Genomic DNA, 466,843 nt, shown 5'->3' with positions numbered 1-466,843 from the left:
TTTTTTTTTTTTTTTAATGTATCACTTTGTTTAAAACAACACTGAAGGGATCCCTGGGTGGCGCAGCGGTTTAGCGCCTGCCTTTGGCCCAGGGCACGATCCTGGAGACCCGGGATCGAATCCCATGTCAGGCTTCCGGTGCATGGAGCCTGCTTCTCCCTCTGCCTGTGTCTCTGCCTCTCTCTCTCTGTGTGTGTGTGACTATCATAAATAAATAAAAAATTAAAAAAAAATAAAACAACACTGAATTAGTAAATGTATTCCTTTTTAAATATTTTATTTACTTGACAGAGACGGGGAGAATGAGCACAAGCAGGGGGAATGGCAGGAAGAGTGAGAAGTAGGCTCTGTGCTGAACAGGGAGCCCCATGTGGAGCTTGATCCCAGGACTCTAGGACCATGACCTGAGCCAAAGGCAGATGCTTAACCAACTGAGCCACCCAGGTGCCCCTAATGAATACATCCTTAATGATAAGGAAAGTAAGACTTAACAGCTGTGATTTGAACCTTTCAGATCCAGGGTCCATGCTAGAGACAAAACAAGTACTCTGGCAGTCCTGATTTCATCAAGGGGTAGCTCTTTTCTTTTTCCAGTGTTCACGTTCCCACAGGAGCCTTCTTCCTTGTCTAAAATGTTTTCAGTTGTATTTCTCCAAATTGCCACTAGAAGCTTTCTGATCATTAGGAAAGAGTTTTTTGGTTTGTTTTTGTGTGTGTGTGTTCTCCACAGTTTGTATGAGAACAGACTATATGAATAGATACTGATAGAAGTTTCGATTTGCTTATAGGTGAATAGTTTAATCTGAAAAGTACATCAAAAATTGTATCTTTTTATTTTAAAGAGCTTCTAGTTATGATAACGCTGTTGCATTTTAAGCAGCTTGCTTAGTAACTTGGCTGAGGGACGCCTAGGTAGCTCAGCAGTTGAGCCATCTGCCTTCGGCTCAGGGCGTGGTACTGGGGTCCTGGATCGAGTCCTGGGTACAGGCTCCCCCCGGGGAGCCTACTTCTCCCTCTGCCTGTGTCTCTGCCTCTCTCATAAATAAATGAACAAAATCTTAAAAAATAATAATAATAATAACTTGGCTGAAACATAGTATATCTGTCTTGAGCTTTTGTTTTTCTAAGGGAAAAAAGATGGAGCCAAATTTTCTAGTTGAGTCCCATTTTATTTAACCCATTGCTTAAAAGCTTATTATGGAAAGACCTAAAAAATAATACTGGATATAACAGATTTCTATTAATAGAGCATTGAAGCAAAATATTATTTCTATAAAACAGACTTTTACATCAACCTTAAAGGGAACATTAAGGTACTTAAATAAATACGGTAAGACCTGTAAAAGAGTACTTAAAAAAAAATAAAGATACGGGCAGCCCGGGTGGCTCAGCGGTTTAGCACCGCCTTCGGCCCAGGGCATGACGGATAGAGTTCCACATCAGGCTCCCTGCAGGGAGCCTGCTTCTTCCTCTGCCTTTCTCTCTCTCTCTCTCTGGGTCTCTCATGAATAAATAAAATCTTTTTTAAAAAAATAATAAATAAAAAATAAAGATACAAGCATAATGTTATGGGAAGACCAGAGAAGACCAAGGCTTCCAAGATGGACTTAATGGAAGTCCGTATAATATACTAAGATATAGGCTTAGAGAATAGTGGTACTTACTTGAGGGAATAAATACAAATCCTGTTCTTTGTAACAATGATTTTGAAGAGAATTCTATCTTTGCTATAGCCTAAAGAAATCCCTTTTTGTCTTTTTATCATAACTTTAGGGCCAAGGTAATTACATATCTTGGATTTTCTCCATCAATTGAATATAATTTCCTCTGTACAAATAATTTCTTAACCCTTCTAATGCCTCAATTTATCAGGATCATTTTACCTCCATGTTTGATAGAAATACAATTCTCCCAACTCCCTGCTGTCTGACAGTGATCCACCAATTAATTGTGTCTGTATTGACTTCGCTGTTTTCTGTTCTTTTCTGACAGTCTGTTTAACTGATGCCTGCCTGTGCTTTTAGCTTTGAGGGAAAGGGAAATTTTGTGTTGTTTTGATTATATCCAGTACAAATACAATACAATCCCAGGTTCTCTATATTCAAAGGAGCTAGCCATTCTTCATATACATTCACATATTTACAATGATGGGGGAACACAGGGCTAGCAGAGGACACGGCACAAGCCTGGGGAAGCACGTTAACAAGTTCTTGCAACAGGGAGAGTGACATTCCTCTAGACTCAACTGCCTTGATGTTCATACTTTGCTAAGGGCTGAAGGTAATCTTAGCCTGACCCCCAAGAGCCTGTAAGTCTACTTTAACATATAAAAATTCCTTTAGAAATCTCCTTTATCTCTAAACACCCAAGATACGTGTTGGCAATCATCCTCCAAGCACATGGCCCACTGATACATATCTGAAGGGTCTCATGACTCAGGTTTTATTAGACGGTAACAAGTGACCTTTTCCCAACTATAGCCCCCTGAAGGTCCTGGAAGGATGGAAGCAAGGTCCTTGCTTCCAAAATTTCTTAGTATACTATCCTCAAACCCCTCCCAACTCCCAGGTATAATAATCAGCCACCCCTCACAGATCCAGGGCAGCAGCTCTTCCTGCTTCCTCTCTTACAGGGTCCTGTTCCTGTGCTTTAATAAAACCACTATTTTGCACCAAAGATGTCTCAAGAATTCCTTCTTGGTCGTCGGCTTCAGACCTCACCCCACCAAACCTCACCTATATTCCAAAACTCCCTATGCCTGTGTCTCTGCCTCTCTCTCACTGTGTCTCTCATGAATAAATAAATAAAATCTTTAAAAAATAATAATAAAGAGGCCTATAAACCCCAATATTTCTGTTGGTTACTTGTTTCTGATCTTAAGAAAGCTTTGAGGGACGCCTGGGTGGCTCAGCAGTTGAGCATCTGCCTTTGGTTCAGGGTGTGATCCCAGGATCTTGTCCCACATCAGGTTCCCTGAATGGTGCCTGCTTTACCCTCTGCCTATATCTCTGCCTCTCTCTCTCTGTGTCTCTCATGAATAAATAAATAAAAGTTAAAAAAAAAAAGCTCTGGGTATTTTCTTATTTTATATTTTATTTATATTTTATTATTTTTTATATTTTATTTTATTTTATTTTATTTTATTTTATTTTATTTTATTTTATTATTTTATTTTGAGGGAGGGGGGCTTGTATTTTATAGTTAAATAGCTGCAGGAGGAGTGCTCATGACTCCCTGAATTGCCAGGGTGATTGGTCTTCCCATATCTTTCCTCCCTTGTATCAGGCAGTTACTAGAAACACATCTTCTAGGCCACTACTTAAACATAAAACTGTCTTAAAAGTAGATTTTCTAAGTTATGGAAATGCTTTTGTTTCTGCAGTCAACAGACCTATTGTAAGTCAGTATCGAATGAGAAGTGGCTAGACAATGCACTTTCTATTCTCTGGTCCATTGTGTTCTTCAGAGTACTCTGCCATTTGCTACATTTTTCATTGCAGACGCTTTTTCTTTTCACTAATAATGTGATCCTTCTGAATTCTCAATGTATCAAAAAATTTTGTAGAATTGTCTACAATTACAATATGAAGATGTTTCCTTAGTTGTTCTTATTAATGCTCTTAACATGTACTGAGACTTCCAGAAATCACCTTAGAACCTGTCTCTCAGCAAACATATGCCTAAACCATTTAGAACAGTTTGTAACTATTTTGAAAGGTTGGGAGTTTCTGTGCTCTTCCTTGAAAACCTACCTAGCATATCTCATAATGTTAGTTTCCTAATCATCTTCTATAATTATTTTTTCCTGTAATCATTTTAAAGTGCCTGTTTTTCAGGGTTTTCTTCGCTATGACACCTAGCGAACACAAGTTAAAAGGTAAGTTGGACTTTTTAATCAAAATTAAAAACTTTTATGCTTCAGAGAACACCATCAAGAAAGTGAAAGATAGGGCAGCCCGGGTGGCTCAGCGGTTTAGTGCCGCCTTCAGCCCAAGGTGTGATCCTTAAGTCCTGGGATCGAGTCTCGTGTCGGGCTCCCTGCGTGGAGCCTGCTTCTCCCTCTGCCCGTGTCTCTGCCTCTCGCTCTCTCTATGTGTCTCTCATGAATAAATAAATAAAATCTTTTTTTAAAAAAAGTGAAAGATAATCCACAGAATGGGAGGGAAAGCTTTGCAAATCCTATATAGAACAAAAATATAGTACCCAGAATATATAAAGAACTCTTAGAACTCAACAATGAAAAGACAATTTAAAATTGGGCAAAGAGGGATCCCTGGGTGGCGCAGCGGTTTAGTGCCTGCCTTTGGCCCAGGGCGCGATCCTGGAGTCCCAGGATCAAGTCCCACATCGGGCTCCCTACGTGGAGCCTGCTTCTCCCTCTGCCTGTGTTTCTGCCTCTCTCTCCCCCTATGTCTATCATGAATAAATAAAATCTTTAAAAAAAAAAATAAATAAATAAATAAATAAGGCAAAGGATTTGAATACACCTTTCTTCAAAGAAGATACACAAATAGCCAATATACACATGAAAAGATGCTCAACGTCTTCAGTTATGCAAAGCCACCATGAGATACCACTTATATCCACTAGGATGGCTATGGTCAAAAAAAAAAAAAAATAACAAGGGCACCTGAGTGGCTCAGTTGGGTAAGTGTCCAACTCAGGATCTCAGCTCAGGTCTTGATCTCAATGTCCTAAGTTCAAGCCCCAAATTGGACTCCAAACTGGGTGTGAAGCCTATTTAAAAAAAAGATAATACACAAGTGCTGTAGAGGATATGCAGAAATTTGAACCTTCATCCATTACTAGTAAGAATTAGTACAGCTGTTTCAGACAACAGTTTGGCCATTTCTCAAAAAGTTAAACATAATTATGACATGATCTAGCAATTCCATTTCTAGGTAAGAAAAAATTAAAAACAGTCATGCATGGGCACCTGGCTGGCTCAGTGTAGCTCTTAATCTGAGTCTTGAGTTCAAGCCCTCATTATGGAGCCTACTTAGAAAAAAAAAAAAGAAATTTGAAACAGTTACACAAAAATGTACATGAATATTTATAGCAGAATTATTGGTGATAGCCAAAAATTGGGAACAACCCAAGTGTCCATCAACTGATAAATAAATGTATAAACAAAATGTATACATATGTTATTCACCCATAAAAAAGAATGAAGTGCTGATACATGTTACAATGTGGATAAATCTTATGATTCCATTTCTGTGAAATGTCCTTTTACATGAAATGCCTATGAATACACAAATTTGTACAGACAGAAAGTAGATAAGTGTTCCCAGGGGCTAGGGGAGGGTTCAGGTGGGGCAGTGCTAATGCGAATGAGGTTATCCTTTTAGAATGAAGAAAATGGTCTGGAATTAGTGATACTGCCTCCACAACCTAGTGAATATAATACCTAGTGAATATAATAAAAACCACAGAATAGTACACTTCAAAACGGTGTATTGTGTGGCACCGATTTGTTATGAGTTGAAATTGTGTCTACCAAAAAGATGCTAAAGTCCTAACCCCTAGTACTTCAGAATATGACCTTATTTGGAAATGGGGTCATTGCAGATGTAAATAGTTAAGATAGGGATGCCTGGGTGGCTCAGTGGTTGAGCGCCTTCGGCCCAGGGCGTGATCCTGGAGTCCCAGCCTGGAGCCTGTTTCTCTCTCTGCTTGTGTCTCTGCCTCTCTCTCTCTCTCTCTCTTTGTCTCTCTCTGTCTTACATGAATAAATAAAATCTTTAAAAAAAATAGTTAAGATAGTTAATAATAGTCATATTGAGGGAGGGTGGCCCTTAAGCCATTTGAACTATTGTCCTTGTAAGAAGAAGAGAATGCCATGTGAAGACACTGAGGAAGATGGACATGTGAAGATGGAGGCAGAGATGCGAGGTACAAGTTATAGAGGCCAAGGAATGCCTGGCCCTACCAGAAGCTGGAAGAAGCAAGGAAAGATCCTCCCCTCGAGGCTTTGGAGGAAGCATGATTCTGCCAACATCTTGATTTTGGGTTGTAGCCTTCAGAACTATGAGAGAATAAGTTTCTGTTGTTTCCCTTCTTATCTATAGTGTCACCTTCCAAGGTTTCAGTTACACAGGTCAACCATGGCCCAGAAGCAGATAATCCTTCTGACCATAAGATCGACAGTAGCCTGACACTGTGTCACAACACCTTTGTCATTCACCTCACTTTGTCCCATCACATAAGGGTTTTATCATTTACATCATCATAAGAAGATGGACTTCAGTACAAGTAGATATTTTGAGAGAGAAACCACATTCACATAACTTTTATTACAGTATACTGTTAGTACTGTTTTACTTTATTATTAGTTATTGTTAATCTCTTGCTGTGCCTGATTCATAAATTAACTTTATCATAAATATGTGTGTATAGGCAAAACAATAGTATCTGTAGGATTCAGTACTACCCAGTTTTAGGCATTCACTAGGATTCTTGGAACTTATCCCCCATAGATATGGGGGAACTACTGTAGTTATATTTTGTTACGGCAACCCTAGAAAACTCATAGAGATTTATTTCTCAAGTTTTAAAAATGGAGTCAGGTGTATGGATCTAAAGTGTATTATGGATAAGCAAAATAAGACACAAATACCGTATCATTTCATTCATATGTGGAATTTAAGAAACAAAACAGATGAACACAGGGCAAAGGGGAAAAAAAGAGAGAAGCAAAACCTAAGAGACTCATAACTAGACATAACAAATAGGGTTGCTGGACAGGAGGTGGGCAGGGGATGGGCTAAATGAGTGATGGGGATTAAGGAGTACACCTGCTGTTTTGGGCCCTGGGTGTTATATGTAAGTGATGAGTCACTAAATTCTACCCCTGAAATCAGTATTACATACATGTTAACTAGAATTTAAGTTAAAATGTGAAGAATAAAAATTTAAATGGAGTCTTACGAAGAGATCAGGCACATAGTAGTTCCTCAGTATATTAAGTGAATTTGGTTTATTTTGATGGGATAAAAAGTTACTGGGAATAATACTTTGTGTAGATCAATTTTATTATAATAGTATAATTCCTTATTGCTTAAAAATCAGGCTATATCTATTTTTTTAAAGATTTTTATTTATTTATTTATTCATGATAGACATAGAGAGAGAGGTAGAGACACAGGCAGAGGGAGAAGCAGGCTCCTTGCCAGGAGCCCGATGCAGGACTCGATCCCAGGACTCCAGGATCGCACCCTGGGCCAAAGGCAGGCGCTAAACCGCTGAGCCACCCAGGGATCCCCTATATCTATTTTTTTAGTTATCTTACTATTAGTGAGGTAACTAGTTATATTAATAACTATTAATAGTTATGTAATAGTGCTATTTCAATTCCCAAACACATCAGATTCTGTATTGCTTTTCTGCTTCTTGGCCATAGAGTACGGTGATATACCCAACTGTGTGATTTTAGGAAAGACATCTGAGTTTTCACTCTTCTTATCTACAAAATGTTCTTCCTCTTTCATATTTTGATAATGAGAATTAAATCAGAGTGCATGTGAACACACTTGCAACCCCCAAATATAAAGCATTATTCTTCCAATACCATGGACTGTAGCTATCTATCTAATTTAAGCCTTACGCCAAAGTCTTCATTAAAAGGCCATGTTTACACATCTGATTATAAGAATCATCCGAAGACCGTTATAAAATCCACATCTTAGGGCTCACCCTAGAACTACTACATCAGAATCTCCAAAGGATGGGCCTGAGACTTATTTTTAACTACAGCCCATGTGACTCACATAATCTCACAAACAAGGGAGTTTCTTCACCGTCAAAACCTATTTATGTGCAGTATGCCTGGAAGCATCAGGAAAGCTTGCTGAAAAAAATAAGTGCCTACCCCAAAAACTAAATGCCAAAAAGTAATGAAGCGCTAAAAACAAAAAAACTCATGGAGATATATCAAAGTATAAAATAAATGTCCATGTGTCTACACTGATATAAATGACTGGATAAATGATGGAAAATAGAAAATCTCCTATGTTGAAGAATTCCAAATAAGTTATGTAGATATTCCACCCTCAAGGAGATGCAACTTAACACCCCATCCTGTAGTGTAGTTTGCATATAATGATTTCCTTTCAAAGGAAAAGGGAGGAAAAAAACTTTTACACTAGAGAAACCTTAAAACGCTACGTAAGCCAGGTGATCAAGATTAACATCAATAAGTTATGTTGATAGTGCATACCCTGATATAAATGACTGGATAAATGATGGAAAATAGAAAATCTCCTATGTTGAAGAATTCCAAATAAGTTATGTAGATATTCCACCCTCAAGGAGATGCAACTTAACACCCCATCCTGTAGTGTAGTTTGCATATAATGATTTCCTTTCAAAGGAAAAGGGAGGAAAAAAACTTTTACACTAGAGAAACCTTAAAACACTACGTAAGCCAGGTGATCAAGATTAACATCAATAAGTTATGTTGATAGTGCATACCCTTGATATGATGTGATGAGAATGGCCCTTTATCTCTGTGGTCTTCTTCCCCAAAACTTCTAACACTAGTCGAACTATGAGAAAAACATCAAACAAACTCAAATGGAGAGATGTTCTACAACACATCTAACCAGTACTCTCCTAAAATGTCAAGGTCATCAAAAACAAGTGAAGTCTGAAAAACTAACAACCAAGAAGGATCTAAGGAGACATGACTAAATGTAATGTGACATTCTGGATGGGATCTTGGAACAGAAAAAGGGTATTAGGTGAAACCTAAGGAAATTTTTTAAAAGTATGAACTTGGGGGATCCCTGGGTGGCTCAGCGGTTTACCACCTGCCTTTGGCCTAGGGTGTGATCCTGGAGTCCTGGGATCCAGTCCCGCATTAGGCTCCTTGCGTGGAGCCTGCTTCTCCCTCTGCCTATGTCTCTGACTCTCTCTCTCTCTCTCATGAATAAATAAAATCTTTAAAAAATAGAAAAATAAAACTTAAAAAAATGAACTTTAATATTCATATTAAATTCACTACTTGTGGCAAATGTACCATACTATTTTACTGTTAATAATAGTTGAAAACTAAAAAGACCCGGGACACTGGACGGTGGGAGCCATTCCTGATCGGTTGTAGAAATGTCCACAAACCGAAAGCCATCCTTCCTGCCTCATCTCCCCACGAGCTGGCACCGTGTGTGGAGAGAGAGGCCCTCTGTTTTGTCGCCACCACTACAGCAAACAAGAACACGTCCTCAACACAAGAACAGTCACATGAGAATCGATGCCGTCCTAGCTTATTCCCTAGACGGGTATGGTATCATGTGTCTAGTTATAGACGTAGAGCATGAGGTCGTGTGTGGGAAGCAGAAGAACACACAAGACCGTGGGTAGCAACGGGGAGTTAGAGGGGTACGTTAGAGATGCCCGGGTGGCTCTGCGGTTGAGCATCTGCCTTTAGCTCCGGTTGTGATCCCAGGATCCGGGATGGAGCCCCACATCAGGCTCCCTGCAAGGAGCCTGCTTCTCCCTCTCCCTATGTCTCTACTGTTCTCTTGGGCTCTCATGAATAAATAAATACGTCTTTAAAAAAATTAGGGATCCCTGGGTGGCTCAGCGGTTTGGTACCTTCCTTCGGCCCAGGGTGTGATCCTGGAGACCCAGGATCGAGTCCCACATCAGGCTCCCTGCATGGAGCCTGCTTCTCCCCCTGCCTGTGTCTCCGCTCCCCCACCCCCTGTGTCTCATGAATAAATGAATAAAATCTTTAAAAAACAACAATAATAGTTGAAAACTGGATGTGTGGTATATGGCAACCCTGTCCTATCTTCACAGCTTTTCTGTAAATCTACTATTCTAAATTTAAGTTTATTTAAAAAGAAAAAATCTGATTCAGAATGTCTGGGTAAGGTCCAATAATTTGCATCTTTAGCACTTATTTCTCAGAGGTACCATCCTAACTAAAGTCAGCTCCTAGTCTGGCCTTCAGCCTAAACTAGAATAGCTGTGAGGCCACCTGACCACTGCCTGCTTGCTGTAAGTTTGCTAATACCATAACAAGTATTTGCAAAGTAGGTCAGCTCAAGTCTCTGTTCACCTGTGTTTTTACGTATCAGTCAGAAGGGCAGATAACTCTGTCCCTGGTCACCAGCAGGAAAAGGTGTGGTGGAATAGAAAAGTAGGTCCCTGGCTTCCATTTTGAGAGTAACACCCATCTTTAATGAGTGTCAAAACACCTGAGTCACTTCCATTTTGTTTATGTTGCTCCATTTCTATGTACCACTTCCTTGGGCTCCATCCCGGGGGTAAGAAACTAAGTGCCAAGCTCTACCCCACAAAATGCGGAAGATGGCCACAATAAATAACATTGTTCCTGGACCTTTGTTTCTAGTAGTCATTTCTTTAGTCTTAATCCTCAACTCCTCATATTCCTAATGCTTTCTCTCATTCCCTCACCCAGATAACAACAGTGCATCTTGCAGATGAGAATATTATTGCAATGAATGAGTTTAGGTAAGTGATCATAAAGCTCTAGGTATAACCGCTAATCATCCCTAGTATTTATGCTACTTTATTAAAAACTCAGTAAAAACAAAACAAAATAAAAACCTCAGGGGAGAAAACTGGCAAAAACAGGGCAAGTCTCAAATCCAAAATGATAAAGAACACTGCTGGGAGTTAGGTTCTTTTGAAGTCCTTAGAAAACATATAACCCTGAACGTCAGGTGATAGCTTTTTCATTACATGGTCATTACCGTGTGTGTGTGTGTGTGTGTGTGTGTGTGTGTGTGTACGTCTATGGCTACATTTCTTCCCTTATCAGAAGAATGATGGCGCTTTTCTTTCTACCATACTCTTTCTGAGGACAGAGAAAGAATATATCCTTTTCTTTGATGTTTACACCAAAAGTTATACTGTTGCTGATTAATAACTAACTACATGTTCTATATGTTGCAGTACTGCTCCGCTCACCTGCACACATGGGCCTCTTCTTTGCCTGATCCTTGTGTTTTCTTTTTTTTTGCCAACATCCTTTTATTTATTTATTATTTTTTATTGGTGTTCAATTTACCAACATACAGAATAACGCCCAGTGCCCGTCACCCAATCACTCCCACCCCCCGCCCTCCTCCCCTTCTACCACCCCTAGTTTGTTTCCCGGAGTTAGCAGTCTTTATGTTATGTCTCCCTTTCTGATATTTCCCACACATTTCTTCTCCCTTCCCTTATATTCCCTTTCACTATTATTTATATTCCCCACATGAATGAGAACATATAATGTTTGTCCTTCTCCGACTGACTTACTTCACTAGCTGATCCTTGTGTTTTCCTAAGTGCTTCTATTCCTCCCCTTTGTTCACTCTGTTCAGAGTCTAGAAATAGAGACCTGGTTTCACAATTGATTCAGGATGACTTTGAGTGAGATCATTGCTAATTAAGAATTATCATATCTGTGAAAAGCACTTCCCATGAACTCAGAAAACAACCACAACAGAAACATAAGCACCTACTGTATGCAATGCTCTGTATGAATATAAGGAAGTACCAGCGAAGAAGAAAGAGCACTGAATTCTAGCAGATTCTTTTTTTTTTTTTTTTTAAGATTTTATTTATTCATGAGAGACAGAGAGAGAGGCAGAGACACAGGCAGAGGGAGAAGCAGGCTCCCTGCGGGGACCCCAATGCAGGGACCCGGGGTCACAACCTGAGCCACAGGCAGATGCTCAACCACTGGGCCACCCAGGCGCCCCATGGCATTTGCAATTCTGCATATGAAGTGCAATACATGCCCATAGAAGGGAAAGAGCTAATGGGTGGGAGGCCTTGGTGGGAAATTCAGGGAAGCAGGGGTTAAAGTTGGGTGGGGTACCGGGGTAGAGCTTGAGACGGGTAAAGGATGTTGGAAAGACAGTTGGACTGGGAGTTGGGGGTACTCCCGGGAATGCCCCTCCAGAGGGACTCTGGCAAGAGGGACACCCAAAGTCAATTCAACCTCTACTGAGTGCCCACTGTGTGCTAACGCGTTGACACTGCGGTACAGAAAAGAACAAGATCATCTCCGTTCTCAGGGCCCTGACGGAAAACAAGGAAAGAGAAACAAACAAAAAAAATCAGGTGTCTGGGTGCCTGGGTGGCTCAGGTCATGATCTCAGGGTCATCGGCTCCCTGCTCAGCCAGGAGTCTCCCTCTCCCTCTGCCTCCTCCCTGTCCCTGCCCGGGCTCGCTCGCTCTCTCCCCCTCAAATAAGTAAGTACAATCTTTAAACAATCCGGAGTCACAAGGCACTGTGACAAACGCTGTGATGAAGAACGGTCATTTCGGAAGAGAGGGCGGGGCGCTGGGACAGGGCTCCAGGGGTGGGCGGGGTCTTCGGTGTGGGTGAGCATCTAAAGCCCGGGGCCCTGGCACCGTGGTGGAGGGGAGGCAAGAATAGTGCTCGGCTGGCGCTCGGTGGGCACTCAGGCAGGCACTTGGCAGATGCTCAGGCGGGCACTCAGTGGGCGCTCAGGTGGGCACTCTGCAGGCACTCGGCAGGCGCTCAGGTGGGCACACTGCGGCCGCTCGTTGGGCGCTCAGGCGGGCACTGGGCGGGCACTCGGCAGGCACTTGGCGGTCATTCAGATGGGTACTCTGCGGGCACTCAGGTGGGCGATCGGTGGGCGTTCGGCGGGCGCTCAGATGGGCACTCGGCGGGCACTCAGGTAAGCGCTCGGTGGGTGCTCAGCTGGTACTCGGTGGGCTCTCGGCGGGCACTCAGGTGAGTGCTCCCCGGGCTGGATCCAGATTCTAATTCAAGATCTTCCACTGATTAATTTTTGTTAGCTTGGGCAAGTCAGCCTCCTGGGCCGAGGTTTTTTCTCTGCAAAACAGTTTAGTGTGACCAACCATCCCAGTTTGCTTAGGAGTCCCAATTTTAGCATTGAAAGTTCAGTATCCCAGGAAAGTTTTCAGTGCCAGGTAAATGGACATGGTTAGTTACTCTCTTGGAGGGCTTTCTGAAATCCTTTCTAATTCTGATACTTCTGAGTCTAAGCCTCAGAAATGCTGTCTATCCTCTTTTGAGAGTGTGGACAGACAGGGTGGGTGGTGGCTATATGCAAAGAACTTGAAAGACTTCCTGCCTCCAGACCTATGACTCACAGGGGATACAGCAGGGCATCATTCCTAGTATCCCAAGGAAAAGAGATCAGCTGAAAATGGTACACTCAGGCAAAAGACATTCTTGGGTTTCCCAGTGGGAAAGAAATTCAAAAACAATTGACTAGTGAGAGAATTTGTAGCAAATGTTGAGGCTGCCAGCATTCTTGCAAGTAAGCCAATGACCTTTTAAGCTACATCCATAACTGACCAGCTCCTTGGCCATCATCCCAAAGAAGGCTCCTTTCCCAGTTTAGAGTGTATGCGAAACGGGCTTGGCAGCAAGTCCTTTGGCATCCTCAGATACAGATTTATTCCAGCATAAGATCACATGCAATCAGCTTCCTTAGAAAGGCTTTTTAAAAATCAAAACAGAGCAAGTGACTGCCAATGCTGACGACAGTCCGTTATCTTATTTTCATGACTTCAAAAAAGGATCCTTGGATGACTTGAATCAAGAGGGAAGACAGCTGAACTAAGTCTTGAGTGGATGTGCCACAGTGCAAGGGACTACAGAGGCTGCCAGCTGGCCCTAAGCTGACTCTGAAATCAAAGATTCAGCTTGCTGCATTTATATCTAATTTAAAGCAAGCTTCATAATCACCTTGTTCATTTTCTGTATGCCTGATTTAATTTTGGCTTTTTGCTTGTGATCAACACGTATTTTGATCTCACCTCCTAGAAAAAATTTGGCCCAATTTCCTTCCCAGTTGTTCCTTCTTAAACAGCTGGATTCAAAACACAGCCACAACTAATTATTGAGTGGTGATAGAATGTTCATAAAGTCAAAAGAGCTAAATTAACAAACTATTTAAGGAACCAAGTGACAAAGAACTTCTCTAACTCAGCAAATTAAGATAGCAGTCATGTAAAATCTCTTTACCTACCCTTAACCAATCAAAAATCCAGTAAAGATCACGTTAAACTGGCTAAAATATACAGTAAAATCAGATTCAACTGGTTTAAGAAGTATGTGCCAAATGGCAATATTTCCCCTTCCTCCTCCCTTTCTGTCAGTTTTACTTTAGTAGAATTTGAGACTATTCACAAAGGAAACTTTTAGCCACAAGCATGTTAACATGAGTTAGTTATCTGGAGATTAATTATGACTCAAATGAAGGTTCTTGTTTACACATAATCAAGACAGTGGTAAAGGGATCTAGTAGCATGAATATCTACAAAGATATTTTTGGTGACACATGGTCAGCATAACACGAGTGAGACTGGCCAAATAAGAAGGCTCTAGGCATGCGACGTTAAATTCTTTCAGTTGAAAAGTATTATATGTTACCTAATAGACTGTGGAGAACTGAAAAGACATGTGCTGGTTTGCTTTGTACGTCCTGGTAGGTGAAAAGTTCTCATGATTGGCAAGACTGGGCCACTAGCCCTGGCCACTGGCCTTTAACTCTCATCTGTGGAGCTGGAGGGGGATAGGTAGGCGGGAGAGAGGGAGCTTCTCATTTCTTTAGTCTTACCTGGGAAAGCATTTCTGGGGGGAAAAAAAAATCAGATGTCACCAAAGAGGTCCAATGGAAGCCTGATTCAGCCCCAAGCGTATTTCACAGCTACGAAATGCAGTCAGATGTGTGGTGCTATCCAGCCAGATGGCAGTGCTGTTCTTCTCAGGAAACATCCTCGGCCTCTCTCCCTCTCCCTCGGCGGCAGTGGCCTGTGTTGCACGGGCCAAGATTAAGGCTCGAGGCCTTCACGCCAAGGGCGAGGACATGCTGGAAGACCTGAAGGTGGAGGTGTCTCATCTAGGTGGCACCAAGGTGGCAGGCCCTCCAAGATCCCAGCTGGCTGCAAGGATATGGTCCACGTGTTCACTCTCATGAGGCCGCCTCAGAAGGAGACAATGTCGGGCGCCGCGTGGCTCGGGAGTTGCGCAGCCCACTCCTGCCTTCGGCTCAGGGCGGGACCTCGGGGCGGCGGGATCAAGCGCAGGCGCCCTATGGACGTCGGGCCGGCCCCTCCGTCGCGCATGCGTGCACGCGCGCACGCCTTCCGGTTCGCTCGCTCTCAGAGAGAAAAGAGCGCGAGAACCTCGGGAAATTCTGCGAGGGTACGAGGCCCGGGTCCTAGATCTGGGGCCGCAGGACAGCGTGCCGCGTGCTCACGGCTGGAGACTCAGCTCAGAAGGTGCGCCAACGCTTCCCCACCTTTAATTCCTGTAAGATGAGGAGGGTGGGGAGTGGAGAGTTCATGAGAAACCTTTGTTTTTGTCAGGATTTTGTTTTGGGGGTTTTAATAGTAAAGTTATGTATCTTAAACTGATCTCTGAAATTTGGTTATCAGGGGTTCAGTTTGAGGGGGAGCCCGGCCAGCTCCACTAAAGTGCACCACTCTTGATCTCGGCTTCCTGAGTTCAAATCCCACCCACCTCCGGAGTAAAGCTTACTTAAAAAAAAAAAAAAAAAAAAGTTACTTGCAGGGCTTTTTAAAAATCTATTCATGAGAGACAGAGAGAAGCAAGCTCCGTGCAGGGAGCCCGATGCGGGATTCGATCCCAGGACTGCAGGATCACACCCTGGGCCGAAGGCAGGCGCCAAACCACTAAGCCACCCAGGGATCCCTACTTGTAGGGGTTCTGTTTGCCACTTCCTTCTCCTCTGAAAGCTGGAGGTTTTGTTGACTTAATCCTAAAGTTAATTTGCACTCACTGCTTTGCTCCTACAAAAATGCAACGCAAATCTAAGGCACCATTCTGTAAGAAGGAGGAAAGGCTATATTTGTGGCTACCTTAAGTTCTACCCAGAATGTAATATCACCTTGCATTCTGGGCAGAACTACCCTAATGTGCTGGTGAAAGGCTGACTGGCGATGGGATGGAGGTCTGTCATGCCCAGGAAAATGGCATTTGCACTGAGTGTTCTCAGTGCAGATATTCTAGGCCACAGCAAGTGGCATTCGTGATGCAACCAAAAAACCTTTAGAGCACCAGGCTCTGGTACCAGAGAATATAAAATGCAGTGGAGTGGATCTCCATGTTGCCTTCCAGATGGGGACACATTCTTCAATGTGTTCCCAAATTTTCCAGGGAAGGTTGGGAGTTTTGTGTCTTTTTTTCAGACCAGTGATTTACCCTGTTTGGTCTAAAATTCCTGCTGTAAAATCCTGTTTGCTCTGGCAGGCTAAAACATCTCTGGTTGCCTTTGGAGGTTGCAGCAATTCGATATAAAGGTGAAGCTTAGCAGTTAAGCAGAAGAAATTGTTTAGAAAATTCTACAGATTCTTGTGTCCTTTCCATTTCTAGGGACAAGCATAAATGAAATAAGATTTTTAGAAGATATTGTTGCTCTTCTTTAGTACTATGACTAAAGAAAGGATTTTTCCTTCTCAAGTGCCACAGTCTTTCCAAGAAACTGAACTCTTTAAGTAGTCCCTGAAAATAGCCCTATATGGAGAATGAGAAAAGACTGGGTCCTCCTCCAGCAGTTCTTTCTGGTTCTAAGATGCAGACTGTCTGAATTTTTATTATAAAGAAGTAAGTTTAATAGTTTATCTTGGCTTTCCAGCCTCAGTCCCTGGTGATGTTGATGCCCACAAAGAACTGAATTGCCATTTATAAATTCCTTTTTCTTTTATTTTTTTTTAACCAGTTGCCAAAACTCCTTTATTTGTTTCAAAAGGCTTGCAGATATTGTAAAAGATAAGGACTTAGAGAACAAAAGTCCTTCTTGTGAAACTTATTTTCTTTTTTTAAAATTTTTTTTTGCATTTTAAATTGAAGTATAATTAACATAGTGTGATAATAGTTTCAGGTATACAATTAGTGATTCAGCAATTCTATACATTTCTCAGAGCTCAAGAGAAATGTACTCTTGGATATCTGGCTGGCTCAGTCAGTGGAGCACGTGACTCTTGGAGTTGTAAATTCAAGTCCTACATTGGGTGTAGAGATTACTTAAAACTAAAATCTTGGGGCACCTGGATGGCTCAGTTGGTTAAGTGTCCGACTCTTTTTTTTTTTTTTTTTTTAAGTGTCTGACTCTTGATCTCAGCTCAGGTCTAGATCTCAAGGTCATGAGTTCAAGCTCTACACTGGACTCTAGACTAGGCATGAAGCCTACTTAAAAAATAAAAATAAAAAATCTTAAAGGGGCACCTGGCTGGCTCAGTTGGAAGAGCCTATGGCACTTGAGTCTGTTTTGTTGTTGTTGTTGTTGTTGTTGTTTTTGCCTTTTTTTGTTTCTTAAATCTCATATGAGGGAAATTATATGTTGTTTCTTTCTCAGATGGACTTATTTCACTTAACATTATTGCTGCAAATGGCAATCTCTCTCTTTTTTTTAAGGATTTTACTTATTTATTCATGAGAGACACAGAAAGAGGAAGAGACATAGGCAGAGAGAGAAACAGGCTCCCCACAGGGAGCCCAATAGGGGACTCAATCCCAGGACACTGGGATCACGACCTGAACCAAAAGCAGATGCTCAACCACTGAGCCACCCCAATCTCATTCTTTTTTTTTTTTATGGCTAATATTCCAGTGAGTGTGTGTGTACCACTTCTTTTTTTTTTTTTTTAAATTTATTTATTCATGATAGTCACACGGAGAGAAAGAGAGAGGCAGAGACACAGGCAGAGGGAGAAGCAGGCTCCAAGCACCGGGAGCCCGATGTGGGATTCGATCCCAGGTCTCCAGGATCGCGCCCTGGGCCAAAGGCAGGCGCCAAACCGCTGCGCCACCCAGGGATCCCTCACTTCTTTATCCATTCATCTATCAGCAACTTGGGTTACTTCCATATCCTGCTTATTGTAAATAATCCAGCAATAAGCATAGGGGTGCACTTACCATAAGGAATTAGTGTTTTTGTTTTCTTTGGGTAAATGCCATATAGCACTTCGATTTTTAATTTTTTGAGGAGCCTGCATACTGTTTTCCATACTGGCTGCACTAGTTTACATTTCCATCAACAGTACATGAGTGTTCTTTTGTTTCCATACCTCACCAACACTTGTTATTTCTTGTCTTTTTTTTATTTTGGCCATTCTGACAGGTGTAAGGCGCTGTTTCATCATGGTTCTTATTTGCATTTCTCTCACGGTAAGTGATGTTGAGCATCTTTTCATGTCTCTCTCGGCCATCTGTATGTTTTCTTCTTTGGAAAAATGTCTATTCATATCCTCTGCCCATTTTTTTAATTTTAGAGAGAGACAGAGAGCACATGCTAGTGATCAGGGGGAAGGGCAGAGGCAGAGAGAGAGAGAGAGAGGGAAAGAATGAATCTCAAGGAAAGTCCCACACTGAGTGCAGAGCCAGACACATGAGTATGTATGTACTCTGACCCTGAGCTCAAGACCTGAGCCAAAATCAAGAGTCAGATGCTTAACCAACTGAGCAACCAGGCACCCCTCCCCATTTTTAAATGGATGATTTGGTTTTTTTTTTTTTTTTTTTTTTTTTTTTTTTTTTTTTTTTTTTTTTTTGATTATTTGGTTTTTGGTGCTGAGTTGTGTAAGTTCTTTATATATGTTGGATATTAACCCTGTACAGCATATCTCATTTACAAATATCTTTTCCCATTCAGTAGGTTGCCTTTTTGTTTTGTTGATCATTTCCTTCACTGTAGAGAAGCTTTTTATTTTGTTGTAGTTCAGATAGTTTAATTTTGCTTTTGTTGTTACCCTTGCTTCAGGAAACCTACCTACAAAAATGTTTCCATGGTTGATGTCAAAGAAATTACTTCTATATTTTCTTCTAAAGTTTTTATGGTTTCAGGTCTCACATTTGGGTCTTTAATCCATTTCGAGTTTATTTTTATATATAGTGTAAGAAAGTGGTCCAGTTTCATTCTTTTGCATGCAGCTGTCCAGTTTTCCCAACACCATTTGTTGAAGAAACTATCTTTTCCCCATTGCATATCTTTTCCCCAAACTATCTTTTTCCCCATTGCCTCCTTTGTCATAGATTAATTGACCATATAAGTGTATGTTTATTTCTGGGCTCTCTGTTCTGTTCCATTGATCTATGTGTCTGTTTTTATGCCAGCACCATACTGTTTTGATTTATAAACTCCTTTTTAAGGGAGTGATGGTGGCCAAAAGGATATCAGCATGCCAAAGTACACCACCCCATGCTGTCAGACAAAAACATGCCCAGCCTTCATGTCATGAGGGTCATGTAGTCTCTCAAGTCATGAGGTTACTGAAGGAACAGTTTGCCTGCAGTCATTTTTACTGATACATTACCAACAAGAGTAGCCAGTATTTCCTTGATTACCTCCCTTGATTGCCCCCTGAGAGCATGCCTACCACCTGGTGTCCCAGCTCTTTTTATTTTTTCCCCAAAGAGTTTATTTATTTATTTGAGAGAGAGAGAGAGCATTGGGGATGCGGATCAGAGAGCAAAGCAGACTCCCCGCTGAGCGGAGAGCCCAGTGCAGCCCGGGATCATGACCTGAGCTAAAGGCTTAACTGACTTAACTGCTTAACCCACTGAGCCTTCCAGGCGCCCCTGTCCCAGCCATCGTGAGACTGATAGGTCTGCTGAAAGGTCTGGAGGGCAAGTGGCCTATAAGACTTAACTTTGAGAAGCTATAGAGACAGCTGTAGACAGATTATGGGGTCAAATTGCTGGTTCAGCAACTGAATTCCACTTCAGAGGAAATATGGTTGTGAACTTGGACAGCCAACTTAGGTTTGGAAGAGATTGTTTATGTTGAATAAATCTATAGCCAGAAAATTTTTTTGAAAGTTTATCTTGACCTAAAGTACTTAGGTTCATTTGTCTGTTTGTTCAAACCTTTATAATTATACAGCTTGAGAAACAAATTCTGTTTTTTTACTTCATTTGTACTTTGTAGTGTTATTATAGTTCCCTCTAATACTAATACTCTGCCTTCTATCACAGCACATTCTAGTGCAGCATCCTGTTTGCACATTGCACTCTTCATTTTTGTAGATTATTTATTGGGAGATCTCATTTACAAGTTAGATGGTGAGAAATGTTTGACTTACTTGTAAGGACGGAGGTCATGGCTTAGTGACCAATAAGACCATTTATGTAATTGGTGCTCAATCATTTTTTTGATGATTATAGTGGCGGGTGCTTTTTCTCTATTCTTTTTTTTTTTTTAAGATTTTATTTATTTATTCATGAGAGACAGAGAGAGAGAGGCAGAGACATAAGCAGAGGGAGAAGCAGGCTCCATGCAGGGAGCCCGATGTGGGACTCGATCCCAGGACCCCGGGATCATACCCTGAGCCAAAGGCAGATGCTCAACCGCTGAGTCACCCAGGCATCCCTTTCTCCATTCTTTTCATTGTCATGCATTTTTGTATTTATTGGACACAAGCTTAATATTAGAACTCGTACCGTTGGGAATAATAATTCCACTCTTGGGAATTTACCATAAGGAAATATTAAAAACAACTGAGAAGGGCAGCCCGGGTGGCTCAGCGGTTTAGCACCTGCCTTCGGCCCGGGGCATGATCCTGGAGACCTGGGATTGAGTCCCATGTCAGGCTCCCAGGATGGAGCCTGCTTCTCCCTCTGCCTGTGTCTCTGACTCTCTCTCTCTCAAGAATAAATAAATAAAAATCTTTAAAAAAGAAAACTGAAAAAAGCATAAATGATTTATTTCAAGAATTATTTATAATAACATGAACATTTTGGAACAAACTCAAATATCCAATAGGATCACAGGTAAGGAAATTATGGTATAAATACTATAAAATAATTACATTAACTTTAAAATGTATTTACATAGTATTTAAAATAACGAATTTGTGCATGTTGAGCTAGATAAATACAAAAAATATATAGAGTTTTATTTTAATTACATAAAAATGCAAAGCAAGTATCTGGAAAGAAATAGAATATACTACTAGTAGGATTACTTGTAGGTGGTGTATCAGTCAAGGTTCTTAGCTACATACAAAACAAAACTATAAAAAACAAAACAAAAACAAAACTATCTAAAAAAAAAAAACAAAACTATCTTAATGAAAAGTAGGAAGCTGCAGGACACTGCCCCTAGCACAGCTCTAGCTAGCACAGCTGGTGCAATGGAAACATCAGGGGCCATCTGCCTAGAGTAGAGTCTCAGCCGGAGCATCTCTGTGGCTAAGCCAAGATCATATACCTCACTCTGGCTGCTGAAATACTACAGTTCAAGAAGAGGGAAGATGTCTCCACCTAAGCTTTCATTGTGGAAAACAGAGCACTGCATCTCACCTACATGGTATACAATAAAGAATTTCTCCCACTTAGGAAGAAGAATTGCAAACTGGAGCCAAAAAAAAAAAAAAAAAACCAGAAGTCTACAACATTTTTTCCTTTTTCATGTTTTCAGCACTTTATAAATCATCTTCAAGGAAATTTTATTTTGTGTGGAACCTGCTAAACTGTAACTTTTTTCTTCCTCATAGCATGAAGGGTAGCAGAATAATGCCACTCCAAAATATAACTATAGGAGTTCAGGACATGCCAACCCAAAATATGCCACTTTGGTGTGTTAGTTGTTTTGAGCTGTAGGCTCTTGAAAAACAGCAAATGCAGGGAACTCCCTTATCTGCCTTAGACAGAGACTCCAAAAGGAACTCAATTGACATAAATCCGCCTCCCTGAGAGTTTCATCAACCAAGGAAAACTGACTTTTATCATAGGAGAGGAGACTAGAAGTCAAAACCATACCAAGGAAGACTATGTCACAAACTATCATATATATCATATAATTTATTCTTCTGAGTGCCCATTTATCTTTCCTGCAAATCGTTTATTCTCCCCAAAGAAGCCTACATTCCCCTCTCCTCTTTTCCCTATTAAACTAGTACTTAATCCTGAATCCTAAGACACATCAGAGAATTACAGATTTTTCCCTGGATATCACCCAGGGAAACATAAGGCATATATGTTAATAATTTGTTTGTTTTCTCTTGTGTTAATCCTCTCTCTCTCTCTCTCTCTCTCTGTGACTATCATAAAATTAAAAAAAAAAAAAAAAAGATCTGCATTTTTACTGACTGAACCAGCCAGGACCCCCAAGATTTTAGCTTTCTTAAAAAGTCCTCATCAGGGATCCCTGGGTGGCGCAGCGGTTTGGCGCCTGCCTTTGGCCCAGGGCGCGATCCTGGAAACCCTGGATCGAATCCCACGTCAGGCCCCCGGTGCATGGAGCCTGCTTCTCCCTCTGCCTATGTCTCTGCCTCTCTCTCTCTCTCTCTCTCTCTCTCTATGTGACTATCATAAATAAATAAAATTTAAAAAAAAATTAAAAAAAAAAAACCTCATCACAGGAAAAAAAATTGTTAACTATGTATGGTGACAGATGTTAACTAGACTTATTGTGGTGATCATTTCACAATAGTCATGAATATCAATCATTATGTTGTACACCTGAAACTAATGTTATATGTTAGTTAATTCTCACTTTTAAAAGAGTAAATGAAGACATTTTTTAAAAGATCTTAGCCTTTAAAACTGAGCTGACCATTTCTGAACTTTATTTTCTAGAACAGTTTGATAAAATAGATGCTAAGTATGCCTTGAAGAACTCAGTAGTAAAATTAGCTATACCTGAAATTTTTTCTGAGGGCAAATATTTGTTTTTGCTTTTTAAAGATTTTATTTATTTATTCATGAGAGACACACACAGAGAGAGAGGAAGAGACATAGGCAGAGAGAGAAGCAGGCTTCATGCAGGTAGCCCGATGTGGGACTCCATCCTGGGTCTCCAGGATCACGCCCTGGGCTGAAGGCAGGCTCCAAACCACTGAGCCACCGAGGGATCCCTGAGGGTAAATATTTGATAATCATCTGAATTTCTTTAATATTTGGCTTTAATTTTTTTTTAAACCTGCAACAAAAACTTGAGATTTTGGGGTGCCTGGGTAGCTCAGTCGGTTAACTGTCTGCCTTTGGCTCAGGTCATGATCTCTGGGTCCTGGGATTGATGAAGTCTCCCTCTCCCTCTGCCTGCCACTTCCCGTTTGTTTCTCTCTCCCTCTCTCTCTCTGTTAAGTAAATAAAATCTTATTTTTTTAAAGTTTTGATTTAAAATTTTGAAAACTAGTTGATAAAATTTGAAAACTAGTTAACCAGTTAATTTTAAAGTAAGCATTTATTAAAAAAACAGTAACTGTTGTATAAAACCCAAGCATCTCTGGGTTCATTGAATGCTGTTTCTCAGTGCCAGAAACAAATACTGTGGTGCAAATGGAGATGAGAGTAAACACAATATGCTTTGTGCACCCAGGCATCTAAAATGCTGAAGCGGATTTCTGTTCACCTGTCTTTTCCTTCTGAGAATATAGAATATTATCAGAGCCCTGTGAAATATAACCAGTGAGGCTATGCCGGTATTTCTGATGAAAGATGACAGCTATTTCGAGGAAACCGGTTTCTTTCCTTCAACACAGGAGAGAAGTCTTTGCTTCCTTACTCAAGAAGCCTGAAGGAACCTCTAGTGGATAGGAAGTATATTAGCTTACTGGAAAAATGCCTTGCCTTTGGCATTCCAGTTACTGGCTGAAAAAAGCCATTGGAGACTTCATAAACTGAAAGCTTTTATAATCAGTCTCAGAAGTCTGGTATGCCCTGCCAGGATCACTATTTTGATTCCTGTTCCTGGTGCTTCATGCCACCTTTGCCTCTCACAAGAGAACTGAAACCCTCTGCCTTTCTTCCAAAGCCAAGGGGGATTTTTATCTATCATCCTCCCTCCCACCTCTCTGCCCAGTCCTCTTTCCCCCCTTCCATTTAGTAGTTGTGCTTTTCAGCTTGTCTTTCATTCAGTCAAAGGTAGTATGTAAGGTGGAGTGGCCTCTTGCCAAGATCCAAATCTCTGGGGAAGATACAGTGAGTATGCCTCATTATCACTACAGCAGAGAGGAAATGTGTTTCTGGTCTCCCAAATTGGGTGTCTGAATGTATTCTCAAATACAAACACATGGATAAACATTGATTAGAGTCTCAAACTACCAACACAACCTTATACTTTTGAGATGTTAACTATGAAACAGAGGCCTAGAACAGTCTATGGAGCAACAGCATTGTCTAGCCTATAAACCTATTCAACATGGGATGCCTAGGTTGCTCAGTGGTTGAGCGTCTGCCTTTGGCTCAGAGTATGATCCTGGTCTGGGATTGAGTCCTGCTTCTCCCTCTGCCTGTGTCTCTGCCTCTCTCTCTGTGTGTGTCTCATAAATAAATAAAATCTTTAAAACAAACAAACCTGTTCAACACTTGGAGAATTGTAATGAGAAAACATTCTGAGTTCCATATCTTAGAAGAAAATAAATCCAAGAATCACAAATCAGTGACTCCCTATACTTTACTTTTACATTGACCTGGAATCTATACTTTGTTTACTCAGGTAAATATGCTGACATCATGCATTTCCTCCATATATACATTTTTACCACAAAGGACTGACTTAGATAAATTCTAAAATCTATATGAAAAAGTTTTGATAGTCCTCAGTGACAATAGGGGTTCAGAAACAGGCACACACATATGCCATTGGTAGGAGTATAAATTGATGCAACATATTAGAGGCCAATTAAGTGATACCTATGTAAAAAAAAACAACAACAACAAAAACTATGAACAACAGAAATGTCCATTGCTAAGGTTCTAGTTAAACCAGAGTAATACAAATATTGGAATAATATGAAACTATTTCTTATAATGTAGCAGATCAGTTATACTAATGTGTGAAGATGCCTAACACACTTAATTGTAAAAAAAAAATTTACAGCATAGAATGCATATTATGCTCCTAATTATGACTCCATAGTTAATACATATATAACATAAATACATTTATCTGTATGTAGTTTTCATATTTGTTGAAGTGTATGTGTGTGCGCACTTTTATATAAGCATAAGAATTTTGTAGAAGAATGTACAAGAAAATATTAATGGTGATTAAGAGCTGAAAACCCTTATATCAGGAAACCATCTTATATCCTTCTTTTTTTTTTATAAATTTTTTTATTTATTTATGATAGAGAGAGAGAGAGAGAGAGAGGCAGAGACACAGGCAGAGGGAGAAGCAGGCTCCATGCACCGGGAGCCCGACGTGGGATTCGATCCCGGGTCTTCAGGATCGGGCCCTGGGCCAAAGGCAGGCGCCAAACCACTGCGCCACCCAGGGATCCCCCTTCTTTATTGTTGAACTGTCTCACATGAGTACGAAGTTTATCATTTAAAATACTGATGAACAAAAAAATTTTTTGGGTGCATTTAAGAGGCTACCTTACCCACTACTTTGAAAATATAATTGGCCTTCCTAATGTTGAAAATCAAGAATCTCAGAGTTAGATCTGTGTTTAATGAAATTCTGTCTTTTGATGGCAGCTATTGAGTCCCCGTTAGTCATTCAGGCTACTGAACCCCCAACAAGAAACATTAGTGCATTAAATCCCTCTACTAGCTTCTGTATTTGAGTAAAATCAGTGTAATCCTCACGCCTGGAAATGAGAATGTTTCCATGGTGCTTTATAAATCATAATACAACCCAATACACACACTACTTAATGTAGATATTCAGATGTTTTCAAAGGTTGGGGTAACCAAGTAAGAAGATCCTTCTGGATCTCTTTATTAGAGAAAAAAGGACAGTTAGGTCTGAAGATGACTGCTGTCCTCTTTTTTTTTTTTTTTTTTAAGATTTTATTTGAGAGAGTATGAGCGGGGATGGGGGTGGGGGGCATTGCACAGAGGGAGAGGGAGAAGCAGACTCCCTGCTGAGCAGGGCACCCATTGTGGGGCTCAGTCCCAAGACCCTGAGACCATGACCTGAGCCAAAGTAGGCACCTAACCAACTAAGCCACCCAGGTACTCCAACTCTGGCATCTTCTGATTTCTCCATCTGCTTGCCAGCTAGCCACTGAGAGAATTTAGAGATGGGGACTAGTGATTACTGGAGAAGTTTTTCCCTTTTTGTTGAATACTTTTATTTTTTATTTATTTTTAGTTTTTAAAGATTGTATTTATTTATTCATGAGAGACACGGTGATAGAGGCAGACATAGGCAGAGGGAGAAGCAGGCCCCCTGCAGAGAACCCAATGCAGGACTTGATCCTAGGACCTGGGATCACGGCCTGAGCTGAAAGCAGACACTTAACCACTGAGCCACCCAGGTGTCCCTTGTTGAATCCTTTTAAACATATCTTCTTGTTTCTAAGGCATCGTTTTTTTTTTTTTTTCTGTCCCAGTATGTTTTTATCATTGGTTATTTATAGAATGATAACAATTATTTTTATTATTTAAATGTGCTCACTGGTCCCTGGGAAGGCTATTGATTTAAGTGTTACCATCAGGAGAGGAGGCTCATGCTCTGTCTCCCAGCTGCCAGTGAACACAAACGGGCCAGCAACAGCCAGGCGGTGTCTGTAAAGGGTAGGGACTTACATCCAAGTGCTAGGGGACACACAACTCAAAAGCTCAAAACAGGGCAGCTGGGATGAAGGCAGAGAGCTCAGTAGAAGCAGGTAGCTCTTGCCCCACCTCAGATTCTGGAAGCTGCTGGGCAAAGCCCCACTATAGAAGGTGACAAAAGTCACTCCAGGCCATGATGATGGGCCAGGCCACTTTGCTCCAAGCTCAAAGAAGGTACTGGACCACTGTCTACCCCTCAGCCAGAGTTTTTTGAATCTATTTTTTGAGGGCAGCAGAGAATCTTAGCATAGATTTTGTTTTTGAACAGTGCTATTAATTCAGGTAATGGGAAAACCAGTTGGAACCCTCATCGGAGGTCTCACATTGCTGCCTTTATTATTTAAGTCAGGATATCCTGTATTTCTGAGTGTACTTGAGGTGCCAAGTCTATGAGGGAGGAGGTTCTCCAAAGGTTTTCTCTCTCAAGCCTCCAGACTAGCTGTAGAGACTCAAAATATCTCCTCAAATCTGTTAGATTTTGTGTTAGGGAATGTAGGGCTTTTTTTTTTTTTTTCCCTTACCCAAGAAACAACTTTCTCAGCACCCTTGGAATAAATAATATAATATTTATAATACTATTATAAATAATAGTATTCTGAAAAAATAAACGTAACAAAAAAACAGACAAAAAACTAATCTGACACTTCTAGAAGCTGAATTAACTTTTTTTAACTTAGCCATCACTCTGCCACATTCAGTTCCATTGAGGTCCAGTCACTAAAGGCAGCCTGTGTTGCAGATAAGAGGGATTAAAACCCAGTTCTTAATGGGTCAAAGAATTTGCTCTGTAGACATGTTTTAAAATCACCACAGTATTCATGTTGTGGAGTGCCTTGGGGTATTTGGAATGTGCTAGTTAGAGATACTGTGTTTCTATCATTAAAGGAATACCAGGGGTATCTGAGTAGCTCAGTCGCTTGAGTATCTGACTTTTAATTTCAGCTCAGGTCATGATCTCAGGGTCCTGAGATTGAACCCTGCCTTCAGCTCCGTGCTGGGTGTGGAGACTGCTTAAGATTCTTTCTCTCCCTCTTCCTCTGCCCTTCCCCTGCCTCCTGCACACACTCTCAAAATAAAAATAGATTCTTTTAAAAAATAATAATAAATAAAGGAATGCCAGACAGGAGGCACATACACTTCATTTTGATGAGTCTGCTTCCTTGACACTATGTTCACAGGGTCTGATCTCCCCTTCCTTAGAACTTTCCAAGCCTCCATATCTCAATCATCAACCTTCCTTTCAGATGTGAGGCTCAGAGAATAGAGAGATGAGGCTTACACCACCTGTAGTTGTGTGGGCTTCCTGGGCAGACTCACAACAAATGTATCAAAACTTACCATCTTCATTCAACATTTACCATATCTTCCTTCTAGGGATAATTTTAGACTAAGTAATCTAATATCTAGGTCATTTCTTGCCAGCGTTATAATAGCCCACAAACAACTGCAAATATGGCAAACAACTGGGCAAATACCAGTCAACCAAACAACTTATCTTCTCTCTCTCTGATCCCATGACAAGGAACATTAATAGATGAATAGAGAAATGGAAAATAATCTACACTAAATCAACAGAGAGAGTATGTTGAATAAAAGCACAAAGTTTCATACATAGTTCTAATCCTGGTTCTGCCACTTAAAAGTAAATCATCTATCCTCTCAGCTTCTCTATCTATAAAATGGGAATGTTGACAATATCTACCTCATAAGATTGTCAAGTATTAAACAAGATGATGCCTATAGAGACCTACAAACTCAGTTATTAAAAATATTTTTTTTTAAATTTTTTTTTTTAATTTATTTATGATAGTCACAGAGAGAGAGAGAGAGAGGCAGAGACACAGGCAGAGGGAGAAGCAGGCTCCATGCACCGGGAGCCCGACGTGGGATTCGATCCCGGGTCTCCAGGATCGCGCCCTGGGCCAAAGGCAGGCGCCAAACCGCTGCGCCACCCAGGGATCCCAGTTATTAAAAATATTTTAAGGGGTGCCTGGGTGGCTTAGTCAGAGAAGCATCTGACTCTTGATGTCAGCTCAGGTGTAGATCCCAAGGTCATGGGTTCAAGCCCTGCATTGGGCTCCACACTACATGGGGAACCTACCTGTAAAAACATTTTTTGGGGAAAATATTTAGCACTCTACTTGATATCTGCACTGGCCCCCATTCTGCTGAGATGGGCATTCTGGGAGCCTTCCCTTGCCCATCCATGGGGTTGTACCAAGAATCTTATGAAGTGCTCAGGCCTCAGTGTATCCTTTGTGTATGTATTTCCTTTTTTAAAAAAAATTTTTTATGTGTTTCCTTTTGATCCATAGCCATCAGTCCACATAGGTGGCAGGGTTTCTGCTATTCTTATCCTCAGCACTCTGAAGTGCCTACACCATTTTGGAAGCAAAGGAGTCTTTTGCCAAGATATCTTATCCTTTGTCCACCAAGGGGAAGGTTGGCAAATAGCTATTCCTCTCCGGAGTCTTGCTTCCTCCCTGTGCAAAAAAGGAAAGTGTTTTTCTGCCCTTCTCTAGGATTTGCAGACTTCCCTCTTCGATCCTTCTAACCACTTACCTGGAGCAATTTGTTTTTCAGGCAGTTTTCCCCCTCTGATTCTCTAAGACACCCTCACTTAGTGGTTCTTAAAGTAGGGAGCACACACCCCAGGGGATCCCCAAAATCTTTTAAGGGGGTTGGAGAAATCAAAATTATGTTCATAATTACAGTAAAATGTTATTTGTCCTTCTTACCATGTTGGTATTTGCACCAGTACTACAAAAACAATAGTGTGTGAAACTGTTGGTGTTTGGCTCCTAATCAACATGCTGGCACTGAAGAATATGCCACTATGGCCTAACAGTTATTTGAACAGAAGGCATTTGAGTTCCTCTTTTTTTTTTAAGATTTATTTATTTATTTATTCATGAGAGACATAGAGAGAGAGGCAGAGACATAGGCAGACATAGCAGGCTCCATGCAGGGAGCCCAATGTGAGACTGGATCCAGGATCCTGGGATCAGGCCCTGAGCTGAAGGCAGATGCTCAACCACTGAGCCACCCAGGTGTCCCTAGGCATGTGAGTTCCTGAAACCCCTTATCTGCCCAGAAGTAGAGCCTCCCAAAAGAACTCAGGTATCATAAATCCCTCCCCAGGAGCAATCAGGGAGGATTAACTCTTATCACTGAGATGAGGTACCCACACCTCACCTAAACAGACAGGTGCCTTCGGGACCCATTTATCTTTCTAAAAGATCATGTGTTTTCCCATAAGTTCTCATTCTCCCCTTTCCTTTATTAAGAAGTCCATTGTTTTCCTTTTGTTTTTTTAATAAAATATTCTATTTTAAAGTAATCAACTACACCCAACATGGGGCTTGAATTTACAACTCTTAAATCAAGAGTCACACACTCCACTGAGCACCCCTGCAAGTCAGTTGTTTTCTCTAAGTGCCATTCTCCCTCTCTTCTTTCCTAATAAGGTGGAATATAAGCCCAAAACTCTAACCACCTCTTTGAGTCACACTTTATGTGACCCCAGTGTGTCCCTACTTGAATAAACAAATCTGTCTTTTCTCTTGCTAACTTGTCTTCTGTCAGTTTAATTCACAGGTTATCAAGAACTGAATCTAAGAGGGTATTGGGAAAGTTTTTTTCTCTTAGCATCAAACTATACTAACAGTTACTGCCCTCTTTACTATCACACACTTGCAGTAAAAAAAAAAAAAAAAAAAAAGTTTCCTTTAAGAATTTCCTTGATGAAGCAGTAAAAAGTATTACTTTTATTTATTTATTTTTTTAAGTATTACTTTTATTAAATCTTGAACCTTTAACACTCTGTGGTGAAATGGAAAGTACATGTAACGTGCTTCTGCTACATATAGTATTACAACGCACTGGAGCAGTTGAATTGTGAGCTAAACCAGCTGCTTTTTTTTCATGGAACACAATTTTCATTAAGACAACTACTGACAGACAAACATTATATTCAGACTTGAGCATTAGGCTGACATTTTCTAGAAAACGAGCAAGGAGAACCTGCTGCTTTTAAATAAACAACAAAATTTGTTACCAATGATAAAATTTAGAATTTTGAAACATTGGGGTGCCTGGGTGCCTCAGTCAGTTGAGTGCCTGCCTCTTGATTTCTCCTCAGGTCATGATCTCAGGGTCCTGAGATCAAGCCCCAAGTTAGGCTCCTTGCTCAGTGTGAAGGCTTCTTGGGATTCTTTCTCCCTCTCCCTCTTCCCCTCCCTAGGCTCATGTGCTCTAAATAAATAAATAAAATCTGGAAAAAAAAAAAAAAAGGAATTTTGAAAAACTTGTATCCATGATCTTGAGGTTAACAACTCCCCAGCACATTAACAACATTTCTCATGAGATCAATGGTGATAATAACAAATGTGATCTTTGGATATTATGTAGTGGAAGATGTTAACATTTGGAAGATCTGGACAACTCAGTAAGCCAATATTTTCTGAATGGCCAGTAGATGACGTTACAAAATCACAAAGGGGAGGAAGAGCTATTCAAAGTGCAGCACAGATCAACAGATTTTAATGTAAGGATATATAAAAAGTTCCTTTATCTGATTTCAGATTCCACATTGCAACTAAACAATAAAGAAATTAACACCTGTTGAGTTTTAGTGTTGTACCCAGAAAGAATATCCACAAATTATCTGAAAAGTCTATTAAAATACTCCTTTTTCCAACCATATAGCTGTGTAAGACTGGATTTTGTTAATATACTGCAACCAACAGGAGACTGAATGCAGAAGATGAGAATCCAGTTGTTTGTTATGAAAACAAACATTAGGGCACCTGGGTGGCCCTGTGGTTGAGTGTCTGCCTTTGGCTCAGGTCGTGATCCTGGGATACTGGGATCGAGCCCTGTATCAGGCTCCCCATAGGGAGCCTGCTTCTCCCTCTGTCCATGTCTCTGCCTCTCTCTGTGTCTCTCATGAGTGAATAAATAAAATCTTTTTAAAAACCCACCAAACACTCAAAAAAAAAAAAAAAAAACCCACCAAACACTAAAGAAATTTACAAAAATATAAAACAATGCGACTCTTCAAATTTATTTTTATTTTGGAAACTTTGTTTTTCACAAAAATGTGTTACTTATTTTATTATTTTTTAATGAATATTTAAAATTTTGAGTTTTAATTTTTTTAGTTTTAATTTCTAAGTAAATATTGATAGATATTACACATAAACAAAAGCACATTTGTTTCTCAATAATATCTAAGAATATAAAGAGGTCACGAGACCAGAAAGTTTGAGAATCACTGCTGTAGGTATTCTTAGAAATCTTCCTCTTTTGGGGATCCCTGGGTGGCGCAGCGGTTTGGCGCCTGCCTTTGGCCCGGGGCGCGATCCTGGAGACCTGGGATCAAATCCCACGTCGGGCTCCCTGCATGGAGCCTGCTTCTCCCTCTGCCTGTGTCTCTGCCTCTGTCTCTCTCTGTGTGACTATCATGAATAAATAAATAAAATCTTTAAAAAAAAAAAAAAGAAATCTTCCTCTTTTGGAATGCCTGGGTGGCTCAGTGGTTGAGCATCTGCCTTTAGCTCAGGTTTGATCCTGGGTTCCCAGGATCGAGTCCCACATCGGGCTCCTTGTGGGGAGCCTGTTCTCCCTCTGCCTGTGTCTCTGCCTCTCTCTCTCTTTGTTTCTCATGAATAAATAAATAAAATCTTAAAAAAAAAAAAAAGAAATCTACTTCTTTTAACTTCTGTCAGGGAACAAGAATTCCTGTCCCTTCAGGGGTACTTCTAGCTAGACTAAGAATCAAATTGACATGAGACAGTAATAAGAGAAAATTAAGTTTAATAGCATAGGTGTGGGGAATCCATGCAGACATGGAAACTCCCAAGACAGGCAAAATGAGGTGTGTGTATATATATATGCCATTCTGAACTAAGGGCTCTGGGACTTAAGAGGAAAGGAATGCACTTCACAGGGTGATAAGAAGAGCAGATGTTTGGTAATTAGATGTTTGCCCTGCCATACAGATGGGTCACTCAGATAAATTTTATTTTTGTTAATAATACTTATTCTGGAAAGACCCTCCAATTTAGATTCTTCTATGTAGTTAAGAGAGGGGCAAAAGTTTCTCTTGAGAGGTCTCAAGTACCTTTAGCTCAAAATATTCTGCATGCTTAAGTGGCACATTTGTGAGATGGAAGGTGGCCTTTCCCAAACTCCTTCACTTCTTACAGTCTCCAAGTTCTTCTAAGACTTAAGGTAAGCAAAGGACAGAGAAATTTTTAGGGCACTTTTATTATCTGTTCTGCTACATACCTCCTGTGAGGCAAAGAATGGCCTGATTAGGAGAAGAAAAAGGAAAAAAGAAAATTTAATATCCCAAAATATTATGCTACATACATGTAAAGTACTTTGCATTGTGCCTGCTCCAAGTAGCACTTAGTAATGGCTGGTATCATCAACATCATCTTCACCTTCATCACTATTATTATTTTGTCTTGTCTATGTTTCCTATGGTGGTTATATGGTAATGATTCTTACATTTCCAAAACTCTGTTTTAAAATATTTTATTTATTTATTTATTTATTTATTTATTTATTTATTTATTTATTTATGAGATAAATGATCATCAGGAGGGGCAGAAGCCAACTCTATGCTGAGCAGGAAGCCTGATGTGGGTCTCTATCCCAGGACCCTGAGATCAAGACCTGAGCCAAAGGCACATGCTTAACTCACTGAGCTACCCAGGTGCCCCTTAATATTTCCAAACTCTTAAGACAATGTATCCTTCAGAGTCTCTTAAATTCAGATCTTTCCATTTCCATATGATTTAAAATACTGTACTCTCTCTAGACAGAGTGGGATCCTGTAATGCTTCTAAATAGAGTACACTCACAGAAGTGCTTCCTCTTTTATCCCTGGAGAGAGTTTAGCCTTTGAAGTTATTGTTTCTCTGAAGGTCTTTTAAATCAGGAGTTATTCTTATGCAAAAAGACTAGGCTAGAAATCCTAAATGAAAGCCAGTAAGTTGCAGGGCGAGGAAAAGGATCACTGAATTACCTCTCCAGTTTCCTAACATTCCTGAAATAAGATTTTCATGTTGAAAACTCATAAGCAACGGCTATTAGGAACAAGACTTCCTATTACAACTCCAATGGATTTTTAAAAAAATATTTCTTATTTTGGAGGGGAGAGAAAGAAAGAGGGGGTGCACTCAATGGGGAGGGGCAAAGGGTGAGGGAGAGAGAGAATCTCAAGCAGACTCCATGTTCACACAGAGCCTAAGTAGGGCTCTATCTCATGATCCTGAGATCATGATCTGAGCTGAAATCAAGAGTCAGACACTTAACTGACTGAGCCACCCAAGCATCCATGATGGATATTTTTTTAATTTCATTTTTTTCAGTAATCTCTATGCAGTGTGGGGCTCGAATTCACACTGACTCCTCAAGATCAAGAGTCACAGGCTGTTTCAAATTAACTAGCCAGGAGCCCCTTTGATGGAATTTTTGGACGTGCAACTCAATAGATCTATTCTGACCCACAGGTAGCATGTGGGAATGAAAATTGATAGGCTTTGAATCTGAAAGGTATGGGTTCAAATTCTGTCTTAGCCCTTTACTGTTTGTGTGATGTTAGCAAAAGTTTGGCTTTCTGAGCCCTAGCTTTCCCTGCAGTGTGGACTCTACATGGCTCAATTTCACATTGAAAGAAACAAGGTCCAGCAGCCAAAATTCTTTCAAGAGGAATTCCCATCCTTACTTGTTTCTTATTTTTTCAAAGAACATAAAAGAGATCAAATTTGTAACCCACAACAATATTTAAAACCTTCCATTTTCTACTTTCTTATTCTGCCAAAGCTGCTCCAAAGCCTATTCTTCAAACCTCTGCAAATCCCCTCCTCATCCCTAGTCTGCCTGCTGAGTGGTTTATAGCTACCTTCTTTCTCCCTCTCCAACCCCATTTATTTATTTATTTATTTATTTATTTATTTATTTATTTATTTATGATAGAGAGAGAGAGAGAGAGAGAGAGGCAGAGACACAGGCAGAGGTAGAAGCAGGCTCCATGCACCGGGAACCCGACGTGGGATTCGATCCCGAGTCTCCAGGATCGTGCCCTGGGCCAAAGGCAGGCGCTAAACCGCTGCACCACCCAGGGATCCCCCACACCTTTTAGTTCTTTATTATGTATATTATGTAAAATTCATGTTCTCCCCAATTTGCTCTTAACTTGCATTCTCCATAACAAAGGAGGTTCTACCCTGCTTCTCCACCAATCTGGACAAATGAGGAATCTCCCTCTCTTCTCTTAATCCTGGGTCACAAAACTCTAAGAACTAGAGTGGAAAAGGAGCACCTGGGTGGCTCAGTCAATTAAATGGCTGCCTTTGGCTCAGGTCATGATCCCAGGGTTCTGGAATCCAGCCCCACATCGGGCTCCCTGCTCAGCAGAGAACCTGCTTCTGCCTCTTCTTCTAATGTTCCCCCTGCTTGTGCTTGTTCCCTCTCTCTAATAAATAAATAAAATCTTAAAAAAAAAGAATAGAGGGGAGAAAAATTTTCCTAGAAGTTGAGAAGAAACTGGGGCACGTGGAGCTCAGTCAGTTAAGGGTCCAACTCTTGATTTCAGCTCAGGTCTTGATCTCAGGGTCATGAGTTCAAGCCCTGCCTTGGACTTCATGCTGGGTGTGGAGCCTACATTAAAAACAAAAAACAAACAAAAACTGGGAAGGACAAAATTCTCTCTAGAGAGCAAGGAGGGAAGAACACTCCTAGTAATAAATCTTGTCTGTATCAGTCTCCAGGAGTTGTAAAGATTAAACGACCTAAAGTATAGTACCAGACATGTAAAAGAACTTCTGCACAAGTATGACCCTTTCCTCATTGCCAAATTCTTAATCCTAGCTATTCATTTGAACAGGTTCAGAATGAGCCTCCTCAAAATGTGCTGCTTTGGCATGTGGATTACTTTGAATTGAAGTCAACTTGGGCCCAAAAGACTCAGGAAGACCTTTTTCCTGCTTTTTTTTTTTTAAAAAAAAAGATTTTATTTTTTTATTCATAGACACAGAGAGAGGGGCAGAGACACAGACAGAGGGAGAAGCAGGCTCCACGCAGGGAGCCCTATGTGGGACTCAATCCCAGGTCTCCAGGATCACACCCCAGGCTGCAGGCAGCGCCAAACCGCTGCGCCACCGGGGCTGCCCACCTTTTTCCCTCTTAAATGACTAAAAGATTGTAGATAGGGCACCTGGTCCAGGAAGGGAACTATCAGCAGAGATAACTACATAGTATATGGGCTAGATATAGTAAAATGGGGGGAAGTTCAAAACCTAGAGATCAAATTCCTCTCTGAGCCCCATTGTCTCCATTAGTGCATGCCAAAACATTTGTTTACCAAACATTTATCCTTCCCATTTTCCTATACATTGTCTGCCTTCCCTTTAAAGTCTCAAACCCTTATGTCCTCCCTAGTGCAGGATGGCATATAAACCTCAACTATCTGACTACTTCTGAGTGTAATATTCAAATGGGTCTCCCCTATACATGTAATTAGTTTTTCTCCTGTTAATCTGTCTTTTATCAATTTATCAACTAAACTACCTCTTGTAGTAGAGGAAAAAACTGTCCTTCCCTTCACATTCAATGAACATTTATTAAAAGCCTGTCTTGGGGGTGCCTGGGTGGCTCAGTCTCTTAAGTGTCTGCCTTTGGCTCAGGTCATGATCCCAGGGCCCTGGGATTGAGCCCTGCATCTGGTTCCCTGCTCAGTGGGGAGCCTGCTTCTCCCTCTCCCTCTGCCGCTCCCCCTCCTTGTGCTCTCTCACTCTCTCTATATATATATCAAATAAATAAATATTTTTTTTAAAAAAGCCTGTCTTGGGTGCTACAGGAGATATAAAGTGAATAAAGGATGATCTTTTAAGTGGAAAGTAAGAAATCAAGCCTGGAGATGGGAAGACCGGTTTGAAGACAGTAATTGGTCAAGCAAACTTGCCAGGGACTTGATCTAGGGAATGAGAGACCCAATGATTAGAAGAGACATTGAATTAGTAGAATGGATTAAACTTAACTGAAACTCCTGGCTGGCTCAGTCGGTAGAGTTTGTGACTCTTAATTTCAGGGTCATGAGTTCAAGCCCTATGTTGGGGGTAGAGTTTACTAAAAACAAACAAACAAACAAACAAAAAAAAAAACAAAAAAAAAACCCTTGACTGATTTGAGGTACAGAGAGGAAAAGAAGACAGAGCTGAATTTCAAGTTTATAACCTGCTTTGAGAAGGAACTGGTAAGATACATGATAATGAGCTTGAAGAACCAGCAGAACCTTCACAATAGCCTGCAATAGAACATGTTGTTCTGAGAATTATTAAGTCTATTCAACAAATTTCTACTGCCCCACTGTCCTAAGCAAGGACGACTGAATAGGACATAGAAGTTATCAAAATGAGTCTTGTGCTGACCTGATTATGTGATAGACATGCAAATTTGTATTTTAGTTTTTTCATTTTTAAGATAAGAATGGGAACATTTACCCAGCTCCTAGAAGCACTGTGCAGCCACAGGAGACATTGGAGATACTTATGAGAAGGCTCTGAGACTTTTAGTAGGTCTTCAATCCTTTTTGGATTTTGCCTCTATAGATTGTTGTTACATTAGAATAAGTTGAGTCATAAGGAATTACTAATTTTCTGTCATGTTGACCTACAAAAATGGGCAGTTTCCCATGGTTTGCTTGAACTATGCTGTGCAATGCAGAATACTTAAAAGAGGATTTTATGAAAATGGTCACATTGCTTTCCAAATCCGTTGGAGTGGCCATTGTTCCCAGAAGGCTATTTATCTAATTTTATCACTAAACTCAAAGAGAGAGATGGTTTAAGGCTTCATTTGCATTTGAACAAATATTATGATTATAACAGATGGTTTGCTATGATGAAAAAATTTTTGTCTACTTTTTTTTACATTTTTAATTATAACATTCATATTGCATTCTACAATTTACAAAGCATTTCTATCTATACTTTTTTTAAAAAGTCTTTTTAAAATTTTTTATTTATTTATTCATGAGAGACACAGAGAAAGAGAGAAAGGCAGAGACAGGCAGAGGGAGAAGCAGGCTCCATGTAGGGAGCCCAATGTGGGTGGGACTCGATCCCGGGACTCCAGGATCACGCCCTGGGGCTGAAGGCAGGCGCTAAACCTCTGAGCCACCCAGGGATCCCTATGCCTTTTTTTTTTTTTTTTTTTGTATGAGAGAGTTGAGAGAGGAAGTAGAGAGAGCCTACTCCTCGCTGAGTGCAGACTCCAAGGGAAGGCTGGATCTCAGGACTCTGAGATCATGACCTGAACTGAAACCAAGAGTCAGATGCTTAACCTACTGAGATATTCAGGCACCCCTCTATCTGTACTTTCTTACCTTACATTCACAACTGTGCTGTGAGATACACAACACCAATCAAATTATACCCTTTTTATAGATGAGGAAACAGGCTCAGAGGGAATTATTCATCTTGCAAGTTTTAAGTAGGAGTAAAACCCAGGGCTAGACCACACAGACAAATTAGAAATAATGATAAATATATATATTATATCTATGTATATACCTTACATAATGTTTTTATAAGAAGTTAGCTATTTTATGCTAAGCTGGAGATATTTGACCTTTGTATTGAATACATTGTGAAATTTAAAATTAATTTACTTTTGTATAGGACGAGGGAAAGGAGGGCAGATATTGTTCTGAAATAACTTTTTTTTTTTTTTTTTTTTGGTGTTCCTATTTCCTGAAGTAACTTATTACCAGGCCTTCATTCCTTTGTAACATATTTGTTCTTCTGAATGAGAGACTAACAAAGATGCTCTCCTTGACCAAATTTTAATTAGGCTCCTCTGAACCCTCTTCTCAACTAGGCCTTGACCTTTGGGCTTCTGTGTCTGTCTCTGCAACACCCAATTTTAGCAAGGATTCTGCTAAGTCAGTATAGAGAGAATCTCCCACCCTGAGATCTGATCACCCAGGCCTGCCTTCAGCAAGAATTGTATTAAGTTGGTTTAGCCAGAATCCCTCCTTACCCCTGATATTTTTCCTCTTAGTTATTTTCCATCCACTGACCATGACTCAGCCCCCCTACCTTTAAATACCCAGTTGATCATGCTGTATTTGTAAATGTGCCCAATTCTACACTGAGGTCTCTTTTCCTCTACTGCAGTAGTTCCTGAATAAAATCTGTTTATATTGACTAAACTACTGCCTGGCTTTAATTTCCTTTAACAAGACATTCAGGGCAGCCTCGGTGGCCCAGCAGTTTAGTGCCACCTTTGGCCTAGGGTATGATCCTGGGGACCCAGGATCGAGTCCCAGGTCAAGCTCCCTGCTTGGGGCCTGCTTCTCCCTCTGCCTGTGTCTCTGCCATTCTCAATCTCTCTCTCTCTCTCTCTCTCTCTCTCTGTCTCTAATGCATAAATAAATAAAATCTTAAAAAAAAAAAAACAAAAAAAACCAAGACATTCAGAGTGATGGTGATTTCTGGTTTTCCTATGGTCAGTTGAAAAGTAGAAAGTGCCACAAAGAGCTTACAAGGAGTTTCCTGAATGTTTTTCAATTCAGAAGGATGAGCCCCTGAAGACTCTACAGTGTGATCATAAGGAGAAAGAAATAATCTTCACTGTCACTGTACAACCGTGGGTAAATCTCCATTCCCTTCTGACCCTCAGTTTTTTCATTTATAGAAATAAGGAAGTTTGATGGGATCAGCCGTGTTCAGTGTTCAGACTTTGGTTTCAGATTTCCAAAGAAAAATTGGAGGTTGTGGAAGACAACAGGCATGGGATTACTAATTTTTTATATTGACAAATAAGAACTTTTGAAAAACTGACATATCATGGTATCACCATAATTTCATATAGTAAAGCTAAAAAAAAGTACATTGGATATAATCTGAGAAGAGATTTCCCCCAAAAATGACAGTTGTGAAACTTGATCTGACATTTTCACTACAGACCAGAGAAAACTTTCTGGACTTGGCATGGGTGAAAATCAAGACACCAGAGGCCCTCCTATTTTCCTCTCATAGGTTTCAGAACATGCTACCCCAAAATATGGTTCTTGGGCATATTCAATATTTTAAGCTGAAAAAAACCTGAGAATCAGCAGGTACAGGAAAGACTCTCTGACCTCCTCAGTTTCCTTGAAGCAGGTCTTACGATCCTCTTGTGAGAGGCGCCCTCCCTACACTCAGAGGAAAGGAGCACCCTTGTTTCTGAAGATTAAGGGATGTTGAGAGGAATCAAAATAGGCCTTGTGAAGTTCTTACAAGTTCACTACCCTTAGCTCATACCCTCTTGTTCTGTCACAGTTTTCCATGGTTTTCTATTCTTCATCAGACCTAGTACAAATAAATCTCAGGCTTAATTGTGCTTCTTCGGGTCTTCATTTCCTTATGAAGGCTCCCATGTCATATGAAACTTACATTAAATAAATTTGACACTTTTCTTCTGTTAATCTGTCTTTGTCAGTTTAATCTTTAGGTCCAGTCAAGGACTCTAAGAGGGTTGAGGAAAAGCTTTTCCTCCTCTACACTTTCTATTTCTTTATTACTAGGAGTCTAATGTATCCTGGCTAGATCTTTGAAAATAATACCATGAGCTGATCATCAATGAACAGATTAGGGTATTTTTGTCCAAAGCATTTCAACAACATCCAAGCATTGAGAAGTGCCAGCTTCAGAATTAGTATTAGGGACATCCTTAAGGAAGTCTAGGGCTTGTATATCCCAAGACTTCTACCATTCTCTGTGATTCAAACTCTGGAGTTTGCTATTATTTTTTCAAAAGAGTCCAGGCATAGGAATAAATGTGTGCGTGTGTGTGTGTGTGTGTGTGTGTGTGTGCACGTGCGTGTAGTCTGGCATGAAAATAAAGTTTCTGTCGGGTGAAAAAACCACTTATTGGATTAATTTCTGCTTCCTCTCTCAGGAAACAAGAAATCTAAACCAGCCTCTATTTTAATACAGATCAGAATCTGCTTAGAAGCAAAAATCCTGCTGAGTCAGAGGCAAAAATTTAGGAAATAATTTGAATGTCACTCTCTTTAACTTGTTAGTACTGTTCTTTAACTTAAGTTTTTGCTTTTAAAATTATTTTTAGGGGGATCTCTGGGTAGCTTAATGGTTTAGTGGCTGCCTTCGGCCCAGGGCATGAGCCTGGAGTCCTGGGATCGAGTCCCGCATTGGGCTCCCTGCATGGAACCTGCTTCTCCCTCTGGTTGTGTCTCTGCCTCTCTGTGTCTCTCATAAATAAATAAAGTCTTTAAAAAAATAAAAATGATGTTTATAATTATGTGTTTATTGAAGAATATTTTGAAAAGCATAAAATAAAATAAAAATAACTTAGAATCCCATTACCTAGAAGAAACACCCATAAATATTTTAGAGGATATTCCTCCTCTATGAATATGCATATACTTTTAAAGTTTGGGATCAGACTTTATCTACTATTTTTAGTGCTCTGTTTATGCTTATAACATTTTGTGAGAAAAATGAGTTTTCGTAATCATTAGCATAAGTGTATCCTATGAATATACTTAAATCATTCTCTTGGTTTTCATTGTTTCAGTTTTTCAATATTATATAAAAAGGTGTTCTGAACATTCCTGTTCATCTTTATTTATGCACCTATTTCTTTCCCTAGAATGAATGCCACTGGAAAAATAATGGATAGAGGATATGTATACTTAAACAAATTTTGATACAAATTGCTCAGCAAAAAGGGCATTCCCACAAATAATGTTAAAAAGTTCCCATTTGTGGGCGCCTGGCTAGCTTAGTCAGAAGATCATGGGATTCAATTTTAGGGTCTTGGGTTTGAGCCCAAAGTTGGCAGTAAATATTACTAAAATAAATAAATTTATTTTTTTAAAAAAACCTTATTTCATTGCATTTAGTCAGTGCTGAGTATTTTCATTATTCTAAATCTTGAGTAATTTGATGGCAGAACAATAGTATATCATTGTTTTCACTTGCATTTCTTTCATTAATAGTAGATTTAAACATTTTTTCATGTTTGCAGGTCACTTCAATTTGCTTGTTCTTTACCTTTAACATGTTTTTGTGTAAGGAAGTTTTACAAAGCTATTATTTTGTCTCTTTTTTTTGCCTTTATTGTTCTTTGTCTTTTTTTTTTTTTTTTTTTTTTTTTTTTTTTTTTGCTTAGGAAAACTTTACCTGGCATCAGATTCATATTCATCTATAATTTCTTCTAACTACACATATGATTTCTGTTTTTGAACAGTGTCTAGAATTTCCCTTATAAGGATAAATAAAGTGGGAAAACTGCTTTAACCTAACGTTAGTGTTTCTTCAATCAGTATGATATTGGTTACTGGTCTAAAATTCCTTGGGGCACCAGAGTGGTCAGTAAGTTAGGCCTCTGCCTTCAGCTCAGGTCGTGATCCTGGGATCAAGCGCCTCATCGGACTCCCTGCTCAGTGGCGACTCTGCTTCTCCCTCTCTCTGCTCCTCCCCTTGCTTGTGCTCTCTCTCTCTCAAATAAATAAAATAAAATAAAAAAGAAATCCCTTAACTACTAAATTATTACTATCTTATATATTCATAGTTTCTCTTCATAAATATTGAGATCAGTTTGATATTATTTTGTATTGCAGAGACAGAACTTACTCAAAATGTAGATCAAATAAACATTAAAAAGATACCTTGCGGGTTGCCTGGATGGCATAGTCTGTGAAGCGTCCAACTCTTGGTTTCAGCTTGGGTTGTGATCTAATGGTGGTGAGATCAAGCCCGAAGCTGGGCTCTGCACTCAGTGCAGAGTCTGCTTGAGATTTTCTCTTCCTTTCCCTCTGCCTATCCGGCTTGTGTTCTCTGTCTAAAATGGGTGAATAAATCTTAAAAAAACAAAAACCAAAAATCCCCTTGGATGTGCTATTTTATTTTTTTAAGTTTATTTATTTATTTGACAGAGAGCACAAGCAGGGGGAACAGGAAAGGGAGAGAGAGAAGCAGGCAACCCACTGGGCAGGGAGTATAACTCAGGGCTTGATCCCAGGACCCTGGGACCACGAAGGCAGACCCTTAACTGACTAAGTCACCCAGGTGCCCTTATGTCTATGCTATTTTAATTCAAGATGTTATTTTAATAGCCTCCATAAAATGTAAAATATACATATAATTTATTAATTGGTTTTCTTTTAAAATCTTTTTTTTTTTTTTAATTTTATTTATTTATGATAGTCACACAGAGAGAGAGAGAGGCAGAGACACAGGCAGAGGGAGAAGCAGGCTCCATGCACCGGGAGCCCAACGTGGGATTCGATCCCGGGACTCCAGGATCGCGCCCTGGTGCCAAAGGCAGGCGCCAAACCGCTGCGCTACCCAGGGATCCCTATTAATTGGTTTTCTTATTCATGTTGTTACTATTATTCTTATTACTAAAATTCTTAGTATATTTACAGCCTATTTGATATTCACCAACTAGTTCATCTTCATTTTTTTCTGGGTTAAGTATTATGTTCAAGTTTCAAGAAAGTCTAAAAACATATTAATATTGAAATGTGTAATATTCCTAATTATCATTGCTGGGTTCTTAAATATGGCAAATTTCTGATAACATAGAAAAATGAAATAAAAAAGTGAGAGAAACTTTGTCAAATATCATGCAGTTTCAGTAATAACTATTTTAGTCATGATCATTTTCACAGAGCAATTGATTTTCAGCCAGAGGGTTCCTTCACTGTTCCAGACTGCAAACATGTATTAAATAGGATCTCAAGTTCAATTCTCAGATGGGGCTTGCTTAGCAACCTCCCAAGCAATATTAATTGAAAATGAATGTGAAGAATGTCCACGTCTCTCAGGTTACTTCTGATGTTTCTTTCCAGACTGTACTTGGCTTTCTACTTCTACCTTTATTCTATTTTTCCAAGTTTTGTCTTTTAGCTTTTCAACAATTAATTTCTGTGCACTTCTTTTCCTTGTTAAGTCCCTCCAGATTTGGTGAGATCATAAGGATTCCTGCTTCAAAGATGATTATAAAGCAGAACTAGTGCTATGCAGGCTAATGGTTGCACAAAACAATTCTGAGTATCAAGGTCACAGACAAAGGGCACTACTCCAAACGGAGAAGTAAACAGAGTGTGCTTGGCACAGACTGTTACTGAACCCTGGTCTTTGCTTCAGGCAAATGCCTTCACCTGCATTTCATTCTTGCTCTTGGTCAGAGTCAATGAAAATCTGCTAATTTGATACAAATAATTAAGGTGGTCTCTAGACCTCACTTGAAGTATAATTTCTTCCAATGGTATTAAGATTTCAAAATACTAAAGAACTGGGATTTTCAGTTGTCCCATCTAAGTACTAACCAGACCCGCCTCTGCTTAGCTTCTGGTGCTATAGCCCTAGATAGGGTTTTTTCATTCTTGTCTAGCACAATCTGTCACAATGGGTCCCACAGAAAGGATCACTAAGTGAATATTCAACCTTACCTTTCAATGCTAACCAAATAGAAACATACTAGAAAATATGAGAATATTTACTCTATCACTTTTCTTAGGTTGCTGCCCCTGAGCCAGGGTGGTGCTTCTCAAGTGTAGGGTACGGAAAGTCATCTGAGGTGCTTATTAAACTGTAGCCTCCTGGGCCCCAAATCCAGAGATTATGATTTGGCAGTTTTCAAATGAAGGACTCTGAATTTACCAAGTATCTTTTTTTTTTTTTAATTTTATTTACTTATGATAGTCATACAGAGAGAGAGGCAGAGACATAGGCAGAGGGAGAAGCAGGCTCCATGCACCGGGAGCCCGATGTGGGATTTGATCCCTCGTCTCGAGGATCGTGCCCTGGGCCAAAGGCAGGCGCCAAACCGCTGCGCCACCCAGGGATACCTACCAAGTATCTTAAACCAATTCTGATGCAAGTGATCAGAAACACTAGTTTGGGGCTTTTACTATTGAGAAAGCTAACCACCCTTATGTTTTTTTTATTATTGGCCAATTAGCCAATTTTTAAATTTAGTTTCTCCATTTTCAAAACTGACAAGTAAAACCTGACCCATCTGATTCGTTGGGGCTAGGTAGACATGATTTATATCGACAATTGAACATGATTATATTGGCATTTATCCCACAAGAGAGACACCAATAGGCTGAACAAAAAGAACTGCCTATTTTAAATGAATGAATAATTAAAAAAACAATAACATGCAAATAAGAAACCAAAATCAAACCAACTAGAGAATGGAGAAATGCCCAAAAGGAGGGAGGGTAACCCTCCTATAAGTAAACCAAAATCATCTCTGTACTAGAAGAGTTCTCAGTCCTAACCCTCAATATCCTCATACAGCAGAAAACTGTCACAGACTGCACCTCCTTATGAGGCAAATTTTTCTCTGGTGTGTGGGCCCGCCCTGCCTACTTGGGTGTGTTAAGCCTGATAATTTCTGAAGGAAAAATGTAAGCAAGTGCACTCTACCAACATCAGAGACTAGTCCTAATAAGAATAAATAAAACACACTTACTTTAATTATTAAATTCTGCTAGAAAGAATCTACTCTAAGGGAAAATATAAAATATTTTTAAATTAACAAAACATTTTAACTTTTGGTTATTTCTATAGGGGAGAAGAGAGGAGGATGCAACCAGAGAGAAGCACACAGGCAGGTTTCTACATTACAGGCAATGTTTTATTTCTTAAGTTGGAAGTGGATGCTAAGCTGTTCATTTTATTATTAATCTTTATGTTGTTCATATATGCTTTATACAAGTTTTATATTTGATATAAATCACCCTAAATTTATTTTTAGTTTTTACTTATTTATTAAGATTTTTTTTAAATCTAAATTCAGTTAGCCAACATGTAGTAGTACATCATGAGTTTCAGAGGTAGAGTCCAGTAAACATTTTATTTTTTTATGTAATCTCTACACTCAATATGGGGCTTGAACTGGCAACCTCAAGATCAAGAGTCACATGTTCTACTGACTGAGCCAGCCGGGTGCCCCTAATCACCTTTAATTTTTTTAAAATATTTTATTTATTTATTCACTCATGAGAGAGAGAGAGAGGGAGAGAAAGAGGCAGAGACACAGGCAGAGGGAGAAGCAGGCTCCATGCAGTGAGCTTGATTTGGGACTCGACCAGGGTCTCCAGGATCACATCCTGGGCGGAAGGTGGCGCTAAACCGCTGAGCCACCCGGGCTGCCCTCACCTTTAATTTTTAAACATTTTTTTAAAGATTTTATTTATTCATGAGAGACAGAGAGATGCAGAGACACAGGCAGAGCGATAAGCAGGCTCCATGCAAGGAGCCTGATGTGGGACTCGATTCCGGGTCTCCAGGAGCCGAAGGCAGCACTAAACCGCTGAGCCACCTGGGATGCCCAATTTTTAAACATTTTATACTGAAAAGCTATATTTTTAACACTTCAGTGTTATTTATAACAGCATAAATTGGTTCAACCATATTCTGAATGGAATATTGTTCAGTTATTTAAAATGGTTGTGTAGGGATCCCTGGGTGGTGCAGCGGTTTGGCGCCTGCCTTTGGCCCAGGGCGCGATCCTGGAGACCCGGGATCGATTCCCACGTCGGGCTCCCGGTGCATGGAGCCTGCTTCTCCCTCTGCCTGTGTCTCTGCCTCTCTTTCTCTCTCTGTGACTATCATAAAAAAAAAAAAAAAAAAAAAAAAAGAATGGTTGTGTAGCACTATGGGGAAAAAAACCCCTTATGATAAGTTACCAAAAAATTATGTGACAAAATCCTGTCACTGGAAGACTACAACCATGTAAAACAGTTCAAACAGTAAGACAGTATGCTACTATGATATTGTGATCATTTTTAGCAAAAGGGAGTATGAGTGTGTTCCCCTTGCTTTGTTTCTCTAATGTTCTTTAGTGTGGTTATGTTGTTATTAATAATTAAACTTTTTATTACAAAAAGAAAAAGATTTCTCCAGAAAGCATTATTTGTTTCTACTGTAAAGTAATGTAATATGACCAGAAATCATACTGGCTTCTAAGGTTTTATAGAGGAGAAAGTTTTCATGTAAAACAATAAAACTAAGAAAACAAAATCCTTCCCTCAGGTGTTTCTCAGGAGCTTCTCAGCCACTGTACCTCAGAGAACAAATGCCTTATGCTAAGATTCAATGGTCTGCCAAGAACTGAGTTTCCCTCCTTTTGGATCCTGTCATTGGCCAGCCTGCCTTTCCATCACCAACGACCTCTAGTATCTTGGTCACACACACCTCACAGCAAGAAGCTGACTAATCCTAATGCTGGGGTGGCTTATTAGGCAACCTTTCACACAGTGCCCATTGCTACTCATTGCACAATATATTTGCCTGGGAATGATAAACACCATGGTTTACATTTGACTCCAGTCACCCTGTCAATGCCAGCAGCTTAAATGTGTAAACATCACCCAGTGCCTTTAGAAAGACGCTGACATTATGTTCCAAGCTCCTTGGTGTTATGTAACATGAGAGAAGTGGGGCGGGGAGCCTATGAGTAAGAAGTCAGAAGCAAATGAGGATATCAATCACTCTCTGCTCTATTTCGGAAAGAAATGAAAAGCTGCCCACTTACTCATTATAGCTCCAAATAAACTTACTCTTTTTTTTTTTTTTTTTAAGATTTTATTTATTTATTTTACAGAGAGAAAGAGAGAGAACATGCACAGCAGGGGGAGGAGCAGGCAGAAGGAGAGAGAAGCAGGTTCCCTGATGAGCAGGGAGCCAGATTCTGGGCTCAATCCTAGGACCCTGGGATCATGACCACCAGAGCTGAAGGCGGAGGCTTAACTGTCTGAGCCACCCAGGAACCCCCAAAAAACTTATTCTTAGGATTTAGAATTTAAAAACTAGAACAAGCAAACAAATCAACACCACTCTAAATATATTTGTATTAATCCCTCAATAAGAAATAAGCACATCACTGGGCAAGAACATTGTTTCAGTGACTAAAATAGGTCAATGGGGAAAAGCAATTGTTCTATTATTAAAAATTCTGTTATAATTTCATCAATGTTATAATACAGAATGTGTTTGACTGAAGAAACCACTATGAAAAGAAGGTTCTATGTTTTGTTTATTGAGACTGCAAGTTGCCTATTTTTAAAAAACCCTGCAGCCATGCCCAGGTTAAGGGGAAAGAGGGGGGAAAAAAAAACAACACAATCCTAAAGGAGAAGAGAATAAGGATTTCAATTGTGATTTGTTCTTAGAATATTCTCTTGCCTAGGTTGTAAATCTGTTGGAATATATAACATATATAGTTTGGTCCATTTTCTGAAGCTAGAGTAGTTATTTTTAGAGTTTTCCATCTCCCCCGTGTATGCAGTGTGACAGTAACGCTAATATAAAAGCCATGTGCAAATTTTATTTGTGGATAAGATTCCAGACCACTAATGAAAGGATACAGGGGGGCAGCCCTGGTGGCGCAGCGGTTTAGTGCCGCCTGGAGCCCGGGGTGTGATCCTGGAGACCTGGGATCGAGTCCCACATCGGGCTCCCTGCATGGGGCCTGCTTCTCCCTCTGCCTGTGTCTCTGCCTCTCTCTCTCTCTCTCTCTCTCTCTCGCTCTGTGTCTCTCATGAATAAAAAGAAAAAATACTGGGGATTTATAATAACCAACAGAACTAATTAAAAAAAGGATATGCTTCTTGTAAAAAAAAAAAAAAAAAAAAAAAAGAAAGAAGGGACATGGGGTTCTTTAGCTAAAGGAAACAAGAATATCCACATAGAGCTTCTTCAGAATGTAAAAGAGTAAAAAAAAAAAAAAAATGAAAGAAAAGAAAAGAAAAAAATATATATTAGGGGGGTTACAGAGAGTATGTTTTTTATTTTTTATTTATTTATTTATTTTTTTAATTTTTATTTATTTATTTATGACAGTCACAGAGAGAGAGAGAGAGGCAGAGACACAGGCAGAGGGAGAAGCAGGCTCCATGCACTGGGAGCCCGATGTGGGATTCGATCCCGGGTCTCCAGGATCGCGCCCTGGGCCAAAGGCAGGCGCCAAACCGCTGCGCCACCCAGGGATCCCGAGAGTATGTTTTTTAGTGTAAGAAAGTAAGGCAAAGGCTCACCACCCTATATATTATAAAGTAGGATCATATGGAAAATCATGCAATTGGTTAGCAAGATTCTAGACTAGTCAATCTAGCCACATTTCTTCAAGATTGAGAAGGACAAAGGAAATTCCTTAGAAAGAGTATTTTTGTATAATAGGTCTGAATCATACCAGTCATAATTATCTGATCATCTACTTTAACTTGCTCTTTCATTAATATTTAGGAATTACCATGGTCAGAACCTCATCAACCATGAGTATAGAAGGTATTTCCAACTTGGACTTGTTTCCAACAGGAGCAAAAGGCCAAATTCACTTTCTGTTTAATGAATCACCAACAATTACCTTATTGTTCTTATCTCTCTCTGCTAAAACTCAATCCTTAAATGTTTACAATGAAGAATCCCACTTTTGGCCACCTGGAAACAGGAATAATTATTTTCAACCTCATTTTATCACAGTTATTATTTTTTTAATGGGGCTATGGAAAATGGCCAAAATAGATTTTATGAGGCATTGGAATGCATACTATAAATGATGATAAATCTATCCTTTGAAACTAACACCTGGCCTGTTCAAAATCACTTCCAAGGTGAATATAATTGTTTTCTTTCCTAAAAATAAAACAAAAAATGATACAAAGAATAGACCTCACACCCAGGGGAATAGGAGACTAAGACAACATTCCTTTTTCTTTTCTTTTTCAGACTTATTTCAAATTGCTGGCTGATTCAGGTATTCCTGATCCTTATGCTAGGCTTGACTTGATTTTTATTGATCTGTTCTATTGCTTTTTTACTTTCTATATCATTTATCTCTGCTCTAATCTTTATCATTTCCTTTCTTCTGCTGATTTTGATGGTGGTGGGGGGGTGTTGTTCTTTGTCTAGCTCCTTTAGGTGTAAGGTTAGGTTGTTTACTTGAGATTTTTCTTACACGTAAACTTGTAATGCTATAAACTTCCCTCTAAAAACAGATTTTGCTGTGTCCCAAAGGTTTTGAATCATTGTGAGCTGTGACTCACAATTTTTTTTTTAAAAGATTTTATTTATTTGAGAGAGACAGAGAGCATGAGAGAGAGAGAGAGAGAGAGAGGGAGAGAACATGAGCAGGGGAGGAGTGGCAGAGGGAGAGAGAGAAGCAGACTTCCCACCAAGCAGGGCGCCTAATGCAGGGCTCTATCCCAAGACCCTGAGGTTGTGACCTGAGCTGAAGGCAGATGCTTAACTGAGTCACCCAGCTGCACTTAGGACCAGATTTTAAAAATAAGTTTACTTGAGGAATGGGTATTTATGATATTGTGGAGGTATTCATGAAATCATTTTTTTAGTTATATTTTCTTCATGGAAATACAACTAGAAGGCAACCCGCAAGTTGAAGAATTTTTTATGGTTTTTTAAAATTTATTTTTAGAGGTTTATTTATTTATTTTAGAGAGAAAGAGCTAGCAAGAGTGGGGGGAAGGGCAGAGGGAGAGAATCTCCAGCGTGTTCAATCCCACAGCCCATGAGATCATGACCTGAGCCAAAAACAAGAGTCAGATGCTCAACTGACTGAGCCACCCAGGAATCCCTGAAGATTAAAAAAAAAAAAAAAAAACATATTGCAAATATCAATAGGACATCTGAGGCAGCTTTTATAAATTTTTATTTATTCTCAGTCATTGTCTTTCTTTTTTTAAATTTTTTATTTTTTATTTATAATAGTCACAGAGAGAGAGAGAGAGAGAGAGAGGCAGAGACATAGGCAGAGGGAGAAGCAGGCTCCATGCACCGGGAGCCCGACGTGGGATTCGATCCCGGGTCTCCAGGATCGCGCCCTGGGCCAAAGGCAGGTGCCAAACCCCTGCGCCACCCAGGGATCCCAGTCATTGTCTTTCCATTGTTAGAATATTAGTGTATAATTTTGTAAAGGTTTTGGCCTTTTTTCTAGATATCAGCTGCTAGACTAGAATTACAAGAGAATTTCTCTCATCTGTGGTAGGACCCATAGTGGGAGAGTGGATACATTTTATTTATTTATTTATTTATTTATTTATTTATTTATTTATTTATTTATTTATTTATATATAAAAGATTTTATTATTTATTTGACAGAGAGAGCACAGAGGGAGAGTGGGAGCAGACTCCCTGCTGAGCAGAGAGCCTGATGCAGGGCTTGATTACCAGGACTCTGAGATTACAACCTTAACTTAAGGCAGACACTTTACTGACTGAGCCCCCCAGATGTCCCTATTTATTTATTTATTTTTTTAAGTAGGTTGTATGCTCAATGTGGTCCTTGAACTCATAACCCTTGTTTTTAGTGTATGTGCTGCCGAAGCGAGCACTTGAACTCATAACCCTGAGATCAAGAGTCTCATGCTCTACTGACTGAGCCAGAAAGGTACCCCAAGAGTGGATACATTTTAAATTACCAAATACTGCCAGATGCTATCTGATTCAAAGGGGCACATGTACCCCAACGTTTATAGCAGCAATATTCACAATAGCTAAACTATGGAAAGAGCCCAGATGTCCATCAACAGATGAATGGATAAAGAAATTGTGCTACACACACATACACACACAGTGGAATATTACTCAGCCATCAAAAAATGAAATCTTGCCATTTGCAATGACATGAATGAAACTAAAGAGTATTATGCTAAGTAAAATAAGTCAATCAGAGAAAGACAATTATCTATGATCTTATTTGTATGTGTTATTTAAGAAACTAAACAGGATCATAGGGGAAGAGGGAAAACTAAACCAAGACAAAATCAGAGGGAGACAAACCATAAGAGATTCTTAACATAGGAATCAAACTGAGGGTTGCAGAAAGGGAAGGGGGTCAGGGCATGGGGTAATAGTGTGATGGACATTAAGGAGGGCACATGATGTAGTAAGCACTGGGTTTATATAAGACTGATGAGTCACTGAACTCTACCTCTGAAACTAATAATAATACATTATATGTTAATTAATTAAATTTAAATAATAAAGACCTCAAAAACATTTTAGTAAATGAACGTTTTTTTACCAAAAACATTTAGTAAAAGAAACAACAAAGGAGTTAAAACAGTATGCCAGAAAATAAGTAGCATAAAAGAAAGCAATAATGGAGAAATAGAGGAACAAAACAGACCTAAGACAGAAAATAAATGGCAAATGTAAAAACTATGTTATTGATGATTACATTAATTATAAATGGACTAACTGCTCCAATCAAAAGGCAGAGATGTGCAGAATGGATGAAAAAAATGATCCAGCTGTATGCTCTCTACAAAAGACGGACCGTGGATTCAAAGCCACAAATAACCTGAGAGGAAAAGAATGGGAAAATATACAAACAGACCCCCAAAGGGAGCTAGAGTGGTTATACTAATATGAGAAAATAGATTTTAAGACAAAAATTGTTACTAAGAGCCAGAAAAGGATACATTATAATGATAATAGGGTTACTCTATCATGAAGATATAATAACTATAAATACATATGCACCTAAAAATAGAGCCCTGAAGTAAAAAGTAATAATGGAGAAATAGGCAATTCAACCATAATAAAGACTTCATTATTCTACTTTCAAGAATAGCTACAGCAACCAGACAGATTCCTTAGCAAAGAAACAAAGGCTTGAACACTATTATAAACCAATTAGACCTACTAGACATTCAACAAAAGCAGAATGCACATTCTTCTCATGTACACAAGGAAAGTCTCCATGATTTAACAAAAAAAGCACAAAACTTATATACTGAAAGCTATAAAATATCATTGATACATTAAGAAAAAGTAAATAAATTGAAAGACATCCCATGCTTATAAATTGGGAGACTTATTATTAAAATGGCAATACAGGCCAAATTGATGTAAACACTCAATGCAATCCCTATCAAAATCAGAGCTGGTTTCGTTGTTGTTTTTTGTTTGCTTTTGCAACTGACAAGGTGATCTTAAATTCATATAGAAATGCAAGGAATCTAGAATAGCTAAAATGATCTTGAAAAAGAACAAAGTTGGAGGACTCACACTTCCTGATTTCAAAACATACTACAAAGCTACAGTAATCAAGCGAGGGTAGTATTGGAATAAGGATAGGAATTGAGATCAATGAAACAGAATTGACAGTCCAGATAAACTTTATTTTTATGGTCAGTTGATTTTCAACAAGGGTGCCAAGAAATTTATGGGAAAAGAACAGTCTTTACAAAAATGATGCTGAGACAACTGGATATCCCTGTACCAAAAAGAGAAAACAAAAGTTTGATTTGTAGTTCACAATATATATGAAAATGAACTTAAAGTGGATCATAAACCTTAATGTAAGAGCTTAAACAAACTCTTAGATGAAACCGTAAGTGTAAATCTCCATGATCCTGGATTAGATAATGGTTTATTAGGTACTGAAACTACCTGTGACAAAATAAAAAATAAATCAGACTTCACAAAAATTTTAAAATTTTGTGCTTTAAAGGACACCATTAAGAAATTGAAAAAGCAACCCATGGAATGGGGAGAAAATATCTGCAAATTATTTATCTGACAAGGAACTTTCATCCAGAATATACAAACAACTCTTACAACTCGGCAATGAAAAAATAACCCAATTTAAAAATGGGTAAGGGTAAGGGATTTTGATAGACATTTCTTCAAAGGAGATATATGAACAGCCAATAAACACACTAAAGATGCTCAACATTGATGTAGGAAACAGGCAGAAGGAAATGTAGATAAAATTAAATCTCCTCATAACCTGCAGCCCATTGACAAATACTTGTAATAGGCAGATTATAACATTCCTCCAGTATCCTGAGTCTTCTTTAACATACGAAAGTCCTTTCGGAACTTCCCTTATTTTTACTTCTTCCAACCCCAAGGTATATGATCAATTGCTCCTCACAATCCCGAGGCAGCAGGGAGCAGCAGGCAGCAGCAACAGCAGCTCTTCTGTCCATAGGTCCTGTCCTTGTGCTTTAAAAAACCCACCATTTTGGAATGAAGATGTCTCAAGAATTCTTTCTTGGCCAGCTATGGACCCCACCAACACACCAACATTCAAAAAAAAAAAAAAAAAATGAAAGAAAGAAAGAAAGAAAAGAAAGAAAAAGAAGCCCAACATCAAACATCATTAGTTAACAAACAAATCAAAATCAAATCAAAATGTAATACTACTTCACAACTATTAGTAAAAAAAAAAAAAAAAGACAGATAAATAACAGGTGTAGAATCCTCATACACAGTTGGTGGGGATGTAAAATGTACTACTGCTTTGGAAAACATTTGAGAGTTCTTCTCAAAGCTAAACAATATAGCTTAACAGTTCCATTCCTAAGTATATTACCCAAGAGAATTGAAAACATGTCTATATATCCAAGGTATTGTACATGAATATTCATAGCAGCATTATTTATAATAGCCAAATGTTCATGAACTGATGGGTAGAATAAGAAAATGTGTTATATTCATGCAATGGATTATTACTCAGCCATAAAAAGGAATGAAAGTTGTGATACATGCTATATGGATGAACCCTGAATGCCTAATGCTGAATGGCAGAAACCAGATATAAAAGGACACATAAGGGGGATCCCTGGGTGGCGCAGCAGTTTGGCACCTGCCTTTGGCCCAGGGCACGATCCTGGAGACCCGGGTTCGAGTCCCACATCGGGCTCCCGGTGCATGGAGCCTGCTTCTCCCTCTGCCTGTGTCTCTGCCTTTCTCTCTCTCTCTCTCTCTGTGACTATCATAAATAAATAAAAAAAATTAAAAAAAAAATAAAATAAAAGGACACATAGGGATCCCTGGGTGGCGCAGCGGTTTAGCACCTGCCTTTGGCCCAGGGCACGATCCTGGAGACCCGGGATCGAATCCCACGTCGGGCTCCCGGTGCATGGAGCCTGCTTCTCCCTCTGCCTCTCTCTCTCGCTCTCTCTCTCTGTGACTATCATAAATAAATAAAAATTAAAAAAAAATAAAAAAAAATAAAAGGACACATATTGTATGATACTATCTATATGAAATATCCGGAGTAGGCAAATCTGTAGAGATACAAAGTAGATTAATGGTTTCCAGGTACTAGGTCTTGGAGAGAATGTAATACTAATAACTGCTAATGGGTATGGGGTTTCCTTTTTAGGGTGATGAAAATGTTCCAGAATCAGTCATAAATATGTATATATATGCATATATAAAAATATATGATATACACGTCAGAAAACTGAATATAAACCTAAAGAAACTGAATAATAAAAAACCTTGAAATCATACAGTCATGATGATTGTCAAAGAAATACTAGTATAGATATCATTTCCTTGAAAACTTGGTGGTTAATTTCCTTGGTCAAGAAACTCACTGCTTTAATCTCTGTCAGCATATCCACATTCCCACATTAATAATACATATATATATAGTCTGCAGGGGCTCTCAAGCCTTGGCATTTGCTTAGTAAGTCAAACAATATTCCATGGGCTCCAAGTTTATTTTTATTTTATTTTATTTTTTTTTTTTGGGGGGGGTTCCAAGTTTATATTAAATTCTAATTTACCTTGTTAGGTCTTCTTTTTTTTAAATTTTTTTATTTATTTATGGTAGTCGCACAGAGAGAGACAGAGAGGCAGAGACAGAGGCAGAGGGAGAAGCAGGCTCCATGCACGGGGAACCTGACGTGGGATTCGATCCCTGGTCTCCAGGATCGCGCCCTGGGCCAAAGGCAGGCACCAAACCGCTGCGCCACCCAGGGATCCCCCCTTGTTAGGTCTTCTAAACAAGGATTCAGATACTTATGGCAAATGACCTCCGGGAAAGTATAAGATAATACTGGTTTTGAACCACCTAGATGGATTTTTCTCCAAAGCAGCTTCACTTGAATAACTACTCACCTCTTTAACTCTGGTATCATAGACACACTGATCTCTGAGAATAGAATTTTAATCCTCAGGGCTGAAGAAAACCAGCTAGTTTTCCTGGCTTGGGTAATTAAAGTCTAGCCCTAAGATTCTTTAGTTAGCTGATAAAAGGGATAAAAAAAACCTGTCAATCGCACAAGAGTTTGGATAGTGATAGGTAGATGAATTTTGGATTTTGGTAATGTAAGAAGTCCAAGAAAAAGGCTTAAGACTTGTTTAATGTCATACTAACTTTATAGTGTTTAATAATATGATCATAATTTGTGGGGCACCAACGTGGCTCAGTTGGTTAAGTGGCTGACTTTTTTTTTTTAAGATTTACTTATTTATTTATTATATATATATAGAGAGAGAGAGAGAAAGAGAGAGGCAGAGACACAGGCAGAGGGAGAAGCAGGCTCCATGCCGGGAGCTGGACGCAGGACTTGATCCTGGGACTCCAGGATCACACCCCAGGCCGAAGGCAGGCTCTAAACCGCTGAGCCACCCAGGGATCCCCGCCACTAAAGTTTCTAAGTCTAGGGCTTTCTATGGGTTTGTTAGTGGGCTATTGTAATCTGATTAACCCTCTATGAGCCTATCACCCAATTAAGTTTTTGTCATCTACCTATCACGTGGGAAAGGATGGAGGTCTCCTTCTCCGGTGATATAAAATTCTTTCATCACAATCCTCATGGCTGAAGGAAAGCAGCCATGGAAAACATTAATATTAACAATAAGGGTGGTTTCCTCTTAGGGCTAGGGGCCCCTTATCCCTGCCTGCCTTTCTTCCAACTATCTTTCATTAATACTAGCACAGAAATAGACACAAAGATCAATATAACAGGATAGAAAAACCAGAAACAAAACCATGATTATCCGGTCACTTAATCTTTGACAAAAGAGGCAAGAATTTGCAATGGGAAAGATGGTGTCTTCAACAAATGATGCTGGGAAAACTGGACATCTACATGCAAAAGGATGAAACCCCATGACTTTTTTACACCATACACAAATATAAGCCCCCCCCCCCACCAAATGGGATGCCTGGGGGGCTCAGTGTTTATGGGATGCCTGGGTGGCTCAGCGTTTAAGCGTCTGCCTTTAGCTCAGGGCATGATCCTGGAGTCCCAGGATCAAGTCCCACATTGGGCTCCCTGCCTGGAGTGTGCTTCTCCCTCTGCCTATATCTCTGCCTCTCTCTTTCTGTGTCTCTCATGAATAAATAAATAAAATCTTAAAAAAAAAAAAACCAAAATGAATTAGAGACCTAAGTGTGAGACCTGAAACCATAAAAATCCTAGAAGAGAATACAGGCATGAATTTCTCTGACATTGGCCATACTAACATTTTTCTAGATATGTCTCCTGAGGCAAGGGAAATAAAAGCTAAAATAAACTATTGGGATTACATCAAAATAAAAAGCTTCTGCACAGCAAAGGAAATAATCAGCTAAATTAAAAGACAATCTACTTAATGGGAGAAGATATTTGCAAATGACATCCAATAAAGGGTTAGTATCCAAAATATATAAAGAACTTAGGTAGCTCAATGCTAAAACTACAAATAATCCAATTAAAAAACAGGCAGAAGGTATGAACAGACATATCTTGAAAAGACATCCAGATGGCCAATAGACATGAAAAGATGCTCAGGGATCCCTGGGTGGCGCCGCGGTTTGGCGCCTGCCTTTGGCCCAGGGCGCGGTCCTGGAGACCCGGGATCGAGTCCCACATCGGGCTCCCGGTGCATGGAGCCTGCTTCTCCCTGAGCCTGTGTCTCTGTCTCTCTCTCTCTCTCTGTCTATCATGAATAAATAAACAAAATCTTAAAAAAAAAAAAAGATGCTCAACGTCACTCATCAATCAGGGAAAGCAAATCAATTACGGTGAGATATCACCTCACACCTGTCAGAATGGCAAAAATAAAAAACAAGAAGCAACAAGTCTTATCAAGAATGTCGAGGAAAAGGGAGTACTAAGTGGTTTAATTGGTTAAGCCTCTGCCTTTTGCTCCGGTCATGATTTCAGGGTCCTGGGATTGAGCCCTGCACTGGGCTTCCTGCTCAACAGGAAGTCTGCTTATCCCTCTCCCTCTGCCCCTCCCACCCCACTTGTGCCCTCTCTGTCTCTCTCAAATAAATAAAAAAAATATTTTTTAAAAAAAGAACGTGGAGTAAAAGGAACCCTCTTACACTGTTGGTGGGCATGCAAACTAGTACAGCCACTGTGGAAAACAGTATGGAGGTTCCTCAAAAAATTAAAAATAGGACAATCTTACAATCCAGTAATCACACTACTGGGTATTTACCCAATGAATACAAAAACACTAATTCAAAAGGATACATGCACCCCTATATTTATTGCAGCATTATTTACAATTATGTAAATTATGTAAGCAGCTCAAGTGTCCATCATTAAATAAATGGATAAAGATGTGGTATACATATTCAATGGATATTATTCAGTCATATAAAAGGATGAAATCTTGCCATTTGCAACAGCATGGATGGAATTAGAGAGTATAACAATGGTAAGTGAAAAACATCAAAGAAAGACAAACACCATATGATTTCACTCAGGTGGAATATAAGAAACAAAACAAACGAGCAAAGAAAAGAGAAACAAAGAAATAGATTCTTTTTCTAAGATTGATTTATTTATTTTGGGGGAGAGGCAGAACGAGAGGGAGAAAGAGAGAATCTCAAGCAGGTTATACACCCAGCCTGGAGCCCAACGTGGGCTCAATCCCATGACCCTGAGATCATGACCTGAATTGAAATCAAGAGTTGGATGCTTAACTGAATCACTCAGATACTCCCAAATTATTATTTAAAAAAAATTTTTTTTTTAATTTATTAATGAGAGACAGAGAGAGAGGACAGCAGAGACACATACAGAGGGAGAAGCAGGCTCCATGCAGGGAGCCCAATGTGGGACTTGATCCCAGGTCTCCAGGATCAGGCCCCGAGCCGAAGGCGGCGCCAAACCGCTGAGCCACCCGGGCTGCCCATAATGACTCTTTTAAAGAAAATATAACCTTATACCATTATAATAGATAACATAAAAACAATTAATAATAATTCCTTAATGGCAAATATCCATAAGGAGAAACTTCAAATATATACAATTTATTATGTAAGGTTTTCCCCAATACACATTTTGAAATCTGTAATTAGAGCATATAATTCCTTACAAAAGTTAGGTTCTTGGAAATTTGGTTTTTTAAAAACAGTTTTATTTATTTATTTGACAGAGAGAGAGAGTACAAGCAGGGGGAATAGCAGAGGGAGAGGGAGGAGCAGGCTCTCTGCTGATCAGGTAACCCAGTGCGAGGCTCAATCCCAGGACCCTGAGATTATGGTCTGAGCTGAAGGCAGATGCTTAACCAACCTTGAGCCACTCAGGCAGCCTGAAAGTTTTTTATTGAATGAATTTTTGTAAAGCAGATCATACTTTTTCTCTAAACCTATAAAGCAACTATTATGCACTCAAGTATGTTAAAGAAGAATAAACTATCCACTAGAATAATTTTCCTCAAGATGAAGGATATAGGATTTTACCAACAGCAAATTATAGAAGAGTTTTTTAATCTTGGAGCAAGAACAGCTATCTAGGAATATAAAACACACAGCTTTTACACCTATAATTTGGTTTTTGTCTTCATTACCAAGGGATATATATTGGATACAGTGAATCTTGTAATAAATTGTCAAAATTCTATAATGTATTTTTAAATACATTATTTTTGAAATCTTTGGAAGAGTGGTTCCTAGAAGACAGCATTACTAAGAATTTGTTATCTCAAGTTAAACTTACTGTGTTCTTTAACTTTTAATTTTGAGATAAAATTAGACATAAAGTTGCAAATAAAATAAGACTTCCTTTTAATTTTTATTTTTTTAAAAAAGATTTTATTTATTTATTCACGAGAGACTCAGAGAGAGGCAGAGACACAGGCAGAGGGAGAAGCAGGCTCCATGCAGGACGCCCAATATGGGACTCGATCCTGCGACTGCAGGATCATGCCCTAAGCCCTAAGCTAAAGGCAGATGCTTAACTTCCCCAAATATTAGTATTGGGATGCCATAGTTGAAATGAATTTCAAGAAGCCATTTGATAAGATTTCCTTTAAAATCTTAGATACAGGGCTCTCAGTTAAGCGTCTGCCTTCAGCTCAGATTATGATCTGAGTCCTGGGATGGAGGCCCAGGAATCCCATGCTGGGCTCCCTGTTCAGCAGAAAGTCTGCTTATCCCTCTGCTCCTTCCCCCGTCTTGTGCACATGTGCTCTCTCTCTCAAATAAATAAATAAAAATCTTTACAAAAAAGGTAAAAAAAATCTTACATACAAATGTGTTCATTCTGTACTACAAAATTCAATTTTGATTTTTAATTTTCTTAATATTGCCATTTTAAAAATTAAAGTATATTAAAGTTCTTACTGCCATGAAAGAGATAAGTGGGTCAGGTGATAATGTTGTTAGGTAAAGTCACGAGGTAAAGTCCTAGTTGCCTGAACAACTATACCCAGAGAATGTTACTTAATGGATAAATAACTGCTTGGTGAAAGGTTTGTAATATGCCAAAGCCTTCATTATGGCCATGTCCTGTTGAATACCTTTAACTGATTTCTTATAAAGAGTCTGAGGGTATGGAAGGTACATTGTAGCATCTGATGAAGATTCAAGGAGATTGCCACAGAATGCAACACTGAGAATGAAAAAATACTTTCAATAGTTTAAATATTAAAGACCAAAATATCATATTAAAAATTTGAAGGAAAACTGCCTTGGATGTTCAGGGAGCAGGACATTAAAACTTTAGTTTATTGCAAACTCTGTGTGAGCCAAAAGAGTGATGTGATTACCACCCTCCTAACTCAATGTAAAAAAGTCTCCACTCCTCTGTTCTGGTCTGACCTCATTGGAAGCACTGTTTCAGTTAGTGAACATGGAGAAGCTGGAACATGCCCAAGGAGCGTAAAACAGTTGAAAGGACTGGACTTGTTTTGCCTGGAGAAGAGAGGCCATGGGAACATGACTGTTGTCTTTGACTGTTTCATGACCTGTCCTATGGAAGAGGAAGCAGACCTAGCATGCCACACTAGACAGCAGAACTAATAGTACAATAATATTAACAGCTGACATTTTTGAGTATTTAATATATGATATGGTTTTATATGCATTATCTTGTTTACTATAATTATTCATTGAGGGCTTTAGTTTCTATTATTATCTTAGTCTTACAGATTAGTAAAACAAAGCTCAGAAAGACCAAGGTCACACAGATCATAAGTCAAAGTAGTCAATACTCATAGTGAAGTAATACTTGTAATATATTTAGAATAGTGTTAGGACACGGTAAGTGGCAATAAAATCTATCTGCAGTAATAAAACAAGTATTCCTATAATTATACTTAAATATTATTATTGTATTGACTTAGGCCAATGGCTATACATTAGAGTCTCTTAGAACACTTTAAAAATTACTGATGGTTGGATCTTACCTTTAGTGATTCTGACAAAGTGGTCTGAGATGTGGTGTAGGCATCTGACATTTTAAAGATTTATTTATTATCTGAGAAAGAGAGAGAGAGAGAACAGAAATAGGAATGAACAGGAGGGGCAGAAGGACAGAGAGAGACACAATCCCAAGCATACTTCTTGCTAAGTGCAGAGCCCGACTCAGAGCTTGATCCCACAAGCCTGAGACCATGAAGCTGAAACCAAGAGACAGTTGCCTAACTGATTGTGCCACCCAAGCACCCTGGCATCTGACATTTTAAAAGCTCCCCAGGTGAAGAAAAATTTACAAGAACACATCTGATAAAAACTATTATGACAATAAACAAAGAGTTCTTCAAGCTGGGTGTGGAATCTACTTAAAAAAGAACTTTTAAAATTCAACAATAAATAAATGAATAATCTAATTTAAAAATGGGCAACAAATCCAAACAGATACCTCATCAAAGAAGATATACACATGGTGGGGATCCCTGGGTGGCTCGGTGGTTTAGCGCCTGCCTTTAGCTCAGGGCATGATCCTGGAGTCCTGGGATCGAGTCCCACATCAGGCTGTCTCTGCACAGAGCCTGCTTCTCCCTCTGCCTGTGTCTCTGCCTCTCTCTCTGTGTGTGTCTCTCATGAATAAATAAATAAAATCTTAAAAAGAAAAGATATACACATGGTAAATAAGTATATGAAAAGAGGTCCAATATAATATGTCATTAGGGAGTTGCAAATTAAAACAACAATATGATACCACTATACACCTATTAGTGGACAAAATCCAAAACAATAACAAGACCAAATGCTGCTGAGAAAGTGGAGCAATAGGAACTCGAATTCATTACTTTTTTTTTTTTTTTAACAGTGGGTTTATTTATTTTTTTAATTTTTATTTATTTATGATAGTCACACAGAGAGAGAGAGAGAGAGAGAGAGGCAGAGACACAGGCAGAGGGAGAAGCAGGCTCCATGCACCGGGAGCCCGATGTGAGATTTGATCCCGGGTCTCCAGGATCGCGCCCTGGGCCAAAGGCAGGCGCCAAACCGCTGCGCCACCCAGGGATCCTCTCGCATTCATTACTTATGGAAAACAGTACAGCTACTTTGGAAGACGGTTTGGCATTTATAAAACTAAACATATTCTGGAACACCTGGGTGGCCCAATTAGTTAAGCATCTGACTTCAGCTCAGGTCATGATTTTGGGGTCCTGGTATTGGCCCCAAGTTGGGCTCCATATGCTGGGGAGTCAGCTTGTCCCTCTTCCTCTCACACTGCCCCTCCCCAGTTCATGCTTGTGCTCTCTCTCTCAAATAAATAAAAACTAAAAAAAATATATTTTATTTACTTGAGAGAGAGAGAGAGAGAGAGTGAGTGAGAGAGCGCACAAATGGCCGTGGTGGGGAAGGGGCAGAGGGAGAAGGAGAAGCAGGCTCTCCGCTGAGCAGGGAGCCCAATGTGGGGCTCCATCCTAGGATCTCCAGCCAGAGATTATGACCTAATCCAAAAGCAGACACTTAACTGACTAAGCCACTCAGGTGCCCCTAAATAAAATCTTTTTAAAAAACCCACAAAAACCCAACTAAATATATTCTTACCATATGATCCAGCAATCATGTTCCTTGATATTTATCCAAATGAGTTTAAAGTTTATGTCCACATAAAAACCTGCACATAAAGAAAGAGAAAAAAAACTATACATGGTTGTTTATAGCAGCTTTACTCCTATTGCCAAAATTTGGAAGCATCCAAGATATTCAGTAGGTGGATGGGTTAATAACCTGTGGTACATCCTGACAACAGACTGTTATTCAGTCCTAAAACAAATGAGCTATTAAATCATGAGAAGACATGGAAGAAACTTAAATGCATATTACTAAGTGAAAGAAGCCAAAAAGGCTACATACTATCTGATTCTAACTATATTACATTCTGGAAAAGGCAAAACTATAGACACGGTAAATAAGATTTATGGTTGCCAGGGATACCGGGGAGGGAGGGCTGAATAGATGGAACATAGGTGATTTTTAGGGCAATGAAACTATTCTGTATGATATTATAATGATGAAAATGTGTCATGATACATTTCATTTGCCAAAACCTACAGAATGTACAACACCAAGAGTGAATCCTTTTTTTTTCCCCAAAGGTTTCTTTTTTTTTTTTTAATAAATTTATTTATTCATGAGAGAAGAGAGAGAGAGAGAGAGAGAGAGAGAGAGAGAGAGAGGCAGAGACACAGGCAGAGGGAGAAGCAGGCTCCATGCAGGGAGCCTGACATGGGACTTGGTCCGGGGTCTCCGGGATCACACCCTGGGCTGAAGGCGGCGCTAAACTGCTGAGCCACCCGGGCTGCCCCCAAGAGTGAATCCTAATGTAAGCCACGGATTTTGAGTGATAGTGATGTGTCAATGCAGATTCACTGATTGCAACTCTGGTGGGGGATTTTGTTTTTGTTTTTCTTTGTTTTTGATTTTTTGGTGGGGGATTTTGATAGTGAGGAAGGTTGTGCATGTGCAAGGGATATAGGGAAATATAAACAAAGCATCCTTAAATGTAAACATTTCAAATATGTTTCTGTACTTTCTGCTCAATTTTGCTGTACCTAAAACAGCTGTAAAAAAATAGCCTATTAAAAAAAAATTTCCCCATGTGAATCTAATGTGCAGCTGGGGTTGGGAACTACTGGCCTAGGTTCTTTCCATGCATAATCTCCTTCAATTCTTCTAACATCCCTCTGATTACTACTGTGTTTATCCTAATTTTACATATGAAGAAACAGAGGTCTGGAAGGATTAAATAATTTGCCAAGTTCACCAAGCTAGGAAAATGGGAACTGGTTTTCATACATTGCTCGGCCAACTCTCATGTGTATAATCTTTTCACCATACTACCTTTTAGTAATTGAAGCAGGTAGATGAAAGTAAAATGCATTGCCTCATGAAGTAGTAATTTCCCAACACTGGAAATATTATAGAAGAATCCAGAAAGCAAGTCAGGGATGGCACAGATGGCTATATTGCTTTTTTGTTTTTGTTTTCAGCATGAGGGAAGGTAAAAATGGGTTATCTTTTTTTTTTTTTTTTTTTTGAGTTTATTTATTTAAGTAATCACTATATCCAGTGTGGGGCTTTGAACTCACAACCCTGAGATAAAGAGTTGCATACTCCCCCGAGTGAGCTAGTCAGGCACCCCAGGTTATCTTGATTATTCTTTCGGATTCTAAGAGCCAAAGAGTTGAAAGCCTGGGTTTGAGAACTAGACCTGTCATTTACTAGCTGTGAGACGGGAAGCAAGTCACTTAACTTCTCTGAGCTTTTTCTCCTATGTAAAATAAAGATAATGCTTATGCTGATATTGTTAGATCATTTTTAATATATATTAAATAATACAGGAGGATTAAATAATTTTTGTGAAAGTCTTTTGCCAACTGTAAAGCTTTACAGAAATCAATTTTATGGTTTTTTTTCCTGTTTGTCTATAAAAATTTTTTTAAAGTAAGCTCAACGTGGGGCTTGAACTCACAACCCTAATATTAAAAGTCACATGCTCTACTGACCAAGCCAGCCAGGCACCCTTATGGAAATCACTTTTAACTTGAAGATGGCTAATAATCCAAAAACTTGCATTATATCATAGTGCTCCTTTGTTTAAAATGTCCAAAGGCTCCCCATTGCCCAAAGGACAAACTTCAGACTCCTGAACATGGTGTTTAAAGACCTCTAGAAAACGAATTCCAATTAACTTCAATGTTCTCTTCCAGCTACTAACTCTACCCTAGGTTCTAGCCAAATTTCATTTCCTGTTGTTCCCAAATGGTCACAATCTTTCATAGTTATAGCTTATCAGAAGTTGAGAGAAGCCAGGGATAGTCCCATTTCCAGTTAAAAGTTGAAGAAATGCCCAGACATTTTTTGTAGCATATTTGAAATGTTTACATCTAATGATGCTTTTAATACATAAAAAACGTAATGCCATGTAATTGTGTTATTTCTAAGATAATAGGGTTTATTTTAAAAATTCATAGTAATGTCAGTCAGTGGGATAAGAGTGTAAATTTGAATGATCTCTTCCTTTCTGAACCTGTGAATCAATCCCAGTTAACTGTGTATATTGAAGATACTTCATAAAACTGGGGCCTATGCCCAAAAGGTGATCTCTTTCCTCTGCTTCCCCAAGAGGAGCCCTCTTCACAATTCTGTGCCTCTCTACATGGTCTTCCTAATGTCTGGCCAGCTCCAACTGATCATTTGAGATCTAGTTCACACATCATTTTTGAAGTCTTCTGACATGTCATTACCTCCTTGATGTTCTCAGTATACTTGACAATATTACATGATAAGTATTGTCATGGAAGAAGACAAGGGAAGTGTGTTCACATCTGCTTTCTCTTAGACTTTATATAGCTTATTGAAGATGAGGTCTGTAGCTCACTGTGCCTTATACCATGTCTGGTACATAGCATTTCCCAATGGCCATTTTTTAAAAAAGATTTATTTATTTATTTGAGAGAGAGAGAGAGTGAGCATGAGCCAGGGGAGGGGCAAAGGGAGAGAGGGAGAGAGGATCCTCAAGCAGATTCCTTGTCTAGAGGGATCTCCAATGCAAAGCTTGATCCTAGGACCGGGAAATCACAACCTGAGCTGAAGGCAGGCACTTAACCATCTAAGCCACCCAGGCGCCCCCCAATGGCCATTATTCTTATATTTTGACATCAAGATGAAGTATTAACATGTAAACATATCCCAGTTTCTTGGGACATATATTCAGGATTGGTCATTTGCCTTCAGAAGATGTTCTGTTTTCATCAGGGCTTTATTATTCTACTTTAGTACTCTTGTTCTGGGATTTCATATTTGAATTTAAAATAATATAATAAAATGCAATGAAAGTCATAGCACTTTTTGGATAAGGTTTCTTTAAAGCATACTACAGTCATTCATTTTGGGGTACGTGATAGGTGATGCAAATAAAGATGGTGATAGAAGAAAGGAAAATAAACCTTAAAAAAATTAGCATAGTCTCTTCTAACTTTTCTGCTTTCTGTTAATAGCATAATCATTTTCCTAGCTTCCAAGTCCTCTGCAGGTAAAAAAAAAACAAACAAAAAACAGTTTTTTATTATTAATTTATTTTTAATTAATTAATTTATTCAAAAAAGATTTTATTTATTTATTCATGAGAAACACAAATATGCAGAGACATAGGCAGAGGAAGAAGCTGGCTCTCTGCGGGCTCAATCCCAGGGCCCTGGGATCAGGACCTGAGCTAGAAGGCAGACGCTCAGCCACTGAGCCACCCAGGAACCTCTGAAGTTAGTATTTAAATTCTTGATATATCTTTTTGAAAAATAATTGTTAGATTTAGCTTTTCTCCATTCTTACTGTCAATAAGGAGGCCCTTCCTCCCCCTCTCCCCACTGGAGGATTTCAGCACTCTCCCAGCTAATTTTCTTGTCTTGGTAGCTCCTTTTAGCCATTCTGTCAATCTTTCTAAGACTGATTTTTTTAGTCAGTGTTCTAATCCAAAACCCGTTACTTATCTAAGCCTAAATTCTGCAGCTGGCATTCAGGGCCCTGCTTAATTTAGTCCTCCCCTTCTCTCCCCTTCATTGCTTAATGCTTATTCTTTGCTTGGGGCACACAGTTCCTCTTTCCTTTGTCAGAAGAGATCAGGCTTTGCTTGTACTCCGCCCCCCTCCACTGTCCATATTACACCCATTCTTCAAAGTCCAGAAAGGCCTCCTCCTTGAATATTTCATTGGCATCTCCACATCACAGTCATAGCTCCCAAACAGTTATTCTCATGTGTTGTAGTCGTGACAAGACAGTGGAGTCCTGTACCCCTTTCTCTTGATTTGAACTGTTAACAGGAGTCCTAGGGATCATTACTTGTGACAGTGGGACCTGTGCGTGTATATGTATTTGAAGTGCAAATCTGTAATTTCCAAAATACTGGTTCTTGAAGCAAATGCAAATTGCTTAAAGGAGCACCATTCAAATACTATTATGTAATATTTTTGTTATCAAAAGGGGAGAGTGCAGTGAAAGTGCCTGAGGTATGGGTTTACTTATCTCACAAACCAAGGGATTCGTTTTTTATTAAAAAAAAAAAAAAAGTCACATTACCGATTAACTACGTCCTAAAATTCTCCAAGTGAGTGACTTACAAGCAGGCATATTTTATTTTCAAAGCATGTGAAACACAAAGCGTTGTAAGGGCATAACCACGACCCACAGGGAGAAGCCAAAGGCACACTCTCAGCGGAGCTGCTTACCAGGACGCCACCGGGCCTGAATTTACGCTTTTGTAGCCTCAGTTCTCTCATCAGTGCGATGGAGATAATGCTCGAAAAGATTGCTGTCCAGGGTTGTGGTGAAAGGTTTTCCTTGCGGTGAAGTGCGGGCGGCTCGCCTCCCGGGCCCCCCAGGAGGTGCTTTCCTCCCGCGACGCACATGCGCGAGGAGGGCGGCGAGAAGCGCGGCCGCGCGGGGCGGAGGGAGCTGCGGGGGGAGCGGGGGGAGCGGGGGGAGCGGGGCGGCTCGGCCCGGGCAGGCGGCCGCGGCTACGGCGTGGGGCGTGGGGCGTGGGGCGTGGGGCCTCCCGGCGGGAGCGCGCGACGTGTGTAGGCGCGGGGCACAGCGGGCTGCGCGGGCGTGCACCCGTGTGCGGGGCCGCTGGGACCGCGAGTGCGACCGAAAAGCGACAGCTGACAAGGGAGTCCGAGGCCAGCAGGGCCAGAGCGTCCCGGGGGTGGCGGCCACGCGTCCGGCCGCCCGGCGCCCCAGGTTGGGCCGACTGCGCCGCCGGCTGCCGGCCTCCGGGTCTCCGCAGCGCCCCACGTGGCGGCCGCTGGGGTCGCCGCCGGGAGAGCCGATTTGCTCCGCCTCCGCCGAGCTCGGCTGCCCTCCGCAGCTGCCCCGCCCCGCTCCCGCCCCGCTCCCGCCCCGCTCCCGCCCGACCCTCCTCCCTTCCCCGTCCGGGATCGCGATGGACGCGGCCAGCCCCCGCCGCCGCCGGCAGCGCCGCGCGGGCCTCTGAGCTTCAGGCCTGAGGAGCCGCGTGCCGGGGACCGGACGTGCGCTGGCTGCCGCCGGTCGGGGGAACCTCTCGCTTCCCCGTCACCAGGTCCCCGCGGAGGAAGGGGAGGGACGAGGCGCGGCTTTTCCTGTGCCGCCTGCCCGGCTCGACCTGCGCGGCCTGCGGCTTCCTGGTAACTCGAGGGCCGCGGCCGGGCCTGGCTCTGCCCGCGGCCTGCGTGGAACTGGACCGGAGCGTTTGGGACGACCGGCTTGGGTACGAGCTTGAGGGCTGGGGGGGCGGGAGCGCCCTCGGCGGTGGCGGTGGGGAGGGCCCGGCCTGGGGCCGGGGCCGGGGCCGGGATGCCCAGCGGCGTGCGGGGAGCGAGACCCCGGCTGCGGGGGAGGTCGGCCGGGCAGCTGCGGGCTGACCCGCTTGGCCCCTTTGTTCCCCTCCCCCGGCCCTGCGGGCGGCGGGCCCCGGCTGGCTCGAGCCGGAGCCTGGTTTGCCTGAGCCGGAGCCCCCCTTGCCCTTGAGGAGGGCTCGCCTCCCGGTCGGGCCAGGGACGTGCCCCCGAGCCTCGGAGTTCCGGGCGCCGCTCCCGAGAGACCCGCCGCCCTGCTCGGCCCGGCGGCCTGCTCCGGGCTCCGAGGCTCGCTGCGTCCCCTCCAGAACTTCCCGGTCCTTAGACGCAGGTAGCTAACTTAGCAGGGTTTGGTGCCAGGAAACCCGAGCGCGGTGCCTGCGCCTCCCGGCGCGGGGCTCGACTGGGCCCGGAGTGTTGGCTCGTCCCTGCGGGTCGCCGCCGTTGGGTGCCCACCCGGGCCCGCGGCTGGATTCGCGCCCCTGCAGCTGGCTTACGTGGGATCCAGAGCTGCCCGCCGGGCCAGGCGCTCACCGGCGTTTGAAATGACTCGCCTCTTGGGGCTGCTGCTTTATTTTGTTTTTTATTTGTTTGGTTTTTAACCAACTGCTCCATTCTGTGGAGATGGAGAAAGAGGGCTGGAGATTGGCCTGTATCCTGATCCGTAAGGTGTTGGTCCATTGCACTTACTTTTAGCATTTTCTTTTTTTTTCTTTTTCTTTTTTTTTTTTTTTAACTTTTAAGAGTTGCCAAGACTGCCAGAATTCTTAACCAAGCCTTTGTTCCTGGATTTATCTTGTATCTAATTATTGTTTGTATGTGAACATCTTATAAGAAGCAGTAAAGTAAATTGGGAAGTAAGCAGAATTAGTGGAATTGGAGATAATTTTAAAGCAGAAACTTAATTTGGAGGGAGATTGGATCAAAGTGCTTAGAATCTCCTCAAAATACTGAATCTAACCCTTATCAGAAGATCAGTTTTAGGTGGAGGGGTGGGGGGAGGAGTTTGCTGGGAAAAAAAAAAAAAAGAACCTTTAGTAAGGTGTTCTTTGCCTTTTGGCACAGACGTTGGTGATAGCAGTAGTGGGACCTAAAGTTTGACTGTATTTGACAAAGACAGCTCTGGTTTCCAGTTAAGTAGCAACCTAATCAGCTTATACTCTAGCGCAAAACTGGTTTTTATTTGGTATGGTAAATGAATGTTAAATCGGAGGAATAAAGTTGAAAAACTGCATTAAAATATGCTCTCCAAACATACTTATGAGTCTTTTCTAATTCCAGGAGGACACCACGAACATTTGGTTCTAGCCGGTGTAAAAGAGAATTTTTTAGACCCACGCTGATCAGTCAAGGATATTTAAAGGACTTCTTCCTTTTACTTTTTTAATTTAAGCAAAGAGGCTTTTAAAAAACCATGGCAGATGTGGATCCTGATACATTGCTAGAATGGCTACAGATGGGACAGGGAGATGAAAGGGACATGCAACTAATAGCGCTTGAACAGCTATGCATGCTGCTTTTGATGTCTGACAACGTGGATCGTTGTTTTGAAACGTAAGTACATCCCTTCATCATCGTCTTTGGGGTTGCTGTGGTGACATCTGTTTTCAACCATTTGCTGACTTCAGTTTTTGTAGACTTTTCTCTAGTGAGTTTTAAATTTTTTTTTTTAAAGTTTCTGCAGTTCTGCTTGTACACTTTTCTGAGAAGTAAAAATTGGTAGATGAAGTAATTCCTGTAGTGATAATTGTGATGACACAGATATATGTTTGTTAAGTAAATAGGAATTAGGGAATATTAATTTTAACTTCTAAATTTCTTGATTCCTGTTCAAATTATTTTGTAAACTGAGAAAATACAAATACCTATTTCTGTACCAAGACATTAACTTGAAATAAACATGAAAATACAGAAAATGATGAACATAGTTTCCAACTACCCTTTCTTCTTGGGTATTAACTCATAGGAAGTTGTACTTAAAGCAAATGATTGCTTTGTAAATTTCAGTTTGGAAGGGTATAAATTGTGTTACTCATATAGTCTATTTTTGGAATAGTAGAAACATTCTGAAATTTGCAGAGTTTAAACAATTTTATTCAGAGGTTTCAATGTAGAATTTATTTGAAAATGTGAAAAAATTCATTACTAGATTGGCTATTAATGCTATGTTTTTCCTCTTATATGATACTTGCCCAGTTAGATTAACCATTCTGAATGCTGAACACATTTGGTTTTTACTGTTTATATTATTCGCAATTTTGAATTCCATTGTTAAGTAAATGAAAACTCAGATTTTCTATATTTGTCTTCATGCCGTTTTGAGGAGATTAGAAGATGTTTGAGATGTTGACTTAAAAATTTGTATAATTGAGTGAATTGGTGATGGGCACTGGGGGTTATTCTGTATGTTAGTAAATTGAACACCAATAAAAAATAAATTAAAAAAAAAATTTGTATAATTATTGGGTAGCCTGGGTGGCTCAGCGGTTTAGCGCCGCCTTTGGCCCAAGGTGTGATCCTGGAGACCCGGGATTGAGGCCCACTTCAGGCTCCCTGTATGGAGCCTGCTTCTTCCTCTGCCTGTGTCTCTGCCTCTCTCTGTCTCTCTCATTAATAAATAAAATCTTTTTTTTTTTTTTCATTTATTTATGACAGTCACACAGAGAGAGAGAGAGAGAGAGGCAGAGACATAGGCAGAGGGAGAAGCAGGCTCCATGCACCGGGAGCCTGACATGGGATTCGATCCCGGGTCTCCAGGATCGGGCCCTGGGCCAAAGGCAGGCGTTAAACCGCTGCGCCACCCAGGGATCCCCAATAAATAAAATCTTAAAAAAAAAAAAGTCTGTATAATTATCTTAATTTCTTTGAGGTGGCAGTAAAGGCTGTTATTACTAAATTGACAAAATATTTTTAACTGCCTTCATTTTTGAATGAATAATTAATGAATATGAATTAAGGTTGATTCTTAGTTGTAAGTCCCATTAAGACGATAAAAATCTTAGGATAAAAATTCTTACAAAGTTTCAGAATCACAATTTATTTTTTGTTTTTGTTTTCTTTCTAGATTTTATTTGAATTCAAATTAGTTAACATGTAATGTAGTATTAGTTTCAAGGGTAGAATTTAGTGATTCATCACTTGCCTGTAACACCCAGTGCTCATTACAAGTGTCCTCCTAAATGCCCATCATCTATTTACCCCATCCCCCCTCCCAAAATAAAAATTTATTAATGGCCCATTCATGTGAACTCGTTTTTGTTATTAACAAACTTTGAATGGATAATGATTTAGCCTCCCTGTTGACACTTAGTTTAGCAGGATTCATAGAAAAGTGAAGTAGATTTTTGAGTTTTCCTAGATTTCATTAGAGGGTCTTTATTAACCTGAGAATTACTTACGCTTTTTTTAAAGGTTATACTTGCCAATCAAATTAATGATTGTTTTGTACTTCTATTAAGGACTAATGTATAGTAGAGTTATTTCTTTTTTTTTTTTAGTAGAGTTATTACTAATGGCATTTTAAAAGGTGTTACCGGGATCCCTGGGTGGCGCAGCGGTTTGGCGCCTGCCTTTGGCCCAGGGCGCGATCCTGGAGACCCAGGATCGAATCCCACATCGGGCTCCCAGTGCATGGAGCCTGCCTCTCCCTCTGCCTGTGTCTCTGCCTCTCTCTCTCTCTCTGTGTGTGTGTGTGTGACTATCATAAATAAAAAAAAAAAAAAAAAAAAAAAAAGTGTTACCATTATTAATACGATTTTAAAGGAAATTTTTAAAATAGCAAACATCCTTATATAAAATCCTACCATCCTAACATAACCATTATTCTTTCCATATTCCTTTCTAGGCTTATTTATATTTGATATAATGTAATTTTAAGAAAGATGAAATTAAAGTTAGATGTGACTTATATTTTTAATTTTAATTTACCAAGATAAAAAGACTATTTCAAATTGAAATGGTTACCTCTGTTTCATGTAGCATACCAGTAATTTGTCTACCAAAAAAATGGATGTTCAATTAAATTTCTGACAATTAAAAAAAATTCTTAGTTTGCTCTTTTATTCTATAGTCACATTTTCTTGTCACAAGAAAAATTGTTCTGATTCCTTTGAGCCAGAGAAGCAGCATGATTTGGTGGAAAGAATGGGCTGTGGCATCAGAGACCTAGTTCGGATTCTTGGATTCTTGGTCTGCTACGTGTAATTTAGCCTTTGAGAGCCTTAGTTTACTTTCTCTGTAAAATAGCAGTAGGTTCCTTGTGAGGATTAAAGGAAAGAATGTTTGTGAAAAGTGTTTTTGGGTAAAGTGGGCTACCCATTAATACTACATTTCTGATTTTGAATTTTGAGACTTTATTTTCTGAAACTGATTGATTTTGGAGAGTCTTTTTAAATTCTTTTCAACATTCAACAAACAGGGTGTAGGGGAAAAGCAAGATGATACGCGTGTTTTAACTATTGGTGAAAATCTCCCATACCAACTTGATTTCATAATATACTAGAAAATAGTCCTTAGTTATGTTGAATAAAGCAAAAGGTGTCTATGTTCAGATGTGTTTTTCCTTTATTAACTTGTATTAATAGTTCTATGTATTTAGTCAGGAAAGGCAGATGGTGTGGTAGAGTAAATGGCCTTGGGATGGGATAGATTTGGGTTTAGATTTTTGTGAAGATTGAAAGGGATAAATATATGTGAAATCTCTAGCATAGTGCTTTTCACATAATAGTTAAACCTTTTCCTTTGGCTTAGTATTACTCAAGGCTCTCCGTGTTTTGGAGTTTTGACAGTCTTTTTGAAGTTAAGGAATGTACGTTTTCTGTGAAGCTGTGCTGTCTCTTATTAATGCCTGAACTCTAGAAAATAAAATTCAAGTTCAAGGTTAGTTTTTGCTAAGTTCAAGCTTAGTTTTTGCTTTCATCAGTGATTATGTTAGTGAGTTCAATTTAATGTCATAAATTTATGAGTTAAATTAAGAGTTAAATTTAATGAGATACAAATGAGTTTGTGTTCATGTTAAAATAGATAATTATTGTACCTATTATAAATAGATAAATCCTGGGCACTTGCAGATTCTGCCTTCTATAACTTCAGATAGTGTAATTTAAAAGTTCTATTTTGTGGGTAGAATCTAAGATCTAGAAAATGGAAAATTAGGGATAGTACTTATAGGTACTAATATATAGTACTTATAGTAAGTATCGCTTTGAGAGAGAATCTTAAGCAGGCTCTATGCCCAGCATGGTGGGTCTCTGTCTCACAACCCTGAGATCATGAATCATGACCTCAGCCAAAATCAAGAGTGGATTGCTTAGCTGACTGAACCACCCAGGCACCTGAAGGCTCTTTAAAAAATTAAAAACAAAAAAACAAAACGGGATGCCTGGATGGCTTAGTGGTTGAGCTCAGGGCGTGATCTGGAGTCCCGGGATTGAGTCCCACATCAGGCTGACTGCATGGAGCCTGCTTTTCCCTCTGCCTGTGTCTCCTAAATGCCCATCATCTATTTACCCTATTTATGTGTCTCTGTCTCTGTCTCTCTCGGTGTCTCTCACGAATAAATAAATAAAATCTTTTTTAAAAAATTTAAAAATTAGCTATGAGGGCACAAAAAGGAGTACAGTGAATAGTCTCTCCTCCTATCTCCTGGCTAATCAGTTCAGAGGCAACCACCACTAATCATTTTTCTAGTGTATTCTTTGAGCAGTATCTCAAGGAAGAAGGTCTTGAGTCTGTATTCCAAAGTGGGCGAGTTGAACACAGTGATGAAAACTTCCTGTTGTATATTTATAATATAAGGTGAAAAACACCTACAATAGTGACAAGGCTTTTAACCTTTTAAAGATTTTGAAGATTTTATTTATTTGAAAGAGAGAGGGAAAACATGAGTCAAGGGAGGAGCAAAGGGAGATGGGGAAACAGACTCCCTGTTGAGTGCTGAGCCCTACTCAATGGTAGATCCCAGGACCCTGAGACCGCGACCTGAGCCAAAGTCAGAGAGTGAATTGATTGAGCCACTCAAGTGTCCCTAACCTTTTAAATTGTTTTCCTACTTTATGTCAAGTGTTAGAGATATGGTGATGACCAAAACAGGATACAGTCTCTTACTCTTAAAGGTGTCTAGTAGTCGATAGAGAAGGCGGATTTATAGAAATAAAATTGCAGTTATAAACTGTGATGTCAAGAGTGCAATGAAGGAAAAGATTAGGGTGCTATGACAGTATGTAGAAGGGACATAACCTGGAGGAGTAAGGGTATTCCTAGTGGCCTTCTCTGAAGACTAGTTTTTACTAAAGATATGAGGGAAGTGTAAGAGTTTATGGGATGAAGCATGAAGAGGAGGGAAGGGTGTTCAAATAAGGAAGCAATGTGTGAAGATTTGGTGGGATAAGTATGGCATGATTGAGGAACTTGGAGAAAACTAGTGTTAGTGGGACAAGGAAAGTTGGCTGGAGTGCTAGTAGAAGGTAGGGGCCAGATGGGATGGAGTCTTTTGTATATGGTAAGTAAAGTTTTTTGTTTTATCTTAAGAGCAATGCAAAGGCAATGAAATACTGCAAAAGAATGACTGATGTGATTACATTTGTCTTTCAAAAAGATTACCTGCTCTTTTTTTTTTTTTTTAAGATTTTATTTATTCCTTCATGAGAGAAAGAGAGAGAGAGACACACACACACACACACACACACACAGGCAGAGGGAGAAGCAGGCTCCATGCAGGGAGCCCGACGTGGGATTCGATCCTGGGGCTCCAGGATCACACCCTGGGCGCCAAACCAAACCGCTGAGCCACCGGGGCTGCCCCATTACCTGCTTTTGAGAATAGAATAGATGCTTAGATAAGACAAAAGAACAAATTCTTCTAGACTTGGTAGATTATGGCCTAGAGAGAGAGGTTTGTAGTAATAGAAGTAGGAAGAAGTGGGTAGATATGAGAAAGATTTAGGAAGTAAAATAGAATTTGTTGAGATATGAGAGTAGTGAGAAAGGAAGTATCATGGATTACTCAGGTTACAATGGATGATGATGCCATTCAGTGAGAGAATACTGGAAGAATTTTGAGGGGCTGAGATCATGAGTTTGGATTTGACTGGATTCTCATTTCTGCCTCTGGATTCAGTCTGTTGCATTATGTTTTGATAGAAATACATGAAAAAAGATTATCCTCCATAGATGTAGTTGGAAAAGGGAGGAATGTTGTGATGATTTTTTTAACATAATTATGGATATTCTTTGATACCATACCAAAACTAGACAAGTGATAGTTTCTTTTTTTTTTTATTTTTTTTTATTTAAAGATTTTATTTATTTATTCATGAGAATACACAGAGAGGAGAGAGAGAGGCATTGACATAGGCAGAGGGAGAAGCAGGCTCCATGCAGGGAGCCTGACGTGGGACTCAATCCCAAGTCTCCAGGATCAGGCCCTTGGCTGAAGGTGGCACTAAACTGCTGAGCCCCCCAGGCGGCCCCACAAGTGATAGTTTCTTAAAAGTTACTTATAATGTGGATTCTGAGTCCTTTCAATGAGCTTTTTGTATTCTGCTAACATAAAATTTATTGGTCTCTCTTGTACATGGAATGGATTTTTTTGTCTACGGCTGTAGCACCCTGAACACACCTGATCTCGTCTGGAATGGATTTTTTTTTTTTTTACCCGTGTTTAAGCTTGTAAAATTGTGTGCTGGTTATGGATTTACTGAATTATACAGATATTCCAAATGTTGACATATGTCACTGTATAGTATCACAAACTCGCATTTGTTTAATATGAATACTGATGTCATCAGAAAAGTTTCGGTATTGGGAAGCTGTCTAGCTCATGGTGGCAGATACAAGTTTTCCAAAATTGTCATTTTTGCTTGAAAGTTTTAGTGTTATCTTTGGCAATAAATACTGTTGGTTGTTTTCCTTGAAGTGGAAGGCTTCGTTAAATTTTGAGAAAACGTTTGCCACATTTCCAAGTCTGAATAATCACAGTTTGCCTGAAGTTCTTTCAAGTAAAAATGGTGTTGCGTGGAAAAAAACTGTCTGGTTCAGTTCTCCAACAGTTATACAAATGCTTTCACTTGACACAACCATCATTCTTCAGGATGCAGAAGTGCTTTATATTTACTTCTATTTCCTGAGGTAGGATATCTAAAAGATAAGTATTCAAGGGTTGCAATTCAGTAAAATTAAAAATTTTTCCCTTCATGAAGGTTATTCTGTAATTCTGTAGTGAAACTGCCCCTCTAATGCCAGAGCTCCACAGTGAAGAATACAGCTAGTAGTTAGTATAGTGCCCTTGCCTTGATTCATGCTGAAACACCAGCAGTTTCACCCACTATTGCTTTTGCATCATTAGTGTACATGTCAACACAGGAAGAAAGTGATTCAAAAAGAGAAAGGACAATTGTGCTGAATTGTGGTGAGAGGTCAAGTAGGGTGAAGACTGAAAATGTCCTTTAGATTTAGCTACATTCTCAAGGACCTTGATCTTAATGAGAGTGGAGTGGAGTGGTGGTGAGGGGCAGATTTGAATGGGTGCAGGAGTATGAAGAAATAGAGCCAGAGAGTGTGGAAAACTTTTTCAAGAAGTTGGATTGGAATGGGGGTGTGGGGATTTTGTCTTTTAAAGGTCAAAGAGATAGGCGAGAGAATATCCATAGTGTTTAGGATTCTGAGAAACTGGGAGAAAATTGGCTTCTGTTAAGACCAGTGCTTTCTAAACTTCAGTGTGCAAGATGCAGATCACCTGGGGATCTTGTTAAGCTGCAAATTATGATTCAGTTGGTCTGGTGTGCTGATAGTCTGTTTTCCTAGTATGCTACCTGATAATGTTGAAGCTGTGGTCAGAAAATCTTGTTAAGGAGCAAAGCTCTGATCTACTGGTGGAAAGATAGGTTTTAGGTAGTGTGTTCCTTGTAAAACAGGGAAGACGTAGAGATTAGATGTAGATGTTTTAGGTTTGTTGGTGACCTCTATTTTCTCCCTGAAGCAGGAGATTGAAAAGAATGATAATATCTCCGACTGGTATGGGGAAATTACTATGCCCCTAATGTGCTAATAGCTTCATAAAAAATATCCCTGTCTCCAAGCTAACAATAACCAGAGTCATACTTTAAAATATATATTTTTTAAAGACTTTATTTATTCATGAAAGACACACACACAGAGAGGCAGAGACATAGGCAGAGGGAGAAACAGGCTCTATGCAGGGAGCCCGATAGATGGAACCCCATCCCGGGGACTCGGGGATCACGCCCTGAGCCAAAAGCAGAATGCTCAACCGTTGAGCCACCCAGTCATATTAAAAAATATGCCTTAAAATATTTTTCATGGTCTTTTCCCCTCAGTTTTATGGAGGAATAAATAGTCTTAAAATAATTATTTGACTATACCACTCCATTTTACAAAATCTTTGGGTCTTATCTCTCTCTAGTAGATAAGATTCAAATACCTTCAAAGACTTCTGCATTCTCATAGTACTACTAGTTACCTAATACTTTTGTTTTTCTTTTTTCTTTTTTTAAAATTTATTTGAGAGAGAGACAGAGAGTGAGCACATGAATGTGGGGAGGGGCAGAGGGAGAAGCAGACTCCCTCAGCAGGGAGCCTGACATGGCACTATACTAGGGCCCTGGGATCATGACCTGAGACCAAAGCATATGCTTAACCTACTGAGCCACCCAGGTGCCCCTCTCTTTTTTATTTTATTTTGTTTTGTTTTGTTTTGTTTTTTAATTTTTATTTTAAAAAATATTTGAGAGAGAGCGAGCATTCTTCCTTGGATAGAGAATGTTCATTATTTCAAATACATATAATCCTAAAAAGTTAAATAAGCAATTTCTGTTTACAGAGATCAGCTGTTGATGTACTTCTTTTCAGTGGACAGCAGAAAGAAGTGCTAGAAGATAAGGACCATTCTCTGTAAGGGGGCTCATAGATAATGATCTTCAGTGAGCTTTCATTAAGTTTACCAAAGTGTCTGTCACCTTAAACTACGAAAAAAAAACCCTAAAACAACAAACCCACTCTTCTTCTTTGTAGCTATAAATAATGTATGCTTTGCATACTTGTTGACTGTGTCATTAGGCCTTTGAGTTCCTTAGAGCCCAGCACTGACTTAATCATTTTTATATCCTACCGTCCAATACCTAACACAGTACTTGGCATAAAAAGACATTCAGTAGATACTTGTTGAATGAATTGCAGTCAGATTTATGTGTGTGTTTTAATTGGAGAAAAGCAAGTCTACATATTGGAATTTTACTCCCTTTTTTGTTGAGAGGGAAGGCCATAATTTTCAACTGCTGTGATGGGAGTTATTTTTAGGTAAGCAATACAGAGAGAGTCAAGGCTGGGAGCAGGAACAAAAATAAAAGATGAAATGGATCAAAAGATGTTTTTTATTATCTTTATGAAACCAAATTTATTAGACTTTTGCAGTTAAAATTTTTAGTTCTTTAATAAAGGAAATGCCCAATTTATAGACCATATTCAGTAAAATATTGCCACTTTAGATAACTTCCTTTATTTAAAAAAGGTTAAATTTTATATTGTAAATCTTCAAAAAGCCCAAGTCTAAGTGATATATGGTCTGGAAAAAAAGAATGATAGTTAGAGTATAAAAACTATTACAATTCCCAATAGAAATTATTTCTCTTTGAAACTTCATGAAACTTTTTGGTACTTGTTTTAAGTTACTTATCGCTGCTTTCATCAGGGAAAGATTCTGATATTGCAGGTAGCATTTTGGAAACCATTGCTTAAATTTAAATTCATCGGAAGTTTCTTCTTAATCTCATTTGTGTTGTTGACTGACAGTTCCATATAGGAGTAATCTTAATATTTCCTGATTAGGCTACTTTTAGGTCTATAAAGTAGGTACTAGGTCTATAAATTTAGGTACTAGGTTTACTTATATAAAAATATAAAAATAATTTCTACCCATAATGTTAACAAGTAACTCTTTAATTATTAATAAAATTTTGTGCCATGGATGTATACTTTTAGCATTATTCAGAGAGGGCTGTGATTATGGTATGTGTGATGTTTGTTTTTTTCTTAAATTTATTTAAATTACACACAGTAAAGTTCTGAGTCTTGACAAATGCAGTTATGTAACCACCACCAAAATTGAAATTTAGCACAATTCTATCATCCTGAAACATTCCCTAGAGCTGTCCCTTTGAAGTTACTCCTTCCCCAGTTCCAGTGCTCGACAACTAGCAGTCTGTTCTCTGATACTATAGTTTTGACTTTACCAAACTGTTGTTGAATCTCATATACATTGTATGGTGTTTTGAGTCTGGCTTAAATGTACTGTATTGCATTTGAGAGTCATCTAGGTTGCTGTGGGTATAATAGTTCTTACCTTTTAATTGCTGTGTAGTACCATTTTATGGATGTACCCCACAGATGGTTCTTCCACTTTTTTTTTTTTTTTTTTTAATATTCTGTTTCTTTATTTGAGAGACAGAGAGACAGAAATAGAGCAGGAGCGGAAAGGAGAGGGAAAAACAGGCTCCCCGCTGGGCAGGGAGCCCAATACAGAGCTTGATTCTAGGACGCTGGGGTCGTGACCAGAGCCAAAGGCAGATGATTAACCAACTGAGCCACCCAGTCGCCCCTCCATTTACTTCTTGAAGGACATTTGGGTTTTTCTAGTTTTGGTGATTATGACCAAAGCTGTTATAACCATTAGTGATAAAGATTTCTGTGTAAATAGTATTTTCGTTTCTTCTGCAATTGTTAGAGAAATATCTGACAAGATGTAGAAATTGGCAAACTGATTTCAGAATTTATATGGAAATGCAAAAGACTAGCCAAAACAACTTAAGTTAGGAGACTAATAATACTGTATTTAAATTCCTGTTATATAGCTATAGTAATCAAAACAGTGTGGTATTGATGTGAAGGAAAATAGATCGATGAAATAGAACATAGTTCAGAAATAGACTCACAGAGATACCTTATTTTAACAAAGATGAAAAGGCAATTCAGTGGAAAAAGATAGTATTTTTTTTATGGTGCTGGAACAATTGCAATTGGAATTGTTCCAGTTGTTCCAATTTATCCATATGGAAAAAAGAAAAAAATGAACTGTGATTCATACCTTACACTGTATACAAAAATAAAATTAAAATGAATCGTAGACCTAAGTGTAAAACCTAAAACTATAGAACCTCTAGAAGAAAACATGGGAGATATCCTTTGTGACCCTAGGTTAGGCAAATATTTCTTAAGAGATAAACACCAAAAACATAATCCATAAGAGAATAAATTGATATGTTTGAGGGTTTTTATAACCAATTCTTTGTAGAGGACTGCTTAGGTTACTTATTTCTTTCTGAGTGCATATTTATTTATTTATTTAAAGATTTTATTCATTCGTTCATGAGAGACACACAGAGAAAGAGAGAGGCACAGACATAGGCAGAGGGAGAAGCAGGCTCCGTGCAGGGAGCCGGATGCAGGACTCTAGGATCACGCCCTAGGCTGAAGGCAGGCACTAAACCACTGAGCCACCCAGGTGTCCCCTGAGTGATTTTAGTAGTATGTCTTTCAAGGAATTGGTCTACCAATTCTAATGTGAATTAGAATTTATCAGCATAGAGTCATTTGTAATGTTCCTTTTTCTCCTTTGTGTGTTTTGTAGTGTTCTATTTTAACTTACCTGTTGGTGTTTGGCTCTCTTTATATTTTTTTGATGGTTGCTCTGGGAATTGCAATTAACTAAGAGTTAGTATTTTACCATTGAAAGTAAAATGAAGAAGCCTTACAACTATGGAGATCCCTTTATCCTTTATAATTTTTATGTATCTTAAATCTACATAAATTGAAAATCTGAAGATACAATCTTAAAATTTTTACTTTCAAAAGTCAGTTTAATAGGAGAAAAAAATCTATTATATTTACCTACATATTTATTAGTTCTGTTGCTCTTCTTTCATTGCTGAAGTTGCATGTATATCTCTGGTATCATTTTCTTTAACTTTGAAGAACTTTCTCTAACAATTCTTTTTCTTTTCTTTCTTCTTTTCTTTTCTTTTCTTTTTTTTTTTCTTTCTTTCTGATATTTTTTATTGGGCCATTGGGTGGCTCAGTCAGCTAATAAGTTTCTGCCTTCAGCTCATGTCATGATCCCAGTGTCCTGGGGTTGAGCCCCATTTAAGGCTCCTCGCTCAGTGGGGAGTCTGCTTCTCCCGCCCCCTCTGCAGTTCCCCTTGCTTGGCTCTTTTTCTCTTTCTCAAATAAATAAAATCTTTAAAAAATTAAAAAATAAAGATTTATTTGTTTATTTGAAAGAGAGAAAGAGAGCAAAAGGGCGGTGCAGAGGGAGAAGGAGAAGTTGATGCCCTGCTGAGCAGGGAGCCCAAAGCAGGGCTCCATCCCAGGGCCTTGGGATCATGACCTGAACTGAAGGTAGATGGTTAACCAACTGAGCCACCCAGGGACTACCTCAAGGTAGGTTCCACACCCAGTGTGGAGCCCAACATGGGCTCAGGACCCATAAACTCTGGACCCAGAGATCAAGACCTGAGCTGAGATCAAGAGTTGGATGTTTAACCTGCTGAGCCACCCAGGCGCCCCTCTTTAGCAAAACTTTCAAGGATGTCTGCTGGTGATTAATTTCTTAGTTTTCCTTCATCTGAGAATGTCTTTATTTTGCTGGATATAAAATTCTGGGGTGACAGTTCTTTTCACCATTTTAAAGATATTATTCCACACTTTTCTGGTCTTTATGATTTCTGATGAGAAAATGGCATTTATACTGAACTTTGTTTCTTTGTGTTGCATTTCCTCTTGTGCTTCTAAGGTTTTTTTTAAAAATTTACCTTTGGTTTTTTTGCTGTTTGATTATGATTTGTCGCTGCATGGTTGTCTTTGAATTTATCTTATTTGAAGTTTGCTTAGCTCCTTGAATATGTCTTTTACCAAATTTGGGGAATTTCTTCATCAAATCTATTTTCTACAGCCATTTTTTTTTCTCCTTTCCTTCTGGGACTCCATTGACACAAACGTTACACTTTTTGATGTGTTCTCTCAGATTCTTAACACGATTTCCTTTTTTTCTCCCAGTCTTCTCACTCTGTATTCTTCTGATTGAATAATTTTTATTACCTGTTTAAGTTCACTATGTTTTATGGCTTTTGAGCCCATCTTGTAAGGTTTTCCCTCTACTCACAAACTATTTTTTATTTCTACAACTCATTTGATTCTTTTTCTATTTCTCTTTTGTAAACTTCTGTTTCCATTCATTTACCTTATGGAGTATAGTTACAATAGCTGATTGAGAATCCTCTCTGATAAGTTTATATTATTTTTCTCTTTTCATTTATTGACTGCCTTTTTTTTTCCCCTAGTAGACTCCCATGTGTAGTGTGGAGTCAAATGCGGGGCTTGAACTCATGACCCTGAGATTAGGACCCGAGCAGAGATTAAGAGTTAGACACTCAACCGACTGAGCCACCCATCCTAACTCCTTTTCTTGAGTTGGATAGATCAGATTGTACTGATTCTTTGTGTTTTAAGTTTTTTAAGGCTCCATGCCCAATGTGTGGCTTGAACTCATGACCCTGCGATTGAGAGTCACATGCTCTACTGACTGAGCCAGCCAGGCCCCCCTGTTTCAAGTTATTTTGGATTTTATCTTAAATATTTGGGGTATTGTGAGAGTCTGGGTTTTATCAAAATCCTCTGGAGATAATGTTGATTTTGTTTTGTGTTAGCATGTAGTCAATCTGGTTATTTAGATTGCAAGTTCTGTCTTGCCCTCTGTGGGTAATGGTTCTATTGTTAGTGATTTATAGCTTTTGTTATGGTGTTTGGGTCTACTCTGTACATAATTCATTCAGAGTATAATCTGGGACTTGGGTGGTGGATTATATTTGTCATATACATATTCATTTGTCAGAGTCTTTGCTGCTCTTCTTTAGCTCTGTCCTCCACAGTGCAGTTTGGAGGCCTGCTTAGGATTTGTGTCGGGGATCTTTTTTTTGCTTTCTTTTCTAAGATTTCCCCTGTATCTTTTGGCTACCTGTAGCTCTTTTTACTAGTATTCTAGCTAGGAAACTGAGGCTCTCTTGATGTTATAACTATACTTCTTCCCAACCCCCTCCACACTCTTCTTTGCCCTTGTGCTGGGACTAGACTAGACTAGACTTCCCCCATATTGAAAGTAGTGAAAGAAACAGAGAAGATAATAGGATTCCTCTTATGCTCTTTTGACCACAGGGGCTCCCTTTTCTTAGTTGCCAGTTCTCTCCAGGGCCTTAGATGCTTATGCCATCTCCACTGCACTGTGCATGTCACTCAGGGTTTTAGTAAGAGGCTTAACTCAGGATAGCCTTGGGGCCAGGCAGGGAAGAAGAAGCCTCAGGAATTTCTTCCCACACACTCTGACTCACAGAGACCCTCTTTCTTGGTTCTGAGTTTGTGGTCTGTGTTCTTGCTATGTGACATTTGGGGACTTGACCCACAAGGGGTCAAATCAGAAGAGAAGAGAGGAGAAAAGCCCCTGAAACTCACTTCCATCATGGGTCCTTAAAATTTAAGTTTGGACTTCTTCCCCTAATCCATCTGCTGTGTACTTTTCAGAGTCCTCAGATAGTTGCTTTTCCTGTTTTGTCCAAGGTTCTTGGTTGTACTCATTAGGAGAAATAGGCTATAATAAGTTTGTTGTAGTTAACTTGCCCCAAACTTTAAATTTATTATCTGGGAATTACAAAATATGCTTGTTACAGAAATTTGGAAAATTCAAAAAATCTAGTTTTCTTCTCTGCATATTTTAACATGATGAATACCATAAGGAATGTGATTTTTTTCTTTTACCTAATATTTCTATTAAACAATATTTGTATCATCTGTTTTTAGTAAGTACCTGCATAATCTCTATGGATGTGTCATATACTAAATCATGCCCTTGTTAGATATATAGTTTTTGTCACTGTGACCATCTTTGTATATACACTTTTGCCTGATAACTTTCTTTGAATTCTTCATAATTCATATAAGAGGAAATCAAAGTTTCCTTAAGTTTTAAATAACATTTAATTATTTCTTTTTTAAAATATTTTATTTATTTGAGAGAAAGAGAGTATGCATGTGCCCAAGCAAGGGGAGGGGCAGAAGGAGAGGGAGAAACCAACTCCCCACTGACCAGGACCCTGAGATCATGACCTGAGCCGAAGGCAAACGTTTAACTGACTGAGCCAGCTAGGCATCCCAAATATTCAATTATTTTTTGAAGTCTGGCCCAACGTGTTTGTATATAATTATCTTTTTAGAACTATCTTCAAAATGGTACTTCTTTTGGTAGAGGACCTTATGGCTTTTGGTTGTTTTGAACTTTAGAGTTCATTGTAAGAAAATCTAATTGAAGATAATGTTATAAGTTTTCAGTCCTTGGAGGAATGAATGAGTAGGTTAGTAAATTTTTATTTTTTAAGAGAAAATGGAATGGAGATTTTAAAATAACGTTAATATATGCCCACTGTGGTTTTGTATCTGCCTCAAGTATGTATTCATATAGAAATAAGGTCCATATTAGAAATGCAGAAGTAAAATATGAATGATTGAATTTATTTTGGGATAAATTTTTTGTGATTCTAAGTAGAGACTGTATCCTCAAGTGTTTGTATGCAGGTGTATACACCATACAGCTTTAGGTTCTTTTGTATTTTCTTTTTTTTTTTTTTTTAAAGGTTTTATTTATTTATTCATGAGGGACACAGAGAAAGAGAGGCAGAGACACAGAGGGAGAAGCAGGCTCCATGCTGGGAGCCCGATGTGGGACTCGATCCCGGGACTCCAGTATCACGACCTGAGCCAGAGGCAGGCGCTAAACCGCTGAGCCACCCAGGGATCCCCTTTTTTGTATTTGCTTGATAAGGGTTTGAGTAATTCTGTGTTTAACTTTACGAGTTTATTAATTTTGAGGTGCCTGAGTGGCTCATTTGGTTAAGTGCTATTTGCAGCTCAGGTCATGATCGCAGGGGCTGGAATCAAGCCCTGTGTCCAGCTCTCTGCTCAGTGTAGAGCCTGTCTCTCCCTCTTCTTCTGCCTACTGCACCCCCTGCTTGTGCTCTCTCTGTCTCTCTCTGTCAAAGAAAAAAAAAATCTTGAAAATGCTTCTGGGATTATACTTTTTGTTTGTTTCAACTTATTTTTTTTTAAAGATTTTATTTATTTATTCATGAGAGACACAGAGAGAGAGAGGCAGAGACACAGGCAGAGGGAGAAGCAGGCTCCATGCAGTGAACCCAGTGTGGGACTTGATCCCAGGACTCTAGGATTATGCCCTGGGCCGAAAGCAGGCACTAAACCACTGAGCCACCTAGGGATCCCCTCAACTTATTTTCTATTATTTATTTTTTGATAGAATGTATGTGCTGGAGGCTGGGATGGAGAGAAGGAGAAAGAGAATCTTAAGCAGGATCCACACCCATCGCCCCCTATAAGGGCCTTGATCTCTCAATCCTGAGATGATGACCTGAGCCGAAATCAAGTCATATGCTCAACCAACTCAACTACCCAGGCATCCTCCCATATATTCTGTTTCATGTGACATTGACACGCATTCCCATTGAGAGGGCCTCTTTTTCCCACTGCTTGAATCTGGCCAGCTTTATGAGTATAGTAAAAGTGACTGCTGTGTGGCTTCTAAAGCTGAGCCAACAAAAGTTTCTACTGGATTCTCTTGGGACTCTGGCTTTTTGCAACACAACCACCATACTGTGAAGAAGGCCAAGTAGCCACATCACAAGACTAATAGGTGTTCCTATTAACAAACTGAGGAGAGGTCCCAACTAAAAGCCAACAAATAGTATCCTATAATTTGCTTATTTCTTTAATTAATAATGCTGTGACCACCTTCCCACATTAATATAAATAAACCTAGGTCAATGTTTCTAATGTCAACATAACATCCAATATAGTGAATAGCCATACATTATTCACCATTGGTTTCCAGTTTTTTACTACTTGAAATAGTGTTGAACAATCTTGAAGGTATATATTTACATGCCTGTACCAGTACAGCTGACCCTTGAGCAACATGGGTTTGAACTGTACAGGTCCACTTACACATGGAATTTTTATTTTTTTAATAAGTACTATACAGTAACTGTTTATTCTGTGGTAAGCCTTCTGGTTAACAGGAGGCTATAGGTAGTTAACTTTCTGGGGAGTCAAAAGCTATACACAGATTTCTGATTGCAAGCGGACTTGGGTAATGGGGAGGTCAATGACCCTAACCCCCATGTTGTTCAAGGGTCAACTGTATTTAGGAAGAGAAGATTCTCAGAAGTGTTTCTGTTTGTCTTTAGTTTGATGGATATTATTGAACTTATTTGGCTTCTTTTTTTTTTTTTTTTTTTAAGATTTTATTTATTTGAGAGAGCTCGCACAAGTGGAGGGGAGGGGCAGGGGGACAAGCATACTTCCCACTGAGCATGGAGCCCAATGCAGGGCTTAATCCTAGGACTCCAAGACCATGGCCCAAGCCAAAGGCAGATGCTTAACTGACTGAACCACCCCGATGGCTCCCTGACTTGACATCTAAAAAAGCTTTACCAATATATAATCACATGATGAATCATTAAATTCTACTCCTGAAATCTGTATTGCACTATATATTAACTAAAATTGAAATAAAAACTTGAGGGGCACCTAGGTCGCTTAGTTGATTAAGCATCCAATTCTTGATTTCAGCTCGGGTTGTGATCTCAGGGTCCTGGGATCAAGCTCCGTGTTTGATACCATGCTCAGTGGGGAGTCTACTTGAGGATTCTCTCTCTCTCTTTCTTTGCCTCCCCCCTCCCAAATAAGTAAAGTAAATAAGTAAATAAGTAAATCTTAGGGGAAAAAAAAAGAAAATATGGGTATGTAGAATGGAGATAATGTTATGGATATTATTGGAAAATGCAACCTGCAACATCATGTAATTCAAGTCTCCATCTTTTGCGCATGCTATTCTCCTTACTTGGAATATAAGGGGCTTCTCTGCTCAGCCAACTTCTACCATGTGGTTTATCAAGCATTTTTTATGTCCTGAGCCCTGTACTAACATTTTATACCCATTATCTCAGATCCTTGTAATAACTTTCCAAAATGAAGAATACCTTGATTTAGATAAAATGTCTTCCTTTTTTTTTTTTTAATGTCTTCCTTTTTTGTGAGGTCTTCCTTTCCCCAAATCTCCTATGTTGAATTTTCTCTCTCAGAACTTTTTATGAACATACTTTTTAGATTTTTTTATTTTTTTCTTCTTTTAGATTTTTATTATAGTCATTTATTTTTACTTGATTACGTTATCTTTCTCCCTATTAAACTGAATTTCTCGAGACGAATTATATTCATATATTTATATGTATTTTGTATATTCTTCAAATATTTGAGTATCCACTAGATAACAAGTCTGAGTCTGGTTGTAGGAAAACAGATAAGGCACAGACTCTGCTCTCTAGTAGCTCATGTTTTCATTGATGAGACAGGTGAATGGGAAAATATAATGTAGTTTGATGGATACTTTTGATAGATGGGTTTCACTGAGTGCTCTGAAACTACCCAAAAGGAACATAATTGGGAATGGGTAGTGAGCTGGTTTTTGTGCAGGCTTCTTAGGGAGGTACCTATACCTACTCTTTTTAAGGTGCCTGTGATCATTCTAAGTAGAGATAGGGATTGAGTTACGGGGTGGAGGTAGCATTTTGGGAGTTTTCATGGTATACGGATGAGATTTACATCCATGATGTATGAACAAAGGGAGTTGATGAGACCAACTAGAGAGAAAAGCAGGGAGTTCAGGGCCAATGCCAGATGGAAAAAAATCAAGGGGAAAAAAAAAAGAGAAAAAAACCCAACGGAGTCAAGATAAGAGAAAATTGAAGAAAAAGTGTGAAATACTCATTGTAGACTGTGGAAGAAATGTAGCAGAATTATTGGACATTATGCTCATTTAAGGTTGGTGATTACAAATTTATAATGACCTTAGTTTTCTTGATTATGTAAATCTTGTTTCCTAATTACCCCCTGTTGACATGGATTCAGATGTGGTTGTGGTAGTGGCCTGAAAAAAAAAAAGCAAGAGACTTGAGGATTTTACTCATAAGGTAGGCAAGTGCTATTGAATAACCATAAAGCTCAGGTTGAATTCAAAGACTGAGTTGAATTATCTATCAACATAGGGTTTCTTTGAAAATGATACTAAGAAATTTTTGTCAACTATATGTAAAAGAAAAGCAGATAAGAAGGGGGGAAATCCCTGATGAACAACTGAAGAGACATTTTAAGGTATTACCTGTTTATATTACAGTGGTGGCCAGTTTTTGTTTTGTTTTGTTTTGTTTTTTTAAAGATTTTATTTATTTATTCATGAGAGAGAGACACACACACACACACACACAGAGGCAGAGACACATGTAGAGGGAGAAGCAGGCTCCATGCAGGGAGCCTGATGTAGGACTCGATCCCGGGACTCCAGAGCACACCCTGGGCTGAAGGGAGGCGCTCCACCACTGAGCCACCCAGGGATACCCTCCAGGTTTTGTTTTGTTTTGTTTTTCAAGATTTATTTATTTGAGAGAGAGAGAGAGAGTGTGTGCTGGGGGGGGGGGGGGGGGGGAGGGGTTAGGGGAAGAATCCTGAAGCAGCCCTGGGACCCTGAGATCATGAGCTGTCCCAAGACTAAAAGTTCACCACCTGACTGGGCCATCCATGAGTCCCTACAATGGCTGTTTTAAAGCAGGATATCCACAATACTTGTTAGTGATTTGTCTTGGTTCATTATGAACTTTTAAGTAATGTAAGTATAGTTCTTTCAACAATTCTGTGCTTTTTTAGAGCTTATTCATTAATATTGGTGTTTCCCATACCTTTTTGCCCTATTTTTAGTTAATTTGTATTCATGAGATGTTGTAATTTGCTTTGGTTCTAAACTGAAAAATTAGTGATTTTGTATATGAATATGTCTAAATACCTTCTCATCGTTGAAGAAGTAACTCAGGAGCCACAAAAACAATTTTTTTTCCTGTCCAGTCGTACACTAGACTTTTTTTTACTATACCTTTATAAAGTTCACAAAGCAGGTTTTCATTATACTGGATATAAAATAAGTTTTTATGTCTGCAGACCATCTTTGTTTTTCTCTCAGAAATAAAATTGATCACAGTTAAAACCTGAGAAACTATGTTTAGAACTTTTTTTTTTAAACTGGTCCTTATCCATACTTGTTCAGGAGATCCGTCATATTTTGGGGAACACAGAACAGTTATTCCCCAAATTGGCAACTGTTACATTTCCCCATGAAATATAGAAAGTTATACTAAACATTTCTCTTTCTATTTTTTGGTGTGGTTTTGTTTTTTTTTTAAGATTTTTTATTTATTCATGAGAGACAGAGAGAGGCAGAGACATAGGCAGACTGAGAAGCAGGACCCATGTAGGAAGCCCGTTGTGGGACTCGATCCCAGGACTCTGGGATCACACGCCTTGAGCCAAAGGTGAAGGCTCAATCGCAGAGCCACCCAGGTGTCCTGGTGTGCAGTTTTTGTACTGGATAAGGAAGTTAGTTGAAGGAGCGCCTGGGTGGTGCAGTTAGTTGAGGTCCCACTTTTGGTTTCAGCTTAGGTCGTGATCTCAGGGTCATGAGATTGAGCCCTGCAGTGGCTCAGCATGGAGTCTGCTTAAAACTCCCTCTCTTTGGTCGCGGGGTTGTTGGTGGTACCCAGGCTGCAGCACTTAAGATGAACGTAATTCAGATTGTTTGTGACCACTGGGTACATATACTTGTGCCTTTGGGGTTTGTCCTTTGATGTTATCTAGACAGAAAGAATGATGAAAAGCAAACTGCCTTCTGGAATAAGAGTTTGTTGTTTAGAAGGGAATTGAGACCCAGGGAAGAAGTCACCTGGAAGTAAAGCCAATGACTAAATTGCAGAATGTTCACATTTTAAAAGTTAGGAGAGAAATAAAAACACATTCGTTATTTAAAAAAAAAAAAAAAACGCAAAACTCTTCCCCCTCTCTCTGCCCTTCCCCCCCACACGCTCACACTCTCTCCAATCTTTCTTTTCCTTTCCTTTCCTTTCCTTTCCTTTCCTTTCCTTTCCTTTCCTTTCCTTTCCTTTCCTTTCCTTTCCTTTCCTTTCCTTTCCTTTTCTATTTTTAAGATATTATTTATTTATTCATGAGAAACAGAGAGAGAGAGGCAGAGACACAGGCAGAGGGAGAAGCAGGCTCCACACAGGAAGCCCGACATGGGACTCGATCCCAGATCTCCAGGATCAGGCCCTGGGCTGAAGGCGGCGCTAAACCGCTGAGCTACCGGGGCTGCCCCTGTTTATTTATTTTTTAAGATTTTATTTATTTATTCATGAGAGTACGGAAGAGAGATAGAGGCAGAGGGAGAAGCAGGCTCCCTGTGGAGCAGGGAGCCTAATGTGGGGCTTGATTCCAAGACCTGGGATCATCACCTGAGCTGAAGGCAGACAGTGAACTGACTGAGCCACCCAGGTGCCCACTTCAAATCAATCTTCAAAAAAAGATGAATAATTTAAAATTTTTATTTTATTTATTTTTGTTTTTAAATTTAAAAAAATGATTTATTTGTTCACTTATTTTAGAGAGCAGGAGAACACAGGTTGGGTGAGGGCAGAGTGAGAGAATCTTCAAGCAGACTCCCTGCTGAGTTTGGAGCCCTAGGCGGGTCTCATTCTCATGACCCGTGAGATCATGACCTGAGCCAGAACCAAGTAGGTCACTCAACAGACTGAGCCACCCCTCCTGTGCCCCCATTTCTTAAAATATTTAATGTAAAGTATATGGTGGACCCATTCTTGTTATTTGAATTGAAAACGATCAGCTTCAACATTTTATTCTTATTCAAAAACTACTGTTTTCTAAAAAAAACCCAAACTAGTTTTTAAGACCATGTTGTTCTCCAGCAGCATTAACATTTTTATAGTTTCTTTTTTTCTCTTCAGTTTATTATATATGCATAGGTAGACAGCGCCAAAAGTACTTTAAGATTCTGATGGAGGGCAGCCCTGGTGGCGCAGCCGATCTCTCTCTGCATCTCTGTGAATAAATAAATAAAATCTTAAAAAAAAAAAAAAAGATTCTGATGGACTATTTAGTCTTCTGATCTTACCTGAGAGCTAGAGGCCTATCTCCTACAGTGTAGCCTCAAAACATTTCCTCTTTGGGAAAATTATAGGTGATTGTGTGACGTAGCTTGCCAGTGTTGTGGACTAATAAAAACCACCTGTGTTTAATCAATGACTGGTCAGTCATTGAATGCAAGAACTGTTCTAAAATCTTTGATAATATTCCTGATGCCAGGCTCCTTAAGTTCTGATTAAGTAGATACATAATAGTTATTTTGATGTTCACATAGACAGTCTTAGAAAGCTACTAAAGATAATATACTCCTAAAATTTGGAGGAAAAATAATTCCACTAGACCATTTAGAGCACTACGTTTTGTGTTATCTGTAGCCCATTTAAAGTTTAATTTGTGCATAAAACTTAGAATTCTGTTTTTGATATCATATAATTGAGATTTCTACTAAATGTACATTATAGTTTTTATATTTCAAGTGTTGATAAAATATAGAGAATATTATTGGTACCTCACAAATTCTGCTTTTGATCGAACTGTCGTCTTATATGGGTTTATATAGCAGGTATTAGACTATTTATAAGAGAAAAGTTAGAGCTAAAGTCAGTTAGTTTAATATTGTGCCAATGTACTGAACTGTTTTAACGTGTATAATTTCATTTAACTTTCATATCATACATAAAGTAGATATTTTTTAGATACTGTCTTTGCTTTACAAATGAGGAAACAGGACCAGAAGGGTTACAAAGATGTTGTATGTTTTATCCTTACCTATTAAATGCCAGGTCAGCACTTATTCCCAGTAAAACATGAATTAAACAATGTTCCTGGCCTTCAGAACCTTTTAAGGTAAATAAAGAAATAAAGTGATAGATTAAATAGTGTGAGTACTGTTTGTATAGGCTCTAGGAACATGAAAGTACCACTTAGTGATTTGAGGAGGTTAGGGAAGGTTTTACAGAGCAGTTGATGTTTGAACTGAGTATTGAATAGGAATTTTTTTTAAACAAGATTTTGAGTTAATGCTGCTACTTTAAACTGTTGATAACTTGATATTTTCAGCATGTGAGTATTCTGGAAAGGAAAGCAATGTGAGAAATATTACCTAGTACACATCAGACACAGTATTGAATGTGATGCATTGTTACAGTTTTTATTTATTATTTTGTTAATACTTTGATGTGAAGAATTTAGTAATACGATTTTTTAGGTGTAATACGATTTTTTTCTCTACAGATGTCCTCCTCGCACTTTCTTACCAGCCCTCTGCAAAATTTTTCTTGATGAAAGTGCTCCAGACAATGTGTTAGAAGTGACAGCTCGTGCCATCACGTACTACCTGGATGTATCTGCAGAATGCACCCGAAGGATTGTTGGGGTTGATGGAGCTATAAAAGCACTTTGTAATCGTTTAGTTGTGGTTGAACTTAATAACAGGACTAGCAGAGACTTAGCTGAACAGTGTGTAAAGGTAAGTTTTAAGTATTTATTGGCCCATTTGAAGATGACTAGAGAATAAAAAATACATTTCACTAAAAAAAGAAAATTTTTTTCATTATTCTTACTTTATTGAGAGTGGTTGACAACAGTGGAAGTCACAGTCCTTGTGGCACCAAAAAAGATCCCATAAAGTTTAGGAAAAGAAATCTTAGAAGTTTAGGAAAAGAAAATTGTAGGTCAGTGATACTGCTCTTTTGTGCTGGTTCTTGGGTTTCTTGTAGCTTTTGAGATAGGTTATTCCTGTTCTTAGCCAAAATGATTTTTTATGAAAGTAGTAATAACAGCAGCTAATACTATCAGAGTCAGACATTATACTAAACACTTTACATGTGTTAACTCATTTAGTCTTTATTTTTTTTAATTTTTTTTTTAATTTTTTTTTTTTTTTTTATTCATGATAGGCACACAGTGAGAGAGAGAGAGGCAGAGACACAGGCAGAGGGAGAAGCAGGCTCCATGCACCGGGAGCCTGACGTGGGATTCGATCCCGGATCTCCAGGATCGCGCCCTGGGCCAAAGGCAGGCGCCAAACCGCTGCGCCACCCAGGGATCCCTCATTTAGTCTTTATAACAATTTTATATGAGGCAGGTGCTGCTAATATCAGCATTTCTATATTTTATTTGAAAAAATTTCAAGCATATTGCGGTTAACTAACTTGATTGGTGGTGATACAGATAATTCGTGGCAGAGCCACGATTCCACTATCGGAAGAGTAGGAGTTTGAACACTATTGGAAGAGTAGGAGTTTGAAATTAGGAAGTCTGGTTTGTGGGCCCATGAATTTAACTATTTTTCTGTACTTCCTTTAGAGTAGCTCTTTTGTTTTATTCCTGTTGGGACTAATTATAAATTTTATGTGACTTTAAAAAGCACCAGCACTGGGTCAGTAGTTTATTAGAACTACTTGAATTTATGAAAAGCTATATGTGATACCGTAACCGACTGAATGCAGAAGTAAATATGAGGATCTCTTATCAACAATGCTACTATTTTCACTGAGTTTCTATCTGTTCAGGAAATAATTATTTTCATTAAAATGTATGTTAAACACATAATGAGTTTCTTATTTCAAGTAAACATATGTTCTAAATTTGTTTTAATATCTAATATAGTAAAGATAAATAGATATAACCTACATAAACAAAGGCTCTTTGAGGGCCCCTCGATAATAAGACTATAAAGGGATCCTGAGGCAGAAAGTTTGAAAACTGCTGACCCAGAGCAGCAGAATCATAGTAAGAATGAAATAAGAATCACAAATAAAAAATCATGTAAAATCTAAATGTGTTCATCAAGTAGTTCTAAAATAATAATAATAATTTCAAACTTTCTTGTCTTTCATACCCTGCTCTTTTTTTGTTCCCTTTTCTGATTATTGTTATTATTCTTAAATGGTAGTATTTTCTTTTTTTACCTTTTTAAAACTATAACTTTGCTTAGATAATCTCATCTATCAGCATTAATACCATTCATTTGTATATATCCCTCACATCTTATCTCTAGACCTGACCTCTTTCTTGAGGTCCAGACTCCATATTCAAAGGCTTTTTGAATAGCTCCAACCAGCTGTTTGAATTAATAATATTTTACTGCAGATTCAGTTATTTTGATAATTGGCATCAAATTCACCCAGTCACTCTAGGCAGAAACCTGTGCTTTATCCTTTATTTCCTTTTTTCCTCTCCATACATGTAGTTATTAATGAAGTGATTTTCTAGTTTATTTCCTTTTGTCTCTGTTGTTATTACCTTAGTTAAGCTATCATTCTCTCTTGAATATTAATGCTTGAATTTATTTTTACATTTGCCTCTACACTCTCCCTATGCCCCATTCCCAGTTACTAACTGGAAATATCATCTTTTTCTGCTTAAAACAGTTTTCTTAAAACAAGTTTTTTTTTTTTTTTTTTTAAAGCTTTTATTTGTTTATTTGACAGAGAAAGTGTGTGCACAAGCGGGATGCGGGGGGTGGGCAGGAGAGGGAGAAACAGGTTCCCTGCTGAGCAGGGAGCCCATTGTGGGGCTCAATCCCAGACCCTGGGATCATGACCCGAGCAAAGGTATCCCAAGCACTTTTTTTGCTTAAAGAATAAAATCTAAATTTTCTGCTATGTCCATAAGATCTGTGGACTCTGTTAACTCTTTAGTGTTCTACCCGAACCCCTTAAGCATCAGCATAATTTGGAAATAAGAGTTAATTTTTAATGTTTTAACATTCCTAGAGTGTGAGGATGATGAATGTAATAGCAAGCATTATTTATTTATTTAATGTGTAAGACCTGTATAAACTTCTGCTAAGTTACTTTAGTTGCTTAACTTACTATGCAGGCTTCACCATCTGAACCTAGTGTCTAATATGGTAGCCATATTTATATTTCAAATGTGGCTACCCCAAATTAAGATATGCTGTAAGTATAAAATATACTTGGGATTTTGAAGACTTAATACATAAAAGAATTTGGGGCACCTAGGTGGCCCAGGTGGTTGAGCATTGGACTCTTGATTTCTCCTTAAGTTGTGCTCTCATGGTCATAGGATCAATCTCTGTGTCAGGCTCCGTACTTAGCAAGGAGTTGGCTTGGAATTTTCTCTCTCTCCCCCTCTGCCCTTTCCCCTGCTTGTGTTCTCCCCCTCTCTAAAATAAATTAAAGTAAAAACTTTTTAGAAAGTAAAATAGCTCATTTTTTAACTTTGATAACATGTTGAAATGATGATGCCTTACATACATTGGCTAAATTAAATATATTCAAATAAATTTGTTTTGCTTTACTTTTTAAAATGTGACTACTAATAAATTTGTAAAGCATGTTGTGCTTTCTGTGATGCTAGAAAATTAAAATTGGACTTACTGCATTCTTTTATTAATTTTCATTTACTGTTGTAGGTGTTAGAACTGATATGTACTCGAGAATCAGGAGCAGTGTTTGAGGCTGGTGGTTTGAATTGTGTGCTTACCTTCATTCGTGACAGTGGACACTTGGTTCATAAAGATACCTTGCACTCTGCCATGGCTGTGGTATCAAGACTCTGTGGCAAGATGGAACCTCAAGATTCTTCTTTAGAAATTTGTGTGGAATCTCTGTCTAGTTTATTAAAACATGAAGATCATCAGGTAAATAAATCCCTGTTATATACTTTGTATTCAAAAAGTGATTTTATAGTGTCTCCTATTTATAACTCTGATACACTGTTATTTCAGCTTTTCACTTGATGAACTAGAGGTAATTCCATTTTCTCTTTTTTCTCATTTCATATTTCTGTATGGTAATCTTTGTTTTGGCAGTGAGACATTTTAAGTTATAGAAGTGATATGTTTATTTTTTTAATTTAAATGTTTCAGAAATACATAATTTTTAAAGCTGCATTATGCTCAGTGTGATTTGTTGACTCAGCACAAGTTGCTGACTTAAAGAGATAGTTCTCACTGAAGTAAAATAACACAGTATTTAAAATCTTTTATGTGTAAAGTTTTTTTTTGAATTAGATTTTAGAAAATAAAACTTTTAAATGCCTTTTTACTATTTTGTTAATTATTTTTGGTTGATATTCATAGATATTTTGGCAGAATTGTTCATAATAATAGTTAATATTTATTGAGCTTTTACTGTCCATCTAGATTCTTTATGTATGTCATCTTATTTAAGGTTGGACAGTGAATTATAGGTACTTTTATCTCCATTTTACAGATAAGGGAACTGAGGCCTTGAGCAGTTAAGTAATAACCTGAGGTCATACAGTTGGGCAGAATGTGGACCCAGGATTAAAATCTAGGCAGATTATATGCCTTATATCGTTGCTATAGCTGGCATTCTTAAATCTCAGTAATGAAATTAGCAGTACCCTTTTTAGGAACATTTTATCTATATGCATATTCTTTACATCATTAGGTTTCAGATGGAGCCCTACGGTGCTTTGCATCACTAGCTGACCGATTTACCCGTCGTGGTGTTGACCCAGCTCCATTAGCCAAGCATGGATTAACTGAGGAGCTGTTATCTCGCATGGCTGCTGCTGGTGGTACTGTATCAGGGCCATCATCAGCTTGTAAACCTGGTCGCAGCACTGCAGGAGCACCTTCCACGGCTGCAGATTCCAAATTGAGTAACCAGGTGTCAACAATTGTAAGCCTGCTCTCAACACTTTGCAGAGGCTCTCCAGTAGTCACACATGTAAGAATGTTTTTGAATATGTGATTTTTAATCTTTCAGTAAAAGTATTTTGCATAATGTAAATATATTAAACAGTTCTCCCATTCCGTTTCTAGGATCTCCTGAGGTCAGAACTTCCAGATTCAATTGAAAGTGCATTGCAGGGTGATGAAAGATGTGTGCTTGATACCATGCGTTTGGTTGACCTTCTCTTGGTGCTATTATTTGAAGGACGAAAAGCTTTGCCAAAGTCTAGTGCTGGATCTACAGGCAGAATCCCAGGACTTCGGAGATTGGATAGCTCTGGGGAGCGCTCACATCGGCAGCTTATAGACTGTATTCGAAGTAAAGATACCGATGCACTTATAGATGCAATTGACACAGGAGGTTGGAAAATATTTTTTAAAATATAAAAAGAAAACAGATAGGAATTATATAGGCAATTTCTAGTTTCTAGATTTTAGACCAGTATTATTAGCAGTTGGGCCAGATAATAGAAAGGCCACCAACCACCTCTGCACCCTTTCCTCTCCCCATGTATATAATTATCGGCCTGGTGCATGGTAAGACCTGAGTAAATGCCTATTAACAGAGTAAATGAAATGAATAAAGGAAACTAGTACCCTGTTGAATTGTGTTATATATTTAGGTTTTTGGTTTTTTTTCTTCTTATTTTATCTTTATTTTTAAGGGCCTAAAGCCTTGTGAATCCTCAGTGGTTTAAAAATTTTAGAATATCTTTTCTTAGCAGAATTTGTTTGTGGACTATTAACTACTATAGAGTTGATCCAAATGTTTAAAATTGATTCTGTATTTAGTGACTATTAATAATAATTTTTAAATGGTTCCCATTGTAGAAAAGTTCAGTATTACTGTGTTAGATTTTTAAAAATTTATTTTTCTCCTTGAAACTTTTCCAGCCTTTGAAGTAAATTTTATGGATGATGTGGGTCAGACTCTATTAAACTGGGCCTCTGCTTTTGGAACTCAGGAAATGGTAAGCTAATATATAAAAGCTCATGTTTTAAATAAAGATAGAACTATTAATAAGGCAACTTTATGATTCTTCATAATTTTACAGGTAGAATTTCTTTGTGAAAGAGGTGCTGATGTTAATAGGGGTCAAAGGTCATCATCATTACATTATGCTGCATGTTTTGGAAGACCTCAAGTAGCAAAGGTAAAATCCAGGTTTTTAAATTACTAATTTAATATTTAACATTTACATGGTTCCAAAATTAGAATGATATAAAAACTTTTATTTTGATGATAAGTCATTCTTCCATGCCATCTCCATTCACCATATTCCCCATTGTTCACTGTAGGTAAGCATGTTTTATTTATCTTTTTAGTATTTCTTAACATAGATACAAACAAAAAGAAATATATATGTTTATTCTCTCTTTTTCTAATACAAAATATAACATATTACATACATATTGAAGACCTCTTCCTATTAGCATTTATTTATTATTATTTTTTTAGAGATTTTATTTATTTATTCATGGAAGACACAGGGAGAGAGAGAGAGAGGCAGAGACACAGGCAGAGAGAGCAGCAGGCTCCATGCAGGGAACCCGACGTGGGCCTCCATCCTGGGTCTCCAGGAACACATCCTGGGCTGAAGGCGGCGCTAAACCGCTGAGCCACGGGGGCTGCCTCCTATTAGCATTTAGATAGCTTTTTTACATCTGTATACTTGCCCTGTGGATATACTGCAAATTTATTTAACCAGTCACCTGTTGCTAAACACTAATTTTTCCAATTTTTTTACTCTTGGCACCAAATAATTTTGTACATATTTGTGTTGTTTTTGTTATCATTAAAGCAGATAATTTATTTGCTGAAGGATAATATCTTTGATTTCCAGATTAGCAAAGGACATTGGAAAGTTCTTTTTATAGTTAGGAAAAATTGAGAAGGTTCAGAGAGGTCAAATGATAAGGGTTGGACCTGATGTGTGAATGATCTAGGTCTCTAAAATCTTCATAATGTGAAGTAATTTGGCACATGCAATGTTAATCTGCTAAGCCAGGCACACTTGGATTTAAGCTTTAGCTTATTAGCAAAACAGTTTTTTGGCCTTGGGCAAGTTTCTTTAGTTTGACTTGCAGTATTCTCAGATAAATGTGTATACATTCATATCATGATTATTATTATAATCAGAAAAAATACATTAAAAAACATGTAGTATAGTAATCACATCGTAGATGCTCAAATGGTAGCTGCTGTTATTGTCATCTTTATACTATACGAAAATAGGGGAAAACAGTTTAGCTTTCTAACTTGGGAAAGATTTTCTCTTTAAGGTCAAATTCTAAAGAGAATTATGCCTCTAAGGATGATAAATTTTATATTGACCCATTTTCTTTTGACTTGTACTGTTTTGCAGTCATGAGTGATAGGGTAGGAAGAAGAAGCCAAATGAATTATACGTGTCACCCTAACCTATCTTGATTATATGTCAGCCTACAGTGAGTGATAGCTACTATTACTAATAATGATACAATAGGTAGGACTCTCTGAGCACTTAAACTCTGTGCTAGCCAGTGTCTTGGGTATTTAACATGTCTTATCATTTAATCTTCATAGATTCTTCTGTTTTTAAATGATTCTAAGATACACCTCCACTTTCCTCCTTCCCCCTCCATACACATTTTAACATCTCTTAAATAGGAAAATGTATAATTACTGTTGACCAGATAGAAAGTGCAGCATTACTTGTTCATGCAACAGGAATAAAAAATCCTGTCTGATAGAGGAGCACTCAGTAATGCTGCATCATTAATGCTGTCTATGGCACACATGGTAACATTGTAGAAATACAAATGTTGGTTTTGAATTAAAAAATATTAATTATGAAGAATTGTGCTCGGAATGTTGAAGTTATAGAATATCTTATAGATCATTTATATTCTCTTATTTATGTTTGTCCAACATAAATAGTGTAAAAAGTGTGAAAAAAATCTAAATTTAAAAAAGTTATTTCAATTAGCTTAAAAAAATTCAAACAATAAAGCATTTTACAAAATTGACTGGCATTTCTTTTTTCATTTCTTAGTGATAATGCTATATCTAATAATCTGTGGCATCCTAGATTTGATAAAATAATTATTATAATTCAGCAGTTGGATGTTTTAGTCAGTACTACATACTTTCCTGATGTGTGTATATATTCACTCATTGTTAAGATATATCTATTATATTATAACCAAGTTAGAAAAACTGCAGTTCTGAGGGTGACAAGAAAAACATGAGATGTGTTCTCTGTTTAAAAGAGCTTACAGTCTGTTGGGGAGAGAGTCCAGTGTCTATTAAAAATTAGCAAACAGATCATTCATATTTAAGATGTAAATTTTGTAGTTTATTCTGGGAGAATTGATTTAACTTGGTAATTGGCAGTATGTAGGAAATGAGGAAGATGATTACCGTGTTTGAAATGTACACTAATACCTCTCTGTTGAAGAAATTGAGAGGAGGAGTTTGAAGGAGAATATGATGGGTTCACATGTGCACATACTTAATTTGAGTTGTTAATAAATAACCAAGTGAAATCTGCAATTTTTTAAAGATCTAGCTAGACCATTTTTGAGATAGCTGATACATGCAAAATAGTGATTTGGAGTTACTGCCTGCTTAGGTAATTCTGAGTCTGAGTGCAGAAGTTGGATATTAAAGAAACAGTGTTAATTCTTAATATTCAAATTAAATGCTTTTCTTTTCTAGACTCTGTTACGGCATGGTGCAAATCCAGATCTGAGAGATGAAGATGGGAAAACTCCCTTAGATAAAGCTCGAGAAAGGGGCCATAGTGAAGTAGTAGCAATTCTTCAGTCTCCCGGTGAGTGGTAAAATCTTTCCTTTCAAGCCATCTGCTATTATTTTTCAGCTTCACTTTTACAGATACAGCTTTTTTGGTGCACATTAGCATTATATAAATGAACTATTCCTATGAAGTCAAGTAATTGTATGCATATACTTTTACATTTGATAAACCTTTAATAGTATACTGTTCAGTGTTCTTTGAGACTCTGGGTGCATGATTCCAGAATGACAGAATCAAAAGTTTAAGGGGCATGGGAATGTCATAAAGAATAGTTGGGTATTGTGTAGATGAAGTACCTTGAGCAAATTTTTAAGTTTTCACTGAGTAGATGAATGTGAAATATTCTGGAATCAAGTGGAATATCCATTATTTCCTTAAGTTGTGATTCAGCTCATTGGTGGAACTAATTTTTTTTTGGTATTCTTGTGCTAATTTTGGCAGCACATATACTAAAAAAAATTGGAATAGTATCATTTTTACAAGCACCTTTAATAGATACAGTATCTTAATTTCAGTTTAATTATTGGTAATTAGGGATACTTTTTTTTCTTGAATATTTATTTATTTGAGAGAGAGAGTGAGTACACACAAGTTGGGGAAGGGGCAGAGAGAGAGGGAGAGAGAGAATCTCAAGTAAACTTACCAAAAAAAAAAAAAAAAACTTCCCATTGAGTGCAGGGTCCAAAGCAGGGCTTGACCCCATGACCCTGAGATCAAAACCATGAGCCAAAATCAAGATTTGGATGCTCAACCGACTGAGCCACAGAGGCACCCCAGGGATAATTACAGTTTGAAATTCGATACATCGTATTTTCTTTTCATGAAAGAAAAAATTTCCAGAAATTTATTATATTGAGCAATATTTGTCTGCAGGTGATTGGATGTGTCCAGTTAATAAAGGAGATGATAAGAAAAAGAAAGATACAAACAAAGATGAAGAAGAATGTAATGAGCCAAAAGGAGATCCAGAAATGGCACCCATATACTTGAAAAGGCTATTGCCAGTGTTTGCACAGACATTTCAGCAAACTATGCTGCCTTCAATAAGGTAGTTATTCATAGTATCTGTGTTTATTAGTTAAATTATGCCAATTATATAGTTCTATTTATCTCCTTTTTCTATATATATATATATATATATATAGTTCTATTTATCTCCTTTTTCTAGAAGGATGGAAGTTTAATATTCAAAAGGTATGGTTAGAATAAAAGTTAGATTGGAAATTGGATGATCTGATAAAATGATGATGATAAAAGTTAGATTGGAAATCTGATGATCTGACTTAAGGAGTTTTGAAAATCAAGACTAGATTCCTAACAATTTTTGTAGCTCTCTGTGTATCAACTTGAGAAAAATTTTGGTAAGTACGGCAAACATTTACTGAGCTTTATGGAGGCCTTTTTGGTAGACACCGTGTGAGATGGTCATTGGAGAGTTACCAAAAAAAATGGGACTTGGCTTTCGGGTCTATACCATTGCAGGCTAGTGAGGAAGATATGAATAATAAGAGTAGTAAGTGATAGATTGGACATCAGAGATCTCTGGTAATAGAGATGATTTAACAATTGGGCTGCTCACGTTGGAGAAAATTTTATACAGAAGTGAGATTTAAATTGAGGTTTAAAAGATACTTGGGGTTTTATAGGCAGACAGATTGGAAGGGTCATGGAGCAGCTTTATGTGCAAAGTCATGGAGGTATGAGTCAGTTCATCCTGGTACAAATCCTGGTGGCTTTCCCTCTGTAAGTGTGTCATTTCTGTTCGGCTGTTGCTAATACTCTGGTCCATAGTCTGTGGTTTGACTACTGTAGTTGCCTCTTCATTGATCTTTTATTTCCTCTTTTGCTCCTTTATAATCTTTTCCTACATATTAGGCTAAGTTATTTTACAAATTGTAATTATATCACTTTGTGATTTAAACCCTCCAGTAGTTTCCACCTCGCTTTAACTAAAACCTAACCCTTGCTTTTTTTTTTTTTGAAGACGGAGGAGGCTGAGGCTCAGTTGGTTAAGCAATTGCTTTTGACTCCGGTCCCTGGGATCGAGCCCTGCGTTGGGCTCCCTGCTTAGTGACAAGCCCGCTTGTGCTGTCTTTCTCTGTCAAATAAATAAGATCTTAAAAAAAATAAAAAATAAAAAGAGAGAGAGCATGAGCAGTGGGGGTGAGGGCAGAGGCAGAGGGAGAGGGAGAGAATCTCAAGTAGACTCTCCACTGAGCATGGAGCCCAACTTGGCTCTGTCTCAGGACCTTGAGTTCATGACCTGAGGCCAGTTGAAGAGTCAGAGGCTTAACGGACTGAGCCTCTCAGATGCTCTTTAACTCCTTAACTCTCAGGTTTGCAAGACTTACGTAAGTTCCACCCAGTTCTCTGACCTCATGTAGTACTATCTAACCCCTAGCCCATTACATTTAAAATAACCTTTTTTTTTTCTGTTTTTGGAGCACTCCCAAGTACTTCCTTACCTTAGAGCTTTTGTACTTCCCTTTACTGGAAACTTTTCTCATCCTTGGGTCTTTTGCATGGTTTGTTGCTTCATATCATTTAGGTCACAATTCAAATGTTAGACCCACTGATGTTTATCCATCTAATTTAAATTTATCCCTTAGGATACTTTTCACATAAATTATGGTCATTTACTGTCTTTACAGAGGTTTCAGTGTCTGAAATTGTGCTTTTCTTTGACTTTTGTGCGTCTTATTTATTTAATTTATTTTTTAAGATATTTATTTGAGAGAGAGACAGAACAAGCAGAGATATTGGCAGTGGAAGAGGGACAAGTAGACTCCCTACTGAGCAGGGAGCCCAATGCACGGATTGATCTCAGGACCCTAAGATCATGACCTGAGCCAAAGGCAGATGCTTAACCATCTGAGGCCCCGACTTTTGTGTTTTATTGTCTTTCTCCCCTCCAAAGTGAACTCCTTGAGAACTGGCCTGTGTACTGCTATATTCCTGCAAAGACAAGGAAGTATACTAGAGGGCTTGATACTTAGTAGGTCCTCAGTAGATTCTTAGTGCAAGATTGAGTGAGTGTGTTTTATTAGCAGTTGTAAGTATTTTAATATTAATGGACTGTGTTTGGATTAATGGGATATGTTTGGACAACTCAGAGAATAACGTTAAAAAATAATTAGGAGTCTTTTTGACCTATGAAGGCCTTTGTGGCCTGTGTTAATGAACCATATTCCACAGTTAAAGAAGGGTCATTAAATACTTCTGAGGTTGTCACAAATGATTTCGTGATTTATGAAGATGGCATTAGCAGCCTAGTGGAGAAAAGTACTGGGGGAGAGCAAGAATGAAAACAAACTACTTAAGGGTTCATTGCAGTATGGACTTCAAACAGTTGCTGGGGAGCTAGACTGGTGGGAACAAATTCAGAAGGTTGAGAGATGGGTTGTATAGGGGTTGACGACCTGTTAAATGTGAGAGGTGAGGGAAAGGAAGGAATGAAGAATGAGTGCTAAATTTTTGATGGGGTGATTGAAATTTGATTTTGGGCATACTAAGTTAAAGAAGTCTTTAGAACATGTAGTTTTGTAGGATTCAAGGGCCTAGGAATTGACATTAGAGTGCAGGCAGTCTGCTTTAAGTAGGAGAAAAGTGTCAGTAAAATATTCACTGTGAACATTGAAATACTTGGTTTTTATTCCCCAAATAGCTGCAGAGGTATTGGTGTTAGTTGGGCCACTTTTTTTTTTTTTTAATAAAACTTAGAATCATTGTGAAGAATGAGCAAGTTCAATTTTGAACAAGACAGTTTGGCCTGAAAATTTTAGAGGACTAGCTGTAATACCAATAAAAGAATCCTGATATATTTGGAGACCTTCGTGATAAGGTCATCAGAAAATTATGAAGTATGCCACTATATAACAGAGGTCCCTTATTAGATGATTTCTTTCTTTCTTTCTCTTTCTTTTCTTTTCTTTTCTTTTCTTTTCTTTTCTTTTCTTTTCTTTTCTTTTCTTTTCTTTTCTTTTCTTTTCTTTTCTTTTCTTTTCTTTTCTTCCTTCCTTCCTTCCTTCCTTCCTTCCTTCCTTCCTTCCTTCCTTCCTTTCTTTCTTTCTTTCTTTCTTTCTTTCTTTCTTTCTTTCTTTCTTTCTTTCTTTCTAGATTTATTTAGAGAGTGAGTGAGCATGAGCACAGGGGGCTGGGGGATGGAGGGGAGAGGCAGAAGGGCAGAGGGGAACAGAAAAAGAGAGAATCTCCAGCAGACTCCCTGCTGAGCTCAGAGCCTGATGTGGGACTCCTCTATCCCTTGACTCTGAGCTCATGACCTGAACTGAAATCAAGATTCAGATGTGTAAGTAACTGACTGAGCCACCCGAGTTCCCCTAGATGGTTATTTTCTTTCACTCTTAAAGTTTCAGGATTGAGGATTGGAATTACAGGTGGGTTTTTTTTTCTCTTCTTTTCGTTGTGTTTTCTAAAGTTTCTATAATAAACATATTGTACTTATGAAATAAATATTTCAATGATTGTCTAAATACAATTTTAGTTTGAGTATATGCAATCCTAAATTCTCCAGGTGATAATTAGACACATTTAATTGTGGCGGGTAAGAAAGCATAAACCTAGTTAAGATGTCAGACTCTGGAATCCATGTAGAGTGGGTCCAAATGCCAAGGTTACCACTTCTAAATATATGGCCATGAGAAAGGTACTTAACTTCTTTAATTGGTTTATCTCTAAGGTGAAAATAATTACATTAAATTCTCTGTAGGTTTGAGAATAAAAATTAGATATGTATGAAGTGTTGTCTTAGTGCCTAATATTTTAGAGGTATTTGAAAAAAGTTCATTAAAAATTATTTAGCAATAGGGATGCCTGAGTGGCTCAGCAGTTGAGTGTCTACTTTTGGCTCAGGCGTCCCGGGGATTGAGTCTCACATCAGGCTTTCTGCATGGAGCCTGTGTCTCCCTCTGTCTATGTTTCTGCCTCTCTCTCTCTCTGTCTCTCGTGATAAATAAATAAAATCTTTAAAAAAATTATTTAACAATATTTTTAAAAATTAAAAACAAGAAGGCATAGGTTGCAACCTGATTTTTTTATTTTATTTTTTTACCATTTCATTTTAAAGTTTGTTTAGAAGAGTCCACATATATATTCTGGTCAGACAATTAAAGGCGGGTCTGTATGTATGAACTTTAGCCATTATCTGTCAGTATTTTATAATGCACAGTGTCTGCTCAGAGCAGATGATAGATTAATAAAAGGCTTTCAAACAGAATAGCAATTATCTTTTATTTTTAATGAATGATATGCTATGAACAAACTTACATACTGTTATAGGCATTTTATTTTATTTCTTAAGATTTTATTTATTTGTTCATGAAAGACAGAGAGTGAAAGGCAGAGACACAGGCAGAGGGAGGAGCAGGCTTCAAGCAGGGAGCCCAATGTGGGAATCGATCCTAAGACCGCGGATCACGCCCTGAGCCAGGGGCAGGCGCTTAACCACTGAGCCACCCAGGCTGTCCCAAAGATGAGATTATTAAAGGAAAATCTGAAGATCTAGTGTAAGCTTAAGTAATTAAATCTTTATGATAACCAGCATGAGAGTTTATAAGTCAGTGCAATAGTCTCGCCCCCCCAAATAGAGCCAATAATATATATAGGAATTGAATGTGTTACAGTGGACATTTCATAGGTCATTTGAAAGATGGAGGATTATTAAATGGTATTAGAATGTATGATTTGTGGTTTGATTTTAAAAGTATCACCTTAATCCTTTAGCTGTATATCTAAACAAATTCTAGGTGAATTTAAAATAAATAAGCTTTAGGAAAACAAAAAAATGTTTTTGAATGTTTATCAGAATTTGATAAGAATGTCTTTCAAAGCTTGTTTGTTTTAGTACTGTCATTAAATTTATCTCAGTTGTCATTTAATTTAGTCTATGTAAAACTATGACAAACTACTTCACAGAAACAATACTACCCACAGCCAAAAAGGTGCCAATAATATAAACTCATAATCCAAATAAATAGACCAACAAATTGGTATTTTTTTGTTAGCAAGTGTGACCAAAGGATACTATTTTTTTTAATACAAAAGAGTACTATTTTTTAAAACAGCACAAATTTTTGGTAAAAAAAAATACAAGAGCCAGTTTAAATAAATGAGCCAAAGAGCACAGTGTTCAAGAAACTAACTTGGAAAAATGTTACGTATAATTACTGAGGTATAATTTACCTAAAATCATAGGATATTTTAAGTGTATGTCATGGTGATTTATACCATGTGAAAGAATTATTCCTATCTAGTTATTAATACATCTATCACATGTTTATCTTTTTTTGTGTATGTGTGAGAACATTTAAGTTCTGCTCTCTTCTACATTTTAGTTACACAATACAGTGCTACAAGTTATAGTTATAACATTAGATCCTCAGAACTTTTTTTTTTAATTTTTATTTATTTATGATAGTCACAGAGAGAGAGACAGAGACAGAGAGAGGCAGAGACACAGGCAGAGGGAGAAGCAGGCTCCATGCACCAGGAGCCCGACGTGGGATTCAATCCTGGGTCTCCAGGATCGCGCCCTGGGCCAAAGGTGGGCGCTAAACCGCTGCGCCACCCAGGGATCCCAGATCCTCAGAACTTATGTTAGAATTCCCTTACCCTCAGCAGGTGGCAACCACTTTCCTACTCTGTTTCTGTGCGTTGACTTTTGTTTCAGATTCTATATGTGTGATACCATGTAATAGTTGTCCTTCTCTGGCAGTTTTTACTTAGCATAATACCCTCAAGGTCATCCATGTTGTTGCTTAATAGGCTTTTTATTTTTTATTTATTTATTTTTTCAAAGATTTTATTTATTCATTCATGATAGAGAGAGAGGCAGAGACACAGGCAGAGGGAGAAGCAGGCTCCACGCTGGGAGCCCGATGCGGGACTCGATCCCGGGACTCCAGGATCGTGCCCTGGACCAAAGGCAGGTGCCAAACTGCTGAGCAACCCAGGGATTCCCCTTAATAGGCTTTTTAAAAATCAGTTTGCGGGACACCTGGGTGGCTCAGTGGTTGAGTGTCTGCCTTTGGCTCAGGTCGTGTTCCCTGGGTCCTGGGATCAAGTCTCGCATCAGGTTCCCTGCAGGGTTCCTGCTCCTCCCTCTGCCTGTGTCTTTACCTTTTTCTCTGTGTCTCTCATGAATAAATAAAGCCTTAAAGAAAAAAAGGAAAACTTTATGTTCTGTAAGGTATTATGCATAGTGTACTAGTTAAGAGGTAAGTTTGAGTTAGGCTCTGTAATTTATTAACCCTTAGTAGTCTACTTTAGTAGACGTACTTAACTTTCTTTGTCTCACTTTCTTTATCTTTAAAACTGAGCCAATAGAACCTGCCTCATAGGGATTTGTTGCATGGATTAAAGGAAGTGTAATGTTTTTAAAATACATAGGATTCCTGGCTCATAATGGCTTAGAATAATAGTAACAGATATAACATACAAACTTTTTTTTTTAAAGATTTTTTTATTTATTCATGAGAGACACAGAGAGAGAGGCAGAGACATAGGCAGAGGGAGAAGCAGGCTCCTTGCAGGGAGCCCGATGTTGGACTCAATTCCGGGACCCCAGGTTCATGCCCTGAGCCGAAGGCAGACGCTCAACCGTTGATCCACCTGGGCATCCCAACATATAAACATTTGTATGTTGTGGTTTTTTTGTTTGTTTGCTTTTAAGATTTTATTTATTTCAGAGAGAGAGAGAGCGAGAGAGCAGGGTGAGCAGCAGAGGGAGAGGGAGAGCGGGGAGTCTGATGTGAGGCTCGATCCCAGCCAGGATCCTGGCATCATGACTTGAGCTGAAGGCAGATGCTTAACCTACTGAGCCACTCTGGCACCCTTTTTATGCTCTTTTAATTGAAATAAATCGCAATATAAAACTACTAAATGTAAATACTGATTTGACAATCAAATATAAATAGTCATTAGCAAAAATTGGAAGGAACTAATCCTGTTAGAGCAGTTTGCCCTCCATTTGCCTACCATTTTCTATAATGTACTTGAATTTATAATACTTTTTTCCTTGAATGTATAGTGTTACGAATTTCAGCTAGAGAGTGTTATGATATACATCGAGTAGGGACCACATGCTGAAAAAATACATGTGTCACAGGCCTTTCTTGGACTTAATTAGCAATTTTGCCTCTCCATCCTTGTGGAAGTTATCTCAAAGTTAATGATACCTATAGCTCCGTGCCTAAGACATTGTTACATACTCAGAATTATTTGTGTTAAATGAACTGTTGTCTTTAACGTAATAGACCACTCTTCTTTTAGTCTATTACAATTTAAATGTGTGTGGATATGTGTTTATTTTAAAAGAACAGATTCCTTGTTATAAAACTGAGGGTAGTTTGAATGACTTTATTGAGTATCTATGTTCTGAGCAAAGCAATATAAAAAGGAAAAGGAGACATTCCAGATTTTTAACAGTGGAAATATTTAGGGGAATGGGAGTTACTGTAATGTCTTATTTTCGTTTATATGATGACATAGTTATAAGGACTGTGGGCTTAAATTTGACAAAAGACAGATTTGAAATTTGATCTGTATAAACTACCAGATGTTTTAACTTACAGCTTTGTGTTTTGGGTTATAGGAAATTTTAAGATAGTTATTTATATAATTTATTTTCTTAGTAATTGCATTATTCCTTACTGATTTTCTAATCCTATCACATGTTTATTAACTATTTAAAGTTAAATAGTTAATAGTTCATTAGTTCACTATTTTAACAATAGAAAATAAATGAAATTGCTTAAAAAATGAACATAAACTAGTGCTGGTATTTTATTTTTTTGTATACTTTTATTAAGTGTACTTTTCAGCAAGAGTATATAAAATTTACCAGTGGATGTTTTTGTTATGTTTAATGTATAGTTGCATTTTGTTTTATTTTAGGTTCTTATCCTGGCTTCCTAAAATTCTTTTTTTATTTATTTTTTATTTTTTAAGGAAGGCAAGTCTTGCTCTGATTAGGAAAATGATTCATTTTTGCTCTGAAGCACTTTTAAAAGAAGTTTGTGATTCTGATGTTGGTCACAATTTGCCTACTGTACTAGTGGAAATCACTGCAACGGTCCTTGATCAAGAGGTCAGATTTTTGTCTTTTTTTGAAACTCCTGTAGCTTTAATTCCCTTTAGACAGTGGTCAGTAAAATAATTTCACTTTTGTCCTAATATCAGTAAATCCTTTTGTCTGTGAAATTATTGCATTTGTCTATTTCAGGCAACTAAACTTATTTTTATTATTTTTCCTTAATTTCCTTTTTCTTTTCTCCCAGGATGATGATGATGGCCACTTGCTGGCTTTGCAGATCATAAGAGATTTGGTAGATAAAGGTGGTGATATTTTTTTGGATCAGCTAGCAAGACTTGGTGTAATCAGCAAAGTATCAACTTTGGCAGGTCCTTCCTCTGATGATGAGAATGAAGAGGAATCAAAACCAGAAAAAGTGAGTGATGTTGATTGCAGTGTTATCAGGAATAGGATTTCTTTTGAGGAAATCTAGTTCTAACCTGTGATGGCTTTTGACAAAATAATGGCAATATGAAGTAGTATTATAAGCTTTAAAAACTTGGTTACTCAATTTTTTTTAAGATTCTATTTATTTATTTATTTATTTATTTATTTATTTATTTATTTATTTTTATTTTTTAAAGGTTTTATTTACTCATGAGAGAGAGAGAGAGAGAGGCAAAGACACAGGCAGAGGGAGAAGCAGGCTCCATGCAGGGAGCCCGACATGGGACTTGATCCCAGGACTCCAGGATCACGCCTTGCTTGGGCCAAGGCAGGCGCTAAACCGCTGAGCCACCCAGGGATCCCCTTATTTATTTATTTTAGAGAAAAAAAGAGTGTGAGCAGGGAGGAGTGGGGAAGGAAGGGAGAGAGAAAATCTCAAGCAGACTCTTTGTGCTGAGCGTGGAGCCCAGTGTGGGGGTTAATCCCACAACTTCAAGATCATGACCCAAGCCAAAACCAAGAGTTGGATGCTTAACCGACTGAGCCACCCAGATGCCCCCAGAAATTTCGTTATTTTAAAAAAATATATTGATAAAATTTAAAACTTACAGAAAAATTACAAATAGAGTATCAGAGTATTCTTTATAAATTCACTAATTATTGACATTTTGCCCTATTTGCTTTATTTAGACAGATACTGTGTGTGTTTGTGTAAACGTACACACATTTAAGAAATACTATTTGAGGGGCACCTGGCTGGCTCTGTTTGCAACTCTTGAACTTGGGGTTCTAAGTTTGAGCCCCGTGTTGGATGTAAAGATTACTTAAAAATGAAATCTTTAAGGGGCACCTGGGTGGCTTAGACACTTTAAATGTCTGACTCTTGATTTCAACTCATGTCTTGATCTTGGGGTCATGAGTTCAAGCTCCACGTTGCACTCTACTACTGGGCCTGGAGCTTACTGTAAAAAACAAACAATGAAATATTATTTGAGGAAAGATGGATATATAGTGCCCCTTTTAAAAACGTAAACTTCGGGCAGCCCGGGTGGCTTAGCGGTTTAGCGCCGCCTTCAGCCCAGGGCCTGATCCTGGGGACCTGGGATCGAGTCCCATGTCGGGCTCCCTGCGTAGAGCCTGTTTCTCCCTCTGCCTCTCTCTCTCTCTCTCTCTCTCTCTGTGTCTCATGAATAAATAAATAAAATCTAAAAAAAAAAAATAAAAACCTAAACTTCATCAAAAAACCGATGTCTAACTCAAAGACCAAATTTACTGTTTCCTCAATAGTATTTTTTTTCCCCCTGGTCCAGAATCCAATCCAGGAGCATGTATTATGACATTTAGTTATCATGTTTATGAGAACTTAGCCTTTTGCTTTCATAGCCTTGGCATTTGTGAAGAGGACAGACCAGTTAATTTGGGCAGCGACCCTTCTTTGCATTTGTGTTTCCATGTGATTAGATTCAGGTTGTGAGTTTTTAGCAAGATGACTACAGAGGAGATGTTATATTATCTCAATGCATAATGTGTCTTCTCTTAGACACACATCGTATCTGCTTTCTTACCAATGATGTTAACTTGGATCACTTCGTTATGTTTATCTGTGCTTGGTTTCTTTATCATAGAGTTACTCTTTTTTCTTTTGTAATAAGTAATTTGTGGGGCTGCTTGTCAATATGCTGTTACTCATTAAATATATATCCATGAGTTTCTGTATCCATTGATAATTCTTGCCTTAGATTACAAATTCTAAGTATACCTAATCTGTCCCTACTGATTCCAGCACTGATTTAGTCCTAAATTAGTGATTGCTTTCTATATATTAGTGACAGAATGGTAATATTTTTGAGGTTATGGTAGAGTATGAGAGGTTAATCATAGAATCCTGAGAGGGTGAGCAAGAGTGGGAGGAGAGGGAGAGATTACTTTTAAAATTTTTTAAGGATTTATTTATTTGAGAGAGAGCTTGCACAAGTTGGGAGGGGCAGAGGGAGAGAGAATCTGAAGCGAACTCTGTGCTGTGCGTGGAGCCCAGGTCGAGGCTGGATCTCATGACCTTCAGTTCACGACCTGAGCAGAAACTGGGTGCTGTAAGCTTTAACCAGTTATGTCACCCAGGCGCCCTTAGATAATTCCTAAATTACTTGAGAGATCTAAGGGATTTAACTACAAAACAAAATAAAAGGTGTTATTTGAGTTCATCCCCCTAGAATTCTTCTATTCAAGAAATAGTTTCAAAATATCATGATTTCACTCATATGTGGAATTTAAGAAACAAAACAAGCAAAGAAGGGGAAAAGACACACCAAGAATCAGACTCTTAACTATAGAAAACAGATGCTTATCAGAAGGGAGATGGGTAAGGGGATGGGTGAAATAGGTGATGAGGATTAAAGAGTGTACTTGTGATGATCAGTAGGTGTTGTATGGGAGTATTGAATCACTGTATTGTACACTTGAAACTCCTATTACACTGTATGTTAACTATACTGAATTTAAGTAAAATCTTTAAAAAAAAAAGAAATATGTTACAGTTCTACAGATCCCCAGCAATTCTTTTTGTAGAAATTAACAAGAAAATTCTAACATTCATATGAAAATTCTAGGGTCCTAGAATAGCTAAAGCAACATCAAAAAGAAGTTGAAGGACAGCCATCGCTGTCAACAAAGTGATCAAAAAAGTGTGGTGTAATGGTATAAAGACAGGCTAATGGTTCATGGATGGATACATGGTCAGTTGATTTTCAACCAGAGTGCTAAGGCAGTTCAATGAGGAAAGGATGATCTTTTCAAAAACTCATGCTTGAAGAAGTAGATACATACACAAAAAAGAAATTTTGATTATACATTAGGTACCACATAAAAAATTAACAGGAAATGAATAATAGACTGAAATGTATGGGTTAACATTATAAAACTTCTAGTGGAAAAGGAAAATCTCACTGATCTTGATCTTGACAAAGATTTCTCAAATAGAACCCTAAAAAGTTATACTATGGGGTGCCTGGCTGCTCAGTTAGAAGAACATCTGATTCTTGATTTCGGGGTTGTGAGTTTACCCACCGCATTGGGTATAGAGATTACTTATAAATAATAAAAAGGTTATACTATACAAGGACCAAAAAACATTAGTAAATTATAGTTTATCAAAATTAATCTTCTGTTCTTTAAGATACATTGCTTGGAAAGGGAAAAGACTAGGTGTTTGTGTGGCTCATTGGTTGAGTGTCTGACTCTTGGTTTCAGCTCAGGTCATGATAAAGCCCCATGTTGGGCTCCATGCTCAGTGTGGAGTGTGCTTGAGGTATTCAGTCTCTCTTTCTGTCTCTCCTTTTGCCCCTCCCTCTACTTGTGCTGTCTCTAAATAATAAAAATCGTAGAAAATGAGCAGACAACCCAGAAAATTGAGATTTTGTCTGAAAATATTTTATTTGGCCTTCATTTTTGATGGATATTTTCAGTGCCTACAAGGACTTTTGGCTAATCATTTCTAGCACTTTGAGAGATGGTCCATTGTCACCTGATGTGCATATTCTCCATTGAGAAATTCACTTTATTTCTCATCTTAATTCTTTGGTACATAACATAATCTATTCTAACAACATCTTTTTCTTCCTCTGGCTGTTCTTATGATTTTAAGCAATTTGACTTTCCTATGCTTTGTTGTCCTTGGTGTGCTTGTATATGTGTGCACATTTGAATGTCCAGCCCTGCTCGGGATTGTTTAATTTTCTTTGATCTTTGGGATTACAGTTTTTATCAAATTTGGAAATTTTTCAGCATTTGGAATACAATTGTCTGACTACCTTGTATGATCTCTGGGAATTTTTCAGCTTATAATTTTCCATTTGTTCTTTGCCCAACCTTATGGAGTATCATCCTGGAAATTAGTGGTCTAGTACTTGTTGTACACTCATGGTGACCACTTTGCAGATTTCTAGAGGCCTTTTTGGCTTGGGTACCTAGTCTTGAACTCATCCTCCATATGTTTGCTTTTGCCTCTTCTTCTTCTTCTTCTTCTTTATTAAGATTTTGTTTATTTATTCATGAGAGACACAGAAAGAAAGAGGCAGAGACACAGGCAGAGGCAGAAGAAGGCTTTTTCAGGGAACCTGATGCAGGACTTGATCCCGGTACTCCAGGATCATGCCCAGAGCCGAAGGCACATGCACTCAACTGCTGAACCACCGAGGCATCCCATGCTTTTGCCTCTTAAAACACAGACCTCTATTTCCTGAAATCATACTGCTGGATTCTTTTTTGTGTTCCCTCTTCTTAAGACCTTAGCCAGAAATTTGTGTCTGGACCTAGGGGGCTTACCTTACTTGTTTTTATTTTCTGGGGGATCATGGTCCTTTGTTGCATATTGTCCAGTGTTTGAAGACACTTTTTCATATATTTTGTCTAGCTTTTTGTTGTTTACAGTGGATAAACAAGTCTTGGTACTTGTTAACCCATCATGGCCTAGAGCACAATTACTTAGATATAGAAAAATTTGGAATCTGTATTTTACAATCTTATTTTAGTGTTTAAGCTAATTACTTGTTTTTTTGTGTGTGTTAAAAAAATGTTTTACATTTTTTTAAGTATAACAAATTTTTATGATGTTTAAAAGTGCTATACCCAGGGATATCTGGGTGGCTCAGGCAATAAGCATCTGTGTTGGGCTTGGGTCATGATCTCAGGGTCTTGGGATTGAACCCTGCATCGGGCTTCCTGCTCAGCAAGGAGTCCGCTTTCCCTCTACCCCCTACCCCTCCTCATGCTCACTCTCTCTCTGTCTAAAATAAATAAAATCTTGAAAACAAAAAAGTGCTTTACCATACACACATGCATGTGCACACATACCACGTTCATATATGTTTATGATGAATATTTTCAATACTTAAATATCAACACAAAAATTTTCAAGATGTCAGGCTAGGAAAACAATATTTACAAATTGTTTTTTCTTTTAAACATGCTATAAAAGCTTTTTATGGTTATAGAAATGATCCAGTATATTTGATTCACTTGGCTAAGGGTAGGGTGTTACATTTTATTCCTAAGAAGCATCTTTGGTGAGTGTGTTGGACCTCTAGGATTGAATAAAATTGATCCAGTGAAAATATCCTTTTTTTTTTTTTTTTTTTTACAAGTAATTAGGCCCAGAGATGTGCTGAGTTTACCAGAGTCCTTGGTATTTAGCTAGTTATGTGTAGACCTAATCTGTTGGTCTTCTCTACCAATATACCTGGAAATGTTATAGCTTAGGTCATTATTTATGTGACTTTCTTAACATTTTTAGGACTTGTAAGATTTATCTGTAGGTAACGAGTTGAATCAAAATACATATTAAACTATAGGAACTGAATATTATATCCAGCATGTTTTAATTCTAAATTTGATATATGGACATATTTTTAAAAACCTGTGAATATTTGAAATATTACTTCCCTTGTTTCATTGAATAATTTTATACATTTAGGAGGATGAACCACAGGAGGATGCTAAAGAGCTGCAGCAGGGTAAACCATATCATTGGAGAGACTGGTCAATCATTAGGGGAAGGGACTGCTTATATATATGGAGTGATGCAGCAGCCTTGGAATTATCTAATGGCAGTAATGGATGGTTCAGATTTATCTTGGATGGGAAACTAGCCACCATGTATTCAAGTGGTAGTCCTGAAGGTGGATCGGATAGTTCAGGTAATATTCTGTTCCTATTAAAATGTTTTACAAGTTTGTATAATTTTGGTGATTTGTTCTTCTGCTAATATTTTTGCATCATAGAATAGCACATTTTTGGTAATCATATGTCCAGTTTGTTGAATACCAACAGAGAAAAGCTGTTGTATCATGGAAGCATTTAAGAGATACCCTTTTGTTGCATGAGATAAGGAATAGCACTATTATCTACTTTTAATCTCTCTTATCTTTTACTTAAAGCTACCTCTTATGATGTAATGATGAATTGTATGTGTGTAAAGCTGTCTCAAGTTGTCTTTTCCAAAAGGCTTATACTTTAAAAAAAATTATGGCTGTAGGATTACTTTTATACCTGAACCTAAATATATCACACCAGTGAGCATACACTAAAGAATAAAACTCTGCTAATTAAGTTTTTTTATATAAAATAGATATTCCAATATGTAGTTTTCTTTTTATAAAAAAAAGGAATATTTGAAAATAATAAGGTTTTAAAATAATCATTTTGTCTTTATAGAAAGCAGAAGTGAATTCTTAGAGAAGTTACAAAGAGCTCGAGGCCAAGTAAAGCCATCTACTTCAAGTCAACCTATACTCTCAGCACCAGGACCCACTAAACTCACTGTAGGGAATTGGTCACTAACTTGTTTGAAAGAAGGAGAAATTGCTATTCATAACTCAGATGGTCAGCAAGCAACAATATTGAAAGAAGATTTACCTGGTTTTGTATTTGAATCTAATAGAGGAACCAAACATTCATTTACTGCAGAAACTTCTCTGGGTAAGTTATATAGAATATATAAGTTTATCAGATAAGAATAAATGAGAAAAAAATAAATGAGTATCTTAAATTGCAATAAAATAAATTCTTTGAAATATCCTTTTTTTTTTTTTTAAGGTTCAGAATTTGTGACTGGTTGGACTGGTAAAAGAGGCAGAAAACTGAAATCTAAATTAGAAAAGACAAAGCAAAAGGTATATTTGTGGAATTTGCTTTTTCTTTTTTTGTCTTTTATACTGACTTGGTAAGGTTTCATTGGTATATTGCAAGCATTTAAAAAATTGAGCCAGATAACACAAGTTACCCTAATCTAACATTTTATTTTTCTGTGCTCATCATTTTATTTTCCACAATACATATATATTTACCTATAATTTTATATACATGCTAAACACCAACAGTAAAACATTAAAATTTGTAAGACAGTAAAATGTAAATGATTTGACTTGTTAACGTCACAAAAACTTTGAACTCCTGCTTTAAGTGGGATTGAAAATACATCATTATATTTCACAATCCTGATCTAAAATACTTTATGATAAAGCAACTTGAATGCCTGGTTCTATATTCAGATATTTTGATGTTTAATTTAATGGTCATCTTAGATGAAATAACTGTTTCAAAAAGATATAGGAGTACTAACTCCACCTTCAAAATCACAATAATAATTTTAAAATTCTATCTGTTAAGTATGGGTTGTTTTTTTCAAAATAAGGCCAAGGGATACCTGACTGGGTCAGTACATAGAGTATGTGACTCTTGATCTTGGGATTTTAAGTTTGAGCCGCATGTTGGATGTAGAAATTACTTAAAAATATAAGCTGGTGTTATTTCCATCTTTATTATATCTATTTTTTTATTTTTCATTTTTTAAAAAGAAAATCTCAATTATAATTAGATTCAGTATTTTCTGATGGCAGAAATTTTTATTTTACCTGTACAATTACATAGAATAGTTTTTTCGTGCAGTATATGAAGAGTGCTTTTAGGTGTTTGGGTTTGGGGGGTTACTGTGTTTTTTATGGCTTTAGCCTTAGAAATAGTAGTAGTAGACTTTATTTGGGGCAGTTATATATAACGTGTTTATGTTTTCATTTCTATTTGTTAATGTGTGTGCCATCTTCAAAATATTTCCAGTTGCTAGACCTTGGGGAAAAAATATTTAAATAAATAAATGAACTATTTTTATAGATATATCTAAATAAATAAACTACCTCTGTAGTTATATTTATTATTTCATGATTGCTTCTTTGTTTTTAAAAAGAATGTGAGGTCAAAAGTGCTTTCTAATTCATGGTATCTTACGGGCATTTGAGGAAGAATTATCTCAGTTGAAGATAGCCATTAGATGTTAAAAGGAATTTGAACTAAATACAGTCCATTTTCATTATTCACAGTAGTTGTATTATGTAAAGCTTCTGTGAATACTGAACCACCCATTGCTCTTAGAGGAAATACAGGGTTAGGTTCATTTGAGGCTCTGGTCACATTTTTGTAACTGATCCATTCATAATCTTCTGTATCTTTCTGTTTAAAGACATCATGTTTAATGTGTATTATTGATTTGTTAACACTGAACTTTGGCCAGTAGCACTATCATGCCTGAATGAAGCTTTCCTAACACACATGTCCTTCTTCTCGTGCTTAGGAATACTGGACAGCACTTCAGTACTAATTTTGTTGGCCATTTTAAACAATGCAAGCATCAACAAAACCACAAAAAATGTTAAAAAATGCATAACGCAAAATAGAGTGTGGAGAGGACATTTGTTTATAGAGAGCTAACACAAATATGACATTTGTTTGAAGGTAGCATTCACCTTGTTTGACCTTACATGAGAACATGCACATGAGGCAGCTCCTAAGTTTCTGTTGCACTGTGAATGTCCACAAGTGACTATGAAAGCACTGCAAGTATTGATTTGGGGATTTCAAATAAATACTAGTGAGTAGTTGAATTCACAAATATAGAATTCTCAAATAATGAGCAGCTGTAATTTTTTATAAACCTCCCACTGAGCGATTTCAGAAATTTCTTGTAATTCCTGATAGATTGTATTAACCAACCAAATTCAAAGGGAACTGAAACTTCACAATACAGAAGAAGTAAATCATAGAGAATATAGTCTCAGTCCTATTCTTAAAAAATATATTCTTAAAAAAATACGTGATTATTGATTCCGTTTCTTAAAGTCAGTAATAACTCATTGACAGTGTGGCTTTTCTTTGGGGATGAAAGTAGTACATATCAAAATATACTGATTTTAGGTAAAAATAATTTATTAATTTTAACCTTCACTTTAATTTATTAATACTATTTCATAAATGCATAGTTTCTTAAGTGTTGTCTAATATTCGGAGCTTACTTTCCTCTTGATTCTGAAAAGCACACCAAAATGGAATGAAAAAGTACTATAAAGTCATTTCAGGAGTGAATTCTTTTTTTTCTATTAGAGTTATGCTAGGTTAGTTTGTGATTTAAATGAAATTATATAAGTCCTAAATTTAGATTATTTAAGCAAATAATTTTAAAGGCTGTATGTACTAAATTTTGTCAGACCCAAGCCTGGGATACATTAATTTAAATTTTATCTTTATTTTCATTTTTTTCAAGTTCCAAAAAGGCTTTCTTATGTACAGAGTGGGAGGGGTTCAGTCCTTCTTGGTTGCTACTTTCCTCATGGCTGCGAGGACATTGTTCAGCTCTGCTGTCTTCCTCTTGGCACACATGGGTGTCCCCACTCTTTCCTTGATAAACTTGGGGGTACATTTGTCCTTTGAGACCTTGGGTAGCTCCATGGCATGCTGCTGGTAATGAGGCAAAGCTGCATATCTCTCAGATCATGTCCTGCACAAACTTGGTGTGCTTGGTGAGGTGCCCATGGCAATGGCTATTCCTTGGTTCACTCATGTTCATAGTCACCTTGTGTTCCTTGTTGAAGGCCACGGTGGTGGGATAGCGCAGAGCCATGGCTGCTGTTCCTCCATGGTTCAAGAGGCATAAAAGCTGAAATAACATTAATTTAAATGAGAGGTGACTAGTGCCCAAACTAACTGTAGTCATTCTTCCTTATGATTAAATATGTAAATATATATAGTGTCCTATATACTTTGTGTGAATGATATACATAGAAAAAAGAATAAAACTTAAAGTACACCCCAGAATGTTAAAAAGATTCAAATCTAGGTGAGTTCCTTTCTGTTCACTAGATGGAAAGCTGCCTAATTCAGGGATCATTGAATAAAAGCCAATTAGGTTTTTAAGTTAAAAAGGTTCAACTGTAGTTGATTGAATTACAGGTTGCTTAATTTTTTTTCTTATTTATATTTTCTAATTCGTTTACTGTAATTAGGTTACTTTTATTAAAAAAAAAGAAGTTAATTTTTACATGTTGTTAAAGTGGATTTAAATGAATTAAGCTCCTCTTTGGCATATGAATACAAGGTTTAAATATACCAAAAATTGGGATCCCTGGGTGGCGCAGCGGTTTGGCGCCTGCCTTTGGCCCGGGGCGTGATCCTGGAGACCCGGGATCGAATCCCACGTCGGGCTCCCGGTTCATGGAGCCTGCTTCTCCCTCTGCCTGTGTCTCTGCCTCTCTCTCTCTCTCTGTGTGACTATCATAAATAAATAAAAATTAAAAAATAAAAAAAATGTTAAATATACCAAAAATTAAGATTATGAGTTCTTTTATTTGATATTGCTTAAATGTGCTAACTCTTTTCCAGCCATTAGAACCTTTTGACGTATATGAGTAGAAGTAGTAACATTTTTTTGGAAGTTGCTAATGGCACAAAAATCTTAATCTTTTTTTTTTTTAAAGATTTTATTTATTTAATCATGAGAGACACAGAGAGAGAGAGAGAGAGAGAGAGAGGCAGAGACAGAGCCAGAGGGAAAAGCAGACTCCATGCAGGGAGCCTGACGTGGGACTCGATCCTGAGTCTCCAGGATCACGCCCTAGGCTGAAGGTGGCACTAAACCACTGGGCCGCCGAGGCTGCCCAAAAATCCTAATTTTAAAAGTTGCACATGTCTATGTAGGTAAAAGATTTGTTAAAAGTATTAATTGTGGAAATTCATATTTGCAATTTTAATTTTGCAGGTACGAACTATGGCTCGAGATTTATATGACGACCACTTTAAAGCTGTTGAAAGCATGCCTCGTGGAGTAGTGGTAACACTCAGAAACATAGCAACTCAGTTAGAGTCATCTTGGGAACTTCATACAAATAGACAAGTATGTTATTCAGCCTCTAGATTTTATGACACATTGATCTCAGTTTAGTTTTTCCCCCCTTTATCCTTTATATTTTGGGTATTGATGAGGGGTCAGCAAATTATCACCTATGGGCTAAATTAGGCCTGCCACCTATTTTTATATGGCTTTGTGAGGTAAGAATGGTTTTTAAATGATTTAAAACAAATCATAGGTAAGAGTAGTATTTTCTGATACATGAAAATTACATGAAAATGTAATGACTGTGTCTAAAAGTAGTTTTATTGCTCATAGCCATGCTCACTCTTTTCCATATTGTCTGTAACTGCTTTGGTGGCATTTGGTGGCATGGTTATAGGACAGAGTTGAGTAAGTGAGACAGAGGCCATATTAGCCCGTAAAGCCTAAAATACTTAGAATTTTTCCTTACAAAATGTTTTGTGCACAGGGTGCCTGGGTGACTCAGTCGGTTATACATCCCGACTTGATTTTGGCTCAGCTTATGATCTCAGGGCTGTGAGATTGAACACTGTGTTGGGCTCTGCGCTCAGCATTGAGCCTGCTTAAGAATCTCTCTTTCCCTTTCTGACTCTCCCTACCTCTTCCTTCTCTAAAAAAATTTTTTTTCTGACCCTAGTAAAGATAGAATTTACATTAATAATTTGAATCTCTTATTCTTATTTAATATCCAACTTATTATCTTGGTAATTGATGTGATAAATTAAGTATATTAAGACCTGTTTATTTTTTTGTTATTTTTGTCTTCATTAAAATTTTTCTTTTCTTTTAGTGTATTGAGAGTGAGAACACATGGAGAGATTTAATGAAGACAGCCTTAGAAAATCTAATTGTACTTTTGAAGGATGAAAACACAATTTCACCATATGAAATGTGCAGTAGTGGATTGGTGCAAGCACTTCTTACTGTCTTAAACAATGTAAGTTTCTGAAGTAGTACAGAACAGATTATGTAAGTACTTTTGACAGTTGTTTGTACTACACTTTTGGCAAAGCAGTATTTACTTTGTTTTATCAAGAAATATTTAAAAATCAAGTTAATAAATGTTAATATTTATAATTTTTCTATCCTTTATGTGGTATCATTAGTTTGAGCCAGTTGAATACAATAATTGAGTGTGTTTATATTTTTGAGTTTCCCAATTATAATTTATTCTGGATTTTGTTTGACAAAATACTTACTTTAGTCTAAGTTTTAACATTAGTCACTGCTCTGATTTCTTCATAAAATGAAGTTAATTTGTAGACCTTCTTAAGTGCTTAAATTACTTGCCTAAACTTGATTTATGAGCCATAACTGTTTTGGAAGTTACTGTAGCTATTTGACAAGTATTTGCTAATAACCTTATATTTCTCTTCAACTTAATCTACCTTTAATATCTCTTTATTGTGTTAAAAATCTCTTTATTTTAATGAAACATACTTACAACAAATTCTAACAAAAGAATAAAAAGTGCAAGTTTTCTTAGTTCTACTTCCCAGTTTAATTTTTGGTCTTAATTAGTATATGTAGTAATACACTTTTAAAATTCTCTTTAACTTCTTTACATTGTATATTCCCTTCATTAATCTTACCACTTGTATAATTTCCACTTATTAAAATGTTAAATGAAAAATGTTCATTTGTAAATAATCCGAAATCATCTTGCATACTATACTTTGAGAGGAGCTGATTTAGCCATGTAATTGCTACCCCATTATATTAAAAAAAATCTATATATTAGCTGTGATCTACTAGTTATATAGTACTAAAAAGAATTTTAATTGAAAGAGAATAATGATTTCACTTAGATTATGTTGATAACTTTGTAATAATATGTTAACATTTATCTTTGTAATGTGTGTTTTTCATAAATTTTGGTAACAGCCTTAAGATACTTTTTGTACCTTTTTAATTTTTTTTAGAGCATGGATTTATTTTTATTTTTATTTTTTAGAGCATGGATTTAGATATGAAACAAGATTGTAGTCAACTGGTAGAAAGAATAAATGTTTTTAAAACAGCTTTTAGTGAAAATGAAGATGATGAAAGGTAAATCACTAATTTTCTTTTAATTTGATGTTTGCAGTGTTTAAAGTTGTTATACTTCCTTTAAAATAGAGTCTAATACAGTGCTTCCACTCAAAATAGGAACTCTGTAATTAAGTAAAAAATTAGCTTTGTATTTTAAATGTATAATAATGGAAAAGATTTTTAAAGCATTTTATTTTTAAATACTTATTTGAGAGAGAGTGTGATTGAGTGGGAGAGAACACATGAGCAGGAGGAGAGGGAGAAAGAGAAGTAGACTCTCCTGCTGAGTAGGGAGCCTGATGTTGGGTTCGATCCCATGATGTCAGGTCAATCATGACCTGAGCCAAAGGCAGACACTTACCCAACTGAGCCACCCCGGGGCCCGTAAAGGCCTTTTTTGAAGAATTTTTAAATCTAATGGAATAAAAGAAAAATTACATGTCTGTTATGAATGCAGCTGACCACTTAAATTAGATATTTTGTTGTATATCTAAAACTAATTTAACACTGTATATCAACTACACTTAAAAACATTAAAATTAGATACCTATTTAATACAGAAGTGGAGATTTGAACACTGATTAACTATTTGGTGATATTGGGTAATAAAATTTATTATTGATGAATTATAAATTGTTAATTCATTTTTAGGTGTAATAATGATAAGAGTTTTGTATTTTAAGAATTCTTTTTTTGTAGAGATACATATTCAAAATATTTCTGGATGAAATGATATGCTCTCTGATATTCAAAATATATTGGACAGAGAGAAATGGGTTAGGGATACAGATAGAAATCAATTAGTTATTAGTAGATAATTGTTGAAGCTGTGTCTTGGGTTGATGAAGGTTTATTTTACTATTTACTTTTGAATGTGACTGAGGTTTTAAAATAAATGAAATTCATTTCATTAATTTGGGATACTGTTTTAAATGAATTACTATATTTTATGGGTATATAGTAATTTAAAGAAAGTAGGAGTTGTACCCAACCTGTGATGTTAGTTAATGCAGTTTCTGTATTAACTTGGTTATGAAATTATATAAACGCTCTGAACAATTATTTTTTTCTTTGTAGTCGACCAGCAGTTGCATTAATTCGGAAATTAATAGCTGTACTAGAGTCCATTGAACGTCTACCTCTTCATTTGTATGACACACCTGGATCCACATATAACTTGCAGGTAACCATGAAAATGCAGTTGCTACTATTGCTGAATACATTTAGGAGAAGTCTTTTACTTTTCTTAAGAAAAGAAAAACCTTGTTTCATATTGTAGTAATAACTAACCATTATGCTTACACATTAAAGACTATAAACCTAATGCCATTTGATTGTTTTTTAATGACTTGAATTATTAATATTTTAATTTTTTTATATAATCAAATTGCTGTGGATTTTCAATAAATGTAATAAATCATATTTGGCCCATGGTAAGTAAAAAAAGAGGTCTTAATAGTGGAAAAGACAGGAAAAGAAATGGGGTCCTTTTGTTCTAGAGTTACAAGTTAAGTCCTTTCATACATATGTGTATTAATAGATGAAAAAGTATGAAAATATTTGAAGGACCTTTTTTTTTCCCTTTCTTTTTTTTTTTTTTAATTGGGAGTTCAATTTGCCAACATAGCATAACACCCAGTGCTCATCCCGCCAAGTGCCCCCACTCGGTGCCCATCACCCAGTCATTTACCTTGCTTTCTTAATGTCATTTGTTAAAGCCAGGTGGCCTTTCTTAGCTGTTCCTATTGATTCTTTAGGAAATCTGTTATGAGTTTTATAAAAAGCTTGTTTTTCTCCTAAATGTTTTTTGGTTTACATTCATACTCATTTATTCATCTATTCTTGTGTTAGCAGCTGGTATCCAGATATGAATAGATAGAACAAATACTCTTTGTATGAATATCCCAACCCAGATCTTTATTATATCTTTTTGTAGGTTACTTTAGTATTCCTTACATGTCATTTCGCCTGAATCTTGCCTTTATTCAGTCTATCCTGCTTGCTCTGCATGGAATCATTTCTTTTAAATAAAGCCTTTAATTCTTGATGAGATAAGCACTTGGTGTTATACTGTACTTTGGCAAATTGAATTTAAATAAAATATTTTTAAAAAATAGAGCCCTTAATAAGTGACTAAGAATCTGTATTTGCCAAAACAATGGTTACTCAAGACAAAAATCTTGTCATACCCCCCAAAATTTTGCCACACCCCCCAAGAATCCAGTAATCTTAGCCAAAGCCACTAGATTCCCAGAGGAGAGAACTTGTCCAGGTAGTTAAAATATGTTAGTGTACCTGACATGGAATCATATTTAACATGATGCTGAGGTCTACTTTGTGTTGGATTTTAGGTAGAATAATAAAGAGGAGCAAAGGGCATTTTGGCACATCTCCCTCCCTTTTTTAAAGATTTTCTTTTTTAAGTAATCATCACACCCAACAGGGGCTCCAAATTACAACCCAGAGATCAAGAGTCATATGCTGTACTGACTGAGCCAGCCAGGAGCCCTAGTATATCCTTTTTAAGGTTATCCTTTTTTTTTTTTTCTTTTCAAGATTTTACTTATTTATTTGAGGGGGAGAAAGAGAGAGAGCACAAGCAAGGAGAGGATGAAACAGACTTCCCACTGATCAAGGAGGCCAGTGCAGGGCTTGATCTCAGGACCCTGGGATCATGACCTGAGGCAAAGGCAGAAGCTTAACGGACTGAGCTACCTAGGCACCCCAGGGCTTTGTCCTTGATAAGTAAATGAGGCAGAGATAAGTCTCAAAGACTGGAAAATTCCTCGCTTATACAGTCCTAGGAGCACCAACATCTTTTATTATTCACTGCCCATTTTAAGAGACTGTGTAACAAAAAATGATAGGAAGGCTGGTAACGTGTCCTCTGGTAATTTTGCAATCTAAATTGCTATCCACATGCCCATGTTAAGTATTTAATTATGTATCTATAGGAATTAGTGAAGATTTAAACAGCATTGAAACTACCTAAAATTGCTAGTTTCATACTTGCTTCAAAACTGTATTGGATTGGAGGCTATTTTGTATTTTTAAAAGTTGATTAGCCATGGGGGTTCATTTGTAGAGCATGCGACTCTTGATCTTAGAGTTGAGTTTGAGCTCCACATTGGGTTTATGTAAAGCTTACCTTAAAAAAAAGTTTATCGGCCATAGATGTTTTAATATATTCTATCTTTACTGGAATAAATTAGCTAAATAATTTGCTACTTTTTATAACTTTACCTGGAAAATTGCAACTTTTAAGCAATGCAATACTTCCGTTAGTGTTTTATGATTTCTTTAAACCATGTATATTTGAAGTTGTTTATAGAAATTCTAAGTGTGTTGTTAACACTGTTTCTTTCTTGAAAACCAGTATCACTTGTTCAGTGGTCCTTTTTTAAAAAAAATTAATAGACATTGATCCTTCTTCTATGGTTATACTTTATAATTCTCAATTACTATTGAGAACACTTCTCAGTTTAACAATTCTAAGAGAAAAACCAAGGTGCTTTCTGAAGCAGTTTTATCATTTTTGCTCAGATACTCACTAGAAGATTAAGATTTCGGTTGGAACGTGCACCTGGTGAAACTGCATTGATAGACAGGACTGGCAGGATGTTGAAGATGGAACCCTTAGCTACAGTTGAATCTCTGGAACAATATCTCTTAAAAATGGTGAGTTTCTGGCAAGGCCAGGGTGAAATAGGCATTCTCTGCTATGGTTCAATCCATTAGAAAAGTACTTGAGAAAAAATAAAAGTACTTGCGGAAATCTGTACGGAGAGTTATAGTAATACCCCCTTTGACCATGTAATTCCTTTTTTTGGACTCTAAGAATCTTTATATATTATAAATATTTATTAGTCATTTGTAATACTAAAATTGTGAACAAAATCCTAATGACAGTCAATAAAGGAATATCAAGCTAATACTTATGTCCATTAATTTGAATATTATATAGCTATTAAAGTGTATAATGACTGGTAAGGGAAAAAAATTTAGGTATGATATGATCAAATGTTGTTTCAGCCTGTCTGTTGAAATTATGGAGTAAAGAAATACTCTATGATACTAGTAGTGGGGTGCTTTGGTTGTAGAAATTTGTGTTTTTCTGTTTTTTTCCATAATATATTTTTTAAGATTTATCTATATATTTATTTGAGAGAGAGCACATATAAGGTGGGAGGGAGGGTCAGAGGGGGAGGGAGAGAGATAATCTCAAGCAGACTCCTCACTGAACATGGAAACCACCATGAGATTTTTCCCCAGATATTCTCTAATGAGTTTTTATTGTGACAAAATAAGTCACATTGGGGCACCTGGATGGCTCAGTTGGCCTCTGCCTTCAGCTCAGGTCTGATGTCAAGGTCCCGGGATCGAGCCCCGAATTAGGCTCCCACTCAGTGGGGAGCCTGTTTCTTCCTCTCCCTTTCTTCCTCCACCCTCATGCACTCTTTCTTTCTCTTATAAGTAAATCAACTCTTAAAATAAGTCACATTAAAGGGATAGGAAAAAGTGGGCAGTGCGTTTGAAAATAGCATTATTAAGGTGTCTTCTGTATTTTCTTTGGTGTAGGTAGCAAAGCAGTGGTATGATTTTGACCGATCTTCATTTGTTTTTGTTCGAAAATTAAGAGAAGGCCAAAATTTTATATTTCGACACCAGCATGATTTTGATGAAAATGGAATCATTTACTGGATTGGGACGAATGCCAAGTAAGTCATGCTATTTAATGTAGAATGAAAACATTCATCTGGAAAAAAGAATTTCAGGTAGTTAAGAATAAAATTATTAACCACTCTGAGTATCTTACAGTGTAAGGAATTTTGTCTTACAGTTTGAAAATAAGACTATCTGAGATACTTTTTATGAAGAAAAAAATATCTAAATTGTCAATTTTAGGATTTAAAAAATTAATACAATTTTATATGGAAAAGAGCTACTATAAATAAATACAGTTATTTTAATAGTGTGAACTGCTGATTTTTTTTCTTTTATTTAGGACTGCATATGAATGGGTAAATCCAGCTGCTTATGGACTTGTAGTAGTTACATCTTCAGAAGGAAGAAATCTACCTTATGGCCGTTTAGAAGACATACTAAGTCGTGATAATTCAGCTTTAAATTGTCATAGCAATGATGATAAGAATGCTTGGTTTGCCATAGATCTGGGTCTCTGGGTGATACCGTCAGCATATACACTTCGTCATGCTCGTGGTTATGGAAGGTCTGCACTGAGAAATTGGGTTTTCCAGGTATCCAAAGATGGACAGAACTGGACTTCTTTGTATACGCATGTTGATGACTGCAGTCTCAATGAACCAGGGTTAGTTGAGGAGTCTTTGCAAATTGAAAAACTCAGTAAAGAGCTTGTTTATTTTTATAACTGTATGCCCTTAGAGCTCTTTTTTTTGTGTGTGTGTGAAATATTGAAGCAAGATTTTCTTTTTAAAAATGTCACTTGATACTATGAGGTATTAAAACTTTGAAATAATTTTATCAAAACTTTTAACAGCTTTAGATATAACAGTAGAACACTGAGCCTGTTTGTTTAAAAAGAAATTAATATATAGTTATATGTATCTATAGCATGCTAATAAAAACACAGAAAATGGGATTAGTGTTTTCTAAACTCTATATGCATAAGATATATGTGTATATTCTACGAATTAGTGGTAGCTATTGCTGGTTATAGAATTTTGGTTAAACTTCCAATTTTTATTTTAATATGTCTCTTTTTCTAAATTTTATATATTGACCATATTTTTTTAAAAAAACAAAGTATTATATTCCTTTTTAAAATTTTTATTTATTTACCTGAGAGAGGGAGAGCATGCATGCAGAAGGTGCAAGGGGGGTGGGACAGGGAGTAGTCACTACTTCACGCAGAGCTCAACGCTGCTGATCCCAGGCCCCGAGATAACTAAAACCAAGAGTCTGATGCTCAACCAACTGAGCCACCCAGGTGCCCCGAGAGAATTGTATTTATAAAAATTTTAGTTCTACTGAGTTTTTTTTTTTTTTTTTTTTTTTAAGATTTTTATTTATTTATTCATGAGAGAGACACACAGGCAGAGACACAGACAGGGAGAAGCGGGCTCCATGCAGGAAGCCTGATGTGGGACTCGATCCTGGGACCTCAGGATCACACCCTGAGCCAAAGACAGGCACTCAGCTGCTAAGCCACCCAGGCATCTCTAATTAATCTCATTATTATTTTTTTATTTTATTTTTTAGTCTCATAATTGATACTTATTTTAATAAAGTGGTGTCTGCCAGGCTTCTCCACTATAAAGGTATTTCTTTCCTGTTCGTAATTAATAAGTATTTTGGTGGGGGGAGATTCTTTGAAATTACATAAATATTTCCTCAGCAAAATTTCAATTTATTTATATCAGTATAAGATCAGAGTTTCCTATTAAATGGATTATAATCTGTTTTTATCATTATTTATTTTAATATTCAAGTTGTCCTGAGTTTTATTTTTTTATTTTATTTTTTTTAATTTTTATTTATTTATGATAGTCAGAGAGAGAGAGAGGCGCAGAGACACAGGCAGAGGGAGAAGCAGGCTCCATGCACCGGGAGCCCGATGTGGGATTCGATCCCGGGTCTCCAGGATCGCGCCCTGGGCCAAAGGCAGGCGCCAAACCGCTGCGCCACCCAGGGATCCCCCTGTCCTGAGTTTTAATTGAACAATGGTACATTTTGAGGGGAATATGGGGCATGGAGTTAAATTACTTTCTGCATTTGACAGAGTATGGAAGGAGCTCCTTAACCTTAGAATTAGTAAATAATATTTTCTGGCTTTAAATTTAATATTTTAATATATCATTTTAAGCTTTGCAAGAATTTTAAAATACCTTGTTCATCTTAAGAACATACTTGTTCTTGGGCAGCCCCGGTGGCGCAGCGGTTTAGCGCCGCCTGAAGCCCGGGGCGTGATCCTGGGGACCTGGGATCGAGTCCCGTGTCAGGCTCCCTGCGTGGTGCCTGCTTCTCCCTCTGCCTGTGTCTCTGCCTCTCTCTCTAGCTGTGTCTCTATGAATAAATAAATAAAATCTTTAAAAAAAATACTTGTTCTTAAAATTTCTTTTTTTTTTTTTTCCTTAAAATTTCTTGTTTTATTTCTTTGGATTTTATCAATCATAAATCATTTAAAGTTATGAGTCATTAGTTGTGTACATTTAACCATTTCATTTTTAACTTATTTTCTTGATGGCTGATTTTGTCCTTTGATATCTTGATTCTTATGTAACACTGGAATTCAGTAACAGACTGAATGTGGAAGTTGATTTATTTTTTCTGTTGGTCTCTATTATGTAAAAAATCTTCGCCAGCTTAAACATCTTTTTCATCTGTTTTAAAACATTATGTCCTTTTTTCCCTAACACATTACAGATCAACAGCCACCTGGCCTCTTGACCCACCAAAGGATGAGAAACAAGGGTGGCGACATGTGAGAATTAAACAGATGGGAAAGAATGCTAGTGGACAAACCCATTACCTGTCACTATCTGGATTCGAACTTTATGGCACTGTAAATGGAGTATGTGAAGACCAGCTAGGTAAAGAGATGATAGCAGGGTTTTAACTTAAAAACAAATCTATTTATAAAATGTGACTTGTTTATAATTCTCTAATTTCTACTTTACAGGAAAAGCAGCTAAGGAAGCAGAAGCTAATCTTAGAAGACAAAGACGTCTAGTACGCTCCCAGGTTCTGAAATACATGGTTCCAGGGGCTCGTGTGATCAGAGGCCTTGATTGGAAGTGGCGAGATCAGGATGGCAGCCCACAGGGAGAAGGTACCGTCACAGGGGAACTGCATAATGGTGAGTAGGTACTTAGCATTTGTAGTGTAGAAATGGAGTATTTAAATAACAAAGTCTTTTTCTTTTGTTATTTTGGGATAGTTCACAAATTGTAAAAATGTCCCAGCACTGTGTAGAAGAACTGTATTGATTTTATGTTAAAAATGGAAAAATCATTTACTTAGAATTAAGGGAAATTTTTAATTTCTGTTTTGATTTAGAACTTATTGCTAATACTTCAGTGATTAATAAGTTAGTATAAGTTGAATACTCTAAAGACACATTTTCCACTGCTTTTTTTTGGTGTATTCCTAAGTTTTCAGTGGTCCTTAATTTCTTACGCTTTTCTTGTTGGTGTGATAGGAATCAGGCAGTTATTTTTTTTCTCTTGTAAGTCATGTAGAAGAAGAAGCATTCACATTTTTAATAAGTATTCTTTTAATGAAGTGTAGAACAAGAATTGTAGCCTCTTCGTCTATTAATAGTGTTTAAAATAATGTTCATAATATTTCTCAGCCTACTAGCTTTTCTTTGGATTTTAAACTTTGATATTTTATAAGGTAAGGGTTGTTGTTTAAGTCAAATTCACTTTAAACCTTTGATACTGTAGATTTTAGAGAAGTTCATTCCCACTTAATAAATTGCTCTTCGATTCCTAAAAGCAACTTAAAATGTCTATTTTTTTCTTATAAATACTTAAAAGGTTGATTTATTAGTGGATAATTTGCCTAGCCAGTAGTGTGTTCCTAAGAATTTTGGTTGGCATTAAAAACAAAAAGGAGTAAAATGTTCATATTCTTATACCAAATATCTGAAGAGCTATAATAACAGTGACCGTGCTTAGAGGAATGACTAATACTTAGTATCTTAATATATTCATGTTCTGTGTGATACAGGCATTTATTTATCTGATAAATTCTTGATTTTCTTATTTTTAAGGTTCTATTCCTTATATTACCTTACTACCGTAAGGCACTTCTGTATAGTTATACCCTAATTGCAAATCATCATTACTGCAGGTTTACAGTGAATGAGCATATACGTAACTACCAATATTAATAAAAACCAATAATAGTTGAGATGACAGTAATGCCATTCAACCCAGAGATTTTATTTTATATTTATTTATTCATTTTTTAAAAGCTTTTGTATATTTATTCATGAGAGACAGAGAGAGAGAAAAAGAGGCAGAGACACAGGCAGAGGGAGAAGCCGGCTCCATGCAGGGAGTCCGATGTGGGACTCAATCCTGGGACTACAGGATCATACCCTGGGCCAAAGGCAGATGCTCAACTGCTGAGCTACCCAGGCGCCCAACCCAGAGGTTTTATTTTATTTTATATTATTTTATTTTTTAAAAGATTGTATTTATCTATTCATGACAGACTGAGAGAGACAGGCAGAGACACAGGCAGAAGGAGAAGCAGGCTCCTTGCAAAGAGCCTGATGCGGGACTTGATCCTGGGACTCCAGGATCACACCCTTAGCTGCAGATGCTCAACAGCTGAGGCACCCAGGAGTCCCAACCCAGAGATTTTAAATGTTCTTAAAGCATCTTATTACTTAGTTAATATTGTTTCCCCTAAATTGTTTGTTTTGGCTTTTATGTGTATGGGCTGGTCAGGGATATATGAATGCAGTTTATTTTTCTCAAGCTGGAGTCCGCTGAAGCAATTGCCTAGGCAAATGGGAATCTCAATTTTATAATTTAGTATATAAGAAAAGCTTATTTTTCTTGATCTGACTAATGTAGAGAGGTTCAGGGTTTCGGCTGACCAAGGTGGCCATTCTTACTAAGTCTTACATTAAAACCTTCATATTAGAGGAAATGCTTAGCTTTCAAATAGTTAAACCAACCATTTCTTTTCCTTCCTTCCTTCCTTCCTTTTTATTTTTCTGAAGATTTTACTTTCAAGTTCTTTCTATACTTAGTGTAGCGCTTGAACTCACAACCTCAAGATCAAGTTCTCTCTATACCTAATGTAGGGCTTGAACTCACAACCTCAAGATCAACCTCAAGATCACATACTCCACTGACTGCTGAGCCATCCAGGCAGGCACCCCTGAACCACCCATTTCTTTTTGTGGAGAGAGGGGCAAAGACAGAGGGAGAGAATCTTGGGCAGGCTCCACATTCAGTATGGAGCCTGATGTGGGGCATGATCTTACAACCCTGAGATCATGACCTGAGATGAAATCAGGAGTCAATTGCTTAACTGACTGAGCCACCAGGTGCCCCAAATATCTTTCCTTTCTAAAGAATCTGTGTTACTGGGAATACCCTTTGTTTTTTTTTTTTAATGTATTCCACAAATACAAGTGCCTGCTATGTGAAGGGTACTTTAACTTCAGATAAACAATGGTCACCAAAAAAGCATGTTATCTTGCCTTCTGAGTGAAACAGAAAAACAGTTAACAGATCTTGATGATTGCTATGAAAAAATAAATTACCAGTGTATTTTGGAGCTGACTAATGCAAGATAAATGTTATTTTTATTTGGAATTGATATATTTTTGAACCTTTTCCTTTATTCACACTATTCCATGTTGTAGAAGAGATAGTTAAATGTTGGTTCTTCACAAATTATTTCAGCATATGGAATAAATGGGGGCAGTTGACATTTCATTAAAACCAGATCATGTAATTTTGAGGCTATTAGTTTTCCTCCCATAGAATTTCTATGCAGATAATCCATACAGGTAATTCAGTATTACTTACACCCCTCTGAGCCTCATCATTAATATATATGAACTTGTTATATGTGTGTGTGCACCTGTGCGCATGCATGGCAGTACCTGTGTGTATGGGTGAAGTACTTTCAAACTTTATAAGGCTTGTTATATTTTTAAAAATACGTATATTTTTATGTGTTGTGTTTTTCCCTGAAGTAGTTAGCTTATAACACTAAACAAAAATTGTAAAATTTTTATTATTTTCTGTTCTAATAGTCCATTTGTTTTACTGCTTTTGGAAGGTAATTATTGTTTTTTAAAAAGAGCAAGCATTGTTTTACAAGTACAAGTAAATATACATTGAATATCATGTTCATTAGTTCTTTGCACATTATTAGCTTTAGCTTATAGGTTCTAATAAAAGAGCTTAGTATTTTAAAATTTTTGTTTTTAGAATTTTCTGTGCTTATTCAAATATAGTAAACTTAATCATAAGAAAACCAAGTAACCACTGAACTTTGAGAACACAACCGAAATGCTAACTTAGTGTTATTTGAGCTGGTGACCTAAAATTTGTACAGTGATACATGAATATTTTGTCAATTACTAGAATTTAGCCCAAACTTAAAAATTAATGATAAATCAGAACTTTTTTCTAAAAAGAGCATTTGACCCCATAATCATATTTAGCAATTATAAAAACCTTTTATTTAGATTTCATCGATAAATTGAAGTAGTATTCCACCATTTGTATCAATCTTTTTATAGTTTTTCCCCTCAAAAGATACCCCGATAGATGTAAACATGACCGACCCTTACATTGTTTTCAAATATCAGCAGAGCAAGCAGTTCAGAAATAAGAGAAATAAAAGGAAGAATTTAATTTTAGTTGGCAGACCTTTAATGACTATAGAAATTCAGAGAAGTACAGCACTGATGAAAAGCTGATCCCATATTGTGGAGCTACTGTCTGACACGCTCCTATCTGCTTTCTGCCGGGTCTCACAAACTCCTGTCCCTTTCCAGGCTGGATTGATGTCACCTGGGATGCTGGTGGCTCAAACTCTTACCGTATGGGCGCAGAAGGAAAATTTGACCTCAAGCTTGCACCAGGGTACGACCCTGATACAGTGGCATCACCCAAACCTGTTTCATCCACTGTTTCAGGCACAACGCAATCATGGAGCAGCTTGGTGAAAAACAACTGTCCCGACAAGACATCTGCTGCTGCAGGCTCCTCAAGTAGAAAAGGAAGCAGCAGTTCTGTGTGTAGCGTGGCCAGTAGCAGCGACATCAGCTTGGGTTCGACCAAAACGGAACGGAGATCAGAAATTGTAATGGAACACAGTATAGTTTCAGGAGCTGATGTCCATGAACCAATTGTTGTTCTTTCATCTGCTGAAAACGTCCCTCAAACAGAAGTAGGGTCATCTTCCAGTGCAAGCACCAGCACCTTAACAGCGGAAACGGGAAGTGAAAATGCTGAAAGAAAGTTAGGCCCCGATAGTTCTGTTCGCACTCCTGGGGAATCTAGTGCAATATCCATGGGAATTGTTAGTGTTAGTTCTCCTGATGTTAGTTCAGTGTCTGAGTTAACTAATAAAGAAGCAGCTTCACAACGGCCCCTTAGCTCTTCAGCAAGTAACAGACTGTCAGTGAGTTCTTTGCTGGCTGCTGGGGCCCCTATGAGCTCTAGTGCAAGTGTACCTAATCTGTCCTCAAGAGAAACATCTAGCTTGGAGAGTTTTGTAAGGAGAGTGGCAAACATAGCACGGACTAATGCCACGAACAACATGAATCTAAGCCGAAGCAGCAGTGATAACAACACTAATACTTTGGGGAGGAATGTGATGAGCACAGCAAGTAAGTGAGCTTTTCCTTATGGAACCCAATCGTTTTTCCACTCGGAGGGATGCAAAGTAGGGTTTCTTGTTCAGTGGGTTCTGGCTGCAGTCTTTAACTAGATCATTAACCATGTTACATACAACTACGTCAGATTTAGCACTTCAGGAATATGAAATTAAGTTCTATAGAATCATGATCTCTTAAGAATTCAAATCAGGTATGATAAAGAACCTCTTAATTGGAAAGGATAAAACAGTAACACACTTCTATTTTCCACTCTTCTATGATAAATTGTTAAGTTCAGCTGCATGAGGAAATAGATAACTATTAAATATGTCATAGTCAACTGAAATCAGAGCATCACACTGGTTTAACTTTTCCTTAGGTCCTAAATTGATATTAGCTTCTGGAAGGTATTTAATTCTCACTTAAGCTAATGGGTAATTCCTTTGGAAAATATCATTGGGAATTAGTTCATTGCCTGTTTCACTTTTTAAAAAAGCAGGACTTAATTTTTTGAAAAAATAACAGTGCTATAAAAACAAGGATTCTTAGTTGGATTTCAGTTGGGTTCCCAAAGTTGTTGCTTTTTAGCCTTTTAATAATTAGTGTTTGATAATCTCATTCTTTTACTCTAAATACAAAACCTAGTTTTTCTTAGGTTTATACGATCCCACCATCAGTCATCCTGATTTGCTTCATTTTTATCTTTAGCTTCTCCTCTTATGGGTGCTCAGAGTTTCCCCAATTTGACTACACCTGGTACTACATCAACAGTGACAATGTCAACATCCAGTGTGACTAGCAGCAGCAATGTGGCCACAGCAACAACAGTCCTATCAGTTGGTCAGTCCTTAAGTAATACTTTAACTACTAGCCTCACATCCACCTCCAGTGAGAGTGACACAGGTCAGGAAGCTGAATATTCCTTGTATGGTAAGTGATAGTTTAAAATATTTAGGTATTTGTAAAGTGATGCTTTACCATGTTTTCCTGCTATGTGGTTTTTAACTGTCAATTAGAAAATAATTATCTCCTATTAAAGATACGTCATCTTCATATAAGAAGAAAAAACTCAGCGTGTGGGGGACTATTAAATTATCTGATCATAAGCAGACATCTAGGAACTTTTGTGTCTTCCTTTTCTACCCTGTGCACACTAATGACATTTTATTGGAAAAATCCTAATAACAAAGATATTTGACACTTTTATCAGAGAAGAATAGAAGTGTAAGAGATTAATAAGCTTTGTAAAGTTATATTCTTTGTATACTATAATGTAAGAGGAAAAACACTCCCCACGTATCTCCTCTATATTCTCAACACTATTCACAGAATGCTTCACTGCTGGCACCACTGACTGGCAAATGTTTGTGAATTTTTCCCACACCGAGCAGTTTTCAGACACAAGGTGGGTGTCATACAGTTTAACTTAGTTACTCAATTATGGCACTATTACTACCTGGAGATAAAGTTACATCCCGTAAGTAAAGGCCTCAGTTCTATGATACTATCTCCCCTTCAGATGCTAATTGAAAGTCATCTGTGTTACAGACTGGGTATAAATTGGTGGCTTCCATGACCCTTTCTTCTTGTTCGATTAATTTGCTAGAATTGCTCACAGGACTCAGGAAAACATTTTATTTACTAGATTTTAGTTAGCCTTTACTTAGAAAAAGGATATAACTTGGAAACAGCCAAATGGAAGAGATGTGTAGGGTGAGGTCTGGAAGGTCCCAAGCACAGGAGTTTGTCCTTTTGGAGTTTGGGGACCCTACCAGCCTGGAAGCCCTACAGGCTTCATGACTTAAGCACAGTTGATTAAATTATTGGCCGTTGGTGATTAAACTCTGTGTGTGGCCCCTCTTCTTTCCCCAAAAAGGAGTTATCTTTCCAGATAGCTCCTTTCTCTTCTCTTTTCTTTTCTTTTTTTTCTTTTCTTTTCTCTTTTCTTTTCTTTCTATTTTATTTATTCATTCATTCATTCATTCATTCATTCATTCATTCATTCATGGAAGACACAGAGAGAGGCAGAGAGAGACACATGCAGAGGAGAAGTAGGTTCCAGGCAGGAATCCTGATGTGGGACTCAATCCCGGGACTCCAGGCTCATGCCCTGGGCCAAAGGCAGACACTCAACCGCTGAGCCACCCAGGCATCCCCAGATAGCTCCTTTCACTCAGTACATTGTGAAATTATCTTCACATTGTTTGATGGATTTCTATGGTGCTTGACTATGTGATCATTATTTAATAAATTCTCCATTTTGGACATTTAAAAGAAGTAATTGCTGAATTGCCTTTCAAAAATGTTGCGCTTCCATCATTATTATAGAATATCCTTTACCATGCATACATACATACATACAACCTTGATGCCACTGCCTGTTCTTTTTAAAAATTGAATTTGTTAATTTCAAATACAAGAACATTTATTTATATGAAGATATATGTATGTACATATATATACATATCTATATGTTTTTAAAGATTTTATTTATTTGAGAGAGAGAGAGATAGAGCGTGAGCTGGGGGAATGGCAGAGGGATAGGGAGAGGCAGACTCCCTGCTGAGCAGGGAGCCTGATGTGAGGTTTAGTCCCAGGGTCCTGGGATCATGACCTGAACTGAAGGCAGACGCTTAACCAACTGAACCACCCAGGTGCTTCTGAAGATGTATTTTAAGTACTATTTTATGTAAATCCTAACTTTAATGTATTTTCTTTTTTTTCTCTAAAGTGTCCTTTCCTATTCCAAGCCAAAAATTGGATCTGGCGTTCTGTGGTTTTAGGAGAATGATTATATTTCTCTGTGTCTACCTTGTCTGTTAAATATGTGTGTAGCAAAGTAATGATGATGATGATGACAAAATAATGTAAATCCATTGAATAAGCTGTATTCTACTCTGGTTTTTCTCATGGAGCCCCTCTGCCCCTCCCTACTGATTTGTTACGTGTTAATTTCCAGCTTTATTGATCATGTGAAAGTTAAAAAGGTTGTGGGTATGCTAGTAGGAAAGAATATTAAGGAGTTAGGGCTACCGGTTGCCTTTTAAAAACTATTGTTAGATGATTGCAATTTCCTTTTTTACATTTCTAAATGTAGAGGATTCTTTAAGGGTGCTGCTGTGAAGGATCAGAGTAACATCTGTCTTATAAAATAATTTCTCTATATGCAGACTTTTACTATGTTAGGTTTTGAGGGATGTGATTCTGTGATATGGTCAAATTTATGAAATAAGGAGCTATTTAAATGTTCTTACACTCAATAAAGAGAAGATGATAAGTAAAAAAAAAGCCTTTGACTTCAGTGAATTACAACATATGAGAGATGAAATTTCATTATCTAAAGTCAAAATAAAAAAAAAAAAGTCAAAATTTCCTTTGAAAGTAAGCCAAAAGCGGAATTGATTTTGTGTGTGTGTGTGTACACTACGACATCATGTTCTTGAGCCACCACTCCTAAATTGCAGGATGGCATCTTGCATGAGTTAGAGGTAACATATTTTATCAAATTTAAGATGTCATTAATTATAATTATTTTATGTCACTAAGGAAAAAATGTTGCCAATTTAGCCATGACTTGCCATTGCGTATAAGACACACTCTGATTCCAGAATATTAAAGTCTTAAAAAAAAAAATACATACCTTAGAAACTAATTGAATATAGTATCAGGCCTCTTTGTTCTACTAGCTGTCCATAAAAGGTATTGAATTTTAGTCCTGTGTAATTATTACTGTATTTGGTTCAGAGATTTGCAGATAAAAGATTCTACCAAGTAATTATAAATTGTCTTCTGAATGTTCTTTTGGAATATAGAGTATGTCTTTTTATCCACAGAAGGTTTTTTTCTTTCCTATCCAGTAAAACCTTCTCCTGTTTTAGTCCCATTATTACTTTTCGTTTTCTGTTCTTGTGCAGAATAGCTTGTCAGCATCTTCATTATGTGGGATTGTGTTTATCTGACACACATTTCTTTGGGGAAAGAGGGAATATGGATAACATGACAGATGGTACATACATTACTCCATAGTAAACAGGCAGTGTCCTTAAGTAGTTGTTACCATTAACCTGCCAGGTCACATAGCTAAACCTAGTCTCTCTGATTGACTTTATTCATTCTGTCTTTGCCTTTATGCGATCTTTTATAGTTTATATATTCTTTTGTTAGTTGTTTTTGGTTTTGCTTTTTTGGGGGGGGGGGCGGAGGGAAAGAGTGAGAAAGAATCTTCATGCCCCACATGGAGCCCAACATGGGACCTACTGAAATCATGACCTGAGCCAAAATTAAGAGTCTGATGCTTAATTGAGCCACCCAGGCACCCCTCTTTTGTTTACTTTTTAAATGCCTCTCTCCCCTGTAAGCTCCATGGGGGCTCAGACCATGTCTGTTTTGTTTACGACTGTATATACCTGGTGCCTAACACAGTTCTTGGCACATAGGTACTCAGTAGATATTTGCTGACAAAATGAATGACTCCTAAGTGTTCTTTTCACACCATGTTATGCTTCCTATGGTTTATGCAGACAGTGATAATAGGATTGTTATTTTTATACCTAGCCCTTATTGTTGATGGTTTATATTATGCTTTTGTAGACTTGGATTTAGTTTATGGTCATCCTTTATCTTGTGTTGTTTTCTACCATGCTTGTGACCAACATTACTCATTTTGTGTTTGTGGTGGTGGAAGAAGGGTGGCATCACTCTGTGTAGTCTTGAATTTTACCTTTGTTTTGTAAAAGCAGTATGTGGTTACCTTGTAATGCTTTATTGTGTTGAGAGTAAGATTGTTGGTTTTATTTCCTAGATTTCCTGGATAGCTGCCGTGCCAGTACTCTATTAGCTGAGCTAGATGATGATGAAGACTTGCCTGAGCCAGATGAGGAAGATGATGAGAATGAAGATGACAATCAAGAGGACCAAGAATACGAGGAGGTTATGGTAGAGAGAGTGTCTCCCATTCTCTTAACTAACATAAGATGTTAAAAATTGAAATGAAGAGAGGAAAAGCAAAGTCCTGGTTAAACTTTGAAATGGGGAAATACAGCACAGTTAGGAAAACGTGGTCAATTAAGAAAAGTATTTTTTTTTTTTAAGAAAAGTATTTTTAATCTGAACATTTGTGATTCTCCTTTAAGAGAAATAAATTAAAGAAAAAAAATAAATTGGTTCTATTTGGAAAATACTAAAATATCACATGCTGATGTTTTGAGAGGTTTAAAAGTGTAAAGAACTCACTGATCCTAAAGAATATAATTTCATGGTTCTTACACAATAATTAAACTGTTTTTGTACATGCTGTTATGCGGGCAGTATTTCTATATTATTTCATCTGTCTTTACAGCTATGAGGTAGAGGCATAGAAAAAATAATGTGTCCAAATTAATCAATCGATTAAGTACAAAAATGGGTACCCAAGCTTAGAAGGTATGATCCAGAACTCTTAATGTTTAACTATTCTGATTGTCTTCAGACTGAACTTTCGCCTGAGAATACCCTTTATTGTAACTTGTATATTTTTTATTTCTCTTTATAAAATGTTACTAGATTTTTAAAAATGTCCTAAGTTGGTTTTTAATAGGGTGAAGGACTCCTAAGGTATACTCCTAAGTATATCTTAACTTTAAAACAGATTTACCACACACACACACACAAAAAAAAAAACAGATTTACCATAGCATATGTCTTGTGAAGGTCAGTAAATGATGCATGGTGAATATATAAAGCATTCAGTTTATAAGGTTTCTGAAGGTGGCTAATGAACATGAAGTATTTTAATGATAGTTTTGATAATAGGGTTTGATAGTTTCAGGTTTGAGCAAAATGGGGAGATATGTATATGTGTGTATATATATGTGTATATATATATATATTTGAGATATATGTCAAATAATTAGATATGTCTCTTCACGTTTTCTTATTTCAGATTCTGAGACGTCCATCCCTGCAGCGTCGAGCTGGCTCTCGCTCTGACGTAACACACCACGCTGTCACCTCGCAGCTACCACAAGTTCCTGCTGGAGCAGGGAGCCGACCTATTGGGGAACAGGTAATATCTTAATGTTTATCTTCCCTACAGTGTGTTTTTCTTCCTCTCACAGTAAAGCATCAACCAAAATGCCTAGAAAAATATATAGGGGTTAAGGTTGGGATGGGAAACTACCAGATTGAGTTAACAAAAAGAAATTACTCTTACTGCTTGGGTTCTGTATTCAAGAAAGAGTCCATAATTGCTCTGGCATAAGGCATAAAGCTGTTTCTTACTTGAAAGCCCATTATCTTGGCCCTTGGATAACAGTGAACATTTATTAAAATGATTAATTACTGTTAACCAAGATTTACAGTTTTCAGTAATAGTAGTGGAGATACTAGTCTACTAGCTTAACATTTATTGATCATTAATTCAGTTAATTAACCATTAATTAAATCCTAGCCATTATTTTTAATACTTTACATGTATTAGCTAATTCAATCCTTTTCAACAACCTTTTAAGAGTTATTAGCCCTAATTTTCAGATGAAGTGACCTTGCTATAGGTCACACAGAAGTTTTGGATCTAGGACTAAAACCCAAACATTCTGGCTATACAGCTATCATATGTCCATTTGATTTATTACACAGGTTAATTTTAATTAAGTGTTCAAAATATGAGGGTTATGTGTGTGCATACAAGTACATACATAATTGTTATTTATTACATCAGACATTTAATAAAGTTCGTTGATCTCTTTTTTTTATTGATAGCAAAAGTGAAGGAGAGAAGAAAATATCACTTTTAAAAACTTTCATTATGGAAATTTTCAAACCTGCCGGAAATAGAATAATGCAGTGAATCCCCGGAGTCCATCATCTGACTGTAATAGTTACCAACACTTTGTCAAACAAGAGGATTTATTTTGCCCCATAGTTACTTAAAACAACTTCTAAACATTATATTTTGTATGTAATTCAGTATGTAATAAAATTTATGCTTTTAGAAAAGCAACTTATTTAAAAATAATTATAAGTTCATAGGTTCACAGGAAGTTGGCAAGATAGTAGAGCAGTCTTGTGCCCTTTGCCCAATTTCTTCCAATGGTTATGCCTTACCTAACAACAGTCAAAATCAGGAAATTAACATTGGGACAGTGTATGTATATGGTTCTTTGTCGTTTTATTGTGTGTGGATTAGTGTAGCCACCACTAAGGTAGTAAGCTTAAATCATTAAGAAATGTATGTGCCCATCCATACACGTTTATGTTGGCTCATTTTGTGCATAAGAAATATGGCTAAATAAGGAAGTGTAATAGCTATATAGAGAAGTATTTAACATACCTTATTTTAAAGATAGCACATCACTTTTGCAATAATGAAAAGTTTTATCTTTATTTGTATGTGGAATTGTAACAGGAAGAAGAGGAGTATGAAACAAAAGGAGGACGTCGGAGAACATGGGATGATGATTATGTGCTCAAGCGGCAGTTTTCTGCTTTGGTTCCTGCTTTTGATCCTAGACCTGGTCGTACTAATGTCCAGCAGACGACTGATCTAGAGATTCCACCCCCAGGTACTGTGTATTTTAGTTTTGTGATTTAATTTGAAAAGATACTGGGATGCCTGGGTGGCTCAGTGGTTGAGCAGGTATCTGCCTTTGGCTCAGGGTGTGATCCCTGGTCTGGGGATAGAGTCCTGCATAGGGCTGCCTGTGGGGAGCCTGCTTCTCCCTCTGCCTGTGTCTCTGCCTCTCTCTATGTGTCTTTCATGAAGAAATAAATAAAATCTTTAATAATAATTTGAACAGATAGCAAATCAGATAGTTGTATGTAATTAGGAAAGGAAGTGGCTACTTATATATGCAGGTTATAATAAACGTTTTCAGGAGAAAAACCTAAATACCAGCCACAAGTCCTTAAAAAAATGCAGACTGTTTTTAAAGAAGCAAATTACAGTGCTTTAAAAACACTGTGTTTTGTATTTGTTTTATTTTAAAGGAAGGCTCATTTAAAGATAGATAATTTGTATTCTGTATTCTACTGGATCAGAATTGCTATGGATTGTTCCTATTCTACTTTGACAGTGGAAAGTTGTATAGTAGTTTGATTTATGGTCTCCAATTAGCCTGGTAACTCTTTTTCTTACAACTCTTTTTTGGTTGTAGTAGCACACTAATGATCTCCCAAAGGTGTTTAGGTCCTAACCTCCACAGTCTGGGAATAGGTTACCTTAACATGACAAAAGAGATTTTGCAGATGAGATTAAATCAAGGATTTTGAGATGGGAGAATTATCCTGGATCAGCCTGGTACGCCCAGTGTAATCACTAGTGTTCCATAAAAGGAATACCAGAGGGGGGCGCCTGAGTGGCGCAGTTGGTTGAGCATCAGACTCTGTTTCAGCTCAGGTCACGATCTTGGGGTCATAACAATGAGAGCCCTGAGTCAGACTCTGCTCAGGGTGGAGTCTGTTTGAGACTCTGTCTCCCTTTCCCTTGGCCCTTCCCTCTCTGCACTCAGGGTCTCTCTCTCCTAAAATAAGTAAATAAATCTTAAAAAAAAAAAAAAGTTTAAGAGGACTACAAGAGGATCTGAGACTGAGAAGGAGATTTGACAACAGGAAGTAGAGATCACAGTGATGAGGGGCCATGAACTGTGGAATATGGGCAGCCTCTAGATGCTAGAAAAGGCAAGTAAATTCTTTCTTGGAGCATCCAGAAAGAGCAAAGCCCTGCCATCCTATTTAAGGTTTCTCACTTCTGGAACTGGTTGTTTTAAACCAACCAGTTTATGATAATTTGTTAGAACAGCAATAGGATGCTAATACACTGAGCAAATCATTTAATTTATGTAAACCTGAATTTTCTCATCTCTTACATGGAGAAAATAATCGTTTCTGTTCAATGAAGTAGTTAAAAGTTTTAAATGAGGTAAAAAAAATATAAAGTCCTTAGCATGGTACCTAATACATGCCTCAATAATTGTCAGCTATAGTAATTGGTATATTATCTTTAAGGAAGACTTAAATGTTGATTAGTGTGGAATGTGTTTTTTACTTGATAGAATGCTGTCTGTTAAATAAGGAAGTAGGTGTGCTTCATAGTATGATGTTCTGTGGTGAGGTTGCATATAGGCTGAATCAAGGTCTTTCAAGATCCTTTAAAAATAAAAATCTATGGTAGGGAATATAAATAGGTAAAAGTTTTCTATAGTGCTCTTTGGCAATGTATTTATTACTACTAGAAATCTATACTAAAGAAATATTGTCTCTGCACCCAGATTTATATACATTGATGACTACAGAAGTATTATTTATATCATCAGAAAAGTGGAAATGACCTTCATTTTGTATCATAGGGATATAATTCGGTTAACATTTAATGGAATGTCATGCAGTGAATAAAGTAATACTTTAGAAGATTATATCGTGATATGAGGAAAAAATTCCTGAGCTAATGAAAAAAAAAGGGTACACCACCAAAAACACTATATACCTAATTGTTTGTGTGTGTGTTTGTATGTTTACCTCACAATCTACTTATTCAGGGTGAGCAAAAGATTGATAATTCATTGACCAGAGTCTGTGGTTTTCTCTGAATGTAGAATTATGAATACTTTTAGTGTTTTCATAAGTCTAAAATGTTTCTGAAATATTCATACTGTTAGCACATGTTTTCTTAAAATGAGAGATCCTTATCAAATTCATAAATTCTGCTTTAGTGCTAGGTCTTTAAGTAGCCTAGATGTATTCTTTCCATTTTTAAACAAATAGTTGAGGCCAGGAGTCTTGTAAGGAGCTGACGTCTTTAGTTAATATATATAACAGAATAATATAATACTGTAACAGAAGAATTTAACAGAAAAATATACAGAAGAATTAACAGAATATAACAAGAATTTAGATTGCATGTAGCTTTGTCTCCCAGTGCAGTGTTTTTTTATGGAGTGCTTGTTAAAGTGTGATTGTTTTTGATGTCTTCCATATTTTTAGGAACGCCTCATTCAGAGCTCTTAGAAGAAGTGGAATGCACTCCATCACCTCGATTAGCCCTCACTTTGAAAGTAACAGGTCTTGGAACAACTCGTGAAGTTGAATTACCACTCACTAATTTCAGATCAACCATTTTTTACTATGTACAAAAATTGCTTCAATTGTCCTGTAATGGCAATGTGAAATCAGATAAACTTAGGCGTATTTGGGAGCCAACATACACGTAAGAGATTTTAATTTAATGTTTTAAGTAGATATTTTCATGATACATGGGCCAAGAAGCATTGTATTTCTGTATTTTTTACTGTAGAAGCAAAATATTTGGTTCTTATTCTCTTGATTTACAACACTGGATAAGAGCATTTCTGACTCATGATGTAGATTGGTTTACGGTTTCAACTGGAAGTAACTTTAGAAATAAACTAGACTAGTATCTTATGTAATAATTGTTGAACTCTTTGGGATTGTATATGAAGTACTAAATATTTTCAAATATTTATTTGTTTTGGGACTTGCGAGTTAAGCCTACCCCTCTTTGTTCATTCATTCATTAGGCAAATAATTAATAATCACCTTGGGCACATTTAACATTTTGGTGCCTCATTCTGTTAATCTGTAAAATGAGAGTGGTTGTGAGGAATCAATGAATTAATATATGTAAAGTGTTTTCAGTATCATCTGGGTGTTTACTATTACTTATAATAATTAATTTAATATAATTTAATATAAATAAAATTTTAATTATCCTTCTGTAAATTTTACTTTTTTCTGATGTTCTCTTAACATCATTGATAAATTTATATAATGTCTAATAAAGTGATCTACATCCTTTTGAGATAGAACAGAAGGCTTATCATGGTATTCTCCCCACTTTGTTCAGTTATTGGAGTTTCAAATTTGATCTCCACTGCCTAATGTGAACATAAGGGCTCCTGGTCCTTGTATTCGTATCCTTTTTTTCTATCTAGACACATTAGCAAACCATTTTCTCATCTCTTTTTATTTTTATAAGAATAAATGAAAGTTGTAACACATGATATAGTGTATTGCTTCATATCTTTAAAAGTTCTAGGTTTGATGTGTACATTCTTTGCAATTCCCCTAAATTTATAAATAATAACTTTTTTAGGAATATGATTTCTGCTACTTTCCCTTGTGTTTAACAAACTGATTTTTTAAAAAAAAATATTGTCCCTGGGTTTAATGTTTAAGCATGTGGCTAATGAATGACATCATCATATTTTTTAAAAACTTAAAGCCTTATTGGAAATAACCACAAATCATTTGATTTATGAATTAATGAGAATAATATCTTCATATTTAGAATCATGTACAGAGAAATGAAGGATTCTGACAAAGAGAAGGAAAATGGAAAAATGGTAAGTTATATTTAAATGGATCTTCTTGAAAAAAAGGGAAAAGATAAAAACTAATACTTTTAATTGAACGTTTGAGGGGAAAAAAAAACACTAACATGGAACTCTTTAGATGAGGTTAAGTGCATGATTTTAAAGCTCCCTTATATAATGCATGTGAAACAGCATAGACTTTTAATCAGGAAAGGCCAACATTTGGTTTTTCCTATTGTAGGGTTGTTGGTCTATAGAGCATGTGGAACAGTACCTTGGCACTGATGAATTACCAAAGAATGACTTGATAACCTACCTGCAGAAGAATGCAGACGCCGCTTTCCTGCGCCACTGGAAATTAACTGGCACTAATAAAAGTATTAGGAAAAACAGAAATTGTTCTCAGCTCATAGCTGCATATAAGGTATATATTGGCATCAAAACACAATTGGGAATGGCTTTGTGCTTTGTTTGCAGCTTTTAAAGAGTCATAAGAAAAAAGAGGTTCATTGGGACATGTTTAAAAAATGAAGTTAAATTAACATTGTTAATATGCCAAGTACTAAAATTTCAAATATGATTTGTGGTATTGGATCTAAGTACATTGTTTTAACTGTGGCTTATGGTGGGTTATAGTTTATAACTATAGTTATAGTTATATTTGGGAATTCTATTGGTTTAGAACACATTGATTTTCAACTTGAGTAATACTGTTTTTATTTTAAAGGCAGTTCTTTGAAAAATTTAGGCATTTTCAAATACTTACAGGATGATACATTGCTTTTCTCAAAAATGTGATTAATGGCTAGTTTTACTAATTGTTTCCATAGGATTTTTGTGAGCATGGAACAAAGTCTGGATTAAACCAGGGGGCCATTTCTACTCTTCAAAGTAGTGATATTCTTAATTTGGCAAAAGAACAGCCTCAGGCCAAAGCTGGCAATGGACAGAATTCTTGTGGAGTAGAAGATGTCCTTCAGCTTCTGCGTATTCTCTATATAGTTGCAAGTGATCCTTATTCAAGAATATCCCAAGAAGGTCTGTAAGAATCTTTGTTTCATTTCTGTAGCATTTTAAAAAGGAAATTAGTTTATATTTTTATTAATTTTATTAATTTTACAGAAGGTGATGAGCAGCCTCAGTTTACTTTTCCACCAGATGAATTCACTAGCAAAAAAATCACAACAAAAATTTTGCAGCAGATTGAGGTAATAAAATCACATAGTCAAACTCTTTAGTCTGTAACTTTTGGACTTTCAAAGTATTTTCTCTTCTTCCTTTTCTCTTTCCCACCATTTCTACTGTTAATCTCTGATTCAGTGATGTAGGCCATGTGGCCCACTGCATTAATTTCTTTAATTACTTTTGAGAACTGACTCCTTTTTAAATAACTGCCTGAAGACATTGTTATTTGTTAATTTGTAGGAACCATTGGCCTTGGCAAGTGGAGCTCTACCAGACTGGTGTGAACAGTTAACCAGCAAGTGTCCTTTTCTAATACCATTTGAAACTAGACAGCTGTATTTCACGTGTACAGCATTTGGTGCATCAAGGTAGGAAGTTTGCCTTTTTATATTTTTTAATGTTATATAAGCTCAAAATGTACAAATATACTTCTGTCAAGACTGATAGAAGGAATATATTATCCTGTTTTCTTATGAAGAGTTGTCAGTGTTTAAACATTTTTTTGTTGTTTCCAGTTGGATATATGCTCTTCTACAGTTGACCCTTAAACAGTGGTGTTGGGGTTAGGGACACCAACCCTCCTCCCTGCAAAGTTGAAAATTATATTTAAAGATTTTAGGGGATCCCTGGGTGGCGCAGCGGTTTAGCGCCTGCCTTTGGCCCAGGGCGCGATCCTGGAAGACCCGGGATCGCATCCCACGTCGGGCTCCCGGTGCATGGAGCCTGCTTCTCCCTCTGCCTGTGTCTCTGCTTCTCTCTCTCTCTGTAACTATCATAAATAAATAAAGATTTAAAAAAAAACCACATTTATTAAAAAAAAAAAAAAAAGATTTTATTTGAGAGAGGGAACACAAGCAGGAGGGGGAACAGCAGGCAGAGGGAGAGGGAGAGGCAGGCTCCCCACTAAGCAAGGAGCTCAACGCAAGGCTTAATCTCAGGATCCTGAGATCATGACCTGAGCTGAAGGCAGATGCTTAACCGACTGAGCCACCCAGATGCCTTGAAAATCATACTTAAAAAGTGTATAGCTTTTGGTTCCCAAAAACTTTACTAATAGCCTCCTGCTGACTGGAAGTCTTACTGATAGCATAAACAGTCAGTTAACATGTATTTTGTATGTTATGTGTATTATATACTGTATTCTTAGAATGAAATAAGCTAGAGAAAAGAAAATTAAAAAAAAGATTTTATTTATTCATGAGAGATACAGAGAGAGAGGCAAAGACACAGGCAGAGAGAGAAGCAATCTCCATGCAGGGAGCCAATGCGGAATTCTATCCCAGAACTCCAGGATCTTGCTCTGAGCCAAAAGCAGATGCTCAACCGCCGAGCCACCCAGGCATCCCAAGAAAGAAAATGTTAAGAAAATCACAAGGAAGGAAGAAGAAAAATTTATAGTACTACATTTATTTTGAAAATCCTCAAAAATAAAATAAAATATAAAAAGTAAAAAATCCCACATATACATAGATCCATGTAGGTCATGCTTGTTATTCAAGGGTCAACTGTATTTTTTTTTTAATAATGAATTTATTTTTTATTGGTGTTCACTTTGCCAACATACAGAATAACATCCAGTGCTCATCCCTTCAAGTGCCCCCATCAGTGCCTGTCACCCATTCACCCCTACCCCCCGCCCTCCTCCCCTTCCACCACCCCTAGTTCGTTTCCCAGAGTTAGGAGTCTCTATGTTCTGTCTAAGGGTCAACTGTATTATATTTTTTATCAGCATTTATTGTACAATTTCTTTTTTTCTTTTTCAAAGGTAGAAGGGGAAGGGGCAGAGGGAGGAGGCAGAATCTTGAGCAGGCTCCATGCCTAGCGCAGAGCCCGACCTCACAACCCTGCGATCATGATCTTAGCTGAAATCAAGAGTCAGACGCTTGAGTGACTGAGCCATTCTGGTGCCCCTTCTGTATAGTTTCTTAAGCAGCTTACATAAAGTATTAGTTGCTGATATTCCTGGGAATGTCAGATTAACTGCTTGTAAATATATTTGATAACATTGAAAGTTTCCTTCCTTCTGGCCATCATTTTTTTTTTATTGTCTTCTGACATACTACGTATTTTACTTATTTTTTCTGTCTCCTTCCAGTAGATGAAAGTTTCATGAGGGCAGGAATTTCTGGCAGTTTTGTTCACTGATCTAGCTGTAGTTCCTAAAGCATTGCACATTGTAGGTATTCAGTAAATATTTTTTGAATGGTGGAATAGCCACAGTACTTTCAAAATTGATGTAAAAAGATTATAATTTAAAATGGATCTGTTGGGGATCCCTGGGTGGCGCAGCGGTTTAGCGCCTGCCTGTGGCCCAGGGCGCGATCCTGGAGACCCGGAATCGAATCCCACATCAGGCTCCCGGTGCATGGAGCCTGCTTCTCCCTCTGCCTATGTCTCTGCCTCTCTCTCTCTCTCTCTCTGACTATCATAAATAAATAAAAATTAAAAAAATAAAAATAAAAAAAATAAATAAAATGGAGCTGTTGGCTTCACTTTTAAGTTATGCTATTTACAAATCATTTGTACATGTGGAACTATAGGCCTGTTGTCATAAATGGCATTGGTTATGGTTTCTGTTATAGATAAGGAAATTCTCAGAGTACATAGCTGATTGACCTGAGATTACCAAAAAATTACAACACATGTGAGAGCAAATCTTTCATCATCTTTTTTTTTTTTTTTCATCATCTTATTCATAGTTCAGGATTCTTTCTCCCACCCTTGATGGATTTGGTTAGCTCTGCATTATCCAAAAGAAAATATTTTTTTAATATTTTATTTTTTAAAAGATTGTATTTATTTTAGAGTTGAGGGGAGAGAGAGAGAGAGAGGGAGAACAAGCAAGCAGGGAGAGGAACAGAGAGAGATAAGTAAACTCGGTGCTCAGCACAGAGCCCCAAGTGGGGCTCGATCCCACAACCCTAAGATCAAGACCTGAGCCAAAATCAAGAGTTGGACTTAACCAACTGAGCCACCCAGACACCCGTAAAGATTTTATTTTTAAATAGTCTCTCCATACAGCATGGCTCAAACTGAGACCAAGAGTCTCATGCTCTACCAACTGAGCCAACCACCTGCCCCAAAAGAAAATATTTTAAAATCAATTGCATTATAATGATGGCTTTCAGTTTGTATCATAGTAACAAAGATAGCTTAACCATTTTTTAGTTTCTCTGATAGTTAAGAAATATTCATTTATATTTTTTATGTATCATAAATTTGTCTATTTTTTAATTGAAGTATAGTTGACATACCATGTTACATTAATGGCAGGTGTACAACAGTGATTCAGCAACTCTGTACATTATGCTATGCTCACAATTGTAGCAACCATATGTCAACTATACAGTGTTATTATAATACTACTGATTGTATTCCTGATGCTCTTCCTTTCATCCGAAGTTTGTATATATTTTTATATTTGTATATATTTTTATGTTATGTAGGATTGGGACCATGGACCTTTATTTTGATCTGTTAATTACTAAAGTAAGGAAAATTTAGACCTAAGTATTTTCTTAATTTGTTTAGGAAAATAATAAAGGAAAAAAAAAAAGGAAATTAATAAAGGGATTTATATGTTTTAAGAGAGGAAGCAATAATTTATGCAATAAAAGAATTTACTAATTTTATCACTTGTTTGTTTTACAACTAATTTTATCACTTAATACTACTTAAAAGAATAGTGAAATCTTTGAATTATGTTCCTGGGTTAGTAGCACATTCAAACTATTACTGAATGTTACAACTACATAAATATTTTTCTGTTTTAGAGCAATAGTGTGGTTACAAAACCGACGTGAAGCCACTGTGGAAAGAACAAGAACCACCAGTAGTGTAAGGCGAGATGATCCTGGAGAGTTTCGAGTGGGTCGTCTCAAGCATGAAAGAGTAAAAGTTCCACGTGGTGAATCACTGATGGAATGGGCTGAAAACGTCATGCAAATTCATGCAGACCGGAAATCAGTTCTTGAGGTACCTCGCATATAATTTCTTTTAGTGTGTACAAATGACAGAAAACCAGCAAACCTGCATGTTCAACAACATTCAACCTGCATTAGATAGAAATGAAAAACGGAGAAGGATTTCTCTACCCTCTATGCAAGGCCTTTCCCCCGATAGAACATCTAAGAGGATGTCAGCTTACTTCTTCAGAGAGGTCAGGATCTTGTGGTTTGGTGGGCAGCAAAGAGTATCTCTGTCCTTGAGGTGAGAAAGTGCTTGGCCTTTTTGAAGGACATATTCCCTTCTTAAAGCTAGAAACAAATAATAGCACTCACTAAGGATTCTTTTTGATACTCTATTTTTTTTTAAAGATTTTATTTATTCATGAGAGAGAGAGGCAGAGAACATAGGCAGAGGGAAAAGCAGGTTCCTCTCAGGGAGCCCAATGTGGGACTCATTCCCAGACCCTGGGATTTGGCCCCGAGCCAAAGGCAGATGCTCAACTGCTGAGCCACCCAGGCATCCCTCTTTTTGATACTCTAAATTCTACCTTTATATTAAGCTATGCTATTAGATATCTGCAATTTTGGAGCACACTGTTTCGTTATATTGTTAAACTGTACTTGGCATTATATCTTTGGCCTGTATTGAGAGCTATTAACAGCAAATGACAGTATAAAATTTAATATACTTACTGTAGAGATGTTATTGTAGGCATTGTCCATTATATCCTATATATCCATTATTCCTTATAGGCACAATGGAACACATCTGTCTCCTGTCATAAATGTGAACCAGCTGCTTAGTTTATCTTTTTGATCAGAGACTGATCATGACAAATATGGTGTATCTCTAGAAAATATATAAGACTCTTAGGGTTTTCACTTTAAACTCTCTTTACCAATAAAATAATAATAATAATAATAATAATAATAATAATCTCTGCCTTCATCTTATTCTTCTTACCCATATATTCCTCTAACTAGATAAACCTCAATTATTTATTTATTTATTTATTTTTTACCATGCATTAGGTTTTTGTAAGCTGCCTCAAGTCATTTGTGGAATATGTAGAGTATGGATAAAAAGCTTTATTTTTTTAATTTTATTTCTTTAATTTTTTTTTGATAAAAAGCTTTAAAGTGACTACCTAAAGTCAGGAATAAGTGGAAGAGTTTGGGTTTTAAACGTGTTATATAGACATACATAAAAATCTGTATGCCGTCTTTTCCTCAAGCAAATGATGTAACCTTTTTATCTAAAATTTGGTTTCCTAAAAAAAATAAAATAAAATAAAATAAAATTTGGTTTCCTTTGGTGTAAAGAGAGGAAAATCTATTTTTGTAGGATGGGGTGTGAGAAATAAATTAATGTATTAACAATGCTTACCACAGTGTTTAAATATGTAATGGTATACAACAAATACACTCTTTAGAAAAACTAGAATAAAACTTGTGTGTTTACAAATGTGTTGTTTATAATATTCTGCTGTTGTAAGAAAAAGATGTATTACTTGGCAAAAATGAGATCATTTGAGAAAAATTTTTTAAGCTCAATTTTCCCCACAATTTGTTTATATTTTAGGTTGAATTTTTAGGAGAGGAAGGAACTGGTTTGGGCCCTACATTAGAGTTTTATGCTCTGGTGGCAGCAGAATTCCAGAGAACTGATTTGGGAGCTTGGCTTTGTGATGATAACTTTCCAGATGATGAATCTCGTCATGTAAGATTTATTTCCCAATTTGTGATTATTTGTAATTCTGCTTTTAGTAGTAAGAATAGGTTATGCTTTCAGAATTTAAGCCAAGTTTTCTGAGTTTATTTTTTAAAGATTTCATTTATCTGAGAGAGAGCACAAAGGGAAAGGCAGAGGGAGAGGGAGCAAGCAGACTCCCCACTGAGTGGGGAGCTGGACATGGGGCTCCCTCCCAGGACAGACATTTAACTGACTGAGCCACCTAGGAGTTCCTCTGGCTCTCTTATTATTATTGATGATTCTTGATGCTCCTAAAAGGGTTTTAAAGGATAAAATTCAGTCACCAAAAACTATTTAATAAAAGGGAGTATATATAAATACTTTAAGATAACTAAGTTGATGAAGATGTTTAATATTTATGCATCTTTTATCTAATTTTATTTATATTTCTCCCTCTAAAAATTAGGTTGATCTTGGAGGTGGATTGAAACCTCCTGGATACTATGTGCAGAGATCGTGTGGACTGTTCACAGCACCATTTCCGCAAGACAGTGATGAGCTTGAAAGGATCACGAAACTCTTTCATTTCCTTGGAATTTTCTTGGCCAAATGCATTCAAGACAATAGACTTGTGGACTTACCTATTTCTAAACCTTTCTTTAAACTTATGTGCATGGGTGATATTAAAAGCAACATGAGTAAATTAATTTATGAGTCACGAGGTGATAGAGACTTACATTGTACTGAAAGTCAGTCTGAAGCTTCTACAGAAGAAGGTCATGATTCACTCTCAGTAGGAAGCTTTGAAGAGGATTCAAAATCAGAGTTTATTCTAGATCCCCCCAAACCCAAACCCCCAGCTTGGTTTAATGGAATTTTAACTTGGGAAGACTTTGAACTAGTAAACCCACACAGAGCCAGATTTTTAAAAGAAATTAAAGACCTTGCAGTCAAGAGGCGTCAGATTTTAAGCAACAAAGGTCTTTCTGAAGATGAGAAGAACACGAAATTACAAGAACTAGTGCTAAAGAATCCATCAGGTTCTGGGCCTCCACTTAGCATAGAGGATTTAGGGTAAGTTTTATATATATATATATGTTCATCAACCTAATGGATGAATAAATTTTAAAGCTTTTGTTTCTTTGTACCCACTAATATGCAATGTATAAGTTAAATAGTCTGTTAAGAACAATAATATGCTGGGGGAAATAGTACCGATTTGAATCTTTGAATAGTTCATATTATAAAGACCACACTCAGAATACCAGAACATAATGCTTTAATCATTAGATCTCTGGAAGATTATCTGATTTATTGAATATGATTAATGTATATATCTTATGAAAGTCCAAACCCAAAAATATTTTTGAGAAATCATGGCTAGTTAATACATGTAGTATACTTGGCAAAACTTAAAATAGTGTGCTTTATATGTAGGCCTTATGCCCAATGGCTTAGCCAACCAAATGCTACACATCTTGTAATAAAATTCTGTTAATTTGTATACATGTAATGATTATACTCTTGGTATGTTTTACTGTGATTTTGGGTTGACTGAGTCTTGTTTTCTTCTTTCTTTCTTGTTAGTGTTGAGAAGTTTTGTTTGATAAGTTATTATATATTGAAGGCTTGATTTGAGGGTAGGGAGAGAGGATGAATAACTTTAGCAAAGCAATAGATTCTTCTTGGAAAAAAAAAAAAGTAAAGATGTTGCTGCTGTAATTTTTTGCAAAAACCCTTACTTTATTAATTGTGTGCCCTAAGGGGGAAGCACAATATGGAAAGGTGGTGGTTTCGTGCAATCTTTGCAAAGACAGGTTTGGTAACAGTTGGCCTAATAGTTTTTGTGCAGAGTTTTTGCATTCAAAAGGCCTCATACTTAACATCTGAGCTGGTGTACTGTTTTTGTTGGAAGGGTGCAGGGGTGGGCTGTGGAGGAGGCAGGAGATTCATAGTTTTGGCAGCGGTGTTTTAAAAAATTAAACATCAATGATAGCTGAATGTTCATCCAATCCTTTTTGTCTTCCTAGTTTAAATTTCCAGTTTTGCCCTTCCTCAAGAATATATGGTTTTACAGCTGTGGATCTCAAGCCAAGTGGGGAAGATGAGGTAATAAAAATTTTGCTTTTGATATAGTTGTAAGCTCAGAACATCCTCTTACTGAGGCCAGTTGTAGTAGGTGCTGCTGAAATATTCCTAGATATTAACAATAATGTTGGCTAATTTTCCTTTGTAGATGATAACAATGGATAATGCAGAAGAGTATGTGGATTTGATGTTTGACTTTTGTATGCATACGGGTATTCAGAAACAGATGGAAGCCTTTAGAGGTAAATTTTAGGGCTCTTTACCTTATTAATCATTCTTTTACTTTGAGACAGTTGAAATTAAGGCACTTCTTTTGTCAAGAATTGCAGGTAATCTCTAGATTGGCCCTCTGGTTTTCTGTCTTACAAATAGTTAGGTCCTGCAGAGTACCCGGAACAGGTTGGGACATTCTCAAGCTGTGGCATACCCTCAGCTTGTTGCTCCTGAGTAATGGAGGATTCATTTTTGGCCTACATTTCATTCATTTGTACATGGATATAAGGTTGCATACTTTACACTTTCATGATCAGGATGAATTAAACCATGTTGGAACCTAAGTTCTCCAGGTAAAATTGAAGCAAAATACGAGAGACTGTTCATCACATACTAGTTTTTTGTTGTTGTTTTTAAAGATTTTATTTTTATTTATTTGTGAGAGACACAGAGAGAGAGAGAGAGAGAGAGAGGTAGAGACACAGGCAGAGGGAGAAGCAGGCTCCATGCAGGGGAGCCCGATGTGGGAATTGATCTCGGGTCTCCAGGATCAGGCCCTTGGCTGAAGGCAGACGCTCAACCACAGCCACCCAGGGATCCCCATCACATACTAGTTTTGAACATGGGACTACAGCTTTAGCTAGCTTGTTAAGACACAAAGAGCTAGTTAAGAAATTACTAGAATTTGACTACTGACCATAGTGACTGAATATTTCTGTTCACATTTGCGTATTAAATGAAATTTCTGTACTAAAAAGCTTTGATTTCAAGCTATTTTAATTTGTTTTTTTTTCAAACATTTATTAATATTTGATTCATATTCTGTCCCTTTAGTTGATATTAGGTATTTTGATTTGAAATTTGGTATTTTGAAATTATAACTTAGAAATTGAGTTGTGTGTTTTATTGTTTTTGTTTTTTTGCTGTTTATAATGTAGATGGATTTAACAAAGTTTTTCCAATGGAGAAATTAAGTTCCTTCAGCCATGAAGAAGTCCAAATGATTCTTTGTGGAAACCAGTCACCATCCTGGGCAGCAGAAGATATTATTAATTATACTGAACCTAAGTTGGGTTATACACGTGACAGGTATGTAATTGGTTATTTTCTAAGCTCAACAAAATAGTTTATGTCCCAAAATCAAATGACAGATTGTCAAAAGAACTATGACTTAGTGAAATGAGAAAGCAGTTAAGTTTCTATTGATAAGGCTGAGTGTACACAAAAAGACAACCGAGTCTTTGTTGATGTTAAGATTCCATTTTAATTGTTCACTATTTTAAAAACTGGGTAAACTGTAAACCCTTAGGCTTCATTTTTTTTTTTTAATATTTATTTATTTGAGAGAGAGAGAGCACGAGCTGGAGGACGGGCAGCAGGAGAAGCAGACTCCCCAATGAGCAGGGAGCCTGACACAGGGCTCAATCCCAGGACCTTAAGATCATGACCTGAGCCAAAAGGCAGACGCCTAACCGACTGAGCCACTCAGGCTCCCCTGTAAACCCTCAGGCTTCATTTTTTTATATTAATCTTTATTTCTAAAAAATTTCAAACTTATAGAAAAGTTGAATAGTTGAAAGAATTCCCATATACTCTTTATCCAGAATCAACTGTACTAACATTTCTATTATCTAAACACACATGATGTATACATGTACGTATAATTTTTTTGAAGCATTTGAGAATGTCACATATGTCATGTCCCTTTACTCTGTAATACCTGAGTGTACATTTCCTGAAGATAAAGTCTCCCATGCATCCACATTTGCTAGCAAATTCATACTATTAGCTAATCTGTAGTCCAGTTTCTTTGATTACTCCATTAATGTAAAAGCACTCCCCTCACCACTCCTGTTGTCAGGAAATAGCATTTGGTTGCGATAGGGTTATTTTGTGGTAGGTTTTTATTTTATTTTTTATTTTTTTATTTTTTTTGTGATAGGTTTTTAATTGGAAACAGTTCTCCAGCTGTTTTTTTTTTTTTCTGATATATATATATTTTTAACACCACAGGTCCTATATTACTATTATTTTTTTAAAGTTTCCAAATTGGGACACCTGGGTGGCTCAGTGGTTTGGTGTCTGTCTTCGGCTCAGATCATGATCCCGGGGTCCTGGGATCGAGTCCCATATCGAGCTCCCTGCATGGAGCCTGTTTCTACTCCCTCTGCCTGTTTCTGCCTCTCTCTCTGTTTCTCTTATGAATAAATAAAATCATTAAAAAAAATAAAAATAAAAGTTTCCAAATTAACATAAATGAGCAAGTACAGTTAACCACTGAACAATGCAGGGATTGGGGGCACAGTTGAAAATCCATATATATCCCAAAAAACTTAACTAATATCCTACTCTTGATTGGCTTTACCATTAACATAAATAGCACATATTTTATACATTATACATATTATATACTGTATTCTTACCGTTACATAAATTGGAGGAAAGAAAATATTAAGAAAATCATGAGGAACTACACTTTTGTTGAACATAGTATAAACTTGTTGAGTCACTATGTTGGATTCCTGAAACTAATGTAACATTGCCACCTATACTCAGATAACAATTAGAAAAGAAAGTCATGAGTTAGAGAAATTATATTTGCAGTTCTCTATTGAAAAAAATCACATAGATACATGTGGACCTGCGCAGTTCAAACCTTTTATTCTTCAAGGGTTAACTGTATTATGAATTATTTTATACTTAATGTTAGATAACATTTTTTTTCTTAAGCAACTTTTTATTGAATTATAATAGAGAAGTGTACAAACTGCATGTACAACCTGGAGAATTTTCACAAAAGGAAAACCTGTATATTGGCACCCAGAACAAGAAATAACTCAAGAATTGCCCTTACCCATCATATTCTTTTCTGATATTAAGTCACTGTTACCATAGATCAGTTTTGCTTGCTTTTGAACTTTCATAAATGAAATCTCATGTATTTTTTAAGGTCTGGCTTCTTTTGTTTAACATTATGATTATGAAAGTCTTCCCTTTTGTGGCATATAGAAATAGTTGATTTCACTATTAACAAAGATGGATTATTTCAGATCCCCTTTGGTGGGTTAGCCATATTTGGTTGAATTAGGCATGTGCAGTTTGAAGTTTTTTTGATTTGCTGGCCTTGTTGCATATTTGGTCCCTGTACTCCATCAGTGTTTCAGTTCTTACCATTTATAAGTGCAAGACAATTTTTGCAGGATATTTTTAAAGTAGTTTATATCCACTCATTTCATGCTTACTCAAGAGTCTCTAGATAGAAAAAAAAAAAAAAGAGTCTCTAGATAGTACTATTCTTCTCAAAATGCTGATAGTTGTTTTGGGGGCTATTGCTGGCTTACAAGGTAGTGGTAGTGGTTTTCATTTAAATCAGCTGTCCAATCAGTTGAACTGTATTTTTTCCTCTTTTAGCCCCGGTTTCCTGAGGTTTGTGAGGGTTTTGTGTGGCATGTCTTCAGATGAAAGGAAAGCATTCCTGCAGTTTACCACTGGTTGCTCAACTCTGCCCCCCGGTGGACTAGCTAATCTGCATCCCAGGCTCACAGTTGTACGCAAGGTACAAACTTTAGCTAATGGAGAATCCAAATGGAATTTAGTAACTTCAGGATTGAAAGAAAGAAATATTTAAAGTCATGGCCTTCTGTTTTTCACTTTTCTTTTTTGTAGGTTGATGCCACTGATGCAAGCTATCCATCAGTGAATACATGTGTGCATTATCTAAAGTTGCCTGAATATTCTTCGGAGGAGATCATGAGAGAGCGCCTGCTAGCTGCTACCATGGAGAAAGGCTTTCATCTCAACTGAGCTTCAAAGTGGGAGACATCAGAGACTTTTAAAATACTAGTGAAGCCTCTTGTGTTTGTGTGCAGAGAAGTATATGATCCTCTACGCTAATGACACTTGCCTTTATTTCAACCATTAAGGCTTTAAGAACGTGGAATAAGTTGGTTAGCTGCTAATGACAAAACAAATCCTTTAACTACCCAGCCAGCAGGTATATAGCACAGAACACTGTGTGTTGCTACAAGGGCTTAGTGACTGGAAAAAGGTGATCCCTACTTGACTGTTCCAAAGAGCAGCTTCTCAGATCTTCAGTGTTCACTGGTAAATTTCTAACAGTGTATTTGTGTAAAGTTTGTCGTTTCATACTTCATACACTACAGTTGCCGTCACTGATCCCTGTTTTGCTGGCTTTTAAGCTATGTGGTCAAAAATCCTGCTTCCTTAAAACATAGAGAGTTAATGAGCATCTCAAGCTTTTTTTCCTTTTTAATGATGCCTGCACTATCAGAGTATTCTAGTGTTCTCTCTTTTGTTTGGCATATAATCATGCACAACCTTTTTATTTCTTTGAGGTGGGAGTATATTTTTATTTCCTAAATGCCATACTATAAAGATCAAATTCTTAAGTGTGTTTGTGCAGCTCAAAAGTAAAGATATATTAAGGGGGAAAAAAAAAAACACTGGTCTAGATGCAAGGCACACTTAAAGCAAGTTTTACTTTTGGTTGTATTTTCTTTGTATATTATAAACATTTATTTAACTTGTTGCAGTTTGAAGTAAAAAATTTCCAAAATGTATGCTCAACAATAATCATTAAAATGTTTGCAGCGTACAAAACTGTGTCACGTGACTATTTCACTGCAACGGTCAGACCTAAGAGCTTAACCAGATATTTTTTATTTTGAATCACTGAGATTTAGTTTTTTGAAAGTATTACATCTAGAAATGTATTTTTCTATAGTAAATACACTTACCAAAACTGGAAAGCTAGAAGAAATATATGTTCACATGCTTGTGATCCAACTGTTGTGTTCTGTCTTAAAGTATTCTTCAGCTAAGAATGGCCAAGTTATGTGTGTTCACTTTTTAAACACCAGATCTGCTACTTACCGTTGTATCTGCAGGGATGTGTAAGTCTAAGACCCAAGAATGATTTCTTAATGTTATGTTAGTGTGAAAAGTAACCACCAGGATATTGCTGTTTCATGGCTTTGAAGAAGGACTTCTATTTCCATTTTCCAAATTCCCTTGATGTAGCACATTCTGTGCCCTAAGGTGAAAGAAATGTCAGTAGGCCTGGTGTAGCCAAATGGCATTTTGAGGAGTGAAAAGCATTTTTTTGGGATTGCCCATTATTTACCTGTTTAAAAGGTACATTCCCTTTCTACATTAGAAGAGATCTCTCCCACTACAGTCAGTCATCTTAGTACTGTTTTTATTCTCTGCGTGAGAATGTTGTGACTATGTTATCAGTGGCAGCATTTAAATTAATTCATCTTGTTGTTAGTTTCACAGTTATCTGTGAGAATAAAAGTTAAAATAAAACCTAACAGCAATATTTAAATGTATGACCTATGCTTTAATCCAAAAAATAGTGGTGGTGATTGTCTCAGCAAAGTCATGGATGGATGCAGGACTAAAACTGTATAATAGCGTTAGAGTTAAAATCCGGTTTCTGTGCTTAGTATTGCCATTTACTAAGTCCGTAAAATGTCTGTCAATACCCCGCTTTCACCAAGACTAATCTAGCACAGGAGTCAGCAAACTTTGGCCTGCTGCTTGCTTTTGTATTGCCCATGAACTAAGTAAGTATGCTTTTAAAATTTTTAAGTGGTTAAAAAACAATAGAATAGTATTTTATGATGTGGAAATTTTATGAAATTCAAACCTCAGTGTCCATAAATAAATAAAGTTTTACTAGAACACAGCTATGATCATGGCTTTATGTATTATTGGTGGCTGTTTTTACACTACAGTGGCAGAGCTGTGTTCATAGCAGAGACCATATGGTCCATGAAGCCTAAAATATTTACTATCTGGCCCTTTACAGAAAAGTTTTGCTGAATCCTGGTCTAGCACATTGCTGTAGCAGGTAAAATTGATAAGTCTTATATATTCAGTAAATGAAATGTCAGGAGTCTTCAAGGTAAAGCTGATCAATTTGAGACACAAGTTTCATGGGTGTGGAAATCACTTAAAGCTGTTCATCATAGTTCAGCAATAAACCTGAAGGGAGATGATGACACAGCCTATAAGAACAGATAGTTCTATTATGGTTCACTTTCCATGAGTCAAGTGTTAGAGGAGATCTACTAGGGTCTCCACATATATTAGGTTCTTCAGCTTTCTTTCCTGTGGCATCTACCTAGTATTTTTTTTTTTTAATTGTTATTCTCTAAAGGTACTAAAATCTGTGCCAAGATGTTATCCAAGTGCTATTTTGGTGTGACCTAAAAATTAATTTTGTCCACTCCCTAGTTACTTCTGGTGTACCAGTTTCAGCAGTTACCTGAATGTGCTACTGATTAAGTGCCTACCAATTAGGACAGTGTTTCCCAACTAATATGTCTTAGAAAGACCTCCAAAGCACTTTGATCTAGTAGACTGGGCTTTCCCCAGACCTTGGCTACTTAATGCTGAAGTGGATCTCTACATATATACCATTTATTGTTCCAGTGGCTCAAAAGCCTCTCTTCTGCCTTTCTGAATGAGTCCAGAACCCAGGTTTGCTTTTAGAATCCATTATTGAATGGTTGCCTGAGTTTTTATGGATACAAACTTTAAATATGTAAGTAGACTTTTTTTAGAAACAAGGATTTAAAAGAAATCCTCCTCCCACCCCCACATATAAAGAAAGGAAAAAAGCAAATAGTACTGAATGAATCATCAATGCCTGGAATGTCCATTTATGTCTTCTTTTGGAGAGTAGAGTATTGTGGGTGAAAGAACTCTTGGAATTCCATAGGATGGCACAATATCTTAATGTACCAAGACTATTTCTATTTCCTCTGTTGTATCTGCCTTCCTACCTTCTATGCACATAAACATGCTTTTACCGAAGACAGTTCTGTATGCTCAACTGTTGACTTAGTAGCAAAAGCATCTAGAAAAGTTTGGAAGAATCAGGTCATTGCTTTTCTGTAGTGACTTAGTTTTTCTTTGCTTTAAGACATTCCAGGAGAAGAGGTCAAAAGAATGAGTTAGGCAGGGGAGAAGGGTTCATATCATCCCAACCTGAACAGAGATACACTCTCTTGCATGGTTTTAGACTTTCAAGTAAATTTCATTTATAAATAAGTTTACTAGTAAGACAAGCCATTTATATTATGGCCTTAAAGGATGGTTTTGTAAGAGCTCTCTTTTAAGGTGCAATTGTTGATTTTTTTTTTTTTTGGTACTAACATTATAAATAACATGATGACATTGTAATTGCCAAGTAATTGCCATTAAAATGGTTGTCAGGCTTTTAGAAACTTAATTCTCCATTTTTTTTAGGTATGCAATTTTGTGAAGTTTTGACATTTTAAGACATTTTAAGGAAAAAGCATTCAGAAAATATTCAAAGTACTATGTGTGTTTAAAATTTTATTGGCTGATAGTTGTCACATGTTCTTCCCATGCTACTAATCCGGAATTAAATGTACAAAGAGAAGCAAAGAACAAAAAAGTTATCCTCAGAATGCAACAAAATTTGAGCAAGTGGGGAGAAAAATGCTTATGGCTAGAAAACAAAATTTGTCTCTTAGTTCAGAGAAACGTTTTCTTTGTACACCATATTTTAATGTACAGTTTTGTTTTCCATTTAGGAACTGTGGGAAACATCTATTTAAATTGTTTTTGGAAGACACCCCATTTTGCAATACAGAGTCTTCCAGATTTTTTGGGCTACAGATGTTGAAAGGTATTCATTCCATGGTATCCTCACTTCTACAAGTAGATCTTGTCTGGCAGAGCCATCATTCAGCTTTCTGACATTTTGTCAAGGATGAGTAGAGGGGCAAGAATTCTTGCCCGATTTGTTTCCACAATGCAGCCATTTAACACCATCTCATCCAAAATGATGTGTACTTTGTCCAAATTAAACATTATCTAAATTCATATTAAGGAAATTAGTTTTAAAGTTACAAAAATGTTAACATGTAACAGTAATAACATGACTTAGCCGATAATTTTTCCCATGTAAATTAGTCTAAGCATGAAGTATGTGGGTTTTGGGTTTTTTGTTTTTTTGTTTTTTTGTTTTTTTTTAACAGAACTTCTGAAACTAGTTTTAAAATTGGTGTCCATGTTAGAAATAGAAATCCTTACCTTCATGTACACATACATACCTAGTTTCACACTGGTTAAGCTAACTGGCTAGTAGGCATAGAAATGGAATAACTACTACACCTTTTAGCCAGAGGGAAAATGACTACTAAGAACTAAAGAACAAAGCAAGTGACATTGGCAAGAGCATAGGACCTGACAAGAACTCTGTTGTCTTCCCAGACACTAACAGCGTTAATAGCCATGATGTTCCAGGCATTGTGTTGAGTGTTTTATGTAATTTTTTTCAGTATTCTCTACAACCCCATGATACAAATTAACATTTATCCTAACATATTATCCTAATTTTACATGGAGCAAACAGACTCAAAGCCATTGTTCAAGGTCACATGGCTGACCACTGCCAAAGCTGGAATTTAAACCCACAGCTTTGGCTTGATGGTTCTGCTTCCAGACTTCTCAGGAGGGGCCTGTGGCTACTTATACACCCTCCGTCACTCAAACTTCCACCCCAAACCAAAACCGTTTATAAACAAAACCTTGTGTGTTAAGCTATCTTTTCTTTCAGGCCAAAGAAAAAAAAATAACCAAGAGTAGATATGAATGAAGAAGGCAAGGCAATGCTAATTACTATAAAAATTTGAAATTCATGAGAGTATCTTGCATGAACGAACAGTTCTAAAAATACTCATTTGAGAATTATGGAGGGACGCCTGGGTGGCTCAGCGGTTTGGCACCTACCTTTGGCCCAGGGCGTGATCCTGGAGTCCTGGGATCGAGTCCCACATCGGGCTCCCTGCATGGAGCCTGCTTCTCCCTCTGCCTTTGTCTCTGCCTCTCTCTCTCTCTCTCTCTCTCTCTCTCTTTCTCTCTCTTTTTCATGAATAAATAAATCTTAAAAAAAAAATTATGGAGCCACTTTAGTGCACTGCTGTTCCTAGTGGAAGGTTAGTATAGAGCATGGGGGAAGACAAAATGTTAGATGATTAGCTAATTGCAAAGAGCCAAATTCTTCCCCCACCAGGAACCCCTTCAGAAAACTTTTGTGAAAGGGGAAGGGGAACTAGAATGAGATGACAATATTGAATGGTTCTGAATTCTACATTTTTAAGAGCTTATTTCCATCTCTAAAGAACATGATCTGGGTCTATTAAAAAAACAACAGCTTAAAAAAAAAAAACCACCTGATTGAAACATTGTTTCAAATAGACAAACTTCAACAAATGAGTGACTTAAGTGCACTAGGGGAGTTCATAATTAAATAGTGAATCGCTACCACTAGATTTTTTTCAGTAATTCAAGGTGTTCAAGTCTGTATTTTGTTTTGTGAAATACATCTGTAGAAAATGAGACAACTCTGTGAATGCTTTTAGGTTACTATTAGGCTCTGCATTAATATCTCATTAAGCTCTGTGCAAATAGTCCTCTAGCAGAATAAACTTTCAGGAGCCCATGGGAACTGTCCTTAAATGACCCAGAAAAAGAAAAAAAAAAAAAAAAGCTTTACTCTGATATACCTATTAATTATGTCTTCCAATTATATAGATGATTGCTTTGTCCATGGTAAATTGGGACTGGAATATTAGGCCCTTGACTCAATCAGACCCAGAAGCCAGAATTTAGAAGCCAAAGTGGGAATTTCAACTAGGTAAAAAGAAGTGGAGTTGGGGAGCACAGGTGGCTGCATGAAAAATGGCCTTCAGGATCCCCCTGTTACTAAGGGACAATGAAAGCCTTGTAGAAAATCTCAACTCCTCTAAGGTGATTTTCTTGGAGAGAAGAGATCTAATTTTATTCTATTTGAATTGGTTCAGAGATTGAGCTGCTCTGAAGAATGTGGCAAGTAGATGATCTAAATCTAAAATTCAGATGTCCCCTTGAGCAAGAGGCCAGTTGTTTTGAAATTCAGATTAGAGTTTGCTGCTGAATCATATCAGCCACTGACATCCTCACATTGTAAGGACAAAGTCTTTCAGCAAGTCGAATTTCCCAACATCCTAGAAACATGAGTTGTTCGCTGAGGTCATTCCGTACTGTGGGCATGTGACTGCCTGTCTATCTGAGTATCTGATTCAAACCCTTAATAACCATGTAGCTTTCTGGCACTATATAGGGACACCACAGACCAAATCCAATGTGAGGCAAAAGCCTGAAAGCTGATTTCCCTCTGGAATCATGTGACTCCTTTAAAATAAGAATCCAGCTGTTGTTTACATCTTGATTTGGTTTATAAGCTACTTGTACACAATGGTGAAGCAAGAGTAATGGCATGTGGGCCACGGTGTCAGGTGAGCAGGGACCCAAAAAATGCTTTGTATGCTAAGCCCCATGGCAATGAACAGGCAAACATGGTTCAACCCTGACATCTGGAATAGGATGAAGCAAGAGAGGTCCAGGCTGTTGGTCTGTTAACGTGGTAAGCTGAGAATGACTACTTCAAGAGGGTCCCACCTTCCGTTATACTGAACTTGACTAACTTAAAGACCTTTAAGGCACCTCTAACGTTGGAACTGAAACGAATTGCAGTCTCCCAAAGAGCAGATTCAGAAAGCCCCATTTCCTCTCAGTCCTGAACCCAAGAGCCTCTCTGAATTGCTACGTAATGTGGATCGGAGCTGAATATCTTAGGGCCCTACTAATACCAGTGCCACTTGAAACCAATTTTTTAATTAAAGTGCTTGAAATGTTTCTGGTTCCTACACTGGAATTTTGGTCTCTGGATCATAAGTCACATTTTCAGTATGGTATTTTTTTTCTCAGTATGGTATTTTTAATGCCACTGTGGTGGTCTAGTTATCCTTTAATAAGAGAAAATTGAGCAGCAGACGTTCACATGGGACCTGAAAAGCAATTCCTAGGCAGAGCGCAGCCTAGAAAGTAAAATTTCTAACTCTAGATTTTGGTCTCAGATTCCTTGTCTTACTCAATTTCTTTTTTCTAAGATCTCACCTACGCAAAGTTCTTGATAAACTAAGTGGGATGGGGAAAAACTTGCTCTCATATTTATAGTTTAATTCAGTTTGCCATGAAATTAGATAAACTATGAAGGGGCTTTGTGTTCACATTTCCTACAGAAAATCTAATACTGCTGTGTAAAACACTGTCATCGTGAGGACTGTGCACAGTCCTGGGTATACTCTCCCTGTTAGACGGTCTGTTGTCCATTTGTAGGCTTGGTATTGTGTCTTATTAGGCCACTGAAAAGGAGTTAATTTTTTTAATGGGATTTTCCTTAAAGGTCCATTTATATCCTAAGAACAAGACATCCAGGTGTATTTTTTAAAAATTTATACAGATTTATGTAAAATCACAAATAAGAGAGTTAGCATTGGGTCATATGAGCCTGTCAGTTTCTCTGGCTTTTTTCTAAGCCTCCTCCTTACTTGCTGTCACACTTCCTGAGGAAAACCAACAGAACCTGGAAGCATGGAACAGGGGCAGAAGGCAGAGATCCTCAGTGGGGAGGAATAGCAGCGGATGGATGCAGAGAACACAGTTTAAGGAAATAAGGTGAGGGCAAAGGCCAGTGAGAACCAGAGAAACCTGGAAGGCAGGGCTGTTCAATCTGGAACCTTCACTTCCCTTTCCCAGGTAAACAGCTGACTCCCTTGAGGACTGTTCATAATTCTGAGACTCTTCACTCATGACAGCACTGACTGGTTCTCATGCTGAGATGGTTTTGGCCCCCTTACCTCTTGGTGCCTACCCTGCCCAAAGACGACTAGCTGCATGGGCCAGCTCTCACCCCGTACAACCCTGCTGTCAATATTTTAAAAAGAAAAAGATGTTTAGAAATCACTAAATGTGGGGTGCCTGAGTGGCTTAGTCAGTTGGGTGTCACACTCTAGATCTCAACTTGGGTCTTGATCTCAGGGTTGGGAGTTCAAGCCCTGCCCTGGGCTCCACGCTGGGCATGGAGACTACTAGAAAAAGAAAAAGAAAATTACTAAACATGAACTCGATTTTGGAGAGCACGTTCTTATCAAGACATTCAGGTTCTCTCATCATGTCTGACTCCTCCAGCCAAAAGTTGTTTCTTCAAAACTGCTTTTCCTACTTTTTTTTTAAAGATTTTTTTCTTTTTTTATGTGTTTTTTTTTTTTTTATTCAGAGAGAGAAGCAGAGACACAGGCAGAGGGAGAAGCAGGCTCCATGTAGGGAGCCCAACGTGGAACTCGATCCCGGGTCTCCAGAATCACACCCCAGGCTGCAGGCCGTGCTAAACCGCTGAGCCACCGGGGCTGCCCTGCTTTTCCTACTTTAGGAAAACCTTGGACACCACTAGATAGCCTGTGACAGGCACTTTACAAATGTTTTGTTTAGAGACTTAAGTTGCTACAATCTACTCCACATAATAACACATTTTTTAAAAACATGTCAAATTTAATCTCTTATCTAATTTTATAGCCCTGGAAACCCAGAGACTGGTACCATTCTGCCCTAGAGTAGATCTATGGTTGACGACATGTCACAGAACCTCTCTGGGCTTCAGTCTTTTCATTTAAAATATGAGGTTTTAACCTGATGACTGTAGTTTTCTTCTAGCTCCCAAGTACACAAATCCTATGATGCTAAATGTAACCTTCAGGGAGTGGGGAGCTAGTTTACTCCTATCTGACATTATCAAGCAATTCCTGATACAATCACATACTCCATCGTGCCTCAAAAGAAACCCTTTGGTAATGACTTAATCAATTATTGTGACCTTTCTGAGAGAACATGGGCACAACTTCAGCTTATTTAGAAGCTACTATTTGGGTGTTGGGTGGCTTCCCTGGAGAACTTGTTTGTTCTTGGCCAGTATTAACAGAGCCGCTAGTTGAACAAGTGCTGTTGTGATTTCTCATTAAGTCGGTGTGGAGTTATCTCTTATTCAGAGAAGCCCTATTCTGGTTTCTGGACCTCTAAGGGTGTTTGGGATTTTAGGAAAGTAATGAAGGATTGAGAGGTTGATGCCCCATGGTGGGCTCTGGGTCCTGACCAGGGCCTGACTATAAACTGGTGCTGATTACTGTTGCCCAGGTGCCTTCATTCCTCCAGGGAGAACCATGGTCGAAAACTTGCTGAGTTGCGGAGAGTACACGCAGGATGGAGGCCCTTCCTTCTCTCCCACCTTCAGCTACAGTAAAGAGGTACTTTTACATCACCCACAGAAGCTTTAAGTTTCTAGAATTAATTGCTCAGGCTTTGGGGTTTTAAGGACTTAGAAAATAAAAACATGAATGTTCTGAAGATTTATGTAGAAGGTATTTTTGAATCAAAAAAACATTCTGGATTCTAGGCCTAACCTATATTCGTGGGGTAGGGGCCCTGGAATACAAAGAGGGTTTCTAGCCTGTTCCCCACTTTACTTCCCTCGCATATATGTGGGTTATCGTCCCACCAGTTACCATCCCAAGCTGTCATCCCTGCCCTCAGTTGTGTGGAGAAGTATATATAGGCTCTACCTAGCAAGAGGCACTGGTATATTGGGCACCCAGTGAATTCTGGGGACTCAGGTACCTGGAGGATGGTTAAGAAGTGGACTGCGTCCCTGTAGGCTCTGGGTAGGCATCTTCATCTCATGGAGAGGGATGCTGCTGAAGGAGAGCCAGATGGGGCCCTCTAAAGCACAGGTACAGAAAAGGGATCCTGGTTGTCCAAATATAAAAGTAGGACTGCTGGATCCTACTGGATCCCAAATAAACCAAGTCTTTAAAGGCACCAAATACCAAAAAGGCTGTTTAGGTTTTCTTTCTTTCTTTTTTTTAAAGATTTTATTTATTTATTCATGAGAGACACACAGAGAGAGAGGCAAAGACACAGGCAGAGGGAGAAGCAGGCTCCACGCAGGGAGCCTGATGTGGGACTTGATCCCGAGACTCCAGGATCACACCCTGGGCCGAAGGCAGGTGCCAAACCACTGAGCCACCCAGGGATCCCTGGCTGTTTAGGTTTTCTGTGCGAACATTCACACATTACTAGGTGTGCCCTGGACCAAGAAGAGTTGACTTCTCCCCCAGAGCACTGTTCATTGGTGCCATTCCCCCGACCATTTAGCAGAGGGGGGAGTGGAGACAGTGCCTTTGAATTATGAATTGTCTGGAGAATTTACCAATCTGAGGCTACAGAGCTGAACACATTTTGGGAAGCTCATTAGTTAGTTCCTAAAAATCATCTTAATGAACAGAATTTAAATTTTTAAAAAAAAATATGAGGTTTTAACCTGATGACTGTAGTTTTCTACAGTTAATTATCATTTTAAGTACAATCTACCCCACCCCCAACATGGGGCTCAAACTCATGATCTCAAGATCAAAAGTCACATGCTCTACCAACTGAGCCAGCCAGGCACCCCCAGAACTTGAAATCTTTTTTTGTAATTTATTTGAGAGAGAAAGCAAAGCAGAGCAAGCAAGAGAGAACACAAATGGGGGGAGGGGCAGAGGGCGAGGAAGGAGCAGACTCCCTGCTAAGCTGGGGCCAGATGGGGGGCTCAATCCCAGGATCCCGGGATCATGACCGGAGCTGAAGGCAGACGCTCAACCAATTCCACCCAGGCACCGCCAGAACTTGAAATCTTAAATAAGTCTACTAAAGTATGTGATAGGGCAAACTTTCCCTATAGAAGCAGGGCCTCGGGAATCTTCGGGCAACATTTTAGCCCAGTGGGTGGAGTAGAATGTGAAGAATGTACAGGATCTTATGCATGGCACGTGAGTGATTTAGGTCACTGACATGCTTGGTCCCGAGGGTCCCTGACACTGACACTACCTGCACCTGCAACATAGAGTTGCCACTTAGTGAAAGGGTTTTCAAGAAGCCCAGAATTTCTGTGCTAATTTCTTGTGCTTAGGTCATTTCTTTTCTTTTAAAAATATATATTTATTTATTTGAGAGAGAGAGAGAGAATATGAGCAGGGGGTAGGGGGTGGGCAGAGGGAGAGAGAGGAAGCAGACTCCCTGCTGAGCATGGAGCCTGCCATGAGGACGGGCTCTATCCCAGAAACCTGACATCATGACCTAAGTTGAAACCAAGAGTTGGATGCTTAACCGGCTGAGCTACCCAGGCGCCCCCAGGTCATTTCTTTTTAAAATCCCACTTGTCTTGTTCTGTGCTGTTAGTCGTATTAGCAGTAGAACAAGCCCATTCTAGGGCTTGTATATAAATGGTGCGTTTTTATTTCTCAAAGTCTAACCATGTGGACTCTGGAAAGCTGCCTCATTCTTAAAATGCTTCAGGGTGGTGACGCTTCTGAAGAAAAAGATTGCAAGTCAATGGTTTCTTGGGAATTCCATGAGGTTTTGGCTTCCATCCTCCTGGTGCTGCACCAAAACCAAGCTTTGAAGCACGTCTATTCCATGTGGGTGGACAAAGAAGGCTTTCTTAAGCCTGAGCAAACACAAAGATAGGTGTTGTGAGTGTTGGGAGAACAAGCTCCAGGTTGCAATTCTATTGGTTGCTTGTTTGCAGGCTTTCAAGGCCTGAAGAAGCTTTCCTGGCAGAGCAGACCCGAACCATGGTAGCTGCTTCAGCAGGTTGCTGGTCATATGCTCCTAGGGCAGTGATGGAGAAGACCTCTGGCCTACACCGAGGGGGCAGGACATAGGCTATACCTCTAAAAGGCTCCCTTGTCTTACTGTTATGAAATTGGTGCCTAGAGGTCCTTCTAGTTAGAAAGAACTATGTACGAGGCAGAGTAAATGCATGGGTTTTAATTTGATTTTTTTTTTTTCAGATGGCTAAGGGTAGAAACCCTTTGAAAATGTTAATAGGAGAGAAGTATCCCATATTCTATCCACCATCTTTTACACTTTTAGGCCACTGGAAGTCCAGGTGAAATTATGCCTGGAGCAGAGGCATACACTTCCTGGTCTGGACAGATTCAGTTCCCTTCTCTAAAGATGAAGCAAAATTCCTAATCTGTCAGGTGGATACACCTGTCATTCTGAAGGGCTAAATATATAAAACTAACCAGAGGTATGTCTGAAACTAACATTATATGTTATTCGTACTTTGATTTAAAAAAATAGTAAGTTTCCTTTCTGCCTCCGCTGCCACCATGGCACCTGTGAAAAAGCTTGTGGCAAAGGGGGCAAAAAAAAAAAAAAAAAGCAAGTTCTGAAGTTTACCCTTGATTGCACCCACCCTATAGAAGATGGAATCATGGATGCTGCCAATTTTGAGCAGTTTCTTCAAGAGAGAATCAAAGTGAATGGAAAAGCTGGGAATCTCAGTAGAGCCGTTGTAACCATAGAAAGCAGCAAGAGCAAGAATCCTGTAACTTCTGAGGTGCCTTTTTCCAAAAGGTATTTGAGGGCAGCCCGGGTGGCTCAGTGGTTTAGCACTGCCTTCAGCCCAGGGCCTGGTCCTGGAGACCTGGGATTGACTCCCATGTCGGGCTCCCTGCGTGGAGCTTGCTTCTCCCTCTGCCTGTGTCTCTGCCTCTCTGTGTGTGTCTCTCATGAATGAATAAATAAAATCTTTAAAAAAAAAAAGGGTATTTGAAATATCTCACCAAAAAATATTTGAAGAATAACCTCCGTGACTGGTTGCGTGTAGTTGCTAACAGAAAAGGGAGTTACGAGTTGCGTTACTTCCAAACTAACCAGGACACAGAAGAGGAGGAAGATGAGGATTAAAACCCATTTATCCCAAATATTTTGCATGAGTTCTTGAATAAAACTTGGAAACCTCCCCCTAAAAAAAAAGGAAGGGAAAGCAAAAATGAAACTAAGTAAAATAAAGGGAAAAGATAGCAAACTGTGTGCCTTGGCGTGGAAATTAAATTTGAACAAGAATGCTGGAACTCGGGGCACCTGGCTGGCTCAGTGGGAAGAGCATGGGGCTCTTAATCTTGGGGTTGTGAGTTTGAGCCCCATGTTGGGTGTGGAGATTTGCTTAAAAATAAAATCTTAAAAAAGGGAAGAGAAAGAGAATGCTGGAGATCATTACCTGGAACTATACTATACCAGAGAACTATAAAGACAAACCCATCTCTACTTCTAATAAACATCTATTCAGTATATAAGACGCATCAATGCAACTAGTTCAGCTTATATAATATATATCCTGTTATATTTGATTCATTTTAATTCTCTGAATTTCCAGACTAGTTACAGTCTCTTTTCCTGTTCTGGGTGAAAGGTAGCTCAGCTCATTTACCTAGAGTCATGGCAACATCAACTATTAGGGAGAGGATGTTAAAGCTCTTCTAGCCTAATTCTACTATTTTTAGATGAAAGGTTGATGTGTCTTTCCCAACACATACAGTTTGTGGCAGGTTCAAAAGAGAAACTTGGGTTTCTATATTCCTAGGGAGGGGTCTAATAGCTTTTCCTATCTTCCCGATGACTTTTATTTTTTTATTCCTTAAAGATTTTATTTGTTTATTCATGAGAGACACAGAGAGAGAGGCGGAGACACAGGCAGAGGGAGAAGCAGGCTCCATGCACGGAGCCTGACGTGGGACTTGATCCCAGGCCAGGATCACGATCTGAGCTGAAGGCAGACGCTCAACTGTTGAGCCACCCAGGCGTCCCTCTGATGACTTTTTAAATCAAAAGGCATTTCTCTTATTCCCCTGTACAGGAGGAAGAGATTTATTTTGAATTGCTTTATAAAGGGCTTAGTTTAAAGGGAACGTAAGGTGCTGAGTGAAAATATACCTTAATGTACAGCCTGATCTTGGGTGTCCTAGGTCAAAGGAATCCTATAGATTTAGGTCACTCACCACTAGAGGGCACTCAAATTTTCCCAGTTAATTTAAGAGGCTTCCAGATACAGCTGCAAATGGAGTTGATCAACATATTTTCTATCAGTAGTAAAAGCTAAATAGCCATTTCTCCCAAATATACTGATGTCTAATGTATATATATGTATATAGAAACATGTTATAATTAACATGTTATATTTAATGTTACTATTTTAGATTTAAGCCTGATGCTTTTCCCAAAGGACTCTCTCATTAATTGCTTACAAGTGGTAAGCAGATTTCTGAAGTAAAAATTAACTTAAAAGTCAACTTGTGGGGTGCCTGGGTGGCTCAGATGGTTAAGCGTGTGCTTTCAGCTCAGGTCATGATCCTGGGGTCCTGGGATCGAGCCCCACATTGGCTCCCTGCTCAGTGGGGAGCCTGCTTCACCCTTTCCTGTCCTTCCTGCTCATGTTTTCCCTCTCTCAAATGAACAAATAAAATCTTAAAAAAAAAAAAAAAAAAAAAAAAAAAGGTCAACTTGCCTCCAGAGCACTCACACAAAGCCTAGTGGGCCCCTGTCAAAATCCACAGGCCTACGGTATTTGGAGCAACTACTGTTTGGGGGCCCTTGCATAATTTGATAAAAAGGACTAGAAAGAGAAGAAAAAGAGAGCTTTCTCTATTATAAAAGTAAATGAATACAAGTCAGGCAATTCTTTAACCCTCCAGTTTATCATCCTTGAAGGCCTTAATCTGATCATGTAAGGGATTTCTGGAGATTTATACTTGGAGCCATGAAAATCCATTCTCTCCAGGAGGACTAAACACTTTCTGGCTGCATTATTTAAATTCTGTAAAGGTTAAAGAAGTTGCATTATTATACCAGTTATCATCAACTATGACCATAGTTTTCCCCTGTCTGAAAAATATAACAGTCTTAATAAGAATTAAGTCCCAATAGTCCCAATAAGAATCTTTGGGACGCCTGGGTGGCTCAGAGGTTGAGCGCCTCCCTTCCGCCCAGGGCGTGATCCTGGAGTCCTAGGATCGAGTCCCGAGTCCCACATTGGGCTCCCTGCATGGAGCCTGCTTCTCCCTCTGCCTGTGTCTCTGCGCCTCTCTCTGTGTCTCTCATGAATAAATAAATACAAAATCTTAAAAAAAAAAAAAAAGAATTATTTTGTAAAAAAAGAGCAAAGGTGTTTCTGCAAAGCTTTTGCACCTCTATTTTGTTACTTGTTGATGGATGATTAGCATTCTGGATTCTGGTTTCTGCTGAATCCTTTTCCTGCCCCCATGGCACTTACCTGATCAGGACTAGCCTGTGCTTTGCCTACTGAGGAAAACTTGGCTCACAGCTTTGAAAAAGGATACATCTAATTCACTCTGGAAAAGAGAAAAAAGTACAAGGATGAGAATGAGACACTGGGATGCAGGCGCCTAGCGGAGTTTGCAGCTGCTCTGGCCACCAGCCTCGGAGCAGGTCAGGGAAGCAGCTCTGTACGTCGTAGGAGTCTGAGAGCAGGAAGGCCTTGAGTCCGGGATTGTGCTTTTTGTTAATTTATTTTTAAAGATGTATCTATTTGAGAGATAGAGAGGGCGCGCATGCGCACGAGTTGGGGGCGGAGCAGAGAGAGAGCAAGCCCTGAGCATAGAGCCTGACTTGGGGCTCCATCTCATGACCTTGAGATCAGGACTGAGTTAAACCAAGGGTCCCTGCACCACCCAGGCGCCCTTTGACTGTGCTTTTTTATAAAATGGCAGTTTGGAGGAATTTTGCCAACCAGAACAATTCATCCGCTGAACATAGAGGGAATAGACCAACTCAACCTTTACGGATGATAGCTAATTTGATATGTTTATCAAAAACCTTAATATTATGCACGCCCTCTGAATCCATCAATTTTACTTCTAGAAGTTTAACCAAAAGAAATAATTAGATAACAGCACAACACTGTGTGGTGGGATGTTCACGGTAATGCTGTTTATGGTAGCAAATTACTGAAAACAAGCTGAGCATCTATGAAAGGGGCACTAGTTAAATAAATTATAGCAGATCCACAAATGAGGGTATAGATCTCTAAGTATTAACACCATTAAGTAAAAAAAGCAAGTTACAGCAGGGGATCTACAGTATTATCCCATGGATATATGTACACATAGAGAAAGATACAGACACAATTAGATACTGACAGATATACGATGTCTAAAAGGAAATGTAAAAAAAAAAAAAATAAAATAAAAGGAAATGTACCCAATAATATATCAGTAAGTCATGGGCTTACTCATGATCTTCTCCCCTTTCTTTTTGCTTATATGTGTTTCTAATTTTTTTCAACGATCTTAGATGTTTGTATCATTAAAAAAATCATGAAGAAAAAAGTAAACAGTTAAATTCATATCTGAAAGGACTTAAGGTTTGTTCAGTGAAGCAGTGACAACCCTGACCCCACCATCCTCTCCTGCAAAACTGCCTCCATGGAAGCTAACTGGGTTGTCTTTTTGTTTTGAAATATGATGCTGAGATGCTTCTTTCAGCCCAGACAGCATGAGACTCATCTCCAAATTTAAGATTTGGAAACTAAGATTAAAATAGTCTCAGAAAGAATGTTTAAAACTCACAAACCTAAAAATAAATCTTAGATGACAAGGCATTCTCCGAGTGGGACAGATTCTATTTTCTTTCCCATAGTACTGTCTTCCCTCCTCTTTTCTCTTCTTTTTGCTGCTGTCATCCTAAACTGAGCCATCTCACAGTACTTCTGGAGTCCTGTGTAGTCACCAGTTTAAATTAAATTCTAATCTTTACTTCTGTGGTTTATGTGGTCACTGACTCTCTCCCCAGGACTACAGCAAGAATTCAGCAACATGCTATTTATTCTCGGTCACCGAATATAATAATGGTAATTTTAAAAACCTTAGCAATGATACTGCTTGGACTCACTCATGATTATCCCAGGTTTAAAATATTACGTTTTGGGGAAATGTTATTCTTCTTGATAGGTATTCCCTTAAAATGGCTAATCATGGTCAGCTCTGAGTCACAAACCCTGACTTGCAAACCAGCAAACCAGTCTGTCTTAAGGGAGTGGTTACTGTGTTTAGGCAGGAGCCACAGCTGTCCTGTCCAGTATGGTAACCACCAGCATCATATGGCGAATCAAATGAATTAAAATTAAATTCCTCATTTCCTCCTTTACACTAATCACATTTCAAATTTTGAAAAGCCACATGTGGCTGGTGCCTACTGCACTGGATAGCACAGGTACAGTACATTTCTGCAGTGGCTGAAAGTTCTATCAGACAGTGCTCAGTTGTGGCACTCTCTCCGAGCAGTCGGTAGAAAGATGGACTTTAAAGCCAGCCTTGGGGATCCCTGGGTGGCGCAGCGGTTTGGCGCCTGCCTTTGGCCCAGGGCGCGATCCTGGAGACCCGGGATCGAATCCCACGTCAGGCTCCCGGTGCATGGAGCCTGCTTCTCCCTCTGCCTGTGTCTCTGCCTCTCTCTCTCTCTCTCTCTCTCTCTCTCTTTCTCTCTCTCTCTCTCTCTCTCTGTGTCTGTCATGAATAAATAAATAAAATAAAATCTTAAAAAAAAAAAGCCAGCCTTAATGTCCCCCACCCCCTCATGGACCGTCTCTGGAATGGCCTGACCTTTTTCCCTCTTCCAGCTTCAGCGGCACTAACTCCGCCTAGCTAGATGCACAACCATCTCACAGGCCACAGGCAGCTTTCCAGCTTTCCTTATGCATTAAGTCAGTGGATCTCAAATCTAAGCATGCATCAGAATCATCCAGAAGGCTTGTTGAAACACAGATTGCTGAACCTCAATTCGGAGTTTCTGATTCAATATTCTGGGGTGGGCCTACAGTTTTTTTTTTTTTAACGTATTTTTTTTAGTTTTTATTTATTTATGATAGTCACACACAGAGAGAGAGAGGCAGAGACATAGGCAGAGGGAGAAGCAGGCCCCATGTACTGGGAGCCCGACGTGGGACTCGATCAGGAGTCTCCAGGACCGCGCCCTGGGCCAAAGGCAGGCGCTAAACCGCTGCGCCACCCAGGGATCCCCCACAGTTTGTTTTTTAAACAAGTTCCCAAGTGATGTTTATGTTGCTGGTCCAGGAACCGTACTTTGAGAACCACTGCACTAAAGCAATGAAAACAGAATAGTTGACTGTCCCATGCAGAAGCAGCTTGCCAAACTTTACTTCAGGTATTAGGAGTTAGACTGAAGATATAACTTTTTTTTTTTAAAGATTTTATTTATCTATTTAACAGAGAGAGAGAGAGAGAGCACACACAGGGGGAGCAGCAGAGGGAGAGGGAGAAGCAGGCTCCCCACTGAGCAGAGAGTATAATGCAGGGCTCCATCTCAGGACCCCGGGATCCTGACCTGAGCCAAAGGCAGACATTTAACCAACTGAGCCACTCGGGCACCCCTGAAGATATAAATTCTTTTTTTAAAGATTTTATTTATTTTTTCATGAGAGACACACACAGAGAGGCAGAGACACAGGCAAGAGGGAGAAGCAGGCTCCCTGCAGGGGAGCATGATGTGGGACACGATCCCAGGACTCTGGGATCATGACCCAAGCCGAAGGCAAATGCTCGACCACTGAGCCACCCAGGCGTCCCAAGATGTAACTTTTTTTTTTAATTTATTTTTTATTTATTTTTTTTAACTTTTTTTTTAATAATAAATGTATTTTTTATTGGTGTTCAATTTGCCAACATACAGAATAACACCCAGTGCTCATCCCCTCAAGTGCTCCCCTCAGTGCCCGTCACCCATTCACCCCCACCCCCGTCCTCCTCCCCTTCCACCACCCCTAGTTTGTTTCCCAGAGTTAGGAGTCTTTATGTTATGTCTCCCTTTCTGATATTTCCTACCCATTTCTTCTCCCTTCCCTTCTATTCCCTTTCACTATTATTTATATTTCCCAAATGAATGAGAACATATAATGTTTGTCCTTCTCCGATTGACTCATTTCACTCAGCATAATACCCTCCAGTTCCATCCACGTTGACGCAAATGGTGGGTATTTGTCATTTCTAATAGCTGAGTAATATTCCATTGTATACATAAACCACATCTTCTTTATCCATTCATCTTTCGATGGACACCGAGGCTTTTGTGGACATTGCTGCTATAAACATCGGGGTGCAGGTGTCCCGGCATTTCATTGCATCTGTCCAAGATGTAACTTTTTTTTTTTTTTTTTTTTTTTTTTTATGATAGTCACAGAGAGAGAGAGAGAGGCAGAGACACAGGCAGAGGGAGAAGCAGGCTCCATGCACCGGGAGCCCGACGTGGGATTCGTCCCGGGTCTCCAGGATCGCACCCTGGGCCAAAGCCCTGGGCCAAAGGCAGGCGCCAAACCGCTGCGCCACCCAGGGATCCCAAGATGTAACTTTTTAACATGAGTTTTGCCGTTAGCAGAATTTAGTCCCTATCCATTAGTGAAATGCAATCAAACGCAAATCAAATGAGGGAGCAGAGTCCCCTCACTGCCTCAGGAAGAAGCGGCCTGAAATAGTTCCCTCCTAAACCTTTTATTTACAAGCAAAATGAAAGAAGCAAAACAACTTTGAGAACTCACTTTGTGCCACTACTATCTCTCACGAATGTCTAACCAAGGCTCAGGAAGGCCTACCGGAGTAGAGTAAAACAGCAGTTTAGTGCTGCCTTCGGCCCAGGGCGTGATCCTGGAGTCCTGGATCAAGTCCCACGTCGGGCTCCCTGCATGGAGCCTGCATCTCCCTCTGCCTGTGTCTCTGCTGCGCTCTCACTCACTCTCTCTCTCTCTCTCTCATTAATAAATAAATAAATAAATAAATAAATAAATAAATAGAAAAAATAAAAAATAAAATAAAAAGAATATTGGATTTCATGCTAACTACAAAGTTAATGTTGTCAAGATAGTGTAGTTCTGGCACAAGGAAAAATATATAGATCATTGCAACAGAACTGCAAGTTCAGAAATAAATCCTTATATTTATGGTCAATTGATTTTTGACAAGGTTGCCCAGACAATTCACTGGGGAGAAAGAACAATCTTTTCAATCAGTAGTGTTGGGAAAATTGGATATCTACATACGAAAGAATGAAGTTAGACCCCCTACCTCACACCATATATAAAAATTACTCAAAATGGATCAAAGAACTAAATGTAGGAACTAAAAGAAAAAAACACTTGGGATTCCTGGGTGGCTCAGCGGTTGAGCATCTGCCTTTAGCTCAGGTAATGATCCCGGGATCCTGGGATCGAGTCCTGCATTGGGCTCCCTGCATGGAGCCTGCTTCTCCACTGCCTATGTCTCTGCCTCTCTCTGTGTCTCTCATGAATAAATAAAATCTTTAAAAAAAAAAAAAAGAAGAAGAAGAAGAAAACACTGGAGTAAATCTTCATGATCTTAGGTTGGGCAAAGCCTTTTTAGACATGACACCAAAAACATAAGCAAAAAAGGAAAAATAAATTAATTGAACTTTATCAAAATTAAAAACTCTTGTAATTCACAGAACACTACCAAAAAAATGAAAATTTCTTCCACCAAATACCTATCAATATTTGTATTCAATTAGTTCAAAGATTTTTCTATCCAATCAATTCAAAGAGATCTGTATTCAAAATATATAAAGAACTCTTACAGCTCAACAATAAAAAGACAAATAATTCAACTGAAAAATGGACAAAGGATTTAAACAGACATTTCTCCAAAGAAGATATAAAAATGGCCAATAAACACATGAGAAGATGCTCAATATTTGCTGTGCATTAGTGAAATGCAAATCAAAACCATATATATTTTTAAAGATTTTATTTAGGGATCCCTGGGTGGCGCAGCGGTTTGGCACCTGCCTTTGGCCCAGGGCGCGATCCTGGAGACCAGGGATCGAATCCCACGTCGGGCTCCCTGCATGGAGCCTGCTTCTCCCTCTGCCTGTGTCTCTGCCTCTCTCTCTCTCTCTCTCTGTGTGTGACTATCATAAAAAAATTAAAAAAAAATCACACTAAAGATTTTATTTATTCATTCATGAGAGAGACAGAGAGGCAGAGGCAGAGACACAGGCAGACGGAGAAGCAGGCTCCCCACAAGAAGCCCGATGCGGGAATCAATGCTGGGACTCCAGGATCATGCCCTGAGCCAAAGGCAGACACTCAAACACTGAGCTACCCAGGCATCCCTCAAAACCACAATTTATTGGCCTCTATACCACTTCATCCCCACCAGGATGGCTATAATCAGAAAGACAGATAATAAAAAGTTTTGCCGAGACCACGAAGAAATTAGAACCCTCAGACACTGTGGATGAGAATTTAAATCATGCAGCCACTTTGGAAAACAAAGTGCATCAAAATGTTAAACGTGGAGTTACCACATCACCTAGCAATTCTACTCCTAGGTATATTATACCCAAGAAAACTGAAAATATGATGCTACGCAAAAATGTTTACACAAATGTTCAAAGCTGCATTACCCATAATAGGCAAAAGTACCATTAACCCCCAAATGTCCATCAACTATTAGCCGGATAAACAATATGTGGCATATCCATATAGCAGCATATTATTTGGCAATAAAAAGGAAAGAAGTACTGACACATCACATGCTATAACATGTGATACATGAATTGTGTGACACATGAATCTTGAAAACATATGCTAAGTAAAAAAAAAAAAAAAGCCACAAAAGACCACATATTGTACAATTCTATATAAATAAACTGTCTAGAATAGGCGAACCCATAGAGACAAAAAGTAGATTGACGATTACCTAGGGCCTGGACCCAGGGAGGGGGATTGCTGGGAGGGAAATGCTAATAGCTATGGTGTTTGTTGGAGGTATGAAATATTCTAAAATTGTGCTGATGGTTGCACAACTATGTGGAAGTACTAAAACCTAATATACATTAAATGCGTGAGTATCAGGGCATGTAAATTGTGTTTCAAAATTCTGGGGTTTTTTGTTTTGTCTTTTAAAGACAAAACAGGGAGGCACCTGGGTGGCTCAGTCAGCTAAGCATCCGATTCTTGGTTCCAGCTCAGGTCATGATCTCAGGATGGTGAGATTGAGCCCCATGTCAGGCTCTGCTCTCAGGGGGAAGTCTGCTTGAGATTCTCTCCCTCCTCCTCTGCCCCTCTCCCCACTCTCACATGCACGCACACACACACACACACACACACACACACTCACACACACTCTCTCTCTCAGATAAATAAATAAGATCTTTAAAAAGGGGGCTGCTGGAAAGGAACTCATGTATTCCTTAAGGGGAGTTGGTTTTGATCATTAAAGCAAAGATTTGGACGGAAATGATTGCTAAACTAAAAAGGTTCCTAGTGCCTTAGGAAGGCAAACAGAAAAAAAAAAAAAAAAAAAAGAGAAAAGAGACAGAGAGTAAGTTAAATAGCAAAGTCTCTTAATTATTATTATTTTTTAAGATTTTATTTATTTATTCATGAGAGACACAGAGAGGTAGGGACATAGGCAGAGGGAGAAGCAGGCTTCATGCAGGGAGCCCAATGTGGGATTTGATCCCAGGACCCCAGGATCACGCCCTGGGCTGAAGGCAGACACTCAACCACTGAGCCAACCAGGTGCCCCAAAGTCTCTTAATTAAAAGAAAGACATAAGCGGTTCTTAGTCTTGTAGAACTGGTTCTTTATAAAGAAGAACATAAGGCACACATAGGTTTTGTAGCACTTTGGATAAACCAGAAGGAAAGGTAAAGAAAATGTGGCATCACCTGGGTTTTAACTTTTACATATTAAAGCTCTATACTAACACAGGTTCTTCATACAGACCCATTTCTGGGAAGTTGGGCGGTGGGCAAAAAACATTTTTTAGCCATTAGACTTACCACTCGGCTGAAGTACTCATCTAACACTTCCACAAAGTTATGGATAAATTCATAAATTGCCATCTCATTCTGAAATAAACAAGAAAAGGTACAGTTAGTTTTAGTATGGCCCATGTGTAAATTAGACACTGACAAATATTCAGAGTAGTTCTACGACTCACTTGTTTGAAAGAAGCTTATGAACAGAAGGAACAGTGAAAGCCTTAACCTTAAGATTTTAAGTCCCTAATGAATTTAGTGGGACTGAAACCAGATTAGGTTTTGAGGTCTACTCCCTGACTTTGTCATCAACTGGCTGAAACAACATTTCACGTTTGTCATGCCACCACTTCTCCATTTGTGAAGATGGGAAACTACCTTAAAATCTGGTTCACAGATAAAAAACAACCAACTGAAATTCTGAAGTATCTTAAATCTTAAACGCCTTTGCAGGGATTCCAGAGCCATAGGTTCTGTTGACTTGAAACTGACGCTTCTAGAAAGGTAGACTGAATCTGAGGAAATTCAATCACAACACAATCATTGTTACAGTTTGCTCAGGTTTCTGATATGTCAGCTTATATTTAATGCTACAGTTGATTGGCCTCTACCTGTCTAAGCTGCCCCACTGTGCCACACAGAACAAGGGCAAGACACTGGTGTTGCCTAGGGTTGGGAAAAGCATTCTGGAGTTTTATGCTTCCCCACAGGCTGCTCCTCCAATCCAGGAACAATCCTAGGTATTTTTCTTCCACATAGCTTTCCCTAGCCTTGATAGAAACCAAGACCTCCAAGAGTCAAGCAAGAGAACTCTTAGATGAGTAGGAAATGACAATTTAAGGGGAGTAAAAATCAGTCTGTCATTCCTAATTTTCTTGCATTTTCCATAGGCTCCTCTATTATCTCACCTCTGTGTCATTAACTCCAACCACAATGAAGAGAGCTGCATACTGTCGATATATCAGCTTGAAATCCTTAAACTCAATGAAAGAGCACTAGAAAAAAAAAAAAAAAGACATTGATTCCTATGGTTCCAAGGATCTCTTCAAAAAGGCCTGCATAATTTCTAGGTTCTGATTTCAGTATGGGTCAACATATTCCTAGAAATATACAGTATTAAAATGTTACACAATCTTTGTTGGTTGCCTGTTGGTGGCTTTTTCACAATATTCAGGGGACTACTTGGAAGCATCTCTAGTGGGAGGCAGAGAGGGGGTCCAGGAAAAAACGATTGGAGCAGCCACATGGGTTCCCACCTTAATCCTTCTCATTCCTTTGCTTCACTCTGTGTAGAAATCAGCAGGCAAAGGTACTAAATAATCAGCATTTTAAACTGCCTCAACATTAAAATAAGCCAACATGACAGAGAAGGTTTTCTTCTTTTCATCTCCCATAGGCTCTTTTGGAAGCAATTAGAGATTGCATTTTGTATTATTTAATAGCCACCAAACAACCAAATATACACAGCATACACACATGCAAAAAGAATCCTGATTTCTTTTTCTTATTTTTTTTTTTTTATTTTTATTTATTTATGATAGTCACACACACAGAGAGAGAGAGAGAGAGAGGCGGAGACATAGGCAGAGAGAGAAGCAGGCTCCATGCACCAGGAGCCCGATATGGGATTCGATCCTGGGTCTCCAGGATCACGCCCTGGGCCAAAGGCAGGCACTAAACCGCTGCGCCACCCAGGGATCCCTCTTTTTCTTACACTGATGAAAAGAATAAATGTAGACTCTTCTATAAATTATTTAAAGTTTTGGCTTTTGTGGGGCAGATGCTAGAGAAAATTTCCCATTGTAAACATTGCTTCCTATGAATTAATAACAAGTTACCACCACTGACTTGTGGATAAAACAACTCCCTTCCAATTCATCTCTCTCCTACAGCCATTGTACAAAGGGTTTGGGGATGGCCCTGGGCAGATGGGAATTGGATAGCAGGCTAACGGCGCAGTGCTGCCCTTCCTTTGGATTTTTGGGTGTGCTTGGCCAAATGTGATTGTGCATGAACTGTGTGGCTGTTGGCACTGGCATGATTGCTCTTGGGTGCCCAGAAGCTCCTGGAGATTAAGCTGTTAGTTTTAATTATGAAATTTCTTCCATGGGAAAACCACTTGACAACCTATAAAATGCAGGAATTTGAGGCTCTTATTTGAAATTAGGATAAAGGTAAGAAGTGCAGGACCATTCTGTTGCTTTTGGCTCACTGTAGAGCCAGTGTGATTTCTGCTCAGTTGGATCTTTCAAGGAAACACAACCTATTTGAAAGAACATTTTTCGAAGCCTCTTGGGAGTTTCTGACATTAAAAAAAAAAAAAAAAAAAGTACCAAAGCACCTTTGTGGATAAAATAAAAACTAAGCTGCAATTGTGTTACTTCAGTGCCTAATTATCCCAAAGCCCAGTGGGTTCCTTTTAAAATCTAAAATAATTCAGAATGCTTCAAAAATATCGTTCCAAGGCATATATTTCAAAAGGTAATGTATCAGTGAAGATGGTGTTTGAAACTGTGCAGTGCCTGTATTCTGCAGAAAGATTCAACAGAAATGCTTCTCGAGTTTATCTTTACTTCAAGTGAGGCTCTTCACCCAGCCCTTTAACCATTCCTGTTTCCCTCTGACAACTGCATGAAGCAAGCCGTGTGTGCCGTGGCAGGCCAAAGTAGTAATTCAAAGAGGACTCTGAGATGTGGACGCTGGAAAATCAATTTAGAAGCCAAGGGAAACACAGTTCCAACATGTAACTTCTGAGCACTGATGTACTTTAATATTTTAAGACCTAGCAGTGGTGCCCGCAGGCAGCCTTTCTGCATATGCTGTGAAATGGAGACCCGGCAACATTAATGGGTGGTTTAAACAAGCTTTCTGCTTTTGCTGCAATTTGTTCAGTGATTTCCAGTGAACTCAAAGTTTAGGACCCCGATTAAGTAATTCTCCAATTAAACTTCTTTGTAAAAATAGGCCCAGTTCCTAAAATTCCTACTTGTACCTAACCTCTATTTTGACAGAATGAATAGATTTGTTGTTTTGTAGGAATTTTTAACTTCCACTTACTCCATCTACATAATAAAAGACAAGTTCAAATTTGCTTTGTTTTTTAAATCACTAGTTCTCATTTTACATTGGTGTTAAGTTTACAAAAATGATAAGCAGGAAAAAATTATGCTCTACGTGAGAATCACACTATTATCCTCTGGCACAAAGCGGGTCTCAAGTGCTCACCTATAAACCAATCATCTGACCTTTATCTCTTGGCTTAGAGAAAGCCACCTGCTGGAAGCACTCCTAAGAGTTGTGAGGGCTGCATTCATACAGACAAAAAAAGAAGATATGCCTATGAGCTGGAATAAATTTGAGACAAATCTGCTGACCTAAATAAGAACTCAAGACTTTTCCTGGTTTTCCTTATTTGTATTTTCCTTAAGGGGACATAAAGAGAGCTATGCTTCAGTCTTCATTTCACTCCATTTGTTATTTTCCCTAGTAGCTGTTGAAAAGAATGTAGTTTGAAGAAAATGATGGCCCTTGAGACTCAGTAATAACAAATCTGCCATTGCCAAGTTGAACGCAGAGATAAAAGACAGAACCAGAAACTTACTTGTTCACTGGATCGGGAGAGACAGCTCTTTATGACTTCCGTTTCAAGAAGTGTACGCTTATTAATCTCCACATGTTCATAGTATTTAGAAAGTCGGGTCTGTCCTTGTTTATTCACCATTAGGAAAAACTTTATCATTTTTTTTTTCTGGCCAGTGTTTTTCCAGATAGTTCAAAAGTTATGTCAAGAGGTGCCTGTAATTAGAACCTGAAGGGTGAAAGAACAAATAAAAGCTAAGGTCAAATATCTCAAAGAATAATATTAGATGTGCTCTATAGAGGAACCAGAAGTAAATAAATAACAATACTGTTTTTCACTCAAATGAGCTAAATGAGGTTTAATGAAATAACTAGGGATCCCTGGGTGGCTCAGCGGTTGAGCATCTGCCTTCGGCCCAGAGCCTGATCCTGGAGACCCAGGATCGAGTCCCGCATTGGGCTCCCTGAGTGGAGCCTGCTTCTCCCTCTGCCTGTGTCTCTGCGCCTCTCTCTCTCTCTCTGTGTTTCTCATGAATGAATGAAATCTTTAAAAATAAAATAAAATAAAATATGAAATAACTAAACATAAATTTTCATTAGTTACCCTCCAAAAGTTTTTGTTTGTTTTTAGTAGGCTCCAATGCAGGGCTTGAACTCACCACCCTGAGATCAAGACTTGGGCTGAGATAAAGAGTTGGATGTTTAACTGACTGAGCCACCCAGGCTCCCCTCTTCCAAAACATTTTTTAATTTCCCCAGTATTGCTATTCATATTTGTTCATTAGATTCATCATTTTTGTTGGGTACCAATTATGTGTCAAGTACCAAGAACATACAAAGAGAAAGAAGTGGTGACCTCGGGATGCCAGGGTGGCTCAGTGGTTGAGCATCTGCCTTTGGCTCAGGTCATGATCCTGGAGTCTTGGAATTGAGTCCTGCATCAGGCTCCCTGCAGGGACCCCTGCCTCTCCCTCTGTCTATGTCTCTGCCTCTCTCTGTGTGTCTCTCATGAATAAATTCTTTTTTTTTTTTAATTGGAGGTAAATTTGCCAACATAGCATAGCATAACACCCAGTGCTCATCCCACCAAGTGCCCCCCCTCAGTGCCCATCACCCAGTCACCCCAACCCCCTGCCCACCTCCCCTTCCACTACCCCTTGTTCGTTTCCCAGAGTTAGGAGTCTCTCATGTTCTGTCACCCTCACTGATATTTTCACTCATTTTCTTTCCTTCCTTTTATTCCCTTTCACTATTTTTTATATTCCCCAAATGAATGAGACCATATAATGTTTGTCCTTCTCCGATTGACTTATTTCACTCAGCATAATACCCTCCAGTTCCATCCACATCGAAGCAAATAGTGGGTATTTGTCATTTCTAATGGCTGAGGAATATTCCACTGTATACATAGACCACATCTTCCTTATCCATTCATCCCTTTGGTGTCCATTGAAAGATGACAGATTTATTGTTAGAAACAATAAATAAATTCTTAAAAAAAAGAAGTGGTGACTTCTATTTTTATGCAATGTTTAGAACACTTTGTTAAAGCACAAAATTGTTAGAAGTAAAAAACACAGTAAATATTTACAAAAACATTGGTAACGCCACTCAAGTCTAATGCAGAAAGGTCTTAAAAAGTTTGTAAGTTGAGGGGGATCTTGGTGGCTCAGTTGGTTAGGCACCAGACTCTTGATTTTGGCTCAGGTTATGATCTCAGGGTTGTGGGATGGGCTCTCAGCTCAATGGGGAGTCTGCTTGAGATTCTCTCCTACTCATTCTGCCCCCCCATGCTCAATAAATAAATAACATCTTTAAAAAAAAAGTTTATAAGCTGAAAATTATTGAGGTTTCCCAAAAGGGATGTTAACTGCTCACTGCTGAGTATGGCATTGATACAAGATCTTTGAGTGAATGCTGTCCCCTGCTTTTTTGTAACCCAGTGTTCCCTGAAAATTTGTTCTTTAGGAGATTCAGACTTGGAGATAGCTGAGAGGACAAGTCAAGAGATGAGATAGTCACACAACTGGTGGTCTAATTTTCTTCAACCTACTGACTGTACTGAGGTTATCCATACACGGCTAGGGTATTTTTCTTCAGCCTCTGCAAATATTCAAAAGGATATGAATATGAGCATTTTCTCATTGATTGAGCAAAAATCCAGCACATCAAAAGCAGAGTGGGGAGCATTTGTACTAGAACTACAAAGTTCTGTCTGATGGGAAATTAAGAAGTAGTCATTTCTTTCTTTTTTTTTAAGAAGTAGTCATTTCTGATCTTTCTGATCTTCACCCCTCGCAAAGGTGCCGGGTAGGTAAACAAGCAACAGCAGTACAAGATGAGTTGTAGTCGGGAGGGTGTACTTCTGAGGTACACGGACGGGTAGGATGGGAGAGTTGGAAATGGCTTCCCAGAGGAGGGGCATTTAAGCAAGATCTGGAAGAATGATCCACAGGGGTGACTCTGAGGCAGAAAAAATAGGGGCAGCTCTGGAAAGTTCACTGCAGATGCTGTTCAGAGGGCAGGAACAATGGCTGCAGGACACTGAGCTGCTCACATAAAGTAAAACTGGCTTTAGGGGATGCCTGGGTGGCTCAGCGGTTGAGCACCTGCCCCTGGCCCAGGGCATGATCCCGTGGCCTCAGGATCCAGTCCCACATCGGGCTCCTTGCCTGGAGCCTGCTTCTCCCTCTCCCTGTGTCTCTGCCTCTCTCTCTTTGTCTTTCATGAATAAATAAACAAAAATCTTTTTAAAAAATAAAAAAATAAAACTGGCTTTAGAAGTCATACTAAGGACAGGTGCGTGGGTGGCTCACCTGCATGGGTTCCCTGCTCAGTGGGGAGCCTGCTTCTCCAGCTCCCTCTGCCCCTCCCCCTGCTTGTGCTTTGTCTCTCTCTCAACTAAATAAGTAAATAAAATCCTTAGGAAAAAAGTCATGCTAAGGAATATGAACTTTATTTTATGGACAGTAGGGACAAGATCTATAGTGAAGTAGTTCTTCCATCAGTGTTGGAAGCAGTAGTAGTAATCTCCACTGTTGCCGAAGTCCCCCACCAAGGCCCTCTAACAATTCCTATGGAAGGTCCTATGCCAAGCAATTTACATATATTACTTAATTCTCACAATTCTCTGAGGCTGGTACTTGTGTTATCCCCACTCTAAGGCCAATCAAATTGAAGTTCAGGGATGGCAGGGTGCCCAAAGTCTCTGGATTTCTTGTGTCAGAAATGAGATGCAACTCAGAAGTTAAGCAAATTTAATTGGATCCATGACACTCCCTAACTCGTCCCCATCATTCAACAGTTATGCTTGCAATTTTATTCCTAAATCAGCTATACTGAATTTTTTTTTAAGATTTTATTTATTTATTCATGAGAGACACAGAAAGAGAGGCAGATACACAGGCAGAGAGAGAAGCAGGCTCCATGCAAGGAGCACGATGTGGGACTCGATCCTGGGAATCCAGGATCAGGCCCTGGGCCAAAGGCAGACGCTCAACCGCTGAGCCACCCAGGTGTCCCTGTACTGAATCTTGTGTTTGGTTCTCCTATACTTACTATAGACTTTGAAAGGATCAGGGCAAAAGAGCACAATGTTGACCAATGGCCAGTGCTTCTTTTGTCATGAGCCTCAGAGCTGCCTCGACTCACCTGAAAGTATCATATTTACATTTTGTAATATCTATGAAAATTTGGTGCAAAAGACCAAAAACTAATAATAGTTCTTTTTTTTTATTTTTAAAAAATTTATTAATTCATGAGACACACACACACACACACACAGACACACAGAGAGAGAGAGAGGCAGAGGGAGACGCAGGCTCCATGCAGGGAGCCTGACATGGGACTCAATCCCAGGTCTCCAGGATCATGCTCTGGGCTGAAGGCAGCGCTAAACTGCTGAGCCACCCCGGCTGCCCAATAATAGTTCTTAAATGAACTTTTTAAAAAAGATTTTATTTATTTGAGAGAGAGTGAAAGAGCAAGTGCGCACAGGCAGGGGGAGAGGCAGAGGCAGAAAGAAAGGGAGAAGCAGACTCTCCACCAAGTTAGGAGCCCAATGTGAGGTTCTGATCCCAGGCCCCTGGGATCATGACCTGAGCTGAAGGCAAATGCTTGCTTAACTGAATAAGCCACCCAGGTGCCCCTCTTAAATGAACTTTTTAAATTTGGAATAATTTTACAGAAAAGTTGCAACGGATTATGAGATAATTCTTGGACTACATTTTGTATTATTCTTTGCTCTCCCAGCTCATCTCCTATTTCCTAAACCCTATCAGACAGGTGGTTATCTCCCAACAATTCCAAACATGAAGAGCTAGAAAGAGCCAGGCCCAGTCTGGCAAAGCCTGAGCTGCCGTGTTCATTCAGGGCACAGGACAGGATGTTATGCAGACCAGCTCAGCCCGGGACATGGCAGCTGTGCCATGGGGGAGGCCTGTGGTCATCTACTCCCTTTTCCAGGAAGATAAGCTCACTACTGTAGGTGGGATTGCAACATCCTCTGTTTAGTCATTTGGTGTTAAGTGCTGCCTTTATTCTCCTTACAAATTACTGCCAGTAAATTTTGGCTGGAGACTAGCAAATTAAGTTACCATCCATTCTTTTATTCCCTTTTAGCAAAGTTATTTTAAAACAAATCTTCACACAAGTTAGAAATTACAATTTTATACTCTGGATTCCAACTGCCAGCTAGAAGAAAAAGATACTATCTTAGGTGCCTCAGTGGTTCAGTCGGTTGAGTGTCTGACTCCTGGCTTCAGCTCAGCTCATGATCTCAAGGTCCTGGGATGGAACCTGAGCACCGAATCACCGAATCCCCAAATCGAGCCCCAAACAGCATAGGGCTTCCTGTTCAGTGGGGCATCTGCTTATTTCCTTTCCCTCTGCCCCCGCCCCTCAAATAAATACATAAATCTTAATTAAAAAAAAAAAAAAGATATTGTCTCAAAGGTACTCATGGCCAGACCTTTGCCTTTAAATGCCCTGGCTGCGTTAAGTGGTAAAATGAGATGTAAAATGACCCCCTTGAGATGTTACACCAACAGATCAAATTGGTTTCCACCTTAACAAGCACAGCATTCCTTCCCACTGACTTCAAGAGCAAGGATGACAAACAAGGGTGTGTTGAATTGATACTCATTAGGATGCAAGCCTTGAAAATAGTAGCTGAAGGCATCTAAAGGCTCGAATACATCATCTTTTTTTTGTATGCTCATAAACAATTACACAATTTATAATGTAGGATTACACAGTGGTAATAAAGCAGACAAGTAAAATTGTAAACTCTATTATAAAATACACAAAGTCGAAATACACAGTGTGGAGACTCAGAAACAAGTACATATTTGAGAACAGAAGATGAATGCTTTAAGCACCTATCCTGGTTACTAATCATCAGGGAGGGGAGAAATCAAATAATTATGAAACTGAGGTAGGGCAGTAAGGAAAGAATATGCTTAGACAAGTGCTGGGAGCGGCCAGGGAGGGGATATGGACTTCTTTGTTTATAAAACTTTTTGCATTCAACAACACACAAGGCTGGGGAAGATGTTTTGATCCCCTCGGCTAGTAGATCCTAGGGGATTCTACACCCAAGAGCCTGTGTGAATCAAGGACAGATAAAGAAGGGAGATTTCATTGGGGAAAGCCTTATGCAGAGGGTGCCAGGATGCCTAAAGGCCAAGATGAGGGAGTTAGGGAAAGTCCTAGGAGAACAGGAGCAGATCACTGTCCCATGATACTATATGATGCAAACCAAATGCCTAGAGAAAAGAGAGGCTGAAACACATACTGAAATGGGTAGAGTTTTCATATTTCTGAGGGTGTATTCTGGGAGCTGGAACCGGAAGTCTTTACAGACTGTCATAGCCAAAGATGACAAATAGATTTTAGTTTGGGTGCCAACTGTGGCTAATTGTATTAGCTGCTTTGAGCACTGTGTTGGGAAGGATTCTGGAAATGTTCAGGTTCAAAAGGATGCCACGAATGATTAGTAATGTCAGTTACAGGTTAGGCAGCGGGGTGTGGTGACATAGGCACCTTACTTACAGCTGTCATCCCAGATGTGCACTCCCTTCATTTTGCAGATGGGAAAATGGATAATCTGAGAGGTAAAGTGAAGTCTTGCATTCTGGTCCCCTGACTCATACATAATCTGACGCTCCCTGCCTCGCTCATTGTATTAGTGTTGTTAGACTTTCATTTAAGCTTACTAAGCATCAATTTCAGGTAGCTTTGGGAATGATCAAGTCGATATTCTCTAATGCTGCTGCACATTTAATTTGGAAAACAGCAAACAATACAATGCATGAAAGCAGTAGAGTATGAAGTTTCTAGCAATCAAAGTGGTATTTTATGATGGCTAATATCCTTTCTAGCTCTAAACACTTTTTCTATACCTCAGAATTAGATTAACACACACACACACACACACACACACACACACACACACACATATTTAGACAAAAACATTTTTGGTCCCATAAAAGTGACTGAAATAAAATCCTCCAAGTTAAAAAGCAAATTTCTACAAGGAAAACATAAAGTCCTCATAACAGTATAATAGTCAAAGGCATGAACTGGGGCTTGAGTGTTAATTTTGTGATTGTTGGCAAGTTACTTCACCTTTTAATACTCAGTCAAAGGTACAATGGGAATAATAACAGATAATACTTGGCTTCTGGGTTGTAAGGATTAGAGGAGCTAGTATATGTAATGTTCTTAGAACTGGGTTTGGCAGTGGGCACATTGTAAGGGCTACATTAAGAGTTAGCAAATATCATTATGATAATATATTACCTTTTCTTCAGTGAAGCCTGCCTATCCCAGTCCCCTCTTGCTAATCATAAAGAGTTGGCTATCCTGTCTTTGAACTCATTGCTATATCTTACAAAACCTGTCACCCTAAAAGACCAGTGATTTTTACTTTTTTATTGTGACACTTTTTATTGTGACCCAGCATACAGGTACATATATATCTGATTCATATATATATATATATATACAAGGTTCATCAAACAATACCTACCCATACTGTGTGTATTGTATTCTAGTGATTTTTGTGTCATTTTATAAAAAATGTAGTTGTGAGCGATTTGAGTTACATAGATATGTGGATTTTTTTTTCAAAAAAAAAAAAGTATTTATTTGAGAGAGTGCACATGAGTTGGAGGGTGGCAGAGAGAGAGAGAGAAGCAGACTCTCTGCTGAATGAGGAGCCTGATGTGGGGCTCAATCCTAGGACCCTGGGATCATGACCTGAGCCAAAAGCAGATGCTTAACCAACTGAGCCACCCAGGTGCCCGATTCATGGATTTTTCAAAACTCACCAAATGTACATTGAAGATTCATGTATTCATTATATTTAACTTTGACATAAAAGGAAATACTCTAGTTAATAATATATATATATCTCAGGGAAGTATACTGAGATCTATAAATATACTTTGAAATGCACTCAAAAACTAGGATAAATTAACAGATAAAGAGATAGATGGTTAGATATACGATAAAGTAAGTATGCTAAAATGTTAATGGCAGCATCTAGGTGGTGAACATATTCACATTCACTGTTAAATTCTTTCAACTTTGTAGTATATTTGAAAACTACCAGAGTAAAATGCTGAGGAAAAATGCTAATTGTGGCCCACTGATTTTTAAAAAATTCATAGATTTTAGAACAGTTTTAGATTTACAGAAAAAGCTGCAAAGACAGTACACAGAATTCCTATATACCCCATACCCAGTTTCCCTTACTATTAACATCTTATGTTAGTTTGGTATGTTTATTACAATGAATATTGATATAGTACATTATTATTAACTAATGTCTATATTCCCATTTCCTTACTTTTTGCCAAATGTCTTTTTTCTGTTCCAGGACCATATCTAGGATAGCACATTATATTTAATCTTCATGTCTCCTTTGAATTCTCTTGGTTCTGACAGTTTTTCACACTTTTCTTGTTTTTAATGACTTTAGCAGTTTTGAAGGATACTGGTCAGGTATTTTGTAGAATGCCCTTCCATTGGGATTTTTCTTTTTTTTTTTTAAGATTTTATTTATTTATTCATGAAAGACACACACACACACACACACACACACACACACACACAGAGGCAGAGTCACAGGCAGAGGGAGAAAGAAGCAGGCTCCATGCAGGGAGCCTGATGTAGGACTGGATCCTGGGACTTGGAATTACACCCTGAGCCAAATGCAGCTGCTCAACCACTGAGCCACCCCAGCGTCCCTCTATTGGGATTTCTGTGATGTTTTAGTTATGATTAGACTGAGGTTATAGGGTTTGGGGAAGAAGACCACAGAGGTAGAAGCATATTTTCACCACAACACATGAAAGGCACATACTATCAATGTGATTTATCACTATTGAAATTGAATTTGGTCACCTGGCTGAGACAGTTTTAGCTAGGTTTGTCTACTGTAAAGTTATCCCCTCCTTTCTCTACTGTACTCTTTGGAGGGAAGTCATTATACGTAGCCCACATTTAAGGGGTGGGAAGTTATGTTCCATCTCCTTGAGGGAGAAGTATCTATGTAAATTATTTGGAACTCTACTGTGCAGATCTGTCTACTTATGCCCCATTATTTATTTATTCAATCACTTATTTATATCAGTAGGGACTTAAGGATATCTTATTTTATACTTTGGGTTATAACACAATCTGACCCACTGATTTTTAATTTCAGAAGTCACTAAAGAACTGTGGCCCAAATTTTGAAAAACACTGTATTAGAGCATGAACTCATGGGTATGGTACATAATCTTATTTCAGATCTTTGCACAGTGCCTAGTACAAGATAATATCCAATAAATGTCTGTTGAATGAATGAAATAATAAAGGCTTTTTTTAAGTGATAATTTTTCCTTAAAAAAAAAAAATCAAATCAGTATTGAAACAAAGTAGACACATAAAGTACCGTGGTACCCTAACTCCTGCCCCAAAGCCTGTCAGTCTTCTCAAACATAAAACCAAGGTTTTTGGGATCCCTGGGTGGCGCAGCGGTTTGGCGCCTGCCTTTGGCCCAGGGCGCGATCCTGGAGACCCGGGATCGAATCCCACGTCGGGCTCCCGGTGCATGGAGCCTGCTTCTCCCTCTGCCTGTGTCTCTGCCTCTCTCTCTCTCACTGTGTGCCTATCATAAATAAATAAAAAATTTAAAAAAAGATTAAGAAAAAAAAAACCAAGGTTTTTAAGTTTAGTCATATTCTTCTAGACTTTCTATACATTGACATGTAAATATGCATGCATGTGTAGCAACTTTATTTTTTAAATCTAAATGTGATCGAGGGATCCCTGGGTGGCGCAGCGGTTTGGCGCCTGCCTTTGGCCCAGGGCGCGATCCTGGAGACCCGGGATCGAATCCCACATCGGGCTCCCTGTGCATGGAGCCTGCTTCTCCCTCTGCCTATGTCTCTGCCTCTCTCTCTCTCTCTGTGACTATCATAAATAAATAAATAAATAAATAAATAAATAAATAAATAAATAAATTTAAAAAAAATAAATGTGATTGAACTCTAAAAGGCCAAGAAGCAAGCCTAGTGTTTATTCTCTTCTGGTACCTTTGAATGAACCAGGTGCACTCACACAAAGTTCTGGCTGGATACTATAAAAGAGTACAGAAGAGAAGTGTTTTAGAATTCATCAGGTATGAGATCCCTGGGTGGCTCAGCAATTTAGCGCCTGCCTTTGGCCCAGGGCGTGATCCTGGAGTCCAGGAATTGAGTCCCACATTGGGCTCCTGCATCTCCCTCTACTTGGGTCTCTGCCTTTTTCTCTGTGTGTCTCTCATGAATAAATAAATAAAATATTAAAAAAAAAAAAAAAAAGAATTCATCAGGTATATCTCCTGTTTACCCAGCCTAGTTCAGGCTTTCCCGGTCTTTGTCCCCTTGATCCAGGGCTTTGGCTCCCATTCTTTCTCTGGCCTTAGTTCTTAAAGACCTGGATTGGATTTCTGTATTCTTCCAGGACCTGACCTTTGGTATTTGCCCCCTGGCTGTAACTCCGGAAGCCTTTGGCACCCAGCCCTTTCTCTGTTAACTGGGAGTAGCAACTACCTTGCAGAGTGGTAGTGGAAGATTAAATGAGGTAAAGGATGTAATTCTTGTAAAACATTTAACACACTGACTTCTTTAATTTCCTCTCTTATTGTGTATTAAACTAGAAAGGAATGCTGCTAAGATTATAAAGAAACAGGTACATGTATACATTGTTAGTGGTCCCTTAAATTGTTACAAATTTTCTACAGTGTAACTTGATAGAATTTAACCAAAAAAATTCATGAAAATGATTCTACCATTTAACTCAAGCATTTCGGGATCCCTGGGTGGCGCAGCGGTTTGGCGCCTGCCTTTGGCCCAGGGCGCGATCCTGGAGACCCGGGATCGAATCCCACATCGGGCTCCCGGTGCATGGAGCCTGCTTCTCCCTCTGCCTGTGTCTCTGCCTCTCTCTCTCTCACTGTGTGCCTATCATAAATAAATAAATTAAAAAAAATTTAAAAAAAAAAAATTAACTCAAGCATTTCTGTCCTGGGATTCTATCCTACGGTATAATTTAAAATCCACATGCATGAAAATATGGATAGTAACATTATTTATAAACAATGAAAAATTAAACTCAGATATCACAAACTGAGAACTGAGTGTTAAATGAACACCACCTTGATATTTTTTAACCGTTAAAATAAATATGCAGACTATGTAGAAAAATGGGAAAATGTAGATACAACAATGTCACAAAATCAGGACACCAAATTCTATACCAACATGGATTACAATTATGTAGAAGCAAGATCTGAATAAAGATTCTAGAGACTTGACAGAAATCATTTAAGGGACTCCTGGGTGGCTCAGCGGTTGAGCCTCTGCCTTTGGCTCAGGTCGTAATCCCAGGGTCCTGGGACCGAGTCCCACAACTGGCTCCTTGCAGGGAGCCTGCTTCTCTCTCTGCCTCTGTCTTTGCCTCTCTCGTGTCTCTCATGAATAAATAAAATCTTTAAAAAAATCATATAAAAACAAGAAATAAAACAAATAAACAAGAAGAGATTGGAAAGATGAACCTTGAAAACATGCTAACTGAAAGAAGCCAGTCACAAGGACAATATATTACATGATTCCATTTATATGAAACGTCCAAAATGGGGAAATCAAAAAAAACAAAAAACAAAAAACAAAAAACAAAAAAAATGGGGAAATCATTTTTTTTAAAGATTTTATTTATTCATGAGAGACACAGAGAGAGGCAGAGACATAGACAAAGGTTGGAGGGGATGGAGGTTTGGAATCGGAGGTCTAAGAGGTATAGGGTTGTGATGATGGCTGAACAAATAAAGCCATTGAATTGTATACTCCTTTTTTTTTTTTTTTAAAAGATTTTATGTATCTATTTAAGAGAGAGAGAGGGAAAGAGAGAGTACACAAGCCAGAATAATGATCTGGGTCAAAGGCAGACATTTATTTAACTGACTGAGCCACCCAGGTGCCCCTAAATTGTACACTTTATTTTTATTTTTTAAGATTTTATTCATTTATTTGACAGAGAGCAGAAGGAGGGGGAGTAGCAGAGGGAGAGGGATAAGCAGGTTCCCCACTGAGCAGGGAGCCCAGTGCAGGGCTTGATCCCAGGACCCTGGGACCATGATCTGAGCCGAAGGCAGATGCTTAACCAACCGAGTCACTCAGGTGCCCCAAACTGTATACTTTAAATAGGTGAATTATATGGTATGTGAATTATATCTCCATAAATCCTCTTTAAAAAAAAGAGAAAGACCAGACAATCTGGGAGAGCTCCCAGTAGCCAAAGCTGAAGAAACAATTTGGACAACAAATAACATAGCATCAGATCATTATCCAAAGTATAAAACAAGTATACATTAGTACATAGTGATATAAGTACATGATTGAATAATAAACAGGACAGATACAGGTTTGTCCCTGCTATCTGAAAGTAGAATGTTCCTGGGAAACTTTTACTAAGCCGAAATAGCAGTAAAGGGAAGAAGCAATTATTATTAATTTATATGGGAAATTTTTTGAGCATTCTCAGAGTCAAAAAATAATCCCTCTTAGGCTTTTCTGATGCCTCAGGACACATCTTGCTAAGGGATGTACAAAGTAAATTGGGAGAAAGCACAGATGCTCAGGAACATACTTCAAAGCTCTGGCGGCTAAGCCGCGCTTAGTTCCCGGGGAAGGAGCCTGGCGGGGCCCCCTGGCTGCTGGGGGTGCGCGCTGCCTTTGTGACTGCTCACTGCAAAACAAATTCTCAATGCTATTTTTGCTTTTTGCCTTTTCTCATAAAAGTGAAAATCCTCTTCAGATTTCTTTCACGTATGAAAATGGGTACTAATGGAGGTCTTTCATAAAAGCCAAAGGCTTTCAAAGAGCAGGAGAAACCTGCATATATGTTGATAGGCTCTCCTCCAGGAGGTGGAGCTTAAATTCTCCCACCCATTCATTGGAGGGTGAGCTGGACTGACTCATTCCCAAAGGACAGCATGTGGAAACCGAACCCCACAGTAGAGAAACCTGGCACACACCAGCCTACCAAGCAAGGAAGGCTAACATCATTAGTCATGACTCATGTCCCTGTGATAGGAAGTGATGAGAAAAGTACTTCATCTCTGTGGTATTCTTCCCCAAACCCACAACCCCATTCTAATCATGTGAAAATACAGTAGACAAAAACAAATTAAGGGGCATTCTGAAAGATATCTTACCTGTATTTCCTAAAACTGTCAAGCTCATGAAATGCAAGAAAGTGTGAGAAGCTGTCAGACATCAGAGGAGATTAAGAAGATAATGGTGGCTACATGCATTGTGGTATCCAGGAGGGGATCTTGAACAGAGAAAGGACATTAATAAAAAAATTGGTGAGGGGTGCCTGTCTCTGGCTGGCTCATTTGTAAGAGACTGTGACTCTTGATCTTGGGGTTGTAAGTTTGAGCCCCACTTTGGGTATAGAGATTACTTAAAAATAAATAAAGAAACTTAAAAAACATGGTGGAACGTGAGAGTAGTCTGAGTTTAGTTAATAATAATGCTACCCATACTGGTTTTTTAGACTTGATAAATGTACCACGGTAATATGAAATGACCACATTAGGGGAGATGGGTGAAGATATTTAGAAATTCTCCATACTGTCTTTTTTTTTTTTTTTTTTTTTTTTTTTTTTTTTTTTTTTTTTTTTTTTTTTTTTTTTTAAGTTTTATTTATTTATGATAGTCATCATCAGAGAGAGAGAGAGAGAGAGAGAGGCAGAGACATAGGCAGAGGGAGAAGCAGGCTCCATGCAGCGGGAGCCCGATGTGGGATTCGATCCCGGGTCTCCAGGATCGCGCCCTGGGCCAAAGGCAGGCACCAAACCACTGCGCCACCCAGGGATCCCTATTTTTTTTTTAATTTTTTATTGGTGTTCAATTTACTAACATACAGAATAACCCCCAGTGCCCGTCACCCATTCACTCCCACCCCCCGCCCTCCTCCCCTTCCAACACCCCTAGTTCGTTTCCCAGAGTTAGCAGTCTTTACGTTCTGTCTCCCTTTCTGATATTTCCCACACATTTCTTCTCCCTTCCCTTATATTCCCTTTCATTATTATTTATATTCCCCAAATGAATGAGAACATATAATGTTTGTCCTTCTCCGACTGACTTACTTCACTCAGCATAATACCCTCCAGTCCATACTGTCTTTGCAACTCTTTTATAAATCTAAAATTATTCCAAATAAAAAGTTTATTTTTAAAAAATGAGAGAGGGGCACCTTGTTGGCTCAGTTGGAAGAGAACATAACATGACTCTTGATTTCTGGGTCATGAGTTCAAGCCCCACATTGGGGGTAGAGATTACTTAGATAAGGAAAAAGCTTTAAAATAAAAAAGGAGAGAGCTGTAAACATTTGTATTAAAGTGAAGAGGGTTTGTTTGTTGGCGTGTCTGAGTGTATAAGTCTATGTTGTATTGGTTATATTATTATATTTGGTTATAGTGCTTAAATACGTAAATTTTTATTAGTATATTATAGATGTTTAGTTAAGAGGTTCATTTTTATTAACATTCCCAACAATTACACTTTAGGCTTTCTTATTCTCTTTTAGCTAAGAAGCATACTAATTTTAATAGATGAGGGGGGCAGGTGTGTGTATCAGTGTATACATTCTACAAATGGCTTACTATGCCCTATGGTCAGGCTCTGTACTGACCTGGATAACCTCTGAACTCCCAGTAATCCTTCCAAATGTGTGGTACATCACCATTTGGGAACTTTCCCTCTTTCTCCCTAGCTCAGGGTTCAGAAAAGCTTTTTCTATAAAAGCCAGGTAGTATTTTAGGTTCTGAGGCCCATATGGTCTCTTTCTCAACTAGTCTCTCTGCCCCTGCAGAATGAAAGCAGCTCAAATTATATAAATATATGTAATTATATAAATAATATGTAAAGAAATGGGTGTAGCTGTGTTCCAAGAAAACTTTATTTATAAAAGAAGTCAGCAACTGGATTTAGTCTGTAGGCTGTTAGTTTGCTCTGCTCTAGACCAATGCTTATCAAACTTAATGAGCACACAAATCCCTTGGGGAGCTTGTTAAAATATAGACTCTGATTCAGTAGGTCTGGAGCAGGACTCATACATGGAGAGGCAGAGTATTAAAAGACCTATTAAAATACACACCTACAAGGTCACAAAGTTCACCTTTCTCGATATCAAGTCAGACCAAATAATATGAGCTGAGTGCTTACTAGGTACAAGACAGCAAGGGAACAGAGTAAATAGAAACACAGATGTTATGGATAATTTCTTTCATTTGGTCATGGGTCTTAATCCACAGAACGCTGGATGCGAGGGCAAGCTGTCCTGAAATGTCATCTCACAGATCCTCAGGTTCGTTCAGGTGATTCGGCTGGCTGGGGGGCAGCCCCATCCCTCATGGCTCCAGCTGGTCTCTCTCAAAGTTGTACATATATTGGAATACAATGATATTTTCAGGAAGCAGAGAGCCATTCTTTTGTTAAGAATTTACTAGAAGCTGACTAGAATATTTCATTTAACCTCAAGAAATTACAATAATGCATTTAGACCTTTATGTTATACCATACAGAGAAATTAACTCAAAATAGATCACAGACCTAAATAAAAGGGGTAAACCCATAAAACTTTTAATTTTATAAAAAAACAATTTATTTTGGAACGCCTGGGTGGCTCAGCAATTGGGTGTCTGCCTTCTGCCCAGGGCGTGATCCTGGAGTCCCGGGATCGTGTCCTGCATCGGGCTCCCTGCATGAAGCCTACTTCTCCCTCTGCCTGTGTTTCTGCCCCACCCCCCTCTGTGTTTCTCAGGAATAAATGAATAAAATCTTTTTAAAAAGTTTTTTTAAGGAGGCTCCATGCTCAGTGTGGGGTCTGAACTTATGACCCTGAGATCAAGAGGTCAAATGCTCTACCAAATGAGCCAGCCATGTGTCCTAAATCTATAAAACTTTTAGAAGAAACAGATTTAAAACCAAAAGCACAATCTGCAACAGAAAAAAACTGATAAACTGGATTTTATCAGACTAGAAAACCCATACTTCAAAAGACATCATGAAGAAAATGAAAAGTCACAGACAGGGAGAAATTATTTGCAAATCATACATCTGATAAAGGACTTGTATCTAGAATATATGAAAGACTACTTCATAGGAAGACAACAACACAATTTAAAACATGGACAATGGATTTGAAAGTACATGTGAACAAAGAGAATATATGAATTCCTACTAAGCACATGAAAAAATGTCCAACATCATTAATCCTTAGAAAAATTCAAGAGGTGCTCGCTTCGGCAGCACATATACTAAAATTGGAACGATACAGAGAAGATTAGCATGGCCCCTGCGCAAGGATGACACGCAAATTCGTGAAGCGTTCCATATTTAAAAAAAAAAAAAAAAAAAAAAAAAAAAAAAAAGAAAAATTCAAGAGAAAACCACAAGATACCACTTCACACCCACTTGAGTGGCTAAAATCAAAAAGGGAGAAAATAGGGGCGCCTGGGTGGCTCAGTCAGTTAAGAATCATGATCTCAAGGTAGTGGAATCAAGCCCAACATCTGGCTCTGTGCTGGCCATATATTCTGCTAAGGGTTCTCTCTCTCTCTCTCTCTCCCTCTGCCCCTCCTGCTCAGCTCTACCTTTTTCTCTCTCAAATAAAGAAATAAACCTTTTTCTTTTTTTTTTTTTTTTTTTTAAGGGAGAAAATAACAAGTGCTGACCAGGATGTGGAGACCTGGAACCCCCATGCAATGTTGGTAGGAAAGTAACTGTTCTGACATTCTGGAAAACAATTTGGCAATTTCTTAAAAATCTACATAAATTTACCATATTATCCCCCCATTCTACTTTTAAGTATAAGCTCAAGAGAAATGAAACCATGTCCAAAAAAGACTTGTACATGAATGTTCATAGCAGCATTATTCGTAATAGCCAAAAAATGGAAACAACCCAAATGTCCATCAGCTGATGAATGGATAAACAAAATATGCTATATCTACATACAATGGAAAACTACCCAGGGATAAAAGGGAACAAAATATTTCTACATGCTATGAAAAGGATGAGACTTGAAAACACCAAGTAAAAGAAGCCAGATGCAAATTACTACCTATTGCATGATTCCATTAACCTGAAATGTCCAGAAAAGACAAAACTACATAGATAGAAAGTATATTAGTGGTCGATTAGGGTCGAGAGAGATTTAGGGGAAAATGGGGATGGGTTTTTTTTTTTGGCGATGATGAAAATCTTTGAGGTGCCAAGGTGGTGCAGTTAAGCCTCCAAATTTCGGTTTCAGCTCAGATCGTGATCTCAGTTGCATGAGGTGACATTTCTAAATGCCATACTTCTTTAAAACAAGTACTGTTTTCAAAGTGGTAAGTTAAAAAAAAAAACAAAAAAACAAAGTGGATAAGTTGACAGCATCTAATCAGTATGGACTAAACACCGGAAACATGGAAATAGCAACTGCAAGATTCTACTTGTCACATCACATTGATTCATTCTATAGGCCTCTAAATTATCTAGCTGTTTCTGAATGTCTTCACCCTTAAATGAGAGGAAATACTGTCCGGTAGCAGATTTTCACCCAAGTTAGAGCATTTCCCTCAGAGTTTGTAATATATATTCTTTCTTTATAAACTAAAACAGTTTGTTTCTTTGCTTCAGATTTACTGGAATTCTTCAGTGATTCAGTTTTCTCATCTGTTAACTGAGAATAATGACAACTGCCTCACAAACTTACTGTGAGGATGAAATGAGATAAAGGAAATGTCCAACACTCAACAGAGCTCTCCTTTTCCTTCCTCATCCTCCGCCCCAGTGTAGGTGAGATACTCTGCCCAACAGATTCCTGCTACTTTAGTTTTAAGACAATTGGCTTCGGGATACCTGTCACCCACTCTGCCTTTCTTTTCTTCTCTTCTTTTCTTTTCTTTTCTTTTCTTTTTTTTCTTTTCTTTCTTTTTTCTCTTTTCTTTTCCTTTCCTTTTCTTTTCTTTCTTTCTCTTTCTTTCTTTCTTTCTTTCTTTCTTTCTTTCTTTCTTTCTTTCTTTCTTTTTCTTCTTTCCTTCTTTCTTTCTTTTTTTTTTTAAATCTTTATTTATTTATGATAGTCACACAGAGAGAGAGAGAGAGACAGAGACATAGGCAGAAGGAGAAGCAGGCTCCATGCACCGGGAGCCCGATGTGGGATTCGATCCCGGGTCTCCAGGATCGCGCCCTGGGCCAAAGGCAGGCGCCAAACCGCTGCGCCACCCAGGGATCCCTCTTTTCTTTTTTTTTAAGATTTATTTATTTATTCATGATAGACATAGAGAGAGAGAGAGAGAGAGAGAGAGAGAGAGAGAGAGAGGCAGAGACAAAGGCAAAGGGAGAAGGGAAAAGCAGGCTCCATGCAGGGAGCCCGATGTGGGACTTGATCCCGGGACTCCAGGATCGCACCTTAGGCCAAAGGCAGGCGCTAAACCACTGAGCCACCCAGGGATCCCCCCACTCTACCTTTCTTTCCATCCATCCTCACCGCCCCCAATCTCTCTCTCCAAATCTGTTCTTTGTTTCAGAATACATTTTCAGTTGCTTTACCTGAGACTTTTACTTTCTGTTGAATCTGTGGCCACTCAAGAAATATTTCAACTACATTTGATTAATTTGGCATTTAACACATTTACATGTGTGCTGCTTTAAACGCGGTTTTAAAATAGTTAAGGGGTGCCTGGGTAGCTGAGTTGGTTAAGCATTTAACTCTTGATTTCACTTCAGGTCATGATTTCAGGGTCATGAGGTCGAGCTTAAGATTCTGTCACTGAGGGATGCCTGGGTGGCCCAGCAGTTGAGCATCTGACTGACTCAGGGTGTGATCCCAGGGTCTGGGGATCAAGTCCCACATCTGGCCCCATGCAGAGAGCCTGCTTCTCCCTCTGCCTGTGTCTCTCCCTCCCTCTGTGTGTCTCTCATGAATAAAATAAAAATCTTAAAAAAAAAAAAAAAGATTCTCTCATTGAACTTAAGATTCTCTCTCTCCTTCTCCCTCTGCCCCTCCCTCCCCCCTCCCTCCCTCTCTCCCTCAATAAATAAATAAATAAATAAAATATTTAAACATTTTATTTTTTATTTTTATCTTTATTTTTTAAACATTTTAAAATACTAAGTTTCTAAGTGCCTGGCTAGCTCAAGAGCACGCAACTCTTGATCATGGAACTCTTGATCATGGGGTTGTAAGATCAAGCCCCACGTTGGGTATAGAGATTACTTAAAAATAAAATATTTTAAAAAAATAAAATGTTAAATTTCAATCAAATTCAGGATCTATGGAAATCCTATTTCTGTGGAAAAGTACTTTAAGAATAAACCTTAATACTCTAGTCTGTCATTTTTCTAGGAATATATCTGAAAAATTTCTAAAGCTTCACGTGACTCTAAAATCTTGATCTAAAGCCATTTTGGGAAATTGATCAAAAAGTCTCATCAAGTGCAGCCTGGGTGGCTCAGTAGTTTGGCGCCACCTTCAGTCTAGGGCCTGGTCCTGGGGACCAGGGATCAAGACCCATGTCGGGCTCCCTGCATGGAGCCTGTTTCTCCCTCTGCCTGTGTCTCCGCCTTTCTCTCTCTCTCTCTCTCTCTCTCTCTTTCTGTCTCTCATCAATAAGTAAATAAAATCTTTTTAAAAAAAAGTCTCATCAGGGATCCCTGGGTGGCGCAGTGGTTTGGCGCCTGCCTTTGGCCCAGGGCGCGATCCTGGAGTTCCGGGATCGAGTCCCACATCGGGCTCCCGGTGCATGGAGCCTGCTTCTCCCTCTGCCTGTGTCTCTGCCTCTCTCTCGTTCTCTCTGCGACTATCATAAATAAATAAAAATTAAAAAAAAAAAGTCTCATCAATTAAACTTATCACCGGGAGAACTGAATAATGTATAGAATTGTAGAATCACTATGTTGTACACCTAACAGCAATGTAACATTATATGTCAACTATACTTCAATAACAAAAATTCAAAAAAAGGCTTATCAAATTCTGGTCCAAGATACAAGTTCAAATAAGTGTGGTCATTTGTAACTTTAAAACATATATAAATACATCAGAGACAGCCTAAAGTTTTACTGAAAAGGACAGATACCATATTTTTGGAGATGTTCAGGTATCAGACTTCCTATCCTAAATCAGGGTGAACTGAAGAATTTTCTTTTTTTTTTTTAAGATTTTATTATATTCATTCATGAGAGACACACAGAGAAAGGCAGAGACATAGGCAGAAGGAGAAGCAGGCTCCATGGAGTGAGCCCAATGTGGGACTCGATCCCAGGACCCTGGGATCATGACCTGAGCTAAAGGCAGACACTCAAACATTGAACCACCCAGGTATCCCAAACTGAGGAATTTTTAAAGGTCTTTACAGAAATGTGATTCAGGTAGGGGGAGAAAAGTCATATTTCAAAAACTGAGGATGAGGAATTTATATACTATAAATAGACCATTACACTGTCTGAAAATACTTGTTTTATTTTTATTCATTAGTCATCTGTGTGTGTGTGTGTGTGTGTGTGTGTGTGTGTGTGTGTATGTGTAGTGGGGGATGGAGGGATTGAGAATAGATTCTCCATCAGTCATCTGCCAGAGAAGTATTGACTACCAAGTCTGGTGGTGGTGGGAGGTGTGTACAGTTTAAAGATACAAATTGGAGTTCACAGGAGCCTGTTGTTGCTGTTGTTGATATTTACCCTCCACTTTAGGATAGAGAAGCTGCTTTGGGGCAAATAATGGCACTCAACCTTCCCATTACACCAACGGAGATAACAATATGTATCTTTTGAAATCAAAACAAAGTTTTTTCTTCTAAAATTATCTTTCTTCTATTTGGTTTTATATCAAGGATAAAATATGGAATTACATTTTACTCTGACACAACATGGGCATAGATTAGAAACAGTGAAGAAATACCCCTTTGTGGGTAATCTTACTTTTAATTGTTCAGTTAAAATTAGCCACACAAATTAAATACTTGTGCTTAATGACTAAATATCTTCATCAAATTTTTGGGCTAATAAAGACATCCAGTATCTTAGAGAAGAGTGATCCTGGAGCAGAGATGTAGCAGTTTCATGGCTAGGATACTTTCTATTCTGATGTTATAAGGTATCAATAAGGAGGAACTCCAGAAGATAAGTAGGATTACTATATATTACTTCCCATTCCTATAAAACGGTCAGTTAAGTTTCCCCCTCAAATTGTAAATATTTCAAACTAGATATTCTGGATTCTAATAAATTTAACTTCTGTATTTCTTAAGTTAGATAGATCTGGTTAATTTTTGCTGGGCATCTGATTTCCAGTGAGAACTGTGAAAGTCATATTAAGCCAGATTTTTCTTACACATTTGTTCTTCTGAAGAGTAGTCATCTAAGCTTCGCATTAGGATTTGAGTGACAGGCCCGTGAGTGCTCTTAAAGGGTCAAGTGCAATGTTAATCAAATCAAACTAAAGCAATTTGGAATTAAAATTTGATTTGCTAGGGTACCTGGGTGGCTCAGTTGGTTAGGCATCTGCCTTCATCTCAAGTAATAATCTGGGGTCCTGTGACTGAGCCCTGAGTCGGGCTCTGTGCTTAGCATGGAGTCTGCTTCTCCCCCTGGCTTATGCACTCTCTCTCTCTCTAATAAATGCATAAAATCTTTAAAAAATTTTTGATTTGCTGGTGGTTCCTAGTTTTTTGTGTCAAATAAAGAAGAAACAAAATGTCACTGGGATGCAAGGGAATCTCACTTTACACAAAATACATCTCTGAAAAGTTGACTATAAGTTGAATTTAAATACAATACTGGAATTATGGAAAATGTTTCTATAAAATAATCACTCCATAATTTATCTGCAACTAATTTGTTTCAATATTGTAAAATTTTTTTACGCTAATGCTCACATTATTTAGGAAAAATTAATTGCTATGATAATTTTTTCCTAAAAAGTATATACAAGAAAATCATACTATGAAACTACAGCAATGTATTAAAGCTCCTATTTTAAGAGCTTCTTAATTAAATAAAAGTATGTCCTGAGTTAAAATCAAGCATAGTAAAAGCTACATCAATATTTTCAGGGCCTAAAGATATTACTTGGAAAATTATGGCTCCAATAACAATTTTTTTTTGCAGATCATCACTCTAAAGAGATGAAGCAGTGAAATATAAAAATTACTGTATCAAACTTCAGTTTGGGGATCAGCTGACTTACCCAACAGGATCTTTTTTGTTAATGACATGGCCACCACTAACACTAATTCAAATGAGTAATTAATAACTCCCAATGTTTGATGGTAGCCATGAAAGGCCTTCTTGAAAGCTGTATCCTGAAAGACAGTATATGGTCTTTGGAATATGATGTGAACATGACCCGACACACCAACTCCTGAAGAGAGATAATAACAGTAGAAAACACTAACAGTACTTACGAGACACCCAGGTGCTGTTTGGAACATTTTGCTTACATTCATTTAATCCTCATAATAGTTCTATGAGTTGGAGATTTTTTTATCCTCACTTTATAGACGTGAAAACTTAAGTCACTTGCCAAAGGTCACCCAATGCCGGATAGCCTGACTCGGGAGTCTTTCTCTCATGCACTGCACCTTTACCTCCGGGTTTGCCTCATGACTCCAGTAATGCAGTGATGGCTATAATGTGACATTATATGTTCTCATTCATTTGGGGAATATAAATAATAGTGAAAGGCAATTGAAGGGAAGGGAGAAAAAATGGGTAGGAAATATCAGAAAGGGAGACAGAACATGAAAACTCCTAACTCTGGGAAACAAACTAGGGGTGGTGGAAGGGGAGGAGGGCGGGGGCTGGGGGTGAATGGGTGACAGGCACTGAGGGGGGCACTTGACGGGATGAGCACTGGGTGTTACTCTGTATGTTGGCAAATTGAACACCAATAAAAAATAAATTTATTATTAAAAAAATATGATCAGGGAAGCACAATTTCATTCCTCATTCACTAGTGGAAATCTAGCTCGAGGGCAGCCCCAGTGGCGCAGCGGTTTAGCGCCGCCTGCAGCCCAGGGTGTGATCCTGGAGACCCCGGGATCGAGTCCCACATCGGGCTCCCTGCATGGAGCCTGCTTCTCCCTCTGCCTGTGTCTCTGTCTCTCTCTCTAGCTGTGTCTCTATGAATAAATAAATAAAATATAAAAAAAAAAAAAGGAAATCTAGCTCGAGCCAGTTGTACCCCAGTACGAAAGCTTTTATTGGCTAACATGCATATTCTGGTATTTTCTTTTCTTTTTCTTTTTTTTTTTTTTTTTTTTTTTAGATTTTATTTATTTATTCATGACAGATACAGAGAGAGGCAGAGACACAGGTAGAGGGAGAAGCAGGCTCCATGCAGGGAGCCCGACGTGGGACTCCATTCCGGATCTCCAGGATCACACCCTGAGCTGAAGGCAGGCGCTAAACCACTGAGCCACCCGGGCTGCCCATATTCTGGTATTTTCAAACTGACTCTGGAACATGTTACAAAAGGGGCAATTCTAACAGATTGCTTACTTTTAGTTGATCTCAACATGGAGCCTAAAATGCTTCAGAAATGACCCAATCAGATTATTTGAAAATTTAGGACAGTAGAACTCATATTATTACATTTACAACAGCGTGCTTAACATTTGTAATTGGACCTAAACTTCCAAAATTCCTACATCTGATTTGCTCTCTTAGTGAGTTCAGCTAATCTCCCTTTCTACTTCCAATAAATAAAACATACCCGGCAAATGCTGTCCACGGCAAGTTTGCAGGCATGTATCTGAATTTAGAATCATTCTCCTTCAGATCAAATGTCAGGGTAAATACAGGGCTTTTCAGGTGGCCTGCTTGGCTGCCCTTTGCCCACAAGCACCTTTTGCTTTTCTGAACTTCACAATAAAGTGTAGCAACATGTTATAGCTCCCGCTCAAAATGTAAATAAGATATAAAGTTGTCAGACAAGAGCTGGCCCAAAAGTTGCACAAAACATATTCATACTTAAATTTACACTCATTTTTATCTCATGATCTTTGAAAAGCAAAAATGTCTCAAATAGTAGTGGTCAAATAAAACTATTTCAATAGCAGGTTGTAATAAATAATTTTAGGTTACATAGTAAGCAATTTAAACTCTAAAATGCCCAGAGTGTAGAGAGGCAAGGTGATAGCAGCAGAGTAGTTTTGGGAGCTCCCATGATCCACTCATAAAAATGGTGATAGCAGCAAGGATGGGAAAAATCCAAGTCTACAGGCAACATCTTTACTAAAAACCAGGTGAAAAACAGTCCCTGGAACTCTAGAATGGGGAGAGTCAAACAACACTTAGCATAGGGGTGTATGGGTGCTTCAGTTGGTTAAGCATCTGACTGCCACTCTGGTCGTGATCTCATGGGGTCAAGTCCCTCAAGAAGCTCCCGTGAACCCATGCTCGTCAGGGAGTCTGCTTGTGCCTTTCCCTCTGCCCCTTCCCACTGCTCGTGCTCTGTTTCTCTCAAATAAAATCTTAGGAAAAATAAAAGCGCATGACCATAGCTGTGCTGGCAGAGGTGGAGGTTTGAAAATGTGGTCTTATAAAAGTCTAAAGAGCCAAAGAATCCAGAAATCACCAAGTCATCATCCAAAGGAAGGAGCCCTGCTCCCCCACTTGAAATGAGAGCCAGGAGGAAGCCTGGCAGGGTCTCTTTTGCCAATGAGTGCAAGGAAAGGTCCCATCTAGGACCTTCTAGTTTATAGAAAATATGGAGGAGGAAGGAATAGCTAACTAATACCATAAAAATGCAATCAGCCAAATGCAGGAAATTCTATAGTATAAATAACCTGGTTTCTTTGACAAAATGGCATGGCATTGTTGGGATGAGGGGAAGGCAAATCAAAAAAGACCTAAAGACATATAAACTAAATGAAATACGTGGGGACATCTGGGTGGCTCAGTGGTTGAGCACTTGCCTTTGTCTCAGGGTATGATCCTGGGGTCCTGGAATCCAGTTCAACATCAGGATCCCAGCGGGAAGTCTGCTTCTCCCTCTGCCTACATCTCTGCCTCTCTCTGTGTCTCTCATGAATAAATAAAGGAAGGAAGGAAGGAAGGAAGGAAGGAAGGAAGGAAGGAAGGAAGGAAGAAAGAAAGAAAGAAAGAAAGAAAGAAAGAAAGAAAGAAAGAAAGAAAGAAAGAAAGAAAGAAAGAAAGAAATAGATAGATGTGGATTTTGTTAGGATCCTGATTTGAAGCCACCAACTCCTTAAAAAAATTTTTTTGAGACAATTGGGAGAAATTGAGTATGGGCTGGGGATTAGACTATATTAAACAATCACCATTAACTTTGTAGGTGTGACATTAGTATTGTGGTATGTTTTTTTTAAAAAGGTCCTAATCTGTTAAAGATATTTAGAGGAGTGTGTACCAAAGAAATAATACGATATTTGGGATTTACTTTAAAATATTACTGGGCCTGCCCTGGAAGCATGGGGGAAATTCTGTTTCAAGGCATCTTTGAGCTTGTCAAGTAATGTCATGAGCAAAGCTCACCCTCCCAAGTTGAAAAATTTAGGGACAAGTTGTAATTGAAATTAAACGGTAGCAGACATGTCCATTAGGGGATTTGACAGCTTTATGAAGCTTGTGATAAATGAATGCATCAAGATGGCAGGTGATTATACGAGGAAATAGTATCATCACGTTTAAGCCTTGGGATATTTAAAACCAAAGGCTTGTTCACAACAGAAATCAATTGCTTCTACATGTCTCCTCTCCAATGGACCAGTTTTATTATGATATGAAAACTGGTGCTGCAGACATTTTTTTTATTAAATTGCAATACTGGGGATCCCTGGGTGGCTTGGTGGTTTGGCACCTGCCTTCGGCCCGGGGCGTGATCCTGGGGTCCCGGGATTGAGTCCCGCATTGGGCTCCCTGCGTGGAGCCTGCTTTGCTCTCTGCCTGTGTCTCTGCCTCTCTCTCTCTGTGTCTCTCATGAATAAAAAAATAAAATCTTTAATAAATAAATAAATAAACTGCAATCTTATTAAATTTTTACAATGGTAAAAAAAAATCCTCAGTAAAAAGGTGGAATAGATGAACTAAGAACAGCAAAATCTTGGTAACTGTTGCAAGTGTTCATAAGGCTTTGTTTCTATATTCACATGATTGAAATTTTTGTTTTTTATTTTATTTTTAAGCAACCTCTACACCCAATGTGGGGCTCGAATTTACAACCCTGAGATCAAGAGTCACATGCCCTAATCACTGAACCTGCTAGGCGCCCCCATGATTGAAATTTTTCAAAATAAAAAGTTAAATAGAAAATATCTATGTACAGGGACGCCTGGGTGGCTCAGTGGTTGAGCATCTGCCTTCAGTCCAGGGCGTGATCTTGAGGTCCTGGGATCGAGTCCCCCATCAGGCTCCCTGCATGGAGCCTGCTTCTCCCTCTGCCTCTGTCTCTCATGAATAAATAAAATCTTTAAGAAAAAAAAGAAAATAAAATGTCTATGCACAGCATGATTTAGAATATCCAATTACTATATTAAAACCTATGAAACAGAAGGAGCAAAGAATAGGATTTATTTTTATTTTATTTTTTTTTAATTTTTATTTATTTATGATAGTCACAGAGAGAGAGAGAGAGAGAGAGAGAGAGGCAGAGACACAGGCAGAGGGAGAAGCAGGCTCCATGCACCGGGAGCCCAACGTGGGATTCGATCCCGGGTCTCCAGGATCGTGCCCTGGGCCAAAGGCAGGCGCTAAACCGCTGCGCCACCCAGGGATCCCTAGGATTTATTTTTAAATGCTCTAAAGAATTCTTCAATCTTTTTTTGTGGGGTAATCATCATGTTCTTCAGGTTAGTCTGTTAATAAAAACACAAAGCTATCACTTAAAAATATGTTGTTATAAAAGAAACCAAGTTTTTGTGAATTTTTGCCAAATCTAAAACATTCTCCAAAGAGAACACTCTCTAGCAATCTATGCTAGAAATCTTTCCCAGACAAAATGTCTGTGTCTGGTTCTTTTGAACATTCTCCACTGTTGCTCTAATAGGAGGCAAACCAAATTTCCAAGATAGTTAAATTATTGCCTAGGAAAGTTTTGACAATTTCTAATTTGTCACATTTCCTACTTATTTGGTTTCACATTTATGGATCAGGTTGTTCACTCTTAGCCAATGTCCAGGGGGGACTACGCTCTAGGCAATTTTCTTCCCCTTCAATTGTGACATCTTTGTGAGTTAGCTATTATACAATATTATCACAGCATATTGCCTTCTGACTATTACCCAGAAGACAGTTCAGGAATGGACTTGGACTAGAATTTTATATAGCATGCTATGTTTCCTAAAGGTTTTGTTACCTATTTTTCTACAACCTTTGAAGGTCCTTTTCCTTTTCTTTTCCACACAACATATTATTTGAATAGTTCAAGTGCCCTGCATGGATTTCTACAATTTTCTTAGCCACAGGCAACTCCTGTCATGAGAAGTAGATATCTGATCTTATTTGGCAGGTTCAACCATGGTGTAGGGCAAAGCTGTCTCCTCCTTTACTGTTCTATCTACATTATACTGTTTGCTCTCTTGGTTTTTAAACACATACTAGGTCTTCTCAGAGATCTTCCTCCTTTGTTCTTTATAAGTGTAAACACTACATAATTTCCCCAAGTGACTAGATCACTCCTAAATCACCTGAAAAAGATCTTAAAAGTGCAAATGATTTGAGAACCTGTGAGAATGATATTGAGCCACTGAGAGGATAGTAGGAGGAAGAACAGTGAAGGGAGACGTTGTTTCCAAATAAACATACACACTCATGCTATGAATGGGACCCACTTGCTATTCTACTAAGGGCCTGAGGAGGTGACCCAGAACTCTTATCTCAGCTTTCTCATCTTCCCATAGAGATAATAGCACTTGTTGCAATCTTTCCACATGATGCAAAAAGATGACTAGATTAGTGTTTGTGAACCAGTTTGAGCTCTTTGTTAGAAGGATGTCAGGTTCATAGTCAGCAAGGTGTAAAACTAGATGTTCAGGTGAATAATTACAGGGAGCCATGAAGTTCTCAAAGGCAGGGTCAAAACTCTGTACATCAGGTATTGCAATAATTGGGAAGAAGACATCTGATGTTAACTACTCCTGACTTATTTAAAAGCCTGGAATTCCTTAAGATACCTCTACTGACATAATACACAAACATCAAATATGATAAATCCCTTTTTGGTCAGATAGAATAAGCACACAGGTTTCTAAGATTAGCTAACAGGAAAGGAAAAAAAAACCCTAAAATTCTAAATTTATATATATTTAATATAAATAGGTATTCTTGAAGATCATCAGCAGCATACTGAAACTAACAGAATCAATGGGAGAGGAAGAGCGATGGACAGGACTGATGACAGAACAAAAAGGAAGTTTCAAAGGTGAAACTGAAGAGAGGAAATGACTCAGCCACAGTTCCAAGGAGGGAGTTCCAGTTAGGTGAGTTGTAGGTTATGATATGGCCTGGGAAAGCTTATTACACACAAAGGACAAGATTCCAGGACACTGGAGTATTCTCAGGGGTCATGGACACAAAGTATAAGGACAATAATGTGTACAAAATATTCTCCTCACAGAGTCAAAAATCTTGGTGTCTTTCTCTTTTAATACTCAGGGTAAAAAGTCAACTATAAAAAATGAAAACAAAGTAAAAAAGAACTCAGGGCAGTTTTGGTCATTGACCCTTGAAATAGCTGGTATAATGGTAGCAAAAAAACTAATAATACAAAAAAATTGAGGTGAAGGAAAAATATATCTATTAGTCTAGTCCACATTTCAGTTATTAATCATTTTTGGGAGACTGCACTATCCCAGACATGGAAGGTGGGGAACATTAAGGTGGCCAGGTTTAAACTAACACAAGAATAAAGGTAATGGAATAGATGTGATATAGATAAGGAATAGAAATGAAACATGTACTGAGAAAGGGACTGGGTGTAGGGGCTGAGTAAAAAGAAGATAGTACAATGACTACCAGCCCTCAGGTTTGGATGTAATGCCATTTAATAAGATAGGTAATAGAAGAGAAATAGTTTTTTTTTTTTTTTGGAAGGTGGGTGGGAAGGAAAATAGAAGGATTATCAATCTAGTTTTTACTTAAGCTTGAGGTACCAGTGGGAAATATAAGTACTCATGTTCTTCTTTTGATGCCACATAACAGAGATCAATTACATCTACTCACCTACATTTCTTTGAGACATATTTGGAACTTTTTCTTTTCTTTTTTAAAGATTTTATTTATTTATTCATGAGAGACAGAAAGAGGCAGAGAAATAGGCAGAGGGAGAGGCAGGCAAGGAGCCTGATGTGGGACTCATCCCAGGACCTCAGGATCACATCCACAGCCAAAGGCAGACGCTCAACCACTGAGCCACTCAGGCACCCCTGGAACTTCTTCTATACTATGAGGCCCCTCAAAAAAGGAAGAGGACTGAATAAGCAGGTTTTATGCTGGTCACTATAAAATGGAAAAATAGTACTTAAAAATATGGAGAAACAGTTTTTAATAATATGTGACCTAAGACCTCACTCATTTCATAGACAAAACATGGCAGCAGGGGTAACAGATCATCACTAAACATAGTAAGAGTAGACATGATTAAGTAAGATGTACTATTTTAGTCTTTTTGAAATTATACTTTGAGTGGTGCTGTGCATTACACAGTGAGAGTTTTACTGGTAGTAGAGAAGAAAAAAAATAATGCGATCAATTTTATGTGCAGTTTTCCCGCATAGCTGTAATTATTGAACCTTTTTTCCTTATTACATTGTTAAACATTATTCTTGTCCTATTTTTCAACCAAGTGGTTATTAGCTATATTAACTTTCTTTAGAAACACAGTAGTTCATTAAGGATGTTTCCTGGCAACCTAAGCATATAAAACACACACAATGGTACTTAAAAGATTAAATGTGTCTTTTAGGTGTATATTACATTCATTTAAACATCATTTAATGACCCAGGAAAACATCTTCGCGGCTGTTCATCTAGGATTTTATATTGTATTCACGACGCTTTTATTTTGTTTTCATCACAAGATTCCATGAATGCCACCTGTGAACCCTTTCATTCTAAAACACCGAACTGTTCGTCTAACAAGTCTCCTTCAAAGTTACCTTTCTCTCTCTCCCCCCGTACCATCGTCAAGATCTAAAGCTTTTCACTATTCCTTCTCCCAAGAAAAAAATGAAAACATTCACTCCTGCTCCTCCCCCCCCCCCCCCCCGCGCCAACCCACCCCAGAATAGGAGAAAGAGGGGCGGCAAAGTGGAACAAGCTGCGTCCCGCGCCCGGGAGCACGGAGCTAGGACACCGAGACCCGCAACCAGTCACCGTGTCCGGAGGGGGCTGGGCTATCTGCCAAAAGAGAACGTCCATCCCCAAAGCCTCAGGAATGACGGGTACTTAGAGCGAGTGACAAGCGGAGGAGGAGGCCCGACCCTCTGGGACGTCCTGAAACACGCCAGGAATGCGAAAGAAACGCCAGGCATCCCGGGCGGGCGGCAGCCGGCCAGAGCGCCCAGCAGGTTACGACGGTCCTGGAAGCAGGCATGCGGCTGGCCCCGGGGGGGGGGGGGGGGGACGACGCTCAAGGGGCTGCTGACTGAGCGAGGGAAACTGACGGTTGGGAGCGCCCGAAAGTTCGGGTGGGTGTCCCGCAACACAGCCCAGCCCAGAGGCCGCAGCGAGGCACCGGGGCAAGCCGGAGGAGCGCCTGGGGGCGGGGCCAGAGCCCCACCCCGCCTCCAGCGCCCTCACGAGCCCTCAGTACGCCTGCGTAAGGCGAGGCCGCACTCTATTTGGCTGCTAGGCGCGCGGCGGCAGCGGCGTTCTCTACCCGGCATGCTGCGCGGGAGCGACGGCCCTACGTCTCTCCCCTTCCCAACCCAGCCCCCTCCCCCCTCCCGCCGCGGCCCCCCCTTTCCCTAAAGTGAGTGAGTGAGACGGGCAGATGGAGGAGGGACTGTAATGGCGGCGGCCGGCAGCTCCCTGCTCTGACCCGCGGCAAGCGTACGGCAACGACCCCCTCCTCGCCCCTCTCCCAGGCGGCCTCCGCCCCGCCGGCAGCGCGGGGCCACCCTCCCCGGCCCTTCCCCCAGCCGTCGGCTTCTCGCCCTGCGCCCCGGCCGGGGCCCCACACACAATGGACGAGCTCGCCGGAGGCGGCGGTGGCGGCCCGGGGATGGCGGCCCCTCCAAGGCAGCAGCAAGGACCTGGGGGGAACATGAGCCTTTCGCCAGGGGGGAATGGAGCGGCGGGCGGCGGAGGTCCTCCAGCCGCCGAGGGAGCGGGTCCCGCGGCAGGCCCGGAGCTGTCCCGGCCGCAGCAGTACACTATCCCGGGGATCCTGCACTACATCCAGCACGAGTGGGCTCGCTTCGAGATGGAGCGGGCGCACTGGGAGGTGGAGCGGGCCGAACTGCAGGTACCTCGCTGGGGTCGGGGTGCGGGACGGCTGCGGCGGCGGGGCTCCCGGCCGGGGGGTGGGGCCGGGACTCCCCTCGGTCGGAGCCCCGGGCCTGGGGGGCTGGGGGCAGCCTACCTGTGCAGCTCGGGGGGCGGTAGTCCTGCCTACGGCTCTGGCGACGGCTCTCCCGAGGGCCCCCCTCCCCCTTTCCCGCAGAAGCTTGTTCCCCAGCCCTTGCTAGCTGCGCGGTGCGGGCTTCCTTGGGGCAGCCATTTTGACTTTTAGTATGGCGTCTGCGGGGGCTCCTCTGGAGGCGGCCTGCCGGGCCTCCGGGGCTTGGGGCAGAACTCCTCTCAGTGGGAGAGTCCGGCGTGGGGTGACGGGGCGCGAAGCTTGCAGCTGACTGCGCCTTCTGCGAGGGAGAGCCCGAGGGGAGGGTTTGCGATGGGCATTTCATTACCTTTTCCTTTTTCACCCCCCTATCCGATTTGGCGTTTCTTGGGCCCCTCTCCCGTAGTTGGTGCGCACTTGCCCCTTGACAGCCACGCTTCTTTCCAGGGCTGCCACCGAGCGTAGTGTCCTGCTGCTGACTTGGGAAGTTGACGTTTCCTACCGCCAACTTTAAGTACCTTCTTACCTGGGATGCTGCCTTACTTAGGTTCCCTCCCGGTCAGTTCTTCCCAAGCGACTGACTCATCATCACTGCTTCTCTAAATTGAATTTTTCTTTCGGGAGTACCCTTCCTTCCCCGGGCCTCCAGCCCCTCCTTTAGCCCTGTGAAGCCGAACCAGAGTCTCTCTGCCGTGTTTAGGAAACAACCGAGGAACGATTTAGTGTTACCTTGAAGTGTGACACGTACTTGTCCCACGTTAACTGACTCGCGCAGGGGAAGCAAGGTTAAATATCCCCAGAATCCTTCATAATTGAGCCTTACTTGATCTTTTAAAGGTGAAACTTTGCTAGGCTGGTTCACCTAACTTGTGGAGGAACGTTGGTAGTTGAAGAGCTCACGTCTTGGATTTCAGAATGGCTACATCCTTTTAAGAGGATTGTTCAACTCTTGGGTACTTGTGTTTATTTTTAAATCCCTTTCCAGGGCAAAATTAGGCTTAGAAGGAAAAAGCATGCATCCAAATAGTGTTGCACCTGTTCTTCAGACTGGTATATATTTAGAATGTAAGTAGTAGTGTTCGCTGATATATATATATATCATATATGCCTACGGTGAATAGTTAGGAAGATACGGTGTTGCAGGAAGGAAGACTGGATTAACTTAGGGTGTCTTCAAACAAATATATATTTTTTTAGTTTAATTTTGAATTAGTTATCTTTGATTCTACAAAGTTAGTGAAGCTAAACTTTTAAAAAGGACTTTTATATATCTTGACACTTTATCAAGTCTTCATATCTGATCTGATTCTTTTTTTTTCTGAATTTTTTAATTTATTTATGATAGTCACAGAGAGAGAGAGAGAGAGAATGGCAGAGACATAGGCAGAGGGAGAAGCAGGCTCCATGCCCTGGGAGCCCGATGTGGGATTCGATCCTGGGTCTCCAGGATCACGCGCTGGGCCAAAGGCAGGCGCTAAACCGCTGCGCCACCCAGGGATCCCTTTATCAAGTCTTCAAAAAACTTAATTATAAATTAACACCTGTTAGTCAATTCAATGTTTTAGAATTGTGTTTTGATATACTGTAGGACTTTTAAAAATAGAACTTTCCAAAAGCTTGTATCATAATTGTCTGTAGTTTCTTTTTTCTTTTCTTTCTTTCTTTCTTTCTTTTTTTTTTTTTTTTTGTAGTTTCTTTTAACTTGTATGTATGTAGTCTAGTTTAAAATATCTGGGATTTATAGAGTTTTGCTGATAAACAACTTTTTACTACACCATGTTGCAAACAGTATACTGTATGAAGATAATAAGACGGTTATTTTTAAAAATTGCATTTAAAAATGCACTGAGGCTTAGACTCACTAAATAATACCTCACCAGTCCCTGGATATAGTGTCTAATGACCTCTGCACTGTTGTATGAAAGATTGGTTTTTTTTTTTTTTTTTCCCCTGCCCTAGAGGATGAGACATTTATTTTGCCCTGTAAGCACCCGAAAGCTTGGATTTTAACACTTTGTAAGTTAACAGTGCATTAGTCATTTATAAGCTTCACTAATTTAAGTATCTGAGGAAATAGCTTATTTGTGTCTAAATTAAAAAAAAAACCTATAATGAAGTCTATATGTCTGCCTTAGCCCTTTCTTTACTTTTTAGTTCTCTTTGCCAGTAACAGTGAAGTCTTTTAAGGAAGATTCCTTTTGCTTGTTTGCTTTCCAGTTGATCTGCTATTGTAATACTAGTTCTGATAAAGCCTTTCTAAGCTTTTTTTGTTTGCTTACTTTTAAGAAGTTCTACAGTGTCTCTAGACTCTTAGTTTTTCCTGGGATTTTCATTATTTCACACTGATTCTTTTGAAATGGAATGTGCATGATTCTGTTTGTTTTTGTTCTACATATTTTTCTAAAATGTTATATTGGGTTACTTAGTTAAAAGGGTTTCAGGTTTGTTTCTGGAATATCGAATTTGCTTTAGGTACTTTCAGTCTTTAATAAGATTGCTTGTGAGATGCACATTTAACAGTGTATATGTCAAGGGGCACCTGGCTGGCTCCCCTGATAGAGCATGTAGCTCTTGATCTCCAGGTTGTAAGTTTGAGCCCCGTGTTGGGTGTAGAGATTACTTAAAAAAATAAAATCTTAAGAAAAAAATGTGTCAAATAAAAAATTTATTAAGGTTTCAGTGAAGTGTCAACGGATTTTAACTGTAAACTTTATTTTTAGGAATGATAATGTAGAAATAAGAGAGCTTAAATATTATTTTGTGTATAGCCTCAGATCACTTTGATGTGTGGATGAACAGTGACTCAGAAATGTTCAATATTAGAACTATTCAATGATGAATATGAAGAGGTTAGGGTACACCCAATTTTGATGTAAAATTTCAGCATGGAATCCTGTTTTCCCTGGCTTTGCAAAGGATCTTTTTTTTTTTTTTTTTTTTTTTTTAATTGTTCAGGCTTCTCATTGAACTTGGGGCTTGAACTCATGACCCTGAGAACAAGAGTTGCATGCTCTACCAACTGATCCAGCCAGGCGCTCCTGTAAAGGATTTTAAGTTGGAATTTTGTGGTGTGGTTCTATTCTCTGTAAAAGGAATTTTGGGTGAAGGTCTGTCTTAGAAACTTGGAACTAAACCAGAGGATCATGTCTTAATGCTCTTTTATCTTCATGACATAAACTTACTTGGGATTCCGGTAAGGCTTTAGAAGTAAGGCTCTAGAACAGTGGTTCCTAGATGAGAATTCTAGTCAGAATCACTTGTAAAACTTAAAAATATGCAGGCCTCTGCCTCATTCTCCAGAGATTTGGATTAATTTGGTCCAAGACTTGGAGAAAATTGACTGTTTATGGATTTTTGCATTCATGTTATATAAAAATTATAACTGCCGTTTAATCAGCGCTACAACCTTATGAGGTAGTTACCATTCCTGTTTTACAGATGAGATAAGCTTAGGTGACATAACTTTGCCAAGGTCACTTACCTTTAAAGTGTTGCAGCTAAGATTTAAACCTGTTTGAATCCAAAGCTTGTGATCTTATTACCATCGTATTATATTGTCATGTTACCATTTTTTATAGAAATGTAATCTGACTTGTAATTCTTCATCTACCATTATGTGGCACACAGTAGGACATTCCAACAAAGTCTTATTGAGCCCCCATTCTGTGCCAGGTCTAGTTTATGTATATTGCAAATGTCCTTATATTTTTCTCTGTAGTGGTATACACTTAGGGTATCCACAAAATGTTTGTCAACTATGGAAATACGACATAGATGATACAGAGAGAATGTAGTCCAGGAGTTTGTATTCTAAACTATTAATTGAACAAATGTAAAAATTTTAGTGTTTGTGTTTGCACTCTCTGGCGTACAGATTTGTCATGACAGATGTTGCCACCTAAAGATCTTAATAGATAATTCACTTAAGCATAACTTGATTTCTTCATTTTTAAAAGAAAACTAACAGTTTATTCTGCACTCCTGCTTTTATTGTTGAGATTTTCTCAGAATAGTCTAGAAGAGTGATTTGCAAATCCTGGTGGGTTTTTTATTGCAACATTTTATAAATCTATGAAATTACAAAAAATAAGAACAGTATGGTAGTTTTTATAAAGGTGCTTCCTTTATTCTGAGAGTTTTAGACTTCATCAATTTTCTCTGTTCTGCAGTTCGTATTTCAAATGATGGTGACAGCAAGAAGAAAAAAGTTTATTTGATAGAATTAAAGAGGCCACAACCTTATGTCATTTTCTCTGTTTATTTTTGAAGTCCTTGTAAACAAAAAGTCTAGGGACCCCTAATCTGGAATTCTCTCTTCCTCTTTTTAGCCCTTAACCCTGCTCTATAGTCTTACCTTTTTGCCCTATTCTCCTTAAACCCATCTGAACATCTTGTAGGATATTGTTTTTTCTGTTGATGGCTGGCCTTCAAATTCCCAAATCCTGTGGCTTTTTTTTTTTTTAAGATTTTATTTATTTATTTGAGAGCGGAAAGAGGAGGAGAGGCAGAGGGAGAAGCGGACTCCCTGCTGAGTGGGGAGCCTGATCCATAGGGCTCCATCCTAGGACCCTGGGATCACAACCTGAGCCTAAGGCAGAGGCTTAACCCACTGAGCCACCCAGGCCCCCCAGCCTGTGGGTTTTTTTTTTTTTTTTTAAACTTTATTCACTTAACCAGCACTTCTGTATTAACTGTTTCTTCCTCAGAACCCTTTTCTTTGGCTTCCACTGTGTAATTCCCTAGTTTCCCTTTTGTCCACTAAACACTTTTATTCATGTTTCCTCTCCTTTGTTCCCCGTCGTTGTTCCCTGGGACTCTTGTTCTCTTAGTGTATTTACTGTCTGTATGTTTCATTTAAAATTGGATTTTCAGCTACCACTTAGGGTTTTTTTTTTTTTTTTTTTTAATTAAAATTTTTTTAAGAGAGGGAGGAGAGCAGAGCAGAGGGAGAGAGAGAATCTAAATCAGGGTCCGTGCCCATCTCACAACTTTGAGATCATGACCTGAGCTGAAATCGAGAGTCCAGTGCTTAACAGGCTCAGCCACCCAGGCGCCCCACCACTTAGGTCTTAATATCTAATGTTTTTTAGTTACTGTTCGCTAAGTATTATTCCAGTGCTTCAGTATTAGCTCCTTTAATCCTAAACAACCCAATGAGGTTGGCACAGTTGGTTTCTTTTGTTACTGCCTTTTTTTTTTTTTTCCATTTTGGTGTGCACTAGAAATTTGGGGCCCAGAGGTAAATAATCAGCCCCAAGATTGCACAACTAGCAGGTAGCAGAACTAGAATTTAAACTTGGACAGGCCTTCTCTAGAAGCCATGTTCTTACCGCTACTAGATCTTCGGTTATAAATGTCTCATATTTCTAATTTCCTGTTTAACTTTTTACTTTAAATTCAATACATTCATTATTCATTTCATCTTCAATGCTTGCTGTCCCCCCCACCATAACACTTAACCTACTAATTCTCCTTTTTCTCTGTTATTGTTAATGTTCATCACCACCCTTCTTATCATTAGATGCTAGAGAGATCAGGGAGCTTTATCCCTATATATATATAGAGAGAGAGTAAGTTTTATTGATTCTAGTATAATCATTCAGTGAATGTATTTGAGTATTACTTTGTGCTAGGCACCAGGTATTTAATGATATATGAAATAAGGACCTTGTCTCATGGAACTTATAGTCTAGAAATAATAAAATGTGATAAACCAGAAATTAACTGGATAAGTGGTGAGAAAAACGGTAAATAGGAAACTATGTAGATAATGGACTTTCAGATAAATAGGTAGTGTTTATTGAACAATTTCTATATGCCAAGAATTTAAATTCTTACATGTTAGCTCATCTAATTCTCATAAAGCCCCTGGAGATGAGAATACTTTTAGATCTGAAGTATGAATACCTAACTATAGGTATTCCAGTTAGAAGGTACAGCACCAGCAGAAGTTCTGAAGGAGGAGAGAGCTGGGCTGGCTTTCTTTCTTTCTTTCTTTCTTTCTTTCTTTCTTTCTTTCTTTCTTTCTTTCTTTCCTTTTTTTTTTTTTGTAAGATTTTATTATTTAAGAGAGAGAGAGATTACAAGTAGTGGGGGAAGGGCAGAGGGAGAAGCTGAGCAGGGGGCCCAGTGCTGGACTGGATCCCAGGAGTCTGGGATCATGACCTGAGTCGAAAGCACATGCTTAAATGACCAAGGCGCCCAGGAGAGAGCTGTGTTTGAAAGTGTGTGAACTGAACTATAGTGATTCAAGGGGCTATGAATTATAGATATAGCCTCAGTATGCTAAAACATATGTACATATTTTAAAGCTTTATTTATTTATTTTGAGAGGGATCGCTGGGTGGCTCCTTGGTTGAGCACATCTGCCTTTGGCTCAGGGAGTGATCCTGGAGTCCCAGGATTAAGTCCCACATCGGGCTCCCTGCATGGAGCTTGCTTCTCTCTCTGCCTATGTCTCTGCCCCCCCCCCCCTTGTGTGTCTCTCATGAATAAATAAATAAAATCTTTTAAAAAGGGGGGGGGGAGCGCGTGCACATGGGGGGGGGAAGGGGCAGAGGGAGAGACAGTCTCAAGCAGACTCCGTGCTGAACTGGAAGCTTGATGCGGGACTTAATCCCATGACCCTGAGATTACAACCTGATCTGAAACCACGAGTTCAGCACCCAACTGACTGTGTCATCCACGTGCCCCTAATATATATTTTAATTCAATGATTAATATTTTGGGATTTAGTCTCCATTATATATAATGAAAGCTGGGGAGCCTCTTTTAGTTTAAAAAAAATGGGTGAGTTGGGACGTCTGGGTAGCTCAGCAGCTGAGTGTCTGCTTTCGGCTCAGAGTGTGATCCTGGAGTCCTGGGATGGAGTCCCGCATCAGGCTTCCTTCATGGAGCCTGCTTCTCCCTCTGCCTGTGTCTCTGCCTTTCTTTCTCTGTGTCTCTCATGAATAAATAAATAAAATCTTTAAAAAAAAAATGGATGAGTAAAAATTTTTGCATAGAATGTCCCTGAAGCTTGGTAATCACTGACCTCAGGAAATCACCCTGATTTATTTTTTCATTTCTTTACTGTCCCTGTCTTCTTTCAGGGTGCTCCTGCCTGAATTCTTTGGAGTAATCTAACAGTTTCCCTCCATACATATTGCTGTCCTAACAGTTTATTCAGTTTATTCTCTATATTGTAAATATGATTGTGTTTCATATACCTTTAATTTTTTTATTATGGAGAGTTTTAAATGTATACAAAAATACAATATCTGTGACTCCTACAAACTTGTCAGTCATCTTAACTCTTCACTGATTTTATTTTACTTATACTTCTATCCATCCACTCCTCTATATATTCTTTTTTTTTTTTTAAGATTTTACTTATTTATTCATGAGAGACACAGAGAGGCAGAGACACAGGCAGAGGGAGAAGCAGGCTCCATGAAGGGAGCCCGACGTGGGACTCGATTCTGGGTCTCCATGATCAGGACCTGGGCTGAAGGTGGCGCTTAAACCGCTAAGCCAACTGGGCTGCCCAAGATTCCTTCTTAAATGGCTTTTTGTGGCTTGGTCTTTTTAGTGCTGAATATACTGAAGGATGTCATTGCTGCTTCCAGCAATGCCATAATTTGGCAATTATGAATAAACATTCATGTGCAGGTTTTTGTGTGGACATAAGTTTTCAGGTAATTTAGATAAATAACAGAACTTGCTTGCTGGATTGTATAATAAGAGTATGTTTAATTTTTAAGAAACTGCCAAACAGTCTTTCAAAGTGTCTGTACCTTTTTGCATTCCTACCAGCAATGAACAAGAATTCTTGTGTCAGGGATCCCTGGGTGGCGCAGTGGGTTAGCGCCTGCCTTTGGCCCAGGGCGCGATCCTGGAGACCCGGGATCGAATCCCACATCGGGCTCTCGGTGCATGGAGTCTGCTTCTCCCTCTGCCTGTGTCTCTGCCTCTCTCTCTCTCTCTCTCTGTGACTATCATAAATAAATAAAAAAAAAATTAAAAAAAAAAAAGAATTCTTGTGTCACATTCTTGTCAGCATTTGATGTCCGTGTTTTGGATTTTAGTCATTCTAATATGTTGTAGTGGTATCTTGGTTTAATCTGCAATTCCCTAATGCCATAGAATCTTCGACATTTTTCATATGTTTATTTTCCAAAAGATAAGCATATCTTTTTTGGTGAGGTGTCTTTTCAGATCTTTTGCCCATTTTTAAATTATATTCTCTATTCTCTTCCCTCTTGACATTTTCCTGGTTTTTGAATGGAATGATGTTGGGCATTGTTTCTAGTCAATTTTTCAGTAAATGGCAGCCACACTATTACTTAGAACACTTACTATATGCTTACCTTAAATATTCTTTAATGGCTTAATCTAAAAGGATGAATGGTTGCTTTTTTAAAAAGATTTTTATTTGAGAACAGAGGGAGAGGCAGAAGAGAAGCAGACACCCCGGAGAGCAGGGAGCCCTACACGGGGCTCCATCCCAGGACCCTGAGCTCATGACCTGAACCAAAGGCAGGCGCTAACCCACTGCGCCACCCAGGCGCCCAGGAATGACTAATTGTAAAATCACTTTGCCTTTGGCTTTACAGTTACCAAAGGCAATGATTAAATTTATTTTATCTGGAGATACTTGTAAAGTCTCTAATTGTAAGATAGTGAGACCTGTGGTGGCTCCCAAACTTACTTAATGATCATAATTACCTGGGATGCTTTAAAAATACAGATTCCCATATTCCATCCCTTGTCATTGTGATTAAGGAGTTGGAGGTGGAATCTTTTGTTTTTAAAATATATACCTGGTAATTCTGGTTATCAGCCAGGTTTGGGAACCTGCATGATCAAACGTTATTAATGATTTGGTATAATTCATTTCTCTAACACCTCTCCCTTCAAAATCCTCATTCCTCCTATTGATATTTTAAACTTCAGCAATATATCACTCCTTTCTGTGCATTCAGAGTGACTTGCACTGTATTTACTCTATTGTTGCACTTTTATTTTTTGTTATTTTTGCTTTTCTGCTTTCCAGTGCATTGAAGCTACCCTTAAGAGGAGTTTACTGATTTTCAGTATGCTATGAATTTTTGTTGGATTTGTTAGAAACATACTGTGGTGTTTGATTACACAGATGAAAGCTTTACATGTCCATAAAAGGACTATATGAATAATAACATCTGCTAACATTTAATCAGTTTTCTGTGTGTGAGGAATCATTGAATCATTCTTTCATACCATGCCTAAATCATAGGTATACTTATTTCCATTTTAGAGAGAAGGAAACATAGACAAAAGGTTAAATAACTTGTTCAACATACAACAGTAGGAAATGGAGTCAGGAGCTGCTGAGTTGCTTTTGAGCAATGTGTTACTGCCATTTTAAGTTAATAGCAGTATCTAGTGTTCATTGGGACCACCTAAGTGGTAAAGAATTGTAAACAAGTGACTAATGGATAGGCTCAGTGTGACAAGATATAAAAAACTAACTGAAGCAGTTATAGACTTATGGTGAAAATTTGGATCATCTTCAGGTAGACTTTGTAAAAAGGTTTTTAAAATACTTATTGGGCAGCCCTGGTGGCTTAGCGGTTTAGCGCCATCTTCAGCCCCGGGGTGTGATCCTGGAGACCCAGGATCCAGTCCCATGGCAGGCTCCCTGCATGGAGCCTGCTTCTTCCTCTGCTTGTGTCTCTGCTCCACCCCCCCACCCCCCCCAGGCGTCCCTAAGTCTCGTACTTAACCATGTGCCTGTCCATCCTTGATTCCACATTATTAACCACTTTAGTTGGTACTATGTGTATTCTTACTTTTTTATGCAAATAGATATAAGCAAATATACACTACCCTATTTTTCACTTTTTTTGTTTAACATTTCTTGGAAATAATTCTGAACCTTTCTTTTTTTTTTTTTTTTTTTTTTTTAGATTTTTTATTTTTTTTATGATAGTCACACAGGGAGAGAGAGAGAGAGGCAGAGACACAGGCAGAGGGAGAAGCAGGCTCCATGCACCGGGAGCCTGACGTGGGATTTGATCCCAGGTCTCCAGGATCGCGCTCTGGGCCAAAGGCAGGCGCCAAACCCCTGCGCCACCCAGGGATCCCAATTCTGAACCTTTAAATAGGGAGGGGCACCTGGCTGGCCCAGTGGTTGAGTGTCTGCCTTCGGCTCCAGTCGGGATCCCTGGATTCTGGGATCAAGTCCCACACCAGGCTCCCTACAGGAAGCCTGCTTCTCCCTCTGCCTTTGTGTCTGCCTCCCTCTATGTATGTTTCTTGTGAGTAAATAATTAAAACCTTTCAGTAGAGAACATTTTCACTTTTTTCTAACAACTACATAGTATTCTATCATGTGGACTAGCCATAGTTGATTTAGCTACTTTGTTATTCCTGGCTGGTTGTGTTAAGTTTTCACATAGCATTTTATTTATTATTTATTTATTTATTTATTTATTTATTTATTTATGTATTTATTTATTTATCTATCTATCTATCTATTTATTTATTTATGATAGGCAGAGACACAGGCAGAGGGAGAAGCAGGCTCCATGCTGGGAGCCCAAGGTGGGACGTGATCCCGGGACTCTAGGATCACGCCCTGGGCCAAAGGCAGGGGCTAAACCTCTGAGCCACCCAGGGATCCCCTCACATAGCAGCATTTGTAACTATGTTCTTAAATGTGTGAGCAACCAACCTTGTTGCCTCAAAATAAACTATTGTATTTGCTTTTTGTTTTGTTAGAGTAATTAGCACTTATAAAATAGAAATTTAATGTTTTATATCATGGTTTGCTTTTAAATCTGAATTTAAATTAGAGGGCATGAATATTTTAGCTTTGAAAACTGCTAACCAGAGATTAGCTCTTTTATTTTATTTTATTTTTTTAAGATTTTCTTTCTTTATTCATGAAAGACACAGAGAGAGAGAGGGAGAGAGGCAGAGACACAGGCAGAGGGAGAAGCAGGCTCCATCCAGGGAGCCCGACCTGGGACTCGATCCGAGGTCTCCAGGATCATGAACCGGGCTGAAGGCGGCGCTAAACCACTGAGCCATCGGGCTGCCCAAGATTGGCTCTTTTAAACTGGAAGTCTGTTACTGAAATCCTAGAGAATGTAGGAGAAAGGCAAAACAAAGAAAAAGGTGAAATAGAAAAAATGGGGTGGGATGATAGAAGATCTAGCTAACGATAAACAGTGGATGAGTATAATAATATCCAACAGTTGTCTCAGTTATTAAAATAATTTTAGAGTGGCCCAGACTAACATTTAAGAATTGGACCATACTTCCTTAAAATTATATTTTAAAAGGAGGTGAGGGTATGGATTGAAATTCTAGAAAATCAGTACTTAGGAATCTTTATACTTCACATGTATCACTGCACCCAGATCATTTTCTTCTAGCCTTTAATGTAATTTGTAATTTTAGACTTAATGGTTTTGCTCATTTTCCCCTTTTGGATGGATTGTGAACGGAGAAGAATCTTACCCCCCCCCCCCTTTTTTAAACTCATATATATACCCAATGTGACAGTAAAGGGCCTGATATATGACAGGTATTTGCATAAATATTTGTTACTGTTAAATGAGTGAAGTTGAGGCGCCTAGCCGGCTCAATTTGTAGAGCATGCAACTCTTAATTACGGGGTCACGAGTTTGAGCCCCACGTTGGGTATAGGATTTACTTTAAAAAAAATACAAATGAGTAAAGTTGCTGAGGATTCCATTAAGCTGTTAGCTACAAGAAGCTGAATTGTAATTTTTGTAGTACATAATAGGGAAAAAAGCCCACAAGTTGGGAATGACTTCTCAGTAGTAAACTATTCTTTGGCCCTCTCATTTGATAAATGAAACCAAGCTTTGTTTTTTTGTTTTTTATTGTAAAAATAAAATTATTTATTTGCTTCTTCACCTCCTGGGAAATGGAGTATAAGAGAAATCACTACTTCAATTAAAATTAATCTCTGCTTGAGATTAATGCAAAGATTGGGGAGGTGATAATTTTTAATTATAATGATTTTTATGAAGAACATTGAATCACTACACAATGGTTATGATAAACTAAAAATGAAAGAATTCCATATTACGTGCTAAATCAACTTTATAAAAATGTTGAAAAATACAGAATAAACTATTTAAGATACCTTTGTGATTTTTGGGTGATGAGATTACTGGCAACTTTATTGTTTTTCCTTATTTCATTTTTTTTTTTAAGATTTTATTTATTCATGAGAGACACAGAAGGAAAGAGGCAGAGACATAGAGGGAGAAGCAGGCTCCTCTCAGGGGTATTTCAGATATGGATTTTATGTCTATATAGTTACTGTTGAAAAACACTCATGAAACAGCAGGTTAAATTTACCAGTTTTTTTTTTCTTCTTCAAGTAAGCTGTTATGCCCAATGTGGAGCTTGAACTCATGACCCTAAGATCAAGAGTCACATACTCCACCAACTAAGCCAGGCAGGTGCCCCTAAACTTATTAGTATTTTTTAATGAATTTACATATTTATCTTTTCCCCATTTCCTTTTATTACTGATTTTTAAAAAACTGACAAATAGGGCATCCCGGGTGGCTCAGCGGTTTAGCACCGCCTTCAGCCCAGGGCGTGATCCTGGAGACCCAGGATTGAATCCTATGTCGGGCTCCCCACATGGAGCCTGCATCTCCCTCTGCCTCGGCACGCCTCTCTCTCTCTCTCTCTCTCTCATGAATAAATAAATAAAATCTTAAAAAAAAAACTGACAAATATACTCTATTAAGATTTATGATTAAAATTTTTGTTTTGTGGTTGTATTTAGTTGCTTTTAAGTTTCTGTGTTTGTAATGTTTAAATAAATAACAAATTTATATGAAAATCAAATTACAGGAATGTCAGTGACTTTTTTTGCTAATTTTACTTTCAGTCACAAAACTACTATCTCTTTGGGTATATATCATTTCAGAACTTTTTCCTTTTTTTTTTTTTTTTTTTTCAGTTTTTTATGTAATCTCTGTGCCCAATGTAGAGCTCAAATGCAACCAGCTCTGAGAACCAAGAGTCACATGTTTATTGTCTGAGCCCCCAGAACTTTTTCTATACATACACAACAGTGATTCTCACCTGGGGTCAATTTTGCTCATTTGCTCTCCTGGGACATGTGGCAGTGTCTGGAGATGTTTTTGTTTATCACAAACCAGAGGTGTGGATGGGTGTTACAGACATTTAGTAGAAAGAGGTCAGGAATGTTGTAAAAACATGCACAGGACAGTGGACAGTTCTCTAAACCTCCCCACACCCCCAAATAAAAAAATTATGCAGTCCATGTCAGTAATGCTGAGGTTAGAAACTGATATACAGCTAGCTATATGTGTGTATTTATATGGATCATTTCACATCCATTCACGTTCAGTACCTAGAAAAATGCTTGGTAGTGATATGATTGTTGACTGAATATATTAATAAAATAAACTCATAATTTATCATAGATGTGCTATTTCAATATACATAAATCTGCCTAATTTCTTAATAGCATGAAATGTTATATTTATGAAATACTGTCATTTCTCAAATTAATTTTGCTTAGAGACACATGAATACTAGAATGCTTATGACCAAGATAGTTTGGCGTCTACCCAACCTGTGTCTTGTCCCGCTTTCCGGAAGCAACACTATCAATTCTGATAATTACTTCCTTATTTTTAAATATACACTATCACATCTGACAATATTTTACATTATCTTTTAACTTCCTGTTGTAGAAGAGGATTTATCACACCTCTTTTTATCTCCTTTCACTCTATTTCAATGTAATAAAATTAGTTAAATCTTTAGATTTACATTATTATTACCATGTAAATAATAAATTGTGAATCAAGTGAATGCTTTTCTGTAGATTTTTTGTTTTTCTTGTTTGCTGTCTCTTTTTACGTATTTCGTTTTCTGTGTATTTATTGCTTTTTTTTTTTTGTAAAGGTCTTAGTTGTCACGGTTTTCAAACTCAGTGAGAGTGCATCTATATGTATCTATCAGTTCTGCTGCTGAAGGGAGAGGGGTAAGAAGGACTGTCAGTCCCTTTGCTCTGATCTAGGCTTGTTCTTTCTCTCTCTCTCTCTCTCTCTCTCTCTCTCTCTCTCTCTCTCTCTCTCTCTTTTTTTTTTTTAAAGATTTTATTTATTCATGAGAGACAGAGAGAGAGAGAGAGAGAGAGAGAGAAGCAGAGACACAAGCAGAGGGAGAAGCAGGCTCCATGCAGGGATCCTGACATGGGACTCGATCCCGGGTCTCCAGGATCATGCCCTGGGCTGAAGGCAGCGCTAAACCGCTAAACTCCTGAGCCCCCTGGGCGGCCCCACTTTTTTTTTTTTTTTTTTACATTTGTTTTTGTTTAAGTTCAGTTTGCCAACATATAGTGTAACATCCAGTGCTCATCCCATCAAGTGCCCAGGATCCTCATTGCTATCACCCAGTTACCCCAACCCCCTGGCCACCTCCCCTCTTGCAACCCTTTGTTTCCCAGAGTTAGGAGTCTCTCATGGTCTGTCTTCCTCTCTAATTTTTCTCACTCAGCTCCCCTCCTTTCCCTTATAATCTCTTCACTATTTCTTAGTTCCCCATATGAGTGAAACCATATGATGATTGTTCTTCTTTGATTGAGTTACTAATACCCTCCAGTTCCATCCATGTCGAAGCAAATGGTGGGTATTCGTCCTTTCTGATGGCTGAGTAATAGTCCATTATGTGGATATATACACCACATCTCCTTTATCCATTCATCTGTCGAAGGACATCGTGGCTCCTTCCACAGTTTGGCTATTGTGGACATTGCTGCTATGAACATTGGGGTGCAGGTGTCCTGGCATTTCACTTCATCTGCATCTTTGGGGTAAATACCCAGTGATGTAATTGCTGAGTGGTAGGGTAGCTCTATTTTTAACTTCTCGAGGAACCTCCAGACTGTTTTCCAGAGTGGCTACAGCTGCATGCATTCCCACCAACAGTGCAAGAGGGTTCCCCTTTTCTCCACATCCTCTCCAACAATTATTGTTTCTTGTCTTGTTAGTTTTCACCATTCTCACTGGTGTGTGGTGGTATCTCATTGTGGTTTTGATTTGTATTTCCCTGCTGGCTAGTGATGCAGAGCATTTTCTCATATGCTTGTTGGCTGTGTGTGTGTCTTTGGTGAAATTTCTATTTGTCTTTTGCCCTTTTCATGACTGGATTGTTTCTTGGGTGTTGAGTTTGATAAGTTCTTTATAGATCTTGGATATTAGCCCTTTATCTGATATGTCATTTGCAAATATCTTCTCCCATTCTGTAGAGACTCGATCCTGGGTCTTCAGGATCACACCCTGGACTGAAGGCAGCGCCAAACTGCTGAGCCACCAGGGCTGCCCTTGTAGATGTATCTTGCAAGAAGTTACTGTGGGCAAGTTCAAAAAGGTTGTTGCCTGTGTTCTCCTCTAGGATTTTGATGGATTCCTGTCTCATATTTAGGTATTTCATCCTTTTTGAGTTTATTTTTGTGTATGGTGTAAGAAAGTGGTCCAGTTTAATTCTTCTACAAGTGACTGTTCAGTTTTCCCAACACCATTTGTTGAAGAGACTCTTTTTTACCTTGGATATTCTTTCTTGCTTCATCAAAGATTAGTTAACCATAGAGTTGAGGATTCATTTCTGGGTTCTCTGTTCTGTTCCATTGACCTATGTGTCTGTTTTTGTGCCAGTACCATACTGTCTTGATGATCACATCTTTGTAATACAGCTTGAAATCCAGCATGGTGGTGCCCCTGGCATTGGTTTTCAATATTCCTCTGTCTATTTAGGGTCTTTTCTGATTCCAAACAAATCTTAAGGTTATTTGTTACAACTCTGTGAAGAAAGTCCATGGTATTATTTTTTATTTATTTTTTTGAAGATTTATTTATTTATTTATTTATGGGGGGCGGGCAGAGACACAGGAGGAGGGAGAAGCAGGCTCCATGCCGGGAGCCTGATGTGGGACTCGATCCCGGGACTCCAAGATCGCGCCCTGGGCCAAAGGCAGGCGCTAAACCACTGAGCCACCCAGGGATCCCCAGTCCATGGTATTTTGATAGGGATTGCATTGAATGTGTAAATAGCCCTGGGTAGTATAAACATTTTCACAATATTTATTCTTCCAATCCATGAGCATGAAATGTTTTTCCATCTCTTGTGTCTTCCTCAGTTTCTTTCATAAGTATTCTGTTGTTTTTAGAGTATAGATCCTTTACCTCTTTGGTTAGGTTTATTCCTAGGTATCTTATGGGATTGATTCCTTAATTTCTCTTTCTTCAGTCTCATTGTTAGTATATAGAAATGCAACTGATTTCTGTACATTGATTTTGTATCCTGCCACATTGCTGGTTTGAGCTGTATGAGTTCCAGCAATCTTGGAGTGGTCTTTTCGGTTTTCTATATACAATATCATGTCATCTGCAAAGAGGGAGAGTTTGACTTCTTCTTTGCCAATTCGAATGCCTTTTATTTCTTTTTGTTGTCTGATTGCTGAGGCTAGGACTTCTAGTACTATGTTGAATAGCAGTGGTGAGAGTGGACATCCCTGTCGTGTTCCTGATTTTAGGGGAAAGGCTCTCAGTGTTTCCCCATTGAGAATGATATTCGCTCTGGGCCTTTCATAAATGCCTTTTAAGATATTGAGGAATGTTTCCTCTATCCCTACATTTTGAAGAGTTTTAATCAGGAATGGATGCTGTATTTTGTCAAATGTTTTCTCTGTATCTATTGAGAGAAACATACAGTTTTTGTTTTTTCTTTTATTGATATGATCTATCATGTTGATTGTTTTGCAAGTGTTGAACCATCCTTGCATCCTGGGGATAATCCCACTTGGTCATGCTGAATAATCCTCTTAATGTCGTGTTGGATCTTATTGGTTTGTACCTTGGTGAGAAATTTTGTATCCAAGTTCATCAGAGATATTGGTCTATAATTCTCCATTTTGGTGGGGTCTTTGGTTTTGGATTCAAGGTAATGCTGGCCTCATAAAACGAGTTTGGAAGTATTCCATCCCTTTCTATCCTTCGAAACAGCTTTAGTAGAATAGGTATTATGTCTTTAAACATTTGATAGAATTCCCCAGGAAGCCATCTGGCTCTGGACTTTTGTGTCTTGGGAAGTTTTTAATGACTGCTTCAATTTCCTTGCTTGATTATTGGCCTGTTCAGGTTTTCTATTTCTTCCTGTCCCAGTTTTGGTAATTTGCGGTTTTCCAGAAATGCATCCATTTCTCCTAGGTTGCCTAATTTGTCCTCATAATATGTTTTTTAAATCATTTGTATTTTCTTGGTATTGGATGTGATCTCTCCTCTTTCATTTGTGATTTTATTAATTTGAGTCTTTTTTCTTTTTAATAAGTCTTGCTAGGGGTTTATCTATCTTATTAATTCTTTCAAAGAACCAATTCTTGCTTTTGTTGATCTGTTCTACAGTTCTTCTTGTCTCTATGTCATTGAGTTCTGCTCGAATCTTTATTATCTCTTTTCTTCTGTTTGGTGTAGGCTTTCCTTACCATTCTTTCTCCCAATTTCTTTAGGTGCAAGGTTAGCTTGTGTATTTGACTTTTTCCAATTTTTTTGAGGGAGGCTTGTATTGCAATGTATTTCCCTCTTAGAACTGCTTTTGCTGTATCCCAAAGATTTTGAACAGCTGCATCATCATTTTCATTAGTTCCCATGAATCTTTTTAATTCACCTCTAATTTCCTGTTTCACCCATTCATCTTTTAGTAGGATGCTGTTTAACCTCCATGTGTTTGAGTTTCTTCCAGATTTCTTCTTGTGATTGAGTTCTAGTTTCAAAGCATTGTGGTCTGAAAATATGCAAGGGACACTCCCAATCTTTTGGTATCAGTTGAGACATGATTTGTGACCCAGTATGTGGTCTATTCTGGAGAAAGTTCCATGTGCACTTGAGAAAAATGCGTATTCAGTTGCATTTGGATGGAAAATTCTGTATATATCTGTGAAATCTATTTGGTCCAGGGTATCATTTAAGGCCCTGTTTCTTTGGTGATGTTATGCTTAGAAGATCTGTTATTTGCAGAAAGTGCCATGTTGAAGTCTCCTATTAGTATGTTATTATCTAAGTATCTCTTTACTTTGGGTATTAATTAATATATGCGGTAGCTCCCACATTAAGGGCATAAATATTCATGATTGTTAGGTCTTCTTGTTGTTGGATAGACCCGTTAGGTATGATATAGTGTCCCTCTTCATCTCTTACTAGAGTCTTTGGGATAAACTCTAATTTATCTGATATGAGGATTGCTACCCTAGCTTTCTTCTGAGGACCATTTGAATGGTAAATTGTTCTTCACTCCTTCGTTTTCAGACTGGAGATTCCTTTGGTCTAAAATGAGTCACTTGTAGACAGCTTATAGATGGGTCTTGCTTTTTTTATCCTGTCCGAAACCCAGTGTTTTTGATGGGATCATTTAGTCCATTCACGTTCAGAGTAACTATTGAAAGATATGAATTTAGTATCATCGTATTACCTATTCAGTTCCTGTATTTGTGGATTGTTTCTTTGGGCTCCTTCTTTCTTTTACAGGGTCCCTCTTAATATTTCTTACAGAGCCGGTTTGGTGGCCACATGTTGTTTCAGTTTCTGTCCATCGTGGAAGCTCTTTATCTCTTTCTATTCTGAATGACAGCCTTGCTGGGTATTCTTGGCTGCATGTTCTTCTCATTTAGGACCCTGAGTATATCCTGCCAGTCCTTTCTGGCCTGCCAGGTCTCTGTGGAGGGGTCTGCTGTTAATCTAATATTTCTCCCCATATGAGTTAAGAGTCTCTTGTCTCTTGCTGCTTTAAGGATTTTCTCTTTGTCTTTGGGATTTGCAAGTTTCACTATTAAATGTTGAGGCGTCGAACAGTTTTTATTGATTTTTTTGGGGGGGGTCCTCCTATATCTTGAATCTGAATTGCCTGTTTCCTTCCCCAGATTAGGGAAGTTCTCAGCTTTGATTTGTTCAAATGATACTTTGTGGTCCTCTCATTATCCTCTGGAATCCCAATTAGATATATATTTTTCCTTCTCAAGCTATCATTTATTTCCCTAAGCCTTTCCTCGTGGACTTTTAATTGTTTTTCTTTCTTCTTCAGCTTCCTTCCTTGCCATCAATTTGTCTTCTATGTCAGTCACTCTTTCTTTCACCTCATTAACCCTAGCAGAACATCCAGTTTGGATTGCATCTCATTTAATCGATTTTTAAATTTCTGCATGATTAGATCTCAATTCTGCAGTAACAAAGTCTCTAGAGTCCTTTATACTTTTTTCCAGAGCCATCAGTAGCTTTATAATTGTACTTCTGAGTTGAATTTCCGATTGATTTTTAAAGATTTTACGTATTTATTCATGAAAGACATGGCGGTGGGTGGTGGTGGCAGAGACACAGGCAGAGGGAGAAACAGGCTCCATGCAGGGAGCCTGACATGGGACTTGATCCTGGGTCCCCAGCATCAGGCCCTGGGCTAAAGGCAGCGCTAAACTGCTGAGCTACCGGGGCTGCCCTGACGTCGTATGTATGTATGTATGTATGTATTTGTTTTATTTTATTTTATTTATTTTATTTTATTTTATTTTATTTTATTTTATTTTATTTTATTTATTTTATTTTATTATGATTTTATTTATCTATTCATAAGAGACACACAGAGGCAGAGACACAGGCAGAGGGAGAAGAGAAGCAGGCTCCATGCAGGGAGCCCGATGCGGGACTCGATCCCGGGCCCCGGGGTCCCCACACCCTGAGCCAAAGGCAGATGCCCAACCACTAAGCCACCCAGGTGCCTCTGATATCGTATTTAAATCCAAATTCTCTGTGTGGCAGAGAGTATTGTTTCTGGTTCTTTATTTTATGATGAATTCTTCCTTCTAGTCATTTTGTCCAGTGCAGCGTGGCTGTATGAATGGGCTGAGTCAAAAATATCAACGACGACCTAAGTAAAATATACCCTAGATGATTCTGAAGAGATCAGAGACCAGAAAATAAAATAAAAAGAACAGAACAAAATAAAACAAAAGGACCACTAATGTGAAAAAAAATTATAAATACAGTAGTAAAAATTAAAGGCCAGAAACTAAAAAAAAGATGACCAAAAAAAAAAAAAAAAAAAAAGGACATTAAAGAAAAGAGGAAAAATCAGGGAGGGGATAGTGGTGAGGAATTGGTAGTGGAGAGAGAATATAGTCTACCTGAGGGGTCCTAGAGGAGGATGAGCCTCTTTGTTTTGAGTGTATTTTGTTCTGTATGTTAGAAGATGCTCAATCCCAAATTTATATAAATCAGCAATACTTCTATAAAGCCCCAACATTGTCCACAAACATATGATAAAAGAGGGGGGCAGAATGGGAAGGAAGAGAGAATATAATCTCACAGAATGAACCAACACGGTGTTCCACTTGGTTCTGGGTGTATGTTGGCTGTGTTTTAGAAGGTACTAACTTTCACCATTGTAAAATTAAACGAGGCAGAAAAAAACAAATACACATAACTCGTATATCTACCAAAATTAAATTGAATACATTGAAAGGAATCCAGAAATGAAAAATATATCTAAGACATGTAATTGTAGAAAGATGAAAACCAAAAAGGAAAAAACTTAAAAATGAAGAGTTGGTAAAATATTGTAGTTAGGGTGGGAAAAGAGAAAAAATACTGGAAATTTTAGTCTGATATAAATACGAGTCATAATGGAAAAAGAAAAGAAAAAAAAAGAAAAACGCTTTAGTTCTGTATACTATTTTCCCTCAGTCCTGAGGCTTTCTAGTGCTGCTTGTTAAGTAAACTTGCTTTTTTCCCTTGTACTTCCAGCGGTTCTTCTGAGGAGGGGTCTGTTGCACTGATTCTCAGGTGTCTGTGCCTGGGTGGAGATGCCCTGCCCCTTGCCAGGTACTAGGCTCAGTATGAGCTGTTTATCCTGTGAGGCCCCACCTCTCCCAGACAAGATGAAACAAAGAGGAAAAACAAAAATGGCAACAGCCAGATTTCTAGCTTTGCATTCCAGCTCCCACAAGTAACTAACTGCAGTGTCTAAGTCCACACTGGCCTAGATGCTCCTGGGGGCAGGCGTGGGTGCACTGATCTGCACAGCTTGCAGGGTGCCCAGTGGCAGGAGAGTTCTCAATTTCATGTGCCCTTCCTGCTTCTGCCTGTCCCAGGGGGAACAAAGGATTGCCAGTTTTGTCCGCTTGGGTGCCCTAAGATTCAGGGCCCTGTGCCGCTAGACCTGCGCTCCCAGGGATGGCCTCTCCCAAAGGGAACAGAGTACAGCCACTCCATCCGTTGCCAGCCTCTAGGATAAAGGCAGCCTCCAGAGCCAGCCTGCCTAACTGGCTTCTCCCAAATGCCCCTGAGGGCTGCAGTGCTCCAGCATTTTACCAGTATGGGACCACGGTTTGCGGTGAGCTTTTCCTTGGGTGCCCCTCCTCTTAAAGTGACTCCAGGAATCTTGAGGCTTCATGGCACCTCCTGTGATTCTGCCTGATTTCTTTGCTAAGCACTTTTCTGTCATGGAAAACTTTTTAAAGTTCCCGCTTCTACTGGGCTGGGCTTTCCAGCCCTGGAGGCTTTTGCAGCTCTGCTTTAGCCTGCTAGTCGGGGTTCCCTTACCCACTTTATTCTTTTTTTTTTTTTTTTTTTTTTTTTTCACCTTCCCATCTTGTTAGAAGGAAAAACTTTTTTGTCGCATTCCAGCTGTTGTCTCTTTAAATCTCAGGTCAAATTCATAGGTGTTCAGGATATTTTGAAAGTTACCTAGGTAAGTTTGTGGGGCCAGGTGAGTTGAGGACCCATACTCTTCTGCCATCTTGCCCCTCCCCTGTCTCTAGGCTTGTTCTTAAGACTTGTACAGAGTGATTTTATTTTTGAAATTTCTGTGAGCTGTTATGTTTATTACAAAGTTATTTTGAAACTTCTGTCCACTGTTCTTCAGTGGGGAGTCCCCGACCTTTTTAAAAACTGGATCCCATTCCAACTCTTTTCTTGGCTTAGTTCTTGTTTTTGCAGAAATGTTCTGATTGTTTCTTGAGAAAAGTTATGACAAAGGAGGTAAATTTTAGGGACCTGTGTATTTAAAAAAAAATTTATTTTAGTCTCACACTTGATTGGTAGTTTGACTCAAAGTAAATTTCCATCAGCATTTTGAGGCCATTTTCTTGTCTTTGAACTTTCAGTGTTGCTTTTGAAGAGTTTGATGCTGTTCTTATTCTGGATTCTTTTTTTATGGGTAACTTGAATTTTTTCCTAGGTATCTGTGGTTTATCCTGGTGTCATTAATTTTATGAAAATGCATATTGTGTCAGGCACTAAGAGAATTCTTTCACTCCATGGTAAGTATTTCTCAATAGAGGGCACTGTAGGCATTTAGGTAGTTACTGTTTTTGTGTTAGACTGTATTGTGCTTGTAGGGATTTGAGCACCTTGGCACCCAGATACTAAATGCCAGTATAATCCGTTAGTTATTAGGACAACTAGAATCATCCCCTGACTTTTTCCTTCCCCTTCCCCTTCCCTTTCCTTTCTTCTTATAGTCACACAGAGAGAGAGAGAGAGGCAGAGACATAGGCAGAGGGAGAAGCAGGCTCCATGCACCGGGAGCCCGACATGGGATTCGATCCTGGGTCTCCAGGATTGCGTCCTGGGCCAAAGGCAGGCGTGCCTGGGTGGCTCATATGGTTGAGCGTCTGCCTTTGGCTCAGGTCATGATCTCTAGGGTCCTGGGATCAAGCCCCATGTTGGGCTGCTAGCTCAGTTGGGAGTCAGCTTCTCCCTCTGCCTCTCCTCCTGCTTGTGCTCTGTCTCTCTCTGTGTCAATTGAGTAAAAAATCTTTATTAAAAAAAGAAAAAATGCTTTTTACAAATTTAAGATAATAGGACTGAAAACTATAGTTGAATAAAGTATCTCAGAAAACAGACCAAAAGGGGGCTACCTGGGTGCACCACCCAGGGAACCCATCCCCTGACATTTTCAAACACTCTTTTAGGGTGCGGCAGTGCTAATCTTTTTTGAGAAGTGTTATTGTAGTTCCAAGTTATCAGGGCCCATTTTCTGTTGATGATAGGCATTCTGACTTAACATTTTTCTTCTCTTTTCTGTTTTTCTTTTCCTTTTGGTCTTTTTAAAAAAATTTTTACATTTTTATTTATTTTTAAAGATTTTATTTATTTATTCATGAGAGACAGAGGGGCAGAGATATAAGCACAGGGAGAAGCAGGCTCCCTGGGGGGAGCCTGATGTGGGACAGGGAGCCAGATGCGGGACTCGATCCCAGGTTCTAGGGATCACTACCTGAGCTCAAGGCTGACACTCAGCCACTGAGCCACCCAGGTAGCCCCCTTTTGGTCTGTTTTCTGAGATACTTTATTCAAGTATAGTTTTCAGTCCTATTATCTTAAATTTGTAAAAAGCATTTTTTCTTTTTTTAATAAAGATTTTTTACTCATTTGACACAAAGAGACAGCACAATCAGGAGGAGAGGCAGAGGGAGAAGCTGACTCCCAACTGAGCTAGCAGCCCAACATGGGGCTTGATCCCAGGACCCTAGAGATCATGACCTGAGCCAAAGGCAGACGCTCAACCATATGAGCCACCCAGGCACCCCTGTAAAAAAGCATGTTCTTATCTAAACTTTTAAGGAGTAGTATTTTGTTTTTGTTTAATGGATTATTATTATTGTTTTTAGCATAGTGGGGTTTCTGTTTTTTTGTTGTTGTTGTTTTTGTTTTTTGTTTTTTGTTTTTTTGCTTCTCCCCTTCATTACTTTGTGCTTTCCTCAAATATTGGTGACCATTAAGACTAGCTGTGCATGCTTAAGAGTGAGATACTATAAGGCTACATGGTAGCTATGAGATGTTTTTACCCTTTTTTCTTAAAATTTATTGCCCTTCTTTAGAAAGGCTTACCTAATATTTATTTTTAAGTCATTAATAGTGGCTTTTAATCTGCTTTAGCCTTCCCATAGGTTTGTTTTCTTAGATCTTTAATTGTTTATAATTGGTTCTCTGAGGTTATAATTCTCTGACTTCTGCAGATAACTTCCTGTGCAGATTTATAGTGGTTTCAGATGCCCATCATTGTACTTTTCTGAAATTTCAGCTATATAAATGTAGAATTTATCATTCTTGTGCTACGTTTTATTTTGAGCCTACCTGTAGGATAATATTCTATCTTTGCTGAACTTTATTGGAGTCTAGTTTTCTTCAGGTCTTCTACCAGTTCTTTCCAGAATTCTCTTTCTTAAATCCTGTATCTTCCATTAGTATACGATCACTTTCTCCTAGATTTTTATTTCTACTTTACTAGCCTTAGAGTAACTTTAGTTCCTTGACTGTCCTTTGGTTATTCCTTTAGCCATACTGTATTTTTCTGGTTTATAGTGTCTTTGTACTCTGTACTATTGTTTTCACGGTTTCTGGTGTCCTTAAATCCTAGTTTTTGCATATATTAGGTTCAATTCATTTTTAAATTTTCTTCTCAAAGGCAATGGGTATCTCAAACCTCTAGCTTCTTTTGGCCTGTCTGGTATAAACAAACATGGAGTACAGAGGATTTAAATTCAGTCTCTAGAAAAGTGGGTTTTTTCTTTAAGAGTAATGGTATATGATTTTTGCTGTCCTTTAATACATAATACACTATAATTGACTTTTTCCTTCCTATTTTAAGATTTATTTAGGGGTGCCTGGGTGACTGTCAGGTAAGTATCTGCCTTCAGCTCAGGTCATGATCCCAGGGTCCTGGGATAAAGCCCTGCATTAGGCTCTCTGCTCAGCTCCTCCCTCCCCCACGCCTCCCTATGTTTTTTCTCTCTCTAATAAATAAACATCTTTAAAGAGGGAGAGGAGGAGAGAAAATCTTAAGCTGACTCCACACTGAGCACAGAGCTCCCCTTTGGGTTTGATGTCCTGATCCTGAGATGATGACCTGAGCTGAACCCAAGAGTTCAGCTGAGCCACCCAAGTGCCCCACCCCCTAATTTAAAAAAACTGTGCTAAAATACAAATACAAAATTTGTCATCTTGGATATTTTTAAGTATACTTCAGTATTGGGCAACTATCACCACAGTCCACCTCCAGAACACTTCATCTTGTAAAATTGAAGCTGCATGCCTATTAAATGATAACTACCCATTCCGCATCCATGCAGTCCCTGATAACCCACCTTTCTTCTACTTTCTGTCTCCATGAATTTAACTACTTTACCTACAGCATTTAAGTGTGGAATCATTCAGCAATTGTCTCTTTGTGACTGTTTTATTTTACTTAGCATTGTGTCCTCAAGGTTCATCCATGTAACGTATGTCAAAATTTCCTTCCTTTTTAGGGCCAAATAATATATTCAGTTGTATATATATGCCACAGTTTGCTTATCCATTTGTCTGTTGATGAACACTTGGATTGCTCCTACTCTTTAGCTACTATAATTGATGCTGTTAAAACATGAATGTGCAAATACATCTTCAAGACTCAGCTTTCATTTCTTTTGGTATTGATTTTTTTTAAGCTTGAATGTTTTTTTGTCTTAAGTTGTAAGGCTGCATGAATTTTTGTGGATAGTTTTACATGAAATGGTGTGACTGCTGATATAAGGCAGTAGTGCCCAATTATACCTAATCAGAATTTGAATCTGATTTAGAAATTTTCAACAGAAGCATGCAAGGCAGCTAGTTATTGTCTGTAAATCTTCAGCTCTTCCACCTTTTCCTCTAACTGAACAGATGTCTTTACCTCCTACTTAACAGAAAATAGAAACCCATCAGACAGGAAGTTCTTTATATTCCCGCTACCAAATCTACAAATCGTACAGGTACACACATAATCCTTTCTCTTAGGCTGCTATTAAAATGGAGATGTCTCTAAGACTGATTGTTCATTTATATATTCATTCATTGGCTATTTGTTAAGCACCTACTCAATAGGTGTGTGCCTTGGGTAAAGCTGTAAGCAAAATAAAGCACTTGCCCTCTTGAAGTTTAGATTTTATTGGGTAGAGAAAGAAAATAAAGGTTCTTAGGTGGTGATAAGTGCTCTTGAGGTTAAGTAAAGCAGAAAAAGGTGATAAGGAATGGATTTGTGTGTAAGAGATTACTATTTAAATAGAGGAAGACCTCATTGCTAAATATTGGATATTTGGATATCTTTTGTCCCTCTTTTCCTTATTTAAAAAAAAAAAATTATTTATTCATTTCAGAGAGAGAATGGGCAGGAGAGGGAGAGGGAGAAGCAGACTCCCTCCTGGGCAGGGAGCCTGATGCTGGGACACAAGGAAGCCCAATGCCATATGGGGCTTAATCCCAGGACCCTGGGATCATGACCTGAACGGAAGGCAGATGCTTGACTGAGCCGCCCAGACGCCCCCCCCCCCCCCTTCTTTTGTGTTACATATTTTCTGGTGTGCCATTTAATTTAATTTAATTTATTTTATTTTTTGGTGTGCTATTTTAACTTGTTCTTTTACTGTAGTCTTTTGAGTTCTTTTTTTTTTTTTTTTTAAGAATTTATTTGTTCATGAGAGGGGGGCGGGCAGAGACACAGGCAGAGACAGAAGTAGACTCCGTGCAGGGAGCCCAATGTAGGACTTGATCCCGGGACCCCAGGGTTTTGCCCTGGGCCAAAGGCAGATGCTCAACCACTGAGCCACCCAAACACTCTATCCATTTATACTGTTTTTTTTTTTTTTTTTAAGGTTTTATTTATTTAATTTGACAGAGAGCGAACCAAGGCAGGGGAAGTGGCTAGCTGAGGGAGAGGGAGAAGCAGGCTTCCCACTGGGGAGGGAGTCCAGTATGGGACGCCATCCCAGGATCCTGGGTCATTACCTGAGCCAAAGGCAGATGCTTAAGTAACTGAGCCACCCAGGTGCCCCCATTGTATACTTTCAATGCATTTCCAAGTATCTGCTGAATGTGGTGATTTTTAAAATCACATATGAGGAAAAATATAGTTACAAACAAAAAATATACTTAGTGTTTTTTATAGTTACTGGAAAGTTACCTGTACTAATGCTCTATTTTTCATATGGATTTGAATTACCACTTAGTGTCTTTTCATTTTACCCTGAAGGACTCCTTTCAGTTTTGTTGTTGTTGTTGTCTTAGAGGTAGTCTATTAGTAACAAGCTTTCTCAGTTTTTGTTTATCAGGAATGTCTTAATTTCTCCTTCGGTTTTGAAGAAAGATTTGTTGGATATAGAATTCTTGGCTGACACTCTTTCCACCACTTTGACTATATCATCCCACTGTCTCCATGGTTTCTCTGAGAAATCAACTGTTGGTCTTGTTTGTGATGAGTTGCTTCTTTCTTGATACTTCCTTTCTTACTGGCTGTTGACAGTTTGATTATGATATGTGTTGATGCAGATCTCTGAGTTTATGTTGCTTGAAATCTTGAAATTCATTGAGCTTCTTGGATATGTATATTAATAGTTTTTAAAAAAAATCAAATTGGGAAATTTGGGGCTCTTACTCAAATATTCTGTTCTGTTCTTTCTCATCTCTCCATTATGCATTCATTGGTATCCTTAATGGTATCCCAAGGTTTCTGAGGCTCTGTTCATTTTTCTTCATTCGTTTGTTCTTTTTCTCCAGCTGGTTAATCTCAGTTGAACTGCCTTCAAGTTTGCTGATTCTAATGACAGCTTATATCTACTGTTGAGTCCCTCTGTTGAATTTTTCATTTTAGTTGTATTTCTCAAAATCTGTAATTTCTCTTTGGTTGTTTAAAAAAATAATTTTTGTCTGTTGGCATTCTCAATTTGGTGAGACATCAATTCTTTTTTTCTCCTTCAGTTCTTTAGACATGGTTTCCTTTAGTTTTAACATTCAAAATAATTGTTTGAAAATCTTAGTTTAGGGAAGTTCAGTGTCTGGGCTTCCTTAAGGATAGTTCATATTCACTGTTCTCCCTCCACCTGCTCTATTGTTTGTTTAGTGATTTGGAACTAATACCATAAAGTCTGTATTTTGTTGTTGTATGTGGTTGCTGTAAGCTAATATATATGCAGACATTTCCTTGGATGCCTGGAACGTGTAAGTCTTCCAGTCTTTGCTGAGGAGTTACATGTGTATATTGGGACATGCCTTTAACACTCAGCCAGGTAGTTTACACCTCTGTTCTAGCATTTTTTTCTGCTTGTAGAAAGCCTAAAATTTAGGGCCACAATGTTTGACAGTTGCCTCTAATTGTTTTTGACCATAGGCACCCAAGACCAAGGCTATTTGGACTAGATGAGTTGGGTCAAATAAAGACAGCTTTGCTAGAGTAGTCTTCCTGGGAACCACCAGGCATGTCAAATAATGACAGTTCTCTGGGAGTGGGACTTTGAAGGAGCTCCAGTCCTATTCTGGCCCCTCTGGTGGGTGCTAATTTTCACTGTAATTCAGGCCATTGGTTTTCACAGCTACATGGAACTGGGATGTGATGAGAATAGGGCAAATTACAAAACTTCAGAGCTTGCCAGTATTAGCAGAATTCAGCCAATTTGTTGAATAAATACTCCCCAAATCGCTGCAATCCTTTGTAATTTCCACAGTTCCGAAAAAGGTGATTGTTAGAACTTTTGCCAGTGTTCTAATTTCTTTTACGAAGGAGAGAATCTTGAGGTCTTTACTCTGCTACTCTTACTGATAAGAGTAACACCAACACTTAATAAGGATGTGTAGGTTCCTTCTCCAAGCTTAGGGACCCGAGGATTGAGGATTTTCAGGTGAATCAACCCATTTCCCCATCCCATTTTTTTCAGGGTTCCAGTTCTTTTTTCTTATTCATTACTTAACCTTGATAGAGCAGACCTGTTCTGAGAGTTTAACTTTCTTTGGAGCTCTTCCACACATGATTAAGACCTGGTCCTGGACTTTAGCCTTCTGTGGCCTTTTGCTGCTAGAGATGAGTGTCTTTTTATGGTACCTAAGAACCTTCTTTGACAGTTCAAAAACTTTTCTTTCACAGCTTTTAATTCCCCATTGCTCACTTTGACCTCTTGTTACATTTTTCCAAAGGATTAATTGCCTTTAGTAACAGCAACCTAATTTCATGGTCTTTATTTCTGTTTTCCTTATATTTCTTAAATGCCTAATGCACTCACTGTACCTTCTAGTGCAGGATTTGGCAACCCATGGCCCACAGGACAAATCCAGTTCTGATCCTGCCTGTTTTTGTCATACCCCATTTTTTAAAAATTATAAAATAATAACAACAAAGAAGAATACAGTTCTAGTCCTTTAAAAAAGGTTGGCTAGCATCCACATTCCCTTTCACTGGAAAACTACCCAGTTTACCAACAGTGAAAGTTTTAACAGTTGACTGCCCCTTTGTGGAAGGGTCTCCCCGTTCTGCTCATCACCAGTGATGGGTTTTCCTGAAGCTGGGCAGCTAGGTGATCCGACTCCAAAACTTCACTGTAGAGCCTGCTTTCTTGGACCATTCTCATCACCAGTGGCTGTAAGTTAGGTTCCTTGGGGAAACTGAGGTGGTTATTTGCATGCAGAAGTTTATTAGGAGATGTTTTTAGGATCAATATCTGTAGAAAGAATGTAAAGGAGAAGCAGAAAGGATAAGTTGGGCTGTGGTGTAGTATCAACAAAAGTTGCAGTTGACGCCGTGGAAGCTCTGAACCTGGAATAACTGAGTTGTCCAAAGGTGCTGGGCCCTTATGCCTCTGTTTTAATCAGTTACTTGATGTAGGCCACTTGAGCAAGTAGCTATCTTTTAGATTGAGGCAATTCCTGAAAAGGCCGTGACAGGTGAAGGCTGTTTTCCAGCAGCACTTCCCGCAGCTGTACAAAAAATTGTTCATTCCTTTTTTTTTTTAAGGTTTTATTTATTTATGTGAGAGAGAGCGCACTTGCACAAGCTGGGGAGATGGAGAGGAAGAGGCAGATGCCCTGCTGAGCAGGAAGCCCTAAGTGGGGCTTGATCCTAGGACCCAGAGACCACGACCTGAGCTCTAAAGCAGATGCTTGACTGAGCCACCCAGGCATGCCAGAAATTGTTCACTTCTGAAGGGGAATCTGGGCAGCACATTGTGTCCACTACATATAGCTGCTCTTTGTTTTTAAAGAGAGATTTATTTGAGAGACCACAAGTGTGGGGAGGAACAGAGGAAGAGAATCTCAAGGAGACTGCCTGTTGAGTGGGGAGCTTGATTGCAGGGCTCAATCCCCAAACCCTGAGATAATGGCCTGAGCCAAAATCAAGAGTTGGCTGCTAGACCAACAGCCACCGAAGTGTCCCTACAGTTTACACGCTTTCTAATGTGGGGAATATATGTGTATAAAACTAAATATGATGAATTGTGCTGAGTACCAATAGAGGTTTTACTGAGTCTTTATTCTTGAGAAGATGATTCACTAATTATAATTTATAATTTTAATAAAGTATTATTTGCCATCGTAATTTTCCTTCTGATTATCATCTGAGTATGTCATTAAACCTTCCGCAGATATTTTCTTTTTTTCCTTCCCTCATTCCTTAACCTGCTAGTTGCCAGACACCATTCTAAATGCTTAGGATAGGAATGCCTGGTTTGCTCATTTGGAAGGACATGTGACTTGATTTTGGGGTTGTGATTTTGAGCCCTACATTGGGTGTAAAGCTTACTTAAGGAAATTAGGGATCCCTGGGTGGCGCAGCGGTTTGGCACCTGCCTTTTTGGCCCAGGGCGAGATCCTGGAAACCCGGGATCGAATCCCACATCGGGCTCCGTGCATGGAGCCTGCTTCTCCCTCTGCCTGTGTCTCTGCGCCTCTCTCTCTCTCTCTGTGACTATCATAAATAAATAAAAATTAAAAAAAAAAAAGATTACTTAAGGAAATTAAAAAAAAATGTTTGGGATGTAACTTAGAACTAAATATTCAAATACCCCTGCTTTCACAGAACTTAGTGTCTTTTGGGTCTGAGGGCAGGAGGAAATAAGCATAACATACAAATAAGTCACTGAAAAATTATTTTAATAAATGAAAAAAGATTGTTGAAAGTGATTATTGTGATAAGAAACAGTAAGGGATAGAGGTATACAGGGATTTGGAACAGTTTATACTTTTTTTTTTAAGATTTTATTTATTCATGAGAGACAGAGAGAGAGAGAGAGAGAGAGAAAGAGGGAGAGGCAGAGACACAGAGGAGAAGCAGGCTCCATGCAGGAAGCCTGATGTGGAACTCGATCCCGGGACTCCAGGATTACGCCTTGGGCCGAAGGCAGGTGCCAAACTGTTGAGCCACCCAGGGATCCCCACAGTTTGTACTTTTTGAAAGGAGAGTTAGGTCTCATTGAGAAGATGACATTTGAGCAAAGATGTAGTAAAGGAGTTAGTTACGTGGTGGAAGAACTCATTGCCGTTGCAACCAGTTAGTATAAAGTCCCTAAGAAAAGTAGGTGCTAGATGTGTTCAGAAACTAGTAAGGGTGACCAGTGTGGTTGAGGTGGTGTGAAGTGTAGGGGAGAGTGGTGGGAAAGGAGGTCTGATATGTAGAGAAAAAAAAAAAAAAAAAAAGGACCAGACTACTAAGACTCCCTTGACCATTGTAAGGACTCAGGCCTTTTTTTTTTTTTTTTTTTTTTTTTTTTTTTTGAGTGAGATGGGCAGCCATTGCAGTTTTGAACGGAAGAGTGACACAGTCTGCAAGAATACCTGGCAGCTGAGTTGAAAACAGGGTGTGTCTAAGTATGTATATAGATCCTCAGTAGTTAGACAAGTACGTTGCACATGCTAAGTATACTATAAGCTCTATATTTCTCTCTAGCCAGGGATGAAAAGTTGGATTTTAATACTCCTTTGTTTTGAAGCCTAAATGTGGAGTAGGAAGACAAATTGGGAGAAAAACATTATATTTTTATCAATATAAGAAGAGAGAAGATAAATGAACATTTAGAGGGAATGTTTAGATTGATAGCAATATTCTTAATTTTAAAATGTTTTAATTGTGGGGAGACTGTGGAAAAGCCTAGAAAAGAAATTGAAACTCACTTATCTCACCACCCAGAGATAACCATATTGTTATTTTGGTGTTAGGATATGTATATGATAAGTGATATTTTTGTATAAATACATAAATTCTCACAAAGATGAGTGGCGTTTTTATATATTTTCCCTAGATTTGAAATACAACATCCACTTAGTGATTTTAAATATACAATTTGGTGAATTTTTACAAATTTATATACCAATGTAACTACCACTCAAGATGGAGTCAAGATGGAGAATATTACCAGAGCCCCAGAGGTTTCTATTTTGTTTTTACATTCCCAACCATAAGTAACTTCTATTTTGACTTTCATCATCACAAATTAATTTTGCCTGTTTCACACTTTAACATTGCAATTTTACAGTAAGTACTCTTTGGTGTCTAGATCTTTTTTTTCCAAAGCATTATATTTTCTATTCCTATGTTCCTTTTTTCACTTAAAATTCTCCATGCTATTAAGATTTGTCTCCCTTAAGAGACAATAACCACCTAATAGAGTTTTTAAATCTGTAAAAATATGTTGATGAGACATTTGAGAAAATAGGGATATGGATTAGCTATTTTTTGTTAAAGATTTATGTATGTATGTATGTATGTATGTATGAGACTGAGGGAGACGGTGGAGGGGCAGAGGGAGAGAATCTTAAGCAGACTTCTTGCTGAGTGTGGAGCCCAGTATCAGGGCCCTGGGATCATGACCTGAGCCGAAATTGAGAGTCAGATGCTTAATCAGCTGAGCCACCCACGTGCCCCTGGATTGGCTATTTGACAATAAAAAAGAATTGTTAATTTTATTAGGTATGGTAATGGCATTTTGTTCATATGAGATAACCTTATTTGTTACCAAAGTACACAAAAGTACTTATGAGTGAGGTAAGATATCTGGAAATTGCTTTAAAATATATCACCGGGGGAGGGAGATGGGGAAAATGTAGAGAGGAGGTGAGATGAAAGGAGATATTTAAATTTGATACTCGTTGGAAGCTAGGTAAATGGATACCTGGGACGTGTGTATATGTTAGAAAACATAAGGGCACATAAAACTGTGCCTCAGTGGCACAGTTGGTTAAGTGTCCAACTCTTGGTTTCAGCTCAGGTCATGAGATCAAGGCTTATATTGTGCTCCATACTCAGTGCCCAGTCTGCTTAAGACTCTCTCCCTCTCCCTCTGCCCCTCCCCCTTGCTTTCTCTCTTTCTCAAATCTTAAAAAAGAAAACATAACATAAAATTTAAAGTTTATATTTATAGTTCAGTGCTGTTGTGTATTCACATTGCTGTGCAGCCAACATCCAGAACCTTTTTCATCTTGTAAAACAAATTTTGCATGTTAAACAATAGCATCCCATCTACCCTTCCCCTTAGCCCCTGACAACAACTCTTCTACTTTATGTTTCTATAAATTTGGGTATAGTGACTTCATATAAGTGAAATCATAACAATATTTGTCTTTTTATGACTGGATTATTTCACTTAGTACAATGTTCTCATGATGTATTAATGTTGTAGCATATGTTAGAATTACCCCCCCCAGATTTTATTTATTCGTGAGAGACACAGAGCAAGAGACACAGGCAGAGCCACCTGGAGAAGCAGGCTCGCTCCATGCAGGGATGTGGGACTTGATCCTGGTTCTCCAGGATCATGCCCTGGGCTGAAGGCGGTGCTAAACCGCTGAGCCACCTGGGCTGCCCAATTTCCTTCCTTTCTAAGGCTGAAATTCCTTTGTATGCATATACCAAAGTTTATTCATCTATTATAGATGCTTGAGTTGCTTTCACTTATTGGGTGTTGTGAATAGTGCTGCTCTGAATATGGGTGCATAAATAGCTCTTCGAGATCCTGCTTTCAGTATATATTTAGTGAATGTATTTGGCAAAACTAAGAGTAAATAACTAAAAATATGTTGTGGTACTAGCAAAAATATGCATAACTTATTAAATGTAGGAATTGGCAAAAACAGCATAGAAAAATTAATGGCGGGCAGCCCCAGTGGCTCAGTGATTTAGCGCCACCTTTGGTCTGGGGTGTGATCCTGGAGACCCCAGGATCGAGTCCCGCATCGGGTTCCCTGCATGGAGCCTGCTTCTCCCTCTCCCTGTGTCTCTGCCTCTCTCTCTCTCTGTCTTATGAATAAATAAAATCTTAAAAAAAAAAATTAATGGCTAGAGCAGCTTTGGGGATTTGAGAAATACTACACAGAGTAAACTATGTGGGGAGTTTGTGTGTGAGAGAGAACAAAATATGAGAGTATTAAAATTCAGCATCTTTCTCCCTTTGACTTAAACATTTGTTAACAAATTCAAATTAATTAGCACAGTTCACTCTTGAAAAAAATTGCTATCTTTGATTTAGTAGTGGAGCTATGTATCTCAGTTACATTAAAGTTCGTGTAAGCCAGAGTGAATGGTACTTTTTTCCGTTTATTTCTTAGACTCAGAGAAACATTAATTTATTCAACACATATTTAGCTGGTACCGTGCATTGTACAGAATGGAAAATGCAATTTACAAGATGCTAGGATGGTGTTGGAGGTATGTAACAAAGTGGCCTATGTTTTCAAGGAATTTATTTTCTGCATAATATGGAAAGTAAAAGAAATATAGGAATAATGATATTAGGTAAGAGTTTATTAACCTTTTAGATTAGGTACTCATTTTATTTGCAAATATATCATGTATAGCTGTTACTTTAATTTTCAGATTCCTTGTAAATGCTTGGGTACTTGAAGGTGTTTGAGCCAAATGCACATTATTTCTGAGCAAATCCTGAGACTGCTGCTATAAGGAAAAACTTATCTCTGTGTATCTCCTCTGCTATCAATGGTTTATTAGTATAGTTGGTTCTTGAACCATGCAGGGGCTAGGAGATGCTGACCCTTGTACAGTTGAAAATCCTCATTTAACTTTTGATGCGCCCAAAACTTAACTACTGATAACCTGTTGAAGAGAAGGAAGCCTATGGATAGCATAGTTAACACACATTTTGTATGTTGTGTGTATTATATACCATACTGTATTGTTAAGTAAGCTTAGAGAAAAGAAAATGTTAAAGAAAATCATAAAGAGGGCAACCCTGGTGGCTTAGTGGTTTAGCGCCACTTGCAGCCTGGGGTGTGATCCTGGAGACCTGGGATCGAGTCCCACATCGGGCTCCCTGCATGGAGCCTGCTTCTCCCTCTGCCTGTGTCTCTGCCTCTCTCTTCTCTCTCTCTCTCTGTGTCTCTATGAATAAATAAATAAAATGTTAAAAAAAATTATAAGGAAAAGAAAATGCATTTAACAATATTGTATTATATTTATCAAAATCTGTATGAGGGGGACTGGACTCATGCGACTCAAACCATTGTTTGTGGATCAACTGTATTTCACTTCAGACATCAAATGTGGGGGTTTTCTAAACCTTCAGCAATTCTGTGACAGTAGCTCGGTGTCCTGCAATTTAACTCAATTCTAACAGTATCTACCCAGTGATAGCATCAGATCCCACAGATTTAAGGGCTCAGTCCTACAAGATACACTCTCCTCACCTCCCCTGTCCCTTCAGGTGCTAATTGCCAGTGCAGGTTCTCATCTGTGCTTCTGACCCACCAGCTATAAAGGAGTTCTGTCTTGCCCATACCAAGAACTGTGTTCGCAAGTGGGTCAAATTAGAGACATCCTATTTTGTAAAATTTTTATGAAGTAATAGTGTCTACATGAGCTCTTAATAAAGAGAATTTCCAAAAAAGTATTATTCTTCTCAAAAAAAATATTATTCTTCTCTTCATTGATTTCCTTAAGGCTATTTAAATATATGTCAGGGATTATGTTCCGTTTTTTTTCTCTTGGAAATTTAAAAATTAAGGTTAAATAATTATGTTGGTTCGATTTAGCACTATTGCAGTAGATGTCAATATAGACACCTAGAACTCATTCTTTCAGCTTATTCATGCTCAGTTTTTACTTTTTAAAAAATATTTTATTTATTTATTTTAGAGATAGTGTGCAAGTGAGGGGAAGAGCAAAGGGAGAAGGACAAGCAGGGAGTCTGGTGTGGGGCTCCATCTCAAAACTCTTAACATCATGACCTGAGCCAAAATCAATAGATGCTTAACTGACTGAGCCACCCAGACACCCCTCATGCTTATTTTATTTTATTTTAAAGATTTTATTTATTTATTTGACAGAAAGAGAGAAAGCACAGGTAGGCAGAATGGCAGGCAGAGGGAGAGGAAGAAACAGGCTGTCTCTGAGCAGAGAGCCTGACATGGGGCTCGATCCCAGGATCCTGGGATCATGACCTGAGCCAAAGGCAGATGCCCAACTGACTGAGCCGCCCAGGCACTTCCATGCTCAGTTCAGATGTCTTAAGTATTTTCTTAATTTTGATCGTTAATGTACTGAATTAACATAGACTAGATAAACAAAATTCCTGGAATCACAAACACATTTAACAAAGTGAATTCTTTTATGTATGTGAAAAACCTCTCAGCATTTTTTTTAAAGTAATGTTATTTATCATAGATGAAATAAATACTTCCAGGTTTGAGATTTAGCTAGAAATTGTACATAAGGTCATTTTCATATTTTACAGTTGAGAAAACTGAGAAACTGTAGTTAAGACTTCATTCATTTATTCAGCAACAAATATTTATTGAGTTTTTACTTGTACCATGTACTGTCCTGGGTAATAGGAATACATCAGTGAACAAGAGAAATATTCATAATTTTGTGGAGCTTACATTTTAGTGGCAAAACAGGGACACTCGATTTTGTTTACTATTTTAATTTTCTTAGTATGAAATTAGACTGGCAGATATTTTGTGTCCTGCTTGCTAGTTTAAATAGTTTTGTCAAAAATAAAAAATAAAAAAAATAGTTTTGTCATGTCTTCCTGGAGCCTAAATTTTTGAAGAGTTCTTTCCTAATACTGAGGCGAAGTTACTGATGTCTGCTTTGGATTTAGGAGGGGACCTGGTAGCAGCATGAGATTGTCAACCTTGCCATTATCTCTCAACCTGATTTTCTCTCCGCACTCTGTTGAGCAGCTTTATAGTGTGTATTTTGGTGATCAGGAGAAGCTACTCTAGAGTGAGACTGCTTAGATTCAAATCTTACTATCTCCACTGCTATTATTAGGATGTTGGTCAAGTTTATATACCTCTTTATATACCCCATTTGTCTTTTCTGTAAAGTGGGGAAAATAATATCAATTCAGGATCATTGTGAGGAGTAAATGAGTTCATACCCTTAAATACTTAAAACTGGCACATAGCATATTTAACAAATACTTGTGATGGTTAATATTTTTTCTTTTCATTTTCTTTCAAGTCCCAAAATTCTGATAATCAAAAGGTTTTTGTTAACCAGTTGATGGCAGAAACCTTATCTGAAGTAATACAAAGCTATTTATAGTCTTTATCCCACTTACTGAAAAGTCATATACTTTGTTTTATTTGTTTGATTTTGTTACTGCCACAGTTAGCGTTGGATGAGGTGTTACATAATACCTGGTATATACACTTCACTAATAAATTCCAGAACACAACTGGCCTGAACGGTTTTTGTAAAGGAATGTAGACATCTTCTAGTGAAACCATTAGCTAAGTGTCTTTTTTTTTTTCACAATAGTATCTCAAAATTCATAATGATTTTAAATAGTTTACCTGATTAGTAATTGCCTAATTAAGGACTAAAAAAAGCACTTTGAGTTTTAAGAAAGAAAGTAATAAATTCCCCTGGCTGCTGTTCTTGAAAACTTGCGTGTAAGATTTTTATTATTCATAATGTTTTTATTTTTACTATAAAATTTGAATAGCTCCTGGGAGTTAAAAATAAGTTTCAAGAAACATACCAGTTTTGAGAGCATAAGTTTGTCCTCCAATAACAAGAAATTTTTAAGTGCTATAAAAACCATTTTGTTATTTTATCATAATATAGTAATGTTTCATTTAGTTTGGATAATCATTATTGGCTCTACTGAGGAATCTTGTCAGCAGAAAAACAAAACAAAAGCTCAAAGTCTCTTATATATAGAAGCCTTTTCCACTTAGTGACTTTTTATTTTTATTTATTTATTTTTTTTTTAAAGATTTTATTTATTTATTCATGATAGTCACAGAGAGAGAGAGAGAGGCAGAGACATAGGCAGAGGGAGAAGCAGGCTCCATGCACCGAGAGCCCGATGTGGGATTCGATCCCGGGTCTCCAGGATCGCGCCCTGGGCCAAAGGCAGGCGCCAAACCGCTGCGCCACCCAGGGATCCCTACTTAGTGACTTTTTAAAAAATTTATACCTGGCCATATCTGAAAAAGAATTTCATTCTCTTTTCAAAGATAAGTAAATAACAAAATATGTTAGGAGTAATGGAGTTAATTTATTCTTAGCTTAGATATAATTTAGATTCCTAACTTGATACAAAATAGAATGGTTTAGGGAAGAGGGAAGCTTGTTTTCCAGCAGCACTTCCCGCAGCTGTACAAAAAATTGTTCATTCCTTTTTTTTTTTAAGGTTTTATTTATTTATGTGAGAGAGAGCGCACTTGCACAAGCTGGGGAGATGGAGAGGAAGAGGCAGATGCCCTGCTGAGCAGGAAGCCCTAAGTGGGGCTTGATCCTAGGACCCAGAGACCACGACCTGAGCTCTAAAGCAGATGCTTGACTGAGCCACCCAGGCATGCCAGAAATTGTTCACTTCTGAAGGGGAATCTGGGCAGCACATTGTGTCCACTACATATAGCTGCTCTTTGTTTTTAAAGAGAGATTTATTTGAGAGACCACAAGTGTGGGGAGGAACAGAGGAAGAGAATCTCAAGGAGACTGCCTGTTGAGTGGGGAGCTTGATTGCAGGGCTCAATCCCCAAACCCTGAGATAATGGCCTGAGCCAAAATCAAGAGTTGGCTGCTAGACCAACAGCCACCGAAGTGTCCCTACAGTTTACACGCTTTCTAATGTGGGGAATATATGTGTATAAAACTAAATATGATGAATTGTGCTGAGTACCAATAGAGGTTTTACTGAGTCTTTATTCTTGAGAAGATGATTCACTAATTATAATTTATAATTTTAATAAAGTATTATTTGCCATCGTAATTTTCCTTCTGATTATCATCTGAGTATGTCATTAAACCTTCCGCAGATATTTTCTTTTTTTCCTTCCCTCATTCCTTAACCTGCTAGTTGCCAGACACCATTCTAAATGCTTAGGATAGGAATGCCTGGTTTGCTCATTTGGAAGGACATGTGACTTGATTTTGGGGTTGTGATTTTGAGCCCTACATTGGGTGTAAAGCTTACTTAAGGAAATTAGGGATCCCTGGGTGGCGCAGCGGTTTGGCACCTGCCTTTTTGGCCCAGGGCGAGATCCTGGAAACCCGGGATCGAATCCCACATCGGGCTCCGTGCATGGAGCCTGCTTCTCCCTCTGCCTGTGTCTCTGCGCCTCTCTCTCTCTCTCTGTGACTATCATAAATAAATAAAAATTAAAAAAAAAAAAGATTACTTAAGGAAATTAAAAAAAAATGTTTGGGATGTAACTTAGAACTAAATATTCAAATACCCCTGCTTTCACAGAACTTAGTGTCTTTTGGGTCTGAGGGCAGGAGGAAATAAGCATAACATACAAATAAGTCACTGAAAAATTATTTTAATAAATGAAAAAAGATTGTTGAAAGTGATTATTGTGATAAGAAACAGTAAGGGATAGAGGTATACAGGGATTTGGAACAGTTTATACTTTTTTTTTTAAGATTTTATTTATTCATGAGAGACAGAGAGAGAGAGAGAGAGAGAGAAAGAGGGAGAGGCAGAGACACAGAGGAGAAGCAGGCTCCATGCAGGAAGCCTGATGTGGAACTCGATCCCGGGACTCCAGGATTACGCCTTGGGCCGAAGGCAGGTGCCAAACTGTTGAGCCACCCAGGGATCCCCACAGTTTGTACTTTTTGAAAGGAGAGTTAGGTCTCATTGAGAAGATGACATTTGAGCAAAGATGTAGTAAAGGAGTTAGTTACGTGGTGGAAGAACTCATTGCCGTTGCAACCAGTTAGTATAAAGTCCCTAAGAAAAGTAGGTGCTAGATGTGTTCAGAAACTAGTAAGGGTGACCAGTGTGGTTGAGGTGGTGTGAAGTGTAGGGGAGAGTGGTGGGAAAGGAGGTCTGATATGTAGAGAAAAAAAAAAAAAAAAAAAGGACCAGACTACTAAGACTCCCTTGACCATTGTAAGGACTCAGGCCTTTTTTTTTTTTTTTTTTTTTTTTTTTTTTTGAGTGAGATGGGCAGCCATTGCAGTTTTGAACGGAAGAGTGACACAGTCTGCAAGAATACCTGGCAGCTGAGTTGAAAACAGGGTGTGTCTAAGTATGTATATAGATCCTCAGTAGTTAGACAAGTACGTTGCACATGCTAAGTATACTATAAGCTCTATATTTCTCTCTAGCCAGGGATGAAAAGTTGGATTTTAATACTCCTTTGTTTTGAAGCCTAAATGTGGAGTAGGAAGACAAATTGGGAGAAAAACATTATATTTTTATCAATATAAGAAGAGAGAAGATAAATGAACATTTAGAGGGAATGTTTAGATTGATAGCAATATTCTTAATTTTAAAATGTTTTAATTGTGGGGAGACTGTGGAAAAGCCTAGAAAAGAAATTGAAACTCACTTATCTCACCACCCAGAGATAACCATATTGTTATTTTGGTGTTAGGATATGTATATGATAAGTGATATTTTTGTATAAATACATAAATTCTCACAAAGATGAGTGGCGTTTTTATATATTTTCCCTAGATTTGAAATACAACATCCACTTAGTGATTTTAAATATACAATTTGGTGAATTTTTACAAATTTATATACCAATGTAACTACCACTCAAGATGGAGTCAAGATGGAGAATATTACCAGAGCCCCAGAGGTTTCTATTTTGTTTTTACATTCCCAACCATAAGTAACTTCTATTTTGACTTTCATCATCACAAATTAATTTTGCCTGTTTCACACTTTAACATTGCAATTTTACAGTAAGTACTCTTTGGTGTCTAGATCTTTTTTTTCCAAAGCATTATATTTTCTATTCCTATGTTCCTTTTTTCACTTAAAATTCTCCATGCTATTAAGATTTGTCTCCCTTAAGAGACAATAACCACCTAATAGAGTTTTTAAATCTGTAAAAATATGTTGATGAGACATTTGAGAAAATAGGGATATGGATTAGCTATTTTTTGTTAAAGATTTATGTATGTATGTATGTATGTATGTATGAGACTGAGGGAGACGGTGGAGGGGCAGAGGGAGAGAATCTTAAGCAGACTTCTTGCTGAGTGTGGAGCCCAGTATCAGGGCCCTGGGATCATGACCTGAGCCGAAATTGAGAGTCAGATGCTTAATCAGCTGAGCCACCCACGTGCCCCTGGATTGGCTATTTGACAATAAAAAAGAATTGTTAATTTTATTAGGTATGGTAATGGCATTTTGTTCATATGAGATAACCTTATTTGTTACCAAAGTACACAAAAGTACTTATGAGTGAGGTAAGATATCTGGAAATTGCTTTAAAATATATCACCGGGGGAGGGAGATGGGGAAAATGTAGAGAGGAGGTGAGATGAAAGGAGATATTTAAATTTGATACTCGTTGGAAGCTAGGTAAATGGATACCTGGGACGTGTGTATATGTTAGAAAACATAAGGGCACATAAAACTGTGCCTCAGTGGCACAGTTGGTTAAGTGTCCAACTCTTGGTTTCAGCTCAGGTCATGAGATCAAGGCTTATATTGTGCTCCATACTCAGTGCCCAGTCTGCTTAAGACTCTCTCCCTCTCCCTCTGCCCCTCCCCCTTGCTTTCTCTCTTTCTCAAATCTTAAAAAAGAAAACATAACATAAAATTTAAAGTTTATATTTATAGTTCAGTGCTGTTGTGTATTCACATTGCTGTGCAGCCAACATCCAGAACCTTTTTCATCTTGTAAAACAAATTTTGCATGTTAAACAATAGCATCCCATCTACCCTTCCCCTTAGCCCCTGACAACAACTCTTCTACTTTATGTTTCTATAAATTTGGGTATAGTGACTTCATATAAGTGAAATCATAACAATATTTGTCTTTTTATGACTGGATTATTTCACTTAGTACAATGTTCTCATGATGTATTAATGTTGTAGCATATGTTAGAATTACCCCCCCCAGATTTTATTTATTCGTGAGAGACACAGAGCAAGAGACACAGGCAGAGCCACCTGGAGAAGCAGGCTCGCTCCATGCAGGGATGTGGGACTTGATCCTGGTTCTCCAGGATCATGCCCTGGGCTGAAGGCGGTGCTAAACCGCTGAGCCACCTGGGCTGCCCAATTTCCTTCCTTTCTAAGGCTGAAATTCCTTTGTATGCATATACCAAAGTTTATTCATCTATTATAGATGCTTGAGTTGCTTTCACTTATTGGGTGTTGTGAATAGTGCTGCTCTGAATATGGGTGCATAAATAGCTCTTCGAGATCCTGCTTTCAGTATATATTTAGTGAATGTATTTGGCAAAACTAAGAGTAAATAACTAAAAATATGTTGTGGTACTAGCAAAAATATGCATAACTTATTAAATGTAGGAATTGGCAAAAACAGCATAGAAAAATTAATGGCGGGCAGCCCCAGTGGCTCAGTGATTTAGCGCCACCTTTGGTCTGGGGTGTGATCCTGGAGACCCCAGGATCGAGTCCCGCATCGGGTTCCCTGCATGGAGCCTGCTTCTCCCTCTCCCTGTGTCTCTGCCTCTCTCTCTCTCTGTCTTATGAATAAATAAAATCTTAAAAAAAAAAATTAATGGCTAGAGCAGCTTTGGGGATTTGAGAAATACTACACAGAGTAAACTATGTGGGGAGTTTGTGTGTGAGAGAGAACAAAATATGAGAGTATTAAAATTCAGCATCTTTCTCCCTTTGACTTAAACATTTGTTAACAAATTCAAATTAATTAGCACAGTTCACTCTTGAAAAAAATTGCTATCTTTGATTTAGTAGTGGAGCTATGTATCTCAGTTACATTAAAGTTCGTGTAAGCCAGAGTGAATGGTACTTTTTTCCGTTTATTTCTTAGACTCAGAGAAACATTAATTTATTCAACACATATTTAGCTGGTACCGTGCATTGTACAGAATGGAAAATGCAATTTACAAGATGCTAGGATGGTGTTGGAGGTATGTAACAAAGTGGCCTATGTTTTCAAGGAATTTATTTTCTGCATAATATGGAAAGTAAAAGAAATATAGGAATAATGATATTAGGTAAGAGTTTATTAACCTTTTAGATTAGGTACTCATTTTATTTGCAAATATATCATGTATAGCTGTTACTTTAATTTTCAGATTCCTTGTAAATGCTTGGGTACTTGAAGGTGTTTGAGCCAAATGCACATTATTTCTGAGCAAATCCTGAGACTGCTGCTATAAGGAAAAACTTATCTCTGTGTATCTCCTCTGCTATCAATGGTTTATTAGTATAGTTGGTTCTTGAACCATGCAGGGGCTAGGAGATGCTGACCCTTGTACAGTTGAAAATCCTCATTTAACTTTTGATGCGCCCAAAACTTAACTACTGATAACCTGTTGAAGAGAAGGAAGCCTATGGATAGCATAGTTAACACACATTTTGTATGTTGTGTGTATTATATACCATACTGTATTGTTAAGTAAGCTTAGAGAAAAGAAAATGTTAAAGAAAATCATAAAGAGGGCAACCCTGGTGGCTTAGTGGTTTAGCGCCACTTGCAGCCTGGGGTGTGATCCTGGAGACCTGGGATCGAGTCCCACATCGGGCTCCCTGCATGGAGCCTGCTTCTCCCTCTGCCTGTGTCTCTGCCTCTCTCTTCTCTCTCTCTCTCTGTGTCTCTATGAATAAATAAATAAAATGTTAAAAAAAATTATAAGGAAAAGAAAATGCATTTAACAATATTGTATTATATTTATCAAAATCTGTATGAGGGGGACTGGACTCATGCGACTCAAACCATTGTTTGTGGATCAACTGTATTTCACTTCAGACATCAAATGTGGGGGTTTTCTAAACCTTCAGCAATTCTGTGACAGTAGCTCGGTGTCCTGCAATTTAACTCAATTCTAACAGTATCTACCCAGTGATAGCATCAGATCCCACAGATTTAAGGGCTCAGTCCTACAAGATACACTCTCCTCACCTCCCCTGTCCCTTCAGGTGCTAATTGCCAGTGCAGGTTCTCATCTGTGCTTCTGACCCACCAGCTATAAAGGAGTTCTGTCTTGCCCATACCAAGAACTGTGTTCGCAAGTGGGTCAAATTAGAGACATCCTATTTTGTAAAATTTTTATGAAGTAATAGTGTCTACATGAGCTCTTAATAAAGAGAATTTCCAAAAAAGTATTATTCTTCTCAAAAAAATATTATTCTTCTCTTCATTGATTTCCTTAAGGCTATTTAAATATATGTCAGGGATTATGTTCCGTTTTTTTTCTCTTGGAAATTTAAAAATTAAGGTTAAATAATTATGTTGGTTCGATTTAGCACTATTGCAGTAGATGTCAATATAGACACCTAGAACTCATTCTTTCAGCTTATTCATGCTCAGTTTTTACTTTTTAAAAAATATTTTATTTATTTATTTTAGAGATAGTGTGCAAGTGAGGGGAAGAGCAAAGGGAGAAGGACAAGCAGGGAGTCTGGTGTGGGGCTCCATCTCAAAACTCTTAACATCATGACCTGAGCCAAAATCAATAGATGCTTAACTGACTGAGCCACCCAGACACCCCTCATGCTTATTTTATTTTATTTTAAAGATTTTATTTATTTATTTGACAGAAAGAGAGAAAGCACAGGTAGGCAGAATGGCAGGCAGAGGGAGAGGAAGAAACAGGCTGTCTCTGAGCAGAGAGCCTGACATGGGGCTCGATCCCAGGATCCTGGGATCATGACCTGAGCCAAAGGCAGATGCCCAACTGACTGAGCCGCCCAGGCACTTCCATGCTCAGTTCAGATGTCTTAAGTATTTTCTTAATTTTGATCGTTAATGTACTGAATTAACATAGACTAGATAAACAAAATTCCTGGAATCACAAACACATTTAACAAAGTGAATTCTTTTATGTATGTGAAAAACCTCTCAGCATTTTTTTTAAAGTAATGTTATTTATCATAGATGAAATAAATACTTCCAGGTTTGAGATTTAGCTAGAAATTGTACATAAGGTCATTTTCATATTTTACAGTTGAGAAAACTGAGAAACTGTAGTTAAGACTTCATTCATTTATTCAGCAACAAATATTTATTGAGTTTTTACTTGTACCATGTACTGTCCTGGGTAATAGGAATACATCAGTGAACAAGAGAAATATTCATAATTTTGTGGAGCTTACATTTTAGTGGCAAAACAGGGACACTCGATTTTGTTTACTATTTTAATTTTCTTAGTATGAAATTAGACTGGCAGATATTTTGTGTCCTGCTTGCTAGTTTAAATAGTTTTGTCAAAAATAAAAAATAAAAAAAATAGTTTTGTCATGTCTTCCTGGAGCCTAAATTTTTGAAGAGTTCTTTCCTAATACTGAGGCGAAGTTACTGATGTCTGCTTTGGATTTAGGAGGGGACCTGGTAGCAGCATGAGATTGTCAACCTTGCCATTATCTCTCAACCTGATTTTCTCTCCGCACTCTGTTGAGCAGCTTTATAGTGTGTATTTTGGTGATCAGGAGAAGCTACTCTAGAGTGAGACTGCTTAGATTCAAATCTTACTATCTCCACTGCTATTATTAGGATGTTGGTCAAGTTTATATACCTCTTTATATACCCCATTTGTCTTTTCTGTAAAGTGGGGAAAATAATATCAATTCAGGATCATTGTGAGGAGTAAATGAGTTCATACCCTTAAATACTTAAAACTGGCACATAGCATATTTAACAAATACTTGTGATGGTTAATATTTTTTCTTTTCATTTTCTTTCAAGTCCCAAAATTCTGATAATCAAAAGGTTTTTGTTAACCAGTTGATGGCAGAAACCTTATCTGAAGTAATACAAAGCTATTTATAGTCTTTATCCCACTTACTGAAAAGTCATATACTTTGTTTTATTTGTTTGATTTTGTTACTGCCACAGTTAGCGTTGGATGAGGTGTTACATAATACCTGGTATATACACTTCACTAATAAATTCCAGAACACAACTGGCCTGAACGGTTTTTGTAAAGGAATGTAGACATCTTCTAGTGAAACCATTAGCTAAGTGTCTTTTTTTTTTTCACAATAGTATCTCAAAATTCATAATGATTTTAAATAGTTTACCTGATTAGTAATTGCCTAATTAAGGACTAAAAAAAGCACTTTGAGTTTTAAGAAAGAAAGTAATAAATTCCCCTGGCTGCTGTTCTTGAAAACTTGCGTGTAAGATTTTTATTATTCATAATGTTTTTATTTTTACTATAAAATTTGAATAGCTCCTGGGAGTTAAAAATAAGTTTCAAGAAACATACCAGTTTTGAGAGCATAAGTTTGTCCTCCAATAACAAGAAATTTTTAAGTGCTATAAAAACCATTTTGTTATTTTATCATAATATAGTAATGTTTCATTTAGTTTGGATAATCATTATTGGCTCTACTGAGGAATCTTGTCAGCAGAAAAACAAAACAAAAGCTCAAAGTCTCTTATATATAGAAGCCTTTTCCACTTAGTGACTTTTTATTTTTATTTATTTATTTTTTTTTTAAAGATTTTATTTATTTATTCATGATAGTCACAGAGAGAGAGAGAGAGGCAGAGACATAGGCAGAGGGAGAAGCAGGCTCCATGCACCGAGAGCCCGATGTGGGATTCGATCCCGGGTCTCCAGGATCGCGCCCTGGGCCAAAGGCAGGCGCCAAACCGCTGCGCCACCCAGGGATCCCTACTTAGTGACTTTTTAAAAAATTTATACCTGGCCATATCTGAAAAAGAATTTCATTCTCTTTTCAAAGATAAGTAAATAACAAAATATGTTAGGAGTAATGGAGTTAATTTATTCTTAGCTTAGATATAATTTAGATTCCTAACTTGATACAAAATAGAATGGTTTAGGGAAGAGGGAAGCTTGTTGCCAGTACTTCAAGTATAGATAACAAGCTTGACCAAGAGTCAAGAAAACTTTTAAAACGTTGGTAGAATGTTTTAAGTGTAGTATTTTGATAGAAGTGACTCTGTGCTGCTGAAGGGGTGTGTCAGTCTATTACTACACAGATTCTGAATGAGTACTATACTACCATATTACTTTTTTTTTTTCTTAAAGATTTTATTTATTTATCCATGAGAGACAGAGAGAGGGAGAGACACAGCAGAGGAAGAAGCAGGCTCCATGCAGGGAGCCCAACGTGGGACTCGATCCCGGGTCTCCAGGATCACACCTTGCTTGGGCTGAAGGCGAGGCTAAACCGCTGAGCCACCTGGGCAGCCCCCATATTACTCTTTAGCTGTATTTTGGAGTATTTCTGAACTTAAAATTTATAACAGATTTAGAAAACAGTTATGGTGTTAGTAAACCTATTTTGAGAGAGTCCATTAAAATGGCTTGCAGTTTTCTACTTAAAAGGGGATATACTTCGGCTTATGGAAAATGAGTTTACCTGGAGCTTAATGTTTTCAAATACCAGGTAAACGAGAACTTACTAGAATAGGAGTTGATAGTTGAAAATCTTTTATGCTTTAAACCAGCTATTACCATGAAAAATGACATTGAGATTTTAGAGGATGGAGTGGTATTTTTATTAACTTTTGTTTTAGTCTCTGATAGATAAAAACAAAATATAGATTTTATTTGCCTCTGAAAATCTTAGTAATTTTTAGTATTTCTCTTTTCTCTGGAATTCTTTTATATATATATATAATATTGGAAATATTTTTTTGAAAGATTTTATTTGAGAGAGAGTGCACGTCTGCATGATGGGGATAGCAGCAGAGAGAGAAGGAGAAGTAAACTCCTCGCTGAGCCAGGGAGCCCAGCTCAGGGCTTGATCCCATGATCCCTGGGACTGAGAGGGATCACGACCTGACTGAGCTACCCCAGGTGCTCCTGTAAAGTTATTTATGTGAGAAGCTTTCTAAGCTATTATAAGCAGGCTTTTTGTTTATTCTTGAAAGGATAGTATGCCGTATGAGTGCACCTTGTTCAGTGGGGAACTGCTTTTGTATCACTAGATTATGTAAAGCTTTCTGTGTAGTGCCTCACCATACTGAATTAGAGGCCAGGTATGTCAGTTTTAATATCTAAGCGCCTTAATGATTCTGATAATTAGGTTTTGAAACCTCTGTATTAAATGAATTATTTTGTATTTCATTTTATATAAAATGTCAGTGGGTCAGATGAGTCTTTCTACTTTTATCTTAAATTATTTGGAGCTGGCTGAACCTTCTATTTTAGTGCTTGGAATAGAACCACTTTTATCATTTCAGTTGGCCATTAGGGGAGAGGTTACTAACACTTGTTGTGAGTGTGGTCTCAACCCTTGTTGAGAGGCTTGATTGTTTATTTGATGCAAGAAGGTATTTCTTTTTATTTTTTTATTTCTTTGAAGATTTTATTTATTTGAGAGAGACAGAGATACTGACAGAGATAGTAAGAGAGCACAAGTGGGTAGAAGAGGGAGAAGTAGGCTCCCCACTGAGCAGAAGCAGGCTTCCTACTGAGCAGGGAGTCCAGCATGGGGGCTCCATCCCAGGACCCAGGGTTCTTGACCCGAGCTGAAGGCAGCCACTCAACCACCCAGATGCCCCCCAAAAGTTGTTTTTATTATAGCCCAGGGACAGGACCCGTGGGCAGAAAGAGCTGCTGAGAGCCTGCTATTTTAAATAGTGGTGTCATCAATTTATTAATAGTTGCTATAACCTGATTTTGTCTAATTTGCTTCTATACATAAAGTATTTAACACTTGTTTGTTAATTCCACAGGATGTTAAAGTTTGCTTCTTAATGGTTTTATAGTTTCTAAATATATTACCAGTTTTACAAAACGTTCCAAAGAATGTTTGAAATCATTAAGCAAAACTGACCTGTCTCTAGTGTTTGCATTTAAATTTTGTTTAAAGTAAGAAAATTATTACAGTAAAACAGATTTCGTTATGTAATTTATTTGTTTTAAGCAAGATACTCTTACTTTAGAAAAATTGGAAACTAGTAGTTGTGAAATTACTTAAGGCTGTTAATAGCTCAGTGTTGAATGTTTTGCTCTGGTGACCTCTAGTGGTCTTGAAGTTTAAAAGTAATCTGTCAATATGGAGTAATTGTTTTTTTAGACTCATGCTGTAATCACATGCTGATTGTTGAATATGTTGAAATCAGGTGTTAAATAAAATATGGTCCAAATGAGCATCTCTACCTATATTTAAAGGAAGAAAAATTCTCTCAAAATACAACAGTAGATTTTGTTACTCCCAATTAACTGACATTAGATATGGAAACAAATTTATAAGGTTTATTTCTGCCTGTACAATATATTTATATTAATGAATTTCAACTTAGTCGTTACAGTTATAATCTTGAAGTCAAATAATTAAAAATATTAAAATTAGTTGACTTGGGCAAAAAAAAAATTTGTGGTTTTTTATTTTTATTTTTTTAGAGAGCAGGTGAATGGGGGAGGTGGGAAGGAGAAAAGGAGATGGAGAGAGATTCTTAAGTAGTCTCCATGCCCAGCACCAAACCTGATCCAGGGCTTGATCTCATAACCCTGAAGTCATGACTTGAGCAAAAATCAAGAGCCAGGTGCTTAACCAACTGCCATACAGACAACCCGAAAATTTGTGGGTTTTTAAAAAGTACTTCCTTTATTGACAGTACTACACACTCCATGGTAGACCCTTTCCTCTTAACTAAAGGACCTAGGTCATTGACCTCATTTTCACAATAAAAATGTACTTTTTAAATCTGTTGAAAGTGAGATTAATTTTTAAACATTGATATAAAACATTTTAAAATTATGAAAATAATTTCCATGCAGGAAAGTCTATAAAACATCACTACACAGTTTAGCCAATTATTACAAAGAGAACAACCATGACATCACTCTTGGACAGGTCAGGAAGAAAATAGAGCCTTGCTAGTACTTTTTTTTTTTTTTTAAGATTTTTATTTATTTATTCATGAGAGACACAGAGAGAGAGAGAGAGAGGCAGAGACACAGGCAGAGGGAGAAGCAGGCTCCATGCACCGGGAGCCCGACGTGGGACTCGATCCCGGGTCTCCAGGATCATGCCCTGGGCCAAAGGCAGGCACCAAACCGCTGCGCCACCCAGGGATCCCGAGCCTTGCTAGTACTGCAGGAGCTTTACCACCTGAGCCTTCCAGATTACTTCTTCCTTCCCTCATGTGGCTAACTACTCTTGTTTTTGTGTATTCATTTTCTTGGTTTTCTTTATATGTTACCAAGTATGAATTGCTCAAATATATTCGTTTAGTTGTCTGATAGTGAACTTTATGTAAATGGAATCATACAGGATGTTGTCTTTTGTGTCTTGCCTTTTCCTTCAACATTATATTGGTTTATCTGTATTATGTGTGGCTGTAGTTTGTTCATATCCTTTGCTCTGTAGTATTTCACTGTACTAACATGCCACAATTTATCTCTGATGGGTATTTAGATTGTTTGCAGTCTTTGGCTGTTATAAAAATGGTTCTGGGAATATTTTACATGTCTCATAGTACATAAATAGGCACATGTATTTCTTTTGGGTCTATATCTGGGAATTTTGGGCTTAATACATTTATATCTTCAACTTAAGTATAATGTAGAACTTTTACAAAGAGGCTATACCAGTTTATGGTCCCATAAGTCATTTATGGGAATTTCTGTTGATCTGTACTTCCTCAAAAATTGTATTGTCAGATTTCAGAAATCTTAGCCAATCTCATACTGTTACTTTACCAATACTTTATTGGTATTTTTCATTTGTATTCCTTTGAATATAGATGAGGTTGAGAACTGTTTCATATCTTGATTGGCCATTTGGTATCTTGTGACCTGGGATTGTCAGTCTTTCCATCATGTTGTCTTTTTTATTATGTGATGTGTCTTTTGGGGGAATGGATATGAATTCTATGTTGTGATACTTATGTTGTGAGCCACCCGGGTACCCCTCCTCCTTTCCCTTTTAATCACCATTCTACTTTCAGTTACAATCAATTTCACTACTTTTACATACCTCATAGAAGTGAAATTGTACATATGTGTCTTAAGGTGACCACCTCATTTGACACTGAATGTCTTGATGGTTCATTTATGTAGCATGTGGCAGTATTTCTTTCTGTTTTAAGGCCAGATAATACTCCTTAGTATGTATATGCCACATTTTGTTTATCCATTCATTAGCTGATGGACAGTTATGTTGTTTCCACCTCTTGGTGTTTTGTATAGGGCTGCTCTGAATATGGGTATGCAAATATCTCTTCAAGACCTGACTTTCAGTTCTTTTGGATATGTATACTCAAAAGTGGAATTGCTAGATCATATGTGATAAGTTTTATTTTCACTATTTCAAGGAACCTTCACAGTATTTCATGAGCATAATGGTTGTATCATAATCCAATCAGCAGTGCACAAGAATTCCAATTTCTCCACATCTTCACTAATACTTGTTGATGAATATTTTGAATAATTTTAAATTTACAAAAAAATTGAGCCTATAGTATAGAGCTACTGTATATGTCGTGCCCCCACCTTGCAAAACATTTTTCCTCTATTACTAATATCTTGCATTAGAGTGGTAGGTACATTTGCTATAATTAAGGAACCAATTTTGATATGTTATTAAATGAAGTCTGTAATCGACTTTAATGTTTTGCGTTTCAATGAAAGTGTAATGTTACAGATTCACCTTACAGTATCCTGCAGGACAGTTTCATCACCCGTAAAAATTTCCTATGCTTCACCTATAATTCATCTTACCCCATATCCCTGAACACTTGATGACCACTGATCTTTTTGCTGTGTTGATAGTTGTGCCTTTTCTATAATTCCATAGTTGGAAATTATTGCAGTATGCAGCCTCTTCAGACTGGCTGCTTTCACTTTATGAAATATGCATTTGAACTTCCTCCATGTCTCTACATGACTTGATAGCTCATGTCTTTTTATTGATCAATACTATTCCCTTGTATGAATGTGCCATAGCGTATCCATTCACCTATTGAAGGATGTCTTGGTTGACTTCAAGTTTGGGCAGTTAAGAACAAAGTAGCTTTAAACATTCTTGTGTAGATTTTTGTGTGGACAAAGGTTTTCAGCTAATTATAGAAGGTACCAAAGGAACATGATTGTTGGATCTTAGTTCATTTAGTTTGTAAGTGGCTGTACCATTTTGTATTCTCATCAGTAATGAATGAGAGTTTGTGTTGCTTCACATACTTGCCTGTGTTTTGGATTTCAGCCATTCTAATGGATGTGTTGTGGTGTCTCGTTATTGTAATTTGTATATTCCCGATGACGGTGATGTGGAGTATCTTTTCAGATGCTTATTTGCCTTCTTCTTTGTTGACATGTCTGTTCAGATCTTTTGCCCTTTTAAAATTTTGGATGTTAATAAGAGTTGTTTTAAGAATTCTTTGTGTGTGGGCAGGATGTTGCCTGGGTAGCTCAGTTGGTTGGGCATCTGCCTTCAGCTCAGTCATCCCAGGGTTCTATGATCCATCCCTGCATTGGCTTTCTGCTCTGTGAGGGACTGCTTCTCTCTCTCTTTTTCTGCCTGCCATTCCTTCTGCTTGTGCTTATGTGTGCACGCTCTCTCTCTCTCTGTCAAATGGCTAAATCTTTTTTTTTTTTTTTAAGATTTTGTTTATTCATGAGATACAGAGAGAGAGAGAGAGAGAGGCACAGAGACATAGGCAGAGGAAGAAGCAGGCTCCATTCAGGGAGCCCAATGTGGGACTGAATCCCGGGACCCCAGGATCATGCCCTGAGCCAAAGGCAGATGCTCAGCCGCTGAGCCACCCAGGCATCCCTCAAATCTTTAAAAAAAGATTTTTTAAATCTTTAAAAAAAATTCTTGTAGTACTCTTTCATCAGATATGTGTTTTTGAATAGCAGTCCTTAATCAGATACATGTTTTTACAAATATTTTCTCCCAGTTTGGGGTACTATCTTTTCATTCTTTTAATGTCTTTTGCAGAGCAGAAGTGTTTTCAATTTTAATGAAGTCCAGTTTTTTTTCAAGGATCATCCTTTTGGTTTTTGTATTTATTTGTTATTTTTTAAGATTTCATTTATTTGTTCATGAGGCGCGCGTGCGCGCGCGCACACACACACACACACACACACACCGGCAGAGACATAGGCAGAGGGAGAAGCAGGCTCCATGCAGGAAGCCCAATGAAGGACTTGATCCCTGGGATTCCAGGATCAGGCCCTGAGCCAAAAGCTTAATGGCTTAACTGTTGAGCCACCCAGGCATCCCTGGTTTTTGTATTTAAAAACTCATCAACTATGAACCTCGATTTTCTCCCATTGTCTTCTAAAAGCTTTATAGTTGTGTATTATATGTTTAGATAGTAAATTATGTATGTGTGTATTTATATGTATATACATGTTCACATAATCAGCGTATATTTGCATATCTTTCTGTATATATAGGTAGACTAAGTCTTGAAGTCTGGTATTGGTAGTCTTCCAACTTGTCCTGCCGAAGTGTGCTTGTTATTTTTGGTCTTTTGCTTTTCTATATAAAGCTTGGAATAATTTTATCAGTATCCACAAACTAACTTGCTGGAATTTTTGTAGGGCTTTCATTGAATATACAGATGAAGTTGGGAAGATTTGACATCTCAAAATGCTGAGTCTTCCTATCCATGTACATGGAATATCTCTCCATTTATTCAGATCTTTGATGTCTTTAATCAGAATTTTTTGTAGTTTTCCTCTTGTACATTCCTGTGCATCTTTTTGTGGATTGATAGCCTCCTTGTCATCATTGTCTTCTTCATCATTTTATTTATTCATGAGAGACAGAGACAGAGGCAGAGACCTAGGCAGAGGAAGAAGCAGGAAGCCTGATGCAGGACTTGATCTCAGGACCCTGGGATCCTGACCTGAGAGGAAGGCACACTCAACCACTGAGCCACACAGGTGCCCCACTTCTTTTCTTCTTTTGGTACTAATATGAATGGTATTTATTGTTTTCAGTTTCAAATTCCTGTTGTTCATTGCTGGTATATGGGAAAGCAGTTAAGTTTTGTATATTTAGCTTATATCCTGCAACCTTGCTATAATTACTTATTAGATCTTTTTTTTTTTTTTTTTTTTTTGCTTGGTGTGTTTTGTTTCTTCTTTAGAGCTTTCTACATAGACCTTGTCACCTTCCTTCCAAATAGTCTTCTTCCTTCTCAATCTATATACTTAAATTTTTTTTTATAGAATGCTTTGTGAATTTGTGTGTTATCCTTGCCCAAGGGTAGTATTATATTAATCTGTTCTGTATTGTTCCAACAAGAATGTTCTTTTTTTACCTATTGCAATAGCTAGGACTTTGATTATGATGCTGAATAGGAGTGGTAAGAGGGGACATCCTTTCATTATTCCTGATCTTAGGAGGGAAAACATCTAGTTAATTACTATTAAATAGGATATTTAGCTGTAGGTTTTGGTACATTGTTGTCAAGTTGTGTAGAAGTTCTTCCTATCCCTAGTATCCTGAGAGTTTTTGTCTTAAGTAGGTAATTGATTTTGTCAAATGCTGTTTGTGCTTATATTATTATTGTCATTGATTTTCTTATTGGGCCTGTTTGGCCAATTAATGATAGGATATATTAGTAGATAGTCAAATGTTGAACTAGCTTTGCATACCTGAAATAAATTGTTATATAGTTCTTTGTGTATATTGTTGGATTCAGTTTGCTAATATAATATTGAGGGATTTTGCATCTTTGTTCATGAGAGAAATATTAGTTTTCCTTTCTTGGGATGTCTATCTGGATTTGGTATTAGAGTGATTCTGGCTTCATCCTGTGAGTTAATAAGCAAGTGCACCTTCTGATTCTGTATCCTAGTTGCAAATGTAGACAACTGGTATCATTTCTTCCTTAAATGTTCAGTAGAATTCATCAGTGAATCCATTTGGGTGGGCCTGGTGCCTTCTGGTTTGGAATGTTATTAATTATTTATTCAATTTCTGAAGTAGATACATACTATTCAGATGATCTGTTTTCTCCTGTGTGAATTTTGATAGATTGTGTTTCAAGGAACTGGTCCATTTCATCTGAGTTACCAAGTTTGTGGGCATAGAGTTAATAATATTCCTTTCTTTTCTTTCCTTTTTTTTGGTAAGATTTACTTATTTATTTTAGAGGAAGCACACATGGGGGGGGCATAGAAGGAGAGGGAAAGAGAGAATCTTAAGCAGACTCCCCACTGAGCATGGAGCCCTGATAAAGGGCTCAATATCACCACCCTGAGATCATGACCTGAACTGAAATTAAGTGTCAGGTGCCTAACCAACTGAGTCACCCAGGTGCCCCCATTTATCTTTTGAAGAAATTTGGGTTGCTTCAAGGTTTTAGCTATTAATAGTGTTTCTGTTAACATGGGTCTATAAATTTCTCTTCAAGACCATGCTTTTCATTTCTTTTCAGTATACGCCCAGAAGTGGAATTACTGGGTAATATGATAATTTCTTTAAAGATTTATTTATTTATTTTTAGAGAAAGCGTTCATGCACAGGAGCATGCATGGGTGAGGGGTGAGGGGCAGAGGGAGAGAGACTCCAAAGCAGACTCTGCACTGAGTTAGAGCCTGACTCTACTTGGCCTTACATGTGCTGAAGATACATATTTGGCCAGTAAGCACATGAAAATGATGCCTTACATCACTATTATTACGGAAGCCCCGCCTCCTATGAGATACTACACCTCATTAGGATAGCTACTATTAAAAACCGTAATAACACCAGTAACAAAAAGTGTCAGGATTTGAAGAAACTGGAAGTCTTATGTAAATTATCAGTAAAATGGTAGAGCCACTGTGGAAGATAATGTGGTTCCTCCAAAAATTAAAAATAGATTTACCATATTACCCAGCTACCTGGAAGGCAGAATTGGTTGAGTGGCGGACTCTTGTCTTTCAGCTGAGGTTGTGATCTCAGAGTTGGGGTTATCAAACTGCATGCTGAGCTGATTAAGATTCTCTCTCTCTCCCTCTGTTTTTCCTCCCCCTCAAAAGAAAAAGAAAAGAAAAGCTGTTGGTTTTGTGTGACTCTATCCCAGTACTTTGCCTTTAAATTAGATATACACCTTTAAATTAGGCGAAGTACTGGGATAGAGTACTGGGATAGAGTCACACAAAACCAACAGCTTTTCTTTTCTTTTTCTTTTGAGGGGGAGGAAAAACAGAGGGAGAGAGAGAATCTTAATCAGCTCAGCATGCAGTTTGATAACCCCAACTCTGGCATCTTTTGGGTTTTCTACATATAAGATCATATTATCTGTGAACAGATTAATTTTACTTCTTTACTAATTTGCATTCCTTTATTTTTCTTATCTCATACTCTGGCCAGGACTTACAGTTCTAGATTGTACAGGAGTGTTGAAATGGCATCCTTCCCTTGTTCTGGTTTTATTTTATTTTATTTTTATATATATATTTAAGTAGGCTCCATGCTAAGCGTAGAGCCCAAATACTGGGCTTTAATTCACAACCCTGAGATCAAGACCCGAGTTGAGACCAATAGTCAGATGCTTCCTGACTGAGCCACTCAGGTACCAGGCATATCCCTCCTCCCTCATTCTGGTTTTAGAGGGAAAGCTTTCAGCCTTAAACTATGGAGCATGATGTTTGTTATGGGCTTTTCATATATGGCTTTCTTAATATGTTGAGATAGTTTTATTTATTCCTAGTTTGTTGAGTGTTTTTTGTTTTTGTTTTGTCACAGAAGGGTGTTAAATTTTGTCAAATTCTTTTTCTGCATCAGAAACTGAAATGGTTTTGCAGTTCTTCCCCTTTATTTCTGTTAATAAGGTGCATTATATCGATTGTTTTTCTTGTGTTGAACCATCTTTGCATTCAAGGAATAAATCTCACTTGGTCTTGATGTACAATCTTTGTAATATGCTGCTGAATTTGATGTATTAGTATTATGTTGGGATCCCCGGGTGGCGCAGCGGTTTAGCGCCTGCCTTTGGCCCAGGGCGCGATCCTGGAGACCCAGGATCGAATCCCATGTCAGGCTCCCGGTGCATGAAGCCTGCTTCTCCCTCTGCCTGTGTCTCTGCCTCTCTCTCTCACTGTGTGCCTATCATAAATAAATAAAAATTAAAAAAAAATTAAAATTAAAAAAAAAAAGTATTATGTTGAAGGTTTTTACCTAAGTGTTTATAAAAGATACTGCTCTGTAGTTTTCTTACAGAGTTTGTATCTGGCTTTGGTATGAAGCATTGCTGGCCTTGATGAGCAAAAGTTTCCTCTAGAATTTTTGGAAATGTTTTAAAAAGATTTATGTTAATTCTTTAAATGTTTGGCAGGATTCACTAGTAAAGCTATCATATCCAGGGTTTTTCTTTGTATGAGGAATTTTTTTGTTCTGTTTTTTCCAAAATGCTTGCAAGCAGGGGGAGGGGCTGAGAGAGAAGGAGAGAAGTGGATTGCTTTTGAGTGGGGAGCTGCACAAAACAGAGCTCAGTCTCACGACCCTGAGATCATGACCTGAGCTGAAATCAAGAGTTGGGACACTTAACTGACTAAGCCACCCAGATACACTGTATGAGGGATTTTTGATTACTGAGTCAATCTCTTTGAAATTTACAGATTTTTTCTGATTTTCTTTCTTCATTCAGTCTTGTTTTGTGTTTTTGTATTATCCAATTTGTTAGTGTTCAGTTGTTCATAGTACTCTTCCAATCCTTTTTATTTCTGTAGAATTGGTTGTAATGCCTCCACTTTCATTTCTGATTTTGATAATTAAGGTCTTTTTTTCTTAGTGGATTCAGCTAACATTTTGTCAATTTCGTGGCTTCTTTTGATGAACCAAGTTTTGGTTCTATTTTATTGTTGTTTTGTTTCTGCTTTAATCTTTATTATTTCTTTTCCTCTGCTAGCTTTAGGTTTAGTTTATTCTTTTTCTTGTTCCTTAAATAGTAAAGTTAGGTTGTTAATTTGAGGTTTTTTGTGTTTTTCAATATAAGCATTGATAGCTGTACATTTTCCCCTCAGCACTGCTTTTGCTGCATCCAGTAGGTTTTGGTATGCTATGTTTTCATATTTATTCCTAAGTGTGTTCTAATTTTTCTTGTGATTTTGTTCCATTAGTTGCTTAAGAGTGTGTTCAATTTCCACTAATTTTTGAGTTTTCTGGTGTTCTGTTACTGGTTTTTTTGTTGTGTTGAGAGAAAAATTTTTTAATAATATTCATTGTTTTAAATCTATTGAGACTTAATTTGTGGTGAACATACGGTCCATCCTGGAGAATACCCCATGTATATTTGAGAAGAATACGTATTCTGTTGTTGGGTAGAGTGTTTTGTATATGTCTGTTAGATCTAGTTTGTTTATTGTGTTGAGATTCTTGTTTCCTTGTCTTCTCTCTGATTCTTCTGTCATTGAAAGTGGGATATTGAAGTCTGCAGTATTGCTGTGAAACTATTTCCCCCTTCAGTTTTTGCTTCATATATTTTGATCTTATTAAGTACACGAATATTTATAATTGTTTTATCTTTCTTTATTGAGCATTTTATTAATATATATAATATATAATATCCTTTGTCTTGTGCAATCTTTTTTTATTTAAAGTCTTTTTTGGGGATGCCTGGGTGGCTCAGCGGTTAAGCGTCTTCCTTCGGCTCAGGGTGTGATCCTGGAGTCCTAGGATTGAGTCCCACATCGGGCTCCCACATCAGGCTCCCTGCATGGAGCCTGCTCTTTCTGCCTATGTCTCTGCCTCTCTCTCTCTCTCTCTTTCTCTTTCTCTCTCTGTGTGTCTCATGAATAAATAATAAAATCTTTAAAAAAATAAAATCTTTTGTTTGGGGTCCTTGGGTAGCTCAGTTGATTAAGGTCTACCTTGGACTTATGGCCTGATCCCAGAATCCTGGAATCAAACCTCACATCAGGCTCCCTGCTCACCTGGAAGTCTGCCTCTCCCCCAGCTCATACACTTTTTCATTCTCTCAAATAAATAAAAATCTAAAAAAAGAAAAAAACAAACAAACAAAAAAACCCCTTATTTTTGTCTGATAATCATATAGGAGGTTTACAAACTTTAATATAGTAAATGTATTAGGCTTTGTCATATTGGGTCTGTGTTTCATATTCTTTTGTTTATTTTTTTTTAAGCCATTTTTCTCTCTGGGATTTCCCAAAACAAGCCTGATGCAGGTTGCTAATCCTTGCTGTGCCTTGAACAGAACCGTTAAAATGGTAATGAATTTATTCATCCTTTTCTTTTTTTTTTTAAAGATTTATTTATTCATGAGAGACGCATGCAGAGAGAGAGAGAGGCAGAGACATAGGCTGAGGGAAAAGGAGGCTCCCTGCAAGGAGCCCTATGTGGGACTCCATCCCAGGACTCTGGGATCACGCCCTGAGCCAAAGGCAGACACTCAACTGCTGAGTCACCCAGTCGTCCCTATTCATCCTTTTCTTTATGGTTAATGCTTTGTCTTGTTCAAGAATTCTTTCCTTAATCTGAGATTTTGAAGATCTGTATTAGATCCTAAAAGCATTATTGTTCTGCCTTCATATTTAGATCTATAATCCTACAACTGATCAGGCAGAAGTTTTATTTCAGCTCCCTTTCCCCTTGTGTTTACCCTGTATACTAAACACAGTTTGTGAAACAGCCATTCTTTCCTCAGTGTTCTAAACTGTTTTCATAAACCGTGTGACCTCATATACATTAATTTGTTTCTGGGTTTTTAAAAATCTGTCTATCCCTGCACCAATCACTGTTTTAATTTCTCTAGTTTTATAAACCATCTTAATGTCTGGTAGAGCAGGTTCTACCACTTCCTCCTTGGTGATTATCTCACTCTTTTTTTTTTTTTTTCTTAAGATTTTATTTATTTATTCATGAGAGACACAGAGAGACAGAGAGAGGCAGAGACACAGGCAGAGAGGGAGTAGCAGGCTCCATGCAGGGAACCTGACGTGGGACTCGATACCGGTTCCCCAGGATCAGGCCCCGGGCTGAAGGCAGTGCTTAACCGCTGAGCCACCTGGGCTACCCTGTCTTACTCTTTCTAGGAAATTTGAATTTCTTTGTAAATTTTCGAATCATTTTGTCAAGTTCACTCACACATACACGTTCTGAAAGTTTGGAATTACTTTAACTCAGTTTGCATGAAAATTATTTTTTATGAGTGCTAGTCCATTCAGGTTGTCGTTTTTGTACAGGTTGCGGTTTTTCATGGAGAGATCTTGCACAATTTGTTGGTTTATGCCTAGATACTTTTGTTTTTTTTTAAGCCATTGTAAGTATGTTTTTTGGGTTTTTTTTTTTTTTTTGCAGTTACTTTTTTAGTGTTTATTTGATGAGATGATGCTACTAACAGTACACTTGCAGTATGACCTGTAAAAATAGCTCAGAACTCATTGTCAATGAACCTTTATTAAATACTGTCTCTTATTTAATTGGTCTTTTTTATTTATCAGTATCAGATACAACCTTTTAAGTCAGAGTATCTATAGATACTCTGAGTAAGTACAGATACTTAGTGATGTGAGGTCATAAGGTCATGTCCAGTAGTCCTGTCATGTCTGTTATTTGCTTTTTACCCTCATCTCCACATAGTTTGGGTTAGGACATGTCCTTTTAAAGGTATTTTCTTAATGAATTCTCACCTTTCTTTGTCCTTTGTGAATTATCTTCCTTCAACTCCTGTTCAAAAGCTGCTGTGGATTTCTTGCCTTTTTTTTTTTTTTTTTAAATATAGTTTGTGTTTGTTTCATGTACGAAATTCTGTATGGATGGATAGTTTTTGATATGAAAATGCCAAGGCAGGGGCACCTGGGTGGCTTAGTCAGTTAAGCATCTGCCTTCAGCTAATGTCATGGTCTCACTGGGATTGAGCTCTCTATTGGGCTCCCTGTTTCTCCCTCTCCTTCCTGCTCCTCCTATCTCTTTTTATCTCTGTTTCTTTCAAGTAAATTAATAAGTAAAATATCTGAAAATTCCAAGGCAAGAAGTCAAAATGAATTTTCACAATAGTGTAAGGTTCTGGTGCCTGCTTCGGTAGCATGTGGACAACAGTTTAAGACTCAAGTAGGAAACATTACCACTATTCAGGTGTTGTTGGTTTTTGTTTTTGTTTTTTACACTCCTTATGACTTTCACTTAGTTTTAGTGCCTTTCTCTTTGGAAAATCACTGATTACTGCTTTTTTTATTTAAAAAAGATTTTTATTATTCATGAGAGACCAGAGAGACAGACAGAGACACAGGCCGAGGGAGAAGCAGGCTCCATGCCGGGAGCCCGATGTGGGACTCGATCCGGGACTCCAGGATCACGCCCTGGGCCAAAGGCAGGTGCTAAACCACTGAGCCACCCAGGGATCCCTAGCTTAGAGAAATTAAACAGAATTCTGTATATTAATTTTGTATCCTGTGGCTTTACTGAATTTATTAGTTCTAACAGTTCTTTGTAGAGGCTAGGACTTTCTATCAGTATCATGCCATCTGCAAATAGTGGTAATTTTACTTCTTCCTTACCGGTTTGGAAGTCTTTTCCCCCAACCTCTGGCCTGATTGCTATGTGTAGGATTTTCAGTTCTATATTGGATAATAAAGTGACAAGTGAACACCCTTGTCTTGTTTCTGACCTTAAGGAAAAAGCTTTAAGCCTTGAATATGATATTAGCTGTGGTCTTATCATATATTACCTTTATCATGTTGAGGTATGTTGCCTCTAAACACACTTTGTTGAGTTTTTATCATGAAAGCATGTTGAATTTTGTCAAATGCTTTTTTCTGTATCTACTAAGATGATATGGTTTTATCCTTCATTATGTTAAGGGGTATGTATCATGTTTATTAATTTACAGACATAAAACCATCCTTGTACTGACTTACAAAAAAAAGAAAAGAAAAATGAATGACATACTATAAAAGCATTATGTGACTCCAATTGCCAGATCTTATAAGCATTCTACAATTAGCAGTGGAAAAAGATGAAAGATCATTTTATTCTCTTTAAAAAGTAGTAATCAGGGCAGCCTGGGTGGCTCAGCGGTTTAGTGCCACCTTTAGCCTAGGGCGTGTCCCTCCTCCTGTGTCTCTGCCTCTCTCTCTTTCTCTCTCTCTATGTCTATCATAAATAAATAGAAAAAAAAAATTTCTCTAAGCTAATAACCAAGTAGTAGAAAGAGAAATTAAGAAAACAAACTATTTACAATTGCACTACAAAGAATGAAGTACTTTGGTATAAATTTAACCAGGGAGGTGAGAGACCTGTATTTTGAAAACTAGAAATGATGAAAGAAATTGAAGAGGACACAAACAAATGGGAAGTTCTACATGTTATGGATTGGAAGAATTAATATTGACAGAGTGCCCATACTACTCAAAACAGTGTACAAATTTGGTGCAATCTCTTTTAAAATACCAGTAGTGTATTCAATGGAACTAGAACACAAACAATCTTAAAATTTTTGTGGACCCACAAAAGACCCCAAATGGTCAGAGCAGCTTCTTTGAAAAAGAACAAAATCAGAGGTATTACAATCCCAGATTTCAAGATACACTACAAAGCGATAGTAATGACAACAGTGTGGTACTGGCATAAAAATAGACACATAGATCAATGGAACAGGATAGAGAACTGAAAAATAAACCCATACTTATATGGTAAATTAATCTATGGTAAAAGAGGCAAGAGTTTAGGATAGGGAAAAGACAGCTGCTTCAATAAATGGCATTGGGAATACCAGACAGCTGCATGCAAAAGAGTGAAAGACCACTTTCTTACACCATACCCAAACTCAAAGTGGATTAAAGACCTAAAAGTGAGACGTGGAACCATAAAACTCTTGAAAGAAAGAAAACACAGGCAATAATGTCTTGGACATCAACCTTAGGAGCATTTTTCTAAATATGTCCTCTCAGGCAAGGGAAGGAAAAGCGAAAATAAACTCTTTGCACCAAGATGAAAAGCTCCTGCACAATGAAGTAAACAGTCAAGAAAATGAAAAGACTTCCTACTGAGTGGAAGAAGATATTTACAAATGATATATTTGTAAGGGGTTAATATCCAAAATATATAAAGAACTTAAACAACTGAACGCCCAAAATTAAATTTAAAAAATAATAATCTGGTTTAAAAATGGACAGAGGACCTGAATAGACATTTTTCCAAATAAGACATGTGGAGGACCAAGAGACATATGAAAAGATGCTCACATCAGTAATCAGGGATATGCATAACAAAACCACAGTGACCTATCACCTTAGACCTGTCAGAATGGCTAATATCAAAAAGACAAGAAATGACAAGTGTTGGTGAGGATGTGGAAAAAAGAGAACCCTTATGCACCATTGGTGGAAATGTGTAAATTTAATCTATCAAACAGATAAAAGAAAAGATAGACTGTTACATAATGGAATATTTACTCAGTCATAAAAAGAAAGAGATCTTGCCATTTGCGACAACATTGATGGACCTAGAAGGTATTATATTAAGTGAAATGAGCCAAAGAAAGACAAATACCATATGATTTCACTTTTATGTGGGATCTAAAAAACAAAGTAAATCGAACAAAAAAAACAAACAGAGTCATAAATACAGAGAACTAACTAGTGGTTGCCAGAGGTGAGGATGTTGGAAGGGTGGGCAAAATAGGTGAAGTGGTCTAAGAGGCACAACTTCTAGTTACAGAATGGATAAATTAGGGAACGATAAGTCCAGCATAGAGAATATAGTCAATAATACTGTAAGGATGTTGTATGGCGATTATGGATGTTAAGTACACTTACTGTGGTGAAATAAAGTTGATGCGGGCAAAAAACAATCAGAATTTGAGGCTGTATGATGAAATGGACATTGTAGCTCAAAAGAATCATAAATGCTACTTTTCTCTTCAGGATATTGGACTATTAGATTCTGAATAGTTCCCATTCCTTCTAGATGTTTTATTTTTGTTCTGAAATTTGCATTTGGAAGTACTATGTAGTTGTCTAACTTCTCAGGTGTTAAGGAGTTAGAGATTCTTTTCTTTAAAAAATATGACATACGGAGGACCAAGAGACGTGAAAAGATGCTAAAAAGCAACAGTATGTTCGTTCTTTCGTTCTTTCTTTCTTTCTTTCTTTCTTTTCTTTCTTTTCTTTCTTTTTCTTTCTCTTTCTTTTTTCTTTTCTTTTTTTTCTCTTTCTCTTTCTTTTCTTTCTTTTCTTTCTTTCCCAGAGATAGAGCAAGGGAGGGGGGGGAGGCAAGGACAGAGAGAGGGAGAGGAAAAAAATCTTAAGACTCTGTCTCACCACCCTGAGATGATGACCTGAGATGAAATTGAGAATCCAGTGCTTAGCTTAACTAACTGAGCCACCCTGGTAGCCCTTATTTTTTTAAATCAACAATACACCTGTGGGTTATCACAGCAAGAGCATTTTTCCCCATTTGGAAGTTAGTTTTATTTTAATTATGTGCATAATGGCAAACGTCTCCACACAGTCTCTTTAAATTCCTTTTTAGTGTTTGGTAGATAAATGGACTGACATGATAGGAGGGGCCAGAAAAGGATACAGAGTTGCCTCTCACAAAAAATAAGGCAATTAAAAAGAAAAATTTCCTCTCATGGTAGAAAAATGACAACAAAGTAATGAATTCTTTGAACATACTGTTGCTTTACTTAAACTATTTGAAATACTCTGTGGTGTTATTTCAAGAATTGAAAGAATTTGGAGTGGGGGGGTAGAATAGAAGAGATTATAAATTTTTAAGTATTTCATAAGGAAAATGCTTTTATGTATTCTTTTAAACAACTGGTATCATTTTGGGAAAATATTTTATGAAAATAATATTTTTTAGTTCTTTATGATTTACATGTTAGGAAGTAGGTTTAATTGTTATATGCAAGATTTCCTTTTATGATTATGTAAAAATTATTATTAGAGGCCTTAAGATTAAAAGCAAATAGCTGATTTATGGTCATGTTTATTTTTAAAATAATTGTGTTATCTAACAAAGTTTGGTTGACTGCTTTTATAAATTTTAATGCTTGCTGTCATGTTTTCTTAGTTTTGGTTCCCTGTGTATTGTTAGGAAAAAATAAAAATAAAAAACCTTTTATTTGTTTTTAGGCCCGGATAGCATTTTTGCAAGGAGAAAGAAAAGGTCAAGAAAACTTGAAAAAGGACTTAGTAAGAAGAATAAAGATGTTAGAGTACGCATTAAAACAAGAAAGGTAGGCGTTCCTCATATTCTTGTGTGTATAATATAAAGTAGAAAAGTATTTTTTATACTAGTGTACATTGTATTTAAAAGCTCTTTGAAAGATATGAAACCAGTGCCCAAAATACAAGATAATACTTTGATTTGATTCTTATGATGGAAAAAGAAAATATTTAAATCTTTAAAAGTGAAATAATATCTTTTATTATAGAATCTAAGTTTTGGAATTTCTTTTTTCTCCAGAGATCAGGAAAAACTTATCTTTTATTCAGGTTTATATGTTAATTGGGTAATTTACATTTTATCTTTTACAGCAGTACTCTTTTTTTTTCTTAGTTTGCAAATAAAGATTAAAAACAGACATTCATACTATGTTTTGTTATTAGAGAAATATATACCAGTATTAACTGTGTAGAAAAGGGGAAAATATTTTTCTTTCAACAATTTATTATTGAATTTTCAGGGCAAAATATCACAAATTAAAATATGGCACAGAACTGAACCAAGGTGATTTGAAAATGCCAACTTTTGAATCAGGTAAACTTGATTCCTCTGTAACCTTCTCCTGACCTAATTCAAGAAAAATTGGTTTAAGCTCATTTTTATGTAACAGACATGTTTTCTTCACCCTCATTTTGCTTTGATAGCATTGGTTAGATGGTTGACTATTATAATACTGTCTATGTTTTGAAGAAAGTAATAAATAAAGTAAGTAAGTAGCTTTATCTACGTCAATCCTAAAGATATTTTTCCTGTTTTCCTTGTGTTGAAACCTATGTAAAATTGTGGGTGCATTTTTGTTATTAATTAGAGGTGAAAGGTAATGAAACAGTTCTTTTCTATACTTGTAGGTAATTCTTATTCTGTATAAGCTTAATTTTTTATTATTATAAAGTTCTTTTTATCTGGAGAAGTTGTAATTAATACAATTTAATTCCAAAAATTGAAAATCTGAATTTGGAAACCTTTTAGGCAGCCAAATAAGGATAAGAGAAGGAAAAAAAAAATCTCCTCATCTTGTACTGTACTAAATCTTGCATCTTGCACTAAACTAAATGGATAGTGAGTATGAGAGTAATATCTGATGAAATTATGCTGGAAAGAGACAGCTGGATATAGGAAAAGACTAACAGTTTAATGTTAACTTTAAGGTTATACATGATTACAATTTGAATAGTCTAAACATCTAATAATAAATATTTTGATATATATTATACAGTATTGGGAATATTCTGATTTCAGGTATATTTAAAACTCACATACACATTTTGATGGTGCAGTCTGTTTGAATTCTATGCTCTTCTTGGATGCTCGTTACTATGACAAGAAAAAAGTGTGTCTTTATTTGGATACACAGTTGTTCCTCTCTTGTAGTTGTACCATATCTAATAAAGTCAAAGCATATATAGTAGGGAAAGAAAACATATGTATGGATTTTCTTTTAGTTAGGTAGCAAAAGTAAATTTTAAAAATTTAATTAATTGGCTTTTAGTTTAATATTAAGTAGTTAATTTAATATTAAATTTAATGTTAAGTGCTTAGAACTTGGCACAACACTTCATACATACAATCTACTGTTGACAATTTTTCTTCATTTACTAATCTTACCATTTATTATATTTTCAAGTTGTTGGCATATATATATAAATTAAGAAAAAAGATGAAGTTACAAGACCAACATAAGAGCAGCATGGGTTTTCTTTGATCTGGCTTTTCAGTGATTATGATTATGAAAGTTCACTTTGATAGTAGGGAATAATATTATGGCCTCATCCTTGGGAAAGCAAAAATAAATGATAAAATGACGGAAGGCCTATATATTTTTGGCCTTGTTCACTATAGTAGTCTTATTGCAGGTAGAGGGAGTAGAGTAGCTTTACAATAGAGAAAACCTAATGGATTCAGATAACCATGCTTCTCTTTGACTCCTTTTCTTTCTGATATGGTTAGAATATTCACAAAATAAGTATTCACTTTCTAACTCGAGAGCTGTCCCCCACACTTTGGTCTGTATAAAAGTGAGGAAGGTGGCTAGTTGCAGCCACATTGTTCCTGAGGCTAGAGTCTGAATTGGCTAGCTGGTGTGAGTGCAACAGCTTGTGTAAAACAAATCATTAGCAGATAAATCTCTACTGCCTACAACTGAGGTAAGATAAAAATAATTCCTGTTGCTTTTATTTATGTAAACTTAACTGTTAAAACTTCCTCAACATGAGGAATACAATGACATCCAAGTATTTTATTTATGGGAAACAGTAATTGCAAAATAGATTGCTTTTATTGATGTAGAAAAACATCACGGTGTTGAGTGGGGGGAAGCATTGAAGCGACGGACAGGAAACAACATGCAAACAAAATAGAATAAAATTATTTATATCAAAGTATAGATTGAGATAGACATTAAACAAATTAGTGTTGCCTTTTGTAAATACCCAAAATAAAATGTAAAAAAAGAGTGTAAAATACTGTCTTGACAGAAGTACAAGATATGCATGTTTTTATACCTGTGCCTCAGTAATACCAATATTGTGTATGTATCCTAAACCTAATCCTATAGAAGGGGTTGCAAATAAATATATAAAGAGCTTTTTGTCATGCATTTAGGAAAAAAATCTCTAACATTAGAAAAATAGTCGAAAGACTTGTAAAGGCAGCTCATAAGAGAAGATATCCAAATGGCCAATAAGTAGATGAAATGATGCTCAGTTTTATTACTTATTGAGGGAATACAACCAAAATGCAGTGTAAACAATGAGACACCTCTCATAATGGCTTAAATATAATGTGAAAGAGAAAAAAATTCAAATGTTGATGAGAATTTAGAACAACCATACCTATTGGTATTGGTATTGAAAGTTGATAGAATTGCTCTAAAAGTGGTTTGTGATACTAAAGGTAACATAGCCATAGCAGCATGCTCTGTGGTTTGATAATTCTACATCTAGTTACTCTACTCCTTAAAAGGCATACACATGGTCATCATAAGGTTTATATATAGTATCTTACAGTAAAAATCTGGAAACAAATAACTTGCAGTGTTAGAATGGATACAGTGATACTATGTGATGTTTAGCATAATGGAATGCTATTTGGCAGCAAAAGTGAACAAATAGTAATTACACTTGACCACATGGACCTTAATATGAAACTGAAAATTGATATACATGATTTCATGTATGTCAAGTGCAAAAATCTAGTTTTTATAAATCAAGATAGTATTGATATCCTTTCAGGAATGTCTAGTGACGAAGAGGGCACAAGGAAAGCTTTTGGGGTACTGATAAATGTTTTGTTTCTTCATCTAGGAACTGGTTACATTGATGTGTTAAAAAAATTCATTGAGCTGTATGCTTCTGATGTACTTCCAGGATATCCTTAGCAACATTATTTATAATAGTGAAAAGTGGAAACTAATACCAACATTAGTGGACTGGTTAAATTAAATAGGCATATACTTTCTATGGAATATTAGGTAATTATTTTATATGATATTAATCTATATTTATCACCATCAAGAGAATGTTCAGATACGTTGTCGAAACTGGCTTATACTGCAGTGTGCATATTGCCCCCCTCCTTTTTTAAAGAAAGGAGAAGTTTATGTATGTATTTTGAGATGAAAAATAGGAATGATAATAAAGTCTCAACTACTAGCACTATTGGTGATAGAATTTTGGGGCAGTTACAGTTCTTTTTAAAAATATTTTTTTTCCCTAGTGGTTGTGTATTATATGTAATTATAAGCAAACAAATGGTATAAATAGAAAAAATTATAAACAAAAAAATAGAAGGACTATTCGAATGAAATAATTATTTCTAGAAATCTTAGAAATTTCTGTGTTCAGGGAAAGAATGAAAAGATGTTAGTAATGGGATTGTTACAGTTAGAGAAATAATGCCTGCCACCAGCAAGTATTTGTTCTCATGACCTAATCATGAGAATAAGAGCTTAATAACTGTGAGCCATGCTAAGGGTTCTCAACATGTTAAGGGCTGACCTTCTATGATTCTCTTTTCTCTGCTTTATTTTCATACTGTGAATTTATAGGAAAATGTTTCTATAATATCATTAGTGCTGATACATAGTTTTAAATCTCTCTAGGGATACTTACAGAGAGTTTGACTCACCTCAGATTATAGTATTTTTTTTCTAAAGATTTATTTAGTTATTAGAGAGTGAGGAGAGGGGCCAAAGGGGGAGAGAGAAGGATAGAAGCAGACTCCTTGCTGAGTGTGGAGCCTGATGTGGGGCTCGATCTCATGCCTCTGAGGTCATGACCTGAGCCAAAATCAAGAGTTGGACACTTAACGACTGAGGCACCCCTGTAATTTATTAAACTCTCTTAATGCATATACTTTTATTTGAGAATAAAATATGACTTTTTACTTGTAGTAGAAACCATTTTCTGGTTTAAGTTTTAGTTCTAAAAATGAAATTGATTACATAAAGTGTTATGTTACAGACTTAGACTCAAAATTAAGTTATTCAGGAGTTTTATATATATAGTGTGTCTTAAGTGCTGATTAATACTTTTTACTTTTGAAAAGCATTCAACCCAGCAGAATTCTGTTAGTTCAAAAAAAAAAAAAAAACCTTTTCAAAGTCTAGTCTTCTGGTTTTTGAATCCTTAGTAGAATAGTTAATGTTTACTCTTGGATTTTCCCAATTTTGAAACAAGGAGGGTTGTTATTGGGATAGACACATTTAAAATTAGTGACTCACAGTAAATACTGAATAGTTGTTAATTTACTTCTGTCCTTTATAGAATACGTAGTTATATTTTGTGGGAATTTATCCCTGAGAGAACTTTGGCAATATTTTCAAGAGTTGAAATAATGAGTATGAAATTGTCTGTGTATGTGTGTATGTGTTAATTTTTAGAAGAAACCAAAGACACAGAAGCTCCCACGGCACCTCAGAATAGCCAGTTAACGTGGAAGCAAGGCAGACAGCTGTTAAGACAGTAAGTAATGGTTCATTTTCAGTTTTCTAGAAGGATCTAGGCATGAAAGTGCTTATAATCAGTCACTTTGCAAGGAAAAAAATATTTGATAGAACAGTGTAGAGTTTTCATATTGCTTTCTTTATTAGACTTTTGGATCTTTTTAAAGTTTGTCTTCTCTGAATGTTCCTTTGAACACTGCTCAGGATGATGTTTTTTTATTTGTAGAATAGAATGTCATAAAAGCTGGATGACTGGAAGGCCAGAACAAAAACAATACAGTTCATACTTGTGGATACTCTCATTCCCATCATTGTAGAATTCACATACTTGGGTTTGTTTAGGAGTATGACTGGTTTATACAGGAATTTAACTGGTTATTTGAAACCTTTCATTTAGCTTGTCAAATCCTACTTTTAATTGAATTTTTGAGGATCTCTGTGATGTTTGAATTCTTTGCTGTATTAGAAGTAATGGTGTGGCATATCTTACTTATTGTCTTTTATCTGTTTGTTTCTCCCCTTACATTTTTAAAGCTTTGATACACAAACTGATATTCTGGGTAATTTACAATTATTCACTCTTTTCAACTCTATACATCTTTAGCTTCACTTCAATAACCCAGTGAAATGTGGTCAGACCCTTGATTTTATTACTACCTAGAACTATCCTACTCTGGAATATTCCATGATCCAACAATTACCTTATATTCCACCTTTTCCACCCCATTTCCCATGTTATTTACTCTCTGACCTTACCTAGATCTTTACATCCTCTATTTTCCCCTTTAGCTTCTTTAGCTCTGGTTAGTTTTGTTTTATTTCTTTTTTGATATGGGTTTTTCTTGTTTTTATTTACCTAACTCAAGCTTAGACCCCATGATCCATCACCCTTTTAATAGTACCCTTAGCTTTCTTGCTGCCCTCTCTTACTCCTCTCCTACAAGTCATTTTACTATACCTGCAGTATCCGAGCCCTAATTTAGTCTTGCTGTCTCCTGCTTTTATTTCTAATTAAATCTTGGGAAAAAAATCACAGAATCCTCTGAACACTACTACATGTTCATGGTTTCTGGTACAAACATAGAGAGTCTTTCTCCATAACCCCGGTCATCTCCTGCTACCATTGCCCTCAGTAGATGATACTCTAAACTTTTACCATATCTCAGCCCATTCTCCCTTACTCATTAGAGCACCCTCAGGTTCTACTTCACTGAAAATATGAAGGCTGTCAGGTGAGAACTCCCTTAACTTTTTGTTTTCCTTTCTATAGATGTATTTAAACCTCGTATTTCTTACTCTAGTTTCTGATGTTTCATTCAAACTCTTGAAACTATCAATCCAAACTCGTAGTGACTAAAATTTGCACAAGCTTTAGTAAAACATTATTCTTTGGAAGGATGCTCAGGTAGAAGTGGAATTGAGGCAAGTGCTAAATAATAAATAACTGAGTCTCTGAAAAACAAGAGTTGACATATACTTGAGGATTTGGCCAGGGAATGGAAACATTCAGGATTATGTTCTTATTCTCTGGTTTTCTGCTCCTCTGTATATCAGTTTTAATCTTTTCTATTGAAAACCACTTTTCTCAAGATGACAGGGGACTCCATGTTTTAGTAAAAATTGGCTTAACTTGATCAAATAAATGCCCATGAGTCAGTCAGTTCTTTTTACCAGGGATGTATGAGATTTCAGACCACATGGTTAGAGTGTGATGGCATTTTTTTCCCTAAAAAGAGAATTGCAGGTTTTAGAAGAGTGCAATAGCTATAGAGAAATCAGTTGTACAATATTTCTCTTATAAAAGCCTAATGTAATTGCCTTGAATAATACTCTTGTCACTCCACATCTTTCTCTGAGAGTAGTTTATCTCTGTAGTCTTCCTTGTTCATTTCTCACCTGTGTACTCTGTTTTCCATTTTGATACTCCACTGAAGCTACTCACAAACACATTTAAAAGGCTTTTTTTGGTTCCTATTTGATCGTTTGGAAACATTTGACATTATTCTTTCGTTTTTGAGCTCTTTTTTCTTTCTCTGCACTGTCATTTCTCACCCTTACTTCTCAAGTGCTTTCTTTTAATTTTCTTTGATTTCCTCTTATTTTTCTAGCCCTCTAGATGTCTGTGTCCCCAGGCTTTCTGTTCTAGAGCTTTTTCTCAGGGTAACTTCTTTTAAATCTATGGCTTTAAATACTGTCAAACACTGATGACTCCCAAATATATATATTGAGTCCAGTTCTCTTCTGAGCTTTGACCTATCTTACTATTGTGCCTAATACATGTTGTAGTATCTTTCATAGATACTATATGATTATTTGATATGTACTATATAAACCAGATTTGGACCCTTTATTCTTCATTTCATTGAATAGAACCATCATGTAAGCTAGAAACCTGAAAGTTTTCTAAAATTCTTATATCTTCTTTCATTCTGCTACCATGTTTGTGTACCAAGTGTCTAAGACTATTATCTTATTTTTCTCATGTTTATTCTCTTCAACTGCTGTGTTAGTGTTGTCACCAGTCTACAAGTTGGCAGGTATAAATATATGAAATTTAATATTTGAAATTTTCTCTTATAGATATCTTCAGGAAGTAGGTTATACAGATACAATATTAGATGTACGGTCTCAGCGGGTAAGGTCATTACTTGGACTATCCAGTTCAGAACCAAATGGATCAGTAGAAACAAAGAACTTAGAACAGATCCTGAATGGAGGTGAATCTCCCAAGCAAAAAGGACAAGAAATCAAAAGGTATGATCTGTACTTATAGGTTAACATTGTTTATATAATAGGTACTCTGAATCTCTTTACTTCTGTTATTACTGTTAATAATTTTTAAAGCAGATAGAGTTCAGATTTAAATACTTTTTCCCTCCTACATGGTACCGTGGGCAAATAAATTTTCTGTTTAGGTGCTTTTTAAATTGATCTAAAGTTTTGATACCAAGAGAATGGGTATAGATCTGAAATAGGTGCAAAATTTAAATTTCAATTTGAGAGTAATGTCATGTAGTTCAGAGCTATTTTAACATTCTGATTATTAAATTTTTGCTAGGGTATTTTCAGTAAATTATAATGGTATTCTCTAACTAGCAATGGCTTATTTGTGAAAGAAACAAGATTTTGTGTTATGTTTCTGTTCAGAAAGCCTCGATTTATACTTTTTAAAATTTAATGTCATTACTGAGATAAAATTCAAATACTATACATTGCCGCCATTTAAAGTATATGGTTTGTTTTCAGGATGTTCAGAGTCACTCAGCCATCACCACAGTCTTAGTTTTGAAATTATTCATTATCCCCAAAAGGAACCCCATACTCCTTAGCCATCACTCCCCATTGCCCCCTCCACTCCTTTCACACCCAACCCTAAGCAACAGTGGTTGGCAAAAGTCTATATTTCTATAGAGTCCCTATTCTGAACATTCCTTTAAAAAAAAGGGATTTTATTTATTTGAGAGAGACAAGGCACGAGCAGGAAGAGGGGCAGAGGCAGAAGGAGAGGGGGAGAAGCAGACCCCCTCCCCTGCAACAGGGAGCCTGCCGCTGGCCCTTGGGATCACCACCTGAGCTGAAGGTAGACACGTAACTGACTGAGCCACCAGGTGCCCCTATTCTGAACATTTCACATAAATGGTTATTTTGTGAGTGGCTTCTTTACCTTACCTTAGCTTCATATTTTTTAAGCTTTATCCAAAATTCCTTTTTATTGCCAAATAATATTTTTTTATGGATATATCACATTTTGTTTATCTATTCCTTGTCCAGTTGATGGGTGTGTGGAGTGGTTCTACATTTTGAAATAGAGACTGATGCTACTTTGAACATTGGTGTATATGTGGACATATGTTTTCAATTCTTTGGGTATATATACCCAGGAATGAAATTGCTGAGTCGTATGGTACCTCTGGGTTTACTTTGTCGAGGAACTTCCAAATGCTTTTCCAAAGTAGCTAAATTATGTTTACATTCCCACCAGAAATTTATGAGCTGTAATTTCTTCATGTCTTCATCAATATTTGATGTTTCTTGTCTATCAGATGTACCTTTGGTTAATACAGACTTGATAATGCAAGGAGTTAATAATAGGCAGATAGAATCTTTTCTTTTTTTTTTTTTTTAAGATTACTAGACGGTCTCCTTGAAAACATAGGTTGGAGGGGATCTCTGGGTGGCTCATTGATTTAGCGCCTGCCTTTGCCCAGGGCGTGATCCTGGAGTCCCGGGATCGAGTCCCACATCAGGCTTTCTGCATGGAGCCTGCTTCTCCCTCTGCCTGTGTCTCTGCCTCTCTCTCTCATGAATAAGTAAATAAAATCTTAAAAAAAAAAAAAAAAAGATTGGAAAGACATAGAAAAGAAAAAGAATGGAAAAAATAGATAAGTTTATTGAGTTCCTTTAGAGTTTCAGAAATGAATAATGTGTATAATTCATAAACTAGTATTATTTAATGCCATAGCTTTATATCATGACATTATGCTTTTATTTAAAACATGTACTGAGGGATGGCTGGGTGGCTTAGCAGTTGAGCATCTGCCTTTGGGTCAGATCCTAATCTTGGGTCCGGGATTGAGTTCCACATAGGAACTGACTTCTCCCTCTGCCTATCTCTCTGCATCTCTCTCTCTGTCTCTCATGAACAAATAAATAAAATCTTAAAAAAAATAAAACGTACTGAAATTTTCAAGTTAACATAAGCCTTTGCTTTAGGGTTTTTATTTCTGAGAAATAAAATCTCTTCAATAAAATTTGACATCAAATAGAGCTCTTATTTTCTTTACTCTGGCTTTTAGGAAGTGCAGGATATTTTTGTGATATATGAGAAAAAACAAAAGTATTGTGCATTTTTAAGCTTGTCAGCTAATCAGGCTAAGTAGTTCACAGAATTTATAATATTTAGAGGAATGCACACCTGAGTCTGAATTAAGTCTCTGCACCAGACTTAATCTTCATGTAAAGCTTCTTGCCTTTACAAGATTAAAACTTTAATAGGTTTCTTTTCTGTTGTGTTTCAAAAAACACATAACATGAGATCTATCCTCTTAACAATTTTTTAAGTGTACAGTGCAGCATTGTTAACTATAAGCACAATGTTGTAAAGTACATCTCTAGAACTTTTTCATCTTACGTGACTAAAACTCTATACCCATTGAATAGCAACTCCCTATTTCCTCCTCCTACCATCCTCTGGCAACCACCATTCAACTTTCTGTTTCTATGAGTGGCTGTTTTAGATACTTGATGTAAGTGGAATCATGTGGTGTTGGTCCTTCTTTGACTGCCTTATTTCACTTAGCATAATGTCTTGAAGGTTCAGCAATGTTGTAGCATATGACAAATTTTCCTTCTTTTTATGGCTGAATAATAATTCCATTGTATATATAGTATATACCACATTTTCTTTATCCATTCATGTGTTCACAGATGTTTAGCTAATAGTTGTTTTTAATCAAGGCTGATTTCCATCTTAGTAAGTATACTTGTATAGTCTGAATCTGCACTAATGCAGGTGTGTGGTTCACTAATTATTTAGGCCTTTGAAAACTCCTAGAAATGAGAGAAATGATCTAACATGATGAGATTTTAGCAGAAGGATGTTTATTACGTTCTTATTTATAATAGTAAAAAGAAGCAATCTTAATGTTTAACAGTACAGGAATGGCAAATTTTAAATCATATTCTTAGAGGAAGTATAGCCTCTATTCTGAAGAGTGACCAACTAGGTTTAAATTGTGACTTTACCACTTACCAGCTATGACTTTGGGCAAAGTACTTAACCTGCCTGTGCCTCAGTTTGCTCACTTGTAAAATAGTAATAATAGGGTTAATATGAAGAAGAAGTAAATTAATAAGGGAGCGTTTTTAGAACAATGCCTGGCACATAGTGCTAGCTATGATGGAGTATTGGGTATCCTTTGAATTGTAACCCTACTAGAGTAATGTTTACTAGATTGTGCTGAGTGAGTGTCCCTCTTGTATTTGTTGGTTTATTATAGGGGGATGTTTTGGATGTATAATGCATCATGTCACAAAGTGTCTACTTTATGAGGATTCACAGGAAGACAGAGTTCTCTTAGATCTTATAACTAAGAAAGGCTTTGTTGCTTCTTAGTAATTGATCTGATTTACCTTTGAACCTCCAGTAGTTGCTCCCTTTCTTTTTTCACTATGCTTGGAATCTTGGTATATTTGTGCCCTGCAGACATGCTTCTCCAACCTCCCACCCCCTTTCATCTTTTTTACTTACCAACCTTACCCTTGATTTCATTTTATTTTCTCTTCATCTAGACATACTAATTTTTTTTTATTCTGTTAGTTTTCTTTCTAGAGTGAGAGAGGATAGTAAATAAATAGTTGGCAAAGAACTGTTATAAAATACCATAGACGAAGACTTTTGCTTAAACCTCATGGATTAAAGCCACATTTTCATTGTGTGCCTTCTGGAACCTCTGTTAAAATGACAGAGACTTTTTAAGACATATTCACACATAAAAACCAAACCAAACAAAACAAAAAACTGAATATGTAGGAAGAATGAGAGGATATACTGTCCATCAGATAGTATATTCAATTTAACAATTTTGAAAGCTGGAAAGAAAATGGAGGAATATTCCATGCCATAAATCTAAGGGCATTCAGAAGCAATAATAAAAGGAACAAGCCAATTAAAGTCATAAAAGACCAACAAATCTATGAAGGCTAGGGAATTAGAGGTATCAGATACATCTGAATTGGGTTTAGAGGGGGTTATGATAGGAGTATTGGTTTAAAGTGGATGTAAGAGGTAGATAATATCTCAGATCTCCCCTTTTATTTTATTTTATTTTATTTTATTTTGATCTCCCCTTTTATCCTGTGTAGCAAGCTGAACACCCCTCTACCTATCGTGGTATATTTTCTTAAGATTTTATTTATTTATTCATGAGAGGCAGAGGGAGAAGCAGGCTCCATGCGGGGAGCCCGACGTGGAATTTGATCCCGGGTCTCCAGGATCAGGCCCTGGGCCAAAGGCAGCGCTAGACCACTGAGCCACCTGGGCTGCCCTATGGTGGTATATTTTCTAGTGAAGTTGAACCATGATTTCTGATTTCTTAAGAACTAAAGCAACTCTACTTAATAGAAGTTAAGTAGATAGAATCTACTTAACTGGAAACTGGAAGAATTTCTAAATCTCCAGCTGAGCAGTGAGATCCTCTGTTTTCTTCTAGTATTTGGCTTCTGGTATATTGGCAGTGGGTCTTAGGATATTGAAATTTATCACATAAAATAGAAAAGACTTAATAATACTGACAATAGGGATCTGCCAGCAAAATGATGAGCCTCTGTCCTGTCATGCAGAAGTGAAGTCAGCTGCTTGGCAAGCCTCACCCATGCATACAGTTAGCTTTTTAGTGCTCCATTCTAAAGGTGAACATTTTAGAAAAGACTTTAATATGGAAATTAGTGACCAAGGAACCAAGGGGGCAAAAAAGAACTCAGAGAAAATAGGGAGAAGATTTTTCTTTCTTTCTTTTTTTTTTTTTTTTTTTAAGATTTATTTATTTATGATAGACAGAGAGAGAGAGAGAGGCAGAGACACAGGAGGAGGGAGAAGCAGGCTCCATGCCGGGAGCCCGACGTGGGACTCGATCCCGGTACTCTAGGATCGCGCCCTGGGCCAAAGGCAGACACTAAACCACTGAGCCACCCAGGGATCCCAGGAGAAGATTTTTCAAAACTGTAATGACTCTTCTGAAAAGACTGAGAGAAGATAATACCTCTACAAAACAAATAGGATATTATTTAATGTTAGACATTAAGGAGGATGGGCACGTGATGTAATGAGCACTGGGTATTATATAAGATTGATGAATCACTGAACTCTACCTCTGAAACTAATAATACACTATATGATAATTGAATTTAAATTTAAAAAGCTCTAAAAGGTTCAATCAGAGATCAAAAAGGTACTGTTAGAAATTAAAAGGTGTGATAGAAATAATTTCCATGTAACAGTTGGAAAATCTGTTGAAAAATCATCCCCCACCACCAAAGGACAAAAGAGGAAATTGGACTGAAAAGATAGGAACATTCAAAAATCAGTTCAGCAGGGCCAGCATCTGTGAGGAGTTTCAGAGAGAACAGGCAAAATGGTCTTGAAAAGATTATTAAATTAGCAATAAAAGAAAATTTTCTGAAATACATTTACAGAATGTTAATTTCCAAGGATGTTTCTAGATTAAAAGAATTCTTTATTCATTATAAAAATTCATTCATTATAAAATTATTTTTAAAAATCCATACAAAGGCCATCATCATGAGTGCTAAAAAGAAGCATCTCAAAAGAAACAGCCTGTTAGCATGAAAAAAGGGTAAAGTCTCAGACCTTTAATAATCCATGGTGGCTTTAATTTTCATTTTTTTAAAGACTAATGATGTTGAGCATCAGTTTATACCATCCACATATCTTTTGATACAGTGTATGAATAATGTTGCCATTTTTTATTTTTTTGTTAATTGTTAGCCCTTTAAGTGTTCTTTATATGTTCTGAATACAGGTTATCTTCATCAAATATGTGACTTGCAAATATTCTCTCCCAATTCATAGGCTTTTCTTTAAATTCTGTTAACAGTGTCTTTCAAAGAACAAAGTCTTTAATTTTGGGATGTCTGAATCATTGTCTTTTAGGGATTGTATTCTATTTGTTTTTTAAAGCCATCCATGTGTATTGCTGTGATTAAATACAAATTTTAAAACCTAAAACATGAGTTTCACTTTAGAGAGAGACATTTCTAGCCAAGGGACAGCACTACTTTATTTGTGGAAGTTCAGAACAGAATTATCATGTCTTATATGTACTATTTTCTATTTTTCTGTCATTAGTGTACCAATTTTGTCAATTATCTTTGTCTATTTATTCATTCATTCATTCATGAGAGACTCAGAGAGGGGGGGCGGGCAGAGACAGAGGCAGAGGGAGAAGCAGGCTCCATGCAGGGAGCCTGACGTAGAACTCGATCCCAGGACTCCAGGATCATGCCCTGGGCTGAAGGCAGGCGTTAAACTGCTGAGCCATCCGGGCTGCCCAGTCTTTTAATCCCCAGATGTTATTACATATTATAAATGTTGAGCTGGAAAATGTGCATTGTGTTGTTGTGGTAATTTGTATTTGGGAAAATCATCTCTTTGTACATTCCATTTTGATGCAGGTCCTTAAACAATGAGCTGGATTAGGCAGAGTATAGTAGACCTATTAAAATCCTATGCTATGTTAAAAAATAGTCTGAATTGGGGTGCCTGGGTGGCTTAGTTAAGCATCTGACTTTTTTTGTTTGTTTTTTTTAGTAAGATTTTATTTTATTTGAGAGAGAAAGCAAGAGCACGTATGCACGGGGGGAGGGGGGGGGGGAACGGGAGAATCCCAAACAGATTCCACACTAATGTGGAGTCTGACTCAGGGCTCGATCTCACCACCCTGAGATCATGACCCAAGCTGATACCAGAGTCAGACACTGACTCTGGGTGAAATGAGCCACCCAGGAGCCTACGTATTCTGTTGATTTCTGCTCAGGTCATGATCTCAGGGTCCTGAAATTGAGTCTTGTATTGGGGTGGGTTCCTCACTGGACATGGAGCCTGCTTAAGATTCTCTCTTTCCCTCTCCCTCTGCCCCTCCCTCCCCTCGCTTAAAAAAAAAAAAAGTCTGAATTTGAATTGTATTGTGTCCTTAGAAACAATCAGGGAGGTGAGAAAGCTCCAAATTTTAGATTGTTATTCTTTTTGGTACCAAAAGATCTAGTTCAACCCAAACAGTTTATAGGTAAAGAAATTGAGGATAAAAGGTCTAAGTGACTTGGCCAAATTCCATCATCTAGTTAATGGAAGAGCAGAGAGACTTATTGTGAGAGTCTGTGTTGGGCTGAAATTGCCACTGTTCTCTTGTTTTTTAAGATTTTATTTTTTTATTCATGAGAGACACAGAGAGAGAGAGAGAGGCAGAGACACAGGCAGAGGGAGAAGCAGGCTCCATGCAGGGAGCCCAATGTGGGACTAGATCCCGGGACTCCAGGATCATGCCCTGGGCCGAAGGCAGGCGCTAAACTGCTGAGCTACCCAAGGATCCCCTGTTCTCTTTTGTCACTAGACATTTAAACAGCTATTTCAAAACCTCTTATTTGTATATAGTGGGAACGTAGATTATAGTTTAAAAAGTGACTTCATAGGTAGATAAAAATAGATAACTTTATTACCTATTAAATGAATGGTTTTGAGAGACTTGGAAGTATTTTTTTAGTATATTAAGAATCCTGTGAGAAAATCTGTGAAGTTTATTGGAATATTTATATCTGATTTACCCCACCACTTTAAATCTGGGCAGATTTTAGTCTTCAGACATTTGGGCCAAGCTGTAAGAGATTGTAGAACTATAAGAAATGCTAAGCTTTTGTTTCTTGCTTATGATAGCTTCATTTTGAGATGTAATACCATATTTGAATGTCTGTTATAAGATTTTGACACAGTAATTACTCGAAGTATTTTGGTCAGTAATATTGGAGAAACTTAATGGAACAATCACTTTTACTTTATTCAGAAAACATAAATATTCTTCATAATATTCTTTTCTTGGATAAAATACTTAGGTAATGCATTATAAATAGATTGTCATTGGAATCTCTATACTACTTTCAAGTATTGTTTTAAAATATGAACCGGAAAGAAATGTTAGAATTAACTATTAGAATATTTGGATTCATCTTTTTCCCTTTTGACAGGCCCTCTGGTGATGTTCTGGAGACATTCAATTTTTTAGAAAATGCTGATGACAGTGATGAAGAAGAGGAAAATGACATGATTGAAGGCATCCCAGAAGGAAAAGATAAACATCGGTTGAATAAACACAAAGTAGGAACTCAAGTTTTAATTTTTATTAGCTAAAACAAATATACACATGTATTTGGAATAGAAATTTTCAAGATATCTTAAGTTACATTGAGAGTGATTATTTTTTATCATCTCACTTGAAAGTTTTATGTATTATCAGTTATTATTATCCACATATAGTAGAAATTATTATTTGCTGTATCATTCACTAAAGAGCAAAAAGGGGTTTTTATAGAACTAGTCTGGTGATTTGAAACTTAAAAAAAAAAACAAAAAAAACAGAACCCCTTCTCCACTCCTGCTACAATTAAGAATTACTGCTGAAGTCTGTCTCTTCATGTTCAGTAAACAGGTAATAAAGTGAAGCTGCAATGGGGATACTCCCACTCTGGGTGAGGGAGTAAACTGTGGATTGTAAATGTATGTGTCCACATTCTTGGTAAGGATTAATAAAAATGTACTTCTGTTCATAACCTAAGAAACTGGATTATCTATTTTATCAGTGATGTAGGTTAGTTATAAAAGTATACACAGATTAGATGATCCATTTATGAATTATCATGGTAGTGTATAGTATTTCAAGTATTTTAAAAAGTGTGTAGTATTTTAAGTATTTTAAAAAGAGTGCATAGGTTAAGTTTTTGTTCCTTGGGATGTTATAATAATGTTCTTGTTCGTCAAGAAAAGTTTCTAGGCTATAAAACAGTTTTCAGTGTTCTGTCACATTTCATGTGTGTAGCATGGGTGAATGGAGATTTTGATCCATCTCTCTCTCTTTTTTTTTTTTCCCCCTGGGAGGCAAAGCACTGTTATTATCACAGCTACTAACTTAAGATCAGTTAAAATCCTTATTAGCTATGCCATATCCTTGTGAATTATTAACTGCATATGCAGTTCTCAGTGAGTGAAGTCAGTTTAACACAATGTACCAGAATGTGAGTGAAAAGGCCTATAAATAGGGGTAATTGTGAATCTATGATAATTAAAGAACTTAATTTTTTATTAGTATAGTATCTTAACCATTTTTTACTACCACATTACTTGCATCACATCTTACAGTAATCTTCACATGACACTGTTAAGAACCATTTATATAGAGTGTAATTTGGGATTGGTGAAATAAGTAGAAAAATCTAAAATTTTGTATATGTAAGTAATGTAAAAATGGGAGTGCAAATATAAAGATAATTGTCTGAAAACATATAAAGGATCCCTTTAAAATCTAGGATAAAAGTAATTCTTGGCTTATGTTCCATTTACAGATAGGTAATGAAGGTTTAGCTGCTGACCTAACAGATGATCCTGATACTGAGGAAGCACTGAAAGAATTTGATTTTTTAGTGACTGCTGAGGATGGTGAAGGAGCTGGAGAAGCACGGAGTTCAGGAGATGGCACAGAATGGGGTAAGGTGATAAAGAAATGTGGGGGTGGGAGAATAGCTTTTAAAAATGCATTGCTATTAAGTATTATATGTGGAATGTGAGTATTTGAATGTGTGGTGGCAGTTAAACAAGAGCAAGGGGAAGTGGTGTTAATAATTTCAGGGTATTTTGCAACAATTTATTTAGATTTGTGACAAAACTATTGTTTGATGTATGTCTTTTGGTGGATTTTGACTTCTGAAATTTATTTTGATTTAAAGTTGAAAGAAATCCAATTTCTTTCTTCTTACATTTAAAAAAAGTGTGTAGTTTTAAACATTCCCATCATTTAATTTGATAATAAATCTAGGTTTAAAGATTTAACTCTTCCATTATGCCCGTATGATGTTGCCTGACTTATTGCTAGAAAGTAATAGAGCTCCTAATCCTAAATTAGAGCTTTACATTGAACAATGTTTAGTGAGGGTATTAAGCTTTATTCATATAATATTTAGGATGTATATGTCAGGGCCTAGCCTTTAGAAATGACGCATAATGCTAATAATAATCCACCCATAACTAAAATAAAACAGTTGTATTTATACAGTGTTAAAAACCATTTAAAAAATAAAAGTATAATAATTATATTATGATAGTAGCTGAGGTCCACTCTGTTGTTCAGTTAGCTTTTAATACCAGCACGTTATCTGGCAGGTAGAACTCACACTATATTACAGAGCTTTATTGGAGAAGGTTAATAAATTGTACCTTAATGCATCTTTCAAAGAAACACCAAAGTTGCTTAGTTACTCACAAAAGGAATTATCATTAGCTTCTTAAAAACTACTTTGGTGATGAGGATCATATGTTATTTAAAAATGCCTCATTCGTGTATTGAAACTGAATTTGCTAATAGAAAGAGAAACAAAACCTAATAGGTGATAAAATTATTTATTATCCTGATAACAATTCAAGTACTTAAAAATCTGAATTTTGTTACCAGCTTTCTTATTGATTATAATTCTTAAGCATTGTTTCAGACTTTTACTTAATCTCTTCTAAGTGGAAAGAGAAGAGGCACATTCATGGAAAATAGGAAAAAGCTTCAGAATTGCTTTCTAGACTTGGAATATACCTTTTTGTACTTACTATTTGAAAATGGCTATATTCTAGTTTACTTTTCTTAAGAATTAGCCTTGCTCAGGAGACACTTTAATAAAAATATCAAAGTTTTCTTTAAGCTTCTTTATGCAACTCATTCAATGTTGGAAATATCTAATTTTTTTCCCCAGTAGTTTCTAAAGTACTGTCTTTTTTCAGGTTATTTTATAATTACATAAGTACATTTAAATTATATAAATATATAATTATTTCATAACTCATGCATTTTAGGAGGTTTAGAACCCACATATACCTGTGAAGAAGAAATTAAAAATAATCTATAATGCCACTATGTAAAGAGAATCATGGTTAACATACATGAGTATCTATCTTTACTTAACAAAAGATTTTGCTGAGTGCCAAATTATAACCTACCCTTTTCACCTAATCTTCTGTAACAGCATTTTTAATAGCTTCATAGCTTCCTGATATTCTGTCAGTATGTTCTATTATTTAATTGGGGCTTTACTGATGAATACTTAGATTATTTTCACCAAAGAAAATCACAGTAGTTTTCAAATACCTCTATAGCTAAATCTTGGCACACTTCCCACTTGCTTTGCCTAAAATTGCTGGAAGTTTAACTGCTAGAAGAATATACAAAAATTTCAGGAATTTAATTTATATAAAACGGCATTATTTCTTTAATTATGAAATACATATTGTGTGCAGTCAATTGTTCCTTCTGTCCAAAGACTTTTAGCTCTTGAGCAGTTTCAAAAGCAGGCCTAAATAGTGAATGATAACTGTAAAATACTTGCTTTTACTATTTGAGAGTGACCTGATTCTCTTTGTGTAAATGGAAGTAACTGAAAGTCTTTTCCTTATAGATGAGACTGAACTTTAAAGCATTTTAAGTTTCCTAAAGGAGGAAAAGAACAAAATTGTTTAGGCAGTTTCTTTCCTTCACAAATGAAAAGTGTCAAAGATCTATGCAGTGTTTCTGAATTTTTCATTTCTATTCAACAGTGCTATATTCAGTTTTTCCAAAACAAAGAGGATGGATATACAAACACACCTTTATTTAACTCATTTGCTTAAATTTGAATTTATTTACAAATGGGAAGGTGGCGGTTTTTGAGATCTAAGTTACGGAGTAAGACTTTTGTTTTTTTTTTTTTTAATAACTAATGTATCCTAATGAAACCTATCCCAGTACTCACCCACAATGGATAATCTGTTATTTCATATTCTGTAATATTAGAAAGCTGCTCAAATATATCTAATTTTGAATACTTTATCCTATAAAGCCACTACTATTTAGGAAGCTTTTAAATCCTATTTTCTTCTGTTATCTATATTAGGTAGTGTGAGTTTAATTTTGGTAGTTTTTAGTTCTCATAATAAAAAATATTAGTCAACATTTCTAATTTTGCTCTTTCTCTCATGGAGACTTGGCATTTTGAACATATTTGATTATTTTCTCTTCTACTTTGAAACTGATTTGTAGAAATTTATAGAACTATAAAATGTAATTAGTATCTGAATATTTGTATTTAAGTATAATGGATAAAGTACTAAATATTTGCATAAAGTGAGGTTAGTTACATTTTTATACTACATTAAGTAGATTATATAATTCCTCTGCTTTGATAGTTAGAATTACCATAGTAGAGTTTTATGTTTTTGTGGTTTTGAGTTGTTAAGGGTCATTTTTTTGTGCATGCATATTTGTGCTTTCTTTTAAACAAAGTTCCCCTAACTGATTCAACCTCATTTCTTGGTATTTTTTCCCCCCTAGATTTTTATAAAACAGAATTAATATGTAGAAGATTATGCTGCCTCTTCCCTTTTGCTCTTAACTATTTCTTATAAGCAATATCAAACCAACTGTTATTACCAGGCAAGTTTCAGGATGTTTTTTGTGCACATATGCATTCACCAACCTGTTCTTTGCACTGCTTTGAGTTAACCTTTGTTTTCTAGACTTTAGGTTATCTTGCAAGTAATACTTGTTTTTTTCCTTAGGCTTATCCTTTTCATTCCTTTTGCTTTTTCACTCCAGTACCCTTTGTTACTTGAATTAGAGTTACTCACAGCTTTATTTTTTTTCAGAGGTCTCTTAAAAAACTATTTGACTATCTTACTACAGTCTTCTGTCCTATGATATTACCTGTGTAAAGTTTACACCACTTAAGCTTTTTTCTTTCTTTCTTTCTATAGGTTTAAAAATGTGTTAATTTGGTTTAAGTGCTCACCTTTAAAAATAATTGCTAGCTTTATTAAGATGAATACAAATGATTAATTCTTTAAATCTCTTTTTGTGAGTATTCATGGAGTTCACAGAATAATTTCTGGTACAGCAGTTTTCAATAAACTTCATGACTAGAGTACACAAAAAGTGAATTTTGTCTTTAAATCAGTATTACCACAGTATTACAAACAGTATTAAAATTTGCAGATTTGACAGATAATCTTATGTATAAATTTCAATTTTGAGCAACCTAGTTTTAAGTAATTCAAGTTGGTAAATTGACTTAAAAGCTTTGAATTTAGCTTTTTATATATTAACTGCTAAGATCATAAGATCATAGGTACACCCATAGGGGAGAAAGTTATAACACAGTAGAAAAAGGCTCAAGTTACAGTAAGTGAATTTCTACATGACATTCAAATATGAAGATTTCTTATTTTTACTACATATAGCAATCTTTAAGGGGTGGTGGTGGCTTTTTTTCTATTCACTGTATGGATTAGGCCAGTGAGGCCTAGGCAGTTTTTTGAGAGTTGTGATGTAGAATATAATGAGTTATCAAAAATTTAGCAAGTATGTTTTTCCTAAAATCTTACTATTCTGTCAGCCTGTTGATCAACTTAGCCTATATGTTTTGGTATAGTTTTTCTTTAGTAGGATGGTTATAGAAACTCCTAGTTTGTTGCTCTATGATAGAATGTTAAACTTTCTAATAATATGGCTGTTTTAAAACTAAACAAATGAAGAGAAAACCCTTAATACTTAAAGTAATTCTAATAGACTTATTTTTATTCTGCTTTGTTTTAATATTGTTTTTCTTCTAGTTTACTAGAGAGTAAAATTTTTCCAGGCACAAGTATTTACTTAAAATAAATATAGATTTGTTATTCAGCTCAAATAGCTGAAGTTTCATCTTTAGCAGATGTACAGCAATGTATGTTTTCACTTCTCCATGCTTGTCACTGCTTTCATCTTACCCTAAAAAAAATCAACTCAAAAAATTCTTCAGTGGAATTTGAGTTTTGTTTTTTTGTTTTTTTTGTTTTTGTTTTTTTTTTTTTGCTAATCTTAGTTGTAGACCAATGGAAGAAGGTAATGAGATGTTGAACTATTTGGGTGGGGTGGGGGCCGAGGTGGGATTCTCTGAATGCTTTGTATGTATTATTGGAGACATTGTATTTTGGAATTATATGTATGTATTATATTGGACTAGAATGCCTCTCCATTAGTATAGTTATCCCGTGCATGCAGAAACAGTGTGACAGAAGGTGCATGAATATTTTCATCAATAAAATGGCACTGACCTTTCCAGCTTGCACTCTTATGAGTAGTTCGCATGTAATTCATTCATTTGCTTTTATGATGCTGGCTGAATAATTTTTATGAACATTTTTATAAAGATGCAGTGATCTATTTTGTATAACATTAGTTTTCTAATGTCAGTCCGTTGAATATTAGTCATTGAAAGAATAATAACCCTCAAATTTGTGATTCATAGAAATGAAGTACCATTTAACTGTTAGTATTAACTGTTTAGAAACTTATGAGATGGGCATTTAGAATTTGAGTTGTGAATACCAAAACTGAAACTGCACCTTTAAAGTATTTTGGGTATATGCTGTTATACATTTTTATTATGATTATGTAAAGCTATAACAGTTTACTGCCAACAGCTTGCATTGCCAACTGCTGATTTTTTTTCTTTTAATAATATGCTGCATGTAGATAAAGATGACCTCTCCCCACCTACTGAGGTTTGGGATGTAGACCAGGGACTAATAAGTAAACTGAAGGAACAGTACAAGAAGGAACGAAAGGGGAAGAAAGGGGTGAAGAGTAAGTGCAGATTCTATTATAATTTTTGTATACCAATCTTTGAGAAAAAAAATTCTTCAACTCTTGTTTTTTGTGTGTACCTTTTTTTTTTTTTTTTTGGTTTCATAAAGGGGGCAACTAACTCTAAACTTTGTTGTATAATTGAAATTTATTTGATTATAATTTAGATGTGTTATTAATCAAGTGAAAAACCATTTTAAATAATGTTGATAAGGATGAAGGAAAGATTTTAAGGGAGGTTTTTTAATTTTATTTTAAAAGTTTACCAAATTGTAAGGAATATTGGTCTTGGAATTAAAAGTAAAATAAATTTGTTCAAAAGGAAGAAAGCATAAATTTCCTTAGTTTTGATTAAGTAGGGTGTTAGAGCTATAACCATCTACTATCCAGGTTACATTTCTTAGTTTGGGAATACTTAAATATAGTGACTACAAAAGCTCTTTCCATCGTTAGTGAACTTAATCCAACAGCAAACCAGGAGGGCAGCAGAAAAATCTCTCCTGGGTAGTATTTTCTTGATTACTCTGGTGGAAGGCTAGACGAAAGGGTAATCATAGCAGTAAGGTTTGTTTGGTGTCTAGCTGAATAACTTTTTTTCATAATATTTTTCACTATGTTGTATCTGACCAGTGTAGTATAAAAGTATAAATTTAGCTATAGCACTTCTCAGAGATAGGATTCATTTCTGTTTTGTGAATCAAACTTTAAAAACAGCCACATGAAAAGCATCTTCAGACCTTTGAATATTAAATGAAGAAACTTGAAATTTACTTTGGGGAAACTTTATTTTGAACTGGCCATTGGTTGTTGCTAGTCTCACTTTTTTGACTATGTCAAGGACAGAGTGATGGCAAAGGCTAAAACCTTGTAGGCATTCTTTCCATATTTCTTTTTCTGGTGACAGATAAATTAGCTTATAAAATGGCAGGTGTAATGGAAATGGGTGTACTTTTTTTTTTTTCAGTAAAACTCATTTTAAATGGTTTAATTTATTGTAGAAGCTAATGAGGGGAATTTAGGGGACTTGTTACACAGTTTTCCTTTATAACATTATACCAATTTGCTATGCATGTGAATGAAAAACTGTTCTCTAAGAAGTTTCAGATTGTACAATGAATTGCTTATTGTATTTAAAAACATTTAGTACTGGGCAGGGGCTGTGTTCAGCTCTAACATCATTTACCTATATAACTCATGCATGTTTAATATAAAAGTAGTTTCGCATGATTGACTATTGAATATAGACATGACAACATTAGAATTTTAGGATTTAGGTCTTTTTAATGAAATGAATTAATTTATTTATCCAGTAATACTAGATTACTTACGTATGTTATTCATGAATTGACTCATTTGCTGAAGATTTATTTAGAAAATGTTAGATAATGTTGCTTTAATTTAAAATACAAATACCACATTCCCCTCCCCCCCAATATGATTAAATCTATACCTTTTTGAGGTTTAGAAAAGAAGATATAAGCCAATTTAAGGTCTTTTTTAGTTGTAGGTTTTAAATGTTTCTAAAAAGTGTTATACTCGCTTGTTTAAGAAATACTAAAGCAAATGAACTGAAACTAAAATTCAAAACCCCTGTAAAATTTTAAATAACTTTTAAGAAATAGAACCTTAGTATGAACAGTTTTGTTATTTGCCTATCTAAATAACTAAATAACGAAAAAACTGACACTTCAAAGAAGACATAATTTCATGTCAATAAGTATTCCTCTGTTTAACATGTTTTCAGGTTTGTTTTTTTTTTTTAACCAAACTACCTTGTTTTTAAATATAAGGATTGGAGAGCTTTGTGAGGTGGACAAAAAGGAATTGCTGTTATATAAATTAGGAGCTGAGGCCCACAGAGCCATGCCTGAGGCTCTCATGTCTCAGTACTGTTTCATTATCTAGATATGTACTGTATTATTTAGCCAGATTGTTTTAATTTTGGTTTTATGTCTGTTTTTTGAAAGAGACTTTGTTTATATAACCATAAAAATAATATATTCTTGTTACTCAGTATAAGAAATGTATTATATAGAACCAAAAAGTGAAAAACACCCATGGTCTTAATACTTAGGGATTAATATTTTACATATATCTTTTTTAAGTGTTGTCTTTATATATAAACCTTATTTTTAATTTTTTTAACAAAAATATCCGTTACTTTAAATTCCTTTTTTCTTAATGTTTCACTGTCACCTGAATAAGATATAACTTTGATGGTTACATAGTTTTGCAGTTTGTAGGTTTAACCTGGCCTCCGTTAATTAGACCTTTAGATTGTTTCTACCAATGTCAGTGTCTTTAAGGTTACCTATATATATAAAGATGAGGTTTCCAACAAAATGTCTCAGGAATGAAATGGGACATAATGTGTTTCTTTTCGCACTTGCTTTGTAAATTTAAGTAAAACCCTTTTGCTGTTACATATATCAAATTCACTATGAACATGTTGGCTCTGATTCCCTGATATGAAGACAAAACTTTAAGGACATAAAAAATTGTATTTTTAAGTTGTTGGATCATAACTTCTAATGTCTTAATTTAGGTAAATCATCATATTAATTAGCAAAGATATAGTTTTACATGAAAAGTATAAATCATGAATTTTCTTATTCTTATTAGCTGTCTTTTTTGGGTTTTATTCTGATACTTTAATCAGAATATAGTTTTGTACAAGATAGAATAATTCATAAACTGTAGTCTTTTGATTTCTTTATTCCAAAATGTGAATGAATTATACCCACTGAATCACTTTTCTACAGATTTTTTTCTAGATTCTTGGAAGAAAATTATTTGCTAATTTTATCATATAGATTCAGTAGATGTAATCCAACCTAAATGCCTTTCTTTTTAATGGAAAGAAAAAAGTGGTGAGAGTATCAGCTTTTTAATTTTGTAAAAACTCAACCATGATTTGATTCTTAAATGGAAAGAATTCTGAAATCCAGAGCTAATAAACTGTTGGTTGTCTTCTAATTTGTTTACTTCACTTCTTCCTTCTTTTTTTCCACCTGAGGCAAAAGAAAAATACTTAAATGTGACCTTTGCCTTGGATTGTAGATACAATTCAGTATTAATTTTGTACTAAGTGACATTTATTTAGAAGCTATCCTTTATTAATACTTCTATAAGTAAAGACCATGAAACTAAAGAGACTTGATGCAGTTACTTTGTTCTCAGGCTTCAAAAATGTTGTTTCCTTTTCTTTTTAACTTTATATTTGGACGTAATTTCATACTTAAGGAAAAGTACTATTGCAAGAATAGTACAAAGCATTCCATGTCATTTTCACCCAGGTTCCCTAGTTGTCAACATTTGACCACATTTGCTTAATTTATTTCTCTCTCTGTAAATATATACATTTAATATTTTGGACAGTTCAGAAAATGAGTAGGTTGTAGATGTATTGTTCCTTAAATGGTTTAGCAAGTGACTACAGTACAATGATGAAAATCAGGAAATTAAAAAATGTAGTAGTTATCTGACCTATAACTCCGTTTTCTTTTATTCTTAATAATTTCTGAGGGTTCTGTAATTGGGGAAGGGAGTCAAGGGAAGGTTCTATATTTCTTGTTATGTTAAAATTTTGGTCTGGTAGGAATTTTCTAAAAAAGTTTTTGATGGTCTCCATTTTGCTGTATTTTATACCTAAATAAAAACGTGTAAAGCAGTAACAAAAATCCCATCTCAAATGTGAAATCTTTATTTAGAATATGAGGAAAGGAGTTAAAATTTTTTTAAGACTTCCTTTGATTTTTGACTTTTTTGGGTTTTCAACGTGGAAAGTTTAAATTATGGATTGTAATATGTTTTCTTTTGATAGATACTCTTCTGTGGCTTATTGTTACTCCTGTGCTACTTATTACCTTTAATATTGAGGCTTATTAAATTTAGATTGTTAAATATCTTCAGATGATTTATAAGCTTTTCCCATTTCAAAGATTCACATTCTGAGAATATATATGTTTACAGTTCTAATTCTTAGTGAATGAACTCATCTTAGTTTTCCTCATAATTGTCATTTGTCCTAATTTTTCTGTCTTCCCCATGTATAGAAGAATATTGTCATTTCCCTTCTTTACTGGTGTTACTAAAATTGCTGCGCATCCTTTAAGTTGATTGTCAATACATTGGAAAAGGAAAGTCTTTCAACTTTTTCAGTATTTTTAAATAAATTGAAAGTGAGTGTCCCTGGATTGTTTCTATTTTTTTTTATTTTATATTAATGTTTGGCACTTGTTATTCCAGATCCAAGATGACAAACCATCACCAGAAGATGTAATATTTTTGTCAAGTGTGACTTTTGTCCAAATATCTGCATATTGGACATTCTGACATTTAAGGAAAAATTATCTTTTTTTAGCAATAACTTTTAGTAGGCTTTTAAAAACAACTTGGCACACACTGTATAATATCTTGGATATTATTAAGATTTTATTTATTTAATTGAGAGAGCAAGCGAGAGAGAATCACGTGCAAGAGCCTGGTGAGGGGCAGAGGGCGAGAAAGAATTTCAAGCAGACTCTGTGCTGAGTGCTGAGCCCCACTCTGGGCTTATTAGCCAATCTCATGACCCTGAGATCGTGACCTGCACTGAAATCAAGAGTCAGATGTTTAACCCACTGAACCACCCAGGCACCCCAAATATCTTTGATATTTAAGCTGCTTCTGTTTAGGAGAGTATAAATTTGAAGAGTCTATGAAACAGTTAAGTATTTTCTCACTTGCATCAAATCAAAGACAAAAAGCAATTGTCTCATAGTAAAGGGATGCAGTTGGTTTTATATTTCATGCTTTACTTTCACAGCTTATGTATGCATGGATGCATATGGGGTTTGAACTCCCCCAACACAGGGCTTGAACTCACGACCCTGAGATCAAGGCATGAGCTGAGAATAAGAGTCTGGCACTTAACTGACTGAACCACTCAGCTGCCCCTGATTTCACTTTTAAAGCAAACAGTTCAGTTCTTCAGCTCATTTTTTTTTCCTCCCCTGAATATTAACTTAGACATTTTGAGAAGGGTCAGAAAGTATTAGATTGATACTCTTTCAATCAGTACACTTTTTAAAACTATAGAATCACTTTGTAGCTGAACTAGTTTTTATTTATTATTATTGTGATGTTATTTTTAAGACGATAGTTTTCGTGTGAACGCTTAATTTAATTAGAACAGTAGTCAGAATGTAGAACACATCTAGCAAGCATGATACAAACTAAATCCTTATTTTAAAATAAACTTATTGAGATCCCTCAGCGGTTTAGCGCCTGCCTTTGGCCCAGGGCATGATCCTGGAGTCCCGGGATTGAGTCCCATGTCAGGCTCCTGGCATAGAGCCTGCTTCTCCCTCTGCCTGGTCTCTGCCTCTCTCTCCCTCTCTATCGCACTCCCCCCCCCCCCCCCCCCCCCCGTCTATGTCTATCATGAATAAGTAAATAAATAAATTTTAAATAAATAAATAAATAAATAAATAAACTTATCTTTTCCAGATTGCCTAACAATTGTTTTCGCTTTAGAATATGAAATTTGGAGAAAAAAAAAAAGAATGAGGTTTGATTAACAAAGGGAGGACATATATTCAGAGTAGTGAAAAAAAGTTTTTCTTGGAGCTCCTGGGTGGTTTAGTCCATTAAGCATACAACCCTTGATTTTGGCTCCAGTCATGATCTCAGAGTCATGAGACTGGGCCGTGTCAGGCTCTGCACTGAACATGGAGTCTGCTTAGGATTCTCTTCCTGCCTCTCCCCTCACCTCCAAAATAAAATCTTGTTGTTAAATTAGATAAAGTATTTTTTTCTAGAAGTCCAACAATAATTAAGAATCAGATTTTATTTAATAAATGCTTAGTGAGTTTTCATTTAGAGCCTTGAATATTTTGAATATGTGTAATATTCTTTATAGTAATATGCTTACAGTTTTCTTATTACTACTAATTAGGCTTCAGATGTTTTATTTGAAATTGCATTTTATTACATTTATATTAAATAAACACTAAATAGAGAATGAAGACATTAAATTTGTAGTTGAAAGATATTCTAAGAACTAGGGGCTACATAAGACTTAAATCTGGTTATGAAATCTGCTTTAATCTTTTTTTTTAAGATTTTATTTATTTATTCATGAGAGAGAGAGAGAGAGAGGCAGGCAAAGAACACAGGCAGAGGGAGAAGCAGGCTCTGCACAGGGAGTCCGATGTGGGACTCTATCCCAGGACTCCAGGATCACGTCCTGGGCCAAAGGCAGGAGCTTAACCACTGAGCCACCCAGGGATCCCCTGCTTTAATCTTTTAGTAGCTTTTGAGCAACTAGAATTAAAACAGGATTCTTACATCTTCTACTGAACTTGGCACATCTGTCACACAAAGACTAATGTTTGGCTATAGTGTGAAAAAAAATTTCAGTTACTCCGTAATTTGGGATCTTCAGTTTCAACAATAGCTTTCATGTTATTTCCTTTCCTTCCATATTTCTTAGTCTGTGTGTTCAGGGAGATTATGACTTCACATGTGTAATAAAACCTTTTCTTATCTTTATTAGTTTTGGCATTTAGCTATCATGAAATTATCTGTAAGATAATAAAGTCATGTTTTGGTACATACAAGTATAATAAGAATGAGCAGAAAAGGATCAACAAAGGCTTCATAGAGGAGAGCTGGAACTGGTTTGAAGGAATAAGTAGATCTTGATAAGTTGAAGTGCATGCTAAAGATAGAGTGTGTGTGTGTTATAAGGAAACTGCTTTGACTCTAAAATCAGAGAGATTTGTGTTGTGGAGCATTAAAAGATGAGATTGGGTAGGAAAAATAGGATCAGATCATGAAGCACATGCAAGATAAAGTACAAGATTTTAGTTAGCTTTGATCCAGAGAATGTTAAGGGGCCACTTTTTGTTTCTGAATAAGGGGTGATAATTGTGATAATTTTAAGTTAATGTGGCTGTGGTTTTCCAATTTGATTGAAGATAAATGGAGCTGAGAGTTAGGAAAACTAATTAGGAATTTATGGAAGTAATTGATGAGTGAAAGCGTAGATTAGAATAAAGTCTACAGAGTAGATTAATCTGAAGAATAATAAAGGAGAATTTGGCGGGGGTGAGTAGGGAAAATTCTTTTTAAAAACAGTCCCGTCCCCATTTTAAAAATTGAAAAATTAAAAAATATATTTATTTTTTGTTATGGGGGGGTACAGAGGGAGAGGGAGGGAGAGAATGCCAAGCAGACTATCTGATGAGCATGGAGCTAGATGTGGGGTTCAGTCCCACAACCCCGAGATCATGACCTGAGCCAAAATTAAGAGCTGCCTGATCAACCATCAGAGCCTTCAGGTGCCCCTACAGGTTGAAGAGGAATTGCTAAAATGTAGTTGCAGAATTTTAAGAATAGAAGCTAAATCAATGGTGATGATATTTGTAAGTGGGAAAATTACAAAAGAGAGCTATTTTGTAAGGATAACATTTTTCTTTCGTGTCGAATTTAACTGATGGTTAGACAGTTTTTATTTTTTGGACAATTTGTTTGCAGTCACACAGTGTCAGGGAGCAAATCCTCAAATAAATCCCCATGATAATTATTTTAGAAAGTTCAGGCTGTTTGGCATATTTCCTACTTCCACACAGAAATAGAGATACTTAAAGCATTTCTGAGAAGTTCTGTCATTTCTGAAGTTCAAAGTTAAAGAGATCTTAACTGCAGATGCTTTTGAGATTTGTGTATTTTGGCCTGAATTATCCAGGCAACAGCTGAAATCCTGCCTTTAAATTTATGGCCTGTGACAGTGTTGACTTTTTAGACTATTATGAGAATCTCAGAGAACTCATTGGTAAATGAGGCTTTTCAAATTTGAAAAAGTAAAAAAAAAAAGAAAGAAAAAGAAAAATTGGGATTGCTTTGTTAATGACACATTTGTGTAAATGTGGCAGAAAATATCCACATAAAAATAGGGAAACAAATTGCTCCCTTCTCATATAAAAATCATGTGTACTTGTTACTTTTTAAGATAGTGAATTAAACTGGAAAAAGTTAATGTTTTATTCTTAAACATTAATCTTAAGCACCAGAATTTCCTTTTGTTTTAAGGATACTTGTATCTGTGAGCTTACAAAAGTTTGGTTAGTGACAAGACTCAATGTTATACATAGATATAAAACGTAGTGAATATATATTTCTCCACAGAAATTGTGAATATATTAAGTATTTAAATCTTTTAAGATATCTTTGGAGGGGTGGTTTGGAAAATTGAAGATATATTTATCTGAGTTTTTATAATTAGAACTTCTGAAAAATAGCCTGTTTTGTTAGTAAATTAGTTTTAAAGGCTGTTAGCAAGTCAGGTGAATGAACCTCTACTGCTGGCATTAATTTACAGGGGTCAACAGGACAAAACTCTGTGACATCATAGCTATCTGAGAGATGATAAATTGCTCCTCATCCCTTCAGGATTTTTTTTTTTTTTTTAAATGAGGTGTGGGAGAAGAGATGAAGGGAGAGAGAGAATTTTAAGCGGGTTCCATATTGTGTGTGGCTCGATCTCACAACCCTGAGATCATAACCTGAGCAAAATCAAGAGTGGATGCTTAGCCAGCTGAGCCACCCAGGCACCCACTCCTTCTAATCAGTCTAGGTCAGCCTCTGCTAAAATGACTGATTATGAAGGTGCAAGGGCAGAGGAAGGTACAAAATTTAGGTACTGTGTTTACTTATACTGCAGAAGACATTAATTACAAAATCATGTCTCCTTAATATTGTAAATTTGCTATTTTAACATGCTAAAGATTAGCCTTTTATCTTTAGAGAGAAGGTTTGGGTAAGCTCTTGATATAATTGTCTTAGGGATTTTGGAATTTGGGGCTTTTATGTCTACATATTTTATTTTTGTTTTTAATGTTAAGTGGAATTGTTTCTACCATAGGTCAATTCAGAGTACCTTTCTGAAATCTAACTTTAGCTTACAGATCTAATAGCAGGAAAACAGTAATTTTAAAAAGGACTTTAGGGGATCCCTGGGTGGCTCAGTGGTTTAGCGCCTGCCTTCGGCACAGGGTGTGATTCTGGAGTCATGGGATCAAGTCCCACGTCGGGCTCCCTGCATGGAGCCTGCTTCTTCCTCTGCCTGTCTCTCTCTCTCTCTCTCTCTCTCTGTGTGTTTCTCTCATGAGTAAGTGCATAAAATCTCAAATAAATAAATAAATAAATAAATAAATAAATAAATAAAGACTTTAGTACATATGGGAAACTATTTAGTCATTGTGTCATACTGCTTGAATTTAGTGGCTGATAATAACTACCACTAAACACTAAATAGACAGCTAGATGCCAGACATTATACTTCGAACCTTACATGTAATTTCTAAAAAATATATGGAACAAAGGCTTAATTATTTTAGAATGAAGGAACAGAATTATTCCTTGACTTGGTTCCCAGTATATACTACTTGATAATTTTCTAATGTACCTAAACTAGAAATGTGTAGGAAATAAAAATACTACTTAGGCATTTTTACCAAAATTGATTTTAGCTGAAGATGTGTAGATATACTTGAATAACTTCTAATTCTAGATCTAGATAATTATAGTTCTAAGTATTGAGACTGAATTCTTACCAAAGGCTTATTATAATATAGGAGTATGTATAAGATAATTCAGTATCTAAGAATTTGATGTATAGACTATTTCATTATTTCTGCTTTTGCTATGTAAGAGAATTTTTCTGATGCCTCAGTTAAGTGTTTTTGAATACTTTCTTTTTAAAGAGTTTTCAAGTAGCACATTTGACAGTTAAGGTTAAATTAACTTTTGCAATTTTCCCTTACAGTCGTCTCTGCATGTATTCATCATAATCTGTACCAAAATTTGAAGTAAAAATCACTAAAATAATAAAACCAAGACAAAATATATTAAACATGAAAAACAACAGGAATAGTTAAATAGTCTGTTGATTCCTCTAGATCTCTTTTCCACTATTAATTAACCTATTTTCCTGTTTTACTTTAGGAGGTTTTTTTTCTAAAATTCACATACCAACTCCATTATTTTAGGCATTTAGTAGTGGCTTAGCTTCTTTAGCATTTGGTCTGTTTTACCAAATAATACTTAGAAAGCTTGCTAAAGTTTTTGTAGTTAACATAGATGTAAACTGTAGATTTTACAAATTAAAGCATAGTAGTAGAAACAGAGAGAGACCCTTTTAAATGCGTTAAACTGTTGACCTATGGAAAAAGCCAGTGAGGGCCCACACTACACAAAAATCAGTTTAGAGCTCTGAGAGTGTTTATGTGTACTTATTTTTTTAAACTTTTTATTTGTTAAAGATATACTTATTTTGTGGGGGAAGAGAGTGTACGAGTGGGGGGAGGAACAAAGGGAAAGCAGATCCCTGCTGAGCATGGAGCCCGACCTGGGCCTCCCTCCCAGGACCCATGAGATCGTGACTTGAGCAAAAACCAAGAGTTGGACACTCAACTGCCAGCCACCTAGGCACCCTTGTATGTGTACTTTCTAAAGAAAAAATTTAAGTCAGTGATCTAACTGTTGCTTAATAATGGAAGGAGGAGGAGGCCAATGAACATGAGCTTTATTATACTTTTTAAAGGGTAAATCTTCAGTAAGTGTTTGTTACTTAAAAAGATACAAATTCAGCTTTGACCTAGAGCTAAGAAGGGAACATTAGAGTTCACAATCTCTTATTTCAGGGGCAGTTTCCAACTTTGTTTCTATACATTTTATAAAGAAAAGTCTGTTTTTAACCAAACTATTTTTTTAAAGATTTATGTATTTATTCATGAGAGACACAAGGAGAGAGAGAGAGGCAGAGGCATAGGCAGAGGGAGAAGCAGGCTTCTCGCAGGGAGCCCAATGTGGGACTCGATCCTGGGATCACGCCCTGAGCCAAAGGCAGATGTTCAACCACAGAGCCACCCAGGTGTCCTATCAACCAGTATTTTTAATAAAGATTTAAGATATTACCATATCACCATTGACATTAGTGAAATCATCTGTGTTCTTTAGGTTTCATAAAATTGAAGAAGGGTTAGTTTGATATGGGAACTATAAGTTTCCTTAGTTGTGTCCATAAAAAGAAAGAGGAGCATTAGTTACAGAAGTAAAAAAAACAACCTTGCTCTATGATCCCATTTTGTAGACCCTAAGATTTCAAAAAAAAAGAAATGATAATACAGTAATAGCATTCTTGAATTGCTTGATGAAATCTCTTAGGTTTTATCCAATAAAAAATATCATAATTTTCTTTATAAAAAACTACTAATGATTTTTTTTATGTTTATGCAGTCATTTGCTGCAGGTAGTTAATATAAATAAAATTAATTTATGGAATAGAAATTAATTCTCTCTGCAAAAATACAGGGAAAAATAAATTGAATATTTACTGTGATTACTGTATGCCCCAGTGATGGGTGATTATGGAAAGGAGAAATACAGCATAAAATACTTTTTTCACATAGGTATATAATAAATACTGAGTGAGCAGTATAGCTTACTATATATAAATAAGTATATGTATATAGGGAGAGATGGAGAAATGTAGTAATATACTTAATTAGAAATGGTTAAAAGTAGTTAATATTATACAGGCACTTCCCTTCACATGCCCCTAAGTTTAGCAAAAGCTGATCAGAAATATTTCTGCAGGGATCCCTGGGTGGCGCAGCGGTTTGGCGCCTGCCTTTGGCCCAGGGCGCGATCCTGGAGACCCGGGATCGAATCCTACGTCGGGCTCCTGGTGCATGGAGCCTGCTTCTCCCTCTGCCTGTGTCTCTGCCTCTCTCTCTCTCTCTCTGTGACTATCATAAATTTAAAAAAAAAAATATTTCTGCAAATCACTATATGATAATGCAAAATAATTTGTTATTGTGTTAAAAGTAATTTATTGGGCTTTTATCAAGATCTGTGTTAATGTGTAATTGTGAGTGGGAGGAATTGTGGCAGTTTGTTCTAACTTGATTTACAAATTATAAGATTAAAAGAAAAATTTGTCCTTGTAGTGGCTAAAAATACTTTGAGAAAATATTACCTAATGAATTTTATGTAATTATTCTTAAACATAACTTTAAACTATTTTACAGTTTTTTTAGCTTCTGGTATTACCAATAACTGCTTACTAGATATTGGTAGGAAGGATCAATTCTATAGATTTAGATTAAATAAACATAATCCTTGAAAGATTAAATCCTACTAGCATATACGTGTATATTTTCTGTCTGATACTCTAGGTTGCTTGCTGACTCACAACTTATTTTAGCAGTGTCATTGAGGACTCTGAGTCAAACTATATAGCTTACTTTGATGAATAATAAAATAAGATATTTTAAATAAAGATGAAGTTTCCTTTTGCAATAGTATACATTTAGGAGAAGTTGACTTGTGTCTTACATACTTATTTACTTATTTTCAGTAGTATTAGTGATGACTGACACATTTTATTACATCTGTTATGTCTTTTTGTACTATATTAGGTTTATATCATTTTTTTGTAGGAACTTTTCAAAATTAATTAGCTTGAGTTTTTATGTTTCCCTTTTAAATTTGCTCATGAATTTCAAATGTTTTTGGTATGTTGAGTTGTTTTGTATTGCAATGACTTGTGTACTACTTTTATCATCAGATTAAAATTTTGCTTTCAAAGCATATGTGCGATAATACTGAGAATTATTGCTTGTACTATAACTTGCAGCAAAATATATAATAGTATAGTTCTGATTATGGCAGAGTTTGACTTTAATTGGCCAAAGTGAAAAATTTAATTGAAAGTTGTATAGTCAATGTAGAGTAGTTATTTTAGAAGTGTCATGGTAAATAAAAGGCAAGTTAAAATAATAAATCATAGAGCGTGAAAACTGGAAAGCATTTTAAACATTACATGGATTAACCTTTTCCAGGAAGGAAGCTGACATTGTTGGTTGTAGAACTGCCCTTTTCCTAGAACATTGTTGTTATTGGAGTAATCTGAACAATTTAAGGCTTATTTCAATAAACTGGGAAACCATTTACATTGGAATGTTTACATTAATTTTATCAGGGCCTAGAATACCTAGCACTTACAAGCAAATACAATATAGAGCAAAAGGACTTAACCTGTAATATTAAAAAAATACTATAGTTCTAATTGTACCAAAGTGATAAGTGTTTTAAATAGACCAAAGTCTTTTGTGGCTCCCCCCTCCCATGCTGGAATAATATATTTAGTGCATATTTGATTTGTGGAAGATTATGTTGCAGTTTGTAAATAAGCAAATAAACATTTGTTTATTACTACTCAGTAATAGGATTTCTTGAGTTGGAAGAAATAGGAGGGAAGTGGGAAAATAAAAATTAATTATATTAATATTGTAACTGTTAAGTGCTTACATTTCCCCCACAATATTGTCTTGTACTGTATGATTTTTCAGCATTTAAGAAGCGGTTTTGTTCTTTATAGCTGAACCAATAACGTTTCCATCTGGAGGAGGCAAGTCATTTATTATGGGTTCTGATGATGTTTTGTTAAGTGTACTGGGCCTTGGAGACCTTGCAGACTTGACGGTAACAAATGATGCAGACTATAGTTATGATGTAAGTGCAGTTTTATTTTTAATTTTTTAATGATTTAATAGAAGGCTCCTTATTTTTTTTTGGAAACACTTATAAAACAGAATTAATGTCAAGGTGCATGGAAAAGATAAGTTTAAGTGTGTCAATATGTTGATTTGAAGTGACATGTAGTTTTTCTTTTGTAACTACTTTGTGGTGTTTAAATTTTTCTTAGGTATTGTGGTGGATTAGCTAGAAGTTTGGGATGATTGATTACCTTATAATATTGGTTGATAAATATCTATCTTGAGTAGTCAACTCTCAATTATCTACTCAAATTAAGCCATATTTTGATGTCAACAAGAGAAAAATAGGTAACCTGAATCACTTGCCTTCAGGATACTTCTTAAAAATTATGTTTTATTTTTGAACTTTTATTATTTTAAGGGTAATATTAAAGTTAGCTTGCCATTTCCTGAATACTCACTTAGTCCTTCATTTGAGGGATGGGGGAAAGAATGGAGATTGGATGGGAAGAGTAGTGTTTGGAGGCGAAACTAGTCTTGGATTAAATTTTTTATAGACAATGAACACTCAATTGAGAGTTAACTATACTTGTTTAGATTTTGTCTAAATGAATTTACTGTTTTTCAGCAAATTTTCCCCTTTTATAACATTCATTTTTTTCTACGTTTTATACTTATGTTATACCTATATTAGCATGCTTTTTAGAGACATCAGCCTTGGTGGGCTGGATTATTCTCATTAATATTTTCAAAGCATATGAACAACTAAATTCTAGTAGACTTTTGACTACTTTAGAAGTGGTTTCACAGCCTATCTTTACAGATGGAGAAATGAAGGTAAAAAGATTAACCTCTTACCAATATCAGCAATAATAATGAAAATAGGATGACAATATTCTTAAAGTGTCTTTAGTTCAGACTTTTGGAAAGTACCTTAATTTGCTTCCTTTAAAAATTTCACATGCTAATTTACTAAATGACAACTGTATTAATAATGTTCTCTTGGATTTTTGGTAGTCATTTATATAATCTTACTGTTTTCATGTAAAGCATTGCAGCATGGTAGTTTTTGTTGCTCTCATCTAACGTTTAATAGGACCTTTGGGTTTAGCCTGATGATTAGGTAAAACAGTTTAAGGAACTCTTCATTTGATCTAGGTATTTGAAAGCTAATTTGAAGTTATTCTTCTTAGTATCATTTATTAAATGATAAAGATCTGTTATAAAGTTTTTAAGGTACATTAAATTTCCACTGGACATTTTAGCAAAGCAGTTAAATATATATATTTTAAACACACCAAAACACACAAAACTCCACATGCCTATCAGTTTACTACTTTTACCACTAAATATTGCACTCTTTCTTTTTAGTTGCCTGCCAATAAAGATGCCTTTCGAAAGACATGGAACCCCAAGTATACACTACGTAGCCATTTCGATGGAGTACGGGCATTAGCTTTTCATCCTGTAGAACCTGTGCTGGTTACTGCCTCTGAGGACCATACTCTGAAACTTTGGAACTTGCAAAAAACAGTTCCTGCCAAAAAGCAAGTATTTTCATACTAGCCTGTCTTTTTTTCCTTCCAAATTTACTCATAATTATTATTATTTATGGTTCTATTTTTTGCATGCATTCATTTGATCTTACTTAATGATTCTTGAATGTCAGCCAGTGATTTACAGTTATGTAATTACCTTTTCCTCCCCCACCTTTCTTTTCTCCTCTTTTAGGAGTGCCTCTTTAGATGTAGAGCCTATCTACACATTTAGGGCCCACATGTAAGTTTTATTGAATCTATACTTAAATTAACAACTATAGTTATTGTTAATTATTATTAATCCTCAGACCTTATAATTTTCTCATATTTGTTTATATTAGAAAAGACATTAGTTGAGTAATACTTCATTTGATTAGTAATTGTATTAGTGAGAGTATAATCAGTGCTGTTCAAATTTACATGTTTGTTATTTTTATTTTAAACAGTTTTTAGATAACAACATAAATTTAGAGGTTGGGGAGATACAGATAATGAGTTTCTTCATAGGCTTTATAAGTAATTTTTTCCCTCTTTTCCTGTAATAGTGGTCCTGTTTTGTCATTAGCTATTAGTTCTAATGGAGAACAGTGTTTTAGTGGTGGTATTGATGCAACCATCCAGTGGTGGAATATGCCTAGCCCTAATGTGGATCCATATGATACATATGGTAAGTGAAAGGTTTAAAATACTTTTTTAAGTGAATGGAGCTAACAAAATATTATTATAAGGTTGTTTAAAAATGTATTAGTCTCCTTGCTTAGTTTTTCATTTATTATTAATTTGCTTTATTAAAGATAAAAATTAAGCAGTATTGTGGCATGGAATATTTAAGCCTGTGAATTGGTACTTTGTGTCCAAAAATAACAAATGATATTAATTAGAACATTAATTAATTTTAGTACTATTTAAAGAGGAGAATAAAATTTAATACAAGGAACAATTTTTTAAGCTTAAAATATTTAGCAGAAAAGAGTAGAAACAAATAGAATGGTTGAATAAACAGTGGTCTACTTAATGGTTCATTTACATAAATTCAAGAGCTCTTTGGTCTTTTTATTTAAGACATACTTGGTGCCTAAATTTGTCAAGTATAGTGTTAGGCTGTACATCAGGAAATAAGAATCAGTCTAATGGAAAAGACAGACATTTAAAAAAGCTAGGGAGTGGAGTCTGTGGTTAGAAATTGTAATAAACAGTATGAAGATAAAAGTAATATGAAAGAGAGTCTCTTTAGATATAGTCCAAAACAGTGACATTTAAGACAAAATCTAAAGGATGAAAGGAAACCTTCAGGGGTTCCTGGTGGCTCAGTCATTTGAGTGTCTGACTCTTGGTTTTGGCTCAGTTTATGATCTCAGTGTCGTGGGACTGAGCCTGGGACAATCTCTGCACTAAGCACAGAGTCTGCTTGAGATTCTTTTTCCCTCTGTTCCTCCTGCTCGCTCGCTCACTCTCTCTCTCTTTCTCTCAGATAAATAAATAGATAAATAAATAAGTAAATTATTTTAAAAAAAAAAAAGAAGCTTTTAATAAAGAATTTTAAGCCAGGAAGTGACCAGTAAAGGTGGATTTTAAAAGGTGACTCTGGTTATTATAAGGAGAATAGATTGGGGTGGGAAAAGTGAAGAAAAGAATACAAATATAATGTTATAATGTAAAGTTGTAGTGTAAGGGTCTAGTAGACTAGGTGAAAGGTGATGTTTCCATGGTCATGAGGACAGTGAAGCAGTTGGTAGCAGAGTGGTTGGGAGAGAAACGGATTTGGGATGCACTGGGAAGTAGATAGGATAGGCAGAATCTGGTGATAAAGTGGATAGTGATTGAGTGGACAAAGTGATGGGTAAGTGATTCTTAATTTTGTTACTTTGTAAAACAGCTTTATTAAGATATAATTCACATGACAAAATTCACCTTTTTTATGTATACAGTTCAGTAGTTTTTATTATATTCACAGGACTGTGCATCCATCACCACTAATTCAGGACATTTTTATCACCACTTCTGAATTTTTTTGACATGAGCAGTTGGTATATAATGGTAGCATATTGAAATGGGGGCAGAACAGGTGTGAAAAGATTAAAGATGATGGCTTTAGATTTCAGTCATGTTCAGGTTACTACTATCAAGTAGTTAATAATCAAGATAGGAGAATGGATTGTATAACACAGGGGAAGTTATGTTGTGCAGGGCACAAAGGGAAGGCAAGTACGGAGGAACTCTGACATTGGGAGAGTGACTAGAGCAGGAGAGCCAGCAAAGAAAACTGAGAAGGAGAGAGACCAAGGTGGCTCAGCGGTTGAGCACCTGCCTTCGGCCCAGGGCATAATCCTGAAGTCCCGGGATCGAGTTCCCTATCAGACTCCTTGCGTGGAGCCTGCTTCTTCCTCTGCCTGTGTCTCTGCCTCTCTCTCTCTCTCTCTCTCTCTGTGTGTCTCTCATGAATAAGTAAATAAAATCTTATAAAAAAAGAAAACTGAGAACGAGTGGCCTGTGAGGAAGGAGGAGGTACAGGAAAATGTGGGATCATGGAAGCATGCCAAAAGAAAAAAACATTTTGAGAACAAGGTAGCAATCTGCACTTTCATATTTTGCTAAGAGGTCTAATATGAGGATAGATAGCAAAGTTCCTTTTTTTTTTTTATATGACAAATAGGTCACCTGGGTCTTAGCGAGAGGTTGGATGCTGGGACTAAGATCAGAGCAGAGGGTGAAGGGACCTGTGGGCAACTTTTCAAGGCACACTCTGGATGAAAAGCAATGTGATGAGAATAACCAAGAAAAGAAATGTTCAAAGAAAGAAAAATTTGGGGAACCTGAGTGGTTCAGTCGGTTAAGTGTCTGCCTTTGGCTCAGGTCATGATCACAGGGTCCTGAGAAGGAGCCCCATAACAGGTTCTCCTCAGCAGGGAGTCTGCCTCTCCCTCTTCCTCTATGCTTACTCTTTTGTTTTCTCACTCTCTCAAATAAATAATCTAAGAAAAGAAAAATTTTATTAAACTTGTTAGAAGAAAGTTTGTCATTGGTGATTTTAGCAAGAGTTATTTTGGTGGAAAAAAAGTTATTTTGGTGTAGTGATGCTATGAGAAACCATGTTACACTGATTTAGAGAGTGAATGAAAGGTAAAAAAGCATTTTACTCAATATGCTCTTCTGCTATCTGTTGGAAGGGTGATACAAGGTTTTTATTTGAGTCAGTAGATTCTAGAGCATATTTGTTTGCTGTGGTAATGATCCTAAGGAGAAGGAGAATTATTGTATAGTAGGGAAACTATAAACATGAAAGCAAGTTAGTAGGTTGAATGGAATCCAGAATTTACCTGATAGAATTATCATTTGAGAAGAAAGTAGACAGTTCTTCTATCTGGAAGCAAGGAGTAAGGTGGCTCTAGACACTAGTAAGTAGATTGAGTGGAGGAAAGACAGGAGAGGGGTTCTTAATTTCATTGCTGTATTTTCTCAGTGAAATCGATAATCAGAGATAATCATTCTGAAGAAGGGAAGTTGGAAACTGAAAATTCTGGAGATAATAAGAAATAGTTGTGGGAAGTCGGAATTTTCTAAAGAAACAGGATTGTAGGCCAGATGGTGCACAGTGTTATTATTAGCCACCATGTCCATCAAACGGTAAATGGATACGTAAAATGTAGTATATCTATTCAATGGATATTATTTGGCATTTAGAAGAAATTCTTTAAAAAAAAAAAAAGAATGTTATAGCATGTCTCTCATGTACTGAGAGACATGCTATAGCATGGATGAACCTCGGAAACATTATGCCAGTCACGAAAGGCCAGTTGTATGAAATGTCCAGAATAGACAAACTTAGAGAAACAAAGTAGATTAGTGGTTATGTGGGCTGCAGAAAAGCAGGAAGAATTGGCAGTGGGGGGTGGGAATGGCTAATAAGTGATGGAAATGTCCTCAAATCGATTGTATAATAAAAGCCATTGAATTGTACACTTTCTTTTTTTTAAGATTTTATTTGTTTGAGAGAGAAAGAGGGCGAGCAAGAGTGGGGGCAGACAGGGGCACAAGGAGAAGGACAAGCAGACTCCCTGCTGTGGAGCCCAACATGGGGCTTGATTCCAGGTCCCTGAGATCATGACCTGAGCCAAAGCTAGGCATTGGGCAGCTGAGCCACCCAGGTGCCCCCTCGAATTATACACTTTAAATTGGTGAATTATGTGATACGGGAATTATATTTCATTAAAGCTGTTTCTTGAAAGTGTATGTTCTTTATAGAAAATTCCAAGAATACAGGAAAGAATTATGGTGGGGATAAAAAATAACCCATAATTCCACAATTTAAAGATGACCACTTCAGTTCTTCTTATGACCATTATGGGTAGTCTTTATACTTAATTATATGGTGAGTTATCTTTATCCAAAACATTTTTTTCCAACTTCTTTTAGCTAATTTGTGTTTGTTTGTTGTTTCTTCCCAGAGCCAAATGTTCTAGCTGGCACTTTAGTTGCACATACAGATGCTGTCTGGGGTCTTGCTTATAGTGGCATAAAAAATCAATTACTGTCTTGTTCAGCAGATGGCACTGTTAGGTTATGGAATCCACAAGAAAAATTGCCATGTATTTGCACTTACAATGGAGACAAGGGTAAGTAAATTTTGCCCTATAAAAAAAAAAAAACGCTAATTTTTTTAGAATTTGGAAGATAGAAAGGACAAAGCAGATGATTACTGTTTCTTTGCTACTCCAAGAGACACGTTGAAAGAATTTCATAAAGCTTGTCATGATAATCTTTTTACTCTTAGCATTTCTTATAAGCAAGTGTATCGTATAGCTCAGTGCTATTTGACTTTTTCCAGGACATGTCCTATTTAAAAAATAAAGCTTTGTAATCGTGAAGTAGACAAATGAGGCTGCTCATAGGAATAACATGAGGCTCTCCACTTGCTCTGGGTGGCTGCACTCAAAGACTGAAGGGATCACAGTCTTAAGCATACCTAATACATATGAGCACACTGAATGAGAAGTCTAGCCTTATAATCATTGAATCAGCACCCCTAAGTAGGAAGTACAAACTGAGTTACATGTAGAATTTCAAATCTTTTCCTGTTAAAGAAAGCTTTAAGCAGTTTGCTTTGTGATAACTTTTATTTATATATGTTTATGTGCTGGCATTAGGTTTTCTGAGTCATTTTTAAGTTATTTTTAAAAACCAGACCTTTTCTTTTTATTAGAAATTATGTTTTGTCTTAAAGCATTTTAGATAAATAGTATGTGTTTACTTTTTGTAAGATCTCTTAGATACCTTAGTGATAATGCTAATTTTTCAATTACTCAAACTTTTGAGGTAAAAATTTATTTAAATATTTGTTGCCTTTACTTCATCTTGATAATTAATCGTTTGACACTTTGGATTTCACCTCGTTGTGCATGATCTGGCTAATTGAATTTAATCTATTGAAGACAAATTGCTGCTCAGGACATGGTAGGATAGTACTGCATCGGTAGATTCCAGACTCCAAGCTTTATTTTCAGAGATCTAAAAATTCAACTTGTGTGAGCTACTCGATATGGCTATAAGTCTCAAACCAGTGCAATCTCCCAAGAAAGTGATGTGAAAATGCTAATTTATCATTTTACAGTAAAAAATAAATATGGCAAGTCAGCCAGAAGACTCACCTAGATTTTTTTTTCTTAGAAGAAAATGCATAAAAGAACAAATGACTTCTGTACATATCTCCTTAGTACTTTGAGATCTCCAACTATATTTCCTTCTACTATTAAATAGAATATTATAACAACTAAAAATAATTGAACGGAAGTTGCCTATTATATCTCACTACCCTAACATAATTGCTCTCTTTTTCATTATGAACATTATTTCAAAAACACTTGAGTTCCTTTTTCTTATTAGCAAACAGGGATTTCTAAATTGTTTTTATATTGAATCTCTTCGGGCTTCTTTTCAGAGCATGGAATACCTACATCGGTTGACTTTATAGGCTGTGATCCAGCTCATATGGTGACCTCTTTCAACACTGGTAGTACAGTAATTTATGACTTAGAAACATCACAATCATTGGTGATGCTTTCATCACAGATAGATTCTGGTAAGTTTTCATAGGTTTCCTTGAAACTTAAAAAGGATTATTACACAATAGAGGGTGATCTTTTAAGTTTTACATTTTGACTATTTGAATTTATGATGAATTTATGAAACAACTTCAACTGTGTTATAGTTGTATTCCTTTACATTATTTTTGCAGTTTTCTCAAATTATGCTTAAAAGCTTGGAGAGTTTAGGGGATCATAGAGAGTAGGGCAATATAAATGTGAAAGTAGAGGAAATAATTTTAAAGTTTTAGTGGAAATACAGGGGCGCCTGGGTGGCTCAGTCGGTTAAGCATCTGCCTTTCAGGTCATGATCCCAGAGACTTGAGATTGAGCCCTGAGTAGGGCTCTCTGCTCAGTGGGGAGTCTGTTTCTCCCTTTCTTCTTTCTCTCCACCCACTTATGCGTGCACACGCGCTCTCTAAATAAATAAATAAATAAATAAATAAATAAATAAATAAATAAAATCTATCTTTTCAAAAGGTTTAATGAAAATACATGTGAAAGTAGAGAAAATAATATAAGCCTGGTTGCTGGTTGCATCCTTGTGGTATCATTTTAATGTGCTTTCTCTTTTCTTTTTATTTCCTGTAAACAAGTTATAGATCTAGAGACTTATTCATATTTGGGTTTAATGTTTTTGTCTTCATTATAAAGTTTTTAAAAGTTTTTGGCAAAACTACATTATAGTAACTTGTGAGCTTTTATCAGGAGTAAATATTGTCTGGTGTATCGTTTTCTTTTTTTTTTTTTTTTTTTGGTTTATCGTTTTCTTATGTAAAGTCTTGATGATCATTACCCACATCCATTAATTCTGTTGAAAAATGATTTTCTAATTCTTTCATTCCTTCTCCACTTAATAGCTAGAATATTTCTATAAAAAGGAACACTGTTCATCAATAATCTGGTTACCCTGGAGTTAGTGATTATAAGTGAAGAGAAAGATTAATATTGAACCCTCCCCCACTTTATCAGTTTTCAAAATGAGGTGGTTTCCTAGCCTTACCCAGAGATGTTCATTGAGCCTTTTGGGTGTTGTTTTTATTACCATTATAATCCCTAATCTCAGATATAAATGTATCAGATGTGTTTTAGTCTATTGCAGATATTATCTTTATCATTCCTCAGATTGTTTCATGTTTGGCTAGTGGGAGCGTATTCAGGTTGGCTCTTGAACCCTTTTGACATGACTCTGGTAGTCATTAATAGCTTTCTTACTTTCTGATGTAGCAAGATGTTTTGGGTTCATCTTGTTCATTTTGTGCCCCAGACTGAAAGCATGCATCTCTCTAAGAAGCCATGGTTTCTTTGAGTGGAAAAATGGCATTTAGAGACTGCAATATAGGTATACTTAGGCTTTTGGATTGGTCCTCATGGCTTTTATGGCTCTTGAGTTGCTCATTGGTTTAGGCTTTTTCAGTGGACAGAGCTAGAAATGCATTTTAAAAAAAGAAAAGAAAAACACTGATAATTTCATACAAATATTTCCCGTTAAAATTCAGATTTATCTCGTTGCTTTTTACCTCATCTTAATCATGCTGAAACTCTTGATTCTCAGCAAAATCATCATCATCTCTTACTTGATTTATTCCACAGTACAGATACAATCATCTCAGAATAACAAAACCAACACCACCACCAATAGTTTGATTACTGATAATAGTTTCATATTCACAATGTATTCCACTAGAGATGATACAGTCTAATTACTGTGCTTTAAAGTCAACTGAAGGGGCATCTGTGTGGCTTGGTTGGAATTGAGCCTTTTGTTGGACTCCCTGCTGAGCAGGGAGCCTGCTTCTCCCTCTCCCCCTGCTTGTGCTTGCTCTCTCTTTGTGTCATATAAATAAAATCTTTTAAAAAATAAAGTCACTTGAAATTATTCATTTTGTTTGTCTGCTTATACCCCAGTTGGATATCTAGTTAACATTCATTTGTCTAATTTTACTTTTGGGGGTTTTTTTTGGGGGGAGTTGCTTTTAAAAAATCATTTTATGGCAGCCCAGGTGGCTCAGCAGTTTAGCACCGCCTTCAGCCCAGGGCCTGACCCTGGAGACCCAGAATTAAGTCCCACATCAGGCTCCCTGCATGGGGCCTGTTTCTCCCTCTGCCTGTGTCTCTGTCTCTCTGTCTCTCTCTCTTTTTCTCTCTCTGTCTCTCATGAATGAATAAATAAAAATCTTTAAAAAACATTTTATAATTATTTAAACCATTTAAATTGTTTCATGGTCAAATCTCAAACCAAATTATAGTTAAAGAAGTGTGTTTCCCAGCATTTTTTCAACTCTAGCCCCTTTCTCCTTCTTACATGGGTAGTGTGTCTAAGTTCAGTTAAGAATTCTTAAATATATGTGGAATGACTGATAGTTAAAATCTAATAATGTTATTTTCTCATTAGTTTTGATCCCTCTCTGTTTTTCCCCCATCTCTAATAAGAAATTAAGAGCTTGGTAGCAAAGAAAGGTCTCGTCCCTAAGAACATGTATTGCTGTTCTTTGTGGTTTTTCTCTGAGTGTGGGTTGGATGGGAGTGGTTCCTTGCAAACGTGATTTTTCTTGTGAATTTTTTCATTAAATGCTTATTATTCATTCATGGGCTGTTTATTTTTTATTATTTTACTTATTTTTAATTTTTTTCATTGGAGTTCCAATTTGCCAACATATAGCATAACACCCAAGTGCTCATCCCGCCAAGTGCCCTCCTCATTTCCCATCACCCAGTCACCCCAAACCCCCGCCCACTTCCCCTTCCACTACCCTTTGTTCATTTCCCAGAGTTAGGTGTCTCTCATGTTTTGTCACCCTCACTGATATTTTTCACTCATTTTCTCTCCTTTCCCTTTATTCCCTTTCACTAATTTTTATATTCCCCAAATGAATGAGACCATATAATGTTTGTCCTTTTCTGATTGACTTATTTCACTCAGCATAATACCCTCCAGGTCCCTCCACGTCGAAGCAAATAGTGGGTATTTGTCATTTCTAATGGCTGAGTAATATTCCATTGTATGCGTATACCACATCTTCTTCTTCTTCTTTTTTTTTTTTAAGATTTATTTATTTATTTATTCATGATAGAGAGAGAGAAAAAGAGGCAGAGACACAGGCAGAGGGAGAAGCAGGCTCCATGCCAGGGGCCTGACGCGGGACTCGATCCTGGGACTCCAGGATCGCGCCCTGGGCCAAAGGCAGGCACTAAGCTGCTGAGCCACCCAGGGATCCCCTACATATACCACATCTTCTTTATCCATTCATCTTTCAATGGACATCGACGCTCCTTCCACAGTTTGGCTATTGTGGACATTGCTGCTATAAACATTGGGGTGCAGGTGTCTCAGCATTTCACTGCATCTGTATCTTTGGAGTAAATCCCCAGCAGTGCAATTGCTGGGTCATAGGGCAGAACCTTTTTTTTTTTTTTTTTTTTTTTTTGTCTTTTTCTTTTTCTTTCTTTCTTTTTTTTTTTTAAAGGGCAGATCTATTTTTAACTCTTTGAGGAACCTCCACACAGTTTTCCAGAGTGGCTATACCAGTTCACATTCCCACCAACAGTGCAAGAGGGTTCTCTACATCCTCTCCAACATTTGTGGTTTTTGCCTTGTTAATTTTCCCCATTCTCACTGGTGTGAGGTGGTATCTCATTGTGGTTTTGATTTGTATTTCCCTGATGGCCAGTGATGCGGAGCATTTTCTCATGTGCTTGTTGGTCATGTCTGTGTCTTCCTCTGAATTTTCTGTTCATGTCTTTTGCATGGGCTGTTTATTTAAAGTAATAATTACTGTGGATCTTTAAGATTCTAAACCACTTATACTGACATTCCGCATTAAAATATTTCTAATTTTTCTTAAATTTGAGCTTAGTACTCCATAATAATGTCCATCATTATAGGACATGATAGCTTACATGTATGTTTTAAGAAACTATATCTCCCAGATTTTTATTTTACACAAATGCGTTAATATTTTAATGATTCTTATTTTTTGGTAAGCCTAGAAAGGCCATCATCTAAATTTTAACTGAAGATTTGAATTTTAGTGCATTATTTTCCTTTATTTTTCAGGTTTACAATCCAATAAACACATTAACAGAGTAGTAAGTCATCCCACACTTCCTGTTACAATAACTGCTCATGAAGATAGACACATCAAATTTTTTGACAATAAAACGGGTAAGTTGGTTGTCTTTCTTTTTAGTTAATAATATTGTAAACTTAAGATGATCAAAAATGCTATTCTTTTTATGTAAAACATACTAACTTTTTGCCTTAAAAATTGCCAGGTACACCATTTTAACTCCGATTTCTGCTTTACTTAATGTGGTACACTTCCATGTTAAATTCTGCCCCTTAGGTGTATATAATACTTTGTAATACCAATTACATTTTCTCCATGTCATGTTAAATATAAACCCATCCATTTGAAATTTTTTCTTTTATATTCTGTTGTGAAAGGCCTGGAGTTTGGCATTTCAGAGATATACTCTTAGAATTATTCCTCAGGAGATGAAATGATGAAATCTGGAAATTGTTTACTGTTATTCTCCCTCTAGTTCTTCTGTGAGGAAACTTACCAGTTATATAGAAGTCAAATTAAATTTTAATTTGGCCGTAGGGTGGTTTCTTTAATGACCTCTGTTTCATCTGTTAGTAGAATACCACATAAAATACTGTTTGTGCTCAGTTAGGCTTCTTTAAGAAGCTAAAACGGGTATTAAAGGACTTCCAAGTAAGAAATTTAGAAGTTAATTGCAACATTATTGCAGGGCAACAGATTATCAAGCAAGACAAATCAAAACTATAGATCTTTTTGAAATGTCATTCATTCATTGATTCATTCAAGTAGGCTCCATGATCCTAAAATCAAGAATAAGATGCTCTGTCGACTGAGCCTGCCAGGTGCCCCTCTACAGATTTCTCTTTGAAGGTTATATAGGATGTGGTTATAATTATTAATCTCTAGAGTCTTAAAATAAATCCCTGTGTTCAAATAACACTTTAATGGACAGATTCCTTGTAATTCAGTAGAACAAGTTGAGAATCATTTAAAAAAATTTTTTTTTCAGATAATTTCCTTTACTGTATTTCTGAGATTCTTTTAAGGTTAACTATTGAAGATTTACATTTACGTTTGTAGCAGGAAGGTCAGAAATTTTAGTAGCTATATTAACAGCAAAATTTATTCATGAGAGACACAGAGAGAGGCCGAGACATAGGCAGAGGGAGAAGCAGACTTCCCTGCAGGGAGCTTGATGTGGGACTTGATCCCAGGATTCCGGGATCATGACCTGAGCCCAAAGGCAGACCCTCAACAACCATTGAGCCACCCAGGTGCCCCAGCAATAGACTCTTAACAATAGAAAAATTCTTTCTAAATCCTGTTTCACTACGCACAACATTGTGTGAAATTAAACTGTAAATTGCATTCAGGTATACTGTTTCCAGAGAATTTTTTTCCCTGAAAATTGGTAACTCATTTAAATGTGGTAAACTAGAATATTTTCTGTTGTTTACAGCTAAATTTTTAATGGAATATTCTATCAAATGACTGGTATGTTTATTGAATTATTTTCATCTGAAACATAGAAATTAATACTCTGGATAGATTCAATGAATTCTTAGATTTGAACAAAAAATATTTTTAGGTTTTGTATTCTGCATGGCACTTGTTTGAGGAAAATAGAACGTGTGTCTCTGTGTGTATGCACATGTGTACATTCATACATGCAGTAAGATGAGCCATGCTAGATAAAGGAGTCTTCATAGTGAGGGTTTGATCTTTGCTTTGAAGAAATGGTAAGTTTTGTGTTGTTTTTTTAAGTGAAGAAGGTAGTAGGAAATTCCAGATAAGGGCCTATTTTGAACAGAGGCAGCATGGTGATAGGAACTTGGGCTGGAATAGAAGTTTCTTATAGGTAAAGCTGAAGAGGTAAGTTTGGAGAAGAGAAACTATTAGGGACTTTTCAGAGCCAGGCTAAGAATAATGGATTTCTGTTTATGCTGTGTACTGTGAAAACTATTTACAATATTTGAGTGGGGGTTTGTAAAATTGGTTTAGAAAGATTATGTAAATTGCATTACCTAGGAGATCTTTGACTTTAAATAATTTATAATTTCACTTTCTAATGTTTGTTGTAGAGAGATATTAAGGGTTCATGATTTTTAAAATTGTGGTAGAGATAGACATTTGAGTTGCATATACTGTGCCTCTGAGGAACTTAGCTTAGTGATAGTGAGTTTGGGAGGTGTACAAGTTAAGGATATGGGGGAGTTGGAGACTGAAGATCCTGAAATCATTGTGGGCTCATTCATTCAGTACAATTTATTGAGTGTCTGCCATATCCTTGGCAGAATTTTCAGTGCTTCGTGAACAAAACAAAATGGTCCTCTTAGAATTTAATTTCTAGTGGTGTCTTGCTTACTTCAAGTGGAGACATCATTCTGTTTGATTTACATAAAGTAACATGTTTGTTCTTCTATAACTATAAGGTAGATAAGGTATTATTTCCATTTTACACTTGAAATAAAAGGCTTAAGAGAAGTTTCTAATTTGTTCATTGTTACACAGCAGAGAGAAATTATGGGGTTGATGGATTCACATGCTGCATGCAGTTTGCTTCCAGAGTCTACATTTTTTAAAAATAGCTTTTTCTTCCCCATTTCATAGAGGCTCACAGTAATGATTACCCAAATCAAAGGTGCTTAAGGTGCCAGAAAAGGGAAAACAGGTGACATCATTTATTTTCCTCCATTATGGAAGGAGAGAATTAATTTTGGTCAGTGAGGAGAGGTAGTAGTAGAGGCATGAGGCAAAGTGAAATTGGTTAAATGTGCGAAGCTGCAAATATATGTTGGCAAAGAAGAAATCCTAAGGAAGTGTCAGAAGTTTTGTGACTGAAGTTTTGTGAGTAGATTTGTTTGGATGAAAGAATTCTTTGCTTTAAGACATATTAAATTTAGAAGATACAGGATCGTTCTTAGGAGAGAAGTTAGAACTAGATTTGTGAATTAAGACTTACTGCCATAGATTTGACATTTTAAGGGAAGCTAATGATGCTTGGTATTTAACTTCTGATAATTTGAGATTATTGGCCTGGAGCTCTGCCATTTCATGCTTGTGTATTTGGGAGTTTTTTTTTGTTTTGTTTTTTGTTTGTTTTAATAGGAATGTTGCAAGAAATGGATTCTAGACCTGATGAATTATGTGGGGCTAAACAGTTAAAAGATCATATGTTGAATGATTATACTGTATCTCAGGATAGCAGAGAAGAATCTCTAAAATTAGTTATTAGTATTAGTGAGAAACAGACAAATGTGATTTGGAATGTTGAGACACTAATTTCCTACTTAATTGATGATGTTAGTATTACCAGAAAGTGATAGAACCTTTTATGTTTTTCAGAATAACTTTTTGCACATTTAATTATGTTGTGGTTTTATATTCAGTCCAGGAGCTATAGTAATGAAAGTAGATCTATTTCATGTCCCAGTGTGGAATGTCATTAGGGGACCAAAAATGATGATTGGGACTAGAATTCTGGAGGTCTGTCATCAGGAGCTGCTCAGGTATTTGAGTAATAAAGACTTCTGCAGAGTGAAAGGGGAGGAAATTTTTAAAATATCAGTATTTGCTATTTTATTCCTTCTTGGATGAATCAATTTTTGATACTGCTTTCCAGCCATCAAAGGCATATATTGCCAGTGCAGAGGCTAATCCTCTTGTCCCCAAGGTACTTATGCAACACAACTTTGTATTCATAACTTGTTTTTAAATTTTAACTTGCCATTGAATCCCATTTTCTTCCCAAATCTTCAGTGAAGATATCCATTAAATCCCATTTTCCATTGTAGCATTTTTGCTACTGTATGGGGAAATCCAGAATAATTTCTCACCCCTCTCCTCTTTCTTTTTTTTTTTTTTTTAAAGATTTTATTTATTTATTCATGAAAGACACACAGAGAGAGAGGCAGAGACACAGGCAGAGGGAGAAGCAGGCTCCATGCAGGGAGCCCGACGTGGGACTCGATCCGGGTCCCCAGGATCATACCCCAGGCCGAAGGCGGTGCTAAACCGCTGGGCCAGTGGCGCTGCCCCTCTTTCTTGTTTCTAATGTATAAAATGATTGAGATTTCAAAGGGTAAATGAATTTAATTATAGTAGAATCTTTAGCTAGGGTTATATCCTCTAGTGATTTATTTATCAATAATCCTGTATAATCTTTACATCCTAATGAGAAAGATTTTTTTCTGTTTTAAGTTTAGTTCCAACTATAAATCTTAAGCCTTTGATGTAACCATACAGTCATTATGCTTTCCACTGTCTACCAGGTACTGTCAGATTCATGTCACACAGATGTCTTTTTTTTAGGAATAACTGGGAAAGTTCTGCATTAGAATTAAAATTCTCTTTAAAAAATTATTACAGGCGTACCTCTGTGGGTTCAGTTTCATACCACTGCAGTAAAGCTCATTTGGCATTTAAAGTGAGTCAAATGAATTTTGGTTTCTCAGTGCATATAAAAGTCATGTTTACACCATATTGTTGTCTACTAAGTGTGCAGTAGCGTTATATCTAAAAAAACAATGTACATACCTTAATTAAAGAATACTTATTGCAAAAAAATGCTAACCATTGCTGAGCTTTCACCAATTTGGAAGCAGTCATCCCAGATCACTATAACAAATAAAATAAAATTGAAAAGGTTTGCAATTTTGCAAGAATTGCCAGAACGTGACAGAGACACAAAGTGAGCAAGTGCTATTGGAAAATGGCACCAATAGATTTGTTCAACACAGGGTTGCCATAGATCTTCAGTTGGTAAAAAACGGCAATATCTGTGAAGTGCAATAAAACAAGGTATGCCTGTATACTGGGCAAACGTTGGAACCTTTAAGTGATAGAAGGCAGACACAAAAAGCCACTTGTTATTGTGTGATTGCAACTGTATGAAACATTCAGAATAGGCCAAATCACAAGAGAAAGAAAGCAAATTAGTGGGAACCAGGGACTTTGGGGGAGGGGAGAAATAGGGAGTGACTGCTTAATGGGTACGGGTTTCCTTTTGCAGTGATGAAAATGTTCTGAACTGGATAATGGTGATGGTTGCATATCACTGCGAATGTTCTAAAAGCCACTGAATGATACCTTCCCAAATGGTTAAAATGGTAAATTTTATGTTATGTGTATTTTACCACAGTAAAAAATATATTGCTGTAGTGATTGTCTATTTTATGTTGATGCTATATTATGGTTTCTGATCTCACAAGTTATTAACTGTTTGTGAAAACTTTATCTTCTGTTATGTTTTGTTTAGGTAAAATGATCCATTCTATGGTAGCTCATTTGGATGCTGTTACAAGTTTAGCAGTAGATCCTAATGGAATCTATCTGATGTCTGGAAGTAAGTCTGAACTTCTGTACTGCCACAAGCTTTATTAAAAGAATTGTTCCTCAATAATATACTTTATTTGTTCTTTTATTACAGGCCATGACTGTTCTATTAGATTGTGGAATTTGGACAGCAAGACATGTGTGCAAGAAATAACAGCACATAGGAAGAAATTAGATGAATCGATTTATGATGTAGCTTTCCATCCATCAAAAGCATATATTGCCAGTGCAGGGGCTGATGCCCTTGCCAAAGTATTTGTGTGAACCAACAAAAACTCACATCTTAACAACAGATTTGCTTGAACAGAAAGAGGGTCTGCATCACTGCCATCAGAAAGGTTACTGATATGACACTACGTGTGATCTGCCTGGTGAAGGCTATTCGAGGCAGGCATAAATTGATGGAAATCACATCTTAATGTCAGGCTCATTAATTTAATTGTAATTACTGTATCTCGTGGGACAAATAAAAAAGGACTCCATTAATTGTGGCCTGTACTGGATATGAACTGAGCGTATGTCTGTTTTTTAGGTATCTTTAAGCCAATGTGGAGTCTGATCTTACACAAAAGACTTTTATTTTGGACTCTGTGTGCTGCCTTAGGGTTAGGAATGTGGTGCTCTTGTTGGGGGGGAAGTGAGCTCCAAGAGTAGCTTTTTTTCATCTCTTAGTGATTTTCTGTTTATCAGTTGAATGCCACAGATTCCCTTTTAAACTTATTTTGCTTTAAAAAAAAAAGAAAATTTAACTTAAAATATTTTAGCATTAGTTGCACAAAATGTTTGGATAAAATTCTAGTTTTTATAAGTCTTTTTATATATTTAGCCTGTCACAACAGTGCTCAAGATTGTATTGAAGTTTTTCTGCATTATACAACCCTAAAACACAGAGATCTCACTGACCCGCTGCCGTGTAACCACACTTTTTCCTTCTTTTGCCTAATACAGCTCAGCTAAGTCCTTCCATAAAGATGCTAAATCACCTTCATCATCACATAATTGTCTTCATATAAACCAAGGACTATTAAGTGTATTAAAATGAAACAGTGGGGTTTAGTACTCCAAATGAACTCTTTAAAAAGAAAAAAAACGAACTAATCTTGGCATCCTATCACTATGTGATATTTTGTACATCTTACTGTATTTACAAGTTTATTTATCAAGGATTATCCATCTTGCTAATAGCCTATTATTTATTTCACTTTTTGTTGGTCTTTATATCCTTTTATTAATGTGCTAAAGAAACCTGTATATCTATTTTGGGACTCTTTGAATAGTCTAAAATAGACTAAAAATGGAATATTTTATAGTTTAAGTTACAAATCAAGGTGATTTCCCCCAGATGCATAACTTGGTTTACCATGATTCCAAACAAAAACTATCTTGTTTAAAAATATTTGGAGTAAAATTTTATTTGCATTACAAATAGGATACAAAAATAGTTGAATCAGGATACAGAAATTTGCTGTGTTTGGACTAGTTATCCCTGTTTTATTTTTTCAGATGTGCTTAATTTTATGGTGTAACTAAAGATTTTGTTTGTGTAATGCATGATTAAGACAATAAAGTATTTTTTCTAGTCTTCCAAAAACTTTTCTGATCAGTTTGCGAGTTTTGATGAGTTTTGTAAGGTTTTTGTTTTACAAACTATGAATCAGCAAATTTTTAAGATTGTACCACATAGCAAACGTACAGCTGTTGAAAAATAATGTATATAAAATGCATATAATAAATATTAAATTGTGTACCTGTATGTTACTGTTGGCTACATTATTTTGTGTTGAATAATAAAGTGCAATACTTTGCTCTCCATCATTAAACTAGGAAATGGAGATGATTTTTCAATGAGTCCTTCATTTTTATGCTGTTTTGTTAAACTTTGTATTGCTTGTTGAGACTCTTAATAAGATTAGAACAGTCAACACTAGTAAGAATGACTTTCTAAGTATTTCATCCCATTTGGGAATTTTAAAAAATCTTCTATTAAAATCAAATAATTCACAGTAACCAAAAAAAAAAAAAAAGAAAAGAAAAGAAAAAGCGGAGATCCAGTTTTAAATTGTTTCCTTAAACATTCTATTACTTTATTAAATCTGGATTTCAGTTAATAGTGTTGTCATTCCTATCTAGCCATACCTGTTTCCACAAAAAAGCAAAGCAGAGAATAAACTGGATTACTCATTAATTAAAAGCTGTCTATATAAATGATATTAGGTATTAGTATCTTGAAACTTTTTCCTTCAACAAGGTAATATCCTTTTTCTTTGAAGAATATTTCAAATGGAATTAGAAGTTAACATTAAAAAATTTACATGACAGAATTCTGTTTGCCTACTGCAAAAAATAATTACATTGTGTATACATTGAGAAATTGTGTCTTCTACCATAAAAATCCTAGTGTCAATTTTAGTCATTGCTGGTGAAACACTAAAATTTTTCAGAAGTTTCCTTAAAGTAGATTTTTTTGTTTTCTGAAACTTCAACTTAATGAACAAAATAAGAGGCATATTTTCTTCTTGGTTTTGGAAATAACAGTTTTTTCCAAAGCTAATGTGGTTTCTGGCAGCTATTCAAAACCAGTGCATTACTGTTTAACTGAAATGTGATTATCATCATTGCAGTACATACACGTTCACCTCTTGGGATGTATTAAAACTGAAATGAATAAAAATTAGTATATATGTTTATTTTTCTCTTTGGTTGTATTTTTCTCTGTTAAGCATTTGGAAGAGACTACAGGATGCAAAAACCAAGTCTCATTTTGCATGCTCCCATTTGTGACTTAATGAGGAATTATGTAGATTCATTTAATTATGAAATGGTGGTTTGTAAAGTTTAAGAATATTTTTATATACAAACTTTAATATGACTTTATCAATATTTAATCATTCTTTTTCATACTTTATTTTCATGTACTCTTCTCACATATCAATTTAAGTTGATACCACTAACGAGGAGCATCTTATTTAACACATTAAGTGTTATAAATAGCCTAGCATATTTGAAATTTAGGCATGCCTGCTAAAGTTGGATTGTAATACAAATACATCTTTTTAAAAATCCTCTTTTATTCATTTTTGGTAATACTTTATCTTATTTACTTACACAAAATAATTGATGGTAACTTAATAAAGTGGTCGTTTCTGCTCCTAGTGCTCTTTAAGTCAATCAGAGTGGTAGTCTCCCTGGTTCCTCAGATGCCTCAGGACTTTGTCCTTTATGAAATTACCTCCTTTAAAAATGCTTTTGATGTTTGGAGGCTGGGTTTTCATTTAAGCTTAGTTTTTCATTAATTAAAATTTCCTTAATCTTGAACTAATTTTTCAGGGAGTGGCATTCTCAGCTAAGAATTTGTGATCTGTTTATTGAGGGAAAACGTTAAGCCCATTTTTGCTTAATGAAAATTCTTCTTGTGACATGAATCATTCTTATTTGGGCCCCAGTTTATTGTCTTCCCATACCCCATTTTGTCAAATTTTTATGTTGTGTTAAAGACCATTTCGGCCTTTCCAATATATGGCCCTTCCATTTGTTTTACACAGCCTGTAAAATTGTTTGTTAGACTCAAAAGATTTAATGGAGGGCAGCCCAGGTGGTTCAGTGGTTTAGTACTGCCTTCAGCCCAGGGCGGGATCCTGGAGACCAGGGATCAAGTCCCACATTGGACTCCTTTCATGGAGCCTGCTTCTCCCTCTCCCTGTGTCTCTACCTCTCTCTCTCTGGTCTCTCATTAATAAATAAAATCTTTAAAAAAAAGTTTAGTGGAGTACACGTGTTAATTCTAAATCAGTTAACACCTTTTTAAGATCAACTTGTAAATTGTTTCAGATAGGATCAGTGTATATGTGAAGGGAGACAGTGTGCACAGGTGGATGTGGGAGAGGAAAGGTCCTCTCTGTAGAGAAGATAAGCCAGATGGGATAACAATACCTCTTCTCTCTATCTGAAGGGAAAGCTCTTGGTGAGGTAACAATAGTTAGTTATATTAAGGGAGTTCCCTTTTCAAGAACTAACAAGCATATTTAATCATGTTAAATAATATTAAAGAACATTTTTGTTGAACTAACCAAAAGCATCTCATGCTGTTTAACTTAGTCATGGCTGTGTAGAATGCCTAGAACAGTAGACATTCAATAAGTAACTGAATAAATTTAAGAAAAAATTCAGAATTGGTCTTTCTGCATTAAATAGTGAATACAGGATTTTTCACATGTCCCAGCAATAGATACTTGGAATAATAAAAGTAAAGCAGCTTAGAATAATAGTCACTAACAGTTTTATTGCTTAAATAAGTCAGACTATAATATTTTTTCCTGCAGTTCTACCTTTAATGTTTTTCCTCAGAGCCAAATGTTTACAAGTAGTAAGTAAAATTTTACCAACTTAGCTTTCTTTTCAGCACATGGATGACTTTTAGAGTATAAGCCAAATATATCTATACACATATAAAATTAAGGTTATAAATAGAAAAATACCAAGCATTCCTGTTATCTTGTTCAGTGTGATATATCAGTTATGCTATTATGAAAATACACTACAAAGGAAATGATACTTAATTCCCTTCCATTTCATAATTATAACTTTTTTAATATATTAAGTAACAATGTTTTAAGACATCTATTGGGGCAAAATATTTAACATTTAAACTGAATTAAAGAACTATTTAATTTTCCCTATTTAATACAGAATGATTAGAGAAGGAATGTTGCTTTTGTTCTGAGCATCATAGTCTTATTGAACTATGGATTTTGCATCTCTACATTTAATTTGCATTTTAGAATTATTAAGATTTAGATGCATGATATCTCCTCTTTCCTGAGTTTCTAAGGGTCATGATTATGAAGCCTTGGCAGAGTGTTTAACAATTCTAAATTGTCAGAAGGTTGTAGCTTTAAATGAATGCTTATTTGCTTAAAATAGCTGTTGGCATTTTTAATATAAGAGTTTTGCATCTGATCCTAGTATGCTATATAGTATTTTGGTATTATGAGAAAATGACATTTTCTATCTTCTTGCACTTTTTCTTTCAGTTGCCAAATTGTCACCATTATTGCTGGGATTCCAAGAAATCTCTACAAATGCCTCTGATGACATCGGAAACAATTGGTTCTAATCCTGTGAATTCCCTTGTGAAGAAAGCATGTGACTCCTTTGGTTTAGAGGCCATATCTTTCAGGTCATCCAAAGGTGCCCAAGCCACACCAACAGAGAAGATGGTGATACCTACAATGAAAATATTTTTAAGTGAAGTAAAATCAAGTTCCAGCTTCTATATAAAATCAGGTGTAAATATTTTTCATGAATTAGTTCATAATGGTAGAGGAAACTCTGTAATGTCCAAAAAACAATCTCCACCAAGTGGTTAGGTAGGCTTTAACAGTCATTGAGATGAGAATGGCTAAACAGTTGGGTCAAAAACAAGCTTTGCCATATATAAATATAATTTACCATATTAACAGATGAATCACATGATCACTGGCAAGTTTTTGATACCCTGAAAAACATCTTTAAAAAAAAAACTACATGGGCAGCCCGGGTGGCTCAGTGGCTTAGCGCCACCTGCAGCCCAGGGTGTGATCCTGGAGACCCAGGATCGAGTCCCACGTCAGGCTTCCTGCATGGAGCCTGCTTCTCCCTCTGCTGTGTCTCTGCCTCTCTCTCTCTCTCTCTCTCTCTCTCTATGTGTGTGTGTGTCTCATAAATAAATAAATAAAATTTTTAAAAAACTACAATAGGGGCACCTGGGTGACTCAGTAGTTGGGTGTCTGCCTTTGGCTCAGGTCATGATCCCAGGGTCCTGGGATAGAGTCCTGCATTGGGTTCCCCAGAGGGAGCCTGCTTCTCCCTCTGCCTATGTCTGCCTCTCTCTCTGTGTCTCATAAATAAACTACAATAACATTCTTAGTGAAATGGTGAAAACTTCCTGAGAATGGGCTACCTGTCCTCCAGTTAATCATTTTACTGGAGTTATAGACAATGTAACTGCATGAAAGAATGGCACAAAATTTGGGATACATAAATGGAAGTTTTCTAAGGCTATTGCATTGTCAGGGATGGCAACTAGGCTTCTGTGAATAATGAGAACCTTCTTCCATTTGGATGTGTAGGTTATATTGGCAAATTTGCCAGTAGTCAGTCAGTGTCTAACCCCTAATCCCAAAGCAAAAATCTAGTGATAAAAGCAGTCAAAGAGAAAGGTGAAGCTGGAATAATTTATCCTAGTTATACACTGAGGCATAATATCTGCGTTCCCATGTGCTATATAGAAAGAAGGCTTTTACTCGACTATGTTTTGGTTAGGGTGATAACTAAGCATTGGTTTGTCATCCCAAGTGTGGTAGTTTTTTAGCAGATTCTTCATGTACTCTGCCATCTTTTCTTTTGGGTGAAATTCCCTATAGAGTGTTTCTCTTCTATTTAAGACTTCATCCCCCTTCTAGTGGTATTCAGTGCTCAGAGTTGTGAATATTTAAGATATAAATCAGGTTTAGTTTATATAAAAGCTCCTTGAAACAATTTCTGGTTTATCACCCAGTCAATACTCCTCTCCCCTAACAGAAATAAAGTTCTCCCCAGTTTTCCTTACTTGTAGATTGAATTCAAGCTCAGAATCATTAGCTCAGACCCAATATATAATTATGGCTTAAAAAAAAAAATTAGGGCCTAGCTCTGTAAGCCTATCTTGTATTCTGGCTTTTGTTAACTTTGACCTCATGATCACTAAAGGATAATTTTCATGAAAATGGTGTGCCCCAACCCTCTGAAGTTCAACTAATTGCATAGGGAAGATATATTTGAGTTAATCTAGTTCATTTAATTCAGCATAAATCTAAGCCTGCTAACCAAAAATTAGTTCAGTAAGCAATTATATTTTTAAAAATTTACAAGAGCGAGTGACACAGTGTATGCACAAATGGGGAGAAGGGCAGAGGGAGAAAAACCCTCAAGCAGACTCCCCGTGGAACGCGCAGCCCCTTGTGGGGCTTGATCCTATAACTGAGATCATGACCTGAGCCGAAAACAAGAGTTGCTGACTTAACCGACTGAGCTTCCCAGGTGCTCCTGTAAGCTACATTTTTAAGAATGATAGCAAACAGGTCTTTGATCTGGATTAGCTGCTGATGTATAAAATAACCCAGATGTATACAAATAAGCCAATGTATAGCTTAAATGGCATGTATCAGTTCTCTACCCGCTAAATGACAGTATTCCACCTATATAAAAGTACATAAGTGAAAAAAAAAGTATGTAAGTGCATTAAAACGTGCTAATAAGTATCAAAGGAAAAAGGTGAAGTCATTGGGAACTAAATAGGGAAAAGAACGTATGTAGGAGTATAGAAAAACGCAAGGCTGTTAATTCCCCTCTCCCAAGTTAGCGTTTTGCTTTTTAGGTATTATTGGACTGCAATCACTCGGTTTCATCCCTGGAAAGGGAATGCTAGCTTTTTGTTGCCCTATTTGATCTCAGCAACACATTATGCTAATATTTTCAGGAAAAAGTGGGCTTTGCCAAAAGTAATATTAAGGTTGGGGTAAGGGAGAAAGAAGACCTCTTTATACCCTTTTACAACAGCAGAGTGTGTTTTTATTATCTCAAGAAGAAAAAGTTAAAAGGAAATTTAGATGGAATAGAATTAAAGTCTACTGGTGACCTTATCATCTAAGAAAATTCATGCCAGACTCAAAACTACTAAAAAAAAGGATTAATTATCAAATAGATTCATGGTAAATTATGATAAACTGTGATTTTGGGGGGACATATTCCAAGTTTGAGTCAAACATAAGCACTTGTAACATGTTTCCTTGACATATGACATGATTCTCATGGCAATTCTCCCAATAATACATACTGCCTGGGTTTGAATACTCACCACTTGCTAGCTATGTGGTTTTGAGGAAATTTGTTTCTTTGTCCATATAATGAGATTCATAGGGCTGGTTTGACAAGTCAGCTAATACTGGGTAAAGCTCTTTGAACAATACCATAATGTGTTTGTTCAATAAAATAAATGTCTAAGTTTATATTTACAAAACTTACAGAACCCCTCCGTTCCCTACCCAAAGGACAAGAACCTTACCTGCATCATGTGCAGCAGCAGCAGGACCTCGAACATCATCATAGGACTGTCCATCTGTGACAATTACCAGGAAGTTCTTGTTGGGGCTATCCCTCACGGGACCAAACACATTTCTAACCGTGAAGGAGATGGCATCACCTGTAGCTGTTCCACCACTCATGTAGCGAATGTTTCTGATAACAGCTAGGACATTCTCTTTGGTGCTATAATCAGTGAAACTGAATTCTGTGCGCTGATCATAGGTGAACTGTACAGCAGCTATCTTGGCACCAATGTCTGAGATTTCAAAAGTCTTGGCTATGTTGGAAACAAATTCAAGCATGAGGTGAAAATTACTGTCTCCAACACTGCTAGAGCCATCAATTAGAAAGGCAATGTTCACTGAGTTGTAACAGGTCTTGCTGCACATCATTTGCTCATGACTGCAGAGTTTCTGTACCAGAGGCTTTACATATTTTGTGGTGCCAAACCAATTAGGCATGTGGTAAGAGAAGAAGCCATTATTCCGACAGACAGCCTATGGGTGAGACATAAAATTATTTCTTCTTAAAAATTATAGAATGTTTTTATAGTTTTTTTTTTTAATGTTTCTATCTTGACTGTTCAAAGTTAATCCAGGTAAGGGCCAGTCAGCACTATGCCTTGAGGCCCAAAACTAAATCACTACTGTAACATAAGACACCTTCACCTCCTTACCTTGTCAATAAACGCAACATCCTGAACCATCCCCAGCTCCTCAGGGATAGGCTTGGCCACAGAAACTATAAATACATTGACACCAAATTCTCTGGCCACAATGCCTGCTTCCTCAATGTCATCAGAAGGCCAGCCATCAATAAATACCACCACCACTTTGGGGATCCCTCTTCTTACTCCAGTGTTGGCTGTGAAGAATTTCTGGGCAGTATGCTTCAAGGCTTTTCCTAGGTTTGAAAAAGAAGTAAGCTGGAACAGCACCACTGTTCAAATGATATCTCTATTTCCCCGTACCAACTTGAAGCCACCAAAAGTTTAAGAATTTAACTTACATAGAACTTAGTTCTCTAATAGATGGGAAAGTTTATCCATGAGGCTTTTTTTTTTTTTTTTTTTTGGCTTCACAACCCACATTACTTCCCCCATCACCTCCCAGAAGCCTTATGTTTCCTTACCGTACATCAATCATCAGTCAGAAACACAACTGACTCCCACTACTGTACTTTTGCTATCTATCCCCTTAATGACTGACTAGTACCACTAAAGACTCAGAACAAGAAATGTCCCTTCAGAGGGTCTATAGTGCTACTCTAGCTCTTTCTGCATTTATTAAATCAGTCTGTTGATCTTTGCTTCTTTTTAACATGCTGAACAGGGCCTTCTCTAAAGCGGCTATCTGTCCTACCCAATATAAGGATAATAAAGCACAATTCTTTTTTTGTGTTTTAAACAGCACTATTAATGAGCACTTTGGTATATTTTCCATTATAAATTGAGTATCTTAGATGATCAAGTACAAACCTAGTCAAGATTTCAGTGTCAGGAGGAAGAGTTTCACATCTGCTTATATAAAATAGCCTAATGCTGTTCTGCATGTCTGATCACTCATAACCCTCTCCTCTATTACATCCCAGATGCCAAAGTCTACTTACCTGTATTGGAATTACCCCCTCTGAAACCCACTTCCTTTATGGCAAACAAAACATCTTTGGGTGATGTAAAGTTTTTCAAGTAAAATTCTATTTTGGGATGTTCACTAAGTGGAAAAATGAAAAAATGTTACCTAGGGAGAACTGGAAAGCTAAAACAAGCAACATTATATACCTTAGAAAAAAATCTATAAATCAGACAATGCCTAAGTTTCTTAATTCTGTAGTATACAGTCAATTAAGGTATTGCCTCCTCATTTGAATTTTAAGGCCTCTTGCAGAAATGTACCAAAAACCATTGCTACCTTGAGGGTTTATTTTATTCTGGGTAATATGCTAAATACATATTACATATATCATTTCATTATAACTTCACAAGGCAGAAACTATTATCCTTACTACATAAATGACGAAACTGAGGCTCAGAACATTTAGGTAACTTGTCCAACAAAACATAGCTGCACTTCATATTCAGGTTTGTCTGGTTCCAGAGTCCATGCCTAAACTATATGGTGCCCCTGAAAACAGGCCTGGCCCAGAGCACCACTTCATGGAAATCTGCAGAGTTGGGCAGCAGAGAGTTGGAAGGAGGCTGGGTGTGAGGCTAGGTCTGTTCCAGTGCGAGACTCTGGAAGTACTCAACAGTGTCGGTCTATAAAATAATCAGGTTTCTGGTCAGAAGAGAGGCAATGTCAAGGACACTGGGATTAACATTTTAAAATTGAGAAGGTACAAGAAAATAAAACTGTGAAGTATTACAATATTTCTGTTATAATGATACTGACATCAATCCTAATGTATATTATAAGATCTGGGAGTTTATTTATTTTAGATTTTATTTAGTCATCAGAGACACACAGAGAGAGGCACAGAGAGAAGCAGGCTCCCTGGGAGGAGCCTGATGTGGGACTCGATTCCAGGACCCCAGGATCACAACCGGAGCCAAAGGCAGATGCTCAACCACTGAGCCACCCAGGTGCCCCAGGGATTTTCCATTTTAATAGTAAAAGGATTTCAGCTCATTTTTATCACTGTTCTTTAGAGACCATGCTGAGTAAAAACAGTTAAAGCACCATTTGTTGTGTTTAGTTTTTAGATAAGTCAGTATTTCATTAAGTGCAACATTTTAAGATCTCAGTATTATCAGTTGCCACGAAGTCAAGAATTTTGAGGGACAAGTATAGCACTGGTTGTATTTCTGTATATCTGGTGGAATGCTAGGTCACAAAATCAGATATTATGGGTTGATAACCTTTTCATTTTATTTTATTTTTATTTTTTTAAAGATTTTATTTATTTATTCATAGAAACACAGAGAATGAGAGGCAGAGATACAGGCAGAGGGAGAAGCAGGCCCCATGCAGAGAGCCCGATGTGGGACTTGATCAAGGGTCTCCAGGATCACACCGTGGGCTGCAAGTGGTGCTAAACCGCTGCGCCACTGAGGCTGCCCAACCTTTTCATTTTAATGGTCACTTTTCAACTATCTAAATTGTGGATGAGATTTAGTCTTGTTTTTGCATCCTTAATGATATGTTCTGTTTTTCTGCCTAAATATAAACTCTTGATATAGTTTATTTTGGTGTTTTTCCTAAAATATGAAAACTATAAGCCAAGAAGTTTATAGAGAAGCTTGTCTTTGAGACTACAAGATAGTGTAGCTTTCGTTTTGAAAAAGAATTGGATACAAAGTGCAAGGAAAAAAAAATTAAGAAGAAAGGTACTGAGGGGAATTTGCCCCCTGGGATGTTAAAATGACACTAAAGCTACAATTATCAAAGCATTGTAGAAAATATGTAAAATTGGCTTATAGATCAAGGAAACTGACTTGCCTAAACTTGTATATAAAATTGATAAATCAATGGAATAAGAAGCTCATTTGTTTTAAAGGTGTGGGAAAATGGTTAAATTATGTAGAAAACAAAGTTAAATTCTCATACCAAAAAAATCTATCTAAATTAAGAACCAGTTGTAAAAAATAAGAACAAATGAAATAGACATTAATATTTGTTATACTGGTGCTACACTCACACACTGCTGATAGCAGTTTAAACTGGATCAGCTTTCTAGAAAGCAATTTAACTTTGTATCAGAAGTCTTAAAAATGTCAGAACCTTTTGATACAAATCTCACTTTTAGGAATCTAGTCTAATGAACTAATCAAAGATGGCACAAAGATGACATAAGGATGTTAATCACAATGTAATATGTAATGGTTAAAAAAAACAATGGTTAAGCAAATAATCACGCAAAGGAACATTATAAAACTTTTTTTTAAGAGTGTGTGCATGAGCGGGGGTGAGTAGTTGGGTAGGGGAGGTGGGGCAGGGAGAGAGAGAATCTTAAGTAGGCTCCACACCCAGCACGGGGCCCACATGGGGCTGGATCTCACGACTCTGAGATCATGCATGACCTGAGCTGAAATCAAGAGTCAGTTGCTTAACTGACTGAGACACCCAGGCACCCCAAACATCATTTTTTGAAAAGTAGTTGTCATCTGGTAAAATGCTCAAAATACTAAGGGATGAAAAAATAGGACATGAGATATTTTTTTAGTTGGAGCTTTTGAAAAAGCAACACACATATGTAGAAGGGTAGGGGACAGGCAAAATGGGTGAGGAAGAGTGGGAGTTGCAGGCTTCCAGCTGTGAAATAAAATATACAGCATAAAGAATGTAGTCATTTGCATGTAATAGCATCCTATGGAGACAAATGGTAGCTACACTTACAGTAAGCATAGAGTAACATATAGAAATGTTGAATCACTATGCTGTACACCTGAATTTAATGTAACATTGTGTGTCAACTATACTTCAATTATACACACAGGTACAAAAGATTAATCAGTGGCTTAAGAGCTGCCTTCAGCTCAAGTCATGATCCCAGGGTCTTGGAATTGAGCCCCATGTCAGTCTCCCTGCTTAGTGGGGAGTCTGCTTCTCCCTCTCCCTACAACCTTCCCTCCAGTCATTCTCTCTCTCTCTCTCTCTCTCAAATAAATGAATAAAATATTTTTTAAAATAAAGGGGGTTATAAAACATTTTATAGTGATTATCTCTGAGGGGCATATTTGGGAAATTGGTTTTCTTTCTTGTGCTCTACATGTTTTTCAAGCTTTCTAGAGTGAGCATATTATAATCCTAAAAGCCATCAACATTATTTTTAAATGAATAAAATTTAAGAGGTTGAGCTTCAGATCTCCAAGGAACTATGGGAAATGTTTAAAAGAATGACAGAATAGGGAGGAGGAATAGACCTATTAGTTTTTTTGGCAAAGAGGAATTGGGAATTGAGCAGAATGTATGTACAGAGGTAATTAGTATGAGCAACAAAACCTTTTAGTCTACCTTCTGGTCTTCAAATAGCATATAATTCTCAATCTTTTTATTCCAGAAAGGAAGCACTTAGACTTACCTAGTCTGCTTAGGCAATCTTAAATCCTTTATTTATAGTATGGGAACTCAGACTGTCCACAACTCAGTATGTGTATATTGAACTAAAACGCATGTATCCACTAAAAGGATTGATCATTTATCATCAAGTTTCCACCCACTTTAATAAGATTGGTACCTGGCTTGAACAAGGCCCACATGTGGTCCTTCTGTTCCAATTCCCAACATTAGAGCCACTTTGCCAACAAAATTCTTCTGTAGATTAAATCGGCGCTGCCCAATATTGAAACTTCCATCAATCAGAAATGCAATGTCTGCTTTACAGTCTGTAAATACCCAAACAAGTCTTTCTGTTAGCAGTTACAAGAGGAGGGAGGAAAGGGGAGAGAATGTTATTTTCCTCAATGGATATATGGACTCTTACCTTTATTGCCAGTTTTCTTCTCAGGTGTTTTCTTCAGTCGTTTACCTGAAACAAAGGAAGCCCTTGGCATTAGTAAAAGGAAGACAGTTTCATAGCAAGAAGTCCACATGGGGAAAAGCTAATGACAAAGGAGTATCATTCTTTAAAATACTTGTTTTTAAAAAATTTATTTCCTAAAAACATTTTTTTTCTCACAATTTTCTGGATGGGGAAGCAATGTCCCAGCAAAGAAACAAGTCAGAACTGTTGTAGGCCTATATATTTGATATGCCACTAATCCAGGACTTGATATCTCAAACCCACAGTTGAGGCAGGACTGGAAACTAGAGTTAGATTCTAATGTTCCTAATTTATTTGACTTTAAAACTGCCACAATCTTAGGAAAGGAGATCCCTGGCTATATGTTAAAATGGACACACACTAATTACTTTTTTTCATATGGCAACTAGGAGGTTCCAGTTTTACTTTGTTCAGTTTCTAGGCATGGGATTTATTTAATCAGACAGAAATAGCACTTCAAGAGAATGTCTGGGAGCAGAGTTTGTAACTGAAAATAGAAAAAGGAAAGGAATTTGAAATATAAAATGTTTCTCTATGTAATACACTAGGAAACTTAAGATATTTGTTTTGTCAGCTTTAAAATTTTTTTTAAAGATTTTATTTGAGGGCACCTGGGTGGTTCAGTCACTTAAACCTCTGACTTTGGCTCAGGTCGTGATCTGGAGATCCTCAGATCAAGCCGCATGTTGGGCTCTCTGCTCAGCAGGGAGTCTGCTTTCCTTCTCTCTCTCTCTCTCTCTCAAATAAATAAATAAAATCTTATTTGAGAAAGCGAAAGAGAGAGTGAGAGAGAGAGAGAGCATGAGCAGGGGAGGGGCAGAGGGAGAGGAAGAAGCAGGCTTCCTGCTGAGTGCAAACTCAACGGGGGTGGGGGGGTGGGGGAACCTTGAGATCGTGACCTGAGCTGAGGTTCATGCTTAGCTGACTGAGCCACCCAGGCACCCCTGTTTTGTGTATAACATCAGTTTCCTTTTGAAGGCTATCAATAAATTTATTTTTAATTTCCAAATGCTGTGCCAGGTGACCAGGAAATAACTTCCATATTTCATACCTGTTGGTGGACGTGCTGTGGACACGGCTTGTCCTGTGGCTTCCTGGGTACCACTTTTTCCTTCTGTTAAAATAAAGAAAAGACTATTTTTTTTCCTCTTCTTTCTTTACCATCAAAGCATAATGAATCTAATTTAGGGGTCTCTAGGATGATAAATGTAATCGATGATAAATAGAATTGAGTGATGGCAATTGCATGAGTACTTGCTTCATGCTAGTTTCAAAGAACCAAAATGGGTTCTTATGTATTAAATCAGATCTTAAAAGGATCACCAAAAATGAATGCACATTCATTTTCATTCACCAGTTTTTTGATTCAGTGTTACGTGGTAAAAGTCAGGGAATTCTGATTACAGACAATGCAAGTTTGTTTGTTTGTTTTTCTTTTTTTCTTTTTTAAAGTAGGCTCCACACCCAGCATGGAGCCCAACATGGGGCTTGAACTCAGGATCCTGAGACCAGGACTGGAGCTGAAATTAAGAGTCAGATGCTTAACTGACTGAGCCACCCAGGCACCCCAGACAACACAAGTTTCTCCTGCAATCTTCTAACAGCAAGATTATTCTTCCCTCATTCAGCCAAGTTTAGCTTAAATGAGTCTTTGCCTGTCCAGTCCCCTGACTGTAACCTTTAGTTGATTCCTTTGAGTCTTGATTGCAGGCTTTTCCATCAGAGTCTAAGAGGTTGGATTAAGAAAAGCATAAAACTTTTTTTTTTGGGGGGGGGTGGTGAGGCAATATTTACACAAAAGTAAGAATAATATAATTGTACCTACTTGTCACTGTGAAAGAAGCAGACCATCTGGAAAGTGTCTGAGACTGAATGCCATTGGCAACTACTGAGGAATAGTTTTCTCGACCTGGTAGGCTGTATATTCGCACAGGTCCCCCTGAGTTGCTGATTACTCCCCTGCAACACAGAAAAACAACTGATATTGTACCCACACTTTTTCAGGAGTACCTGACTTATAGAACCATGTTCTGATTAATCAAGAAAATAGTTCATCAGGGAAGATATATAAGGATGCTGCCAGCCTTTTTAAAAACTTGCTTGCACAGGTACAAAACCTGCCTGGGAAAAATGGTTTTGTGCTGTCAAACTTCTTAAATGTTGATAGGAACATACCTGTAGGATCCTGTTCCCTACAGCTCAGAGATTCAGAGTTAATAGCACCAAATAATTTTCTTAGTTTTCTAAGGTACTTTTATGTCCTTGGACTTCATTTTAAAGAAAAGTCTTGGGCACCTGGGTGACTCAGTGGTTGAGTGTCTGCCTTTGGCTCAGGTCCTGATCCCGGGGTCCTAGGATCAAGTCCCACATCAGGCTCCTCACCGGGAGGCTGCATCTTCCTCTGCCTGTATCTCTGCCTCTCTGTGTGTGTCTCTCATGAATAAATCTTTGGAAAAAAAAAAAAAAGTCTTGCAAGATAGCAGAGTGGGTGATGAATATGGGCTCTGGAAGCACACCTGGGCTTTCAGTTCCAGCTCTGGCACTCGCTAAAAGTGGCAAGATAGTTGGCAACACTCCTGAGTTCAATTTCCTCAACTATAAAATTGAATAAAATTGTACCTACTCTGTACAATTGTAGGGTTGTCATGGAAGTTAAAACAATGTCCAGCACACAGTAAAAACACTAATATATTGCATGATTAGGAATTTCTAAAATCACATGGATCTAGCTATCAAGAAGTCATAAAATTTGCCTTTAGTCAGAAAGCTTCCTTGGTATAGCCGGTGCTTCAAGGATACCCACAAAAACCTTAAAAATGTATCTATGTTCTATGGTCAATATTGGAATCAAAAGAAAGAAGCTGAGGATGTCCATTTGGCTAAAAAGGGAAAGGATATCATCACACTTGGATTTCTTCCTCTTTGGCATGTTTCAGCTTACCTGTGGACAGCTGCACCACATATGCTTGATACAGACGCATACACTATGTTCCCAAACACAGAGAATTCCTCAAGAGAGCAGCCTCCTGGGCAAAGGACATCTGCTTTCTCTTTCCTGATGTCCAGTCCTCGGGTAAAGCATGTGATAGCAATGGGAACTGAAGAGAAAGGAAGGCATGTAATGACATTCTTAGGATTTTGAGGGGAGTAAAGTGGGGTGGGAACTGGGGGTTTATCTCCCTACTAATTTCTACACTTCCTCTTAAGAATATTAAGGTATGTATGGTTCCACACCATTCCAAATTTTAGCTACCCAAAAACCAGTTGTCCAATTTAATCTAGTCCTCAACCACTACAAAGCCTGTTGGAAGAATTTTCTCAGTTCTTAACAGTTTGGGAATACATAATTAGAAATAGAACTAGAAAATGATATTAGTCATTCACCATTTATTAATTCATTCTAGAAATACAAAATCTCAATTGCAATAATGAGCAATTGATAATAATAATGTCTCATGGACCTTCACCAGACCTACCTCAGAGCACCACAGCATGCACAACAGTCAATAAGAGAAAAGCATAGAAGTTCAAAGTATCATGGTGTTTCTCTCCTCAAACCACCAGAGACACTAAATGTGTAACAATGAAAGACTGCCTTTATATTCTAAGATGTAAATCACTCAACGTATATGGTGTACAGTTTTTGTAAGATTTTAATTTTACAATCATTTCTCAATAGAGTTATGGTCAAATACAAATTATGGTATCTATTACTTTTTAAATGGTTTTCACTTGTATATCTTTTGTACCTGTAACTATCTTAGATATTTGGCTAATTTTAAGTGGTTTTGTTAAAGTATTAATGATGCCAGCTGTCAGCACAGTAAGAACTAATAAATGGATTTGGAAAAAACAACAAGAAAACAAAACAAAAAAACTGGACACAGTTGCCTAAGGTAAAGATATTAAATCTGAGCTGAGCCTGTGAGGAACATTTTCCATTTTTTTTTTCTTTTTTAAGTAGGCTCCACACTGGGCATGCAGCCCAAAGCAGGGTTTGAACTCACCATCCTGAGATCAAGATCTGAGCTGAGGGACACCTGGGTGGCTCAGTAGTTGAACATCTGCCTCCCTTTGTCTATGTCTCTGCCTCTCTCTGTGTGTCTCTCATGAATAAAATAAAATTAAAAAAAAAAAAAAAAGACCTGAGCTGAGATCAAGAGTTGGACATTTAACTGACTGAACCACACAGGTGCCCCAATGAAAGACATTTTCATAGACACGCACGAAACTTTCAAGGTCCCATCCTTTCCTTTTGGAGGGCCATTTATACCAGTTTTCCTCTAAATGCAGGGCCTTAAAATTATATCTTAATTTAAGGAAGCCAGTAAAAAGATGTTTCACTTTACAAAATGTCATGTAAACAAACAAACAAACAAACAAAAATGTCATGTCGCTCAATCACCCCTTTTACAGGTGCATAAATTAAAACCATGGGGTTAATTCGCCCCAGGTCGCACAGCCCAACTCCAGCAGGACAGGAAACAAGGAAGTTAGTCTCTTGGAAGTGAAGCATTTTTATCCGAATTGAACCTGCTTATTTCTGCTCCAAATCTGTCAGTCCGAAGTGGGTTCTGGGGGGCTTCTCCCTGACACCGCGGTCGGTGGGACCCAAGGATACTCCCCTGCCTTGATCTTGATGCCGATGCTCGGCTTGCCAGGTGCCTCCCGCGATGTGACCGTGGATTCGGGGACGCTTCCTGCTCCGCGTCTTGGGAAGAACGTCCCCCTCGGATACCGGGGCCCCCTCGCGTGGGAGACGTGGCTAAGCTGGAGCAGACGCGCTGAGGGTGCGGAGGGGTGTGCGCCGGGCAGCGGCTCCCAGCGGGGCGCCCTCCGGAGCGGGCCCCGCCGCCAAGTCCCGGGGCTCGGCGTGGGCGCGCTCCCGCCCGCCGCCCCCAGCCCCGCCCGCGCTCGGCCCCGGTCCTGCTGGCCCGACACGGGAGCCCGCGACTCACCGGCTCCGTCGCTGCCCGCAGGCTCCGGCAGCAGCAGCAGCAGACAGACACCTGCGAAAGAGGACAGCGCGAGGCTGGCTGCAGCCCCCACCCCGCTCGGTGCGGCGGGGGCGGGTCGGGAGGGGCGCGTACCCACCGAGGCCGAGGACCGGGATCCAGGCTGCCGACATGGTCGAGGGGCTGCGAGGGCCTGCGAGACACGGAGCATGCGAGGGAGGCTCGCGGGAACCGAGGGCCCCCTCGTCCCCGCCTCCCTGCGCTCGCCCTCCCCCTCGGGGCCCGGACCCCCGGAAACCCAGGGGCGGCGGAGGGGAGAGGTGGCCTCGGAGGCCGCTGCCCCGGAGAGGGCGCCTATCCGAAGGCGACGCTCCGGCTGCAGGTCGAGCCAAACGCGGCATCGGTGTGCAGCCGCGGCCCGGGACAGGGGAGCGGATCACGGCCGAGAGCCGCTGCGACGAGAGCAGAGCCTCGCACAGGCAGGCGTCCGGCACCCGCTCGCCCCCCGCGGGACGCCCAGGGGCGCGCACCTGAGTCGGCTCCGCCCGGCTGCGCCCGAGTGCGGAGAGCGCGGACCCCGCCGCCGCTATAAAGGCGGCGCCGAGCGCACGAGCTCCGCGCGGGGAGGGGGCGGGGCGGCGAGGAGGGGGCGGGTCCACGCGGCCTCGGGAGCGAAGTTCCCAACTTCGAGCTCCCGTGGGAGCGCAGTTCCTGCTCCTGCGGTAAAAGCACCCTGGGGTTGGCAGACGCGCGCCCCGTGTCCTTAGAGACGCTGTCAACTGATCCGCCGTTCTTTCGGCCTTAGGGACCCAGCCTTCCGACTTGGTGTCGGCTGGAATCGGCGATCCCCCGCGGGGCTCCGTTTCCTGTAGCGGGTGCGGCTCGCCGCGCTGGCCCCGTCCGCCCCCGGCCCGAGGGCTCCTGCCGCGCCTCTCCGGGTTCCCAGGCCTGTGGGCTGTGGTGACTGCGCGGAGCCTCAGATTGGTCCTGCGGCCTCGCTCGTCCTGGTGACCTTCAACAGGTGGAAATGGGAGAAAGCGGAGTTCACAGGGACTGTGACAGACAAGTGACCTCCGGGGCAGCCTAGGAACCACCTCCAGACCCAGGGGAGGCGGCAAGATACCGTTTTGGTTTGTTTTTTCAAACAGCTTTATTTAGTCCAAAGAGTAGCGTTTTACTTTGGTCCAAAGAATAACCAATAATGTATATACCGTAAAATCCACCCCTTTTCAATCTAAAATGCATGTTTTCCCGCGAGTTTACAGAGTTGTGCAACCATTTCCACAATCCAGTTTTAGAACATTTCTATTTCTCCTAAAAGGATCCCTTCTCATCATTAACAGTCAATTCCCTTTCGCCACCCTCAGCCCTAAGCAACACTGATTTGCTTCCTGTCTACACATTTGCCTTTATGGACATTTTCTGTATTTTTAAATGATTTTTATTTATTTCTTTGAGAGAGAACAAGCAAGGGGAAGGCTAGAGGGAGCCTGATGTGGGGCTCAAACCCCGAGCCTTGGGATCATGACCTGAGTGGAAGGCAGCTGCTTAACCAACTGAGCCACCCAGGTGCCCCGTGGGCATTTTATATAAATGGAATAATATGGCTTCTTTTACTGAGCATAATGTTTTTGAGGTCTATCCATGTTGTAGCATGTGTGTGTTCTTCCTTTTTATTGCTTAGTAGTATTCTCACACATTTTGTTTTAGGAAAGAAACACCACCACCACCTGGAAACCAAATATTGTAGTGGTTTTACAACTATTTTCTCCATCTGGAATGAGTCAGTATTTGCACCAGGCAACTGCGGAGTGCTGATTTCATTCCCTTTACTATTTGAATGTCTTCTGGAGGGAAAGAGACTAATTTTTTAAAAAGATTTTATTTATTCATGAGAGACACAGAGGGGGGGGGGGGGCGGCACAGAGACACAGGCAGAGGGAGAAGCAGGCTCCATGCAGGGAGCCCAATGTGGGACTCAATCCTGGGACTCCAGGATCACACCCTGGGCCAAAGGCAGATGCTCAACCACTGAGCCACCCAGAGATCCCAGAAAGGGACTAATTAAATCACATTTGTAGGCTGGGAGGTTTGGTTTTTTTTTTTTTTTTAATTCTTATTTTGATGGCTGCTTTAAAGATTTAATCTCTTCCATGGTAGAGAGTTGCCCTTTTCTTAGAAACCCAGTAATCTATCCACCTCCTTTGCTATTTTTCTTGGGAGAAATTTCAAGCCTTCAGGATTATTAAAATTATCTTTTTCATTATTGTTTATTGAGTGTCCTCAATCAGCTTTGGATGATCTCCTCCCAATTAAGCTGGGCAAATTGTCATGATGCTACATAATGAGGGAGAGTTCACATCCTGGAAAAAAGCTACCACTCCTCAGCTCAGCAGGCAGATGCCCAAATGGCCAGAGGGGCACATGCTATTCAGAACTCCTCCAGGGCACAACCCTCCCGTGATGTAATTTCACTGAACCATTTGGCAGACTCAAAACTATGCAGCTATTTCCATGTTTGGCCCTGAGTCTATTAAAAAATAAAGGAAATACCTCATTGAGTTTCATAGTTGTTTACCCAAAGATATGATTTTAATCATTTTGTTTTGAAACATTTAAGAGAGGTTATTCTTCGCTTATTTTCTGGTGTGAAAGGCCAACCAGAGAGGGTGAAGGAGTGAGGATGAGATTTCTCATTCTCACTTATTTTGTACCGCATGCTCACGCTAAGTGTAAGGAGGGGAAAATATCTGAGCTTAAGAGGTAGTTTTCTCGGTGTTGGGAATATCTGGAGAGGGAAAGCCAAAGAAATCTGGGTATGTGTGACTTAAAAAGTCTAATTATTAGAAATTACAGTTTTATATTCGGTTGGGTGACATTTCCAGTTATTGTACTCCTGAGATGCCTGGTTAGTTTGCCCTGCTTCAGTTAAGGCTATTTGATACTCAATATTTAGACTAACTTTCTGCAGAGCAGTGGATTCCTAACTGCGCTGCACAATGGAATCGCCTGGGGGGCTTTAAAAAGTAATGAAGCCTGAGTCCCACCCGGAGATACTATGTAATTGGTCTGGGATGGGACCAGGGTATTAGAACTTTTTTAAGCTCCGTGGTGATTCTAATGCGCTGCCCAGTGTACATAATACTTAGCTACATGTTAGAGTTAAGCTAATAATTTTAGTTTCTCATTCTTTTTTTTTAACTTTTTTATGTTCTTTTTTTTTATGTTCTTTTTTTTCTAAGATTTTATTTATTTATTCATGAAAGAGAGAGAGAGAGAGAGAGAGAGAGGCAGAGACAGAGGCAGAGGGAAAAGCAGGCTCCATGCAGGGAGCCCAACGTGGGACTTGATTCCGGGTCTCCAGGATCACACCCTGGACTGAAGGCGACGCTAAACCGCTGAGCCAGCAGGGCTACCCTAATTTCTCATTCTTTTTTTCAGTATCCTTTCATTAAAATTCCATCAAAAATATGCCTACTGTGTTTCCTGGATGAAACATGGAAGCATCTTCTGGCCTGAAGTTTGTTTAAAAACAATCCTTAACAGAAGATTTGAAAACTCAATTTCAAAAGTAATTTTTTCCCAGTATGCTGTCTATGTTCACATTTCTAACTTTGTGCAGAATGGGCTAGACTTATTAAGGGAGTGAGCAACCTCGAAAACTAAAACCCTAGGTGGCATCTTTCGGCTTCAGGATGCTGCTAACAGCTCAAAAGAGTTTCCCAAAAATAGTATGTTTATCTGATTAAATTTGGCTCATTACCTATATGGATAAACTCTTAATTTACCAGTCCCCTCTCTGCTCTCTTTTTACCTAAGTATGAATCTAGGGTTAACTGGAAGTTTTTATATTATTGTTTTTGGTCTTTAATTTTTATCTTTAAAAAAGGAGTATCAGTTCTGTCCTACCCCCATACTGGCTTATTTCCCTTGTAAACTTACTTAGCTAATGCAATACATAGTAACTTGGTTTTGTGTCGGTTACAGTGACCTTAAAGTGAATTTGTTCCCTTTAGGGAAGTGTACGTCTGTCCTGCAGCATCCCATGGTCTCTGTGGTTATAGACCACAATGAGTTTAAAACTCCCATCATCTGTGTTATTGTATCACATGGATGATTTTTCTAGATCTAGTTTTCCTTATTGTTTTTTGTTCACGTCTAATACTAAACAAGTATGTACATCTAGTCTTTTGGCTTTTGATGACTTCTAGCAATGTAATAAATATCTACAGCTTCTGAGGAATAAAAATCAAAGAGTTGATTCACAGTAAATTCTACACCTGAAACTAATATTACACTGTATGTTAACTAACTGGAATTTAAACGAAAATCTGGAGGAAAAAAAAAGTTGATTCAGAAATAGCCCTATGACCACTAAAAATCACTTTCTTTTTCTGAATTCAGTTTCCTTTTCCTATAAAGTGAAGGGGATTAGACCAAGTGATTGGAAAGAACTTTCCACTGCCTACTTTCTGTGATTGGGCAAATGTTCCCCGGGTGTATATTGGCTTCAAGGGCTATGCCATTTTTCTGGGATTTAGGAGGCCTTAGGAAACACTGACTGTGCCAGCTGGCTCCCAGTTGTCCTTCAGCTGTCCCAGGACCCACCTTTCTAAAGTAAGTTCTCTTTCTATTCATCTCTCACTGCTAAACTATGGACTGGTCACGTGTGCTCCTGTTTAACAAGAGGTAATAGAGGTCACATTGGCCACTAGAATGTCACTGAGACTTCCCCGCTGAGCAAGGAAAGCTGTGACAGGGGACATAAATTCGTTCTATAAGGTCCAGTATAATTCCTACGTAAGTTTCTCAAGATCAGAGATGTTTCTCTCTTTGATCTCTCTTTGAGTGCTGTCCCCCTAGTTCCAATACAGTATCTAGCACATAATGGGTACTCAAGAAATGTTTGTTGAATGAATGAATCAATCACATTCTTTCTTACCACTTGCTCCCTTGTAGTGATATTTATTTATTTATATTTCATTATTACTTTTTAAAGTAGGCTTCATGCCCAGTGTGGGGCTTGATCTCTCACTTCTAAGATCAAGAGTCACATGCTCTACAGACCAACCATCTGCCGCCCTCCTGGTACTGATTTTTAAAATCTTTTTATTTTAGAACAGTTTTAGGTTTACAGAAAAATCAGTAATACAGAGAGTTCCTATTATCTCATGCCCAGTTTTCCCTATTAGTAACATCTTATGTTAGTAGGTATAGTTCTCACAGTTAATGAACCAATACTGACACATTATAATTAATTAGAGCCCATACTTTATTCAGATTTCCTTAGTTTTTACCTAATGTCCATTTTCCATTCCAGGATCCTATCCAGGATACCACATTACATTTAATCAGCATGTAATATTTACTTAGACTCCTCATGGCTGTGACGCTTTTTCAGATTTTCCTTATTTTGTTGACTTTGACAATTTTGAAGAGTACTGGTCAGATATTTTGTGCAATGTCCCTCAGTAGGGATTTGCCAGATGTTTTTCTCACCGTTAGGTTGGGATTATGGTTTTTGGAAGAGGGCCACAGAGGTGAAGGAACGTTCTCATCACATCATATTAAGGGTATGTATATCCTATCAACATGAGTTATTACGGTTGACGTTGACCTTGGTCATGTGGCTGGGGTGGTGTTTGTCAGGTTTCTCTACTGTAAAGTTACTCTTTTATATTATCCTCCCTTTCCATTCTGTATTCCTTGGAAGGATGTCACAATGTGCAGGCCACACTCAAGGCAGTAGGGAGTTACAGGCAACCTCCTTGAGGGCAGAGCAGCTACATAAATGATTGGGAATTCTTCTGCAAGGGATGTTTGTCTCTTCTCCCCTATTTATTTATTACCACTTGTTTTTTTTTTTAAAGATGTGGTAATTCTTCTCCAAAAGACCGTAAGCTTCTTCAAGGCTGGACTATTCCATATGCTTCTCTATATTCCCAGTGACTTACACAATGCTTTGGAGTACAGGGGGATGCTCAATAACCAGTGTAAAGAATGGTTCAGGGATCCCTGGGTGGCGCAGCGGTTTGGCGCCTGCCTTTGGCCCAGGGCGCGATCCTGGAGACCCGGGATCGAATCCCACATTGGGCTCCCGGTGCATGGAGCCTGCTTCTCCCTCGGCCTGTGTCTCTGCCTCTCTCTCTCTCTCTCTCTCTCTGTGACTATCATAAATAAATAAAAATTGAAAAAAAAAAAAAAAAAAAAAAAAGAATGGTTCATAGCTTCCAGTCCTGGCAGTTCTCTGCTAATGACTTACTCTTCTTTTTTACTGCAAGATTTGGGCCAGAAAGTTGTCTGTTTGGCTCTTGGCAAAGTGTAATAAAAATGCTAATAATAACAGTAATTCTGGCACTGTGTTAAGCTCTTTATACATTTCCCCATAAGAATTTTTGCAACATACCTGCAAGGTGGATATCATCCTAATTTCATAAATGAAGATACTTATGTCCAGACTGATTATAAGACATGCCCTAAATCACACGGAGCATAGAGAGCCAGGGTTCGAATCTAGTTCTCTAAAGCCCGTGCCCTTAACCACCAGGTATACTGTGTTTTCCCTCATAATAGCCAAATAAAGCCACAAGGAAAGCCAGAAGGTGATGAAAGTGACGAAGGCTAGAAAAATACGGAAAAAGAAGAAATAAATCTCTGAGTAGGAGTGGCTGGTGTGTGACTTGTAAGATCTGCTATGAAATTGGTACATCCAAGAGAAGCACATAACCTATAGGTTAGCATAACAAGATAATTATAACATATTTCTATGTATTCCAAACACAAATATAACAGATTTTGCTCATATTCTTAACATTCAGGTTAAACATAAAAAGTAAAAGCCTAATATGATTCAGTGAGCTTTTAAGATGATAGATGAACATTAGTGATGATCCCAAACATTTTCCTCCAGAGGTCCATTTTATCATACACATACAGTGGGCTTATTCATTCTACTCTTTTCCCAGGAGATGTGGTTGATTTCCAGTGGAGTGGTCAAATGATAGTGACAGTAATGGTTATTTGAAATCATTGATCCAATGACTTGTTCACCTATTAGATCTGAAATAAAATCTCTCTACATGTGGTTCTGGGGAATTATACACTGACACTGTTGATAAAATGTGAAGTTCACATAATATTTTCTACTGGAACTAGAGTATAAGCTAAAACCAAAATACTTCCAAATAATCATATACAGCAAAAGCCAATTCTTTAATTACACATTAGTTTTTATGTTATTTATTTTTTAGCTTGGTAAGTATTTATTTATTTATTTTTGGTAGGATTATATACTCTAAAAAAAAGTTTTTATTTAATCAACTAGTGCTCATCACAAGTGCACTCCTTAATCTCTGTTACCTATTTCACCCATCCCCTCTGATCTCCCCTCTGGGAACCATTAGTTTGTTCTCTAGAGTTGAGTCTATATCTTGGTTTGTCTCTCTCTTTCTCTTTATACCTTTGCTCTTTTGTTTTCTTTCTTAAATGCCACATATGAGCGAAATCATAGGGTATCTGTCTTTCTCTGTTTGACTTATTTTGCTTAGCATTATACTCTCTAGCTCCATCCACATCAATACCAATGGCAATATTTTATTCTTTTTGATGGTTGAGTGATATTCTATTGTGTGTGTGTGTGTGTATTATATATATTGCCATATATATATATATATATATATATATATATATATATATATACATCTTCTTTATCTATTCATCAGTTTATGGACATTTGGGCTCTTTCCATAATTTGGCTATTGTAAACAATGCTGCCATAAACATAGGGTTGCATATATACCTTCAAATTAGTGTTTTTGTATCTTTTGGGTAAATACTTCGTACTATGATTGTTGGATCATAGTGTAGTTCTATTTTTAACTTTTTGAGGAACCTTCATACTGTTTTTCAAAATGGCTGCACCAGTTTGCATTCCCATCAACAACGTGTGAGGGTTCACCTTCCTCCACATCCTTGCCAACATTTGTTTCTTGTGTTATTAATTTTAGCCATTGTGATAGATGTGAGATAATATCTCATTGTATTTTTAATTTGAATTCCCCTGTTGATGAGTGATGTTGAGCATCTTTTCATGTGTCTGTTGGCCATCTGTATGTCTTCCTTGGAGAAAGTCTGTTCATGTCTTCTGCCCATTTTTAAATTGGATTAAATGTGAGTTTTTTGTGTTGAGTTGTAGAAGTTTTTAAAATAAATTTTGGATACTGACCCCTTACTGACAATATCATTTGCAAATATCTTCTGCCATTCCATTGATTGCCTTTTAGTTTTGTTAATTATTTCCTTCACTATGCAGAAACTTTTTATTGTAATGTAGTCCCAATAGTTTACTTTTGCTTTTGTTTCCCTTGCCTCATGAGACCTATCTAGAAAAAGTTGCTATGGCTAATGTCAGGAGGTTACTGCCTGTGTTCTCTTCTAGGATTTTTATGGTTTCAGGTCTTGTATTTAGGTCTTTTATCCATTTTGAATTTATTTTTGTGTGTGGCAAAAGAAAGTAGTCCAGTTTTATTCTTTTGTTTGTTGCTGTCCAGTTTTCCTAACAACATTTGTTGAAGAGACTTTTTCCCATTGGATATTCTTTCCTGCTTTGCCAAAGATTAGTTGACCATACAGTTGTGGGTTTATTTCTGGACTTTTCTATTATTCTGTTCCATAGATCTATGTTTCTATTTTTTGTTCCAGTACTATACTGTTTTGATCAGTACAGCTTTGTAATATAACTTGAAGTCTGGAATTGTGATGCCTCCAGTTTTTCTTTTTCAAGATTGCTGTGGCTATTTGGGGTTTTGTGGTTCCATATAAATTTTAGGATTGTTTGTTCTAGTTCTGTGAAAAATGATAGTAGTATTTTGGTGGGATTGCATTAAATGTGTAGATTGCTTTGGGTGGTATAGACATTTTCACAATATTTGTTCTTCCAATCCATGAGGATGGAGTTTTTCCATTTCTTTGTGTCATCTTCAATTTCTTTCATCAGTGCTTTATAGTTTTCAGAATACAGATCTTTTTTACCTCTTTGGTTAGGCTTATTCCTAGGTATTTTATGATTTTTGGCGCAGTTGTAAATAGGACGGAGTCCTTGATTTCTCCTTCTGCTGCTTCATTATTAGTGTATAGAATGCAACAGATTTCTGTACATTCATTTTGTATCCTGTGACTTAAATTGTGTATCAGCTCTACGAATTTTTTAGTGGCATCTTTGGGTTTTCTACGTAAAGTATCATGTTATCTGCAAATAGTGAAAGTTTGACTTCTTCCTTGCTTATTTGGATGTCTTTATTTCTTTTTTGTTATCTGACTGCTGAGGATAGGACTTCTAGTACTATGCTGAATAACAGTGCTGAGAGTGGACATTCCTGTCTTATTCCTGACCATAGAGGAAAAGCTCTGTTTTTTCCCATTGAGGATGATATTAGCTGTGTTTTTTTTCACATATCATCTTTATTTTGCTGAAGTGTGTTCTCTCTGTCCTTACTTTGTTGAGGGTTTTTATCATGAATGAATATTTTTCTTTGTTAAGTGCTTTTTCTTCATCTATTGAGAGGATCATATGTTTTTTATCCTTTCTTTTATTAATGTTGTGTATCAAATTGACTGATTTGTGAATATTGAACCACCCTTGCAGCCCAGGAATAAATCATGGTGAATGATTCTTTTAATGTACTATAGGATTCCATTTGCTAGTATTTTGTTGAGAATTTTTGCATCCATGTTTATCAGAGATAGTGGCCTGTAGTTCTCTTTTTTAGTGGAGTCTTTGGTTTTGGAATCAGAGTAATTCTGGCTTCATAGAATGAGTTTGGAAGTTTTCCTTCCATTTTTATTTTTTGGAATAGTTTGAGAAGAATAGGTATTAACTTTTCTTTAAATGTTTGGTAGAATTCACCTGTGAAGCCATCTGGCCCTTGACTTTTGTTTGTTAGGAGATTTTTGATTACTGATTCAATTTATTTGCTGGTTATCAGTCTGTTCAAAATTTCCGTTTCTTCCTGTTTCAGTTTTGGTAGTTTATATGTTTCTAGAAATTTATCCTTTTCTTCCAAATGGTCTAATTTGTTGGCATGTAATTTTTCATAATATTCTCTCATAATTGTTTGTTTTTCTCTTGTGTTGGCTGCTATTTCTCCTCCCTCATTTGTGATTTTTAAAAATTTAGGTCCTTTCTCTTTTTTCTTGATGAATCTCCCTAGAGGCTTATCAATATTATTGATTTTTTTCTAAGAACCAGTTCCTAATTTCACTGATCCGTTATATTATTGTTTAAATTTTCTGTATCATTTATTTCTGCTCTAATCCTTATTATTTCCTTCTTTCTACTGTCTTTAGTCTCTTTTTTTTTTTTCTAGGTCTTTTAGATGTACCATTAGGTTGTTTGAGATTTTTCTTGCTTCTTGCAGTAAGCCTGTATTGCTATAAACTTTCTTCTTAGAATCACTTTTGCTTCATCTCAAAGGTTTTGGACCATTATGTTTTCATTTGTTTCAATGTACTTCTTTATTTTTTCTGTTATATCCTGACTGATATGTTCATTGTTTGGTAGCAAGTATTTGTAGTCTTTCCAGATTTTGTCTTATGGTTGAAACTTCTAGTTTCATAGCGTTGTGTTCAGAAAAGATGAATGATCTTTTAAATTTGATCTTTTAATTTTTTTGAGGCTTTTGTTTTGTGGCCTAATGGGTGATCATTTCTGGAGAATGTTCCATGTGCACTTGAAAGAATGTGTATTCTGCTATTTTAGCGTGGAATGTTTTGAACATATCTTTTAAATTCATTTGGTCCAGTTTGCCACTCAAAGGCATTGTTTCCTGCTGATTTTCTGTTTGGATGATCTGTCCATTAATGTTAAGTGTGGGTGGATATTAAAATACCCTACTATTATTGTATTATTATTATTAATTAGTTATATTAATAACTATTAATATATTTGTTATTTGTTTTATATTTGTTAACTGTTTTATGTATTTGGATGCATTGAATACACAAATATTTATAATTGTTACATCTTCTTGTTGGTTTAACCTCTTTTTTTTTTAAGATTTTATTTATTTATTCATGAGAGACACACACACAGAGAGAGAGAGAGAGAGAGAGAGGCAAAGACACAGGCAGAGGGAGAAGCAGGCTCCATGCAGGGAGCCTGAAGTGGGACTTGATCCTGGGCCTCCAGGATCACACCCTGGGCTGCAGGCGGTGCTAAACTGCTGCACCACCGGGGCTGCCTGGTTTATCCTCTTTATTATGATGTAATGCCCTTCTTTGTCTCATTACAGTTTTTGTTTTATTCTTTTATTTTTATTTTTTAAGATTTTATTTATTTATTCATGAGAGACATTGAGAGAGAGAGAGGCGGGGGGGCAGAGACACAGGCAGAGGGAGAAGCAGGCTCCATGCAGGAATCCTGATGCGGGACTCGATCCCAGGACTCCAGGATCACGCCCTGGGCCGAAGGCAGGTGCTAAACCACTGAGCCACCCAGGAATCCCCTATAATCTTTGTTTTAAAGTCCAGTTTGTCTGATGTAAGTACTGCTACTCCAGCTTTCTTTTGACATCCATTTGCATGATGTTTCTCCATCCCCTCACATTGGATCTGCAGGTGTCTTTAAATGAGGCTCTTGTAGGCAGCATATAGGTGCATCTTGGTTTTTTATTCATTCTGTCACCCTGTGTCTTTTGATTGGAGTGTTTATCCATTTACATTCAGTGTAATTACTGACAGGTATATATTTATTGCCATTTTATTACTTGTTTTGTCGCTGTTTTTGTAGTTCTTCTCTGATCCTTTCTTGTCTTTTTATCTTTCATGGTTTTCTGGTTTTCTTTAGTGATATATTTGGGCTTCTTTCTCTTTATTCTTTCACAGTAGCAGCTTTTGATTTGTGGTAACCATTAGGTTTGTGTATAACATCTTCTACATATAGCAGTCTATGTTAAATTGATGGTTGTTGAAGTTTGAACCCATTGTTTACTTCTTCCCATGTTTTAGTATATGGTATCATATTTAAATCCTTTTATTTTAGGAGTTCTTTGACTGATTTTTTTTTACAGAAATATTAATTTTTACTGCTCTGTGTTTCCCACCTTCATTTTTTATCTTTCCCACCTGTCATTTTTTATCTTTCTTTTCCACTCCAAGTGTCCTCTTTAGTATTTCTTGTAGTGCTGGTTTAGTGGTTATGAACTCTTTTAGTGTTTGTTTGTCTGCAAAACTCTTTATCTATCCTTTTTTGCATGATAGCCTTACTGGATAGAGTATTCTTGGCTGCAAGTTTTTCTCATTCAGCCCTTTGAATATATCATGGCACTCCTTTCTGGCTTGGAAAGTTTCTGCTGAAAAATCTGCTGATAGGCTTATGGGATTTCCTTTATATGTAACTGTCTTCTTTTGGCTACTTTTAATAATTTTTTTGTCACTATATTTTGCCATTTTAATTACAATACGTCATGGTGTGGCTCTGCTTTTGTTGATTTTAATGGGAATTTTCTGTGACTCCTGGATCTGCATATGTGTTTCCTTCCCCAGATTAGGGAAGTTTTCAGCTATTATTTCTTCAAATAAATTCTCTGCCCCCTTTTCTCTTTCTTCTTCTTGGACTCCTTTAATATGAATGTTACTACATTTGGAGTATGTATGGGGTCACTGAGTTCCCTAAGTCTATTCTCATGTTGCGTAATTGTTTTCTCTGTCTTTTGGTAAGCTTGATTACTTTCTATTACTCTGTCTTCTAGGTCATTAATTCATTCCTGTTTCTTCCACTGTTCATTCCATCAAGAGTGTTTCTCACTTCACTTATTGAGCCCTTTATCTCTGCTATGTTATTCCTTATCTCTGTGTTAATAGTCTTACTGATACCCTCCACTCATCTCTCAAGTCAGTGAGTATACTTATTATCGTTGCTTTTAAGTTCTTCAACAGCCATATTGCTTATATCTGTTTCATTTACATCTTTGGCTGTGGCCTTGTCCTTTAATTTGGGAAAAATTCTTCTGTCTTCTCATTTTGTCTAAGTCTCCGTGCCTGTTTCCGTGTTTTAGGAAAGTAACTATATATCTTGTTATTGAGGGCGGGGTTTATGAAGAAGAGATCCTGTAGTGCCCTGCAGTATAGTGTCTCCTATTCCCCAGGGCCTAGTGCTTCCTGGAGTGTCTCCAGTGTGTGCTGTGTGCACTCTGCTATTGTGTCCTGGCTGCTTTATCCTTTAGGTGAATCATCTGCAGAGGCTCTCTTTGCCTGTTGTAGTCAGTGTTTGGTCCCTAGCCTGAATGCAGTGCATTTTAACTCTGGTCTGCTTGTGAAATGAGGCCTTTTGCCACCGCTGCCAGAACTGAGACTCTGCAAAGCTCCCCTACAGGGAGACATGGGTTTGGACAGGGGGTTTGTGCTGGTGGTCTGGGGGAAAAGGCCTGGTGTGCTGGGACTGAGGCAAGAATGACCGGGAGGGGCAGTTCCACCAGAGCATAGAGGTCAGGTCTTGGTGTAAGCAAATTAGGTAGTGAGTGTTGGTGCTGCACTTGTTCCTACAGGTGACCCTGTGCTTATGTTGAGGGATGGTGAGGGAAATGGCACTGATCAGTTCCTTTGTCCCAGAGGGGTCTCTCTATGAATGCTGCCTCTCTGGAACATGCCTCAAGAAGAACAAATTGGGGCACCTGGGTGGCTCAGTCATTAACTACCTTTGGCTCAGGTCATGATCTCAGGGTCCTGGTATCAAGCCCCACATTGGGCACCCTGCTCATTGGGGAGCCTGCTTCTCCCTTTCCCTGCACCCCTCCATGAGAGAGCTCATGCTCTCTCTTGCTGGCTCTCTCAAATACATAAATAATTTTTTTTTTTAAAGAGCAAATAACCTCTCCACTGTGTGCTCTAGGCACTCTTCAGATTGCTGTTTCCACAGGGTATGTCTGCAGGCTGTTTGCCTGTCTTCTCTCTAAGATCAGCCCCAATACCTTCAGGATCTCCCAGAGTCAAGGCCATTGACCTTTAGAACTTGAGGCTTTAAGCCTTGCTGCTTGCAAGAACTCATGAAATTCAGCCACTCTTGCTTTCCAAGCCAATTGCTATGGGGAGTCATCCCCATAGCACTCCCCTGTGTGCTAGTCTATTTTTCATACCTCTCTGCAACAATGGCTTTCTCTCTACAGCGGCGGCCAGGATGTGCTTCTCTTCCAAATCATGTCTCCATACTTCCTACCTTCTTTGATGTGGTCTCTTCTCTACCTTTAGTTGTGGAATTTCGGTCAATTTCTGGGGTACTTAGGATTATTTGATGGTTATCTAGTTGTATTCATGGGATAAGGTGAGCATAAGGTCCTTCTACTCTGCTGCCATCTTCCTTTCCTTTATTACACATTAATTTTAAAAAGTCAGGCATGAGAGACAGCTCTTTGAAATATGGCATATATGACTTGAAGTATTTAATAAGACTTAATTCCACCCCTAGTTTTTACTGTTCTGCTATGATAATATTTTCATGTTACAGAATAATTGTCGAAGACATTTTAATATTTTCAAATCTGGGCTGTAATAAAATATGACTCATCATTATTAATGTAATTTTAAATAAGAAAACTATACTGATTTTAAGATGCATACTGATTTGAAAGGTGCTAAAATGTAGATAAAATCCGCATCAGTGACTTAAGTTATTACTAATTCTAAAGGATACAGTTTTATAATAAGTGACTCATAAAAAAAATTAAGCCATGTTAAAAGGAAAGGGGACACATAGAAAAAGCAGAGATACTTGAATTTAGTTTTGAGTTTCCTGGAAAGCTAGACAAAAAAAATGTGTGTATATATATATATATATATATACACACACACACACATATATACACACACACATACACACATACATATATATTATACAATTTGTTGAATGATTAAAAGGATTTATCCTCCTCAGAACATAAGTTTTTCTCCTGGAACTGAGTTATAAAAAAAATGCTGATTTGGAACATATGTAAAGAGCTGTAGGCAATATAAAGGCCATTGTCTTCAATAACACCAGTTTTGGGGGCACTTGGGTGGCTCAGGGGTTGAGCGTCGACCTTCAGCTCAGAGTGTGATCCCGGGGTTCCCATATCAGGTCCCGCACTGGGCTCCCTGCATGGAGCCTGCTTCTCCCTCTGCCTGTGTCTCTGCCTCTATCTCTGTGTGTCTCATGAATGAATAAATAAACTAAATTAATAAATAAATGCAAATCCTATAAAAAAAAACAAAAACAAGTGTTTTAAAGAATATAGAGAAATGCTTCCATTTGACAATTTCTTCAATCTTTGAAATCAGAAGGCATGATTGAATATTTGGCCAATATCTTTAGAAATTTTAAAATAAGATTTTATTTAAATTTCTTAGCCAACATTTTACACTAAAGAACATCTTTAATAGGAATACTGCACTAAGTATGACACACATAGTAATGAGATTTGCTGAGCTTTATATTACCCTGAAAAGCCACAATTATTTGAAATTTAATTGGTACTGAAAATCATTTTTGTGGATAACAGAAGAAAAGCAAGTTTTAGCTGTTTTTAGATTGAGCTATTTAAGATTGACAGTGTTATAATTGTAATAGAAGCTGTTGCATGACCAAAGCTAATTCAGATTATACCTTAAGTCCATGAGTTGCATTTTATGTTTTACATTTCTTTCCTTTTTTAAAAAGATGCTTGTTATGGAAAATTTCAAACATGTGCAAAAGGCAGACACAATACTATAGTGAACACTTTTATCTATTACTCAGCTTGAACAATGATCAGTGTATGGCCATTTTTGTTTCTTTCATGTCCTTACCCTGTTTCTTTTGAAGAAATTCCAATTAAATCCCAATTAAAGATAATCTTTGATTTTTAAAGATCTTTCTCTAAGATAAGGACTCTCTTTTTAGATATAAACACATTAGGATTATCATACCTAAAGAATTATTAATTCCTTAATATCATAGCCACTTAGAGTGTACATTGCTTCATCTTACTAATTTTTTAAATAATTGGATTGTTTGCTGAATCAAGATCAAAGAAGAGCCAAGAATGGCTCCTTCTCTATCTCTGAACATTCATGTCCTCAACAATATGGACTCCGCGCCTACAGCGGCAGGTGCCATGCTGGCTCCTGGGGAAACAAAGATGAATGCAAGAAATTCTGCAGTCAAAGAATGCATCATCCCCTGCATGAGAGGGAGAAATCCCATGCTGTTGTTCATAGGGAAAGCTTAGCAGCTCTCATTTTCGAGAATTTTTCTCATACTGAATATTAATTCCTCATTTGCAGCCTATTTCCATTCTTTTTTGTTTTTAGTGGAAAAGGAACAATATCACTGCAGACTGTTATTCCCATATCTATTTTTGTTTTGGGGGGTGAAGTTTCTTTATTGTTTTTACTTTGTTGCTATTTTTTGCTTTTGTTTTTTACTTTTCTGCCTTTCTATAATCTATTCTGCTCTCTTCCCACATATCTGCAGAATATGTATGCTATGTAACCATGTAACCAGAAAACACTGAACCACACACTTACGTGGAAGACATAAACTGTGTGTCTCCTAGGGGGATTAACACAAAATGGCTGATTTAACAAATAATCCTTGAACTTGTCAGTATTTTCTTAGAAACAGTGGGTTTGAGTTGGAATTCAGAGGAGATGCTTTATAGTGGGCAGAGTATAAATAACATCATTTTAATGTTTTAATGCATTTTCACATCTATTATTTCTTTATTCTCTCTGTAATCCTATTAGTTATAAGAACAAATATGATTATTTTTATTGGGCAGGTGAGAAAAATGCAGCACTAAGAAATTCTGCTGTATGAAAGGTACATACAAAGATAGAATAGGGCCAAGCTGAGAGATTAGTTGCCTATACTTAATCTGTGTTTCTCTACTTGTTTCTGATGTTTTTATGAAATCATGTAGCACTGACTGCACTTTGATAGAAGATGAAAGGAATGACATGTCTAACATATACATACTGGTCTTTTTGACCTTCCTGCTCACTCCCCTTCTCAAAGCCCAATGATAAAACCCCTCCTAGGTATGCTTCAGACCTTACTGGATGACCCTGTTGTTTGGGCAAGGACAGACACCTGAGCTTAGATGTAACAGTGGGCTCTTTTTCCCAGAAGTTTGAAACTGGCTTATAGGAACCACTTAGCATTGCACTAGTGGCTCTCAAATAAGGAATATATAAAGCCAAGGCTGACCTATGGGCAAGTTAAGCCACGCAAGTCAGTTGTGACAGAAGAGTAAAACAAATGGGCATTTACTTCCTGGTCAAATGAATTCATTTACCCCCTCCTTAAAAAAAAATATATCTTTAAGCAATCTTTATACCCAGAACAGTGCTCAAACTCCAGCCTTGAGATCAGAAGTCACATGCTCCACCAACTGAGCCATTCAGGGGCCCCTATTCCTTTGTGTGTGTATGTGTGTGTGTGTTCCAGCAAAACTTTATGGACACTAAAATTTGAATTTCACATAATTTGCACATATCACATAAAATATTTCATTTACTTCTATTTTTCCCCAGCCACTTAAAAATGTAAAAACAAAACAAAACAAAACCTAAAGAAACTCAGTCTTATAAAACAGACATTAAAACAGAAAGTAGGCTGGATTTGGCATGTGGGCCTTAGTTTACTGACCTCTGCTCTAAACCATTCTATTGCATTGCTTCCCAAATATCCTCTGAGCTATGAATTTCAATGGCCTCTTTTAGAGATTTTATTTATTTATTCATGAGAGACACACACAGAGAGAGAGAGAGGCAGAGACGCAGGCAGAAGGAGAAGCAGGCTCCATGCAGGGAGCCTGACATGGGACTTGATCTAGGGTCTCCAGGATCATGCCCTGGGCTGAAGGTGGCCCTAAACCGCTGAGCCACCAGGGCTACTCCTCTTTTAGGATCAGATTATGAAACAACAGAGAACTCCACTGCCAAAGCCAACAGTGGTAATAACAATAGTCACAGTAATAACAATAATAATAAATCACATCTTCAATTGCAGTAAAGAAAGGGCCAGCCCTTTTGTTTGTCCCGCAGCACTGGGCATGACAGTGTATCCTGTCCTTAGCACAGTAGAGCTCTGGCTGAATGACTAAAGTGCCAGGTTCATGCCAGAATCATGCAGTATGTTCCCTGAGCCCTGGTGCCACTGGGCATCCCAGGTGCCTTTCACCCATCAATCTATCCACCAATCCTGTTTCGTTTTTCCACATTGCACTCAGGGCACCTGACATTACATTATATATTTGCATATTTCTTGCCTGTCTTCCCTACCAGAATGGAAGGTTGGTTGGGCAGGAGGGTGGTCTGCCCTACTCATTGTTTATTCCCAGAGTCTAGAACCAGGTTTGGCATACGGTGGGTATTCAATACATATTTGTCAACTGGATGAATCATTTTTCTTCATTAATCTCCCATTTGGCATCAGGCAGGTGGAGCCTGAACTCTCATAAATATGGGGTCTTCCTATACAAATGGAAATTTCTGCTTCAGAGAGAATCAGTGAGGACCAGGTTACTGCTGGCCGAGGTCTCTGTATAGCTGTATAGGTTGAGTAGAAGAGGCAAATGGGTGTGGGGGTGAGGGGCAGCACACAGTTTCTTCATTGTCTTACACTTTCCCCATGGCTCAAAGGATAAATAAAGTGCATTTCGATGACTGAACTGAACTGAAGTACCAATGATGAACTAGCCCAGAAATGGCTAATCCAGAGCCTGAGAACACCAGGGGCCCCTATTCCTTTTTGAGGCCAGTTGTACTTCCTGGCTGGGAGATACTTGGTATTCATTCAAGAAATTCCCTTTATGCCTTTGAGTCCTTTGAGTGATTTCAGTTCTTTACAATCAAATGAACCCAAGACCCAAAAAATGCTTTATTCAGGCAAAAGGAAATCATCTTAAGAGATCTGTCCTGGGGCTTTTACTATTTTTCTAAGCAGAGATAGCATTTGTGTCAAGTGTTTTTGCCTTTCCAGTGGTAGATGGAAGTGTTGTGGATTTCCTATGGAAGAGTAATTTGAGGAACTTTCATTTAAAATTTTTCCAGTAAGGTAAAAAAATAAAAATAAAAAATAAAATAAAATAAAATAAAATAAAATAAATAAAAATTTTCTAGCAGGGGTGACTGGGTGGCTTGGTTGGTTAAGCTTCCAATTCTTGGTTTCCATTCAGATCATGATCTTGAGGTCCTGGGATTGAGTCCTGTGTGGGCATCTGTGCTGAGCAAGGAGTCTGCTTAAGGACTCTTTCTCTCTCTGTCCCTTCCTAGCTCACTTTTGCACATGTTCTCCCTCTCTCTCAAATAAATAAATCTAAAAGAGAAAGAAAGAAAAGAAAGAAAGAAAGAAAGAAAGAAAGAAAGAAAGAAAGAAAGAAAGAAAAAGAAGAAAAGAAAAGAAAAAGAAAAAGAAAAAGAAAAAGAAAAAGAAAGAAAGAAAGAAAATTGTCCTTAAGCCAGTGGTGCTCAGCTCTGGGTGCCCCTAGGGGACAGTAGGCTTCCTCCTGAGCAAGCTTACACATTGGGATTTCTGTTGTGCAGAGTCCTTGCCAGCTACTTCTATCCTCCTTCTCCCTGCCATCTGACTCATTAGGATCCTAGAAACCTCAGAATTCAACGTTTTTTCAGTTATTTTATTTCCTTAAAACAACAACAACTTTGGAATGCATTGTCACCCACTGAGCATTTATTGTGTTACTACAATTGTGGTTGTCTGTGTGACATTCATATCACCTTTCTCCCCGTATAACAACTCTACTGAGTCTCCTCAGTTTTACACACCAGGTGGCATTCACCTCTCCACAATGGCTAGTTCAAGGGTCTCCAAAGCTGAGATTCTTGTTCATTGTGAGATGTCATGTTCTCTCTTCCCTGGATTTTAAGGGGAAAGTATGTTGCCCTGATAGCTGCTGGCAGGCATCTTGCAATGGTGGGGGATGCCAGCCTGAGGGAGAGGCAACGTATGGAATAAGGCATAGTCAGTAGAGCTTTAGAGAAGTCTAGCCAGAACTTATGTGAGTAATGCTTGAGGCTTACATTTCCTATGGACTTTTAGGTACAGGTGCCAATGAATTCCCATTACTATTTAAGGCAGTTTGAGTTCAATTTTCTGTTGTTTTCAGCATAAATTATTCTGATGTAGAGCCTTTAAATTCATTTACTTCTCTCAAATTTTGGGTTACTGACTTCACATTAAAATATCCTCACCATCAGTGTATTGGCACAGCACTACGTACTTCCAGTGTCTTTTGCCCTCATGACAACCTTATGAGATAGGTAATAATATTATGGAGTTTCCACTTTTCGGATGAAGATACTCAGGCTCTGAGAGAGTGTGATTTCTCTAAAGACACAAAACCTCTAAGCAGCAGTAGAATCTGAATTAAGCCTATTGCAAATACCATATGATATCTATTTATTATAGAAAAGAAACAAGATAAAAATTCATCTTTGTAGACAGTTGGCAGCAATCACTTGTATTTGTGAAATACCTTCTCTATTTCCAAAGCATATTTGAGCCTACCCTTTTGACAAATATCAACTGTAGGTGCTGACGGATACAGAGGCCAGTCACAACGACTACCTAGGAAATGAGTCAAGGTGTATCTAACCAATGCAGGTAGAAGAAAGTGCTGCACAATAAAAAAGTTAAACAATATTCTCCAATGACAGACGCAGTGTGTAAGCCTCTGAGTCTTCCAGAAAGGGCTTCAATATCATTGTATTTGATTAAGTCTGAATGAGTGAGGTACACATTGGGACTTGGAGGAAGTGTCACTGAAGAATAGGCAACCCCCTCCTTCTTCCAAGCCCGGCTGGATCCTTATGATCAGATCATCAATCTTGATATTACACAAAAATGACCATAGAGACTGGTATAAAAGAAGCATCAACATACCTTCTTTTTTTTCTTCCCAGTTTTAAAAATGTGGAACATTTTGCAAAATTTCGATGTCATCCTTGCACAGGGGCCATGCTAATCTCTGAATTATTCCAATTTTAGTATATGTGCTGCTGAAGCAAGCACCACACCTTCTTTTAACTTATTTATTCTCCCTAGGCTAGCACAGTCTGGTCTAGGATCTTTCTGGTCTCAGAGTTGCAGAGTCAGAGCAAGGGTCAGTTATCCTGGTGTCTCTGAGAATCTTACAGGCCCTCAGACTAGCTATAAGTCTGTCAGAGTGATGATTATAATTTTATAGATGGAAAAGTTAAGATAATTAAGTGGGGGGTTAAAATTATTTGGCATCCAAGTGCATTAGGCGGTAACAGAACTGAATGAAAACTAAGGTATTTTGACTGGTTCTTCAATCCTTATTTAACTAGGATGCATTAGTTTTTCATCCACGGGAAGTTACCCAGGCCAATTTTGTTGTAAGTGAAACCCAGAATAAAGATCAGGAACATCATTGGAGGGACAGGCTGTGCCTTTGAGTATAAAACTCAAAAAGAGTAAGGCTGGATTTGTTTGTAGTAATTAATGTTGAAGAGTTGGTAATGAGACTAGACACGTAGTTTAATCAGACTGTCTGGTGGTCACCCAGAACAGACACACTATGATGCCTATGACACTAATGTGGAAAAGCCGCGGTTTCTTGGCCCAGTGAGTGACTGTCAATCCCCCAGACAATGCTGATTTCCCAGCATGGTGAGGGGCTTCAGGTCCATAAAGTTTCCAGGGCTTTCTCCCGTGTGTTTTGATTAGTGCGTTTTTGATAAAGTGGGCAACAGTCTCTTTTCTCATTGCTAACATTCCCTTTTAGCTGGTGGTGCACCAGCAGCAGTCTCAAGAAGTCTTCTACCACCATAAATTCTAAATGCTCTTGGCTAGCTTAATGGTATTGGATAGTCTAGAACTGGGGGCATCTTAGATAATGGATAATTTTGGACAATTCCCATGTCTCACTTTCTCATTCACTCAGAAATATTTATTGACTGCGTTCTGTGTGTTGGGCCCAGTGCTAGTTCCTGGGTAGAGAATAAAGAGCACGCAGATGTGATCACTGCACTGATAAAGCTTGCAGTTTAGTGGGGAGGGTAGCATCAGATACATAATTACAAAACATGATGAATGAAATGGGATAGACTTGAGTACTACAAAGACATATACCAGGGGAATCGCATTTTGGATTGGGGTACCACCTTGTGAGGAAGTGACTCTTTATGCTGAGAAAGCACCAGCAAGATAGAGTGGGAACAAGAGTTTCTTAAGCAAAAGAAAAGGCAGGTTAGTAGTTGTGGCGGAGGAAAGAATCTGTCCTGTTGAAGTAACTGAAGCTGGGGTGTGGGAGCAACGAGGGAGAGAGGTAAGCAGGGAGAGGTGAGTATGTGCAGACCCATGAACTCTGGGCATTTAAGCTTTGGAATCTTGAGATGTCTGGAATCAAATCTTAGCTTCTACTTTTACTTATGATATTGGACAAGTCACTTAATTTCTTTGTGAGTCAGTTTCGACTGCATTGAAATTATCTACTGGGCAAACTAATGTAGAATAAATGAATCTAAATGTCTGGTCCATAGCCCTGCCCGTTCCTTCTCTCCACCATCTGCTTCCTTTTCTCTTCCTGCATTTTTATTCAGCGCTATTGTTGTAGTTGGATAGTTATTTAACAGTGGTTTTCTTGGCTCTTTCCCATTACCTTGCAACCCAAATAATCAAAAACTGAATCATCTAGATGTTAATTATTGTTTAAGAAATTTCATTTCCATCATTGACATTATCTTTATTAATTATAACAGATGCATTTACAATCAATTGTTAGTCTATCCTTGCTTTTAAGTCTATCCTTGAGAGATTCTCAGGTTCATGTTGGCTTAACATTTTATTTACAAAATAGTTGTGATTTTTTTTAAACTTGGAAGATTGTTTTTGATGCATAATATGAAAGCTGACTGTGTGACTTAGGAAACCAAAAATATTTATTCAGAAAACATTCATTGCAGTTAACTGTCATGTTGAAAAGGCAGCTTTTTGTTTCAGGGCAATGAATGCAACACAGTATATTTTAGTTTATTAGCACTGTTGGTTGAGAGTGGTTATACAAAAACGCTTGGACAAATATTCCCAAATATAACAAGTGCCCCAGATTCTCCAACGTTAGGAAGATGTCACAGGATGTACTCATTCTTCCAAGTAAATGAACTAGATCAAGGAGTTCTTCTGTTTCTTTTTCTCCCCACCGTTATTATAATAGAGCATATTGTGAATGAATTTCTCGAAGTGGGAACTAGCACTAAAATCTTTCAAAAATGCTTTTACAGGGAGTTTATGCTTCACACCGTCTTAGTGGCTACCTCTGTGACCTAGAACTACACCTTTGGCTTCCATGGGCCTTAGGATAAAAGATAAACACCGTTATGTTTCCTCCTAACCTCACAGGATTGTCCTGGGGGTTAGACTAGATGCCATTTTTAAAATAGTTGAGAACGGGGAGCATTCATTCAATAAACCTGACTGAATGGAAAGAAACAAAAGTGCTCAATATCAGTGTGGTCCAGGTGTATTATTTAATTGTAACAGCCTTACAAAGTAGCCAGGGCAGTAACTATAAAGTGCTAGGGGAATGGTAGGTGCTAGATGATGCAGATTTTTAGAATTCACTTTTTATGTTTTTCTAAATAATTAAATTCCACAACTACTCTATAACTCATTTTGTTGTTCATCAACCCGTGCTGTCAGTAGGTTCTTTTCCCTATGTAACCCTCTAACCCTTTCATTGTTTACCCTTGCCTTCTTGCTTTTTGAATGAGTTATAAAATGGTTCTCAACGACTTAAAACACTCATCCACTTTTTAGCCTTCTCTTTTAAGAAGTCAGAGCTATCTCTTATCTTGTATATGGTTTACTTTTTCTATTCTTCTATAGTTCTAAGTTTTATAGTTTTCCTGCCAGGTCTGCAGAACTTTTCCTCCTAGTCTTTTGTTTCCTTCTTGTTGTCTTTGTAGCTTCCTCTCTTTTTTCTATAAAGGAGTCTTTCCTTCCCCAAAGTTACGCTGATGTCCCTTTTAACTGCTGAATTGTAATGTTACTTTCCCAGCATCCTGGGTTGAACCCCCCTGGGTGCTTTGCGAGAGCCTCCTGTGGTCTGATGGAAAGCTACCAGTTACTAAAAACGCAGAGCACTGGCTATTCCCTGTACATCCTCCCTCTAGGCTGGGGTGCCCCCTGAGGGGAGGCCTGACTCTCACTGGGTCTCAGTGTAAGTGTTTCCCCTTCTAGGACAAGGTACATCAACTGAGTTCCATCAGAGGGGCTTTACTCCTTCCCTGTAAATATTATCTGATGGTGTAATTCAGAGGGAAAGGGGAGAGCCAAAGCGGGTTGTGCTGTGGTCTGCTTTTCCTGGCAGGACTATTGGGGCATGTTGTTCCTGCCTGTCCTCATAAGCTGATCATTCTCTTCCTCCTGGGGTGGCCTGGAGGTTGCTACACAGAGCAGTGTGACTGGCCACCAGCAAGGTGATAAAGAAGAGAACACCAAGGAGACCTCCCATACCCGGTACAAGGGAGAATGCTAGTAAATGAAAAGTCCTGAATCTCACACTTTCCTTCAAGTAGATGTCCCAGATGGAAACTCTCTGAATCACAGCCTGTAAATATTTTCACCCTTGGCTTATTTTCCTTAGACCTTTTGTTGTCAGGGAGAAACACAAAGAGGAAAAAAAAAAGTAGAGATGAAGGAAGAGGAAAGTTCAAAGAATACTTGGGAACTTGACTCTTAGCAGCAGCCTATTCAAAAATATCTATTTAGGCAATGTTGAGAGCGACAAGGAGGATATTGACTTTACTGAAGGTGGCACGAAGGCAGTGCATTCAGTTTTACCAACTATTAAGTGACTGGTATATGAACATAAAAGACATGTTTATTGATTTACTTCAGGCATCCCAAAGAATGAAGTGTTTTTACAGGGCAAAACAGTGAAGTGCTATTCAATTTCAAGTGTAAGGAGAACAGAGTCTAAAAACTAAAATTCTCCAATACCCAGAAATTATCTTAATTATTGACAAATATAAATTTTAATGGATTCATAACAGTAAAATACTATTCCTGGTTTTTAAAATGAAGGGTCACTTATTTAAATTTAGTTTTTGAGAAATAGTACAAAGCCTAAAACTTATCTCTAAAAATAAAGCTCTCTAACCTATAATTTGAGGGCTATCTGATTTTAATACGAATTTCTTTGACAAGCTCTGTTTCCCTTGAGACAAAATGTCTCTTTTCAGTTTGAGTCATCATTGCACATTTATGAAATCTGACAATGCTGTTTTTACACAACCTTAGATATTTGGGTCAAAGTGATGGGTGAGAGACATTGTGAAGGTGGAGTAATTTGACTGATTGGATGTGGGTGGTGAAGAAGGTTTACCTGGAGGTGACAGAGGGTTACAGAGAGACAGGGGGAAGCGGGCCTGGGGTACCAAAGGTGCACTTCACTGTCTTTACCATTTGCCTGCCATTTGAATTCATAGATGCCTGAGGCTGTACTAACCTTCATTAACCTTTGAAATTAGCCAAGAAAGGGACTTTTCTCATAGCTAAGTCCAGGGTTCTGAAACTGGAGCTATAGGTATATTTGATTATAAGATCTAAATTTCTCTACCAAGTGCAACATCTATTCTCTCTTTTTTTCCCCCATTCTCTTTTAGTTAGTAATGATGTTTATCTTAGAGGATACTCTTTCTTCTCTCTCTCTCTTTCTTTCTCTTTCTTTCAAGTAATGTCTTTGCCCAACATGGGGTTCCAACTCACAACCCTGAGATCAAGAGTCACATGTTCCACCCACTGAGTCAGCTAGGCACCCCTTTCCTATTTTTATCAACAAAATACTAAGGGACCAAATTTCATGTGCTGCTAGAGTCTGAGAGCTTATGGAAATCACTACATAAAGAGGGACAAAAGGAGGCTTTCTTCCTTGGCATTCAATACAGAATGCATTACTGAAAGCCTAAAGTGTTCTAGAATGGGGAAGGCCACAGATGTGAATACAATTAATGGCCCTTGCATTTGCAAACCCCCCCCACACACACACACAGATCCATAAACTGCAGTGACGTCTTTTTAAATGTGTGCCATATTTGGGGGGCAAAAAAATAATTTATGGGCAGGGTGGGACTGAGCTTAAAGCAGATGGGTATGTTTTCAGTGTGGCATGGTATGGGGTGGAGCATGAGAATGGCCAATTCTACCATAAAATATTAAAATCTGCTCGTGTTCTGGAACTTTTTTCTTCTTCTTATGATTGCTTCTCTGGCCTCTGCAAACGCCTCTGCCTTCTGTCCAGATCTGGATCCAAATTCTGGCCAGCTACTTAGACCAGAGGACTTAACTGGTTCCATATGTTACTGGCACCCAATTCTTAGAAAAGAAACAAACAAACAAACAAACAAAGAAGAGTCTAATGATTTACTTTCTCCATCAGCTTGCCATGTTCTTGGAAGTTTTAGGTGTGTTGTCTGAACAGATTGTTTACTCCTAGGCTGCTTCTTCATAATATTGATGATTTCATCTTAGGGTACCTCTGATCAGTGGTTCTTAAACTTTAATATGCATCAGAATTATCTGGAAGTCTTGCTAAATACCAGTTGCTGGGCCTTGTCCCATAATTTCTGACTCAGTGTGTGGGGGACAGGGCCTTATAATTTGCATTTTTAACAAATTCTCAGAAAATGCTGATGTTGCTGGTTTGGAGATTACACTTTGAGAAACTCTATTTCAGATATAAGTTTCTTAACTATTAGTCCCAGTCTTATTAGATTTCTTTTTTTTCTTTTTTAAGATTTTATTTATTAATGAGAGAGAGAGAGAGAGACAGAGACAGAGACAGAGACAGGCAGAGGGAGAAGCATGCTCCATGGAGGGAGCCCAATGTGGGATTTGATCCCGGGTCTCCAGGATCAGGCCCTGGGCTGAAGGCAGTGCTTAACCGCTGAGCCACCCGGGCTGCCCTCTTATTAGATTTCTTAATTAGCCTTTGAGTTTAGCCACTACTCCTTTTTATTTTTCTTTATTATTATTATTTTTAAAGGTTTTATTTATTTATTTGAGAGAGAGAGATAGAGAGAGCATGAGGGAGGTGAAGGGCAGAGGGAGAAGCAGACTCCCTGCTGAGCAGGAAGCCTGATGTGGGGCTCGATCCCAGGATCCTGGGATCATGACCTGAGCTGAAGGCAGATGCCTAACTGACTGAACCACCCAGGCGCCCCTCCTTTTTCTTTTTTAAAGTAAGCTCTATGCTCAATGTGGGGCTCAGACTCATGACCCCGAGATCAAGAGCCGTATGTTCTACTGACTGAGCCAGTTGGATACCCCAGCCCCTATTCTTAATAAGGGTTTCGAGGAAGTGTAGTACTATAAGTCAGAGGAACTCAACAGTTTATGAACTGCTAGAACCTGGGAACATTCCACTACAAGAATTTTAGGAATTTATGTTGGCCACATGGTATCTACTACACCATGGGAGTTTGTCGGTGTCCTGGAAAGACCTTGAGTTGCCAGGGTCAGAGATGTTAGACCTGAATATCTCATAACACTCAGACTTCTTTTAGCTAATCCTTCAGGCTGAATCTCCAAATCTCAACCAGTATTGATTGGGACCTCATAGTCAGGAGCTTTTTATTTTATGTATTTTTTATTGAGCTATAATTGACATAAAACATAATAGTTTACAGTATACAATAAAATGATTCCATATATGTATATATTTCAAAATAATCACCACAATAAGTCTAGGTAACATCCATCGCTACACAGTTACAAATTATTTTTTTTAATGATTTTATTTATTTGAGAAAGAAAAAGAGTATGAGCACAAGCAGGGGGAGTGGCATTGTTAACCATTCCCATGTGGTATAAAGAGGAACAAATAGGTCAGATGCTCAGCCTGAGCCTCAGACTCTTAACATCTGGATGGAAGTTAGGAGGGGGAGTCAGAAATCTTTAATATAGACTCCTGGATGCAAAGAGGAAGAGCTCCCTATTTATCTGAATATATCTGGGATTAACTATGAAAACTAGCTACCTCCAGTGGCTTTCCTTATCCCGGCTATTTTTTTTCTACAATACTTATTATATTGGAATTTATGCTATTTACTTATTTATTAAGCCCCCTGTCACCATTGAATGTACACATTCTGAAGTCAGGGACTTTGTTTGCTACTGGGTCCCCAGTGCCATATGGTTTCTGGCATGTTCTTGTTGCTTGATAAATATTTGACAAATAGGTGAATGAATGAATCTATCTAGGTCAGCAACTTCAATCCAAAATTATCAAACCACCAAGACATTTAGCATTTTCCTTTAAGGAAGCAAGTCACCTAAATGTTCATAGTTCTGCAGGAGTTATTTCTATTAGCAGCAGGTGGGAACAACAATGGTATTCTGAAGCAATTAGTTAGGCTAATAAGTTGAAGAATTCTGGAAGAAAATGGGGAAAGGCAGACTATTTGAATGTATTGTCTGAGTTATTAGAACTCCTGATAATTATTGTCAAGACTGTAAAATTAATACATTTCATCCTGTTTTAATAATACCTCATCTTTACCTATACAGTTTCTTGAGTTAATTCTCTTAATTTTGGGTTGAATCATCCTTAATAATTGCCTTAGTAGGCAGTTTTATTGGCTATTAAAGCTTTAATTTTTAACTGAGAACTCCTTATTCATGGATGTAGTTGAGAGCTACTGCACTATGCATCTACTCAGCAGGGGAGAGGGGATTATTTAGGAGTTATCTGTGAGAATTTTTTTTGTTGTTTTTTATTTCAATGATAGTTTTAACAAATGTAATATAAACATATTCTATATCATTAGGCTGATTCCTTTATACACCTTAGTTCTACTATCATATTTCAGTGCCCATGTACACATTTGTGTTCATGATGGTTGTGTTAGGGTCATGCATCTATTTTTTTACATCTGTATATTTAAATTTATTTATTTATTTATTTATTTATTTATTTATTTATTTATTTATAAAGTAGGCTCCATACCCGGTGCGGAACCCAACTTTGGACCTAAACACATAACCCTGAGATCAAGACCTGAGCTGAGATCAAGAGTCAGCTTGCTTAACTGACTGAGCCACCCTGGCACCCCAGGGGTCATACACTTATAAGAATGCGCATACACATGCGCATATGAGAAAAGAACAGCAGCAGGTGATGTATAATGACACACTTGTACCAAGTGAAGATCAGAACACAGTGCAGAGACCTCATATGAAGGAACTTGTGTCTGATCCTATAGATCCTGTGATGACAGACTATTGAAGGGACTCGTCTCAGGTAGAGATAACAAACATAAAGAAAAGAAATGTTCAGGATGTTCAAACAGCATGAATTACTGATTATTTGTCTCTTGAGGGAGGAGGGTTAGGATAGTGAGGGAGAGTAGTGAAGCATGACTTCTCATGTTTCTTAAGCCTGAGCAATGTAGATTTCCTCTAAAGGAAAATAAAAATTTTTTTACAGCATATGGTGCTGACTTGAATTAATTATATGATAATGTTATTTTAATATGTATATATAAAAAATTAGACATAAATTTATTATTAGTCTTATAAAACCAAAACATTTACACATTAAATATAAAGAACTATAAAACCAGTTAATTCTGAATTAATGACTTTATTTTTTAAACATTAATTTTATATGACAATTGGTATTGTTTTGATAAAACTAAATCACCACTTGCAAATGAAATTTAGCACAGACTGCCACAGCACAGGATATTTTGGGTTACAACAGAGAAAAGTGGTGAAGGATTGTAATACACAACTCACAAACAGATTAAATCTTTTTAAGAAAGAGGTTCTACATTTCTCAAGTTTGAGAGACTTTTTAAAAGACTCTACTCAAGGGTTACTTCATTTGAAAAGCTTCTCTGCCAAACCCAGCTGGGTGTGTGCAGAGTTCTGTCAATTAATTTATCTCATAACATTTTGACTCTTAGGAATTTTTTTTCCCTGAAAGCAATTTCTTTTTAATGTTCTTCAAGATTGGAACGGTGCCTAGCATTTGGCAGGGGGTACAGTAAAGGTTTTTGGTTGAATGAAAGCTTCATATAGACATTCTGGTCTCTTTTTTTTTAAATGATTCATTAAGCAAAATTAAAAAGCCATGGGAGTATATTAGGGTTCAGTCAGAAGAGGAGAGACAGTATGAGTGCTATGGGATAAGGGATTTTTTTTTAAAGATTTTATTTATTTATTCATGAGAGATACACAGATTGAGGCAGAGACATAGGCAGAGGGAGAAGCAGGCTGCTGCAGGGAGCCCAACATGGGATTCGATCCCAGCAGCCCAGGATCACAACCTGAGCCAAAGGCAGACCTCAACCACTGAGTCACCCATGTGTCCTGGGATAAGGGATTTTTATAGGAGTTATATATTATGTAATTGAGAAGGAGCTGGGGAAGGAAGGTCCAGGCAGAGAGTCAGATCATTGGAGAAGGGTCACCAGCCAGATATTAGAGAAACCAAGTGTGTCCAGTGAGGAGGAACCGCATAGGTAGGTCTGTGCAAGCTGGCTACCACGGATGTGTCTGGTCATAGGTGTGGGTCGACAGCATCAATAGAAGGGAAGAATTGGATGTAGAACAGAGGAGGGCAAGGACAAGCTTGACTCTATAAGGTACCTTTGCATATTTCCGTCACTGTGTCTTTAAAAGAATAATGACCATTGCTTCACTTCTGCCTTTTAAACCTCATTCACGTTTCTACTGGTCAACTCAACCCCACAACCACAGAAGGAGAGGATTGGGGAAAACAGTTTCAGCTAAATCAAGTTAACATAGCACAAGCCACCACAATGAGATCTCTGCTTCTGCTAGTGTGGCTCTCTAGGACATGCTATTTGAGGCATCTCTGGTTTCATAAGAGACAATGGAGGACTCCAAGGACCCCCTTCTCACAAATACAACAACCAGTACATCAGAGGGCAATGGAAGCATGAGGTAGATTTTACCTGAAAGTAGATGTCAACAGCCACACTGCTACCAAGACGCTGGGCCTTGGCCTGGAGGCCAGTTGAGGAAATTGAACCTGGGATGCCCAAAGTGAGCAGAAGCAGAAGCCAATGTTTCTGGAGGAAATCTTCAACAATTCAGTTTGCAGATTAAGCAATTATGTCACAATCAAAATCATTCTGCACATTGGAAAGGAAGCCATTATGAATGAGAACAGAAAAACAGCAGATTTGGATTCCCATAGACTTAAGTTGTTGGCAATTTGTCAGTTACAGAATATAGGCAGCTGTGTTAAAAATATTTAAAGACATAATGGATACAGTTGCAAAGATTAATGAACAACAAAAGACTATCAAGAATGAATAGGTAAAATCAACGACACAAGAAACAACAGGTGCTGGTGAGGATATGGAGAGAGAGTAACCCTCACGCACTGTTGGTGGGAATGCAAACTGGTGCAGCCACTCTGGAAAACAGTATGGAGGTTTCTCAAAAAGTTAAAAATAAACTACCCTGTGATTCAGCAGTTGCACTACAAGGTATTTATCCAAAGGATACAAAAATACAGATTTGAAGGGATATATGCACCTGATGTTTATAGCAGCATTATCTACAATAACCAGATTATGGAAATAGCCCAAGTGTCCACTGACTGATGAATGGATAAACAATAAGTAGTAAACACACATATATACAATGCAATATTACTCAGCCATAAAAAGAATGAAATGTTGCCATTTGCAATGATGTGGATGGAAATAGAGTGTATTATGCTAAGCGAAATAGAGAAACAAATACGGTATGATCTCACTCATATGAGGAATTTAAGAAACAGAACAAGCATACGGGGTGGGGGCGGGGGAGAGAGAGGCCAACCAAGAAACGAATCTCTTAACTCTAGAGAACAATCTGATGGTTACCAGAAGGGAGGTGGGTGAAAGTTTGGGTGAAATAGCTGATGAGGATTAAGGAGTACACTTGTGATGAACCCGGGTGTTGTAAGAAAGTGTTGAATCACTATATTATACACCTAAGACTAATATCACACTGTATGTTAGCTAACTGGAATTAAAGTAAAAACTTAAAAAAAACAAAAATAAAAAGATGGAGGACAAAATAAAATACATTAACACAGGAAAGAGAAGCAGAGCCATAAGAAAAAAAATGAATGAATAGGTAGATTTGAAAATAAGAAATGGAAAACATAATTATTTAAAATTTATTTATTTTAAAGATTTTATTTATTTATTCCTGTGCCCTCTCCTTTTAAGCAGAAATTCACAGAAGATACCTGGCAGTGCTTCCTGATTTCAATGCTGGTAAATCCTGTGCCTTGTTTTTACTAATGTTAGCCATTTCCTTCAGCTGTGGGTGTTCATTATTGAATGATGGTTTCAATCCGTACCTATGTCAACAAGATTGACCTGTAATTTCCCTTTGCGTATTGACCTGGCCTGGATTTGCTATCAAGGCAACGGTGGCTCCTAGAATGAATTTCCTACTCTTTAAAAGAATTTGTGTAAGTTTATTTCTTGAAAATTTGGCAACATTTGCCTCTAAAATAATCTACACCTGGAGTTTTCTTCATGGGAAGATATGAACTGCAAGTTGAACTCTTTAACAGCTTTAAAAGTATTTGGCCTTTTTGTTCTTTTTGAAACAGTTTGTTTCTGGGATCTGTGAAAGAGGTTGACTCAGGAAAACTTAAAGCCTATATTTCTTTAAATAGTGCCTACCACCTTCTCACTATTCTAATTCTTTTTCTCCCTCTGCTGTGGTGATTATGGCTGTGTCAAATCTGCTGTTAAGCCCATTTATTGCATTTTAAAATTTCAAACAATTAGGGGTGCCTGGGTGGCTCAGTGACTGAGCGTCTGCCTTCCGCTCAGAGCATGATCTTGGGAGATGGAGTCCCACGTTGGGCTCCCTCCATGGAGCCTGCTTCTCCCTCTGCCTGTGTCTCTGCCTCTCTCTGTGTGTCTCTTATGGAGCCTCGGTGTCCATCGAAAGAAGAATGGATAAAGAAGCTGTGGTCTATGTATACAATGGAATATTCCTCAGCCATTAGAAACGACAAATACCCACCATTTGCTTCGACAGTGGATGGAACTGGAGGGTATTATGCTGAGTGAAATAAGTCAATCGGAGAAGGACAAACATTATATGGTTTCATTCATTTGGGGAATATAAAAAATAGTGAAAGGGAATAAAGGGGAAAGGAGAGAAAATGAGTGGGAAATAGGGAGGGAGACAGAACATGAGAGACTCCTAACTCTGGGAAACGAACTAGGGGTGGGGGAAGGGGAGTTGGGGGTGGGGTGGGGGTGACTGGGTGATGGGCACTGAGGGGGGCACTTGATGGGATGAGCACTGGGTTTTATTCTATATGTTGGCAAATTGAACACCAATAAAAAATAAATTAAAAAATGGTAAAAAATAAAGAATAAATAAATAAAATCTTAAAAAAAAAAAAGAAGAGGGCACACTCCACTATAAGGCTATAAGGCAAGGGCTATAAGGCAATTTTCTGTTTTTTAGATAGTCATACAGTGTTCTTTATCTTATTTTGCTTAAAGTTAACATACACACTATATATATTCTTTTGAGTGTATCAAGAATTATGTATAGATACATACATGTATAAATATGTGTATGTATTTGTGTGTGCACATACTTGTGTATGTATATATGTAGTTTTCTTCCATGGAAAGGTGATGGCATGAAAATAAGCCTATAATGGAATGAAATGGCCAAAAAAGAAGTACATAGAATAAAACTGCATCGGCTCTGAAACTGGGAAATAAGGCTCTGAAACTGGGAAATAAGGCTAAACATAAGCCATGGATGTTTGGGAATATCAGGCAGATAAAATACAGTTTGGACCCAAGTGACAGAAGTTTCAGCAACTGAGCCAATGCTCAACTGCCTTGTTAGAAGCTAAATGCAGTATTACAGAAACTGGGTGAAATAAAGTCTTTTAACTCTTCTAACCTTCCTTGTTTGATGACTCTCAACTTTGGGTTGGGGCCCCAAGGTATCAGAATCTCTTGGATGACTTTTCCAAAATATACACCTATCGTCACTGGTTTTTGATATCTACTCTCTTTTCTGAGTCTCAAGCCTTCGTTCACACTGCCCAAGGCTGAACATGGGTGGCTTATGGGAGCAAGTGTCGCAGTGGAAGTACGTCTCTGCATTCCAAACCTGAATGTGGCCTCCACGGGCCATGCAAGTATGACTGGCAGAAAAAGTGCAGTACTTTCCTACCATATTCTGATGACTTGACAGCTGCTTTATGTTGGTTCACGTTTTCTTCAGTTTGAACAGGTATCCCAGAGGAGTGGGTAAGGACTTTAGATCTACTGTTTATTATCCATATGAACTTGAGCAAGTCGTATGTTCTCTTAGGATTGACTTGACTGTAAAATGAGGAAACATAATTCTTACCTAGCAGAGTTTTTGTGGATTAAATTGGAAGTATGTAAAGCCTGCAGAACACATTCCAGAGTAAACTCCCTGTAAATAAAATTACATTTTATAACAATGAACGTGTAACTGTCTAGGCCATTATCCATAACATGTTTATGTGTATGTATACCTGTACTTCTATAAAGGAAAAATATTTGCTTAATGGATTTAGGTTGTTTTGAATATTTAGCAATTGTTAGTTGCTGTGGGACAGAACCATTCAGATACATTAGCCCAGGAACTTTGTTTGAAGAACTTTTGGACTCATTTATTAAAATCTTGATACTGCCAGCAAACTGAGAAATGGTACTGATAAATAAATGATCCTTGAATTCCTGACCTGTGATTCTGAAATGGAACCCAGAGGGATTCTGTGGCTCAGACCTGACTTTTAGAACTGAGCCCTGTGGCCTAACACTTGGTACCAGCTAGTTCAATTTGCTTCCCTTATGGGCCTCACTCTAGCAAACCTTTTAGTTTTTATTGCATTGAGCATTCACAGAAGTGCCAGTCTAATTATTGTTTTCTTCCCGAAGATTTTATAAGAACTGCAGAAAATTAAAGAGAACTTGCTGAGTTCAAATATCCACTATAATTTTTTGCAAATATATCAGTCGTAGCCATGAAATTAATCAACTGCAGAACCTAAAACAAACAAAACAGAAAGAAGGGTAAAGCCTAACTACCGTGTGGAAGAAGACAGATGTTCTTTGTCTAGTTGGAGAGTAATTAGACTCCAAAGTATCAAGATGCTCATCCTGTCCTTCACTTTAAAAAAAATTAATTTATTTATTCATGAGATACACACAGAGAGGCAGAGACATAGGCAGAGGGAGAAGCAGGCTCCCTGAAAGGAGCCTAATGTGGGACTAGATTCCGGAACCCCATCTAGCCAAAGGCAGACGCTCAACCACTGAGCCACCAGGTGCTCCTTGTCTTTCACTTGAAGTCATTGTATCTTCTTCTGAGTTTTAGCTTTACTGATAATCTTTTTCCTAATTAATGATCTGTTCATTTCTTTTTTTTCTTTTAAAGATTTTATTTATTTATTCATGAGAGACACACACACACACACACAGAGGCAGAGACATAGGCAGAGGGAGAAGCAGGCTCCATGCAGGGAGCCCAATGTGGGACTCGATTCCGGGTCTCCAGGATCAGGCCCTGGGCTGAAGGGAAGTGGTAAACCGCTGAGCCACCGGGGCTGCCCTGATCTGTTCATTTCTTTTGCCCATTTTTCTATAAAACTTTTGACATTTTCCTGATTTTAAAAGTTCCTGCTATGTCAACCTTTTATTTAAAATATATATTGCAAAAATTTTCCCTATTATTTGTCTTGTGACTTATGCTTATTGTCATACAGTAGGTTTAAACTATTCCTTAGTCAAAAAAAATTTTTTTTTACTGCACTCAGATTTTAAGTATGGTTAGAAAGCATTTTTCTGCAGGTTTGGAGGAATTTGCCTATATTTTCTGTTTAGTATACTTTATTGTTTTATATTATACTTCTGATTCATTAGGAGCTTATTCTTGTGTATGGTGTGAGGAATGGATCTAATTTTATCTTTTTTTTCCGAGTGGCTATTCAGTGTAACAGCAATATTTCCTGCAAAGTCCATCTCTGCCTGAGTGATTTAATATGTCACTTTTATTATATACTAGATTTCTATGTGTCATTGAATCTACTTCTGGACTTTACATCCTAGCACACTAATCTGTCTATTTATTTTAATTATAGAAGCGAATTTTCTTTCATAATGTTTCTTTTTTCAGTGTTTTCTTTTTGCATGTTGATTTTTCCATGTCAATTTTCGTGTCAACTTGTCTAGTTCCAGAGAAGAAAAGGCTTGTTGGTATTTTTGTATTTTTAAAATTAGGATCCATTAAATTTATAAATTATGTAGAGAGAGGTGACATCTTAATGATATTGAGACATTCTAACCAAGAACATGGGATGTCTTTCCATCTGTATAATTTTATGTTTGTGTTTTTCAAGAGGAATTTTAGTTTTCCTCACTTAGGTTTCAAATACTTCATATTGGGTATATTTTAAAGTAGTTTTTTGCATTGTTATTCTAAATGAGATTTTTTCTTCCATTGTATCTTTCAGTTGAGAATTTGTGTATATGAAAGCCTTTGATTTTGCATACAAATTTCATACAATGCTATATTGTTGGAGGCTTTTAAAGTTATTTTTATTAGTGATTCTGTAAGGTTTTCCATGTCATCTACAAGTGATAATAGTTTTGCTTCCTTTTTCCATAATTTTTACCTTCTCTAATTTTTTTCGGGTTGCGGAGGAGTTTTAAGTGCTATGACTAGTCCAGTACAATGTTAAATAATATAGGGATAGTGGGCATCTTTGCCTTGTTCCTGAACTCAGTGGGAAACCTTCTAATGCTGCTCCATTAAGAAGATGCTGCCTTTTTAGGATTAAGGCATGCTAAGGAAATACTATTTCTTGAGAATTTTGATTTGGAATAGTGTTAATTTTTCTTGAAGGTTTTTTCAGCATTTATAATGGAAAGTCATATGATTTTTCTCCATAGAGCTAATATAGTGCTGAATGATATTAACAGATTTCCTAATATTGAAAAATCCTTGCAATTCTCATACAAATACGCTTGACTGTGGTGTGTTATTTTCATAATGTGATACTGTACTGGAGTCTGTGCAATAATATTTTACTTAGGATATTTTATATGTATATTTATAAATGATATTAAATATTAATGTTATATTTGCTTCATAAAATTAATTAGGAAGTTTTCCTTTAATGTTTTTTTTGCTACTCTAAGTGAGTTTATCTTTTTATTCTTTTAATTCCAATATTGTTAACATACAGTGTTATATTAGTTTTAGGTGGACAATATAGTGATTCGATAATTCTGTATATCACCTTGTGCTCATCACAAGAAGTACACTCCTTTTTTTTTTTTCAAGACTTTATTTACTTATTCATGAGAGACACAGAGAGAGAGAGAGGCAGAGATACAGGCAGAGGGAGAAGCAGGCTCCATTCAGGGAGCCTGATGTGGTACTCGATCCCAGGACTCCAGGACCACGCCCTGGGCTGAAGGTGGCGCTAAACTGCTGAGCCACCCAGGGATCCCCCAACAAGTACACCCCTTAATCCCTATCACCTATTTCACCCATCCCACTCCTCACCTCCCTTCTGGTAACCATCAATTTGTTCCCTATCATTGAGTCTGTTTCTTGATTTGTCTTTCTCTCTTTTTTTTCCTCTTTGCTTGTTTTTGTTTCTTAAATTCCACATATGAGTGAAATCATAGGGTACTTGTCTTCCTTTGACTGACTTATTTTGCTTAGCATTATATTCTCTAGCTCCATCTATGTCATTGCAAATGGTAGAGTCTTTCGGGTTTTCTAAGTATAGTACCCTGTCATCTGCAAAGAGTGAAAGTTTTTCTTCTTTCTTATTGATTTGGATGCCCCTTATTTCTTTTTCTTCTTTGATTGCTATGATTAGGATTCCCACTACTGTGTATAAAGGTGGTTGTATAAAAGTTGTTTTGTGCTTGATTTAGGGGGAAAGCTCTTAGTTTTTCTCCATTGAGTATGATGTTCACTGTGGGTTTCTCATACATGACCTTTAATATATTGAATTATGTTCCCTCTAAACCTACCTTGTTGAGGGTTTTTATCATGAATGAATGTTCTGCTTTGTCAAATACTTTTTTCTGCATATATTGAAATAATCATATCATTTTATCCCTTCTCTTACTATTTTACCCTTTCTCACATTAATGATTTGTGCAACCCAGGAATAAATCCTACTTGATCATGGTGAATGATTTTTTAATGTATTGTTGGATTCAGTTTGTTAGTATTTTGTTGAGGATTTTTGTGTCAATGTTGATCAGAGATATTGGCCTGTAGTGTCTTTTTTGTGTGTGCGTGATGTCTTTTTTTTTTTTATTGGAATTCAATTTGCCAACATTTAGCATAACATCCGGTTCTCATCCTGCCAAGTGCCCCCCTCAGTGCCCATCACCCAGTCACCCATGTATGATGTCTTTATTTCATTTTGGTATAAGGGTGATACTGGTCTCATAGAATGAGTTTCAAAGTCATTCTTCTATTTTTGGAATAGTTTCAGAAGAATAGATATTAACTATTCTCTAAATGTTTGGTAGAATTTGCTTGTGAAACTGTCTGGTCTTGGACTTTTGTTTGTTGGGAGTAGTTTTTCTTTAGTTTTTATTCTCTGAAAGAACTTATATAGCATTAGTACTATCTGGTCTGTGAAGATTTGGAAGGATTCTTCTCCTAAACCATCTGGGCCTGGTTCTAGTTTCTTTTTCCTTTATGGAAATTGATCTATTTAAGCTTCTTTATCTTTACTAGGGTAAATTTTATTAAACAATGGTTTCTTAAGACATCTTCCATGTCATCTAGGTTTTGAACTTTGTTTCTATAGAGGTGTGCAAAATTGTCTTTTCTGATTTTAAAATTTCTTCTTTATTAATAGCTATTATTCCTTGTTATACATTATTTTATATATTTTTGCCCTCTTCCTTTTTGTTTTGTATGAACTGTCTAGTGATTTGTGTATTTTGTTGCTTTTTAAAAAAGAACCAGGATTATTTTTAAAGATTTTATTAATTTACTCATGAGAGACATACAGAGACAGGCAGAGACAAAGGCAGAGGAAGAAGCAGGTTCCCTGTGGGAAGCCCAATGTGGGACTTGATCCCAGGACCCCGGGATCACAGCTTGAGCAGATGGTCACCACTGAGCTACCCAGGTGCCCCAAGAATAGGATTTTTGACCAATTTGGTCTATTATTTTTCTGTTTTCCATCTCACTGGCTTCTGCATTTATTTCTGTTCTTTCTTTTATTTTGCTTTATTTTGGATGTGCGTTAGTAGTCTTTTTCTAACTTTTTGAATGGAAATTTAATTCATTTATTTTTATTTTAAAATTGTTGCTAATATTGATCTTTAAGGCTGTAGGGTTATTGTAATAAATTACCACAGTGTTAGTAGCTCACAACTGCAGAAATTCACTCTGAGTTCTAAGTGCCAGAAGCCCCAAATTAAGATGTAGGCAGGACTGTACTCCCTATGAGGCTCTAGGGGAGAATCTATTCTGTGCCTCTTCTGGTTTCTAGTGATGGCTGGTATTCCTTGGCTTATGGTTACATACTGCAGTCTCTGCCTCTGTCTTCACATCACCTTTTCTGTGTCTGTCTGTCTCCCTATGTTGCTCTCTCATAAACATGTATGTGATGTTATTTGGGGCATCTCTGGATAATCCAGGATAAACTTCTTCTCTCAAGATCCTTAATTAAATAATCTCTTTTGCCATATAGACAATATTAGCAATAGGAAGTAAACATATCTTTAGGAGACCATTATTTTCAGCTTACAGCAAAGGCTACAAATTTTCCTTAATCACTGTTTTAAACATACCCATATACTTTGTTAGGCAGTGTTTTCATCATCATAATTTTTCAGATAGTCTTAAATTATGTCTGTTTCTTATTTCACTCAAGATTTGTATAATAGAAGACTTTTTAATATTCAGAAGTGGCTTTCTACTTTACGATTTCATTTTAAAATTTCTAATTTTATTGCATTGTGATGCAACAGTGCTGTTTGTAGTTCTTTCTTTCTTTCTTTCTTTCTTTCTTTCTAGAGATTTTATTTTATTTATTTGAGAGAGAGAGCATGAGCAGCAGGAGGGGCAGGGGGAGAGGGAGAAATAGACTACCCACTGGGCAGGAAGCCTGATGCAGGGCTCAATCCTGGGACCTGAGCTAAAGGCAGATGCTTAACCAACTGAGCCCCTCAGGTATCCCTGTGGCATTTCTATTTTATGGTACTTCATGCTTTCCTTGTGACCTAAAATGTGATTAATATCTGTGAATGCTCCACATATACTTAAGGGGAAAGTATATTCTTTATTATCAGGGTATAGTATTCCAAGAATTGTCTATATGATTGACCTTATGGATTATGTTATTTAGATGTTCTCTGTCCTTACTTATTTTTCATTGGCTTGTCTTGGCTGTATTGAGAGTGAGACATTAAAGTATCCTATTTAGGGATCTATTTTTTTTACTCTATTTCTTGCAGTTTCTAACTTCATATAAGTGGTTACTGGATTCTTTGGTACAAGTTTATGTTCTTTATAAGTTGTAGCTTTTAGTGTCATGAAGTGTCATCCTTTGTCTTACTTAATGCCTTTTAATCTGAATGTTGTTACTCTGGTATCAAGATAACAATCCCTGGGATCCCTGTGTGGCGCAGCGGTTTAGTGCCTGCCTTTTGCCCGGGGCGTGTTCCTGGAGACCCGGAATCGAATCCCACGTCGGGCTCCCGGTGCATGGAGCCTGCTTCTCCCTCTGCCTGTGTCTCTGCCTCTCTCTCTCTCTCTCTCTCTCTCTCTCTCTGTGACTATCATACATAAATAAAAATTTTAAAAAAATTAAAAAAAAGATAACAATCCCTGCTTTGTTATGATTTCTATTTGCCTAGTATACTTTTGGGTGTTCCTTTATTTTAGCCTTTTAAAAATGACCGTGTTTTAGAATTGTCTCTTGTATACAGCATAGAGTTGTTTTGATTTATGAACCAATTTGAAAATCTTTTTCATGTAATGGGAAAGCTAAGTCCATTAACACTTATTGGTATGATTTATTGATATTGATATCTGTCTATGATATATTATTATTGATATCTATATCTTATGATCTGTATCTCTCATTTCTGTCACATTATCTTGTGTTATAATTACTGGGTGTAATTATACTTACTATGTTTCTCTATGTAGTGTGTCTTCCTTGCTTTTAAATATTTTTATTTGGTATTTAGGAAGACATGTATTGTTTTTCTTGTGAGTATCTTTGTATTTATCTCTTTAATAGTGCCCTAACCCCCTTTTTCTTACTTTTTACTAGCTAGTCAGTTGTAAATGATTTCCTTTGACCCTATCAATTACTTTTTTTAAATTGAAGTATAGTTGACACACAATGTTAAATTAGTTTCAGGTGTACAACATAGTGATTTGACAAGTTTACATGTTATGCTATGTTCACCACAAGTATAGCTATCGTCCATCACCATACCATGCTATTTTAATACTATTGACTATATTCCTGTGCTCTATCTTTTATCCCCATGACTTACTCATTCCATAACTGGAGCCTCTATCTCTCAGGTCCCTTCACCGATGCCCATTTTTCCACCCCTCTCCCCCTTAGCAACTGTTTGTTTCCTGTATTTATGGTTCTGTTTCTGCATTTTGTTTGTTTGGTTTGGTTTTTAGAATCCACATATAAGTGCAATCATTTGTCTTCCTCTGTCTGACTTATTTCACTTAGGATTATACCTTCTAGGTCCTTCCATGTTGTCACAAATTGGCAAGATCTCACTCTTTTATGTCTGAGTAACATTTCATTATATCTATATCTATACCTATATCTATATCTATCTATATCTGTATATATCTTCTTTATCTATTCACTTATTGACGGACACTTGGGTTACTTCCATATCTTGGCTATTGTAAATAATGCTATAATAAAATAAAGATGCATAGATTTTTTTTTTATTTAGTGTTTTCATTTTCTTTGGGTAAATATTTACAAGTAGAAGTACTGAATTGAATGTTTTTGTTTTGTTTTGTTTTTTGTTTTTTAAGATTTTAGTTATTTAAAGAGAGAGCACAAGTAGGGGGAGGAGCAGAGGGAGAGAGAGAATCTCCAGCAGATTCTATGCTGAGTGCAGAGCCCCACACAGGGCTTGATCCCACAGCCCTGAGATCACAACCTCAGCTGAAACCAAGAATCAGATGCTCAACCAATGAGCCATCCAGGCTCCCTGAATGGTATTTCTGATTTTAATTTTTTGAGGAAACTCCATACTGTTTTCTACAGTGGCTGCACCAATTTACATTCCCACCAGGAGTGCATGAGGATTCTGTTTTCTCTACATCCTCACCAATGCTTGCTATTTCTTGTCTTTTTGGTTTTAGTCATTCTGACAGGTGTATGATGATATTTTATTGTGGTTTAGATTTGCATTTCCCTGATAATTAGTGATGTTGAGCATCTTTTCATGCATCTGTTGGCCATCTGTATGTCTTCTTTGGGAAAAATGTCTAGTCAGGTCCTCTGCCCATTTTTTAAATTGGATTGTGGGGTTTTGTGTGTATTGAGTTGTATAAATTCTATATATTTTGGATATTAATCCCTTATTGAATATATCATTTGTAGATTATCTTCTCCCATTCAGAAGATTGTTTTTTCATTTTGTTGATGGTTTGTATTCCTCATTGGTCTTCTAGTCTTGAGAAGTATGAGAAATAAATTTATGCTATTTATAATTATCCGGCGTAGGGTGTTTTGTTATAGCAGCCTGAATGCACTAAAACAATGATCATTCTATTTCTTTAGAATTTCCAGATTAATGAGTTGCTACATTAGTGACTTTTGCAAGGAGTTGTTTATTTTTTTATAATTTATTTTAGTTCATTATGAGCTCATGGATTTTATATTCAATAGTAAAAGAAACAATCTGTAACTTCCCTAACATAAGTACCAACTATTTTAGTTTTTATTGAGTCACTTCTGATTTTGTCCATCAGCTTACCTATTTTTACCTGGCCATAATTAACAAGTATAGTTGATTTTGTATTTTGCCAAGTATTATGGAATGTGAACTTAATGAGAGTGGGAATTTTATTGTTTTTTTTCACTAATATATTCCTACTGTCTCAAATAGTGACAGCACATAGTAGATGCTCAATGAAGTTTATTAAATGAACAAATGGATGTATATACCTTAAAAATGTTTCCCTTAAATACAATTTTCAACTCAACAAGCATATTAAAATGTTGTGGCATGGTTAAAGAGTAGTGTCGTTTGTCCCCATAGTAATTCTATTGCTTCTTCTGAAACTACTATTTATCAGTCTTTGAAAAGTGACATCCTGGGGGAAAATGTTCTATTATATTTCCTGGAAGTAAATAAGAATATTATTTTTTGTGTCATGTCAATATGGGAGGAACATAACAAGTTTTTTAGAGGCCTTTTATTTTTATTTTTTTAGAGGTCTTATTTTTAAGCTGTGACCTTTGCTATTTTTATTCATGTTTGGAATGATGTAATGAGGAGAACAGTGCAAGCTGAGTGTGATTAGGAAGTACCTGAAAGGATATTTTTGGAATCCAGCATGTACCTGGAATTGAAGGGGAGTGAAATGTGGCCAGAATAAAATTCAGTGTGGTTAATCAATGCTGGAAGGAACATTAGAATGCCTTAATATACAATAGAGAATCATAAACAAATATGGCTAAAATTTTGAATTTTAAGTGAATGGTAAACATTCTTTGATTCAGCAATGTTAATAGAATGTGTTAGGAGGAAAGTGCATGATATTAAAAGGCATAAGGGCAGAATGTTGTGTAAGTGTCGGGATCAGAGAGAGTGGTATACTAGGGACTGGACTTAAGGTTCCAGGATAGAGGTTACAAACTAGCACATCACAAAACCACAAAACCACTCCAGATGGGTTTTGTTTGAGTGAAAAGAAAGAAAGACCTTTAAGAAGTGGGAGATTTGGCCATAAAATCCAGATTTCCAGTGTCTTGTAAAAACTTGAAAATGTGGTGATTTTGTGTTCTCATTTCTGCCTGTCAACAATAGACTGGTGAGGCATAGCAGCTGCCTACTTGAGTTGGGGCAAGTCCTGTCTGGTCCTCTGTGTCCCCACCACTTCTTAGCTGGAAGACACTAAGGCTAGGTATTGCTACAGTTCTTCCTCTGGCAGCTGTGTTTCCCCTACTAGATCCATACCTGCTTTAATTGCCTCCTATTCACCCCATTAGTAAGGAAAGGATTCTTGTCCTAGGGTTACAGGGATGGTCAAACACCTGACACTGGACAGATGAGATGAATAACAGTTTATTTATTTATAAATCTTTATTTAACTTCAATTAATTAACATATAGTGTATTATTAGTTTCAGTGGTAGAGTTCAGTGATTCATCAATTGCATATAATGCCCAGTGCTCATTACATCACGTGCCCTCTTTAATTCGCATCTTCTAGTTACCCCATCCCCTCACCCACCTCCCATCCAGAAACCCTCAGTTTGTTTCTTATAGTTAAGAATCTCTCTTTTTTTAAAAAGGATTTATTTATTTATACATGAGAGTCACACAGAGAGAGGCAGAGACACAGGCAGAGGGAGAAGCAGGCTCCATGCAGGGAGCCCAACGTGGGACTCGATCCTGGGTCTCTAGGATCAGCCCTGGGCCAAAGGTGGCGCTAAACCGCTGAGCCACCTGGGCTGCCCTATAGTTAAGAATCTCATATGCAGGTGTCTAGGTGGCTCAGCCAGTTAAGTGTCTGCCTTCGGCTCAGGTCATGATATCAGGGTCCTGGGGTGGAGCCCCATGTTGGGCTCTGTGCTCAGTGAGGTCTCCTTTTCCTTCTCACTCTCCCTCTGTGCTTTCCTTCTTTCTCAAATAAATAAATAAATAAATAAATAAATAAATAAATAAATAAATGCTTTAGAAAAAAAGAATCTCTTATGGTTTGTCTCACTCTCTGATTTCATAACAGTTTATTAGTCACAAATACAGCCCAGGGGGAGGGGGACACACATGCTGTAGGGCACCGTGAGGGTTATACTCAGACATAGGGTGAACAAGCAGGTGCTTTGGGAAGCAGGCCATGTAGTATCAAAAGGATGATGTGACCCCTGGTTCCCACAGAAAGATGTGGCTGACATGTTTGAATAATTCTATGCAGGAAACCAAAGTTTGCTCCTTGGGGATAAGCAGGAGCTGTAATCTGGTCTCCATGATAAGGAGGGTTGTTTGGCTCAGGGACCTTATTCATGGGAATAATGAGGAGAGAACTTTGGTTAGGCCATGTGAGGCCTTCCTTACATCACCAGCTATCTGTCAAGGCGGCTTGTAATATTGGGCCTTCCATCAAAATACCATGCTTCACTCACTTACTTGGCTTGCTGAGCCCATGGAGAAATTTGCAATCTATCCAAGGGAGGAATTGTTCTAACCCTGAAGGTCTGTGAAATTGATATATATTGCTTATACAGTTTTCTTCTCTGAAAATTATAAAGAAATACAAGGAAAAGCCAAGAATTTTTTTTTTAAATGTGCTTCTGCCCAGAATTGGTAGCCTTTAGTATCTTTCAGGGATTTTCCATACAGAAGAGTATTTAAGTTGATGTTAAAAACTTTATAACAGGATTAATAGTGAAATAGATTACCAGAGAAACAATTATTCATTCAGTCAACACTTTTCAATTTGTTCAAAAATGTTTATTAAGCACATACTATGGAAATATTTCACATTAAAGAAAGTTGAGGGACACCTGGGTGGCTCAGTTGGTTAAGCATCTGCCTTTGGCTCAGGTCATGATCTTAGGGTCCTGGATGGAGCCCCACGTCCACTTCCTTGGTCAGTGGGGAGTCTGCTTCTCCCTTTCCCTTACCCCTCCCCTGGCTCATGCTCTCTCTCTTGTTCACTCTCTCTCTCTCTCTCAAATGAATAAATAAAATCTTTAAAAAAAAAAAAAGAAAGTTGAGAGACATGACAACTAGGAGCAACCACTGACCCCAGCCTGAGTCCCATATTAGAGAAAACCTTCACTGGAAGGGGAAAAATGCTATAAAGGGTTATTACTAGATCAGCTAACAAAACTGAATTATGGATGGACACTGTATTATATCAATGTAAATTTACAACCTTGATCACTGTCCTGTGGCTACACAAGAGAATATTCTTGTTCCTGGGGAATACATGCTAAAGTACATATGGATAAAGCGCCGTAATGTATGTAATTTACTCTCAAATGGTTCAGGAAAATTATGAATATAGGAGGAGAGAGAATATGCACAAATAATAAAACAAATGAAGTAAAATGTTAAAAATAGGTAAACTGATAAAAGGTAAATGGATGTTCTTTGTACTATTTTGTTTTTGTATTTTTTAAAACTTTTAAGTTGCTTCCAAGTAAAAAAATATTTTTATTTATTTATTTTTAAAAATATTTTTACATTTATTTATTCATGAGAGACACACACAGAGAGAGGCAGAGACACAGGCAGAGAGAGGAGCAAGCTCCATGCAGGGAGCCCGATGCGGGACTCAATCCTGGAACTCCAGGATCACGCCCTGGGCTGAAGGCGGGTGCCCAACTGCTGAGCTACCCAGGTGTCCCCCCAAAACCCTTTTTAAATGAAAAACAAATAGTGTTTCAAGTATGCCTATCTCTGATGCAAGCTTGCTTGGTGGGTTATCTCTAGTGACCTTCATGTTGACTTTGAAGTCAGAAAGGTGGGTGTGGGTCCTAGCGTCTTAGCCATGGACTTAGGCCTGGTGCAGAGGGTACGTGCATGTCTGGGAGAGAAAAACAATGTGTGTGGCATGCCATCATTAAACAAGTGACTGGCCATGATTTAAAGCCAAAATATAAACAATTTGAGCATTCTTTGAAATTGTATAGAGTTATATGTGACTTTCTTCTCTTGTTTCTGTTGGCATAAACTGGAATTTTCTTTCTTTTATTTGCGGTAAAAAGCACTTTAGTGTTAGTAGGTTTGTTTGTTTTTTTTTTAAAGATTTTATTAATTTGAGAGAGAGCATGAGCAGGGAAAGAGGAGAAGCAGAATCCCCAATGAGCAGGGAACCTGACTTGGGGCTTGACCCCAGGACTCTGGGATCATGACCTGAGCCAAAGGCAGATGCTTAACTGATTGAGCCACCCAGGTGTCCCTAAACTGAAATCTTAAGTGTATCCTGTGAAATACCAGTTTCCCTAGATACTTTTAAAATAAGGGGGAAGTTCTATGATCAAAAGTATCTGGGAAATGCAGCATATGGTGTATAAATGCCTATTTGTTGTCATCCAGTGTTTCCAAAACCCTTTTTATAGGGGAACTAAGAAATTTTTTTTTCCTAATGTATGTTTTAGCATTAGCATTAGGATTCTGTGGAACCACTTAGAGAAATCATGTTTCCAGCAGAAAACATAGAAGTAATTTGAAGAGATTTTATTATTTTTTTATGTATTTATTTTAAAAATATTTTATTTATTTATTCATGAGAGACCCACAGAGAGAGGCAGAGACACAGGCAGAGGGAGAAGCAGGCTCCCTGCAAGGAGGCGGATGTGGGACTGATCCCAGGACCCCAGGATCACGACCTGACGCTAAGGCAGATGCTCAACCACTGAGCCACCCAGGTGCTCCCTTGACTGTGAATTTAAATGTCAAACTCTCTTTGTGTTAGTCCTAAACACCTGGGGCCGCTTTCTCAGCTCCAGTCACCGGGACCTCCCTCCTGGTCCTGCCCCCCATTCCCCAGGTCCTCTTCCGTTGGACTCAGGGCCTTTGTACAGACTGTCCTCCCCATTAGGAAAGTTGCCTCCTCTTTTTCACCAGTCTAAATAATAAGGTTCTTTCATACTTTAGCTTAGCCATCACTTCTACAGAAATACCTTCTCTTACTTAACTGACTAGGTCAAATTCGCCTATTACATGCTGTCATAATACTATTTATTCTCCTGAGTACTAAACACCATAGCAATTTATGTCATAAGCTTGTAAAATTTAGTATCTATTATCCTACACTGTGAGTCTCTGGAAGATACACTGAAAGCCCTAAGTAAGTATTTATAAAATGAATGAATGAATGAATGCTCTCTCAGAATAATGATTCCATAAATTGTTTGCAACAAATTTTCCTCATGGTCAATAAGTATTTGTTGAAAGACTTAATGACTCTCACTATGCCCACCGTTTTACCTACAAAATAGGTGCCTACCCTGATTACTACATAGGAGCTTTAAAGATATAAAAAATAATCACAGTGTTTGAGATTAAAATGGCATCTGTATTAGTTTGGATAGGCTGAGTACACTACTGAATCGAATAGATGCAAACAGAGTGGCTTGCGTACAACAGAAGTTTATATCTTGTTTATATAATTGTTCAGAACAGGTGTTCAGGTCAGCAGGCAGCTTTTCTCTGTGCATTGATTCAGGAATCAAAGTTCCTCCCATTCTGTGGCTTCCCCGTGGTCTTGTTATCATCTGCATTCAGCCAGGAAAAAAGAGAATGGAGGAAGAATTGCTGTTCTCCAAAAAAGCTCCAGTCCCGAAGTGGCAATCACTCTTATTCATCAGGTAACTCACTATAATGTCATTACTATGGAATAAGGAAAGAATGAATTTTGCAGGCAGCCAATGATCTTGCTACTATCACTCAAATTCCAATTCTCTTACTGTTTTAACTTTGCTGTGCTTTTTGAACATGTGGCAATTACAAGTAGTAAAAACACTCGGGGCTGCAATTTGGTCTGATTGAACAATAATAATAACCCTCTTATACCATTTCCTATTACTGAGAGGCAGTGGTACCCCAACTTTGTTCCACAATAATCACGTAGTAGAAATTAAGTCTTTTCTCATTCTCTGTTCTCCAAAGTACACAAAGATAAAGGAAACATTGAGAAAAACTTGCCTGGGGTATTACTTATTTATTTACAGGTAATTCAAGTAATCTCTTCCAGTGATAGTTTAAAAGTTATTAGGAATAAAAGCTGGTTTACTCTTCTGACATAATCAGTTCTTTTTTTTTTAAGTTTTAAAAATTTTATTTATTTATTCATGAGAGACACAGGCAGAGGGAGAAGCAGGCTCTCTGCGGGGAACCCCATGCAGGACTCCATCCCAGAACCTTGGGACCACGCCCTGAGCTGAAGGCAGACGCTCAACCACTGAGCCACCCAGGCATCCCCATAATCAGTTTTTAATTATTTATATGGTGGATATCAACTGTTTGTCCCTCCAGGCGTATACCCTCCACACTTTTCTGTGCTTCAAGAAGCCGACTGTCCATACAGTCAACTGGCTCCCTAACACTCTGCTTTCTCCCTGCGTTTCGCCAAAGAAAAGCACCAGCAGGGGATCAAAGCAAAGAAGGGGTTGCCATGGACTGGCTGCATTCATAGCTCATCCAGAGGCCACAGCTCCTGCCAGGAGGTCCTTCCTACTGTAGCTCTCTACAGATGCTGGAAATTGCTTCCTCCCCAGCCCCAGTAGAACCAGTGGTGGGGTCTCCCTATTGGCCAGCCCAAGGCAGCACAATAAATCACATGTTTTCTCTAAATTCTACCAGAACTTTGTAAATCTTTTCTTTATCAAAATCTCTTCAGGGAACTGTTCTTGTCCCATCGTTGTTCTTCCTGTGGTGTTGCTGCTCAGAATAGACTTGCAGGGTCTCATCCTGAGCATGAACGACTTACAATCCTTCCAGAACTCAAGGGGTCCTAGATAACTTCTCAGCTCTTTTTTAGTTTGTCAAATCTGCTCTGTTTGGGCATCAACCACAAGTTACACGTCTTAACATTTTTTGGTATTGGTTTTCTCAGATGTACTATGTTTGTTGAATTAGAGTAGGCAAGCTCTAGAATTCTTTATGAAAATTCAGCAATTGCCTCTAGAATGATCAGTTTCAGTTTACTACAAATATTCAGAGACTAGGTTTACACCTTGAGTCTAGAAATTCTGTTTTTGAAATTTTATACAGCTAACCAACACAGATGGGGGAGACTAGGCAGTTATGAATAATGAAATATTCTGATTAATAGTGTATTATCAAACATGCCACACACAGGTGGAGAATCTAAAGTCTTTAAAATTAATTACATTATTCAAAGTGCTATATTGAACACAATTTTTCCTGGGGGACTCAGAAGGTGTTTTGGGATTGCAGTTCCTCACATGAACCATTGTGAGCATGAATTATCATTGTACTTTGAATTTCTAGAGGTAGTAAGTGGTAGAAATTTCTAGTTGCTAGAATCTTGCTGTAAGCTACCTTTTACGTTCCTTATTTTTAATAGTTTAAAGATGCCATCAATCTTGAAGAATAACTACTTGTGAAAATCAACATTTTGGAGGGTCTTCAACTAAATTATCAGTTATCATTTTCCTTTTTAAAATTTAAGGCACCAGTCTCAGAGGAAAACACCATCTCATCTCTTTATTTCTTTATTTTCCACCATTCCATCAAATGCTTACAGCTCATATATGACACCAACTGTCAAATGCAAGAGGCACAATTACATTATGAAAAGCAAAAACACTGTTCAAAAAATGCTTCTGGGGATCGAAAAAACATAGTTTTCCAAAGGCACATTTTCCCATTGTAACTTCTTGGAGCTATTCTCCTTCTATAGAATTTGAATATTGATGATCTAAAATTTTTAAGCAAAGTTTCATGGGAGGAGTTTATGCATAGAGGTCAAATACTCATTTTGTAGTTTTCTGGGCTGAGAAAACTCTTTTTTTTAAAGATTTTTTTTATTTATTCATGAAAGACACACACAGAGAGAGAGGCAGAGACATAGACAGAAGGAGAAGCGGGATCTATGCAGGGAGCCCGATGTGGGACTTGATCCTGGGACTCGGGAATCATGCCCTGAGCTGAAGGCAGATGCTCAACCACTGAGCCACCGAGATGTCCCTGGGCTGAGAAAACTTCTATCAAAATATTTCTTATAAATCTGAGAAAAGGGGGGATCCCTGGTGGCGCAGTGGTTTGGCGCCTGCCTTTGGCCCAGGGCGCGATCCTGGAGACCCGGGATCGAATCCCACGTCAGGCTCCCGGTGCATGGAGCCTGCTTCTCCCTCTGCCTGTGTCTCTGCCTCTCTCTCTCTCTCTCTCTCTCTCTCTCTCTACTAAAAAAAGAAAAAAAAATAAATCTGAGAAAACTCCTTGAATCCATGAGTTCCATTTCATAGTCTAGTATGAATCAATGACATGGACAGAGGAATTTCACATTGGCATCTGAGTGGTTTAGCAGAATACCATCCGTATTCTGATACTGCTATGGTCTAATATCAACACAGCAGCCAGAATAACAGTAATAAACATAAGGCAGACTGTGCTGCTCTTCTTCCCAGAACCATCCACTTGCTTTCCCTCTCATTCAGGACAATGACCTGTCCTCTCATACTGTTCTTTCCATCCACTGTTTTCTGACCACTTGCTCTGTTGATAGCAGGCTCTTGAACCCTACAGGCCAGCTGTCTGGTTCCTTGGCCCTCTTTCTGGAGCACTCTTACCCTGTATTACCACCAACTTTCACCAACTTCAGGTGTGTCTTTACTCTGTTATCTTTTCAGTAAACCCTTATCTGATCGCCTAATTATTCTTTTAAAGATTTTATTTATTTGACAGAGAGAGAACAAACACAAGCAGGGGGAACAGCAGAGGGAGAGGGAGAAGCAGGCTCTCTGCTGAGCAGGAGCCCAATGTGGGGCTTGATCCCAGGACCCTGGATCATGATCTGAGCTAAAGACAGATATTTAATCGACTGAGCCACCCAGGTGCCCTTGATTACTTTATTAACATGTAGACTTTTCATTTAAAAATTTTAATACCTCATTTGGCCCACTCAGAACCTTGCAGGTTGCCATGAGACCCAGGTGTCTGTTTATTTTTTTAAATTTAAATTCTAGTTAACATAGTATAGTATTGGGTTCAGGAGTAGAATTTAGTGATTCATCGCTTACATATAATACCCAGTGCTCATCCCAACAAGTGCCCTACTTAATGCCCATCACCCATTTAGCCCATCCCCTGCCCACCTCCACTCCAGCAACCCTTAGTTTGTTTTCTATAGCTAAGGGTCTCTTCTGATTTGCTTCTCTCACTGTTTTTATCTTATTTTATTTTCCCTTCCTTTCTCCTATGTTCATCTGTTTTGTTTCTCAAATTTAACATATGAGTGAAATCATATGATATTTGTCTTTCTCTGGGTACTGACACATTTTTCTTGGGTTAGTGAATGAATAGTATAGCCTCTCACATGGGACTCTGCATAAGGGCTGGATCCAGTGCAGCAAACACCTGGGCCTGTCTTTGATAAACACAGTGACACCATCTTGAAAAAGGAATAAGTGAGAGAAGTTCTGTTGGTAGCAGCCCTTCATCCCTGAAGTGCTACGGAATATAAGATCTCTAGTACAGAAAAAGCCAACGAAGCCTTTGCTTTTCTGCCTTAGAAGGTCCCTTTCTGTCTCTTAAGCTGTTGAAGGGTAGCTAAGCTGGTGACAAATCTGGAATTTCATTTTTATATTTATTAACTGGCATTACAGACTAAAGGTACTAAACATATCAGATCCAAATGGTAAAGCTAATTTATCATTAGAAGAATGAACTATGACACTGCTCAGTTAGGGTTATCCTTATTTTAAATTCCTAGGTCTTCCAGTTATCCACTGGTGTCCATCTAGGATCTGACCATCCATTCTTAGAGACTGTTGGTGAAAGGATACTAATGAAACAGTACTTTCCTTAAGGACCTATTTGGATTAAAGCCGAGCAGGGAACAATGTTTTACTTACCTCTCAGAATGTTAAGGATACAAATAGAAAAATTCATGCTTTAGGTCAAAATTTGACCATAAGATAAAATTTTTTGTTAATGGACAAGTAATGAGAAACTTGAGGAAGACAGGTACTATGTGTAACCTCTTTGGAGCACAGTTTGACTATTTTTTTTTTTCAATTAATGCGTGCATTCTTTTTTTTTTAAGATTTTATTTATTTATTCATGATAGACACAGAGAAGCAGAGACACAGATAGAGGGAGAAGCAGGCTCCCAGCAAGTCCCAATGTGGGACTCAATCCCAACCCCAGGATCATGCCCTGAGCCAAAGGCAGATGCTCAACCACTGAGCCACCCAGGTGTCCCTAATGCATCTATTCTTTGAATCAGCTTTTGTTTCTAGGAATTTAGCTGATATTACTTGTACATTTGCCATAACAGAGACATTGACCTTAAGTTTCTCTCTTGATAACTGCGAATATAGGACTTGTCATTGACAGAAATAATTTGTTAAGAAGAAATGTTTATATCATTTTTTCCCTTATTTCATTGGCTCTGCAGAATTCTGTAATCTGCCAGAAGCTTTGTTTAGAAAGCTCTAATATATCCTATGCCTACAAAGGTTAGAATCATCATTAATCAAAATGACACTTTCTTATGACATCTGAATTATTGAAGATGACATTTGCTTACTTTATCTATAAAAACAGAACTGAAAATAATTTCCTAAGATTTTCAAAATGTATATGTGGAAAAGAGTACATAAAATTATTTATGCACTATGGTTATTTATATGCTGTATAAAATATGTATATATGAGGTTAAGGATATTTATCACAGCACATTTGTAATAACATAATATAAATATCTCATGAACATCAATGTGGGACTGGTAAAAAAATTAGGATTCATCCATACAATGGAAAATTATACAAATTATACAGCTGTGAACAAAAAAATAAGATGTTATTTGTGCTGATATGAACAATTTCCAAAGTATATTGCTAAGTAAAAAGCCATTTGTAGGACAACATGTATCTGATCCAATTTGGGTTAAAAATGTGATATAAAAAATGTGATATATACTAATGTATGCAATGTAAATGTGCTTGAAAATGCATAGAGTATTTCCAAAGGATACACAAAATGCATAATAATGTTTACTTTTGGAAGAAGAAGGTGTGACTTACTTTTTATTTTTATACTCTTTAGTACATAATGTGTGTCTTTTTCTTTTTACTCAGAACTAAAAAAATAATACAGTTTCACTTCAGCTAAGGATAGCCAGAGAGGAAGAAGGCTGGAATCATTCCATATGAATCTCAGCATGTGGAGTACAGGTTTGGAAAGGTTCATACAAAAGATGTGCTTGACTCTGTGACATGAGTCTCTTCAAAGAAAATGTGGTTCCAGCAGGACAGGACTCTTTACACAACACAGTTCTCACTTTCTGGTCACAAATGATCCAGTTAAAAAAGGAGGAAAAGGGCAGCCCAGGTGGCTTAGCGGTTTAGCGCTGCCTTCAGCCCAGGGTGTGATCCTGGAGACCCAGGATTGAGTCCCGCTTTGGGCTCCCTGCATGGAGCCTGCTTCTCCCTCTGCCTGTGTCTCTGCCTCTCTCTCTTTCTCTCAGTCTGTGTCTCTCATGAATAAATAAAAAAATAAAATCTTTTTACAAAAGGAGGAAAAAAGGAAGGTAGTATTTCTAGAAAGCTCTCTGATAAACTTAGATAAAAAAAAATTTATTTATTTATTTGACAGAGAGTGAGACAGAGAGCACAAGCAGGGGGAGCAGCAGGCAGAGGGAGAGGGAGAAGCAGGTTCCCTGTGAAGCAGGGAGCCTGATACGGGGCTCAGTCCTGGGGCCCCAGGGTCACAACCCCAGCCACAGTAAGGCGCCCAACTGACTGAGCCACCCAGATGCCCCTAAACTCAAATTTTAAAGGTATATGAATAAGAGATGGAAAGAAGGGCATATACCAAGAGGAATGGTTAGGAATAACAGAACTGCATAAATGGTGTCAGGAAGATTTGCGCCTGCTGTGAGTCAGGAGACGACAAACCACTACCACAGATTCAGCACCGAGGTCAAACTGGGCGTGGATCATCTCATTGGATCTTTATGACAGACAAGAATTATTATCATAATTATAATTTGATACTTGTGAATATCATCACAGTTGTTATCATCTTATTTTACTGACAGGAAAGTGCAGTGCAGAGAGGCTAAGAAACTTGCCCAAGATAATGCAACCAGAAAGAAAAGGCTGGCTGTACTCTTAATTATTCTGTTATTCTTCCTTTGAGAGCCAAAAATATGCCAGCAGATAGAAGCAATCAATGGCCCTCGTCTAGCAAAGAAAAACATAATGGAATTAAAGGAAAGATTCTATATTACAATTTTCTTAGATCACAAAGTATAAGATATTTTTGTTGTCACAGAACTCAATGGGGGTAACATGTAACAGCTCTTGTGGTCTTGGGCTGTGTTGGTTGTGATAGTGCATGAAGTATGAGGAAGGTGGTGGACTTAACTGAATCTGGCAGCTAGTCCTACCACATTTGAACACTCTTTAAAAACATCAAACTTGGGGCACCTGGGTGGCTCAGCGGTTGAGTGTCTGCCTTCGGCTCAGGTTGTGATCCCGGGGTCCTGGGGTCGAGTCCCACGTCAGGCTCCCTGCATGGAGCCTGCTTCTCCCTCTGCCTGTGTTTCTGCCTCTCTCTCTCTCTCTCTCTCTCTCTCTCTCTCTCTTTGTGTCTCTCATGAATAAATAAATAAAATCTTTAAAAAGCAAAACAAAAAAAGTAAAACTTTTAAAACTTAAAAGATGACCCAACAGTAGCTTTGAAGAAAAATTTGAAAAGAAAATATACTAGAAATTTCCCTACTGCAACTACTGATTTAAGCTTTTTTCATGTTATTTCCAAGTAATATTTCACAGTGGATGCATTTTACTGCAAATCATGTGTATAAATTATTTTGCGTTTTCGTTCCCACATACCATACATAATCATATTAATTATCATTTTTAGAGGCTGAATAATTTTCTGTCATGCTGATGCAACATAATTTATCAAACCAAATTGTTGGGTTCTTAACCTGTTTGTGTTTTCTTTCCACGATAGGAAAATGTCATTTTGATCAATTGCAATTCTAACTTTTCTGTGTAGGATGTATTATGATTGTCTAAACATAGCTCTGGCTGGTTATAGAATTTTTCAGAGCCAAGGGAGTAAAAAAGAAACAATAGAACATTTCTGTTTTTTCTTCATTAGCCAATGATTTTCCTGTCAGTGACTCATACCGTGCCTATGCAAAGGAACCTGAGGTCAATGACAACCATCCCAAAGGTTGGGGTATAGGAAGGCCAAACCACAGCAATTGTCTTCAGTGACACAGACAAACACAGGTTTCTTTAGGTTAGAGTAACTGCAACAGTAATGCAGAAACTGAATGCTGTGGTGATGAGCTACTGGGATATATTAGTATCCCAGTGAGTTTGTGAAAAATCAGTAAGTAGCAAGAACTGAAAATTATTTCACTCCTTGAGCAAATTGAGCTTGATCTCGATTTTCAAGTTTTGAAACATCTGGTGACCTTTAATTCCTTTCTTCAGAGTCGGTTTAGGGGCACCTGGGTGGCTCAGTCAGTTAGGCGTCTGCCTTTTGCTCAGGTCATGATCCCAGGATCCTGGGGTAGAACCCCGCCTTGAGCTCTCTGCTCAGGGAGGAGCCTGCTTCTCCCTCTCCCTCTGCCTCCTGCCCCGCCTGCTTGTGCTCTCTCTCTCATTCTCTGTCAAATAAATAATTAAAATCTTAAAAAAAAAAGTCAGCTTAGGTGTCACCATCCTTGGGAAGACTTCCTTCCTCCTGCCCAGCACAGAACCCTGTAATTCACCTCTTTTACTGCCTCTGCCCAGACATTCACAGCTCCAACGTTCAGAATAAGCTGAGTTCCTTGGGGCTGGGACTTCTCTTGCTCATTCTTCCAGCCCCACGATCTACCATAGTATTTCACATGTAGCAACGATTTATAAAGAGTCTAATGAGTGCTTGTTGAATGTGTTACAGAGCAAGCAATAGGAATCTATCATCTTCATTGTACTCTCTGTCCAATGACTTAAATGCTGAGGAGTGTTCCAGGTCTTAGTTTACAGCATGCACCTGCACACACACACACACACACACACACACACACACACACACACACACACACACACACTTGCTGCAAGGGAGAATTGGGAAGGAATTATCTGACCTATATGAGCCTTCATAGAAAAGGTAGACGAGGAGTGGGTTTGCTGGAAATGGGCAAAGATGAGCCATCCTATGGTCTGATACACCTTCTTCTTCTTCTTTTTTTAAAAGATTTTATTTATTAATTAATGAGAGACACACACACACAGAGGCAGAGACATAGGCAGAGGGAGAAGCAGGCTCCTCACAGGGAGCCCTATGTGGGACTCGATCCCCAGATCCTGGGATCACAACCTGAGCTGAAGGCAGATGCTCAACTGCTGAGCCACCCAGGTGCCCCTCTGATACACCTTCTTTCATAAAGTCACACTAACAGGGGCGCCTGGATGGCTCAGGGGTTGAGCGTCTGCCTTTGGCTCAGGTCATGATCCTGGGGGTCCTGGGATCGAGTCCCATGTCGAGCTCCCTGCATGGAGCCTCCTTCTCCCTCTGCCTGTGTCTCTGCTCCTCCCTCTCTTTCTGTGTCTCTCATGAATAAATAAAGAAAATCCTTAAAAAAAGTCACACTAACATCTACAACAACAAATGTGGTCATTCCAGAGTCACAGAGAACCCCTTCTAGAGCACATACACATAGAGTCTTATCTTCACTTTTTAAATGAATGATTCACTTCCCACAGTCTCTATACCTTTGTTAAAGCTGAAAAGCACATTTATTCATCTTACCACTCACAGAGCCAAACTGTTTGATATAGTTTTTCTTCAGAAAGTAATAAGAGATGTAAGGGAAAGGATCACCAGGGTCTGTGTATTGAGAGGAAGGAAGTTCCAGACATGCAGGGAAATTCCTAGTCATAATGCCAGCTTTTTTTTTCTTTACTCCTTTTATTCACTTTCATTTGAATTTCTAAATCTACCATCATGTCCAGACATCTATTCTAAATACTGAGAAGCATGCCTGCCCCATTCTTCCTTTCCAGCTTTGCTTCAGAGTTGAATTCCCTTTTCTTAGGTCAGCAGCTTTAGTCAGCATCTGCTCTTTCTCAGGTGCACAATTGAATTTGTGCTCTACCACCAGACGACCAAACTCTGGTTCTTGTCACGCTCACTAGCTTTTCGCTTCTCTGTTCTTAAACACATAGTGCTGTTTGACCACTACGATTTTCTTCAAACCTTGCCAGGCTAAGCTACTAGCAGGTAGTTAGGCTTGGACACTGGGATGTCTAACCTTTTTTTTTTTTTTTCCTAACCTTCTAATTAGAGACTTTCGCATTAGATGTTTCTTCCCAGGGGTGTCTATTCTTAGGCTACTGCCTTATTCACATAGAACCAAGATTTGGCATCCTTAGAGGTAGCCAGTAATTTGGAGGGAGGTGCAGACCCAAGCCACATATCCGTACGTGTTTCCTTATTTGTTGTGTTTTTGTTTTATTTGTTTTGTTTTGTTTAGAGAGAATGAGTGCATACTTGCGTGCATGAGTGGGAGAGGGGCAGAGAGAGAGAGAAAGAGAGAGAGGATCTTAGGCAGGCTCCATACCCAGTGTGGAGCCCCAGGTGGGGCTGGATCTCACAATCCTGAGCTCATGACCTGAGCTGAAATCAAGGGTCCAAAGCTTCACCAAGTGAACCATGCTCATGCCCCTGTACATGTTTCCAGTGGAACAGTCCACAGTATAACAGTCACCAGAGAAAATCCAGGACTCCCTTGATTCTGAGTAAATTCTCTCCCTAACATGGCTGGATTGATAAGCACATCTGGTTTCAGGCAGCAATGAACACTTTGCAAGAGGCAACTACTGGTGGGCTTAATATCAATTCTTGTCAAGGTTATAGAGTGATTAATTAAAAAGATGGATTTTTTTGAACACATAGGAAGCTGCATGATTCTAAGAACATATGATGTCAGATGAGTTTAATTAACTTTTTTTTTGACAGGGTTGCTAAACTGGCATTTAAGAGGAGTGGCATTTATGTAGATAGCATCTGGATTTCATTGGGACGTTTAACTATTTCCTGTCATATTCTCTGAAATAAGATGGAAAGAAATCTGCTAGGTAACAGTAAGTTTAGTGACTCAAAATTATTGAACAGCTTTATTCCAAAATGCTTATTAATGGACCAGTTTTAGTTTCAGATAAGTTCTTTAATACCAGAGGGAGGGGCAAGATGGCGGGAGAGTAGGGTCCCCAAATCACCTGTCCCCACCAAATTACCTAGAAAACCTTCAAATTTTCCTGAAAATCTATGAATTCGGCCTGAGAATTAAAGAGAGAACACCTGGAATGCTACAGTGAGAAGAGTTCGCGCTTCTATCAGGTAGGAAGACGGGGAAAAAGAAATAAAGAAACAAAAGGCCTCCAAGGGGGAGGGGCCCCGCGAGGAGCCGGGCTGAGGCCGGGGCGAGTGTCCCCAGGACAGGAGAGCCCCGTCCCGGAGAAGCAGGAGCTGCACCGACCTTCCCGGGGGAAAGGGGCTCGTGGGGAGTTGGAGCAGGACCCAGGAGGGCGGGGATGCCCTCGGGCTCCCGGGGACACTAACAGACACCTGCGCCCGGGAGATGCGCCGAGCTCCCTAAGGGCTGCAGCGCGCACGGCGGGACCCAGAGCAGCTCGGGGGGCTCGGGGGCGGCTCCACGGAGGGAGCTGTGGGGCGGGAGCAGCTGGGGGGGCTCGGGGGCGGCTCCGCGGAGGGGGCTGCGGGGCGGGAGCCGAATCCAACAGCGCAGGCTCCGGAGCACAGGGCGCCGGGACACAGCCCAGGATCCGGCCTCCCCCGGGACAGGCAGAGGCCGGGAGGGCCCAGGACAGCGAGGACGCTCCAGCCCCAGCTGAGCAGATCAGCGCCCCGCCCCGGAGCCTCCAGGCCCTGCAGACGGAGAGCTCTGGAGCTACTGCGGGGGCTGACTCCAGGGCTCCAGAGCTGGCCCCGCCACTGCGGTTGTTCCTCCTGGGGCCTCACGGGGTAAACACCCCCCACTGAGCCCTGCACCAGGCAGGGGCAGAGCAGCTCCCCCAAGTGCTAACACCTGAGAATCAGCACAACAGGCCCCTCCCCCAGAAGATCAGCTACACGGACCAGTTCCAGGGGAAGTCAAGGGACTTAAAGTATACAGAATCAGAAGATACTCCCCCGTGGGTTTTGTTTTGTTTTGTATTATTTTGTTTTGTCTTTGCTTTTTGATTTCTGTTTGCTTCCCCCACCCTTTTTTTCCTTTCTTTTTCTTTCTCTTTTTCTTCTTTTTTCTTCCTTTTTTCTTCTTTCTTTTTCTCTTTTCTTTCCTTCTTTCTCTCCTCTCTTTTTCTCCTTTTCTCAATACAACTTGCTTTTGGCCACTCTGCACTGAGCAAAATGACTAGAAGGAAAACCTCACCTCAAAAGAAAGAATCAGAAACAGTCCTCTCTCCCACAGAGTTACAAAATCTGGATTACAATTCAATGTCAGAAAGCCAATTCAGAAGCACTATTATACAGCTACGGGTGGCTCTAGAAAAAAGCATAAAGGACTCAAGAGACTTCATGACAGCAGAATTTAGAGCTAATCAGGCAGAAATTAAATATCAATTGAATGAGGGATCCCTGGGTGGCGCAGCAGTTTAGCGCCTGCCTTTGGCCCAGGGCGCGACCTGGAGACCCGGGATCGAATCCCACATTGGGCTCCTGGTGCATGGAGCCTGCTTCTCCCTCTGCCTACATCTCTGCCTCTCTCTCTCTCTCTCTCTCTCTGTGACTATCATAAATAAATAAAAATTAAAAAAAAATCAATTGAATGAGATGCAATCCAAACTAGAAGTCCTAATGACGAGGGTTAACGAGGTGGAAGAATGAGTGAGTGACATAGAAGACAAGTTGATGGCAAAGAGGGAAACTGAGGAAAAAAGAGACAAACTATTAAAAGACCATAAAGATAGATTAAGGGAAATAAACGAGGAAATAAATGACAGCTTGAGGAAGAAAAACTTACGTTTAATTGGTGTTCCCGAGGGCGCCGAAAGGGACAGAGGGCCTGAATATGTATTTGAACAAATTCTAGCTGAAAACTTTCCTAATCTGGGAAGGGAAACAGGCATTCAGATCCAGGAAATAGAGACATCCCCCCCTAAAATCAATAAAAACCGTTCAACACCTCGACATTTAATAGTGAAGCTTGCAAATTCCAAAGATAAAGAGAAGATCCTTAAGGCAGCAAGAGACAAGAAATCCCTGGCTTTTATGGGGAGGAGTATTAGGGTAACAGCAGACCTCTCCACAGAGACCTGGCAGGCCAGAAAGGGCTGGCAGGATATATTCAGGGTCCTAAATGAGAAGAACATGCAACCAAGAATACTTTATCCAGCAAGGCTCTCATTCAAAATGGAAGGAGAGATAAAGAGCTTCCAAGACAGGCAGGAACTGAATGAATATGTGACCTCCAAACCAGCTCTGCAAGAAATTTTAAGGGAGACTCTTAAAATTCCCCTTTAAGAAGAAGTTCAGTGGAACAATCCACAAAAACAAGGACCGAATAGATATAATGATGACACTAAACTCATATCTCTCAATAGTAACTCTGAACGTGAACGGGCTTAATGACCCCATCAAAAGGCGCAGGGTTTCAGACTGGATAAAAAAGCAGGACCCATCTATTTGCTGTCTACAAGAGACTCATTTTAGACAGAAGGACACCTACAGCCTGAAAATAAACGGTTGGAGAACCATTTACCATTCGAATGGTCCTCAAAAGAAAGCAGGGGTAGCCATCCTTATATCAGATAAACTAAAATTTACCCCGAAGATTGTAGTGAGAGATGAAGAGGGACACTATATCATACTTAAAGGATGTATCCAACAAGAGGACCTAACAATCCTCAATATATATGCCCCGAATGTGGGAGCTGCCAAATATATAAATCAATTAATAACCAAAGTGAAGAAATACTTAGATAATAATACACTTATACTTGGTGACTTCAATCTAGCTGTTTCTATACTCGATAGGTCTTCTAAACACAACATCTCCAAAGATACGAGAGCTTTAAATGATACACTGGACCAGATGGATTTCACAGATATCTACAGAACTTTACATCCAAACTCAACTGAATACACATTCTTCTAAAGTGCACATGGAACTTTCTCCAGAATAGACCACATATTGGGTCACAAATTGGGTCTGAACCGATACCAAAAGATTGGGATCATCCCCTGCATATTCTCAGACCATAATGCCTTGAAATTAGAACTAAATCACAACAAGAAGTTTGGAAGGACCTCAAACACGTGGAGGTTAAGGACCATCCTGCTAAAAGATGAAAGGGTCAACCAGGAAATTAAGGAAGAATTAAAAAGATTCATGGAAACTAATGAGAATGAAGATACAACCGTTCAAAATCTTTGGGATGCAGCAAAAGCAGTCCTAAGGGGGAAATACATCGCAATACAAGCATCCATTCAAAAACTGGAAAGAACTCAAATACAAAAGCTAACCTTACACATAAAGGAGCTAGAGAAAAAACAGCAAATAGATCCTACACCCAGGAGAAGATGAGAGTTAATAAAGATTCGAGCAGAACTCAACGAAATCGAGACCAGAAGAACTGTGGAACAGATCAACAGAACCAGGAGTTGGTTCTTTGAAAGAATTAATAAGATAGATAAACCATTAGCCAGCCTTATTAAAAAGAAGAGAGAGAAGACTCAAATTAATAAAATCATTAATGAGAAAGGAGAGATCACTACCAACACCAAGGAAATACAAAAGATTTTAAAAACATATTATGAACAGCTATACGCCAATAAATTAGGCAATCTAGAAGAAATGGACACATTCCTGGAAAGCCACAAACTACCAAAACTGGAACAGGAAGAAATAGAAAACCTGAAGAGGCCAATAACCAGGGAGGAAATTGAAGCAGTCATCAAAAACCTCCCAAGACACAAGAGTCCAGGGCCAGATGGCTTCCCAGGGGAATTCTATCAAACGTTTAAAGAAGAAATCATACCTATTCTCCTAAAGCTGTTTGGAAAGATAGAAAGAGATGGAGTACTTCCAAATTCGTTCTATGAGGCCAGCATCACCTTAATTCCAAAACCAGACAAAGACCCCACCAAAAAGGAGAATTACAGACCAATATCCCTGATGAACATGGATGCAAAAATTCTCAGCAAGATACTAGCCAATAGGATCCAACAACACATTAAGAAAATTATTCACCATGACCAAGTAGGATTTATCCCTGGGACACAAGGCTGGTTCAACACTCGTAAAACAATCAATGTGATTCATCATATCAGCAAGAGAAAAACTAAGAACCATGTGATCCTCTCATTAGATGCAGAGAAAGCATTTGACAAAATACAGCATCCATTCCTGATCAAAACTCTTCAGAGTGTAGGGATAGAGGGAACATTCCTCAACATCTTAAAAGCCATCTGCGAAAAGCCCACAGCAAATATCATTCTCATTGGGGAAGCACTGGGAGCCTTTCCCCTAAGATCAGGAACAAGACAGGGATGTCCACTCTCACCACTACTATTCAACATAGTATTAGAAGTCCTAGCCTCAGCAATCAGACAACAAAAAGACATTAAAGGCATTCAAATTGGCAAAGAAGAAGTCAAACTCTCCCTCTTCGCCGATGACATGATACTCTACATAGAAAACTCAAAAGTCTCCACCCCAAGATTGCTAGAACTCATACAGCAATTCGGTAGCGTGGCAGGATACAAAATCAATGCCCAGAAATCAGTGGCATTTCTATACACTAACAATGAGACTGAAGAAAGAAATTAAAGAGTCAATCCCACTTACAATTGCACCCAAAAGCATAAGATTCCTAGGAATAAACCTAACCAAAGATGTAAAGGACCCTCAAAACTATAGAACACTTCTGAAAGAAATTGAGGAAGACACAAAGAGATGGAAAAATATTCCGTGCTCATGGATTGGCAGAATTAATATTGTGAAAATGTCAATGTTACCCAGGGCAATATACACGTTTAATGCAATCCCTATCAAAATACCGTGGACTTTCTTCAGAGAGTTGGAACAAATTATTTTAAGATTTGTGTGGAATCAGAAAAGACCCCGAATAGCCAGGGGAATTTTAAAAAAGAAAACCATATCTGGGGGCATCACAATGCCAGATTTCAGGTTGTACTACAAAGCTGTGGTCATCAAGACAGTGTGGTACTGGCACAAAAACAGACACATAGATCAATGGAACAGAATAGAGAACCCATAAGTGGACCTTGAACTTTATGGTCAACTAATATTTGACAAAAGAAGAAAGACTATCCATTGGAAGAAAGACAGTCTCTTCAATAAATGGTGCTGGGAAAATTGGACATCCACATGCAGAAGAATGAAACTAGACCACTCTGTTGCACCATACACAAAGATAAACTCAAAATGGATGAAAGATCTAAATGTGAGACAAGAGTCCATCAAAATCCTAGAGGAGAACACAGGCAACACCCTTTTTGAACTCAGCCACAGTAACTTCTTGCAAGATACTCCACGAAGGCAAAAAAAACAAAGCAAAAATGAACTATTGGGACTTCATCAAGATAAGAAGCTTTTGCACAGCAAAGGATACAGTCAACAAAACTAAAAGACAACCTACAGAATGGGAGAAGATATTTGCAAATGACATATCAGATAAAGGGCTAGTTTCCAAGATCTATAAAGAACTTCTTAAACTCAACACCAAAGAAACAAACAATCCAATCATGAAATGGGCAAAAGACATGAACAGAAATCTCACAGAGGAAGACATAGACATGGCCAACATGCATATGAGAAAATGCTCTGCATCACTTGCCATCAGGGAAATACAAATCAAAACCACAATGAGATACCACCTCACACCAGTGAGAATGGGGAACATTAACAAGGCAGGAAACCACAAATGTTGGAGAGGATGCGGAGAAAAGGGAACCCTCTTGCACTGTTGGTGGGAATGTGAACTGGTGCAGCCACTCTGGGAAACTGTGTGGAGGTTCCTCAAAGAGTTAAAAATAGACCTGCCCTATGACCCAGCAATTGCACTGTTGGGGATTTACCCCAAAGATACAGATGCAATGAAACGCCGGGACACCTGCACCCCGATGTTTATAGCAGCAATGGCCACAATAGCCAAGCTGTGGAAGGAGCCTCGGTGTCCATCGAAAGATGAGTGGATAAAAAAGATGTGGTCTATGTATTCAATGGAATATTACTCAGCTATTAGAAATGACAAATACCCACCATTTGCTTCAACGTGGATGGAACTGGAGGGTATTATGCTGAGTGAAGTAAGTCTATCGGAGAAGGACAAACATTATATGGTCTCATTCATTTGGGGAATATAAATAATAGTGAAAGGGAATATAAGGGAAGGGAGAAGAAATGTGTGGGAAATATCAGAAAGGGAGACAGAACGTAAAGTCTGCTAACTCTGGGAAACGAACTAGGTGTGGTAGAAGGGGAGGAGGGCGGGGGGTGGGAGTGAATGGGTGATGGGCACTGGGGGTTATTCTGTATGTTGGTAAATTGAACACCAATAAAAAATAAATTAAAAAAAGTTCTTTAATACCAGGTTATAGGATTGACTACCTTTTCTAGTCAACATTTTTCTAAAATGTAACCCAATATTGGCTGCTCATCATTCTTCCATTCCATTGTGCTTGCATGATGATGTATTACTTCTTGAAATTTCACTGAAGAATCCTCTCATCTCAGAGAGTGAGCAATGTAGATTTTACTGAAGATTTCATAAGTCAGAGGAGAACTTAAACGTTACATACTCCCAAGTTAATGTCATAATCTTTCCACCAGATTTTTTTTAGTTTTATCATGTCTTTGCTGCTGTGACACCACTGAGAGTTCTTTTTCCTCCCTTTTCTGATGCTTTGCATTCCTGATTCTTGTTTCTCCTCTGAACATAATTTCCCGCAGTCACTTAGACTTCCTTTATAAAGCAGAGAAATTCACCTTTAGCCTACTTTCTACTTCCAGTTCCTACCTATGAGTTTATATACTCAAAGCCATCAAGGCAAAAACAAGGAGCTCTCCAGAGTAACAGGATATAGCTTCTTTGGGAAGCAGGTAGGATTATAAAGAAAGATATTTCAGGACACCTGGGTGCTTCAATCAAATAAGCTTCTTACCCTTGATTTCAGCTCAGATCATGATCTCAGGATCATGAGATCAAGCCTTGAGTTGGGCTCCATGTTGGGCATAGAATCTGCTTAAGATTCTCTCTCCCTTTTCCTCTGCCCCTCCTCTCCTTATGCATACATGTGTGAATGCTCTCTCCCTCAAAAAAATTTTTTTTTCTGTAACAGCATTAACTTAGATGACAAAAATTTAAAACTTGGACAGAGTAAAGTGAAGAGAATGATAAGGGGGCTCAAAGCCATGATGCCTGGTTATCTGTGGCTGTGTAATACACATTCTAAAATGTAATAGCTCAAAAAAAAAAAAAAATAAAATAAAATGTAATAGCTCAAAACAACACTATTATTTTCTCCATGGTTCTGAGAGTTCTCTGTGCTCACCTGAGCTGGTCTCTCTAGGGGTTCTCTCATGCAGTGACAGAGAGTGGCTGGGACTAGAGTCACCTGAAGGCTTGACTGGCTGGATAGCCCCTCAGTGTCTGGTCCCTCAGTACTCCTCTACACACCTCTTTTTTAGAAGAATAGCTTATACTTTTTAGGCGGTGGCTTAGGGTTCTAAGAGGAATGTGCCGAGAGCATGTATTCTAAGGCAGAAGATTTGAGGCTTTTAATAACTGATCCATGGATGTCCTAGAACTTTATTTCTACTGTATTCTGTTGTCCAAGGCAAGTCATTAAAGTCAACCCAGAATCTGAGGGAGGGGAATTAGACTGCAATGTTGATCTGAAGAACAACATGCGTGTCTAAGTGGGGAAGGAACTAAGTGCAATCTTCGACTTTCTTCTACTGCCTGTCCTCTTCCCACAAGTCATACCCTTCCTAACATGCAAAATTACATTTATCCTCTCCCAAGGTCCCCAAAGCCTCCTTTTATTTCAGCAGTGGGTCACATTCTAGGATCTTGTCATCTAATCAGGTATAGGTACACTTCTTTGGAATTGGCCTACTTCTGGTTGAATTCTGAAATGCAGCTGAAGCACATGTCACTTATTTGTTCCTTTAAATGGGCCCAATCCTGCTTCCTGGAATGATTCACCGTGATTCTTGGCTCTGAATTAAGACATCCTTTCTTTTATATGAGAAATGGCTCATGTTTGCAATTGAGTAGTTTCCTTAGCCTGATCCCCATAGAAATTTGGGGTCCAAAGACTTTTATTTTTGTATTTACATGTGGTATAAATGTAATTATATAGCATGGAGTCTTCTGTGATGTCTTTCTTTTCCCATTCTACCACTGATGTATGAGAGTTCTTTATGCCCCATATCCTCATCGGTGCTTTATATGGTTAAACTTTAAAAATATTGCCAATCTGGGGTGCCTGGATGGCTCAGTTGGTTAAGTGTCTGACTCTTGGTTTCAGCTCAGGTTATGATCTAATGGGTCATGGGATTGATCCCCACATCTGCCTCTGTGCTCAGTGGGAAATCTGCTTGACATTTTCTCCCTCTGCTCCCCATTCTTTCTCAAATAAATAAATAAATCTTTAAAAAATTAAAAAATTAAAATGTTGCTGATAGAAGGGTATAAACTGACATTTCATTGTGCTTTTAATTTGCAATTTTCTGATTACCATAAATAGTAATGAATTTGAGTATTTTTTATGTTTCTGAGTCACTCATATTTCTTGTTATGTGAAATGCCTATTTATGTCTTTTGCTTACTTTCCTTTACTAGATTGAATCCAATGTATCTGTAGGGGTTCTTTATATATTCTGGATTATAATCCTTTTTAGGTGATAGTGTTGAAAATTTTTCTAATTTATGGTTTATCTTTTCACTTTATCATGTTGTTTGAACAGAAGTTATTAATTTTTAATTTTCAAATTTATCAGGTCCTTTTTTGTGGCTGTGCTTTTTGTTTCTTTTTAAAGAAATTCTTCTTTACCCTGAAATCATAAATATATTCTTTATTTTCTCAAAGGCTTTATAGTTTTGGCTTTTGTATCTGAAGCCATTAATCTATAAGTATGATATGAGTTAAGGATTAATTTTCATTTATTTAATATGGAGAACCTATTTTACTAGCTGCATTTATTGTATGTCCTTTCAACACTATGCACTGTCAGCTCTGTCCTAAATCAGTTTCTATATATTCATGGTCTCTTTCTGTGCTCTCTGTTCTGTTACGTGTCTGTGACCAATTCTACATTGGTCTCTGAGATCAATATTGAATCACTTTAATTATGATACCTTTAAAATAAATCCTGACATCTGCTACAGCAAGTTCCCCAGCCTGGTTATTTGGGACTGTATTGGATCTTCTTGATCCTTTGTGGGGTTTTTTGTTTCTTTGTTTTGTTTTTTGTTTCTTTAAGTAGACTCCATAACCAATGTGGGGCTTGAACTCACAATCCTGAGATTAAGAGTCAGAAGCTATTCCTACTGAGCCAGCCAGATGCCCTAGCCCTTTGTGTTTTCATACAAATTTTATTTATTTATTTTAAAAATAAGTTTTAAAAGATTTTATTTATTTCATGAGAGACAGAAAGAGAGACAGACATAGGCAGAGGGAGAACAGGCTTCCCACAGGGAGCCCGATGCGAGACTTGATCCCAAGACCTGGGATCATGACCTGAGCCACCCAGGTGCCCTCATACAAATTTTAGAATCAGCCTGTCAGGTTCCATAAGAATGAAACAAAACGAAACAAACAATCCCTCATTCATACTTTGGAATGACAGACTTTTCTATATTTTTGCTGTCATTTTCATGTCTTCATTTTCTTCCTACCCAACTTGGATTCCATGTGCAAACCATTCCTTTAAAATCCCCTTAACTCCCTTCTCCTTGTCTTTCATCTTTTTTTTTTTAAAGATTTTATTTATTTATTTGAAAGAGAGAGAGCGTGCACGCAAATGCACAAGCAGGGGGAATGGCAGGCAGAGGGAGAAGAAAGTTCCATGCTGAGCAGAGAGCCCCATGTGAGGTTCGATCCCAGGACTCTGAGATCATGACCTGGGCTGAAGGCAGACGCCTAACCATCTGAACCACATGGGCACCCCTCCCTGTCTCCCATCTTAATACTTCTACCACATAATTGCTTACTCTGTGCCTGTACCCAATCAGCTAAAATTAGCTGGAGAAAACCAAATAATTCTACTGAGTGGTTTCATTTAAAATTCATGATTATGAATCTCAAAAAGCACTCAACATTGTCTGATATTCTATTACACTTTACCGTTCCCCAAAACTTTCCCTCTCTTCTCAACTTCCTATTCTTTTCCCTCCTTTTGTCACTCTCAGGTGAAATCTTACCTCACATCTTATTGAACCAGAGCAATGAGCAGAAACTTCTTTATTCTCTTGTCTCCAAATCTACCTACTGCATTGGTCCTAATGTCTGTCCTCCCTGTTGTTACTAAGAATGAAGCTCACTGTTCCCACCCAACGTTGATTCCTTAACTTGTGTTCTGGATCTTGTTCCCTCTCATTTTTCAAGATGTCTTCCTTTGCACTCTCTCTCTTTTACATCACTTATTTTTCACTTTTCATGACTAATTTCCATCAGCACAAAAATAGTCTCTATCATCAAACTAACAAATAAGCAAAATCTCTTAGGATCTCTTCTTTCAGGCAAGTAGTTTTCAATGTAAACTCTGATGCCGGACTCCTGGGGTTCAAATTTCATCTCTGCCACCTACCAGTATTGTGATCCTAAGTAAGGTACCCTGTTCAGTACAGTAGCCATTAGCTACATGTAGCTGTTTACATTTAAGTTTATATTGATTAAAATTCAATAAAATTTAAAAGTTTGTTATTCAGTGGGACTAGTCACATTTCAAGTATGACTAATGGCTACCATATTGGATGGTGCACTATAGAATTCTTCGATCATTGCAGAAAGTTCTATTACACACCACTGGTCTAGAATAGCCACACGCTCTTTTTGTTTGTTTGTTTTTTATTTACAGATTTATTTATTTGAGTGAGAGAGGGTGCATGCATGGGGGGGTAGGGGCAGAGGGAAGGGAGAAAGAGAGAATTACAAGCCAACTCCCTACTGAGCACAGAGCCTGACATTGGGGTAACTCTCATGACCCTGAGATCATGACCTGAGCTGAAATCAAGAGCTGGATACTTAACCAACTGAGGCACCCAGGCACCCCAGTTGTACTCTTTTTAAAAAGTAATTTATCTTTAAATATTTATTATTTATTAATTTTTCCAGCTTTATAGAGACGTAATTGACATATAGCATTATGTGAAATTAAGGTGACAGTGTTGATTCAGTATACTTATGTATTGCAAAATGATTACCACCATAGCATTGGTTAACATCTCCATTTTATCGCATAATTACCTTTTTTTTTTTTTGTGGTGAGAACACTTAAGATCCCTTTTCTAATTATATCCTATCATCTCAGCATTTAAATTTTTATCATAACCTATTCCTGTATGATATATTTTATGTTCATTTATTTGTTTATTGCCTATCTGTTCCTATAGGAATGTAATCTCTGTGAGAGCAGATTCTGCATCACCATCTGATTCTCAGTGCCTAGAACTGTGTCTGACACTGATGAGTTTAACAAATATTTATTCAATAATGGTTGATAAATATTGAAGAGCTTTGGGTTTGGAAGAGAAATGTTTACCTAGACAAAGTGTACTCATTTTTACATTGCTAGTGGATATTAGCTGTGATGTATTAATAGTGAGGGATACAGTAATTATTGATATTTAGAGGTTGATGGATGTCAGGAAAAAGCATCTGTACTGAGACTGGAAGCCTGGGTCCTGATATTTACACTATGTCAGCTGTGGAATATTATGAGCCAGCCTAAGGTCTAATTAGAATATTTGAAAATTTAAAACATTAGAGAACACATGTGAACCATTCTTGAGGAATTATAGATTTTATAATGTGGGTTGTTTGGGAAGTAGGCCGCCTCACATTCTAGAGAATGTTCATTGCAATATTGCCTATGACAGAAAACAATTGAAAACAACTTAAATGTTCATCAGTATGGGAATCGGTAAATACATTATACTATAGCCACAATGGAGCATTGTGGAAGGGTAAAATCACTAAACTAGAGATCTTGATTTATTTTTATTTATTTTTTAGAAGATTTTATTTACTTATTCATGAGAGACACACACACAGAGAGAGAGAGAGAGAGAGAGAGAGAGAGGCAGAGACACAGGCAGAGGGAGAAGCAGGCTCCATGTAGGGACCCTGACATGGGACTTGATTCCAGGTCTCCAAGGATCACGCCCTGGGCTGAAGGTGGCACTAAACCGCTGAGCCACCTGGGCTGCCCAAGATCTTGATTTAGCAGTGTGAATAGATCTCAAAATCTAATAATGAGTTGAAAAGAGCAATTTGGCATTGATGGTAAAGATACATATCTAAGTAGAAACTTCTAGGGCAAGAAGATGGGGAATGGGATCAGGGACTGGTAAAAAGTCTTCAATAGCATCTAAAACATTTTCTTTCCCTAAAATTTTGCAAGCCAACATACAATTTAAAAATCAAGGTGTTGTTATTCTCTAGGGTTTGCTATATATTTGAAACATTTTATGTGAGCTGTATCTATATCAAGAGATGACATGCCACATTAATTCAATAGTATGTGTGTGTCATAGTGCTAGAGGTAGAGGATTATAGAGAACTCATGTAAGACATGGATCTTGCCGAATGCCTAGGTGGCTCAGTGGTTGAGTATCTGCCTTCAGCTCAGGGCATGATCCTGGGGTCCTGGGATCGAGTCCTACATTGATTGGGCTCCCCACAGGGAGACTGCTCCTCCCTCTACCTATGTCTCTGCCTTTCTCTGTGTGTTTTTCATGAATAAATAAATAAAATCTTAAAAAAAATGGGTCTTGCTCCTCAGAAGTCTGCTTTTTTTAAAAAAAGATTTACTTACTTATTTGAGAAAGCATGCACGAGTACAAGTGGGGGCAGGGGCAGAGGGAGAGAAACCCAAGCAGACTCCCTGCTGAGTGTGGAGCCTAATACAGGGCTCTATCCTATGACCTATAAGACCATAACCTGAGCCAAAATAATGAGTTGGATATTTAACTGACTGAGCCACCCAGGGGTCCCAAGCTTAGAAATCGTTTTTTTTTTTTTTATTTGAGATGATAATGTATACCTACATAAAGCAGTTGAGGCATGTAAATAGGCATGTAATTATGTATCAAAATGAGGAGTAAAAGCATGGTAATTAGAGTCCCTGGAGCAGCTGGAGAACCTATTGGAGGACAGGTAACTTGAAAAGTGAATTTGGGCAGAGAGAAAGAAAGTTCAGTACCTTCCATCCTGGAGAAGCTTCATATGCCTAGGTTAAAAGGCACTAGGAGAAGCTATCCTCTAGAATGAAGAGGGTTTTGTTGGATAAAAAAACTGAATAGATACTATTAAAGATACTCTGAGGTAGTTTAATGCCAGGTCTAGGAATTTAAACACTATCCGATGATTAAGTGGGAAACCACTGACAGCTGTGAGAATTGGAGTGACATGGTTGATTTGATTTCATTGAATATTAATCTGATTGTGGTGTTCAGGGTGGACTGGAATAAGGGAAGACTGGTAATATGGAACTCAGGTGGCTGTTTCAGCTTTGCCCTGATGAGCTCATCTAACCATACATACCTGCCAGAGGCCCCATCTCCAAATGCCATCACGTTAGGGGTCAGGGCTTCAACATAGGGATTGTAGGGGATACAAACATTCAGTCTATAATAGTAAGGAATTATCCAGAGGTTCTCATGGCTATTAAGTACCAAAGCCTGCAATCATACCTAGATCTTTTTTATTCCAAAATTTTTGTTGAAATTTTGAAAAATGGATCACAATGACTTGTGGGGTGATTGGATCTAGAAGATGAAAGAGGGGTGCCTGAATGACTCAGTCAGTTAAGCATCTGCCTTTGGCTCAGGTGATGATCCCAGGGTCCTGGGATTGAGTCCTGCACTGGGCTCCTTGCTCAGCGGGGAGCCTGCTTCTCTCTCTCTTTCTGACGACTGCTCCCCCTGCTTGTGCTCTTTCTCTCTCTCTCTGCCAAATAAATAAAACCTTAAAAAAATGAAAGAGAAGGAAGGAATAAAAGAATCATGAGATTTTGGTTGCCAGGAAAGGGCTTGATGGAAACTGGAAACTTGCGAGGGTAAGCTAGTTTGATGGAGGCAAAATGAGTTTGTTGTGGAAGATGGAAAGTTTGAATTGATGGTGGGCCATCCCAGTGCAGATGGTTTGTAGATTGATGGAAATCTTGTGGTTTAAACTCTCAGATCTAAAGTGTTGAAAGTCATCAGCATAGAGGTGGTAATTAAAGCCTGAAGACAACAGTTCCCAGAAGGAATGAGTAGAAACATAAAGAGAAGCAGACATTCTCTTCAAACTGTGTTAAGAGAGTAGATTTTATATTAAGTGTCCTTACTACCATTTGGTGCATGAGTGAACGAGAGGCTCGGGGGAGTAGAATGATAAAGACAGAGATAGAGAGACAAGAGTGTCTTTAGGAATGCCCCCACCTATAACTTTTCACTTGGTGAAATAGATGTACAAACAAGAAAAATTAAAAAAAAAAAAAGAAAACAACCAGAGAAAAACTGCTCCTTGGTTGGTTGGTGTCACTGAAGTCTGTTCCTTGAAGGGATTTAAGGAAGAAGAGGATGACTGAATATGTCAAATATGAGAGCATTGGTTAAAGAGGGTGAAAACAGGCCCTGGGTGGTTGTAATGTTCGGTCATTCAGTGAAAAGTCCATAGGAATAGGAAGAGATCTAGTAAGTGTGGTTCCCAGACTTTTTAATTTCACAGACCAGTAATAGTTAAAAAAATATTTAAGGGAACTAAATAAATAAGACCATTTAAAACACTACAATCTCTTATCTAGCCCATTTTCATAAAAGGGAAAAAAAACCCTTTTTACATAAATGGAGAAGGTCATAATCATAGGGTAAAAGACAGTTTGTGCTAAGGGGTAGCATTTTTGATGTGCATTGGTGCAAAGTTAATCCCCGACTAGAGCAGAACTTGCATCTGGGAACCACTGGAACAGAACAATACAATACAAACAACGTGGGGTCTCTAACTCACATTCCCAGTAAGTCTGATGTGTTATTGTTTCTAAAACCGAGTTTTAACAAACAAACAAACCACTTTTGTTTATAAGACATCTTCCCACAGAGCACCAAAGAGGAGGTCTCAGGAAGTTCAGTAGATCTTTACACACAAAATAGAGGCAGGTCAAAATTAACCAAGTGGTGGGGATATTCGGAGAATATTCTCGGTGAGAGCGGCATCCCAAGTTGAGGAGTGAGTGAGACTGGACAAGTAGTAATAGTTTGTCCTGTAAAATTGGAGTTGAATTTTCACACATGACTGGGAGAAAAACCATGGCTTATTTATTCCCTGACATTTTAAGGTATATTTAGATTTTAAGAGGAATCCAGGAGTCAGCTAATTCCTCAGGTCCAATTATTCTTGTTGCCGGATGTAAATACAACCCTAACTCTCTGAAGTAGCTCTGAAACACTAATTTTCTACCCTCTGTGTGCCTGCCACACCAACACGGAGCATTGGAAGCTTGACTTCATTGCCAAACCGTATGAATTGGGCCAGTTCAGAATGGGCAGCCCTCAGGACTGGGGCTAGGTTGGAGCGAGACCAGATTCAGAAATAAAAGAAGCCCTAACAATGCTATGATCCACTGAAGCACAAGTTCCACATGGGATGTTTACATGGGAAAGCTGAAGTTTTATTGCACCAAAACAGTTTTCTGCTGGTTGAAGAAAGAAAGAGTAAGAGACTAATTATGCAGGCTCAAATAACAACAACAAAAATGTATTATGCATTAAAATCTGTTTTGATTTTTAAAAATAAATACCTCTCATGCAGACACTGAAATGAACAGATTTCAGTGCCAAAGGAGATAAAAATTGCCCACCCACTCACCACAAAATACTATCCTTGATCTGTAGTATAGGTTTCTATTGCTTCTGCAACTATATCTGGTAGTCATTGCTTTCACCAACTGTTCCCTTAAGTTTGAAATTACTGTCTTTGGTCAAATTCCTTCATTAGAGTGATCTACAAGAAATAGATATTTCTAAATTCTGGGAAATAACTTCTACAGGTCAAAATAACACTGTGCTGATGTTAATGAAACCATCAACATGAAAAACATTTCCTCAGAAAGTACTCTTTTGTCATCAAACAGTCTCTAAGGAAAAAACCAACAACAATACTTATAAAACATACTTCCAAAGGCCCATCTTAATTATTCTCCTTTTAGTATGCAAGGTAAATATATACAGAAAAGCACACACAACACGTATAGACAACTGCAAGAATAATCGTAAGGCAACCACCATTCAGATGAAGTAGTTGAACTTTGCTAGCACAGCCCCATCATCCCATCTAGATTAACAGATGCCTTAATTTTTAAAATAATAATTCCTCCCTTTTCCCAAAGTTATAGTCTCTATGTATGCATCCCTTATCAATACAGTTTAGTTTTGTCTCTTTTTGAATTTATGTCTCTGGATGCTTTTATAGGGGATTTTCTTTTTGTCTCTGGTTCTCAGAATTTTTACTAAGATGTGTTCTGGGGTTGGCTGCAGGTCCTAAATTGTCTGTTGGTTTGGAAAATTCTCAGCCATTATCACTATTGCTTCATTATTATCCCAGTTTCTCTTTTCCCTCATTCTGTATCATAACTGTATTTCCTGTAGAGCTAGTCTTTCCCTGCCCCTTAGATGAAACCACAGGTAATTCTATCTTTTCTAGTTATTTTAAGGTAATGAAAAGTCTTCTGGTCACTTTAGTCCTTCCAAAAGTTCAATTATTAAAATGCCCATAGTAAAAAATTTTCACTTCGTTAAGTTTCTTTAACACCTTTATTGAAGTATAATTTACATACCATAAAATTCTTCCACAGTAAATGTACAATTTGATGATGTTTAGTAATGTACACACTTGTGAAACCATACCCATACTCACTTGTGGTCTATCCTAACTCCTAACTCCAGCCCCAAGAAACCACTCATCTGCTTTCTGTCTCTATTTTTGACTCTTCTAGAAATTTCATATAAATGAAGTCACATAAAACAAATGTGTGGCATTTTGTGTTTAGTTTCTTCCATTCAGTGTAATGTTTTTTTAAAAAAGATTTTATTTATTTGTTCATAAGAGACACAGTGAGGTAGAGACATAGACAGAGGGAGAAGCAGGTGCCCTGTGGGGATCCCGATGTAGAACTCTATCCCAGGACCCCAGGATCACTACCTGAGCCAAAGGCAGACACTCAACCACTGAGCCACCCAAGGGCCCCCAGCATAATGTTTCTGAGGCTCATTCATGATGTTGTATATATTAGTATATCTCTATCAGTAGTTTGCTCCTTTGCACTGCTGAATAGTATTCCATCGTACACCACATTGTGTTCATCCATTCACTGGCTGAGGGACGTTTGGATTGTTTCCAGTTTAGGGCTATTCTGACTAAGCTGCTATGATAAAGGTCTTTGTTTAGATCTATTTTTATTTTCTCTGAGGTAGATACCTAGGAGCGGAATTGCTGGATGATGTGGTAAATTTACGTTTAACTTTGTAAAAAACTACCAAACTGCTTTCCAAAGCTGCTGTACCATTTTACACTCCCACTAGGACTGTGCAATCTACTGATAGCGATCTTTGCTGACAATTGTTATTGTCTTTTTTTTTTTTTTTTAGTTTTTTTCTAACCTTTATTTTTAAGCAATCTCGACACCCAGCTTGGGGCTCGAATTTACAATCCCAAGATCAAGAGCTGCATGTTCTATGGCTGAGCCAGCCAGGGACCCCATTATTGTCTCCTTTATGGCCAGTCTAGTGCGTGATGGTGCTTCATTGTGGTTTTAATGTGCATTTTCCTAATGAAAAATGTTGAGTATCTTTTCATTTACATATTAGCTGTTCATATGTCTTCTGTGAAATGTCCTTTCAGATCATTTACTGGTTATATGTCCTTTATGAGATTAGGACATATTTCTTTCCTCAACCTTTTCATTTTCTCAATGATGCCTTTTGAAAAAGTCCAATTATCTTTTTTTTTCTTTATGGATCATGCTTTTGGTATCATATCTAAGAAACTGAGAAGCTATTTGAGAGGTAAAGATATTATTAAGATAACACAATGTTATGGAAACTCAGGGAAGGTAAAGTTTTATAAAGAAGGAGGATAATCACTAGTGCCAAAACTTGCCAAAGATTCAGGACGGATGAATCAGGCAAAAGGGCCATTAAATTTGGAGAATAATAACTGGTGATTGATATTTATTGGTTGCTTATTTTGTGCTAGGCTCCTATACTAAGTGTGATCTCATTTCTAGTTTCAGTAAATAGAAGAGGATTAGATACTTTTCTTGAATTTTGGTATCAACCCATTTTTCCCCCTCTTCTAAAAATATTTATTCAGAGAGCATAGCATAGGACTTAGAGATAGGAAGTTGTTTTTAAGTCTGGCTCTACAACTTACTATGGGCAAGCCCCTTACCTTTCTCACCTGTTGCCTCATTTGTAAAATATGAATAATCAGTACTAATGTGGGGAGCAGGAGAGTTGCAAAGGTAATGCATGCAAAGCATCCAGCATATTGCCTGGTCTGTTGTACATGCTCAAAAGCAGAAGTTGTAATTACTAGTTGTCACAATCAGATGAAGATCTGAAAATGTTTTATAAACTGTTACACTCTATAAAATATATTATTGGAATTACTTAGTGTTTTTGGAAACATAATATGCCATGTTATATATTGTCCTATTCTAATTTTTAAAAATCCAAAAAATGTTGATCATAAAGTACCTGGATTTCTCCAAGTTCTTTTCCATCATCCAAAGAATATAACCAGTGCTTTTTTTTTAACAGCTTTGTTAAGGTATGATTCACTTACCATGTAATTCACCCATTGTGTACAACTCAGTGACTTATATCCAGAATGTACAATCTTCACCATTATCAATTTTAGAAAATTTTCATCACCGCAAAATAGAACTGTACCCATTAGCAGACTCTGATTATCTTCAAAGTTTGCTCTCCCTAGGCAATAAGTAATCTACTTTCCATCTTTATAAATACACTTACTTTGGAGATTTCATATAAATCATACAATAATATGTGACCTTTTGTGATTGGCTTCTCTTTAAAGAAAACCAGAGCTGGACAGCAGTTAAAGTGGTAATAACAGTTTTTATTCAGGAACTATTGCAGTAGGGGAAATAAGACCTCAATATAACACAGGGCTCTTCTGAATATGGTGTGGATAAGTGGGATTTTTATAGCTAAGCAGGAGGTTGTGGGGGTGGACGTTGGTGGATGGAAAATTGCTAAGAGGAGATATTGCAGGTAAGGGAATTTCTTACTAAACTGAACTATCAGATTTCTTGCTGAAGGCAGGCCAGAGTGACCAGATATCCCCGTGAGAGAGCAATGCTGAGGAATTTGATCAATATCAAGTATGAGGATTCTTTCTAAAACTAAGCTATATAGACCTGAGGACAAAGCCCAAAGATGGCACCCAGTGGAGAAGAGGTCTTAGAAGAGACTGACTAAAGTTGGGTCAAGGAGAGAATCATTCTCATTTCTTACGCTAGGGGAATGCTTCAAATTGCATTCATGTTACACCATGTCTCACCACTTCCTTCCTATTTATTGTGGGGGAATATCCCATGGCATAGATAAACCAAATTTTATTCATCCACTGTTTGTCCAGTTAATGGGCATTTGGAGTCTTTCCATTTTTTGACTTTTGTGGGTACCACTATTAATATTCATGTACAGGAATTCATGTGGACATATGTTTTCATTTCTCTTGGGTATATACCTAAGAGGGAATTGTTGGGTCATCCAGTAACTCTACACTTAAACTTTTGAGAAATTGCCAGACTGTTTTCCAAAGTGGCTATCCCATGTTACATTCCACCAGCAGTGTATGAGGCTTCTGATTTTTCCACAACATTCCCAACACCTATTATTATCTGTCTGTTCTATTATGGCCAGGCTGGGGTTGAAGCGGTATCTCATTGTGGTTTTAATTTGCATTTCCTGATGGCTAATGGTTTGAGCATTAACCAAGATTCTTTTAATCCCAGCGAAATATGGACAGTGGACGCTTGAGGAGAGAGAACCTTCTGCAAATGGCCTATTAGCATGTTACTGTTGGAGCACATTCATCAGTTCTTCCTGAGATGGGCAAACACTGTGAAGGCAAGTGGACTTACTCATTTCCTTCAGACCTTGTAATCTCATCAATTTATATTCTATGGGATCCCTGGGTGGCACAGCGGTTTGGCGCCTGCCTTTGGCCCAGGGCGCGATCCTGGAGACCCAGGATCGAATCCCACATCGGGCTCCCGGTGCATGGAGCCTGCTTCTCCCTCGGCCTGTGTCTCTGCCTCTCTCTCTCTCTCTCTCTCTGTGACTATCATAAAAAAAAAAATTGTGTTCTAGTTCATCATTTCTGATCTAATGCACATATTGGTCACATGTCACTCCAAATTACATTGCTCACACCCTGCCCCAACTTATGAAAACGAAAAAGAGAAAAAAGAGTTTGGTACCTTAGTAAGAGACTCCATAGATTCATGACTTGATTTGAAAAAAATTGGTGCAATCTTGTATTGTTGCCGAAGTCTTGAATCATAGATCAAAAGTCTCTCTTCATGGTCGCTAGTAAACAAGGAAAATCTTTCTTCTCTTTGCATAGATAGGAGTCAGCAAGCCATTTCTGTAAACAGCTGGGTAGTTAATATTTTTAGCTTTGTGAATCATAGAGTTGCTGTTTCAGACACTGCAGTTATAATGCAAAAGTAGCCAAACACCATACTTAAAGAAATGGATGTGATTGCATTCTAATAAAACTTTATTTACAAAAACAGGCTTTGGGCCAAATTTGGCCCATAGGATATAGTTTGCAGATCTCTGATGTAGAAGAAATGGGAGATTCTTGGGAAGATGTTTATATAGTAACTGAAAATGAACACGAGGGGATGCTTTTTTATTTTTCCTACACAGATGTTTTACAACTAAACTTGGCTTCTTACTTCACTGGGTGGGTCAACTGATTAATTTTGCAGAGGTTATTTGTCCCTTTCCTTAAAAAAAATTTTTTTTTTGTTGCTAGGACAGCATCTTTGAGGCATTTAAAACTAGATCAGAGACAATTTCAGAGTCACCTTTAGAACAACTTATTCTCATTTTTTTTGGCTATTTCTGTTTTTCTTTCTTTCTTAAAGTCTGAGAGCACATAGATATTTATTTAATTATTCCATTAATTTAATCCATTATTTTTGATCAGTTTAAACTTTTTTTCTGGTGCATCTCATTTCTATTACAGTGGAAGAGCCTATAAAATACTAGTTATTGATACACATGATAGGACAGCCAACTAGGGAAAAACTCTTTTATGTCTCATTTCCATGTCTAGATTACTACCTGTTGTCTTTAAGAATACTCTTTAAGCAGCTTAACTGATTCAAAATTTAGAGTAGAATAGAATCATGAGGTTAATAACCTTCTGGGTTGAGAGGGTGGGCTGGGGCAGGAATTTGAGGAAATGTTGAACCACATCTATGATCTTTCCTAGGACTCTTCCTAGCTATATAATGCAGTAGATTCCTCTAGGGCTCAAGCTAGTTAAGGAACATTTCTATCACTTGTGGCTTAAAGAGTCCTACCTAATGCAGAGACTTCATATTGGCACTGAGATTCAAAAGATTATGGCTGTATACTATGTAGACAAGGGAGGGAACAGGGTCCAGGCAGAGAGAATAGCAAGTATGAGGGACAGAGCATGGAAGCAGATGAAAACATTGTGTGTTCTGAGAATAGCAGCGACTTCACTATTGCTGGAGACTACAGTAAGAAGAGGTAAGAGATGAAGCTGGATATGCAGATCAAATCATGAAGGACTTTCCATGCCTTTCTGAGGTGTTTAGGTTTTCTATTGCAGGTGAGAATTTCAAGCAAGGGAGCAAAATGAGCAGATTTATGGGCCAGGACACTTGTTCTAATAGTAACATAAAAGAACCAGAATGGAGACAAAAGCACCAGGTGTAGCTCAAGTTGCGGTTGTTTTGCTAAGAGAGGATAAAGGCCAGATCCAGGACCCTGACACTGAGAATGGAGAGAAGGAAAAATATAGGACAGATATCAAGAAGGAAGAATTAAGAGTGATAAAGATGTAGAGAATAAGAGAACAGGGAGGAATCTGGATGACTCCCAGATTTCTGGTTTGGACAGCCAAAGGATGAAGGTGCTAATCATAAAGATAGGAAATAAGGTGTACAAGTATGAAGGGATAGATATAGGGAGGGAGAACAATGGGAAGAAAGATGATGAGTTTAATTTTAGCTATGTTGAGACAGAAGTATATGGTGGTTATTCAGTTGGATTATGCAGGAAGCAGATCTAAATCTTTGTTGAAGAGAGTTCTCAGAAAGAGGTTGTAAGGTGAGAAAAGAAGTATTGACTCCTAGAGATGTAGCCATTTAAATTGTTGTCTGAAGGAATAACAAGAGAAAGAAGAGAAATAACCAAGGGGATGAAATGACCAAAATCAAGGGATGAAATAATTCTAAGAAGTATGGAGAGGTTAAGGGTGTCTGATATTCTAAAGAGGGTGAGCTTTGTAAGAGCTGAAAAAAGTGCATTGAATTTGGCCACTAATGGATAGATAGCTTGTGATTTTTGAAAAAAAAAAAAAAGTTTCAGAGACTCCATGAAGGAAAGGCCCAGATTGTGGAGCTCAGAAGAGGTGTAGAAGGTGAGGACTTGTGGGTGTCCAGTTTAGACAACTCTTTTTCTATGTTTATCTGTGAAGGACAACAGAAAAAATAGCCAGGAAGTTGGGAGCACACGTGTTCATGCATAGTGGACAAAGAGTCACTGAAGAAGGAAAGCATGAAGATAAAGGAGAGAGGAGGAATATTGATTTAGCAAGGACCAAAAAGATGGAGTGGAGGATAGGATCCAGAAAACAGGCAAATAAATAAGTAGTGGACAAAGTGATTGCCCTCGTGTGATTCTTCTTTTTTTCCCATTTTTCTTTTTTCCTTTTTTGAAAAAGGAATATATTTATTTATTTGACAGAATGAGAGAGAGAGAGAGAGAGAGCCAGAGACCACAAGCAAGGAGAACAGGAGAGGGAGAGGGAGAAGCAGGCACCCCACTGAGCAGGGAGTCTGACATGGGGCTCAATCCCAGGACCCTGAGGCGAAGGTAGATACTTAACCCACTGAGCCACCGAAGCACCCCTCCAATTTTTCTGTTGTGGCAAAATACAGATACCATAAAATGAACCATCGTAATAATTTTTAAGTGTATACTTGAGTGGTATTAAATACATTCATAATATTGTACAGCATCACCACTATCCATCTCCATAACTCTTTTCAACAGAAACTCTACATTCATTAAACAGAATCTCCCCATTCTTCACTCTTCCCAGTCCCTGGAAACCACCATTCTACTTTGTTTCTATGATTCTGACTACTCTAAGTATCTGATATAAGTGGAGCCATTATTGTACTTGTCTTTTTGCAATTGGCTTGTTTCACTTAGCACAATATCTTCAAGGTTCATCCATGTTGTAGCATATGTCAAAACTTCCTTTTTAAGACTGAATAATATTTCAATGTGTGAAGTGGATACTTGCATTGCTTCCACATTTTAGCTGCTGTGAATAATGCCGCAGTGGACATGGGTGTACAAGACCTGGCTTTCAATGCTTTTGTGTATAAACCCAGAAGTGGAATTCCTGGGTCATATGGCAGTTTTATTGTTAATGTTTTGAAGAACTGCCATACAGTTTTCCACAGTGACTCTATCATTTTACATTCCCACCAACAGTGCACAAGGGTTCCAAATTCTCCACATCCTTGCCAAGGCTTGTTGTTTTCTGTTGTGATGATAGTAGCTGCTCTAATGGGTGTGAGGAGATATCTCACTGACATTTGGATTTACATTTCCTTAACAATTCGTGATATTGAGCATTTTTCATGTGTTTATTGGCTATCTGTATATATTCTTTGGAGAAATATCTATTTAGGTATTTTACCCATTTTTGAATTGGGTTTTATTGTGGTTGAATTTTAGGAGTTCACTAAATGCTTTAAATATTAATCTATTATCATTGTAAATTCCTTATGATTTGCAAATATTTGTTCCTCATTCTGTGGGTTGCCTTTTTAGTCATTTGACAGTTTTTTTGATGTACAAAACTTTAAAGTGTTCATGAAATCCAGTTTTTTTAAATCAATTTTTTCTTTTGTTGCCTGTCTTTTAGTGTCACACCTAAGAAATCATTGCCAAATCCAACATTAAGTTTTGTCCTATGCTTTCTTCTAAAGGTTTTTAATTTTAGATCTTGTAAATAGGTCTTTGATCCATTTTGAGTTAATTTTTGTATGTGGTGTTAAGTAAAAAGAATCCAACTTCATTCTCTTACATGTGGGTATTCAGTTTCCCCAGCACTATTTGTTGAAAAGAATGCCCTTTCCCCATGGAATGATCTTGTTAACCTTGTCAAAAACTACTTGACTACGGGGATCCCTGGGTGGCACAATGGTTTGGCGCCTGCCTTTGGACCAGGGCGTGATCCTGGAGACCTGGCTTCGAATCCCATGTCGGGCTCCCGGTGCATGGAGCCTGCTTCTCCCTCTGTTATGTCTTTGCCTCTCTCTCTCCGTGTGACTATCATAAAAAAAAAAAAAAAAAGCCTACTTGACTATATATGTGAGGGTTTATTTCTGGACTCTCTATTCTATTCCATTGGTCTGTATGTCTTTCTTTTTGCCAATATCACCATTTTGAGTCCTATAGCTTTGCTAAGTTTTGAAATCAGGAAGTGTGAATCCTTCAGCTTTATTTATCAAGTTATTATGCTTATTCAGGGTCCCTAGGGATTCCATATGAATTTTAGGATGGGTTTCTATTAAAAAATCATGAAATTTTGACAGGAATTGCATTGAGTCTGTGGATTGTGTTGGGTAGTATTGACATCTTAACAGTATTAAGTCTCCCATTCCATGAACATGGAATATTTTTTCATCTATTACATCCTCTCTAATTTCTTTAAGCAGTATTTTTTAGTTTTCAGTGTATAAATGTTTCACCTCTTTGGTTATTCTATTCCTTTTGATGTTATTGTAAACAGAATTATTTTTGTAATTTCTTTTGTAGATTGTTCATGTTAGTATATAGAAATGCAATGGGGTTTTATGTGTTGACTTTGTATCCTTTTACTTTGCTGAATGTATTTAGTAGCTCTAACTCTGTGTGTATGTGTGTGTGCCTGTGTAATCTTCAGGGTTTTCTACATATAAGATCATATTATCTGCAAACAGAGATAATTTTACTTCTTCCTTTCCAATTTGAATGCCTTCTACTTATTTTTCTTGCTTAGTTAATCTGGCTAGAACTTCCAGTACTATGTTAAATAGAAGTGGTGAAAGTGGATATCCTCGCTTGTTCCTGATCTTAGAGGAAAATCTTTCAGCCCTTCACCAATGAGAATAATGTTTGATGTGGGGTTTGCACATATGGCTTTTATTATATTGAGGTAGCTTCCTTCTAAACCTCATTTGTTGTGTGTGTGTGTGTGTGTGTTTAAATCACAAAGGATGTTGAATTTATCAAAAGCTTTTAAAATTTTTTAAATTTTAATTTAAAACTTTTTAAAGTTTTAATTTATTTATTTGACACAGAGCAAGCAAGAAAGAGAGCACAGGCAGCGGGAGCAGGAGAGGGAGAAGCAGACTCCCCACTGAGCAGGGAGGCTGATGCAGGCCAATCCCAGAACCCTAAAAATATGACCTGAGCCAAAGGCAGATGCTTAAGTAACTGAGCCACCCAGGCACTCCTATTTATTTATTTCTAAAATTTGAGTATAGTTGACATATAGTGTTATATTGGTTTCAGGTGTGCAATTTAGTGATTTAACGAGTTTATATATTGTGTTCACCACAAATGTAGCTACCATCTGTCCCATTACATCACTATTATAGTATCATTGACTGTATTCTTTATGCTGTGCCTATTCCTGTGACTATTCATTCCTATATCTTCCTCTCCTCTTTATCCATTTTGCCCAACCCTCCATCTCCTTCCCCTCTGGCAACCATCAGTTTGTTCTCTGTATTTATAGGTCTGATTCTGCTTTTTGGTTGTTTATTCATTTTTAAAAATATTCTACTTATGAGTGGAATTGTATGGTATTTGTCTTTCTTAGACTGACATTTCATTTAACATAATGCCCTTTAGGTCCATCCATGTTGTCTCAAATGGCACAATCTCACCCTTTTTAGTGACTATGTAATATTCCATTATCTATCTATCTATCTATCTATCTATCTATCTATCTATCTATCTAATCTATCTATCTATCTATCTAATCTATCTATCTATCTATCTATCTATCTATCTAATATCTCACACTTTCCTTATCCATTTGCCTATTGAGGGACACTTGGGTTGCTTCTATTGCTTGCTAATGGAAATAATGCTGCAATAAACATAGCCTTGTATATATCTTTTCAAGTTAATGTTTTCATTTTCTAATGTTTTTTTTTATTTTTTTTCTTTATTTATTTATGATAGTCACAGAGAGAGAGAGAGAGAGCGGCAGAGACACAGGCAGAGGGAGAAGCAGGCTCCATGCACTGGGAGCCCGACGTGGGATTCGATCCCGGGTCTCCAGGATCACGCCCTGGGCCAAAGGCAGGCGCCAAACCACTGCGCCACCCAGGGGTCCCCTAATGTTTTCATTTTCTTTGGGTAAATATGGTATTTCTATTTTAAATTTTTTGAGTAATCTCCATGCTGTTTTCCACAGTGGCTGTACCAATTTACATTCCCACCAACAGTGCACAAGGGTTCCTAGAAAATTTTTTCTGCATCAGTTGAAATGATTAGGTGGATTTTCCCTTTATTTTGTTAATGCCATGTTTTATATTGATCAATTTTTATGTGTGAACCATCATTATGTTCCTGGAATAAATATCACTTGGTCTATCGTTAGGTGCATAAATGTTTATAATGGTTTTAAATTCTTGCTTTATTGAAGATTTTTTTTTAAATTTTTTTAAAATTTTTATTTATTTATGATAGTCATCAGAGAGAGAGAGAGAGAGAGAGAGAGGCAGAGGGAGAAGCAGGCTCCATGCACCGGGAGCCCGACATGGGATTCGATCCCGGGTCTCCAGGATCGCGCCCTGGGCCAAAGGCAGGCGCCAAACCGCTGCGCCACCCAGGGATCCCTTTTTTTTTTTTTTTAGATTTTATTAATATATGGTATTCTTGGGGCACCTGGGTGGCTCAGTCAGTTGAGTATCTGCCTTCGGCTCAGGTCATGATCCTGGGGTCCTGGGATCGAGCCCCGCATTGGGCTCCCTGCTCAGCGGGAAGCCTGCTTCTCCCTCTCCCACTCCCCTGGCTTGTGCTTTACTCTGTCAAATAAAGTAAAATAAAAAAAAATCTTTAAAAAAATATATATGAAATTCTTCTTTGTCTCATAATTTTTTTAGAAGTGAAGCTTATTTTTTAAGGTATTAATATAGCTACTTCTCTCTTTTGGTCATTTATTTGCATGAAATATCTTTTCCCATTTTTTCACTTTTTAGACAGCATATTGTTAAATCATGTGTTTTTATCTAGTCTGACAATCTCTGCCTTTTGATTGGAGAGCTTAGCCCACTTACATTTAAGTAATCCTTGATAAGGAGGGACTAACTTTTGTCATTTTAATATTTATTTTCTCTATGCCTACAGCTTTTTTGTCCCTCATTTCCTGCATTACTGTCTCCTTTTGTGTTTAGTTGATTTTTTGGTAATGAAATGTTTAAATTTCTTTCTCATTTATTTTTGTATATGTTCCATAGCTATGTTCTTTGTGATAATGGGGCTTACATCTAACATCCTGAAGTTATAACACTCTAATCTGAATTTATAGCAGCTTCACTTGAATAATGTACTAAAACTCTTCTCCTTTACAGTTCTATTCCCATCCTTTTCAGTAGTCAATGTTACAAAGTTAGATCTTTCTACATGGTTGCCCCAAAACATAAACAAAAAATTCTCTTAAGACAATTAGTTAAAATATGTAGAAGACAAAATGTGAAGGTAAATTATGTAGAACATAAATGTGAACATTTAAAATATGTAGAACACAAAATGTGAAGTTACAAACCAAAGTTCCAATAATACCAGTTTTTAGACAATATTTTAAAAAATATTTTAGTCTCTTAAATCATGTAGAAAAAAAGGAGAGTTACAAAAGTTGTTACAATAATACTAGATTTTTTCATTGCCCATATATTTACTTTATTGAGATCTTTATTTTTTCCTTTTTTTTTTTCTTTTTTTTTTTAGAAAGGTAGAGCAAGAGAGAGCAAGTGGGGAGGGGAGACAGTGAGGCAGAGGAAGAGACAGAGAATCTTAAGCAGGCTCCATGCTGGGCATGGAGCCCAACACAGGGCTCTATCTCATAATCCTGAGATCATGACCTGAGCTAAAATCTACAGGCAGACACTTGATGGACTGAGGCACCTAGGCAGCCAAGATCTTCATCTCTTCATGTGACTTTGGGTTACTGTCTAGCATCCTTTCATTTCACCCTGCAGGACTCCTTTAAGCATGTCTTTCAGGGCAGGTCTAGTGGTAATGAACTCCTTCAGCTTTTGTTTTTCTGGGAATGTCTTAATTTTTCCTTCACTTTTGAAGGACTGTTTTGCCAGATATATGATTCCTGGTTGAGTTTTTTCTTTTAGCACCCACTATGTTTTGGCTTCTACAGTTTCCAATGAGAATCTGCTTATAATCTTATTGAGAAGCCCCTGAATGTGATGAGTAGTCCTCTCTAGTTGCTTTCAAGATTCTCTCTTTGTTTTTCCAAAGTTTGATTATAATGTGTCTTAGTATTAGTCTTTTCAAGTTCATTTTACTTGGAGTTCATTGAGCTTCTTGGATGTTTATACTCATGTTTTTCATCAAGTTTGGGAAGCTTTCAGCCATTATTTCTTCAAATATTCTCTCGGCCAGTTTCTGTCTCTCAAGGTCTTCTGAGGTTTTTCTGATCCATTCCCTGAACATTTCTAATTTTCTAATTTCCCCATATATTCAATTGTTTTTGAATATCCTAGTTTGTAATGTCTGGCTCCCAAAAGAGTCAAAAGAGAAAATGATGGAAGTGCAGGGAAGGGTGCCAGTCCTTTAAATCTCCTGGGAATCACTTCAGCTGCAAGGAAGGGAGCTTGCAATAAAGGGGGGAGAGGCCCCAAAATGCAACAACATTGGCTACCCACCTCTTTGCACCTCTGTGATCAGAAGCAGCAATCAGCAATGAACCATTAGAGCACAGACCCCTAATGCTGGGAGCACAGGGTCCTTTTGCCCACCCCAACTCCCACAAGCTGTGTGCATGCTGCTCCGGGAACAGGTACACAGCTGTCCGCTACAGCCCCGAGGGTGGGGTATGGATAGTACCGTGATAAGAGCCGAAATATCCTGAAATTAACTACAGTATCCCATCTAAGCCTTCCCTTGGAAGTTGCAGGCGCCTATAGACTCCAGAGCTCCAAAATAGTTACATCAGACAGATTCTGCTGGTGCAATTGTTGTCTAGGTGGGGAGATAGATTCCTGGTGCTTCCTGCTCTGCTATCTTTCCAGAAGCCCTCTCCTTAACTGTTTGTCACATTATTGTGTATTTATACAGTTCTTAATATGGTGCTACTTTGTGAGGACACTAGGTAAGTAGAAGATACGGTCCTATGACTATTGCGAAGTTCACTTTAGCTGGAGAGATAAACAGAAACAAATACTGATCAGTGTTAAGTGATCAGTAATGCATAACAAAGTGCAAGAATTTTGACTGGAAGGACACTCTTACCCTTGCTTGTCTCTTCCTGACCCATGACAAACAACAGTAACTAGCCACAATGTTTTCTTACCTGCCCAGTCTGGGGCTTGGCATTCATCACAGGCTTTCTCCAACAGTTTATAAGAGTTGATGCTTGAGTTAAAAGCTGTTTGCTATCCCTAGTCTATGGTAAATATGTTAAGTACCTTAAGAACTTGAAGAGAGTTACATTATTTCCCAGGATAAACTGTATGTTTTCCAAGGAAAAGGACAATATGTTCTATTTCTTTGGTAGTTCCCACAACGTTATAATGAGAGGTTCAATTAAGGCTTGTTGAATTAATTTTATGATTTTAAGAGATTTTATCATAAGGAAACAACAACTTAATATGTGTTAACACATTGTTTATAGTACTTCTTTAAGTGCTAAGAAAAATCTTAGTCTTTAAGAATTTCTATTCCAGTGTCCGACAGCTTTTTCTACCCTTGCCATTTAAACTCATTTTCTCTTATTTTCTTTGTCCTTATGGAAGATGGAAAACAGCTGGGCAGCATCTTCAGCTAATACTTGTTAAATGCCTCCTTAAAAATAATCCTTTAGCTTGAGGACATTATGCTAAGTGAAATAAGCCAGTCACAGATGGGTAAGTACTGCATAATTCCACTTCTGTGAAGTATCTAGAGTAGTCAGACTCATTGGGTACCAAGTACAATGTTGGTTGTGTGGACCAGGAGGGAGGAAGCCCAGTTGAGTTATTGTTTCATGGATACAGAGGTTCGATTTTGCCAGATGAAAAGAGTTCTGTGGATGGATGGTAGTGCCATAATGTGTACCTGATGGTATTAAAGTACCCATTTAAAAACAGGATGATTAAAAAATCCCTTACTTGCATAGAGAGGCATGTCTTGAGAAGACAGCTAAGAAACCATTACCCAGGGACTTCACTGTCCACAGGATTCTTTGCTTTATTTCCTATTTGTTTCTCGTCTCTCTTTGTGGCCCCTCTTTCCCTTCTTCCAGAAAGTTTTGTTCTCTTCTCTGGACCATCTTCAAGCTTTCCACAAACCAGATGTCGTTTTGGAAAAATGGCAAAGCCAGTGTAGCGGGGAGGCTGTCTCAAAGGTCCTCCGGTTTTGTGCCATGTTAAGGTGGCTGTGTCTGCTAAATAGCCATGCAGCATCGCCCATGGTTTGTTCTAATCCATTGATATGCCTTCTCTTCTTTTCATCCATAAAACTGGGGCTGATGAGCTCCAATGGAATGTATAGCTCACCATTACCTTTGATAGCCATTACCTTTTCACTGTGAATTTACAGATTAATGTTGCTATCATTTGGGGGCTTATGTGCTGAAATACGCTTTGGTTTTTCAAAATTAAGAATTCAATACAAATTGAAAGCACCAAACTTGTGAACTTGTTTTTCCATTTTCACCATCTCTATTCTCTACTGAACTTTACTCTGTTGGAATCATATTTTTAAAAAATACCTCCCGTCCCAACTTTTTGATTAAAAATTGCAATTCCCAAATGGAGTACCTGAGTACAATCAGGCATTCTGTCTTAATTAGTGTGCTTTATTTTCCTCCCAGAAACACTGAGCTAGCTGAAAGTCATTAGTTTTCTAGTTTGTAACTTACAATTAAATATTATAGGTTGCAGGCTTTACTAGGAATGCCTCATCAGTAAAGTAGCTCAGCCTAGCTTAGTTTTAAATCTCTTTGCCCTTATCTAGCAGGGGAGCCTTTGGGTGAAGATGTGGAAACTTAAAAAAGAATTTGTATTCTGTTATAGTAAGTGCATGACGATATTTCAGTTTCCTCAAGGGAAAAAAATCAGATAGCAGAGATATGGGGTTAAGCCCTTGTCCACGTGATTTAATACTGATATATGATAATGATAATACTATTGTTGGTTTCGATCAGGATTTGCTTTTACTCATCAGCTATTTCAGCGAGGTGTAGAGGAGGATGGGGAGGTATTTAGTAGAATAATGGTATTAGTAGAGTAAGAGATTCAGATTTGTGTACCCCCCCTCCCAAATTTTACCAAGAAACCCAACCCAAACTTCTTAGTTCTCTAAGAAGCAATTCATATGAAATCGATGCTGTGCTAGTTAGAAATTGCATTTGTGTGTGTGTATTTCTTCTGTAACCACCACTCTGAAGTCCACCTCCTGTCTCCTCCCAGCCAATAACCCTCCAAAATCCACTGCTGGGACAATTTGGTGGTGCGGCTATCTGACCTGTGGACTTGCACTATAATAAATGTAGCATTGGTTTTGATAAACCAATCACATTGCAGGACCTCAGTGACTTTGGATCTGTCTTGGTATTTAATATTCAGGTGACATTAGTAGAACTGCTGAACAAATCGGTTGCTGGCATCTGTGGCAGGTCCAAGTTTTACCCTGCACCAGAAGAGGTTAGGTGCTACCACTGATTTATAGAAGTTGATGTTGGTCTGGAGCTTGGGGCTATGCTGGCGCCATGCTGTCTGCTGGCCTTTCAAAGGGAATGCTGGCCTTCCTAATTTGGCTTAGTATTTTTTGGATGACCCGTGTGTTTTGGACAGTATGCTGCCTGTGTGGCAGAGTGTAGTGGCGCCATTACCAGAAAGTGGCTCTGCATTACCAGAAAGTGTTGCTGGCCGAGTCCTTATGTAAGCTGTGTGCTTTGTGACCGTAGCCAGCCTTAGGCTTCAGTCCTTGTTACCAAGCGAATGCACCAAATGGGCCTGGATCAGTTGTTTGTATTTGTCTGTACGCAGTTGACAAAACAGGGCAGTTTCAGAGTGTTTTGACGATCACAGTAGGTTAAGGAGAAAGCTGTTTCCACAGTATTTGGAATGTGCAAATGTGTACTCCCAAGGGAGATGGCATAGGGTTTATTAAGTAAAATCTATTACGCTGCGCTGCTGTTGCATCGATGAAGTTAGAGCACTCTACATTTCACACATGCAATCAGAAAATGCCGGGGAATATTTTTTGCCACCGGTTGAAGCACAGAAGCTGTTCCCCAGCCCCTAACACAATGTATGACAATGAATATGCACTCAAAATATGTGTGAATAGATGTGTGAACAAATGAACACATTTAATTAGTAGCTCTCAAAGTCAAGTTCTGCAAACTGTGTTAAAAATTTCCATAAAGCCTTGATACTGTTCCTTGCTCTTTTCCTCTACCTGTTACATAGCCAAGATTATATCACCCCACCTAAGTTGTCTGAAGCTACAGAATGTTTCTCAACCAATGATGGTGAGAAACTAATCCAGGAGACCTTTTCCTGGGATCTTAGAAAAAAGTTGGAGCACAACTTCAGTGCCTTCTGAGAAGTTAACTGAGATTGCGAGGGGTACTCATCTCAACCCTGCAGAAAATAGCAGGAGTTCTGAGAACTGAAGAGAGTGGAAGTCAGCAATGACTCACACATGGGAGTCATCAGCTCCAGAGTCGGTGCCACATGTGAAGCGTGGCTACACTTGATTCTATTGCCATAGCAAGGAAAATGTTGTTTTCAGAAGGTTGTTGTAGATTTTGAAGCTGTTGGGGAGAAGGCTGCAAGAGCGGTTTTCTCTCCATGTGAAAGGGCACAGCCACTTAAAAGGTGCTGGAAAAATAATACGTTCAGAAGTGCAGACCCCCGGGAGAACCCAGTGCGTCAGTGGCAATGATGGAAGAAATAAAGATCAAAACAAATACAAGAGGACAGGAAAGAGTCCGAAACGTGCCTTCCCTCCCCAGCCGATGTGCTTCACATGGAAGGGACACAGAAGGAAAAGTTCATCCTTAAAAAAAAAATTACTTTTAATTGAAGTCTAGTTGACGCACAATGTCGTATTAGTTTCAGGTGTACAATGTAGCGATCTGACACTTGTGTACATTACGCAATGCCTCACCACCATAAGTGAAGTCACCATCTGTCATCAGTCATTACAATATTCACCATATTCCCTGTGCTGTCCTTTTCATCTCCCTGACTTATTTTTTTTTTATAACTGGAAGTTCAGATCAGCATAAAATAGCCTTTTAAACACCATGTAAGTATAAAATCCTCATAGAAGGCACATCTGCTTTAGATTGAAAACTATTGTGTTTTTTTGTTTTGTTTTAATCACAAAGAGTTAACATAGTCGTTTGATAGAGTGAGAAAAAGCAGTGCAGCCTATTTGTTTCCAGTTATTTCCTCTATAAGGGTAAATAAAACCCTTCCTTATATGTGTTACTTATATGTGTTACTAAGGGTCTTCTAAAAATAAAACAAAAAAACAAACAAAAACTGGTGGGAAGCCCAGGTGACATGGAAATAATCGAGGGATTGTGTCGGGAAAGGCTCTGGCCCAGCAGGCACATCCTGGGTTCCATTACTTGGGTGCCCCCTCCCTCCCCATTTCCCTGTTTGAAGTGGCTGGGTGGACTGCCCATACCTGGAAGCTGATAAGACAGATGCACTGCACACTCTCATGGTTTTCCAAGAAAAATAGCAAAGAATGCACTTGTGTTGGGGTACGGGAGTTGCTGACTGGCACCGTCTCTCAAGAATCAGCATGCCAGCATTTCTGCCTCCTCTCATGTTCCCAAGCTGATTCTCAGCTCAAAACGAATAAAATCGATGTGTCTTTGTAAATCAATGAATACAAATCCTCAGTTCATTCTTTAAGTGTTGGCGTGCCAGTATGAAAGCATTCCCCTCTGTTCAGAACATTACTCTGCTGACAGTGTTTGCAAGAGAGGGCATTAAGCAGATGGAGTTAGCCCTAACTTTGTGTATGTTTGTTCATATTAATGACAATTCAACTAATATTGATTGAGCACCAGTCTGAGGTCCTGGGATCAGGGTAGTGAGCAAGTCTTTCTTTTTTTTTTTCTAAGATTTTATTTATTTATTCATGAGAGACACAGAGAAAGAGGTAGACACACAGGCAGAGGGGGAAGCAGGCTCCATGCAGGGAGCCTGATGCGGAACTTGATCCTGGGACTCCAGGGTCATGCCCTGAGCCAAAGGCAGGTGCCCAACCACTGAGCCACCTGGGCATCCCGGTGAACAGGTTTTTACTCTCAGAAGCTTCAGTATTGAAGGGAAGGTCTTTTTTTTTTTTTTTATTGGTGTTCAATTTGCCAACATATAGAATAACACCCAGTGCTCATCCCATCAAGTGCCCCCCTCAGTGCCCATCACCCAGTCACCCCCACCCCCTGCCCTCCTCCCCATCCACCACCCCTAGTTCGTTTCCCAGAGTTAGGAGTCTCTCATGTTATATCTCCCTTTCTGATATTTCCCACTCATTTTTTCTCCCTTCCCCTTTATTCCCTTTCACTATTTTTTATATTCCCCAAATGAATGAGACCATATAATGTTTGTCCTCCTCCAATTGACTTACTTCACTCAGCATAATACCCTCCAGTTCCATCCACGATGAAGCAAATGGTGGGTATTTGTTGTTTCTAATGGCTGAGGAATATTCCATTGTATACATAAACCACATCTTCTTTATCCATTCATCTTTCTATGGACACCGAGGCTCCTTCCACAGTTTGGCTGTTGTGGACATTGCTGCTGGAAACATCGGGGTGCAGGTGTTGAAGGGAAGGTCTTGATTATTTTTGAGGTGGTATTGAATGGCAAAGTTAAACACTAAACAAAACTTGTGTGGTATTATGGGCTATGTATAACTCCTCAAAGATTTCATACTTCTGTTGGGGAATAACATCAATATCAAAATTGCTATTATGAGTGGCCATAATTAAAGAGAAGAAAACTCAAACCCCAGAGGCTTGTGATGGTAGGAGAGCTTTTTCTCAGCTGCCCCACAAGGAACATCTGTGGGATGCTTTCTTAGTTGAAGGAAATTTAGCTTTCGTCCTCTCTCCCAGCTAACTGTTCTGTGTTTTGGGGTTGCAAAGCGTACATTCACAGTTCCTTGACTTATATTTCAGGCAAACTTTCATACACAAGGCACAAGCTTAATGGCCAGTTCAAGGTCCCTTCTCACTATGTTGTATCCTATTATTTTGCATAATAGTAACTGTACCTCAGAGCCGCAGAGATGCCAGAACAATTTCCTCTGGGGACTCTGGAACCTCTCCTTGAGGTTGAGCAGGGCATGGGGAAGGAGACCTAACCATGTTCCTGTGGAGGAGCACACCTGCTTAAAACCACGGCTCCCTTGGAGCTTTGCTCACGTCTGGCTTTGCTGTCTCCTTTTACTGGAAGTAAAAGCCTTAAGACTATTAGTTCTAGCGGGATAGGTTTTCCCTGGCAGTTCGTCTTTTTGCTTCGCTTGCCCCGGGCCTGCTTGCCTCTTGACACTAAGTGTATGTTCCTTTTCTGTGGATCATTTATTTGGCCAGCTTGCCCGTGAAGATGTCCTCAGCCCTCCACTACCCCCCCACGCCTTTGTACCCTCAGTAAGGGAGAGCTTTGATTTGAGGAAATCCGAGCGAGGGGCGAGGGAGCAGGCGGGCGAGGGGCAGTCGGGCCCAACCAGCCGCAGGTGCGGTTCTGCCCACCCTGAGCGCAGCGCCGCTCTCCGCCCGCAGCCAACATGCATAATCGTAGGCAAACAAACAGGCCTGCCAGGAGGGGCATCCCACAGCTCCTCAAGACAGAGCAACAGTTCTTGGCTCCTGGATCAGTAAAATTATCTATTTTCAAAACAATCCTTAAAAAAAGAGAAACTAACAAAGGGGATAGTGTTGTTTATGTAACTTTTTTGTAAGGTTATAAAAAGTTTTTCTCCCTGGGTACAGAATGGGTACGGTACGTGTTCCCAAGCCTAGAGAGGTTGTTTGGGAAAGCAGTGATATCTCTTGGGATTTTCCTTTGCTAATGACTTTCCTTTCTCCCTCATGGGGGGAGAAAACAAAAAACCACAACCCTTTCTGCTCTGAAAGTTCTTAAGAATGGTTGTGGGGTGCTGGGTACGCTGGATCCTCTCTCTTGCTCAGGAGCTCTTGTCAGGCCCTAGGAGGTGGAGAGACTGGTGGGGCAGCCGTGGCTCCCTGTGTTGGAGATGGGCTGAGGTGTAGCGGGACGGTTCTAGCAGCTCCTCCAGCTCCAACCCGGTATCCGGGGCCTCTCTGGATGCCTACCAAGACCTCATGCACCCTGGGCCGAACACTTGCACTTTGAGAGCTGCTTTTTCTTACTGCCTCTCGGCCATCAGCTTCCACTAGCATTCCGCGGGTTCATCGAAGTTAGTATAACTGAAGCCCACCCGGAAAGAGGGCAACATAGACTATGTGTTGGGGGAGTCAAGGCCTTCCTTACAGACTTCAAGAGGCCTTGAAAAAAATGGAATCAAATTTTTAAAAAATCCACAAATAGATTCAAAACCTTATGTTCTCAGAAAGCTTCTGTAGAGGGAAAAGCAAAGATGAAAGAGAGCAGAGGGCACCCTGCCATCTTAAACAAGGAGGGCAGAAGAAATTATTGTGAAGTCTTTGTAGAAGGAAGAATGTCCAGACACAGAGATGAATACAAGGCTGACTTGAGGACCAGGTGAAATGGAATTGCCCCATCAGTGACTTTGCACCTGGCACAAGTACCATCATCAGTAAGAAGCGTTTCACAACAAATTTCAACTCCATGCCACATTCTCATCTCAGCTCCAGGCTGAGACTGGACCTGCTCTTGTGCCCCCTTTGGGATCTTGAGGACGTTTCATTTCTCTATGTCTCTTGGCTTTGGTGAGAATTTTCAGATATGTCTTAACTTGACTCATTTGTTCAGCGAGAATCTTGAGGACACAATGAGGAGTGAGGATATTGGGCCAAAGCTCCCTCTGTTGGTGTGGACTTTGGGGAAAACATGAAAATCTTACTTTTGCTTATATGAATTTTAATGCTTTTATTTTTATTTATTTTTTAAAAATATTTATTTATTTATTATTTATGATAGACATAGAGAGAGAGAGGCAGAGACACAGGAGGAGGGAGAGGCAGGCTCCATGCCAGGAGCCTGACGTGGGACTCGATCCCGGGACTCTAGGATCGCGCCCTGGGCCAAAGGCAGGCGCTAAACCACTGAGCCACCCAGGGATCCCCTAATGCTTTTATTTTTAAAGTACATCTTTCTCTTCTGTGATTTTGGAGGACAATTTTCATGCACCAAGCATTAATTTAGGATCTACCAAGTGCCATCACAGAGCAGAAGGTAGAGAGGGCGTGGTTTGTGTCGACATAGCTTTGGGCAAGGTTTCCCTGAAGTGGGCTTTGTCAAATTGAATAGAAAAGCCCCTCAGGTGGAAATGAGGGAGGAGAACATTTCAAGGATAGCTGAGTCCCAAAGTCAAGAAAAAGAAGGACTTGAAAGGGGCAGTGGTAATTCATGAGTGAGGACAGCCAGTCAGGTGGTGGGGCAAGGGAAGTCAGTGAGGTCAGGGTCCTATACAAGTGGAGTTCAGATTTTATCTGGGCATTCGCCTAGAATTCCTCATCAGTGTCATGATGTGGGAGGTGTAATGGACATTTTTCAGACTGTTCCGCCAACCCCCAAATTCTCTTGTGCCCCTTTGTCAATTCCTCTCCTTACTTCCAGCCCCAATCTAATTTGACTTTCTTTTTTTAAAGATTTTATTTATTTATTTATTCATGAGAGGCACAGACAGAGAGAGAGAGAGAGAGAGAGAGAGAGAGGCAGAGACACAGGCAGAGAGAGAAGCAGGCTCCATGCCGGGAGCCCTACGTGGGACTCGATCCTGCGACTCCGGGATCACGCCCTGGGCCGACGGCGGTGCTAAACCGCTGAGCCACCCAGGGATCCCCACCTCAGGGATTTGACTTTTTGTCTTTGGGGTTCTGCCTTTCCATAAATGGATCCTACAATATGAGGCTTTTGTCTCTTTTTTTTTTTTTCCATTTAGCATAATGCTTTTGAGGTTAATCCCTATTTTTATGGGTATCAGTTCATTCCTTTTTATTGTTGAATAATCTGATACTATTTGATTACATCACAATTTGCTTAGCAATTTACCAGTTGATAGACATTTGGCTCCCAGTTTTTGACTGGAAAGTTGTCATAAAACTGTTTTGACTATTGTGCATAAAGTCCTTCTATGGATATAAGTTTTTCTTAGGTAAATACATAGGAATGAGTTCATTGGGTCATATGGTAAATATATGTTAAACTTCATAAGAAACCACTAAATTGTTTTCCAAAGTGCTGATGGAAACGTACAAGGTTATAATCAAAGTATGAATGTTCCAGTTGCTTGGCATCCTCAAAAGCATTTGGTATTGTCAGTCATTTTAATTGTACTCATTTTAGCAGATCTGTAGTGGTATCTTCTGGTGCTTGTGATTTCTCATGTTTTATAATGTGCTTATAAATTATACTGTTAGAAAATTTCAGTTTCCAATGGTTCATGGTCAATGTTGACCTTAAAAGTAAAGCACTCAGTTATTTTACCAACAAAATGGGTTCATTCTGGAATAACAGAGGAATTGCAACTCAGGGCATGCAAACTCTGGCAAACCACAGGCAAGTCTGGAGATCATATGAAAAGAATGATACTTTATAGAGAAGAGGGGGAAGTTGAGAGGGGCTTTTTGAATAAAAGTCCATTGGAGAAAAGTGAGAGTTCAGAGTGGGGACAGTTTCTTATTGGCTGAATTGTGGTAATTTTTTAAGTAGCTGAGGTTGTTGCTGGGCAAGGAGAAAGTCTTCCTTCTTATTAGGGACTGCAATTGAGGCCATGGAGTGGTAGGACATGAGAACTCCCCCATCTGGCCTCCTGACTGCATGTTTTTAAATTTAATATTATTATTTAAACATTTTTTAATTTAAATTAATTTTAATTAACATAGAGTGTAATAGTTTCAGAAGTAGAACTTAGTGATCCATTAGTTTCATACAACATCCAGTGCTCATTCATCAAACGCCTTCCCTAATGCCCATCACCCAGATACCCCTTACCCCTCTAGCAATCCTCAGTTTGTTTCCTATAGTTAAGAGTCTCTTATGCTCTGTATCCCTCTCTGTTTTTGTCTTATTTTTCCTTCCCTTCCCCTGTATTCATCTGTTTTGTTTATTAAATTCCACATATGAGTGTAATCATATGGTATTTATCTTTCTCTGACTGATTTCACTTAGCATAATACCCTCTAGTTCCCTCCACGTTGTTGTAAATGGCAAGATTTCATTGTTTTTGATGGCTGAATAAAATTCCATTGTGTGTGTGTGTATATATATACCACTTCTTGTTTATCCATTCATCTGGATAATGGATGGGCATCTGGGCTCTTTTCATTGGGGTGCATGTGCCCCTTCGAATCACTGTTTGTATCCTTTGGATAAATACCTAGTAGTGCAATTGCCGGGCTGTAGAGTAGCTCTATTTTTCAGTTTTTGAGGAACCTCCATACTGTTTCCCAGAGTGGCTGCACCAGCTTGCATTCCAATCAACAGTGTAAGTGGGTTCCCCTTTCTCTGCATCTTCACCAACATCTGTCATTTCCTGACTTGTTCATTTTAGCTACTCTGACTGGTGTGAGGTGGCATCTTGCTTTGGTTTTGATTTGTATTTCCCTGATGAGGAGTGATGTTGAGTATTTTTTTCATGTGTCTATTAGCCATCTGGATGTCTTCTTTGGAAAAGTGTATCCATGTCCATTTCTTAACTGGATTTTTCGGACATTAAGTTTGAGAAGTTTTTTTGTAGATTTTAGATAGTAGCTGTTATCTGATAAGGCATTTACAAATATCTTCTCCTCTTCTATCGGTTGCCTTTTATTTTGTTGACTGCTTCCCTTGCTTTGCTAAAGCTTTTTATCTTGATGAAGTCCCAGTGGTTCATTTTTGCCTTTGTTTCCCTTGCTTTTGAAGATGTGTGTAGCAAGTAGTTGCTGCAGCCGAGGTCACAGAGGTTTCTGCCTGTGTTCTTCTCTAGGATTTTGATGGATTCTTGTCTCACATTTAGGGATTTCATCCCATTTGAGTTTATTTTTGTGTAAGGTATAAGAAAGTGGTCCAGTTTCATTCTTCTACAAGTGACTGTTCAGTTTTCCCAACACCATTTGTTGAAGAGACTTTTTTATATTGGATACTCTTTCCTGCTTCATCAAAGATTAGTTGATCATAGAGTTGAGGGTCCATTTCTGGGTTCTCTATTCTGTTCCATTGATCTATGTGTCTGTTTTTGTGCCAATACCATACTGTCTTGATGATTACAGCTTTGTAATACAGCTTGAAGTCCGGAATTGTGATGTCTCTAGCTTTGGTTTTCTTTTTCAACATTCCTTTGGCTATTTGGAGTATTTTCTGATTCCATTCAAATTTTAAGATTATTTGTTCCATCTCTGTGAAAAATGTCGATGGTATTTTGAGAGGGATTGCATTGAATGTATAGATTGCTCTAGGTAGCATAGACTTTATAGCAATATTTGTTCTTCCAAACCATGAGCATGTAACATTTTCCCATTTCTTTGTACCTCTCTCAATTTCTTTCATAAGTGTTCTATAGTTTTCAGAATACAGATCCTTTTGCCTCTTTGGTTAGGTTTGTTCCTAGGTATCTTATGATTTTTGGTGCAATTGTAAATGGGATCGATTCCTTGGTTTTCTTTCTTCTACCTCATTGTTAGTGTGTAGAAATGCAGCTGACTTCAGTGCATTGATTTTATATCCTGCCACTTTGCTGAATTTCTTTTTTCCATTCTAGAAGTTTTTGAGTGGAGTCTTTCTGGTTTTCTATATAGAGTAACATGTCATCTGTGAAGAATGAAAGTTTGACTTCTTCTTTGCCAATTTGGATGGCTTTTATTTTCTTTTTGTTGTCTGATTGCTGAGGCTAGGACTTCTAGTACTACATTGAACAACAGAGGAGAGAGTGGGCATCCCTGTCATGTTCCTTACCTTAGGGGAAAAGCTCTCAGTTTTTTCCCATTGAGGTTTATATTCACTGTGGATTTTTCATATATGGCTTTTATGATATTGAGGTATGTTTCATCTATCCCTACACTACAGAGAGTTTTTATCAAGAAAGAATGCTGTATTTTGTAGAATGCTTTTTCTGCCTCTATTGAGAGGATTGTATGGTTTCTTGTCCTTTCTTTTATTAATGTGGTGTATCACATTGATTGATTTGTGAATGCTGAATCACCCTTACAACCCAGGAATAAATCCCATTTGGTTGTGGTGAATAATCCTATTCATGTACTGTTGGATCCTATTAGCTAGTATCCTGGTGAGAATTTTTACATCTATGTTCATTAGGTATATTGGTCTGTAATTCTCCTTCTTAGTGGGGTCTTTAGTTTTGGGATCAGGGCAATACTGGCTTCATAGAATGAGCTTGGAAATTTTCTTTCTATTTCTATTTTTTGAATGGCTTTAGAAGAATAAGTATCAATTCTTCTTTAAATGCTTGATAAAATTCCACTGGGAGGCCATCTGGCCCTGTATTCTTGTTTGTTGGGAGATTTTTGATTACTGATTGAATTTCTTTGCTGGTTATGGGTCTGTTTAGGTTTTCTGTTTCTTCCTGTTTCAATTTTGTATTTTATATGATTCTAAGAATGCATCCCTTTCTTCCAGATTGCCTAATTTGTTGGCATATAATTGCCCGTAATATTCTCTTATAATTGCTTGTATTCCTTCAGTGTTGGTTGTGATCTCTCCTCTTTCATTCGTGACTTTATTTAGGTCCTTTCTCTTTTCTTTTTGATAAGTCTGGCTAGAGGTTTTTTGAACTTATTAATTCTTTCAAAGAATCAGCTCCTAGTTTTGTAGATCTGTTCTGTTTTTGTTGATTTCTTTACCATTGATGTCTCCTCTAATCTTTATTATTTCTCTTCTCCTGCTAGATTTAGGTTTTATTTGCTGTTATCTTTCCAGATCCTTTAGGTGTAAGGTTAGCTTGTGTTTTTTAGCTTTTCTTGTTTCTTGAGAAAGGCCTGTATTGCTATATACTTCTCTCTTAGGACCTCCTTTGTTGCATCCAAAGGTTCTGAACTATTATGTTTTCGTTTTCATTTTCATTTGCTTCCACTTATTTTTTAAAATTCTTCTTTAATTTCCTGGTTGACTTATTCTTTAGTAGGATGCTTTTTAACTTCCATGTACTTGTGTTCCTTCCAAATTTTCTCTTGTGATTGAGTTCAAGTTTTAAAGCATTGTGATCACTCAAAATCACTTGGCATCAGGGAAATACAAACAGAACCACAATGAGATACTATCTCACACCACTCAGAATGGCTAAAATGAACAAGTCAGGAAACAATAGATGCTGGTGAGGATTGGAGAAAAGATGAACCCTCTTGCACTGTTGGTGGAAATGCAGCCACTCTGGAAAACAGTATGGAGTTTTCTCAGAATGTTGAAAATAGAGCACCTGGGTGGCTTAGTTGGTTAAATGTCTGCTTTCAGCTCAGGTCATGATCTCAGAGTCCTGGGATCATGTCCTACATTGGGTTCCCTGCTCAGTAGGAGGGAACTCTGTCCCTCTCCCCTGCTTGTAATCTCCGTCTCTTTCTCAAATAAATAAACTCTCCAAAAAAGAAGTTGAAAATAGAGCTACCCTATGACCCAGCAACTCCACTACTAGGGATTTATCCCAAAGATACAAATGTAATTATCTGAAGGGGCACCTGCATCCCAATGTTTATAGCAGCAATGTCCACAATAGACAGACTATGGAAAGAGCCCAGGTGTCCACTGACAGATGAATGGATAAAGAAGATGTGGGGTGTGTGTATGTGTGGGTGTATGTAGTGGAACACTACTCAGTCATCAAAAAAAATGAAATCTTGCCACTTGCAATGACATGGATGGAACTAGAGGGTATTATGCTAAGTGAATTAAGTCAGTCTGAGAAAGACAATTACCATATTATCTCACTCATATGTGAAATTTAAAAACCAAAACAGGATTACAGAGAAAGAGGAAAAAATAAAATGAGACAAAATCAGAGAGGGATACAAACCATAAGAGACTTTTAATCATAGGAAACAAACTGAGGGTTGCTAGAGGGGAGATGGGGTAACTGGGTGATGGACATTTAGGAGGGTATATGATGCAATGAGCACTGGGTATTATATAAGATTGATAAATCACTGACCTCTACCTCTGAAACTAATAATATGTTAATTAATGCAATTAAAATAAAAAAGAAAATGTTATAACAAAAATAAGTTTCTTTTTTATTTTTATTTTTTAAAGATTTAATTTATTCATGAAAGACACAGAGCAAGTCAGAGACATAGGCAGAGGGAGAAGCAGACTCCCTATGAGGAGCCTGATGTGGGACTCAATCTCAGGACCCCAGAATCATGACCTGAACTAAAGACACTCAACCACTAAGCCACCTAGGTGCCCCCCAAAATAGGTTTTAAAATAAAATAAAACCTTGTTTTAGAGAAAACAAGCAAACAAACAAATCAAGCATTATGGTCTTAAAATATGCAGGAAATTATTCCAGTTTTTTGGTACCAGTTGGGATCTGATTTGTGACCCAGTATGTGGTCTATTCTGCTAAATGCTTCATGTGTACTCGAGAAGAATGTGTATTCTATTGCTTTAGGATGAAATGATCTGAATATATCTGTGAAGTCCATTTGACCCAGTGTGTCATTCAAAGCCCTTGTTTCCTTGTTAATCTTCTGCTTAGATTATCTGTTCATTGCTGTGAGTGGGGTGTTGAAGTCCCCTGCTGTTATTGTATTATTATTAATATGTTTTTAAATTTTGTTATTAATTGGTTTATATAATTATCTGCTCCCAAGTTAGGGGCATAAATATCTACAATGTTAGATCTTGTTAGATAGACCCTTTTATAATATAGTGTCCTTCTTCATCTTTTATTACAGCCTTCAGTTTAAAATCCTTTTTGTCTGATATAAGGATTGCTACTTCAGCTTTCTTTTGATAAACGGTTCTCTACTCCCTCACTTTCAATTGGGAGGTGTCTTTAGGTCTAAAATACCTGTTTCCTTCCCCAGATTAGGGAAGTTCTCAGCTATAATTTGTTCAAAAAAAAACCTTCTGCCTCTCTCTCTTCACTTTCTGGGACTCCTGCCATTCATATTAATTTGCTTTATGGTATCACTGATTTCTGAAGTCTCCCTTCATATTCCAGTGGTTGTTTTTCTCTTTTTTTCTCAGCTTTCTTATTTTCCATCATTTTATCTTCCTTATCACTGACTCCCTCTCTTATTTATCCTAGCTGTTAGAGCTTCCATTTTTTTACTGCATCTCAGTAATAGCATTTTTAATTTTGGCCTGATTAGATTTTAGTTCTTTTATTTCTATAGTTAGGGATTCTCTAGTGTCTTCTATGCTTTTCTCAAGCCCAGCTAGTATCTTCATAATCATTTTGAATTCTACTTTTGACACCTCACTTATATCCATATTTGATTAAATCCCTGGCAGGGAGTACTTCCTCCTGTTCTTTCTCTTGGGGTGAGTTTCTCTGTCTTAGCATTATGTCCAGAAGAGAATAGAAGAAAGATAGAGAAAAGAACAAAACAATGCCATAAAAAACAAACAAACTAAACTAACTAGAAGAAAACAGAAACAAAACAAGAAAAAAATCAAAGAAGAAGTAAAATAGAACAAAACAATAAACTAGATCCTGGATATATTTTGATCTGTTTGTTAAAAAAAACTAGATTCCAGGGGCACCTGGGTGGCTTAGGTCATGATCCCGGGGTCCTGGGATTGAGTCCCACAGGAGACTCCCTGAGGGGAGGCTCCCTCTGCCTATGTCTTTGCCTCTCTCTCTGTGTCTCTCATGAATAAATAAATAAATCTTAAAAAAAAAAAAGATGCCAAAATAGGAAAGAAAGACTTATATATAGGGGTGCCTGGGTGGCTCAGCGGTTGAATGTCTGCCTTTGGCTCAGGATATGATCCTGGATTCCCTGGGATCGAGTCTCACATCGTGCTCCCTGCGAGAAGCCTGCTTCCCCCTCTGCTTATGTCTCTGCCTCTCTCTCTCTGTGTCTCTCATGAATAAATAAATCTTTTTTAAAAAAGACATATATATACAAAAATAAAATACAATGCAAGGAAACAATAAATAAATAACCAGAAAATTTTAAAAAGAATTGGAAAAATAAGAATATAACTAAAAAAAAAAAAAAAAAAACCCACAACAACCCTGAAGGACTAAAGAATAATAGACTGCAAATGCTATATACTGTTTTCCCCAAGAGCTGAAGTTTTGCAGTTCTCTCTGATGGTTAAACTTGGTATTAGCCGGTTGTTCCTGCTGGCCTTTTGGGGTGAGAGGCCTGCTGCCCTGATTCTCAGGTGTCCTTGCTTCGGTGGAATCGTGCTCCGCTGGCCAGGGGGCTGGGCTCAGTGTAAGTGGCTCGGGCTCGCACTAGGTGGCGCTGTTTTGCTCCTTCCAGCACTGATGCGAGGGATGAAAACGGCAGCGCTGGACTCCTTAGCCCTGGAGCTGAAAGGTCCGGCCCCTCACTCTTCGGGGAGCCCTCACAGGAAGGCAGTCAGTCACCCTTGTGTCTCCCTGGTTTCTGTCCAAACTCTGCGGGTTTTTTATTTCAGGCACTTGACGCAGGTTCCATTCTCCAAACTTCAGGGACTCTTGCGGCATGCACCTGCACTGCTCCCCGGGGGGGGGGGGGGGGGGGGGGGGCTGGTCCTCGCCACGCTTCTGCCTTTTGGGGGGCCCCGCCAGGAGAGCGGCGGCGCGCTGGTGCCGCAGTTCACCGCTTATGGCAACGGAGAGCAGAAAGCTGGCGCGCAGACTGCGCCTTTGGTCGGCTTCCCGCTCTGATGCCTGGGAACTTTGCTGCCTGGGGATGGAGGCAAAGTTCTTCTGACCCTGGGGAGCCTGAGGCCGCGCCGTCCCACCTGCTCCGGCCCTGTTCACCACCCGAGGCCCGCGAGGCCGGGGCGCCCCCTGCTGTAGCCGACTTCGAAAAGTTCCCATTTTGTGCTCCACTGAACATAGTAATCCGCAGTAGCCTCCTTAAGAGGGCCCCCTCCCCTCGCAGCACCCCGATAATATAACACCCTACATTCATGCCTCCACACCTCCCACCTTCCTAAAAGCTGTCACTTTTCTATTTGTAGGATAGCAGCATTTCTTTTCTCAGATCTCTGATAGATTTTGCTGGTGTTCAGAATGATTTGCTAACTGTCTAGCTAGCTGAATTCCAGGGATCAGGGAACTTAGGGTCCCCTACTCCTCCACCATCTTCACTCCTCCTTTAAATTATTTTTAAATTAAGTTTTTAAATCTTAATTCCAGTGTAGCTCATGTTCAATATTATATTAGTTATGGATGAACAAAATAGTGATTGAACAATTCTATATATTACTCAGCGCTCATCATAGTCCCCATCACCTATTTCACCCATCCCCTCACCCATCTCCCCTCTGGTAGCCGTCAGTTTGCTCTCTATAGTTAAGAGTCTGTTTCTTAGTTTGTCTCTCTTTTTATCTTGATATTTGTTTGTTTCTTAAATTCCACATATGAGTGAAATCACAACGGATTTATCTTTCTTTGACTGACTTACTTGACTTATCATAATACTCTTTAGCTCCATCCATGTGGTTGCAAGTGGCAAGATTTCAAAATTTGGTTATTGGAAATAATGTTGCAATAAACATAGGGGTGATTAGTATCCCTCTGAATTTGTGTTTTTGTATTTTTTGGATAAATATCTAGTAGTGCAATTGCTGGATCATCGGGTAGTTCTATTTTTAACGCTTTTGAGGACTCTTCATACTATTTTCCACAGTGGCTGCACCAGCTTGCATTCCCACCAGCAGCACATGGTGGTTCCCATTTCTCCACCTCCCCACCAACACTTAGTGTTTCTTGTGGATTTGGTTTAAGCCATTCTGACGAGTGAGAGGGTATCTCATTGTAGTTTTGATTTACATTTCCCTGATAGGTGATATTGAGCATCTTTGCATGTGTATGTTGGCCATCTGTATGTCTTCTTCGGAAAGATGTCTGTTCATGTCTTCTGCCCATTTTATAATTGGATGATTTTGTTTTTTGGGTGTTGAATTTGATAGCTACTTTATAGATTTAAACACTAACCCTTTTTAGTTAGGATATGTTATTTGCAGATAGCTTCTACCATTCCAAAGGTTGCCTTTTAGTTTTACTGACTGTTTCCTTTGCTATGCAGTAGCTTTTTATTTTGATGTAGTCCCAGTATTCTATTTTTGCTTTTCTTTCCCTTGCTTCAGGAGATATATCTAGAAAAATGTTGCTATGGCCAATGTTAGAGAAATTATTGCCTTGCCCTCTTCTAGGATTTTTGTGGTTTCATGTCTCACATTTAGGTCTTTAACACATTTTGAGTTTATTTTTGTGTACGGTAAAAGAAAGTGGTCCAGTTTCATTCTTTTGCATGTAGCTGTCCAGTTTTCCCATAACCATTTGTTGAAGAGACTGTGTTTTGCCCATGGCATATTCTTGTTGAATACCAGTTGATCATATAATCATGGTTTTGTTTCTGGGCTTTTTATCCTGTTGGGCTGATCAATGTGTCTATTTATGTGTCAGTACTGTACTGTTCTGACTACAGCAGCTTTGTTGTATAACTTGAAATCTGGAATTGTGATACTTCCAGCTTTTTCTTTCTCAAGATTGTTTTGGCTACTCAGGGTCTGTTTTTGGTTTCACACAAATTTTAGGAATATTCTCATTATGTGAAAAATCCTTGTTTTTTTTTTAAATCCCTGTTTTGATAGGGATTGTGTTAAATGTGTAGATTGCTTTGGGTCATACAAACATTTCTATAATATTTGTTTTTCCAATTCCTGTGCTTGGAATATCTTTCCATGCATTTGTGTCATCTTTAATTTCTTTCATCAATGTTTTATAGTTTTCTGAGTATAGGTCTTTGGCCTCCTGGGTTCAATTTATTCCTAGGTATTTTATTCTTTTGGTGCAATTGCAAATGGGATTGCTTTCTTAATTTCTTTCTGTTGCTTCAGTATTTGCATGTTAGAAAGGCAATAGATTTCCGTACATGGATTTTGTATCCTGTGACCTTACTGAATTTATCATTTCTAGTAGTTTTTTGTTAGCATCTTTAGGGTTTTCTGTATATAGTATCATGTCATCTGCAAAGAGTGAAAGTTTTCCTCTTCTTCCTTACCATTTTGGATGCCTTTGATTTCTTTTTGTTGTCTGATTGCTGTGGCTGGGACTTCTAGACCTGTTTTGAATAAAAGTGGTGAATGTGGACCTCCTTGGCATTCCTGATCTTAGGGGAACAGCTCTTAGTTTTTCACCATTGAGTATGATATTAGCTGTAGGTTTTTCACATCAGACCTTTATTATATTGAGGTGTGCTCTCTCTAAACCTACTTTGTTGAGGGTTATTATCAGGAATGGATGCTGCACTTTGTCAAATGCTTTTTCTGCATCTATTAAAAATGATTATATGGTTTTTATCTTTTCTCTTATTGATGTGATGTATCACACTGATTTTGCAAATACTGAGCCACACCTGCATCCTGGGAATAAGTCCCATATGATGGCTGGTGAATGATAGTTTTAATGTATTGTTGGATTTCATTTGTTGAGGTTTTTTGCACCGTGTTCACCAGAGATGTTTGCTTGTAGTTCTCTTTTTTTGTGGTGTCTTTATCTGGTTTTGGTATCAGGGTGATGCAGTCCTAGTAGAATGAATTTGTCAGTTTTCCTTCCTCTCTCCTGACTCCATTTTTTACAAAAGATTTTATTTATTTATTTGACAGAGAGAGCACAAGTAGGCAGAGGAGCAGTCAGAGGGAGAGGGAGAAGCAGGCTCTCTGCTTAGCAGAGAGCCTGGCCTGGGGCTTGGTCCCTGGCCACGCAGGTGCCTTTTTCCTTATCAAATTATTGCTCTACTGAGGTCCTTAATGGTTGTTGAATGAAAGCAGTGAGAACAGACTCAATCTGATAGGGGAAAGCATTTAGTCTTTCACCACAGAGTATGATGGTAACTATAGGTTTTCATATGCATTTGTTACCAGTTTTAGGGATGCCATTTATACTCATTTGCTGAGAATGTTTATCACAAATGGATGTTGAATGTAGTCAAATGTTATCTTCTGCATCTATTGAGATCCTCATGGGCTTTTTCTTTTTTCCCTCCTTAGTGGTGGATTGCACTGCTTGATTTTCAAATGTAGAACAAATTTTGCTTTGACCTTACTTGGTCATGATGTGTTATTCCTTCATAGTGATGGATTCAACTTGCTAATATTTTGTTGAAGACTTTTCAAATTTATTTTTCTTCATTGTTTTGTCTGGTTTTGTTGTCAGGGTAACGCTGGCCTCATAAATGAATTGGGAAGAGATTGAGTAGAACTGGTATTTTTTCCCCCCTTAAGTGTCCAGTAGAATTTATCAGTGAAATTATCTGAGCATGAAGTTTTCTTTGTGGGGACTTTTAAAACTAGGCCTCCAATTTCTTTAATAAATACCGGACTACTCAAGTCATATATTGTTTTTAAGCGAGCTTTTGTAGTTGAATGCCTTTTAAATCACCCGTTTTATCTAAGTTATCAAATTATTAGCCTTACATTCCTGGTTTTTCCTTACTATCCTTTTAATATCTTTGACATCTGTAGTGACTTTTCATTCATTCTCAATATAAATAATTCATGTCTGCCTTCTTCTAGATCAGTGTGGCTAAAGGTTTTTACATTTTATTGAAATTTTCAAAGAAAATTTGAATATGCCTCTGAAGCTTTTAGTTTCATGTATGTTCTGTATTTTTCTCTTTTCTATTTAACTGGTTTCTATTTTATCATTTGTTTCTTTCTGCATATTCAGATAAAACTTGCTCTTTTCCAGGTTTTTAATATAGAAACTTTAATTATTAAGACTTTTATTCTTTTTTAACTAGAAGCATTTAAGGTTATAAAATTTCACTCCAAGTACTGCTTTAGCTGCATTCAACACATTTTGATATGTTGTATTTTCATTCCATGCAAAATATGTGCTAATTTCTCTTGCCATTTCTCCTTTGGCTCAAGGGTTATCTAGGAGTGGATTGTTTAGTTTCCAAATCTTTGGGGACCTTCTGAAAATCTTTGTGTTACTGATTTCTTGTTTAGTTCCAGTCTGTTCAGACAACCTACTTTGTATGGTTTCAGTCCTTTTAAATTTGTTAATATTTGTTTTACGGCCCACTATATTGTCTATGCAGATGAGTGTTTGATGCTCACTTGAAAAAAAATGCTTATTCTACTTCTGGGTGGAGTATTCTATTAATATCAATTAGGTCAAGTTAGCTGAAGGTGCTGCTCAAGTCAACTGTATTATTGCTGATTTTTTGGGGGGGTATTTGTTCTATCAAATAGTAAAAGAAGAACATTGAAGTCTCCATATATAGTTGTGTGTTTGTCTGTTTTTTCCTTTTAGTCCTATCAGTTGTCCGTTACATAACTTGCTCTATCAGGTGCAAAGGTATTTAGGACTATTAGGTCTTCTTGATGAATTGGCGCCTTTATCCATAGGTAAATGCTTCTCTTTACCTTTGGAAATATTCTGAAGTTATCTTTGTTTGACATTAATATAATCTCTCTAACTTCTTTTTGACTAGTGTTCACATAGTAAATATTTTCCCATTCTTTTATTTTTAATATATCTGTATCTTTATGTTTATTTTTTTATTTTTTAATTTTTGTATCTTTATGTTTAAAGTGACACCTTGGGATGCCTGGGTATCTCAGTGGTTGAGAGTCTGTCTGCCTTTGGCTTGGGGCTTGGTCCTGGGTCTGGGGATAGAGTCCTACATGGGGCTCCCTCTGAGGAGCCTGCTTCTCCCTCTGCCTATGTTTTTGCCTCTCTCTCTGCGTCTCTCATGAATCAATAAATAAAATCTTTCTTTTTAAATTTTTTTTTATTTGCGATAATCACAGAGAGAGAGAGTGAGGCAGAGACACAGGCAGAGGGAGAAGCAGGCTCCATGCACCAGGAGCCCGATGTGGGACTCGATCCCGGGTCTCTGGGATCGTGCCCTGGGCCAAAGGCAGGCGCCAAACCGCTGCGCCACCCAGGGATCCCCAATAAATAAAATCTTAAAAAAAAAAAATAAAGTGACATCCTTGTGGATGGTTTTTTCTTTCAATCTGACAATCTCTACCTTTTAATTGTGTTAGATTATTTATATTTTATATAATCATTGCTATGGTTGGATTTATATCTCCATCTTGCTAGTTGTTTTCTACTTATCCTATCTCTGCTTTCATTCTGTTTTCCTATGTTCTTTCAAATTAGTTGGGTATTTTAAATAATTCCATCTGTCTCTATTATTGGCTTATTAGTTACATGTAATCTTGTATTTTTCTTTAAGTGCTTGCTTTGGATTCACAATAAACATCTTTAACTTTTCACATTTAGCCAAGTGAATACGTTTTTTAAAGATTTATTTTAGTGTGTGTGGGGGAGGGAGGGAGAGAGAAAGAGAGAGAGCGCGTGCGTGCGCACGAGAGAGAGAGAGAGAGAGAGAGAGAGAGAGAGAGAGAGAGAGCATATCTTAAGCCACCCAGGCACTCCAAAGTCAACAAATTTTTATTTAAGGAATTTTACATGTGATTCCTTCCACTGCCAATTACTGTAGTTCCTCCAAAGTCAGAATTATAATCTTTAAAATAGCTCTTTTAAAAAGAACTTTATTTAGTCCACAGTTGTCACTATCAGTTCTGTAATCTTTGAGATTCAGTTTATTTACTTCAGGGCCACGTTTAGGGTTAGTAGATGGATCTGGCTGGTTCTCAATTTCAAATATCCTCAATGTGAATGAGTTCAAATAATTTTCACCCCTAAACTATTACACTCTAGAACTATACAGATTATTGGGATATGCCAATATCTAAGATTTTAAAATGTTTCTATTAGGTCTTTCACAGAGTTTTAGCAGATATATCTTGTAGTTCTTTCAGACGGATCTAACACACAGTTCTGTGAAAAAAGGAAACTATGAGACGTTTCCAACAATATAGGTCTATAGAAAAAGCCCCATTGGGACAGACCTCAACCAAATAATTTATCTTCTAATAGTATAGTCTCATTTCTTCTGTTCTATCCTTTGTGCTATTGATTTACTTTTTGCCTCTCTGTATATTATTAAACTCACAATGCATAGTTACTACTTATGCTTTAGACAACTAATAATGTTTCAAAAATCCTAAACAAAAATAAAAAAAAAATCTATCTCCACTTTTTACCATCTTTAGGACTCTTCAATCCTTTGTATGAATCCAAATTTCAATCTAGTTTCAATCTTTCTGCCAGAAGAATTACCCTTTAACATTCATAATGCACAAGAGCTGGTAAGGCATTCTCTTTGTCTAAAAAATTTTTATATAATCATTATTTTTGGAAGATTTTTTTCTGGGCATAAAAATTCCGAGTGGACTTATTTTTTTTTGCTGTTGTTTATGCACTGTAAGACATTGTCACTTATGTTATCTTCAGGTTTACAATTTTTTTCTGAGAAAGTTTGCTATCTTTCTTCCTTATTATATAAGGTCATTATTTCTTTTTCTTTTTTTTTTTAAGATTTATTTATTTATTTATTTAGAGAGAGTGAAGAGAGAGGCAGAGACACAGGCAGAGGGAGAGGCAGGCTCCACGCAGGAAGCCCGATGTGGGACTCGATCCCAGGTCTCCAGCATCACACCCCAGGCTGCAGGCGGCGCTAAACCGCTGCGCCACTGGGGCTGCCCAAGGTCATTATTTCTTAATTCCCTGATTGCTGTCTAGTTTTTCTCTTGAATATTGATTTCCAGCAGTTTGATGTGTGTGTGTGGGGGTGTGTGTATATGTGTGTGTGTGTTTAATTCTGTTTGGAGTTCTCTGAGCTTCTTGGTTTTGTGGTTCATGAATTTTGAAAAATGTATAACTATTTTTAAATATTTATTTTGCCCCATTATTTATCTTTTCTCCTTTTGTAATGATTTCACAAGATCTTGAATGTGTTTTTCCCTCTCTTTTTTTCTCTTTGTGCCTCAGTTTGGATAATTTCTATTTACCTATT

The 466,843-nt window shown here is 37.8% G+C and overlaps 6 protein-coding genes, 3 long non-coding RNA genes, 2 other non-coding genes and 2 pseudogenes across 28 annotated transcripts; 6 read left to right on the top strand and 7 right to left on the bottom strand.

Annotated features, from left to right (window-relative positions):
* Window positions 1–52,658: 52,658 nt before the first annotated feature.
* On the bottom strand, window positions 52,659–67,430 carry LOC102155565. Its single transcript, XR_005363101.1, has 4 exons — window positions 67,207–67,430; window positions 62,528–62,597; window positions 60,931–61,001; window positions 52,659–53,565 (listed from the first exon to the last, which is right to left on the bottom strand). It is a non-coding gene; the product is annotated as an uncharacterized LOC102155565 (long non-coding RNA).
* Window positions 67,431–67,924: 494 nt separating this feature from the next.
* Window positions 67,925–161,568, top strand: HECTD1 (HECT domain E3 ubiquitin protein ligase 1). Of its 5 annotated transcripts, none has more exons than XM_038544397.1 (43): window positions 67,925–68,225; window positions 69,595–69,867; window positions 92,653–92,887; window positions 95,801–96,028; window positions 96,804–97,085; window positions 97,181–97,451; window positions 97,985–98,061; window positions 98,146–98,244; window positions 100,791–100,905; window positions 101,764–101,938; window positions 109,855–109,993; window positions 110,184–110,354; window positions 115,833–116,055; window positions 116,573–116,836; window positions 116,954–117,030; window positions 120,942–121,076; window positions 121,846–121,992; window positions 123,010–123,104; window positions 124,164–124,269; window positions 126,630–126,764; window positions 127,665–127,804; window positions 128,092–128,415; window positions 130,491–130,657; window positions 130,747–130,923; window positions 134,743–135,438; window positions 136,135–136,356; window positions 140,228–140,361; window positions 141,347–141,469; window positions 142,811–142,967; window positions 145,384–145,606; window positions 146,708–146,762; window positions 146,974–147,156; window positions 147,563–147,770; window positions 147,855–147,940; window positions 148,158–148,285; window positions 151,691–151,892; window positions 153,447–153,584; window positions 154,024–154,631; window positions 155,588–155,666; window positions 155,794–155,887; window positions 156,797–156,947; window positions 159,270–159,414; window positions 159,525–161,568. In XM_038544397.1, the coding sequence occupies exons 2-43, from the start codon at window positions 69,728–69,730 to the stop codon at window positions 159,660–159,662; spliced, it is 7,692 nt and encodes a 2,563-aa protein (XP_038400325.1). In that variant the 5' UTR covers window positions 67,925–68,225; window positions 69,595–69,727; the 3' UTR covers window positions 159,663–161,568. The 5 variants fall into 5 exon arrangements, with proteins under 5 accessions (XP_038400325.1, XP_038400324.1, XP_038400323.1 ...); XM_038544396.1 differs by having other exon boundaries at window positions 134,602–135,438; window positions 140,228–140,355; XM_038544395.1 differs by having other exon boundaries at window positions 134,602–135,438.
* Window positions 88,338–90,215, top strand: LOC119872970 (annotated as a pseudogene).
* On the bottom strand, window positions 117,211–119,841 carry LOC111096979 (60S ribosomal protein L36-like). The gene is given in 2 exon segments (XM_038544416.1): window positions 117,211–119,650; window positions 119,652–119,841. Coding segments are annotated over 2 exon segments (318 nt in total). The 5' UTR covers window positions 119,808–119,841; the 3' UTR covers window positions 117,211–119,488.
* LOC119872825 lies at window positions 150,807–157,252 on the bottom strand. Its single transcript, XR_005363100.1, has 3 exons — window positions 152,558–157,252; window positions 152,065–152,173; window positions 150,807–151,969 (listed from the first exon to the last, which is right to left on the bottom strand). It is a non-coding gene; the product is annotated as an uncharacterized LOC119872825 (long non-coding RNA).
* A 1,641-nt stretch (window positions 161,569–163,209) lies between the features above and the next one.
* AP4S1 (adaptor related protein complex 4 subunit sigma 1) lies at window positions 163,210–217,998 on the bottom strand. Of its 9 annotated transcripts, XM_038544406.1 has the most exons (7): window positions 217,140–217,401; window positions 198,754–198,872; window positions 186,031–186,237; window positions 183,338–183,424; window positions 182,451–182,519; window positions 174,959–174,970; window positions 163,210–163,730 (listed from the first exon to the last, which is right to left on the bottom strand). In XM_038544406.1, exons 3-7 carry the CDS (start codon window positions 186,166–186,168, stop codon window positions 163,602–163,604), a joined length of 435 nt encoding a protein of 144 aa, XP_038400334.1. In that variant the 5' UTR covers window positions 186,169–186,237; window positions 198,754–198,872; window positions 217,140–217,401; the 3' UTR covers window positions 163,210–163,601. The 9 variants fall into 9 exon arrangements, with proteins under 9 accessions (XP_038400334.1, XP_038400341.1, XP_038400335.1 ...); XM_038544413.1 differs by lacking the exons at window positions 198,754–198,872; window positions 217,140–217,401 and adding an exon at window positions 217,845–217,998; XM_038544407.1 differs by lacking the exons at window positions 198,754–198,872; window positions 217,140–217,401 and adding an exon at window positions 217,642–217,787.
* LOC119873163 lies at window positions 201,841–201,947 on the top strand. The gene has a single exon (XR_005363944.1). It is a non-coding gene; the product is annotated as a U6 spliceosomal RNA (small nuclear RNA).
* Window positions 211,151–216,526, top strand: LOC119876478 (small nuclear ribonucleoprotein-associated protein B'-like). Its single transcript, XM_038544080.1, has 3 exons — window positions 211,151–211,214; window positions 213,875–213,977; window positions 215,983–216,526. The coding sequence occupies exons 1-3, from the start codon at window positions 211,151–211,153 to the stop codon at window positions 216,524–216,526; spliced, it is 711 nt and encodes a 236-aa protein (XP_038400008.1).
* STRN3 (striatin 3) lies at window positions 216,535–337,166 on the top strand. Of its 6 annotated transcripts, XR_005363099.1 has the most exons (19): window positions 216,535–217,022; window positions 276,366–276,449; window positions 282,321–282,424; window positions 282,875–282,948; window positions 287,294–287,375; window positions 289,937–290,110; window positions 298,112–298,241; window positions 299,483–299,624; window positions 304,663–304,773; window positions 318,203–318,336; window positions 319,692–319,867; window positions 320,052–320,099; window positions 320,404–320,525; window positions 324,304–324,471; window positions 325,794–325,934; window positions 329,996–330,103; window positions 334,999–335,095; window positions 335,245–335,331; window positions 335,416–335,457. XR_005363099.1 is itself a non-coding variant. In XM_038544400.1 (18 exons), the coding sequence occupies exons 1-18, from the start codon at window positions 216,741–216,743 to the stop codon at window positions 335,583–335,585; spliced, it is 2,337 nt and encodes a 778-aa protein (XP_038400328.1). In that variant the 5' UTR covers window positions 216,536–216,740; the 3' UTR covers window positions 335,586–337,166. The 6 variants fall into 6 exon arrangements, 5 of the variants coding, with proteins under 5 accessions (XP_038400328.1, XP_038400329.1, XP_038400330.1 ...); XM_038544400.1 differs by lacking the exon at window positions 334,999–335,095 and having other exon boundaries at window positions 216,536–217,022; window positions 335,416–337,166; XM_038544401.1 differs by lacking the exons at window positions 276,366–276,449; window positions 334,999–335,095 and having other exon boundaries at window positions 216,537–217,022; window positions 335,416–337,166.
* Window positions 336,708–354,485, bottom strand: COCH (cochlin). The gene is made up of 12 exons (XM_038544405.1): window positions 354,388–354,485; window positions 353,997–354,050; window positions 353,861–353,911; window positions 351,844–352,000; window positions 350,728–350,861; window positions 349,954–350,016; window positions 348,843–348,887; window positions 348,597–348,744; window positions 345,030–345,133; window positions 344,098–344,324; window positions 343,402–343,918; window positions 336,708–340,544 (listed from the first exon to the last, which is right to left on the bottom strand). The coding sequence occupies exons 2-12, from the start codon at window positions 354,028–354,030 to the stop codon at window positions 340,369–340,371; spliced, it is 1,656 nt and encodes a 551-aa protein (XP_038400333.1). The 5' UTR covers window positions 354,031–354,050; window positions 354,388–354,485; the 3' UTR covers window positions 336,708–340,368.
* A 2,712-nt stretch (window positions 354,486–357,197) lies between these two features.
* On the top strand, window positions 357,198–439,680 carry LOC119876486. Its single transcript, XR_005363097.1, has 3 exons — window positions 357,198–358,474; window positions 433,119–433,237; window positions 439,630–439,680. It is a non-coding gene; the product is annotated as an uncharacterized LOC119876486 (long non-coding RNA).
* LOC119873035 lies at window positions 374,793–374,897 on the bottom strand. The gene has a single exon (XR_005363840.1). It is a non-coding gene; the product is annotated as a U6 spliceosomal RNA (small nuclear RNA).
* A 26,044-nt stretch (window positions 439,681–465,724) lies between the features above and the next one.
* LOC119873133 lies at window positions 465,725–465,842 on the bottom strand (annotated as a pseudogene).
* Window positions 465,843–466,843: the final 1,001 nt, after the last annotated feature.

This window comes from Canis lupus, chromosome 8 (assembly GCF_011100685.1).
Source record: "Canis lupus familiaris isolate Mischka breed German Shepherd chromosome 8, alternate assembly UU_Cfam_GSD_1.0, whole genome shotgun sequence".
NCBI classification, from domain to species: domain Eukaryota; kingdom Metazoa; phylum Chordata; class Mammalia; order Carnivora; family Canidae; genus Canis; species Canis lupus.
The sequence above is the reverse complement of the archived record's forward strand: the minus strand, read 5'-3'. Positions and strand labels throughout refer to the sequence as shown.

Excerpts from the sequence above, each read along its gene's own strand:
- STRN3 (XM_038544400.1), top strand. The coding sequence starts at position 216,741 with ATGGACGAGCTCGCCGGAGGCGGCGGTGGCGGCCCGGGGATGGCGGCC. Across the intron at positions 290,111-298,111 it reads AAAGGACAAGAAATCAAAAG|GCCCTCTGGTGATGTTCTGG; the intron begins GTATGATCTGTA and ends CCCTTTTGACAG. Across the intron at positions 298,242-299,482 it reads ATCGGTTGAATAAACACAAA|ATAGGTAATGAAGGTTTAGC; the intron begins GTAGGAACTCAA and ends TTCCATTTACAG.
- HECTD1 (XM_038544395.1), top strand. The coding sequence starts at position 69,728 with ATGGCAGATGTGGATCCTGATACATTGCTAGAATGGCTACAGATGGGA. Across the intron at positions 123,105-124,163 it reads GAAAATGAAGATGATGAAAG|TCGACCAGCAGTTGCATTAA; the intron begins GTAAATCACTAA and ends TTTTCTTTGTAG. Across the intron at positions 159,415-159,524 it reads GGCTCACAGTTGTACGCAAG|GTTGATGCCACTGATGCAAG; the intron begins GTACAAACTTTA and ends TCTTTTTTGTAG.
- LOC119876478 (XM_038544080.1), top strand. The coding sequence starts at position 211,151 with ATGTCCATTAGGGGATTTGACAGCTTTATGAAGCTTGTGATAAATGAA. Across the intron at positions 211,215-213,874 it reads TGAATGCATCAAGATGGCAG|GTATTCTTGAAGATCATCAG; the intron begins GTGATTATACGA and ends TAATATAAATAG. Across the intron at positions 213,978-215,982 it reads ACAAAAAGGAAGTTTCAAAG|CCTCAGGAATGACGGGTACT; the intron begins GTGAAACTGAAG and ends CCATCCCCAAAG.
- COCH (XM_038544405.1), bottom strand. The coding sequence starts at position 354,030 with ATGTCGGCAGCCTGGATCCCGGTCCTCGGCCTCG. Across the intron at positions 353,912-353,996 it reads GATCCCGGTCCTCGGCCTCG|GTGTCTGTCTGCTGCTGCTG; the intron begins GTGGGTACGCGC and ends CCTCTTTCGCAG. Across the intron at positions 344,325-345,029 it reads AGGGGGTAATTCCAATACAG|GAAAAGCCTTGAAGCATACT; the intron begins GTAAGTAGACTT and ends TTTCAAACCTAG.
- AP4S1 (XM_038544413.1), bottom strand. The coding sequence starts at position 186,168 with ATGATAAAGTTTTTCCTAATGGTGAATAAACAAGGACAGACCCGACTT. Across the intron at positions 183,425-186,030 it reads TCTCCCGATCCAGTGAACAA|TGCTCTTTCATTGAGTTTAA; the intron begins GTAAGTTTCTGG and ends TTTTTTTTCTAG. Across the intron at positions 182,520-183,337 it reads TTGGAGTTAATGACACAGAG|AATGAGATGGCAATTTATGA; the intron begins GTGAGATAATAG and ends TGTTTATTTCAG.